The 524,935-nt window shown below is 59.3% G+C and overlaps 58 protein-coding genes and 3 non-coding genes across 123 annotated transcripts; 23 read left to right on the top strand and 38 right to left on the bottom strand.

Moving 5' to 3' along the window:
- Positions 1 to 65,410: 65,410 nt before the first annotated feature.
- LOC101791132 (olfactory receptor 5AP2) lies at positions 65,411 to 66,340 on the bottom strand. The gene has a single exon (XM_027459018.3). It carries the CDS (start codon positions 66,338 to 66,340, stop codon positions 65,411 to 65,413), a length of 930 nt encoding a protein of 309 aa, XP_027314819.1.
- Positions 66,341 to 75,881: 9,541 nt separating this feature from the next.
- LOC101791312 (olfactory receptor 5AR1) lies at positions 75,882 to 77,214 on the top strand. The gene has a single exon (XM_021278399.4). It carries the CDS (start codon positions 75,888 to 75,890, stop codon positions 76,824 to 76,826), a length of 939 nt encoding a protein of 312 aa, XP_021134074.3. The 5' UTR covers positions 75,882 to 75,887; the 3' UTR covers positions 76,827 to 77,214.
- A 1,369-nt stretch (positions 77,215 to 78,583) lies between these two features.
- LOC101791494 (olfactory receptor 5AP2) lies at positions 78,584 to 83,588 on the top strand. The gene is made up of 2 exons (XM_005028964.6): positions 78,584 to 78,636; positions 80,650 to 83,588. The coding sequence occupies exon 2, from the start codon at positions 81,481 to 81,483 to the stop codon at positions 82,477 to 82,479; it is 999 nt and encodes a 332-aa protein (XP_005029021.4). The 5' UTR covers positions 78,584 to 78,636; positions 80,650 to 81,480; the 3' UTR covers positions 82,480 to 83,588.
- A 1,606-nt stretch (positions 83,589 to 85,194) lies between these two features.
- Positions 85,195 to 87,678, top strand: LOC101805090 (olfactory receptor 8I2). The gene has a single exon (XM_013108081.5). It carries the CDS (start codon positions 85,910 to 85,912, stop codon positions 86,852 to 86,854), a length of 945 nt encoding a protein of 314 aa, XP_012963535.3. The 5' UTR covers positions 85,195 to 85,909; the 3' UTR covers positions 86,855 to 87,678.
- Positions 87,679 to 88,889: 1,211 nt separating this feature from the next.
- Positions 88,890 to 93,304, bottom strand: LOC106019914 (olfactory receptor-like protein COR8). Of its 6 annotated transcripts, none has more exons than XM_072038630.1 (3): positions 92,574 to 93,304; positions 90,382 to 90,461; positions 88,890 to 90,105 (listed from the first exon to the last, which is right to left on the bottom strand). In XM_072038630.1, the coding sequence occupies exons 1-3, from the start codon at positions 92,651 to 92,653 to the stop codon at positions 89,468 to 89,470; spliced, it is 798 nt and encodes a 265-aa protein (XP_071894731.1). In that variant the 5' UTR covers positions 92,654 to 93,304; the 3' UTR covers positions 88,890 to 89,467. The 6 variants fall into 6 exon arrangements, with proteins under 6 accessions (XP_071894731.1, XP_071894729.1, XP_027314817.3 ...); XM_072038628.1 differs by lacking the exon at positions 92,574 to 93,304 and adding exons at positions 91,246 to 91,317; positions 91,876 to 92,051 and having other exon boundaries at positions 88,890 to 90,461; XM_027459016.3 differs by lacking the exon at positions 92,574 to 93,304 and adding an exon at positions 91,876 to 92,051.
- Positions 93,305 to 94,299: 995 nt separating this feature from the next.
- FEN1 (flap structure-specific endonuclease 1) lies at positions 94,300 to 97,158 on the bottom strand. 2 transcript variants are annotated; one of them, XM_072038621.1, is made up of 2 exons: positions 97,040 to 97,158; positions 94,300 to 96,223 (listed from the first exon to the last, which is right to left on the bottom strand). In XM_072038621.1, exon 2 carries the CDS (start codon positions 96,220 to 96,222, stop codon positions 95,077 to 95,079), a length of 1,146 nt encoding a protein of 381 aa, XP_071894722.1. In that variant the 5' UTR covers position 96,223; positions 97,040 to 97,158; the 3' UTR covers positions 94,300 to 95,076. The 2 variants fall into 2 exon arrangements, with proteins under 2 accessions (XP_071894722.1, XP_027314811.1); XM_027459010.3 differs by having other exon boundaries at positions 94,300 to 96,261; positions 97,040 to 97,130.
- TMEM258 (transmembrane protein 258) lies at positions 97,111 to 98,527 on the top strand. The gene is made up of 4 exons (XM_038179734.2): positions 97,111 to 97,256; positions 97,483 to 97,592; positions 97,696 to 97,848; positions 98,381 to 98,527. Exons 1-3 carry the CDS (start codon positions 97,254 to 97,256, stop codon positions 97,820 to 97,822), a joined length of 240 nt encoding a protein of 79 aa, XP_038035662.1. The 5' UTR covers positions 97,111 to 97,253; the 3' UTR covers positions 97,823 to 97,848; positions 98,381 to 98,527.
- A 589-nt stretch (positions 98,528 to 99,116) lies between these two features.
- MYRF (myelin regulatory factor) lies at positions 99,117 to 160,278 on the bottom strand. Of its 5 annotated transcripts, XM_072038583.1 has the most exons (28): positions 160,021 to 160,278; positions 135,970 to 136,057; positions 134,816 to 135,151; positions 130,782 to 130,843; positions 126,308 to 126,617; positions 125,679 to 125,851; positions 125,370 to 125,493; positions 116,554 to 116,749; positions 116,040 to 116,116; positions 115,633 to 115,743; positions 115,252 to 115,342; positions 113,498 to 113,698; positions 112,831 to 112,939; positions 112,254 to 112,363; positions 110,753 to 110,913; positions 110,164 to 110,236; positions 109,755 to 109,843; positions 109,533 to 109,601; positions 108,805 to 108,885; positions 106,733 to 106,818; positions 106,357 to 106,518; positions 105,504 to 105,609; positions 105,316 to 105,404; positions 104,675 to 104,762; positions 104,259 to 104,333; positions 104,004 to 104,106; positions 103,496 to 103,570; positions 99,117 to 103,116 (listed from the first exon to the last, which is right to left on the bottom strand). In XM_072038583.1, the coding sequence occupies exons 1-28, from the start codon at positions 160,064 to 160,066 to the stop codon at positions 103,030 to 103,032; spliced, it is 3,378 nt and encodes a 1,125-aa protein (XP_071894684.1). In that variant the 5' UTR covers positions 160,067 to 160,278; the 3' UTR covers positions 99,117 to 103,029. The 5 variants fall into 5 exon arrangements, with proteins under 5 accessions (XP_071894684.1, XP_038035591.1, XP_071894685.1 ...); XM_038179663.2 differs by having other exon boundaries at positions 105,316 to 105,609; positions 160,021 to 160,276; XM_072038584.1 differs by lacking the exon at positions 108,805 to 108,885 and having other exon boundaries at positions 160,021 to 160,272.
- A 9,252-nt stretch (positions 160,279 to 169,530) lies between these two features.
- Positions 169,531 to 247,747, bottom strand: DAGLA (diacylglycerol lipase alpha). 12 transcript variants are annotated; one of them, XM_072038596.1, is made up of 27 exons: positions 247,693 to 247,745; positions 243,261 to 243,350; positions 241,163 to 241,214; positions 239,749 to 240,314; positions 238,658 to 239,113; positions 237,746 to 237,846; positions 221,559 to 221,718; positions 220,188 to 220,775; positions 209,030 to 209,168; positions 208,273 to 208,484; positions 205,775 to 205,876; positions 205,029 to 205,167; positions 201,591 to 201,678; positions 197,080 to 197,214; positions 196,310 to 196,387; positions 194,940 to 195,064; positions 193,654 to 193,810; positions 193,274 to 193,357; positions 193,073 to 193,150; positions 188,935 to 189,015; positions 186,586 to 186,728; positions 184,901 to 184,969; positions 183,833 to 183,905; positions 182,618 to 182,814; positions 182,126 to 182,255; positions 180,923 to 181,104; positions 169,531 to 180,214 (listed from the first exon to the last, which is right to left on the bottom strand). In XM_072038596.1, the coding sequence occupies exons 9-27, from the start codon at positions 209,122 to 209,124 to the stop codon at positions 179,287 to 179,289; spliced, it is 3,096 nt and encodes a 1,031-aa protein (XP_071894697.1). In that variant the 5' UTR covers positions 209,125 to 209,168; positions 220,188 to 220,775; positions 221,559 to 221,718; positions 237,746 to 237,846; positions 238,658 to 239,113; positions 239,749 to 240,314; positions 241,163 to 241,214; positions 243,261 to 243,350; positions 247,693 to 247,745; the 3' UTR covers positions 169,531 to 179,286. The 12 variants fall into 12 exon arrangements, 11 of the variants coding, with proteins under 11 accessions (XP_071894697.1, XP_071894692.1, XP_071894691.1 ...); XR_011809631.1 differs by lacking the exons at positions 220,188 to 220,775; positions 221,559 to 221,718 and having other exon boundaries at positions 169,531 to 169,918; positions 171,062 to 180,214; positions 247,693 to 247,744; XM_072038591.1 differs by lacking the exons at positions 220,188 to 220,775; positions 221,559 to 221,718 and having other exon boundaries at positions 238,658 to 238,803; positions 238,904 to 239,113; positions 247,693 to 247,744.
- A 9,401-nt stretch (positions 247,748 to 257,148) lies between these two features.
- SYT7 (synaptotagmin 7) lies at positions 257,149 to 279,449 on the top strand. 6 transcript variants are annotated; one of them, XM_038179691.2, is made up of 13 exons: positions 257,149 to 257,378; positions 265,818 to 265,921; positions 267,242 to 267,321; positions 268,601 to 268,732; positions 269,281 to 269,496; positions 271,826 to 272,191; positions 273,390 to 273,515; positions 275,672 to 275,807; positions 276,199 to 276,469; positions 276,606 to 276,775; positions 277,327 to 277,441; positions 277,537 to 277,736; positions 277,811 to 279,449. In XM_038179691.2, exons 1-13 carry the CDS (start codon positions 257,348 to 257,350, stop codon positions 277,913 to 277,915), a joined length of 2,052 nt encoding a protein of 683 aa, XP_038035619.1. In that variant the 5' UTR covers positions 257,149 to 257,347; the 3' UTR covers positions 277,916 to 279,449. The 6 variants fall into 6 exon arrangements, with proteins under 6 accessions (XP_038035619.1, XP_038035620.1, XP_038035621.1 ...); XM_038179692.2 differs by lacking the exon at positions 269,281 to 269,496 and having other exon boundaries at positions 257,211 to 257,378; XM_038179693.2 differs by lacking the exons at positions 268,601 to 268,732; positions 269,281 to 269,496 and having other exon boundaries at positions 257,226 to 257,378.
- A 1,810-nt stretch (positions 279,450 to 281,259) lies between these two features.
- LRRC10B (leucine rich repeat containing 10B) lies at positions 281,260 to 282,934 on the bottom strand. Its single transcript, XM_038179721.2, has 2 exons — positions 281,493 to 282,934; positions 281,260 to 281,405 (listed from the first exon to the last, which is right to left on the bottom strand). The coding sequence occupies exon 1, from the start codon at positions 282,704 to 282,706 to the stop codon at positions 281,849 to 281,851; it is 858 nt and encodes a 285-aa protein (XP_038035649.2). The 5' UTR covers positions 282,707 to 282,934; the 3' UTR covers positions 281,260 to 281,405; positions 281,493 to 281,848.
- A 266-nt stretch (positions 282,935 to 283,200) lies between these two features.
- SAXO4 (stabilizer of axonemal microtubules 4) lies at positions 283,201 to 285,167 on the bottom strand. Of its 2 annotated transcripts, XM_038179724.2 has the most exons (9): positions 284,783 to 285,167; positions 284,589 to 284,697; positions 284,312 to 284,505; positions 284,055 to 284,155; positions 283,936 to 283,986; positions 283,782 to 283,862; positions 283,611 to 283,712; positions 283,453 to 283,525; positions 283,201 to 283,374 (listed from the first exon to the last, which is right to left on the bottom strand). In XM_038179724.2, exons 1-9 carry the CDS (start codon positions 284,940 to 284,942, stop codon positions 283,238 to 283,240), a joined length of 1,008 nt encoding a protein of 335 aa, XP_038035652.2. In that variant the 5' UTR covers positions 284,943 to 285,167; the 3' UTR covers positions 283,201 to 283,237. The 2 variants fall into 2 exon arrangements, with proteins under 2 accessions (XP_038035652.2, XP_071894728.1); XM_072038627.1 differs by having other exon boundaries at positions 283,201 to 283,525.
- A 154-nt stretch (positions 285,168 to 285,321) lies between these two features.
- SDHAF2 (succinate dehydrogenase complex assembly factor 2) lies at positions 285,322 to 287,314 on the bottom strand. The gene is made up of 4 exons (XM_038179735.2): positions 287,180 to 287,314; positions 286,376 to 286,605; positions 285,744 to 285,853; positions 285,322 to 285,610 (listed from the first exon to the last, which is right to left on the bottom strand). The coding sequence occupies exons 1-4, from the start codon at positions 287,192 to 287,194 to the stop codon at positions 285,480 to 285,482; spliced, it is 486 nt and encodes a 161-aa protein (XP_038035663.1). The 5' UTR covers positions 287,195 to 287,314; the 3' UTR covers positions 285,322 to 285,479.
- Positions 287,252 to 294,412, top strand: CPSF7 (cleavage and polyadenylation specific factor 7). Its single transcript, XM_038179704.2, has 10 exons — positions 287,252 to 287,359; positions 287,673 to 287,806; positions 289,650 to 289,868; positions 290,084 to 290,187; positions 290,466 to 290,611; positions 291,871 to 292,279; positions 292,374 to 292,492; positions 292,581 to 292,749; positions 292,857 to 293,030; positions 293,135 to 294,412. Exons 2-9 carry the CDS (start codon positions 287,753 to 287,755, stop codon positions 293,023 to 293,025), a joined length of 1,389 nt encoding a protein of 462 aa, XP_038035632.1. The 5' UTR covers positions 287,252 to 287,359; positions 287,673 to 287,752; the 3' UTR covers positions 293,026 to 293,030; positions 293,135 to 294,412.
- A 277-nt stretch (positions 294,413 to 294,689) lies between these two features.
- On the bottom strand, positions 294,690 to 295,936 carry TMEM216 (transmembrane protein 216). Its single transcript, XM_038179727.2, has 5 exons — positions 295,795 to 295,936; positions 295,596 to 295,697; positions 295,399 to 295,491; positions 295,078 to 295,279; positions 294,690 to 295,005 (listed from the first exon to the last, which is right to left on the bottom strand). Exons 1-5 carry the CDS (start codon positions 295,934 to 295,936, stop codon positions 294,990 to 294,992), a joined length of 555 nt encoding a protein of 184 aa, XP_038035655.1. The 3' UTR covers positions 294,690 to 294,989.
- Positions 295,937 to 296,071: 135 nt separating this feature from the next.
- Positions 296,072 to 298,607, bottom strand: TMEM138 (transmembrane protein 138). Its single transcript, XM_038179728.2, has 5 exons — positions 298,462 to 298,607; positions 297,658 to 297,906; positions 297,416 to 297,587; positions 296,585 to 296,660; positions 296,072 to 296,446 (listed from the first exon to the last, which is right to left on the bottom strand). The coding sequence occupies exons 2-5, from the start codon at positions 297,783 to 297,785 to the stop codon at positions 296,334 to 296,336; spliced, it is 489 nt and encodes a 162-aa protein (XP_038035656.1). The 5' UTR covers positions 297,786 to 297,906; positions 298,462 to 298,607; the 3' UTR covers positions 296,072 to 296,333.
- On the top strand, positions 298,517 to 301,112 carry CYB561A3 (cytochrome b561 family member A3). 2 transcript variants are annotated; one of them, XM_038179720.2, is made up of 6 exons: positions 298,517 to 298,656; positions 298,973 to 299,181; positions 299,318 to 299,526; positions 299,608 to 299,762; positions 300,255 to 300,417; positions 300,574 to 301,112. In XM_038179720.2, the coding sequence occupies exons 2-6, from the start codon at positions 298,998 to 299,000 to the stop codon at positions 300,595 to 300,597; spliced, it is 735 nt and encodes a 244-aa protein (XP_038035648.1). In that variant the 5' UTR covers positions 298,517 to 298,656; positions 298,973 to 298,997; the 3' UTR covers positions 300,598 to 301,112. The 2 variants fall into 2 exon arrangements, with proteins under 2 accessions (XP_038035648.1, XP_038035647.1); XM_038179719.2 differs by having other exon boundaries at positions 298,595 to 298,729.
- A 365-nt stretch (positions 301,113 to 301,477) lies between these two features.
- On the bottom strand, positions 301,478 to 305,962 carry TKFC (triokinase and FMN cyclase). Its single transcript, XM_038179700.2, has 18 exons — positions 305,876 to 305,962; positions 305,030 to 305,179; positions 304,768 to 304,957; positions 304,574 to 304,684; positions 304,316 to 304,497; positions 304,151 to 304,229; positions 303,864 to 303,953; positions 303,723 to 303,757; positions 303,563 to 303,647; positions 303,378 to 303,467; positions 303,160 to 303,276; positions 302,890 to 303,015; positions 302,649 to 302,786; positions 302,352 to 302,458; positions 302,147 to 302,250; positions 302,034 to 302,067; positions 301,837 to 301,926; positions 301,478 to 301,744 (listed from the first exon to the last, which is right to left on the bottom strand). Exons 2-18 carry the CDS (start codon positions 305,033 to 305,035, stop codon positions 301,592 to 301,594), a joined length of 1,737 nt encoding a protein of 578 aa, XP_038035628.1. The 5' UTR covers positions 305,036 to 305,179; positions 305,876 to 305,962; the 3' UTR covers positions 301,478 to 301,591.
- On the top strand, positions 305,950 to 321,731 carry DDB1 (damage specific DNA binding protein 1). Its single transcript, XM_038179664.2, has 27 exons — positions 305,950 to 306,139; positions 306,678 to 306,826; positions 306,933 to 307,049; positions 308,057 to 308,278; positions 311,228 to 311,342; positions 311,451 to 311,548; positions 312,758 to 312,916; positions 313,323 to 313,406; positions 313,586 to 313,702; positions 314,063 to 314,165; positions 314,325 to 314,400; positions 314,480 to 314,588; positions 314,752 to 314,930; positions 315,024 to 315,187; positions 315,276 to 315,383; positions 315,740 to 315,947; positions 316,417 to 316,512; positions 316,769 to 316,880; positions 317,463 to 317,586; positions 317,939 to 318,103; positions 318,441 to 318,535; positions 318,692 to 318,862; positions 319,548 to 319,657; positions 319,868 to 320,037; positions 320,382 to 320,484; positions 320,693 to 320,816; positions 320,973 to 321,731. Exons 1-27 carry the CDS (start codon positions 306,079 to 306,081, stop codon positions 321,054 to 321,056), a joined length of 3,423 nt encoding a protein of 1,140 aa, XP_038035592.1. The 5' UTR covers positions 305,950 to 306,078; the 3' UTR covers positions 321,057 to 321,731.
- Positions 321,732 to 323,504: 1,773 nt separating this feature from the next.
- On the top strand, positions 323,505 to 330,025 carry VWCE (von Willebrand factor C and EGF domains). Of its 8 annotated transcripts, none has more exons than XM_072038603.1 (20): positions 323,816 to 323,991; positions 324,786 to 324,880; positions 324,976 to 325,065; positions 325,190 to 325,318; positions 325,401 to 325,517; positions 325,594 to 325,710; positions 325,931 to 326,059; positions 326,141 to 326,463; positions 326,540 to 326,633; positions 326,703 to 326,785; positions 327,194 to 327,281; positions 327,416 to 327,501; positions 327,638 to 327,755; positions 327,956 to 328,041; positions 328,413 to 328,509; positions 328,616 to 328,698; positions 328,785 to 328,875; positions 328,977 to 329,059; positions 329,174 to 329,264; positions 329,385 to 330,025. In XM_072038603.1, the coding sequence occupies exons 1-20, from the start codon at positions 323,831 to 323,833 to the stop codon at positions 329,753 to 329,755; spliced, it is 2,532 nt and encodes an 843-aa protein (XP_071894704.1). In that variant the 5' UTR covers positions 323,816 to 323,830; the 3' UTR covers positions 329,756 to 330,025. The 8 variants fall into 8 exon arrangements, with proteins under 8 accessions (XP_071894700.1, XP_071894704.1, XP_071894703.1 ...); XM_072038602.1 differs by having other exon boundaries at positions 328,613 to 328,698; XM_072038601.1 differs by having other exon boundaries at positions 327,386 to 327,501; positions 328,613 to 328,698.
- Positions 330,026 to 330,121: 96 nt separating this feature from the next.
- Positions 330,122 to 332,177, bottom strand: LOC113843741 (pepsin A-like). Its single transcript, XM_072038632.1, has 9 exons — positions 332,122 to 332,177; positions 331,891 to 332,035; positions 331,657 to 331,774; positions 331,467 to 331,585; positions 331,180 to 331,379; positions 330,817 to 330,933; positions 330,583 to 330,727; positions 330,407 to 330,505; positions 330,122 to 330,339 (listed from the first exon to the last, which is right to left on the bottom strand). Exons 1-9 carry the CDS (start codon positions 332,175 to 332,177, stop codon positions 330,190 to 330,192), a joined length of 1,149 nt encoding a protein of 382 aa, XP_071894733.1. The 3' UTR covers positions 330,122 to 330,189.
- A 474-nt stretch (positions 332,178 to 332,651) lies between these two features.
- Positions 332,652 to 336,288, bottom strand: LOC101790624 (pepsin A-like). Its single transcript, XM_027459009.3, has 9 exons — positions 335,064 to 336,288; positions 334,632 to 334,788; positions 334,396 to 334,513; positions 334,126 to 334,244; positions 333,822 to 334,021; positions 333,601 to 333,717; positions 333,390 to 333,528; positions 333,161 to 333,253; positions 332,652 to 333,045 (listed from the first exon to the last, which is right to left on the bottom strand). Exons 1-9 carry the CDS (start codon positions 335,117 to 335,119, stop codon positions 332,896 to 332,898), a joined length of 1,149 nt encoding a protein of 382 aa, XP_027314810.2. The 5' UTR covers positions 335,120 to 336,288; the 3' UTR covers positions 332,652 to 332,895.
- Positions 336,289 to 336,822: 534 nt separating this feature from the next.
- LOC101790832 (pepsin A) lies at positions 336,823 to 344,458 on the bottom strand. 3 transcript variants are annotated; one of them, XM_072038619.1, is made up of 9 exons: positions 341,514 to 344,458; positions 340,896 to 341,052; positions 340,634 to 340,751; positions 339,892 to 340,010; positions 338,750 to 338,949; positions 338,551 to 338,667; positions 338,241 to 338,385; positions 337,899 to 337,997; positions 336,823 to 337,498 (listed from the first exon to the last, which is right to left on the bottom strand). In XM_072038619.1, the coding sequence occupies exons 1-9, from the start codon at positions 341,564 to 341,566 to the stop codon at positions 337,346 to 337,348; spliced, it is 1,161 nt and encodes a 386-aa protein (XP_071894720.1). In that variant the 5' UTR covers positions 341,567 to 344,458; the 3' UTR covers positions 336,823 to 337,345. The 3 variants fall into 3 exon arrangements, with proteins under 3 accessions (XP_071894720.1, XP_071894719.1, XP_071894721.1); XM_072038620.1 differs by having other exon boundaries at positions 336,824 to 337,498; positions 342,869 to 344,458; XM_072038618.1 differs by having other exon boundaries at positions 340,896 to 344,458.
- Positions 344,459 to 345,406: 948 nt separating this feature from the next.
- Positions 345,407 to 350,080, top strand: VPS37C (VPS37C subunit of ESCRT-I). 4 transcript variants are annotated; one of them, XM_027459007.3, is made up of 5 exons: positions 345,407 to 345,639; positions 347,096 to 347,211; positions 347,293 to 347,464; positions 347,955 to 348,037; positions 348,303 to 350,080. In XM_027459007.3, exons 2-5 carry the CDS (start codon positions 347,119 to 347,121, stop codon positions 349,038 to 349,040), a joined length of 1,086 nt encoding a protein of 361 aa, XP_027314808.1. In that variant the 5' UTR covers positions 345,407 to 345,639; positions 347,096 to 347,118; the 3' UTR covers positions 349,041 to 350,080. The 4 variants fall into 4 exon arrangements, with proteins under 4 accessions (XP_027314808.1, XP_038035635.1, XP_027314806.1 ...); XM_038179707.2 differs by lacking the exon at positions 345,407 to 345,639 and adding an exon at positions 346,493 to 346,620; XM_027459005.3 differs by lacking the exon at positions 345,407 to 345,639 and adding an exon at positions 346,662 to 346,801.
- A 206-nt stretch (positions 350,081 to 350,286) lies between these two features.
- Positions 350,287 to 355,729, bottom strand: CD5 (CD5 molecule). Of its 2 annotated transcripts, none has more exons than XM_072038615.1 (10): positions 355,500 to 355,729; positions 354,555 to 354,593; positions 353,877 to 354,161; positions 353,739 to 353,795; positions 353,328 to 353,627; positions 352,349 to 352,633; positions 352,135 to 352,266; positions 351,695 to 351,748; positions 351,326 to 351,448; positions 350,287 to 351,219 (listed from the first exon to the last, which is right to left on the bottom strand). In XM_072038615.1, the coding sequence occupies exons 1-10, from the start codon at positions 355,549 to 355,551 to the stop codon at positions 351,134 to 351,136; spliced, it is 1,413 nt and encodes a 470-aa protein (XP_071894716.1). In that variant the 5' UTR covers positions 355,552 to 355,729; the 3' UTR covers positions 350,287 to 351,133. The 2 variants fall into 2 exon arrangements, with proteins under 2 accessions (XP_071894716.1, XP_027314800.3); XM_027458999.3 differs by having other exon boundaries at positions 353,739 to 353,801; positions 355,500 to 355,727.
- Positions 355,730 to 358,438: 2,709 nt separating this feature from the next.
- CD6 (CD6 molecule) lies at positions 358,439 to 363,311 on the bottom strand. 2 transcript variants are annotated; one of them, XM_072038607.1, is made up of 13 exons: positions 363,171 to 363,311; positions 361,629 to 361,700; positions 361,225 to 361,551; positions 360,805 to 361,113; positions 360,415 to 360,714; positions 360,258 to 360,326; positions 359,992 to 360,129; positions 359,788 to 359,907; positions 359,600 to 359,710; positions 359,426 to 359,521; positions 359,109 to 359,312; positions 358,809 to 358,973; positions 358,439 to 358,727 (listed from the first exon to the last, which is right to left on the bottom strand). In XM_072038607.1, exons 1-13 carry the CDS (start codon positions 363,223 to 363,225, stop codon positions 358,645 to 358,647), a joined length of 2,049 nt encoding a protein of 682 aa, XP_071894708.1. In that variant the 5' UTR covers positions 363,226 to 363,311; the 3' UTR covers positions 358,439 to 358,644. The 2 variants fall into 2 exon arrangements, with proteins under 2 accessions (XP_071894708.1, XP_071894709.1); XM_072038608.1 differs by lacking the exon at positions 359,600 to 359,710.
- A 638-nt stretch (positions 363,312 to 363,949) lies between these two features.
- TMEM132A (transmembrane protein 132A) lies at positions 363,950 to 369,200 on the bottom strand. Its single transcript, XM_072038589.1, has 11 exons — positions 369,028 to 369,200; positions 368,318 to 368,532; positions 368,010 to 368,237; positions 367,562 to 367,914; positions 367,318 to 367,464; positions 366,868 to 367,060; positions 366,650 to 366,793; positions 366,367 to 366,569; positions 365,903 to 366,179; positions 365,613 to 365,804; positions 363,950 to 365,534 (listed from the first exon to the last, which is right to left on the bottom strand). Exons 1-11 carry the CDS (start codon positions 369,086 to 369,088, stop codon positions 364,413 to 364,415), a joined length of 3,135 nt encoding a protein of 1,044 aa, XP_071894690.1. The 5' UTR covers positions 369,089 to 369,200; the 3' UTR covers positions 363,950 to 364,412.
- Positions 369,201 to 369,973: 773 nt separating this feature from the next.
- TMEM109 (transmembrane protein 109) lies at positions 369,974 to 372,392 on the bottom strand. The gene is made up of 4 exons (XM_027458047.3): positions 372,336 to 372,392; positions 371,077 to 371,310; positions 370,880 to 370,982; positions 369,974 to 370,792 (listed from the first exon to the last, which is right to left on the bottom strand). Exons 1-4 carry the CDS (start codon positions 372,390 to 372,392, stop codon positions 370,401 to 370,403), a joined length of 786 nt encoding a protein of 261 aa, XP_027313848.3. The 3' UTR covers positions 369,974 to 370,400.
- PRPF19 (pre-mRNA processing factor 19) lies at positions 372,244 to 376,234 on the top strand. The gene is made up of 16 exons (XM_027458387.3): positions 372,244 to 372,409; positions 372,522 to 372,671; positions 372,807 to 372,883; positions 372,975 to 373,116; positions 373,193 to 373,266; positions 373,343 to 373,405; positions 373,515 to 373,556; positions 373,649 to 373,723; positions 373,992 to 374,067; positions 374,286 to 374,395; positions 374,552 to 374,707; positions 374,788 to 374,857; positions 375,035 to 375,120; positions 375,537 to 375,707; positions 375,886 to 375,991; positions 376,074 to 376,234. Exons 1-16 carry the CDS (start codon positions 372,391 to 372,393, stop codon positions 376,169 to 376,171), a joined length of 1,515 nt encoding a protein of 504 aa, XP_027314188.1. The 5' UTR covers positions 372,244 to 372,390; the 3' UTR covers positions 376,172 to 376,234.
- Positions 376,235 to 376,747: 513 nt separating this feature from the next.
- Positions 376,748 to 380,995, bottom strand: ZP1 (zona pellucida glycoprotein 1). The gene is made up of 11 exons (XM_038180146.2): positions 380,599 to 380,995; positions 380,288 to 380,409; positions 378,792 to 380,208; positions 378,388 to 378,531; positions 378,112 to 378,299; positions 377,922 to 378,019; positions 377,707 to 377,834; positions 377,431 to 377,620; positions 377,212 to 377,362; positions 377,018 to 377,102; positions 376,748 to 376,936 (listed from the first exon to the last, which is right to left on the bottom strand). The coding sequence occupies exons 1-11, from the start codon at positions 380,756 to 380,758 to the stop codon at positions 376,830 to 376,832; spliced, it is 2,790 nt and encodes a 929-aa protein (XP_038036074.2). The 5' UTR covers positions 380,759 to 380,995; the 3' UTR covers positions 376,748 to 376,829.
- A 1,376-nt stretch (positions 380,996 to 382,371) lies between these two features.
- LOC101797844 (acyl-coenzyme A amino acid N-acyltransferase 2) lies at positions 382,372 to 384,512 on the bottom strand. 2 transcript variants are annotated; one of them, XM_027458390.3, is made up of 4 exons: positions 384,358 to 384,512; positions 383,602 to 384,071; positions 383,264 to 383,466; positions 382,372 to 383,012 (listed from the first exon to the last, which is right to left on the bottom strand). In XM_027458390.3, the coding sequence occupies exons 2-4, from the start codon at positions 384,062 to 384,064 to the stop codon at positions 382,425 to 382,427; spliced, it is 1,254 nt and encodes a 417-aa protein (XP_027314191.3). In that variant the 5' UTR covers positions 384,065 to 384,071; positions 384,358 to 384,512; the 3' UTR covers positions 382,372 to 382,424. The 2 variants fall into 2 exon arrangements, with proteins under 2 accessions (XP_027314191.3, XP_027314190.3); XM_027458389.3 differs by having other exon boundaries at positions 384,287 to 384,430.
- A 1,320-nt stretch (positions 384,513 to 385,832) lies between these two features.
- On the bottom strand, positions 385,833 to 387,003 carry CCDC86 (coiled-coil domain containing 86). Its single transcript, XM_027458395.3, has 4 exons — positions 386,778 to 387,003; positions 386,548 to 386,677; positions 386,350 to 386,424; positions 385,833 to 386,189 (listed from the first exon to the last, which is right to left on the bottom strand). Exons 1-4 carry the CDS (start codon positions 386,960 to 386,962, stop codon positions 386,070 to 386,072), a joined length of 510 nt encoding a protein of 169 aa, XP_027314196.3. The 5' UTR covers positions 386,963 to 387,003; the 3' UTR covers positions 385,833 to 386,069.
- A 181-nt stretch (positions 387,004 to 387,184) lies between these two features.
- Positions 387,185 to 389,101, bottom strand: LOC113843774 (membrane-spanning 4-domains subfamily A member 15-like). Of its 2 annotated transcripts, XM_072038617.1 has the most exons (7): positions 388,943 to 389,101; positions 388,696 to 388,866; positions 388,437 to 388,556; positions 388,154 to 388,213; positions 387,665 to 387,820; positions 387,463 to 387,582; positions 387,185 to 387,372 (listed from the first exon to the last, which is right to left on the bottom strand). In XM_072038617.1, the coding sequence occupies exons 2-7, from the start codon at positions 388,861 to 388,863 to the stop codon at positions 387,364 to 387,366; spliced, it is 633 nt and encodes a 210-aa protein (XP_071894718.1). In that variant the 5' UTR covers positions 388,864 to 388,866; positions 388,943 to 389,101; the 3' UTR covers positions 387,185 to 387,363. The 2 variants fall into 2 exon arrangements, with proteins under 2 accessions (XP_071894718.1, XP_071894717.1); XM_072038616.1 differs by lacking the exon at positions 388,943 to 389,101 and having other exon boundaries at positions 388,154 to 388,210.
- A 3,324-nt stretch (positions 389,102 to 392,425) lies between these two features.
- Positions 392,426 to 395,132, bottom strand: LOC110353145 (membrane-spanning 4-domains subfamily A member 12). The gene is made up of 7 exons (XM_038180451.2): positions 394,807 to 395,132; positions 394,279 to 394,398; positions 394,078 to 394,134; positions 393,566 to 393,697; positions 393,095 to 393,208; positions 392,939 to 393,022; positions 392,426 to 392,833 (listed from the first exon to the last, which is right to left on the bottom strand). Exons 1-7 carry the CDS (start codon positions 394,894 to 394,896, stop codon positions 392,813 to 392,815), a joined length of 618 nt encoding a protein of 205 aa, XP_038036379.1. The 5' UTR covers positions 394,897 to 395,132; the 3' UTR covers positions 392,426 to 392,812.
- Positions 395,133 to 395,644: 512 nt separating this feature from the next.
- LOC106017830 (zona pellucida sperm-binding protein 3-like) lies at positions 395,645 to 398,482 on the bottom strand. The gene is made up of 9 exons (XM_027458463.3): positions 398,404 to 398,482; positions 397,965 to 398,134; positions 397,506 to 397,618; positions 397,323 to 397,426; positions 397,078 to 397,249; positions 396,871 to 396,982; positions 396,621 to 396,792; positions 396,417 to 396,551; positions 395,645 to 396,342 (listed from the first exon to the last, which is right to left on the bottom strand). Exons 1-9 carry the CDS (start codon positions 398,465 to 398,467, stop codon positions 396,131 to 396,133), a joined length of 1,254 nt encoding a protein of 417 aa, XP_027314264.3. The 5' UTR covers positions 398,468 to 398,482; the 3' UTR covers positions 395,645 to 396,130.
- Positions 398,483 to 398,990: 508 nt separating this feature from the next.
- Positions 398,991 to 401,159, top strand: CBLIF (cobalamin binding intrinsic factor). Its single transcript, XM_027458464.3, has 8 exons — positions 398,991 to 399,239; positions 399,330 to 399,509; positions 399,673 to 399,816; positions 399,912 to 400,055; positions 400,131 to 400,535; positions 400,613 to 400,757; positions 400,843 to 400,961; positions 401,050 to 401,159. Exons 1-8 carry the CDS (start codon positions 399,158 to 399,160, stop codon positions 401,109 to 401,111), a joined length of 1,281 nt encoding a protein of 426 aa, XP_027314265.3. The 5' UTR covers positions 398,991 to 399,157; the 3' UTR covers positions 401,112 to 401,159.
- Positions 401,160 to 401,567: 408 nt separating this feature from the next.
- MRPL16 (mitochondrial ribosomal protein L16) lies at positions 401,568 to 402,963 on the top strand. The gene is made up of 4 exons (XM_038180080.2): positions 401,568 to 401,670; positions 402,022 to 402,084; positions 402,168 to 402,316; positions 402,446 to 402,963. The coding sequence occupies exons 1-4, from the start codon at positions 401,628 to 401,630 to the stop codon at positions 402,929 to 402,931; spliced, it is 741 nt and encodes a 246-aa protein (XP_038036008.2). The 5' UTR covers positions 401,568 to 401,627; the 3' UTR covers positions 402,932 to 402,963.
- Positions 402,964 to 403,051: 88 nt separating this feature from the next.
- STX3 (syntaxin 3) lies at positions 403,052 to 412,674 on the bottom strand. 3 transcript variants are annotated; one of them, XM_072038636.1, is made up of 11 exons: positions 412,598 to 412,674; positions 405,256 to 405,336; positions 405,081 to 405,180; positions 404,903 to 404,977; positions 404,747 to 404,814; positions 404,377 to 404,485; positions 404,184 to 404,257; positions 403,965 to 404,099; positions 403,649 to 403,759; positions 403,433 to 403,533; positions 403,052 to 403,344 (listed from the first exon to the last, which is right to left on the bottom strand). In XM_072038636.1, the coding sequence occupies exons 2-10, from the start codon at positions 405,274 to 405,276 to the stop codon at positions 403,456 to 403,458; spliced, it is 771 nt and encodes a 256-aa protein (XP_071894737.1). In that variant the 5' UTR covers positions 405,277 to 405,336; positions 412,598 to 412,674; the 3' UTR covers positions 403,052 to 403,344; positions 403,433 to 403,455. The 3 variants fall into 3 exon arrangements, with proteins under 3 accessions (XP_071894737.1, XP_027314268.1, XP_071894736.1); XM_027458467.3 differs by lacking the exon at positions 412,598 to 412,674 and adding an exon at positions 405,971 to 406,811 and having other exon boundaries at positions 403,052 to 403,347; XM_072038635.1 differs by lacking the exon at positions 412,598 to 412,674 and adding an exon at positions 405,971 to 406,811.
- PATL1 (PAT1 homolog 1, processing body mRNA decay factor) lies at positions 406,930 to 411,783 on the top strand. Its single transcript, XM_027458465.3, has 17 exons — positions 406,930 to 407,084; positions 407,237 to 407,348; positions 407,447 to 407,736; positions 408,027 to 408,221; positions 408,304 to 408,405; positions 408,511 to 408,600; positions 408,697 to 408,911; positions 408,986 to 409,075; positions 409,246 to 409,429; positions 409,631 to 409,754; positions 409,846 to 409,943; positions 410,028 to 410,087; positions 410,174 to 410,322; positions 410,525 to 410,684; positions 410,836 to 410,991; positions 411,088 to 411,179; positions 411,271 to 411,783. Exons 1-17 carry the CDS (start codon positions 407,070 to 407,072, stop codon positions 411,422 to 411,424), a joined length of 2,286 nt encoding a protein of 761 aa, XP_027314266.2. The 5' UTR covers positions 406,930 to 407,069; the 3' UTR covers positions 411,425 to 411,783.
- Positions 412,211 to 416,890, top strand: OSBP (oxysterol binding protein). Its single transcript, XM_038179535.2, has 14 exons — positions 412,211 to 412,542; positions 412,775 to 412,983; positions 413,063 to 413,310; positions 413,390 to 413,588; positions 413,910 to 414,012; positions 414,086 to 414,140; positions 414,233 to 414,364; positions 414,446 to 414,691; positions 414,763 to 414,883; positions 414,979 to 415,082; positions 415,183 to 415,278; positions 415,380 to 415,561; positions 415,633 to 415,853; positions 415,925 to 416,890. The coding sequence occupies exons 1-14, from the start codon at positions 412,226 to 412,228 to the stop codon at positions 416,065 to 416,067; spliced, it is 2,376 nt and encodes a 791-aa protein (XP_038035463.1). The 5' UTR covers positions 412,211 to 412,225; the 3' UTR covers positions 416,068 to 416,890.
- Positions 416,891 to 417,055: 165 nt separating this feature from the next.
- TRNAK-UUU (transfer RNA lysine (anticodon UUU)) lies at positions 417,056 to 417,128 on the bottom strand. The gene has a single exon. It is a non-coding gene; the product is annotated as a tRNA-Lys (tRNA).
- A 405-nt stretch (positions 417,129 to 417,533) lies between these two features.
- TRNAL-UAA (transfer RNA leucine (anticodon UAA)) lies at positions 417,534 to 417,616 on the bottom strand. Its single transcript has one exon. It is a non-coding gene; the product is annotated as a tRNA-Leu (tRNA).
- Positions 417,617 to 417,884: 268 nt separating this feature from the next.
- Positions 417,885 to 417,957, bottom strand: TRNAV-UAC (transfer RNA valine (anticodon UAC)). Its single transcript has one exon. It is a non-coding gene; the product is annotated as a tRNA-Val (tRNA).
- A 287-nt stretch (positions 417,958 to 418,244) lies between these two features.
- Positions 418,245 to 421,526, bottom strand: CABP4 (calcium binding protein 4). Its single transcript, XM_038180053.2, has 6 exons — positions 419,885 to 421,526; positions 419,361 to 419,391; positions 419,088 to 419,231; positions 418,886 to 418,995; positions 418,574 to 418,721; positions 418,245 to 418,478 (listed from the first exon to the last, which is right to left on the bottom strand). Exons 1-6 carry the CDS (start codon positions 420,131 to 420,133, stop codon positions 418,450 to 418,452), a joined length of 711 nt encoding a protein of 236 aa, XP_038035981.1. The 5' UTR covers positions 420,134 to 421,526; the 3' UTR covers positions 418,245 to 418,449.
- On the top strand, positions 421,024 to 422,710 carry GPR152 (G protein-coupled receptor 152). Its single transcript, XM_038180051.2, has 2 exons — positions 421,024 to 421,153; positions 421,514 to 422,710. Exon 2 carries the CDS (start codon positions 421,550 to 421,552, stop codon positions 422,690 to 422,692), a length of 1,143 nt encoding a protein of 380 aa, XP_038035979.2. The 5' UTR covers positions 421,024 to 421,153; positions 421,514 to 421,549; the 3' UTR covers positions 422,693 to 422,710.
- Positions 422,711 to 422,827: 117 nt separating this feature from the next.
- CORO1B (coronin 1B) lies at positions 422,828 to 426,513 on the top strand. The gene is made up of 11 exons (XM_038180049.2): positions 422,828 to 422,930; positions 423,501 to 423,703; positions 423,795 to 423,917; positions 424,018 to 424,147; positions 424,245 to 424,426; positions 424,537 to 424,656; positions 424,738 to 424,842; positions 424,922 to 425,067; positions 425,158 to 425,215; positions 425,335 to 425,640; positions 425,894 to 426,513. The coding sequence occupies exons 2-11, from the start codon at positions 423,503 to 423,505 to the stop codon at positions 426,017 to 426,019; spliced, it is 1,497 nt and encodes a 498-aa protein (XP_038035977.1). The 5' UTR covers positions 422,828 to 422,930; positions 423,501 to 423,502; the 3' UTR covers positions 426,020 to 426,513.
- A 439-nt stretch (positions 426,514 to 426,952) lies between these two features.
- Positions 426,953 to 428,432, top strand: PTPRCAP (protein tyrosine phosphatase receptor type C associated protein). The gene is made up of 2 exons (XM_038180052.2): positions 426,953 to 427,107; positions 427,708 to 428,432. Exons 1-2 carry the CDS (start codon positions 426,970 to 426,972, stop codon positions 428,278 to 428,280), a joined length of 711 nt encoding a protein of 236 aa, XP_038035980.1. The 5' UTR covers positions 426,953 to 426,969; the 3' UTR covers positions 428,281 to 428,432.
- A 251-nt stretch (positions 428,433 to 428,683) lies between these two features.
- On the bottom strand, positions 428,684 to 432,046 carry RPS6KB2 (ribosomal protein S6 kinase B2). Of its 2 annotated transcripts, none has more exons than XM_072038578.1 (15): positions 431,907 to 432,046; positions 431,444 to 431,478; positions 431,259 to 431,379; positions 431,077 to 431,145; positions 430,847 to 430,994; positions 430,688 to 430,745; positions 430,478 to 430,578; positions 430,309 to 430,399; positions 430,126 to 430,216; positions 429,915 to 430,022; positions 429,763 to 429,825; positions 429,603 to 429,680; positions 429,392 to 429,496; positions 429,188 to 429,300; positions 428,684 to 429,091 (listed from the first exon to the last, which is right to left on the bottom strand). In XM_072038578.1, the coding sequence occupies exons 1-15, from the start codon at positions 431,976 to 431,978 to the stop codon at positions 428,920 to 428,922; spliced, it is 1,425 nt and encodes a 474-aa protein (XP_071894679.1). In that variant the 5' UTR covers positions 431,979 to 432,046; the 3' UTR covers positions 428,684 to 428,919. The 2 variants fall into 2 exon arrangements, with proteins under 2 accessions (XP_071894679.1, XP_038035976.1); XM_038180048.2 differs by having other exon boundaries at positions 429,392 to 429,499; positions 431,907 to 432,045.
- Positions 432,047 to 432,293: 247 nt separating this feature from the next.
- Positions 432,294 to 440,127, bottom strand: CARNS1 (carnosine synthase 1). Of its 4 annotated transcripts, none has more exons than XM_038180043.2 (10): positions 439,161 to 440,127; positions 438,316 to 438,333; positions 437,677 to 437,908; positions 437,464 to 437,553; positions 436,861 to 437,345; positions 436,433 to 436,613; positions 435,905 to 435,990; positions 435,505 to 435,736; positions 435,143 to 435,414; positions 432,294 to 434,977 (listed from the first exon to the last, which is right to left on the bottom strand). In XM_038180043.2, the coding sequence occupies exons 2-10, from the start codon at positions 438,316 to 438,318 to the stop codon at positions 433,760 to 433,762; spliced, it is 2,799 nt and encodes a 932-aa protein (XP_038035971.2). In that variant the 5' UTR covers positions 438,319 to 438,333; positions 439,161 to 440,127; the 3' UTR covers positions 432,294 to 433,759. The 4 variants fall into 4 exon arrangements, with proteins under 4 accessions (XP_038035971.2, XP_038035973.2, XP_038035972.2 ...); XM_038180045.2 differs by having other exon boundaries at positions 437,677 to 437,893; positions 439,161 to 439,812; XM_038180044.2 differs by lacking the exon at positions 439,161 to 440,127 and adding an exon at positions 438,766 to 439,115.
- Positions 440,128 to 440,743: 616 nt separating this feature from the next.
- Positions 440,744 to 443,137, top strand: PPP1CA (protein phosphatase 1 catalytic subunit alpha). Its single transcript, XM_038180650.2, has 7 exons — positions 440,744 to 440,904; positions 441,213 to 441,344; positions 441,437 to 441,667; positions 441,889 to 441,993; positions 442,082 to 442,305; positions 442,570 to 442,704; positions 442,804 to 443,137. Exons 1-7 carry the CDS (start codon positions 440,850 to 440,852, stop codon positions 442,912 to 442,914), a joined length of 993 nt encoding a protein of 330 aa, XP_038036578.1. The 5' UTR covers positions 440,744 to 440,849; the 3' UTR covers positions 442,915 to 443,137.
- On the bottom strand, positions 442,962 to 460,653 carry RAD9A (RAD9 checkpoint clamp component A). 3 transcript variants are annotated; one of them, XM_072038571.1, is made up of 11 exons: positions 460,388 to 460,449; positions 445,005 to 445,075; positions 444,793 to 444,918; positions 444,582 to 444,696; positions 444,403 to 444,502; positions 444,206 to 444,315; positions 444,030 to 444,136; positions 443,883 to 443,947; positions 443,713 to 443,814; positions 443,431 to 443,635; positions 442,962 to 443,351 (listed from the first exon to the last, which is right to left on the bottom strand). In XM_072038571.1, exons 3-11 carry the CDS (start codon positions 444,796 to 444,798, stop codon positions 443,253 to 443,255), a joined length of 909 nt encoding a protein of 302 aa, XP_071894672.1. In that variant the 5' UTR covers positions 444,799 to 444,918; positions 445,005 to 445,075; positions 460,388 to 460,449; the 3' UTR covers positions 442,962 to 443,252. The 3 variants fall into 3 exon arrangements, with proteins under 3 accessions (XP_071894672.1, XP_038036577.2, XP_071894671.1); XM_038180649.2 differs by lacking the exon at positions 460,388 to 460,449 and adding an exon at positions 445,180 to 445,341; XM_072038570.1 differs by lacking the exon at positions 445,005 to 445,075 and having other exon boundaries at positions 460,388 to 460,653.
- Positions 447,123 to 456,886, top strand: CLCF1 (cardiotrophin like cytokine factor 1). Of its 3 annotated transcripts, none has more exons than XM_038180648.2 (3): positions 447,123 to 447,751; positions 454,687 to 454,853; positions 455,548 to 456,880. In XM_038180648.2, exons 1-3 carry the CDS (start codon positions 447,184 to 447,186, stop codon positions 456,037 to 456,039), a joined length of 1,227 nt encoding a protein of 408 aa, XP_038036576.2. In that variant the 5' UTR covers positions 447,123 to 447,183; the 3' UTR covers positions 456,040 to 456,880. The 3 variants fall into 3 exon arrangements, with proteins under 3 accessions (XP_038036576.2, XP_071894674.1, XP_071894673.1); XM_072038573.1 differs by lacking the exon at positions 447,123 to 447,751 and adding an exon at positions 448,231 to 448,595; XM_072038572.1 differs by lacking the exon at positions 447,123 to 447,751 and adding an exon at positions 454,109 to 454,384 and having other exon boundaries at positions 455,548 to 456,886.
- LOC119717227 (glycine N-acyltransferase-like protein 3) lies at positions 457,001 to 459,275 on the bottom strand. The gene is made up of 5 exons (XM_038180653.2): positions 459,144 to 459,275; positions 458,256 to 458,363; positions 458,044 to 458,170; positions 457,857 to 457,974; positions 457,001 to 457,576 (listed from the first exon to the last, which is right to left on the bottom strand). Exons 1-5 carry the CDS (start codon positions 459,153 to 459,155, stop codon positions 457,174 to 457,176), a joined length of 768 nt encoding a protein of 255 aa, XP_038036581.2. The 5' UTR covers positions 459,156 to 459,275; the 3' UTR covers positions 457,001 to 457,173.
- On the top strand, positions 458,264 to 460,777 carry LOC119717226 (glycine N-acyltransferase-like protein 3). Its single transcript, XM_038180651.2, has 6 exons — positions 458,264 to 458,752; positions 458,871 to 458,952; positions 459,482 to 459,589; positions 459,660 to 459,780; positions 460,074 to 460,194; positions 460,288 to 460,777. The coding sequence occupies exons 1-6, from the start codon at positions 458,379 to 458,381 to the stop codon at positions 460,706 to 460,708; spliced, it is 1,227 nt and encodes a 408-aa protein (XP_038036579.2). The 5' UTR covers positions 458,264 to 458,378; the 3' UTR covers positions 460,709 to 460,777.
- POLD4 (DNA polymerase delta 4, accessory subunit) lies at positions 460,762 to 462,226 on the top strand. 2 transcript variants are annotated; one of them, XR_011809630.1, is made up of 5 exons: positions 460,762 to 460,895; positions 461,055 to 461,331; positions 461,423 to 461,534; positions 461,613 to 461,730; positions 461,792 to 462,226. XR_011809630.1 is itself a non-coding variant. In XM_072038579.1 (4 exons), the coding sequence occupies exons 2-4, from the start codon at positions 461,058 to 461,060 to the stop codon at positions 461,635 to 461,637; spliced, it is 411 nt and encodes a 136-aa protein (XP_071894680.1). In that variant the 5' UTR covers positions 460,762 to 460,895; positions 461,055 to 461,057; the 3' UTR covers positions 461,638 to 462,226. The 2 variants fall into 2 exon arrangements, 1 of the variants encoding a protein (XP_071894680.1); XM_072038579.1 differs by having other exon boundaries at positions 461,613 to 462,226.
- Positions 462,227 to 462,717: 491 nt separating this feature from the next.
- SSH3 (slingshot protein phosphatase 3) lies at positions 462,718 to 467,884 on the bottom strand. Of its 2 annotated transcripts, none has more exons than XM_072038574.1 (14): positions 467,788 to 467,884; positions 467,015 to 467,052; positions 466,742 to 466,891; positions 466,134 to 466,252; positions 465,992 to 466,063; positions 465,812 to 465,877; positions 465,100 to 465,288; positions 464,897 to 464,990; positions 464,689 to 464,817; positions 464,563 to 464,609; positions 464,333 to 464,479; positions 463,767 to 463,967; positions 463,350 to 463,620; positions 462,718 to 463,169 (listed from the first exon to the last, which is right to left on the bottom strand). In XM_072038574.1, exons 3-14 carry the CDS (start codon positions 466,880 to 466,882, stop codon positions 462,972 to 462,974), a joined length of 1,674 nt encoding a protein of 557 aa, XP_071894675.1. In that variant the 5' UTR covers positions 466,883 to 466,891; positions 467,015 to 467,052; positions 467,788 to 467,884; the 3' UTR covers positions 462,718 to 462,971. The 2 variants fall into 2 exon arrangements, with proteins under 2 accessions (XP_071894675.1, XP_038035462.2); XM_038179534.2 differs by having other exon boundaries at positions 466,742 to 466,895; positions 467,788 to 467,883.
- A 141-nt stretch (positions 467,885 to 468,025) lies between these two features.
- Positions 468,026 to 472,574, bottom strand: ANKRD13D (ankyrin repeat domain 13D). Of its 3 annotated transcripts, XM_072038575.1 has the most exons (15): positions 472,159 to 472,574; positions 471,582 to 471,717; positions 471,366 to 471,490; positions 471,044 to 471,089; positions 470,828 to 470,971; positions 470,425 to 470,614; positions 470,272 to 470,338; positions 470,112 to 470,193; positions 469,853 to 469,914; positions 469,642 to 469,772; positions 469,401 to 469,558; positions 469,182 to 469,313; positions 468,896 to 469,059; positions 468,703 to 468,782; positions 468,026 to 468,428 (listed from the first exon to the last, which is right to left on the bottom strand). In XM_072038575.1, the coding sequence occupies exons 1-15, from the start codon at positions 472,246 to 472,248 to the stop codon at positions 468,161 to 468,163; spliced, it is 1,875 nt and encodes a 624-aa protein (XP_071894676.1). In that variant the 5' UTR covers positions 472,249 to 472,574; the 3' UTR covers positions 468,026 to 468,160. The 3 variants fall into 3 exon arrangements, with proteins under 3 accessions (XP_071894676.1, XP_071894677.1, XP_071894678.1); XM_072038576.1 differs by lacking the exons at positions 471,366 to 471,490; positions 472,159 to 472,574 and having other exon boundaries at positions 471,582 to 471,718; XM_072038577.1 differs by lacking the exons at positions 471,582 to 471,717; positions 472,159 to 472,574 and having other exon boundaries at positions 471,044 to 471,214.
- A 142-nt stretch (positions 472,575 to 472,716) lies between these two features.
- GRK2 (G protein-coupled receptor kinase 2) lies at positions 472,717 to 479,755 on the bottom strand. Of its 3 annotated transcripts, none has more exons than XM_027459730.3 (21): positions 479,424 to 479,755; positions 479,243 to 479,319; positions 478,834 to 478,907; positions 478,450 to 478,551; positions 478,267 to 478,341; positions 477,767 to 477,828; positions 477,427 to 477,478; positions 477,065 to 477,156; positions 476,709 to 476,808; positions 476,532 to 476,610; positions 476,266 to 476,396; positions 475,810 to 475,904; positions 475,627 to 475,734; positions 475,478 to 475,544; positions 475,015 to 475,115; positions 474,853 to 474,919; positions 474,681 to 474,776; positions 474,431 to 474,593; positions 474,196 to 474,332; positions 473,902 to 474,012; positions 472,717 to 473,723 (listed from the first exon to the last, which is right to left on the bottom strand). In XM_027459730.3, the coding sequence occupies exons 1-21, from the start codon at positions 479,534 to 479,536 to the stop codon at positions 473,562 to 473,564; spliced, it is 2,064 nt and encodes a 687-aa protein (XP_027315531.1). In that variant the 5' UTR covers positions 479,537 to 479,755; the 3' UTR covers positions 472,717 to 473,561. The 3 variants fall into 3 exon arrangements, with proteins under 3 accessions (XP_027315531.1, XP_027315530.1, XP_038036575.1); XM_027459729.3 differs by having other exon boundaries at positions 472,738 to 473,723; positions 473,902 to 474,015; positions 479,424 to 479,754; XM_038180647.2 differs by having other exon boundaries at positions 472,739 to 473,723; positions 473,902 to 474,015; positions 479,243 to 479,288; positions 479,424 to 479,753.
- A 584-nt stretch (positions 479,756 to 480,339) lies between these two features.
- KDM2A (lysine demethylase 2A) lies at positions 480,340 to 519,061 on the bottom strand. 3 transcript variants are annotated; one of them, XM_038180646.2, is made up of 22 exons: positions 518,937 to 519,061; positions 518,514 to 518,541; positions 517,156 to 517,260; positions 505,271 to 505,409; positions 503,986 to 504,064; positions 502,981 to 503,027; positions 502,424 to 502,602; positions 501,637 to 501,743; positions 500,971 to 501,064; positions 499,662 to 499,815; positions 497,657 to 497,772; positions 496,418 to 496,544; positions 494,944 to 495,359; positions 488,112 to 488,195; positions 486,837 to 487,103; positions 486,495 to 486,626; positions 486,328 to 486,417; positions 484,764 to 485,476; positions 483,553 to 483,716; positions 483,065 to 483,223; positions 482,697 to 482,912; positions 480,340 to 482,554 (listed from the first exon to the last, which is right to left on the bottom strand). In XM_038180646.2, exons 1-22 carry the CDS (start codon positions 518,954 to 518,956, stop codon positions 482,373 to 482,375), a joined length of 3,618 nt encoding a protein of 1,205 aa, XP_038036574.1. In that variant the 5' UTR covers positions 518,957 to 519,061; the 3' UTR covers positions 480,340 to 482,372. The 3 variants fall into 3 exon arrangements, with proteins under 3 accessions (XP_038036574.1, XP_071894669.1, XP_071894668.1); XM_072038568.1 differs by having other exon boundaries at positions 518,983 to 519,056; XM_072038567.1 differs by having other exon boundaries at positions 518,514 to 518,538; positions 518,937 to 519,039.
- A 1,504-nt stretch (positions 519,062 to 520,565) lies between these two features.
- On the bottom strand, positions 520,566 to 522,692 carry RHOD (ras homolog family member D). Its single transcript, XM_027458600.3, has 5 exons — positions 521,968 to 522,692; positions 521,586 to 521,673; positions 521,302 to 521,411; positions 521,071 to 521,205; positions 520,566 to 520,987 (listed from the first exon to the last, which is right to left on the bottom strand). Exons 1-5 carry the CDS (start codon positions 522,124 to 522,126, stop codon positions 520,820 to 520,822), a joined length of 660 nt encoding a protein of 219 aa, XP_027314401.1. The 5' UTR covers positions 522,127 to 522,692; the 3' UTR covers positions 520,566 to 520,819.
- Positions 522,690 to 524,254, top strand: LOC101796197 (mas-related G-protein coupled receptor member H). The gene is made up of 2 exons (XM_021278020.4): positions 522,690 to 522,998; positions 523,261 to 524,254. Exon 2 carries the CDS (start codon positions 523,297 to 523,299, stop codon positions 524,212 to 524,214), a length of 918 nt encoding a protein of 305 aa, XP_021133695.2. The 5' UTR covers positions 522,690 to 522,998; positions 523,261 to 523,296; the 3' UTR covers positions 524,215 to 524,254.
- The last annotated feature ends 681 nt before the right edge of the window (positions 524,255 to 524,935 follow it).

The following is a 524,935-nucleotide window of genomic DNA, read 5'->3' as shown; positions in this document are numbered from 1 at the left end:
AAAGGGGCCCTGGAGGACTAAAAAGGGGCCCTGGAGGACTAAAAAGGGGCCCTGGAGGACTAAAAAGGGGCCCTGGAGGACTAAAAAGGGGCCCTGGAGGACTAAAAAGGGGCCCTGGAGGACTAAAAAGGGGCCCTGGAGGACTAAAAAGGGGCCCTGGAGGACTAAAAAGGGGCCCTGGAGGACTAAAAAGGGGCCCTGGAGGACTAAAAAGGGGCCCTGGAGGACTAAAAAGGGGCCCTGGAGGACTAAAAAGGGGCCCTGGAGGACTAAAAAGGGGCCCTGGAGGACTAAAAAGGGGCCCTGGAGGACTAAAAAGGGGCCCTGGAGGACTAAAAAGGGGCCCTGGAGGACTAAAAAGGGGCCCTGGAGGACTAAAAAGGGGCCCTGGAGGACTAAAAAGGGGCCCTGGAGGACTAAAAAGGGGCCCTGGAGGACTAAAAAGGGGCCCTGGAGGACTAAAAAGGGGCCCTGGAGGACTAAAAAGGGGCCCTGGAGGACTAAAAAGGGGCCCTGGAGGACTAAAAAGGGGCCCTGGAGGACTAAAAAGGGGCCCTGGAGGACTAAAAAGGGGCCCTGGAGGACTAAAAAGGGGCCCTGGAGGACTAAAAAGGGGCCCTGGAGGACTAAAAAGGGGCCCTGGAGGACTAAAAAGGGGCCCTGGAGGACTAAAAAGGGGCCCTGGAGGACTAAAAAGGGGCCCTGGAGGACTAAAAAGGGGCCCTGGAGGACTAAAAAGGGGCCCTGGAGGACTAAAAAGGGGCCCTGGAGGACTAAAAAGGGGCCCTGGAGGACTAAAAAGGGGCCCTGGAGGACTAAAAAGGGGCCCTGGAGGACTAAAAAGGGGCCCTGGAGGACTAAAAAGGGGCCCTGGAGGACTAAAAAGGGGCCCTGGAGGACTAAAAAGGGGCCCTGGAGGACTAAAAAGGGGCCCTGGAGGACTAAAAAGGGGCCCTGGAGGACTAAAAAGGGGCCCTGGAGGACTAAAAAGGGGCCCTGGAGGACTAAAAAGGGGCCCTGGAGGACTAAAAAGGGGCCCTGGAGGACTAAAAAGGGGCCCTGGAGGACTAAAAAGGGGCCCTGGAGGACTAAAAAGGGGCCCTGGAGGACTAAAAAGGGGCCCTGGAGGACTAAAAAGGGGCCCTGGAGGACTAAAAAGGGGCCCTGGAGGACTAAAAAGGGGCCCTGGAGGACTAAAAAGGGGCCCTGGAGGACTAAAAAGGGGCCCTGGAGGACTAAAAAGGGGCCCTGGAGGACTAAAAAGGGGCCCTGGAGGACTAAAAAGGGGCCCTGGAGGACTAAAAAGGGGCCCTGGAGGACTAAAAAGGGGCCCTGGAGGACTAAAAAGGGGCCCTGGAGGACTAAAAAGGGGCCCTGGAGGACTAAAAAGGGGCCCTGGAGGACTAAAAAGGGGCCCTGGAGGACTAAAAAGGGGCCCTGGAGGACTAAAAAGGGGCCCTGGAGGACTAAAAAGGGGCCCTGGAGGACTAAAAAGGGGCCCTGGAGGACTAAAAAGGGGCCCTGGAGGACTAAAAAGGGGCCCTGGAGGACTAAAAAGGGGCCCTGGAGGACTAAAAAGGGGCCCTGGAGGACTAAAAAGGGGCCCTGGAGGACTAAAAAGGGGCCCTGGAGGACTAAAAAGGGGCCCTGGAGGACTAAAAAGGGGCCCTGGAGGACTAAAAAGGGGCCCTGGAGGACTAAAAAGGGGCCCTGGAGGACTAAAAAGGGGCCCTGGAGGACTAAAAAGGGGCCCTGGAGGACTAAAAAGGGGCCCTGGAGGACTAAAAAGGGGCCCTGGAGGACTAAAAAGGGGCCCTGGAGGACTAAAAAGGGGCCCTGGAGGACTAAAAAGGGGCCCTGGAGGACTAAAAAGGGGCCCTGGAGGACTAAAAAGGGGCCCTGGAGGACTAAAAAGGGGCCCTGGAGGACTAAAAAGGGGCCCTGGAGGACTAAAAAGGGGCCCTGGAGGACTAAAAAGGGGCCCTGGAGGACTAAAAAGGGGCCCTGGAGGACTAAAAAGGGGCCCTGGAGGACTAAAAAGGGGCCCTGGAGGACTAAAAAGGGGCCCTGGAGGACTAAAAAGGGGCCCTGGAGGACTAAAAAGGGGCCCTGGAGGACTAAAAAGGGGCCCTGGAGGACTAAAAAGGGGCCCTGGAGGACTAAAAAGGGGCCCTGGAGGACTAAAAAGGGGCCCTGGAGGACTAAAAAGGGGCCCTGGAGGACTAAAAAGGGGCCCTGGAGGACTAAAAAGGGGCCCTGGAGGACTAAAAAGGGGCCCTGGAGGACTAAAAAGGGGCCCTGGAGGACTAAAAAGGGGCCCTGGAGGACTAAAAAGGGGCCCTGGAGGACTAAAAAGGGGCCCTGGAGGACTAAAAAGGGGCCCTGGAGGACTAAAAAGGGGCCCTGGAGGACTAAAAAGGGGCCCTGGAGGACTAAAAAGGGGCCCTGGAGGACTAAAAAGGGGCCCTGGAGGACTAAAAAGGGGCCCTGGAGGACTAAAAAGGGGCCCTGGAGGACTAAAAAGGGGCCCTGGAGGACTAAAAAGGGGCCCTGGAGGACTAAAAAGGGGCCCTGGAGGACTAAAAAGGGGCCCTGGAGGACTAAAAAGGGGCCCTGGAGGACTAAAAAGGGGCCCTGGAGGACTAAAAAGGGGCCCTGGAGGACTAAAAAGGGGCCCTGGAGGACTAAAAAGGGGCCCTGGAGGACTAAAAAGGGGCCCTGGAGGACTAAAAAGGGGCCCTGGAGGACTAAAAAGGGGCCCTGGAGGACTAAAAAGGGGCCCTGGAGGACTAAAAAGGGGCCCTGGAGGACTAAAAAGGGGCCCTGGAGGACTAAAAAGGGGCCCTGGAGGACTAAAAAGGGGCCCTGGAGGACTAAAAAGGGGCCCTGGAGGACTAAAAAGGGGCCCTGGAGGACTAAAAAGGGGCCCTGGAGGACTAAAAAGGGGCCCTGGAGGACTAAAAAGGGGCCCTGGAGGACTAAAAAGGGGCCCTGGAGGACTAAAAAGGGGCCCTGGAGGACTAAAAAGGGGCCCTGGAGGACTAAAAAGGGGCCCTGGAGGACTAAAAAGGGGCCCTGGAGGACTAAAAAGGGGCCCTGGAGGACTAAAAAGGGGCCCTGGAGGACTAAAAAGGGGCCCTGGAGGACTAAAAAGGGGCCCTGGAGGACTAAAAAGGGGCCCTGGAGGACTAAAAAGGGGCCCTGGAGGACTAAAAAGGGGCCCTGGAGGACTAAAAAGGGGCCCTGGAGGACTAAAAAGGGGCCCTGGAGGACTAAAAAGGGGCCCTGGAGGACTAAAAAGGGGCCCTGGAGGACTAAAAAGGGGCCCTGGAGGACTAAAAAGGGGCCCTGGAGGACTAAAAAGGGGCCCTGGAGGACTAAAAAGGGGCCCTGGAGGACTAAAAAGGGGCCCTGGAGGACTAAAAAGGGGCCCTGGAGGACTAAAAAGGGGCCCTGGAGGACTAAAAAGGGGCCCTGGAGGACTAAAAAGGGGCCCTGGAGGACTAAAAAGGGGCCCTGGAGGACTAAAAAGGGGCCCTGGAGGACTAAAAAGGGGCCCTGGAGGACTAAAAAGGGGCCCTGGAGGACTAAAAAGGGGCCCTGGAGGACTAAAAAGGGGCCCTGGAGGACTAAAAAGGGGCCCTGGAGGACTAAAAAGGGGCCCTGGAGGACTAAAAAGGGGCCCTGGAGGACTAAAAAGGGGCCCTGGAGGACTAAAAAGGGGCCCTGGAGGACTAAAAAGGGGCCCTGGAGGACTAAAAAGGGGCCCTGGAGGACTAAAAAGGGGCCCTGGAGGACTAAAAAGGGGCCCTGGAGGACTAAAAAGGGGCCCTGGAGGACTAAAAAGGGGCCCTGGAGGACTAAAAAGGGGCCCTGGAGGACTAAAAAGGGGCCCTGGAGGACTAAAAAGGGGCCCTGGAGGACTAAAAAGGGGCCCTGGAGGACTAAAAAGGGGCCCTGGAGGACTAAAAAGGGGCCCTGGAGGACTAAAAAGGGGCCCTGGAGGACTAAAAAGGGGCCCTGGAGGACTAAAAAGGGGCCCTGGAGGACTAAAAAGGGGCCCTGGAGGACTAAAAAGGGGCCCTGGAGGACTAAAAAGGGGCCCTGGAGGACTAAAAAGGGGCCCTGGAGGACTAAAAAGGGGCCCTGGAGGACTAAAAAGGGGCCCTGGAGGACTAAAAAGGGGCCCTGGAGGACTAAAAAGGGGCCCTGGAGGACTAAAAAGGGGCCCTGGAGGACTAAAAAGGGGCCCTGGAGGACTAAAAAGGGGCCCTGGAGGACTAAAAAGGGGCCCTGGAGGACTAAAAAGGGGCCCTGGAGGACTAAAAAGGGGCCCTGGAGGACTAAAAAGGGGCCCTGGAGGACTAAAAAGGGGCCCTGGAGGACTAAAAAGGGGCCCTGGAGGACTAAAAAGGGGCCCTGGAGGACTAAAAAGGGGCCCTGGAGGACTAAAAAGGGGCCCTGGAGGACTAAAAAGGGGCCCTGGAGGACTAAAAAGGGGCCCTGGAGGACTAAAAAGGGGCCCTGGAGGACTAAAAAGGGGCCCTGGAGGACTAAAAAGGGGCCCTGGAGGACTAAAAAGGGGCCCTGGAGGACTAAAAAGGGGCCCTGGAGGACTAAAAAGGGGCCCTGGAGGACTAAAAAGGGGCCCTGGAGGACTAAAAAGGGGCCCTGGAGGACTAAAAAGGGGCCCTGGAGGACTAAAAAGGGGCCCTGGAGGACTAAAAAGGGGCCCTGGAGGACTAAAAAGGGGCCCTGGAGGACTAAAAAGGGGCCCTGGAGGACTAAAAAGGGGCCCTGGAGGACTAAAAAGGGGCCCTGGAGGACTAAAAAGGGGCCCTGGAGGACTAAAAAGGGGCCCTGGAGGACTAAAAAGGGGCCCTGGAGGACTAAAAAGGGGCCCTGGAGGACTAAAAAGGGGCCCTGGAGGACTAAAAAGGGGCCCTGGAGGACTAAAAAGGGGCCCTGGAGGACTAAAAAGGGGCCCTGGAGGACTAAAAAGGGGGCCCTGGAGGACTAAAAAGGGGCCCTGGAGGACTAAAAAGGGGCCCTGGAGGACTAAAAAGGGGCCCTGGAGGACTAAAAAGGGGCCCTGGAGGACTAAAAAGGGGCCCTGGAGGACTAAAAAGGGGCCCTGGAGGACTAAAAAGGGGCCCTGGAGGACTAAAAAGGGGCCCTGGAGGACTAAAAAGGGGCCCTGGAGGACTAAAAAGGGGCCCTGGAGGACTAAAAAGGGGCCCTGGAGGACTAAAAAGGGGCCCTGGAGGACTAAAAAGGGGCCCTGGAGGACTAAAAAGGGGCCCTGGAGGACTAAAAAGGGGCCCTGGAGGACTAAAAAGGGGCCCTGGAGGACTAAAAAGGGGCCCTGGAGGACTAAAAAGGGGCCCTGGAGGACTAAAAAGGGGCCCTGGAGGACTAAAAAGGGGCCCTGGAGGACTAAAAAGGGGCCCTGGAGGACTAAAAAGGGGCCCTGGAGGACTAAAAAGGGGCCCTGGAGGACTAAAAAGGGGCCCTGGAGGACTAAAAAGGGGCCCTGGAGGACTAAAAAGGGGCCCTGGAGGACTAAAAAGGGGCCCTGGAGGACTAAAAAGGGGCCCTGGAGGACTAAAAAGGGGCCCTGGAGGACTAAAAAGGGGCCCTGGAGGACTAAAAAGGGGCCCTGGAGGACTAAAAAGGGGCCCTGGAGGACTAAAAAGGGGCCCTGGAGGACTAAAAAGGGGCCCTGGAGGACTAAAAAGGGGCCCTGGAGGACTAAAAAGGGGCCCTGGAGGACTAAAAAGGGGCCCTGGAGGACTAAAAAGGGGCCCTGGAGGACTAAAAAGGGGCCCTGGAGGACTAAAAAGGGGCCCTGGAGGACTAAAAAGGGGCCCTGGAGGACTAAAAAGGGGCCCTGGAGGACTAAAAAGGGGCCCTGGAGGACTAAAAAGGGGCCCTGGAGGACTAAAAAGGGGCCCTGGAGGACTAAAAAGGGGCCCTGGAGGACTAAAAAGGGGCCCTGGAGGACTAAAAAGGGGCCCTGGAGGACTAAAAAGGGGCCCTGGAGGACTAAAAAGGGGCCCTGGAGGACTAAAAAGGGGCCCTGGAGGACTAAAAAGGGGCCCTGGAGGACTAAAAAGGGGCCCTGGAGGACTAAAAAGGGGCCCTGGAGGACTAAAAAGGGGCCCTGGAGGACTAAAAAGGGGCCCTGGAGGACTAAAAAGGGGCCCTGGAGGACTAAAAAGGGGCCCTGGAGGACTAAAAAGGGGCCCTGGAGGACTAAAAAGGGGCCCTGGAGGACTAAAAAGGGGCCCTGGAGGACTAAAAAGGGGCCCTGGAGGACTAAAAAGGGGCCCTGGAGGACTAAAAAGGGGCCCTGGAGGACTAAAAAGGGGCCCTGGAGGACTAAAAAGGGGCCCTGGAGGACTAAAAAGGGGCCCTGGAGGACTAAAAAGGGGCCCTGGAGGACTAAAAAGGGGCCCTGGAGGACTAAAAAGGGGCCCTGGAGGACTAAAAAGGGGCCCTGGAGGACTAAAAAGGGGCCCTGGAGGACTAAAAAGGGGCCCTGGAGGACTAAAAAGGGGCCCTGGAGGACTAAAAAGGGGCCCTGGAGGACTAAAAAGGGGCCCTGGAGGACTAAAAAGGGGCCCTGGAGGACTAAAAAGGGGCCCTGGAGGACTAAAAAGGGGCCCTGGAGGACTAAAAAGGGGCCCTGGAGGACTAAAAAGGGGCCCTGGAGGACTAAAAAGGGGCCCTGGAGGACTAAAAAGGGGCCCTGGAGGACTAAAAAGGGGCCCTGGAGGACTAAAAAGGGGCCCTGGAGGACTAAAAAGGGGCCCTGGAGGACTAAAAAGGGGCCCTGGAGGACTAAAAAGGGGCCCTGGAGGACTAAAAAGGGGCCCTGGAGGACTAAAAAGGGGCCCTGGAGGACTAAAAAGGGGCCCTGGAGGACTAAAAAGGGGCCCTGGAGGACTAAAAAGGGGCCCTGGAGGACTAAAAAGGGGCCCTGGAGGACTAAAAAGGGGCCCTGGAGGACTAAAAAGGGGCCCTGGAGGACTAAAAAGGGGCCCTGGAGGACTAAAAAGGGGCCCTGGAGGACTAAAAAGGGGCCCTGGAGGACTAAAAAGGGGCCCTGGAGGACTAAAAAGGGCCCTGGAGGACTAAAAAGGGGCCCTGGAGGACTAAAAAGGGGCCCTGGAGGACTAAAAAGGGGCCCTGGAGGACTAAAAAGGGGCCCTGGAGGACTAAAAAGGGGCCCTGGAGGACTAAAAAGGGGCCCCTGGAGGACTAAAAAGGGGCCCTGGAGGACTAAAAAGGGGCCCTGGAGGACTAAAAAGGGGCCCTGGAGGACTAAAAAGGGGCCCTGGAGGACTAAAAAGGGGCCCTGGAGGACTAAAAAGGGGCCCTGGAGGACTAAAAAGGGGCCCTGGAGGACTAAAAAGGGGCCCTGGAGGACTAAAAAGGGGCCCTGGAGGACTAAAAAGGGGCCCTGGAGGACTAAAAAGGGGCCCTGGAGGACTAAAAAGGGGCCCTGGAGGACTAAAAAGGGGCCCTGGAGGACTAAAAAGGGGCCCTGGAGGACTAAAAAGGGGCCCTGGAGGACTAAAAAGGGGCCCTGGAGGACTAAAAAGGGGCCCTGGAGGACTAAAAAGGGGCCCTGGAGGACTAAAAAGGGGCCCTGGAGGACTAAAAAGGGGCCCTGGAGGACTAAAAAGGGGCCCTGGAGGACTAAAAAGGGGCCCTGGAGGACTAAAAAGGGGCCCTGGAGGACTAAAAAGGGGCCCTGGAGGACTAAAAAGGGGCCCTGGAGGACTAAAAAGGGGCCCTGGAGGACTAAAAAGGGGCCCTGGAGGACTAAAAAGGGGCCCTGGAGGACTAAAAAGGGGCCCTGGAGGACTAAAAAGGGGCCCTGGAGGACTAAAAAGGGGCCCTGGAGGACTAAAAAGGGGCCCTGGAGGACTAAAAAGGGGCCCTGGAGGACTAAAAAGGGGCCCTGGAGGACTAAAAAGGGGCCCTGGAGGACTAAAAAGGGGCCCTGGAGGACTAAAAAGGGGCCCTGGAGGACTAAAAAGGGGCCCTGGAGGACTAAAAAGGGGCCCTGGAGGACTAAAAAGGGGCCCTGGAGGACTAAAAAGGGGCCCTGGAGGACTAAAAAGGGGCCCTGGAGGACTAAAAAGGGGCCCTGGAGGACTAAAAAGGGGCCCTGGAGGACTAAAAAGGGGCCCTGGAGGACTAAAAAGGGGCCCTGGAGGACTAAAAAGGGGCCCTGGAGGACTAAAAAGGGGCCCTGGAGGACTAAAAAGGGGCCCTGGAGGACTAAAAAGGGGCCCTGGAGGACTAAAAAGGGGCCCTGGAGGACTAAAAAGGGGCCCTGGAGGACTAAAAAGGGGCCCTGGAGGACTAAAAAGGGGCCCTGGAGGACTAAAAAGGGGCCCTGGAGGACTAAAAAGGGGCCCTGGAGGACTAAAAAGGGGCCCTGGAGGACTAAAAAGGGGCCCTGGAGGACTAAAAAGGGGCCCTGGAGGACTAAAAAGGGGCCCTGGAGGACTAAAAAGGGGCCCTGGAGGACTAAAAAGGGGCCCTGGAGGACTAAAAAGGGGCCCTGGAGGACTAAAAAGGGGCCCTGGAGGACTAAAAAGGGGCCCTGGAGGACTAAAAAGGGGCCCTGGAGGACTAAAAAGGGGCCCTGGAGGACTAAAAAGGGGCCCTGGAGGACTAAAAAGGGGCCCTGGAGGACTAAAAAGGGGCCCTGGAGGACTAAAAAGGGGCCCTGGAGGACTAAAAAGGGGCCCTGGAGGACTAAAAAGGGGCCCTGGAGGACTAAAAAGGGGCCCTGGAGGACTAAAAAGGGGCCCTGGAGGACTAAAAAGGGGCCCTGGAGGACTAAAAAGGGGCCCTGGAGGACTAAAAAGGGGCCCTGGAGGACTAAAAAGGGGCCCTGGAGGACTAAAAAGGGGCCCTGGAGGACTAAAAAGGGGCCCTGGAGGACTAAAAAGGGGCCCTGGAGGACTAAAAAGGGGCCCTGGAGGACTAAAAAGGGGCCCTGGAGGACTAAAAAGGGGCCCTGGAGGACTAAAAAGGGGCCCTGGAGGACTAAAAAGGGGCCCTGGAGGACTAAAAAGGGGCCCTGGAGGACTAAAAAGGGGCCCTGGAGGACTAAAAAGGGGCCCTGGAGGACTAAAAAGGGGCCCTGGAGGACTAAAAAGGGGCCCTGGAGGACTAAAAAGGGGCCCTGGAGGACTAAAAAGGGGCCCTGGAGGACTAAAAAGGGGCCCTGGAGGACTAAAAAGGGGCCCTGGAGGACTAAAAAGGGGCCCTGGAGGACTAAAAAGGGGCCCTGGAGGACTAAAAAGGGGCCCTGGAGGACTAAAAAGGGGCCCTGGAGGACTAAAAAGGGGCCCTGGAGGACTAAAAAGGGGCCCTGGAGGACTAAAAGGGGCCCTGGAGGACTAAAAAGGGGCCCTGGAGGACTAAAAAGGGGCCCTGGAGGACTAAAAAGGGGCCCTGGAGGACTAAAAAGGGGCCCTGGAGGACTAAAAAGGGGCCCTGGAGGACTAAAAAGGGGCCCTGGAGGACTAAAAAGGGGCCCTGGAGGACTAAAAAGGGGCCCTGGAGGACTAAAAAGGGGCCCTGGAGGACTAAAAAGGGGCCCTGGAGGACTAAAAAGGGGCCCTGGAGGACTAAAAAGGGGCCCTGGAGGACTAAAAAGGGGCCCTGGAGGACTAAAAAGGGGCCCTGGAGGACTAAAAAGGGGCCCTGGAGGACTAAAAAGGGGCCCTGGAGGACTAAAAAGGGGCCCTGGAGGACTAAAAAGGGGCCCTGGAGGACTAAAAAGGGGCCCTGGAGGACTAAAAAGGGGCCCTGGAGGACTAAAAAGGGGCCCTGGAGGACTAAAAAGGGGCCCTGGAGGACTAAAAAGGGGCCCTGGAGGACTAAAAAGGGGCCCTGGAGGACTAAAAAGGGGCCCTGGAGGACTAAAAAGGGGCCCTGGAGGACTAAAAAGGGGCCCTGGAGGACTAAAAAGGGGCCCTGGAGGACTAAAAAGGGGCCCTGGAGGACTAAAAAGGGGCCCTGGAGGACTAAAAAGGGGCCCTGGAGGACTAAAAAGGGGCCCTGGAGGACTAAAAAGGGGCCCTGGAGGACTAAAAAGGGGCCCTGGAGGACTAAAAAGGGGCCCTGGAGGACTAAAAAGGGGCCCTGGAGGACTAAAAAGGGGCCCTGGAGGACTAAAAAGGGGCCCTGGAGGACTAAAAAGGGGCCCTGGAGGACTAAAAAGGGGCCCTGGAGGACTAAAAAGGGGCCCTGGAGGACTAAAAAGGGGCCCTGGAGGACTAAAAAGGGGCCCTGGAGGACTAAAAAGGGGCCCTGGAGGACTAAAAAGGGGCCCTGGAGGACTAAAAAGGGGCCCTGGAGGACTAAAAAGGGGCCCTGGAGGACTAAAAAGGGGCCCTGGAGGACTAAAAAGGGGCCCTGGAGGACTAAAAAGGGGCCCTGGAGGACTAAAAAGGGGCCCTGGAGGACTAAAAAGGGGCCCTGGAGGACTAAAAAGGGGCCCTGGAGGACTAAAAAGGGGCCCTGGAGGACTAAAAAGGGGCCCTGGAGGACTAAAAAGGGGCCCTGGAGGACTAAAAAGGGGCCCTGGAGGACTAAAAAGGGGCCCTGGAGGACTAAAAAGGGGCCCTGGAGGACTAAAAAGGGGCCCTGGAGGACTAAAAAGGGGCCCTGGAGGACTAAAAAGGGGCCCTGGAGGACTAAAAAGGGGCCCTGGAGGACTAAAAAGGGGCCCTGGAGGACTAAAAAGGGGCCCTGGAGGACTAAAAAGGGGCCCTGGAGGACTAAAAAGGGGCCCTGGAGGACTAAAAAGGGGCCCTGGAGGACTAAAAAGGGGCCCTGGAGGACTAAAAAGGGGCCCTGGAGGACTAAAAAGGGGCCCTGGAGGACTAAAAAGGGGCCCTGGAGGACTAAAAAGGGGCCCTGGAGGACTAAAAAGGGGCCCTGGAGGACTAAAAAGGGGCCCTGGAGGACTAAAAAGGGGCCCTGGAGGACTAAAAAGGGGCCCTGGAGGACTAAAAAGGGGCCCTGGAGGACTAAAAAGGGGCCCTGGAGGACTAAAAAGGGGCCCTGGAGGACTAAAAAGGGGCCCTGGAGGACTAAAAAGGGGCCCTGGAGGACTAAAAAGGGGCCCTGGAGGACTAAAAAGGGGCCCTGGAGGACTAAAAAGGGGCCCTGGAGGACTAAAAAGGGGCCCTGGAGGACTAAAAAGGGGCCCTGGAGGACTAAAAAGGGGCCCTGGAGGACTAAAAAGGGGCCCTGGAGGACTAAAAAGGGGCCCTGGAGGACTAAAAAGGGGCCCTGGAGGACTAAAAAGGGGCCCTGGAGGACTAAAAAGGGGCCCTGGAGGACTAAAAAGGGGCCCTGGAGGACTAAAAAGGGGCCCTGGAGGACTAAAAAGGGGCCCTGGAGGACTAAAAAGGGGCCCTGGAGGACTAAAAAGGGGCCCTGGAGGACTAAAAAGGGGCCCTGGAGGACTAAAAAGGGGCCCTGGAGGACTAAAAAGGGGCCCTGGAGGACTAAAAAGGGGCCCTGGAGGACTAAAAAGGGGCCCTGGAGGACTAAAAAGGGGCCCTGGAGGACTAAAAAGGGGCCCTGGAGGACTAAAAAGGGGCCCTGGAGGACTAAAAAGGGGCCCTGGAGGACTAAAAAGGGGCCCTGGAGGACTAAAAAGGGGCCCTGGAGGACTAAAAAGGGGCCCTGGAGGACTAAAAAGGGGCCCTGGAGGACTAAAAAGGGGCCCTGGAGGACTAAAAAGGGGCCCTGGAGGACTAAAAAGGGGCCCTGGAGGACTAAAAAGGGGCCCTGGAGGACTAAAAAGGGGCCCTGGAGGACTAAAAAGGGGCCCTGGAGGACTAAAAAGGGGCCCTGGAGGACTAAAAAGGGGCCCTGGAGGACTAAAAAGGGGCCCTGGAGGACTAAAAAGGGGCCCTGGAGGACTAAAAAGGGGCCCTGGAGGACTAAAAAGGGGCCCTGGAGGACTAAAAAGGGGCCCTGGAGGACTAAAAAGGGGCCCTGGAGGACTAAAAAGGGGCCCTGGAGGACTAAAAAGGGGCCCTGGAGGACTAAAAAGGGGCCCTGGAGGACTAAAAAGGGGCCCTGGAGGACTAAAAAGGGGCCCTGGAGGACTAAAAAGGGGCCCTGGAGGACTAAAAAGGGGCCCTGGAGGACTAAAAAGGGGCCCTGGAGGACTAAAAAGGGGCCCTGGAGGACTAAAAAGGGGCCCTGGAGGACTAAAAAGGGGCCCTGGAGGACTAAAAAGGGGCCCTGGAGGACTAAAAAGGGGCCCTGGAGGACTAAAAAGGGGCCCTGGAGGACTAAAAAGGGGCCCTGGAGGACTAAAAAGGGGCCCTGGAGGACTAAAAAGGGGCCCTGGAGGACTAAAAAGGGGCCCTGGAGGACTAAAAAGGGGCCCTGGAGGACTAAAAAGGGGCCCTGGAGGACTAAAAAGGGGCCCTGGAGGACTAAAAAGGGGCCCTGGAGGACTAAAAAGGGGCCCTGGAGGACTAAAAAGGGGCCCTGGAGGACTAAAAAGGGGCCCTGGAGGACTAAAAAGGGGCCCTGGAGGACTAAAAAGGGGCCCTGGAGGACTAAAAAGGGGCCCTGGAGGACTAAAAAGGGGCCCTGGAGGACTAAAAAGGGGCCCTGGAGGACTAAAAAGGGGCCCTGGAGGACTAAAAAGGGGCCCTGGAGGACTAAAAAGGGGCCCTGGAGGACTAAAAAGGGGCCCTGGAGGACTAAAAAGGGGCCCTGGAGGACTAAAAAGGGGCCCTGGAGGACTAAAAAGGGGCCCTGGAGGACTAAAAAGGGGCCCTGGAGGACTAAAAAGGGGCCCTGGAGGACTAAAAAGGGGCCCTGGAGGACTAAAAAGGGGCCCTGGAGGACTAAAAAGGGGCCCTGGAGGACTAAAAAGGGGCCCTGGAGGACTAAAAAGGGGCCCTGGAGGACTAAAAAGGGGCCCTGGAGGACTAAAAAGGGGCCCTGGAGGACTAAAAAGGGGCCCTGGAGGACTAAAAAGGGGCCCTGGAGGACTAAAAAGGGGCCCTGGAGGACTAAAAAGGGGCCCTGGAGGACTAAAAAGGGGCCCTGGAGGACTAAAAAGGGGCCCTGGAGGACTAAAAAGGGGCCCTGGAGGACTAAAAAGGGGCCCTGGAGGACTAAAAAGGGGCCCTGGAGGACTAAAAAGGGGCCCTGGAGGACTAAAAAGGGGCCCTGGAGGACTAAAAAGGGGCCCTGGAGGACTAAAAAGGGGCCCTGGAGGACTAAAAAGGGGCCCTGGAGGACTAAAAAGGGGCCCTGGAGGACTAAAAAGGGGCCCTGGAGGACTAAAAAGGGGCCCTGGAGGACTAAAAAGGGGCCCTGGAGGACTAAAAAGGGGCCCTGGAGGACTAAAAAGGGGCCCTGGAGGACTAAAAAGGGGCCCTGGAGGACTAAAAAGGGGCCCTGGAGGACTAAAAAGGGGCCCTGGAGGACTAAAAAGGGGCCCTGGAGGACTAAAAAGGGGCCCTGGAGGACTAAAAAGGGGCCCTGGAGGACTAAAAAGGGGCCCTGGAGGACTAAAAAGGGGCCCTGGAGGACTAAAAAGGGGCCCTGGAGGACTAAAAAGGGGCCCTGGAGGACTAAAAAGGGGCCCTGGAGGACTAAAAAGGGGCCCTGGAGGACTAAAAAGGGGCCCTGGAGGACTAAAAAGGGGCCCTGGAGGACTAAAAAGGGGCCCTGGAGGACTAAAAAGGGGCCCTGGAGGACTAAAAAGGGGCCCTGGAGGACTAAAAAGGGGCCCTGGAGGACTAAAAAGGGGCCCTGGAGGACTAAAAAGGGGCCCTGGAGGACTAAAAAGGGGCCCTGGAGGACTAAAAAGGGGCCCTGGAGGACTAAAAAGGGGCCCTGGAGGACTAAAAAGGGGCCCTGGAGGACTAAAAAGGGGCCCTGGAGGACTAAAAAGGGGCCCTGGAGGACTAAAAAGGGGCCCTGGAGGACTAAAAAGGGGCCCTGGAGGACTAAAAAGGGGCCCTGGAGGACTAAAAAGGGGCCCTGGAGGACTAAAAAGGGGCCCTGGAGGACTAAAAAGGGGCCCTGGAGGACTAAAAAGGGGCCCTGGAGGACTAAAAAGGGGCCCTGGAGGACTAAAAAGGGGCCCTGGAGGACTAAAAAGGGGCCCTGGAGGACTAAAAAGGGGCCCTGGAGGACTAAAAAGGGGCCCTGGAGGACTAAAAAGGGGCCCTGGAGGACTAAAAAGGGGCCCTGGAGGACTAAAAAGGGGCCCTGGAGGACTAAAAAGGGGCCCTGGAGGACTAAAAAGGGGCCCTGGAGGACTAAAAAGGGGCCCTGGAGGACTAAAAAGGGGCCCTGGAGGACTAAAAAGGGGCCCTGGAGGACTAAAAAGGGGCCCTGGAGGACTAAAAAGGGGCCCTGGAGGACTAAAAAGGGGCCCTGGAGGACTAAAAAGGGGCCCTGGAGGACTAAAAAGGGGCCCTGGAGGACTAAAAAGGGGCCCTGGAGGACTAAAAAGGGGCCCTGGAGGACTAAAAAGGGGCCCTGGAGGACTAAAAAGGGGCCCTGGAGGACTAAAAAGGGGCCCTGGAGGACTAAAAAGGGGCCCTGGAGGACTAAAAAGGGGCCCTGGAGGACTAAAAAGGGGCCCTGGAGGACTAAAAAGGGGCCCTGGAGGACTAAAAAGGGGCCCTGGAGGACTAAAAAGGGGCCCTGGAGGACTAAAAAGGGGCCCTGGAGGACTAAAAAGGGGCCCTGGAGGACTAAAAAGGGGCCCTGGAGGACTAAAAAGGGGCCCTGGAGGACTAAAAAGGGGCCCTGGAGGACTAAAAAGGGGCCCTGGAGGACTAAAAAGGGGCCCTGGAGGACTAAAAAGGGGCCCTGGAGGACTAAAAAGGGGCCCTGGAGGACTAAAAAGGGGCCCTGGAGGACTAAAAAGGGGCCCTGGAGGACTAAAAAGGGGCCCTGGAGGACTAAAAAGGGGCCCTGGAGGACTAAAAAGGGGCCCTGGAGGACTAAAAAGGGGCCCTGGAGGACTAAAAAGGGGCCCTGGAGGACTAAAAAGGGGCCCTGGAGGACTAAAAAGGGGCCCTGGAGGACTAAAAAGGGGCCCTGGAGGACTAAAAAGGGGCCCTGGAGGACTAAAAAGGGGCCCTGGAGGACTAAAAAGGGGCCCTGGAGGACTAAAAAGGGGCCCTGGAGGACTAAAAAGGGGCCCTGGAGGACTAAAAAGGGGCCCTGGAGGACTAAAAAGGGGCCCTGGAGGACTAAAAAGGGGCCCTGGAGGACTAAAAAGGGGCCCTGGAGGACTAAAAAGGGGCCCTGGAGGACTAAAAAGGGGCCCTGGAGGACTAAAAAGGGGCCCTGGAGGACTAAAAAGGGGCCCTGGAGGACTAAAAAGGGGCCCTGGAGGACTAAAAAGGGGCCCTGGAGGACTAAAAAGGGGCCCTGGAGGACTAAAAAGGGGCCCTGGAGGACTAAAAAGGGGCCCTGGAGGACTAAAAAGGGGCCCTGGAGGACTAAAAAGGGGCCCTGGAGGACTAAAAAGGGGCCCTGGAGGACTAAAAAGGGGCCCTGGAGGACTAAAAAAGGGGCCCTGGAGGACTAAAAAGGGGCCCTGGAGGACTAAAAAGGGGCCCTGGAGGACTAAAAAGGGGCCCTGGAGGACTAAAAAGGGGCCCTGGAGGACTAAAAAGGGGCCCTGGAGGACTAAAAAGGGGCCCTGGAGGACTAAAAAGGGGCCCTGGAGGACTAAAAAGGGGCCCTGGAGGACTAAAAAGGGGCCCTGGAGGACTAAAAAGGGGCCCTGGAGGACTAAAAAGGGGCCCTGGAGGACTAAAAAGGGGCCCTGGAGGACTAAAAAGGGGCCCTGGAGGACTAAAAAGGGGCCCTGGAGGACTAAAAAGGGGCCCTGGAGGACTAAAAAGGGGCCCTGGAGGACTAAAAAGGGGCCCTGGAGGACTAAAAAGGGGCCCTGGAGGACTAAAAAGGGGCCCTGGAGGACTAAAAAGGGGCCCTGGAGGACTAAAAAGGGGCCCTGGAGGACTAAAAAGGGGCCCTGGAGGACTAAAAAGGGGCCCTGGAGGACTAAAAAGGGGCCCTGGAGGACTAAAAAGGGGCCCTGGAGGACTAAAAAGGGGCCCTGGAGGACTAAAAAGGGGCCCTGGAGGACTAAAAAGGGGCCCTGGAGGACTAAAAAGGGGCCCTGGAGGACTAAAAAGGGGCCCTGGAGGACTAAAAAGGGGCCCTGGAGGACTAAAAAGGGGCCCTGGAGGACTAAAAAGGGGCCCTGGAGGACTAAAAAGGGGCCCTGGAGGACTAAAAAGGGGCCCTGGAGGACTAAAAAGGGGCCCTGGAGGACTAAAAAGGGGCCCTGGAGGACTAAAAAGGGGCCCTGGAGGACTAAAAAGGGGCCCTGGAGGACTAAAAAGGGGCCCTGGAGGACTAAAAAGGGGCCCTGGAGGACTAAAAAGGGGCCCTGGAGGACTAAAAAGGGGCCCTGGAGGACTAAAAAGGGGCCCTGGAGGACTAAAAAGGGGCCCTGGAGGACTAAAAAGGGGCCCTGGAGGACTAAAAAGGGGCCCTGGAGGACTAAAAAGGGGCCCTGGAGGACTAAAAAGGGGCCCTGGAGGACTAAAAAGGGGCCCTGGAGGACTAAAAAGGGGCCCTGGAGGACTAAAAAGGGGCCCTGGAGGACTAAAAAGGGGCCCTGGAGGACTAAAAAGGGGCCCTGGAGGACTAAAAAGGGGCCCTGGAGGACTAAAAAGGGGCCCTGGAGGACTAAAAAGGGGCCCTGGAGGACTAAAAAGGGGCCCTGGAGGACTAAAAAGGGGCCCTGGAGGACTAAAAAGGGGCCCTGGAGGACTAAAAAGGGGCCCTGGAGGACTAAAAAGGGGCCCTGGAGGACTAAAAAGGGGCCCTGGAGGACTAAAAAGGGGCCCTGGAGGACTAAAAAGGGGCCCTGGAGGACTAAAAAGGGGCCCTGGAGGACTAAAAAGGGGCCCTGGAGGACTAAAAAGGGGCCCTGGAGGACTAAAAAGGGGCCCTGGAGGACTAAAAAGGGGCCCTGGAGGACTAAAAAGGGGCCCTGGAGGACTAAAAAGGGGCCCTGGAGGACTAAAAAGGGGCCCTGGAGGACTAAAAAGGGGCCCTGGAGGACTAAAAAGGGGCCCTGGAGGACTAAAAAGGGGCCCTGGAGGACTAAAAAGGGGCCCTGGAGGACTAAAAAGGGGCCCTGGAGGACTAAAAAGGGGCCCTGGAGGACTAAAAAGGGGCCCTGGAGGACTAAAAAGGGGCCCTGGAGGACTAAAAAGGGGCCCTGGAGGACTAAAAAGGGGCCCTGGAGGACTAAAAAGGGGCCCTGGAGGACTAAAAAGGGGCCCTGGAGGACTAAAAAGGGGCCCTGGAGGACTAAAAAGGGGCCCTGGAGGACTAAAAAGGGGCCCTGGAGGACTAAAAAGGGGCCCTGGAGGACTAAAAAGGGGCCCTGGAGGACTAAAAAGGGGCCCTGGAGGACTAAAAAGGGGCCCTGGAGGACTAAAAAGGGGCCCTGGAGGACTAAAAAGGGGCCCTGGAGGACTAAAAAGGGGCCCTGGAGGACTAAAAAGGGGCCCTGGAGGACTAAAAAGGGGCCCTGGAGGACTAAAAAGGGGCCCTGGAGGACTAAAAAGGGGCCCTGGAGGACTAAAAAGGGGCCCTGGAGGACTAAAAAGGGGCCCTGGAGGACTAAAAAGGGGCCCTGGAGGACTAAAAAGGGGCCCTGGAGGACTAAAAAGGGGCCCTGGAGGACTAAAAAGGGGCCCTGGAGGACTAAAAAGGGGCCCTGGAGGACTAAAAAGGGGCCCTGGAGGACTAAAAAGGGGCCCTGGAGGACTAAAAAGGGGCCCTGGAGGACTAAAAAGGGGCCCTGGAGGACTAAAAAGGGGCCCTGGAGGACTAAAAAGGGGCCCTGGAGGACTAAAAAGGGGCCCTGGAGGACTAAAAAGGGGCCCTGGAGGACTAAAAAGGGGCCCTGGAGGACTAAAAAGGGGCCCTGGAGGACTAAAAAGGGGCCCTGGAGGACTAAAAAGGGGCCCTGGAGGACTAAAAAGGGGCCCTGGAGGACTAAAAAGGGGCCCTGGAGGACTAAAAAGGGGCCCTGGAGGACTAAAAAGGGGCCCTGGAGGACTAAAAAGGGGCCCTGGAGGACTAAAAAGGGGCCCTGGAGGACTAAAAAGGGGCCCTGGAGGACTAAAAAGGGGCCCTGGAGGACTAAAAAGGGGCCCTGGAGGACTAAAAAGGGGCCCTGGAGGACTAAAAAGGGGCCCTGGAGGACTAAAAAGGGGCCCTGGAGGACTAAAAAGGGGCCCTGGAGGACTAAAAAGGGGCCCTGGAGGACTAAAAAGGGGCCCTGGAGGACTAAAAAGGGGCCCTGGAGGACTAAAAAGGGGCCCTGGAGGACTAAAAAGGGGCCCTGGAGGACTAAAAAGGGGCCCTGGAGGACTAAAAAGGGGCCCTGGAGGACTAAAAAGGGGCCCTGGAGGACTAAAAAGGGGCCCTGGAGGACTAAAAAGGGGCCCTGGAGGACTAAAAAGGGGCCCTGGAGGACTAAAAAGGGGCCCTGGAGGACTAAAAAGGGGCCCTGGAGGACTAAAAAGGGGCCCTGGAGGACTAAAAAGGGGCCCTGGAGGACTAAAAAGGGGCCCTGGAGGACTAAAAAGGGGCCCTGGAGGACTAAAAAGGGGCCCTGGAGGACTAAAAAGGGGCCCTGGAGGACTAAAAAGGGGCCCTGGAGGACTAAAAAGGGGCCCTGGAGGACTAAAAAGGGGCCCTGGAGGACTAAAAAGGGGCCCTGGAGGACTAAAAAGGGGCCCTGGAGGACTAAAAAGGGGCCCTGGAGGACTAAAAAGGGGCCCTGGAGGACTAAAAAGGGGCCCTGGAGGACTAAAAAGGGGCCCTGGAGGACTAAAAAGGGGCCCTGGAGGACTAAAAAGGGGCCCTGGAGGACTAAAAAGGGGCCCTGGAGGACTAAAAAGGGGCCCTGGAGGACTAAAAAGGGGCCCTGGAGGACTAAAAAGGGGCCCTGGAGGACTAAAAAGGGGCCCTGGAGGACTAAAAAGGGGCCCTGGAGGACTAAAAAGGGGCCCTGGAGGACTAAAAAGGGGCCCTGGAGGACTAAAAAGGGGCCCTGGAGGACTAAAAAGGGGCCCTGGAGGACTAAAAAGGGGCCCTGGAGGACTAAAAAGGGGCCCTGGAGGACTAAAAAGGGGCCCTGGAGGACTAAAAAGGGGCCCTGGAGGACTAAAAAGGGGCCCTGGAGGACTAAAAAGGGGCCCTGGAGGACTAAAAAGGGGCCCTGGAGGACTAAAAAGGGGCCCTGGAGGACTAAAAAGGGGCCCTGGAGGACTAAAAAGGGGCCCTGGAGGACTAAAAAGGGGCCCTGGAGGACTAAAAAGGGGCCCTGGAGGACTAAAAAGGGGCCCTGGAGGACTAAAAAGGGGCCCTGGAGGACTAAAAAGGGGCCCTGGAGGACTAAAAAGGGGCCCTGGAGGACTAAAAAGGGGCCCTGGAGGACTAAAAAGGGGCCCTGGAGGACTAAAAAGGGGCCCTGGAGGACTAAAAAGGGGCCCTGGAGGACTAAAAAGGGGCCCTGGAGGACTAAAAAGGGGCCCTGGAGGACTAAAAAGGGGCCCTGGAGGACTAAAAAGGGGCCCTGGAGGACTAAAAAGGGGCCCTGGAGGACTAAAAAGGGGCCCTGGAGGACTAAAAAGGGGCCCTGGAGGACTAAAAAGGGGCCCTGGAGGACTAAAAAGGGGCCCTGGAGGACTAAAAAGGGGCCCTGGAGGACTAAAAAGGGGCCCTGGAGGACTAAAAAGGGGCCCTGGAGGACTAAAAAGGGGCCCTGGAGGACTAAAAAGGGGCCCTGGAGGACTAAAAAGGGGCCCTGGAGGACTAAAAAGGGGCCCTGGAGGACTAAAAAGGGGCCCTGGAGGACTAAAAAGGGGCCCTGGAGGACTAAAAAGGGGCCCTGGAGGACTAAAAAGGGGCCCTGGAGGACTAAAAAGGGGCCCTGGAGGACTAAAAAGGGGCCCTGGAGGACTAAAAAGGGGCCCTGGAGGACTAAAAAGGGGCCCTGGAGGACTAAAAAGGGGCCCTGGAGGACTAAAAAGGGGCCCTGGAGGACTAAAAAGGGGCCCTGGAGGACTAAAAAGGGGCCCTGGAGGACTAAAAAGGGGCCCTGGAGGACTAAAAAGGGGCCCTGGAGGACTAAAAAGGGGCCCTGGAGGACTAAAAAGGGGCCCTGGAGGACTAAAAAGGGGCCCTGGAGGACTAAAAAGGGGCCCTGGAGGACTAAAAAGGGGCCCTGGAGGACTAAAAAGGGGCCCTGGAGGACTAAAAAGGGGCCCTGGAGGACTAAAAAGGGGCCCTGGAGGACTAAAAAGGGGCCCTGGAGGACTAAAAAGGGGCCCTGGAGGACTAAAAAGGGGCCCTGGAGGACTAAAAAGGGGCCCTGGAGGACTAAAAAGGGGCCCTGGAGGACTAAAAAGGGGCCCTGGAGGACTAAAAAGGGGCCCTGGAGGACTAAAAAGGGGCCCTGGAGGACTAAAAAGGGGCCCTGGAGGACTAAAAAGGGGCCCTGGAGGACTAAAAAGGGGCCCTGGAGGACTAAAAAGGGGCCCTGGAGGACTAAAAAGGGGCCCTGGAGGACTAAAAAGGGGCCCTGGAGGACTAAAAAGGGGCCCTGGAGGACTAAAAAGGGGCCCTGGAGGACTAAAAAGGGGCCCTGGAGGACTAAAAAGGGGCCCTGGAGGACTAAAAAGGGGCCCTGGAGGACTAAAAAGGGGCCCTGGAGGACTAAAAAGGGGCCCTGGAGGACTAAAAAGGGGCCCTGGAGGACTAAAAAGGGGCCCTGGAGGACTAAAAAGGGGCCCTGGAGGACTAAAAAGGGGCCCTGGAGGACTAAAAAGGGGCCCTGGAGGACTAAAAAGGGGCCCTGGAGGACTAAAAAGGGGCCCTGGAGGACTAAAAAGGGGCCCTGGAGGACTAAAAAGGGGCCCTGGAGGACTAAAAAGGGGCCCTGGAGGACTAAAAAGGGGCCCTGGAGGACTAAAAAGGGGCCCTGGAGGACTAAAAAGGGGCCCTGGAGGACTAAAAAGGGGCCCTGGAGGACTAAAAAGGGGCCCTGGAGGACTAAAAAGGGGCCCTGGAGGACTAAAAAGGGGCCCTGGAGGACTAAAAAGGGGCCCTGGAGGACTAAAAAGGGGCCCTGGAGGACTAAAAAGGGGCCCTGGAGGACTAAAAAGGGGCCCTGGAGGACTAAAAAGGGGCCCTGGAGGACTAAAAAGGGGCCCTGGAGGACTAAAAAGGGGCCCTGGAGGACTAAAAAGGGGCCCTGGAGGACTAAAAAGGGGCCCTGGAGGACTAAAAAGGGGCCCTGGAGGACTAAAAAGGGGCCCTGGAGGACTAAAAAGGGGCCCTGGAGGACTAAAAAGGGGCCCTGGAGGACTAAAAAGGGGCCCTGGAGGACTAAAAAGGGGCCCTGGAGGACTAAAAAGGGGCCCTGGAGGACTAAAAAGGGGCCCTGGAGGACTAAAAAGGGGCCCTGGAGGACTAAAAAGGGGCCCTGGAGGACTAAAAAGGGGCCCTGGAGGACTAAAAAGGGGCCCTGGAGGACTAAAAAGGGGCCCTGGAGGACTAAAAAGGGGCCCTGGAGGACTAAAAAGGGGCCCTGGAGGACTAAAAAGGGGCCCTGGAGGACTAAAAAGGGGCCCTGGAGGACTAAAAAGGGGCCCTGGAGGACTAAAAAGGGGCCCTGGAGGACTAAAAAGGGGCCCTGGAGGACTAAAAAGGGGCCCTGGAGGACTAAAAAGGGGCCCTGGAGGACTAAAAAGGGGCCCTGGAGGACTAAAAAGGGGCCCTGGAGGACTAAAAAGGGGCCCTGGAGGACTAAAAAGGGGCCCTGGAGGACTAAAAAGGGGCCCTGGAGGACTAAAAAGGGGCCCTGGAGGACTAAAAAGGGGCCCTGGAGGACTAAAAAGGGGCCCTGGAGGACTAAAAAGGGGCCCTGGAGGACTAAAAAGGGGCCCTGGAGGACTAAAAAGGGGCCCTGGAGGACTAAAAAGGGGCCCTGGAGGACTAAAAAGGGGCCCTGGAGGACTAAAAAGGGGCCCTGGAGGACTAAAAAGGGGCCCTGGAGGACTAAAAAGGGGCCCTGGAGGACTAAAAAGGGGCCCTGGAGGACTAAAAAGGGGCCCTGGAGGACTAAAAAGGGGCCCTGGAGGACTAAAAAGGGGCCCTGGAGGACTAAAAAGGGGCCCTGGAGGACTAAAAAGGGGCCCTGGAGGACTAAAAAGGGGCCCTGGAGGACTAAAAAGGGGCCCTGGAGGACTAAAAAGGGGCCCTGGAGGACTAAAAAGGGGCCCTGGAGGACTAAAAAGGGGCCCTGGAGGACTAAAAAGGGGCCCTGGAGGACTAAAAAGGGGCCCTGGAGGACTAAAAAGGGGCCCTGGAGGACTAAAAAGGGGCCCTGGAGGACTAAAAAGGGGCCCTGGAGGACTAAAAAGGGGCCCTGGAGGACTAAAAAGGGGCCCTGGAGGACTAAAAAGGGGCCCTGGAGGACTAAAAAGGGGCCCTGGAGGACTAAAAAGGGGCCCTGGAGGACTAAAAAGGGGCCCTGGAGGACTAAAAAGGGGCCCTGGAGGACTAAAAAGGGGCCCTGGAGGACTAAAAAGGGGCCCTGGAGGACTAAAAAGGGGCCCTGGAGGACTAAAAAGGGGCCCTGGAGGACTAAAAAGGGGCCCTGGAGGACTAAAAAGGGGCCCTGGAGGACTAAAAAGGGGCCCTGGAGGACTAAAAAGGGGCCCTGGAGGACTAAAAAGGGGCCCTGGAGGACTAAAAAGGGGCCCTGGAGGACTAAAAAGGGGCCCTGGAGGACTAAAAAGGGGCCCTGGAGGACTAAAAAGGGGCCCTGGAGGACTAAAAAGGGGCCCTGGAGGACTAAAAAGGGGCCCTGGAGGACTAAAAAGGGGCCCTGGAGGACTAAAAAGGGGCCCTGGAGGACTAAAAAGGGGCCCTGGAGGACTAAAAAGGGGCCCTGGAGGACTAAAAAGGGGCCCTGGAGGACTAAAAAGGGGCCCTGGAGGACTAAAAAGGGGCCCTGGAGGACTAAAAAGGGGCCCTGGAGGACTAAAAAGGGGCCCTGGAGGACTAAAAAGGGGCCCTGGAGGACTAAAAAGGGGCCCTGGAGGACTAAAAAGGGGCCCTGGAGGACTAAAAAGGGGCCCTGGAGGACTAAAAAGGGGCCCTGGAGGACTAAAAAGGGGCCCTGGAGGACTAAAAAGGGGCCCTGGAGGACTAAAAAGGGGCCCTGGAGGACTAAAAAGGGGCCCTGGAGGACTAAAAAGGGGCCCTGGAGGACTAAAAAGGGGCCCTGGAGGACTAAAAAGGGGCCCTGGAGGACTAAAAAGGGGCCCTGGAGGACTAAAAAGGGGCCCTGGAGGACTAAAAAGGGGCCCTGGAGGACTAAAAAGGGGCCCTGGAGGACTAAAAAGGGGCCCTGGAGGACTAAAAAGGGGCCCTGGAGGACTAAAAAGGGGCCCTGGAGGACTAAAAAGGGGCCCTGGAGGACTAAAAAGGGGCCCTGGAGGACTAAAAAGGGGCCCTGGAGGACTAAAAAGGGGCCCTGGAGGACTAAAAAGGGGCCCTGGAGGACTAAAAAGGGGCCCTGGAGGACTAAAAAGGGGCCCTGGAGGACTAAAAAGGGGCCCTGGAGGACTAAAAAGGGGCCCTGGAGGACTAAAAAGGGGCCCTGGAGGACTAAAAAGGGGCCCTGGAGGACTAAAAAGGGGCCCTGGAGGACTAAAAAGGGGCCCTGGAGGACTAAAAAGGGGCCCTGGAGGACTAAAAAGGGGCCCTGGAGGACTAAAAAGGGGCCCTGGAGGACTAAAAAGGGGCCCTGGAGGACTAAAAAGGGGCCCTGGAGGACTAAAAAGGGGCCCTGGAGGACTAAAAAGGGGCCCTGGAGGACTAAAAAGGGGCCCTGGAGGACTAAAAAGGGGCCCTGGAGGACTAAAAAGGGGCCCTGGAGGACTAAAAAGGGGCCCTGGAGGACTAAAAAGGGGCCCTGGAGGACTAAAAAGGGGCCCTGGAGGACTAAAAAGGGGCCCTGGAGGACTAAAAAGGGGCCCTGGAGGACTAAAAAGGGGCCCTGGAGGACTAAAAAGGGGCCCTGGAGGACTAAAAAGGGGCCCTGGAGGACTAAAAAGGGGCCCTGGAGGACTAAAAAGGGGCCCTGGAGGACTAAAAAGGGGCCCTGGAGGACTAAAAAGGGGCCCTGGAGGACTAAAAAGGGGCCCTGGAGGACTAAAAAGGGGCCCTGGAGGACTAAAAAGGGGCCCTGGAGGACTAAAAAGGGGCCCTGGAGGACTAAAAAGGGGCCCTGGAGGACTAAAAAGGGGCCCTGGAGGACTAAAAAGGGGCCCTGGAGGACTAAAAAGGGGCCCTGGAGGACTAAAAAGGGGCCCTGGAGGACTAAAAAGGGGCCCTGGAGGACTAAAAAGGGGCCCTGGAGGACTAAAAAGGGGCCCTGGAGGACTAAAAAGGGGCCCTGGAGGACTAAAAAGGGGCCCTGGAGGACTAAAAAGGGGCCCTGGAGGACTAAAAAGGGGCCCTGGAGGACTAAAAAGGGGCCCTGGAGGACTAAAAAGGGGCCCTGGAGGACTAAAAAGGGGCCCTGGAGGACTAAAAAGGGGCCCTGGAGGACTAAAAAGGGGCCCTGGAGGACTAAAAAGGGGCCCTGGAGGACTAAAAAGGGGCCCTGGAGGACTAAAAAGGGGCCCTGGAGGACTAAAAAGGGGCCCTGGAGGACTAAAAAGGGGCCCTGGAGGACTAAAAAGGGGCCCTGGAGGACTAAAAAGGGGCCCTGGAGGACTAAAAAGGGGCCCTGGAGGACTAAAAAGGGGCCCTGGAGGACTAAAAAGGGGCCCTGGAGGACTAAAAAGGGGCCCTGGAGGACTAAAAAGGGGCCCTGGAGGACTAAAAAGGGGCCCTGGAGGACTAAAAAGGGGCCCTGGAGGACTAAAAAGGGGCCCTGGAGGACTAAAAAGGGGCCCTGGAGGACTAAAAAGGGGCCCTGGAGGACTAAAAAGGGGCCCTGGAGGACTAAAAAGGGGCCCTGGAGGACTAAAAAGGGGCCCTGGAGGACTAAAAAGGGGCCCTGGAGGACTAAAAAGGGGCCCTGGAGGACTAAAAAGGGGCCCTGGAGGACTAAAAAGGGGCCCTGGAGGACTAAAAAGGGGCCCTGGAGGACTAAAAAGGGGCCCTGGAGGACTAAAAAGGGGCCCTGGAGGACTAAAAAGGGGCCCTGGAGGACTAAAAAGGGGCCCTGGAGGACTAAAAAGGGGCCCTGGAGGACTAAAAAGGGGCCCTGGAGGACTAAAAAGGGGCCCTGGAGGACTAAAAAGGGGCCCTGGAGGACTAAAAAGGGGCCCTGGAGGACTAAAAAGGGGCCCTGGAGGACTAAAAAGGGGCCCTGGAGGACTAAAAAGGGGCCCTGGAGGACTAAAAAGGGGCCCTGGAGGACTAAAAAGGGGCCCTGGAGGACTAAAAAGGGGCCCTGGAGGACTAAAAAGGGGCCCTGGAGGACTAAAAAGGGGCCCTGGAGGACTAAAAAGGGGCCCTGGAGGACTAAAAAGGGGCCCTGGAGGACTAAAAAGGGGCCCTGGAGGACTAAAAAGGGGCCCTGGAGGACTAAAAAGGGGCCCTGGAGGACTAAAAAGGGGCCCTGGAGGACTAAAAAGGGGCCCTGGAGGACTAAAAAGGGGCCCTGGAGGACTAAAAAGGGGCCCTGGAGGACTAAAAAGGGGCCCTGGAGGACTAAAAAGGGGCCCTGGAGGACTAAAAAGGGGCCCTGGAGGACTAAAAAGGGGCCCTGGAGGACTAAAAAGGGGCCCTGGAGGACTAAAAAGGGGCCCTGGAGGACTAAAAAGGGGCCCTGGAGGACTAAAAAGGGGCCCTGGAGGACTAAAAAGGGGCCCTGGAGGACTAAAAAGGGGCCCTGGAGGACTAAAAAGGGGCCCTGGAGGACTAAAAAGGGGCCCTGGAGGACTAAAAAGGGGCCCTGGAGGACTAAAAAGGGGCCCTGGAGGACTAAAAAGGGGCCCTGGAGGACTAAAAAGGGGCCCTGGAGGACTAAAAAGGGGCCCTGGAGGACTAAAAAGGGGCCCTGGAGGACTAAAAAGGGGCCCTGGAGGACTAAAAAGGGGCCCTGGAGGACTAAAAAGGGGCCCTGGAGGACTAAAAAGGGGCCCTGGAGGACTAAAAAGGGGCCCTGGAGGACTAAAAAGGGGCCCTGGAGGACTAAAAAGGGGCCCTGGAGGACTAAAAAGGGGCCCTGGAGGACTAAAAAGGGGCCCTGGAGGACTAAAAAGGGGCCCTGGAGGACTAAAAAGGGGCCCTGGAGGACTAAAAAGGGGCCCTGGAGGACTAAAAAGGGGCCCTGGAGGACTAAAAAGGGGCCCTGGAGGACTAAAAAGGGGCCCTGGAGGACTAAAAAGGGGCCCTGGAGGACTAAAAAGGGGCCCTGGAGGACTAAAAAGGGGCCCTGGAGGACTAAAAAGGGGCCCTGGAGGACTAAAAAGGGGCCCTGGAGGACTAAAAAGGGGCCCTGGAGGACTAAAAAGGGGCCCTGGAGGACTAAAAAGGGGCCCTGGAGGACTAAAAAGGGGCCCTGGAGGACTAAAAAGGGGCCCTGGAGGACTAAAAAGGGGCCCTGGAGGACTAAAAAGGGGCCCTGGAGGACTAAAAAGGGGCCCTGGAGGACTAAAAAGGGGCCCTGGAGGACTAAAAAGGGGCCCTGGAGGACTAAAAAGGGGCCCTGGAGGACTAAAAAGGGGCCCTGGAGGACTAAAAAGGGGCCCTGGAGGACTAAAAAGGGGCCCTGGAGGACTAAAAAGGGGCCCTGGAGGACTAAAAAGGGGCCCTGGAGGACTAAAAAGGGGCCCTGGAGGACTAAAAAGGGGCCCTGGAGGACTAAAAAGGGGCCCTGGAGGACTAAAAAGGGGCCCTGGAGGACTAAAAAGGGGCCCTGGAGGACTAAAAAGGGGCCCTGGAGGACTAAAAAGGGGCCCTGGAGGACTAAAAAGGGGCCCTGGAGGACTAAAAAGGGGCCCTGGAGGACTAAAAAGGGGCCCTGGAGGACTAAAAAGGGGCCCTGGAGGACTAAAAAGGGGCCCTGGAGGACTAAAAAGGGGCCCTGGAGGACTAAAAAGGGGCCCTGGAGGACTAAAAAGGGGCCCTGGAGGACTAAAAAGGGGCCCTGGAGGACTAAAAAGGGGCCCTGGAGGACTAAAAAGGGGCCCTGGAGGACTAAAAAGGGGCCCTGGAGGACTAAAAAGGGGCCCTGGAGGACTAAAAAGGGGCCCTGGAGGACTAAAAAGGGGCCCTGGAGGACTAAAAAGGGGCCCTGGAGGACTAAAAAGGGGCCCTGGAGGACTAAAAAGGGGCCCTGGAGGACTAAAAAGGGGCCCTGGAGGACTAAAAAGGGGCCCTGGAGGACTAAAAAGGGGCCCTGGAGGACTAAAAAGGGGCCCTGGAGGACTAAAAAGGGGCCCTGGAGGACTAAAAAGGGGCCCTGGAGGACTAAAAAGGGGCCCTGGAGGACTAAAAAGGGGCCCTGGAGGACTAAAAAGGGGCCCTGGAGGACTAAAAAGGGGCCCTGGAGGACTAAAAAGGGGCCCTGGAGGACTAAAAAGGGGCCCTGGAGGACTAAAAAGGGGCCCTGGAGGACTAAAAAGGGGCCCTGGAGGACTAAAAAGGGGCCCTGGAGGACTAAAAAGGGGCCCTGGAGGACTAAAAAGGGGCCCTGGAGGACTAAAAAGGGGCCCTGGAGGACTAAAAAGGGGCCCTGGAGGACTAAAAAGGGGCCCTGGAGGACTAAAAAGGGGCCCTGGAGGACTAAAAAGGGGCCCTGGAGGACTAAAAAGGGGCCCTGGAGGACTAAAAAGGGGCCCTGGAGGACTAAAAAGGGGCCCTGGAGGACTAAAAAGGGGCCCTGGAGGACTAAAAAGGGGCCCTGGAGGACTAAAAAGGGGCCCTGGAGGACTAAAAAGGGGCCCTGGAGGACTAAAAAGGGGCCCTGGAGGACTAAAAAGGGGCCCTGGAGGACTAAAAAGGGGCCCTGGAGGACTAAAAAGGGGCCCTGGAGGACTAAAAAGGGGCCCTGGAGGACTAAAAAGGGGCCCTGGAGGACTAAAAAGGGGCCCTGGAGGACTAAAAAGGGGCCCTGGAGGACTAAAAAGGGGCCCTGGAGGACTAAAAAGGGGCCCTGGAGGACTAAAAAGGGGCCCTGGAGGACTAAAAAGGGGCCCTGGAGGACTAAAAAGGGGCCCTGGAGGACTAAAAAGGGGCCCTGGAGGACTAAAAAGGGGCCCTGGAGGACTAAAAAGGGGCCCTGGAGGACTAAAAAGGGGCCCTGGAGGACTAAAAAGGGGCCCTGGAGGACTAAAAAGGGGCCCTGGAGGACTAAAAAGGGGCCCTGGAGGACTAAAAAGGGGCCCTGGAGGACTAAAAAGGGGCCCTGGAGGACTAAAAAGGGGCCCTGGAGGACTAAAAAGGGGCCCTGGAGGACTAAAAAGGGGCCCTGGAGGACTAAAAAGGGGCCCTGGAGGACTAAAAAGGGGCCCTGGAGGACTAAAAAGGGGCCCTGGAGGACTAAAAAGGGGCCCTGGAGGACTAAAAAGGGGCCCTGGAGGACTAAAAAGGGGCCCTGGAGGACTAAAAAGGGGCCCTGGAGGACTAAAAAGGGGCCCTGGAGGACTAAAAAGGGGCCCTGGAGGACTAAAAAGGGGCCCTGGAGGACTAAAAAGGGGCCCTGGAGGACTAAAAAGGGGCCCTGGAGGACTAAAAAGGGGCCCTGGAGGACTAAAAAGGGGCCCTGGAGGACTAAAAAGGGGCCCTGGAGGACTAAAAAGGGGCCCTGGAGGACTAAAAAGGGGCCCTGGAGGACTAAAAAGGGGCCCTGGAGGACTAAAAAGGGGCCCTGGAGGACTAAAAAGGGGCCCTGGAGGACTAAAAAGGGGCCCTGGAGGACTAAAAAGGGGCCCTGGAGGACTAAAAAGGGGCCCTGGAGGACTAAAAAGGGGCCCTGGAGGACTAAAAAGGGGCCCTGGAGGACTAAAAAGGGGCCCTGGAGGACTAAAAAGGGGCCCTGGAGGACTAAAAAGGGGCCCTGGAGGACTAAAAAGGGGCCCTGGAGGACTAAAAAGGGGCCCTGGAGGACTAAAAAGGGGCCCTGGAGGACTAAAAAGGGGCCCTGGAGGACTAAAAAGGGGCCCTGGAGGACTAAAAAGGGGCCCTGGAGGACTAAAAAGGGGCCCTGGAGGACTAAAAAGGGGCCCTGGAGGACTAAAAAGGGGCCCTGGAGGACTAAAAAGGGGCCCTGGAGGACTAAAAAGGGGCCCTGGAGGACTAAAAAGGGGCCCTGGAGGACTAAAAAGGGGCCCTGGAGGACTAAAAAGGGGCCCTGGAGGACTAAAAAGGGGCCCTGGAGGACTAAAAAGGGGCCCTGGAGGACTAAAAAGGGGCCCTGGAGGACTAAAAAGGGGCCCTGGAGGACTAAAAAGGGGCCCTGGAGGACTAAAAAGGGGCCCTGGAGGACTAAAAAGGGGCCCTGGAGGACTAAAAAGGGGCCCTGGAGGACTAAAAAGGGGCCCTGGAGGACTAAAAAGGGGCCCTGGAGGACTAAAAAGGGGCCCTGGAGGACTAAAAAGGGGCCCTGGAGGACTAAAAAGGGGCCCTGGAGGACTAAAAAGGGGCCCTGGAGGACTAAAAAGGGGCCCTGGAGGACTAAAAAGGGGCCCTGGAGGACTAAAAAGGGGCCCTGGAGGACTAAAAAGGGGCCCTGGAGGACTAAAAAGGGGCCCTGGAGGACTAAAAAGGGGCCCTGGAGGACTAAAAAGGGGCCCTGGAGGACTAAAAAGGGGCCCTGGAGGACTAAAAAGGGGCCCTGGAGGACTAAAAAGGGGCCCTGGAGGACTAAAAAGGGGCCCTGGAGGACTAAAAAGGGGCCCTGGAGGACTAAAAAGGGGCCCTGGAGGACTAAAAAGGGGCCCTGGAGGACTAAAAAGGGGCCCTGGAGGACTAAAAAGGGGCCCTGGAGGACTAAAAAGGGGCCCTGGAGGACTAAAAAGGGGCCCTGGAGGACTAAAAAGGGGCCCTGGAGGACTAAAAAGGGGCCCTGGAGGACTAAAAAGGGGCCCTGGAGGACTAAAAAGGGGCCCTGGAGGACTAAAAAGGGGCCCTGGAGGACTAAAAAGGGGCCCTGGAGGACTAAAAAGGGGCCCTGGAGGACTAAAAAGGGGCCCTGGAGGACTAAAAAGGGGCCCTGGAGGACTAAAAAGGGGCCCTGGAGGACTAAAAAGGGGCCCTGGAGGACTAAAAAGGGGCCCTGGAGGACTAAAAAGGGGCCCTGGAGGACTAAAAAGGGGCCCTGGAGGACTAAAAAGGGGCCCTGGAGGACTAAAAAGGGGCCCTGGAGGACTAAAAAGGGGCCCTGGAGGACTAAAAAGGGGCCCTGGAGGACTAAAAAGGGGCCCTGGAGGACTAAAAAGGGGCCCTGGAGGACTAAAAAGGGGCCCTGGAGGACTAAAAAGGGGCCCTGGAGGACTAAAAAGGGGCCCTGGAGGACTAAAAAGGGGCCCTGGAGGACTAAAAAGGGGCCCTGGAGGACTAAAAAGGGGCCCTGGAGGACTAAAAAGGGGCCCTGGAGGACTAAAAAGGGGCCCTGGAGGACTAAAAAGGGGCCCTGGAGGACTAAAAAGGGGCCCTGGAGGACTAAAAAGGGGCCCTGGAGGACTAAAAAGGGGCCCTGGAGGACTAAAAAGGGGCCCTGGAGGACTAAAAAGGGGCCCTGGAGGACTAAAAAGGGGCCCTGGAGGACTAAAAAGGGGCCCTGGAGGACTAAAAAGGGGCCCTGGAGGACTAAAAAGGGGCCCTGGAGGACTAAAAAGGGGCCCTGGAGGACTAAAAAGGGGCCCTGGAGGACTAAAAAGGGGCCCTGGAGGACTAAAAAGGGGCCCTGGAGGACTAAAAAGGGGCCCTGGAGGACTAAAAAGGGGCCCTGGAGGACTAAAAAGGGGCCCTGGAGGACTAAAAAGGGGCCCTGGAGGACTAAAAAGGGGCCCTGGAGGACTAAAAAGGGGCCCTGGAGGACTAAAAAGGGGCCCTGGAGGACTAAAAAGGGGCCCTGGAGGACTAAAAAGGGGCCCTGGAGGACTAAAAAGGGGCCCTGGAGGACTAAAAAGGGGCCCTGGAGGACTAAAAAGGGGCCCTGGAGGACTAAAAAGGGGCCCTGGAGGACTAAAAAGGGGCCCTGGAGGACTAAAAAGGGGCCCTGGAGGACTAAAAAGGGGCCCTGGAGGACTAAAAAGGGGCCCTGGAGGACTAAAAAGGGGCCCTGGAGGACTAAAAAGGGGCCCTGGAGGACTAAAAAGGGGCCCTGGAGGACTAAAAAGGGGCCCTGGAGGACTAAAAAGGGGCCCTGGAGGACTAAAAAGGGGCCCTGGAGGACTAAAAAGGGGCCCTGGAGGACTAAAAAGGGGCCCTGGAGGACTAAAAAGGGGCCCTGGAGGACTAAAAAGGGGCCCTGGAGGACTAAAAAGGGGCCCTGGAGGACTAAAAAGGGGCCCTGGAGGACTAAAAAGGGGCCCTGGAGGACTAAAAAGGGGCCCTGGAGGACTAAAAAGGGGCCCTGGAGGACTAAAAAGGGGCCCTGGAGGACTAAAAAGGGGCCCTGGAGGACTAAAAAGGGGCCCTGGAGGACTAAAAAGGGGCCCTGGAGGACTAAAAAGGGGCCCTGGAGGACTAAAAAGGGGCCCTGGAGGACTAAAAAGGGGCCCTGGAGGACTAAAAAGGGGCCCTGGAGGACTAAAAAGGGGCCCTGGAGGACTAAAAAGGGGCCCTGGAGGACTAAAAAGGGGCCCTGGAGGACTAAAAAGGGGCCCTGGAGGACTAAAAAGGGGCCCTGGAGGACTAAAAAGGGGCCCTGGAGGACTAAAAAGGGGCCCTGGAGGACTAAAAAGGGGCCCTGGAGGACTAAAAAGGGGCCCTGGAGGACTAAAAAGGGGCCCTGGAGGACTAAAAAGGGGCCCTGGAGGACTAAAAAGGGGCCCTGGAGGACTAAAAAGGGGCCCTGGAGGACTAAAAAGGGGCCCTGGAGGACTAAAAAGGGGCCCTGGAGGACTAAAAAGGGGCCCTGGAGGACTAAAAAGGGGCCCTGGAGGACTAAAAAGGGGCCCTGGAGGACTAAAAAGGGGCCCTGGAGGACTAAAAAGGGGCCCTGGAGGACTAAAAAGGGGCCCTGGAGGACTAAAAAGGGGCCCTGGAGGACTAAAAAGGGGCCCTGGAGGACTAAAAAGGGGCCCTGGAGGACTAAAAAGGGGCCCTGGAGGACTAAAAAGGGGCCCTGGAGGACTAAAAAGGGGCCCTGGAGGACTAAAAAGGGGCCCTGGAGGACTAAAAAGGGGCCCTGGAGGACTAAAAAGGGGCCCTGGAGGACTAAAAAGGGGCCCTGGAGGACTAAAAAGGGGCCCTGGAGGACTAAAAAGGGGCCCTGGAGGACTAAAAAGGGGCCCTGGAGGACTAAAAAGGGGCCCTGGAGGACTAAAAAGGGGCCCTGGAGGACTAAAAAGGGGCCCTGGAGGACTAAAAAGGGGCCCTGGAGGACTAAAAAGGGGCCCTGGAGGACTAAAAAGGGGCCCTGGAGGACTAAAAAGGGGCCCTGGAGGACTAAAAAGGGGCCCTGGAGGACTAAAAAGGGGCCCTGGAGGACTAAAAAGGGGCCCTGGAGGACTAAAAAGGGGCCCTGGAGGACTAAAAAGGGGCCCTGGAGGACTAAAAAGGGGCCCTGGAGGACTAAAAAGGGGCCCTGGAGGACTAAAAAGGGGCCCTGGAGGACTAAAAAGGGGCCCTGGAGGACTAAAAAGGGGCCCTGGAGGACTAAAAAGGGGCCCTGGAGGACTAAAAAGGGGCCCTGGAGGACTAAAAAGGGGCCCTGGAGGACTAAAAAGGGGCCCTGGAGGACTAAAAAGGGGCCCTGGAGGACTAAAAAGGGGCCCTGGAGGACTAAAAAGGGGCCCTGGAGGACTAAAAAGGGGCCCTGGAGGACTAAAAAGGGGCCCTGGAGGACTAAAAAGGGGCCCTGGAGGACTAAAAAGGGGCCCTGGAGGACTAAAAAGGGGCCCTGGAGGACTAAAAAGGGGCCCTGGAGGACTAAAAAGGGGCCCTGGAGGACTAAAAAGGGGCCCTGGAGGACTAAAAAGGGGCCCTGGAGGACTAAAAAGGGGCCCTGGAGGACTAAAAAGGGGCCCTGGAGGACTAAAAAGGGGCCCTGGAGGACTAAAAAGGGGCCCTGGAGGACTAAAAAGGGGCCCTGGAGGACTAAAAAGGGGCCCTGGAGGACTAAAAAGGGGCCCTGGAGGACTAAAAAGGGGCCCTGGAGGACTAAAAAGGGGCCCTGGAGGACTAAAAAGGGGCCCTGGAGGACTAAAAAGGGGCCCTGGAGGACTAAAAAGGGGCCCTGGAGGACTAAAAAGGGGCCCTGGAGGACTAAAAAGGGGCCCTGGAGGACTAAAAAGGGGCCCTGGAGGACTAAAAAGGGGCCCTGGAGGACTAAAAAGGGGCCCTGGAGGACTAAAAAGGGGCCCTGGAGGACTAAAAAGGGGCCCTGGAGGACTAAAAAGGGGCCCTGGAGGACTAAAAAGGGGCCCTGGAGGACTAAAAAGGGGCCCTGGAGGACTAAAAAGGGGCCCTGGAGGACTAAAAAGGGGCCCTGGAGGACTAAAAAGGGGCCCTGGAGGACTAAAAAGGGGCCCTGGAGGACTAAAAAGGGGCCCTGGAGGACTAAAAAGGGGCCCTGGAGGACTAAAAAGGGGCCCTGGAGGACTAAAAAGGGGCCCTGGAGGACTAAAAAGGGGCCCTGGAGGACTAAAAAGGGGCCCTGGAGGACTAAAAAGGGGCCCTGGAGGACTAAAAAGGGGCCCTGGAGGACTAAAAAGGGGCCCTGGAGGACTAAAAAGGGGCCCTGGAGGACTAAAAAGGGGCCCTGGAGGACTAAAAAGGGGCCCTGGAGGACTAAAAAGGGGCCCTGGAGGACTAAAAAGGGGCCCTGGAGGACTAAAAAGGGGCCCTGGAGGACTAAAAAGGGGCCCTGGAGGACTAAAAAGGGGCCCTGGAGGACTAAAAAGGGGCCCTGGAGGACTAAAAAGGGGCCCTGGAGGACTAAAAAGGGGCCCTGGAGGACTAAAAAGGGGCCCTGGAGGACTAAAAAGGGGCCCTGGAGGACTAAAAAGGGGCCCTGGAGGACTAAAAAGGGGCCCTGGAGGACTAAAAAGGGGCCCTGGAGGACTAAAAAGGGGCCCTGGAGGACTAAAAAGGGGCCCTGGAGGACTAAAAAGGGGCCCTGGAGGACTAAAAAGGGGCCCTGGAGGACTAAAAAGGGGCCCTGGAGGACTAAAAAGGGGCCCTGGAGGACTAAAAAGGGGCCCTGGAGGACTAAAAAGGGGCCCTGGAGGACTAAAAAGGGGCCCTGGAGGACTAAAAAGGGGCCCTGGAGGACTAAAAAGGGGCCCTGGAGGACTAAAAAGGGGCCCTGGAGGACTAAAAAGGGGCCCTGGAGGACTAAAAAGGGGCCCTGGAGGACTAAAAAGGGGCCCTGGAGGACTAAAAAGGGGCCCTGGAGGACTAAAAAGGGGCCCTGGAGGACTAAAAAGGGGCCCTGGAGGACTAAAAAGGGGCCCTGGAGGACTAAAAAGGGGCCCTGGAGGACTAAAAAGGGGCCCTGGAGGACTAAAAAGGGGCCCTGGAGGACTAAAAAGGGGCCCTGGAGGACTAAAAAGGGGCCCTGGAGGACTAAAAAGGGGCCCTGGAGGACTAAAAAGGGGCCCTGGAGGACTAAAAAGGGGCCCTGGAGGACTAGGTCCACAGTTACCGACCAAAAAAATATGTTAAAAATAAAATCAGACAAATCCCCTCTATGCTCTTCTACGCTGTCTTTGCCCACTTAGTGCAGAGGCATACCTTTGTAACTAGGTCTTAATTCAGGCACAGATATGATAGCTTTGCAGAATCAAACAATCAACATGCAACTTTCAGCACATACTTACTTTTCAAAGTAAACCTTCAAGAATAAGAACTAATTTTTTACAAGAACTGACAAGCATTATCTAGCTTCTTTATGCTTTGCCAACTTCACCTCATTTTTACATCTCACTTCCAGGAGGCAGGCTTTTATATGAAGCTGTGTTTTCATACACTCAGAAAAAAAACCGAAGTGTTTATATCTTTGACAAGCCAGACTGCACGAGCATGGCAATTATACCATACTGTATGTCTCCTGAGGGACACGAGTTAATCACATCACAACATCGTTTTGAGAAGATAAGCAATATCTTAGATGTTTTAAGGTTTTCCCTGTTCTGTACATTTAGCTGACCAAATTGGTGCCATAAACAATTGCTACCTGTGGAAAGCAGATTTGATTAAGTGAAGATAATCTGTGATATTGTTCTTTAGTCTTAGTAGCGGATGCTAGTTTTGATAATATCAATATATTGGAGGACTCGGGGCCCTGTTACAGACACAGTCAAAGAAATCCTCAAGCTCCCCAACCCGTATCAAATTTTTAACCCAGGAACACTTACCTGCCAGCTTCTGAATTTTACTTACTACCAAACATCTTCATGGGGAAGTAGCACCACCAGGGTTTTCCCATTCTGAGTAGTCACCACCAATGTTACTAGCTCATACAGTGTCCCAAACTATTTCACAGAGATTGTAGAAAACACGATGAAAAAGCAGCCTACTTAAGAACACTGATTCCATTTCACCAGGACAGTAGAAAAGCACCCTAAGCAACCTGAACCTCATACTCCCCTAGAGTGGCAAGTCTTCCCATACTCCTCATGCTTCCTTTATAGCAAACGTCAAATGATCCCCACCTGGCAGATTTCACTTCACATGTGTGGAGTCATGAGACCTTGTGGAATAGGCTCATCAACCTAGGTTTCAATGTTTAAGGTTCAATTGCTCCTTATCGCTAATAGAAATAACCTGGCTTAGTGGTTAGAGTTGACCTAATGAATTAAATACAAAAGGCACGTAAGTCTCATATTTCTGCTAGTCATTCTGTGAGGAAAATTAGTACAGAGCCTGTTAAAATAAGATCAATAAACTTAAATAAAATAAAAAAGAAAATGACCTAAAAGGCAAAATTGCCATCATAGATTTTCATCCGTCTAGTCACGACAGATAAAGAATATAGCAATCAGAAAGACTTTGCTTGACATTAATGTTGCTTAAATTTGCCTTTCTGAGATCTCTTCTTTATTGCGGACTTTTCAAAATCTAGCGCCATGACCTCCGACTGCAGTATTTACTTTGGCTGCACATAAACTATCACGTATAAATGCCAGGATACGGATCCTCACTCCCTGTTCAGGTCAAGGACTGGGCTGTAAGTTTTGGCTTCAATTTGGTTTCATGACTACATTGCTGTTGTCATGGTTTCCCCTAGCCGGCAGCTAAGCACCACACAGCCGTTCGCACAGCCGTTCATTCGCTCAAGGCTTGTTGGAGCTGTGCCAGGGGGAACAATGGCAAGGCCGGGGGATAAGGCAATGGCCCAGCTGAAGTGCATCTACACCAATGCACGCAGCATGGGTAACAAACAGAAGGAGCTGGAAGCCATCGTGCAGCAGGCAGGCTACGACTTGGTTGCCATCACGGAGACGTGGTGGGACCAGTCTCATGACTGGAGTGCTGCAATGCCTGGCTATAAGCTCTTCAGAAGGGACAGGCAGCACAGAAGGGGTGGTGGTGTGGCTCTCTATATTAGAGAATCTTTCGATGTTGTGGAACTCGAGGCTGGGAATGGCAAGGTTGAGTCCCTTTGGGTTAGGATCAGCGGGAAGGCCAACAAGGCTAGCGTCCTGGTCGGGGTCTGTTATAGACCGCTGAACCAGGATGAGGAGACGGATGAGGAGTTCTACAGGCAACTGACAGAAGTTGCAAAATCATCGGCGCTTGTTCTCATGGGGGACTTCAACTTCCCTGACATATCCTGGAAGCACAACACAGCCCAGAGAAAGCAGTCTAGGAGGTTTCTGTGGAAGGTAGTTTCCTGATGCAGCTGGTTAGTGAGCCTACCAGGGATGGCGCCCCGCTAGACCTTCTCTTCACAAACAGGAAGGACTGGTGGAGGATGTGGTGGTCGGAAGCTGTCTTGGGCAGAGTGACCACGAAATGGTGGAGTTCTCTATTCTTGTCGAGGCCAGGAAGGGGACCAGTAAAACCGCTGTATTGGACTTCTGGAGGGCTGACTTTGAGCTGTTCAGGACACTGGTTGGTAGAGTCCCTTGGGAAGCGGTTCTGAAGGGCAGAGGAGTCCAGGAAGGCTAGGCGCTCTTCAAGAGGGAAATCTTAATGGCGCAGGAGCGGTCTGTCCCCACGTGCCCAAAGACGAGCCGGTGTGGAAGAAGACCGGCCTGGCTCAACAGAGAGTTGCAGCCTGAGCTTAGGAGAAAAAAGAGGGTTTAGAATCTTTGGAAAAAAGGGCGGGACACTGAGGAGGACTATAAGGATGTTACGAGGCTGTGCAGGGACAAAATTAGAAAGGCCTAAGCTCATCTGGAGCTCAAGCTGGCTGCTGCCGTTAAAGACAACAAAAAATCTTTTTACAAATATATCAATGCAAAACGGAGGATTAAGGAGAATCTCCATCCTTTACTGGATGCGGGGGGAAACGTTGTTACAAAAGATGAGGAAAAGGCGGAGGTGCTCAATGCCTTCTTTTCCTCAGTCTTTAGCGGCAATACTGGTTGTTCTCCGGATACCCAGTACCCTGAGCTGGCGGAAGGGGATGGGGAGCAGGATGTGGCCCTCACTATCCACGAATAAATGGTTAGCGACCTGCTATGGCACTTGGATGTGCGCAAGTCGATGGGGCCGGGTGGGATCCACCCAAGGGTACTGAGAGAACTGGCAGAGGAGCTGGCCAAGCCGCTTTCCATCATTTATCTGCAGTCCTGGCTATCGGGGGATGTCCCAGTTGACTGGTGGCTAGCAAACATGACGCCCATCTACATGAAGGGCTGGAGGGCAGACCCGGGAAACTATAGGCCTGTCAGTTTGACCTCAGTGCCAGGGAAGCTCATGGAGCAGATTATCTTGAGAGTCATCACGCAGCACTTGCAGGGCAAGCAGGCAATCAGGCCCAGTCAGCATGGGTTTATGAAAGGGAGGTCCTGCTTGACGAACCTGATCTCCTTCTATGACAAAGTGATGCACTTGGTGGACGAGGGAAAGGCTGTGGATGTGGTCTACCTTGACTTCAGCAAGGCTTTTGACACCGTTTCCCACAGCATTCTTCTCAAGAAACTGGCTGCTCTTGGCTTGGACTGGCGTATGCTTCGTTGAGTTAGAAACTGGCTGGATAGCCGGGCCCAAAGAGTCGTGGTGAATGGAGTCAAATCCAGTTGGAGGCCGGTCACCAGTGGTGTCCCCCAGGGCTCGGTGCTGGGGCCGGTCCTCTTTAATATCTTCATTGATGATCTGGATGAAGGCATTGAGTGTACCCTCAGTAAGTTCGCAGATGACACCAAGTTAGGTGCGTGTGTCAATCTGCTCGAGGGTAGGAAGGCTCTGCAGGAGGATCTGGATAGGCTGCACCGATGGGCTGAGGTCAACTGCATGAAGTTCAACAAGGCCAAGTGCTGGGTCCTGCACCTGGGGTGCAATAACCCCAAGCAGAGCTACAGAGTGGGAGAGGAATGGTTGGAAAGCTTCCTGGCAGAGAAGGACCTGGGAGTATTGGTTGATAGTGGGCTGAATATGAGCCAGCAGCGTGCTCAGGTGGCCGAGAAAGCCAACGGCATCCTGGCTTGTATAAGAAGCAGTGTGGCCAGCAGGACTAGGGAAGTGATTGTCCCCCTGTACTCGTCTCTGGTGAGGCCGCACCTCGAGTACTGTGTTTAGTTTTGGGCCCCTCTCTACAAGAAGGACATCGAGGTGCTTGAGCAAGTCCAGAGAAGGGCAATGAAGCTGGTGAGGGGTCTAGAGAACAAGTCCCACTAGGAGCAGCTGAGGGAGCTGCTTGTTCCTCCTGGAGAAGAGGCGGCTTGGGGCGACCTTATTGCTCTCTACAGGTACCTTAAAGGAGGCTGTAGCGAGGTGGGGGTTGGTCCGTTCTCCCATGTGCCTGGTGACAGGACGAGGGGGAATGGGCTAAAGTTGCCCCAGGGGAGTTTTAGGTTGGATCTTAGGAAGAACTTCTTTACCGAAAGGGTTGTTAGACATTGGAACAGGCTGCTCAGGGAAGTGGTGGAGTCACCATCCCTGGGTGTCTTTAAAAGACATTTAGATGTAGAGCTCAGTGATATGGTTTAGTGGAGGACTGGTTAGTGTTAGGTCAGAGGTTGGACTCGATGATCTTGGAGGTCTCTTCCAACCTAGATCATTCTGTGATTCTGTTGCAGTCTCCCAGCTCAGAGCCAGCCACCTATTAGTCTGGCGCAACGGATTTGTGTGTTCCTTGCACTAGCTGTTCCTTCACCTCCTCTTCACATACAAGGACACGCGTCTCTTTCACGCTCCTTCAGGAGTAAACAAGCCAGGAGAGATTAAAGCCTCTTTCTTCGGGTCAGTAAGATCCCTGCCTTTGGTTTCAGTGAGAATTCAGGCCCTAAAAACTCAAGTGTCTTCCGGACGGTGTTTCTTCTGGTAGGATGATTTCATTTCTCTTTTGAAGGCTTACAGGGATGTAGTAGCAAAAGCAAAGGCATAAAACGGTACCTGAGGCACAGGCTACTTTTCAGCCTGCAGCAGACTACAGGTATGATATCATCCTTTGATATCATACCTATATCATATATCATGTTATCATATCAAGAAACGTAGAAAACTGCCTGTTGCTTCTCAGGTTTAAAGTTTTCCCTTAAAAGGTGTATGCAAAGGTGTAATCAGCTGTCTGAGTACAATTCTCACGTACACATGAGCATTTTCCTCTCCCCTCCCCAACTTGGAATGCAACACTTTTCATTATACTGTTATAAATTCCGAGTCAACTTAGCTTTATGAGATTTATTTATGGGGTTAATAAAAGGCAAGTAAAGAGCGCTGGGTGCGCGGGGAGTCTGGGCTCCTCCAAAACGCACACACGTTACATCAAGCAGCAGCTTTTTCTGCTCCTAGGCTAATACATGTTCATTACTACTTCTAGAAAAGGCAGTGTTATTATAATTAGTTCCCGGATTCCGAACCCTCCCACTGGCACATGCATATCAGTCCCCGGTGGTCCCTCTGGGGGTCTCTCGTGCTGAAGGCTCATAGTCTTCCTCCCAGGCTTTGTCCTTGTCCTTCTCCTTTGTCCATCTTGGCTGGATATCAGGCTTGCCTCTAACTCTATACAAAAAATAGAGAGAGGCACATCTTTCTACTCTGTCAGCTACTGGCAGACCTAGAGAGAAAAAAAAAAAGTTGTTAATTAAAAAGTAATGTTGTTTTAAGGCATTTCACCAAATATGTTAATATTTGGTAGAAACCAGACAACAAATGAAAGCGAAGAAGAAACGGTAGAAGGTACTTGCATGACCTTAATTTACACGGCAATGGACAACAACGACAACCTGCAATGATTCAGAAGTGCCTTACACCATTCACCCTTGAGACAGAAAACTGGGATTCCCATATGATGTAAGGGGAGTGCAATCCCTCTCAAAATACGAGAGCCTGGGGGACGCTACTGAGTACTGAAAATGTTAAGGCTAGGCAGCACCGAACTCAACAGAGAAGGGAGGCCGAGTCTCCCTGGCTGTTCACGTAACAGACAAGAGCCTCAGCTTTTAGCCCTAAGCAACAATTCGTAGTGCCAGGCGGGGAGCTAGTTCCTCTGAAGCCAGGGACCATTTCAGCATCTTTGAAGCTACAGAAAGGCTTGAAGGCTCTGTGGAATCATGTTCCTGGCGCAAAAATCTGGGGACCAGGACTGGGCAAGCGGGGCACAAGTGTGCTGGGGAGCAAGCTCTCTGGGCTGATTACCAGGGCTTTAAACTAGGTTTGATGGGGGAAGGGAGGGGAGCTAAAGGTGACAGAGAAGGGCTGGGCGAAGTCCTCACTACTCCTATAAATGGCTCAGTCTTCAAAATAGGACTATAATCAAAGTTTACAATTTATTAAAGGAATAGAGGTAAGCAAACAGCGCTGGGTGTGCCGGGAATCTCTGCTCCACCAAGACGCACACCAGTTACATCAAGCAGCGGATTTTTATGCTCCTAGGCTAACACATATTCATTACTGCTTCTAAAAAAAAAAAAAAACAAAAACAACAAAACAAAAAAACAGGGTTATTATAATTAGTTTCCCGAATCCAAACCCTCCTACTGGAGCATGCGTAACAGTCAACGGTGGTCCCTCTGGGGGTCTCTCATGCAGAAGGCTCATAGTCTTCCTCCCTCTGATCCTTCTCCTTTGTCCAGCTTGGCTGTATGTCAGAGACTTGTGCAGCATCCCCTGCAAGCTTTGTCTTTTAGTTGTTCTTCAGCTTTCCCCGTCTCCTTAATCTCCTGGCTGGATACCAGAGACTTGCATAGTGTCCCATGCAATAGTCATAATAGTTAGCAGCTATTCTGAACCCCCCCAGATATCAGAGACTTCAAGTAAAAGCCTACAAATACATTTCCCTTCAAGCTCTCTATTGACACGAATTGCTAAAATATTCCTTTGCAAGGTACAAGAACTACATACATGTACATTAACCACTCTTAACCGCTCTGTTTTTCTTAGACTTGTGCTTATAGAAGGGTCTGTAGGACAGAAGGTCACATTCATCATACCGTGCAGCCCTAGCATTGTTCCATACTGCCACGGATCAGATGAACACATTTCACACCACTGTCACTGTTGAAGACAGGGAAAAACTTCTGAGCTCTCCCATAGGATTGTCTGAGGGCTCCTCAGAGAAGGTAGCGTTCCCAATCCCCCGTCCAGTATCTTCTTCTTGCATCCTCCCGGGGTACCTATACCTGCTGCTTCCCCATAGTGCTTGTGCACCAGTGCACAGAGCGTGGGAAATAAACAGGATGAGCTCAAGGTCTGTGTTCGGATGCGGGGCCACGATCTCGTTGCAATCACTGAGACGTGGTGGGACAGCTCGCATGACTGGAGCACAATCATGGAGGGCTACGTCCTCTTTAGGAGAGACAGGCTGGGAAAGCAAGGGGGTGGGGTAGCCCTTATGTGAGGGAGCAATTAGAGTGTAGCCAGCTCCAGCTGGGGGAGGGTGATGGACAGGTGGAGAGCTTGTGGGTAAGAATTAAGGGGTGGGCTGGTATGGGAGACATGGTGGTGGGGGTCTACTAAAGCTCTCCAGATCAGGAGGAGGAAGTCAAGGACGCCTTCTACGAGCAGCTGCTAGTAGCCTCACAATCACGAGCACTGGTCCACATGGGGAACTTCAATGACCCAGACATCTGCTGGGTAAGCAATTCGAACAAACACGAGCAGTCCAAACGGTTCCTACAATGAGTTGAGGAAAACTTTCTGATGGATCGGGGAAACTACAGGTCAGTCAGCCTGACCTGTGTGAGGGGGGGACCAGGAACTGGGGACCAGGAACTGGGGACCAGGAACTGGGGACCAGGAACTGGGGACCAGGAACTGGGGACCAGGAACTGGGGACCAGGAACTGGGGACCAGGAACTGGGGACCAGGAACTGGGGACCAGGAACTGGGGACCAGGAACTGGGGACCAGGAACTGGGGACCAGGAACTGGGGACCAGGAACTGGGGACCAGGAACTGGGGACCAGGAACTGGGGACCAGGAACTGGGGACCAGGAACTGGGGACCAGGAACTGGGGACCAGGAACTGGGGACCAGGAACTGGGGACCAGGAACTGGGGACCAGGAACTGGGGACCAGGAACTGGGGACCAGGAACTGGGGACCAGGAACTGGGGACCAGGAACTGGGGACCAGGAACTGGGGACCAGGAACTGGGGACCAGGAACTGGGGACCAGGAACTGGGGACCAGGAACTGGGGACCAGGAACTGGGGACCAGGAACTGGGGACCAGGAACTGGGGACCAGGAACTGGGGACCAGGAACTGGGGACCAGGAACTGGGGACCAGGAACTGGGGACCAGGAACTGGGGACCAGGAACTGGGGACCAGGAACTGGGGACCAGGAACTGGGGACCAGGAACTGGGGACCAGGAACTGGGGACCAGGAACTGGGGACCAGGAACTGGGGACCAGGAACTGGGGACCAGGAACTGGGGACCAGGAACTGGGGACCAGGAACTGGGGACCAGGAACTGGGGACCAGGAACTGGGGACCAGGAACTGGGGACCAGGAACTGGGGACCAGGAACTGGGGACCAGGAACTGGGGACCAGGAACTGGGGACCAGGAACTGGGGACCAGGAACTGGGGACCAGGAACTGGGGACCAGGAACTGGGGACCAGGAACTGGGGACCAGGAACTGGGGACCAGGAACTGGGGACCAGGAACTGGGGACCAGGAACTGGGGACCAGGAACTGGGGACCAGGAACTGGGGACCAGGAACTGGGGACCAGGAACTGGGGACCAGGAACTGGGGACCAGGAACTGGGGACCAGGAACTGGGGACCAGGAACTGGGGACCAGGAACTGGGGACCAGGAACTGGGGACCAGGAACTGGGGACCAGGAACTGGGGACCAGGAACTGGGGACCAGGAACTGGGGACCAGGAACTGGGGACCAGGAACTGGGGACCAGGAACTGGGGACCAGGAACTGGGGACCAGGAACTGGGGACCAGGAACTGGGGACCAGGAACTGGGGACCAGGAACTGGGGACCAGGAACTGGGGACCAGGAACTGGGGACCAGGAACTGGGGACCAGGAACTGGGGACCAGGAACTGGGGACCAGGAACTGGGGACCAGGAACTGGGGACCAGGAACTGGGGACCAGGAACTGGGGACCAGGAACTGGGGACCAGGAACTGGGGACCAGGAACTGGGGACCAGGAACTGGGGACCAGGAACTGGGGACCAGGAACTGGGGACCAGGAACTGGGGACCAGGAACTGGGGACCAGGAACTGGGGACCAGGAACTGGGGACCAGGAACTGGGGACCAGGAACTGGGGACCAGGAACTGGGGACCAGGAACTGGGGACCAGGAACTGGGGACCAGGAACTGGGGACCAGGAACTGGGGACCAGGAACTGGGGACCAGGAACTGGGGACCAGGAACTGGGGACCAGGAACTGGGGACCAGGAACTGGGGACCAGGAACTGGGGACCAGGAACTGGGGACCAGGAACTGGGGACCAGGAACTGGGGACCAGGAACTGGGGACCAGGAACTGGGGACCAGGAACTGGGGACCAGGAACTGGGGACCAGGAACTGGGGACCAGGAACTGGGGACCAGGAACTGGGGACCAGGAACTGGGGACCAGGAACTGGGGACCAGGAACTGGGGACCAGGAACTGGGGACCAGGAACTGGGGACCAGGAACTGGGGACCAGGAACTGGGGACCAGGAACTGGGGACCAGGAACTGGGGACCAGGAACTGGGGACCAGGAACTGGGGACCAGGAACTGGGGACCAGGAACTGGGGACCAGGAACTGGGGACCAGGAACTGGGGACCAGGAACTGGGGACCAGGAACTGGGGACCAGGAACTGGGGACCAGGAACTGGGGACCAGGAACTGGGGACCAGGAACTGGGGACCAGGAACTGGGGACCAGGAACTGGGGACCAGGAACTGGGGACCAGGAACTGGGGACCAGGAACTGGGGACCAGGAACTGGGGACCAGGAACTGGGGACCAGGAACTGGGGACCAGGAACTGGGGACCAGGAACTGGGGACCAGGAACTGGGGACCAGGAACTGGGGACCAGGAACTGGGGACCAGGAACTGGGGACCAGGAACTGGGGACCAGGAACTGGGGACCAGGAACTGGGGACCAGGAACTGGGGACCAGGAACTGGGGACCAGGAACTGGGGACCAGGAACTGGGGACCAGGAACTGGGGACCAGGAACTGGGGACCAGGAACTGGGGACCAGGAACTGGGGACCAGGAACTGGGGACCAGGAACTGGGGACCAGGAACTGGGGACCAGGAACTGGGGACCAGGAACTGGGGACCAGGAACTGGGGACCAGGAACTGGGGACCAGGAACTGGGGACCAGGAACTGGGGACCAGGAACTGGGGACCAGGAACTGGGGACCAGGAACTGGGGACCAGGAACTGGGGACCAGGAACTGGGGACCAGGAACTGGGGACCAGGAACTGGGGACCAGGAACTGGGGACCAGGAACTGGGGACCAGGAACTGGGGACCAGGAACTGGGGACCAGGAACTGGGGACCAGGAACTGGGGACCAGGAACTGGGGACCAGGAACTGGGGACCAGGAACTGGGGACCAGGAACTGGGGACCAGGAACTGGGGACCAGGAACTGGGGACCAGGAACTGGGGACCAGGAACTGGGGACCAGGAACTGGGGACCAGGAACTGGGGACCAGGAACTGGGGACCAGGAACTGGGGACCAGGAACTGGGGACCAGGAACTGGGGACCAGGAACTGGGGACCAGGAACTGGGGACCAGGAACTGGGGACCAGGAACTGGGGACCAGGAACTGGGGACCAGGAACTGGGGACCAGGAACTGGGGACCAGGAACTGGGGACCAGGAACTGGGGACCAGGAACTGGGGACCAGGAACTGGGGACCAGGAACTGGGGACCAGGAACTGGGGACCAGGAACTGGGGACCAGGAACTGGGGACCAGGAACTGGGGACCAGGAACTGGGGACCAGGAACTGGGGACCAGGAACTGGGGACCAGGAACTGGGGACCAGGAACTGGGGACCAGGAACTGGGGACCAGGAACTGGGGACCAGGAACTGGGGACCAGGAACTGGGGACCAGGAACTGGGGACCAGGAACTGGGGACCAGGAACTGGGGACCAGGAACTGGGGACCAGGAACTGGGGACCAGGAACTGGGGACCAGGAACTGGGGACCAGGAACTGGGGACCAGGAACTGGGGACCAGGAACTGGGGACCAGGAACTGGGGACCAGGAACTGGGGACCAGGAACTGGGGACCAGGAACTGGGGACCAGGAACTGGGGACCAGGAACTGGGGACCAGGAACTGGGGACCAGGAACTGGGGACCAGGAACTGGGGACCAGGAACTGGGGACCAGGAACTGGGGACCAGGAACTGGGGACCAGGAACTGGGGACCAGGAACTGGGGACCAGGAACTGGGGACCAGGAACTGGGGACCAGGAACTGGGGACCAGGAACTGGGGACCAGGAACTGGGGACCAGGAACTGGGGACCAGGAACTGGGGACCAGGAACTGGGGACCAGGAACTGGGGACCAGGAACTGGGGACCAGGAACTGGGGACCAGGAACTGGGGACCAGGAACTGGGGACCAGGAACTGGGGACCAGGAACTGGGGACCAGGAACTGGGGACCAGGAACTGGGGACCAGGAACTGGGGACCAGGAACTGGGGACCAGGAACTGGGGACCAGGAACTGGGGACCAGGAACTGGGGACCAGGAACTGGGGACCAGGAACTGGGGACCAGGAACTGGGGACCAGGAACTGGGGACCAGGAACTGGGGACCAGGAACTGGGGACCAGGAACTGGGGACCAGGAACTGGGGACCAGGAACTGGGGACCAGGAACTGGGGACCAGGAACTGGGGACCAGGAACTGGGGACCAGGAACTGGGGACCAGGAACTGGGGACCAGGAACTGGGGACCAGGAACTGGGGACCAGGAACTGGGGACCAGGAACTGGGGACCAGGAACTGGGGACCAGGAACTGGGGACCAGGAACTGGGGACCAGGAACTGGGGACCAGGAACTGGGGACCAGGAACTGGGGACCAGGAACTGGGGACCAGGAACTGGGGACCAGGAACTGGGGACCAGGAACTGGGGACCAGGAACTGGGGACCAGGAACTGGGGACCAGGAACTGGGGACCAGGAACTGGGGACCAGGAACTGGGGACCAGGAACTGGGGACCAGGAACTGGGGACCAGGAACTGGGGACCAGGAACTGGGGACCAGGAACTGGGGACCAGGAACTGGGGACCAGGAACTGGGGACCAGGAACTGGGGACCAGGAACTGGGGACCAGGAACTGGGGACCAGGAACTGGGGACCAGGAACTGGGGACCAGGAACTGGGGACCAGGAACTGGGGACCAGGAACTGGGGACCAGGAACTGGGGACCAGGAACTGGGGACCAGGAACTGGGGACCAGGAACTGGGGACCAGGAACTGGGGACCAGGAACTGGGGACCAGGAACTGGGGACCAGGAACTGGGGACCAGGAACTGGGGACCAGGAACTGGGGACCAGGAACTGGGGACCAGGAACTGGGGACCAGGAACTGGGGACCAGGAACTGGGGACCAGGAACTGGGGACCAGGAACTGGGGACCAGGAACTGGGGACCAGGAACTGGGGACCAGGAACTGGGGACCAGGAACTGGGGACCAGGAACTGGGGACCAGGAACTGGGGACCAGGAACTGGGGACCAGGAACTGGGGACCAGGAACTGGGGACCAGGAACTGGGGACCAGGAACTGGGGACCAGGAACTGGGGACCAGGAACTGGGGACCAGGAACTGGGGACCAGGAACTGGGGACCAGGAACTGGGGACCAGGAACTGGGGACCAGGAACTGGGGACCAGGAACTGGGGACCAGGAACTGGGGACCAGGAACTGGGGACCAGGAACTGGGGACCAGGAACTGGGGACCAGGAACTGGGGACCAGGAACTGGGGACCAGGAACTGGGGACCAGGAACTGGGGACCAGGAACTGGGGACCAGGAACTGGGGACCAGGAACTGGGGACCAGGAACTGGGGACCAGGAACTGGGGACCAGGAACTGGGGACCAGGAACTGGGGACCAGGAACTGGGGACCAGGAACTGGGGACCAGGAACTGGGGACCAGGAACTGGGGACCAGGAACTGGGGACCAGGAACTGGGGACCAGGAACTGGGGACCAGGAACTGGGGACCAGGAACTGGGGACCAGGAACTGGGGACCAGGAACTGGGGACCAGGAACTGGGGACCAGGAACTGGGGACCAGGAACTGGGGACCAGGAACTGGGGACCAGGAACTGGGGACCAGGAACTGGGGACCAGGAACTGGGGACCAGGAACTGGGGACCAGGAACTGGGGACCAGGAACTGGGGACCAGGAACTGGGGACCAGGAACTGGGGACCAGGAACTGGGGACCAGGAACTGGGGACCAGGAACTGGGGACCAGGAACTGGGGACCAGGAACTGGGGACCAGGAACTGGGGACCAGGAACTGGGGACCAGGAACTGGGGACCAGGAACTGGGGACCAGGAACTGGGGACCAGGAACTGGGGACCAGGAACTGGGGACCAGGAACTGGGGACCAGGAACTGGGGACCAGGAACTGGGGACCAGGAACTGGGGACCAGGAACTGGGGACCAGGAACTGGGGACCAGGAACTGGGGACCAGGAACTGGGGACCAGGAACTGGGGACCAGGAACTGGGGACCAGGAACTGGGGACCAGGAACTGGGGACCAGGAACTGGGGACCAGGAACTGGGGACCAGGAACTGGGGACCAGGAACTGGGGACCAGGAACTGGGGACCAGGAACTGGGGACCAGGAACTGGGGACCAGGAACTGGGGACCAGGAACTGGGGACCAGGAACTGGGGACCAGGAACTGGGGACCAGGAACTGGGGACCAGGAACTGGGGACCAGGAACTGGGGACCAGGAACTGGGGACCAGGAACTGGGGACCAGGAACTGGGGACCAGGAACTGGGGACCAGGAACTGGGGACCAGGAACTGGGGACCAGGAACTGGGGACCAGGAACTGGGGACCAGGAACTGGGGACCAGGAACTGGGGACCAGGAACTGGGGACCAGGAACTGGGGACCAGGAACTGGGGACCAGGAACTGGGGACCAGGAACTGGGGACCAGGAACTGGGGACCAGGAACTGGGGACCAGGAACTGGGGACCAGGAACTGGGGACCAGGAACTGGGGACCAGGAACTGGGGACCAGGAACTGGGGACCAGGAACTGGGGACCAGGAACTGGGGACCAGGAACTGGGGACCAGGAACTGGGGACCAGGAACTGGGGACCAGGAACTGGGGACCAGGAACTGGGGACCAGGAACTGGGGACCAGGAACTGGGGACCAGGAACTGGGGACCAGGAACTGGGGACCAGGAACTGGGGACCAGGAACTGGGGACCAGGAACTGGGGACCAGGAACTGGGGACCAGGAACTGGGGACCAGGAACTGGGGACCAGGAACTGGGGACCAGGAACTGGGGACCAGGAACTGGGGACCAGGAACTGGGGACCAGGAACTGGGGACCAGGAACTGGGGACCAGGAACTGGGGACCAGGAACTGGGGACCAGGAACTGGGGACCAGGAACTGGGGACCAGGAACTGGGGACCAGGAACTGGGGACCAGGAACTGGGGACCAGGAACTGGGGACCAGGAACTGGGGACCAGGAACTGGGGACCAGGAACTGGGGACCAGGAACTGGGGACCAGGAACTGGGGACCAGGAACTGGGGACCAGGAACTGGGGACCAGGAACTGGGGACCAGGAACTGGGGACCAGGAACTGGGGACCAGGAACTGGGGACCAGGAACTGGGGACCAGGAACTGGGGACCAGGAACTGGGGACCAGGAACTGGGGACCAGGAACTGGGGACCAGGAACTGGGGACCAGGAACTGGGGACCAGGAACTGGGGACCAGGAACTGGGGACCAGGAACTGGGGACCAGGAACTGGGGACCAGGAACTGGGGACCAGGAACTGGGGACCAGGAACTGGGGACCAGGAACTGGGGACCAGGAACTGGGGACCAGGAACTGGGGACCAGGAACTGGGGACCAGGAACTGGGGACCAGGAACTGGGGACCAGGAACTGGGGACCAGGAACTGGGGACCAGGAACTGGGGACCAGGAACTGGGGACCAGGAACTGGGGACCAGGAACTGGGGACCAGGAACTGGGGACCAGGAACTGGGGACCAGGAACTGGGGACCAGGAACTGGGGACCAGGAACTGGGGACCAGGAACTGGGGACCAGGAACTGGGGACCAGGAACTGGGGACCAGGAACTGGGGACCAGGAACTGGGGACCAGGAACTGGGGACCAGGAACTGGGGACCAGGAACTGGGGACCAGGAACTGGGGACCAGGAACTGGGGACCAGGAACTGGGGACCAGGAACTGGGGACCAGGAACTGGGGACCAGGAACTGGGGACCAGGAACTGGGGACCAGGAACTGGGGACCAGGAACTGGGGACCAGGAACTGGGGACCAGGAACTGGGGACCAGGAACTGGGGACCAGGAACTGGGGACCAGGAACTGGGGACCAGGAACTGGGGACCAGGAACTGGGGACCAGGAACTGGGGACCAGGAACTGGGGACCAGGAACTGGGGACCAGGAACTGGGGACCAGGAACTGGGGACCAGGAACTGGGGACCAGGAACTGGGGACCAGGAACTGGGGACCAGGAACTGGGGACCAGGAACTGGGGACCAGGAACTGGGGACCAGGAACTGGGGACCAGGAACTGGGGACCAGGAACTGGGGACCAGGAACTGGGGACCAGGAACTGGGGACCAGGAACTGGGGACCAGGAACTGGGGACCAGGAACTGGGGACCAGGAACTGGGGACCAGGAACTGGGGACCAGGAACTGGGGACCAGGAACTGGGGACCAGGAACTGGGGACCAGGAACTGGGGACCAGGAACTGGGGACCAGGAACTGGGGACCAGGAACTGGGGACCAGGAACTGGGGACCAGGAACTGGGGACCAGGAACTGGGGACCAGGAACTGGGGACCAGGAACTGGGGACCAGGAACTGGGGACCAGGAACTGGGGACCAGGAACTGGGGACCAGGAACTGGGGACCAGGAACTGGGGACCAGGAACTGGGGACCAGGAACTGGGGACCAGGAACTGGGGACCAGGAACTGGGGACCAGGAACTGGGGACCAGGAACTGGGGACCAGGAACTGGGGACCAGGAACTGGGGACCAGGAACTGGGGACCAGGAACTGGGGACCAGGAACTGGGGACCAGGAACTGGGGACCAGGAACTGGGGACCAGGAACTGGGGACCAGGAACTGGGGACCAGGAACTGGGGACCAGGAACTGGGGACCAGGAACTGGGGACCAGGAACTGGGGACCAGGAACTGGGGACCAGGAACTGGGGACCAGGAACTGGGGACCAGGAACTGGGGACCAGGAACTGGGGACCAGGAACTGGGGACCAGGAACTGGGGACCAGGAACTGGGGACCAGGAACTGGGGACCAGGAACTGGGGACCAGGAACTGGGGACCAGGAACTGGGGACCAGGAACTGGGGACCAGGAACTGGGGACCAGGAACTGGGGACCAGGAACTGGGGACCAGGAACTGGGGACCAGGAACTGGGGACCAGGAACTGGGGACCAGGAACTGGGGACCAGGAACTGGGGACCAGGAACTGGGGACCAGGAACTGGGGACCAGGAACTGGGGACCAGGAACTGGGGACCAGGAACTGGGGACCAGGAACTGGGGACCAGGAACTGGGGACCAGGAACTGGGGACCAGGAACTGGGGACCAGGAACTGGGGACCAGGAACTGGGGACCAGGAACTGGGGACCAGGAACTGGGGACCAGGAACTGGGGACCAGGAACTGGGGACCAGGAACTGGGGACCAGGAACTGGGGACCAGGAACTGGGGACCAGGAACTGGGGACCAGGAACTGGGGACCAGGAACTGGGGACCAGGAACTGGGGACCAGGAACTGGGGACCAGGAACTGGGGACCAGGAACTGGGGACCAGGAACTGGGGACCAGGAACTGGGGACCAGGAACTGGGGACCAGGAACTGGGGACCAGGAACTGGGGACCAGGAACTGGGGACCAGGAACTGGGGACCAGGAACTGGGGACCAGGAACTGGGGACCAGGAACTGGGGACCAGGAACTGGGGACCAGGAACTGGGGACCAGGAACTGGGGACCAGGAACTGGGGACCAGGAACTGGGGACCAGGAACTGGGGACCAGGAACTGGGGACCAGGAACTGGGGACCAGGAACTGGGGACCAGGAACTGGGGACCAGGAACTGGGGACCAGGAACTGGGGACCAGGAACTGGGGACCAGGAACTGGGGACCAGGAACTGGGGACCAGGAACTGGGGACCAGGAACTGGGGACCAGGAACTGGGGACCAGGAACTGGGGACCAGGAACTGGGGACCAGGAACTGGGGACCAGGAACTGGGGACCAGGAACTGGGGACCAGGAACTGGGGACCAGGAACTGGGGACCAGGAACTGGGGACCAGGAACTGGGGACCAGGAACTGGGGACCAGGAACTGGGGACCAGGAACTGGGGACCAGGAACTGGGGACCAGGAACTGGGGACCAGGAACTGGGGACCAGGAACTGGGGACCAGGAACTGGGGACCAGGAACTGGGGACCAGGAACTGGGGACCAGGAACTGGGGACCAGGAACTGGGGACCAGGAACTGGGGACCAGGAACTGGGGACCAGGAACTGGGGACCAGGAACTGGGGACCAGGAACTGGGGACCAGGAACTGGGGACCAGGAACTGGGGACCAGGAACTGGGGACCAGGAACTGGGGACCAGGAACTGGGGACCAGGAACTGGGGACCAGGAACTGGGGACCAGGAACTGGGGACCAGGAACTGGGGACCAGGAACTGGGGACCAGGAACTGGGGACCAGGAACTGGGGACCAGGAACTGGGGACCAGGAACTGGGGACCAGGAACTGGGGACCAGGAACTGGGGACCAGGAACTGGGGACCAGGAACTGGGGACCAGGAACTGGGGACCAGGAACTGGGGACCAGGAACTGGGGACCAGGAACTGGGGACCAGGAACTGGGGACCAGGAACTGGGGACCAGGAACTGGGGACCAGGAACTGGGGACCAGGAACTGGGGACCAGGAACTGGGGACCAGGAACTGGGGACCAGGAACTGGGGACCAGGAACTGGGGACCAGGAACTGGGGACCAGGAACTGGGGACCAGGAACTGGGGACCAGGAACTGGGGACCAGGAACTGGGGACCAGGAACTGGGGACCAGGAACTGGGGACCAGGAACTGGGGACCAGGAACTGGGGACCAGGAACTGGGGACCAGGAACTGGGGACCAGGAACTGGGGACCAGGAACTGGGGACCAGGAACTGGGGACCAGGAACTGGGGACCAGGAACTGGGGACCAGGAACTGGGGACCAGGAACTGGGGACCAGGAACTGGGGACCAGGAACTGGGGACCAGGAACTGGGGACCAGGAACTGGGGACCAGGAACTGGGGACCAGGAACTGGGGACCAGGAACTGGGGACCAGGAACTGGGGACCAGGAACTGGGGACCAGGAACTGGGGACCAGGAACTGGGGACCAGGAACTGGGGACCAGGAACTGGGGACCAGGAACTGGGGACCAGGAACTGGGGACCAGGAACTGGGGACCAGGAACTGGGGACCAGGAACTGGGGACCAGGAACTGGGGACCAGGAACTGGGGACCAGGAACTGGGGACCAGGAACTGGGGACCAGGAACTGGGGACCAGGAACTGGGGACCAGGAACTGGGGACCAGGAACTGGGGACCAGGAACTGGGGACCAGGAACTGGGGACCAGGAACTGGGGACCAGGAACTGGGGACCAGGAACTGGGGACCAGGAACTGGGGACCAGGAACTGGGGACCAGGAACTGGGGACCAGGAACTGGGGACCAGGAACTGGGGACCAGGAACTGGGGACCAGGAACTGGGGACCAGGAACTGGGGACCAGGAACTGGGGACCAGGAACTGGGGACCAGGAACTGGGGACCAGGAACTGGGGACCAGGAACTGGGGACCAGGAACTGGGGACCAGGAACTGGGGACCAGGAACTGGGGACCAGGAACTGGGGACCAGGAACTGGGGACCAGGAACTGGGGACCAGGAACTGGGGACCAGGAACTGGGGACCAGGAACTGGGGACCAGGAACTGGGGACCAGGAACTGGGGACCAGGAACTGGGGACCAGGAACTGGGGACCAGGAACTGGGGACCAGGAACTGGGGACCAGGAACTGGGGACCAGGAACTGGGGACCAGGAACTGGGGACCAGGAACTGGGGACCAGGAACTGGGGACCAGGAACTGGGGACCAGGAACTGGGGACCAGGAACTGGGGACCAGGAACTGGGGACCAGGAACTGGGGACCAGGAACTGGGGACCAGGAACTGGGGACCAGGAACTGGGGACCAGGAACTGGGGACCAGGAACTGGGGACCAGGAACTGGGGACCAGGAACTGGGGACCAGGAACTGGGGACCAGGAACTGGGGACCAGGAACTGGGGACCAGGAACTGGGGACCAGGAACTGGGGACCAGGAACTGGGGACCAGGAACTGGGGACCAGGAACTGGGGACCAGGAACTGGGGACCAGGAACTGGGGACCAGGAACTGGGGACCAGGAACTGGGGACCAGGAACTGGGGACCAGGAACTGGGGACCAGGAACTGGGGACCAGGAACTGGGGACCAGGAACTGGGGACCAGGAACTGGGGACCAGGAACTGGGGACCAGGAACTGGGGACCAGGAACTGGGGACCAGGAACTGGGGACCAGGAACTGGGGACCAGGAACTGGGGACCAGGAACTGGGGACCAGGAACTGGGGACCAGGAACTGGGGACCAGGAACTGGGGACCAGGAACTGGGGACCAGGAACTGGGGACCAGGAACTGGGGACCAGGAACTGGGGACCAGGAACTGGGGACCAGGAACTGGGGACCAGGAACTGGGGACCAGGAACTGGGGACCAGGAACTGGGGACCAGGAACTGGGGACCAGGAACTGGGGACCAGGAACTGGGGACCAGGAACTGGGGACCAGGAACTGGGGACCAGGAACTGGGGACCAGGAACTGGGGACCAGGAACTGGGGACCAGGAACTGGGGACCAGGAACTGGGGACCAGGAACTGGGGACCAGGAACTGGGGACCAGGAACTGGGGACCAGGAACTGGGGACCAGGAACTGGGGACCAGGAACTGGGGACCAGGAACTGGGGACCAGGAACTGGGGACCAGGAACTGGGGACCAGGAACTGGGGACCAGGAACTGGGGACCAGGAACTGGGGACCAGGAACTGGGGACCAGGAACTGGGGACCAGGAACTGGGGACCAGGAACTGGGGACCAGGAACTGGGGACCAGGAACTGGGGACCAGGAACTGGGGACCAGGAACTGGGGACCAGGAACTGGGGACCAGGAACTGGGGACCAGGAACTGGGGACCAGGAACTGGGGACCAGGAACTGGGGACCAGGAACTGGGGACCAGGAACTGGGGACCAGGAACTGGGGACCAGGAACTGGGGACCAGGAACTGGGGACCAGGAACTGGGGACCAGGAACTGGGGACCAGGAACTGGGGACCAGGAACTGGGGACCAGGAACTGGGGACCAGGAACTGGGGACCAGGAACTGGGGACCAGGAACTGGGGACCAGGAACTGGGGACCAGGAACTGGGGACCAGGAACTGGGGACCAGGAACTGGGGACCAGGAACTGGGGACCAGGAACTGGGGACCAGGAACTGGGGACCAGGAACTGGGGACCAGGAACTGGGGACCAGGAACTGGGGACCAGGAACTGGGGACCAGGAACTGGGGACCAGGAACTGGGGACCAGGAACTGGGGACCAGGAACTGGGGACCAGGAACTGGGGACCAGGAACTGGGGACCAGGAACTGGGGACCAGGAACTGGGGACCAGGAACTGGGGACCAGGAACTGGGGACCAGGAACTGGGGACCAGGAACTGGGGACCAGGAACTGGGGACCAGGAACTGGGGACCAGGAACTGGGGACCAGGAACTGGGGACCAGGAACTGGGGACCAGGAACTGGGGACCAGGAACTGGGGACCAGGAACTGGGGACCAGGAACTGGGGACCAGGAACTGGGGACCAGGAACTGGGGACCAGGAACTGGGGACCAGGAACTGGGGACCAGGAACTGGGGACCAGGAACTGGGGACCAGGAACTGGGGACCAGGAACTGGGGACCAGGAACTGGGGACCAGGAACTGGGGACCAGGAACTGGGGACCAGGAACTGGGGACCAGGAACTGGGGACCAGGAACTGGGGACCAGGAACTGGGGACCAGGAACTGGGGACCAGGAACTGGGGACCAGGAACTGGGGACCAGGAACTGGGGACCAGGAACTGGGGACCAGGAACTGGGGACCAGGAACTGGGGACCAGGAACTGGGGACCAGGAACTGGGGACCAGGAACTGGGGACCAGGAACTGGGGACCAGGAACTGGGGACCAGGAACTGGGGACCAGGAACTGGGGACCAGGAACTGGGGACCAGGAACTGGGGACCAGGAACTGGGGACCAGGAACTGGGGACCAGGAACTGGGGACCAGGAACTGGGGACCAGGAACTGGGGACCAGGAACTGGGGACCAGGAACTGGGGACCAGGAACTGGGGACCAGGAACTGGGGACCAGGAACTGGGGACCAGGAACTGGGGACCAGGAACTGGGGACCAGGAACTGGGGACCAGGAACTGGGGACCAGGAACTGGGGACCAGGAACTGGGGACCAGGAACTGGGGACCAGGAACTGGGGACCAGGAACTGGGGACCAGGAACTGGGGACCAGGAACTGGGGACCAGGAACTGGGGACCAGGAACTGGGGACCAGGAACTGGGGACCAGGAACTGGGGACCAGGAACTGGGGACCAGGAACTGGGGACCAGGAACTGGGGACCAGGAACTGGGGACCAGGAACTGGGGACCAGGAACTGGGGACCAGGAACTGGGGACCAGGAACTGGGGACCAGGAACTGGGGACCAGGAACTGGGGACCAGGAACTGGGGACCAGGAACTGGGGACCAGGAACTGGGGACCAGGAACTGGGGACCAGGAACTGGGGACCAGGAACTGGGGACCAGGAACTGGGGACCAGGAACTGGGGACCAGGAACTGGGGACCAGGAACTGGGGACCAGGAACTGGGGACCAGGAACTGGGGACCAGGAACTGGGGACCAGGAACTGGGGACCAGGAACTGGGGACCAGGAACTGGGGACCAGGAACTGGGGACCAGGAACTGGGGACCAGGAACTGGGGACCAGGAACTGGGGACCAGGAACTGGGGACCAGGAACTGGGGACCAGGAACTGGGGACCAGGAACTGGGGACCAGGAACTGGGGACCAGGAACTGGGGACCAGGAACTGGGGACCAGGAACTGGGGACCAGGAACTGGGGACCAGGAACTGGGGACCAGGAACTGGGGACCAGGAACTGGGGACCAGGAACTGGGGACCAGGAACTGGGGACCAGGAACTGGGGACCAGGAACTGGGGACCAGGAACTGGGGACCAGGAACTGGGGACCAGGAACTGGGGACCAGGAACTGGGGACCAGGAACTGGGGACCAGGAACTGGGGACCAGGAACTGGGGACCAGGAACTGGGGACCAGGAACTGGGGACCAGGAACTGGGGACCAGGAACTGGGGACCAGGAACTGGGGACCAGGAACTGGGGACCAGGAACTGGGGACCAGGAACTGGGGACCAGGAACTGGGGACCAGGAACTGGGGACCAGGAACTGGGGACCAGGAACTGGGGACCAGGAACTGGGGACCAGGAACTGGGGACCAGGAACTGGGGACCAGGAACTGGGGACCAGGAACTGGGGACCAGGAACTGGGGACCAGGAACTGGGGACCAGGAACTGGGGACCAGGAACTGGGGACCAGGAACTGGGGACCAGGAACTGGGGACCAGGAACTGGGGACCAGGAACTGGGGACCAGGAACTGGGGACCAGGAACTGGGGACCAGGAACTGGGGACCAGGAACTGGGGACCAGGAACTGGGGACCAGGAACTGGGGACCAGGAACTGGGGACCAGGAACTGGGGACCAGGAACTGGGGACCAGGAACTGGGGACCAGGAACTGGGGACCAGGAACTGGGGACCAGGAACTGGGGACCAGGAACTGGGGACCAGGAACTGGGGACCAGGAACTGGGGACCAGGAACTGGGGACCAGGAACTGGGGACCAGGAACTGGGGACCAGGAACTGGGGACCAGGAACTGGGGACCAGGAACTGGGGACCAGGAACTGGGGACCAGGAACTGGGGACCAGGAACTGGGGACCAGGAACTGGGGACCAGGAACTGGGGACCAGGAACTGGGGACCAGGAACTGGGGACCAGGAACTGGGGACCAGGAACTGGGGACCAGGAACTGGGGACCAGGAACTGGGGACCAGGAACTGGGGACCAGGAACTGGGGACCAGGAACTGGGGACCAGGAACTGGGGACCAGGAACTGGGGACCAGGAACTGGGGACCAGGAACTGGGGACCAGGAACTGGGGACCAGGAACTGGGGACCAGGAACTGGGGACCAGGAACTGGGGACCAGGAACTGGGGACCAGGAACTGGGGACCAGGAACTGGGGACCAGGAACTGGGGACCAGGAACTGGGGACCAGGAACTGGGGACCAGGAACTGGGGACCAGGAACTGGGGACCAGGAACTGGGGACCAGGAACTGGGGACCAGGAACTGGGGACCAGGAACTGGGGACCAGGAACTGGGGACCAGGAACTGGGGACCAGGAACTGGGGACCAGGAACTGGGGACCAGGAACTGGGGACCAGGAACTGGGGACCAGGAACTGGGGACCAGGAACTGGGGACCAGGAACTGGGGACCAGGAACTGGGGACCAGGAACTGGGGACCAGGAACTGGGGACCAGGAACTGGGGACCAGGAACTGGGGACCAGGAACTGGGGACCAGGAACTGGGGACCAGGAACTGGGGACCAGGAACTGGGGACCAGGAACTGGGGACCAGGAACTGGGGACCAGGAACTGGGGACCAGGAACTGGGGACCAGGAACTGGGGACCAGGAACTGGGGACCAGGAACTGGGGACCAGGAACTGGGGACCAGGAACTGGGGACCAGGAACTGGGGACCAGGAACTGGGGACCAGGAACTGGGGACCAGGAACTGGGGACCAGGAACTGGGGACCAGGAACTGGGGACCAGGAACTGGGGACCAGGAACTGGGGACCAGGAACTGGGGACCAGGAACTGGGGACCAGGAACTGGGGACCAGGAACTGGGGACCAGGAACTGGGGACCAGGAACTGGGGACCAGGAACTGGGGACCAGGAACTGGGGACCAGGAACTGGGGACCAGGAACTGGGGACCAGGAACTGGGGACCAGGAACTGGGGACCAGGAACTGGGGACCAGGAACTGGGGACCAGGAACTGGGGACCAGGAACTGGGGACCAGGAACTGGGGACCAGGAACTGGGGACCAGGAACTGGGGACCAGGAACTGGGGACCAGGAACTGGGGACCAGGAACTGGGGACCAGGAACTGGGGACCAGGAACTGGGGACCAGGAACTGGGGACCAGGAACTGGGGACCAGGAACTGGGGACCAGGAACTGGGGACCAGGAACTGGGGACCAGGAACTGGGGACCAGGAACTGGGGACCAGGAACTGGGGACCAGGAACTGGGGACCAGGAACTGGGGACCAGGAACTGGGGACCAGGAACTGGGGACCAGGAACTGGGGACCAGGAACTGGGGACCAGGAACTGGGGACCAGGAACTGGGGACCAGGAACTGGGGACCAGGAACTGGGGACCAGGAACTGGGGACCAGGAACTGGGGACCAGGAACTGGGGACCAGGAACTGGGGACCAGGAACTGGGGACCAGGAACTGGGGACCAGGAACTGGGGACCAGGAACTGGGGACCAGGAACTGGGGACCAGGAACTGGGGACCAGGAACTGGGGACCAGGAACTGGGGACCAGGAACTGGGGACCAGGAACTGGGGACCAGGAACTGGGGACCAGGAACTGGGGACCAGGAACTGGGGACCAGGAACTGGGGACCAGGAACTGGGGACCAGGAACTGGGGACCAGGAACTGGGGACCAGGAACTGGGGACCAGGAACTGGGGACCAGGAACTGGGGACCATTTCCATGTTACGGATACGGTCAAAGAAATCCTCAAGCTCCCCAACCCGTATCAAATTTTTAACCCAGGAACACTTACCTGCCAGCTTCTGAATTTTACTTACTACCAAACATCTTCATGGGGAAGTAGCACCACCAGGGTTTTCCCATTCTGAGTAGTCACCACCAATGTTACTAGCTCATACAGTGTCCCAAACTATTTCACAGAGATTGTAGAAAACACGATGAAAAAGCAGCCTACTTAAGAACACTGATTCCATTTCACCAGGACAGTAGAAAAGCACCCTAAGCAACCTGAACCTCATACTCCCCTAGAGTGGCAAGTCTTCCCATACTCCTCATGCTTCCTTTATAGCAAACGTCAAATGATCCCCACCTGGCAGATTTCACTTCACATGTGTGGAGTCATGAGACCTTGTGGAATAGGCTCATCAACCTAGGTTTCAATGTTTAAGGTTCAATTGCTCCTTATCGCTAATAGAAATAACCTGGCTTAGTGGTTAGAGTTGACCTAATGAATTAAATACAAAAGGCACGTAAGTCTCATATTTCTGCTAGTCATTCTGTGAGGAAAATTAGTACAGAGCCTGTTAAAATAAGATCAATAAACTTAAATAAAATAAAAAAGAAAATGACCTAAAAGGCAAAATTGCCGTCATAGATTTTCATCCGTCTAGTCACGACAGATAAAGAATATAGCAATCAGAAAGACTTTGCTTGACATTAATGTTGCTTAAATTTGCCTTTCTGAGATCTCTTCTTTATTGCGGACTTTTCAAAATCTAGCGCCATGACCTCCGACTGCAGTATTTACTTTGGCTGCACATAAACTATCACGTATAAATGCCAGGATACGGATCCTCACTCCCTGTTCAGGTCAAGGACTGGGCTGTAAGTTTTGGCTTCAATTTGGTTTCATGACTACATTGCTGTTGTCATGGTTTCCCCTAGCCGGCAGCTAAGCACCACACAGCCGTTCGCACAGCCGTTCATTCGCTCAAGGCTTGTTGGAGCTGTGCCAGGGGGAACAATGGCAAGGCCGGGGGATAAGGCAATGGCCCAGCTGAAGTGCATCTACACCAATGCACGCAGCATGGGTAACAAACAGGAGGAGCTGGAAGCCATCGTGCAGCAGGCAGGCTACGACTTGGTTGCCATCACGGAGACGTGGTGGGACCAGTCTCATGACTGGAGTGCTGCAATGCCTGGCTATAAGCTCTTCAGAAGGGACAAGCAGCACAGAAGGGGTGGTGGTGTGGCTCTCTATATTAGAGAATCTTTTGATGTTGTGGAACTCGAGGCTGGGAATGGCAAGGTTGAGTCCCTTTGGGTTAGGATCAGCAGGAGGGCCAACAAGTCTAGCGTCCTGGTCGGGGTCTGTTATAGACTGCCGAACCAGGATGAGGAGACGGAAGCGGAGTTCTACAGGCAACTGACAGAAGTTGCAAAATCATCGGCGCTTGTTCTCATGGGGGACTTCAACTTCCCTGACATATCCTGGAAGCACAACACAGCCCAGAGAAAGCAGTCTAGGAGGTTTCTGTGGAAGGTAGTTTCCTGATGCAGCTGGTTAGTGAGCCTACCAGGGATGGCGCCCCGCTAGACCTTCTCTTCACAAACAGGAAGGACTGGTGGAGGATGTGGTGGTCGGAAGCTGTCTTGGGCAGAGTGACCACGAAATGGTGGAGTTCTCTATTCTTGTCGAGGCCAGGAAGGGGACCAGTAAAACCGCTGTATTGGACTTCTGGAGGGCTGACTTTGAGCTGTTCAGGACACTGGTTGGTAGAGTCCCTTGGGAAGCGGTTCTGAAGGGCAGAGGAGTCCAGGAAGGCTGGGCGCTCTTCAAGAGGGAAATCTTAATGGCGCAGGAGCGGTCTGTCCCCACGTGCCCAAAGACGAGCCGGTGTGGAAGAAGACCGGCCTGGCTCAACAGAGAGTTGCAGCCTGAGCTTAGGAGAAAAAAGAGGGTTTACAATCTTTTTTTGAAAAAAGGGCGGGACACTGAGGAGGACTATAAGGATGTTACGAGGCTGTGCAGGGACAAAATTAGAAAGGCCTAAGCTCATCTGGAGCTCAAGCTGGCTGCTGCCGTTAAAGACAACAAAAAATCTTTTTACAAATATATCAATGCAAAATGGAGGATTAAGGAGAATCTCCATCCTTTACTGGATGCGGGGGGAAACGTTGTTACAAAAGATGAGGAAAAGGCGGAGGTGCTTAATGCCTTCTTTGCCTCAGTCTTTAGCGGCAATACCAGTTGTTCTCCGGATACCCAGTACCCTGAGCTGGCGGAAGGGGATGGGGAGCAGGATGTGGCCCTCACTATCCACGAATAAATGGTTAGCGACCTGCTATGGCACTTGGATGTGCGCAAGTCGATGGGGCCGGGTGGGATCCACCCAAGGGTACTGAGAGAACTGGCAGAGGAGCTGGCCAAACCCCTATCCATCATTTATCTGCAGTCCTGGCTATCGGGGGATGTCCCAGTTGACTGGTGGCTAGCAAACATGATGCCCATCTACATGAAGGGCTGGAGGGCAGACCCGGGAAACTATAGGCCTGTCAGTTTGACCTCAGTGCCAGGGAAGCTCATGGAGCAGATCCTCTTGAGAGTCATCACGCAGCACTTGCAGGGCAAGCAGGCGATCAGGCCCAGTCAGCATGGGTTTATGGAAGGCAGGTCCTGCTTGACGAACCTGATCTCCTTCTATGACAAAGTGATGCGCTGGGTGGACGAGGGAAAGGCTGTGGATGTGGTCTACCTTGACTTCAGCAAGGCTTTTGACACTGTCTCCCACAGCATTCTTCTCAAGAAACTGGCTGCTCTTGGCTTGGACTGGCGTATGCTTCGTTGAGTTAGAAACTGGCTGGATAGCCGGGCCCAAAGAGTCGTGGTGAATGGAGTCAAATCCAGTTGGAGGCCGGTCACCAGTGGTGTCCCCCAGGGCTCGGTGCTGGGGCCGGTCCTCTTTAATATCTTCATTGATGATCTGGATGAAGGCATTGAGTGTACCCTCAGTAAGTTCGCAGATGACACCAAGTTAGGTGCGTGTGTCAATCTGCTCGAGGGTAGGAAGGCTCTGCAGGAGGATCTGGATAGGCTGCACCGATGGGCTGAGGTCAACTGCATGAAGTTCAACAAGGCCAAGTGCTGGGTCCTGCACCTGGGGTGCAATAACCCCAAGCAGAGCTACAGAGTGGGAGAGGAATGGTTGGAAAGCTTCCTGGCAGAGAAGGACCTGGGAGTATTGGTTGATAGTGGGCTGAATATGAGCCAGCAGTGTGCTCAGGTGGCCGAGAAAGCCAACAGCTTTCTTAATCTTAACAAAAAACAGTAACAACGAAACCAGCCAACCAACCAACCAAAACAAAATTTACAGTTTTGCATCCACTGCATTTTAGATGGAAGTTCTTCTTGCAAGTTCACTGAGTTGGATACAACCACGCATTTTAGATGGAAGTTCTTCTTGCAAGTTCACTGAGTTGGATACAACCACACATGAGAATAAAGCTATCCAGACCTCTTTTAAGAATGCAGTCTGGTTAAACCTTTAAGCTTTTTAGTTGTCTCTGCCTTGCAAATTTAATTAAAAATAAGAGAAAATAATAACATTTAGAGCAGGGTAATTCATCAAGCAGCAGCGAGCTCTATATTTGTATACTGCAAGCAAAAATAGCCAACAAACTAGAAGGAAGAATAACAAGGTTTGGTGAAGTTTTTAAAATAAAGATTCACCCTCTCAGATAACAAGAGTCTTCAGTATTTGCAAACTCTTTGACATTCACCTATATCAACTCAGGCACATGGTCTTTAGCATCTCCGTCTCTTGGGGATGGGGTTCTGGTTTCTAACAAGCTCCTTTGGGGGAGGAGGGAGAGGACAGTGAGATGAGTTCTGGCCCTGGGGTCCAAGTGGCATCAGTGGGCAAGGGACAGCCCAGACCAAGTGCCCAAGAAGGAGGAAGATGCACTGCTGGACAGACCCATGCAGCCTGAGCTGTGCTTGCTCTCTTGCGTGGACAATGGTGCAAGGAAGTTGCAGAGTTGCACCCAAACCACAAATGCTTCTGTGTGTGCCTTCAAGGAACAGTGAATGTCCTTTGGAATTAATTAGGATGAGCAGAAATGTTTTTTCTTCTACAAGTTTGCCAGGTAAAGGGGAAGGATTGCTGGCCCCCATCCCAGTGTTGTGGGCCCCTTCTTTATGTGTCCCCCTTTTTAATGAAGCTGTAACTTGTAGAATGGCTGTTTGTTGTTATTGTTTTTGTTTGTTTGTTTGTTTTCAGAAACAAGCCACTACCTGCTACACAGGTGATGTGTGCAGCATTGTCTTTCAACTGTAGGAACCAGACACATGCTGACTTTTTAAATGAAACATGCCCTTTGGTTTTGATGGCACATGTGAGCCTTGAGCTGGCACCTGCACCTGTGATACCGATATGTATCATCAGATGCAGTCACATTTGTCTCACCGCTGAAGTAAATGGCACCTAAAATGAACGTAAAGCACCATGTAAAGCTCCCTCTTGGTGCTGTCGCTGTGCAGAACTCATCCTTGATGCTGGCCCTCCCAGAACAGTTCATTGCCATTTCTAGTCATATTGTCTATACTTCATCTGTTTAAGTGAAAATTCATGTTGAAGTGTGTCAGCCTGTGGAGGGATTCCCTTCTATATTCCAAGTTATAGCTTGAGATCCTGACTTCCACTGGATTTCTTACTTGTTAAGTCAGAAAGAAATGCGCGCTTTCATTTTAAATATTTTACCTTACATTTTCAGAAAGCAAACTCTAAATACACTTACGTTTCCAAACTGCCCACTCCACTCCTCCAGCTCAGCTTTAATAAATAACACACAGGTAACAGTGAGGGATTTTATTGGAGTTTAGGGATAAGATCAATAATTTCACAAGAAAAATATGTATTTATCATTATAAAAAAATATAAATCAATAGAACTATGGTTCATATTTCCTGTGAGATTTGGAGTGATTTCTTCCTATAGGTTGGTGACTGCAAAGTGAAATAAAGCTTGAGGCTCCCCCTCCTCCTGATTTCCTTCAAAGGATGATGTGATTATGGGGTCTATTTCTCAGAGCTAAACCCTGTAATTCACTTTTGTGCAGAAACTATGGAAGAACCTACATAAAGTTGTGAGGCCTAGGGAAAAATACATTTCTTTAAATGCAACATGGGCTTTCAAACATGAGATAAACTATTCATTTCACAACTGGTTTACCTTCTTGTTACCAGTGGCTTAACACCTTTCTCCTGCTCTTGACAAGAGCGTCTTTCACCTCCTTGTTCCTCAGGCTGTAGATGAGTGGGTTGAGCATGGGCGTAACCAAGGTGTAGAACACAGAGACCACCTTGTCTAGGCTGCCATGGCTGGATGCTGGTTGGAGGTACATGAAGAAAATCGTCCCATAAAACAGGGAAATGGCCATCAAATGGGAGGCACATGTGTTGAAGGCTCTGGACCTGCTTCCTGCTGAGTTCGTCCTCAGGACAGTGTGGAGGATACAGATGTAGGAGAGCAAAATGACCATGCCTGTGCCCACCGCGTTTATGGCAACAGTGATGGAGATGACTATCTCACTGCTGTGGGTGTCAGAGCACACGAGCTTTAGCACGGGGCTGGCATCACAGAAGAAGTGGTCTATCTGATTGGGTCCACAAAAGGAGCCCCCAAACGTGCATATTGTGTACACAATGGCGCTGAGAAAGGCAACAAGGTAGGAAGCTGCCACCAACCGCTGGCAAATGCACCTGGAGATGACCACCATGTGGAGCAGCGGGTTGTGGATGGCAATGTAGCGGTCGTAGGCCATGACGGCAAGGAGGTGACACTCGGCAGTTGCAAAGAATGCAAAGCCATGGAACTGCATCACACAGCCAGCGAAAGAAATTGTTTTGTTCTCTGATAACAGGTCTACTAGCATTTTGGGGGAGATGACTGTGGAATAGCAGATGTCAGTAAATGAAAAATGGGTGAGGAAGAAGTACATGGGAGTGTGAAGGCTGGGAACAGCCCAAACCAAGAACATAATCCCAATGTTCCCCACCAAAGTGAAAATGTAAATCAGCAGAAACAACCCAAAGAGAGGCACCTGAGCAAACTGGCTGTCTGTAATTCCCAAGAGGACAAATTTAGTCAGCGTGTGATTTCCTACCATGACCAGGTGTTACCTGCTGAGGCAAAAGGAAGAGAAATGTCAAAATGATAAAAAAACAAACAAACAAAAACAAACAAAAAACAATAAAAGTACAGTGTTTCAGTGCTGGGTAATATTTCACTGTGATCAGTCATCAGTTTAACTACTACATCTTTGTATATTCTGCTGCATTGTCCAAATCCAGATTGTGTATGTTGTTTTTTTGTTTGTTTGTTTGTTTGTTTTGAAGTGATTAAAAATTAATATGGAGTGAGTTGGAGTGAGACAGATGATGAGTTTATTTTGTTCTTTAACCTATGCGTGGATACTTAAAATTATGTTTTGTTTGTTTGTCTGTTCGTTTCTAACACTTGTATTTTTGTATTTAAGACAACAATCAGATATTTATTCAACTTCAGTTTGACAGAAATTTTGAGTTCCCACAGCTTGTGTTTATAGATGAGTTGGAAGGGAACTCTCCCATGATGGAAAAAAAAAGTCTGCAGGAGGCATAGTAGTTTTTACAAGAGATTCTAGGAAATTTATAAGTCAGCAAAACTCAAAATGGAAAATACAATTCAGCTTTGAAGAGCAAGCCTTGTTGTCATGCATTTTTAGAGCTTCCAATTGATTCTGTTTTGGTGGTTGTGATTTCGTTTCAGAAGACACCTCAGAGCAGCCTTGTAGACTTACACATAAACCTAGAGCAAGAAAAAGTCACGGTACCAGTGAAATCACAGATTACATAACGTAATGATGTTCAGACATTTTCCTTTAGCTTTTAATTATTATTGTGGTCTTAAAATTACATTTATCAAATTATTATACATAATTTACAGTGAATAAAAGTCACATTGGTAAATTCATGATTTATGTCATTTTGGGGTCCAGCACATCAAAGCATCCTTAAAAAAAAAAAAAAAAAAAAAAAAAAAAAAAAAAAAAAGAGCATGATGTTAAAATACTTACTTCAAAATCTGAGTAAATTTTAAAACATACTGATTCCAAAAGCTGATTTGTAAGCAACTATATTCCTATTCTGCTGACAATTGGAAATGTCACATTTCTTTATAACAAAATAAGACTCCACCTTGTTTAACACCTGCATAAATTGATTCATCTTACTTTAATTGCCTAAGTAAAAGAAAAACAATTTTTATAAACCACTGTTCCCACTTTTTGTAAAGAAAACCTACTTTGGTACAGCTGACTTCTGAAAGAGCCCAAAAAAAGGCAGAAAAGAACATGAGCAAGAAAGACAAATGCCTAAACTCAGGCAGAGCTCTGCTTTGTCACAGTGCTACAGCTCCTCCTGTGCTTTCGCAGCTACCAGGTGGACAAAGAGAAGGATTTATCTCAAATGCAGCAGAGAATATCATGGGTCAGCACAACCTCCATTAACTGGCAGAGAAGCTGTGGTCGTAACTTGCCTGATGTGAAGCAAGAGGTGCTCCTTCTCAGACTCCAGCAGCTGAGCTCCTGGGTGAGGGAGCAGTAAATACAGCCCCTTGTACTACCATGGGATTAAGCCCCCAGGGCTCCTCACAGCATGATTTTCCAGGGAAAAAAAAAAAAAAAAAAAAGGCTAAAACGCAGTTCCAGAAGTCATTGAGCTGCTGCAGGTGTCTGAAAGACACCACGGGCTGCATTTGGAATAGTGTTACCAGCGGGTCAAGGGAGGTGATCCTGCCCCTCTACTCAGCCCTGGTGAGGCCACACCTGGAGCACTGTGTCCAGATCTGGGCTCCCCAGTACCAGAGGGACACAGAACTGTTGGAGTGGGTTCAGAGGAGGGCTATGAAGATGATCAGAGGACTGGAGCACCTATCATACGAGGGCAGGATGGGCCTGTTTAGCTTGGAAAAGCTCTCGAGGAGAGACCACATCAATGTATATAAATATCTGAGGGGAGGGTGTCAAGAGGATGGAGCCAGTCTCTTTTCAGCTGTGCCCAGCAACAGAACGAGAGGCAACAGGCACAAACTGAAACACAGGAGGTTCTGGCTCAATATGAGGGGACACTTCTTTACTGGGATGGTGGCAGAGCTCTGGGACAGGTTGCCCAGAGAGGCTGTGGAGTCTCCTTCTCTGGAGGTATTCAAAACCCATCTGGGTGCCATCCTGTGCAACATGCTCTAGGTGAGCCTGCTTGACAGAAAAGGGTGGACTAGATGATCTCCAGAGATCCCTTCCAACCTTGGCCATTCTGTGATTCTGTGATTCTGACACAGTGGAAGTGATGACCTGTTGACTGTGCTTCTGAGATGCAAGGGTTTCAGTCTGACCTTGCCTCTACAAAATGGAAATAGATTAATTTCAGATTTTCCACAGGCTGTTGCTGTTCTCCCAGGAATGCATAAAGCACAACTGACTCCCTTCTCTGGAGCTGCTGATTTCCCTCCATTGACCCTGGATGGTCCACTGTGCCAGCAAGAGTGGGTTTCATATTGTCTTCAATAAGTTGGCAACGTCTTGTCTTAAAATTTGGTTCAGCGATCCCTATGACTTTCAAAGCTTAATTTTCTTTCTGACTATCACATGCATTTTTCCAAAGCCTCAATATGGCAATCATTTTCCAGTGTGAAATTGCATTGTAAATACTCTAAATATCATGACAGCCAGTCATGCCTAGTTAAGTTCAAAATTATGCAGTGTTAATACATAACCTTAAGTGTTAACACAGGCAGAAATGTGTAAAGGGGAAAGTAGAAACCATACTTCTCCAAATCAATGAAGATGTTGATCATCGTAGTCTCTGTGTTAGGTTCATTTGCTCTGTAGATGTTTAGATCTGGTAGATATCCCTAATGATCTATCACGTATACTGCACACAAGCATATATTTCCAATCAGTGTTGGTTCCCTGTTGCTCCTGGGTGTAGTTTGAGAACTTTGGTCAGTCTTTCCAACTTGTGTGTTTCCATAATTACAAGGTGCTAAGAAGCTGCTGTTTCTTGATGATATTACAGCAGTTCTTGATCTCAGTGTATCCTTGCTCCCAGACGACAGCCCATCTCAAAGGTTAAGGAAGTAATAGTTCCATACCTCTGTCTTTCTCAGAATCACCAAGGGAAGCTTGCAATTATATCTGAAGTATAGAAAAAGTAAAAGAGATTGGCCTGGGGTGATGCGCCCAATGAGGCTGTTGGCAGCTTATACCAGCCATCTAAGCTGGAAAGCAATAAACAGTGAAGACAATAGCCTCTGGGAGGAACATTCATGCGTGGACGTCTAACATCAAGTAAAATTAAGAGAGAAAAAGACTAGGAATAAATTTGCTTCTCTGAATCTCTGATTTATAAAGCAAGCTAGAAGGTGGAAAAAAATAATATTTTAAAGTCAATGATTCTGTGAAGTAGTTGTTCAGGAAGGTAAGAAAGATCAGGTTAGAGGCAATGTCAAAGAAATGTAGCAGTAATTGACAACAGCAAAAAATGACATTTCTCTTTGAAAAAATCCTTGCCAACTGTTATGATGTACCCTGGGACAAACACACTTGTTCAGAAGTAATCTTTAGTATGTGTCTCTCTACCCAGAGACAATCCTTTTTTGGAACATTCTTATTATTTCATCCTGTTTGAAATGGACACACACACACTTTCAGATGAATTTAATAGGATATTGTCTTATTTTCTGTGTCATTGCTGTTCTAATTTTCCTCAGAAGTAAAAAGGTGTAGATTCTGGCAATATCTTGTGAAAGATCTCAGAGTAACTAATAACAGAGGTGGGCACAGAAGTAGTTAAGACTGAAGAAGTCTGATTCTTTCATAAGAAAACAGAAGATGTGGAATCTAAGGTACTGTTTGGGGGATATTGGTGAAATTAGTGGAGAGCAGGAATACAGGGCAGTAAAAGTCTTCATGGTCAAGTGGAAGACTGGATTAGGAAATAAAGAAATTGGCTATTGAAGTATACCCTAGCCTGGTATGAGGGCAGACTCTGGTTTTCTCATTGAGAAATAGGAACTATTTTTAAATTTCCCTCAAACTTCCACACTTAAGAAATACACAGCTATGTCACAATTCTTTTTGAATGAAAGAAACAATGCTTTACTCTCTACACTTAATTTAGCATATTAACTAGTTGTTTGAAAGTACGTAAGAAGTTACTGTTTGCTTAAAATGTTAGCTTCTGATATGAATAAAGGAAAGCACATTTTTTTTAGCAAGTCACCAGCTAAGCTGCAAGATACAGTCTTGCAGAAAAGTATTCACCTCCTTCTGTTCATGTTGCTGTTCTCATGAGATGTGAGCAGTCTACTAAAATGCAGAATGTAGTTAATTTCCCAAAGTAATAACTAACTTTGTTAGTAGTCACCTAAAAACAACAACAACAACAACAACTAAACTAAACTAAACCAAACCAAACCAAACAAACAAACAAACAAAACTATGGTTTTGTTTTTTAGCATTTAGAATAAAATGTCATGAGCAGCAAATTCCAATTCTGAGCTACGTGGGATAATAAGTCTTTGGGACATTGTCAACATGGAAAGCCAAGTGGTTGCTGATACCTCTCCCACTGGAGTGTTATCAGAGCAAATGTTAATAAATATGGGCTTCTCTTCCCTAAATGTGGTGAAAACCACAGACAGAAACAATGTGCATGGAGAAGACTAGGGTCATGTCAGAGGAAAAGCTTGTTTTATCACTTTTTTTCTTTGGAATCAGTGTGTGTAGGCAGAAGTTTTATTTAAAGCATGGTTGAAAGTGCTTGAGGCCAGGAGACGTGGGTGCCTGCATCACTGGGTGCTTGTGGACCGACGGAGCAGCCTGCCAGGGTGTCCAGCAGTGTTTTGTTAGAGAACTTCATTGTCTACAGAGCATGGGATTAAAACCACACATAATTAAGCAAGGGATGAAGTCAATGTGCTTAGGATGACTGATCTCATGGAAGCTGCCATCTTGCAGTGTTTTTTTCCAGACCGATGGCTTTGGGAAACCAGACTAATCACAGAATTTATGTTCAAGGGTTTCATGAATTACCCTGGCCTCCAAGCTACCCTCTTTGGGGTTTTCCTGCTTATCTGTTGTCAAGGTGGTGGATAACCTTGGCATTGGTGCTTAAATCTGGCTCGATTCCCAACTGCAACCCCCTTTGTATTGGATCTCTGTTTCTCTTCAGCTGTGACACCCAAAATGCTGATGAGTTTCTCAGAAGCTGCCTTGTACAGGTGTATTTTTTATGTTGCATTTGTAATTGGAGTCTTACCAAGTGGTCTGGGCTTTGGGGTGTCAGAAGGAAGCTGTGACAATTTTCTGTATGTCATTGGGCATCTTATATTATGTCTGGCCCTACCAATGTGGGATTAACTTGTACCTGTGCCTCTAGATAGTTTGTTTTGTAACAGCAGAGATACAAGGCATCCTTAAAGAACTGCCAGGGGCAGATTTGTGAGGAGAATGTGCTAAAATGTTCAGATTGCTATTGAATGTTTGGAGGCTAGCATGTGCTAGGTATCCTCATGGATCTGCCATTCATTAGGCAACCCCAAGTCACCTATATTTTGAAGGGAAATACAGTGACAAGGCTCAGCCTTCTAAAAACAAAACATTTCTGAGTTTTCTGCTGGTAACTCAGACAGTTTACTTTACTTCTCAGTCATCTTTGACCTGGTAGACTAAGGTCATCATGGAAGAGCTGTTCTTTGTGTTTGGGTATTGTTTATTAGCATGGTGGATTAAATCCCTGTCAAGTCCTGTACCTATTCCAGCCATGACATGGAACGTATCAATTTCAGGTAAGCCTCAATCCTGGAACAAACTTTTTCTCAGCTGCTGAAATCAGCTTTTCTTTAATACAGAACATTAAATATTGGACAGTGACAGTTTCTAAATGTGCTATTTAATGGAATTTTTCAGTATATATATTCAAACTGAGGATATACAATAAAGCCATGGTGAACTAGTTGTAATGAAATTAATACATTTTTTTTCTTTGTTATTTTTTTTTTTTTCCAAACAGTTATCTGTTACCTTCACATGAGATTTAACTGGCCAAATTTGAGTTTAGTAGATAAATATTGCATCTGACCTTAATCTTTCTCCATAGCAGGAATGAAAGAGCAAGATCCTTGTTAAATTAAACAAATTAAACATGCATAAAGGCATAGCTTTCTCCCTACAGAAAATATAACATCTCTCTGATATTTCTTTTCAAGATGCTTGAATCAGAGTTGTAGCAACCCATCCAGCCCATGGGTCATATCACTTTGATAAGCCAATATTGCTGCCTTTCACTTTATATACTATTGTAATGTGTGATATTTTTTTTTAATTGGAATTCTGCCATTCCATTTTTGCCAAAATCTCAGGTCCCGATCTCGGGTCCCATTACTGAAAAGGAAAAATATCTACAGTGGACTTCATGTTATGAATTACGATCTCATTAAGATATTTCAGGCACTGAGAGAGGATGATACTTGAGTATGTTGAGCTGAGGTGAGTTACACTGAAATTGCTGTGAATGTGCTATCCATATTCTGCTAATCAAAATTTGTTTGCAGAAAGCACTGTACTAATACCATCTCTTTCCAAAATATACAGAGATTGTTCTGGTCTTTTAGTAGAGTTGGAGCAATAGAATGACCCTGGTCTCTGTTAAAAGGGAGGAAAAAACAGGCCACTGTGATGCTCCTGGAAATATCTGAAACATAGAAAAAAGGTCTAGAGGACTGCCATCCCCAGTCATGTTCTGACAGGTGGGTCCAACACAGCCCTCCCCGTTCTTAATTGTCAGTAGTCTGGAAGTGGTTCAGGCTCATACATTGTCTGGAGGCTTGGGCCAGCCATCATCTCCGTGATCCTAGCCATCTGCACAGGCATTCAGCCAACACCGATTACTGCAGCATAAGCTGCTTACAAGAGGTGTTTGAGATGCTTGGAGTAAATTGCCCTTTGGATCTACCTTCCCGTCTTGCCCTTGGTTTTCAGAGGGGATTGTGAAGAGTAACTCGTACTCATTGGGATCTCTAGCTGTTCTGTCTCTTGAGGTTACGAATTGTTGTCACAGGTTCTTGATATTTGTGACAACGATGTTGCTGTAGTCCAGGAATTAGCATAGGGTTTTGCATCATCCTGCGTGCATAGTTAAGCCTTTGTTAGTAGTTCAAGCTGTTATGACTCATGGACTCTCAGTCAGGAGCCAGCAGTATACAACCAAGACTTGCTTCTCTTAGAAACCTGAACTGTAGCCAAGGCAAGGACAAACACCCCCTCCCTCAAGAGGGGTGTCTGGTGTCCACAGAGACTTGCAGACACCCGTATAAAGGCAACACATTGATGTAAGTGAAGAACTTCACCTGATGGAAATATGCCTGCGGCTCTTGAAACCTCAGGAGAGATGTTCTTGTTTACCTGGAAACTGTGAAGATGGCTTCAAGTTTTAAACCCCAAGATTCACCGTGCATGTTTCCTGAGTCTGTAGTTCCATCCAAAGTGGAAGGGAAAGTGGCCTCCATCCACAGGTCAAGGTGTCCATTCCCTGAATGGTCAGGGTGAGCTCTGTTGGGACTATCCTCTTCTGTTATAAACCTCTGCAGCTATACTACCTTTGGGGAGGCTGCTCTGATATACACCAGATAAAGGCTTTCTCCTCTGTGTTGGTAAAGGTGAAATATTTCTGTTGGGATGCACTTGGGATGCACACCAGTATATGAATTCAAAAGTGTGCAGGGATCAAAAGTCATGGTGCTTATGGTATCTTTAAGGAGCCTGTAAGAAGAGAGGAGAACACTCTCAAGGAGGAATTAACCCACCCACCAAGCCTGAGACAAAGTGTGTATGTTCCGCTGATGGAGAAGGGTTCTGCAATGAGTCTTCTGATCCTGATGCTCACCTGATGGGGTAAGACTTTGATCTTCATTGTTCTATTCTAAATCTTCATGTTATCAGGGACTGAAACCTGTATTTCACCCTTTCTCTAAGGTGAGCAGCCTGATTATGTGCCTAAATTCAGTCAATGGGAGCTGAGTGAGCCTGGATCAGCACAACTCTGTGGTCTCCCCTCTGGCCAAGGGGAGAGGCAGGAGCTGCTGGAGGGAGATGCATTTTGCCTATGGAAAATGGGATGAGGGAAGTCCTCATGAGCATCCTCACCACCAGGATGCTGTGCTGTGCCACAGCCAAGATTCCTCTGTGAAGGATTTTCTTCACAGATTGCCTCTTAAAACAGTGAATTCTCACACTGGCTCTTTTTTTCCTTTTTTGCTTTGGCTGTTTTCCTCCCTTCTGCCAGAACTGTGAGCCGTTCCCTGTTCTCACCTGGAAATGAGAAGCAATTCAGTCGGATGCTGCTGCCTAAGCACACTGGGGAAGGCACCAGGTGTTACTTTATATTTCAGGACATCACAGATCCTATTTCTGCCTGGTCTTGGTCAGTACATTACAGCTGGTTCATATTCATAAACGCTTGCAGCTCTCTCTCCTGACACTTGAATCATTTCTGCAAATCAGGTTTCATCTCCTAGCCCATTTCTGAAAATGCAAGGCATGATGAATGTCATCAATGTATTGTGCTGGTTAATGGTGCCTCATGGCAAGAGCAAGGGATGAGCAGGGATGCAATGGGCTCTGGTCAGCTCAACTCCATAAGCATTTATTGATAGACAAACTTAATATATGTTAAATACACATAAATTCTTTGTACGTGGGACCTTAACACCCAGAGTAATGCATTTGCTCTCAGTGTCATAGGGCACTCAAGGTAGATTTTGATGTTTAACACTTAATTGTATATTCTCTAAGTATTAATGAAATGTTTGATGCTCATTCCAGTTCAAGACAATGGCTTCAGATTCAAATTGCACTCATGGTCTCCCTGGCTTCCTTTCCCCAAGGTTTCTGAGACTAATATTAAACTTCTCATTTCTTTCTTGCAGGCTCATGCAGCGTGCACTGCCAAAAACTTTGTCTTTTCTGCAGTGTCTCTTCTAAAACCAAGAAAGAAAAGCTATGGTATTTTTACTTTTACTCCAAACTGTTACAGTTGTAGCCAGAAGATGCTGCTGAAGACACAGCCATCCTGTTCAGGGCACCTTCTGATCTGCTTGAAACTGGGGAGGGGGAAGGAGGGAAACAAATAAGGAGAAAGGCTTAATTGCTAGAGAGCAAGGGCAGAGCTGGTAACTTAGTCTGTGTCATCTGAATCTCTATCTGATGCTTCATCCATCAATCTCATCAAACTGCAGGTACCAAAATGAGATCCTGAGTTAGAGATGAACCTGACCTAAGGTCTGCCCACAGTCCGGGAGGTGAGATGCCTTCAACAGTGATTTGCTGCAGGCTGGTGTGGGCATTTAGGAAAGATGGGATGCCTTCTCTTCAGAAGGAGCCCTCCCCCTTCCCTTGGCCTGTAGAAGACAAGCTCAGGCCAGCTGGCTGACTTCTCATGGCTCATGTGTGGTCCATAGTATCCTAGTTCCCTAGAGATGAATGGTCTGGGTATCCTAGTTGCACATGGTGTAAATTGTCAACTTATCCAATTTCAGCTTAAAAATAATGTAAAAAGGCATCCTTTTCACTGTCCTGTGTCTTTGTGCCCTCTCTCTTGGTAGACACGAGGCCCTGAATGGCAGAGGAGAATCACACCTCGGTGGCCGAGTTCATTCTTGAGGGCCTGACTGACCAACCAGAGATGAAGGCAGCCCTCTTCGTGGTGTTTTTGCTCATATACATCATCACCCTTTTGGGCAACATGGGGATAATCATCATCATCCGAGGTGACCCCCGGCTCCACACATCCATGTACTTCTTCCTTGGCAGCCTCTCGGTGGTGGACATCTGCTTCTCTTCTGTGATTGCCCCCAGGACTCTGGTGAACTTCCTATCGGAGAGGAGGACCATTTCCTTTGCTGGGTGCACAGGCCAAACCTTCTTTTACATTGTTTTTGTGACCACTGAGTGCTTCCTGCTGGCTGTCATGGCATATGACCGGTACGTGGCCATCTGTAACCCACTGCTCTATTCCTCCATTATGACTCGGAGGCTGTGTGTGCAGCTGGTGGTGGGGTCCTACATTGGGGGCATCCTGAATGCCATCATACAGATGACCTTCATCATCAGGCTGCCCTTCTGCAGCTCCAATGTCATCAATCACTTCTTCTGTGATGTTCCTCCCCTCCTGGCTCTGTCCTGTGCCAACACCTACATCAACGAGATGATCCTCTTCTCCTTAGCTGGTGTCATCGAGCTCAGCACCATCTCCATCATCCTGGTCTCATACATCTTCATCTTCTGTGCCATCCTGAGGATCCGTTCAGCTGAAGGTAGGCAAAAAGCCTTCTCCACCTGTGTGTCCCACCTGACAGCTGTGACCCTGTTGTATGGGACGACAATTTTCATGTACTTGCGCCCCAGCTCTAGTTACTCCCTGAACACAGATAAGATGGTCTCCGTCTTCTACACAGTGGTGATCCCAATGCTGAACCCACTCATCTACAGCCTGAGGAACCAGGTGGTGAAGGATGCACTGAGGAGAAGAGCAGAAAAAATCACTGTTGGGGTCTGAGCAGAGTTAATGACACAGGAGCCGGCGAAGACATTGGAAAACCACAAATGCACACAGTGTCATAGACCAGGACTCAGGCCACCTGGCTGCGAAGCTTTGATTCAGGCTGTGGAGCCTCTGTCCATGCAGGTGTTCCAAACATGTCTGAACGAGGCCATGTGCAATCATTTAGTGTAAGGTCAGCCCTGATTTGAGCAGGAGATGGGATTCTTTTGATCAGAAAGGACATGTGGGAGGCCTCTAGTCCTATGAGTGCCAAGTTATATGCATTCACATGTGTGTGTATCCATAAAAATGCAGCAATTCCATATTATACAACATATTTATTATATTCCTTTGTGTCCACATACACATTTGTTACTGATTTCCTTGTCAATCTCTAGCTGAAATTAGCTATAATACCGAGCTATAGCCCCCTGCTTGGTAAATGAAGGGGTGTGTGATGTGCTGTTGTTGGGTTTATCAGAAAAATGCCTATACCAAAAAAAAAAAGCCAAATAATGTCACAGAACATTTCCTGATCCTGCAGAGTTTAGCAGCATGCCTTGATTTGGGATCAGCATTTCTGCTCCTTAGGGCTAATGTGGGCTGACATTTTCTTGGTAAGAAATTAAAAACATTTATGTTATCCAGAAGGGTTCATGAAGGCAGGACATCCCTCCAGGATTGGACCCAGGATCTGGCTGGGGAGGTGTTTTTTATTTATTTTTTTTTTCTCTTCCCTCACAATTTCTGCCTTTCAAAGGCTTGAAACGAAGCTCTAATTGGCTTACTAATTTATGCCCACAGTGTCTTGTTAGGTACAAAGAAAATATTTTCAGTAGCGGCTGCATCCTGTAATCTTTCACTTCACCATGAGGCAGTGGGGAAAAGGAGTTTTAAAAAAGGGGGAGGGAGGGAGAGAAAAAAGGGGAGGATAATAATAATAAATAATAATAATAATAATAAAAAACCAAAGTATGTACTTCTTACACAAGAAGCAACTCCTGCCACAAATTACAGCTCCCACCTTTCACCATTTTAGCTAGAAACTGCTGTGGGTGCTATGAAATGCTACCATTCCCCGGGTGGGTTTGCCACAATTATTTTTTCCCTGCCCCAATAAACTTTTCTACATTCGTCCAGCACTTCCTCAGTTCAAAGTAATGGGTGTCCCCACAAAGGTCTCTGGAGGGCACTCAGGGAGTTGTCTGAGGAGATGACCGGGGCTCCTACTGGATGAGGACTCCTTAACTTGGTGCGAGTTCTACCGTCAATTGAGGAAAAATCCTCTCCCAAACACATCAACCAGTGAAACATAACCCACACAGTGATGTGACCTTGGTCAGCACGTAAAACCTTGACCAATTATTTTTAACACTGAAGTCACCACCCTGAAGCTGACTCTCATTGCTGCTGGCAAGGCAACAGGGTGGGCTTGTGCAAATACACCACAGACAAAATGTTGTTACTTGAACGTGCCTTTCCTTCCCAAACTCTGCATTTCATCTGCCACTGAATAAAATCCATTCCTGTGTGCATGTATATGACTTATTGCTTCTGGAAGTGTTGTGCTGTCAGCCCCCAGAGACACACAATGACCGTAGCAGTCTGGTTCAGGTATTAAAAGGGAGCGCTGCAGGGCGGAAATGCTAAATTATTGGCTAGTAAAGTACTGATCAGCATTTCTTGTACGTCGTCACCATCTATTGGGCACTGTTGGAAATATCTACTCCTCCTCCTGTAGCTGAAAACTTTTTTTTTTTTTTTCCTATTAAGCCTTGAGTTACTGAAAGGCTTGGCCTTGAGCAGAAGGACAGAGAAACAGCAAGTAAGTAAAATAGGGCCCTTGTGTTGCCTCCACAGCTGGTGACCCATCACAGAACTGGGAGAGAGGGAAACTTTACTGCTGAAATGAGGTTTTTATTTATTTTTTTAAATTATAATATTTAAAATAATAATAATATTTTAATAATATTAAAAAAAAAAAAGTAATTCTTGAGTGAGGCCTCGGGTTAGATAAAATTCAGACTGAATTCACCCTGCCTTACGTATTATTTTTAACCTTGGGTTACACCATGCATTATTTAAAGCAATAATTCCTGATATTTAACTAGTTCTCTCCTGCATGGATCATCATTTCCTGCAGTATAGAACATTCTTAGGATCCATGCAGTCTGTCTTTATTCCTGACGAACCTATTCCAGATTTTACAATAAAAACAAATGGAAAAAAAAATCAGAACAGTTCTCATCAGAGACCAGAGGGGTGCTGGAGGTGTGAGCACAAGGAACACTTGAGTAATTTGAAATCTCTTACTAATGAGTCTTTTCTGCACTTTTAGATAGTTTGGACTATAGGACTTCTAAAACAACAGTGGAACGTTTTAGGTCTATATTTTAGGCATGTTCCCATACCAAGGTTTTGAGGATAGCACTCACACTGAGAGCAGATGAATGACCACCTAAGCAGGACAACACATTGCAGACTGCTCTGCAAGGCATTGCTCTGCAGCCAGGGTCTTGTGTCTATACCTTTGTGGTTGAAGTGTTGGGAAAAACTAACGACGGGCTGCTCAGAGTCAGAGAGTGTCTCACTGAATGGTCTTGCACTGGTTTGCCCAAGAAATGCAAGATCTTATTGAGTCTGAGCAGGTGGCGTAAATGCAGGTCCTTTTCCCATGAGGAAAACCAAGAATATTTGTGCTTTTGCTGGCAGCTAGTTAGCAGAGTATTGAACTACTGGCTGTCAGCACGAACAGCGTGGGACCTGAGGCAGGAAGGTATGGGTTTTAGTTTAATTTATCTCCATTCCGGTCAATGTCTTCAAGAAGCGGAGAGGTGTGATTCCTGACAGGGACCTTCAGCTGCCCATTCTGAGATGAAGCCCGTGCCCCTGCTTAATTGTGCAGCTTGGGTCAATCCTCCCGGTGTCCCCATCTCTGTGTCTGGATGCTGCCTCCAGGGTAGGTCCAGCCCTGACCCCTGCAGCTCCGTTTTCATTAGCTGCAGCCTGTCCCCCGGTTCCTCGTGGGGGTCTCAGAGGCACCACTTCCCCTCCGGCAGTGGGAAAAGTGTCTCTAAATCTCCATTAATAATAACGTGAGGCCAGACACATTGCTTGCAGGACATCTGATATTAGGTGTCTGGCTCCGGAGCGGAACCTCTCCCCTGAGCAAAGTGTCATAAGATCATTCTAAGTGTGGATCTGCTTGTCAGGTTCCAGATAAGATGCACTCTCTCTCTGCTCTCTGGTGTAACGCTGTCAAGTGATGATTAATGTTATCCAGGAAAAAAAATCAATGATTTTTTATTCCATCCATTGCAGACTGTCATTTTAGGAGCTGCAGCTTTCTCTCTAGTGAGCAGGGAGTCTGAATTTATCTTTTACCTCTGGTTTCAGCATCAAGTCCAAAACAAAGCCCAGCAAGACAAGCCCTGGCTCCTATTACTGTCCCACCTTATATGAGGACATGTTACGTTGGGAAAGGTTGTATTTTCCAGTGCTTTCACCCAGATGCAGTCTTCCTGAGAGATCTGCTGCCTGAATTCACAGGTGTGCTCACGCTGGCCGTGGAGCACCCATCCAGCTCTGATGCTGGATGGAGGGGTGTTCCTGTCCTTGTCAGAAAAGACAGGGCAGATATGACCACATTTAAGCACACAGCATGCTTTAAGTTAGATGTATTTAAGCAGAAATGATGCTTAAACTGCAATCTTGATGTGAGTGTGATCTATGTGTGACAGGTCTGCACCAATATAGCCAGCTGGTGGATGTTGCATGCATGCTTTGTTATATGCTGACCTGTTAATTTTACTTTCTCCTTTTCTTTGGTTATGTGAAGCTGTACAAATTTGTACAACAATTAAATCCATTTTCCTGATGCTTTTGCGCAAACTGGGGGCCAGCAGTAGGGCCCAGGCCATGAGCTGCACCACAACGTCTCCAGCAGCTCCATCGTTTTATGAGGCGAAGTGGCTCCAGGAGGTCCCATCCAGGAGATGCCTTGGCTAAGGAGCTGCCTGTCTTTGTACCTAGCCAATGACTGCATTTCATCACTTTCTTTTAGAGAGTAATTCACTAGTTACTCTTCCAAAAGCTTCCAAATTTCTGTTGCCTGCAGTAAGTCTGTACGGGGAGCTCAAAGGGTGGACCACTGCAAAGCCACAAGGAACTGGACGTCTTCTCCTAGGACTCTTCTGAGAGAGTTCATAAGCTTAAGTAGTAGGATGTGAGACTCCATTTTAGTGCAATATCTCACATTTTTTTTATTGTCTCTATCTGCCTCTTCTGCTGCTGATGTTTTTACAGTGTGTGTGACTGTGCAACATGCCCTTATGGAGATGTCCTTACAGCATGGTTACCAATTATATTTGAAACTTGGGCTCCTCCAAAGAGGTACACAAACTGTAATGCTGAAGTTTGAAGTTCCTGAAGAAACCGCCACTTTCACTGGTTTGATCTTTTGCAAAATGGAGGCCAGAAATACTCACCTGTTTGCTGGTGAGCATGTATATTCATCTATCACTGTACAGAAGACTGGCCTTGGGAACCTAAGGCTTTCTAGAAATCACTCAGAGATTTATATTGACTTAAAGCTTTGTGGCTGGTAGACAAGAATTAACATTCAACATTGTTGACAGACTTGGGCCTATTAAACATTGCCATTTGAAAGATGTACTGCAGGTACACTGGTTGTATACTCAGTATGGTTGAAGATAATTCTACATTTGCATCTGAGTTCTTTCTCCTGGGCTTAACAAGCCAAGAAGACCTGCAGATTATATGCTTTGTCTTATTCCTTGCCATCTATGTGGTCAGCCTAGTGGGAAATCTGGGGGTGATCACATTAATAAGAATTGATTCTTGCCTGCACACACCCATGTACTTCTTCCTTAGTCATTTGTCTCTCCTGGATGCCTGCTACTCTTCCACCATCATCCCTCAGGCCTTGCTGAACTTTTTGGTGAAGAGGAAGGCCATCTCCTTCACGAGGTGTGCTGCTCAACTCTTCTCCTTCGCCACCTGTGCCACTGCTGAGTGCTATGTGCTGGCTGCCATGGCTTATGACCGCTACGTGGCGATTTGCAACCCGCTGCTGTACCCTGTGGTCATGTCCCGGCAGCTCTGCATCGGGATGTTGGTGGGTGCCTACCTGGCTGGAGTGCTCAGCTCGGCCATCCACACGGTTTCCATATTCCATCTCCCGTTCTGCCATTCCAGGAGGATCAACCACTTCTTCTGTGATGGCCCGCCACTGCTAGCCCTCTCCTGCTCCGATGCCTGGCTCAGCGGGATGGTGGTTTCTGCTGTGGTGGGCTTCAATGTGCTAAGCACCACGGTCTTCATCCTGGTCTCCTACTGGCTTGTCCTGTCCGCAGTCCTGCAGATCCGCTCCGTAGCCGGGCGGCACAGAGCCTTCTCCACCTGTGCCTCTCACTTGGTCTCCGTCACTTTGTACTACGGCAGCTCCCTCTTCATGTACATGCGCCCCAGCTCCACAGCCACCTTGGACCATGACAAGGTGGTCTCTGTGCTGTATGCGGTTGTAGTCCCCATGCTGAACCCTCTGATCTACAGCCTGAGAAATGCAGAAATGAAGAAAGCCATCAGGAAAGCACAAGGTAGATTGCTCTCCTTGCTGCCTATCAGAGGTCTCATCAGGGCCAGCTGAAATGAGAGAGCTAGGGAGGCTTCAATATTACTTCCAATTACACACCTTCCAGCAGCAATTATTTAGCTATTAACAAAAATAATAACCAACTTCATTTAATGCTTCAGAGAGCCAAAGGGAGGACACAGGCGCTGGCTCTGTCCCACACCTTGCTGCTGTTGAGATCAAATTGGTCCATGTCTGCTTGCTCCTGTCTTCCGTTAATGACTGACAAATTTCCTGGCAATATGAGGCTGTTAACTGAATTTTCCAGCAGTTGGCTTGAGACCATGAATTTAGGTCACATGAAATAATGCTCTGACAGTGGTTTTTGTGTGAAATAATCATTGAAGTCTGGTATTGTTTTGCTTTGTTTCCCTAACTTCAACTGCAGGCTATTTTTTCCCTGATTCACATTGCTTTTCCTATTTCATGAGACTTAGATTTTAGCCTAGTATTGAATGGGGACAAAGCAAATTAAAGAAAAAAGAGATGGGAAACTTTTTTCTACCCAGTTCTGGTACATTGCCAGAACTGACAGTCTGGTGCCTTCCAGAAGAAAAACAAATTGACATAAAAACAAACAAACAAACAAACAAACAAACAAACAAACAAAAACGAAACAAAAAAAAACCCACACATTTAAAACCACCTACATGTTTCTCCATCTCGCTTCCCCATCTTTACACAGTTTGGTGTTCTCTTCTGTCTGCCATTTCTTCTGTATTTTCTAGGTGTCTGGTACAAAATTATAATCTAATATTTGTGCTGTTTTATAACGTCTCTTCATACAGCAGAAGCTTTCAGGGACATCATCACTCAGACTTTATTAGAGTAAATGTAGGAAGTCTAAGCTAATTTTGATGCATCTTGAAAGCAGCTGTGCAAAATGCTTTTGAGCAAAGAGTGTGCCATGTGGTCACCACTGACATGTACGGAAATATATCAGCTGAGAGTGCTCTCCGTGTCAACAGTCCAGCAATTCATGCAGCAAATGCTCTGTTAGGTTTGTTTTCAGCAACCTTCAGTGCAACGTTAGATCAGCAACCAGCTTTCCCTGTTGCTTATAAAAGGGTTCTGCAGCAAAAGTTTGTGATATCTGGGGATAAATAAAAAGCAAACTGCCCTGGGATTGTCTTCCAGTCTTTTCCTATCTGACTCATGTTTTCTGAGTTTTCTGCCTTGGAGCATTAACCATTCCGAGCAGAGCCTGCTTAGGCTTTCCTGGCAGTCAGTGGACACATTGGCCTCCTGAAGGGATGGTTCAGATTTTGAATCTCTTCTGCAACCAAGTTAATGCAGGAAGGTACCAAAAAATAATTCAGGCTTGACTGTAATGGTTGCTGCTGACCTGGTGTCAAGAAATGTGTTTAGATGAATAACATAGCAGGTATTTAGTGTAGGTATGTGAGATCCAGCTTTCATCTTCATACTGTGTGGGAGCACTTTTGAAATTGCTACGCTCTGTCTGACAGAACTATTATTTACCACTTAACACATCACAAATACTTCTCAGCCCTTTCTGGTGCACCAGCAGTTTAGGTTCAGGGAGAAATCTGAGCATTTTGTTGGGAGATGAGTGCCTCGGACTGATGGGATACATGTCCAGACCCCAGTGATGCCTTCTGCTTGATGCTTGAGTGTTGGGATGTTTATGATGATGGAGAGGCAGCCCGATATGTGTTTGAGTCATGAGCTGAAGGACCAAACACAGCCTCTGGGATATTTCCACTTGAAGTTTGAGGAAATAACCAAAACAAGTATTTCTGTTTGCTTATTACTGAGAGTTTTATGTCTCAAGAGCAAGCACATTAGTATGAAAGCTCTCATTAACAAATAGATTTCAGATCACATGGGTCTTCATTGTTTCTCAATATGACAACTTAGTTATAAACAACTGAATTTGAAAACATTTCAAACTATTTTTCCAAGCCCTGGTTCAGTCCAATATTGAAAATAATACTAATTACAGTGCATCCCTGCTCTCCTATGCTTCAGACTTGGCATTACTCAGGGAGCAAGTCCCAAAGGTCAGCAAATGACATCTCCCTTATAAACACACATACATCTGCCTTATAACCATGCTTATATAAGGCTCAGAAAAATAATTATTTGCAGACACTTGCATTAAAAAAATATTTGCATCTCGCCTGTACATCCCTACTGAAAGAGCTGGACTCTACAGCTTTCATGCCATGGCTTTGGTGACACAGATCAGATGCCTGTTTTGAAGATGCTGCTGGACAGACTTGATCTCTTTGCTTAGGAAAAGGGTAAGAACCGCTCTGTTGTAAAGACAGACTGGTGGAAGCCCCTTAGTGGCAACTTGGGAATGAAATAAGCTCCAGAACAGCTTTTCAGCCCTAGGCCACCTGTAGCTTCATTTTCTTTGTCTTACCACACTTCAGGAAAGAGCTGGAGGCACGAGTAGAATCATCTGTGTTGGAAAAGACGTACAAGATCGTCAAGTCCAACCTTCAAAGAGAGTAAAGAGAAAAGATTCTGGAACAAGTGAGCACAGGGATGTACAACTGAGAAAGGGGGGTAGATAATAGAGGACTTTGGGGGTACTTTTGTTTATACCTTGTAGATTTTATAATTGTTTTGTTTTCCAGTAGTCAAGTAGCATATAAATAAAATAAAATAAAATAAAATAAAATAAAATAAAATAAAATAAAATAAAATAAAATAAAATAAAATAAAATAAAATAAAATAAAATAAAAACAATTGCAAATGCACAGCTTTGTGTCAAAATGAATAGGCTGTACTCCAACTGGTAATGATATAGAACACTGATTCTGTCTGGTGAAAAAAAAAAAAAAAAAGAGAGAGAAAAAAATCTTTAAAATTTCCAGAAAGCAGTAGTGGGAATTCCTAGCTTCTCTCTTTTGCACATTATAGATTGTGATTATTTGATTTGTTACACTTGAATAAACTTTATGGCTCCTTAGTATATCCTATATAAATCACAGCAGTATTTATTTGCTTTTAATACCTGTGTAATTATAGCTTTCATTTGGCTAAAGACAGAGTCACCTTTTAATTTTCTAAAAATTATACCACTTTCTATTGCATTTACTGTATGGGTGCAGCTGTGATTCTTCCACAGTATTTCTCTCTCGGAGTTTTTTTTCACTGATCCGTTTTATTTCTATGCAATTTCACCATAATTTAATGTGACAGAACGAGGGGGAACGGGCTAAAGTTGCACCAGGGGTGTTTTAGGTTGGGTATTAGGAAGAACTTCTTTACTGAAAGGGTTGTTAGGTACTGGAACGGGCTGCCCAGGGAGGTGGTTGAGTCACCATCCCGGGAAGTCTTCAAAAGACGTTTAGATGTAGAGCTTAGGGATATGGTTTAGTGGGGACTGTTACCGTTAGGTCAGAGGTTGGACTCGATGACCCTGAGGTCTCTTCCAACCTAGAAATTCTGTGATTCTGTAATAAAAATATGGACAGTGAAAACGTCACGGCTTTGTCCGGCTTCATCCTCTTGGGATTCTCTGATGTTCCAGAGCTACAAACACCCATGTTCATTATTTTCTTATCATTGTACACATTATTGGTGATGGGGAACCTGCTGCTGATGCTGCTGATCAACACTGACCCCCAGCTGTACAAGCCCATGTATTTCTTCCTGACGCACTTGTCCTTCATGGACTTCTGCCTTTCCTCTGCTGTCATCCCCAAAGCCCTGGAGACCTTCCTGTTTGGGACAAGCAACATCTCTTTTGTGGGCTGCTTTGCCCAGATGCATGTTTTCCTCATGCTTGTCATCTGTGAGTGCTTTCTCTTGGGGGTGATGGCTTACGACCGGTATGCAGCCGTGTGCCAGCCACTGCACTACACCGCCCTCATGTCCCGGGCACGTTGCTACAGGATGACCATGCTGGTGTACGCCACAGGCTTCCTAAGCTCGCTGGTACACACGGTGCTGGCGGGGAGGTTGGCTTTCTGCCGGGCGAGGAGCATCGACCACTTCTTCTGCGAGCTGCCTGCCCTCCTGCACCTCTCCTGCTCCAGCACCCACCCCAACCACATCCTGCAGGTCTGCAGTGCTGAGCTCAACATCTTGGGCTCCATCCTGGTGATCCTGGCGTCCTACACCTGCATCCTCTACACAGTCCTGCGGATGCCTTCTGCAGGGACGCGGATGAAGGTGTTCTCCACCTGCACCTCCCACCTGGCTGCCGTCACCATCTTCTACGTGCCGGGGCTGGTCACCTATATGCTACCCAGCGAAGCCAGACCACAGGGTGAAGAGAAACTGGTTTCTGTCTTCTACGCTGCAGTGACCCCCTTGCTCAACCCCCTGGTCTACAGCCTGAGGAACAGGGAGGTGAAGGGGGCTCTGAGGAGGCTGTGGGGCCAAAGGCTGTTCCCACATGTGCACTGACTTTGAAGCCGCATTGGGAGCTCTGCAGCGCTTTGGTGGTAATGAAGGAATATTCATGGCATTATTGTTGAGCTTACGGACAGGGAGATCACACAGCAATAACAGGTACAGAGTACCACACAGCAAATCATCCACTTCTAACAATCACGATGCATTTTAATCACGGCATGAGCCTTCAATAGTCCATCAGAATAATTGTCAGCGCTTGCGCAGCAAACACAACATGGTACCCTGATGTTTTGTGTATGGGTCATGTTAAATGAAAATGTGGCCAGATAAAGGGATGCTCATATTGGAAGTGAAGACTTTCTGATGTTTTCTTTTCCTGATTAGCAAGTTTTTATGCCCAAACTGCAGATATGCAAATGAGCTGGAAGAGCTGAGGGTGTGTTTACGCCAGTGATGTGTGGAGATGGGCAGCTTGCTCCAGGCTCTGATTTTCTCTAGGAGCTTTTTGCTTGGACAGCACCTAGTTAACAAATTGCATTTTGCAGGAAGGTCTTGGGTCTTTCCCTCCTTGGGCGCTGCCCCAGTGACCACAGCACAGGTCTTTGCTCCTGCCTGTGCCCTGCGGAGCCCCCCCATGGAAAGCCACCAGGGACATCATGAGACCATGGGCATCCAGGTCAAGGTAAAGACGTGGACTAAAGTGCAGATTTTCCCTGCTGTATAGAAGAAAAATCAGAAACCACAAAGCCATGGCATTGGCTCAGGGGAATTGTATCTGTAGTAACAACTTGCCATGGGCACACGTAGATTAATTAGAACATTGCCAGAAGCACGTCCCAATCAAAATCTTCACATAGATCTTCTTGGGATGTGTTTTTTTTTTTTTTTTTTTACATCTACTTATCTTTTCTTTTTGGATAATTAGAGGCTCAAGTTCTTTGTGTGGCAATCTCTGAACAACACCTGACAGAATTATGGCTCTTCTGCAGGGTGCAGCATGACTGGGGTGAAAGGTGCTCTAGAGAGAACAGTAGGCAGAAGATTTTTTTAACGTTTAATCAAGACATGCCCTATATGTTCAATGAACTATACAATTTCTGGAAGAATGTGTACAACCATTGTTGCTTGTATAAATGCTGAAGTGAATAAATACTGACTCATTTAAATAAGCATCTTTAAAAACTATGTTATTTTTTTTGTTTTGTTTGTTTGTTTGTTTGTTTGTTTTTTCCCTAAAAGAGTCATAATGAAGAACGAACAAATGAATGAAATGGCAACCAGTTAAAACCACGATAGAGCTTTTAAACAAACCTTGCGGTGGAGCTTGTATGAAAAACAGAGGCATTTGGGCAAATCCCCACAAGACAGAGAGGGGGGCTGCTGAAATGCTTATTCGGGGTGACTCAGGATAGCGGGGCGAGAACTGTCACACACAGCAGAGGAGCTCGGCGCTCCTTTCTACTCCATCCTTCCACCCATGGTGCAGAGGAACAAATCAGAGGAGGTGAAGCGCAGTGCTGGACCTGTTTAGGGTGCTAGGTGGGAAAAAAAAAAAAAAACAGTTCCTCTCTCACTGGGACATCAGAAAGGGCAGCCACGGTCATTGCCCCCACCTGGGGCATCCTCCTTCAGCCAGATGTCCACATGTCTCTTCACAACCTCCAGGAATGGGGTCTCCCCCACCTCCCCAGGCAGCCCGTCCCAATGCCCAACCACCCTTTCAGTGACTAAATTCTTCCTGACCTAAACCTCCCCTGGAACAACTTGATGGCCCCCAACAGCAAAACGCATGAACTGCTCCTCATGCTGAGCAAGACCATCTAGTGTCCAAGCTGAGAGTAACACAAGGTTTTGTGAAAGGGTTTACAAAGATTGTTGGTTTGTTTTCCTGGTGTTGCCTCTTGTGAAGTGAGCCCTGCTAAGCTGGATGCTCTGGGCAGATTTTACTTTACTCTATGTAATTCATCCACAATGCAGACCTTTACAGCTAAGAAAAAATAAAATAAAATAAAATAAAATAAAATAAAATAAAATAAAATAAAATAAAATAATAAAATAAAATAAAATAAATAAAAAGTTGGGTTATTGTAATAACCAATGCAGTGGTTATGCTTAGGTCATGATCCCCATGGCCATCAAAATAAATCCTGATCACTCAACTATTTAGCATCTTGATAAATACACCAGATCACAACATGTAGACTTACTGCCCTTATCACCTGCTCACTCAGTGTCTCTGCTCCCTTTCCCTTTCCTTACTTTCCATGGCACATCCTCCTGGAAGAAAATGAGATTATTTTCTTGTAGTTTTCAGAAATGAGGCTTTTTCTGGTAATACCTCCACAAAGCCCTCCAGTTCTTGAGCTTGCTCCTGGAGGGAATCACTGCTTGAATTAGTGCAATTTCTTATGAAACTGAGGCTAAGAGGGAGAATCCTTTTGAGCTTATTTGTACCACCTTCTCTGATATTACCTAATTTCTGAATAAAGCAAGAGATGACAAGGAAATGCTTATGTGAGCCATGGAGACTGGATGTTGGGTAACACGGGGTCTCTGCAAAATTTAAAGCAAGGTTAAAATTTGCTGCATCTGTTTCTCTACAAGTATGTGACTCCTTACTACTCTGGAGAGCCAACGCAAACCTCTTGCCTCTTTCCTTTTACATCAGCTGATCGGGGTCAACTTGGTCAGTGGGCAGCTCGTAAAAATGTTTTTTGCTGTGGCTCTTCTGAGCACATCCTTGACCTCCTTGTTCCTCAAGCTGTAGATCACAGGGTTAAGCATAGGAACAACCATGGTGTAAAACACAGCGGTGACTTTCTCCATCTGCAGCGAGTATTTGGAGCCTGGCTGCATGTGGCTGAGTCCGGCGGGCACGTAGAACAAGGTGACGGTCAGCAGGTGGGAGGCGCAGGTGGAGAAGGCTTTGTGCCTGCCTCTGGCAGACCTGATCCTCAGGATGGAGACGAGGATGTATGCGTATGAGATGATGATGATGAAGAGCACGGACATGGAAATGGTCCCATTGAAGGTTACGAGCAAAAGCTCGTTGAGGTGGTCGTCAGCGCAGGTGAGTTTCAGCAGAGGGTTGGTGTCACAGAAGTAATGGTTGATGACATTGGGCCCACAGAACGGCAAGGGCAGCAAGCAGCACGTTTGGGTTAGGGAGTTCAAAATCCCCCCCAGGTACGACCCAGCCACCAGCTGCACACAGACTCTCTTGGGCATGGAAACAGCGTAGAGCAGGGGGTTGCAAATAGCTACGTAGCGGTCGTATGCCATCACAGCCAGCAAGAACACCTCTGTGGTCACGAACACGAGAAAAAAGAAATGCTGGGTGAAGCAGGCAGAGTAAGAAATGGTTTTATTTCCAACCAGGAAGACAACAAGCAGCCTGGGACAAAAGACAGAGGAGTAGCAAAGATCAACAACAGACAAATTGCAGAGGAAGAAGTACATGGGAGTGTGCAGCTGGGGGGTTGTCGTGATCAGAGTGATGAGCCCAAGATTGCCCATCAGGGTGATGAGATAAATCACTGAGAAGACTACGAAGAGAGGAGTCTGCAGCTCGGGCTCACTTGTCAGTCCTAGGAGGATGAACTGGGTCACCACGGAGCTATTGCCTTCAGCCATATCACCACGTATCAGAGCAGCGTACCTGTTGGAAGGAGGAAAAACTGGGAAGTATGGAAGAGCAATGGCATGGCTTGTATATGATGCTGCTATCAGCAAGTACCTTATGTTGACTGCCCATTAAAAGTACAAAGCTTTGATAGTCGAGGCACCAGCTAACTCTGGTTAGGTTCCCAGCAAGCCCCCATGGGCAGAGCAACTCACACGAAACCCTTCAGAAGCTGCGTTTTGTCCTCTTTAGTCAAGAGGCTGAATTTAAAAATGAGTTTTCCTTTTCAGAAAAAAAAAAAAAAGCCAGTAATGCATGATTCGAAAAAAAACATTTGGAGACGCTGTGGTGGATTTGTGAGGACTTTACAAATGTGCTGCCTTTCCCCACGAGAAGGCTCAGCATGCCAGGGTCATGAAGTCGCGGGATGGAGTAACTTCTCCCTAACCACTGAGAGAAAGGAACGTCCCCCAGCCAGTGTGGGAATTCAGAGAAATGGGGTTTTGTTACACTTAACGTGTGTCTGCTCCAGCTCAATTAGTATTTACATGTTTTTTCTCCTCCCAAGATGGGCATTTTCAGGCTGGGCTTCAGCACTGCAGGACAAAGATGTGACTTGTACATAATATGTATTTAGCAGAAATCTGTTAATTGTATCCATGGAAATCCAGGCGGTGAGGAAGAACAACAAAAAAAAATTAATCATGTATGAGAAGGCTCCATATGATAGAAAGAAAATTAGTGCCTTCACTTTTCAAACCACAAAACACCATGCACGTTGTATTTTTCTAATCAAGACCCTCCCGTCCCCATTACTCACTCTTTCTAGTAGAGCACAGCAGCTTTCAGGAATCCTTCCTATGCCTGGAAGCCTGGTTCCTGGTATAAAAAGCTGTTCTCATGTTAATTAACAATAAGATGATTGTGATAAACTGCAGTGGAAAGCTTTGTGTAGGGAAACGTAGGGAAAAAGACAAAGGTAGTGGAATGAGATGACCCAGAAGGCAGGCAGGTGGGTGGTACTTGAGATGAACAGCAAGGAAAGAGGGGCCCTAAATCAGAAGCTCCTTGAAGCAAACTTGTGCCACTGCATCAGGAAAACCTCCTGTGTGGCTCAGCACCCTCATTCCCCTCCTTCTGCTTCTCTGCAATACTGAGGCCTCTCCCTAAAGCTCAGCTCTCTCATAATTTTCAAGACCCTTGCTCTCCCTTATTAAAGGCACGATTAGCACCTACCCAACTCGAGCGTGCTGCTGTTCTCTCTACAGCACATTGCCCCGAAGCATGGCAGGATGCCGGGGGCAATGCCTGGTGGTTCTGCTCATGCACCAGGCATCAGTGAATGTGTTACTTAATCACCTGCGTTGTAGTGGTTCCCACCAGGGAACCCAAATTTGTAGATCTATTGCCACATCCCACTTTTCCCACATGCAGCTAGAGCCCTACTTACCGTTCCATAGCAGACACCGTTCTCAGTTCACAGATCCCTTCATGAGTTGCCAACAACCACAGATAGCTGCTAGGGTATTTCTAGGTTTTGGCTGCAGCTGCTTTTCCCTTCCACTAAATGAACGTTTTCCTGAGTGCACCTGAACATCCTTACCACATGGAAAATCCACCCCACCCTAGTGCTGGGACCAAGTTCTCTCTCTCCCAAACAATGATCAATATTCCATCGGGAGTTGTTCCAGGCACTGCTGCATGGTTTTATTCTGCTGAGAGAAAAATCCCCCTGGCCAAAAATCCCCCAGAACCAAAAGTTGTGCTGATTCCTCACAGGCTGAGACCTGTGCAGGTCTCCCAGGCTGCACGGCTCCTGCGTGTGGCTCCATAACATGCTCCTACCCTTGTCTTCCCTCTGTCTGCTCTATTCATTTTATGTGTTCAGGGCAGAAGAGCAGCTCTTCGAATGTTTTCTCTGAGATTTTGTCCCAATCAGATGGTGACACCTACACAAGAAGCCTCCAGGTAACACCTAGTCATTAGAATTTCAGATGTAGGGAAAATGTAGAGTCCAGGTATATTTTGTTAGGCTTTTGCTCTGTATCAATAATCTTACAAGCTTGAATGCTGTGTGATTTAACCTTATGCTGGATTTGAAGCGTGTGCCTACAGTCCTGCTTTCCCTGCGTAACACTGTGCTCTTACCTGCTATCCAAACGTGTTTCTGCGATTTGCACACCAAACGTGCACGTTGTCCTAAGGTAGAGAGAAGAAACGGGATCCATTTTTCTCCATTCTTAGAAATATTCTGATGTTAGACGTGGAGGGAAGTTTGCAGATGCGCCGCTGAGAAGCCAGGCAGAACGGCCACAGCAGCCTTTTGACCAGGGCGGGTTACGCAGCGTCCCCAAGGGCTTGTGCAGGGGGGCAGCTGCGGGGTTTATTTACTCCTTTGGCTCTCATTGATAAAATCCCCAAAGTAAATCGCAGCTCGGCAAAGTTTCATGCCAACCACAAAGGGGATCATTAGAAACTCTCGTAAGAATCTGGGTAAGCATGGACTTGGATCTGGTCTCCCCCGGCTAACCATGTGGAAAGTGCTCATTAATGTTTGTTTGCTCAGTGCTGGTGTGGATGGGGTGAGATGGGTTGGGGGGAGGAACCTTCATTTTGGCAAAGCCACAAAGGGAAATAAGCTATATGAGTATGACAAATAAAGCTTGATGGGATGCCGAGGTTGGGCAGGCGTGCTCCCCAATTCCCGTGTTAGGAAGATGGCTCCTAGAGAAGTGGAAGTCTGCTCAAAAAGGAAGCGACTACTTCTGGGTGCCTGCCTGAAGGCACCTATCGGGGACATAGATGCCCAAGCTCCTTATAATTTAATCGAGTCTGATCTAGCTCTCCAAGCTGCTTCTGCAGGCAGTGAAGGAGAAACACATTCCACCCTGAAAATGCATCAGAGAATGCGGCCCATCTGTGACTGCAGATCAGGTTCCTAACATTTAGACAAGCAAATGAGAACAGATTTGTAATTGCTAACAGGTGTGGGTTTGTTTTGTTTTCTGTAGTTTCTTCATTTTTGGGCAGCGGTTACATTTGTTCCCTTCACCATGAGAGCTTCCCCGTGATTTAAGATGCAGCAGTGCCCGCAGCCAAGATTGGCACTGGAACCTTTGTCAAATCCCCCAGACTGTGGTTTTGGGTAGACCTGTGCGGTGTCAAGAGTTGGACTTGATGATCCTTAAGGGTCCCTTCCAACTCAGGATATTCTATGATTCTATGATTCTATGTTTTGAACACACCAAAGAGCACATGAGTAACAAGGCCTTTCCAGACCAAGCAGTGACTATTTGGCAGCTATTAGGTGTAACATTAGCTTTGAGCACTGTATGTAGCCAGAGCACTTCGAGCACCTGAAGCTTCAGATTAATTTCCCTACTGAGTGGTGGAGGAGGCTTAAAAGTCAGAGTTATTTTAACAATGTTGATAGAATCCCCCTCTGAAACAAGCCTGGTTTCTTGTAGTATAAGTTTGCAAAGAGCTAACCCACAGATCTGTTGTCGACAAATCTTTCAAGTCACTGTTAACACCTGGATTAAAACATGGATTTCCTGTGTTCAGGCCTGAGCTTGATTTGTTGCCTTTTGTCATTAATGAGTTTCCTCATGAAAAATGAGATTTTACTTTACCTGTGCAACCTTCAGCAACAAGGTTTAAGCTATCACTCCAGAGAATTTGGTAAATGTATTTGTATATAAATTTTATTCCGGAAAGAAAAAAAAAAAAAAAAAAAGCACATTGTTTTGACAAGGTTATGCAAAATACAGAACAAAATTAAAAAAAAAAAAAGGCATTGTCTTTTTTCTCCTTGGTCTGGGATCTATGTCTCTGTGTGCACAATGTGGAAGGATGTGTTAAGAAATCAAGGGGCTGAGGTTTCCATTTTAGGTTTATTGACATTTTTCTTATTAAACATAAAATTGAGCCTAGCAGGGAGATTCAGGGTTGGAGAGCTGCAGTTTCAGGTCAGCTTGTCCTCGGTTTATGCATTAAGAGCAGGGCAGGGCTTTGGAATCCGATACAGATTTTTTTCCTTTTTTTTAAAAAAAAAATAAAAAAATGACAGTAAGGGAAGGAATCCAGTACCTGAGGTCCTCACTAAAGGGAGAAGCTTACCTCATTATTTCAAGTCTCCTCCCAATTCCACCTTGCTTTCCATTCATGTCTCCCCATTTTCTGCCTTTGCTGCTTGCACCTTACCTCTTTTTAGATGAGCCATGTCAGGGAGAAATCTCTCCTGCAATACCTGTGCCTGGTTCACTTTTTGGGGCTCAGCTTTTTACCTCTTAAATCAAAAGGGGATTTGTGGTTGGATGTCACCTCCCGTCCCTGAGGCCTCAATGTCAGAAGCCTCCAAGCGACAGAGGCTGCAGCTGAACTGCTGAATGCAGCCCCCTCGTTCCTCACCCGCCACCTTCTCACCCCTGCCAGCTCCCCCCAGCTGCAGATCTCAGCCCTCTTTGCCCCCCAGCCCCGTGTCTTACTACCGCTGCTGAAGCACTCGCATCTTTCACTAGCCTAGCCTTGTCAGAAGGACTTTGACAGCAACCTACCAAGCAGTGACACACAGGACAGAGAGACAACTGTTTGTTATTAGCCAAAAATTCCCGGTTGAGCACAAAAACTAACGGCTGGGGTTTGAGTCTGGTTATTTCCCCTTTTTGAACTTGGCTGCGGCATTGTTGGTCTTGGCTTTCTTCTTCGCCGACCCCTTGGGCTCAGGCTCCTTGCGCTTGGCTGATGTGATGGAGCCCGTCACCTTGAAGAAGTCATCCAGCCGGCCCTGCGTGCTGCCCTGGCGGCTTTTGCTCAGCCTTTTGACGCCGTTGCGGACACGCTCCTCGTTGAACTGCTTCTCCACGCACATGAACTGGACGAGCTGCTCTTCATTCGGCTCCGTCCACTTCAGCTCAACGTCGTCGGGGTTGACCACGTCCGGCTCTAGGAAGAGCTTCTGGGCCTCTTTGTGCAACCAGTTCTCGGGCAGAGGGTACTTCTTGGTGTCTATGTGCTGAACGATCGCCTCAATGGTTTTGTGCTGCCTGATGAGCTCAACGGCCCGCTTGGGCCCGATGCCGCGGATGCTCTCGCAGTAGTCGCAGCCCAGGAGGATGCACAGATCCACGAACTGTTCCCAGGTCAGATCGAGGTCCTGCAGGATACGGTTCAGGTGGAACTCCTGGATGGGCAGCTTCTTAGCCTCGCTGGCGGTAAGATGCCGCATCAGCACGGGACTGCCGAAGGTCAGGCAATCCATATCTTCCGTGGCGGCCGCGTAGACCTTCCCCGCCTTCACCAGGGTGGCACAGCTGGCTTCTGCCTCCCCCGGCGCCTCCACGTAGGGGATGCCCATCAGCATCAGCAGCTTCTTGCACTCATCGGTGTGCTGCTGGGTCACCTTGACCAGCCTCTTGCTGAACTTCTCGATGTTGGTCTCCTCTCCGGCCTGCTGGGCCTCCTGCAGGTGCTTCTCGGCCTCAGCCCGGCGCTCGGTCCTCTTGGCCAGCTCCCCCGACTTGAGCTGCGGCGGCTTGCCGTCGAAGACGTACACAGGCTTGATGCCGTTCTCCACCATGCGGATGGTGCGGTAGAACATGCCCATCAGGTGGCTGGTGGTCTCGCCCTCCTCGTTCTGCAGCACCTCGGCGCCCTGCCGCACGGCGATCAGGAACTGGTAGATGCTCATGGAGGCGTCAATGGCCACTTTCCGCCCGAAGTACGCCTTGATGTCGTTCTCGCGGATGGCGCCGGGCGCCACATCGGCGATCAGCTTGGCCAGGCCGTGGATTCCCATCCTGCGGGGCACAGGGGCTGCGCTCAGCGCCCGTGGGGACTGGGCAGGGACAGGGGGATGGGGACGGCCCCCCACAGCACCAGGAGTCTGTGCCCTGCGGGCTGCAGACCCCGGCACTGGTCCCGGTCCCGGTTCCAGCCCCCAGCCCTGGCCCTGATCCCTGCTCCCAGTCCTTGGTACTGGTCCCGCTCCCAGTCCCTCGTCCTGGTGCCAGCCCCCAGCCCTGGTCCCGCTCCTGTTCCCAGGTCCTGGCTCCCGTTCCCAATCCCAGTTCCAGCCCCTGGTCCTGTTCCCGGTCCCAGCCCCGGTCCCATTCCTGTTCCCGGTCCCTGTTCCCATGTCCTGGTCCCATTCCTGTTCCAAATCCTGGTTCCAGTCCCCGGCCCCGGTCCCTGGTCCTGGCCCTGGTCCTGTTCCCGTTCCCGGTCCTAGCTCCCGGTCCCGGTTCCAGTCCCCGGCCCCGTTCCCGGTCCCATTCCTGTTCCCAATCCTGGTCCCGGTCCCTGCTCCCAGGTCCCTGTCCCCGTTTCCAATCCCGGTACCAGCCCCTTGCCCCGGCCCCGTTCCCGTTCCCTGGCCCCGGTCCCGGTCCAAGTTCCCGGTCCCGGTCCCAGCTCCCAGTCCCGGTCCCAGTTCCAGCCCCCGGCCCCATTCCCGGTCCCTGTTCCCAGTCACAGTTCCCGGTCCCAATCCCGGTTCCAGCCCCCGGCCCCTGTCCCGTTCCCGGTCCCGGTCCCGGTCCCGATTCCGATTCCGATTCCAATCCCGATCCCAACCCCGGCCCCGCTCCCGGCCGCGCTCCCCCCTCCGCCATTACCCTGCCGGTGCCGCCGCTCCCGCGCTGAGCCGCGCCGCGCGCCGGAGCCAATGAGCGGCGGCTCCGTCCCGCCGCGCCCCGCCCCCCGTCCCGGCACGCTCCGCTTCCGCTTCCGTTTCCGCTTCCGCTTCCGGTTCCGACGAGGGGCGGGCGGCGGCGGGAGCCGGGGCGACGTGTCGGGAGCGGACGGGACGGGCCCGGGAGCTGGGGCGGCATGGTGCGGGCGGCACCGGGACCGGGAACCGGGAATGGGAACGGGGCCGGGAACCGGGATCTGACTGAAGGGAACCGGCACCGGGGGCTGGGAACCGGGAATGGGGCCGGGGAGGAGAGCGGGGCCTAGGCCGGGAGCGGGGAGCGGGGGCTGAGGAGGGAGGCGCGGGGACAGGGCCCGGGGGCCGGGGATCCCCGGAGCCGCCGCTGCCCGCCGCCTGCCCCCGCAGGAGCTGGAGGCGATGAGCCGGTACACCAGCCCGGTGAACCCGGCCGTGTTCCCGCACCTCACCGTGGTGCTGCTGGCCATCGGCATGTTCTTCACCGCCTGGTTCTTCGTGTATCCTGCGGGGACAGCGCCACCGCCACCGGGACGGGGTGGTGGGGGTGGGGGTTGTGCTCTGCTGTGCCCCCGTTGTCGCCTTAACCCCCCCCGCCGGCAGCTACGAGGTGACCTCCACCAAGTACACGCGGGACATCTACAAGGAGCTGCTGATCTCGCTGGTGGCCTCGCTCTTCATGGGTTTCGGCGTCCTGTTCCTGCTGCTGTGGGTCGGTATCTACGTCTGAGGCTGCCCGGCGCCCCCCCGACGGCTGTAAGCTGCCCGAGATCTTCGTGCTGTGTGTGCGTGGTGCCTGAGTGCAGGGGGTGCCCAGAGAGCTGCCCCCAGGGCAGCTGCTCTGTACCAAACCCAGATCCCTTCGGGGGCAGATTTAGGGGATATAAATGGCCGTGCTCTGATCCCAGCCTCCGCAGGGCAGCCCTGGGGTTTAAGCAGCGCAGCGGCCTCGCAGCACACGCCTCTGCTGCTGCTTTTCCTCCATCAGCTGCGCTTCTGCCAGCGCTGAGCTGCAACACAGCTGTTGGCTGATTTGGGTGGAGAGGGTTCCCGTGCCCTCCAGGGCAGAACTGGTGTTCAATTTGAGGCAGTGCGCTCGCTGTGGGCGCTCCTCTGCTTAAGGAGTGTTCCTGACCCAGCAGAACCTGGTGGGGGGTCTGCCCCATGGTGTGGGGCTTTTTCTGTGCTCACAGAGCCCTGGCAGGCTGCAGTTGGAGCGGCTGCAGCAGCATCCAGGGCTGCTCTGGGTAAAGCTGTCTCACCTCCTTCCTCTCTCCTTTGGTTCTAGGTGGGAGGCCCTGCAGAAGCTCTTTTTATATTTCTTTTACATTTCTACAAGGAAGCCTGTGTCAGGCATGGACTGTGCTCCTGTCAGGTGACTGCTGCCAGCACAACAAACCAAACCTGAATAAAGCTGGCTTCGTGATGTACCTGCCTTTGGACTTGCGGTTTGTCTTTCACCTGGCTTTTCTTTTCACCGGGCTTTTTGAAACAGCCTTGATTTCTTCACAAAATCCATGAGCCTTGGGATGGTCCCTGTGTTGCACCTGCAATTCCAGCAGCCGTCTCCTTGGCTGATTTCAGCAGCTGGAGCAGCTGTTTTGTAAGGAATTGAGCACAGTTTGTATTTCCTTCTAGGCTATTGAACACACAATTGGAATTGAGCTGCAGAGAACAGTTACTGCTGTGAAACTGCAGCTGGTGGTGTGTGACACATCCCTGGTGTCAAACTTTCCTATTTGGTAGAGGAGCTTTCCCTCTGCGAGTGCTCTCAAATGCTTTTGGGTCTGGACCTGACCTTTGAGGCATGAGCCATAACTTAAATCTGGTCAAAAGCGTGTGTGCTGCGTTAGCAGTGAGCAGCCACAGCCTGCAGTTATCCTGACCCCAACCTGTGCACGTCTGGAAGCTCACGCTGAGCAGGTGGCATTGGGGTTCCTCAGTCATGTGACAAGCAGCTTATAACTACTGACCCGAAAGGCTGTTTTTTCATAGCAAGGGAGGAACGCAGCCAGGAGCCGTCCTTGGATACAAAGCAGTATTTATATATTTATTTATATGGGCGTATTTACCTCGAGCATAAAACAAAGTCTAAATAAGCCAAACAAAAAAGTGGGGGATCCGGAGACTCAGCACTCAAATTCGGCAAAATATAAATATAAATCAGAAAGAAAGGAGGGAAACCACGCTTGTTTCCCACAAATAAAAACCGATAATCAATAATACCTGCTAAGAAGGCAATTCTACAAACTTGCTGGCAATATACAGTGATTAAAGCTGTGACAGCAACATTTAAACCAAACAAATTAGTGCTTTACTTTTTTTTTTTTTCCTTAATTCTTGCAGTGGTGGCATAGTCTCTATTTACAGGCTTTAAGCTCTAACAGTAGGACAGAATGTTTGTGAATTTGCTTTTGAAACAAACTCCGAAAGAGCCAAACTTTGGCAAGTGGCCTCGTATCCACGCTCGTCTTCCTTCCTGCCAAGAATGTCTAGAGAGATGAAGCATCTTGTTTCCAGCTGAAGAGAGGGTTTTCCCCAGGCTGTGAGGCTGGAGACATCGGCTCAGAGCTCCCTCCGTCTCATGCAGGGAAAGGCCTGATTGTTAACTCTCTTGTTACTGATTGGGGATGGGGAACACAGCTGTAGTTACCGGTGGGCAGGGCAGGAACCTTGAGGGGCAGTCTGTGCAAACAGCTGTTTCTGGGGGCTTAGAAGCAATCCCGTGACCCTTTCATCACTACAACCCCCCCTCTGAGCTTGTTCCTGCCTTGCTGTCATACTGCTGTGCAGCTGCCCGTGGAGCTGGTGTATGATTTGTGGTGTACTTTAAGACAAAAGATACGTTTTTCAGCAACATAAGATGCCGAAGATGGCATTCTGAAGCTCTGATACTGTGGATCGCTGTCAGCCCGTGTGGTTTTCTGCTGTAAAACAGCTGTATGGGGGCTCAGACCACCCTTTGCACGTTAGGTATTGCCTCCCCTCATTTATTGAGCTAACTGGCCACTGGTTTTGAGGCACGCAGCATTCAGCACACGCATGGGAAACCACCGTTCCCTTGTACAGTCCTGTTAGCAGAAAAAGGCACTAGAGATGTTCCCGTAGCCCTTAGGCACTTGGTTCGCCAGGGCCCTCGTAAACCCCATGGCTAAGCATTGCGGGGACACCTGAGAGGCTCCATCTCCCCCTGGGCCACCGCTGCTGGCGTTTCCAGTGATTGATTGCTTCCTCCCCCCTCGGAGCAGCTTCCCCTGTGGCAGGGGAGAAGCAAACCCGACTCTCAGCTGCCCTCGGCCATGACCATCAGTGAGGGGGGCGGTGGTGGGGATTGCAGGCAGCACTTTCAGCTCTGGCCCTCACGGCACTGCCCGTTGCCCCTGTGGGGGCTGAAAAAGGGCACGGGCATCGAGCCCAGTTTGGCAGTAAGGGAAAACAGTGGCTGAGAAGGGTCTGAGAAGGCTACCCCTCAGCTGAGCAGCCCTCGAGGAGCACAGGGCATCGCTCACCTCAGTAAGGACTTGCCAGGCTGGGCCACTGATTGCCAACTGGAGAGTAAAAGCTGCTAAGAAAGCAACTTCACAGGTTAAGGCTGGGCAAAAACGCCTCGGGCAGGTGGAGAGAAGAGCAGCGAGCATCCTCTCCAGAGCGCTTTGCTGGAGGGTTTCCTTACCAGCTGCAGGCAGCAGAAAAGCCTTCTGGACATGGAGCTGACTGACCTGTGCGTGTGTAGGCACCCCCACGCCTTTGGGCCTCTTGCTCTCTCTCCAGGCTCCCCAAAGCAGGGCAGAAGGCCTCCATGAGCTTCATTCCCACTTGGCTGCCTGGCATTCCCTGCTCACCCTCCGTTTCCTGGCTGCCCAGGCTTCAGTGCATTTTAGTAACTGGAGCACATCGCTGATGTAGTTCGCTGTTTGCTGCCCGCAGGCACGGCACGGGAATGAAGACCTGACCTCGAATCTGCCCTGCAAATAAAGGAAAGGGGCCAGGTCCTCTGGAGGCAGGGACACAAACCCCCAGTGATGCTGCAAGGAAGCGCAAGGCTACAGCTGCTCTGCTGAGAGAAACTCAGAAGGGAGCTCTGAAGCAGGTGACAGGAGATAAAACTGCTCCCCAGGCTGGGGAGGGAAGGCAGGGTAGGGTCCCACGAGGTGCATGCAGGAACCATCTATCTGCTAAAACATCTTTGCAGCTTCTTTCTCCGGCGCAGCTGAGCCAGCTGGTAGTGGCAGAGGGATCGCTGCATCCATCTCCACTGACAGGAACAAAATGCAGCAGCCGGAGCCTGATGCACTTTCCCAAAACCAGTTTGGTTTGAGCTGCCTGTGTCCAGCGACGGAGCCGCAAGGGGCAAGGTTATTCTTCTCTGAAGCCAGCTTTAGAGTTTCCTTCAGGACTGGAGAGTGGTGTTTCCCCTTCACTGCCCTTCCACAGCAGTGGCTGCTGCTTCCTTGGAAAAACGAGTCACAGCTGTATGGAGCCGGTGGTGGCTCAGCCTCCAGGAGTGCAGAGGGCTCCTTCTTCAGCAAGAGGGGCTGGGGCAGGACGCATGAGTGCTGGTCACTCTGACACGTCCCCGCACAGCTGTAGAAGTCAAGCTTTAATGTGGAGCTCAGCAGTGGCCCCCTTTGGTTTCCTATGTGAGACACGACGTAGCTCAACAGGGACAGAATTAAGAGACCCATTTTTATACGGCTTAAAAAAAAATAAAATTCAGTAGTTTAGCAAGTTAAGAACTTGTAACAGTAAAAATACCCAAAGTACACTCAACATCACTGCTTTCTGAGAATGGTGACAGCAAGGACCCACAGTCACTGCTGTTGTCTCCTCCTTTGTGGGAGAAAATCAGCCTCTTTTTGCCAGTGCCTGGCAAAGATCTGTTAGCCTGGTGGTGCAGTGAGACCCCACCATGCAGCCCCAGTGACCCCGCCTGGCTCTGCAGGGTGAGCTGAGTGTTGCCAGTGGTCATTCTCAGCACGTCCGGGGGGAGCGGCTGCGTTGACTCAAGAGACGACTGGGCAGCTCCACGTGCACTGCAAGAGGCCACGTGCTGCTGGCAAACAAAGGAAATGGGTCCCCACGACACTTAACACAGGTGGCTTGGGGTTAATTTTTCTCCCATGGGTTGATGGCAAGCATCCCCACATGTGGTTTGGCCTGGGCACAGCCTCAGCAGCATCTTCAGTGGGGTTCTTAGGTTTATCCATCCAGACCTGGATAGGGTGACAGAGTACAGTGAGGAGAGGGGGACAGGCAGGGCAAACGTGGAAGCTGCACCTTCTCCTGCTGTCTGCAGAGAATGGTCTGTTCAGGGGTCCTGGGGTCTCCAGGGGGCTGCAGGGGATGGCCCTGGGCCAAACTAGAAGGAACAGCAACTCCAGTGTACGACTTCCAGTACGTCCAGGCACAGCCTTCCTTTCCAGGTGAAACTCCAGCGTTTCACTCTTGGAAAGGGCTCCAGTGTTGAGCAATTCCAGTGTTGCGGAGAGCTGACGTGGCACATCTGGGACCACTGGGCCAGTACAGGATGGAGCTCCCATCCGTGCTGCGGGATGTGGCAGACCTGTCCACATTCAGTCCAGTGTAATGCTTTCAAATCCAGTGTCACAGGGGGCAGGAGAAGCGACGGGAGACACAAGCGTCCCCCATAAGGGATAGAGAGGTGTCCGGGGCGTGTGGGGTGGCGGGAGGGGGTGCTGGGTGAGTCCAGGAGACACTGCAGGGCTGGTTGTGTTTCTGTGGCTTAGGTCCTATGTTCTGTGTGTGCTGTGCTTCAGTGTCTGCATCACCAGCCACAGCCAAACCAGCTCCACGCCTGAAGCAGGTGATGGGGGGAAGGTGGGGCTGGGGGCTATTGGAGGAGGGTGTACGGGAGTCTCCCCAGTGTCACCAGTCCCCCTCCTCTCTCCAACCAGAGGGCACTGGTGCTGCCAGGACTCACTCACAGAGCCAGTAAAACTGGAAATAATAGTCAGTGAAAAGGTGTCCCATCTGTTCGGGAGTAGTGCTGCAGTTGGCTCGGCCCTACGTGAGAAAGCAAGAAAAAGAGCTTACAGACAGAGGCAAGATGCATGCTCCAAGGGGGGGGGGAATTGTGCCTGAACTATGTGCTGGCACAGACAAAGATCAAAATCTGTTCTAGGCCTGTGTGTGAGCAGCTGGCTCTGTCACACTGCCCTTCCCCATGTGTGGGTAGGCACTTTTACCCCCCCTCCCCGCCCCGAATTTCATCCCTCTACTACCTGTGTGCCTTGGAAGGGAACAGCCATGCTGGAGAGGGCTGTGGAAGGCTCCCCACACAATGTGGGCACAAAACCTGTGCCACGATGATGCCACATTCCCATCGCTCTCCTTCCACTTAGCCCTGGACAAGAGGAAAGGCAAAGCAGCTGCTGGTACTCACAGGCTGTGCTACTCTGAAGTGGTAGGTGAACTCCCTGAAAGACATCATCACGAGAGGCCAACGGTGCGATGTTTCCTGGGGAAGAAAACAGAAGGGGTGGGAGGGTGAGACCCGGGCTGAGCATCCCGGGACGTCCTCCTAGAGCAGACTAGCAAGGAAATGCACAACCCCCCTCTGTCGAGTGACCCTACAGCTGTCTCTGGAGCACAAGCACCACCTCCGAGATCAGCAATAGAGCTCGGTTGAGAATGGGGCAAGGAGGCACTTAGACATTTTATCCAGCTCCACAGGCATCAGAAGCACTGAGCACTACATGACCAGCTGGTGCAGGGATGTCTGACGTACATTTACAGTAGGCAGTGCAGAGTACAGCTATCAGAGCACAAAGTCCCTTCAGCAACTCTTGTGCTGCCCTAGCCTGATTGCTGCAGTCCCTTCTGGAGGTATCTGTGTTGTGTTGGGGGTGACGCTTCACAAGTGTGGATTCTGTGAGCCCAACCCTCCCTACCTGCGTGTCCGTGGCATTGGTGGAGCTGTCTGTGCTCATGGCATCCTGGCAGGGGTCGCTGGAGACAACACCACAAAGGGAGATGGTCAGCGTGGAAGAGGAGCTGGGAAGACAAGATGTGGTGAGACTCTGGAAGGCACCAGCCTCTGCTGTCTCTTACCCAGGCTGGGCAACAGACACCGCAGTGACATGGCACAGTATCCTGCTGACTTTGAGGGTACAGAAACACCGAAGAAAGCAGCCCTGCCCACTCACTTCATCTCCAGGGTCAGGTTGGTGTTCACTGCTGTGAGCTGGCTGACAGGGATGCGGTAGGTGAAGTTCCCAGTCCTACAGGGAGACAGAAAGTGCATTAGACCTGACCGCAGCATTGCAGCTGGCTGTGAGATGGTTGGGACAGGACCCAAAGTCTCTGTTGGGTTGGGACTTCAGAGGGGAGGGCTTCCCAGGCTAGTTCCCGAGGGAGAACTCATCATCAAATGCAATCTTCCTGCACTGCGGGTGAAGGAGCAGGGCTGGACCCCAAGCCCCAGCTCCTCTGTCCAAGGAGCGGCAAGGGCTGCCTCTGGGTGATGGTAGGAAAAGGCCCAAAGCTCCAGGAGCTGTCCACCTGCTTCTGGAGCTCCCCAAGATGCCACCAACATGCCAGCAGCTATCCCAGCTTTGCTCACCTGCATGCGTTGCTGGCCGTGCAGTACTGGGACTGGATGGCCATGTCGATCTCCAGGATCCGGATGGAGCGCAGCACTGGGCTTGGCCCTGCAGGTGGGAGACGGGCAATGTAGGAACGGCAAAGGGATGGCAGCTGGGGCAGCCTGGGTGAGGAGGGCTGGAAGGGATGCTGGGCACTGAGACATTTGTGCATCCCCATGCCATCAGAGAGAAGGGTCACCCTGCTGCAACACTGCGCTAACACCACGTCCAGCCACGGAGAGCCACGAGCAGGGCTGCCTCAGGCTCTGCCAGTGGTTGGTGAGCAAACTCCTTTCTCTCTGCTACCAAAATGACTGAACCTGTGTGTTTCTTCCTCTAAACCTAATTTGGAAAAGGCTGAGTGGTGGGGCCAAGAAGGGAGTTACCATAATGGCAGCCTCAGAAGGGAACCAAGGGACTAACACGACCAGAAAGCGTAGGGCAGCAGGGGGAGGAAGCGCAGAGATGGAGATTGAACCTGGCTGCACTGGAAGAGCTGAGGATGAACAAGCCACAGCCCAGGGACACAGTGAGGGACCCAGATGATGGAGGATACCCCAAGAGGCTGTCCGGGGGTACGGTACTGCTGTGGGGATGGAAGAGGAGAGGGCCCACCTACCATCCGTGCTGGGATCCGCCGTGCGGGGCCACTCGCTCACCGGCTGCTTGACGCTGCGCTGCTGCCGGGCCTGCCCCAGCGGGGAGTTGCTGCGGGAGAGCGAGAGGTTGGAGATGTACTTGGATTTGCCCTGGAGGTGGGTGAAGGGGGAGGAGGGGCTGGCATTGGGGCTGCCGAAGCTCTGAGACCTGTCAGGCGTCTTTGGCCACTTGGTGTAGGAGGTCGCTTTTCCGGTGACGCCCCTGGATTTGGCTTTGATATTTGTCACTGGCAGGAGTGAGGTCTGACTTTGGTCTGCGAAGGAAAGGGAGAGAGGTTGCGCTGAGAGGCAGAGGCTGGCAGCATTCCTGCCTCCAAGGCCAGTGCAGAGAGAAGGGCTGTCAGCTCTGGGCTCGTCCTGTCCCAGTGTCTCCTCCAGCATTACACCCCCTTGTGTAACAGCCTCCGTGCCCGGAGGGAATGGTGCAAAATCCTCGCAGCACAGGGAAGCTGTGACAGGCTGTGGGAACGAAGAGCGGGCACTGCACTGCCCTTGCACAGGGCAGTATTTAAGGCATGACTCCAGGGCTGTTACAGCTCTGCTCTGACTGCCTGAGGTGCTGTTGCTCCTGCAATGGTGATGGAGTAAGAGCTTGCAAAAGCCCTGCTTGTGCAGCCAAGAGGCAGCGCAGCTCCTGGCCTGCCCAAACCCTGCTCAAAGCAAACACAGGCCTGGCATAGCCTCTCATGGCCGAGCTCCAGAGACCTTCCAGTCCCCACTTACCCTGGCAGCATGATCAGGGATGTACAAAACCACACTGCACAGGCAGCAGAGGCTGAGCAGCCTGGCAGTCCTGCTTTGCCCCCTGGCTGCATGCCGGAGCAGGTCTCAGCCCCTCCAGGCAGTGGGTGTGGAGAAAACTGGGCACCTTGCAGAGGCTGCGTGTCATTTTCATAAGGTGAAGAGGTAGGTGAGAAACCAGGTGAGGGATCTGAGGTGACACCGTGGTGGGACGGACAGCATAGAGTTGTCCCAGCACCTCCTGCTGGGCTGGTACTTACCTGTCCTGTTAGTGGCATGAGTAGGGCTGGTCTCAGAGAAGGCAACGGAGGAGATGTTGGTGGGAGCAGCAGAGCAGCACATGGAGAAACAAGGTGGGTTGAAGCACGCTAGCACACTGTAACCGGGGGAACTGCTGAGCAAGTCAGGCACATTTGCTGTGACTGCAGGGCAAAGAGGAGAGACACTTGGTATAAGCCAAGGGAAGGAGCATCACATGCCATCAGCACCCTGTCCATAAAACCACAGCCCCAGGACCTCCCAGCACGTAGACAGCTCCACGCCAGTGAACCCATGGCATGGAGCTACAGCTGTGACCATCACCCAGCACCACAACCCCTGTGTGTCTGCTGTGCCCCCGGCCATGCTGTGACCTACCATGCTGGGGGGGGGTCTTGCTACTGGCTCCGCCTGACGCAGCTGTGGATCGCACCATCTGCGTTTTATCAAAGTTCTGGCTTGCCCTGAAATGTAGGAAAACACGAGTGAAAACCTCCACTGCAGGGAACCACAGTGTCACTTGTACGTGAAGGGAGAAGCAGCTGTAGCAGTGAGTGGGTGGATGGGACCAGGTACACAGAGCAAGAGCGGGCACAGAGTGCAGTGGTAGTAGACTGGACTCCAGCAGTAGACTGGAGTGCTCTGGGAAAGGAAAGCAAGGCAGGAGAGAGGCACACAAGCCACAAAGACAGCTAGGAGAGCTAGGAAATGTCTCAAAAGATGGTGTGGCTGTCCCATGGCACGGACAAGCCTAATCTGGTTCAGAGGACACGAGCAACGCTCCCTTGGTGCTCACTGTGGAAAAGACTTTACTCGGTGAATTTACTTTCTAATAGTGATCTCTGGGGTGGATTTACATGCCTGGGTCTCAAGATTTGAGATGGTTCCTCACCTTGTGTTTGTTTTTTTTTTGTTTGTTTGTTTTTTTAGAAATACATACAATCCCACCTAGATTTGTCCTACTCAATTTCAGGCATTTCACTGAAGCTGAGGAAGCCACAGGCACTTCATGTGGGTGGTGGGGCAAATGTGAGAAGTGAGTAACCACTGCCTGGTGCTGTTTTTCTCCCCTTTTCATTTTGTCTAGGCACCAGCTACTGCCTGTGGAGAGATGGGATAAACACAGCCTCTTGCCTTCACAGACTGCAGCTGCCCACCAGGCAGAGATTCCTACTCAGTTCCTAACAAAAATTAAAGATTTCACCTCTCCAGTCCCTCCTCAGTTCATTTTTCTCTGTCCCACATTTTGCTTGTCCTGAAACAATGTCCTGCCTGTCCCCTTAGCACCGATCAAGGTTTATCAAAGATAAATGGAGCCTTTGTTCATTTAGAGAAACCCAAATACCACTGTCACCTGCAAGACTTACCTTATTACATATACTTCTTTTTTTAGTTAAAGGAGACACAAAGGGTCTCCTGGAGGACATGTGGACACCAGCCTCTGGAGCCAACCTTTATCCCAGCTGAAGATCTACCTCTATCCCTCAAGGTCCTCCACTTCTTTTGTCAACACTTTCCATGCCTGGTTTTATCTTGCATCCCATGAGCAACTACTTTTTTAATAGCTTCTTGTGAAACACTGCTGTGTAGTTCTAAAAAGAACAAATTAACACGCCTTCCACTGCTCTTTATGCAGCACTTTGTTCAAAGGGTGCTGATAGACAAATATGACCTGTTTTCCTTTAAAGGGAAGTATGTTGCTGCAGCCCTGCAGATCACATCAACAAAGATGCTTTACGTGTCTGTTCCTAATTAGTAGCTCAGCCAGCTTTCCTGGTGTTGCAGTAAGATATTTAAGGCCATACCTCTCAAACACGCTTTCTATTTATTTTTCTGAAGATATTGCTTTTCCTGCAGTGGCAAAATATAGGAGTGGAGTTTATAGACCAGTTGGACACTTCAGTAACTTGCCTGTTAGTGAATCAGACACCAGGAGAACTGAGTCAGTACCTTCCCAAGCATTCCCAGTAGTAATGGCTCATATAAAGAAACAATTAAGTTGTGTAGTGTTTTTTTTTTTTATGTCCTTCTTTTGCACACTAAGCTGTCCTATAATTGAGAGTGACCCTTCATAATAAAACTACTCATATATGAAGAGAGGGTAGGAACATTTTTTGGACTAATTCTTCAGCCTCCATCCTTTCTAAATACTCCCTATACTTCTTTCATACTGCCCACTCCTGCTCTACCTGCAGTACGTAACTTCTTTATTTAGCCTTTGATTCACTGCCTCTTCAATCCACTAATCCTAATTTCCCTTTCATATTGCCTGACAGGGTCTATAGTCCTTCCCCCTGGAGCTCCAGCTGCTGAGCTGTATTTGTATCCCTTTCTTTGCCTTCATGTTTTGCCTAAGATTCTTTGTCTTCTGTGGTGTGGATGGAAGAAAAAGAGGAACTGAGAGAAAGGATGCAACAATTAAATAACAGTAGAATGAAAGAGTAACGTACCGTGGGCATAGAGCGACCGGGACCCCAGGACCCCTGTGCCGAAAGAGGGCCAGGAGACAGGCAGTGGGCACAGCAAAAGAGCTACAGGGTAGTGAAGGGAGAAGGGAAGAAAAGGAGGGTTGGTAGAAGTGAGGAAGGGCAGGGGGGAATGAAAGAGGGCATGGAAGATAATGGAAATGGAAAGACAGGAAAGGGAAAATTAAAGAAAGTGGAAAGAAAATGGGTTGGATGAGAGATGTAACCACAACAAGAGGGAGAGGACAGGGAAAAGAGAGAGAAAAAGAGACTCATTATCTGGTATCGTGAGCTCCCAAAGGAGTGAAGTGTGCTGAAACTGAATGCCCAGCACAGGCTAACCGTGTGCATGCTGTGCTGGGGCCATTCCCTCGATACTCTCTCCACATTAAGGACACTGCTTGCAGTCTGTACCCTTGCCTTATGCCCTTGCCTGGTCCAGCCCCACCAGAGGCAGTGGGACTGTGCTGTTTTAATCCATCAGAAGAGGCAACCAAATAACATTCAGACAGGCCATGAGTATGTGAGCAGCCAAATCATCAGGACATTTTCTTTTTCTTCTCTGTTCTCACTTCTTGGATACATGGACACATTTGGCTGGCTTTACAGCGTGGCTCACTGGAACTGTGGTCAGTAACCCCACGGTGGCTGCTCTTTCTGCCTCAGACTGCCCCAGGCACCACATCCTTCCCACAGAGCCCAGAGGTACCTACCCATCGATGTCCACAAGGTCCTCCTCACTGCGCAAGCTCAGCACATAGAGTGTGGACATGGACACCACACTGAAAAGACAGAGAGAGGTACAAGCATGAGACCACTCCTTGGAAATGAAGCAAACTGTGTTTCCAGCACTGCCTGTTCAGTTGGCCCAGCCTAGACCAAGCCAATGAGCTGGAGAGAGATGGTGAAGCAGCAGCCTGGGTATATGGTCTCACCTGAAGGCCATGATGATGACCAGGGCAATGATGGTGCCTTGCAGGAAGCGCTGACTGATACAGGCCTGCTCTGGGACAACTGATGGTGACTACAAGACAGAAAGCCCAATATCAGCTCAGGACTCTTCATCGCTCTGGTCCTCTCTGCTTCTGAACACGGATCCCACCCATCACATTCCAAACTTTCCTCCTGTTCCCCTGCAAGCCCTGAAACCCCTCAGAGCAGAAGCCAGATAATGCCTTCACTAGGCATGGATGAAAAGGAAAGAGAGATGAGGAAAATGGGAGCAGTCCAGGTCTCTCCCTCTGCAGCATGTACAGGAAAACACTGGAGAACCACACAGAAGACTGATCCCAAGCAGACCACCTTCCCCTGCACAGCAACACTCGGTTGGGAGCAGTCCCTTACCTTGCTGGCTACTTTGTGGGGCCTCTTTTTGTGGGGCATGCTTCCTGCACGGCTGAACTGGCTTCCTGCTTGGCTGCAAGGAGAAAGGAGGAATTGAGCTGAGCTGTGCAGGGACAGGCCCTGCCACTGCACCTCGAGTGGTTCTCAGGCAAAACTGTGACTCTCTGCCAGGGAAGAAATCTCTTTGTGACATGACAGGCACAAACCCTTGTCACTCAGCCTGCTCTGGGGGGCAGGTGGGTGCTGGTGCATTGGCTCAGAAAGCCTGAATTCTGCCCCAAACCTTCATAAGCTGACATAGGTCAGTATAATAATTTTGGAAACGCAAGAAACTCTTTACTCTGAGAACGCCACTCACTAACTCTGGAAAAACATGGTGATGATTTCACAGTGTTTTTTGGGGGCTGGTCTGAGAGCAGGATTCTGGTATGTGTATGACAGATCCGTGAGCTCTCTGAATCTACTGCAGACCAAATAACTTGCCAATGCCCCATCCCTCCTTCCCATCTCCTCTTTCCCCAAATGGGCTGCCATTCAGGGCTGCCTGGGCTTGAAGAAGAGATCCGTTTTGGCTCCCTTGCCCTCATACCTGAATGTCCCAGAGCTCACAGTTGATTTCATGCTGTCGAGCCGTTTGAGCTTGGCCAGCTTGTGACTCCATCTCTCTAGCTCATCGATGCGAGTCTCCAGGTTGTCTGTCAGTTTGCACAGCTCCTTCACAGCTCCCACGTTCTCCATAAATATACGCTCCTGCCAGGGAACAGGTCAGAAGTCTGAGTGGCTGGGCACATGGAGGCACTCCTTCTCCCCACTACGGATCCATCCACTCTGACTGCTCTCCTGTGCCCTGTTTCACGGGAAAGCCTAAATAACACCCCCACACACACTGGGGGAGTGGAAACGAGACCCACCCAGTAAGGCACACAGCCCCTGGTTGCGAGAACAAGAGTTCTGCTAAAACCCAACCCAAACAATACGTGTTAGTTCAGGATCCCTGAGAACTGTGTCCTCTGCTGGTGTTACTCCAAGGAGTCCTCAGTCACAAAGGGCAGACACAAAGTACTCATCTTCATCAGGAGCCCTTGGTTAAATTAAGTGAGGAATTCTCCCCACTTGCCCTTTCTCTGCCACTTCCCAGCCCTCCAAGTCTGTCTCCTGCTTGCGGTGCAAGCTGTTGGAGCTGTTTTGCATCATTATCCAACATCCAGTTGATTCAGACCAATGGAGAGCCCAAATTCAGAAGCTTCTGGAGAGCAGCCTTCCCCTTGCAGCCCCTCTGGTAAAGGCAAGGCTTTCCAGCACAAGGACCTCCCTCCAGCACAAGCACAGCTACATCCCACATACTGCTGCTGGCACTGTGGCATCACCCATGCCTCCTACCCACACTCAGGATCTGCTACTTCATATCCCCATGCAAAGCTCCCTGAGGCGAGGCAGCACCTCACTGGCATGCTGATACAGCACAGAGGGTTTTGGACACTGTGGAAAAGCCCATGGTCCTGGCTACTGCTTGCTAGTGATGTAACTGCAGGGATCTAGGCTTTACACAAAGTAAAAAACATGGCACTAAGCTCAGTCCTGGCCATTCATCCTCTGGGCACTGAGGATGGAGTGATGCAGGAGAAAACTGGCAGCTTTGGGAGAACGTCAGGGATGTGTGCTATAGGAGGCTGTCTCCTCAATGTCCAGAGCAGCAAACAGGCTGCCACAGGTTATGGTGAGGTCAAGTAGCCAGGTGCTCCCGGTTATCTTGACATAACCACCTTATCTTATCTAGAAAGGAGAGATTATGACTAAGAGCCTCCCTACAGGCGGCTGCCAACAAGGAGTCCTTCCCGAGGGAGATGCTGCCAACTTTCACCAACATCAGGCTAGTTCCTCCCTGCAGATGTCTGCTGTCCACCCAGGTCTGCTCCTGACATCTCAAAGATCAGCCAGGTCTGAAACTTGTACAAGTGGTATTGGCTTAGAAAGATTTCCCAGGCACCATTATTTCCTTCTTCCACTTCCAGCTCCACAACTCCCTTGACCCAGATTCAACAACCTCCCCAGCTTCCCCACCCTTCCTGTCCCTTTGGGCTGCCACTGACCTTGTTTACCACCAGGAAGTTCTCGAGGGTCTTTCCATTGGAAAAGACCAGGTCCCCAGTGTCCTTCACAGCTTCAGGAAGGATCTCCTTTACCTCCTGTGCAATGACACCTGAGTGGAAATGATACAGTGGGTCACAGGGATCTGGACAGCACTCCTCCTGCCACAAATCTTTCTCTTGCCCGTGCAGTTGTTGGCAGGATCCCTCCAAGCTGGGGATAAAACAAAGGCTGTCTTCCCCTTTACCCCAGTCTGGGCAGGGCTGAGCAGAGCTCCTAAAGAGGCCCCATCACCTGGGCATCCCACAGACCACTGAGTCTCAGCTGTGGAAGAAGAGGCTGTTCAGGCAAGGCTGGTGACATGGGAAATGCCTGTGGGAAATGCCACTTTCTCTCCAGCTCACTAAACAAAGAGCTTTATTAGATGCCTATGCTTCAGTTAGTGAGAGCCCCCCCACTCCAGCCCTGTGCCTGGTGGGGCTGCCCCACGAACAAAATTCTACTGTAGGTCGTAGAATATAAGGTCTGCTGCCGCAGATGTAAGCAGGGAACCACAGCAGGGTGACACAGGGCCCGTACCTGTCTCAGAGGTGTTGTCAATGCCCACTGTGGCTGCAAACTCGGGCTTGTAGTTGTAGTGTACTAGTCGCATACGGGAGATCCTCTTTAGCTGCTCTGTGGTGTCCACCTGGCACAAAACAGACATGTGCAACTCCTAAGTGGGGTGTTGCTTCTTAAGATCCCATGACTCTGACCCCAGGCAGCAAAACCCACTACAGTTCGTGTTAATGCTTTTATGACAGGTCCCAAAGGCAAGAGGTACTCCATGAAACAGCCCTGAACCCTACTCAGACCAGCCACGGGGACAAAGAGCATTTGCACTGGGATTAATCTCCAGTTCTCATCATTGGATATGTTCCTTGGGCAGAGAAGTCAGGAGGAAACTGAGCCCCATTGCACAACCAGGCACAGGGCAGAGGCAGTTTTCATAAATATGAGATACAACTGCACCAAGCTTTCCTGTACAGGGACATCCAGCTGAGAGGACTTAGCTGAGCCTCTTACCCAGATGCTGGCAAGCCCCAGTGTGCTGCCTGAGGTATTCACTTGTTTTCAGGTTTGTCCATGGCTCAGGCTTCCTATGACTTTGTCAAAATTAGCTGCTGAAACAAGCTCACAAGAACACCTACGCTTTCTGCAGTGCCTTTTCAGATCCCTGATCAGCCAAACCTAGCCTGGCTCTTACCTCCTGGATGTCCTCCTTCACTCGGACGTCTGACGGGTGCATCAGTGAACCCATGACCTTCACATTGCCATGGACCACGAGGGCTTCATCGGGGCGGTCTGTGTTGATGCCAACCCGGCCATGGTGGAAAACAGTATCAGGGAGCTGTGCCCGCTGCCAGAGCACATCACTGTCGCTCTCAAACTGGCCAGGGTTGGAGGCCTGTAGAGAGACAGGAAATTGGGAACTGGAAAACAGCTGTAAGTAAACCCAGCAGAAAAATGCTGCAGTGCTGTTGGGCAGAGGCATTCTGAGACATGGACAGAGGTGTGACATTGGGAGACCCCCGCAGTCCTGTCCCAGTATGCACCTTGCAGAGGAACTGGTTTGAAGGGAAGGCCACAGGGAACTGGTGGACATCAGAGAGCTCCAAGCACACTTTCCCCCATTCGTGTGGGTGGGAAACAGCTGGGAAACAAAGTTGGGGATAAGCAGAAGCACTGTGACAGCACAGCTGTCACACCTCTGCAGAAGGGAGACAGGAATAGGGAAGGTCTCAGCTGAAACTGGGGCATGTTGATCCAGGTGGCCTGAGAAGCCAGAGAGGAACTTTGGGATGAAGAGTTCAAGGCACAGGATCTTGGCAGGGATGCCCTCTCCATCCCGCAGCTCACCACATTATGGCCCAAGGAGTATCTCAAGGCCAAGCTGTGACAGCACCAGCCCCGCAGGAGGGACAGCAGGCAGTTGAGCAGACAGTCACAGCAGAGGCAGAAGAGAACAAGCAAGGCCATGGAGGTGTGAGACAGAGCTTTGCAGCAGCACAATGGAAAGTGGCAGGGGCAGGGATCCACTGCCAGCTCTGGGAACAGATCCCAGCCTGCCCTTGCAATCTTGGCATTCATCTGCTTGTCCTGTCTAAGCCTCTTCCAGCAGAACCAAATTTATGCCCACTCTGCTCCTCTCTCTAAAGGAAAGTCCTTGCCTTCTTGAGCTGTCTGTTATCTTCTCGGCTTTCAAAGCTCTTCCAACAGTTCCAACCAGAACCATGCAGGACAGCTGGAGACAATAAGTGATATGGCTGTTGCTCCTGAGCCCCAAATCCTGGGGTTCTGGCCTGCTGCCACAGTTCTGTAACCCACTCACAGGTTGGGATGGGGTAGTCCAGGCTGCCTGCAATTCTGTGAAGTTCTGGGCACCCTGGAGGCTATGTAACTAACTCATCATGCCCTTGTCTGAAGACCCCAATGCCCTCCGTGTGTGTGTTTTACCCCCTGCCTTCAGGCCACAGAGATGGCTGCTCTCCTAACAGAGCCCTGGGAGGGTTTGGGGATGATGCCTCTTTCTTCCTGCTCCTCTGCGTTCCAATTTGAGCACTGCCACCGTGCTCAGTTTTGCACTGTGCAAAACGTGCAGCCCTGAGAAGGCACCCAGTCTTCCTGCACCGGGAGGTCTTGTCCCTGCTACAAAGTCCTAACAACTGTTCCCTCACTCCCAACAGCTCTGCTTGGCACTAGGGCAGGGCTGGGACAAGGGGACACCTTCCCTGTCCTGCACCAGCTTCTTGCATGTCCTGAAGCTGCTCTTACCAAACAGATGTGGAAAGGCTGGAGTGAGAACCCAGGCACAGACAGGAATAGCTACAAGAAAGGCAGTGACAGTTTGGAGAAGGTATTTGAGGGCTGGGTGGGGAAAGCCAGAAAGAGAATTGCCCAGGTCACCCAACGAAGGGCTGGGGGCACCCAGAGAGGCTGAGGGAGGAGGGAAGGACTTACTCGGACGATGATGCGCTCAGAAATGTGGGCTGCGAGCGTGTAGTTCTGGTTCTGTGCGTGTGCTTGCAGGGCTACCACGAGCATGAAATACCTGCCAAGAGGTGGGAGAGGTCAGGGTGCCATCCTGCACTGGGAACTGCTGAGTCTGCCCCAAGGCTGAGGCACCAGGCTGTCACAGTGGGCTCAGCACATCCCCTCTCCCCTGTCCGCAACCCCTCATAGAACAGGGACAACCATCCCTGTGGCCACAGCAGACATCTCTTTTCCTCCACACAGACAAGGAGGGCCAGTGATGGACCTGCCACCCCCCCAAGGCTGGGGACTGGGACATCCAGAGGCCTTGAGAACTCAGAACAACTTGAAGGTGTCTCTGCTCCTCACCTCTGGTCTGGGTTGGGTTTGCCTTTCTTCCGCATGTTGTTGGCCGTGGTCTCACTAAAGTGCAGCCGCCCCACAGTGACCTTGGTGACCTGTTCTGGAGGCAGGTTGACCCTGGGGAAGGGGAAACACAGGAGAGAGTGAGGATACTGCTGGAGAGGAGGCTCCATGGGGAATGGCCATCTCCTGGGCTCCTCCACAAAGGTAGGTCTGTGAACTGGGCACAGAGTGGAGTGGGGAATGTAAAGAAAATAAAACTTTGCTGTGGGCAAAGGATAAAACCAGAGGGTGTGCTACCCACAATACAGTCCCTGAGGCCTCTAGCTCAGCTCCCTTCCCCACCCTCTCCTGCTAATGCTTATTCCCCAGCAGCAATTCCCCAACATGAATGCAGCCTGGGCAATACTCACGTTACAGGGTTGAAGGGCCGTTTGCTGCGGTCAGACTGCGACTGCTCTATGTTGATTGACTGGTTCAAGGCCTCTAGCTGGAAAGAAAGGTTTGGGTACGTGACAAAGAGCCCTTCCCCTTCCCACCACCTCTTCCCCAGCCTCCGCACATGCCAGCTGTCTGCCCAGCCCCTCCTGCAACTCAGCACAACTAAGGTGCAGCACCAAGCTTGGGTGCCGTTCTTGTCCAAGCACGGGTGCCTCCCTTGGCAGGGAGGAGGTTGAGGGTGAATGGATCTTCCCAAAGTGCCTGCAAACCTCTGGAGCCAAAGGTGAATGAGAGGCAGCCCTGGGTGTAATTGAGTCTGTCTTAGGACTCATATTTCAAGGTCTGCCTTGTTCTGGCCTTCAGCACTCTCCTTCAATCACCCTTACGACTTAGCACATGAAAGACATGATGTCGTCTGATCCCAGCTGTTTGTCAAGCTCCCCTTCTCCCTGCTGGATTTGCTACTGGCCCTTCGCTCCTGCTTGCCTTCACTCCGTGCAGCTTCAGGTAGAAGCACTCTAAGGGTTTCAGCCCCTCGGGGGTCTTCACATACTTGGGATCTCCAAGCATGCCGATGTAGACTGTGACCTGGAAGTGATTCTTCTTCTGGCACACAAAGGCGTCATCACCCACTGAGAAGTTGAACCCCTTGTCAGCATCGACACGGTACGTGAGCATGGGGCTGTGGAAAAGGCAGCAGATGTTAGACCAGAGCACTGAGCACACCACAAGAGGCTTACATTTGTGGGGGGCAGGATGAGCCATGCACACAGAAACAGAGGCAACAAGGGGTCTGTAAGGCAAGGTACATGTACATTGCCCAAGCCCTGCACAGAAATCTGTCCTGCCATGCAGGATAAGAGGCCGGAGGAGGTCCGTATCATCCCCTTAGAGCTGCAAGCAATGCTTGAACAAAGCTTGAGTCTTCAACTGGAAAGAAATGTGGTTCCTGTGACTAGGGTTTGATGAGGATGCTGGGGTGAACATCCCTCTACATGCTAAACTACAGTACTAACACAATAAAATAGAAAAGTATAAGAGAATAAGTATAAGAGAAGAATAAGAGAAGTGCTGCCTGCACGCCAGACTCCTGCCGACACCGCTGACACCTGCCCCGGCTGCTGCCAGCAGCTTCCAGCTCCCACCAGCACATCCAGAGGAGGAAGAGGGGGCCCTGGCTGCCTGGCCAACAGGCACCAGCTGGGGAGGTTTAATCTGCATCTCCCTAACAGGCTGGTGACCATGGGAACGAGGGAAATATGTGGCCTTTGCAGCAAGTCCCCTTTCTCTCACCATCTGAGAGCCCCAACCTGGGCTGGTGGGCCCCCGGGACATGCTGCCCGCCTGGAGGAGATGCCTCTCGGCTTGCTTCCCCATCAACAATTTCTAGCAGAACACCAGAATCCCATCTTTTTGCCATTTTTTTTGTACCTAAGAAAGTATTCAGGAGGTGAAAGGTAGCTCAGCCTAGTCTGACATAAATCTTAAGAATTACTGAGTACTCTTCCATGAAAACAAACTAACTGACTTCCACCTCTAGGTCTCAGTACAGACAGATGGACACTGGGGAGGCGTACAGACTGACAGTGATGGATGGGGCAGACCGCAGCGGACTCCAGGAAGCAGAGACATGCAAGGGCCACTCTCACCCCCCACACACCTCCGGACTGCCACCTCTTTTCCTCTGGGACAAGAGCCCTCGCACAGTTACTGCCAGGTGAAATCTGGGGGGACTTTCCAGGCTGTCGTGGATGCCTGTGAGCAAGCAGTCATCGCTCACACCCGAGGGACCGCGGCTGCCTGTTCCATCCCTGAACATAAACCAGACGGTGGGAGCAGAGCGCTACCTTAGCCTAGAAGCATGAAAGGAATTCCCCTTTGCGGTCGCCCTCCTCCTGGCCACAACCCCGAGTTCTTCATCTACTCGTCTCGCTTGGGCTGGCCCTGGCACCCTCTGTGCTCGCCCATGGGTGCTGGAGCCCTTTTCCCAGCTGCTTCCACCAAGAGCTCCCTGCCCCTGAGCCACCCCTGCATGCCCATTGCAGAGGGTATTAACCACTTGCCTCAGTGGCTTGTAACACAGAAAACAGAGGAATGGGAAGGACTGGCCGAACTTCTAAACCACAGATGCTTCCAAAATATGCTCTGGTTAATGTCACTCAAACTGATGGCTGCTAAACACATGCCGAAAACAAGAAGACAGGCTCCCCCTGTCTCCAGAAACACCTGGCCCCTCCACAGGCCCGTTCTCAGAGCCCCCCTTTCCTCAAGCTCCCAAAGGCCTGAGCTGTCCCGATGGCCGTGACCGGTGCCAACCTCCAGAGTGGGGTTCCTGCTTTCAGAGTGCACCCCACTGCAAGTGGTGCACAGGCTGGGGTATCCAGCGGATTGTAAATCCCACCTGGAAGCAGCAAAGCCACGTCCCCACTGCCATGCAGCTTTTCTTTTGCCCCAGGCCCTGTCCTCAGGAGCCAAGCTGGCAGCAAGTCCCTCCTGAGAGATATTCTTCAGTGGGTGGCTGCTGTGAGCACAGTGGGAACGGCCCCAGGCCAGGAGTTGTTCCTGGGATTAGGGATGACATCAGTTAACAGCTTGGGGCCATTCCTGGGATTAGGGACAACACCAGTCAACGGCTTGAGGGCAGCCAGAGCAAGGCTGGCTTTTCCCAGAGAGACCTCAAGGGCCAGAGGGCAAAGCGTCAGGAATAAAAGGTCTGGGGTCAAATGGATTATTTTAGCCAGAAGGTCCCCACTGACAAAAGCAGATTACCACAGGACTCAGGAGGCCAGGATCAGAGGAGGGGCGGTTTCAGAGCTCTCTCCCTGTGCCAATTGAGGGTGAGAGGTTACAAACTCCCCACGGACCATGTCTGGCATCCACACTTGGAGGAGCTGGGAGTGCCCTCATCCACTATGCGAACACACAACACTAAGGGAAAGGAATTGCAAAGAAAAATCCTGTCTCTGACAGAACGGGACCTGTATTTAGATCCATGCCAGAGAACGAGATTGTCAGAGGGATGTTCTCAGTCCATCAGCCATTCCCCTTCTGGAAGAAAAATCTCCTCCATCTCTCTCCTTTTACAGGTTCCCCAGTATGTCAGCCACACCTAAGACATGGTGTCTGGAGTCCCCCTAATTCAAGGACCACTCACTAATTTCACACAGTCTCTGCTTTGTTTCTCTTCCAGGGCACAAGCATCAGGACGGAGGACAGGAACCCACAGTCGAGCAGCACCACTGTGCCCTCTCAGCCAGTCTGTATCAGACTGGTACGGCCACAGCCACACTGGCGTGGCCAGGGCTCAGCACCCATGGATGGTCCCTGAGACACACCATGAGGAGGTGAGACTCAGTGATCCATTACCAAGGTATTTCCCAGGCTGGACTTAGCCCAAGATACTTTTGTCACTCAACCTAAAACACGTCCAGCTGGATGGGACTGTGTCACGTTGCTCTCTGTCTCCTGCAGGATCTGCAGCAAGGATTTGCTCAGTGCTCTTTGTAGGCACAGTTCTTCCAAATGAGGCTTCTGAAAGCCTGTGGGCATGGAGAGCACCGGTTTGCCTGGTGGGAAGGGAACGGCACCAGCCCAGTTCCCAGAGCACAGAGGCAGCGGCCTCGGTGTGGAGAGGTTTCTGTTGAGCGCTGCACTACCCTTCCCCAGCTGCCTTACCTCAAACTGTAAACAAATGGGGAGAGGGAGGAGGGAGCCTGCTGGCATTTATCAGAGCACACTGTCAGGGAGATGAATTACTCCTGCTCCCAGGAGTAAATTAGTGAACTGCCTGGTTCCAGGCCTCTTCGGCACCGCTGCTGGAAACTAGCTAACCCTTTTGAAGGTTCAGCGAGTCTGAAACCACAAGACCAGTGCAAAAGGCCAAGGAGAAACATACTATCAATAAAACTAATCCAGAAACCTTGGTCTCCTTCAACCAACACAGATTCCTCAGCCCACATAACCAAAGCCTGAGACATCAGCCCACCATGCGAAGACACAGATTTCCAGACACTTCCACTTAAATCCATGCTGCAACCCTTCCTTCCTTTCTTCCCTTTGTCCTCTCCTTCACTTCCTTAATCTAGCCTGCTTCTAGGAGGACTATATACTGAAATGACACACGTGCCCCCCAGGTGAGCCTGGCTCCCCTTTGCTCTTCTCCCAGCAGAGAGGGCTGCTGCACCCCCTGCCTGGGGACGGGCATCTGTTGCCATTAACAAAACAATATTCACTGGTGCTAGGTGGGTCTCAGAAGGCAGAAATGCTACCCAGGAAAGGCAGGATTAGTTCCAATTCCCCCTGTGGTGTCCCCATGTCATCAAGCTCAGGCTGAGAAGGAGCCTGGCCCCAAGATACAGCACTGAACAGAAAGAAAAAAAAAAAAAAAAAAAAAAGAGAAATAGCCGAAAGGCCCCTACTCTGCAGCTTTCTCCAGGAAAACAACTGAACAGAGATGATTTTTTTCTACATATTTATAAGCAAGAGGATGCAAATATGATCTGATGTGACAGCGTCCACTCACTGCATAAGAAAAAAGAGCTGTTAAATGAGCCTGAATGGTGTTGATATGAGCTGGAACAGACTCTCATGGGGCTACTGATCATTACAAAACATAGCAGTGAACTTCTGAGGAACAAAAATCTTTCAGCATTGCTTACTAGTGACTTCATCAAGAGCAGCATGAGTAGGGAGAAAAGGTCTCCTCATGTCCCATCACCAGCCAACACTAACAGCAGTGCCATCAGTTCTTCAGGAAGCCTCTGTGCAAGGAACTGGAAAGAAAGGCCAGAGTGGCATCCACATATATGAAAGGACAAACAAGTGGAAGGGGGAGGCAAGTGTCTGCTGGTAGATTCATAGGTGAGCCTGTGCAGCTAAGTGCTGGATGCAGCTCCTTGTGTATGCAGAGCACACTGCATGGCAAGGAGGTTGCTGTGAACTGTGCGCAACATGCACGTGTTACTCATCCTTAGCCAAAGAGTTTGGGACCATGTAACTTTTATCTGTTCCCAGGAGATGTTGCCAGATCAGACAGCTGGTGGGCACGGTGAATGTACGTGCAAAGTCCTGACAGAAGGCTGGCAAGAGCCCAGCAGCTTGAGTTCCTCCCCAGAAAAGCAGTACAGAGAAGGTGGCACCATTGGTTGACACAGACAGACTGCTGGATCTCCAAGAAACTCCCAGATCCCACCAGGTTTCAGCATCTCACAGCAAGATGTTCACAGCAGACAGTCTCGTCTATATCTCAAATCTGGAAAAATCTCCTTCTCAGCTGATCGACCTCCAAACATAACAGACATCGAGACACTTCTGTCCTGCTGTTGGCAGGGGTTCCTGCTAAGGGACCCAATTTTGTGAGCGCAAGAGGAGTAGCATTGAAAATCATTTAGCTGTATTTTTTGCCCTGTAAGATTACACTTAGCATGGAACATTGTACATAAATCCATAAACGTTTTATTCTGTATAGGTTCAGAAACATACTCGAGTACTGACAAAGCAATTACTGCACTAACCCAACAGAAAGTGTTGTGCTTAGATGCAGGAGCAGAGCCAGCAGCAAAGTCATGTCTCTTCCAGGCAGCAGTAAGTGCTGGACTGGCTCTCTGAGGCAGAACAGGAGGAAGATCAAACACTACGAACCAGAGAAATTCGCTCCCATGGAGGCTGGGTGCAAGTTCTTCTCCCTTATGTCAGGGTGGATTACAGTGACTGCTTTTGAGAAGTCAATCTCCTGCACATGCCAAGGCTCAGAGCTGCTCTTTGTGTGCAACAGTCACTGCTGAAACACTGGCAAGCTCTTGACTGGTGAAAGCCATGCCAGGCTAAGAACCTGAGCAGCTTCCTATGGGCTCGTGCTCAGTCTCTCTCCTTAACGTGCCTTTCTGGTCTCTTTTCTTAAGAACAAGAGCAGGGAATATCAGATGATTCAGATGATTCAAATTCCTGGGGCTGTGAATAGGTTGTGGGCACCTGGATCACGGGCGGGAGGAATATGTTCCCTCTAGGGACAGAAAACTATAACAGCACGTACAAACTGCAGGACAGCTTCCAGCAGAAAACAGACCAGGAACGGCTGGTCTTTGCTTAATGATCTCAGAGGGAACTAAATCGTTGAAATACTCATGGATCTCAAGAGACACAGATGCCTGCTCATTTGCTGAGTATACCCAAAAGGTAGAAAAGAAGAAGGAGACTCCTACCCGCTAAAACATCAGTTGGTTGACCAAAAAAAGCTCTTATAGAAGAAAGAAGGGAAAGTTGAGCTTTTGCAGTTCCTCACAGATCTATTTTGGTGCAGAGAACTGTCTAAGTGACTGTCCACTTCGAAAGAGATGTAAGCTCACCATGCACTGCCTCTCCTAGAGCTCCCTGACTGCTAAGCCACCAGAAAAGAGCACTGAGGTAGTGCATAACAAAAAAATGTAATCGATCAATCCTTGACCTTAACTTTTTATTTGGGTCAAATCCAGCAACACACGAAACTGCATGTGAGTTCCTAAAATCTACATGAAGTCATTTCAAAGGAATTTATCCATTACACAACTGGATGATGACCTAAATGCTGCAGAAGTGGGTTTGTTCTGGCTTTCACCCTAATCCTAAAAGCAGGTATTAGCAAGTGACCCCAAGCAGAGATCCAAAGAACACAGTAGTGCAGAGCTGGGGTTGTGGGAGTTAAAAGCTCTGGTTTGCAGCAATCCAGCGACTTCTCTGCGCCCAGCAGTAAATACTGTGTAGTCTGCATCTGCCATTGTGTCTGTACAATACCGGGGTGCGTGGCAAATCTCTGGAACAGGAACCGTAACATCTGCAAACCGTCTGTGACAAGCTGAAAGAGCTGTGACGCGTTTCAGATGAGAGACCGTTTACCCAGCACAGGTAAACAGTGAGATGGAAGGAAAAGGGGGACTCATTATGTCAAAGAGAAAAGTGAGGCCATGCGAGAGGTCTGCTCCACAATGCGTGGAGCTCTTTGGACCCTGCTGACTATAAAAGGTGCATTCATGCTTCTGCCACACAGCAAAAACTGAGACACAGTGGAGGAGAGGCCACTTCAGGGACCAACAGGTTGTGACCAAGCATTGCCCAAGTCAGAGGAGAAGCGATCACCTCTCTTGATCTCCCTTCTCAGAAGCCCTTTGACATGGGGTAAAGACACTGAGACTTACAGCTAGAGGCAGTACTGGCACAAAAACAGCCTGTGAGAAGCAAAACAGCAGCAGAAGCCAAAGGTGGCTTTGTCAGGTGGGAAAACCTCAGCACTGTAACTGCCCAGTGATGGCCAGGCCCTGGTTGAAAACCAGGAGATAGAGAAGACGTGTCCAGGCAGAGTTCGAGGTGGTGGGTGCCAGCTACAAACACTGCCCTGTGCAGAAAGCAGGAGCCTTGTATGGGGGCTACAGAACGCACGTACGTGGTCAGCAAGAGGTGGCCAGCTTCCCTTGTCCCACAACCTGCAGAAAAGCAAAGTGAAGGTGGAGAGCAGGGGCAGGGCTGCAGGACTGGACTTTGGAGCTACTCACGAGTTCCTAGAAGTAGCCCTCACATCACTGCAACACATGATGGGAAAAGTTTGGCACTTGGGCTGGTGCCAGGCCATGGCACCCTAAAGACAAGATTTCACACCATGAAGGAAACACTGAAAGCTGAAGAAAAGCTCTGCAGAGGAGTTGCCCACTTGAGCAAACCACCAAATACATTGGGAAAGAGGATACCAGGCTCCATCATGTATTTAAAACTACTGTACAGGCAGAAACTGCATGAACTTGCCTAAACTACACAGTGAACACAGTCACAATGCAGAAAGCAGTGGAGAAAATTACCAGGGAGGGAAGAGGAGCAAAGTCTAGTGGGTAGCAAAGAGCACTCTGCTGTTGGTGAAGAAGGCAGCCTTGCATCTCAGGGTAGAAACTTCTAATTATCACGTTATTCATCTCCCTTTTTCTCCTTCCCCCATAGGAATAGGTCAATTGGGGTGTTGATATTCTACCTGAAGGTGGGAGATGCTTCTTTGATGGAAACAGTTTAGTAAAACGGACGCAATCACCTCCCCACGTTACCTGTCTCCTGCTGTGCTTGCCAAAACAACCAGAACCAGAGTCTTTGCAAATGACAGGATGTCACCAAAGAAGTAACCAACTAATGGCCACTGCTCTGCAGGGCAACAACCCCCAGCACACCATGTTAGCAGGAGAGGTCTGAATTAAAGGCGGTATGAAGACGAGGGCAGACTGAGATCTGTGAGCAGGAGCTCTGGGGCTTGCAGCTGCAGCCTCCCTGCACATCACAGACCCTTCCCTGCCTCCACGACTGTTCTCACCAGGTATCCTCGGTTCCCACCCTGAGCACCGTCTGGGCAAGCTATGCTCATAGTCTTGGGTAATTTGGTATCACAAACAACAGAGCACCCCCTCCTCCACGTCCCCTGAGAGGACCCTACCAGCCCCTGGCTGTCCAGAAAGAGGAGGAGGGGAAATGGGGGCGTTTGCTCAATTCCTGGAACCCAGCCTGCTGCTTGCCAGCTCTCTGTCACCTCTGAGGAATGCAGGGAGGATCCACAGCGGTTTCCTCCTGAGCACTCTTTCCTATAAGGCTCATCCATGTGCTGCCCCCACCCTCCTCTGCCCCAGCCTCTCCTGCCAGCTCCTGACCCCCACTTCCCACCCAGCCTCTCTCTGCTCCCCTATCTGCCTCAGCCACCCCAGGCTTTCCTCTCCGCCTGCTCCCCAGTCTCTCTGGCCCTCTGGCTTCCCTCAAACCCTTCTCTTTTCCTTTCTTTCTCTCCTCTTCTCCTCTGCCCACCAATTACTCCCACTCCTCCTCAAGCTCCTTTCTGTGCTGCTCTCAAGCTGTGCTGAAGTGGCTCTGGATTACCTCCAGTCTTTCATGCTATCTATTGTCCTGTAAATCCTAACACACATTTTAAAATCCGGGACATTTTGTAAGCCTTGGAAGGGGAAAAGTGTGCTGAGGATCCAAACCACGCTCAGGCAAGGCTTGATTTGCCAAAACAACCCCCCATGAAAACCCAAGGTCTGCTGAACTGCTTTCTGTTGGCTCCTACAGAACCAGCCCCATATCTTGATCCTCTACCATCCCTGTAGAAGTGCGGAGAAGTGACTTTCCCAATGGCAAAGGCACCACAGAGAGAGTATCTCCACCACAGTGCAGGCAAGCAGAGATCAGAAAGTGATAAAAGACAAGGGGAAGCCCAAGGTGAACTTTGTGAGTGGATCCTTCCAACCTCAGTCCCTTGACACTAATAAATGAAAGGGGAATCTGACTTTGGGTGAACTACTCACAGTTCTTTGTAGTTGGCATCATAGAGAGTTGCCCATTTGTTTTGCTGATGCGGCTGCCACTTTATAGACTGGTAGTTGGGATCCAGGTAGGAACCATTTAAACTGTCATTGTCCTGAATCAGGCCTGCAGCAAGGGGGAAATACGTGTTTCAGTCACCCCAACAAAGCATCCACTCGGGTTAGAGTACAAGGAAGCGATTTGCATCACCTGTGCTGCCAGCCTCCTGATGGCCAGGGCACAGTGCAAGGTCTGGGCCTGGAGGGATGTGCTGGGGGTATTAAGGGACAGGGGGGCTGAAAACCACATACCTGGTGAGAGCGGTCCCGGCTGGTGCCAGGGAGGCGTTTGGACTCTGTCAGGGTTGAGCGGCACAGACCCCATACCTGGCTCCTGCTTTATCAGCCCGTTGAGCATTTGTGCATTGAGGGTGTTGGGGGGCGACTCAGAGTGTTTCCTCTTCTTGGCAGGGTGCACCGGGAGGCTGTGAGACCAATGGGAGAGCAAAAGCTGAGCAGGAAAGGAAAAAGCTGCCATCTCACACAAAAAAAAAAAAAAAAAAAAAAAACACAACAAGAACCTCTGTGCCTGGAGCCATGGGCTCTTTCAGCACCCTCACCTCCTTCTCCCACCAGGCTCTGCCCACCCACCCAGTGATGGCCAAGCCCTGTGCCTTGAGTTACACCTTGGCTTTTCTCTTGCCTCTCCCCACCACCCAGCTCCAAGCTATGCACTGCAATCCCTGCCCCACATTCTGCGACATCTCTACCTCAACACCTCCCCAGCCCATTCCCAGACAACCAGGACACGCTGGTTAACTTGTGGTTAAACCCAGCAATTTTACTCATGCACCCTGCAAGATCCATCTCCCATTGCCCCCCATCCCGCCAGGTCCCCAAATCACCCCAAGATCACAAAGCCCAGCACCCCGAGGCCTTACTCTGCTCCGTGCTGCTGGAGTAGCTGGTGCAGCATCTGCGACTGCTGGGCATGGTGCAGGTCGGCCGGTGCCATGCCCTGCCCGATGCCGTAGGGTGGCATCAGGGGCTCGGCCTTCATGTACATGTCCCGCTGCAGGCCGGGGAAGTGAGGGTTGTGCTGGGGCTGGTGCGGGTGGGGAGGAGGTGGCGGGGGGCCCTGCAGGTGGGGGGGCGGCGGCGGAGGTGGCGGTGGAGGGGGGTGCTCCAGGCGAGACGGGGGAGTCATGTGGCACATGTTCTCGGGGGTCATGGTCCGAAGGAGGTGAGGGTCTCAAAAGAGAGAGAGAGAGAGAGAGAGAGAAAGAGGCACGCCTGTTAGAGCAGCAGGCAGGGCCACCACTGCGCTTCCAGCCCGTGGCCAGCCTCTGCTCCACACCCACCCGTCCGAAATTCTTACTGAACACTCCTCTCCCCTCAAAACCATCCCAACCTTGGCTACTTTCACAAACCTGTACCTCCCTACCTCTTCTGCCCAGCCTCAGCACGGCTGCATCCCTGCAGCCACCATCTGCTTGCAACAGCTGCCTTGCCCTGCTCTGACTTCTCCTCTCAGGCCCCGCAGTGCTCCTGGCACCCCAGGCACCTTCAGGGATACCCAGCATGAGAACTGGAGCACAGCTTCCCTTCTCGTGCCCGCAGCACAGGCTCGGTGTCAACCTCAGACACTGCCCAGTTGAGCACGTAGCCAAGTGCAAGGATGCAGCAGGGCAGTGGCTGGCCAGCTGACGGGGGGACACAGCCCCACCAAACCTGGTGTCCTGCACTGTCCATCTTCTGCGAGGAGGTGAAACTGGAAGCACAAAGGAAGCAAGGCCCAGCATCTTGAAGCTCAAACAACCAAAACTCAAAGGAGAAATAGGTTCTCAGGCTGAGGGACAGCAGGGAAGATTGTCACAAACATTCCTGATATTTCCGAAACCTAGGTTACTTACATGGCTGTTCTGTAGGGAAAGCATGTCTTTAGAAACTCCCAGGCAGCTTTTGTGTTAGCTTTGTACATCCCTTCAAGCAGCAGAACCACCAGGCACAATATTCCTGCAGCACCAAGGAACTGCACGGGCCATGAAAGTGCAGTGGGATGTAAAGGCTCAGCCCCAAAGCCTGTGCCTGGAAACACAGCTACAGAGAAAACACCTGGACTTTGCCTAATTTTACTGATTCTAGGAGTGGCCCAAAGAACGTGCCCAGCAACATGTTCATGTGCCAAAGGCCAACAGAGCCTGGGGCTGCCCCGAGGGCACAGCCCTTACACAAAGCCAGCCGGGCTGCCCCGAAGCCAGGGGTGCCTGGACCAGCCCCTCTGTAGTCCCTGCAGACAGATGTCCCAGGGATGTCCATACCCTGCTTGGGCCAGGGGCAGCCAAAAAGCCTTGTTGATGTGTTCGAGTGCTACTACACACTACTAAGGACACTCACTGTGCTCTTCTCCGAGAGCTGAGGCAGACAAGGGAACAACTAGAGAAGAGCAGGGACAACTGAACACCTCCAGCTCATCAGCGTCACCGAAGAGGATTTCTATGGGAGCAGCACTTGTTTGTTTTTTATTTTTTATATTTTTAATTTAAAACAGAACGAGACTTTGATCTCTAAATTTAAATAAACGAAAAAAGGCATTCAAATGTGATCCTATCTTCCTCCTCCTCAATGAGAAGCTGGACGCTAAAGCGATGCCATGATTAGGGTTGATTTGACTATATCACCATCAGAATAATTGCTTGGTGTCCAGAGGGGCACGCAAATCCATCTCTCTGCAGCTGTTTAACCATAACGTCAATGCACAGCACAGGGCTATAACTATAACCAAAACCCTTTTGGGATCTGAGAGCAAAAATTAAAGTGTATAAAGATGGATGATTGAGTATCACTCAACTTGTCTACAGAATGCCTAGAAATTGACCAAAGGAAACAGTGCTCATAATTGTACTAAAGAAAACCAAACACATTGTTAAGAAAGTTGGTGCACTGGCAAACCTGAACAAGCTCATCTGAGAGCAGGTAATGACTTCTGTGTTCTCTGAGCCCAGGTGCGTTTGTATGACACTGCCTTCAGAACAGTCCTTCCCTTCCATCCTAACACTGAAACAGATCTTAGGTCTGCTCCAAAAGCCTGCACTTGCTAAGGAGATCAACAACAGAGCCCCTGAAATGACAGCAAAAAGAGCAGCTAAGCTCAGGCTGCCCTCCAGGGACCTCCCCAGAGCCCAGCCCACCAAATCCGCAGCAACACAGCACACACAGACAGCTTTGGCTGAAAGCTGTGAGCAAGCCAGGTGCCGATGTCTGGCTGAAGCACTCCACCTGAAAGAAGCTGGGACCAAAAGGCCCCAGCAGCCCCAAAACGCGCAGCTGAGCCACTGACGGAGAACAGGAGCCCTCTGCTGGGCCCCCGCCTGGGGAAACGGGTGGCCTGTTCCCCAGCCCCACAAAACTAGCTTCCACTGACCGCTACAACAGGACAAAGCTGCTCTGTTTTCACAGCCTGGGGATGTCTCTACATCGGGCATGTCCAGGTGTCCCTGCAGGATGCCAAGGTCACTGCAGAAACGAGGTGCTTGGCCCCGGGGTGGGAAGGGACAGTGACTTCCAAACACCGGACAAAGCTTCTCTGCACCCTGCTATGGACACCCAGACGTGTAAGCTAAGCACCAGCACATTGCACGAGGGAGAAAACACATGCAGGGACCAAACAAGGCTGTTACAGGCCACTGGCACATGGAGGGGATAGCAGGGAAGACGTCTGCTTGGTCTTTGCTAGGCTGCTCCCCTAAGCAGGTGCCACCGGCCAGCCTTGAGCCGGACACTGAGCTGGGTGGACTTTGGTCACTCAACCACCAGCCCGCGGCTGACTAATGCGGCCAAAACTCTTGACCAGAAATCAGAAAACTCCTCCTGCTGTGAGGTCTGGGAAGGAAAGGTGTATTTGCCCAGAGCCCTCCTACCCAAGGCTGCTGGGAGGAGGGCTGCTGCTGCCTGTTCTGCTCCTCGAAGGCTTTCTGCTGCTCAATGAGATCCCAGAGCATCGCTCTGCTTTTCAGTTGGGCACAGCGGGCACCGTGCATGCCATCCCCCTTACCCAGCTCTGCTCCTGCCTTCCTGACCAGCACTCGGCTTCCAGCAGCGTCACCTGGGGCACAGACTAGCACGGCTCAATGACACAGCCACCAGGCAGCTTTGGCACCGCTCAGCCGATGGATGAAGCTTCTAGGAGCCTCCCAACAACCCGCAGACCGAGCCCCTACAGACAGACAGCTGCTTCAGGGCTTCCTTAGTGACTGTCCTGTCCCTGCGGCATGGGCAGCCTTGGCACTGGCAGCTGGCAGCTTTCAAGGGACAACCCGCACACGCGTGTGCGAGAACATGCCCTGATGGCAGACACTCTGGACACCGCGTCTTCGCCATCTCCACAGCACACCACAATTTCCACAGGCTTCCAACCCAAGGAGGGGACTGGGGCTGATGCGTCTGCTGAAGGCAGGACACATGCTCCCAGCTCGGGTGCTCTCCGCAGCCTCCTCTCCTCCCCAAGCAGAGGTGCTGCCGCTCCGCCAGTACGTCAAAGCAGCTCTCCCTGTGGTGAGCAACCCGGCCTCTTTGTTATATTTAAGGAAGGGCCAGGAGGAATTCCAGGGATTTTTTTTTAGCAAGATAAACAGAACTCTTGACCTCTTCCATCGAGAAAAAAAAAGAGCAGGCGCTGTTCCTGGTAGGGACTGGGCTGGAGCCTGGGGAAGAGGGTGCTGCTGATGAGGGGGAAGGGAGACCAGAAGCAACCTTCCCTCCTCACCAAGGAGTTTCTGCCACCATAGAGCCGTGAAGGTCACCACAGGGACTGAATAACGCTCAGTGGTTTCCCTGAGGGGAGCCGGGAGGGCCTGGCAGTGCCCCGGCTGTGCCTGGCCGGCTGGGAACTAGCTCTCCCTTGCCCTTTGCAGGGACAGCAGAAGACCCCCAGGATCAGCTAGCCCCACTGGAGGGGAGGGAAGGGCTGGGAAGGAACTTACTGCTGAACGGCGGGTTCATTTCGGTCTCCCCGAGCCAGGCTCCATTTCAGGGACGCGCTCGCGCTCCTTGCCTTTTGCTCACCCGAGGCAGAGGGCAGGACAAGGAGGCTCGCAGGCTCCACATCCCACCCTCCTGGGGACAAGCCACACTGCCGATCTCTCCCCACGTAAATGGATTCACACCTCGCCTTCTCTCCTGTTCCCTCTCTTGCTCGCTCTCCCCCCTTGCAAAGACTAGCAGGCGAACAATAGGCGAAAGTCTAGGGATATTTACTAACTGATAATATCCCCACGTATTGCAGCCGCCTGTTTTCTCCCGTCTGATAAAGATTTCAGAGCCAACCACTTTCACAGAACAAGAAGGGGGAGGATGTTGGGTTTGGGGTTTTGATTATTAAACTTTTCCCCCCGCCTCTCTCTTTGAAGCACTTACCATTCACCTGCTGAGGGGAGTAGGCTTCTGATCCAGAGTCCGGGGGAGAGTCAGGTAAAGTGCTGCAGAGCGATCGGGAAAGAAGAGGGAAGGTCATTTTAAACCAGCTTCCAGCACAACCGCTAGGACCAGTTTGATCACGGCACCCTCCAGGCTTTGGTTGGAAACCCCAGAGTGGATCCTCATCACCCTAAGCGTGGCCAGCGGGCAAGCTGGGGACTGCCATCACTGTCACCACTGCCCAGATCTCCGCAGTGCTGCCCTGGACCTTGGCCACAGGGATAGACATTATGTTGGTGTGCCTATGAGACTGCCCCTCTGCTCAGCAGCTCCTGTCCAGTTGAAAGAAGTCAAACGGAAATATTCCCCAGAGAAAGACCCTGTGCTTCACCATGGGTCAATGGGTGGCTCTGGGGGAGCTGGGATCTGATGCACAAAAGCAAAAGCTGGGAAGCCTGTGGGCTGGATTCTGCCGTACGACCTGTACGCACCTGAGCGCCACCACAGCTGCCGGCTGTATCACCCTGGCTCTACTCCACTGGCATCAGGAGCAGGATTTGGCCCTGACCGCCAAATGCAACCAAATAAAAGTGGGAGCGTTCTACAGCACACCCACGGCTTGGAGACTGCAGGACCGATGACTAGACCCACTGTGTACAGGGTCAGCAAAGGTGCATGGCAGGGAGCTTGTTAGCTTCTGCTTCTTCCTTTAGTTTACCTGAAGCCAGAGCACGCTCCAGGCAGCTGGGCCCTTCAGCCATCTCCAAAGCTCCTTCAAAAATAGTTTGAACCAATTTTTTCCTTCTCCTTTGCCCAGCCCCTCCTCAACATGCATGCTCCTGCAGAGGAATCTTAGGCCTCGTACATCTTCAGGCCAAGGTAAATCTTGCACTATGCTGGTACACAAGCGATCAATTTGTTTGTCTCAGACACCAGTTCTTCTTTGGCAGTATTTTGCAAATCAAATGCATGGAAAAAAATGAGATACCAGCTAGATTGCACCATGGTCACCACAAACCAAAGCTGCAGCAGGGATGAGCAGGGAGATGGCAGCTCTGGTGGCTGGAGCAGTCGTTGTCTATGCTGTAGAGAAAGCCCATGCAATATGCTCTGCCGCTGTGCAGGCCTATGGCAGAGAGATGTCGTGGCAGAGAATGTCTTGGCAGGGAGGTGTCTTGTCTGCCCACTTGTACCCTCTGCATCCTGGGTGACATCCAGCCGTGACAAGCCCTGCCATGTTTCAGCAGCCCAGCTCTCTGGCAAAGCCTGTTCCTTCTAAGCCAGGAATGGCTGCTTTCCTCCCTGTCTCCCAACACCACACTTCTCATCACAAGCAGATTCTACGTGGAGATCCTTTTCCATTCCCCCATCTCACACCATCAGCTTGGTGGCAGCAAAACAGTCCCAGACAAACCAGTGCTTCTTGGACAAAAGATGTCCAAAAAGCAAGTGAGAGGCTTAGGGCTGCAGGGGAGGAAAACTACAGCGCACCATGCACACACCATTCTGAAACCAGACCCCGCTGCTCCTGAGGGCACCTACAACAGCTGTGAACCAGGACACCCACCAGCATCTTCCTGCACCAGAGGAGTCCACGACCCAGTAAATGGGTTCTCCATGACCAGGTGGTGTGCAGCACTTGTTGGAGAGGAATGGGCTGTGGTAACCCCAACAAAGAGCCTTCAACAGAGTTCCCAGAAAGGAATGGAAAGGTGCCAGAAAGTGGCACCTTTCCATTCCCCTCCTATGCTTGGTCTGGAGCATGCATCAGCCTTATTTTCAGGCCCTGTCCAAGCTGTCCACAATGTCCTATGATATTTCCTGTGAGTTTATCAGGATTTGTGTCTCAGCAAGCCTCATTTTGGACAACAACAAAAGGGTGAGGGACAATTCATAGAATAGTAGAGACTGGAAGAGGAGTTGGAACAGAAAGATGGGCACTACCAAACTCACGCAGGCAGGTTGTGGAGGCACAACCAGCCCATGGACAGAGCTTGTTGGTACTCAACACTGAGACTACTTCTTGGGGAAAAGCTTAGTACAGCAGAATGAGTCATTCTGCGACGTTGAAGAAATGCTGCCATCAACACTGAACCAGCTCATCTACACCCAAACCATCTCCATCTCCAATAGTAAGGATTTGCTATGAACCCCACTTCCACTACATGCGATGATCACCAGGTCCCGGTGGAGCCCACTCACATAGCCACATGATTCACCACAGACAAAACTGCATCTGTCCCCAACAAATGCCCCAGTGACAGCCCTAAATGATTACAGAGTTCTTTCAGCCACAGTGGTTCCTGATGTCTCCATGAAGGGTTTGTTGTCCTGGTGCAAGTCAAGATGACACGTAGCCAGCAGACAGGTAATCTGGCCTGGTTTATGAATGGAGGAGCGCTATGATCTCGCTCATGTATTCTCACATCCTGGAGAATGCCAGATGTACGCAGAAGAAAGGGATATGACAAAGGCATCCCATTATACCTTTGGGTATAGTTCCCACTCAGCCACATGCAGCCTTCTGGGTATACGGCAACTGGAATAAACTACGTGCAGATTTGTTTAGATTGTCACATTCTGGAAGATCTTTTCACGTTCATGCAAAGGGCCAAAGTCATCCCAGTGGAGCTACATTAGAGCTGAATCATTCGTTCAGTGAGCTGGTGGCTTCCGAAGCCAGGAATCACCACGCCGTACTGGCTGGCAACACTAGAGGGCACACAGCAGAGGGAGAAAAGCCAGACAAGGGCTTGTAGAGATGAGCAGTCCTGGGCCCATCCTTGCTTCTGCGTCCCTTACATCCACAGGCTCCACTGGAGAAGGCAGAGACTGGCTATGCAGAGAGCACAGCATGGCCACCCACCTCCTGTGCCACGGGGACGGGTTGGACCACGACACTGTTCCTTGAGGTACAACCACCACCAACTGGCAAGGCCTCCTGCTGATGGATATGTTGCAGCACGCTTTGATTTCCATCCGCCCAGTTTCAGATCACCTTCTTGTTTCACTCTCCCGTGGCTGGGAGGGAGCAGCATGGACCAGAGGGATGAGGAGGAAGAAAACACAAGACATAGTCTTCTGTGTGAATTTCCAGGCAGCAAAACTTCATGGAAAGGACGGCAGCCTTAGAGAGGTCCCCCGCCCACCATGCCAGCTCCTAGCCCAGATGCCACTGCCATACCCTCCTGGCACATCACACCGAAGTGCTCTCCACCAAGGTGATCACTGCAGATGGCAGCTGCCATGTCGCCATGCTCTCGGCAAGGCCATCACACGGAGCAGGAACCACATCCTTCCTCCTCCCAGGACTAGTTCTCCAGTTGAGTCCATCAGCACTACTAAAACTGTTATCCTCTTCCCCTTCACCAAGGCTGCATCCACAGCTTGTTGCGAAGGAAAATAAATCCAGCTCAGACACTCTCTCCTCTTGAGTGGAGTCTCTAAAACATCAGGCCAAGAGAAACGCATCTTTCTTCCCAACTTAGTTAACACTTTCCCCTGAGATAGTCATGGGCACATCCTGGAAACTGAGTTTTATTTTGTTCAAATGTGTTCTGCATCTCTTCCTTCTTAAACTGGATGATACCACAACATTCTGATTTTTTTTTTGGGGGGGGGTAGTCCTTTGGAGACTCAGAAATTGGACTCAATGATCTTTGTGGATCTTTGTGGATCCCTTCCAACTTTCCAACTCAAATATTCTATGATTCTATGATTCTCCCATCACGCGCTTGCAGATGTAGAGCATGGACAACCCAGTCATCCGTCTACCTGCAGAAGTGTGGGATGTCACTGATCCTCCCTAAATCCATGCAGACAGACAAGACCCAAACTCAACAACCTTTCAGGAAACTTCAGGACATACACTTGTGAAAAAGCCTCTCTCTGTGAAGCAAGGGCTTAAAACAGACTGACGTGGTCAGCAGTTAAGGCACTGTGGGAAAAGCTACCTCAGGCCTCCGAGCACCACCAGCCTGGAGGAACACCAGTCCCACAATGTGCCCTCGTTCTGCCACCCCAGCCCCACTTACCCAGGTGCGTAGGAGGCCTTGGGCTCCGATTTGATTGGAGGGACCACGTTGTTTAGGCAGTGGCCACCAAGGTAGCCCTTGGGCACCACCATGCCATTGTTGTTATTGCAGTTGAGGTGAGCACCGTAGCTGGGTCCGCAAGGGTTGGCCAGAAGAGGACCGTGACGGATCGGGATCTGGCCGCCCGGGGGAGGAAGGTGGAGGGAACCGCTGGGAGCGGGGTTGGTGACATGCCCAGCACTGGCGACGGAGCTGGGAAGAGGTGCGCTGATGGCAGCTGAGCTGGAGGGCTGGGGGTGCGCATAGCCAGCTGAAGCAGGGATGTCAGGGAAACAGCTGAGAGAGAGAAGGGGACAACCTCAGCAGCAGGACAGGCAGATGGTATTTTCCACCCGCTACCCAGCCCTTCAGCAGTGGGAACAGAGCCATTTGGGTGATCTGGGACACCCAGAAGATGAGTGAAACAGCCAGCATTGTGGTGGCACGAGCAAGAGCGTACAGGTTGGTCACCCAGGTCAATGGGACTGATGCAGCCCCAATGGCACAAAATCCACCCATGGGGCTGTAAAGGCCAGAAGTGCCAAGGAAACCAACCTCAAAGCTTTTGAAAGCACCAGGAGACAGTAGGATCTGTTCTGCACCTTATGGACCAGCACAAGAAAGCTGCTTTGTCGCGTCAGCACAAGACCCTGCTCCCAACCTATGGCCCAGACCCCACTGGCTGCTGCCCAGGTCTGTCTTCCCCCCCATTTGCCGGTGCACACAGGGAGACCCTTCCCTTCTCCACACTCATGCTGTGCTGGGGATTTAATCTTTCACACCAAGCTGCTACTGCTTGCTTTCACATTGCTCGAATTCAGAAAAAGTCTTTTGCAGTGCCTTCAAGGAGGGAGAAAAGAAGAGACAGAAGACAGTGGCTAAGAGACAAGAAATTCAAAGGCAAGAAGCAGGGAAGAGATAGGAGGAAGAACTAGAAATAAATAAGGGAATAAAGAGCTATAAAGGAGGACTCCAGGAGGGACAGAAATACAGCTAGGGCACACAGTCATTTCCAGATTATTTCTCACATTGCAGGACTGGAAATTGCTCAAAATCCTCTCCACAGATAACATCAGTGAATACTGTTTCTGTTGTGGAGCAAGGGAAACACTTACATATCTGGTGAGTCCTCCTTGCTGATGTACTCTTCCAGAATGCTAGTGTCGATGTTAGATGGCTCCAGAGCTCCATTAATGTCATGGCCTGCAAGGGGAGAGGAGGCAGAAGCAAGAGCCATGAGAAGGACATGAAAGGCAAAGACCCTCTCCGTGCAGGTCAGAAACACCACCAAAAACCTTTGCTGAGTCAAGAAACCAATCTGAGAAGATCCTTTGTTTTGAAAAGGACCATCTGTCCATACCCATCTGCACCCCACTGTAAAACCAGACAGGAACAGTGTGTGTGGGACAAGTCAGGGTGGTGACACAGCCCAGGACGTTGGACACACAGGTGGGGCTCGTCTGCAGCAATCTGCAGGGCATGGTCCAGCCGTGGGTCAAGAGGGTTTTGCAGGGGCTGGGTTCAGGACACGTGGGAGAAGAGAGGTCATGGAGCCAGGCCTGAGCTCCATGGAGCACGAGAGCCAGTTCTTGCCCAACCACCACTGACTTGGCCCTGATGCAGCGTGCAGCAGCTTTGTCAGCAAAGCTGCAAGGGCACCAGCCTAGCTGGGGCTGCAGTTAATGGCTGATGGAGGGGCCACAGCACAGAGTGATCCGTGCAGAAGCCAGGGCCCTAAAGCAGGGCTCAGTGGTGCTTTGGGAAAGCTGGAGTCCTTCCCTTTAGACCCTCGCCTCTGCCCTGCAGAACGCACTGGAATTTCTCCACCGCTGCCATGATGGCTCTGGAGCGGCTCTGGATGCCGCAGGAGCCCTCCTCCCTCTCCTCTCTCCTGCGGGGGCAAGCGGTGGACTTCCCTCTCCTTTCTCCTGGAGGGCTCCTCCTCCCCTCTCCTGCTCTGGGGAAGCTGGGCCGGGTTTTGTTGACAGAAAGTGCTTTCTTTATCTGTCTCTCTGAAGTGGGAGTCTGCAGCCCTCTGGGGTCGGTGCCAGCCCTCGGTGCCAAAGACACTGCCAAGAAAGTGGAAGAGAAGGCCCGGCCCCCCCTGCCGCCCCCAGCTCCGATAACGAAGACGGGCCCTTCCCGAGAGGCCCAAACACTTCATGTCCAAACACAGTGTCCCCGGCCCAGGAGGAGACCTGCTCACGGCCCCCACCTCCCGCAGGCGAGGCGGTGGGGAAAGGTCAGCCATTGAACCGCAAAACCGAAAACGGGGGGTTTCAGCCCGCACCCGGCCAATTGCAGCACTCCCCTCTGCAAATCCCTTTCATACCAAGACAAGCAAATCGGCAGAAATAAATCCAGCCAGGAATTCTGCCAAACGGACAGGGTGTGTGTGCGGACGGGGGATCTCTCCTTTAGTAACCCTGCCTAGGGGGGACAATCCCGGGCATCCGTCCCGTTGCAGGACACCTAACACTTTGTGCACCGTGCGCCTCCATGGCAGAGCCCGGGGACAAGGAGGTGACACTCTCCTGTGTGAATCCTCATTACAAAGGGACACATCCAGAGCACAGACATGCAATGCTAGTGCTGGGCTGGCACTGCAGTGGGACAAGAACAAGGCAGGCAGAGCCTGTGAGGTCCTGAGCTGCACCAGCACCTCCCTCGCAGAGCTCATTAAGGGCCAGCACCATGGGTGCTTGTGTCCCTCACTCAAGCCCCAGGACCTTCGATATACCCTGCTTCTGATTCTTCGCCACCTATGTCTCCACTAAGGCACCCCTTGTGCAAAAACCACCCCTCAGCCTCCCCCCTGTGAGCATCATCGTTGGCCAAAACTTTCTGCCAGGGGTGAGCACTGCCCCTCTTTGCCACCTCACCCTTGGTCAGACACCAAGCTGTAAATCACGATGCATTTGGCAAACATCCACCTCAAAAGCTATTGGAAGGCCCATCTTCATCTCAAGGCCCAGGGTGGGGACCCAGGTTCAAAGAAGCAAAAAGGGCACTTGACCGATTTTGCTGCCTTTTCACAAGTTACTGAGCCTGTCCATAAAAAAATCTCAAGACATCTGACCCCAACAGGATCCCCTCACACCTACGAACTCCAGCAGCTTCTCCATGGTGGAAGAGGAACCTGGGACCTGTCCAGAAAGGATGGGAAGCCCTCAAGAGACAGCAGAGCTGCTGGGCTCTGATATTTTTCTGCTACCTCCTCTTAGAAGTCACCTTCAGGAGCGCTCAGCTGAGACCCAGGCAAAGGGTGTGATAAGCAACCTGACGCGAGAGGTGCGTCAGCTGTGGCGCTGTGATAACAGCGTGGTGGGGGGCCGGCTGCGCATGTGTGATGGGAAAAAAATCTGAAAAATAAAGGACTTTCCTTGGCCTGCGGATGGAAGCAGTCACGCCAGCTACAACAAAGCAGGAATGTTGGGGCAGTGGGTCTCGCCAGTGTGCCCGCACGAGGAACATCCCACCACCCGTAGTTTCCATGAAGGCCAGGCTCTAACCAAAAGCCAGCTTAGGTGATTAATTAAAAGCTAATACTTCTCCACAGAGTCACGAGCTCCTAATGACACTAACAACAATCCCTCCCCCTCCAACCTGGGGATTAGGAGGGAGTAGGAAGCCTTGAAGCAGGGACCCTGGGAAGCATAACACCCACACGGCCCTGCACGAGACGGACTCCTGCATCCTCTTCTCCCAGCAGGAGAGAGATGGAGGAGCCCACGGAAGCCCCAAGCGCTTCTGTGCTGCCAGCATTCGCCTCCTTGCCATGGGAAGGACAGCAGCAATGCCCACATAGCACCTCCTGCCCTACGGCCCTGCCTCTGTACCAGCACCTGCTCCAAAATGTTCACTAGAGGTTTTGTCACCTGTAACGCGCTGATGTCCCTGAAGCTCAACAGGACAAATTCTGCCCTCCAATCTGGAGCAGTGAGCCTGGAGACGTGCTGCAGTACCCCACAGAGCTGCCCAAAGAGCACCTTCTTGCAGAGCAGCTTATTAGCGTGCTCTGCACACGATGAGCATCGTGGGGCAGGAGGGCACCAGGGCCAAGTAATTCAGCCACGCTGTACAACCCCCCCCTGCTAACATGCTGACCTCCCTGTACAGACATGGAGAGGCTCATCAGATCAAACTCTTACAGCAAAACCTTCCATTTCAGCCCTCCTTCAGTCCGTGCTGCAAACAAACTCCCAAACCTGCCAGATCCCTTTGTCCTGCCTTCCTCTTGACCCCCGCATTTCCACCCCTTCCTCACAAAAGGAAGGAGGAGACCCCAAAGGTAAACTCTGCCCGAAAAACAAGATGTTAAACCCGCAGCACCCTCCTTGTGAGCAGCGCTGGGCGAGCAGAGGCCCCTGTACGTGTGAGAATGTCAGGAATCCCAATGTTTGGACTGGTTTTCTCTGCCTTCCCCAAACCTCCAAACACGATCGACATCCAAACGGAGGTGCTTCCTGCACTGCTGTCTCCCCACTGCTCTGCTTGGATGGAGTGAGTCTGCCAGCTCGTCTCTTCTGGTGACATCCTCTTGGCTCAGGGTGCTCCCTGTCCCCTTTTCAGGTGCTCTGCTGCATCCCGTTTCCCATCTGAGATGGGCACGCGGCCTCAGGGCTCTGAAAGAGTTAAAGGTGTCTGGCCCCTGCGAGTCATCATATTTACAGGTCTGAGAGATTAAAACCAGAATTTACCTCGAGTGATAGGCTGATAAGTTTATGGTATTTCTATTTATAACAGTCCCTCCCCCACCTATTCTTGCTCTGTTGCCTGTCTTCTAATCGCCCATAATCCTGCCTGGGTCACCTGCGGGTGGGAGGAAGGGAGAGAGCCGAGGAACTTCATCCTGGGATCTGCTAACGAGAACCAGATGTGGGAACCTGGAGATGACAACGAGGTCAACTGTTTTCATGGGCTGGGGAACATCAGTGAAGGGTGGGGGAATGCCAGCGATGAGGAGGAAGAGAAGAGGTTGTGCCAAGCCAAGGGCCTCCCCGCAGCACTGTAGCCGTGCACCAGAGGCTGAATTTTTGTTCTCGGTTTCAGGGAGTGCAGGTTTGAATTAGAAATGAAGCACTCTGCTCCACCCTGAGTGCTGTGAAAGCCAGTGAGAAGAGGACTGCAATGAAGACAAATGAAAACCCACAGACGCTGGTGAGTGTTTACCGCACGCTTCCATCCCTCTGCCGCCATCTCAGCACTGTTTGGCTCCCAAAACAGAAAGGCTCAGGAAAGGTACCTGCAACAGCCTCTGCCACGCCTGCGCCGACGGTCTGCCTGTTTCCCCAGACACTTCTCCTGAAGTGCCGCAGACGTCAGGGCTGTAGTGCTGCTGTGCACTCACTCCAGACAGGACAAGGAGCTCCCAAGGCGCTGTGGAGGCCAAGCCCTGACCCCATGGCCAGGATGGGGGCAAATACCCGTGGTCTCCAGCACATATTGGAACAGGCGCCGAGCCTCAGGAGCACACCAGGCTGAGCAGGACAAATGCTGCCGGGCACTGCTCCCAGCAGCCAGGCATTGCCTGGTTCAGCACAGCATCACTCAGCAGCAGCACACCATGCCCAGACGGTCAGTGCGGCATCGAGGCGCGTGGCCCAACCATCTTCCCCCCCAGGTTGTGCAATCGGCAGGCTGGGCTGCCGCATCGGCACATTCCCGGGGCCCCACGCCGCTCTGCACCCCCTTCGCCTTCCTCCCGTGTTTATCCTTCAGCCCTGGAGGATTGGCTGCCGGCCGGGCCGCGAGCACGAGGAATCCGGGCCACGGCTCGCTAACCAAACACCGCCTAAGCCCGTGGAGCTGTGGGGCCAGCGCTTGGCTTCAGATCTGCTCCTTCCAGCTGGCTCTGCCCAGCACTGTCCTGCTCTTTCAGGGAATGGCATCCCCCTGTGCCTGTGCTGCCCTGGGATGGGATGCAGTGAGGGACAGGAGGCCACGATGGAGTTCTGTCCCTGCCCAGAGGCTTGGGTGACACAGCAGCCAGCTGGGGACAGCCAGCCATGGGGACAGAGCACGCCTAGCTGAAGGGATAGTGGGATGAGCCCCCCCTCCTGCCACGCTCCCAACCCAGAGCTGCCCAGAGGGTGCGGAGGGGGGACACATCCCCTTCGGCAGGAGGGAACGCGACCCCGCAGCCCCTGCCTCCCCCCAGATACCGGCCCAGCATTCCTCCTTAATTAATGCTCTTTATTACCTGACTGTAACGATAACCAGTCACTCCCGGCAGAAGTGGCTCCTGTAACCCGAGTGGGACGCCAAGCCAGACCTCTCCCCCATCTCCCCTAAAGCGCTTTCGGGACCACCCTGGAGCGAAGCCTCTGCTGCCCACAGCACAGAAAGGCCCCCCGGGTCCCCTCCCTGTCCTGAAGCACGTCTCCCCCTGGGGGTGAGCCCCTCCTGACACATGGCTCCCCTTCAGCCGCTCCAGGACAGCCTGCTGGGGTCTGCACAGGCTGCCTTTAGGGGAAACGTTTATGTGGTGCCAACCCATGCAGCTCCATGACTTTGGGGGCCTTCACTTGATCCAAGAGCAACGGAGCTGACCCGCACCAGCTGGTTACTCACCCCAATGTGCCATCACCAAGTGGCTCCAGCTGCATTAAGACACCCTTCTCTGGCACGCACAAACCCAGTGGGTGCCCCTTCCCACCACAAAATGCAGCACTGCCTCAGCTGATGCAGAAGTACAGCCGCTACCCCACATCTCCTCCCAGGGACATCACGTTGTCAGCCCACCGCCAAGGACATCACCTGCCCTCCTGAAGCAATGGGGCGGCTCCTGCATCCCCACTGACACAGAGGTGGGGTTTAGCCAAGGCTCCGGATTCCAAGTGCTATAGAAAGAGCTGTAGGGTCTACATTGGCCAGAAAGACCCTGGAGCAACAACCGGGCTGAACGGTGAGCCAGCAGCAAACCTCCCAGATTACAAAGTGCAACCAAAACATCGGTGGGCTGCAGCCCAATGCCAAGGCAGCAGCAGCCCCACATCACCTGGAAATCCCCCCTCTGCTCTCACACAGGCCCACATCTTCTTAGCTTGCGTGCACAGAATAGATCTGACAAAAGTGCCTTGGGATAAGCCAGGAAGTGTCCCTAAGTGTTTGACATGTCCTGTCTCAGGCTCACAGCAACCCTTCCTACCTGTTGCTACTCCTGACCTCTTAGTAGAGAGGTGATAAGAGCCAGTATAGAGATAACATCCTCTCTCCCAGGTTCTGGGGAAGACAAGGTGTGTGGCGAGACATCCCAAGGCAGAAGAGGAGCCAAAGGAAAGCACCACTCTACACAACAGCAGGGCAAGGGCATGTCCCTCAAGGAGCCTTGCAGAAAAAGGCAAGCGGCTCCATACAGAAGAGGTGAGTGAACCCCATCCTCCCTCCTGAACCCTCTTCTTCCTCCTCCCACCTTCCTTCTGGCCTCTCCGCCCGGCAGCACCTTCTCCCTCTTCCAGGCCCTCCCAAATTTCCCCAGCTCCCATCTCTCCTTGTCCGCTCCCTCTCAGAGCCGCTATCCCTCCGGACCCGAGGCCCTTCTCCTTCCGGCTCCCCACCCTGGTCCTGGCCTCTCCTCCGCCCTTGCCAGCTGTGAACCTTGGCTTGGATAGAGCCATTGTCCTCCGGGCATCGGGGCCGAGGAGGAGGAGGGGAAGGTGTGAGAGGGGACACAGTGGAGCGTTTGTGTGTGTCCCTGCTGCCGTCAATGCCCTGCTTGTCAATTCATGCGCTAAGATGGCAGAAACAGCAGCACCCACACAAGCGTCGCCATTTGGCGGGTCCAAGGTGCCTGCCCAGGGGGGCACATTGCCCTGTTTGTTTGGAGAACCAGAGGCAGAAGATAACGCCTTTATCTCCCTCCCCAGGCTGAGGGTGCTGGAGGGCTGGCCGGGAGGACAGCAGGACCAGAGAAGGCCACTCCATCCGAGCGCACTGGCGGCTCTCGCAGTCGGGCTGAAACAGCTCCACTTGCCCAGCCTCAGGTGAAGGACAGGGCAGAAAAAAGGAGACCTCTAAGCCAAAGCTTCTGCTCTGGCACAGAAACCACAGCTGTGCTGCTCTTCTCAGCCACTGGCTATACATAGATATCAAATTTTGGGGACAGGAGCTTCTGTCGGGTGACGTCCGTGAAGGCCTGGCTCAGTTCTCTTCCCTGTCAGTGTAAGGTCTCTTCAGTGAGAATTATTATCCAAACATATTGGTGATACATGAAAAAAAAAAGGAATTGCCAGTTACATATTGACATTAAGCAGAGATTATGACCCAGTGCCCCGGGCCATGGTCAGCAGTGACTGGGAAAGGAAATAAAGAGTCAGGGAGGCAAAGGGACTTGACAAGGCTGGCAGAAGGTGCCTGTGCAATGTCACCGCCCTGCTACTGCCAGGCAGAGTGCCCCAGGGACACAGCCCTGGACACTGACCTTGCTACAGGGCCCCTGGCACTGCCGGGCTCCTAGAAAGGCTTTGAGGAATCTCAGTGGTCCAGAAGCCACGCTGGGGCCCACTTTCAGCCCTGTTATGAAGACCTGCGCAGGAGATTCAGGACTTGGAGCTGCGCTGCTTCCCCTGGAAGCCCCCAAGCACAAAACAATCCTTGGGCGTGAAGCTGAACAATCAAACAGCAGCAGAATACAAACCTACAGGCAGCCAAGCATCGCCAGGAACACCATGTCCAGATCAGGCGTCTCGTTCCTCCCTTCTAGCTGGGAGGCAACAAGGTCCCTCCTGTCCGGCCTGGACAGCCTCCAGAGGAGGCTGAGTGTACGAAGGCAGAGCTCTTTATCCAGATGGGACTTCTGCCAGGGATTGGGGAGGGCATTGCTGCTTTTGTGCAACCAATCTTTCACAAACAGGAGCATCGGGTCATTGAGATCTTCCTTCTCACACTGCTGGGACATGCAACTGTGCAGCATTTGCTCTCGGCAGTATATGGCAATAGCATTTGCTCCAGAAACACTCCTACAAAAACCACAAAGGGCACCAACAGCTTCTTTTATCACTGGTTTCCCCTACCATCACTGCAGGAAGTCCTCATTCACCTCTGCTTCACCAGTGGCACAAACCTCCCAAGACCCAATACCACTTCCCAGGTCCCAAGAGCAGAGCAGCACGACCAAAAGAAGCAGACAGGTTCAGGGCAGTCATTTCTTTCCCCAAGGAGGAAAGAAAAAGATCCAACGCATCCTGCTTCAGCACCCCAAGTCTTGCTTGGCAGCCACAGAGTACGAACGGGGTGTTTGTAGGTACTGCCATGGGTGCACGCTGCCCTAGAGAGCAGTGGTGGGGTTGCCCAGCATGAATCTTCCTGCTCTGCCAGTTGGATCTGGTTCAGGACCGGTTCAGGAGCTGATGTGCCCTTCTTGTGCTCTTGAAGGAGGGATGGACTGAAGGACACTGTAAACACTATTTCTCTGACTTCATTCATCTTAAGACTATACAGACTTATATCCCCAAGTCCACAGAATTTTACTGTGTCCCCCACCAAACCCAGAACTTCTCGCTGCACTGGACACATCCTTTGGACAGATGCAGTCCTGAATTAAGCTTCAGCAGATCAATTCATCTCCTGAGCAAGGAGAGACACTAATAAACCTGCACCCTCTTTTTTCTTGTCTCAGTTTGCATGATTTATCTCCATACCTTTACCTACTAAAGAACCTTCTGCTCTAAGAAAGCTACTTCTCAGCAAGGCATTCAGGGACTAGCTCAGTCGCCTTCATACTTTGCCTTTTCCAGAGCTAAACTAAACTTCTCTAGCCAATAATAAAAAAGGCTCAATTAAAATGGTTATTTAAAATAAATAAATAAATAAATAAAATTAGAGATTATTGCCATACTGGCTATTTCCATATAGACTTCAGACTGAATGTTGTTTTGTGTTTTTGTTTTGTTATTTATTTTATTTTTATTTTACTTGCTGTTTGTATTTTCTGACCAACTGTGAGCTTTCTCCTGCACTGGAACATAGCTCCCGCACCAGGGATTTAGCAAACAGTTACCAGACAATACAAATCAGATACGGAACGTGCCGCTTGGATCCCATCCACCCTGCGGGCTCTCTGTGTGTTCTGGGTCTCACTTCAAAGCAGCATGCTGTCCGGAGCAGCGCAAGCGAGGAGAGGGAAGGTGCCTGGCATGCTGCTGGAGGACGTGGGGTGGGGAGGGCAGCAGAGAATATTCACACAGACTAGAGGACAAGGAGGTCAGCCTTTGGGAGGCACTGGCTGCGTGTGTGCCTGGAGGCAGAATGGCTCCCAACACACAGAATGAGCAGTGTCCACACAAAAGACAAGTAGAGGCAAATTCTGGCACTGAGAGGCGGGCGAGATGTACCCAAAGCAGCAGAACTGTGAGACAAACCTCATAGCAGCACGGCCTGGGCTGCAAGGGGCAGATGACAGCGGGTGAGAGGTATATATTCAAGTAATGAGTGCAGAAGAGATGCACAGGGAAGGTCAGGGACCTGGGAACCAAGCCGAGAGCCCTCTCCTGGCACCTCAACCTGGGCAGACCTCTGGGAGCCTTCCCTCCTGTCCTTGGCACGGAGGCCAAGTTGCAGCAACAGCGGCTGCTGCCCAGCGCCGCTCACCCAGCTCCTGCCACGAGAGCAGAGTTCACACGCAGCTCCCGTGTTGCAGCACCTGCTGGGAAAAGCAGGTCCCGGGCGAACCAGGCAGCCCGCTGCCAGTGCTGTGACACAGTCAAGTTACGAGGGAAGGCAAATCACACGAATCGCGTGAGTCATTAGATCAACAGATTAACAAAACTCTTAGAGCCTTCTGTCCAGGCCAGCACAAGGTCACTCACTCCCAGCTTGCCCCGCGCCGTGCGTCTGGACTTTCATCGCTTCCATTCGGGAGACAATGCCGCAGGCCCACACTCAAAAGTCTGGCTTCTCTCCTCGAAGGCTGACCTGAATGCTCCCTTTCTTATCTCCAATCACTGCCAGTGCCTAAATAGCACAAGGATCTCACAGCTGGGCCATTCACTATCTCCTAGCCACAACTGCTCACAGGCCAACTCCTCCGGTCCCGACTGCCATCAACCTGACATGATCTGTCTCCTGCGACTGTCTCCAGCCTGTGCACCGCAATCCTCTCACTATCACCTTCCATTGCCACCCCAGCATCTGCCACAACCAGCAGCAGGAAGGCAGGCTGCCTCTCTCCCTGGCAGTATCTCTGGAATTATTTTTCCCCAGGTGCACCTCGCTTTGCTTTCCAAAAAACGAGGCACACAGCTTCAGCTGGGCAGAACCACAGCTCTTCAGCTGACATCATCAGCAATGGTGCAAAAAGCCCAGCCTTCCTGCAAAACATGCTTTTTGTCTTTCCGTTTGTGGTACCAGCAGCATCTCGAGGTTGCTGCAGACACCTGTTAGTGAGGTGACTGTAACAACATGCTCTGGGGCTGCTAGGACCAGGGCTGTCCATTCAAGTCCCTGCCCTGAGGGTCTACAGGCTTGAATTTCTGCAGTGCATTTCACTTAATGCCAAACGACATCCTAATTAGCAACTTCCCCTGCGTGGAACTGGCAGGGAGAACACAAGAGAGATCAAACGCTGCATCACTGACAGAGCTGAAATACCGCTGCTTATACCAAGACGTCAAAGAGCAGTGTAGTTACTGGCAGAGCCCCCCAGGACTGGTACCAGCACCAAAGCCATTCAGCATTTCTTACTGCTGATCTCCGCCTGGCAAAGTTTGACGGTGGCACACTGACTGGTGGGATAGCAACAAAAAGGAAAAAATATATATATATTCATTCTTACAGAGCGTCCTGAATCGCCACCTGAATGCAGCATGTACAGGCTGGGAAACATATAAAAAATTTCTAATAGAAAGGCTCCAGTATTTAGGACTAACCACAGCCACACAAGTCCTTGCCATGACATGGCATCTCTGGCGGTGACCGCAGAGTTCTCTGCGCACAAGCATCATCAAGCAGACATAGGAGAAATGGTCCTGGCTTTCTGCACACCACTGCTGGAGTCCACAGCCCGCTCGGTGCAGAGGAGGATATGGAAATATTGGAGAAGCTTTGGCAAAGGTTGAAGTAATGCTGCCAGGGATGCATAAAAGAAGCTTTACCAAAGCAGGTCCCCGCCTGGCTTATTTGTTGCTGGGAGGCTGAGTTGTGGTGGTTCGATCCTCACATGTAGGAGCTCACATTTGGAGAAAGCACTCTGCTGGGAGCGAGCTGCAGCTTCACAGAGAGGATATGGCAGCTGGCGTGCGAGATTTGACAGTGTCAGCCACGAAAGGAGATGTTCCTGGCAGGGAAGAGCAGCTCTCCACGAGGGGTGAAACCCGCGAGCCGGGGCCCATCTGCTCCTCCGTGCCTGCAGAGCGCAGCCGCAACAGGCCCAAGGCCCTTGTGCACGACTGCAGTACAGACACATCCTAACATTACTGCTCACCATCTTGGGACCTGTCAAAAACCACACCGCAGAGAGGCAGCAGGAAGCCTCTCAGCAAAAACACAAGAAGCTCAAGGAGACAAGACCAACCTTGCTCAGCACAGAAGGCCACCACCATTGCCTGCTCACCGACTGTCCTTCAGGTTCCTCACATCACTGGGTAAAGGTTTCAGAGGTAACTAGGTGATTACAAGTTGATTTAGGATTTTCCGCTCTACAGGAACAATCTGGGAAATATTTTCCTATTTCCTTAACCCCACTGTAGCTCGCCAGTCCTGCCAAGGGACTCCTGTTGGCTAAATTCATTCAAAGCACATGTTACTGCAACTCCCAAACTCGCAAACTGTCCACAGAAGGGGAGCAGAGAGTGCACTGACTTTGTCCCGCTGCCCCCAGCGCCAGCACAGCGTGTGGGGCTCATCCCTTGCCCAAAGGCTTCTCACAAGAGAAGTGCTAAAATCCACCACGGAGCTAAGCTCCCTCCAGGGGCTGCAGGACAACTCCTTGCTGACTGTGAACAGCAGCAGGAGCTACGAGTGAAGGATGACAGAAGAGGCTGGAACGGCTGCGGTGGTGGCTGTGACCAGTTCTGGGGGGGAAGTTGAGTCAAGAGCATGAGCGGTGAGAGTCAGCCACCCACCCACCCCCATGGCAGCACAGCCACTTTGCTTTGTTACCCCACTCTCTTTTGTGACAGACCCCAAAATACCTTTGGAACAGCACGGGTGTAACCCGCAGCCAGGCCCTACCCCAACAGTGACCCGCTGGGCTTCCTCGGGGGGCTCACTGTGTGCTGGGCTCTGTCACTAAACAAAACACCCCTTTTGCAGGTCCCTGGGTGTCCCCTAGCAGTCTCTTCACACACTAGGAAAGAGCAACACCACATCACCACTCATGTATGTCAGCGCTTTTGCTTTAGGTCAAGAGCTGAATTAGACGGGGCATTTGGCACGATATGCCACTCAGGGAACTTCCCGGAGCCCTTCCACGCCGCTGCACCTGCAGATTGGAAGTGGGATGCTTTTGTCCCGGAGAGGCTGACCATCCGCCTGCCCCCCGTGTCATCTGTGTCATCTGTCCCCATCCTGCTTGCCACAGCAGGAGGGTCACGAGCCATGCGGGGACAGTAACTGCTGTCCAAGGTACCGCTGCTCCTGCACACCCGCTGCCGCACCGGAGGGGAGAGCTGAGATGTCTCTTTCCCTGGACTGTTCGCACCCACCGAGCAAGCACAGCCATCTCCATAGGCTGTTTTTACAGTACTGGCTCATAGAGCATTGGACCCCACGACATCTCTGCTCACAAGAGGAGAAGGCAGTTCCCAAGATCACTGGCCTCTCAAGTCTTCGCAGGGGACTACACTGATGCAGGTTTTTAAAGGTTACTGCAAATGAATTTCTGATGATCTGTGCTAAGTCTCTTTTACTCAGTGTCCCCCAGGGAAGTCCTCAGCCCTAGCAGACTCCCAGGGCTGAGCCAAGGGCAAAGGCTATTTTGCACAGTCCAATTGAATGTATGCTTTCCTGTAAAAGCGCCCAGCTACAGCTATGTTTTTATTTATTTGTTTTTTAACAGCTAAAACACAACCCCACAAACACACATGATGAGAAGTCCCACAGTTCTCCCAGCAAGGCTCGGATGTGAAGATCAATATCGTGGGTAAATTCTCACTGGCAGCAAACACAACCATCCCATTGTTCCTCCACTGCTTTATCAGGAGGTTGTGCTGCTCAAGGCTGTTGCATGGGTCAGGCTAGAAGACCTGATAGTCCTCTTTGGCCTGAAACTCAGTTAAGCATCATTATTTTAAGAAAGGGTATTTCCGAAGTAGGAAATACCAGAAAGTAATTTTATCAGAAGATGCTGCCACTTATGCTGGGCCTTATGAAATTAGCCAGGAAAGAGGTGCAAGTAGCGCTAAGAACAGAGGCGAGAGGTCACTATCCCAGGCAGTCCTCAGCTGTCCCTGTAGGTAGGGAGGCTCATCTTCCACCCAGATCATCACAACTCGAGTACAGAGCCTGCCTCTCGCCGCCAGCCTGAAGAGCTGCCACACAGCCAGCGGTGAGGGCAAGCACCTCAAACTTCCCAGATGCTCACTGACACGAGGCTGCTGGATTTATTAACAGTCCCATGACATTGCGGAACAGCAAAACGAGATTTAACGCTGCTCTCCTGCATTGACAAAAACCAACATCCTGACCCCTTTAAACAACAGGTTGGCCACTACACAAATTCTACAGAAGCTGGGTTTCATCCCTGCCAAAAGAGAGAGCTCCAAACATTTTCTTCAGTGACCATCATCTGGGAGCAGCCCATGTTCCTGAAGCTCATTCCCCTTCCCATTTGCTACCGTGAATTGTTCACTGGCTGGTCGTCGCCAGCTCAAAACACAAAATAGGGACACATCCGACCAACTTTCTCCATCCCGTTCCAATCTAGCTCTCAACACTCACTCTGTGTGGTTTAGTTTCCCAAACTGCAGAGAAGAGGGCTGACATAAAAAGCTAAATAAAACCTCGCTACCACTCCCCCTCAGAGAGCCAACTGAAAGCACGCCAGCCTGTGCATGAGGGGCCAGACCTCTGCTAGTGAAAAGCACTGTGAGTGCCTGGTGAGGCATTGCTCTGCACCAAGGGGGGCAAGTGTTTGTGGTGTCTGGTACCAGGCTTGCAAACCACCACAGCCCACTGTCACCGGTACCATCCTCATCTCTTTCAAAGCCAGACTTGGCTTGGGTGAAACACGGCAGGTTCTGGACAGCCCAGCGGTACAATCACTGACTTATTTGCGCCTTGGCTAAATTGAGAGAACTGTGCTGAAAAGTCACATTAAAAAGCTGTAAATTTCAGTACAAACATCTATCAGTGACCATCCATGATCTGTTTCAACCACAGACACCTCCTGAGTGTAACAGGGACATAGTGTCTGCGTCTGAAAGCAGAGGAGCAGGAAAGGTCCCTGCCCTGATGTTCCAGAAGAGCATCCTGTTAGACTGCATTGACTTTTGACCAGTTTCCCCTCTCAAGCCCCTGCAAAACCTCCAGCAGCCGAACATTTCATTCCGGGACGAGAAGCCCTGTCTGCAGGTCCCGCATTGCTCTACCTGGTGTTCCTTCAGCTCCCGCAATGCCAACAATGAAATTAGTTGTGAAACATCGTTTATCACCCCTCTTTCCCCTCTGTGTTTTCCACTATGCTGCATGTAAAAACTCATCACCATCCAGCTGTCCATCCCAACAACCCCTCGTGAGGGTTGAACTACAACAGGGGAGATGGACGGGTGCCCTCCTCCTGCCCACCCAGAACTCCCCACTGACCTCAGGCTTCGATTCGGATGGGATCTCGTCAGGGAAAGGACTGTTTCTGCTCTTACACTGAGCTGAGCATGGATCATATTGTCAGCAGGCAGCCGACTGTGAAATGGCTTGATGGCCCTTATAATGCCCTTCTTAGGCTTTTGCTTTACTTTAAGCAGGTGTTTCATTTCCAATAAAGTCAAAGCGCGCTTTTTAGTGCTTTATTGAATCAATGTCCATAACCATTGCTTGTCATAACAGAAGAGATAAGCCGAGATCAAGCTCACTGATAAATTGTTTGGTTTCCTGTTTATCTGGATTTCCAGCAGTTAGCTGTAATCCGCCCAACGGAGTAAAAGTTATAAATGAAAGCTGTTTATTAATAAGTATTGTCAGGCATACAAACCAAGCGAATCTGCATATTCCAAATTAAGTTTTATGCTCTCTTTATGCAACGTTCACTCCTCAAGGCTGCAAGCAAGAGTGGCTCTGCACGCTCTACAGTCCTTGTCATTAAAACATACAGACAGACAGACAGCTTATAGGACCTAGGCTTCCACCTCTTTGGGGAACTGCCTGTGTCTTCCCCAGATCCTGTCCCATGCCCACCCCACACCTTCTGCATCATCTCCTCCGCATCAAGTACTATCATCTTCTCTTTGGAGAAGGAAATCAGATCTGTTTGGCACTCCAAGTCTCACGAGGCAATACACCACTGCAATGTTAGGGTGAGAAGGAGAGCCTACAGAAGAAAAATTCAGTCCCAGCAAAAACTGCTTTCATCACCCTTTTCTAAAAATCAGAGACATCAAAGGCTAGACCATGGCTGTTGGCACTGCATGTGCCTCTCAGCTCCTTACTCACTTCTGGTCCCGTCCCACTCTGCTTCCCTAGCCTGCTCAGTCTCTATTCACACTATGCACTGGTTTGCAATCACAGCCCCGCTTGTTTTGCTCTTCCCAGTGATGCGGTTTGTGACTACTCAGGGCATAATTCAGTACATCTCCTTCAATACACTGCAAATGAATAATGAGAGCAGCAGAAAAAAGGGGATTTGATTGAGCAAAAGAGATGAGAGATGGAGAAAGGGAAGAGTGGGGAAAAAGGAAAAGTTTGTGCAGTCTAGAGAGGCCAGGAAAACCGTAACCACTGCAGACTGATGCCAGCTCTTCTTCCACTAAGCCTATCACAGCAACTGGGGTGTGAGAGAGAAGCAATGATGCAGCACCAGAGGGAATGGTTCCCACCCCTGCCTGCAGCCCTGCACATCAGCCCTAGCCCTGGACACGTCATGGGTTATGATCACAGCTGTGCGGCACCACACCAGGACCTCATCCCCCTGCTTCCCCCTAGCCTCTGCCCTCAAATCCCGACAACAAGGCTATTTAAAACTCTGGTCTTGGCCCTTCCAACCAGCCTCCTCCCCAGCAAAGCCAGTGAGTGTTTGCTCTCATCCCCCAGCAGGTCTGGTGTCTCTCTCTGCTTTGTCCCGCTCTCCAGCCCCGCAGCCCTGCTCCTAGACCTCCCTTTCGCCATTTTCCGTACTGGCATCAAAACAAAGTTCAGGGAGATAAGCGCAGACCCTGAGTATCACGTTGCACTTTCCCTCGGGAAGGAAGCCTTTCATTCAAACATGCCTTGAACGTGCCCTGGGGCATGCTAGAAGGAAGGCGTGCTGGATGTGCAAGGATTTAAAGCATGCCAGTCAGGAGGAGCAAGAGGTTGTATCCATGAGACCCGATGTGGGAGCCAACAAGTAGCCAAGCACAGCATCCAAAGCAACCCACCCCCTACATCTAGGAGCACCCTTTCTCCCCACGCACAAGGGTCTCCTCCCCTGGGCTCTGCACCTCCCCTGCTGGTCCAACAGGCTCATCTCTCTGTCCACCCTGAGCTCTGGAAAAGCCCAAGGCATCACGGTGCAGGATCTCTCTCCTGCGGGATGCTGCCCCCTGAGCGGGCGCACAGGAGAGGCAATGGCAAGCACCAGCTTGGGCCCAAGAGCCACGAGCCCCTTCCTGTTTGTGTCTCCAGTCACAGCTGCTCCCCTGTCCTCTGGCAACGCACATGCTAGTTAATCATTCCTCAGACACATTTAGCTTATCGGAGGGTGCAAAGTCCAAGCCCCTACCAGCAACACCACTGGAGAGAGGCAAAGGGGTTACCCAGTGAGCTCTGCCACAGCAACACCACCCCGAGCAGGGAAATCCCAGGCAGAGGTGCACTGTGGGGACACCAAGCCACAGCCTGGGACCCTGTGAGGGTGGCACCGAGGACAGGCAGACTCCAACAGCACTGCTGTGGGCCAGGGGTCCGTAGGTCACACAGCCTTGCACCATGCTGGCACAGCTCCCAGCTCCAAGGAGTGTTTCGGTCTCACCCCAGCCACAAGGCCGCAGAGCAGGACAAGGGCAGCACGGTCCCATCTCATTTCCATCTTTAGGAGGCTTCTTCTGGTTTTATTTCTCACCAAATGACCATGGGTAGAGAGTGACAGCAGGGTAGAAAGTGGCGTGGAAGCAGAAAATAAGAAGAGGCCACAACCACTTGGGTAGGGATGTACGTCTGGGCAGTGCCCAGCTCTCCCAGCAGCTGCTCCATCCCAGGGTCCTTGCAGCCAGCAACACAGCAACTGGGATGAGTCCGGCCCCAGACAGACAGCCCCAGCAAACGCTTTGCTCTAGCAGAAAAGTGAGAGGGCAGAGAGAAACCCTGCCTTGCCTACAGCTCCGTGCAGCTGGTGGGTTGCTGGTCACAGGACACCAAAGAGGAGGCTCCAGGGCTCCACAGAGGCTTTCACCATCTCTCCTCAGCCCCCGGAGTTCATCAGGAAGCTGCTGAGATGCTCTACACTTCCAAGTGAATGTTTCCAGGTCACAACATCTGCTTTTCTTCCCTTACCTTGCAAGCAGCCTTGATTCCAGTGAAGAAGCCAAAGCAGCTGGTGCCCCTGCTCCTCGTGGGGTCCAGACACCAAAAAACATGGATGGGCAATGGGTGGGCTTTTGGAGAAGTTGGTGGTGCTGGTTGTGCATGAAAGCTTTCCTCCTCCAGACTCTACAGTCCCTTGGGCCTCTCTGTGAGATACCACAGGACAGATGCCAGCACACATCCCAGGCTGAGCTCAGTGAATGATTCTCAAGCACCAGCTCCTGCTTTGTACCTTAGGGGGAAGCTGGCTTTAACCTCCTGGGCAGGATCCACACCCTTAGATCCTACTCACATCAGTAGTCCTAACCCTTGTGCCCCCCAAAGCCACGTGAGAGCTTCCACATCCACATCTGCTCTCCAAAAGACCCGAACCACTCGCTTCCACTGCTGCCTTCTTGCACTCATGTCTGTGCCCAGCTCACTGACATCCCAGCAGAGAAACGCTCCCCCTGCAAACACCTCTACGAAAGGGCAGCACCAAGGAAAGCAGAGATCACGTCTGTGCTCCATGGCACAGGCACTTCTCCCTCAGTCCTGCCAGACCCCCAGTCCTCCCCCTCCTGTCGGCCATCTCCTTCCCTCAGCAGCCCTTGTGCAATCCCAGCCCAGGAGCAGCCCAGGTCAGCTCTGAGTCACCAGCACGCCCGTTTCCACCAGCCCGCTCACACCTCCCTTCATCTTCCCTGATGCCCCCCTCTCGCTGCCACCTCCTCTCCTCCCAGGCCCTGCCTGGTCCCTGTCCAGCCACGGCTCACAGGACGCCGGCCTGCGGAGGACACATTAACCACAGCACGGGCAAAGTACCTCTCGCCGACCCCACTGAGCCTCCGCGGGCGTGGGCGCACGTCGCTGTCTGAATCACAACCCACCCCTTATCAGACATCCTCGGGGACCCGCCCTCCTACCAGCAGCTCCCTGGCCTCGCTCCATCTGGATATCCCCCGTCCTTTTCCCCCAGGAGCTTTGGGGAAGCTGAGGAGAGAGAGATGCCCCCGGGGAAGTGCCAGCACACTCACAAGGCTGCTCTGGAGGCGCCAGCCTTGCCCCGAGAAGCAGACGAGGACAAGTGCTTTGGCTGAAGGCTCTCAGGACCTCCTGCTGCTGGCCCTGCCGGGATGGAGGCAGCAGCTCCCTCTGCCCAGGAACACCTCCCAGAGCTGCAGAGGGCTGCTGTGAGCTCAGGAGAACGCTTTTCTCTCCTCTCTTCCTCCCTCCTGCACCCAGGGCCTGGGATGGAGCCGTGCTCCCCAGCAGCCTCGCGTTACCTGCCCTCGTTCAGGACATGTGCTGAGCAGATGCAGACACCAGGCTGTCGGGTAGGGGAGATGGAGGGCAGAGATGGGAGGTCCAGCGAATAAATCACGCTGGAAAAAGAGATGGAGAGGGCAGAGAGGAAAGAAAGCTGAGCTGTGGAAGGTAAGGAGGGATCTGTGCAGTTACCTGCCCGGATCCAGCGCATCCTGAGCATGGTGAGAGCAGATGTCAAGCTCCCGCCGTGTCCCTGCTCTCCCCCTCTGTCATTATGCTGCCTAGCTCAGCTCGTCCAGGTCCCAGGGCTGCTGCCTGCTGGTTTTTCTATTCCCCCAGTGAAGAGTGGGAGGGCCAGGGAGGAGGCTGGGAGGCTGCTGCTGCAGCACTCTGGGATTTGGGCCTGCGAGGGGATTACCAGGAGGGATGGTCATGTGTTTGTGCTGTACCAGGTTCCCCAGGACCACTCTGTCACGGGCTAACTCTGCTCAGCAAAGCACTGTGCACAAAGCCTCTTACCTTCCCCGCTGCACCAGCCCGGCCCCAGGGAGATGGTCACACTGCAAAGCCACCGCTTCCCCGGCCAACCCTCCCGAGGTCTCTGCATGGAGCACCTGGAGCAATGCACAGCAAAGGCCACGCCGTGCTTTTCGTGTGGAGCCTGTGATTCTCCACAGCCTTTCACCAGTGCTTCCCCTCACTCCTGTAAGGCCAAAGCTCTGCACAAGCACTGTGGGTCTTCCTTGCTCCAGCGCAGCACCAGAGCTCCTGGATGTGCTCAGGGATGCAAGGGCAGACAGCAGCTGGACAGGCAGAGGCTGAACAGCGAACGTGAAACCCAGCTCACAAAAAGCCATTCCACTCCGTAACTCAAAGGAACCACTCTGATCCTCTGTAGTTACATCACTACGTCAAGATCTGGTGTCAAAAAATGCTCATGGAGACAGCTGTCCTGGCCCATGGCCGGCTTCTGTCCCTTCTGCTACCTCTCTTCTCAGCCACAGGAGACCACCAGTCTCCTCTCTGCGCTCCTAAATAGCCAGGAAGCCTCCAAAGCAGCCTCTTCCTTCTCTACAACTCTTTTGTGCACTCCTCCAAGGTTTGTCCCCCGGCAGAAACAAGGTCGCCATGTGCTCAGCAGTCCCTGGTGAGCTGCAACTCACAGCGGGGGTCACCAGCACTGCCAGCAGCAAGAGCCCCTCCAGCTCAGGGACGCCTTCCCCAGCATTTTGGCCAGCTCTGAAGAAGACAGAACGATTCCTCGTCCCTCAGGCTCACCGCTTTGCAGCTTCACATTGGCGAAAGCTTCACTGGTGGAGTCCTCTGCTGGTTCCTGCCCATCAGCAGGTCCCCGTGCGGGCGTGCAGCACACCCAAGCAGCACGCAGACACAGCCCTCATGACGCAGCACGGCGGACAGGGTGCGAACCCACAAGTCCTGGATTCAGCTCTCGGCCTCAGCCCCCTCATTTCCTCTCTCTGCACCCAGGGAAGACGGGGCGATGGCCCTGACCTCCTCCTGCAGGGCAGCATTTCCTACGCACACGTGGAAAGTGCTCCGTAACACACAATAAAAAGCACCAAGAAAGGAACCAATACCATTAACACACATACGCAAGCACTCCTACGGGTGAAAACATTCACTAATACAAACACGCTTGCTGCCTCACTGATAAACCGCCCGGTGCTCGCCTGCTCCCCCCGAGCTGGGAGACTCCAGCGACTGCCCCAGCAGCGAGCACAGCGCCCTGTGCGCAGGGGCACACGGACACACGGCCGCCCCACTTCCGACTGCTCCAGCCACTGGTGCACAGCAAAACATCGTGAGGACTGAGATAAATCTGCTGCATTTCACGGCTCTCACTGAAAATCCAGCCCTTTTTACTGTCTTTCCCAACTGGAGTTCAACTCAAAATCCTCTAAACTCTTTGCGTTCGCTATTCCTTCTCCATCTCTTGCCCTATCCCCGTGCAGCCATCTGCCAAACCGCCCACTCCCCTGCCCCCCAAGCCCAGCTCTGCACATCTTTCCCGATATACATTCTTTAACAACCTCTTATCTCATAAATTAGCCGAGAGAGAGAGGGATCCCGAATAGCTGAGCTCTGTCGTAACTGTTTCCCTTACGCGAGTGGTAGGCAGGGAGGAAGGTAAGGTTTCTCGCAGGATGCCAGCCAAGGGTCAGACACTTTCAACTCCCTACTTTTCCTTTGATACAAAATACAAGCGCTCTGGATAAACACTCCCAATACTATGGAAAGACCAAACTGAGCTCCTTTACCTCCGTGCCAGAACCCCCAGCATCCCACACTCTCTCCTCAAAGCTCTCCCAGCCGCCTGCCCGCAGCTCTCCTCACCTTTCTCCTAGTCCTTTCCCAACATCAGAGCAAAGTCCTAGACGGTTCACATCATTCTTCTGCTTCTCCATCCTTGCCAGTTTCAGATCTCGCTGTCAAAGAGCAGACAACTACACCCCAGGGAAATAACAATACCCTGCCCCAGCAGATGCCCAGAGCCTGCTTTATGAAAATCAGGGCCCATCCCTTGAAGGTGAGAAGACCAGAGCCAGGACCCTGGGTCTTGGCTGTGTTTGCTCCCCAAGACAAGCCCCACTCTGCAGCCAGGAGCCGCAGCACCGTCGCCGCAGCCACGCACCAGGATTTGCCCTCAGCAGACACCAGCTCTCTGCCGCACCTCGGGCGAGCACAGCCCCCACTCCCCAAAAGTCTGCGAGAGACCAGTTAATCCTTGTCTGACACTTTGAAATACCGAGCGCTGCTCAAGCACTAAAGGATTACTCTTAAATATGGTGGGGTTGCCTGCAGCCGACTCAGGTATTGTGCAAACCAGCTTCAGGCAAATGAAAGGGAATTCCCTAATTATTTCAGGGTTTTCAGTGTACAGGAAGAGGATCCTTTAGTTTGAAATCTCCACTTGAGAGAAGATGCTCTGTGAGAAGAAAAATGATTTTGCTATAAAAGAAAACTGCAGTTTGAACACGTGTTCCCTGCAGGAAGGGGAACAGCACACACCTTTGAAGAAGTTACAGGGTAGTAAGGAAGCCAGTTCCACTAATGAATTTAGCCCTATAAATTAATAAACTCTAACAGGTCCTTTGTTCATCGGTATATTCCACATCCAGGAACCATTAATCCTTCCACACACCGAGATTCCAGGGCAAATCCAACTCTGTGCTGCAGGACTGGCCATTTCAGGCGCTGCCCTTCACTTCCAAATAACATGGTCAGTTTGGCCGCTGACTCCTTCAGAGCACCGCTACGGGAAGCGTGCACAAGAGGGAAGAGTCTCGCTCCTTCACCTCGCTGCATCAACCGAGCAGCAACCCTTCGCGCTCAGACTTTCTCCCCATTTCCCTTCTCGCTCAAGCACCGTGTCCTAACAGCCACTCCTTAACAGCACCAAAGGGACGAAAGGAAGCAAAGAGCCACACTGGGCTCTGCGAAAAAGCTAAGCTCAGAGAAGTTCTTCAAAGGAAGTCACACAAGTAAGCGAACAGCAAAGATGGGGACATCTCCTTCAGCCCTGGTTTTCCTCGCTCTGTTTTTACATAGACAAGATGTTTTTGGTTCGAGAAGGAGAAAGAAAGAGAACTAGAACGACAGAAAGAGGGAGAAAATAAAAGAGAGAAAGACAAATATAACAAAGAGAAAGAAGGAAAGATAAAGAGAAGAGTCCCAGGATAGTTGAGGCTGGCAGGGACCTCCTGAGGCCATCTCGTCCAACCTTCCTGCTCAAGCAGGGTCACCTACAGCACCTGGAAAGAAAGTCAGATGGACAGAAAAAGAAAGAAACCCTCCAGCCTAAGAAAAGATGCTCTGGGAGAGAGTGAGAGAGAGATTCCACTTTTTCAAGCAAAAACAAAAGGCAAACGGCTGAAGCCTAATGCCTGTAGATAACGTTGGGGTGCTGAGCGAGGGCAGCGTGGGGTGCTGGGGAGGCACACGGTGTGCTGAGGACAGCAGGTGGGTGGGCAGGGTGAGCTTGGTCCCAGTGGAAACCCCAAAACAAAACAAGCCCCCTGAAGGCTGAGGAGAAAACAGGCTGGGAGCACATGATAAGAACCCGTGTGGCGAGGCTTCCGTCCTCACTAATCCTGTCGCTCCCAGGAACCCAGAACCCAGCTGGAACAAAGAGGGGATGCTTGGGCCTCTGAGGGGATGCGTTGAGCAGCTCGAGCCTCCGCTCAGTCCCAGCCTCTCCGGAGAGCATCTTGTGCTTGTGGCACACCTTCCTCTCCCTCCACAGGTCCAGTCCTCCCACCAGCCAGAGGAACAGAGGGGCTGCGGTGCTCCCACCCTGATGGTGCAGAGCGAGGGCAGCGGGCAGCACGCTGCCCAGTGCCCCTGCAGCCAAAGCACAGCACCAGGACCCCCGGGGGGGTCCCACGCTCCAGACCTGACCCATGCACGCAGACAGCTCTCTGCCAACTACGGGCCGAGCCCCAGGCTGTGCTTCCACCAGCACCGGGACCCGTTGACGCAACGAAGCCTCACTGGGATGGGGGTGTTGTCGCCTCTCCACGGGCCCATGGCCCACGCAACCGAAACGTCCGCCTGGGAACGGGCCCACCAGAGAACAAGGGGCACACGGCGTGGGGCACAGCACCCAAGGGAGAGAAACAAAGATAGCGAGCGGGGAAGAGAAGCAACGAGGGTCAACCAGGAAGAGAGGAACGTGCCAACAAAACCGGCCCAGGGAGAAGCTGCGCTGAGCCAAGGGAGGGACAAGAAAAGGCATGGGGGTCCCAGCGGCACAGTGAAGCCCTATGGACCCCCCAGGTACCGCCAGCAACCGCGTCTCATCCCTGCTTGACAAATTCTCTTTGCAATCACTTTTCCACCCCGGGCTTTGGACTGGGCTGCCTCCAGTTCGCACTCTGGTGAAGAAGGCTGCGCTCTGTGATGGGGTCCGGGCTGCGGGCGGACGGCAGAGCCCTGCAGACACCGGCTGAGGGATGGGGCAGGGTCCCCTGCCAGCCCCCCGACGGGCGCCGAAGACGGGCGACGTCCCCGCTGAAGCTCTCAACGGGGACCCCGTCCCGGGGAACACGGGGGGGCAGAAACTCGGCCCCGAGGCGAGCCGAGGGGGGGAGCAGGAGCCTCGACCCCTGCCCCGAAGTGGCTGCCAGGAGCCCGGGTCCCCGCGGGGCGGCGGGCGGAGAGCGCAGCGCTGCCAGCCCGGGGGCGGCTCCGCGGGGCCCGGAGGATGCGAGCCCGGCCGGGACCCACCACCCCGGGGCTCCGCTTACCTTCAAAGAAGCGCTGCAAAGCCTCCGTCTCGTCCACCACCTCCATAGCTGTGCCATGCACCGGGCGGCCGGGCTACTGTCCGCAGCGGGGCATCCCCCGGGGCCGCTCCGCAGCGCTCCGCAGGGCTCCCGGAGCCGCCGGCCCGGGCTCGGGCTCGGGCTCGGGGCTGCGGCTCCGCGCTCCGCCTCCCCTCTCCTCCGGCCCCGGTCCCGGCCCCGGTCCCGCTCCGCCTCCGCCGCCCGGAGCCCCCCTGGCGGCCCCGACGGGCAGCGCAGCCCTGGGGGGGGCGGCCCCGCATCGGTCGGGGGGCGGCCGGCGAGCGGAGTCGGGGCGCGGGGTGTAAATGAAGTCACAGTTGTCCGAGCGCAGTTAACCAAACGCCGGGCCCCTGCCAGGCGCAGACTGTGGGACCATTCTCTTCGGGGCAGATAAAGCGCACAATGAGGTTTTGTCCGTCCCCACAACCCAATTCAGAAGGGCAGATTCTCTTACATATATAAATATATTTTTCTCGCTCCCACAGCTGTGCAGTGACCAATTCTTCTCTGGGGAGGGGAGGGGGGCTGAGGTTTGGGGAGAGTAATAGGTCTATTATTTCGGGGATGGAAAGAAAGAGCTCAACAGCCCTTTTTTCTTCTCTCTCCCTCTTTCCATTAAGACAATTGTTATTCTCTGTTACCCCACGGCCCTTGTTCCTGGGCACACGCACTCACATCCCCCCAGCTTCGGGCACAAGCTGCGTGGGAAGGAAGCAAAACATTTTCTGTGCCGAAGTTTATTCTCGCCATGGAGCCCGAGGGCCAGCCCAGCCAGACCCACGGCTGCTCGGGGCCAGGCCAGGCACAGGGCCCTACCAGGTATTAGACCCCAGAATTAAATGCTCCTGGATCTGATGAAGGACCCCACCAAATGCAGCCAGGGCTAACTAGTGACTGGGTTGCTCTCCAGCCCCTGAGCTTGCCCAGATGTCTGGGAGGGAGGGGTATGTGTTAAAAATCACCTCCAGTCTCCTACGCACACAAGAAGTAGGTACACGCACAGTAAGATGCTCCTTGCCATAAATAAGGGTATGCCAAGGAGGCCCTTTAGGATCCCTCACGTCTCGCGTGAATCTCTGCCATGTTCCCATGAGTTCCCGAGCATCACCCGGACCTCTCTCCTGTAATAATTTACAGGAGTGGCAGGAGGGAGCCGGAGCTTCAGCTGCTCAGGCACAATAAAACAACAAGGGAAGGCCAAGGCTACTCTGGGTCACTTCGCTGGTGGCTGCCAAAGCCAGCAAGAAAACCTGTAAACAGCCTGAGCTGGCAGAAGATCAAGTCCCTGCCAGATATGGCGTTAGACCCTAAAGTTGAGTCCAAAGATGATCCAAAGACTTGAAAGGCGAATGACCCTCAGACCGATCCGCCTCGGATCCGTATCCCGCTGGATCACCTGCGCCGTTCCCTGCCTGGGATTCCCCACCCCAAGGAGTGAATTCCCGTGCGTTGACCGGCTTCAGGCAGAACTCGGTGACCTCTCTGCTCTCCCTCAGCAGCCACACCGCAGGCTGGGGCATGGCAGAGCAGCCAGACGCCGTCGTGCTCTCTCCCAGCTCACTGCCTCTGAGAGCATCCCGCTAGCGACTGGGACGCAGCAGAGCAGCTCCCAGCCACGAGTTTGCCTCTCGACAAACACCCCGTGTACCTACGGGGGGAGCAGGATAAACAAATGCTCGGCTCCATTGTCCACAGCACGGAGTTATCATAAGAACAAGCAGGCCGATGGCCCAGAAATAATTTCTGAAATAACTCGGTGTCTTTGGGCAACAGCACGAAGCTCGCCAGGTATTTGCGCACCGCGCACAGCCGGGGTATCCCAGACTCAACGTGGTTTCACCTGTGTGGTGCCATTACTGCCGTATCACACACTTCATTATCTTAGTAGTAAGAGGCGTCGGTGATTAATAACTGTTACTCCCACTTCTCACGGGGAAGGCAGAAGTCCCAGCTGGCAGCCCGGGAAACACAAGCCATGGTTTCTGGTCCCAAGCCAGTGCCTGATCCCTTGGACCGAACTCCCCCCCAGGGCTGGTGCACCCATCTTTGCTGCGCCAGGACCACTCAAGGTATCGGCTGTCCGCCCTTCTCACCTTCATTTTTTTCTTGCCTGTTTGGATCTCTGTCCCAAGGAGTGCTGCTGTCTCATTCCTGGACTAAATTAAACAGACAAGACAGTTTGGGCACGCGCTGCTGGTGGCACCAAGGCACGCACTCAGGCTCATCCCTTCTGGAATTGGGACAGTGCACCTGGTGCCTCGCTGCAATGAGCTCCCACCCTGGCATGTCAGGGTCGTACTTGTGCAACCCGCAAGAAATACTGCAGCGCCAGGGGATAGAAACCCAGCCCCCATCACAGGGGGCTGTTTGCTTTCCTTCCCGCTGCCTCCCCTCTGCCACTCTCCCTCCCGTTCAGCCCGTGTCCTCCCGTTTCCCCGTCTCTCCCCCTCGGATACACACACACACTCCCTTCCTCATTTCCTCCGGGTCACGCTCTCTGTAAACACTGCTCTCTCTATGCCATGTGGTTGGTCGGGAGCGCGAGCCAAGGAGGGGGTGGAGGGATATTACTCATGGAAGGTGTGGCTGTTGCTCCCTCCAGCGCTAAATTTCAAAGTCCAATTGAAAACAAAAAAAATAATTCAGCAGTGCCCCCCGCCCTGCCTCGCACCCCAGCACCCCAGCAAGCTTCTCAGACACAGCCCTAAGTCTTTTGGGTCTCTTTTTACCTTCCCTCAGTCCCTGTCTTGGTGGCCAGGTTAGCAGGCACATGCCCCCAGGAGCCAAAACCAGCAGCCCAGCTGAGGTGAGGTTCAGTGGAGCAGGGTGCTTGGGCACCAGGCGTGGGGTTGCCTTGATGCAGCTGTGCCATCAGATACCAAAAAAGATGCTGGAGGTGCTGGAATAGTCGGTGTCTCACACCAATGGTTCCTGTGTTACGTATTCGGCACGTGCACACCCGTGGGTTTAGCACCTTCACGATATATCAGTTTCAAAGGTGGTTTAGGGCCCACTCGGGTTACAAGAAGTGACGGTGCTCAATTCCACCACAGAAAAAATCAGGGGCAGCGGGGCGTGCTCATGTCAATGCAGTCGTACACCAGCAGTCTTCGTGCCTTGTTCCTTTGTGTCCTCGTGGGAAGTGGGCTTACGAAACCGCCCTGTGCTTGCTGCTGTGCCTGCCCTGACTTCAGCCTGTGCTGGTCTGCCTCACCAGCATTTCCTGGAGGCACGACTAGGGCAAACTGTAAACATTTTACATGCACTAAATAGGACATACTGACGCTTCCCCGTGGACCCTGTGAATTGTGTTCAGGTGGTCTCCTTAGCTACACAGTTTTGGGATGTTTCCTTTTGGATATGTCAGCCAGGACTCGGATTCAGTCACACTGCACATGGTTAAAAAAAAATATAAGGCACTACACACCGGGCTTAAAAAGCAGAGAAACAATAATATGGCCAATCTGTCACCCTTGAAGCCTGCGAAGAAGGGCTGTAGAAAGCAGGCGATGTTATTGCCAGTATTAGCACCTGTATAGTGCTCGGGTGAGAAGGGAGCTGCTGCGTAAGGGCTTCATGCGGGGCTGGTCCATGCAGCCTCCCCCGAACTCTGCCCGGTTCACATCTCCTCGGGGCTTGGAGTCAGCTCAGCCCCAGGGGCTGTGCAGGACTTGTCTTTCCCATGGTTATCTGGCTGCACCGAGGGACAGGGAAACTTCTCTCCTTGACCCCACCTGACTTCCCTGGGGAAGAGCTGGTGCTCTTATCTGCTGTGACAATGCTTCTTTGAGCCAGCCAGCGAAGTCAGGGCGATCTCACGGTGATCCAGAACCTTCAAGCCCAGACTACAGCTTCGATTAGTAACGCCACGGGAATGCAGGCAATGAGGGGAGCCAGCAAGCTGGTGACGAAGCTCCTTCTCACGTAGCACTGGCCTTGTGCACCCGTGTGCTCGGTTGTTTTACAATGCTTAGGTTTGTGGGACGGTGCTGGCAGGCAGGGCTGGGGAGCTCACAGATCTCACCAGCTCTCTAACCGGTTCGGGGCACTTTGGGAAACCCTCACGCAAGCTTGGGAAGAGCTCATCAGATTGACTGACCTGGTTAAGGAATTTACAAAGCCCACAGCTGGATTTCAAGGGCCGCAAGGCAAGTGACAGTGCTTAGGAAAGACTCTGTGGGTGCAGGATTCAGACTTGCATTCTGTACAGCAAATCCCTGCTGCTATCCTAAGTAATGCTTTCCAACCTTACCAGTGCTCCTGAAGTGCTCTCTCTCCTGACAGGTACGTAAGGACGAAGTGCCAATAGGAATCAATGGGGGGTTGGAATCAATCCCCATCAGTTTTCAGTTGGAACCAGGAAAATAATAACACCCTTAGCCAGCGTTTGAGGCTGAAATCCCTTAAGGTAACATAGTGTAGTGGGATGCAGAGAGGAAGGATGCTGGGATGGAGGAAAAAGTATTTGGAAACCTCACTGAGACAGGATGCAGCAGCTTGAGGCTTGCAGCCAAAGGCTGGTGTGCAGTCTCTTGGATGAGCACGGCTGAGAAGGGGATTATTTTGGGTCTCAACAGCAGAAGGCAGGTGGGATGGAGGGTCAGGTTTTGACCTACACTGTGGTAGTGGCCAGCAAGATGCTGCTGCTGGCATACGTAAGAGCAGTGGTATCAAGCAGAGGATGCACAGCACAGGGTGCGAACTAGCTGGCAGGATTACAGGGCGTTTCAGGTGCCTGCTGCTCTCTCCCATTCTTACCTCGCTCGATGGCCTCAGGCAGCAGGCACTGCGGTCTGGACGGCTCAGAAGGGAGACAATTGGGGGAGCACACGTGTGGCATTTCTGCTGAGCTAGGAGCACAGGGGAAAGGATGAGAGCCTTACCGCTGCTCTGCTTCCTGCTGCCATACTCTATCAGAACTTCCTTTTGTTGAACTCAGACACCTTCCTCCTGTTCCTGTAATTGGGCTTTGCCTGAGGACACAGAAAGGCAGAGGGAGATGCAAATAGAGCAGCGAGAGGTAACACCATGCAGTACAAAGGAGAGTGTCATTCGCTCGGGGGTCATTGGCCTTGTTAGCTCCAACGCCGCCAATACGGTTATCACGGATGTGTAAGGTACATCCTAGATTGCTCTGCCAGCACGCCGGGAGCAGCCTGCTGCCTGCAGAAGCAAACCCACTCCTCTCTGCTCTCCCTCTATTGCCAGACACCCCTTGCCACACCTCCAGCACTTCCCAGCTCAGCAGAGCTCACCCTGCTCGCACACAAGGCGATGCTGAATGAAGGCAAGGTGGGAACGGCCAGCTCTCCGTGCTCCCTGACATTTCAAACCCACTCTCCCTTGAACGTTGCTGACCTAACTGGATTCGGCAAGTCTAAATAGGCCAACTGAAGAACCAGGGATCGCGCCACAAGTCCAGTCAGTTGATTTCTTTCCTCCATTTTGCCCTTACACAAAGATTCCCACCTTCAAGACCCTTTCTCCTTACCCTCCAGCCTCACACAGCAAGCATCCTTTTCTGTGGGCTCCTCTGAGGCAGCCAGCAGGCAATCCTATGAAATCAAGGTATGCTGAATTCTTCCCCCAGCCCCCAAAATGCATCTCTTCCCCTCCGTGGGTCTGGCTGTCTCTTTCTCTCTCTCTAAGCTGCCCAGCAGCTTTCATCTTTGTGTTATAGCGTCTCCTCGCCTCAAACACTGCTGCAATTCTTCCCCTTCTCAGGGAGCGTGGTTATTCTGGGAGCCCCCTGCCAGCTGTGCAGAACGAAGGCATTTCATAATGGAAGTTGTGCGGCCACCTAAACAAAACACTGCTTGCTCGGGCTGCCTCTCACTTGCAACTCCTGCCAGTTTCTAGGCAAACTGGAACTCCAGCGGGCCTTGCTGGGAGCCGCTGCCTCAGCTCAAAGGATGCAAAAATGCTCAGGGAAGAGTCTCCATTCCCAAGAGCTCTGATTTGTCTTTAAAAAAAAGAAAGGGAGAAGATGAGCACACACTCATCCATGTCCAAGCATCTTGGCCACCCGGGCACGCAACCACCACCAAGTGGACCAATGCAGGCAGGTGGAGCTCGGCCAGCCCAAGGAGGTCCAGACCGTGGATTCTTCCTCAGAGGAGCCTCCTTTTGCTGAGTCCTTGTGCAGAGGCTGCAAGCCTCCCCTGTGATCAGCCAATGGCCGGGGTGAGACAGCAGAGGATGCAACCTCACCCTTCCCCAACGCCCCGTACACACCCAAGGTAGCTCCCACACTGCTGGAGGCGGAAGCTGACTGCTGCAGGCTCGCTCTGTTATCTCCTCTTGGCAAGAGAACGGCGCTGATAAATCGCTCGCTGGTTATTCATTAACTGCCAGAGGTTTGTTCCCAAGATGGAGAGAACACCACCATTGATTTAGAAAAAGGATAAAGGAAGGTCACCAGCAAGGGACACCCATTCTGGGAGACCTCTGCGCCCTGGCACCCCAGCTGCTGCCAGGAGCACAGGGGCTCGCATGAGCACTGCTGGGATTCAGAACAACCAGGGCAGAGAGGGGAGCATGAGAAACTTGAAAACTCCTTGGGAAGGTGGGAAAGGAGCTCCTGCTGCACTCCTTTTCCTTTTTGGGGCTTTCCCCACGGAGTTCGTGCCAGTTCACGGCACTGCTGAGGTCTGTTATCCCCAGGCCTGCACTCAGCAGCAGCACAGCAAGCAGCGGGAGCAGGCAGAAGGCAGCATTTTCGGGAACCCCTACAGAGGGCAGGTGCCCAAGGCAGGCAGCACAGTGAGCACGGGCACAGCACCCTCTGCTGCAGCTCGGCCGAGCGACGCGGGGCACCACGGAGCGGGCACACCAACCGCAGGCAGGGAAGCATCGTACGCCAGCTTCTGCATCTCCAGACAATCAAATCCAAGCTTGGCTGAGCCCCTGTGCTGACTTTCGTAGGAACAAATGAACTCACAGATGCTGGGCTTGCCTTTCAAGGAAACTCTGTTACTGGAAGTAACAGCAGCATAACAAGAGATCGCTGAGAAGGCAGGGAAATTCAAGTAGTTATTGCTAGAGGAAAGCATAGGTATGCGGAGGTGCTTGGTTTCAGAGCAATACACGCAGGCAACGCAGCCCTTCACTCTGTGAGTCTCTCCCCTCTGCATGCCCAGCGCTGCTGTCGTGGCCTGACACCCCACCACCCACCGCTCTTCCATTTCTAATTTTCCAAGCTTCTCCTTACACCGGGGCAGGCTGACCTGACTCCTGCTCGCTTTGTACTAATCTGGCCTCATAAAACAAGCAGAAATCACCCTGCAATGGCAAGCAGCATCCCTGTGTTCTCTATTGTACTATTAATTGAAAGAACTAAGTTAGCTAGACACAGCACCTAGCTATAAATCCTTCCAGAGGTTCTTTTTATTTCCCTTAGCATTCCTCCCAAGAAAGATCACTTGGTCAAGTAAGGCTTTATGTAGTACAACTGACCAGTCCATTAGCTCTTTTGAAACAGTACAGACTAAATAACCTTTCACACCTTGAATTTTTAAAGCATACCTTCTGCAAAATCACCTCCAAATCTCTGTTTCTTAACCTTTTCTTTTTTCCTCTTTTCTAACTGAAGGACAACCTAGCACTTGAAAAAAAGACAGTGAACCAGCTTGTGAAGTGTTGCTACCGTGGTTGCCATTTAGGAGTCATTTAAAAATGAGATTACAGCTTTAATTTACATATTTTCCATTAGTTGACACCCATTTTCTTTTCTTCCTTGGGAGTGCATCAGTCTGGTTTACAAATTGTCAGAAAAATTGTTTTCTGGTGTAACTCTGGATGCTTTATGGGCTGCTGGTTGGAAAACGTTCCTCAATAAGCTGTAAATTTCTCCAACAGCCACCAACATACCAAAAAGCCAGCGAGTCATCTGGGAAATAGCAGCTACATCCCTCGCTATATCCAATAACTAAGGCTTTTTATAGCAAAACAGGTTTTAGAGCAACATCCACAGCGCCTGCTGGGTACACATTCATATACTTTCCCTCAGTAAGTGTATTAAAGCAGGCGCTCCTAAGCATGGATTATTCCATGTTTATACACGAGTAGTATGCAGAGTTTAATGTCTTTCTTTCCTCATGAGAGGAAGTGTTTATAGAAGTAATATCTTTTTATGAGACTACCTGATATAGTTATGAGCAGGGGAAAAAAAAAAAGGCAAAAAAAAAAAAAAGCGAAGCATCAGCAAGCACTTACACATACCATCACTTTTTACAGGCATTTTTATAGGAACTCAGTAGTTCAGCCACCTTTGAGCTCTTAATTCCCTGATAGTACTTAGTCTCTTCAGGAACAACCACTGAAACTATTCCATGCAGCCATTAATAGGATTATTTTCTTCCAGGCATTCCTTTTCCTGCCTGTATTTCTAATGGTTGGTCAGAAAGCTCTCGTTCCTCTGCTGAACCTGTTCTACCAACTTCCCATATTTCTCCCTCTAACATCATAGTCCCAGTTACACTTTTCCCTTTCTAGAATATATAGAACTGTGGCATTATTCATCGGGAAACAGCACCAGGCCTTACAAACCTACACAAAGATGTGTCCCTTGCCCTGCAGGGAACTTACTGCCAAGCTTCTGTGAAACTTGCTCCCCAGTTTGAACTCACCCTCTTTGCAGAAAAATCCCAGCACCTTGCCATTTTCCCTACGCTATTCTTGCTTGCACTCTCCCTGCCACCTTCTCAGACCTTTCCAAAGAATCGCCCTTACTCAACTGCCTTTGTTCACACTAATGTCTTTGCGTATAGCATGTTGAATTTCAGTACTTGATAGCTAAAAGCATCAAGCAGAAGAGAAATTGCTAGAGCTGAGTCTCCTGCTGTTTCCACCATTGGCTGCAAAGGGCCATGCCAGAGCTAGTGACTGCAGCACAGAAAGGCAGGGCTCTCTAGGACGAAAGGCTTTCACTTATAGGACAAGAGGGAATGGCCTCAAGCTGTGTCAAGGGAGGTTCAGGATGGATATTAGGAAAAACTTCTCAGAAATAGTGGTTAGGCCTTGGAACAGGTTGTCCAGGGAAGTTGGGGAGTCATAATCCCTGGAGGTGTTGAAGGAGAGGTCGGAACGTGGTTTATTGGGCAATGGTGGTAGGTGGATGTTTGGACCAGATGATCTCAGAGGTCTTTTCCAACCTTAACAATTCTGTGATTCTAACGTAAGTATCAAGGAATAGAGATGCTTCCCCCATTCCATCAAAGACTGAGATCCAGAAGAGACAGAGCCAGCGAGGAGACAAACAGCCCCCTTCAGCACCTGAAGTGTTCCCTACAGCCTTCCAGACAGCTGTAGTGATGCACCAACACCTTAGGCCTTGACCCACTGCAATGAGAGAGCACAGTGTGGGTTTTTCCAACTCTCAAACTCACGCACAATCCTTTGGGACATGACCCCAGGCAAATCACAACTATCATTCTCCAGGTCAGGCTTGGGAACAGTCACATACACCAGTCATGCTTCTACATCCATTTTATACACAGTGCCATACAATATACAGAAAAGTTTATATACATATATCTTTATATAATATGCTATATTAATCTGTATCTTTCTTTACAGCAATATTAGTTTAGATCTTTCATACATAGGTACAAAAAGTCACATGAGAATGGCACATGAAGAGTGCTTTAGTTTCCTTGTAGTCTTCATGCTGGGGCAGCTCGGAGCAGGGATCTGAAGGGCAGCATTCCTGGGACAGGCAGTGCCCTGTCGGTTGAGCATGGGGACACAAGATCCTGTGCTGTTTTCCCCCTGATTGCATATGCAAGTGCTCCAGGTCCTGCAAGAGGCAGTCAGAGCTCCCTAGAAGGGCTGCTTCACCCATAAACACAAAAGGCTTTACCTATAAAGAGGCAATTGGGGTCAAAGAGTTAAATTCACAGCTACCCTAGAGTCTGAGCTGCCCCAGCACATGACGTGAGATAGGTGACAGCAGGCAGAAGGGCTTTTTCCATAGAGGCATTGGTGTCTGCTGAGAGAGAGGAGCGGGAGGCAAGGGAGTTGCTGTGTGCCACTGCTGTGTGGAGCGCCCCACCAGCAGACAGCTCCTGTCACACAGAGGCTGTGCAGCTGGGCTCCACCCAGCACGGCTGGCACTAAAGAGCACAAAAAGAGAAGCGAAAGCAGCTTCCCACAGCTCCTCAGGCCTTGCTGTCTCTGCTCGTTCACAGCCATAAAGGAGGAGAGGCAAGACTAGTGGCTGTCACAGCAGGACATGGCAGCAGACAACTGAGCTAAAGGAAAGGGTCTTAAAGGGCAGAGCGCTCCTCTCCTGCTGTCCCAAGCATGCAGATATAATCCCTGTTGACATTAGTAATTAAGTTTATCACAAAGAAAAGAAGGAGCTTGAGACTATTCCCTGGACATCACCTCTGCCATCAACTGCAGTGTTTGTGGAGGGAAAGCTGGGAAGCTGTGCAGCCTCAGCAGCCGCAGCTGATGCCGCTGGGCCACCAGACAGTGAGCACTGTGGACATGCTGAGAACGGAGATAAGACCCTAAAAAAGGTGCCTGGTAGTGGCCTAGCAAGCACACCACATTGCGATTGCTTTGCGCAGACAAGCCGCCTGAAGCTACGCGTCACGGCAGGACAGACGGCACAGGCGAGTGCCGCCCAGGCAGTCTGAGCGCTGCGTGATGCACGTGCTGCCCTGGGCTGCTCCCTCGGCCTGGTACTGCCAACACGCACCAGGTACCTCCAACTCTGAGCCATCAGAACTGCACAAAGCACCAGATGGAAAGCAGGGCAGTGGAATCCCATTTTAAAAAGAAAAAAAAAAAAGTTATGCTTGTTTCTGTGCTGCTGTGTTTAATGTTCTTGCAGAAATAAGTAGCCAGATGAAGGTTCCCTCATCAGACAGATATGCAGGGCGGATAGGAAGGTTCAGTAAGTGAAAAACAAAGCGCAGGGTGAAGTGGTGAGGTCAGGCCTCAAACACAGCAGTGACAGCTGCAAGAATGCCCGACCCTCCGAAATAGAGATTACCTGTGGAAGATGGCTGTTCCAGAACCAGTCTGGGAACGTCAGTAAAATCAAAACTGCAGTGGACAGTTCAGAACATGTTAGGTCCCTTTCAGCATAAGTCCTTGCAAAAAAATAAAAATAAAAAAAAAGTAGTCAGATCTTGAGTAGAGGAGTTTTACTCCTGAATTGGACCTGAGAGGAAGTTTTACTCACGAACAGACCTGTTGGACACTGGCTGAGGTCACATACGCCACAGGTAAGAAATGCTGGGAAGTCCTCCCTGCCTACCGCACAGGAGGAGGCTGCAGGGTAACTGCGGTGCGGGTAGGAGGAGGCATCCTGCCTCAGGTCAGGCTTTGCTGCTGGCACTTGGAGATGACCTGAGCGAGCAGGGGACAGTGAGGAAATCTGACAAGTCCTAGCTGAGGCAGAAAGAGGGGGACCTGTAGCAAGGACGACTCTGAACCACTCCCTGGCCACACCACATCTCCTTTCGTACAGCCAGAGAAGGAACACCACAAAGTGGGACAGGAAGGTAGCTGTCTGATCCCAAGCAGGAGGCTGCACCTCAAGCCAATGGAAAACAAAGGCACAACAGGCATGAATTCAGGAAAATAAGCAGAAAAGAAACCAGCAACAATGGAGAGAGCAAAGTGCTTCCGGACAGCTGTGTGCGTTTCCTGGTGCTTTTTAGGGCTGCAAGTCACTGTGACAAAACTAGGAACTGTTCATCAATTGCTTTGTTATTTCCAGCATGCAAGGCCTTTAGCAGCCAAAGTTTAGGCTGGCAGCATCCTCTCATGCTATGCGCGGAGCATAACAGCTCTTAGGGAAGTGCTGGATGCAGGTACAGTTGGGAGATGGTGAAGAAAGAAGAGCAGAAGTTTGGCAGCCAGCAGTGCTCCTGCCACACAAGAAAGCCAACAGCCTTGCTGCTCCGCAGAGAATACTGCCCTCCACACAGCAGGGAACTGTCATACAATGAAAGATTTCCCTCCTAAAACACTTCTCAGTTCTACCAACAGTTTATGAATTAGAAGAGTTTCAGTTTTGGGCTCACACACCTAATCCCCACCCACCCTGGCAGTGAAGGCCCTGCTCTGAACTGGAATATAAAACCCTGAAGCAAACCAAGCTCAGGCTGACCCCTGCCATCCAACCTGTCACATCTCACTGTTCCCTTCACTCCCTCTTCCCGTATCTGCAGAGAAAGAGCAGTGCTTGCCTCCCAGCAGGATGCGCTCTGCCTGTGACATAGCCTCCTCCATGCAGGAGCACCATGAGGGGGAGCTTTGGCACAAGAGATGCAGTTCTTCCCTAAATCCAGTTCTGCAGTTCAGTACTGAACGGGCCCTGAGAAAGATGTGCAACAAGCCTGATTCAGACAATGCTTTCCCAGTGCTTCAGAGGTGCATACTCCTTCAATTCAGAGCAGTGTGTGCAAAACAACTGCTGAATTTCCAACCCTCCCTTTTGTCAAGCAGGTAAGGAGGCACCTGTACACTGCAGACAGGGAAGCTGATGTTTCACCTGCTAAGAAACATGTCCCTGTGAAATCTTTGTTTTTACACTGAGCTTTCAGGTTCAGTGTGTTAATTATTCTACCATTTTCCTTTCACTTCCTGGTATTTCTGTAACTCATTACTTCTGCTACAGAACTACCAAGGAAGCATTCAGACAATAAATATTTACTCACCCTATGCTTTTCCAATGAGAAAGAGGATTGCAGAGATTGTCTTTAGACTTCCTAAAGTGAAGAGGAGTTCTGAGAGTCTGTTGGCAGCAGCATAATTAAAAAACAGCTCAGCAAAAATCCAGCTTTGGTGGGGTAAGTTTAAACAGGACAGAGGATAACAAACAAGTGACAGCATAGAAGGATTGTCAGCAAAAGGCATCTCAGACTTCAATTGTCTGAGCAGAAAGAAGTGTAATGCTACAGAAGGGAGGAAAGCTGAAAGAGCTATTAAGCAAAAAGCAAAGCTGCTAGGTTTGTTGAGGACCAGAGGCTGTTTTAAATGTCTGCCAGTATTTGCATTACATTTGGAGACTTTCTGAAGGTCTTTGAAAACTTTTCAAGTATTTAAATGTAAACCACTTCATTGGCAAATTACCAGCCTGTGTGGCTTAACATGGCTGCAACTACTGCCTGCAGAAGGTCATCCCTTTAAAAAACAACAAAAAGAAAGAAAGAAAAAGGAGATCAAATACTACTGCTACCCTTGCTGCAAAGCAAGAACAGCTGCTGCAGCCACAATGTCCTCTTACTGCTGAGGGAAGAGAATATTCCAGCAGTGGGTGTGCATAAGCACAGCGTGAACACAGCACCAAGCAGAGCTCCAGGCTAGCCAGCCCCTGGGTTCTGAGTCAACACAGAAGTGCTTCTGCTGAGCGTGGAAATGCAACAGGGTAGGCTAGAATGCCCTCCAGTGTCCCAGGCCTCGTGAGAGCTGGATGTGGTCAGCACTGAAAGTATACACAGTACTTGCATGTGCAAATGGCATCCAGCAGAAACAAGCAGGAGCTTGTAGCTCAGTAGATAAAAGACACCCCCACAAATTTCATTACACTTAGAAATCCGTTTCTTCAGACTGTAAGATCTGTAGAAGAGCCCAGGCACTGTTTGCATAGTCAGGGTAACACGCATCCAGTTTTGCTACCAGACCTGACAAGTATCCTAGGAAAGCGGCAAGTATCAGGGTGCCAATATGATGAAAGGACAGAACGTGCATTTGGGGCCGGCTGAGACTGAAGCTCCTCTTCCCTGTCTTCCTTGCAAGGATATAGCTATGAAAGCAAAGTTCTAAATACAGCAACACATGCGTTTCAGCAACAATGAATATCAGTTAAGTGCATGAAGAATATATTACAAGAGGACATTTTTACAACTCAACAGGAGGCTCTGAAGCATGTAGAGATCTCATCACTCAGTCTGAAAACAGGGTGCAGCAAGGATTAAAATGAATTTAAAACTGGGAAGCAGTATTAATCAAAACCATGGAGAAGCTCCAGAGAACATTAAGACTGAGACCACTGAATCCAGAGCAGCAACAAATCAAAAAGATACCTGACAACAAAACAAAATCATCCAAGCTATTTAAGGGAAGATTTTAAAAACCCTCCTAATTAGGCCCAGATTACAAACACCAAAACTGAGCAGAGGGCAACCTTAACTAGGAGTACCTTAAAAAGTACCAAAAAAAAATACCTAAAAAATAATGCCATGTTCATTCAGTTTGCCGGGCTTCATACACATCAGCCCTGTTCTCTTTCCTCTGATGGAGACCAGGTACAGAGTAACAAAGGACTCCTGCAGCAGGAAAAGCTCCAAGGAGCATGTGCACCAAACACACTTGGTGCTTCTCCTTTCTCATGTGCCCTTGTTCACTGGCAGCAGCAACTACTTCCCACTTAAATCTTACTGCTGCTTGGGATCTGCTGCTGCTATTGCAATTTACCTAACAAGATCATAAAAGCGCATAAATGGGAACCTTTGGGTTTGAATACCTGTGCTCACAACTAGCTTTGGCAGCTCAGTCCACGGTAGATAGCAATGTGTGTCATACAACTGCAGTTTAATTTGGATAAAGTTCTTAAAATTGCAGAAATTATGAACAAACACTGAAAAGAGTGACCAGAAACAAGGTAAGCAAAGCTGGAGATACCACATCTGCATCTAACAACCCTCTTGGTGTTGAGAATGCTTTGACCTTCCTACATAGCCTCATCTGCCACAGAAGGCAGCAGCCTTCTCAAGTGCATCAAGAATCCTGGGAAGACACACAGCATCTGGAATCCCATTCCCCTGTGTTTTGGGTCATCACGAGATCACTGGGGATAGCTTTTTAAGTGGTGCTGCCAAGGATGTGGACTAAGACACCACTGACACCATCATCCCGAGACGGTGTAACCACAATGACAGGTAAGGTAGTTCCTGGTTCGGTAACAGGAATGGAGAAGAGGAAAGGTTAGAGAGACAGCTTCAGGAGAAAATGCTCGTACCAAATGGAGAGGGAAGCTCCACAGAGAAGGAGAGGGGATAATGCTAGGTTTCGGGGAAGGGCTGTCCTTTTGTTTAGCGCTTGTGCATATTAACACAGCAGAATCCTGCCTATGTTGGCACCACTGCAATTAAAACAATAATAAAAGCAATTATTGTTGATGCAGAAGAGCCTCCAAAAAATGCAGCCAGCCAGCATTACATGCTAAGGGCTTGGTTATCAAAGCTTCCTAGAATATTATCAGAAATTTTCTTCCACATTGGACACACCCAAAAGGGTTGGAGGGCAGCCTGTAGACATGAAAACCAGACAGCAGTACCAAACCCTTCACAACCTGTGAGCAAATTCGGGGCAGGGTCAGAGGCTGTTCTCTAAGTTGTTGGACAGAGTTCAGACAGACACCCAGCTAACAGCCCTCCTTGTTGCCCCCAAGTGTTTCAAGGCCTTGAGATCACATTCCACTACTGTCTGCTGAGAAGATCAGGAACAAACATGCCAAGTCCTATTCTCATGCAGACAGCTGAAATCTGCTGCACCAGGGGATGGTGGAAAGATTGTGCGAGGCTCTTTGGCAAAGCTGCATTGTTGTATATTGTTTCACTTACTATGCTTTGATTTTAAGGTGCACAAAACCCTCTCTCTGCTTTCCAGGAACCTGGTGGCCTTAGCTCCACTCCTCTGCCAATAAACCTCAGGGGATTTAAGGATGTGCTATCAAAATGGGTGAACTATTGTCTGTTTTACTGAGGTTCAGCGTGTCTGTCAGGCACTACAAGCTGCTCTTCCAGCACTGCCTCCTCACGGGGTGGAACATCCCACCGAAATATCAGTGAAGCATACAAACATTAAAAGGCACAAAGCTTAAGAGCAGGAACCAGAAGCTGAGAGATCAAGAAATCTGAAGAAGCTTCTTGTTTCCCAAGAGAGCTACACATCAGAGTGGAGGGAGGGCAGAGAAAGCAAGCAGTAGTATGCAGTAGGAATGAAGGAGGTAGCTACAGGTTTAGCAGGCATTTGTACCTTTCCAGATATACTTTGTCAGGATGGAATAGGAGACCAGCCTGTCCAAACAATCCTACAGCATAGGAGGGAGAAGAATGAAGACAATCAGTCATTTAAAGCAGAAATAATGCAAAGAACATGGAACTACTTAGCAAGGGTTTTTTGTGAGGACTGGTAACAGATCTGTTTGTCAATAGAGTAATGGAAAACAGGAATCACCCCCAATGCAAAGCAAGTAGAACTTTAACTTTGAGGTCTCTCTTGTACCTTTACTGCCTTGGTAAATGGCAAGGCCAGGTCACAAGCATTAGGCATTTCCAGGCTTTTCAAAAGAAGCCTAAAAATCACAGAGCACAAAACAGAAAAATCCAGCATACCAAGCTGTTTCCTACTACAGCTGGTCAGGACAAGGTCACCCCATTCCCCCAAGATGCAGTTCCAATGGCACAGAGAAGGAAACATTCACACAATGATTGTGTTTTCCAGGACATAAGGGAGGTACCCAGGTCAGAAGTGACTTTCTAGTGCAATATTGCGACCCATCGCAATGGGTCGCTATTGAAACAACTTTTTCTTAAGAGGGAGGTTATCCACCTTCCTCACCTTGAGTCATCTCCCCACCATCCTCGGGTAGGGCACCAGTAGTTCCACCTAGTCTCAGAGAGACTTCTCCTAATACCTCACTGCCAGGGACAGAGATGATTCTTTCATCAATGTTTGTAAAGTGCTTTGCAGATATAATGCTCTGCCGAAGTGCTAAGTGTTATTACTCCCCACCTTCTGCCAAAAATTAAAGGCAGAAGATTGAATCCTTTTCCCCACTGTACGTGCATGTCAGCAGTCTGCATTGGGAGCTGAGCTAGCCTGCTAGCCTCAGTCTCCCCATGCTTTAGCTCCCTTTCCCCTCAAAACTACCCAGTTCATTGTACATATTCCTGGACACCACCTTTTTAATGCTTCTAGGCTATCTGCAGCAGTTCAGCCTTACCCTGTTGTCTGCAATAGTGGATGACCTGATGGCACTTACACAGCTGCTCTGTGTGAGCTCTTGAACTATACAACCTCTCAGCAAAGGAAACACTGCTCTGTTCTGAAGGACCTACAAAACAAAAAGTAACTTCTTGCTGCTCAGAATGAAATGTATTTTCTTTTACAAATTACATTGAATTCAGAGGGACTTCTTCCCTCCAATTCAAGACTGTATAGAAGAGGTCCCCTTTGGAACCCAAAGCACAGGGACGATATTTTACTGCCCGTTTAACAAAGTCCCTGCAGTTCTAGAGGCCCTGTAATTTCTAAGGAGCAGGGGATACAGTATCCCACATTAAATGGAGTGGGAGATCAGCACTTGGACAAAGTCCAGTTCGTTTCTGTGCACCTGAAGTCATTTACATCAATGCACACTGGCTCTAAAGGGCTCCTGTTCTGATGTGCTGGTATTTGATACCACTCGTGCCTGGTTTGTGTGGCACCCAGGCCAGCAAAGCCCTGATCCACCACTGGGGCTTCCAGGGGCCACGCAGCAAATGCAGCCAGAGGCTGAGGGATACTGGGAGCCCAGGGAGTTGTCATGAACCAAGCTCCTGGGAAGCACAGCATCCTCCCACAATAGAAACACCACAGCTGAAGAGGGGGAAGTAACATCCCTAGCATTATAGGGATGTTAAGAGAGGATTTTCTCTTCCACTGAGGGAGGACAGAGCTCCAGTGAGACTGACTGGTAGCTCCGCTGAGCTTTGATATGAAGGTGTTTCGTCAGTTAAAGGATTTCACCAGGTCACAGTATGTTTAGCTTTCTAGATAGGTAGTTTCTTTCACGCTTCCACCATCAGAAATTCACTGCTTAGATAGCTCTAGCAGGCTCCTCTGTGCACCGAGGCTCTGCACAGCAGTGCTCAGGCAGTTTTGCTAATGACTTGGTCCAGCTTTGTAACACGTTGTGCAACAGGGAGGTGGACAAGGGACGCACAGCTTCCCCCAGACTCTGATCCTAGGGGTTCTCCCAACACCCTACTCCACTTCAAAAGCAGGGGACTCGCAGTCATACTTGTGCACCCTCTCTCCCCCTCAGTCGCCAGAGGGAATGGCACAGGAAGGACAGAATGAACATGCTTCTTGCCTAGAGAAAGCCTCCCTGTTTGCTTAATAAATACCTTCCATAAAGCTTAGCAGCTCTGTAAACATACAAGAAATTTCAATACTTAGTAAAAGTTCATCTTTTCCCTGAACTCCCAATGAGAGAGGCTGGCACTGATCTGTGATTACTGCATACGGGCGGTGTGAAGACCCAGCGGGGTCCAGGAGAGGCTCCCAGGCTCCGCGGGGAGCTAGCAAATAATGCTGGGTGCTGACAAGCCTTTTTAAATATTTTTAAGTTGATCCATCCATGAAGCTCCGAGATGAGAATCCTGTCAGTCCTGTAGGAACGTCGCGAGCTCAGAGCAGTCCAGGGAACTGAGAAGTGATGATGATGGCATCCAGGAGGACTCTTTCCAGCAAAGGAGGGACATGGCAGAGGGCTTTTGGCTCTTCAGAACAATTTCCTTTCCTCTCAGGAGCAGCCTGGTGGTCATTGAACACAGAAGTACTCAGGGGAGAGAAAACAGTGCCAGAATGATTCTTGCTGTGCCTGGCCAGGGAAAGGGAGGCTGCATTTGGGGAGAATACAGCCCCAATGGCTTTAAAACAAGAGTGTGTCCTAGGAAAGCAATCCCCGTGGAAGTGTGACGAATTGGATCTTGGGCCAGATCCGACATGGTAGTGCAACAGGGCCCAAAGTCTCAATCCGCTCATTTCCAAAACTACTGAAACGGTACCAAGGGGGTGATCTGGCCTGGCCCCCTTGCTTCTGTCTATCTAATCCTCAAGCTTCAGAGAAGCTTTACCCCAGAGGACTCCCTGAAGCAGAGCATCTCGCTCCCAAACTCAGCAGGTGCCCTTGGGCAAGGAATCTGCCTCTTCTATGAAACGAGACAGGCTGAGGTAGGGAACTTGCATCTACCTTTACTGACTCAGACCCTCTCAGTGTAGCAGGCCTCGTGAGGCAATGCTCCTTGTCCCAGCTATACGCATGGGACTCGAGCACAATCCATCCTCCAGATAGTGTGCCACCACCGTGTCACCCCAGAAGGAATGTTTCCAGCTGTCTCCACCGATCTGAACTGCCTGATGACCACCTCCTCCAAGTATTATCCCAGCACGCAGCCTACGGGATCAGCTCTCAGAGCCGCACCCCTTTGCCCTGCACTAAAGGGCAGAAATCATGAGGTCCTCCTGCTTGGCAGGGCTGGTTACATGCCCAGTGGGGGTGGAAGTCCGGATTTTGTCAGTGGCCAGGCACTCCTGGCTGCTCACGCCTGTGGGAGTGATGTCCATGAGTTCTCCAGATGAACTAAGGGGGAAAGAGGGTGAGACAGAGATGCCCGACGAAGGATCTGTTGAGCCTGCAAACAACCTTGGGGGCTTTGGGACTAGGTTGGGTTCATATTGCGCCCTCAACAGGATCTCCTGATCACTGACAGACTTGGGCATCTCTGCAAAGTCACTGGAGCTGTCAGACACCATCATGCAGTAGATGTCCTGGAAGGAGCTGCTTTTGCTATCCAAATTGAAGAGGCTGTCTATGAACTCAGCAAACTCCAGCACTTGGGGACTGGGAACATCAGTGAGCCGTCCGTTCTGGAGGGACAGCTCCTCACGAGGGGCTAAGGAAACACGGTCCCCCTCACTGCTGGCCCCCTCCTCACTGCAGCGTCGCTGGGGGGTAGTGCCACCACTGTTGAGTGCATTCTCGGGGGGCTGAGTCTCCTGGGAGTGCTTGGAGAGGCTATCAGCAGCCAGCAGCTCTGTCCGCGAGCTGAGGGAGGGGTTCTCCTCAGGGATAGCAGGGTCTATATAAAAGCAATGCGTCTCGTCCTTCTCCATGACAGCATGGAGGCTGGGAGAGCCCCGGATGCTACGGAAACCAGAGGAACGCCTTGAATCAAAGCTGTAGATGGATTCATTGTCAGAGAGGCTCTCCATGGTTGCAAGAGGAGCACGTCGGTCCTGTAGCTCCACAGACAGACGTTCCTTTGTATCCAGGAGCAGCAGCTCCACGGGGTCTTTCTGCACAGGAGAAAGTGGCTTTGTCTCATAAAACCCCTCCAAGCTAATTTCAGAATGGGACTTGCTCCTGCAATGAGAAACAGAGACAACATGAGACTGCATTACTCCTCAGAACCAAAAGCTGCCAGAACAGCCAGAGGAACCAAGCCTGGGGCACAGACTGCAGGGCACAATTCTTACAGAGGGAAAAGCAAGCAGGAATGCTTATGGCAATAAATTACAAGAATACACACAAAACTGTTTAACACTTTACAAAATTATAAAAGGTATAAATGCCTCTTAAGATGGCCTCCTGTTTCTACCATGATTCCTATTTGCTCTCCAACCACAAACCATCTTAGAATCATAGGATGGTTTGGGTTGGAAAGGACCTTAAAGATCATCTAGTTCCAGCCCCACCACCATGGGCAGGGTCACCTTCCACTAGACAAGGTTACTTCGTTCTCAGTTTCTCGCTTCCCTGTTTCGTCTGCATGGTGCAACTCCTTCCCCTGCAAGCTTCGTCTTTGTGGTTCCATGGAAAATCCCACTTGCTTTGATAAGAAAAGGAAGTTTCCGTACCTTCAACTTCTAGGTTCCCCTGACCTTTCTGCACTAGCAGATTCTTAAGCAACACAAAGGATCCTTTTTCACCTAGCACAACACAAGACATACTGAAGCAAAGTGAAAGTCCCATACAGGCAGCCCTTGGATCTATTCTTCCCACTAACATCGATCACAATGGACCCACAGGAGAGCCAACGATCCTACAAAGAACGCAAAGATGTAGTCTTACTTTGTACTGCTGTTCCTTCTGTCCACTGTTATGGCTCCAGTTCCAATCTGCACTGAGGGTCCACTAGGCAAGGGCTGACTCTGGAAGATCAACTCTGGGGTGAGATCCACTTCTGTAGGACTCACCATCACTTTGGCAGCGGAAAGTAAAGCTGTTTTCCCCTTATTGTAATTCTCCAAGACCTATAACAAGGCAAGCAAAGGAACAATAGTGCTTCACTGGAGATAACTTCGCCGTTCTTAGCTCAAAACTTCCAAACTGCTGGATCTGCCATTGGTTCTTACTGAGGTGTTCCACAAGCACAGAGCAAAGTCTTGACATAAATGATTATATCAGTGAATTTTGACGTACTCTATCCTGTCAGGATGCCCTGCTGGGAATCCAGTGCTGGGGAGATGCCCAGAGATGCTGGCAGAAGCAGCTTTCAAACCAATACAGTAGAGAAGATTTGGCTAACTCTCTATGGCAGAGCTGCATGGCTACGAACTGTAGTTTAGGAGCAGAGACTCATTCCACAACCATTACACATAAGCATAAGCTCAGCCACCCTGCAGACTAACAGAGCAGCTGCAACAGTAGCGTGGAGGACTTCTGAAATACCCCATGCAGCTGCATGCACAGACATCCAGTGCTGCCAGAGCTCACTAAATTTCACTTGAACTGCATGCTGTAACAGGCAGCTTTGAGAGAGTGAACCGAACACCACCCAACCTCATATTATTATGGCATTAAAATTGGAAATAGGACTTAGTTTGGGACTCTGGGCATTGGGACTGAAATCTACATTCAATTTCCAGACCTCATCACATTTGACTCAAATAGCTTGCACATAACTGGCCCAGAGTACAGTCTTCTTTTCTCTTCCCCCACAAAGGGAAAGGTATTGTGTATTTAAACAGCCTGCTCTCCTGGGTGAGGACTACCTGAAGGCCTGTGATAAGGCACTGGTGTTATTAGGGCATTTTAAGTGCTCTTGCATTACGAATGAATAAGCTCAAACCCCACTAAAGGGATTCCTGGCTCTCCAGCACACACACAGAACTTTGGCTCTGTGGACATTTCGTGTCTACAGCTCACCTCAACAGCATCATCATGCCAAGCCTTTCCTGCCCAAACCCAGGCCTTCCACACATTCAAGCCAAAATCCACGCTATTGAACTGAGTGACCCCTCCCCGCCCCCTGATCCCAATTTTCAGCATTACCTTGTTGAGCCCTTCCATGACCACGTATGGGAGGTGTTCGTGCAACATCGCTGGTGAGATGATGACTTCATTAAACGCCTTATTGTCACCCCAGATAGCAAAGTAAGTGGGATCCTCTTGCTCGCAGCAACTAAAAGAGGAGTTGGGATCCAGAGGAGAAAATGGGGAGCAGGGGATGAAAGAGTAGGCCAATGTTTTGGCATGCAAAAGCATGAAACAGAAGGTTACAGAGACAGAAAAAACAACAGGAGGAAAAATAGAGGGAGGAAATATTAAATACACATGCTACTGCCGTTGCTCTAAAGCACTGCACTAACAAACAGCAACACAAGTGTCTTTCTATCCTCACAGCACGGACACAATCACTGTCACCGTAAGGCAGTGAAAGTCACCTCCTTCATGGATGGATTGCTCTCTTGGGAAGTCTTTTTCCAACAGAAGTTTTTCAACCCCCCATCCATAGGCTGACTTTACGGCTCTGCATATACTCACCAGCACTGCTCTGCAGGATGATTGTGCACCACGTGGATGATGCGGCCAGGCGGGTACAGCGGTGTGCTTGCAGACAGAGCAATAGTCAGATCACTGGGATGGGTCCAGAGGCGATTACTTGTTACTGAATTTTCTTCTGTCTCTTCAGGGAGCTCTGACTTGGGTATGCACTTGGTAGCACCCACAATGATTCGCCACTGTCCAGCACAAAGGAAAGGAAGGAGAATATGGAGAAGAGAAAATGATCAGAGAAAGAGCCATCTCACGAGACACTATAGGTAGTTTTATTTAAACTGAATACCTAATATCAGAAAAGAGAAAAACAGAGCTCATGCACCTGTTGCTTGAATAGTAAACCTAGAGAGAGATAACACCCTTGCTCAGAAGAATTACTTCTCTCTCCCTTCCTTTCACAATTTTAACCTTAAAAGTGGCAAAATCTTGTCCATCTTCTTTTTGCTGGATGTTTTTGTAGAGTTAGGGATCTAGAGCAAACATATTTGTCCACCAATGGATAGCTTATCTTCCAGGATAAACAAGGTAGACAGAAACTGAATATTTAATGTACCAAAAGAAGCAAGACTACAACTTATGCAGACAAAAATTCCCTTAATGTCTTTATGCATAAAAAGAAATCCTAAAATCTGAAAAAATACCAAAACCCACAGAATTCTATCAAGAATAGCATTAGCTCAGTTGTTTGTTTTTACCCTCAATTGATCATTTATATAATATTTTACCCCTAAGAATCTTCAAGTCTTATGCTTTTCCCATCTCAATGTAATAGTAAAGAAGACAAGGAAAGAACAAATTTACACATTTCTTATCTCCAAAACATTAACAGGCCACTTGTCCTAGAAGGGCACCATCCAGAGAGCACACAGCAATGCCTAGAAGCAGACAACTGTTGCACTTCCCAGCCTGTTACCATTTGTTGTTGGCCCCGAAAAGCTAGGCTTGGAACAGAGACTTCAAAACAGGCCAAGATTAGAAAGCTTCCTGCTCTGTTGTTTTAGACATGTAACAGTGAAGTTACAGCACATGAGCCAGAATTATCACAGAGCTACAACTCAGCCTGCAGAGTGTAGCTTCTAACCCAGACCTCTCTAGGCGTCTTCTTGCTGTTGCCATCACTCCTCTGGTTATTTGACACAGAGCTATCATCACCACTGCTCAGATGCTTGCCTTCATAAGTCTTTTAATCTTCATTCTTACCTTTGGTTTGTTACTCCTCTGAAGAACATCCAGAAGCTGACGGCGAAACCCTTCCAGCTGAGAGAGACCAATTCTGGAAAAGAGGAAGCTGTGGTTACAACAGCTGGGCAAGGAACAGCAGGCAGGTAACAGGATAGTAGAGACACACAGCACAGAAGAATTAGAAGTTATGCTACAAAAGAAACAACAATGCCATAACGTAGATCACTCCAGAGGTGAGTTGAGGCATCACCCGGGACCAGTGAGCAGGATAGAAGGCCACAGAAACCACTCTGACCACAAACAAGTATGAAATGCAATAGCAGACTCAGAGTGGTGAACGCACATGAAAGGTCAATGATGAGATGAGGGAAATGAAGCAATCAGGGAAACAAGTGAGCAAGTAACAAATAAAAGATAGCACAGAGCTATACAACACCATTAAGCAGACTTCAGGATAGACAGGATTTTGTTATACAAGTTAACAAGAGGTATACTGAATACTGTAGTAGTTTTCCTCCACTGAACTCTACATGCCTAACATTGTACATAGAGAATTTACCTGAAGTCACACAACTGGGCTGAGGTAAAAATAAAACTCTGGTTGTTTGGCTCCTAGTTCAGTGCCCTGTTTACCCCCCTAGTTCAGGGGAATATGTCACAGCAACAAGAGGTGAGAAATGCCAAGACAAGAAATGAAGGAGATGACAAGAAATCAGCACATGTAGTTCAGGGCAGAGTAAAGAGGTCTGAGATAACACAGACAACCAGAAGGATGGCATTGACACATCAGACACCACCATGAGTATTATTACAGAGGCTGGCTATTCACCTTTTTCTATCATACAGGCAACTGATGCAGAGATGGGGAGGGATATGCCTATAACAAGGTGTGTGAAACACCAATATAGGCGTGCGGTAAAAGATGCAGCAGTACATGTAAACTAGGAAGACAAGTGAGAAGCATATAAGGATAGGTAAATGAGGACACAAGACAGGTATGATCTGGGTGTTTCTGAAAGGAAACAGGTGACTTTGGTAGAGAACAGCAGATATTTAATCAAGAAATTTGGACACTTCTCAACTTGCCTGGGCACTAGATCTTTGCCAAGCACGACTGCAGTCACAAACTCTTTTGAATACTCCATGGCATCCTCACTGGAAGAGAAACAGGACCAAGAAGAAGCAAACAGGGTTTCACTAGCAGCAAACTGCACTTCATTCCCAATTTGCCACTGGTACCTGAGAAGTTACTAGAAGTTACTAGACTACAGTGAACCTGGGTCATAAAACACACAACCCAAGCTGCTCGACGCCCTCAGAACTTGCACGCTTTTTAAAGACGAGCCTGATATTCACATCCCATGCCCCAAGCAACATTGCTCTGTAAGAGTATAGCTCAGATAGCACACCTCCTCCTTTCTTACCTGTGAACAGCTCTGCATATACTTAGAAACAGAAGTTTCTCTAACTCAACACCTCATAGTGGTTTTCCTGTGCTTTGGGAACAGCCAGGTGACCAGAGAGGAAGAAGATATTCCATGCTCTTGAGACTACTCTAAAAAGACACCATAGTAGAACTAAGACAGCCACTTCCTGCAGCAACCTGAGCACCAAGACAAAAGGGAATCAAGGCTTCCACTCCATGAGCTCATTCTGCAGTCAGCTACCTTCTAAAGACTTTTCTTCTGAATCAGTCACCAGGGGTAGAGGCCACCAGCACCACTGACCTAGAGATGATCCTGGGCACGATGCACAGTGCAACAGAAGTGTGGCAGTCAGAGGCACCTCCTTGAACTCAGACAGTTGAGGTGGCACAGTACTGTTTGGCCTGTGCTATCAAGGGAACTCAGGAGGGAAAGCTCTAAGCAGAAAGCTAAAAAAACTCTCAGGAAACATGCTGCAGAGCAATTCCTCTCTAGCTGCAGATGACTAGACATTATTGTCACAACAAGGCATGCTAATGTCCAGAATCATTAGCAGGATGGTTAAAATCCATTGGCTGCTGCTGGAACATGATGCAATAGCTACAAAAAGGAGGCTGTAATCTATAGGTCCTTCTAAGTGCACTCACGGTACCCATCATGACTGGAAAGACCTTATTTCACAAGTGGGATGTTATTTGGCTGCCATATAAATAACATGATCAGCAGGTCTGCTCCAGTTTACAGCAGGAGAAACTCACAATACGTCTCTTCAGACATCTGAGGCAGCTACCCTAGATTCCCCCTACAACCAAAGGAGAGAAACAGGCAACAAAGCAGCACAACCTCTCTGACCTATTTTAGACACCCACTTTAGAATGACAGAAATCACACTCTGGAAGTGCCAATTTCTTTGTCAGTTGCAAAAGGAGCCCAAACTGATCTGATGTTTGACCAAATGTAAACGCCTCCATCTCCCATTCTGCACACCTTTTCACAGAGGATGGGGAGAGGACACATTGTCACTGTGCAAACAATAAGCAAGGAAAATGCACTCTGTCTACTCAACTTGTGTTTCCTCCTAGTCAGGGTTAAATAAGAGCTATAGAAGTAAACAAAGCTGCATATTTGGGAGTGGTCACCTGTGATCATATCCTAAATTCTAAACTACAGCATAGAACAAGGGCTGCAAACAACTCTCAGGTCCTATAAATTGACACTACATTTTTCTACGTGCTTCTCAGGGCAGAGACTTTCTTTCATTGCTCATCAGAACATCACAACCAGGATCTTTCCAGCTACAGCTACACCCCCCCACCCTGTCACCAGACCTCCTGACCCAACACCTACCTCAGCAGCCCACCTGGGGGAGAATAGGCAAAGCACTTCAGTGACGGGTACTGCGGACGTAAAAGGAAGGACAGGATGGCAGCTGTGCCAGCCCCTAGGGAATGGCCAACCACAATCAGGCCATAGTGTTTTGTTCCTCTCCCCTGAAAATGAAAAACAAAAGAAGAAATTGGAGTCAGACCAAAAAGAAACTTGACAAACCTCCAAATCTGTTCCCTTCCCCAGCTTCTGAGTCTTTGCTATATGTGAGCACTCCACATTCCAGCTAAACAATTCCTCCTTCAATGGGAACTAGTTATATTTTGAAACAGGAACACAGTTTTGATTTACAGTGGTTCATCTATGTCACACAGGAGCTGGGCACAGGGCACATTCCTGTCTTCCAGTAGCACTTGTTCTGAGGGGACACAGGAATTCATTCTCTCCTACACTTCCATGAGTCAGCATTTGATCTACTGGGTCTTCCCTGAAAAAAAAAAAAGGAATGTACACTCAAGTTGTTTGAGTTACTTGGAATCTGATGAGTTTTGTTCCTCCTCAGATCTGATAACCATCTGAAAATATTTGAGCCCAGACTCACAGATTAGAGGTCTGCTTGGTTCTAGGAATTATGACTTGCTCTCATTAATTTCACCGATTGTGAATGCTGAAAAACAGAAATCCTAACCCGCAGTTGGAACAGCAGTCTTTTGAAGTTCAGATATTCCCAACAGCTGCCAATTGTACAAGTAATTCAAAGACAAAACTATTCTCTAAAATTTTCTGCTGTTCTTGTTATTCAGAGGCGAGAGCACTAGGCATGGCTTAGACTCTAGAAGTTCATTAAGACAGTGTTTGAGAAACTTTGATCTTGTTTTAATGCCAGATGTCAGAGCTCTGGCCATGCCTTGTAGGCTTTACACAAGGACAGAGAACCCAAATCCTACTCTCCATAGTATCTGGTCACCACAGCTGTGATTATAGATTTCTGCATAAGGTGAAAAAAAGAACACAAAGCCACAGGAAAGAAAGCTCCTTGTATCATTTTACTTCTAGACCACTTTTAAGTCAACATGCCTCCTACAGTCAGTGAGGTTGAGGTGAATACTAGGAGAGAATGAAGCCTTTATACATTTCACTTGTTACAGTATTTTCCTGAACATCTGTTGCTGGCAACTGTCAGAAACAATTTACTGGGGTAGACAAACATTTGGGACCTGGGACAGATGGCATTTATGTTCCACCCATACCACTTCATATATTCTTCAAAGTTAACTTCAGACTACTTCATTTCCTAACCTAAGCCAGTAGTTCCATCTCATTAATCAAGTTCTCTCTCTACCTTTGTGGGTCAGGTCCAGCTAATTAGGCTCTATTACATCCATTAGAAATTGGACCCATCATGCATAAAGCCAGCTTCAAACAGAACCAGATGTGTTCCTTGTTATGACACACAGAAGGCAACCAAAATACAGAGCTTCAAATGCCAAAATATCCTAACCAGTCAGATAGCAACCGAGCTCTATAGGAGAGCAAGAAAAAATCCTCACAAGCAACAGCTCACTTAAAACCAGTGAGTTTTCTGGGTATAGAGAAATAAAGCATGATAAAAGAAGTCAGATGTCTATGTATCTCTTCTTTCACCTACTGAACATCACAAGACAGATGCTTCTGCACTGACTTCGTGCAACACCAGTTCCAGGGAAGCATCAAGCCTTTTAACCCTCTTCTCCTTTTCTTTCTCCCTTGAGCTGTGGCTAATTTCCCATGGGCCTGCTCAGGCCAAGACATTATTTGGGCACAAGAAAAGGACAGCTGTCTGGCAGCAGGGAATCAGGCAGTTCAGAAGATCCCTCCCCAGCAGGGAGGGTGACTGTGCCTTTAGTGACACAGAAGCTAAGTAAGCTTGTTCGTAATGTCTCTCTCGGGTTTTCCTATAGCTTTCTATCACAAGAAATGTGCACACACAGACAGTCAGCATGGCATTCCACTGCTGTCTCCAAAGAGAATCTCCATAGAGATGGGATTTTAGTTCCTGTTGATTTGTTTTTAATCTTCCCTGTTACTGCATTGCCAATGAATGGGACTTCCTGCCTTAGCTTTGCCCGAGGAATAAAAAAAAAAAAATCTGGAGCTCTGCAGTACTGTTGGGTAGAAGGCTTCAAAATAAAAATAAGCTTTGTGGGAATAAGCAACTCATGGCCCATCTGGAAATCCAGAGGGACAGGAATTGGAAGGAAGATTTTAGAAGTCAGTACAACAGATTCAGGGACCTGGAGGTTGAAAATCAGCATTTTAGGGAAATCTCAATTTCTTTACAGCCTGCAGTGATTAAAAAAAAAAAAAAAAAAACCTAATGCTAATGCTCACCAAGTCTCGTCCAAAAGCTTGAGAAAGCACCATTTCTTGCTCCAATTTCTTCTTGATGTACTCGGCGGATAGCACCATTCCCTGAGGGCAAACAAAAACAGAACAGGACATTAACAGCTGCAGATCAGCACTGATGTGAACACCTAGGAGGCACCAAACTGCCCTGAACACTGTACAATCTCTAGAGTGCCACACAGAACGTGCCAAGGCTGAGGAAGAATTCTGACTCCACTCCACGTTTAGGAAGACTCCGTTAGACACGTCTTGACTCGCTGATTACCAGAGCCACAGATTGTTTAGGAGTAATGACAGTTCTTAAGTTATGACAACCCTCACGGATCCTATTCCTAGGCTTGTGGTGTAAAGTCTGGAAAAAAAACACACACCATACCCTAACTTAAACACGAGGCTGTGTATCTGGTAGTTCAGCTCACACTGAGACCTGCAGTAGAGCAGGAGAACCAAACTTTGATTTTCTGCATGTCAGTATCTTAACAACAGAACTGTAATCTTCCATGGAAATCTGCAAATCAGAGCATGAGCTAGCCTAACAAGTTCACAGGGCAACAGCACAAACACCAAGACATAACTGGAGGGAAAAAGTGGCAGCTCTATGTGTGGAGGAAAGAGTTACTGATGACTGCAGGCAGCAGCAGCTATTAAGTGGATTCAGCTGTCAAAGGACATTAACTGCAAATTTTTAAAGGTTTTTATTTCCTAGAAGCTAAGAACTGCTGGAGGATGGGAAAAAAACTGATAGTCTGGTTCTAAACATCTACCCTCTCTCCCAGCTGATGGCTGCATTTAAAGAGTTTGTCTCCCTCTGCATAACAGAGATGCAGCTAAACACTGATATAAACAAATGGCTAGAATTTGGTCTGTTGCATAAATTCTTGGTTATGCCTTTATTGCAGTTTATATTCAGTGGTGAGCAAGCCTGAACTGCAAAGGCTAGAAACAGTGATGTAGTCCAGGGTGAACGCAGGTAAACAGAAATTGGCTACTTCTAATTCATTGATTACATATCTCAAGTAATTCACACTGCCTAGGCTGGCCAAAAACTAAGGAGGATCATCTCCTCTGCTATTTTCCATTACACTCCTACCTGAAAACTGTACAAAACAGTACAAAATGAATATTATTGAGCACCGTTTAATCTCAAAGACACAAAAGAATTCACAGACCCCTCAAAAAGCAAAGAAATGTGGAATTGTCAAAGTCCTCGATATCAAACATACCATCAAACCCATCTGCCTATTGAAGAAAAAGAAGACAGGTGATTTTGCTGAGCCCAGAAATGGGACATCTGTAATGCTACTGTCATTATCAAAAAAAGCAGATGCCATGATATTTCATGCCTGTGTTCAGATCTCTCAGCAGCTAGCCAGCTTCAGCTGCATTCAGAAGAGTCTCCATTTCCAACTCTAATGAGAAGTGAATGGCAGGCTACTTATATAAATTTCTAACATGAATTTAGGATCCTATTTTTGAAAAGCATGACCTAAATCTGCGGTGATATCACTAATGAGTGGTTAGTCAGCCTTATATCTTTTTTTTTTTTTTTATAATTACAGCATATTTTAACATAGACAGCGATTTTAACATTATGGAATTAGACTTACCAAAGTTGCATTTAAGCTTTCTGTTAAAGAGGACATTGTTTCACAAGTTTCAATGGAATAAAACTACCTGGGTTTAATTTTAAATGTGTAAATAACCAAACAGCCTGGAGATCTAGGAAAAGTAGGAAACATTCTGTATTCCTTCACCAATTGACACCACAAAACTTCTATGCAATATTTGAATTGTGTGTGTGAAAACCCACAAAAGAGGGCATTTATGTGGTAGAAAAGAGCTTGAAAGTTATTGCTATTACTGATTGTTCTATCAAACTGGTGAGGACTGCTATCACGGCTGAGCTTTCAGGGTTTCGTTTTTAGCAGCTACTCGCTGTCATCCTGGCTGGCTCAACAGCATGAGACAAACCTCCTTAACGTCATCAATTCAGCAGCTTTGATCTATACAGGTTCAACAGAACTAACCATGGATTCATGCCCCTCACTTGTGATTATTTTTAAATGATCTTTGTTATAAAATTCAATGGATTTTATCTCAAATGGCAAAGTTAGATCTTTTTGTTGTTAATTTCCTCTTTAAGTTGCAATAATCCCCTACTTATATTCTTTTTTGGCACACCAACCCATAAACCTTAGTTACAGCTATGTTCTTTCTGACCCAAAATAGCTCAGAGACCTAACAAATGTTAACTGTGGCATTCACAGCAACCCAAACAATCAAACACTTTCAGCTGTGGTACCAGTGGAGTGATAAGAAGGCTCATGTAAACATCAAGAGTTTTAATTTGTAAGATGTCTGATTGACACTGCGTGAAGCAGCTTGACAGGCTGGCTCCCAGCCGGCTGGGTGTGCAGGACAGAATCAGCAAGAAAAATAACAGAAGCCAAACAACTTACAGGAAGCTCCCAAATGGTCCAATACTTTTCTTCAAATTAAATGTGTTAGCAAGATACGTCACCTACTTTTATATTAAAGTTGACTTCTGGACATTAAAAATGCATCAAGACAGGCATTTTTAAATTCTGTTATTTCCATTAGTTTCCCTCAGGAATCAACAGTACATTATTGTCTGAAGATTAATATTGATAATAATTTGAGATAAAGCTGTATTTCTGTATGAGTAACAATAGAAAAAGAAATAATACAAACGCCAAATAAAAAATCAATATACAACACAGGAAATGATCTGATGTTTCATATAAGTTATGGGCAGATGAATATTGTTGTACAAAAGAGATCAAAAGGAAAAACTAACTTCTGCAGGTATTACTAGTTTTTCTGCACATATAAAACAGAACAAATTTCCCTTTCTTTCCTTCGGTTTCCTTTTTTTTTTTTTTTTGAAACTTATGAACTGCTTATCACAATGATTATGTGAAGCCCTTTTGAACTAAATGAATGAGTATAAAACCAAGTAACATTATCTTCAACAGCAGACATAACACTTCAGAAACGTTAAATGAGTAGTAAAGGCTCGGATATCTAAATATCAATTATGTGACAAAATGCTTCCTCATGTATCTCTGTTTCTATATGGTGTCCTGTGTAATCACTATATTGATTCATTTTCTCATTTCGGGGGAAAAAAAAAAAGAAGCACTCATTGTCCAAAGAGGAGCTACAAAATATTGCTTCCAAGAACACACTTTCTGGGAGCGTGTCAGAAATTCCTTCAAGACCACAGAGTCCCAACAGCACTTTCTTGGGTATCTGGCTTCTTTATCAGGCCTGTATCTAAGCATCTGAGCATGCAGTTATCAGCTACTAATGCTCCACTTCCTAAAGCAAAGCATCAAAGCACAGAAGAGGTGATCTGGAAGGACACTGGGCATGAAGCAGGAGCTCACGGCTGCCAAAGAGCTGAGCTCAGTGTCCTGCCCTGAAGATACCCTGACCAGATATCAGCGGCATCTTGTCTCCCTGAACAGCAGCATTTCCTAGCAGCCACTACATTCCTTCCAACACACACAACCTCCAGTTTGTATTTTCCTTCCCAGTCTGGCACGGCATCTTGAGAGGCTGCCAAATTCCTGATAATCTTAAAACTCAGCACGTGTGTCATTACTTTGCTGGACTGGGGCAAAGGTGAGTTCTGTACCAAATTGATTTAGTCAGCCCACTCCCGATCATTAACACAGACACACAGCGTCAGTCTAATTACACAGTAGCAAGTCCTGCCAATATCATTTTACGAGGTTCAATGACTATCCCATTGCAACAGAATTTTAAACATATTGTTGGGGTTTGATTGCAAATTTTGAAAAGGTCATTGGAAGAAAAAGTAATTTCAATGACACCAGTAATTTTGTTCTAGGTCTCCACGGATTCCTTTTGCAGCTTGGTTTTTACTAATTGCATGTTGCTTTTTTTGTGTTTTATTATTATTACAGATTGATTTTAACTGTTACAATTTAATGATTTATTTATTTTACATCTCATAGCCATTTCACTGCAGTTACATAACACCCTTAACACCTCAAGTAGCTTAATACTTTTTTTTTCCCTGTATTTTTTTTTTTTTAACTAAAAACATCAAAATAAGAAGTGTTTTCTTACATACCTTGTGTCCCAGCCACGTCCCATGGTGACCCTCCACTGGAAGGCGCTCTGCGTCCCCAGTTAGGTCAGTCAAGGCATCCTGAAGAAAAGAAGTCACCGTGTTTCAAATAAGTCAAACAGCAAGGCAAAGTCAAGAAGGTCTCAGACTATCCTGAAAGTTTGCTAAGGCAGCCAGGGGTAGATGAGGTCTCAGTGCACTTACTTTTGGAGACAGCGTTCCTCGGATGCTAATGACCACCTTCTTCTTATCATGGTCCACAGCCACATAGAAAGGAGTTTCATAAACCTGGAAAAGATCCACTGCTGTAGCACTCAGGTGAAACATTCCTGTTTACATATTCTCCTGCTCAGGAAAAAAGAGCAGCTTGACAGACCATCCCTTACAGGTGAGCACTCCTCTGAACGATCTGATTTGGGCAGTAAACAAATATTTCTGTCCAAGGGGCAGAGCTTCTTGGCAGAGAGACAGGAAAAAGTTCAAGTTCCCTTCTTTTGTACCACTACATCTGGAAGCATGTGAGCCCCATTAGGAGGGACCGTAGGAGCACGCCCCAGATATGAAGGGGGCAGCAGACTCCTTACCGCGTCATGGCAAGAAGTATAAACGATGTCCACCGAGGTCATGTTCTCATCCAAGAAGTGGCGCCGGATGGCAATGGCATTGCAGCCACAGCAATTATCCTCCTCAATGGTAACACTGGGTGCATAGCGGGGACGTGAGGGACAGAGACAGCAACATCTACAGAAGAAAAAAAAAAGAGAGCTTTGAGGAAAGAGGAACATGGAAGAGACTGGCTTTTAGAGTGGAATGCCTAGAGATGAGGGAAAGGAAGGGGGACCCTGCAAGACACACTGGCCTCGTCTTGACAGCAATGGTTTCCTTCAGTTGTTGAAGCTCTTGCACAAAACAGCACACAACTCATGTTTCGGAATCAAAAAGGGGCACTGGGCTCAAATGCAGTTTACTTTCTGAGCACCAGAGAGAGCTACAGTGCAACCAGTCTCCAAGGAATCACTGCATGGTAGGGCTAGGATCTCTCCTTGGGGAATACTGTGCTTAATGGCACAATTCCTCTATTGCTTCAACACACAAGCAGATAGCATTTATTAGATGTGTATCTATTTACAATAAACAACAAACAGGTCTAGACTCATCCCAGAGCCACAACAGAAGCAGATTCTTTATTCCTTTCCTTTCCCTGAAAGATGCTTCACAGCTAAAAGTGAAAAGAAATTGCTTGCATAAGTGCAAAAAGCTCAACCCCAAAGAGAATCTGATGGCAGCATTACAGCAGCTAAAAGCAAACATTTAAAACTATGCAATCCTGAACTGTACTACAGCACTGCTACTGTGAGGTGAGAACTGTATAGCATGGCAGAAAAAAAACAGAGAGAGCACAGCACAAACTCTGGCCAAGTCTTATTGATGCTTTAATAAAGACCTAAATGTCAACTCCCTGCATATCTGGGCTTGCCGATAAATCTGATTTCTGCACTCTACAACAGCTATTTTGACTCAGTGTGAAAGCAGTCTTGTGCCAGATGAGTTCTCTCCACTGGCTGTTCAAACTGCACAGGACTGGCGTGATCCTTAGTGCACCAGAGAGGATAGAGCATATGACAGTCTGGTTTATTTAACAAGGTAAGAAGATAAGCAACTGTAAGAAAGATACGAGAATGAAGGAAAAGAGGTAGAGACAGCATATGAAGTGAAAAAGGAATAAAAGGAGAAGAGCAAAGAAGAAGGAAGTAACTGAAGAATGAGGGAGAGAGCAAACTGATGAAAGAAATGAGTTTTAAATCAGGAAAAAAACAGAGGGGAAGAGGAAAGAAGAGAAGGCAGAGCGATAGACAAGACGGCCACTCACGAGCAGGATCTGGCCAGGCGACAGAGTCCACATGTGGGCTTCCTCATCAGGTAAATGGGCCAGCCATAGGCCGCCAGGGCAAACAGCATGTAGTAACACACCTCTTTGTATCGCTGCATCTCTTGCTGAAAGAGACAAGAGACTCACTAAAGGCCTTATTCTCTTAACACGTTGATTTGTTCCTGTTTCCCTTTTTCCATCTTAGTTAGACTACACCCTTCTTTCTGAAGATCAGCGTTCACTCTTACCACCACTAGAACAGCAAACACTGTCAGCACTTCCAGGTGGCTGCAGGAGAGTGCGCTGGTTATGCTCGAGCAAGATCCTCTCCCTCCCCTCCCAGTATAGCTACACCATTGTTGTGATCCGAGGGGGCCTGCTAGCTGCTTAACAAAGGCAGAAGTTAGTTCTATAGGCATTCTCCTCTATGTATCAAACACCCTGCTGCAAAGGAAGGTCATTCTCTGTGGGTTTTACCCCACCCAACCCTCTCTGAATGTAGGAGAAACTAATTTAAGTCTCAAAAAGATGAGCTCTCTAAATACACTGCTCCACATGGGCACAGGCCATAAGGAAGATGCCCAGAGAGGACCATAAAGACAGGGTGAGGCCACGTGCCCCAGTGCTGTCTTCTATAAGCCATGCTGATATTGCTCCCCGAGCACCCTATGCAGAAGGAGACAGGCTGAACACAAGCAGGATGTTAGCATTAAATGCAGCAGAGTACAGCATAGCCACAAGCAGGTTAATCACAGAATTGCTTGATCAGAGATACTGGGATTGGGTCAGTCTTGCATCTCTTGCAGCAGTATCGTCTAATCAAGGAGTGTGAATATAGCCCAGATGAAGGGCTGCAACAGGAGCATGCCAGGAGAAAAGCCAAGCTCAATTTACATAAAGCAGACTGCAGCCATTTCCATCCTGAGAACTGCTGACAGAACCAGCCCCAGGAAGGAAGGCCATCTCGCTCCAGGAAGCTCCCTTCCCTCATCATGACGGAGCCCTGCCTGCTGGGCTCTACGAGCTCTGCTGCTGGTGCCACCATATGGAGCTCTGCACAACATTCCTGGCTGCAGCACTGAACTCGTACATCTGGCTTCAGAGACGCCTCGCATTGTCTTTCCCTATCTGAGTGGAAATACTACCACTTCCCGCCACGTGGAGGACAGAGGCAGATAAGGCTTTAAAAGTGATCTGAACACAAAGCTTCAGGAGAGCAAACATTTTTATTCTATTGTACCAATCTTAATTTCTGTGGTAATTCCAGAGGGGCAGAAGAAAAGAGAAACCACTGAAAAAAAAAAAAAAAAAAGAAAACAGGCTACACAGGAGGTATGGTGAGTTTGCAAGATCACAGTCCAGTGACTTACCGCATTTTTCAGATCCAGATACTTTGTGTTCCTGGTCACTGGCATCCCAGACAGAAAAGCTAAAATGTCATTGTTTGCCTGTAAGTCACAAACAGACAAAAATTCTTCTCTGTGACACCAAGACAAAAATCTACACGAGAAAGAAGTATGTATGTAACATGGGACAAGATAGTTAGCAAGCATCTTGACCAGTCCCCTGAATGGTTCCGATTTCTGCCTGATTTGATCACTGCTGTCTGAACATCACCTCTGAGGAAAGGAAAAAAAAAAAAAGAAAAAAAGAAAACAACAACTTCTCTATTGAGTTAGCAATCTGGAAATCTCAATGCCAGTAACAGCTTGAGAATCCAGGAATTTTTCCCTGATGTTCCTGCTGCAGTTCTGTCCAAATGCTGAAGTCTTCTCTACATCACTGTATAGAAGGAGTAATCCTCCTATTCACTTTAAAGTAACTGCCTCCTCCTTCAAGGCACTTGCCCATCTGGGGTCTAGAGCTAAATCTGTATGTATCACCTGCCTAGAAAAGACAGCAGGTTTCAAGCCCAACTTAGTGTCATTTGGGCCCTTTTGGAAGTCTTGGAAAAAGCTGCTAAAGAATAGAATTTTTGTTTTACAGCTCAGTGACTGGCAACAGCCCCTCACACAACAGAAACAAGGTGGGCAGAGACATGCAGTTCTCACACAGCAAGTCACAAGAGCAACAGGTTAAGTCAGAGGCCAGGTGAAATGCCCACCACCTCCGTGCACAGAAGCACGCCCCCTCTACCCACCTCATCCAGCACAGCATTGCGCTTTGCCCGTTGCCGTTGCCGCAGAAGAACCAGGCCTGCAATGATGTCAGATGGGACGATGTCAAGGTCTCGGAAAAACTCAGCAAAAAGGTAGGCGATTTCAGAGTAGGCGTCCTGCAAAATCCATGGAGAGACAGGTTTAGGAGGAGTTTGGGTGTGGGGAGCCTCAAAACAGGACACAGAATGAAAACCAATGCGGCAGCAATGGCCTCATTTCTGTAGCTCTCTCCAAAACATCCATGGGATTCCTTCAGGGAACACCATATCTGACCTAATCGTTATTAATGCCCTTCGTATTTTACGTAGTTGCACGCATAGGTCTCAGCTGAGACCGAATTTGCACTGTGCTGGTTGCCTCCGTGTGGATAAACAGACCACCTCAACATCAAAACAGGCAAGGCAAACACAAAGGGAGGGAAGGGAAACATTTTCATCTCTGCATTGTAAATAAGGCACAGGAAGTAAGCCAAGAACCAAACAAATCCCAATCCAATGTCATCTCAGAGTCCTACTTTATCCTCAAAAGCAATTTCAGTAGAACAAAGGCGATTCAGGAAAAGTGCACCAATTTTGTCCTATTTAACAGTCTCTTCAATTCCATAACTCTGTCCTGGAATCATTTTCCCCATACTTAAGCTAGACTTCACCATCCCTGGTGCCCCACAGAGAAAGTGAGGGATTTCTGAATCCTGCCACTGAACCATCTCTGTAGCTTACATTGTTTGTTATCACACTCTTTGTTACACGATTTCAAAGAGTTAAATCATGACAAGCAGTGTTACATACTACAGCTTCTGGTACTGAAAGAGCTGAGCAAGTTACCAAGCTTTTCCAAGTTTATCTTGGACCACACCCAAGCAAAAGGGCCTGAAGAGAAAAACCTGTAAAAAGAGATCTGAGTCATTAAATGCAGAGTTCCAGCAGAGAAAGTGACCACCCCCCCAAAAAAATGAAGACACCACAGAAGGGAGGGAAGTGGAAGTGATCTTCAAAAGTCACCCAAAGGCTCTGAAGCAGAGTGACACAGATTTTGATGAGGGATGTTATTTTCCCTTTGGCTCTGTACCATGAAAGAACACAGGGCCTTGAGTGAGAATGGTTTGGGAGGTTGGAGATGGGCTGGACTGCAAGGAGATGCGTCTGGCCATCGCTCAGAACAACAAACTTAAAGGCAGAAGTGACCCAAGGGATAAACAAACAAAAAGTGGGACTTAACAAGTGCTGTGCGACACAGATAGTCAGTATTTTCACTCATGCTATTGCTAAACCTTTCCTATGAAGATTTAACAGTCTCGTCCTGAACCTGCAAGCCTGTATTTTCATAGCAGCCTTTACTCAGAGTTCAGGCCACGTGACTGCAGTCTGGTCTGTAGAAAGCCTGGGCTGTTCACTTGAAGAAAGGCTGGTCTTCAGGTCAGAATCTCTCCATCTCTTTGACAAGCAAGAAAGTAAGTCCCTTCTCCCCCTAGCAGGCTGGTAGGCAGTGACCTACATTCATTCATCTCTGACAAACTCCTGGAGTGCGAGATTACTTTCTGTATTTTTTCACATGCCTACAAAAGGAAGTTAAATCATCTTTAGGAATGGGACTTCAGGTGCCAACTGTGCAGGTTTCCACACCAGCTGTGCTTCTGAAGAGCAAACGGACTTGCATCAACCTCTCCAACATTACAACCACGTAGTCCTCAAAGTACCAACCCCAGAAATCCTACCACCGTTCCTACAAGCATGCAAGAAATGCAAATGGACTCAATATAAAATATAACAAAATAACAACCCCTCCTTTTAACACTCTGACCAAAATAAAAGGTCAGAACAAGAGTCCAACACACGTGTTTTGTTCCAAAGGAGGGGTTTCTGCTGGAGCACTGGATATGACACTGTGGGATTGTCTGCAGTGTTCTGCTAAAAACCCTGGAGGCTCTGGGGCTGGCAGAGCCTTAGTGCTGCAGACTTGACTCCAAACCCTTAAAACAGATTCTTGCCCTGATGCCACGTCCGCTCAGAAGAACTCTATTTTCCAGCTCAGAGGACAATCATCCCCTGCTAGAACATTTTTTCCCATGAAGCCTGGGAGAGGCAGCAAAGGATTCATTTCTGATCCATTACATACGCATTCATTCCACACACTGCCATGCCAGGACAAAGTCAGAGCTTGTTTCTTCAAAGAAAAGAGCCTGGAAATCACACAAGCTGAATGTAAAGTGGGAATTCAATAGCACAAGGAATTTGAAGATTCTGGTATCTGCTTTTATGCTCAACTAGAAAAAAAGTAGAAACCAACAGTCACAGCAGAATGAGAAGTTTGTTTAAAAAAAATCCTGACACGAGGTGAAATATGTTGCATTTCTAGATAAAATACATTTGTTCAGAATCAGGACATTTGGCTGCCCCTCAGGGCTCCCAAGCCAGGCTGCAGTGCCCGTGCTGCCCTGAGGGCAGGCGGCTCTGGGTACCCAGGCAAGGCACCAGGAGGTGCTGCCAGGCAGGAGGGAAGCTGGTGCACCCAAAGCAGAGGGGCAGAACGTAACCACTAAGAGAATGCCGCTCTTTGAGCTTCCACGACAACACTTGTTTCATTGCGGTTTTCCAGACAGATTTTCCTAAGCAGCTCTAGCAGATCTGTGAAGGTCAGCAGTCCTGGGCCGTTCCTCCTGAGGAGGACGGCAGCTCGGGGCCGGATGTCCCCCAGGAGCCACGAGGTGTTTTGTCCAGTACTGCAGGAGCACCTGGGAGGACCAGCACGCCAGAACACTTGCTGGATTTCTGCAGAAGGGCTGTGACAACTCCTGCAGCCATCCACACTTCGGAAACCGCACCCTGAGGATAACTACGCAGCACTTACCAACAACCCTTTTCAATCTAACTCATACTGGTTGCCATCTGTGATGAACACATGTTCAGGTAGCCTGCACCTGACTCTCCATTATTTTTACACAGCTTTTCATCTTATCGCACCTTTCCCTTTTGAGGTTAAAATCCCAGTCTTATTTCTCTTCCTATACAAGCTCACGTCCCTTCCATTACGCTCCTCTTTCTGCTGCATCTTTTAGGAGATCAAACTATATTTAGTGAGAACATCACTGATGTGACCGGTCCCTTGATGGCTTTCCTGTCATTTTCTATGCCCTTCCACTGAAGTTAAATGTTTTTTTCTGGGTGGTTTTTTTTTTTTTTGGTCACTGCTGTGCAGTGATGTCTTTGTTGAGGTGCCCTTGATAACTCCTAGCTCTTTTCCTGAGAGGTTGTAACTAATTCAGAGCCTATCAGCGTATGTGAGTGATTTGTTTCTTCAAATGCGTACATATCACCTCATCTTTTTCTATTATGACTTTCGTTTATCATTGATAATTCCCTTGTTCTGCTTGGTCCTTCAGGAGTTCTCAGATACTCTTAATTCTCACCAACCTAAATAGTCACCAGCAAAATTCTTTACCTTATTATTCGCACCTCCACCAGGTCATTGGGAGTGCTGTTGAATACCCCCTTAACATATAAAAACCTGCTCCCACTGCTTTCAGTAGGAATGAATGCGCTGCTAACTTTTATGGAAGCAAAAATCAACCCCTTACCCTCCTGTGTTCCCTCTTCCCAAACCCCTCCTCACCCCCCAGGCTGTTTTCTGTGAGAGAAAGTACCAACTGTAGCACATAAAAAATTCAAAGTGTCAATCTTCATTTGAATTCATGGATTAGATAGTAGGTTTGGACCACTTGGTATCTAGAAATACTCCTTTACCAATTCTGACAGGTTTACATTTTCCCCACTTTCAAAGAGGTCTCTTTTTGAAGCGTAAAAGACAAACTCAAGCAGTAAGAGAAACTGCCTAAGCAAAAGGAAACTGAATCTGACCAAAGTGCTGTCAAGCGCTGAACCTAAATTGATGAAAGATGTATTTTTCCACCAGTATCTTCACTTAAAATCACCCCAGTTTGCCACAACAGCAAGGTAAAGAACAACTTCAGGAGAAGAGCTTAAAACTGACAAACAACATTGCTTTTCTGTGCTATTACCTGTCCTAGAGAGCATCCTGTAATACTCAAAAGCAGAAGGTTAAGACTGGCTGTTTTGAAAAAGACAACTGCCCTCCCCAGCAATGTTGAAAGGTGAAAATCTGCACTTAAAGGGAAACACCAGCTTCTGTTTTTGCACAGAATACCCAGGTTCCCTCCTGCAGAAATGCAAGTGTTGATTCAACCCACTCAGGCTAAAAGGAAGGAAAAGGAACTAGCATACAGCAAAACTTCAAGCCTTTTCATTCTGGGAGGCTCAGCTTGCTGCTTCTTAACGGACATTTTCGATCCTTGCATACGCTGTTCTCAAGGCTTACTGGACTCATTGTGGCTCCAGATCTCAAAGAACATTTACAGGGTAACGAGATATGTCCAGGTTTGACAGCAGGAATCCCACACTGCTATGCTCTGCTGAGTCCCACATACCGTCAGCCACACACGGAGCTTGCTCTCCGACAGGAGATACTTGGTACCTACCGATTGAGAGTCTTTCGTCCGCGTGCAGCAAAGAAAAACTTTGAGTCGGCGTGTCCAGCTGCTGGCCTGCCCTTCTTCCAGGCGGTGTCTGCATTAAAGAAATAAAAAGTAGGTCAGCACATGGGGGCAGGCAGAAGAACATGACAAAACAACAGTATGATCAAATAAACCATGCAGCCACAGGTAAAATGCATCCTAAGCCATACTCTTACATTTATGTTGCTCTAGCAGAGAAAAGGAGACCTCACACAGTTTAAAGACTGAGCTCATTTCATAGGAAAGTGAACTTAGCAATGTTCTAGCCAGGATCAAGCCTCTGTTTTTATATAGATGGCATCCTTCCTGAGCAAGATGGGTGTTCTATATCATCTGCTGAACGCAGCATGTCCAAGCACCTGGTGGTGCACAGAAGAGGTGCTCCACCTCTTTGGAACTAGATGATCTTTAAGGTCACTTCCAAGCTGAGCCACTCTGTGATTCTCTGAATGGAAGGAGTATCTACTGGAAACTTGGTAGCTGCATCAGAAACTTGGTAGCTCTGACGTACCACCACTCAGTGCTAACACTTTACCTTGGGTGGGGAGGGTTTCAAAAGACACTTAGTACTTAAAATAAGAGCTGTGCAAATCTTTCCAATAAATTGCTTATTTGGAAATACATATTTATGCTAAGTAATGCAGTAATATAGAACTGAAAAAAGCCTGTTCTTTTTTCAAGTACGGTGCATAACTTTAATCTGAAAAAGGAAAAGCAAGCTAAACATTCTCTTTCAATTTAGGAAAGGTTAAAAGAGCCTGAATACAGAAGGTTTCACTCAACCCACATTTGGTTTATATGACATTTCAATTTCAGTTCAAAATTAGCTAATCGGACAACCCTATTTAAAATAAACTACAGCTGAGTTCATTCCACTGTTGTGAGCTTGCCCTAGTTACAACACTTTGCAGGGTGACAGTCCCTTATGTTTAACTAGCATTCCTGCAGAACAAACCTGAGATCAAGTCAGACTTGGCACTGTTGAAGCAGGTGACTTTTTTTTTTTTTTGCCAGACAGCCATGCCACCTGCACGTGAGAAAGTCCACAGCTCTTCTCATGCAGGATCTTTTTAATGTGAACACTAACTTAACATGGGGCAGACCCATGTTAATCAATCAAGACCAAATCAAGATCACCACCATTTTTCTGCCAAATGATCACATCAGGAAGATCCCAAGCACAAAGAGTGGGTTGCACCTGGCAGGAAAAGATGCTGGTAAACAAGTACCTGCCTGCAACAGGAGGAGGAGATTCTGCACGGCTATCCATCAGCTCATGCCTGAACATTTTAAAACTACCCATAACCTCCACGGAAGATTCCAAAGAGTGGAACAGGAATACGTGGGTCTTAAGACAGAGCTGGCAATGCCAGTTTGCTCTACAAAACTCCAGAGAACTCAGGCAGCAATGCAAAGAACTTCACAACTCCATCGCGGGGGCTGAAAAGCCAGTGTGCTCTGAGCTATTTTCACTCCAACTTTTCCCAAATTCTTTCTTCCTAACAGTGAACTTCCACACGTTTGTTATGAGCCCCAGAGCAAATTTCTCAGAAAAGTCTCAGCACAATTAATTGCGTCATTTGTTTTGTTTTGATTTATTTTGTTAGCTCTGCAAGATTGTAAAAGCCCCCACGCATCAAGATGCCACTAGTAAAGGAAAACCACTGTGTAGCAGAGTCCAGTAAGTTACAGAGTACCACAAAAAGGAAGACAGTCACGTCTCCTAATTGTGACAAACAAACTAAGTACTTTTATGAGTTAAAACAAAGGAAACATGGCTCAGATTAAGGTAATGCAAAGGTCAAATTACTGCTGTAACGTCAGAAGGCTCTATCAGACCAAGGGACTTCGATAGGAATGGCTGGTCCTCAGCATCTTGCAGAATCACAATCCAGAAACAGGCAGAAAACTTCAAAGCATACTCCTCAGAAGGATTGTTTTAAGTGGAGAATTTCAAAATATACTCTGGAAACAACTGCTTTAGCAGCAAACCTGTAGTAATATTTTATGTTTCCCTCTCACATTGCAGCCCAGAGCATTTTGCTTGTTAACATCTGTTAACGCTCCCCTTTCTACAGTAGAAATCTGCAAACAGCAGGCACAAGCTCTCTGAAAATGTTACAGGCCTGGAGGGAAAAACCTGGCCATGGCCCAAGGGACAAATACCTTCACTCAGTTGTCTGGGATCTTAAAATTCCAGAGGGCAGATCATTTTTGGTGTTTTGTCTTGTGATACCTAAAGTTCTCTAGCAAAAAGAACTTCGTAACCTGTGGCACTCAGTTTTCCCTTGGGGAAAAAACATGGATTAAACCCAACAGTTTTTATTTTTTGTGGGGTACAAGATCCACAGTATCTTCATAGCGTCTTCCAGCTTCTCATCCAGACCTGCATGGGAATGTCTTGATGATAATGCAGCAATTGCACACATTAGGCTTACATGGCACTAACTGAACATCTAAGGACAGCGTCAGTAACATACTGGAAAGGTAAGAAAGAGCATTTTATATTCTGCAGTAAAAACCAGGCTCCTTCAAACAAAGCTTGCCTTCAAAAAAAAGCTTGTTGCGTGGCCCTTAGAAGAGTCTAAGTACTTTTTTCCTACAGAAAAATACAGTCTGAAGTATCCCATTTCAAGACACTGAATGAGCACATATCCAAAACACTCCTTGAATATACATTCCCAATAAGAAATATAAAATTTGCAGAGTATTTTTTTTTTAAAAGTCTCATTTTTAACATTCAAAACATAATGCCCTCAGTCCTACAAAGCCACATTCCTTGCTGACAGTTACATATGTCAAGACTGCATAATAAAACAAAAGCCTGTTTGTGTTGTCCCACTACTGGAAAAAGCTTCTGAAAAATGCCTTGCTTGGTGAAAAAAGCTTTCACATCCCCATCTGGGTAGCTCAAAGATGCAATCAATTCTTAATTAAAACATCTAGCTTCCAACACAAAAGAAACTGTTTCCTGGCCAAAACCAAATACAAGAAATCTCAGGCCAAAAGGTCCTATTTTGCAGATAAAAATAAAGGAGGAAATGGCTTTGGAAGGAGATGCCTCTACCTAAGCAAAATCTAAGCATTGCCTTGCTGTTACTAGGCAAAACACAATGTTACAGGACAGACAAACAAGCTGTTATGATCAGCACTGTGGTTCAAGGGGCTAGCAAGTATTTACAAAACCAGTGACTAATGCATAATCCATCCAGATACCTCGCTGCTTTGCCTCCTTTAGATACAGATGCCCACACACAGCACCTGACAGTCTGCGCTGCATTCCTCCAAAATCACCCTCACCAAAGGGAAGCAACGCCTGAAGCTGAACACTCCCTGAAGCAAGGCAGGGAGAATGCCAAGAAGCAAAGAAAGCAGGGCACCCTTCCAGAAATGCTGCTTTACCGCAGGTTGTATGTCCTCAAGTTGCGCTGTCTCCGCTTCGTGGCACGCAGTTTGACAAAGGTCCGGCCTGTCGGGTCGAAGACGCACAGGACCGTGATGCAGACGCTCAGGATGACAACCCAGTTGCACACAACCATTCCTACAAAGAAAGAAGAGGAGTCAGGTGCTCTGCCCTTAAGTCTTGGCAGCATCATCGTTCTCTGCTCTTCTCCACAGACATCACACGTACCTCCCTGTTGCTGCAGGGCAGACAGAGGAATTTAACCCAAATACTTTTGCAGCCAGCTGCAGCACGAGTAAATATCCTCTGCAAAGGCTTCTGACCACAGCTAGGTTTTCCAGCTGTTTTAGGAGATTGCCTGTGCAGAAGGCCATTAAACACTCATTGAGTACCTAGGTGGACTGTAACATTACCATCGGCCCCCAACCAGTCCGCTGAGGGATTGAAAAGAAGTTCTAGAAAAATGGTAAAGCCATTTTGACCAGAAGAGGAACCAGGTCTTTCAGACTCCCCAGCCAGACCCTTCCATGGGAATGTGAATTCTTGCCTCGGTGCAGACAGCACAGACAAATGAATAGAACAACTGTTCTGAGCTCTAATGTCTCAGGGAAACAAGCACCACATTTACAGCTACAATCCACTTCCAACAGTCAATCCCCACATGCATGAATGAATTAGCTCTCCAAGGCAAGAGGATGTCTGCGCATACACAGGACTGCACACAAACCACACTCCAAATACATACCCAAAGTGACACTCTTTGCGGTGATATCATTGCAGGAAGTGTAGTACTGCGTTAGCCAAATGATGCCCACAATAGCATACACAAACTCAATCACCAAGATAGCTGAAACAAAAGGAACACAATGAATAGTAGCAGCATCTCCCTAAGGATTAATGACTGCCTCTCCTCATCTTCTGGAGAGGAATCTCAAAGACAGGTTCGTTAGAGCAGTGGCATAAGCTAAATGACGGCAGGACTGGGCTCCAGTGCTTTGGAAGGAGTTATTCAAGAAAGCTAACCAAAAACATAATGCCTCCGTAACAGTAACTACTCCTAAGTGACACAGGGACCACACAGCTCTATGTGCAAGTACTCTGGCTGCAGAGGTGAGAATCAACCTTCCACCCATGACAGTGGAAAGACTCCCAGGTAATAAGAATCACCACCTAGGTGATTCTCAACCACCTCAGAGAGCTGGCCTGATTCAAAGAAATGGAGTAAATAGGGATGTGTACCCAGGATTAATTCTGCTTACGACACTGAGCACATGTTCCCATCACCTCTGTCCTTTGCAGTCCTTACAGCAACAGTTGCCAGGATGCAGTCCTGAAGGAAGCATTTACTGGCTCCTCAGTTCTGCACAATAACCTGGCAGCGAGCGAGAAACAGGGGGTTAACAGTGGTTCAACAAAGAAGTTGGGGAACGCAACCAAGTGCCCATCCTCACTTTCTCAATGCATTACCACCCCAAAGTATAGATGGGGAGCCAGGTACTGAGAGGGTAAGCAGCTTACTTTGATATGCCTAGCATGCTGTTGGTGGAGTTGAGACTGAACCCACGTTCCAGCCTGATGCCTGACCATCCACCCTCCTCATCTACACATGGGCATGGTATCGGGCAGCAGGTGGTCTGCTAGAGACTCTCACCATCCCAGAAAGACTGGTTCAGAGAGCCAGGTAGCAAACAGCTTGTGAGAGCAATGGGCCAAAAACCAGAGCTGGACCCAGCCCGTCATCAGCGCAACCTACGTTCTGAAGCAGCACTTGGCATTGCCCTCCTTAGCTGACCTCCCCTCTGAGAGCGCCAGCCGCAGAGCAGGAACAGCAGCAGCAGCACAGACAAGGCTGTTGTGGGCTCACATCAGAGCTATATCCTTCAGTTCGTAGGCACTAAATATCACATGCTGAAACAGGACAATCACACGGACCTTGCCCATGAAAAGGTCACAGCCCTACGTCTATCATCAGAGCTGACAAAACTGTTAAGAGTAAAAAACATCAGCTAAACATACATAAGATCCGTGTTACAGTGTAAAAACAGAATCTGGACATGGGTCTAGTTTAACACAGACAGGGAAGAAATCTGGATTATTCTTGGGTAGGAAAATGGCGTTTTGGATTCTCTCTCCTTCCCTTGCCCCATTTAGTCTGTTTTTAACAGTGTTACTCAAGCTGTCAGGCTCTACGTGCTTCCCTAGGGAGACCGCAGTGTGTCTGGGAAACTGGAGAGAAAGATTTGTTTGCTCTTCATGTTAATGATTTGCACTTAGCACTCAAAGGCGGAAATGTCTCCCAGACAGAGCTTTCAAGCAAGGTTACCCATATTTTAGCAAATTTTGCATGAAAACAATCCAGCAAAAACATGCGATGCAAAAACATGCAATGCTTTGTTGGAATGGACTTGACCCTGCCTCTCCGAAAGATTCTCTTAGAATCGTCACCTAGCAGAAAAAAAAATCCAATCAAGTTTCTGTGTCTAGAAGAGAATAGCAGTATTCTATTCTGGAATACCAGAGGAGAGAAGAAAAACTAAAATGGAAACCCTGAATGACAGACTAAAGAACAATCCCTTTTACAGCCTAGTTCTTAGTGAGTGTGCAAAACAGGAAATGTTTTTAGGAACACAAGATAAATATGCACCCCAAGAGAGAATGCAACTAGTGAGCAGGTGGCAAACCTATTTATCTCCAAGTGCCTGGAGGTAGAGTATCAGAGTGCAGGTTGCTGGATGGAGAGATGCATCACATGTGAGTCAAGAGGTCAGGTACGTCTCGAGGTAGGTGGATGCAGATTTAAGTATATATATGACAGGCAAGGACATGCACATGCCTCAGGGTGAGAACAGCCATGATTTACAAAGGCATATGTCTGTATCATAGGAAAACTTGTGGAAAAAAAGGTGGGAGAGAGGTGTAGATGCATCTCACTGTGGCAGATCTGTGTTGCAAGACAGAAGGGGAGCATATTTTCTTAGAGGAAAAGGATGTACCTGCATCGCAATGAGGATGACAAGTTAAAGGTTTGCTAGAAAGATATTTGGGGCACTGCATGAGAGTCTTACAGCAATGACAGGGTGCAGTATATGTGATGTATTCAGATGCATATCACATACAAGTGGCCATCTGGATGTCTTTCAGAAGCTGTGTGTTTGTCAGGGTGTGGGGAGAGAAGTCTTCTGCGATAGCAGATGGCAGTGTGGAGGCTGAGTCATTAGGAGGCCTCAGGCCGCTGCCTCTTACCCAGTCTGACATAGAGCACATACTGCATGGAGTCCCGGGGCTCTGTGTACAGGATACTGCCTCGCATGCTGAGCCAGATGATTGCCACCTCTGCGATCATACAGCTGAGCAGGATGCCCAGGTAGCCTCTGCCGTGGTCCACCAGGTTAAGCGAGCAGGCCTCGTTGGGGTTGTACACCAGCCCAAAGAGCACCACGGAGAGGATCACAAACCTGCCAGTCACAAACCAGCTCGTTACCACAGGGAGCCAAAGAAAGCCACATGCAACATCCCACACCTGCTGTCCTAAAAGATACTGAGGATCCTCAGTGTCCCACCTAACTCGGCTGCTGACAATTAGTATTCATTTGTTCTGGAAATCCCCTCCCCACAAGCCATCCATGCCAGCCCCACATCAGAACGATTTGATGATCTATGTCAAGGCACAGTATCCCATGGGATCTGCTACTCCAATTGCTTTTCCTGTGCCCCTGTCCAGAAACATTGCCCCAAACTCCAGTGGACAATACTGGGTAGCTCAGGAGGATATAGGAAGCTCTGGTCAGGCTTTTTTTTTGGAACTGGAACTTAGAAGAGCACTCCTCCAAACAACCAACGGCTGGAAATACGCTGGTGTCCATCAGAAATGCCCCACAGAAGCCTTCCAGATACTTGTATAAGTGCAGGAAGGATTACAGCTGTAAGGAACAGGAGCAGCAAAAAATAAATAAATAAATCATGGAATAATTCAAGCCATCATCCTGCCTTTCTCACTTACCAGGTGGTATGCAGGAGGAAGAGGAAGACTGCTGGCAAAACGAGGTCATCGCTGCCTACAGACCAGCGACGGCGGAACACGACAATCCCTGGCATGGCTAGTGGGTCTGAGAAAGTTCAGCAGGCACGACACTCACCTCCTAGAAAAGAACAGAATCAAAGACACTGCTGATCCTCTTCACCCCCAACAGCAGAGCCCCGCAGCCCCATACCAGCAGAAGGACCACACCTGAGAGCCACCCTATTTTTACACCAAAGATGGCAGAGCTTCTTCCTTCCAGCACCAGGGGGCATGGCACGCTCGAGAAGGAGCACACAGGAGAAGAAGGTACAATTTGAAGGGTGGGAAGGATTCGGTGACTTAAACACCTGCTTCACCCGACGAAATCACCACTCACCCAGCTCCACTTCACAAGATTACCGGGAATCCTGTTGCAGCTCTGTGTCAGTAAGTAGTCAGGTGCTTTGGACAGGTTATGCAGGGGCCTCAACCCTAAACAAGGTCCTATTACTGTGTTCTTCCACAAGCATACCTGCTGTAGCCTCTTCTCTCGTCCCAACAGTGCCCTCCCTCCCTTGGCTCAGCAAGCCAGAGTACCATTAACAGTTAGCAGTAGCATTTGACAAAGCTATTGACTGACTCCCAACAGAAAGCACTCAGCCGAGGGAGCAAACTCCTAGGAGATCTCTCGCTCAACCACAAGTTGCACAGAAGCACCCTGCCAGCTCCACATCTCCTTTGTGTTCAGCGTTGGCCCTGGCAGGGACTAGCAATTAAGAAGGTCGAAGATTGAGGGGCTGGCTGTTCCTCCTCGCATTTTGTTTGTGCTCCTATTTCTAAAGCTCCACAAACCCTTTTTAAAAAAAGAAACAGCAGTGATATAAGTCACAAGACTCCACAGGGCTATCCAGACACCTCCTCCCAGCAGAGCTCTCCCACACCACTTCAGTTCTGCTGTGCACGCTCCAGCCTGCTCCAGTCCAATCCTGCGGGGTCAGACCAGTCCCGTCTGTCCCCACAGCACCCCCCCCTTCTCCCTCTGGCATTTCTGGTACAACACACTCGGACCCTCAGCAGCAGCCGTGCCTTCTGTACAGTTTTGTCCACCTTCTACTTCAGAGATCTCGCCTCTGCACGGCCTTCCCACAGCCACCAGAGACCCGACTGCAGCGATGGTTGCTTCCTCCCTCCCTCACTCCAAACCCCACCACGCTCCTGACCTGCACCAGGTCACCACACGCATTGGCCTCCCCTCTGAGCGTCCTCCCAAGGCATCTCAGTCCCAAATCACAGCACGACCCCCAGCCCCTGCCCACCCTCCACCTGCACGTGCCACAGCCGGGGCACTCCGGCCACGACCTGTGGTCACCACGCTGCTCCACAGCTGTGTCTTGGAAGCAACGACAGCTTTTCATACCAATCTGGCACTTTGCTGCTAGGGAAAAAGGAAAGTGTCCCCATTTGTTACTTGTGATGTAATCAGGACTTCCAACAGCATTTTACGGGGAGTATCATCTGCTGCACCTCACACACCACACAAAAAACTTAACTTGCACGTCTCCAAGTGCTCCGAGTTTAAAAAAAAAACACACACAACGGTACAAGTTTCATGGTCACGTTTAAACTAGTTTGAACCTTCTTCACTGTAACGCGAGTGTTGGTTCTGTGACAGACCAGGCTGTATCACAGCACCAGCTGCTGCAGGTAGAGAAACCTCCCCGTCCTACCAAGGCGCACCCACCAGTCACACGCGGTTACCCCATCCCTTTCCCACGGTGCAGACCACCCCAAAGCAGAAGCCTCCCTGCTGTGCTGACACCTGGGGCCACCAGCTCAGCCCCACCTACCTGCTTCAGTCCCCAAGCACCGAAAACACGCACAAGTCTTGCGCACTTTCCGGGAGACTCCATAGCGAACAGGCTGACGCTTCCAGCACGTTACTCACTTGGGCGAAGGAAACGCTCCATTCCACAAACACAGCGAATGTGCAATTACAACACCATTTGGATTCACACTTCCTTAGCACATAATAATCAGAGCACTCGGTACATTGCAGCTCTACCTTCAAACTGCTCACTCCTCTGGCCATCTGGCAACTCCTTCCAGCCTCGCCGCGAATAACCCGCCTGCACGACAGCCCCTGTGCCTCCAGTACCGCTAGCCCCGCTCCGTATACATGGATGCACTTTCCGACATCCTCATTTGCTCTGCCTCTGGCCAAGCTCAGCTCCCGTCATCCCCAGCTCACAGCTGTGTCCCACCGAGGAGCTTTCCACAACTCTTGGACCCCTCCAAGCGCAGGCAGGTGCTCTCTGCCTGCTTTCACTGCCCCACCAGCTCGGGGCAGGGTATCAGCAAGAGCAGCGAGCACCTGAGATGAATTCCTCAGGCAGCAGCCCAGCACTCACCGTCACACACGAAACCGGTCACCGTGGGGCTGTCGCTCCTAGCTGTATGCTTAGCAGGCAGCCAGCACGCTGCAAAAAGAGTCCCGATTAATTTTGAAAGACTGCCTGTGCCAAATCTGAACTGTGAGGCCCAGGGCCTCATCCCTGGTTTGGGAAGAAAGGAGATGATGGAAGGCCTGAGACTGTAAAGCCCACAAAAAAAAAAAAAAAAAAAAGGCACCACCATAATGCTGTCACTGTGAAGACTCTGGCTGCGTGCCAGAGTAGCAGATCCCAGGAGTTACATTTCCAGAAGATGAAGATGGGAGTTCCAGCAGGGGAACTGGGAGGAAAAGTGGAAGGTCAGAGTGCAAACAGCCCTGAGACCACTGACCCTAGTTTGCAACAACAAGAATCCCTTGCACCGACCCAAAAATTGCTCCAAAGAGTGGAAAAATTCCCAGGACCTTGAAATCTGAACCGTGGTGCGAGAAGCCCCAAGCTCCCAACGTGAAATTCGGGGGAGGCACATGCAGGAGCGAGCTTTGCGTGCAAGGAGTCCAGAGCCCTGCCCCTCGCATCAGAGGCAGATGTATGGGAGCAGAAATCTTACATGGCCCGCGGTCCAGCTGCCGCTCATCCTTCTCTCCCGTGAGGGCGTTTCAGGAGAAGAGCACGTCCACGGCGCCAGGCATCACGAGCGAAGGAGGGAGCAGCAAACTCTTCTTGCAGCCATTGAGAAGCCCGGGCGGCGGAGGGAAGGACGGCGCGCTGCCTGCCTGCTGCCCACGGAGCCGGGCAGCATCCTCCCGGCAACTCCCTCTCCCTGCGAGCCTGGTTTCTTCAGCGGGGCTGCCGAGAGCCGAGCCAGGGGTCGTGACTCCCCCTTCCACACCCCCGGCACCCTCTGGAAGGAAGTGACATCATCCCTATTCTGAGGAGATTGTGTGCGAATTGTGGGAAGGATGGGGAGCAGCGAGAGCGGGCGACGCTGTCAGATGCGTGCGGGGAGATGGGAGGGAAGGGAAGGCTCCAGCAGCGCCAACCTCGAGCCTCCTCCTCCCGCAGCGAGGCCGGCGGCACCGGGAGCGCCGCGGGCACGGCCACGGCTCGGAAAAGCACCCAGGCATCGGGAGGGTGCTGAGCCCAGCCGGGAAGGCCTTGGGCCACCGGCATCTCCTCTGGCACGCACTGAATGACCAGGGGGAGGGGAGCTGGACGGGACACAAAAGGGGCACACAGAGGGGGCCACCCGCTGCAGAAAGGAGAGCCTGTTCCAGAGGAGCAGCCTCTGCCGGCCTTTTCAGCCGCTAATTCCTTGTGACACGCTCTGGGGTATGACAGGATGTGGGGGAAGGGGAGAATTAGCCGGCTGCAGGGGAAGGCTTAGAGAAAAGAGCAAGGGAGAAAAATGCTACAGCGAGACAACATTCCAGCTAAACCTGGGAGATTTAGTCTAATCCAACATCCCATCACGGCTGACATTAGCCTGGGAAGAAGGCGGGCGAGCACAAGCTGAGCCCAGCCCCAGCCCAAGGATAAGGGCTGCGCGCGCCCCGTGCCGCAGGAGCCCACCCACGCCACGCCAACAACCGCAGGAGAATCAGCGCCTCCCGGCTCCCCGCACCACGCAGGCACCCGAGGCTCAGCTGCACCCACGCAGCCCACGCCGACTCCTTGTGAGCCCCCTCCAGAGGCTCCCCCAGCCCCAGACCCACCGGGCCAGGGGCTCGCTCAGCTCCCCTCCTCGGCTGCCCCAAATGCTTCCCAGGTCCCCGCTCAGCCTCTTGTGTTTCAGACCGTGACCTGCTACTCCTGCCAAGCTGAAGCTGCGAGGCCAACCGCATGCCAAAATCCGATCCCGCACAGTGCCACGAGTTTCTTCTCGCTCTGACGGATCGCCGGTGATGTCCACACAGAGACACTCGCGGGGGGATGCCCTGCTAGCCTGGCACACTCATCATCTCTCCCTGGCACCAGGCGGTGACCTGTGTGCGACAAGACACCGTGCAGGATGATGGAGCAATCCCAGCCCTAAGGGTGGCTCTGCAGACACGCAGCAGTCACCGCAGGACAAGGCCCCTCGCTGCCCCAGCACTGCTCCTTCCAGGGGGAACAGCCCAGGACTGCCGTTTTTCACAGAGCTGCTTAGGAAAACCCGCCTGGAAAACTGCAATGAAACAAGCTTTGTGCACTCTGCCCCTCCGCTGGCCTGTGCGGTCTCAGCAGAGGTGGCTCCGGGTACCTGGGCAAGGCACCTGGTGGTGCAGCATCTGCATTTCCAGAGGGACGTGTTCCAGAGATGCATCCTCTGCCTGCCACCACGCAGGATGGCACTCACGAGCACTTCCCGCAGCGCTGTGCAACTTTCCGTGTCTCCTTACAGCAACGGGAACACGTTCTGCCCCTTGTCAGCATGCCGGCATGCCTTCACCTTCCTAAGTTATTTATTAGAGCCATTGAAGCTCGCTGGATTTCTTGTGAATGCCTGCAATTTTATTTTTTTTTTGTATATACTGAAGTGAACTCAGAAAGCAACAGCACTGTAAAATAACCACGTTTGTCACATTCAGGTGACCAAAAATGCCATTCAGCATGATTAACCAGACAGCTCCCGACCCTTAAGCGTGTGCTGCTTCATAAAATCCAAACCCTTCCCCTGCTGTAACAGCATTTGGGGAGCAGGCAGGGTTCCAGCCCTGCCTGAAGCTCACAGCCCCCTTTCCCCTCCTCACAAGCACACCCCACAGCCACCATGGGCAGCCTGCCCCACGTCGGGTCGCCACCTCTGCGGCTTACAGAAGCCCCCTGTTCCTGCTCAGCATGCCTTTCTTAAGCACTTACTGTACGTGACGGAAATCATCAATTAGAACTTGGACCCAACTTTATCAATCCTTGGCCAGCTATTTTTAAAGGCCTTAAATGAAGCTCTTTCTGTTTCTGAGCTCGGACCCTCACAATCTGGGAATTGTTCCTTGCAGCGAGACGCAGGGGATGTGGTTTCATCCCCATTGAGATGTCCCGAGGCTGGTCAGGCATTTCCTTGCCGGTGTCTGCATGCATGAAACCCATCTGGCCCCATCCAGGACGTGGCCTGAGGCAGGAGCTGGACAGCGAGGTCAGCTGTGTCCAACTTCCCTGCACAATCCACCCCACTAGCAAAGAAAGGGAAGAAATGAGCCAGGTGACAGATGAAAGAAAAGCATCCAGACCTTCAACAAATGCATCCCCTGGATGGGAATACCTCAAAGTAACATGGAGGGATGCCTACTGAGTGTACAAGGTGAAACGGAGGCTCGTACTGTGACAGGAAGACAAGTCCCACAGCACCAGAGGAGGACGAGTTCTTCCAACACAGGGCTGCCTTTTGCAGGCAGCAGCAGGTCCGTATTGCAAGCAATGCCTTCAAGAACTGCAGGGAAAGCTCCTTCCCTGGGGGGAGATGGAAGAGCGGCTGCCAGAAGGCTGTGAGGACAGATCTGCCATAACTGAGCAGGCTTAAGGGAGCAGATTTGTATTTTGAAGAATATGACACGTATTAACGTAACGTCTAGGAGCCACATTTACCATCAAGTCACAAGCTGCTCGGCACAAGCAGACAATGCAGGCAAAGTCACGGCTGTTGGAGTACCGGTCTCACACCTACTTTGAAGATCCTCCTCCGTACCCTCCTATTTTCCAAGCAGAAGGAAATAAAGTGAGGCAGTGCCCGAGCCACGAGGTCAAGTCACCAGGTCTGAGCCAGGAAAGGTTCAAAAAGTCTCCTGTGGCCTGGCCCGCTTCAGGCAGGGCTGCCCCACACCACACTGAGACCAGCGGGGAACTACTGCGATTAGGTCGGACCCGGAGCCACAACAGTGCCCACTGACACAGACACCCAGAGCACACGCTGAGTACAACCTGGCCTTCAAACCCCACGCATGGGGCAAGCACTTACCATTACATCCTGCTTTAAATCCCAAATTTTGGTTTAAATCCCAAATGTGGGCATGATCCTGCCCTTGGAAATGCAGTAGCGATGGCTACCAGACTAGGCTGGTAGCAACAGAGCAGCCCAACACGCTGGCCTGTCCCCAGCTCTTCGTCTTCGTCCCTAATGCTTCTTCAAAGCCACCGTCCTCAGGCAGAAGCATCAAAGTGTCTTCAGGTGATTCATCCCATCGAGGTGGGACAGCTGGACTAGATGATCCTGGAGGTCTTTTCCACGCTTCATGATTCTATGATTCTAATTGCACGTGCTCCTTGCTTACATCCATTCCCTTTGTCTCTTACCCCAGACACCTTGGGGAGAAATTGCTCTCGTGAGTCCTGCTCCATCTTCAGACAAACAACCTCTCCCACCCGTTTACCTTCTTGAACCTCACAGCCTTGCAATTTACACCTGGGAATTTCAAAAGCCTCTTATCAGAGTTGTTCTGCTTTGTTTTCAGAAACAGCGCCTCTCCTCTAACAAGGAGAAAAAAAAATCAGCTCTCAAAACCTTACTACTGAAGCAGAGGATGTTGTCACATCTGCTACATGCTCTGAAATGGCTATTTTCCTGTAGGATGATGCCATACAGAGCACACCACAAAGGGTCCAAGATGGAAATATCACCCGCTCCTGAGTAATCATATTGCTAGTCCCAGGTGATCAGAGCCATTAACTGAGATTTAAAAATTCACAAGTGTATTTCCAAGTAGAAATGCTCCCATTACCATCTTTCAGTTGGATTTCAGAGTTCTGCAGACAAAGGGTTTGAGTTTCCGAGCATTTTTCTGCAACTGCAGGGACTGTAACTTCTTCCTATCTAACAACAACACGGGAGATAACAAGCATTTAAGAACAACAACAAACACACTGCAAACTGGCAGCGTATCTGCCTCTCTTCAAAGGAGCCTCACACAAATGGAGCGTGTGAGGGAAAAGCAGGTGACACGCTCACCCTCGGGCTGGGACAGTGCCTTGCTTCTTTGGGAGGGCTGGCTAGCTGTGTTGCTGCTGCCTTCAGCATGCCAAGATGAACACGTTTTCTGAATGATTTTTCTTCTTGAGACACACACATACAGACGCTGGAACGACTGACACATCTGCATGGCGTGTGCTTGCCCACAGTGCTGCCCTTCTTCTGGAAAAAGAAAGAATTTTACCAACTCTCACTGTTCTTACTGCAAGAACATGGAAAAATCCTAAGCAGAGCTGAATGATACCAAAATGCTGCTACTACTACTCGCAGCGCTCCTTCACAGCTTTCCAGCCAGCGGTTAAAAGCAGGATGAGGAATCCACGGAACTGAGAAGAAAGTGAAGACGCTCTCCCCCTGGCGAGATGTTCCCACAAACCTGCTGCGATGCCCACGGTGCCCCTGGCACCAGCCGAGCCTGCTCTCCTGGCTGTGCTCGCAGCACAGCTCTCCTGAGCACAGCAAATGCTCCCAGCGAGTGTACTTCAGGGGTGGCTTCGCCAAGGGGGCTGCCCGTCATTCTCTGCTGCAATTAGCGAGATGTGTGTAAATAGAAGAAAAATTGGCAGGACCTAAAGTTCCCCTCCCTCCTCCCCCCAAGTTGGCATACCCCACAGGCCAGGATTTATCCACGGGCAGGCAAGGAACAACTTGGCAGGGGTAAGCACAGTCCTCTTAAAAGCGTCTTCAAGTGCCAAACAAGTTAGCGCATAAAAACAGAGATCCCCATGAGAAACCTGACTGCCCAAATTCAGGAAGAGTGATGTTCAGTGATGTTCTCGGATGCGAAACAGCCTCACTCTACAGCTCCAGGACGACCAGGGATTTTATCTCAGGAGGTCTTACCACAGCATAGCTCCAAGCTTCAGGATTGTCAGGCTACAGAATGTTAAAAAGTCTCCACAAATAACTGGTCAAGAAACAACAGAAGTCGACAGACAGCCTCACCTGAAAACGAGCCACTTTACTGGAAACCTAGGAGTACAAAAAGGAGCACAATCCAAGTCTGCTGACATTAATTTAGTTAAAAACAACACCCCGTCGTTGTATCAATGCCGACATATCTGCAGCCACCTACATTTTGTGCTAGCAAAGCCCACAATCTGAGCTTTCTGACGATTCCAAGCTCGAGCAAAAATAATGTCCAAGTTGCTAGGGGAAAAAAAATGTATTAAAAAGTGAAACTAATTTTGTATTTCAAATAGAACTTACTGTTCTACAGGGTAATAAAACCTGCTAGTGGTTAATAGCCAGCAGTCAGTGACAAGAAAAGCCTGGCTTGATCAGGGAAGGAAAAGGATGCTGGAAAGTATCACTGGCACGAGCCAGCACAAGTCTGTGGGCAAAGCCAAAACGCCGGGCATCCCAAGCCCAAGTGGCATCAGCAGGCAATGCCAGCACAATACTGGCCAGCCCATGTTTGCATACGAGGTACAGCAGTTAATTTTTCCTGGACCCATCCACTGGGGATTGCAATTCTTCGTTTCTTGTTGTAACATCTCATGGCTGCCTTCAAAATTTGGTAATTCACAGTTGTAAACCACACAACTATTAATTCGCCCTTAGCAAAACCAACCAGGGCTGGGTTAAGTCAGCCAGGGAGAGAAAGTGGTAAGTGGTGCTTTAAGGAATATTTTGGATGTAATCAACCGCTGCCAACCCGCCACCCTTGTTTCTTCAGGCAAGCTATTTTTCACTACAATCCTGGCAAATTCAAATCTGTCAGTTTTACTCCACCCAGGAACGCTTCTCAGATCAGCCTCCTGATCGACCAGGAAAAAAGAATCAGGAGCAGCGTACCTCGGGGTGAAAGTAAATGAAGTCGGTGACGGTTCCCTGAGGCGGCTAACCTCCAAGTGCCCTGTCCTCAGGAAGAGGGGAAACTCCAGCCACGCTGAAAAACAATTGCCTTTCTGCGATACCACAGACAGGCTCCCCGGCTTCCTACTTTACGCTAGTGGGCAAACAGTTTTCCCAATAACTTGACTCATTGCTTCGGGAATTCCCTAGAGGATGAGTCACATTGCAGGGAAAGCCACCAGTCATTCTACGGGGAGCTACACGGACCACCGCTGCCAATACGAGAAGAGTGAAAGAAGTGGGAGAACAGAAGATCAGTGCCAAACTCTGGAAAACGGTGCGGTCAACAGCGCTCCTTGGCACTCCTTCCCTGCTCCCCTCCCCAAAAAGCACGCCAGCGTGCAGGAGTGCTCACGCCTGGCTGTGGAGAGGTGGCAGCAGGCTCCCGAGCCTCACGGTGGGGTGCTGGAGGGAGGAAGCGCTGGCTCTGCTCGCATCAAGAAGCGCCTGACAGAGGAAGGAAGGTGCTGAGGAGATAAAACCATGCACTGAGGGGAGTGGAATGGCAGCACGAGGGGCACAGACAGAGCTGCAGAGCCCCTCACTGCATCCCTGCTCAGCAGGGACCTCAAACAGCACTGCTTCTGCTGCCTTACAACCCACCACAGCTTATACTGCAATTTTTCCTTTCCTCCCATCCCATTAGGACGTTCCTAAGTGCATCCGTGGTCCAGTCAAAAATGCTGAGAATGCCTGCTGCACGGCAAGGCTGCATCCTAAAGCACCTTGCAATAATGCCACTTGCAATTGTTGAACAGGGATGCTAATGACGTGAAATCATCAGGCTCATCTGTGCTGGAAATTCACTTCAGACAGGCTAAGGCTTACCTGGCTACTGCTGACGCTCACCTCCTGGAGCTGCATGTTTGCCTGTTTGTTTCAGTGATTTTGCCCTCAATTGTCCCTAATTGCAGGACCTGGGCTGACAGCTCCATTTCTGCTCAAACAGCGGGTCCTGGTGTTGTTTCTCCAGTCTCTGTGTTATGTTTGCACTGACAGGTGGCATCTGTAAGTCTCCTTGAGCACCATGTGCCTCCACCTGGGTTCAGCTCCCTCCCTTTATCTCACACTCTTTGCTTTGGGCAGGAGAAGCGTGCCTGTGTCTTACATTCCCAGAAACCAAGCTGAAAGTATGGGGCTATCAAAGTCATCCACCCAAAGGCGTGCATATTCAGTCCCGTCCTTAAATCACCCAGGACGAGACCTGAACTTCAGAGCTCTTGATTGTTGTAAACAACTCCAACAACTAAGCTCTCACCATTTCTCCATGCCATCCACCTCTAGGGCAAGGCACTGCGTGTCGTAAGAAGCAATCCCTTTCCTAACCCTTCTCCCATTACACCTCTGCTCCCACGAGCCACCCTGTGCACGCTGCTAACCCACCTCACGACCTTGTTTTCATGAGTCCCCCCCAAAACCATGAAGCCCGGGTTCCCACTTTCCAATAGCTCACTCCTACCCAGAGCAGCAGCATCGTACCTTTTCAAGCAGGAGCTCCTCTTTTTCTTGCCACAACTTGGGATTCCTTAGAGCCTTCACTGAAAATTAATTTAACATTAACTGATATTTGTGCTTGCAGCACATCCCATTCTTCCAAGGAAATTTAATAAAACAGAACCTAAATCAATATTCACGGTATCCTGTTTAGGAAACCGAACTCTGCTACTGCCACCATTCCCCTTCCTCATTTTTTTGGACTCCTGCAGGGCGTTATTTATGGAGGCAGATGCAAAAAACTCTGGCTTCACAGAAGTAGCATCAAAACCCAAACACCCTAATCCATTTTTCCAACAAGATCTTGGGAAATTTAATAATCTAACATCCCAAGGACTGCTGCTTTCCATAGGAAGGCTTCTCTCGGCAGGAATCCAGGCCACACACCCATATCACAAAGCATTTCAGTTTACCCTAGGGCATTAAGGAAGCAGAGATCAAACACCCGAGGCGCTCGATGTGGTGAAGGACCTACCTGTACAGCTCCGGACACACGAGCACGTGCATGGGCAGGCACTTTTCCAGACACAAGCGTCAGCCCAGCAGCGACCGCCTTCACCGTCCATCCTGCACGGCACAGCCACCGCATTGTATTTGCTAAAAATCCTATAGCAGAGCTGCAAATTGCAGCTGGGAAGTTTCCTTGCCTGGGGCAACGCCCGCCATACCGCTCGGTACACGCGCTGTAAGAGACCTCTCAGCGGGACAGCAGAGCGCTGCCCTCGGCAGTTCAGCGCCTGTATCCAAACGCTGACCCTCTGCTGCTCCCCGTCTGTCGCCTGCGGTCTCAGAAGCCTTTCAGACACTAAAGGAAAGGCCCTTTGGAGGCAGGTGACAGCAGAACGGCTTTATATCGAGTAACGTGCTCTTCTCACCCTAAAGCAGCCCAAATCACGCAGGTGAGAATCACTCAAAGCCTTCCCCGCTGCACCTAAGCTCACAGGGAACCTCGAAAGCCAGACTGGATTCTCAGACGCGGGCGTTTGTCGCTGCAACTTCAGAAGAAATCCGTGGTTCTGCCCCTCCCTTCTCATGGCTTCCACCTCAGTGCACGAGAACAGCCCTTGGAATAAAACAAAGGATTGAGCTAAGTACTCCCAGAAGAAAAAAAATGTTTCCTTATTCCTGTCTGGAGAACGCAGCCTTCTAAAGAAAGCTGCCAGCCCTGACCCAGCTCATGTAAAGCGTGCTAATTACAGTGAAAATCCAAAGAAAGCAAGAGCAGGAGGGAGGGAGGGAGGGAAAGCCAGACTCCAGCTCGCTGGCTCACATAAATGACAGCTTGAGCAAACTTTCCCTGCCCGAGTGGCTGCTGCCATAAATAACATCCTCCAGGAGCCCAAGCCCCAGTCACGGCGTGGGGACGGCAGCAGCGGCACCTCGCCGCCCAGAGCAGCCCCACTCCTGCACCACTTTCTGAAAGCCACCCTTGTCTCCTCGCCCCATCCTGCAGATTTGATGCATCTCTCGTCTCTGGCAACCCACTCCCCCATTATGCTGTCATTCTTTTACTCCCTTTCCTTTTTCAGTCTCCGCATTTTCCGTGGCTCCCCTCGATGACACCGCTCTGCAGCTCTCCATCGATTTCTCCAGGGCTTTGTTGCTCTGGAGGATCCCCACAGGAGCCGGGCTCCTCCTTCCAGCTGCCAGCAGCTGCTCTCCGACCCCAAACACTTGGCCATTAGGAGCCTAAAGGCAGTCACCGCGGAGCACAGCATGCCTCACAGAGTGAGCCCCTTGACCACTCGCTGCACACAGCTCCAGCCCTCTCCTGCTTTAGGAAGCTAAGTCCCAAATTCAGACCCAGGGGAAGTCAGACGGGTAGCTCCCCTGTAAGTTGGCTCACTTTTCCTCCAGTCTTTCTGGTGATGCTGTCCCAGTCACACGCGTGCAGCGCTGCTAGAAGAGGCTCAAGGGACAGCGTGGGTCCTGCACCTTCGTACGCCGCCAGTTGCTGGGGCAGCAGACCGACAGCTTCCTCTTCCTCCTGAACACTCGTGGCTTTCCTAGCAATGTGGGAAGATAACACTGAAGCTGGGGCTGAATGCAGCCGTGCTCTTCCAGAACCTCAGCCCTGGATGCATGTGATAGCCGGCAGTAAGCCTATTTTCATCTTGGTACGCAAGCAAGGGTGAATGGAGCCCAGGTTTCTCTGATCTTGCCTCGTATTTAAGCCACATCAAAGGCATATTTAAGATAGAAATATGTAAACCCGGAAACCCAGAGCTAAAAGCCCTTTAGCTAAAAGTCTGGCACAGCACGGGGGCTGGACCCCACTGCCCTGCCATGTGAGCGGAGGAAGCGCTTCCTAGCTCCTTGTTTAGGTAGGCAACTCGATTTTAGAAGCTCACCCATTCAAGCTGGATTAGCCTCTACTTTTCCAGCTGTGGGTCCTGTGAGCACTCTTACTGTACTGTACTGCTCTGTTGCAGAGCTTATGTAGACTTCTGCCACTTTTATCTGCAGGTTACAAAAAAAAAAAAGCCTCTATTTATTGCTGTTTCTAATACACCGGAAGAAGCCAAATGATTTGGGAACAGCAGGACACAATCACTTCATTTGACAATTAATTCTGTTCATCACCACAGACCCTGGAGCTAGAACAGCTAATTCCCATCCCGTCCTCTGCTCTCCAAATGTGAAGCTCCACGCTCCAGGCAGCACGGCCACGTGCTCCTGTCTTTGGCCAGGGCGCCTCCCTCTGCTCCTGACGTGCCCAAGTTTCCATGCTCGTTTGCTAAACTGTGGCTGCCTTGGTCTTGGCCGTCTGTACCTCTCTGCCCCTGCACAACCCTCCCACACACCCCAGTGTGCTCCCTGCCTGCCTTTCCTCACGGCTCCAAGAGGAGCACCACGCCACAGGCAGCCTCGGCTCTGCCTCCAAAGAGGCTAAGCAGGGACCAGACACAGCTCACCTTTGCACGGATGTTTGCACGATGCAGCTCGCAGCTAATTGCATGGGATCGCAACGTAATCAAAGCATTTCTAGCCAGTCCCAGGGCTGCCCTGACATTTTCACGAAGGCAAATATTTTCTCCCTGTTGCCACAATCCTCCTTGTTTTCCTCAACTCCTCGCTTTGTCTCGTTAGCAGCTGCTGGAGAAGTGGCCAAGCACACGTTGGCAGGAGCTAGGCGAGCGTGTCAGTGTCGCTATCCCCTTGGTATCTCTTTGCTAACCACCAGGTTAGCAAAGATGTACAAAAGGGAGGCGAGGAGGAGAGCTGCAGCAGTAGAATACCCCGGCAGAACATTTCTTGGCTTCATGCAGTTGTCCAGACATGAACTGCACAACATGGATTACAACTGTCTGCTTCGGTGGCTAACAAGTGGCTGCACTAGAAGAAAATCGGGAATAATCCTTCCCCACACTAACAGAGCAGAAGAGACACAGGCCAGTCACGCACAGGAGTTCCCTAACCCTGGTGTCGCAGACTTAGAACTACTGCAGGAGGCACAAAAAAAAAAAAGCAGGGCACTATTCAGAACATAAATCAAAAGCAAGGGTACTAAAATATAGATAAGCACAAAAATAAAATGAAAGGGATCAGAGATCACAAAAGAGGCGCTGGGAAAGGAGCAAGGTATGCTCCTGCCAAAAGAGAAGTCAGACAGAATTCAGTTACAAGCTTCATCTAAATGTCATCAGCTTGGGGCCAGCGAACTGCCAAAGAGATGGAAACAAGACCGGCCATCTTATCTGTGAGCAAACAACACGAAGCGATAGGCCAGACTAAACAGCTCGGCCACACCACTCGCCTGGCAAGCAGCTGCAGACCTGCCTGAAAAAACACCCCGCGTGCCCCACGTTGGCTCAGCTGTGCTACTCTTGTTCGAGAGGGCGATCCGACATAATGTGCTCCTCCTAAAACTTGTCACCGAAGCCCACATCTGCCAGAATTAACCAAAAAATAAAAAACACGTCGTCTTCCCTGAAGAAAATCAGCAGGGTCATCTTCCGAGCTCTCCAAAGTTATCCACGTGGAAATAACACATTCCGGAAACTTGAAGCATCGGGAACTTCACAGCTTTGGCAAAACAGAGGAAAGCAGTAACGCTGCTCTTCCATCGGTGAGAAAGATAAAGAAGAGCAGCTGACCCCAAAGCTCACCTGGAGAGCTTCCCAACGGAGAGGGGGCTCACGCTCAGGAAACAGGAGGCTCCAGCAGCTCCCTGGAAAGGAAGCGTTTCGAAGTTGACTTTTGTAAGAAGCCACCTTTCCTCTAGTCTGGCAGATGAGATTTTCAAAAGCTAAATGAGTCTTCGCACTTGAATTTATAATCCAAACAGGATTATAAGAAAAAAAAAAAAAAAAGCTGTTTATTCAGATGTATTCCAGGACAAGCGATTGGCTCTGAGCCGACACACAGAAAGACAGATTTAGACTATTAGAAGAAAAAGTACTTCTTCCTCTCATGCTGTAGGCAATATATCATTATCCCTGTAATTAAATTTAGTGCCTTTGTGGCAATGCCTTCTGCAGAATTTATCTAAGTGTGGACTTTTTTTTTCCCCCTTTCCTTTAATTATAGTACAATTAACCATGAAGCGTCCGGTCATTTAAAGCTTTTCAATTGGGCTTCAGAAGTAAGTGCCTGAAGCAGGCTTTGGTGGGAGTGCTGTAATAATCTCAGAGCAGATCACGAGCACGAGACCCGGGCTTTGGCTACTAATTCACCTTTTGTTGTTGCAAGGGAATTTTCAAAGCTTGCAAAAGATCTTCATTTCATCTTTTGTAGTTACAGCACCCGATTCAAATCTTCATCCTTGATTAGAGCTCAAAGGCCTCAGAACAGTATTAAATTGCAATTAACCCAGCTGATGAAGGCATAGCATAATCAAGCACCTAAGTATCAGGCATAAGCCCAGCCCAGGCCTGAGCTCTCCTGCATCACAATCCCATGCTATTTTTTTTCCCTTCGATTTCTTCACTGTCACTTAAATTCTGGACATGGGCACAAAGATTCGAGCTGAGATTTCCTACTGCTCTTTTCTGGGCAACGTGGGAAAATGTTTCCAGCATTCTGAAGAATCCTTACAGGAATTACGCCTGCATTCTCGCAGAAATGTTGTCTGACTTACGCTCTGCACAGACCTCTCAGACCACAGAGCCCAGCCCGCAGGACTAGCAAACCACGCTTGAATCAATCTGAGATCTGCACATACAACAAGATGCAAGGACAAAAGGTACAGAAGAGCTTGTCAGATGGCTCCACTTCTTCCCCCAAAATAGGACTGTAACCACAGTCTCTGAAAAGGGGATCTCCTGAGTACTCATTAACAGATCACACAAGGACTGCACTGAAATGCCAGGTAGCTTCTTGCAGACCTTCGCAGCGTTCCTGAAGACAGCCTTTCCCACAGGCAACGTGCTTTCCCCAAAGATCTCTGCCTCTAACACCTGACAGTGTTAGACCTGACACAACCTGACAGTCATGGGGACCTCAGGACCCATGCTGGGTCAAGCACTCACTTCTCTCCAGCTGCTGAGCTGCAGGTAGCTACCAGTCCGCTTGGTTTGCTGCATTCCTTTCCTTCCTTGAAACTTGTAGCTTCAGGGGACGTGTCAGGAGTTGCTTTACAGAAAGGTGACATGAAAATATTGAAGTATTTTCACTGTGTGGGAAATTCATCGTCAGAATCAGTGATTAGGCTACGGCTGGAAGCGAGAGGATTAAGAACTCTTATTTATCCATATTAGTGTCGCTATTCATACGAACACCTGACTATTTTGTACATCTTAGGATGCACAACATCCCATCCATCATGTGGCAGAAAGCTGCACAGATAACTTAAGATTTTATTTGCATGGCAAAGAAAAGAGCAGAGCAGACAGTTCCAGAAAGCGTAGTCTGCTACAGCGTGCAGCTCTGAGGACTGACTTGCCCAACACATGGTGAACTTGAGCATTCTTTCAAGGGGAAAAAAAAAATAATGAATATCCATAGGCTTTTTCCTTCCTCGGAACTCCTCGGTCACAGACCAGAGTGTCCAGCCAAAGAGCTGGACACCCTGCACACTGCAGTGTGCTGCACACAGCATCCTACTTCAGCCGAGAGACTCATACCAATGGGCCAACGATCACTCTGGAGTAAGGAAACAAGAACGCTGGCAGAATGACACCATAAATAATTCACTGACACTTCAGTGATCTCTCCTGGCACTACTGAAACTTTAAAGGTGCTCCAGCTGCCAGACTGAAGTTGATCTGGAAAAGGAAAAAAGTATACAAAGGACATAAGAATGACCCCGCTGCCTTTCCTCAAGTACTCTTCAAACTGAAGCATCAGCAGCTGCACATCTTCCTCCCTCTCTCCTTCCTCTCCCCAGCTCCTCTGCTTTACCCTAATTAGCCAGGGAGCAGACAAACACAGGAAAATGGAAAGCTTCTGCGTTTCCAGCACTGGGAAGCTGTATATGGGAGAAGCAGGGGAGGTGCAGTGAGACAATCTGGTCTCCGAGATGTGGTAGGTTACAGGATAATATGTGTAACCTACCTAGACGTGTGGGCCTACGGGGACTTGCACACTCAGCCTCACTTCTGGCTGGATCTGGGACAGCGCTGAAGCCTTGCCACTGCTCAGCTACCGGATTTGGCACCCCTAGCCAAAAGCACAGGAACAGCTCGCTCTCTGACCCCGTCAGCTGGAAGGAGTTAGGGAACAGTAATGTCATCAGGACGGGAGTCAAAGAATCCAGAAATAAATCATCGAATCAGAGGCAGGAAGGAAAGAAGATAAAGACCTCGACGAGTACCACAGCAGCCTGCCCCCTTAACGCCCCTCCCGCGGCTGCCAGCAGCAGGCATCACGTTCTGCTGCCTGCTGCCAGCCAGGCCCGCAGCGACCTTTCCCACCCGCCCCCGGAGGACAGGAGAGCCACACACCAGCACACTACACCTGATTTTCCTCCAAGCGCCCACTTCTTCAGCATGTCCTAACTTCAGGGCAATCTGAGATGAGATTCCGTGCTGGCTTTTGCAGTTAAGAACGGGAGCTCATAAGAAAAAGAATTGAGGGTGGGTTTTTCTCCCTCCACGAGGAAGGTGAAATCATGCTCTTTAAATAGTTCCAAGTCCTCAGCGAGCGCCCTCAGTACGAAATCTGCAGAGAAGGCAGAGCTGTCCTTTCACTCAACCACTTGATAAAAATGCTCTGCACATGTAACCGATCTTAATTCAAATTGCATTTTACTATGCTGGCAAGGCACAAAGCAGAAGGACTATGAAGAAGCAGCACCGCTTCCCACTCACCGCAGCGGAGCAAAGTTTGCAGTTACACCGCAGGCACTGCATTCCACGCCAGCCACTGCCTCAAACGAAGCCCGCAGCGCCGGGGGCAGACAGGTCGGCTCCCCCTGAGTAGAACAAAGCCCTGCTCCAGGGTTGCAGTCCTCAGGCACCCAAACGTGACCCCGACAGGGAGCGGAGGTGCTGCAGCCGGGCCCCGCGGCTCCAGGGGTGAGCCACGCTCACGGTTTTGCTCGGTGGCCAAATCGCATTGACTTCGCTACGGGTCAAAGAACCAGGATGTGCAGCTACAAAGCGGGGTGGAAAAAGTGCATTAAAGGGAGCTGTTTATAAGAGGTAAGTGCAAAACAATGGGGTTTACCCATGTGAGAAGGTCCATCCCCGAACACCTGCTGTTCCTGAGCCTTTCACTGCTGTCACAGACTGCTAAACCCCCCAAATTTCCTCCTTAAGCACGCCACCGCCAGGGAGCAGGTGCGCACCCATCCGAGGGCCAGGAAGGCACCGCCCCAGGCAGGTGCCTGCCTTCCACTGAATTTCGTTGGAAAACAGCATGACGAAACTAAGCCTCTTCATGAATACCTTTTTTTTTTTTTTTTTTGGCATTTCCTTCCAAATCCTCAGAAAGAGCAGCCTAACTTTGGAATCGCAGCTCCTTTCTGGTGGCCAAGCGCAGGTTTCCCTGATCCCACATGGGTTTGTCGCCAGCCTTTGCGTGCGGGGAAGTCAACTGATCTCCCCGAAGATCAGTGCTGGGCGGACGGGGCAAAGTCCCACAGGTAACAGAAACTGCAGGAGAAACAAAGCAGCTGTCTGCCCTAAGCACCAGTCCTACTTTAAACAGGGAGGTAAAAGTGGATTCAGAAGTATTTCCTCCAGCCCATCCGCTCGGGTGGTTGCTAACCCTGCTCTTCATGCACAGCTGCTCTGCAGAAGCCCCCATTTTTTTTGCTGCCCACCACGCACAGAAGAGCTCTGAACCACCGACTTGGTCAAACAGCAGCAGGGCGGGCTCGTGCATCTGGCCGCCCGCCTTGTAATTAACTCTGTGGCAGCGGAGCAGCCAGGCAGCCTTGAGGACGCGTCACAAAATCCTATCTCCTCTTCAGCGGAGAAAAACTGTAGTCAGGAGCCGATCAGGGAGAGAATGAAGCATATTAGTTTCCCACTCCACTCAAAGTAGAAATCTTTTTCCCACCTTTCTTGACAAATCCCCTTATAGTTGAGAATCCAAGCCCTTGCATCTCCTAGCTGTTCCCATAGGAACCTAACAGCCACAACTGCTTCCAACCCCATCGTCCTCCAACAGCAGAAATATCTAATGAAGTCTTGGTAGCCTTGCTCCTCCGCAGCAGGGATGTTACGCGTATTTGAAGAACAGACAGAGATCACGCTCCTCATCTCTTCCACTCCTGCTCCCTACAGAAAGGGTCACTAACCCCAGGATAAGCGTATCTTCCTCCCTATTCCCCTCTGCTAATTGGCATCTGCCACGTTTTCTCTCCAAAAAAAATCTAGAGTTGGAACAAAAACTCCATTATGAAACACCAGTTCCAGGAAAACTCCTGCAGAGAAGCAGCAGTCAGGTGCAAAGCACTTGAGCAAACACCACTGTAATCAGCTAGAGTACAAGGAAGCCAACACATTTTGGGGAAGCAGAACCTGCTGATTCTCCAAGCCCGGACAAGCAGGTTCAAGGAACAGACCAGGAAAGGAAAAGGGGCCTCACTCGCACTCCCCACCCAAAAGATTTTGTATGAAAGGTTTCAGGAAGTAAACCAAACGTGCCACTTGAACGAAGCCTGTTGGAAGGACTGAAAGTTCAACTTACTCTTTTCTTCGGGAGCATTCAGCCCTTGTGGTTTAGGCCAGAGGCTGAAGAGCTGTATTTTCTCATGCTAGTCCAAGGGAGTGTTTTGGCATAACACCAGGTATCTTACAGCCGAGTGGTTTGCAAAGCAAATCTATGTTAACATTGAGATTTTCATGTCATAAATCAGGTAATTTAAAGTGAAACGGTTCCTGATTGCTTTAGCCACACCCTTTTCTGCATTTGCACTCAAAAGGATTTCATTTCATGGCCACAATATAGAAGGGGCAGTGACACAAAATGCAACTGACCTGCAGCTACGGCAACAGGAACAAGTACAAGTCCTTCCCTTTCTGCTCAACTCTGTTGTTTTCCAAAAGAACATGCCTCCTTGTCCTTGGGATCACATAACAAAAGCAAAAAAGGCCTTATTCCTTATGAAGGCATTAAAGCGGGAAGCAAGACTAGAGCTTTCGTCTTTTGCTCTCTTCTGTTCAATTAAAAAACAATCCATTTCGCTGCTTTCAAGTCTCTTTTTGTTTATTACAAATTAAGAGTTCACTAGAGAAGAAATATGAGCTGAGCGACTGGAAAAGCAGAAGTTTTCATAGGATAAACACAAGAGCAGCTCAGGACATAAAGGCCTGTCCTTCGCACATCATTAGTGTTTCAAAGAGTGATTAGCTCAGAGGACAGGCTGAGATATTCAGAGACTTCCATGTTCCCTTTAGCATCTCCATCCATCTGCCCCCACACTAACCAAGCAACTCACCTCATTTAGAGAGCTGGCAGAAGCATCCCGTACACATCCTGCAACTTGCTTTATATTAACGTGCATTTTCTGAGAATAGAGTGAATTTCCTTCCACCTTTTTGACATGAGAAATACTTCTGAGAGCTCAGAGTCATTAAAAGCAGCCTCGGAACAATTCTGCTGTTTCACCACTCTGGTTGCTACAGCATCATCTCAAAATACAGAGCAATGCTAAGTCCTTATCAGGCTTTCAGTCAACGCTATGCTAAAAGTTCAAGCCCCGCAAAAACTCATTTCCTCATTGCGTCCTTGATGCCGAAGGCTTTGGTCACCAGCTCATTTCTGTGCTGATGGCTATTGTCTCCAAACATCCCTTTAACCGCACCCCACCACCCATCTGCAGACCCAAGCGCACACAGGAGCGCAGGCAAACATTTCTCTGCTCTTTGCTGCTCCCAGTAGGAGAGAGATCACTATTTCTGTGGCCAGGAGCTGGTCAGAGTAGCTCATCACGAAATATGTGCTGCATGTCCCAAAGAACACGGACACAACCATCGTGCCTTAGAGCTCCTAGCAGACGACCCTCAAGCTGTTCCAAGGAACAAGCACCTGAGGAGCCAGGAGGATCAGGGACACAAAAACGTAGCTTTCCCACACTGAAGAGCAGTTTGCACTGTTTGTTTCCTCCGTGCAAGTTAGCAACTCAGAAGCACGTGTGCCTGCACTACTCAAATACACGTCCAGCAAACTTGCGCGCTCAGTTACAGGAACAAACCTCTCTTCTCCCCAAACACCCAGGACCCACCTCACGGTGGATTTTCAGGCTCCCTACCCACCCCTCCCTGAACAAGCTTCTGCACATCACCCTTCATTGGCACAAATTAGACATACTTGATACTTCCTGTGCTTGCGTGCAAACTCATACGCTGCATACTCCCAACTCACCAACCCTGTAAATATTACCAGCAGGCTCCCATCAGGCACTTGAGATGCATGCACCACACTTACTCAGCCGCCCGTTCACAGAGGAACGAGCATTTTTCTGCAGCGTCCCACATGGCTCCCACCTCCGAAACCGCCTGTACTAATTCCTCCACCTTCATCTGAGAGAAAGTCAGACCGAGGCCTCGGGGAATTGATAGATTCTCTTCCCCACCAGCAGCGAGCTGCGGTCCTATAAAAAGCAAGGTAAACAATTAACTAGCTAGCTACATGCAGCCCACAAAGATCTTTATCTCAGACTCTTCTAAGCCTGCAGAAGGCATCCAGGACAACACCGCATTTGTGGATGCCCCAGTTTCCCGTGGAGTTAAAATTGATCGCGGCCCCTGAGGCATTCAAAAGGGTTTGCTCTTAGAGATCTGGAAAAAACATGTGCTACTTTTTCTTCTGTCCACGAAAATCAACAGGGATAAAAGACCGGTTTCCAAAAGCAATGCACTGAACCAGGAATAAGCATGACATTTGGAGAGGAAAGGGCTTCTGGTGGAAGAACACCATGGTTTCCTGCAGAGAGAAATTTTAACACCACAATTATGCAAGGGCGTTTTGCCCTGCTCTCCAATAATGTCACTGAAGTTCGAGGAAAGCTCTGCTCTTTCCGGTTTTAGAACACGCACGTAACGTCTCAGGAAAAGCACCTCTCCCTCCCTCTGCACTTCATTATTCATGTGCCAAGTAGCTCTAGCCCCGTATTAACCTTGGAAGGAAGACTTGAAAGAAAGAGCAGCCTCTTTCTCTGCTAGAAAATAAGTGAAAACGACAAAGGTGAGGGGAAGAGCAATCCCGCAGCATGCAAATAGAGAATCGTTAAAGAAATCTGTCGTTATTCTGTCTGTTCTACACAGGGAAGAGCATCCACTGCAACAGGAACATAACACGAGTCACAAAGTGCTGCTGCTTCATCTTCTTTTAAGGAAGAAACTTACCCACCGTTCAACAGAGCAAACGGGAACTTTTCCCTTTCCTCTGATGGAGGATCACGGGCACAGGTTACCCACAAGTAGAAGCTGGTACCTGAACGCCCTCCTTTAGGGGAGCAGCTGTCACCAGCAAACACTGGGATACCACGGAGATGGTGACAAACAACCGAAGCAGGCAGAGCACAGTAACAAGGAGGGAGCCGTGGTTTACAAGGTTAAATCTGGCTGAGAGGTAACGCAGTCACACGGGACCTTCAAAGCAGAAGGACAGATCGTCTCGCTGGGGATATTCTGGAAAAAACTCCTCCGTTTCCAGAGGGTCAGAGGCAGATGCTCAAGGAGTGGTGGGCATGCTTTTAAATGAGGGCTTTTGGGAGTTCAGCAGCAGACGAGCAAACAGAGCAGTGCGCTTCCTGCTGCCGAGCCATTCGGCAACGGAGAGCCACAAGGAGTTCATTTACTGCTTCTCACATCTGGATCACCGGAATCTGAGCTGCATCTCAACAAGGAAAGAATACAAGTTTTGGCCATTCATTTTTCAATTTTGCCACACATAAAGAGAAGTTATAAGATGGTACTGGGTTTAATTTTGTGGAAGGATGTGCTTTCGACAGGTCCTGATGCACTCTACTAATAGGGTATGCAAGACAACAGAAGAGAGGATTTGCCTTATTCAGGGTAATCGCAGGCTGACTGAGATACTGCAAGCTCACAAAAAAGCATCTGACTTGCTCTTCTATTACGGGAGGTGAAACAGTTAATCTCCCACACGAGAAAAGAGCACAGCTCTGCAAGATCATCGAGCAGATCACCTGGGGAAAAGGCAAGCCTCCAGAAGCTCAGACGTTTGAGCTGGAATCTATGTTCCAAAAATGCACCGAGGCTGTATCTACAGCTGTAAACACCAGCAAGCACATTACAGAAATGGTGCCAAATCGTTTTTATTCTTCTTCCTAAAAGATGCAGAGCTGTGTAAATTCCAACTATATACATAAATCTGACAGGAAACCTTTCAGGGGAGAAATGCACTTAGGAGTTTTTATCCCTACCAGCCTGCCCAATTCTATTGTACTTACTGCAGTGACACGGTAACAAGATCCTGAATTTCCCCATTTCTTCCTATTATCCGGTTCAATTTTATTTAAGCTGGCCTAAGGGATTCACCATTTCATTTGCACATCTGTTGTTCTTCAGAGAAGACTGACTCAGTCTAGAGGCCTGCCTGGATCTGAGCTCAGGATCTCCCAGGTCTGTGCCGATGATCACACCTCTAGGCCAACAAACCCAAAGCAGACGTTACACAAGACAGACACGGCAAAGGCTTGCAGCACCTAAGCACTTAAGGTAGTCCTTGCACATTTCTTGACTAATGACTCCTAGGACCTACAAACACTGGTTAAAACTATCTCACCACAGCTCCACAAGAGGAAGAGGATCTCCTACAAACCACCTGGGATCAGCAAATCTCCCTTTAAGGAAGGAAGCACCGCTCCTCAATAACATGACAGACTTACTGCTTGGATGCTCCAGCAAACCTCCTCACCTCACACGCCACCAGGCTGCACCACCTAAGGATCCCAGCAGCAAAGGAGGGCAAGCAGGCTCCCACAAAGCATCACCAGTGCTCGCCCACAGGAGCCAGGGCCTGACACGGGTGCCCTGAGCACATCTGGCAGCTGTCTCAAGGCCCCTTGGGGCACAAGGACGCTCTCACTCCGAGGAAGACTCCGAAGAAGGAAGCACGCACAGCAGCACAATCCTGCCTCCTTTTTATGCACCTTGTTTGTGCATAAGTTTAGGGAAGTGAGAGCAGCTTAAACAACTCCATGGGAGACGCTGTACCTTACTGTTAGCTTGCTAGAGAAGTTACCGCTGCACCAGGTTTCTCCCTCCGTCACTGCCTGCTGAATAGCACCTTCACCTGATGAAATGGTACACGAAAAGCACAAGGAAAATTACAATTTTTAAGGCTCTAGATTGCATCTTGCTCCATCCTGTTTGCAGGGAGAAATTCTTATTAAGGTCATGGAGCTCACTGAGGAATCTACTCGTAGTTTTAATTCCACACATGGGGAACGCGCAAGAACCAAAAGAGGGTTGGCTATCGAGTTAACTTGAGTGGAACTAAAAGCCGTGAATTCTCATGCAATTCCCCCAGACATTTAGAGGCAACCTGAGGGAGACCAAGAGGAGGGGCAGAAACTGCAGTGCAGGAGAAGGGAAAATTTCCAGGGGGCTGCCAGAGCCCCACCGTCCGCAGGAACTTGTGTCCAGTTAAAGGAGCATTCGTGCAGAAGCAGACTGACTGTGCACTGGGGGGTTAAGAGCCCACATTAAAACTCCTTGTTCCACAGGCAGTCTGCTTGCCACGCACATTTTTCACTCTGCTGATTATTTTACTCTTCCTTGCAGCAAATCTTTTTTTATTTCATCTTTTAATTTGATATCTTTTCAAGCAAATCCAGTCTATGAGGTAGAGAACCTTCAGCCTTTCACTGGACAGGGCAGAAGAAAGAAGGGGGATGGAAAAGAACAGAAAAGAAGAAATACATGACCGAAAAGAGGGCACGTTTCTTCCTCGGGCTCAGTAGGAATTTAATTCAAAATCACCACTAAGATACAGCAGCGTTATGCTCTGCATTTAAAACCAAATTGCATATGCATTTTGTATTAGGATATTCCACTTCTCAAACATAAAAACGTCCATTTTCACGTTCATTGTTATCACTCTTTAAAGCTCGCACTAGCGCTTCAAACAGTTAACTGACTTGTTAAGCAGATCACTTAAGGGTACATTCCTGTATATGCTCAGTTCTATAACGCGCTTAAGATCCAGATGCCAGGCACCATATGACAAACTCAGGCACCCAAACAAGCAAGCAGGATAAGAGCGCTGAGCATCTTGTACTACAGAATTGCACATAGAGCAATTGCACTCGCAGGAGACGAAATGCATACGGTATTACTGGAGAGCACGCTGAGATCTAGTGAACAGGACCCTAGTTTTTACTTTTTCCAGCTTACACCTTTCACTATTTCTTATTAAAACCAGAGAAACAGTTTTAATTTCTTCCTTCTTAGCAGTTCAAAGTTAGAAAGATTGTGCAACAGGCTTTTTTTTTTAATATATGTATTTTTTTTTCCTGAGACGTCGCTTCAAAAACACAAGAGCCAGCAAGTGTTAGCTGGAAGCTGAAGGAGCGTAGTTCTAACTAGAAGCATCACAACCATTCCCACCACCATCAACATGTGCCACGCATGTTTGTTCTGACAGATGTGCACTAAGCTAGATTCTCACAGATGTACGCTGAAATAGAGAAATATCGGCACAAAGCAGCTAAAAGCTTGATTTACTCATGGAGAATCTGTTCCAGCAGGAATTAACCATCCCAAAGCTATCCACACATCTCAAGAGTCCCTTTGTCACAGTCCTGACAGCACAAAGGGCACTTTCATAAACCCCTTCCCTGTCTGAAGTCTTCCTTCAGAGAAGTAACTGGCCCCACAGCTCTCTAAAAAAGAACTGAAAGAGTTTCACTCCTCTAAGCATCTCCACCGCTGTCTCTTTAAATATAACTTCCTCAAACTACAATGCTGAATCCAGCTCAGGATGTACTTATTCATCTGCTGGATCACTGTCAGCACCAGACTCTCAGCTTTAACCATGTACTATTAACTGCTACCTAGGTGGCATGCTGAAAAGCCAAGTGGGGTGTTTCCTTAGAGGAAAAGCAGGGTACAGGCAGACTGCCCAACACAAAAACCACGTGTTCCAGAGGAGATCTAGGACTTCGCTACTCAAGGAAAGAAGTCTCAAACAACTTTCCCCTGCCAGCAGGCTGAACAGAACCCCTGCTGTTTTAATGCGAGGAAGATCATGGAATTGTAGGCAGGGCCGTAAAGGATTCAAAGCGCCTCATTACCTAGCTGAAGCCGCGCAGGGTACCAAGCATCACGGGGCTCACGCTCAAACGTTAGCGCTCATGTGTTTCCTACGTGCTCCCACTTTCTGGTCCTTCCCTGGTAGGCACCCACAAAAGCAAAAAGATTGAGATTTGCATTGCTTCAGGAGGGTTTTGTAAGTCACAAAGGCTTGGAAGAAGTGCACGAATCCTGCTTGTGAATTCATACAATTTTATTGCAACTCTGAAAGCAAAGTGACCTAGTTTTCATGATCTATCTCAAAATTAATTCACTGCTGGAATGAGGCTGCATATGAAACACCTCTCCGCCCGGTTTTGCTCTTGGCACTCTTAAAAAGCCATGGAACATCTGCATCTTCAGCACCCTAGGATTAAAGCTTGCATCCCAAAGAGCCAACATGAACTTCCCCTGGATTACATGATAATCCACAGCTGGCATGCTCGGATCCCCCAGGGAATGCCAAACTTTTGCAGAGGGAAGCAAAGATAGGCGGGGCTGAAAAAACATGCAAATTAAGTGGGTCTGTCAAAGGGTAGCTAGACAGCTTGCAAGTCTTCTTCGCCAGCCTCTGGTTAGATATACACAGTGCCCAAGGGATGCATAAAAATCTTCTCTGTCTTTGAACAAACCGAGGTAGACGTTGGACAAGGAACACAGCATCTCTGTTTGCACATGAAATCCAAAAACGCATCCGTGCACTCACGTATACTCCAATTTTTCTGTTGTCATAATTACTTGCTCACACAAATTTTGAGTTTCATAAAATTAAAGCTGCCACAATTTAGTAGAATGCCCTGAGAGACAAGTCTTCTCAACTCTTTTAAATGGTTTCTTATCTAAATTCATTCATTTTTTTTTTTTTTATCAGGCAGACCAATGGGTATTTTCATTTACCTTACTTCTCCTCTAGTTTTTACCACAGCTTTGTCATCAGAGGGACTATTTTTGACCTTTCCACTTTTCTTCTGTGTCTAGTGGGTTTCTCAGTTTTAACCACTCAGATCATGTTGTTGCGCAACCACTCCTTCCTAGGACTTGAGAAGAGGAACTGGTAGACACAGCAGAGTGAAGTTTGCCTTTTTTGTTGCCCATTTCTGGCAATGATTGAGCCATCAGGAAGTTACAGAAATCTCAGTTTCTGATCATTCTGATTTCATTTTGCGGACAGTGATCAAAGAGACCTAGTCCAATGCCTTACATTCAAACAGAATTCTGATCAAATCTCCTTTTACAGGCCAGCACCATCGAGGTTGCCACAACAGTACATATGTAGCTCAAAAGGTCAAGCCCAGAACTTCACTCCCTTCGTAACATGTTATAGAGTATAAGTTTTTGTAAAACAGCAGACATACTAAGTCCCAAGTCTGTTATTTAACCACTGATTAAAAGGGGAACTTTTGTCCTACTCTTTTCCAACGAATTTTCGTTACAGAAGTACCGGACTGCAAGCCTTACCTACAACATAGCAAGTGCTGTTCGTGTTTCTCTAAGGATCTTGCCCCGCAGCCATCACAGGGCTGCACAGACACATGTTCCCTAGGCTGAGCAGTAATACAATCAGGAGCTTGAAGAACCCAATGCAACTTTTATGCCACAGAAAGCTAACACCTAGCACAATGACAACTGGGTCACTTCACCCAGACCACGTATCCTATTCTGAAAACATTCCAGCAGTGCCTAATAGATACCCCTTTCTCCCCAATCACAAGCAGACCTCCTTAACGGTGTAGACACTTCCCCACTAGACACACATTTCACTGAAGCAAATGTCATAAAACCCATAGATCAAAGAATCTGTCTTTACAGAAGCCACTTCCTACAATTTCATTATCTCCCAACCACGACTATTTTAAAAACACTCAGCCTGACCGCAAGAGCTCACATGCTTCTTCCTGCTCGACCAGAGAAGGGCAGTCAGCGGGATGTCGCAACTCCTCACCAGGTAACACGAGGCTTTATCCTCGCAGGCGGGTAATCTCCTTCCCACCTTGGCAGAGGTTACACTTTCCTCCAGACCCATTTTCTTTTAACGAGCTGGCTAATCCATCCAACAGAGATTTGCGGCTTGCAATACGCAACACTTACAAGCGCTCCAGCGTCCCAGGAGCTGGATGTTCTTACTACCTTTGGCAATCCCTGGGCAATTTCCCCATTCGGCACCGGCTGCAAGTCCCGCACCGCCTATAGCAGGACGTGCAGATGGTGCAGCCACCAATTCCATATTCCAGGCGGCAACCGAGCCTGTCCCAAAGGCAGAGATTGGTACCAGCTCCCAGAATGTGCCCAGCGCGAGCTGTGGCTGAGCAGCCTGGCAGCACCTGAGACCCCAATGGGATGGACGTACCCTTTTACCGTGAGCAGCACGCAGCTCTCTGACCTTAACCGTGGATTCCTCTGGCCAGGGCTCGCCTCACGCCGTGGCGGACGCATGTCGCAGGAGTCCCTCCAGAGCCGGGAAACTTTTTCACACGCCGGTCCCTGCGGAGAAGCGGTAACGGCTGACAGGGGGCAAAAACCCACTCGCCACACCCGCCACCGAGCCCCCCGTCCCCGTGAGGCACCGGCACCTCGCCCTAACGGGCGGGGCCGGTCCCGAGGCCTGCCCCCCGCCGGGCCCCGGGGCAGCACGGCGAGGCCCCACCGCCTGCCTCGGGGCCTCCCCGGGCTGGGCCCAACCCGGGGGCCGGGCTGCGGCCGCAGCAGCCCCGCTGCACCTGCCGCGGGGCCTCCTGGCCGCCGGCACAGGCCTCGGGGGGCGCCGCCTCCCTCCCTCCCTCCCTCACCTCTCTGCCGCCGCCGCCGCCGCCAGCGCCTCAGGCCCGGGGCCGCCGCCGCCGCCTCCATCCCGGGGCCTCGCGGCCCCCCCCCCCCCCGATTCTCCAACGCCGCCTCCGCCCGTGCCGGGGCCGCCCCCGCCCGTGCCGGGCCGCCCACTGCGTCAGCTTCGTAAGGGCCGCTACGCACCCAGCGGTCGCCATGGCGACGGCTGCCAGGGGAGGGGGAGCGGGAAGGGCGGGGGGAGGCGGCGGCGCCCCCTGGCGGGCCCGGCCTGAGGCGAGAGGGCCCCGGGGGCCGGGGGGCACCGCGGTGGGCCCGGCACGGTCGCCCTCCGCTTAAAGACCCCCCCCCGAGGTCCCCCAGCGCTGCCCCGGTCCCCCCAACGCAGCCCCATCCATCGGCGGTGCCCCCCAGCATCTCGCAGCCAAAAGCTCCCTCCCGGTGTAGCGGGATGGAGAGGGAAGTGAGAGCACTTGTGATGCCCCAAGGGCATCACTTAGAGGCTTCTTACTGCAAAAGGAGAGGAAAGTGGCAAAAAACATCTCTGGTGGTACGAGTACAGGTCCCAGAAAGCACACAGGCTCATCCCCCGGGGTTAGCGGCACACGTTTCGGTCCGTTCCTCTTCGGATGGCCCACCCAGGGCACAGCACCGTGCCTGCAAAATAAAACGGCCCAACAGAACTGAAGGTGGTGGGAAAACTTCCAGCAAAAGCTTTGAAGCTCCGGTGTTCACTGATGCTGAGATCTCCGTATACCATTGCATTCGTGCTCGTTTTAAGTCCCTTTATCTTGCCAGACAGGTGTAAAGTGGCTCCGGTTTAGATGAAAAGCTGGTGCCAAATTCAGTGTTTGGAGAAATCGTTTCACCTCGCCTTGTGGCAAATCCGAGGCCTCCTGTCAGCGTGAGCCGTTCCCAGCAGAGCCGAGCCAAGGCGGTGGGCAGACGCCCCTGGGAGCTCTGAAACCTGCAGCAGACAGCAGCAAGCATCTCATAAAAGCTCCACCTGACTTTTATTAATGAAAAAGCAATCAGCCGCTGTCCAAGCCTTTCAATTCAAGCGGCGGTAAGGAGTATCTAACAGTCCGGATGCTGCCAATTAGCCTGCACAACTCATCACAGGCAATTAGCCTCATCCAGCTCAGGCGGTCAGCATGAGCAGCCCCAGCTATCCGTGCCTGACTGGAGCTGCCCTTTAAGCAAGGACCACATTTACAGCCCAGCCCCAGCAGCAGAGCACATCACAGCTATTGCCAGCTCTTCATCAAAACTCCTGTGGCAGTGACACAATTTGCAAACAAATTTGGGCTTCCTGTGTAACGATGTTTCCTTAACACTCCCTCAAGTGTTAAGGGAAGGACTCAACGCCCCCCAGAAGTCCCCCATCTCTGCCCCTGCGCCACACTGGCATCGCCCTCTGTCCTCCTTGCGAGGGTGGGTGGAGGAGCACTGCGGGTAATGACTGCTTGCCAGAAAATCTGCCTGATTAAGATATTAATGGGAGCGCATTATAAGAGAGGAGATGTTTGCTAAGCCTCAGAGAACCACCTCAGCCCTGCTAAACCTGATCCTCACCTACATCCTCTGTAGCAAGAACATTACCTTACAAGCTTCACAACCTGGAGAAAATGAAAGAGTTCGGCTTCGAGTGCCCAGGGCGATGGCACAGAATTGTACATGCATCAGTGACAAGCCCTACATCTTAGGAAAGATATAGGAGAGCAGAGTTACAACATCAAAGATAACATACATCATCTGGGTCATCATCATGGGTAGCTCAGACGCATGCCTATTAGGGCTCACTTACACAGGCTGCTTGATTGCCTCTTCATCAGGAAGTCAACTCCACCGACACAACTGCTGGTTTCTCAAGAAAGCCTTTAGCAGCAACTCTGGCTTAGTAAACTGCTGCCCCTTACTCACCCTTGGACTGTACCCCACTTTGTGGGGTCACGCTCAGCTGAAAAATAACCCAGGGATAAAAGATGGCACAGAGCTGGTCTGTCACCACGTCCCCGGATCGCCGATGTCAGACATCCAGGACAAGCAAGGAGCCCAGACCACTGCAGCCAACCTTGGCTGGGCTCTGGCAAGCTCTGTGACATGCCAGCAGCGCACAGGAAGGATGTGATCAGAGGAGAACCAGCAGCTCTGCTGATCTGAGGGTCCTGTGGAAAGCCAGCGGGATGCTGGGGTTAAGGATCACATCATCCTAAGCCTTAAAGCAAAACAAGATCCTCCACAGGAAATTTGGAAAAGTATCAAGGCTCTGAAGTATACAAACCCAGGAGCCACCAGCTTCTAAAAATAGCTGCCTACATGGGAAGCTGTTTTATTATTATTATTATTATTCAGTTTGTTTTAGTTACCACCACCCCCAAGCACAGCACATCCAATTGAACTGCTCTTAAATCAGGCTCCTGCTTGCCTCACAGAGCCAGACAGCTCATTACTCCGTGGTAATGAACCCCTCTCCTTGGTCACAGCCCTACCCGTTTCCCTGAACTCCTCCATAAGATTTACGGTAATATCATAGGGGGGAGGAAAAAACAAAACAAAACAAAACACACACCACATTAACAGAAATCCTACATGGGATCTTCCAAGAGCACAGCAGCCTCCTTGACACCAGGCTTCAAACACCCAGGCGCCTTCTGCCTCCTGCTCAAGCCCAAACCGGGGTAAGCCCCATCACCCAGCTTTGTGCCAGGCTCACCTCCACTTCCCTGCAGGTTAAAACTGCCTCAAGATCACTTTTGAGGTCAGTTTTTGGGGTCCTACCACCAGACGATTTTCCCAAAGCTTTTTCCACCACATGTGCTAGGAAAGCAAGCCATCTCCAGCTGCTCTGTGGTGCCTGAGCGGCATGCAGAGAGAAGCCAGCACCCAGCCCCTGCGGAGGACCCCGGTGCTGGGCACAGTTTTGCACAGCTAAATTCAAAGGGAAGGCTGCTAGGACAGGCAGTCGGCAGCAGATGAGGGATAACGTTGCCCCAGTATTCCCCCCACACCTCACCTGCCATCTCTCATTCCAGGTCTCTCGCTACCAAGTTCCCACTGGAGAGTACCTGCAAATCAGAGAAACACTGCACTGTTGCCAATGCCAGAAACAACCAGAATTGGAGAACTTTTAAAAAATAAATAAATAAATAATGAGCCAGTAGGGTTGCCTGGCCCCCATTTCCATCATTTCAGCACTGCCATAGCCATGCCCCCCAGCCTACCAGCTCTCCTTCACCACCCAGCGTCAGCTCCTGCCTGCAATCAGCCTGAGCCATCAGCTCCTACTACCCAAGTGTTTCGAAACCAGTGCCTTCAGGCTGATTCTACCCAGTTCAGGAGAAGCTCCCCACAAACTGGCCACCAGGTCTATCACTAGCCATGGCCAGAGCTCCCTGGAAACCTGCTCTGCCTCGGTGGTCACAGAAACAGCCCCAGTCCCAACACACACAGCCACCACATCCCAGGAGAGATGTTTGGGTCCCAGTGGGGACAAAACCACAAACTCATTCAGTGCAAGCTCTGTCTTGTCCCCATTCATGCTTTTCAGAAGGCTAGGGTTGCTCCAGCCTGGAGTAGCCCAGCATCTAGATCTGTTCTTGTCCCATGCTGTGTGCTCGAGTCCCTGAAACAAGTTCCTTCCTGCAACTTTGGAGATCAGAGCTCCCCAGCCTCAGCCACTCTAACCTGGGGACAAATATTCTGCAGGTGTTAGGAGCACAAAGCCAGGCTCCTAGAGGGACACGTCGGGGCTTACAGGCTGCTCTGGAGCTGAATCCCCAAATCAAGCAGGGCACACCTGGACCTCTTCACTCCCAGCAGCATCTGCCAGGCACCTGAAGAGGCAGAGCATCACCGAGCTGCGGGGCTGCAGCCAGGTCCCAGTGGGACAAGCTGGGCAGTGCACTGCCAGCAGGCACCTGGCTCTGCTGTGCAGGATCTGTCCTTCCTGCAAGCCGCCCTCCACCCAGGGAGCCAGGGCACCACACGCCTTCCATGCTTTGGGCTCACTTTCGGCAGGGTAAATCCACATGTGCACACGCAGTTATTGTACCAGCTTAGACAAAAAACCTCGAAACCGTTTCCCCCCTCCCCAGGGTTGCGCTTGGTAATTCAGCGCAACCCTCGCTGCTAATGATTCCAAGCACAAACTCATCCTCCAGCTGCTTTTCTAAATCTGTGCCAGATCTAACTATGGAAGCCAAGCCTCAAAGACTTGCTATAAATCCCGCCAGCGCTTCCCCCTCCCAAGGACATTATCCAGCATTACCCAAGCTGTGACTCCTCAGCCCAGAAATTTCTCACTGGTAAATAGCCGTCTCCACTGAAGAGGAACATTAAATAACGTTTCACTGGAGCTCTCCCTGCTGCTGAGGCTGGTTAGCAATGCTCAGGGCCTTTTCCTAGCCATCAGTTGCAGGTGGCCTCTCCATCAGAGAGGAGCTGGTGGGTGGCCAGAGCAGTGCTGGGGGCTGTTGATACGTTGGCCATCCGCCTCCCTCCTGGAGGAACCCCTCAATCTCACCAAGCTTTCTTTTTCCTTTTTTTTCCTCCTGTGCTTGTTTTTTTTTTCTCCCTGTGCAATCCAAGCTTGCCTTGGATTGTAAAGCCTCGTGGCTTTGCAGGAAAAGGAAGCAGAAATGAACCCCAGAGGCTGAGAGGGGACAAAATGCAAGCCCATGAGCTCCTCATCCTGGGGGCCTGACTCGAGGTGCTGCGCTTACAGTGCTGGCAGCCCAGCAGAGGGCCTGGCTTCAGCACGGTGCTGCCTAATTCGGGTGCAACAAATGCTGCTTTCGTCTGCTCGACCCCCCCCTAATTCCTGTGTGCTCTAATTCCTCCCCGCCGCCCACCTCTCAAATGCCCTTGGCTCCATCCTCCTTGCTAAAACCTCACTCGGAAGGAGAGCTCCAGCCCAGAAATGAATCAGGATTTTTAACAGGAGCTTTAAGGGACGTGGGATGCATTCACCCCCACAAGCAGGAGAGCTGGCCTTTTCCCAGGGCCCTGCGGGACTCAGTCAGGTGGCATGAGCACAGCTTCCCTGCAGAGGAGCTGCAGCCACGGTGCCAAACCACGGGAGCTCGCCCCACGGGCTGACCAAGAACAAGCACCTTCCCTACCGCTGGTGGCTCGCAAAGCTCCTGCGGAGGCAATCATCGCTGCAGCAGGAAAGGAAAGTTTGCGGTTCAGCTGTGTTGTGCCTGTCAGCGACAGAGAAAAGCGGTCGTAAGAGAGCACTGAGCCTGCCACATCCTCACCACACAGCTCCTGCAGCCTCCCAGGAAGCAAGGGGGCTGCGAGCACCGCTGTCGGATGTGGGCACTGCCCAGAGGATGCCGCTGCTCCCCAGTTGCCTCGCCTGGACATCAGTCAGATGCAATTAAAAAACAGCAGCTGGAGCCAGGGCACTTGGATAATTTCATTAGGCCAAATGCTCTCCTGTCTCTGCTAGCTTGGGAATCCGTGCTGGTTTCTGGAGGTGATCATTAGCAGGAGTTAGGCAGTTGTACTGAACAGAGAGCTTTCACATCAGGGATTCCTCTCTGGCTCTGCTCCTGGCTCCTTTCCCACTCCTCACACCAGGCTGCGGGGCCATCCCTCAGTTCTCCAGAACCTCAAAGACCTTTCTAACACACTTGGCTTCAGCCCAGCTCTGACCTGATGGAGGGGAAGTCTCTGCTCTCGCCTGGAGAGTGCTCCCCAGTGAGAACCTCACCCAGAAATATCCCAGAATAATTCCCCCGTGGAAAAATTCCCAATTTTCCCTTGCAGGCAGCAGCTTCCACTTGTACACGCAGCACAGCAGCACACCCAGACTCCCTCAAACACAGGTTGCTCAGCGCTTCCAGCAGCAGCAGAGGTGCCTGGAGTGCCTGAGATGGCCTTGGCTTTGAGGAGGGCAGCCTGCCTCTGGGGGTCTCTCCTCCAGGAGGAATTTTGGGTTTGGTGGTACACCACCAGCCTTACCCTCAACCCCAGAGGGGCAAGATGGCCCAACCAAAGCACTGCATCCAGGTGGCTTCCAGGAGCTGCCCTCACTGCCCAGAATCAATTTCTGATGGGAGAAGAGCTGCAAATCCCCAGCTGTTCCTTCTTCGGGCACCGAACCACAGCACGGGGGAGCAGCAGAGAGACAGCAAGCAGCCGGGGTGAGGCGGCAGGCTTTTAAGCAAATGTGCAGCATCTGTGGGGTGCCAACTTCCCCCGCCTGCTTGGGCTGTGAAGCAGAGGCAGCACGAGGATGGGGAGCCTGAGCAAGCAGTGCCAGACACCCCGGTTGCTCAGCTGCACCTGGAACAGGGCAGTGGAGCTGGGGAGCTGCAAGCACCCCAAGCCCCAGCTGTGTACATGCACCTTGGCTGCTGTGATTTGAGCCCTTCTGTCCTGGAAACTGCCAATTCAAACACCCACATCATCTGCTAAACCAGCAGCCATCAGATTAACGCATGGCACAGCTCTGGTTCTGCCTCTCCAAAGCCACGTCCCTAGAAATTAATGTCTCATCTTTGCCCTGCGGCAGCAGCAGGCAGGCCAGGGCCCAGACGTGCTGCAGGGACACGAGCAGTGCCAGCCCCCGGTCCCTGCGCAGACCTGGAAACATGATGCAGGCTGAGGGAGCAGCGTGTGGATCAGGATGAGGGAGCTGGAAAAGATCAGGCTGTAAAGAAATAGCCAGCACGCAGGCGGAGACACCAGCGCCCGCCCAGAACGTGAGCAAACGCAGAGCTGTCACAACACGAGCGGGACACGTCCCCGCGTGGGATGGCATCATGCCTCTAGGTGAGGAGCCCGTGTGACAGTGACAAGCAGGAGCAGTGATCCAGAGAGCCGAACACAGGAGAAAAAGGAGCCGAGAGAGGGTCTGACAGTCGGGATCTGCTTTAGCTACCTAATGAAGAAGAAAAGGACAAATGGTTGCTAGGGGAAATGGGACAGATGGCTGGCACCGAGAACTTGCTGACTCCTGGAGACTTCAAACTCTTTTTGGGGGGTGGCAGAGGAAAGCAGGCAAACATGCAGTGACAAAAGGAAGAAGATGACCGCCACCTCCGAGTGTCAGGACAGATCCCTGCCTAATGAGAAAGGTCAGACAAGCAGCAGGAGACGCCGGGTGCTTGCACATCAGCCCATGGAGAGCTCTGCCCCCGGCAGCACCGGGGGCCAGGGACGCCCACACCCCCCCCTGCTGCAGGCACAGCACTGCCCTGCCACAGGACAGGGCAAAGTCACGGCTCTGAGATCTGGGATGCTGGCTCCGGAGTTCAGGCTGTCTGCAAAATGCCATCGCTCCTGGACATGCTGTCTCTGAGATGCATTCACACCTCTCCCTGACATTTAAAACCATCTGAGCCTTTTGGCTTCTGCTGCTGTCAACCCGGTGCCAGGTCTTTTCTGGCTCTAGAAGTCTCCAGCTCGATTTCCCTGCAGAGGCAGCCGTCCCAACAGGTCCCAAACCACAGCGGCAGGGCAAGGAGGAGCGGGCGAGGGCGGGAGGCTCTGCTGCCATGTCATCTGCTGGGGGGTGGGAGAGGTGCCAAGAGCCTGTCAGATCCTGACGGCCATAAACAAGTCTCTGAAGGGAAGAGCTGAGAAGGAAAAAAAAAAAAAAAAAGCTTTGGCAGCAAAGGCGGCAGAGCTCAGCCTGAGACACGCACTGCCACGGCGCTGAGCAGCATCTCTGCACTGGGGTGCAGTGGTCCAGCAGGCAGAGCACCGGGGCTGGGGAGCCCGAAGCAAGCTGCCTCCCATCCCACCACCCACGGGGTGGCACAAAACAGAGGGATCTGCAAAACACAGCCAGGTGCCGGGGCAGCAAGCACGGCACCGCTACCCAAACCACTGCCACGGGCACCTCTTGGAGCAGGAATCACCTAGAAGGCCCACCAGGCGAGGCTGCTGCGAGCCACCACGGGCTAGCAGGGAGGAGGAAGGTGAGGATGGGCACGAGCACCAGCCCAGAGCCACTCACCCGTCCCGTCCCGCTGCCTGTGTGGGCAGCTACATCTCGGAGCTCCACTCGGAGAAGCTGCACATGTCAGCAGCTACCATATTGCGTGCCAAACTGCCACGGCTGCTGTTGAGATAAACCCACACAAACAAACAGACGCTCAGGCAAGCCAAGAAAATATATTATATCAATGCTGCTCGCATGCCACGGGCTGTCCCCGGGCTGGCTGCTCTCCAGCTTGCCCCCTCCCTGTGGTTCTGCTGGGGAGGAGAGGCCACTGGTGTGTCTTATCCCTGTGCAGCAGGGCAGTGGGAGGGGGGGGCGTCTGCTAATGACGCAGCCCCCTCCTCGCCAGCCCCTGTTGTGCCTGGGTGACAGCAGCCTGAATCGAAGCTCAGGCATGCGGCAGCCGGTGCGCAGCCCCATGCTGCTGGCAGAGCCTGCAGAGGGGTCACAGCTCTCCTCCAGCCCGGGCAGCCCCTGGGTCCTGCTGGTCAAGTCCCACGTGGAGAGCTCAGCCTGGGGCAGGGGGATGAGATGTGCTCTCCTTGCACGCCTCCACCTGCCCACTTCCACGCAGGAGGAAGAGTTCCCAGGGACTGAAGCAGCCTGCTGTAACTGCTGATGAAAACCACGGCCATGCCTGAGCTCCCCCCTGGCCATCAAAACCACTTCTCACTGGCAGAAAACTGCCCTAAAAGCAAGGGAGTGTTTCAGAAGAGCCTGGCAGAGCCCAAATACAGCTGGTCGGGCATTCAAACACACCTGGAGCTGCAGCCCAGGAAAGCTCAAGTAGTTTCTCAGAGTCCTCTCTCCTCACCCCACTTCCAAGGTACTGAAAATACACACAGAAAAACACAGAGGATGGGGGGTGAAGGAAGCTGTCCCACTCCATTTGCTTCCCTTTGCCCATGCACCCAGAGCTCTTCCTGCATCCACTGGGGTGCCAGTGCCCTCCGGCACCTCTTTGGAGGCTCAGCACCAGCTGGAGGCAGCTCCCCTGCTGCACAGGGCACTGCCACAGCAAGGGGACCCCTCAGCTGGGACAGATGCGCTCTGTCCATTTCTGGTGGCCTCAGGGCTGGGGACAAGCAGGCAGCATGGCACGAAAGCTGCCAGCTGCCTGGAATTTGGCACAGCAGCTCCGACCGCGAGATGGCTGTCCTGCAAATGAGCCTGGCAAGAGGTTAAGAGCCTGATTTTCAAAATTAGGCTGGTGTAATTACTCACATCCTAAAAGCACCGGGCTCAGCTGCTCACGGTGACACCAATTACACACCCATGGCCACACAGTTGCAGCCTGCTGCTGCCGGAGGCTCACCCCAGCATCCTGCTACCGCAGCTGCTCACGAACCGTGGAGCACAGCACGGCCACCGCCAGCTCCAAAGTTTATCAGGGCCACCAGCAGCAGCCCGTGCCACCAGCACAGGGACAAAGTGACACTGCAGGGAGCTGGGAGGGCTCCTGCACGGTGCTGTGCCCGGCAGGGATGCAGGCAGCGTGTCCCCAAGCAGGGCAGCATCCTTCTGACCGCAGTGACCCCACAGCAGGGCTTGGGCCAGCCCAGGGCCACAAACTGGGGTTCAGCACTTACCTGGCCCTGCAGCCCCAGCAAAGAGCCAGAGGCTGCCCAGCTCTGAATGAAAGAAAAGCTGCAGCTGCCCCCGTCCTGCTCTTATCAGGGCAGCCCCACGCCAGCACCCCTCCTCTCCAGCCGTCAGGCTGATGCAGCACACCTGGGGTCCCACCACCCGTCCCTCCTGCACTCCCCCTGGCGTTACCCCCACGTTTTCGCCCCAATCTACTTGTGATAACAGGCCTGCCTGTCTTCCTCGCCCCCTCCTCATCCGATTTCCACGCCTTGGCCCCACGTAGGTGCAGCACGGAGGCAGCAGCAGCTAATGAGGGAGCTCATTTAGCCGCTCACACCGCTGACCTAGATATGCTGCCGTGCTCTGCTCCCCCGCCTCAGCACCTCTGTAATCCGGGGTGGGAGGGGGAAAAGCCAGCCCCCTCCATCCCTGCGGGGATCCCCGCTCCCCACAGGGCTGCTCCTGCTCCCCGCAGCTCCCTGCTCCCCGCTGCTGCCCCCCTCCCGGTGACAATACCAGGGCAGGGGGGGTCTCCGTGCCAGGAACGTGGGCCGGGACAGCGCAGGCAGCGGTGGAATATTCCAGCACGGCCAGCCTCACCTCCTCGTTTTCGGCTGCTGCTTTTTAAAGCCCGCTTCCCCCGGGACGAGGCAGCTAATTTAGCCAGAGGTCGGTCTCTCTGGGTCAGGGCTGAGGAAGGATGCAAATGGGACAGCTTGCTATAAAAAGCGGCGCGCCGCTACCTTTCCGTGCAGCCAGGGATTGATTTTCCCTTGCCTAGCTCCAACCGGTGCCTACAGCGTGGTGGGGGCACCTCTGCCGGCTGGGAGCCCCCCTCCCACGACAGCCTGCATCTATCTGGCATCTTTTGGGGTCCCAGCCCCCGAAACGGCCCCATCCCCTCCTCTCTCCCCCTTGCTGCCAGCTGTGCCCGCACCGCTCCTGCTTCCTAACAGGGGGACCCCGGGGGGCAGGCGCTGTGGCAGCATCTCTGGGGCTCCCCGGGTGCCGCCGCCCCCCAGTTCCAGCCTCCCGCGGAGGAGCAGGGTCCTGCCGGGCCGGGGACACGGAGGGTCCGGCGGAGCCCACCCGGTGTCTCCGCTGGGCGTCCCGCCGCCGGTGCCCGGTTGTTCTCCGCGGGAGCCACCAGGAGGAGCCTTCAGACCGCGCCCGGTGCCCCAGGCGCATCCCGCTGCTCCCGGCGCTGCCGGGGATCCCAGTGCTCCCAGTGCTCCCAGTGCGTCCTGCTGCTCCTTAGAGCATCCCAGTGCTCCCAGAGCTCCAAATGCTCCTGGTGGTCCCAGCGCCTCCTGCTGCTCTCGGGGTTCCTCATGCTCCCGGTGCATCCCAGTGCTCCCAGTTCACCTCAGCCCTTCACACTGGTCCCTGGTCCTGCCCTCCCAGGGGCGCTGGCAAGGGCACAGCACCCAGCAGCACTCCAGCCCCATTCCCACCCTCACCCCCCAGACCACACATCCCCCTCGGCTGTCCCATGGGAAGCCACCGGGAAGGGCTAAATTCAGAGCAGGGCTTTCCCAGAGCCCTACAACGGTCCCTGGAGGACCTGGGGGGGTTGCTGCCATGGGTTTGATTCCCGAGGTGGCAGGACAACAGTGGGATGTGGGGTATTGCCAGCAGGAGGGTGGCTACGAGGGAGATGGGAGCACATCTGGGCAGGGATGCGCACGGTGCTGGAGATGTGCTGCTGGGCAAGGCTCCTGCAGGAGGCCGTGGACCAGTCCCCTGCTGTCAGGACCAGTTGCTCCCAGCAGCCCTGCACCTTCCTGGCTGCTGGGGCTGGGGGCGTCCGATCCCTCCCGGCTCCCTCCGTAAATCCCATCCAAATCCTGCGCCGGCGCTGGGGGTGGGAGGATTTGCGTCAGCGGGTGACACTCAGCCGCGGAGGGGGACTCCGTCGGGGGAGGCAGCTGCGGCTGAGTCACACAGGGAGAAGCTCCCCAGGGTGGGACGGGGCCTGTGGCAGCCCCGGGATGTGCAAAGATGAGGGTGGAGGGAAAGGGGGGAGAGGAGCCTTTTGCTGGGCTCCCCCTGCAGCAGCACTTTGCCAGCTCCTGGCTTTGGAGCTGCTGGGCTGGAGCCATGCATGGGGACCCTGCCAGCACCCCCTGGCTGCTGGGGCTCCCCGGAGCCCAGGAGGGCTGAGCCAGCCCCCTCTGCTCCCTCTGTACCACCCAGTAGGTTGGGGTGGGAGGGATCATGGGCTCACTCATGCTTGACACCCCAAAATATTGCAAACAGGACCAGAAATACCCTGTTTAGATACTCCTCAGGGGGGCACTTTAGCCATCCCATCCCATCCCTACCCCCTATCCTGTTGCCTATCCCACCCTATATCCTTTCCCATATCCCACCCCATCCCCTGCCTGTCTGGGGGCTTTCTTCCAAGGAGGTGAAGACCGGCCCCAAAGCCCCAAGGGGGCAGAACCCCGTCCATCTGGGCTGAAGGGGTTGCTCTGCCTTTCCTCTCCCTTTGCGATCAGGCTGCCTCTAACGAAGGCAAGACGTACCAGAGCCCAATTAAGCACTGGCACTGCCCCAGCACAAGCACATCAGTGCCTGAAAGTGCCTCCTTGGGATGGCATCGTGAGCCCATCGGTGGAGCGGAGGAGAGAGAAATGAGAACGGCAAATCCTCGCGCTGCTTCAATCCGTCCGCCAGCTCCTGCCTCTGCTGTATGACGCAGCCCCAAAGTGCACAATCCTGCTGCCTGCGCCCCAGCCCCACGCTGCTGCTCCCCCCAGGGATGTCTGGGGGGGTGGGGAATGCCCGTGGCCCCCCCGTACCCTCCCCAGTGCTCAGGGGGACACGGGGAGGGGAGTGGCAGGCACTGCAAACTCACGCTTGGGTGACGAAATGGCCCGATCTCAAAAAGATGCTGGAGGCTCACACATCCAGGCGAAGCTGGCAGCTGCTCGGCAGCCAGACGCTGTTTTTAAAGTGCCTTTGGGAATTCAGGCTGCGAGCGTGGGGACGGGAGGGGGACGGTGTCAGGCGGCAGCGGGTGCCGATGGTACACCAGCAGCCCCAGGGCCCGCTGGCAAGCGGCGGCGCGGCTGCTGGCATCCGCGGGAGCTGCCGGGAGCTCTCCAATGGGGCCCGTGGCTGGTGTGGAGCAGAGCCACTGCCCGGGCAGCCTTCTCCAGCGTCCCCATCCCCAGACGAGTGGGAATCCTCCCACCCTGCGAAACGCGGTGCTGGAGGCTCCATTCGTGATGTTCGGGGGGAAATCGGGTGCCTGCTGGTGCTGTCCCCATTGTGGAGGGGACGGGGTGAAGCCTCTGTCCCCGTGCTGCCTTGGGGAATGGCCAAGGATGGACACCTGTGGCCCAGGGAGGTGGCAGGGAGGGGGCACAGTGGCATGGCCCCATCTGGGACGTCCCAGGGCATCTGGCATGTCCCATGAGCCAGGGCTGTGGGACCAAGGGACTGTGCCCTGGGTGCCACCGCCAAATCCCCCTGGCAGCCAGTGTCCCCCCAGCCCCGCGTGGGCAGGGGGCTGCAGGTGGGGGCTGCTGGCCGCCAGGCTGAACAGCGGCATCTCCATCCACTTGGGCAGGGGCCAAGTTCTTAATGCGTGCACCGTGGCATCGCTGCAAGGCGCAGAGCCGCTCTGCCCTCTGCTCCCTTATCTCCTTCATCAGTGATTACGTTTAAGGAGGCTATTAGAGGGGTTTGGCACAACCTGTTCTTAATAAACCCGCGGTGCTCGCTGGCTATTAGAAACCTTTCTCCTAAGCACTCGCATTACCGAGTGCACTCCCCGCGGGCAGCTGTGCCTCACAGGGGCGGGATGGCCGGCTCATTTCCCACCTTCTCTCCCCGTGCCCAGGTCCCTCCTTGTCCCTGCTCCTCCCCAACTCGGGGCCAGGGCTCCTGCCTCCCTCCTGGGCAGGTTCTGGGCCTTTTCCTGCTGTACCAGGATGATCTCACTGGCGGTGGTGAAGGAAACCAAATTTGTTGGGTTTCCAGCACTGTGAGGGATGGAGCAGCTTGTCCCATACCCACCCTCACCAGCAGCAAGTTTAGCCCCCTCCTGAACCCCCTACTGCCTCCGGCCATCAGCCCATCCCTAATTGCACGGCTACTCGGCAGAACCTGGCCGCCTTCCTACCCACCAGCGAACCCGAGGATGTACTGCAGGAACTCCTGATGGGGCTAATAGCATGCCTAATAGAGGTCACTGTTCATTACGGCGCCGCGTACCACAAATTACGCGAGCGCCAGGACGCGGAGAGCTTTTCTTCGGTACGCGGAGAGAGCCTGGGGCCCGGCTCGGCGTCCAGGAGCACTTTGGGCGGGCAGGAAGGGCAGCGGCTGCGCCTGCCCAAGGGCAGCATCTTCTTGCAGCGCCGCTTTTCCCAGCCATCGACCGCCAACGCCTTCCAGCGCTCATGAAAAATACATGGCCCGGGGGCAGCCCTGAAGGGCTCGGGGAGCGGCAGGGCGAGGACAGGGTTCAACAGGCTTTGTGGGGGGGATAAAGGGGAGAGCAGGGGCAGGCGCTGCGGTGAGCTGCTCTCAGCCTGTCCCTCCTGGTCACGTCCTGAAGGTGCAGCGTCCCATCCAGGGGGTCAGGGAGCTGTTGGCACCCAGGCACCACCACGGTGCCTGGCTCTGCCGTCCGGCGGGGCGGCGGGACCTGCTGAGTCAGGCCAGCGGGGCTGGAGTGAGCATTTGCTAATTGATCGCAACCTGACTCCCAAACCACGAAAGCTGTGCTCCAGAGACTGCTGCTTGCTGCGCGGCCGCTGCGTCGCTGCCCAGCCCCGTACCCCCTGCCCCTGGTGTGGGGCTGAGCCGCAACCAGGTCCTTCGTGTCAGGCTAGGAGCTGGAGCAATTACCCATCCCTTTAGTTAATGGCAACTCAAACAAGGGACGGCACCGCCCGGGAGTAGGGCACAGCGCTGCCGTCAGCGCCGGTGGAAGGAGGGGGAGAGGTCCGGCTGCAGCCGGCAGCAGGGGAGGATCCCGGCACCAACCAGCTTTTGGTTTGGTGCTGCTGGAAGGACCGAATGTGGGATTCAGGGGGGCAGCACTGCCAAAACGCACTGCGAGGCCTCCCGGGGCACCGCTGCAGGGCCCCTTTCGCCCTGTGGCTGCTGCTGCGGGGGCAGCAAAGCCTCAGCGCCGTGCCACCTGCCGAGCAGCTGCTGCCAGCGCGGGCAAAGTCTGCGGCACGACCTTCAGCCCCCACCTGCCACCTCTCCCGCTGGCCCCGCTGCTTGGCAGCCACCTTGCCATGCCAGGTCCTGTGCCGGCACTGCCAGCACGGTGCCCAGCATCATCCCCACGGCACCGAGCATCATCCCCAAGCAGGGAGCTGCAGCAGCATCAAGGATGCTCGGGGTGAGGCCAGAGAGGTCAGCCAGGAGCAGGCAGGGATTTGGGTGGCCCCATGCACAACTGCTGCTCTCTCTTCTCATCCTCCTTTGCATCATGTTTACATTGAGCCAAAGGGGCATGAAAATGGGGTACAGCCCCGAGCAGAGGGCACGCGTGGGGCTGCAGAGTGGCTGAGTGACAGTGAGGCTCCATCAGCTTCACGGCAGCGCTTATTTGCTCAAGGCTCAGCAGGGAAGAGGTGCCCAGTCCCGTCCAGGTGGAGGAGAGGAGATGGGGGCTGTGGCGGGGCAGTCCTGGTGCCCCCGGCTCGGCCAGCCCCAGGCTGTGGGAACGGCGCCGTGGCCCCCCCGGCTTGCATCTCTCCAGCCACGCCACTGTCTGCAGCATTTCACATTGATTATAATTCATGGTTCTGGTTGTGTTTCTTTTGTCCTTTTAACAACATTTGCTGCCTGGGAGAGGAGAGGCAAGGAACTCCTCCAACTGGAGCTTGCACCGCACCAGGGCCAGAGGGATGCGGTGCAGCACCCCAGTGCCCACAGCCCCCAGTGCCCGCGACTGCCCTGGAGCTGCACCCAAATTGGGAAAAACCTTTGTGCCACGGGTTCGTGCTGCTAGAACAGCTCTCTCCATGCTGGGGTCTCCCTAGCTCACCACCCAGATCCCAGAGGGCTTCAGCCACGCCAAAATCCCCAACGTGACTTCTTGGGGAGCCACCACCTGGGCTGACCTGTGCCCAGGGACTGGCTGTCTCTTTGCACTGGTGTGGCACGGCAGCACGCATCCCCAAGGGCTGGTCTCTCCGCGCCACTCAGGCAAAGCAAACAGGCAGGCTATGCCCACGGCAAACAGCGCCAGCCACGACGGAAATCTCCTCCGAGCCCAGAGCAAACGCGGCGCCCTGCATCTGCGCTGCAGGAGCAGCCCATGACGGATGCTCTCCCGGTAATTAAAATACACGCCAGGGCGTTCGGCCACTGCCAGCCCAATTATTCACATGCCAGCCTCCCCAGGAGAGGCAGCGTTCATCCACCCCACAGCTCGTGGCTGCTGCTCGTCTCCCCATGCTTTTGGGGCCGTGCGGGTCCCCAGGGTGCAGGCAGAGACACAGCAGTGCTGAGCCCGCTCTGCTGCCCGACTGGTTCTGTCCTGCTCTGTTTGCACAGGAAGGCAAACACCGCGCCGTGCCGCCTGGCTCCACTTCCACCTGGCTGGCGGATAAGGGCAGGGACCCTGTCCCCCCTCGGCCACCTCCTGGGGCAGGGGCATGGTGCTCAGGTGCCCTGTCCTGGGGTCCCCCTTCCTTGTCGCCCCTGGGGACAACGGTGGAGATTCAAGATGCCTGAAGGAGAAGAAAGGAGATGGGAGGAACAGGAGAGCCGCCTCGTTGCTGCCGCTTCATTAACATTTTTATTAGCTGTAACAAGTGCCAGGTCACAGCCTGCTCTTGTTAAAGTTGCAAAATAGTTTGCTTTCTAACCCCCTGTAATTACCCCCATTAGGCTCTGAAAATTTCATCATTTTACATGAAATTTCCCCAGGCTTGGCCTCCGCCCAAAGATTAATTTGTATAAAAGGCTGAAACGAGGGAAAAGAAAAGAAAAGGTTCTCCCCTTTCAGTGCAAAGGGAGAATAAGAAATGCCCATCTTCTCCCCATTGACAAAATAAAGGAGGAGGCGAGAAGAAAGGCGTATAATGACCCTTTTCCAAGCAGCGCAAGAGACGAAGCAGCTGGGAACTGAAGACTGCAATTTGGCAGCAAAAGCCACCTTTGCTGGGGAGCCCTGTGCTGGCACCTCCTGCAGAAATTTGGGTTGGTTTGGCAGAGCCGTGGCCGGGTGGGAGAGGTGGTCCAGGGATGGGGACCAGGAGGTTGGAGAGGGGCTGCTGTGTCCCCACGCTGCCAGAATCAGGAGCTGGAGCCTCTCCGCTCCCAGTGCTGAGCCCTGAGAAGCAGACAGAAGTGTGCCAGCCCGGGGGACGCAGCAGTCCCCGCAGTGCCCAGAGGGGCATGGCCATGGCAGAGCCACAGGGGCATCTCCCTGCCCCGTGGCCCCAGGCGAGCACGGCCACAGGGCAGGGCAGACACGCTGGGCTGCGCTTGGAGACCACAGGGTTTGGGGTGGCAAGGCTCAGCTAGGCCAGGGGTTTGGGATGCCCAGGGTAGGTCATACACCAGGAGAAGGGCTGGAGAAGATGAGGCTGGGATTCACATCTCCAACACAGTGAGGCGGAAAGCGATGGGGCCCCTGGCTTGGAATCAAGGGCCACCTGCACCACCTTGGTTGAGCCAAGCCTTTGGCCAACCTCCTTGCTCCCCCGTGGCTGGATGGGAAAGGGCAAAGCTCCCCGGCGCTGCTCAGCACCCAGCCGGTGCTGTGAGGTGCCGGGCCCGGCCCTGCCGTGAGTCAGCAGCGCCGCACACCCACCCGGCCCCGGTGGAAGTGACGGCGCGCGGCGGCGGCGGCAGCGCGCGGCTGCGTGGGTGCGGGAGGTTACGGCGCTGCCGGGACGTCTGCGTGCGGGGACGGGGATTTCAGCGCTCGCTGAAGAGTGCGTGGGAAGCGAGCGGAGAAAAGCGGAGTGAAAGCAGGGGTTTGTGCCAAGGGCTTAATGAGAAGGTTCCCACGGGAGGGGGGGATAACAAAAAAAAAAAAATCAAAATAAAGCTCTGCGCTTCCCCGTGACGAGGCTTTGGCAGCACCTGAGCGGAGGGGGCAGAGGGTCGTGCCGGTGCTGCCCACTCCACAACCTGCCCTGTGGCCCCAAGGCTCACACCCAGCCATCCCCTAGCTGGGCTGCGTGCACCAAAGCCTTCCCAGCAGGCAGCCCCCGGCCAGGGGATGCGGGTGGGCACCCACCCCGTGCCAGGCCGTTGGGCCAGAGCAGGCTGCGAGGAGCCCAAGGTGTGATTTGGGCACGTTGGACCTGCTGCCTTGTGGTCCTTGCACACCTCTGCCTGCCCCCTGCTCAGCCCCATCCCCAAACACGGACCCACAGCCTCTTTTAGGAGGGGGCATTCCCCGCTTCCTTCCCTGCTCAAAACCCAGCCTGCGGGCAGGGCAAGCCAAGATTTGGTCCCAAGAGGTTCTGAACCACCCCGGCATGGGGTCCTGGCTCTGACCAGCCCCAGACGGCTCCGGGGAGCCCCCACCTGAGCCTCTCCATCCCACGAGGCCAGCTGGGGCTCTGCCCCTGGGGGCTCCACGACACCCTGGCCGTCCAGGCGAGCATCCCACCGCTCCCACGGTGGGGGCTCCCCCTGCCCCGCAGCCCCCCGGGGGGGGCTGGAGGCGGAGGTGCCGGTGTTTGCACACCCCCAGCGCTGCGCAGAGCCGCGCTCCCGTTTGTTTGCTCTTCTCCTGCATCTCTTTAGCAAATGGTAACGAGGCAATAAAAGCCGGGCAGAAATTGCCTCTGCGTGCTGGGAGGGAGGTTGGGGGGGGTGGGGGGGGAGCTCGCACCCGTTCCGCGCCTCCACGGCTCCGCTCCGGGTTTTCCTCCGCCCGCCGCTGCCGCCCTGCCCGCAGTGCCCCGGCGGCGGCCGCCGCGCCCCGGCACCGGGAAAACCGGGCCTGGAACGGGCCGGAACGGGGCCGCTCGGGGATGCTGCGGGGCTGGGGCGCCGTGCGGGGCGTGGGTGCGCGCGTGTGCGCAGCCCCGTGCCCGCGCCGCGCCCGTGGGCCCCCACGCAGCGTGCGCCCCGCGCCCGGTGCCCCCGCCGTGGGCGCGCTGCGTGGGGGCGCGCGGGCGGCGCCGGCCGCGGTTCCGCGTGGGCGCGCGGGGGCCGGGCGCTCCCGCGTGGGCGCGGTGCCCCGAGCGCGCCCCCGCGTCCTGCCGCGCGTGGGCGTGCGCGCCGCGCCCCGGGCGTGTGCGGCACCCGCTGCACACGCGTGGCCGCGCCGCTGCTCCCCCCCCCACTCACCCTCCCTCCCCGTCCCCCACCCACCCACCCACCTCCAGCACCGACGCCCCCCCCTCTCCGAACCCCCCCTTTCTCTCCCCGGCGGCTGCAGTTTCCTCTGCCGCCAGCAGCGAGCAGCAAGTGGATGCGCGGTCGGGGCACACGCGCGCACACCCGCACACACACACGCACCCGCACCCGCGCGCCCGGCAGCAGGCAGGCAGCGGGCGGGCAGCACGGGCTCCGCGGGGCTCCCGGCCCCCCGCCGCCGCATGCGGGCCCCCGCGGCCCCGCCGCCGCCGCCCGCGGCCCCCGCGCCCGCCCCGCCGCCGCCCGCCGCCGTCTGATGAGCCGCGGCCCCGCCGCGCCCCGCCGCCGCCCGCCACCATGTACCTCGACCCGGAGGCTGCCAGCGCAGGTGAGCCCGCCGGGGGCACCGGGAGGACGGGGAGAAGCGGGGGGCACCGGGGGTCGCCGCCCAGCCCAGCCCCGGGCTGCCCGCACCGCTCCCCATCGCCGCCACCGCCGCCGCCGCCGCCGCCCCCCGCCGCCCTCTCCGGGCTGCCCGGCTGCCCCCTCGCCTCCCCGGCTGCGGCTCGGCCGGAGGTCCCGGCCGGGAGTTAGGGCACTTTGGGGACAAAGTCACCGCCGCGGCTCCCGGACGAGTCACCGCCCTGCGGAGCCGCTGGGGCCGGGGCTCCCCAGCCACCCCCCCCCCCCCCCCCAAAAAAAAAACGGCACTGCCCCAACCCTCGGGGCCGGCGCCCCCCAAACCGGGCAGCGCCCGGAGCCCGAGGCTGAGCGCTCGGTGCTGTCCCTGCAGCCCCTCCCCAGCCCTCGCCTCCCGGGGTCCCCCGGCCCCATTCCTCCAGCGCCGCCAGCACCGCGCCAGGGCTTGGGGAGGGGGCTCTGGCCTCCGCCGTTTTGCTGAGCTCATGCTCTGAAGGCAGCGCTCGGCCTCGCCTCGAGGGCTCCGGGACACCGCCGGGGTGCTTTGGGGCAAGGGTGGCAGGAGGGATGCTGCTGGCACGCGGCGGCTCGCCGAAACCCCGCAGCCCGCACCCTTGGGGTCCCCGGGCCCAGGGAGAGGGCAGAAGGACGGCGTGTCCTGCGCTGGCAGGGGACGTGCCGGCGGGGATGTGGCGGAGCACAGGGAGCGCAGGAGCTGCCGGCGCGCCTTGCTGGGGCCAGCTGCAGGCAGAGCCAGGCCTGCGGGAGCCGGCAGCGTGGGGACACGCCGGGGACCGCCACCCGTGGCACCCGTGGCGGGTGACAGCGCCCGCGCTGCCCGGGAGCCGGCGGCCCCGGTGAGCAGCCTTCGAGGGGAAGCTGTCGCCTCCATGGGGCTCGGCGCTGCCGCCTGCTGCGGCACGGGAGCAGCTCGGTCCCACAGCGCTCCGTCCCCACAGCCTCACCGGGATGGGATGCCCTGCGGACAGGGGAGCGCGACACCGCCGGTGGCCTGGCCAAGGTCACCCGGTGGCGTGGTGGCAGAGGGGGGGACGTGAGCCCGGTCCCCGCCGGCACTACGCGTGGCCCTTCCCTCCCAGAGCCCGAGCGCTGCGCCCGAGTTGCTTTTCCCCCCGAACTTTGCACCTGCCCCCAGTTTGCCCCTGCCCCTTGCCCCCACCGTGTGTCCCCCTTGGCACACGCTGGGCCACCAGCTGCTGTGCCAGGCTGCGAGGTTGCACGGCAGAGCCTGAGCTCTGAACAGGGCGCAGACCCCTTCTGTTCCCCCAAATCTGTCCCTGGCTCTCCCCACACGCAGGGGTGTCCCCGCAAGGCTGGCTCCGGGGCAGCGGGGTGCTGCGGTGCCAGGCACCAGGACACCATCTGCTTCGCCCATCGGTGCCCCTGCTTCCCTCTTCTCCGCTGGCACCTGCGTCTGCCCCTGCTCCTGGCAGCCCCTCTGGGTTTGGGAAGAGCCAGGCTGCGTGGGGCCCTGGGGGGGCACAGAGAACGCGGGGGTGCCCTGGTTTTGGGAGAGACCCTTCTTGGGCAGAGGGTGCCATCAGCCCTCCCGAGCCCGGTGCTGTGCTCCTCTGTGGGCAAAGCCCACCTGGGGGGCGCAGGGTGGTGGCTGTGGCCCCCAGTATTCCCGGTGTGTTTTGGGGGGCGGATGTCTGGGGTGATTTGGGAAATGTTGCCACCATCTGTGACGTGCCCGGGGCAAAGGAGCCTCAGAGGGCAGGGAGCAGCCAGAGGGTGTTGTGGGGATGCTCGAGGAGGCAGCTGCAGGGGGTGTTCAGAACCGGGACCGAGCCGGGGGGGGGGCTTCCCAAAGCGGCCACATCCTGCTGGGGGGCCGGGGGGGCTGCTGGCAGGGCCCTTGCCCGCGGTACCGCGCCCTGCAGCGTGTCAGGGGAGCTGTGGCTGAGGGCAACGCTCTGAAGGTTTGGCTTTGAAGCCAAAGGTGCCCTCTGTGCCACCGGGACGATGTCCCCCATGCTGGTACCCCCCCTCCCCACTGCCCTGCCACCCGCCGTGCTGCCAGGCGAGATGTCCCCTCCGTCCCTGCTGCCGGTGCCAGCTGTCCCCTCTCCGGGCAGGTCCCTCTTCATCCCCACACACCAGGCAGCTGCTGGGAGCTGCGGCCGCTGCTCCCCACCTGCGTCCCCGTTCCCAGGGGCTCCGTTTCTGCTGGCCCCTGGGGAGGCGGTGGGTAAATAACCCGCTGCTGCCTGCGCCTTCCCCCGGCGCTGTCTCGGGGAGGGCTGCGCGCTGGCACGGCGGGTGCCGGGGGACGTCGGAGCGGGTGCCGAGGGTGGGACAAAAGCTGAGAGCCGGGTTCCAAACGAGACGAAACGCCGGCAGGAGCACGGCCGGGGGCGGGCAGGGGGGGGCTGGCGCGAAGGGGCTGTGAGGAAGGGGGGAGCGCGGAGCCGGGGGAAGGCAGACAAAGAGCGGAGGGCTGGCAGCGCTCGCGGGCTGCCCAGCCTCGCTGGGAGCCAGGCACCTGCTGCAGCCACGCGTCCCGCACGGCGCGGCCACAGCACCTTTGTCCCCTGCCTGTCCTGCACCCTCCCTGTGTCCCTGCCTTGCTGGGGGCTGGGGTTCCCCCGTTTGCCAGTCCCCAGCCCCCCCAGAGTGGGCTTCGTGCTGCTGCCGGTGCCCCGGAGCATCCTCTACAGCCTCCCCCCATCCCCATTGTCCCCATGTCCCATGTCCCCCCCCCCAGTGGCTCCATCCCATCCCCCGTGGCAGTGGGGTGCCTGTGGGGGTGCTGAGCCCCCCGGGCTCTCTCTGCCCACCCCCCCGAGCAGTTCAGCTGCCCACGGAGGTGGCAGGACGGGGACGGGAACAGGGACAGGGGATGGGGCTGGCTGCGGGGGGTGTGGGGAGGGGGACAGGGAGGTCTGGCCGATCCCCCCCACGCCGAGGAGCAGGAGAGGAGCTGGAGGCGGCTTTCCTCCGCCTGATCTCGCGGCTTTTCAGCCTGCCGGGGAAGGGCGGGGGAGAGGGGAATGAAGACAGATGCAGATAATATCGCTGCCACCCCCCGGCCCCTGGGGGCTCAGCTACAATATCTATTATAGATGAATTCAGCAGGGGAAGGGCTTTCGAAGAGCCGACAGCAGGGCTGGCGCGCAGGGACTGTGTGCAAAGGCAGAGCGCCAGCCGGGGCGTCGAGCGGGGACCTGGGCTCCTGGGAACAGGGCTGGGGGGCCGGGGGCACGCGGGGGTGTCCCTGGAGGGCTCGGGGGGCTCGTCCCATACCCCACGATCCCGGCTTTCTCGCCGTGCTGCGCTGCCGTGCGCCCACCCATGGGCTCGGGGTGCCCCGTGCGGGGTCCCCCCGTCCCCTCGCAGCGTCCCCGGGAGGCTGGGCTTGCGGCCCTGCTGCAGGAGGGAGCGGGTCACCTTGGGGGGAGTTAATGAGGTTTGAAAGGGAAGCGGCCGGTGGCGCTGACGGAGATGGAGCCGGGGCGATGGAGGAGGCTGGGGCGGCGAGGGAGGGAGCGCAGCGCAGCGGGATGCGCGTCTGGCTGGGGGGGTGATGGGTGGCTGCCCCCGCTGCCCCGTAGGTGACCATCCCCGCTGTCCCGGGGTCTCAGCATACAGCTAAGGGTGCAGCCTGGGGTCTCCCAGTCCTTTCCATATCCCTTCCCTAAGGGCTATTATTCCCTTCCTCTCTCCTCCCCTCCCAGCTGTGTTTCTTCCCTTTCCCTCTCCTTCCTCCCCCAGCAGCACCAGCCTCTGTTTTGGGGGCTGCCACCGTGCTGAGCATCCCTCGTGTGCTCGCAGCCCCTGGCACTGAGCCCTCTGCGGGGCTCCCATCCCCACAGTGGTGTTGGGGACGCTGCCAGGGCAGTGCCGGGGGCTGGCAGGGGGCTGGCAGGGGTGAGGAGGAGGAGGGGGCGAGGCCGAGGCTGTGTGTGCAGGTGCTCAACCTGAGCGTGCCTGCGTTTTGGGGGAGATGGCACGGGAGAGATCAAGGTGGGGGGAGCCGTGAGGGATGGCACAAGGGTGTGGGGAGGTGGGCTTGGAACAGGGAGGGTGACGCCTCGTGGGATGGGTGGAAACCCACAGGTGCAGAAAGTCCTGGGGGGTTAGGGGGGGGCTGGCACTTGTCGGGAGGAGCGGCACGGTGGGGACCACGAGGCGCAGAAACCACGCGCGTCTCCGGAAATCCTGAGCCGAAAATAGCCCGGACATGGGAGACCACTGGGGGAAGAGTGTGCTCACGTGCCAGATTCTGCCTCCACCACAAGCTTCTGCTCTGGAGTGGGGCACGGGTGCTCCCGGCTGCTGTGGGCATGGGGGCATCGTGCCCTGGGGGCAGCAGGACCCGGCCTCACCGCCCTCCCTTCACGCGCCACGTACGGTGGCAGTGGCAGTGACCGTGCCGTGCACACAGCCTGCGCGCCAGGAGGGCTCCGGGCACCAGGATGGAGGTGTTGGGGGGTCCCTGGGGGTCTGGAGACAAAGCCCCCCAGGGCAGGCTGCTCCCCGTGGGGGAGGCAGAGACGGACAGATTGACAGCTCCGGGGGCTGGACAGATGGCTGGATGGAGAAGCAGCTGTGTACGAGGGATGGATGGATGGAGAGATTGATGGATGTGTTGGAGAGGGGGACGCACGGATAGACAGACAGATGCACAGATGGAGAGCAGACGCCTGTTCCCTTCCCTCTCGCCCCGGGCGCGCCTGGTGCGCTGAGCAGCGGCGCTCGGCGCGTTGTCTGCGCAGATGGGTGCCGGGTGGCAGGACCACGGCCAGGAGCCTGCCAGGGTGGCAGGACGGCCGCAGGGCTCCAACATCCCTGCCACGCAGCCGTGCTGCCCTCCGAGGACAGCCCCGGCCCCTCCTCGGGGGGGTTTCCACCCCAGCACTCCCCCTGCCCGCCGTGAGGTCCGGGTCTCGCCGCCCGCTCTGCCCATCCCACCCACGCTGCGCCCGGCATCCCGCACAGGAGCGAAAGCTGCAAATTCACAGCTTCTCAGCTGCAACCTAAAAATAAGAGGTTTGGGAAATATCTAGCAAATGAGTGGGAGGATGAGCAGAGGAGGAATTAACGGCCTGGCGCCAGGCAAACAGCATCTGGGAAGCCCCGGTGTGGCAGAGCGGCCACCTCGCTCCCCACCCCGCGGCCTCCGGCACAGCACAGCCCTCCCGCAGAGCACCGGGACGCTCCGAGGCTGTGCTGGACAGGATCAGGCTCCCTCTGCTCCTCCTCATTGCCGTGTCCCCTCTCCGTTCTCCCCATTTGGGCTCAGCATCGTGTCCTGCTGAGGCTGTGAGGCACGGCTCGCTTGGCACCCTCGCCCGTTCCCCCTCTCCGCGAGCGCTTCCGCTGCCGGGCTGGCGAAGCGCGGGGCTGGCGCGGGGCTTGGCGCATGGGGCGGGCACGCTGGGCACCCGCGCCGTGGCGGAAGGCGGCTTGGCACGGGGAGAAGTTTCTCTGCGTAGAGCTGTGGCACGCCGGCTGCGGGAGAGGCTCTGACGGCGCTTCCCGAGAGCGCAGCAGCAGGCGGGGTGGGGTGGGGATGGATTTTGGAAGCGGGGAGGGAAGCTCTGCACGGCTTTGGTTTCTCCTCCCCGGGAATCGTTTGGGAAATTGGCTCTTCCCTGGGTTCTGCGCCCAAAAGCAAAGCCCTGCCAGGCTGTGCAGGGTGGGCATCCATGGGGCACCTGTGGAGCAGGCACTGGAGGTCAGAGCCAGCCCCGTGCCCACGGATGCTGCTGGCTCGCACCCACCCCTCGCCCAAGCCCTTTCTGTCCCTGGCAGAGATGCCCAGCTCCTTCCACCGGGCAGAGCAGCCAGGAGCTGTGATCCCCCCAGGTGCCCCTCGCAGGTGCTTTGCCCTCCCGCTGCCACGCCGAGGCACTGCCCAGGGCCAGCGGTGTGTGGTGGCAGCTTGGTGACCCCGGGGGGCTTTTGGTCGAGTCGGGGTCTGGATCTGTCTGTGCTGAGCTCCAGCAAAGCCCATCCTGGTGCGCAGGGCCACCGAGGCATGCAGCACCACCCAGGCCAGGGAGCAGCAGCCCCCGCTGTCCCCCCTCCCTCCCTCCCAGCCCCCCCGGCAGCACCGGTGCCGCCGCTCCGCTGCGTGTCAGATCCGTTGGCATCAGCACTTCTCGCCTCCGCCGGGCCGATCTCACGGCATCTCCGGCTCACGCGGCGCTTAGGAAACCATCATCCCTCTCACATTTCCCTGCGCGCTCGCTCGTGCTCGGGAGTGCCTGGTGGCTCTGCAGCCCCCCCCTCCCCAACCCCCCCAGCCCTAGCCCCCTGCTCCCAGCCCTTCCCATCCCCGGCACACGCAGGAGACCCGCGGGGAAAGCAGCGCTGCGTTTGCCACGCGCTCCCCGGGGCTGTGTCCCCACCCGTGCCACCCCCAGCCCCGCCGCCCTGCTGCGCCCCAGGCAGCACCCGTGGCTGGGGACGAGCCAGGAGCTCTGAGCTCAGCTTCTCTGTCTAATTAAGCGGCGCTAATTGCCCAGAAAACAAGTCATTTAAACCTCTGCTGCAGCGGAGCCTAGCGTTTCCCCATTGGCGCTGGGGGCGCGTGGCCCCACGGGGGGGGCAGGTCCCCGCTGGTGTCACCGGGGCAAGCATCGAGCATCGGCACTGCGTGGCGCCGGCAGGAGCCAAAGTCCCCTTGGTGACAGCATCCCCGATTTCTCCTTCCTAAGCAGGATAATCCTCACAGCCCGGGCTCCACGGTGCAGGCTGCGCGCATCCCTTCCCGCTTTTCTTCTCCCCTTTTATTTCCCTTTACCGGATTATACTGGAGATGAACTTGACCCTGCAAGCACCGTGGCATCTCCTGAAGCTGCTGGCTAAGCCGGAGGGGTCACAGCCGCCACCGGCACGGGGTCACCATCACCGCATCCATTAGCTCGCCTCTTTTGGAGCAGCTGAGCTGGCATTTTCCAGCCTGGCCTTGCTCAGGGCGTGCTGAGCCTTCCCAAAGCCCTTCGCTGTCCCGCCTGGCTCCTCCCTGCCTTCCCCTGGGGACACACAAGGGACATGGTGGCTGGGGACATTGCAGGGATGGGGCAGAAGCTCAAAGCCCCAGCTGCTGGGGAGGCTGGCAGGGCGCAGGGATGCTGGGGACTGGGAGCACTGGGATGCCACTTCCCCTGCCTGGGGTCCGGCGCAGCGCCAGGTTAGGTGTCCCGGGTGTCACCGTGCCACCAAGCAGGTCTCGGGGCCATGGGGACCAGCAGCAGGGTGAGATGGGGGGCAGAAGGAGAACTCGCCTCCGTCCCTGCCCACACCAGGCTGCCCAGTTAACCCATGCCGAGCGCTCTGCGCCCCCAGCAGCTTCTCTGGCTGCAGTTTATAAATGTTTGAAATTAAGGGCTGGTCCCAAATTCCCTCCTAGGCAACAGTTGCTAAGCGAGTTTTATTCACGGGTCCTCGTGACCGAGCGCTGGAGCCCCCCCGGCCTGGTTTTGGAAGGAGGCAGCGTGTGTGTGGGCTGGGGCTGACGGGGGTCCCAGGACCCCAACCCACAGGGAGCCCCCAACCCCATCCCCACCTCCCCGGGGCTGGCACTGCCACCTCGCAGCCCCAGCAGGCACCCAGCTCCAGCCAAGGCAGCCGCTCCTGGGGCGTTTGTAAAACTCCTCTTCACTGCCACCATCACCCCAGCCTCTCTGTTTCATTCCCCCCCGAGGCTGGGGGACACCGGTGCTGGGGCCGCTGTGTCCCCCCTCGTCCTCCTCCGGGCAGCAGGCGTGGGAGCGGGGTGCCGGGGTCCCCGCCACGCAGCGGGGGGATGCCGGGGCGCTGGATCCAGCCTCTCTGACTCATGCGAGCGCCTGAGCCGCTGGCAAATTTCATTACAATAACAAGGTCTGCGGGTGAATTAATTATTAACGATTATTGTTTAATATTTATACTGCAGCACAGCTACGGGCACGCTCGCTCCGGCCTCGCTGCTTCCCACCGCTGGCTGGGGCGCGAGTGGCGGCCGGTGCCCACCCCAGGCTGGCAGCGGGGATGGCACGGCACAGATGCCACCCCAGGGGGGGTCCTACACGGGGGTGGGCCTGAGCGGGGCTGGGGGCCCGCCAAACCCCCCGCTGCAGCAGGGAGAGGCGTGGGGAGGAGCAGGGTGGCACTGGGGGCGCAAAGCCAGGGCTGCCACACGGCCCCGGTGTCTCCCTCCCCTCTTGTGCCCGGGTCCCCATCTCGCATTTATTGCTGGGGGGGAGCTCCCTGTGCCATGGCCCCTGGCGGTTTGACCAGAGGGGTGAGCGTGGGGGGCTCTTGGGCTGCAGTGCAGGGGACAGAGCCAAGGGGACAGAGCCGGGGTGCCCTGGGGTGGCCATAGGGCAGCTGTGGGTCCCCAAAAAGGCCGTCCCTCCCCGTCCTCCACCTCAGCTCTGCTCTGTTCCCCCCACAGGGGCCCCCTCCCGCGATGTCATCCTCGTCTCAGCCATCATCACCGTCAGCCTTAGCGTCACCATCGTCCTGTGTGGCATCTGCCAGTGGTGCCAGCGCAGACTGGTAAGTGGCCCCGGGGCTGGGTGCCCGCGGGGAGGAGGGGGGGGGACAGCGGGGTGGCCGTGCCCCACGGGGGGGCCGAGGGTTGCGGGGCTGCCTGCAGGCAGAGCCCATCGCCGAGCACAGTTTGTGGCGATGCCGGCTGCAGCTTTTATTTTGCTCTTTAGGAAAGGCGATAATTAAATGTTTGGGTGAAACTGTTTGTGCGGCACGGAGGGAAGTTTCCAAATACGTATAGATACGCGCTTGTGGCAAGCTGCAGCGATCTGGCCCCTGTCCTGCTCGGCGTGCTCTTTCCTTCTAGAGCCCGGTGGGATGGCAGCCAGCCTGTCCCCAACCCCGTCCCTGTCCCCACTGTGGGCTGCGCCCCCCAGCACCTCCTGCACCCCAGGGTGCCCAGCGTCACTGAGCCCCCTCGCCACCCTGCCCGGCCCTGGCTGCATTTCCTTCACGACAAGATCCAAATCTGGGTCAAGTGCTCTCAAGGCAGAGACTTCTCTCTTGAGGCTCTCTGCACAGGAGAACCCCCCCAGCCAGAGGGGGAACCCAAACCAGCCCGCAAAGGGAGGCGGCGGCTCCTGCGAGCGTGCCCGTGCGCGAAACGTGGGAGGAGAAGGGCAAAGCTGGCAGAGGAGCAAAGAAGCAGAAACCGGCCGGGAATACGTCCAGGCTGGGAACTGGAAGCCGTGTCCCCAACCCTCGATGGCACGCGGGAGCCACGGCCAAGCTGGCTGAGCTGCCAGCCCCGTGCTGGCACACCTCGGGGGACGGTGGCGGCGGTGCGCCCGTGGGCACCGTGCCGCGGACGGGCCCCAGGGGTGCCGTGGTGGGGGCTGGTCCGTGCCCCCAGCCCTTCTCCCGTCCTGCTGCAGTCTCCAGGCACCTGCAGCGCCGCTCCTAATCGTTGACTAATCAGCATTAATTGCGCTCTTGTCCCCCCTGGAAGGGAGCAGCACGTCGAGCCCACGGTAGGAAGTCACGGCGCAGCGCCCTGATTACAAGCCCCAGTTAGGAGCGAGCGCGGCTTTGTTAGCATATGGCACCGCTTCCCTTTTGCTGGGAAGGTGAACTCAATTAATCCAACTTCAATTAAGCCTAAAATTACACACTCCTGCCCCGTGGCGGGGCGCGGGGTGCAGCTGCTGCTCCATCCTGGGGACGGTGCCCGGCATGGGGACGGAGCCAGCCGCTGGGCAGGAGGCACCCAAGGGAGGCTGTGAAGGCGAGGGTAAAATTTGGTGCCAATTTGGAGGGCACGAGGCGCAGCAACCCCTGCCGTGGTGGGGGCTCCGTGCTGCCCCTGACCCTCTGCTGTCCCCCTAGGGAAAGCGTTACAAGACGTCCCTGGAGACTGTGGGGACCCCAGACTCCAGCCGAGGCCGCAGCGAGAAGAAAACCATCAAGTAGGTGCCAGGGCGGGGGGAGAGGGGCAGGGGCTGCGGTGCCAGTGGGGGCCCCAGCACAGCCACAGCCCACACAGCGCCCTGCCCGCCGTCACCTGTGCGGGAACACCGGGATCGAGGTGCCCCGAGCCACCCAGCCGCAGAAGGACCCTCCCTGGGGACAGAGGTGGCTGTCCCCTCTGCTCCCAACAGCGGACGCTTGCCCAGCTCTCTCCCGCGGGCTCGATTTTAGGTTGGGGACACTGGGTGATGGGTGGTCCCCCTGTGGTGCCGAAGCATCCCCCACTCCTGCAGTCACCCGTGGGGAGTTACCGGCCCCTCAGTCAGGGCGGAGGCGCTCCCACATCCCCCAGCCCCTGCAGGAGAGGGTCTCAGGGACACTGGGGGGCTTGCGCCTCTCTCCAGCACCCTGGGGTGCCCCTGCCAGCTTGCCTTTGGCGTGGTGTCCCCAGGGGTGTCCCCGAGATGGGCGTGCTGAGCCCTGCCCCACGGATGGAGTGCCCTGCAGGGCTGGGACAACCAGGGGTGTGTGAGGGAGCACGGAATTGGGGTGGGCATGGGGGGCTGGCAGCCAGGGGCCCCCGGCCCCGCTCCCACACCCCCTGGCACTGTGGGGATGGAGCGCACCTCGCCGTGGGCAGAAAACAGCCACGGGCCTGACCAGGGCTGCCTCAAACCCCAGCCTCAGTGGGGTGCAGACACCCGAGATCCTGCTCTGGGACGGGGCCACATCCTGCACGGCTCTGCCTGTGCAGCCGGCAGCATTTTGGGAGCAGCGCGAGGGCAGAGCGCTGCCTTGGATGCCCATGGCTCGGTGGTGGCGGCAGCAGGAGGTGTGGGACCCGCTCCCATCTCCCCACACTGGCAAAAGGGGGGGGGTCCCAGCATCGGGGTACCCGGGCACAGCCCCCTCCCGTCACCACCGTTCGTATCCCGCCCCCCTCTCAAGGCACAGCGTCGGCCTCCGGACCCGGCTGCGCAGGACGCCAGGATGCGGCCCCCTGCCCAAAGCCCGCGCGCGGGGTGGCAGCGCCGGCAGCTCTCTAACCCCTCTGCGTCCTTCTCTCCTTCCCAGCCTGTCTCTCCGCAGCTCTGCCCAGCTCCGTCCGTCCGTCCACCCGCCCGCCCGCCCGTCCGTCTGTCCGTTTCTCTCCGCAGGGCTCGGCCGCAGCGGCTGGCCGGGGGGCGGGGGGACCGCGCTCCCCCCGGCAGGAATTCAGCTTTCTCTCTCTCTCTTGTATTTCCCTCTTCTTTCTCCCCTGGTGTCCGGCCGCTGTAGCGATCTAGACAGAGACTTTTGGAATAACAATGACAACACAGTGCAGCAGAAATGGAGCTCGTACCCTCCCAAGGAGTTTATACTAAACATTTCACCTTACGCCCCGTACGGTGACCCGCGCCTTTCCCTCAAGTGAGTTCCTCCTTACCGGGCTTGCTCGCGTCTAGTGAGTACATGGGCAGCACCCACGCGCCTTCCTCCTCCTCCTCCTCCTCCTCCTCCTCCTCCTCTTCCTCGTCCCCCCGGCCCCCCATGGGCAGCCCCATGGAGACGAGCAACCCCCCCCCACCCGCTCCCTGGTGCCCCGGGGCCCCCCGGCAGCACGGGTTGGGGTTGCGCGTTCGGGACAGGACCCCGGCCCGGGGCCCCTCCGCCTCCTCCCCCCTTCATTTTGGATTTTTTTTTTTTTGGTTCTGCCACCTCCACCAGCCCCCCCCCACACCCAGCACACCCTCCGGCCAGGGGCCTCCCTTTGCTTTTTTTTTTTGCAGTGCTGATGTCTCTCTCTCTCTCTCTCTGTCTGTCCGTCTCGTCTGTCTGTCCACCTCTGGCTCTCTCTCCCCCATCCTCGTGTCCCCCCCCCCCGTTCCCCGTACAAAACGGCTCCCCCACATGTCCGTCTGTCCGTCCGGCCCCTCTTCGTGTCCGTCTGGGGGGGTCCGACCGCCGGCCCGGCCCAGTGGCTCTCTGTTATCAGGGGCTAAGCTGACAGCGTCGGCCACCGCGGGGTTGGCGGGGGAGCGCGACGGCCGCCCCGGGGAGAAGCAGCGCGGCGGCGAGGACGGCCTGAGGAGCAGCATCTCTGCCCACAGCGAGCCCAGCATGGGGAAGGCGGCGAGGGGCCGCTGGCACACGGTGCAGAGCCACTTGGCTGCAGGGAAGCTCAGCCTGTCCAAGTGAGTGAGCACGCACGCTCCGGCACAGCCTCCCCGGCCCCCCCCCCGATGGGGGCAGCAGCTCGGTGACGCCCCTGGGGCAAGAGCCGTGTCCCCACGGCACGGGGACATCGTGGGGATGCGCAGCAGCACCAGCCCCGTGCTCCCACCCGTGCTCCTACCCGTGGTGCCGCTGCGGGACCTGGCACCGGCACCTCGCCTGCAGCTCTGACGCCGGGGGCGGATTTGGGCAAAGCTCGAGCAGGATCAGGGCTAGGGGAAAAAACGGCCTTCGTGTAGGACTCGACGGCTGGGGAGCACGTCGGGCATCCTCAGCTTGCCACCACCAGCGTGGCTCTGCGGGGGGGACCACACTTCTGGTCTCCGCTCCCCAAAAATGGGGCTGCAGCAGCCCCTGCTCGTGGGCAGCACCAGGCAGCGGCGAGCATTTGGGGCGTGCTGGGACGCACCGGGAGGAGGCGAGAGGGGAAGGAGGGTGCGAGGAGATGGTCCAGCACGGGACGTCTCCGTGCCCGGTGCCAGCAGAGAGGGGAAACCCCCCCGGGAGGTGCTGAGGCAAGGCACCGCCACGGCAGGGAGTCAGGCAGGGGCTGCGGGTGGCCAGGAGCCGGGCAGACGGATGGATGGACGGACAGACAGCTGCCACCACGGGCTCCGCTCGCACGGGCTGGCAGGGGCAGGGTTAAGGGGACGGCTGTGACGCCTGCAGGCTTTTTCAGCCTCTTTTCCGCAGAGCCTGCTGGTGGTCACGTTTTGCTGCGTTTCAGGTGTTCTGAGGGGGTTCTTTCCCGCTGGGGATGATCCCTGCCGGCAGCAGGCTGCTGTGCCATCCCGGTGCCACCATCCCACGGCTGCTCGGTGGTCCCAGGGGATCCCAGGCTGGTTTTGGGGGGCTCAAGGGGGTTGCAGTGCCCCTCGTCCCCAGCCGGCTCCCGCGTGGCATGGTGCTGGCAGAGCCCGCGCCTCCAGCTGGCTCGGGGCCGAGCCGAGCCAGATTTAGTTTCCTGTGACGGAGAGGTTGTAAATTGAACTAATTTAGGATTTGATAGGAAACCGAAAGGAGGTCGGCGGCAGGCGCGGGGGAGGCTCAACACCCCGCGTGCCTCCAGGTCCCGGCCGTGGGGCCGGATCCGTCCCAGCTCTCCACTCCCCTCCCTCTCTCTCTCTCTTTCTCTCACCTCTCACTCTTTCTTCACCTCTTTTTTCTTTTTTTTTATTCTCTTTAATTTCTTCTCCCCCTCTCTGTTCCCCCACTGCTGCGATGCACGACGGCACAGCTTCGCCCCACGGTTGCAGCCATCGCCCGGCCAGCCCCAGGGCAGCACAGGGACCGGGGTCGTGGTTGGGGGGGCTGCTGCTGAAGGCGACTCTCCTGTGCCGGGGGCTCCCCGTGCACCGAGGACCCCCAGAGGGCTTTTGCCAGGCTGGCTGGGCTGCACACCCCTTGTTCTGGCGGGCTGGGCAGCTGCTGCAAACACCCGCTGTCGGCGCTGCGTCTCCCTCGAGCCGCTCTGCACGCCCGCGGTGCCTCCAGGCGCGCACCCGGCCACACGTTTTGTCCCTGTCCCCGTCCCTGTCCCGCCACTGGCACAAGCCATGAGCTCTGCAGGCTCCGTGGGCATCGCAGGGCTGTGCTGGCTGCGCCCCGTGTGCCTGCAGCCCCGGCTGCGTGGGCACTGATGGGCATCCCGTGGTTTTGCCTGCTCGTCCCCCCCTCACCAGGGGGGCAAAGCCCATCCGTGTTCCCTGGCGCTGCGTCCCCATCGCCCCCCTGCTGCCTGGCTTGGCCCTGGGGACACTCGGCTCGCTGTCCTGGGGCTCGGTCCCCAGCGCTGCGGGGACCGCCGCCGGCACGCTGCTTTGGGGACGGCGAGGCTGTGAGACCCCGCAGCGGCATGGGCTGGGTGCTGGGCTGGGAGGGACGGGGACGGGGCTGGCTGGCTGGCAGCACGTGAGCGGGCGGCACGCGGGGCACCGAGGGATTCGCCTTCACGCAGCAGCCTAATTAGCTCGCAGACGAGGTCGGTCGGCCGGCAGGCTGGGAAGGCGCCGCGGCAGCAGGAGGGCACCCAGCCCCTCGCCGCCGGCGCCCGGGAGGCAGCAGCGGGGCGGCCGGCGAGATGGCAGCAGCGCGGGAGCCCGGTGCTGCCGGGGAGGCCGTGCCGCGGCCGGGAGGCAGAGGAACCGCTCGCTGCAGCCGCTGGCCCCTGCCGGAGCGCTCCCTGCGCTGGGGCATCTTCTCTCTAACTCTCTTCTTTTCCTTCCTCCAATTTTGCCCCTTCACCTTCTTCTCCTTTCTCTCCTCTCCTCTGCCCTTCCTCTCCCTAAGTTTCGAGGACTCCACCTTGTCCACAGCCACTACCCTTGAGTATATCCCCACCTCAGCAGGCGACCCCAAATGCCAGAGGCCCCGCACGCTCATGCGCCAGCAAAGTCTGCAGCAGCCCCTCAGCCAGCACCAGCGAGGCAACCACAGCCAGCCCACCACCAGCCAGAGCCTGGGCCACCTCCAGGCCCACAGCGGCTCCTCCGCTGCCGGCAACCCCCGGGGCTCCCGCGGCGGCCAGGGGCGCCAGGGCATCGCCGCCGGCTCCAAGCATCGGACAGCTGGTGGCCGCAGCCGCTCCAACCCCGGCAGCTGGGACCACGTGGTGGGGCAAATCCGCAACCGCGGCTTGGACATGAAGTCCTTCCTGTAAGTTCGCTCTCGGTCCTTTCCTCTCCCCCGGCGGTGCCTCCAGGCTCGGGTAAACGCTGCGCGCGGCCGGCGGCGAGCGCCGGGTCCCCCCTGTCCCATCGCTGCCTCCCTGGGGGCTGGGGAAGGGGGTCCCAAATTCCTCCGGCTCGCCTCCCACCCTGGCTTTGCCACCTGCAGCACCGCAGGGATGCAGGGATGCTCCGGCTTCGTCCCCGGGGCGGTGGGGGTGACCCTGGGGGTGCAGCCCTCATGCAGGGCGACCGGCTGCGCGGCCCCGATATCGCCGCCTGCCCGCCTGCCTTCCGCCTGGGCTGTGATCTGCAGGGGCAGCCGGGCGGGAGCTCTGCCGGAGGCGTGTGATCTTTAATCTGCCTGAAACGCAGCTCCCCTATCAGCGCTGGCTTTTCAGCCTCCAGCGGCGAGGACTAATCTGCGCCCCGCGCGGTCCCCGTATCTCGGCACATGACATCGCCGCGGCTCGGCACACTCCGTCCCCTCCTTCCTCCTCTGTCCTCCCCGCGGTGCCCTCCACCGGCCCCTGACGCCCTGGGGGATCCCTCCCAGCTGCGTGTCCCCCCCCCCTGCTCCATTTGTCCCCTTCTCACCGCTGGTGGGGACACCTCCGGCGGCCCCTCTCTGCCGCGCCGCGCAGCCTGTTTGCTCCCACCGGCAGCCTCCTCGCCGGCTCCATTTGCCGGCTTCCTGATTTATAGATGAGGCTCATTAGCCATCCCCCGGGTCGTGTTCCTCTCTGTTTACCCAGCCTTGTCGCCGGTTCCAGCCCTAATTGGCGGGGGGGGGGTGCCCATGGAGCAGGGCCGTGCCGAGCGTGCGGCGCTTCCCCACCGCAGAGCCGCTGCCGTTGACCACCGCCGCGCTGCGGAGCCATTAACGTCTGCTGCTTCTGCTCCTCGCTCCTTTACCCTCCCGCCCAGCTCCCGGCACCATGGTGCGGGCACAGTTTAGGGCCCCGGGATGCCGTGTTGGGCAGCAGTTGGTGCCTTTCTCCCCGCAGCCCTCGGCCGTCCCAGATGCTGTTTCCTCCGCAGGGGCCGGTGGTGGAGTGCTCCCCACGCTGCCGTCCCTGCCCGCGGGGCCACCGCTGCAGCGGGTCCCCCGCCTGACGCTCTGTTCTCCTCTCTCTTTCTCTCTCTCCCGTTCTGCTTCCTCCCCGCGTGCGGGGCCGCCTGGGCAGGGAAGGCCGGATGGTGGTGTTATCCCTGGTTTTGGGACTCTCAGAGCAAGATGACTTTGCCAATATCCCCGACCTGCAACCCGCTGGGACGCAGCCGAACCAGCCGAACGCTCAGGGGGACAAGAGGTATGAGTAAGGAAGAGGGCAGTCCCGCAGCAGGAGGAGACCAGGGCCTCACCCAGGGTGGAGGAGGAGGAGGAGGCCGGCCTCGCGGAGCGCCCAGGTTGGAGCGGCCAGGCAGCGGGCACGGCGACGTCTGCAGACGCCGGCAGCTCTCCTCGCCACTGGAGCGGCGACGCCGAGCAGACCCCGACCCCTTCCTCCCCCTCCTTCCCTCCCCGCCTTCCCTCCGTCCATCCCCATCCTCATCGCCGCCAGCGCCGTGCTGTCTGCATGCCGGGGGGGGGCTTGGGGCGGCCGTGGCACCGAGCAGGGCAGAGACACCGTGCCAGGAGAAGGGGGAGCGGGCAGGGAGCGGGCACGGCGCGGCCAGGCTTGCGGGGACCCCACAGCGCCTTGGCAGCTGAGGCGCATCGCATCCCAACGCGCTTCTCATCCGCCACCCGTGCCCAGGGGCGGGCAGCACTCGCCGGGACGTGCGGCCCCACCAGGCTCCTCGCCGGGGTCCACCCAAAGCTCCCGCAGCTGGCGCCGGTGGCACAGGGAGCAGAGGAGCCCCGGGCGGTGTCGGTGCCGTCTTTGGGGAGGCACGAAGCAGGCGGGTGCTGCCTCCCCGCGTGAGCAGCGTGTTAATGAACCGGCACCGTTCTCGCCCACCGGCTATTTTTACCCTGCTCGGCTCGGTTTCGCTCCATGTTTTAGCACTTCCCCCCCCCCTTTACCCAGCGCCGCGCAGCCGCTCGCAGCCCCGTCCCCGCCATCACAGTGCGAGCATGGCCCTCATGCCTCCATCTCCCTCCCCTGCCCCCTCGGCCCCCCGGGGCTCGGCCGGCGGAGGGGACAGCTCCCCACCAGCACTCCTCCGCCTCGAAACGTTTCCTCCGTCCCCATCTCTTGGCTTCTTCCTTCTAGCCCATCCCCAGCGGCTCCAGCCAAGCGCCTCGGTTCGTCTCCTGTGCCTTTGGCCAAGCTCTCTGTCCACCCTGCTCCTCTCTCTCCCCTTCCCTCCCTCCAGGCCGGCCATCCCGTGGTGGAAGACGCTGCTCCTCCTCCTCTCTCTTGCTCTTCCTCCCTTTCTCTTGCTGGCCCACGACTGCTGCTGGCGCACACCAGGCAGCTCCAGCGACACCACACCCGCCCGGCCCCGTCGCCGCTGTCTCTCCTCCGCCTTCACTCTGTTTTTAACCTGACTTTGCCTCTCTCCAGCTCTCTCAGTTTCTTCATCCTCCCCGTGCGCCGTCACACCCGTGTGAGGGGGCTGCCCACAGCCTCCCCCTCCACCCCCCAGCGCCGCCTCCATCCCCACTGCTCCCAGGTCTCCGGCGTCTCCATTGGCGCGTGCCTGCGTGTGCTTGCCGTGTCGGTGGGCGTCCTGTGTGCATGCGTGGCTTTGCCACCCCGGGGGCAGCGCTGCCCAGGTCCGTGCGTCCCGGTGCTGCGCCTGTTGTCCGTCTGTCAGTTTGTCCCCGTGCCTTGGCTTGTGTAGGAGCCGCGCCATCCCCGCGGCCAGGGCGCAAGCGCGTGTGCACGCACGCGCCCCCTCCTTCCTCAGGTCTGTCCCCGCCGCCGTGTGCCTGTGTCCCCCGTTGTCCCTGTGCCTCCTGGCAGCGTGGTCCCGGTGTGTGCCCGCCCGCCTCCATCGCTGCTCTGTCCGTCCGCAGCTCCCCCCGGCTCCATGCCCAGCATCCCCGCAGCCGCCAGGACAGGCGCCCGACACCCATATGGGGCCAGACGGGGTGGGCGTTCCGGCTGCAGGACACCGGGGAAGGTGGCCGTGGGTCAGCGCTGACCCGAGAGGGGATGGTTATCAGCCAGGCACTGAGCTGCAGCACAGAGCACCGGGGTGCAGCCACACAGCCAGCACTGGGTGGGCGCAGCAAAGCCGGGGGTGCTGGAGAGGACCCCTGGTGCCAGGAGGTGGCCAGGGGCGGTGGCTGCGCCTCGCTGGGCTGATGGCATGCCCGGTGAGCTGGCCGTGAGGGTCTGACCTGCGCACTGGCACCGGGCTGGCACCACCAGGGATGCCCACAGGCTGCTGTGGGTGGCCGGCAGCTCCGCAGCCCGGCTCTGCCTGGATCCAGCCCACCGGGGCGCCCCAGGCTGCGGGCATCTCCTCGGGGTCCCCCCGGCCCCGCTCTAGGGCGCTGCTTCTCTTTCCCCAGGTTGCCAGCCGGCGGCAAGGCGGTGAACACCGCACCCGTGGCCGGGCAGACGCAGAACGACGAGTCCGACCGCAAGACGGAGCCGCGCTCCTCTGTCTCCGACCTGGTGAACTCCCTGACCAGCGAGATGCTCATGGTGGGTGCCATGGGTGGGCAGGGGCGCCGGCCTCCATCCCTCGCCCGTGCCCATCTGGGCATCCCCTCGCACCCCCCTCCGGCAGCCCCAGATTGCACCGCTGAGTCCCCAGCACGGGGAGCGGTGCCGGGGCTGTGACGGACGGGCTGTCAGGAGGGATTTGGCTAATTGCTGCTCCCCGGCCCCGCGGAGCGGAGCCAGGAGTCATCCGAGGGGACGGTTGTGGGTGAGATGGGAGAGGCTGATGCCCACTGACAGCTGCCGCCGCAGAGCCGGAGATGCCGGCGCTCGGGGCCCTGCGGTGGTTGTGGCTCCAGCCTGGCACGGCGCGGCCGAAACAGCCCCGAGCAAGGCGTCCGCCACTTACGACCCCTTCTTCCCCCTGCCACAGCTCTCACCGGGCTCCGAGGACGACGAGGGCCACGATGGCTCCAGCCGGGAGAACCTGGGCCGCATCCAGTTCAGCGTCGGCTACAACTTCCAGGAGTCCACCCTGACCGTCAAGATCATGAAGGCCCAGGAGCTGCCGGCCAAGGACTTCAGCGGCACCAGCGACCCCTTCGTCAAGATCTACCTGCTCCCCGACAAGAAGCACAAGCTGGAGACCAAGGTGAAGAGGAAGAACCTGAACCCGCACTGGAACGAGACCTTCCTCTTCGAAGGTAGGGGCTGGGAGGGACTGGGATGCCCGGCCCCACCACCCCGGGGTGGCTGCTGGTGACGAGGGGGCCACCATGAGAGCCTCTCCCAGCTCTCGGGCTGCCTCCTCATCCTCATCCTCCTCCGTCTCTGTCGCAGGGTTCCCCTATGAGAAGGTGGTGCAGCGGGTGCTGTACCTCCAGGTCCTGGACTACGACCGCTTCAGCCGCAACGACCCCATCGGGGAGGTGTCCATTCCCCTCAACAAGGTGGACCTCACCCAGATGCAGACCTTCTGGAAGGACCTGAAGCCGTGCAGCGACGGCAGCGTAAGGCCCGTGGGGATGGTCCTCGGGGGGGGGCCGCCCCTGTCCCCGCAGTGTCCCAAAGAGGGGACAAGTCTTGGGGCCGCCCTGGGGGCGCATGCTGGCTCGGGTGCTCCCGCGGGGTGTCCACACGGGGCTGCTCGCGCCTTGTCATCCCCATCTAGCAGTTATAGGGAGGCATTAAGTAGCCCAAACCCAGCGCCTCATTTGGGGTCAGGCTGAGATATTTCAGGGAGAGCTAAAATTAAAGTTTTCTTTCTCTCCTGCCTCTAACAGGAGCAGAAAACATCCCACAGGGGTTGGCCCCAAAAGCATCCCACAGGGGATGGCCCCAAAAACAGTCCCACTTGGGACGGTCCTGAAACATCCCAGTGGCAATGACCCCAGAAATGTGTCCTCCCCCCCCGAGGGTTGCCCCTTTTTCTCCTGCCCTGTCCCAAAGTCCACCTTTGGGGTGGCTCCGGGTGCCCCCAGCCCACCGCCCCCATCCCGTGGTGGGACACGGAGGGGTCTGTGCACCTGGGGGGGCCCTAAAAGCCTCTGTGCCCCCCCAGGGAAGCCGCGGGGAGCTGCTGCTGTCGCTGTGCTACAACCCCTCCGCCAACTCCATCGTGGTGAACATCATCAAGGCGCGGAACCTCAAAGCCATGGACATCGGGGGCACGTCAGGTACGACCCCCAGCACCCACCCTGGGGGGGGGGGGACACCAGGCCCTGTCCCCGCACCCTGCTGGGGCTGAGCACCGCGCTGTGTCCCCCCGCAGACCCCTACGTGAAGGTGTGGCTGATGTACAAGGACAAGCGGGTGGAGAAGAAGAAGACGGTGGTGATGAAGCGGTGCCTGAACCCCGTCTTCAACGAGTCCTTCTCCTTCGACATCCCCACGGAGCGGCTGCGCGAGACCACCATCGTCATCACCGTCATGGACAAGGACAGGCTGAGCCGCAACGATGTCATCGGCAAGGTGGGTCCGGCCCCAAAAAAATCCCGGGGGTGGATGGCCGGAGGGACGGGGCGTGACGCTGCGTGTCCCCGCAGATCTACCTGTCCTGGAAGAGCGGCCCCGGCGAGGTGAAGCACTGGAAGGACATGATCGCCCGGCCCCGGCAGGCGGTGGCACAGTGGCACCAGCTGAAAGCCTGAGAGCCCCCCCCCCGCCCCCCAGCCCCGGCCCTGGGGCAGGACAGGGGTGGGACGGCGGTGGAGGGTGGGGGATGGATGGACAGACACAGATGGACGGAGCGCCCCCGTCCCCATCCCCAGCGCCGGGCAGGTCTCCTGCGAGTGCTTCCAGCCACCGTCCCCAGGGCCCTGCCGCCCCCCCCTCCAGTGTCACCCCACATTTTGGGAGGCTGCCGGTGCGAGAGGGGGTCCCGCTTCCCCCCCTTTCAGCCCAGTCAGACCTCTCCCAGCGTCACCCCAGCGCAGGAGCCACACACGTCCTGCCCGGGGACACCCCCGCCCCCCGCCCCATCCCATTCCCACCCCCCCAGCCCCGGGGGCACCCAAGGGATCGGAAGCCATGCCGCAGTTCGTTAGCCAAAGCGGGCACATCTGGCGCTGCCTCCAGCGGGGTTTGCTGCTTTACCTCCCTCCCGGCACGTCCCCCGTGCTCCTGATGCCACCGCGCCCCCCCCACGGTGGCACCCAGGGGTGCTGCACCCTGGCTGTCTCCTCATGGGGTGGCCCGGGGCCCGCGCGAGCACCGAGCGGGGGGGTCCTGCGTGAGGATGGAGCGGGTGCCACCGTCCCCACGCCGTGCACAGCGGTGTCCTTGTCCCCACTGTTGGCTGCAGGGGGCTGGCACCCAGCGGCAGCGTCCCCAAGGTGCCCGCACCACCCCGTTGGCGCCCCGCTGTCACCACGGTGGGTGTCCCCCATGTGCCACGGTCCGGTGGCGTTGGAGGCAGCAGGACGGCAGCAGCGCTGGCTGAGACGTCCCCAGCAGGTGACACCGCTCGGTGTCCCTCCCCAGGGCTCCCTGCTCCACCAGGGGTGCACTCGGGGTGTCCCCGTGCCAGGGCCCCCGGCCAAGCCCTCCCGCAGCGGGGCTGCTGCCACCTCCGCAGCCATCTCAGGTAGGGCACGGCCACCCCCTGCCCACCGCAGGGACACCGAAGGGGCCGGGCTCTGCACCCCAGTCTTCCTGTGGCCACCACAGTGTCCCCCAGCACGTGCCAAGGACACCGTGTCCCCCCCCCCATGGGGACCAGCCTGAGAGCGGGGTGCCACCCGCCCAGAGCACCACGGGCTGCGAGCATCGTCCCTGCGTCACAGCGTCCCCCTGGGCACCCTGGGGTGCCCCGCAGCTGGGACCCCCCCTCGAGCATCGGTGCCATCCCTTCGGGCTGAGCCCCAGCCACCGGGGTCAATTCATTGCGTGGGGGACCCTGTGCCAGACATCCCAAAAAAAAACAAGGAGCAGCCATCAAGGGGATGCTGCCCCTCATGGGTGTGTCCCCCCCCCCCCCGGCTGCCTGCCCTCCTTCTGCCACAGGGGACTCGCTGCTGGGGGACAAGTGGCCCTGGGGACACGGTGGCACCGTCCCTGTCCTGCCGCCAGCAAGTGTCCGGCAGCCACCGGAGACCCCCCCTCCTCCCCCCCGTTAGACCATTTCGGACAATCTGGAGAGAAGTCATAATTCTGCTACTACAGTAATAATAATGCTTTTAGGGACATTTGTATTTTTACCACATTTCTCTCTTTTTTTAACATAACAGAGGAGATGGACGCACCTGGGGAAGGGGCTGCAGCTGGGCTCGCGCACAAAGCCAGGGGGTGGCAGGGCCCCCAGTGCCAGGCACTGCGTCGGGCTGTGCCGGGGTCCCCCAAAAGCGGGGTGTGAGGGCAGGGGTGCCCGTCCCCCCCCTGCCCCCCCCTGCTCCTCGGGGAAGGGTGGGCTCCCCGGGGCCGTGTGTTCATTTTTAACTCTAGAGCTCTTAGCCGTTATCTTGTTCAGGTATCTCTCTTCTTCATGTGACGGTAACATCCAACTGGTGTGTAAAATAGAGAAAAAAAATGAAAAAAAAAAAATGAAAAAAAATGAAAAAAGAAAAAAAAAAAAAGATAAAGCCCAGAGCGGCCGTGAGCGGGTGTGCTGTGGATGGGGCGCACTGGGTGATCCCAGGAGGTGGGGGCAGACGGGGGGCACGGCCCCGGCGGAGGCAGGGGCGCCTCTTTGCAGAATCCTATTTTTGGGGAGCGGGGCCCCTCGTTTTCTGGAGGCAGCCCCTGCTCTCAGTAATAAAGGACAGTCAGAACTGCCAGCGTGCCTCGTCTCTGGGCTGGGGGGGGGGCGGGCTGGGGGTCCCCGGGGGGCTTTGTACCCGCTGTGTCCAACGCCACCGTGCGCAGGGCCATCCCACCAGGGCGCCTGTCCCCAAAGCGGGGGGTACACGCGCTGCCTGCGAGCCCGGGGCGCCAGCAGCACCACAAAGGCTCGGGTTGCTGTGATAAATAATTGAGCTGCTCTTGAATAAGTAAAGGAAACTCCAGACGCGGGGCTGGCAGGGGGGCGATGTGCCCGGGGCAGCGTGGCGCTGGGTGAGGCCGGGGTGCTTTGCGGGGGGGACACACACCGGAGCCCGGTTCTCCTCGTCACCGGGGTCTTTGGAAGGAGGAGGGCTGGTGACGCGCTCGGTGCCGGTGCTCCCGTCACGCGGAGCCCAGCGCCTGCACCTCGGTGCCCGCAGTCAGCGGGAGCAGATGGAAATAGCAGCACGCTCCCAGCTGCGGCGAGGCCACGCGGCCGTGTGCGCAGGGAGCTGCGAGGAGGCAGGGCTATATATAGAGGCCGACGGATGGATGATGCGCCGCGCGCACGCCTCCCCAAAATGCCAGCAGCCCCCAAGGCTCGCGCCGAGCAGAAACGTGCGGGTCCCAGACACCAGCCCCAGCCCGGGACAGGCACAAATCCCACACCTGAGCCAGAAATCGGGATGCAGGGTGGGAAGAGGCACTGGAGAGGCAGGGACCCCGTCTGCAAGCATCACCTTTCATGCTTCCCTGTGCGTGGATCTCGTCCCTGCTGCGGGGAGAGGCTGGCGGCACCCCCGGCTGCCTGCACCCTGCGGCGGTGGCACAGCCCTGCTCAAGGGAAAGCGGCTTCTTAATGGCCTTGAACGCAGCCACGGCTCCTGCTGCAAAGAGGATGAAAAACCCCAAAGAAGGCAGAGGATGTGGTGGGCACGCAGGTTTGGCTGCCGGCCGCCCAGCCCAAGCCCTCGCAATTAAAAGCGGATGCGCGGTCTGTGCCCTCCGGTGAGCCGAGACCTCAGAGGTGGCACGGGGTGTGCCAGGAGGGCTCGGGGGTGGGCGGAGGGAACGGGACCGCATCCAGCCCTAAAAATAAGAATAAGCTGGCCCTGCTGCGCAGCACTGACAGGCTGAGTTCAACCCCCTTCCCAAACACCTCCCCCTTCCCCGCTGCAGCCCCCCCCCCCCCCCCCGAGAACCAAACCCAAAGCCTTTCCATACCAGATTTGCTGGGTTTGTGCTTTTTATTGCCAGGGTTTGGGACAAATGGGGCTCGAGGAGGGGAAGAGGGACGGTGAGCCTGCAGCCCTGTCTCCAGAGCCTGATTCTGCGTGCAGAAGAGGTTTGTGCGTTTCTCACTCTTCAAGGCAACGGGGTCTGCAGGCAAAGATGCAAAGCGTTGCTTCTTTCCGTCGTGCCCCGTGGAAGCAGGAGCAAAAGGCACCCGTGGAGGCGGTGAGGCACCTGCAGCTCGGTGTAGGAACGTCCCCAGAGCCGTGCTCCTGGGACACCAGCTTCTCAGGGACGCCTGTCCTGTGGGTGAGCAGGGTCTGCAGGGCCGCCCAGCAGGCAGAGGGAGGCTTCCCTTGTCCGGTGCTTGAGCCCTGTGCTTACGCAGGGTGCTCTAAGGTGGACTTGTGGATGCAAGCCATGAGCCCTGCGGGTCCAGGTGGCGGCTCTTTGTGGTCCCAGCAAATTGGGGACTGCTTTCCCTTGTGCAGAGGCTGCAGGCTTCCCATTCTGCACGCCCTAGGTGGGAGATGCTGGTCCTCGGCAGCCTGGTGGCACATCCTGGGGGTGTCCAGCTGCAGCACAGCACCTCACGTCTCCCCGGGGGAGCCCGGCAGGGCCGCACCGCCGCCCTCCGCGTCCCCCAGCAGCGGGGAGCCATCCCCAGGGGCCGCCGGGGAGGCCTCGGCGCCTTCCTCCTCCTCCTCCTCCTTCTCGCCCTGGCTCCGGAGGCCCTGCAGGCGCTCCTCCCGCGCCTCCATGTACTCCTGCGCCCCGTCACCCACCAGCTGCACGGCGTCGGCCACGCGGGGCGGCCTCCGCACGGGGTTGTGGTCGTAGGAGAGCAGGCGCAGCCCGGCCAGGCCGGCCAGGTCGGGGAAGCGGGCGATGCGGTTGCGGTCCAGGTCGAGGACGCGGAGCTGGCCCATGCGCAGCAGGGCCGGGGGGAACTCCTCGAAGCGGTTGCCGTAGAGCCAGAGCCCGCGCAGGCCGGCCATGCGGGGCAGGGCGCGGGGCAGGCGCGCCAGGCGGTTGTCGCCCAGCTGCAGGCTGTGCAGGCCGGGCAGGCCCAGCAGGGCGCGGGGGAAGCGGGCCACGAAGTTGCCCTCCAGCCAGAGGCAGCGCAGGCTCTGCAGGCGGGCGAAGGCGGGCGGCAGCCCCTGCAGCCCGTTGCGGCCCAGGTAGAGGTAGGCCAGGCGCGGCAGGCGGCACAGCGCCTCGGGCACCTCCAGCAGCTCGTTGCCGTCCAGGGCCAGCGTGCGGAGGTGCCGCAGCGCCGCCAGCTCGGCCGGCAGCTCCCGCAGCCCCGCGCCGCTCAGGTACAGCTTGACCAGCCCGCGCTGCGCCCACAGCGCCGCCGGCAGCCGCCCGCCGCGCACCTCCAGGCGCTGCTCTGAGCCCCCGGGGCCCTCGGCCGACACTGGCCGCGCCGAGCCACCGCTGCCCATCGCCCCCGGTACGCACGGAGCCGCCAGCACCCAGCACCGCACGGCGGGGGCACGGGGAGCCGCGGGGAACACCCACAGGGCCGGGACCACGCCCCCTCCGCGCTCAGACCACGCCCCCGAGACCAAAGCCACGCCCCCTTGGTTGGGGCCACGCCCCCTATTCACAAGTGACCACGCCCCCTTCGCATAAACCACGCCCCCATCGCATAAACCACGCCCCCATCGCGCTCAGACCACGCCCCCGAGTTCTAGGCCACGCCCCTAAACCCAAGGCCACGCCCCTCCGCGCTCAGACCACGCCCCCGAAGCAGGAGCCACGCCCCCTTGGCCATGACCACGCCCCCTATTCATCAATGGCCACGCCCCCTAGCCCCAGACCACGCCCCCTTTAACCTGGGACCACACCCCCTTCGCGTAAACCACGCCCCCATCGCGCTCAGACCACGCCCCCTCCCCCTTTGACCACGCCCCCGATCTCGAAGCCACGCCCCCTCGGCCCCCTCTCCTTTAATGCCCCTCCCCAGCCTTTTTTTACGGGGTGGGGGCCGTGAGCCCGGTGCCGCCGCCGCCCCCCAGCGCCGTGCGCAGGTTGCTGGTGCCGAAGCCGCTGTGCCGCGGGGCCTGGACGCCCCCCCAGGGCCGCGCCGTGCGGCTGGGCCCGGGCTGTGCTGTGAAACCAAGGGGCGAGGGGTAAGGGCTGGGCCCCCCCACCCCGTATCCGCGCCCCCCATCCCGGCTGCACTCACCTGGTGCTGCGGGGCTCGGGGTCCACGGGGGGGTCGCGGCACAGCCGTTGTTGGTGGTGAACCCCGACGGCTCCTATGGGGGGAACAGAGGGGTGGGCGCCCAGCCCCGTGGTGCTGGGGGTACTGGGGGTACTGGGAGGGTCGGGGTGCGCACCCACCATCCTGCCGGTGCTCTGCTGGCCCCGCAAATGGGCCTGGGCCGGGCAGGGGGCCTGCAGCCCCCGGGAGACGAGCAGGACCGGGGGGCAGCGGGGCGAGACCTGTGTGGGGACAGCGGGTGAGGCTGGGGGGGGGACACACGGGACGGGGACAGGACGGGAGCCACTCACCGGCACGCTCAGGGGGGTCTCCCGGCTGAAGCCGCTGCCTCTGTCGGAGCCCCGCGCCAGCACCGGGAGCGCCCTGCCGCCCTGTTTGGGATGGGGAGGGATGGGATGTGGGGGTCCTCAATTGGGGGTCACCTCGCCACCCCGTCCCTCTTACCGTGCCGCTATGGGGGGGCAGGTAGTGCGTGGTGGTGGTGCTGGCCCCGAGCTGCGGGAGAGAAATGCGTGTCGGGTGTTGGAGGGGGAAGAGGGGAGCCGAGGGGGCTGGGGGCTCACAGGCTGGCCCGGTGCTGCCGGCAGGATGACGCCGCTCAATGGGGTGGCCCTGGTGAAGCCCGTCTCCTCCTTGGCACCGATGGTTGTCCTCTGCAGGACGTCTGTGGGGTGGGAAATAGGGTGGGGGGTCTCAGCCCTGCTGCTCTGGAGCTCGCACAGCCTAGGGCATCCCCCTGCTTTTTGGGGTTGTGCAGGGCAGCGGGCTTCTGGGACCCCCAAACCTTCCCGGGCTTGGAGCTGTCCCCCCAAAACCGTACCTGTCTGGGCAGGATCAGCACCATGCTCCCCGGAGGCGGGCGGGGGGCTCACCGCCCCAGCACGGAGGTGAGGAAGGGGCTGCTCGCGGCCGTAGCCGCTGCCCGGCTGGTGGACATGCCGCGGCAGCAGGCTCCGGCCGTCGGGGAGCAGGAGGGGCTGGAAGTGCTCAGCCATGGTGGTGTCCCAGAAGGGGCTGTGGCAAGAGTTCAGGACGGCTGTGAGCAGGGGGGCCCCCAAAAAGTGCCCCTGTCCCCTCCCCGCCGCAGGGGTACGCACCCCCCTGCCGCGCTGCGCGGGCGGATGAGGCCAGCGGCATCGGAGCGGGTGTTGGAGACGAAGCCAGCGCCCACGTGGTGGCCGAGGAAGGGACGGAAACCGGGGTGGCCTGGGTGACACAGGGGGGCTCAGCCAGGCTGGTGAGCCCCCTACAGCTCCTGGGGGGGGGGAGGAGGGCTGCCCCACAGCCCTACCGTAAGCCACGGCGTAGGTGGTGGCGTAGAAATCCATCAGGTCCCCGCTGTCCCCTGCACGTGGCTTCGCGCTGAAGGGGCCCAGCCCCAGGGCAGGCGAGCCCCAGGGCAGGGAGCGCAGCTTGGCGCGGGGACAGACAAACGGACGGGTGGACGGCATGCTGCTGGGGTGCCCGCTGTCCCCACGGTGCCACCACAGGGACCCGGTGGCTGCAGGACGTCGCTGCGGAAGCCAGGAGCGCCGTGCTGTCTCCAGGTAACCGGCACGGTGACGCGCGGTGACCGCGGCCACACAGGGACTGTCACTGCTGCCTGGGGACACCAGCCCGGCTGGGACACCCTGCGGAGGGCGCTGGGGACCAGCTGTGGTGGCACTGCGGGCTCCCAGGGTCAGGCTGAGGAGCACCAGGGGTGGCTGAGGGCCCACAGGACACCCCCTGGCACGCAGCGGAGCGAGGTCCCCGCGGCTGCCACCTCCACCCCAGAGCAGAGCCCGGCGTGCAGCAGGAGGGGCAGCCAGGCAAGGCGAGCGGCAGGGCTAGCAGCCACAGCTTTATTCATCAAGCCCTGAGAGTCCGCGGGAGCCGCTGCCAGAGGAGGAGGAGAGCAGGGAGGGCGGCAGCACTGGTGTTTCTGCAGGGCCCCCGCTGCCCCTCCTCTGCTCCAGAGGGCGGGGAGGGGGAACGACAGCCACCCGTCAGCGTGGGGGCTCGAAGAGGTACTCCAGGTCCGGCTGCCGCAGCCTCTGCTCCTTCTTCTTGTTCTTGGCAAACTCCCTCAGCATGGCCATCACCTCGTTCTCAAACACGGCTGGCGTGGGCTTCGCTTCTGTGGCAAAAATAAGAAGAGCGGAAAAATCAGAAGAGCAAAAATAAGGAGAGCGGCCCCACGCAGCCCCAGGGCGCCCAGCACACCAAGCCCAGCTCCTGCAGCCCGGTGCCACCTCGGTGGCCACACGTACCTGTGGCCCAGTAATAAATGTCCCAGTCGTTGCTGGGCTCGTTGATGAGCCGGTCGTAGAGGTTCAGCTGCCGTTCGCTCATGCGGTTCAGGTTCTCCTTCGCAAAGAGGCTGGAAAGGGGAGGCAGGAGGATGAGTGTGGGGCGTGGAGGAAGAGCAGGGCTGGCACGGCAGCTGCTGCCTGGCTCTCTACGTGACACCAGAGGGCTGGGAGGAGCTGCTGTGTGCTGCCTCCTGCCCTACACCTCGGGTTAAGCTTTGTTACCTACCACAGGAGAAGCCCAGGAGGCCCCAAAAATCCTCCCCAAGGGTTTTGGACTCAGCCACCAGCTAGGAGCTTCCTCCAGACCTCTCACGCGCTGCCTCTGGCACCGTCCTGCCAGCAGCTGCACCGACCAAGCAGTGATTTATCCGACAGCTCGGTGCAGCTCCTCAGATGCTTGCCAGCTCCCCCCCAAGCAACACAACATCTCCTCAGGGCTTGGGATCTGACCGAGCCCTGCCCCATCAAGCTGATTCCTGCAACGCCCAGAGCTTTTCCTTGCTAATTAGGGGATGTAGCAGTGAGCTGAGTTGCGTGGCAGCTACGCTCGCCTCCTGAGCGCCGGGGGGGCCGGGCAGCCCGTGCCTCACCTGAGCAGGATGCAGTTCTCCAGCATGCCCCTCTTCCTGCTCTCGTACAGCAGCCGGGCCCTCTTGGTGGGCAGCGGCTCGTCGGGGCGCTCCTGCCAGGGGGGCAGGGGGATCTCCAGCACGTCCTTCCCCGAGTCGCTCGGCGAGTCCCCGCAGTAGCCACGCTGGGCACACAGCAGCAGGGGCCGGTGCAGGGCCCAGCGGGGCAGCGAGCAGAGCTGCGAGAGGGGCTGGGGCAGCAGCGGGGGCGTCAGGTGCCAACCTTAACACAGCCCCAGGCTACACCCCCCCACACCAACCCCACCGCCCCTAATCCCCACCCACCCCCCTGGACTCCAATTCCCCACCCACAGCACCCCAATTCCCCCCCCCCAAGCCCTGCTGCCCCTAATCCTCACCCCACCCCAAGCCAGGCCCCAATCCCACACCCCACATGCGACCCCCCCAGGCCCCAATTCCCCCGACACACCTCCCCATTCCCCCCGCAGCCCCCACTACCCCTAACCCCCCCACCCCCCCCACGAGTCCCCCAGCCCCCCATTCCCCCTCCCCAGCCCCCCAATCCCCACATCTTGCCCCTTTTACCCCCCCCAGCCCCAATCCCTCACCCCACATGCGCCCCCCCAAACCCCCCCCAAAGCCCCAATGCCCTAATCCCCGCCCCCCCACAGCCCCCAATTCCCCCCCCGCCCCCATAACCTCCCCCCCTACATCCCCCAAGCTCCCATTCCCCCCCTCAGGCCCCAATTCCCCTCCCCCAGCCCCCCATTCCCCCCAATCCCCCCCACTCCCCTCCCCTCTCACCCTGCCCGCCGCCATGACACCTCCACCGCCCCCTCCCCCCCCCCTCCCCCAGGGAGCCGCTCTACCCCCGCGGCCCCTCCCGTCTCTATGGTCAACCCGGGGCGGCGGCCGGAAGGGGCGGGGCTGGGCGGGCGGAGGCCGGAAGGGGCGGGGCGAGGCGCGGCGGCGCTGGCGGTGGCGGTGAGCGCGGGGCCTGCGGGCGGCACCGGGAGGGGCGGGGGGGGGGCGGGGAGGGGCCGCGACCCCCTCCCCTTGCACCCGGGGCCGGGACCGGGACCGGGACCGGGACCGGGGCTGGGGGGGGGCGGAACCGGGACGAGGGGGGCGGCACCGGGCCGGGGGGGGCGGAACCGGGCTTGGGGGGGGGCCAGGCCGCGGGGAGGCCGCACCGGGAGGGGATGGGGGGGGGGTGGGGACACCGGGGGGCACCGGGGGGAGTTGGGGGGGGACCGGGGGGCACCGGCAGTGACAGCCGCCCCCCCCCGTCCCGCAGTGCCCCCCCTTAGTGTGCTGCTGCTGCTCGTCCCGGTCCCGGTCCCGGTGCCGCCCCGGTCCCGGCCCCCGTCGGGAACTATGTCCGAGGGAGTGGACCTGATCGACATCTACGCCGACGAGGAGTTCAACCAGGTGAGGGGCTCCCCGGCGGCACCGGGGGGAGAGCAGGGCGCCAGCCCCCGGCACCCGAACGTTCCCCGGGGAACCCCCCGGCAATGGGAACGGGAACGGGAGAGGCGGGGGGCTGAGCGCAGGAGGTTTGGGGAAGGAGAGCGCCCGCAGGGCCCCGCGCTGCCCGTTGTGCCCGCGGGGAGAGAGCTGCATGAACCTGGCCGCAGTCAGCATGGGAAGGTTCGTCCGGAGGGGCTGGGGCACGGGGCACAAAAGGGCTTTGACAGAGCCGGTGGCTTCTCGGAGCTGGAAGTGATTAGGGCCGCCTGGCCCCAAGTGCCAGCGAGGGTGAGAAGCTGCTGGAGCATGCCCCAAGTGCCGGGACCACGAGCTGTGTGTTATCTGCTGGGAGCGCCACGGTTCTTAAACAGCAGAGCACCGAAAGCTGAGCAGAGCAGGAGGATCCCCAGCAGCTCCCAAGCCGCAGCGTCCCACAGCTGAGGGATTTCTGCCCCGGCTGCCTGTGTTGTGCGGGACTCGCCAAAAGTCAGGCACCTTTCAGGCAGAAAGTTTGCAGCCTTGGGCCTTGCCAGGGGGGGCAGCGGCGTGGGAGGCAGCCGAAGCAACCAGCTGGGCTGTTTTGAGAAGGAGAACGAAAATACTTGGCCCTGTTGATATTCCTGCAGCCTTTTTATCAGCTCCGCAGCTGAAAGTGCCGGACGCTGGGCGGTTACGCCTTGCCTGAGGAACAGCCGTGGTTGTCAGAGGGTGTCTGTGGGTAAAGGCGTGGATTTTGTGTCTCCGTGAGCCCCCGAGGGCTGCGTGCTGAGCAAATTTCCCCGGGGGCACCACAAGCTCCTGCAGTGCTGTGGGCTTGCAGCTCCCTGGCTGTCAGCACAGGGGTTTCACCACCTCGTGCTGGTTCCCCCAGCACTGGATCCGGGCGAGCCATCAGGACGAAGGGACGTAGTAACCACGGCGCTCGCCGTACGCTCCAAATTAAATATAGCACGGAGCAGGAGTGGGAATGGTACGGCGGATGTAGGACACTCGATTTCATGGCTGAGGAGCTGCTTGGGTGGCTGCTCCGTGCCGCACAGGGCGCAGTGGTGCAAATGCGGCCCCGCAGGAGTTCGGCTGGCCCGAGGGGGAGCAGGAGGAAGCCGCGCTGCCCGCCGGGCAAGGCGTTGCTTAGTGAGTTTGGTTTTCTGCCTCTGAACCCGTCCCGGTGCGTATCGCCGAGAGCCCAGCTGCTTCCTGGTGCGAGGAGCAAGCCGAGTCCTGCCCGGGCGCGCAGCTCGCGGCGAGCCAGCCCTTTGCCCACGCGGGGGAAGTGTGTGGGGAAAGAGAAAAGCTCGTGGGTGAAATCAGGAAGGGGAAAGTCAGCCCCGTGCAGCCCTGTGGCTCTGCTCCGGGAGCATCCTTCCCCTCCCCACGTTGTGGCAGGGTCACGCTGAGCATCGCGGTGCAGCACCCGCTGCCCCTCCTCCGTGCCGAGCGGGGAGGCTCAGGGATTTCCGTGCCGGCGGGGAGGAAGCACAATCCCGGGGGTTTCCACACGCCGAGGGTTTTATTTTTGGCCAGCCCAGGGTGCTGCGCGGTTTCGCAGGGTGGTGGAGAAGTGGAGAGGGGCTGGCTGGGCCTGGGGGAGTTCTGGCTGCGCAGATGAAGCCCTGGAGGAGAACGCGCTGTAGCTTCATTCATGCTCACCCAGAGGGGGATGAGAGTTGGCTTCTGCTGGGGGGGGTTTTAGAGGACTTGAGCACATCAGGGCAATCCTACAGAGCCCCGTGCGTGGCCACGGACCCCTTCCCAAGCCACATTCCCCTCCCCGGGCCTCCCCTCACGGTCTCTCCCCTCGCAGGACTCTGAGTTCAGTAATGCTGACCAGATGGATCTGTACGACGACGTGCTCGCAGCCAGCTCGCAGCCCCCCGAAAGCCGCACCAGCAGCTCGGAGCCGCCCCCCGAGATCCGGCAGGAGCCATCCCCCAAACCCAACAACAAATCCCCTGCCATCCTCTACACCTACAGCGGGCTGCGCAACAAGAGAGCCGCCGTCTACGTGGGCAGCTTCTCCTGGGTGAGTGCTGCAGGGGGTCCTCCAGAGAAGCCCCTGAGGGCTGTGGAGCTGCTGGGAGGTGCTGGGTCTCCTCAGGCCACACTGACGAGGCGTTCTGAGCTGGGCTTGACCCTAAAGTGCGAACGGGAACGGGGTTTGGAGCCCTGAGAGGCTTGGGATCCCAGCGGGACGGGCTGCGGGGGCTGACGGCAGCCTCTCTGCCCTGCTGCCCGCAGTGGACGACGGACCAGCAGCTGATCCAGACCATCCGCTCGGTCGGCGTCTACGACGTGGTGGAGCTGAAGTTTGCAGAGAACCGGGCCAACGGCCAGTCGAAAGGGTGAGAGCCGAGGGGGAGCACGGAGGAAACGGGGCGGGGAGCCTGGCCCGAGCGGCCGCAGCTTTCCCCAGCGGGTGCAGGGGTGGCGAAATGCAGGCTCCTGGCAGTGCCAGCGCCTGGAAAGGAAGCCGATGGGGACGTGAGGCTCCAGGCTGGTGTCAGGCAGTGGTGGGTGCTGCGGGGGGGGGCAGATTGGGGTTCTGGGGGGGTCCTACCCTGCCAGGGGGTGCAGCACTTGGGGCTGGCTCCTGCCCGCTGACCGCTGGGCTTCCCCGCAGGTACGCAGAGGTGGTGGTTGCCTCTGAGAACTCGGTCCACAAGCTGCTGGAGCTCCTGCCCGGCAAAATCCTCAACGGGGACAAGGTGGAGGTGAGGCTGGCCACGCGGCAGAACCTGTCCCAGTTCGAGGCGCAGGCTCGCAAACGTGAGTGGGGCGCGGGCGCGCCGCGGGTAGGGGGGGGGGCACCTCCCGCAGGACCCTGCCGAGCTGTCAGGCCGAGCCCTCGGGGCGGGGGGACGCTGCCAGCAGCCTCTGGGGGTGATGTCCTATTGCTGCCGAGTCCGCTTAGCTCCTGACTCGAGTCTTTATGATCCCCTTTTAGGTGCTCACACACTGCGAAGATCCCTCGTAGCCTCCTCCTCCTCCTTCTCCAAACTGAATGGGCTTAAGCTCTTCAGCCTACCAGCATAGCTAAGACCCTCCATAGCTAGTTGTAGCTCTTCTCTGGATCTCCTCCAGAATTTGTCCATCCCTGCGGAGGTAAGGTGCCCATCACTGGACGCAGGATTCCAGCTGGGGCCTGGCCGTGGGCTTCCTACTATGGCAATAGGTGCTCCTTGCCTCACTCCGCAGCGATGTGACACCCCGGCCCCGTGCCGGGGGGCTCTGCGGAGCCGCAGGGACTGACCTGGCAGGAGCACGGATGAGGAGGTCTTGGCCAGCTGTGGCCGTTGTAGATCCGTGACCCCGTTCCATGCGAGGAGAGCCCTTCTTTCTGAGCGCTCTGCCCTTTGCCCCCTCCCTTCAGCTCCAGCACTGGTCGCTGCTCGGCAGCGCCGTTAGACGGCGTCCCTGCCTGCCCTCGTGGAGCAGAGCGCGTCCCCTTCTGGAGTTTTGGCCTCCCTCGAGAGGCTTTGTGGTGGTCTCGGCAGTTCCCCCAGGGCTCCTGTCCCCTCTTTCCTCTCCTGGCTCATCCTCAAAGCCTCTTCAGACATAGCAAGGGTTCCTGCCCGTCTCTTCTAGGGCAGCCAGGCACTGAGTTTTCCTTCCTCCAGCTGTCAGCGCTTGCGTTCTGTCCCCTGGTGTCCCTCCACGCCCAGGCTGGTTCAAATCCCTTCCCATCAGCAGCTGGCGGGTGCTCTGGGTTGTCTGATAGCTTCTGGGACTTGGGACTTGGCCACCTCTCCCCGTTCCTCGGGGCTTTTCACCTCCGTCCGTGTAACCCGCTTGCTCTGCGACGCCCCATGCGGGCGGCCGGCGCCCTGCTGAGAGCGCGGGGCCCTCCTGGAGGCATGTGGAAGCGGAGGCTACGCTTGGCTGGCTGCATCCATCTCTGGGCACCTCCAGCTCTGCAGAAACCGGACCTCAGTGGGCGGGCGGGGAGGAGGAGGAGGAGGAGGAGGTCTCCGAGGCGTGCGGGGCCCGCAGTCACAGCTCACGGCCCTTTCCCGTGCCGCTTGCAGGTGTTCCGCCACGGGCCCACTCCCGGGACTCCCTGGACTCCGTGGATGGCCGCGCCACGCCGACGGACAACGCGCTGCCGCCCGCCCGCGTGGAGAAGCCCCCCTCCATCCTGCCCTTCTTCAACCGCCCCCCCGCCGCCCTGCCCCTCATGGGGCTGCCCCCGCCGCCCATGCCGCCCCCGCCGCCCCTCTCCTCCGGTTTTGGCGTCCCCCCGCCGCCGCCCGGCATCCACTACCAGCACCTCATGCCCCCGCCGCCCCGACTGCCCCCACACCTGGCTGTGCCGCCCCCGGGGGCCGTCCCCCCGGCCCTACACCTCAACCCGGCCTTCTTCCCCCCGCCCAGCGCCACCCTGGGGCCCCCGCCGGACACCTACGGCAAGGCCATGGCCCCCTACAACCACAGCAGGTGAGCGGAGGGCGAGGGAGAGGGGGCTTGGTGCCAAATAGGGTGGGGGCAGCCGTGCCGACTCCCCCCCACCCATGCGTGTGTCTCCGCGCAGCCGGGAACTCGGCCCGCCGCCACCCGCCGTGAGCGAGGTGGAGTTTGAGGAGATCATGAACAGGAACCGGGCCATCTCCAGCAGCGCCATTTCCAAGGCGGTGTCGGGCGCCAGCGCAGGTAACGGTGACCCCGTCCCCGTCCCCATCCCCCTGCCCTGACCCCGCAGCTCGCCCGCATCCCTCAGCCCCGCTCCGCTCCCACCCAGGCGACTACAGCGACGCCATCGAGACCCTCCTGACGGCCATCGCCGTCATCAAGCAGTCCCGCGTGGCCAGCGACGAGCGGTGCCGCGTCCTCCTCTCCTCCCTCAAAGACTGCCTGCATGGGATCGAAGCCAAGTCCTACAGCACGGGCGCCAGCAGCAGCTCCTCCAGGTACTGCGCCCGTCCCGGCGTCTCGCTCTCTGTCCCTTCTGCGGGGAGAGACCCGGCTGCATCCCCCTGGGAGGTGACCAAAAAATCTTTTTGTTCTTTTTCCCCAGGAAACGGCACCGGTCCCGGGAGCGCTCTCCCAGCCGGTCCCGCGAGAGCAGCCGGCGGCACCGGGACCTGCTGCACAGCGAGGACCGGCACGAGGACTATTTCCAGGAGCGGAACCGGGAGCACGAGCGGCATCGGGACAGGGACAGAGACAGGGACCGGCACCACTGAGACAGGTGAGCCGCAGCCAGGCGCTGCTGCACCCTCCCGCAGGACTGGAGACGCCTGTGGGGGTCTCCGGAGCAGCGCTGAGCACCCCTCTCCTCCCTGTGCCCTGCAGGAGTTCGGCAGTAAGTGGTTTTTAATGGACTCGGATCTCCTCACCTCGACCAGGACTGTGCCACCGAGGCCGCTCCACCCCCTTACCCTCTCCCCGCCGCCCCCGGCTCTCTCCGGGCACCCGAGGAAGGGCCTGGCTGCGCCCCGCCGCCTCCCTCCGACACCTCGTGGCCTTGGGGCCTGAGCCCTCGCCCACACCCGCCGCCGCTGCTGCTGCTTCCCGGGGAGAGGCTGGAAGCCGGGGAGCCCGGGGCCGCCCCGCTCTGCGGATACTTGGACCCAAAGAGAAATGGTGCTTTTCTACCACGGAGGGAGGTTTGTGAGCCTTTTCCTCTCCGCAGCCCTTTGGGGTATGTCCGGAAGGGGACGGATCCCCCGCAGGCGCGTGCAGCAAGGGGGTTTGGAGGCGTGCAGCTCACGCCCTGTGTCTGTAGGGCCAGAGGAGGCGCGGGGAGTTGTGCCTGGTCCCAGCGGGATCGCTGCCGCCGTGCACCTCTCCCAAAGCAGCAGCTCTGGCCAGCAGGCAGCAGCGGGGCCCCGCGTGGAGCCGGCCTCTCCCGCAGAGCCTTCCTTGTTTTAGAGGAAGCAGAGGAGGCAGGGCGGGCTGCCACCCGCAGCCGGCGGGCCTCGGGGACTGCGCGTTCCGCGCCAGGGGCTGCCCCCTTCCCTGCGGCGTTGCCCTGACCCCCCTTTCCCACCGGGTGGTGGCACCCCGACTGTGTCACGCGGTCGCAGGCTGGGACGGGGTGGTGGGGACAAGGCCAGGAGGTTTCTGTGCCTGGCGGGGCTGCGCAGAGCTGTGTGCAGCCGCTTCCAGGCCAGGGAGCAGCCCCCAAGCCCCACAAGGGTCCCTCCGGCACAGGCTGCGTGCTGGAGGAGCCCAAGGGGGTCGGGGTGGAGACCCAGAGCGATTTCCAGCCCCCAGCGGGGCGGGCTTGCCCTCTGAACTGTGGCCGGACAGGAGAAACCCGGCTCCAGAGGTCTTTTTAGGCTAAAATCACACAAAACAAAAGAGAAAAAAAAAAAATCTGTAAAGTATCATGAGGTGCCGGCTTAGCGGGTGAGTGCTGGGGGGAGCATTTGGTGGGAGAGTTCTGTTTTTTTTACTTAACGACACAAATTTTTAGTTTCTTTCCAAATAGTGGGGAAAAGTGCAGAGCAAACCCCTATTAACCACCCGGCGAGGCGCTGCCCCTCCTGCTCGCAGTGACTAGATTTGTTTGTCTTTCTGATAGGTTGGAAATTGTGTAATAAACTTGATGACGTTGTCAGTCTTTTATATGGCGCTGTAGGGAGCTTCTCTCGGGGCTTTTAGGGGATGGACGTGGCGGGGGGAGCGTTGTACGGCCCCTGTGTGGAACGAGGCTGCATGGGAGGGAAGGGCAGCAAGAGCCAAGTGTCCCCACTCTCCTGTGGCACTTTCACGGGGCTCTTTGTGCCCCCACGGTGAGATCTGGGCAGTGATGGCAGGGGGCAGCACAGGCAGTGCTGTGCTAGAAGCTCTTGAGCGCTCCATGCCCAGCCTGCTGCCCTGTGGGACGCCAGATGCCCAGGCACCAGGTAAAAATAAATATTTATTGGAAAATAGTGACTGCTTCTGAGAACACAGTAGAAAAAAATAATTCTCCGTACCTTGAACTGAGCTGCGTGGCACCAGCCCCGGGGGGCCGGGTGGCAGCAGGGCAGGCGCTGCCCGGCGCGTCGCTCGCTCGCTCATGCTGCGGGCGAAGCGGAGGGGATCGGGCAGCGGGGAGACCGCTCCTGGGGCTGCCCACGGGTGCCAGCGTGGGCCTGGGAGCCGGGCTGGCTCACTGCTGCCTCGCGTACCTGTGCCTCGGCTGCTCCGGTGCAGGGCCTCAATACGCATCAACGCTGCGAAGGACAGGGGACGTGTGAGCAGAGCAGCCCGCAGCACCGCGGCGCTGCCCTCGCCCCGTGCTGTACCTGGAGAAGGAGAGCAGCGCCAGGACGCCCAGCAGCAGCTCCGCGGCGTAGAAGAGCAGCAGGATGGCGCTGAGGATGGCCTCCAGGCGCAGGGTGTAGGTCTGCAGCAGCAGGTAGTAGGCTGCCATCACGGCCGCCGGCACGGTGAGGGCCAAGCTAACGGCGAGCGGCACCTTCCGCTGGCACAGGTTGCCCTTGGAGCCTGCGGGGCGCACGGTCAGCGGGGCGGGGGCTGCCCCATTCCCCCCAAAACCCCCGGGATGGGGCAGCAGCAGGGGGAGTGGGGGAGGGCCGTGAGGAAGCCCCTTCCCCAGGACTCACCAAAGAAGATGCGGGTGGCCTCGGTGCCCAGGTAGAGCAGCAGCAGCGCCGCGTCCAGCAGCAGGTTGCTGACGGGGTAGGGCAGCAGCAGCGCTGCGGGCACGGCCGGCTCAGCGCCCCCGCCCCACCGCGGGGCGAGGAGGGGGGGGCGAGAGGAGGATGAGGAGGGGCTGGGGGGGGGGAGGAGGAAGGCTCACCCTTGTAGGCGAAGATGAAGGCCTCGGCCACGAAGTAGGTGGCGCTGTACCAGCCGTTGAGGAACAGCAGCACCTGCAGCGGCACCGAGGAGCGCTGGCGGCCTGAGGGGGAGCCCAGGGGGGGGTCACGGCCCCGCTCCGAGCCCCCCACCCCCCTCGCCACCCCCGGTCCCCGTTACGGCCCCGCCGCGCTCCTCACCCCTGGGCGCCATCTTGCGTCTCCATGGCAACCGGCGGGGAGCGCGCGCCGCTCTGCCCGCCCTCTCTATGGTTCTGGAGGACCGGGGGCGGGGGGCGCGGGTTCGAGGCCCGCGGCTCCCCTGTCCGTGTGTCTGTCCCATACGGGCCACCAACCCGCTCTGTGACCCCCCCCCAGAAGCCTGGCCCTGCGTTTCCTGCTCTCCCCACAGCAGGCAGGGATGCTCCCCGCGGAAGGGGAGAGCAGGAGGGCCCAGGGACGCACAGACAGAGCAGCCTCTGGAAAACACAGCGAGTTTATTCCTTTACTACCCACAAAAACACCCAAGTCCCACCAGGGGCTGTGACGCAGAGGCAGACCAGGACACACCAGCATCCTGCTGATCCCTGCCGTCTGCATGAGCCGCGCCAGCGCCAGCAGCGGGCCTGGACGCTGGAAGCACAAAGAGCACCGCTGAGGGGCCCGGCCCAGCTCCCCCGGCCTCTGGGATCCGTCCCTCGGGGAGAGGAGTTGCAGAGGGGCAAGCTGGAGCGGCGCCGTCAGCCGCGGAAGTGAGCAAACTCCTTGCGCAGCCAGAGCGAGTCCTGGTAGAAGAGGGGGTCGCCCAGGTGCACCGCCGTCCGCTTGTAGAAGTAGCAGTAGAGCACGGCCGCTGCGGGACACAGAGGGAAGGAGGTGAGGGGAGGCCTTTTGGGGTCACGGCCAGAAGGGCCTGGGGTGCCCACACGGCCTCCAGGAGCCCCCAGCCTCCCTCTCTGCTCCTGCTGCCCCAGCCGACGCGAGCCCTTACCCAGCCGCTGGAAAACAAAAAGCGTCTGCAGGCCCTCGGTCCAGACGAAGCGGCTGGAGTCCCTCCACCGCAGGTTCTGACGGGGACAGGAGGAAGGACACATGCCTCAGCTTGGGGGCAGCACCTCCGGCTCCCACGGCCTGGCCGCCGCTGATCCCGGGCCCATGTGATGCTGCTGGCTCCGGGAGCAGCCGCATCCCAAAGGTTAAGCGGCTCAGGGGATTTGGGCAGCGAGCCAGGACCTATTCTGGCCTCGCTCTTCAGATCCCTGCAAATCCCCATCAATCCCCTGCCCGGACAGCGTGGGCAGGACGGCCCCGGGCACTACCCCAATGTCCCTGGGGCAGTGGGGTGGGGACAAGCCCTCGCCCCAGCCCTGTGGAATCCCCATTTTGGGGACTGGCAGCTGGGACAGGGAACAGGGGACAGAAGGGGACCCCCAGGGCTTGAAGCCAGCAGGAAGGGGCTGCCCCCAGCCTCCCTGCACGGGCATTTGCTGGGGATTAATCCCAGGTAAACTGGGAGCTGCCGCCACAGCCTTCAGCAGGGATCGCTCCAGCGGGGGCTTCTGTGGCAGCACGCAGCCAGAGCCGCCACGCTTTCCCTGGGGAAAGAGGATTTTGCAGCAGGTCGCAGCGCTGAGGGCGGGGGCTGGGATGTGGCAGCTCCCTACCAGCCCAATCAGGGGGGCAACAGGGATGGGGGCACACCAAAACGTCCCCAGCAGTGGGAAACCGTGCCCTGCCTCTCCTGGGAAAGGGACAGAAGGCAGCAGGGGGTGGTGGCTGCTGCCTGTGTGCCCTTGGGCAAATTGGGCAGCCCCCAGCCTACCATGACCCAGACGTGGAAGGAAATGCTGAGCGCCAGGTAGGCTGCGGACAGCAGGATGGTCCCCTTGAACTTGTGGAAGAGGAGGTTGACCAGCCCGGCCTGGAAGACGAAGGTGTTGAAGAACATGAGGAAGATAATGATGACGTTGAAGAGAATGGCGATGTCCTGGATGCTGAGGGAGAGGAGAGGCACGGTGAGAGCCCAGCCCTTCTGCCCCGCTGCCCTGCCCTGCTGGCACTCACATAAAGAGGATGAGCTGGACAGCAGGGGCTGTGCGGAGCAGCTCCGAGAAGGAGTTGACAAACAGGTCGTAGAACAGCAGCAGAAACTGCAGGAACAGCACCAGGCTGTAATTGCTGGTCTGGAGCATCTTCCTTCCCGGGGGGCTGGAGCCCTCAGCCCCGGCATCCCCAGCGGTGCAGGCAGCTCATGGTGTGGTGCCAGGGGCTCAGCATCGGGGGCTCAGCATCGCCGCTCCCTACAGCTGGCACCTGCGGGGGGAGCAGAGGTTTTGCTTGGTAGGGAGCCCAGCTCCTGAACCCTGCCACCTTCCTCTGCCAGGAAACTCAAAGCGGGGTGAAAGCCACAGCGCGTCCTGACGGTTCCCAGGGGCTCTCTTTGGCCGCTCTCTCCCACCCTCCAGGCTCCAACTGCCCCCGATTTCACGGAGCAAACACGAAAAAAAAAACACAAAAACCACAGGGGACGAGGAGGACGTGCGAGCCCTAGGGAACCACGGGCAGATTACTCACACCTCTCCCCGGCAGCGCTGAGCAGGCCAGGCCGTGCCCCAGCAGCGCTCCCCACCACCTCACCCCGCGGCGCCGGGCGGGGAGGCGCGGGTGAGGCAGGGGCCGGGGGGGCAGGGCCGGGCCCTTCTCTACCAGGGGACCCCCGGGGCTGGGAATCACCCCCCGGACTCGCAGCCCGCCGATCCCCGAGCGGCCCCAGCCCACCCCCGAGCGGCTCCAGCTCCCCCCCGAGCCTCCCCCGGTGCCGTCCCGGCGGTGCCCGGCTCCCCCCGGTGCCCCCGGCCCAGCGCTCACCCGCGGCCGCCATCTTGCGTCTCCATAGCAACGGCGCGCGCGGGGAGGGGGGAGGAAGAGAAGGAGGAAGCGGAAGCGCGGGGGGGCCGCTCTAGCCGCCGCTCTCTATGGTTCTCCCCGGCTCTCCCCTGCCCGGCGCGGGGGGACCACCGAGTCGGGCGGCTAGAGCGTCCCCCCCCAACATGGCGGCGCCCAGTGAGGGCGAGGGGGAAGCGGGGGAAGCGGCGGAGGCGGCGGGGGGGGGCCCGGGGCTGCTTCCCCGCGGCCGGTGAGGGGGAGCGGGGACGGGGGGGGGGCGCAGGGAGCCCGCGGGTGCGTGAGGGGCTGCGGGGAGCACGGGGGGGGGGCGCACCCGGGGCTCCCCCCCCTCCACCCCCCGGGAGGCGTGTGGCTGGCGGCGGGGCCGCCCCCGGGGTGCGGGTTCCCGTTTGGGGCCGGCTCCTCCCCCCGGTGCCCGCCCGCAGCGGGGAGCCGGGCGGGGAGGCTGACGGAGCTCGAATTTCCCTTCCAGGCTCGGCCGCCCCCCCGGTGCCGCGATGCTGGCCGTGCCCCTGCGGCCTTTCTGCGCCTTCCTGGCCGGCCTGGGCCTCCTCTGCCTGGCCTTCGTGGCCGCCTGGTGCCAGCGCTGGCGCGGGGGCTTCGCCTGGGACGGCAGCGCCCGAATGTTCAACTGGCACCCGGTGCTGATGGTGGCGGGCATGGTGGTGCTCTACGGAGCAGGTGAGTGGCCAGGCAGAAACCCCCTGCTCCCCCCCTGGTCCCCTCTGCTCCCCCCTGCTCCCCTTTGCACCCCCCGTGCTTCCCCTGCTCCCCCCTGGTCCCCCCCGGCTCCCCCTGACCCCTCTCGCCCCGCCAGCGGCCCTGGTGTACCGCCTGCCCCCCGCCTGGCACGGCCCCAAGCTCCCCTGGAAGCTCCTGCACGGCGCCCTGGCCCTGACAGCCTTCGGCCTCACGGTGGTGGGGCTGGTGGCCGTCTTCGGCTTCCACAACGCCTCCAAGACGCCCAACATGTACTCGCTGCACAGCTGGCTGGGGCTGGCCACCGTGCTGCTCTTTTCCTGCCAGGTGGGTGCGTGTTCCATCCCCCCCAACCCGCCCTGCGTCCCAGCCCCCCAAATTTCCCTTCCTCAATCCCTTTCTCCGCAGTGGCTGGCTGGCTTCAGCGCCTTCCTGCTGCCCTACGCGCCCCCCTGGCTCCGTGCCCTCTACAAGCCCGTCCACGTCTTCTTCGGCTCCACCATCCTCATGCTCTCCGTGGCATCCTGCGTGTCGGGAATCAACGAGAAGCTCTTCTTCAGCCTGTGAGTGTTGCAGCGGGGCTCTGCCGGACCAGCGACGGGGAAAGCCCCCGCGGGGCGAGAGGCTGGGGAGCTGGGACTGTATTTTTATCTCCGTGCTTGCAGTGCTATCAACCGAAACTAAGCATGGGCTTAACTAAGGGAAGTGAAAACTTTCCCCCCGGCCCAGGTGCGTGGTTAACCACCGCAGCTCCCTGCTGCAGGGTGGATAAGGAGTTATGTGGGCTGCGGGGAAGGCTGGACGTGATGAGGAAGGCTCTTGGTGGGTCGTGACTCTCCAGATGTCACCTCCAGCCCCGTGCTGCTTTGTATAACAGCCACTGGCGGCTCCTTGCAGCAGCACCCTCAGGGGCCAGGGGGCTGGGACGGCCTCAGACGGGACAGGCAGCCACGGGAGCGGTGTTATGGGGCTGCTGGGGTTGTGGGATTCTTCCTGCTGTAGCAAGTGAAGCTGTGCTGGGGGCACAGAGCCAGCCTTGTGATTCTCCTCCGCAGGAAGAATGGGACAGCGCCGGTGCCCTACAACCGCCTGCCCCCCGAGGCTGTCTTCGCCAACACTCTGGGGCTCCTCATTGTCCTTTTTGGGGTCCTGGTGCTGTGCGCCCTGGCCAAGCCCGACTGGAAGCGCCCCGAGGACGGCTCCACGGACACGCGCCAGGTACCCGCAGCGCTGTGGTGCTGCACATCGGCTCCCAGGGTGGCTTTGAGGAGCCGAGCCGGGGGTCTGCCACCCCCTGTAGCCCCAACCGGTCCGTCCCTGGGCTGGGCTGGGCAGGGGAGCGCAGGCTCCAGGCTCACCCACATCTCCCTGCAGCCCCTGCTCGGCACTGAGCGCTGACGCCTCCGAGATCTCCCCCTGCCGTGCCGGGGCTGCCAGCCTGGAGCTCTCCGACCCCGTTGCTCTCCCGCCTGCCCCGACGCCTCGCCTTCTCCGGGCTGCCTGTGCCCAACGCTCTTCTGTCGGTGGGAAGAACCGGGGTCAGCTGCCTCACAGCAGAGACACCGCTGCAGTGGGGACACCTTTTTGCCTGCGTCCTCGTGCCTCTGCCTGCCAGCTCTTGCGGGGTCCAGCTGTCCCCTCACGCCCGGACCGGGATCTGTGCCAAATCGGCTGCCCCTGAGCCCTGCGGTGCCATCTTGAGCACCTCGTCAGGTCGGAAGCTGCCAGAGGAGCGCCCCGTGACTGGTGGTGCTGGGAGCCAGCACAGCACGAGCTGCCCCAGCCCTGCCTCCTCTGCGGGGTCGGCCGGAGGCCTTGCAGCGTGCCTTACCCCTCGGGGGGATGTGTGTGTGGTGGTGGGACCAGCTCAGCAGCCCTCAGGGACGCTTAATAAAGCGCTGGCTTCCGCAGCACTCTTGCACCTGCGTCCTTTGGGGCGGCCCAACCCAGTCCCTGTGCTCACCCCGTGCTGGGGCCGCTGCGTGGTTCCCCTCACCCCGTGGTGCAGGGCAGGCTCTGCCCTGGTCCCCGAGTTCCTGTTTTGCCCCCTTTCTGGAGCTTCCTCCACACCCCGTGAGTGCAGCCATGTGAGCCTCCTGGTTTCCCCAGCCAGCCACGGGGCAGAGATGAGGGCTCGTGGGTGGCCCAGCAGCTTCCTTCCTCCCCAGCCATCACGCTCAGGGATCTCCCCCCCTCGACATGGGGACCAGCCGCCTCCCCCCAGCCCCAAATCCCACCACCCCACCCCTCTCTGCACAAGGACAGACACTGAGCCAACTTTTGGGGACCACAAACATTCACTGGGGACACTGGGGGCATGCTGCCGCATCTCCCATCGCCTCCGCAGCCTCAGGGAGCCGAGGGGGGGCAACCACAGGCCGGCCGCCCTCCCTCAGCCCCGCAGCCCCTCCAGCACGGCGCGCAGCACGGCCGCCGCCGCCACTGCCCCGGGGTCAGGCTGCAGCAGCTGGGCCGAGCTGATGTAGCTGGCTCTGCCCGCACCAGCCTCCATGTGCCGGGTGGCTTCTGCTGCCTCCTCCGCGCTCTGCCAGGGGGACAGGGAGCACTCAGGGCACGCCTGGTGCGGCTGTTTCCATCCCGTTCTGCCCATCCTCTGTCCCCCCCCCATCCCTGTACCTGCACGGCGGAGGCCAGCACCGTCAGCAGCTCAGCTCCGGGGCTGCGCAGGGCGTGCAGCGCCTGTGCTGCAGCACACAGCGAGTCCAGCTGGGAGACACGGGCAGGGGGCTGAGCGCCAGGGCCACCGACAGCCCCCAGGGAAAGAGGGCAGCGTCGGGACACTGTCACGCTTCCCATTTCGTGATGGCACTCACCATCGTCCTGTCCCCCGGGGCAGCTCCTCCGTACCTGCGTGGCGAGCACAGCGCTTGGCAGGAGCCCGCAGAGGGGCTTGGGGGGGGTCCCGCGGGGGTCCTGCAGCACTCACCGCCGCATGGCTTCGATGCCAGCGTCCATGGCGTCAGCCCAGGTCGGGAGGTCGCTGCGGTTGTGCAGGGGCCGGGCGGCCGCCGTCAGGAAGAGCCCGTAGAGCTGTGGGGACAGCAGCCCCATCACCACCGCGGTGGCAGCGGGGTGAGGGGGGACAAAATGGGGGTCCCAATTCGCGCTCCCTCTTTTCACCCCGCGCTCACCACACCGGAGGAGCCGCCCATCTTCTCCAGCAGCAGGTCGGCCAGCGCCGAGAGGAGCTGGGCCGGGGCTGCCGGCGGGGGCCGGGCGCGCACCCACTCCTGGATGGCTGCGGGGCAGAGGGGTAAAAAGGGAGTCTGTGGGGATCCAGCAGCGCAAGGGGACCCTGTCCCCCAGTGGGGGCCGTATTTCAAGGCCTGGGGGTCCTCGCTCCCCGCCGAGGGACATCATGGAGCAGCCCCTGCTCCTCCGAGGGGGCAGCTGGGGGTGTCCTGACGCAGGGAACGGGTGGCACCCACCTCGTGCGGCCCGGGCGTGTGTGTGGCCGCAGTCCCCATCGCCCGCCGCGCGGTCCAGCTCGTTGAGCTTGTCCTGCAGGCCCAGCAGGGTGCTGCACACCCGCTCCAGGACCAGCTGCACCCTCTTCGTGCCAGGCCCTGCAGGGAGGAGACGTCACCCCCCTGCCTGGCTTTGAACTCAGGGGAGGCAGGGAAACTGAGGCAGGGAGCGGGGACAGCTCCTTCCCGCGGCCACCCTGACCTGCGCTGGGCGCTTGCTGAGCTGGCTGCGGCTCTGGTCCCTCGTTTGGTGCCGGCACCTCCGGTCTCTGGCTCACGGCGGGTCCCGCAACCAGGTTGGGCCAAGCCATGGCCGTGGTTTCGGCATCTGGAGCAGCAGGGGAGGAGGGAGGCAACTGGCAGCTCAGCGGGAGACACCAAATCCACGGCCCCAATCCCGTGTGCCCACGAGTGCCGGCGTCCAGGGCCACCCTGCGTGTCCCGTGCCACCTCCCCACCCGTGGGGGCTCACCAATCAGCCCCAGCAGCTCCTCGTCCGCCAGCATGAGGGTGAGGGAGACCCCGGCCATCTCCAGCGCCGTCATGAAGGAGCCCACCAGGGCCCGGGCGATGCGCACTCCTCGTCTCTCTGCACGGGTTAAGGGTGGCCGTGAGCGAGGTGGCTTTGCAGGAAGGCTCCCTCAGGAGCAGAGAGCTCCGGGGGGGGTTCCGGGGTGCCCCCAGACTCACCCAGCCCACGCACGGCAGCGCCGGCCACGATGCCCAGCTCCAGGCAGGACAGCCCGCCCAGGTTGTTCACCACCAGCACCACGGCAGCACCTGCGAGGCAGCGAGCAGAGTGAAGCCCCCCCCCACCTCCTTGGACGTGCAGGGGGTGTCCCGGGGGGGCTCAGGGGACACCCGGGGGGGCTCACCGCGGCTCAGGGGCAGGTGGGAGGCGTTGGCAGGGTCTGTCATGTGCGCCAGCATCGTCTCCACCGCCTCATCCGCCGGCATCACCTGGCAAAGGTGCAGGGGACCGTGAGGCCAGAGAGGGGGACAGGGAGAGGAGCGGGGCGAGGGGACGCTGCTCACCTTCATCCTGCGGACTCCGGCCTCGCCGTGGATCCCTGCAGGGACAGGGCAGCGTCACCCCACGCTGGCACCCGGGGGCACGTGGCCCCCGCGCCCGCCAGCAGCCTGGCACAGGGGGGAGGCGAGGGGGCAGCTCCTCACCCAGCCCCAGCTCCATCTCATCGTCGGCCAGCTGGAAGGTGGGCTTGGAGCCGGGGACGCTGCACGGGGACAGGCTGAGCCCCAGGGTGCCTGCAGGTGGCGGGGAGAAGGAGGGCTGTGTGCCACATCTCGGGGCAGGCGGCGGGCACGCGGACAGCCACACGGGGAGGCAGGAACGCCACCGTGCCCCGGCCACGCTGCGGGCACGTGGGGTGCCCGGCTCGGGCTGAAGTCCACCCCGTGCTGGTGCCTCTTATCTGTCACCGGGGAGGGTCCCGCGCGCCTACCCATGGCTTTGGTGACTGCCGACACCCTCTTGACGATCTCATCCAGGCTCGCCCCCGCCTCCGCCAGGGCCCCGGCCACCTGCAAAGGGAGGGGGGCAGCAAGGGGTGAGGGTCCCCTGCGCATCGTCCCCCCCCCTTAGGGGCACCAGGGGGACCCCCGCGGACCTTGTGCACGAGGACGGTGCCGCACAGCCCGCGGCGCCCGGCTTTCTTCTGGCTGGTGAAGGCGCAGTCGTCCCCCACCACCACCATCTGCACGTCAGCCCCCTCCGCCCGCGCCCTCTCCAGCGCCAGCCCAAAGTTCAGCCGGTCCCCGGTGTAGTTCTTCACGATCAGGAGGGTCCCCACTGCGGGGAGGGGCAGGGAGTTAGGTGGCAGCAGGGCCACCCACCTCCCCCCCAGCACCCCAGGGTGCCCCCGTACCTGCCCCAGCCTGCGTCACCGCCCGGATGGCCGCCAGGATGCTGCCCACGGCGGGAGAGGTGAAGACGGCGCCGGCCACCACCCCGCTCAGCATGCCCTTCCCGATGTACCCTGTGGAGCAGCAGGGCCGGGAGGGCTCGGGGATTTTGGGGATGGGGTCACCGCAGCACCACAACGGGGCTGCGGGCACTCACCTGCATGGGCGGGCTCGTGGCCGGAGCCCCCCCCGGAGAGCAGGGCCACGCGTCCCCGTAGGGCGTCCAGGTCAGCTCGTAGGGCCACCCGGTGTCCCCGCAGCAGCCGCAGCCCGGGGTTGCAGGCCACCAGCCCGGCCAGCGTGTCGTCGGCGCAGCCGGCCACCGAGCCCACCAGCTTCTTGGGGGCCTGCGGGCACGGAGAGGTGGTGACACGGGGACGGGGAGCGGGGCGAGGGGCGTCGCGCTGCCCCCGGCTCACCTCCATGGCTGCGTGGTGGGACGGCGACTCCTGGGGGTCCCGGTGGCACTGGGGGAGGACGCAGGGACGCGGGGCTCCCCGGCTCCGTCGGCTGTCCCCGTGCTGTGGCTCCCGTGCAGCCTTCGGCCTGGGTCCAAACTCTGCCGGGGGCTGAGGGAGGGCAAGGTCCAGCCCCCCCCCACACTGCATGGGGGCATCCCGGCTGGGCTGGGCTGGGCTGGGCTGGGGAGGGCAGGGGAAGGGGGAGTGTGGGGGCCTGGGGGTGCGATCCTATACGTGGGGACCCCTCCTGGGGTGTGGGGGGTAGCAGGGGGTGCAGCCCTACACATGGGGACCTCTCTTGGGGTGGGAGGGGGTAATAGGGGGTGTGACCCTACACATGGGGACCCCTACCAGGGTGTGGGGGGGTAATAGGGGTGTGACCCTACACATGGGGACCTCTCTTGGGGTGTGGGGGGGTAACGGGGTGCAGCCCTACACAGGGGGATCCCTTCTGGGATGGGAAAGGGGGGACCATTGGGGGCAGCCCTACAAAGAGGGACCCCTCCCAGGATGGGGGATGCCATATGGCACATCCCTACACACGGGGACCCCTCTTGGGGTGGGGAGGGGGTCAAGGGGGCGCAGCCCTGCACAAGGGGATCCCTTTTGGGATGGAGGGGAGGACCGGGGGGGCGGCCCTACACATGGGGACCCCTCCTGGGATGGAGATAGGGATACCCAGGGGGGCACCCCCTGACACATGAGGCCCCCTCCCGGGATGGGGAAGTCCCGGGGGCGCCCCCCAGCAGCGGGGCCCCCTCCCTGACCCTTTTTGGGGGGGGGGGGTCCGGTGCCGCCCCGCACCTCTCGTCTCGTCTGCTCCCGGCGGTCCTCCCGGCGGCGCAGAGCGGCGCAGAGCGGCCCTTCCGCTGACGTCACGGCGGCGGCGGGCGGAAGGGGAGGCGGCGGTGGCGGCGGCGGAGAGGCCGCGCTGAGGCCCCGCTCCCGGTGCTCCCGGTGCCCCCCGCGCCCCCCGCTCTGCCCGGCCGGGCCCCGCCGCCGCCGCCATGTCCTACAACTACGTGGTGACGGCCCAGAAGCCGACGGCCGTTAACGGCTGCGTTACCGGTACCGGGGGGGACACCGGGGCTGGGGGGCGGCGGGGGGGGGGTGCGGGGCCTGTGGGGGTGTCCCGGGGTGTGGGGGGGGCCTGGGGGTGCTGAGGGGAACGGGGGGGGCTCGGGGTTCTTTGAGGGGGAGCTGAGGGAGTGGGGGCACCGGGGGGTGGTTCGAGGCTCTGGGGGGGCTGGGGGTGGGTTTTGGGGGGGTTGGGGGGCAGGGGGGCCCTTCTGGGGGTGGGGGGGTGAGGTTTTAGGGAGCTGAGGGTATCGGGGGGGTTGGGGGGCTGCGGGGTGGTGGCTGGTGTCAGGGGCTTGCCTCGCTGCAGGGTGTTTGGGGGGTGGCGGGGAGGGTTTGTGGCTGGGGGGCTCCCCAGGGAAGGTGGGGAGCTCGGGGGGAGGTGGTTGGGGTGGTGTTGGGGTCTCGGGGTGGTGTTGGGGTCTTGGGGTGGGCCCCCCGGGGTTGTGAGCTGGCTCGGTGGGAGCACCCCAAGCTGCCACCCCGCTGCGGTGGGGGCTGACGGCCTCTCTCTCTGTTTCTCTTTCAGGGCACTTCACCTCGGCGGAGGACCTGAACCTGCTGATCGCCAAGAACACGCGGCTGGAGATCTACGTGGTGACGGCCGAGGGGCTGCGGCCCGTCAAGGAGGTGGGCATGTATGGCAAGACCGCCGTCATGGAGCTCTTCCGCCCCAAGGTGAGTGTGCTGCTGCGGGAGGGGGAGGGGGCTGCCTGCCGTGCGGGTGTGGGGTCGCTCCCTCTCAGCCCTCCCCTGACGGCACCCCCCGGCCCTTCCTTCACAGGGCGAGAGCAAGGACCTGCTCTTCATCCTGACGGCCAAGTACAACGCCTGCATCCTGGAGTACAAGCAGAACGGGGACAGCATTGACATTATCACCCGCGCCCACGGCAACGTGCAGGTGAGCAGCGCTGCAGCTCCTGCTCCAGTCTGGGGGGAGGCAGGTTCTCTTCCGTGGGGACAGATATACCTTGTTAGTGGCAGAGGTGCATCTGTGTGACAGGCATCTGCCTTGATATTTAGGATTTTTTACCTACCAGGGATCCTAGCCGGGTTCACCTGCTGGCACTGTTATTTCTAAAGGTTTTCTGAGCCAGTGAGCAAGCCTCAGGGACTGAAGATGCGGCTCCAGCTGTGTTCTTAGAGCAGTTTGCAGAATAATAAGGTTGATTTGAGGTGCTCCAACTTTAAAGAGACTTAGTACTCAAAACCCAAGTGTTTTTTTTTCTCCAAAAGTTTTTTTTTCTCCAAAATGGTTCCTCCGGTGTTTTGTGACCAGTCCCTATGCACTGCATACCAGAAGCACGACTGCTGAATTTACTTTTGCTTTTGTGGCTGTACAGTGAGCTTAATAACTGTTGGTGTGCTCTGTTCTGCTTTTTGCTATTTAAAATCACGCCTTCCCAGGGGGTCAAGGATCCCCATGTCTTTTTGGCTTTTTGTTGCTCCATATCCAAACGATTTCTGTCAGCTGGCAAGCCAAAATACATCCCATCTGTTTCCAGGTGCTGAGCTTCTGCTGACTGACTGTGAGCGAAGCTGAGCAGGGGGTTAGGGGCAGGAAGCGTAGGTGGGCACGTCCTGTCAGTAACGTGTTGGTGCGTTTGGGGCCAAAAAAATACTTAATCTTCCCGTGCCATGGTTCTGCCTCGTGACACGGAGGTGCTGATATCAGCCCCTGCCAAGCAAAGCTGAGGGGCCTGCAGGAGGGAGATAACGGTGCTAGATTTTTGGAGGGTGAGCTTTGGTCACGGATATCAAAGTGCTTCACACCAGTGGGGAGTGCTGCCCTCTGTCAGCGACCCTGAGGTTGTTGGGCAGGGAGCTGGGGTTACAAAGCCAGCTGCGGGTTCTGCTCCTGGGGCACGTGGTCACTCTGTTTCCCATCTCCATGGCTCTCCTGCTCAGGATCGCATTGGTCGTCCCTCGGAGACCGGGATCATCGGCATCATTGACCCCGAGTGCCGGATGATTGGCCTGCGGCTCTACGACGGCCTCTTCAAGGTCATCCCCCTGGACCGGGAGAACAAGGAGTTGAAGGCTTTTAACATCCGCCTGGAAGAGCTCCAGGTCATCGACGTGAAGTTCCTCTACGGCTGCCAGGCCCCGACCATCTGCTTCGTCTACCAGGTACCTTGTTCTCCATCCGTGACTCGAGCAGAGGGTTGCTGGGCTGACCTGCACGAGCCAAGGTCTCCTTTCAAAGGTTTTCCAAAGGGGCTGGAGCGTTGGTGGTGTGCTGGAGCCTGTGGAAAGCAGTGCTGTGGCTGAGAGGGGAGGAAGAGACAGGTCTGGGTCCTGCAGGCTCATTTCATAGCCGAGGCAAACCCATGTTCCTTAGTGCTGTGCTTTTCCACTTCTGGGAGAGGCAAAGAAATGCTCTCCCCCAGGAGAGCTGGGCAGCTGATGCTTCTGGAGGGGCCTGTTTCTGTGCTAAATGATTAAGAGGAGCACGTGGGTCCTTCCAGGGAGTGCAGAGCAGGTGGATCAGAGCCTGCTCAGTTCCTTCATACAAACACGGCTGTGAGACTTCATCCTTTGTCTTCAAAAAGAAGTGTTTTTTCACAGAGGCAGTGCTTGTAGGCCTCTCTCTGAACACTCCATTTTGAACCAAAGAGGCTTTGCGGTGCTGGCTGGACGAGGGATTATCTTTGCTTTGTCAAAGCCGGCACTAGCTGGGGCCTGGCTGGGAGCTACTGTGACAACAGCGCAGGATCTGGTGTGAATTCAGTTCACTGTGGTCATGGAGGCAAACTCGTACCATGGGAGCTACAACCACGTGGTAGCAAGGGGCTGATTTTTCCCTGTTTTCAAAAGCCACCGCTGTTATTTTTGAGAGAGGCGGGTGCTCTTGAACCCCACTGGACAGGTAGTGAGAAAAGACCTGGGAGACATCACTTCGTTGCTGTGTAAGTAAGGGTTCAGGAGAGCAGCCCAGCCCTCCTGCGCCAGGACAGTGCTCTCCCCCTGCCCTGTGCTCTTTCTTCCCATCTGCACACCTTGCAGCTCTCCCTTGGCCTCCAAACAAGCTGTCAGAACACGTGGCAGTCCTTGTTTGTCTGAGTGAGGAGCGTCTATGGAGCCCTATTTTTATCCCGTGACACTTTGCAGCTTGGTGTCAGAAGGGAAGCTCTTTTAGCCTGTCCTCGCTGCAGAAATATGCAGCAGGAGCGGCTGGCGATGCTCTTTGTGGTTTTGTCTTGCTTCATGGGTGACGTCCCCAGAGCTGGCAGCGGCGGCGTGCAGCTCAGAGAAGCGCTGGGAGCCCCTGAGGGTTTGATTTGTGCTGCTGCCGTTGTCAGGTGGGGAAACAGGCAGAGAGGGACAGTGAGTTGGCCAAATTCTTAAACTCTGTGTCAGAGCTTGGACAGAAGCACAAGTTTCCACTCGGTCCTCAAGAGCATCCTAAAGGAGGAGCTCGGTCATCCTGCAGTCAGCTAGCAGAAGGGGTCTTATCTCAAGGAATCTGGCACGTTTACGATACAGACAAACTGAGAGCAATTCTTTAGTAGTTATAAACAGGTGTTGTACAGATAAATTATCTATTTCCACGTCTAATAGATCAATTTTACCCTTGCAGCAGGAGTGAGATGCGAGTTCTGACTCATGAGGCCTTATGTAAAATGCTGGGTTTGCTTTGGTTCCTGGGAGTCTGACTGCGTGTGTGTGTGTGGAGGGGGAACATTTCCAAGCTGCTGCTTTCTCTGATTCCTTCTCAATTTATTAATCATTGTCACAGGATTTGGATCGAGCAGAATAGCACTGAGTGTCTGAGATGATTCTTGTGTAGATACAAAACCAGAGGAAGATACAAAAATGAGCAAGTTTATTTAAAAAAAAAAAAAGGCTTGAGAACTTCTGTTGTGTGGAATAAAAAGGTCCAGAAATGCCAAAGTCACATTAACAGCTCTTCTGCCATTCTAACAGCCTCGCTTCAGCTTTAACACATACAGGATATGCTCTGGTTGTGCTAATTCCTCATCTCTCTCCTCCCTGTGTATCCGTTTCTCCCCGGCTTCCCCTTCTCTGTCCGCTGGCGCTGCTCGTTGCTTTTCGCCGTGCCCAGACGTCGGGCTGCTGAGTGCTGTTGGTGAGGGTTTGCTGAGCTCAGAGGCTTTGAGGGGTGAGCCAGGAGGTACCCGGCTTTCCTGTGGGTGTTTGCTTACAGGGCCAACAGCCACAGGGAGCAAAACCCACTTTTACTTAGGTCTGGAAAGCGGTAAGGCATAATAAATAAAAAGATGAACAGCTCTTTTAAAGTAGTTCTGCGAACAACGTCTCTGAGGAAACCTGGTTCCTCGTGGCTTAGAGCCTTGTCTCGGCTTTTGAGGCGTGAAATAGGCACAGTGGGTTACGATCAAAGGCTTCTCTGTGCCCTGACTGCTCCTGTGTCCTGTTCCTATGTGGGCTCCCAAGTGCCTGTTAGTGTGGACTCCTTTTCTATAGCCTTTATTTCCACGTGGGCTCTGCCTCCGAGGCCTCTGTTCCTTCTTGGGTTTGGCTGAAATTGCCCACCAGGGCGGGAATTGGAAAAGCAGAGACAGCGGAGGTTTGTTCAGCAAGCGAGCAGATTGTTGCCTCAGGAAACCAGGCTGAAAAGGCTGAGGAGCACGGAGCTGGGCGCTCAGCTGCTCTGGCACCTGTGCCGTTAGAGCCGAGCTGAATTCCTGAGCGCCTTGCTGGAGCTGGGGGCGGTGGCAGTGCTGTGCAGAGCCACTCATACCCAGCTCTGCACAGAGCCGTGCGTCAGATGAGTGCGATGCCCAGAAAATCGCTTGTGGGTATAAAAATGGAAAAATCATTTCCAGTTTCTTTTGGCAGAGGGATTTCTCTAAAGGTTGGTCTACGTACAGATACATTTAGGGAAAGCGTGGCTGAGGGTGCGTGCGTTCAGACCCACGTGCAGCTGCAGCCTGAATTGGGGGGCAGGACGGAGAGGCTCAGCAGCTCTGGTCACTGGGTGATGGGGCAGCGCTGCCTTGCTTCGCGGTTGCTCATCAGCTCAGCCTCAGGAGCCTCTGGTGCTGTGCACGCAAGGCTGTCGTGGGTGTCCGTGCTCATTTGTGCCTTCTCTTTCAGGACCCTCAGGGTCGGCATGTCAAGACGTACGAGGTGTCTCTGCGTGAGAAGGAATTCAACAAAGGTCCTTGGAAGCAGGAGAACGTAGAGGCTGAAGCCTCCATGGTCATCGCAGGTCAGGCCTTTGTGCAGGATCCTCCCTTCTGTTTAATCCTTGAGGCTGAACACCTTGTTTGTGCTGCACAGGTTCTCTGGTAAGATGTTTTTCTTCTCCCCTGCACAGTGCCAGAGCCTTTTGGAGGTGCAATCATCATTGGGCAGGAGTCCATCACCTATCACAACGGAGATAAATACCTGGCTATAGCTCCACCTATCATCAAGGTGAGCAACTGCTGACATCTAGAATTGTCTCCTGTAGTTCCTCTGTTTTCAGGCATGTCTGGGAGTGCTGGGAGGGTGCTGGCCCACTTGTAGTCAGGAATTTAAGCTGTTCTGGTCTCCAGGTGTGGCCTAGTAGGGCCACTTAATTCTAGAGCTTAGGTGAGCATAGGTGTTTTGCACGATGGCTGACTGTTTTGGAGGGCTGAGGGACACGCGTGATCCTTGTAAGGGTGTGTCAGTGTGTGCTTGCACTGTCCTGTGTGGCTCTGCTCTCTGTGGAGTACTCGGAAATGGCTGCAGTAAAGCTGAAATCCCGTTAGGGCCCCAGAGAAAGGGATTAATTAGGAGGTAGTGAGTGGTTTGGGCATTGGTCCAGGCCAGCGCCTGGTTTCAGTTCAGGCAGCGAAAGATATGAATGAGCCCCTTGGAGACTTGAGTCCAGCGATGTATGATTGGGGCACTTGTTCAAAGGAAAAAAGACTCACACAGTTTGTGATGGAACTTGAGCTTGTGGTTTCTGTCAGAGGGACGGGCCAGCTCCCACATTTAAATGGTACAGGAAGCACAAATGGCACGGCTGAGGTGCTGCTCAGGGCTGAAAGAGGGCCTGAGCTGTGATCAAAAGCTCCTTTCAAGCGGGAAATAATGATGGGCTGGAAAAGAGGCATAAATCTTAGGTACAAAAAACACTAATTGTTGCGTGAACGCCTACAGGCTACTGGACTGCTGCTGGGGCTCTGTGCTGGAGGGTTCATTATACTGGAGTGAGTAGAGCAGCTCTCCCACACTGCTGGTGTACAAAACTGCCTTGACCTGCAGTCAGAGCACAGGCACATTGGCTCTTGAGGCCAGTAGAATGCTTGCATCCAGTGAAGATCTGCAAGATCAGGGTTTTTAAACCAAATCCATAGACAGGAGGCCTGGCAACACCTACCCTGCAGAGCAAAACGTCTGCAGAGCTTCTGTCCAGAAATGGAGCAGGCTCGGGGCTCTTCGGGTCCCAGGCAGCATCTCTGCAACACATCTGTGAAAGTTGATTACAGGGTGATTCCGGCCCTCTCCCTCCACGCAGGAAGAGTGTCTTGGTGTGGGATTTGGCTGTGGTTCCAGCAAGCAGCTGGCGTGCTGTGGATGTGGTTGTTCCCCTCCGGTGTGTACAGAGGTGGTGCCGTTGCAGTGGCTTCCTAACGCTTCCTCCTTTGCATGTAGCAAAGCACAATCGTGTGCCACAACCGCGTGGATCCCAACGGGTCCCGTTACCTGCTGGGGGACATGGAAGGACGCCTCTTCATGCTGCTTCTGGAGAAGGAGGAACAGATGGACGGCACGGTCACCTTGAAGGACCTGCGTGTGGAACTGCTCGGTGAGGTAGGATGCTGCCATGTCAACGCCGTGTCCCTGCTGCTTCTCACCACAGGGTCGGGGGGCTCTGCAGGCAGACGAATGGCAGGAGCAGTGTTTCTTTGGAGCCCAGGTTGGAGTGATATTTCACTCCCCACAGCTGTCAGCTCCAAATGTTCAGTTGCTGGATTTGGCTTGGGGAATTCCTGATTTGGGTATTTGAAAGTTTACAGCATCTTCATGGGTTTTTGCAGGGTGTTTGCACACCATCCCTGGGAGAAGTTTGGACTCTGTGGGTTCTGCAAAGGGCTTAAATTCCTCCCCTGTGTCCAGGGTCTTTCTGTTGGGCTGCAGTTCAGGCATAGTGCTTGGGAGGCATGGCAGAGCCCTTTTCATGCTAAGGGTGGTTCATCTGTCTCCTTGCAATTCCCAGACATCCATTGCAGAGTGCTTGACCTACCTGGACAACGGTGTGGTGTTTGTTGGCTCTCGGCTTGGGGATTCCCAGCTTGTGAAGGTAAGTGGGGGCCTGTCCTAGCTTAAATGTGTGTTCAGACAGGATTCATACATCCGCTTTCATCCTGTTTGCAAGAGGTGTATACATATGGATGGAAACTTTCCTTTCTTTTCCTTGTCTACCCTCTGCTTTCCACTTGACCTTTCTTGTTGGAAACCAATGACTGTATTTGTTCGTAGCTCAACGTGGACAGCAATGAGCAGGGCTCCTATGTAGTGGCTATGGAGACCTTCACCAACCTCGGTCCCATCGTCGACATGTGTGTAGTAGACCTGGAAAGACAAGGCCAAGGGCAGGTAATGTTGATCCTGCCTTGAAGTTCTCTGTCCTGGGGATGTCTGGGCCTGCAAGGTGTGTGGAGGGAGTCCGCGGAAGGAAAAGACTGAAACCCATTTATTGTTAAAAGTATTATCCTGCAGCAGGAAGGATTTGAGGTCTTTCACTGAAGAGTGGTTATGGGTGGGAGGGCTTCTTCTTGGGCACCTCTGTTAACAAGGAAGGGTTTCCTCTCCTGCCATGGGGAAGGGTCAGCTGCCAAAGAGCTTCCTCTGAGAAGCAAGGAAGATGGGGACCCCATCTTAGCCTGAGTCCATCACTGCAAGGAGTGCTGGGGGTGCTTCCCAGCAACAAGTGGTAAATATTTGCTTTTTTTCCAGCTGGTCACGTGCTCAGGTGCGTTTAAAGAGGGTTCGCTACGGATCATCCGGAACGGCATTGGGATTCACGAGCATGCCAGTATCGACCTGCCAGGAATTAAAGGTGTGTGAGCTGTTTGGTGCTGTCTGATGCACCCCGTGACCTGAGGGGGCCCACTGGGGACATTCCTTGTGAGCGGACTGAGGATGAGGTGTGGGTGGGGGACTTCCACCCACCAGCTTTTGTAATATTTGCTGTGAACACGTGGCCTCTCTGTTGCAGGCTTGTGGCCCCTGAGGTCGGATTGTCATCGTGAGACCGACAATACCTTGGTGCTGTCCTTCGTTGGCCAGACCAGGTAAGGTGGGGTTAGGGCTGAGCCGGGCTCTCAGCCACTTGTTGGAGCGTGACATAACAGGATCTCTTTTTCCCTTTAGGGTTCTTATGTTAAATGGAGAGGAGGTAGAAGAGACGGAGCTCACAGGGTTTGTGGATGATCAGCAGACTTTCTTCTGTGGCAACGTGGCACATCAGCAGTTGATCCAGGTAATGCTCCTTCTAGAGGAGACATCTTTCTCTGTAGCCCTTCTCATCTGTGGAGGTAATTTAGATCTGCGCTGTGCATCATGGCAGGGGCTGCAGTACTTCCTTGGGCAGGTGTAAAAAGTGAGGTGTCCTGGCTCCGAGCAGATGTATTCTTTCTCCTCAGATCACCTCTGCCTCTGTGAGACTGGTCAGTCAGGAACCCAAAGCCCTGGTGAGCGAGTGGAAAGAGCCCAATGGGAAGAACATCAGCGTGGCTTCCTGCAACAGCAACCAGGTGGTGGTGGCTGTGGGACGAGCCCTGTATTACCTGGAGATCCGACCCCAGGAGCTCAGGCAGATCAGGTGAGTGCACATCTCTCCTCCTGGCCCCCTTAGCCTTTCCTGTCTGTCCTTGGGCTCCGGGCTGACTGCTGTCTGATTTCTCCTTCCTGCCAGCTGCACAGAAATGGAGCATGAAGTTGCCTGCCTGGACATCACTCCTTTAGGGGACACTAACGGCATGTCCCCACTGTGTGCGATTGGGCTCTGGACTGACATCTCTGCCCGTATCCTGAAACTGCCTTCGTTTGAGCTGCTGCACAAAGAGATGCTCGGCGGAGGTAGGGCTCTCCTGAGGCTGGGGGCAGCAGGGACTGACCTGGTTGAGCCGTGAGTGACATCAGCCTTCTCTTCTTCTGTTCCCTGCAGAAATTATCCCTCGCTCCATACTGATGACGACCTTTGAGAGCAGCCATTACCTTCTGTGTGCCCTGGGAGATGGGGCGCTCTTCTACTTTGGGCTCAGTCTCGAGACAGGTAACTACAGGGCCTAGCACCTGGGAAGGTGGCTGGACTTACATCCTCTTACTTGCTTGATGTACTTTTTTTTCATCCTTCTGGAGATCTCTCTGTGCTTCCAAACGTTACTTCTTTCTCACTGTGAGCTAGTTGTGCTCATGTGAGACTGGCTGTAGGTACTGTGAGTTGGTGGATTTCTCCAAGGGGCTGCAGAGAAAGGAGGTTGATGCCTGTATCCGTTTCTCTGCTACCAGCAGGATGCATTTACTCACACTCATTTCTTCCCAGCATGTCACAGCCACATTATTCTCTGCTGCCCTGCTCCTGTGAGCTCTGTTGGGGCAGGCCCCAACACCGGTGCTCCTTTTCTGCAGGTTTGCTGAGTGACCGCAAGAAGGTGACCCTGGGGACCCAGCCCACTGTCCTGAGGACTTTCCGCTCTCTGTCCACCACCAACGTGTTCGCCTGCTCTGACCGCCCCACCGTCATCTACAGCAGTAACCACAAGCTGGTTTTCTCCAACGTCAACCTGAAGGAAGTGAACTACATGTGTCCCCTCAACTCGGATGGGTATCCCGACAGGTGAGCCTGCACCTTGCCTTGCCTGACACAGAGAGGGGGAGCTTTAGGCTCTGTACTGGCATAAAGGAGGTGCAGGGTGGGCTGCTCAGCCTGGGAGCTCCATCTTACCATGTCCAGGAGAGAAGTGTGCCTGAGTCTGGTCAGTGGGAGAACTTTTTCCATCATTACTTGCATGGCATACAGCAGTCCTGGTGCTGGATTCTCCCAGGACAATGATCAGTCCCTTGTGCTGCTTGTTGGGTCTCACATGAGAACACGGGTATGCGTGGTCCTGTCTCTTAAACCCTGTCCCTCTCTTCTGTGCATCAGTAACCCTAGATGTTGAACTGATTTGGCCACCCTGCTTGGATCTGCACAGTATGGGAAGGGGATCTGATGACTAGCAGTTTTGGGGGTGGGAAGAAGAGGGAGATTCTTGGCTGTGCTTCATGCCTTACAAGCCCCATTGCTGAGTTTTCCTCCTGTACAGCTTGGCGCTGGCCAATAACAGCACTCTGACAATCGGCACCATCGATGAGATCCAGAAGCTGCACATCCGCACGGTTCCCCTCTACGAATCACCCAGGTGAGCCGAGCTGAGCAGTGGAAGGGGGAGTCTGGTTCGAGGGGCCCTTATTCTGCTGCACAGGACAAAACTGGGGGAGATTTTACCATGGGGAGAGGCAAGCTCTGCAGTCAGTGTTCCTGTTGCAGGCTCAGTTTAGCACACAGACCGAATCAGTGGCGTGTGCTGAGAGTAGTCTGTGCAGCTCTTTCCTTGTAGTTTCTCCCTGGAGTGGCCTGTCCTGGCATTGCTGCTCACACAGCTCTCTCTCCTGCAGGAAAATCTGCTACCAAGAGGTATCACAGTGTTTTGGCGTGCTCTCAAGTCGCATCGAGGTGCAGGATGCCAGTGGGGGCACCACCGCACTCAGACCCAGCGCTAGCACCCAGGTGAGGGGTAACTGCTAGGTCATCCCTGAGCTCTGGGCTGTGGGTACTGAAGCTCCTTAGCCCAAACCATGTCGCAGATTTTCCTTGACAATCTTCTCTTCCAAAGCTCTGAGTACAGGCTCTCCCTTTGGCAGCCTGGGAGGAGATGGGGTGGTAAGAGCTCTCTGTGGTGGTGTCAGGGTCTCTCTGTGCTGCTCTCTTGCAGCCTCAGCATGCTCACTGTTCTGTCTGATCACCTTTGTTTTGAACGCTGCTCCTTCAGTCCCTTGTACGGACTTCTCTTTGGTCTCGAGTGGTTTCCTTCTCTCAGAGGTGCAGACACAAGGCCCCTTCAGGCAAAAGCTGTGGTGGGAACTTCAGCACTGTGTTAATTGTTCTATTAATGCTGTTGCTCAGCAGCATTGCCTCTGCCTGGCACATCGTGCATATCTGTGGGTGCAGGGAGTGTGCTCCATTCCTCAGGCCCAGGGAGCTCCTTTTCTCCCATTCATCCTTCTGGTCCCCAGTTGTCTCAGCCTTTGTGGTGCACCATGAAGACGTGCCAAGTAGCACGAGGATGTGACCTGTCTTTCTGTGTCCTAGGCCCTGTCCAGCAGCGTGAGTACCAGCAAGCTGTTCTCCAGCAGCACAGCACCGCATGAGACATCTTTTGGAGAGGAGGTGGAGGTGCACAACCTGCTCATCATAGATCAGCACACCTTCGAAGGTACCAGTCCCAAATGCTGCCCACGCTCTCAGCCACTGTTCCCCTGCAGAACAAGCTTATCAGCGCGTGGCTGATACCCATGACCTTCACAAAGCTGTGATCTCATACGTTCCCTTCAGTCAGAGCATTTTTTTGTGGAAGATCAACAGCCACATGTCATAGGTTTAAGGCGTAGTGATTTGGTGGTGGCAGGGAATAGGTGAGGGGATCTCCAGGCAGCCATTGACTCTGCACCTTGTTCATGGCCTGAGTTTCCAGCTGTTCCTAGGCAAACTGCTCTGCTCTTGTGTGGGGGTGCTGGCTGCTGGGATCCAGGGGACCCAGTTGTTTCTGCCTTTCCCTCTTTGCACAGTACTTCATGCTCACCAGTTCCTGCAAAATGAGTATGCCCTCAGCCTGGTCTCCTGCAAGCTCGGCAAGGATCCAAACACCTACTTCATTGTGGGCACTGCCATGGTGTATCCTGAGGAGGCAGAGCCCAAACAGGGCCGCATCGTCGTCTTCCACTACTCTGATGGTAAGAGCAAGGTCTTCTTGTGTGGCCAAATCTAGCTGCATGAGATCCAGCTGTCCCCAGAGAGGATCTGTAGTGGTTTGTCACTGCTGTGGGTCATCACAGCACGTCCCCTTTTCCCCATCTGCCAGAGGAACCCAGGAATCCCTTACGAGAACCACATTCTGTGATTTGTTTTCTGTGTGTCTGCCCCCTGCTGTCCTGCTGCTCCTGTGTTACTTGCCCACAAATCCTCTAGAGAGCAGTATTTAAAGCAGCTTGTCTGAACAACCACCCCAAGGCCTCCTGGCCCTGGGAGCGCGATGCACATATAACTTGGCACTCTGTGGATTGATTCCAGGGAAGCTGCAGAGCCTGGCTGAGAAGGAGGTGAAGGGAGCTGTATATTCCATGGTGGAGTTCAACGGAAAGCTGTTAGCCAGCATCAACAGCACGGTAGGACTCTCGTGAGACCCTGACTTGCTTCCTGAGCACGTTTCGGAGCTGGAAGCTGTCCAGCCTGTCAGCTGGGTCCCCAGTCTCTGTTGGAGAAGCGTGTCCTGGCTGGCACGGGTGTTTGTTATAGCTCAGGAGTCATGTCCCTTCCTTCAGGTGCGCCTGTATGAGTGGACAGCTGAGAAGGAGCTGCGCACAGAGTGCAACCATTACAACAACATCATGGCGCTCTACCTGAAGACCAAGGGAGACTTCATCCTTGTGGGAGATCTGATGCGATCTGTCCTGCTCCTTGCATACAAGCCCATGGAAGGAAACTTTGAGGAGGTATCACTGGTGTTAGATAGTCATAGAATCGTTTAGGTTGGAAAAGGTCTTCAAGAAAGAAGAGGCCTTCACTTCTCTTATCACCTTAGATGATGTAATTTATCAGACAAGTCCAAAGATATTGTTTGCTGTCAGCCAACAGCACAAGGGGTGTTTTGGCTGAACTGCAGTTTTAAAACAGATACTACAGTTTCTGCAATGGTATCTAACTACCAAACATTAGAACTAGTCACCAAAACAATTTCAGATTACAAGCATTGGAGTTCTAGCAGGTATATTCTTCAGGAAGAACATTCACTCGGTTAGAGAGGTGCTGGAAGTGTGTATTACCTGTTCCAGAAGACTCTGGGCAGGTGAAATGCTGTTGAAGGCAGTAAATGGAGGAGCCAGGCTCACCACACCTGCCAGCCCTTGAAATACAACGATGTAGGTTTGTGCACGGAGTGCAACCATTACTTGGCATGGGCTTGTCAGCATTTGCCCTGGCATCATCTGGGTGCCACTAAAGCCAGGGCCATCTCCACCAAGGCAGCTGGTGCCTTTTGCTCAGCTTCTTCATCCAGCAGAGAGGGCAGACTGGATCCCACCTTGCTCCCAAATGTGGGCGTTGGGTGGAATGAAGATGTTTGTTAACAGGGCAGGCTGCCTGCGCACCGTACTGCATCTCCTTTTTGCCCTCTTCCAGATTGCCCGGGACTTCAATCCAAACTGGATGAGTGCCGTGGAGATCCTGGATGACGACAACTTCTTGGGAGCAGAGAATGCCTTCAACCTGTTCGTGTGCCAGAAGGACAGGTGGGCTGGCTAGGAGGGGGATGTGGCAGTGTGTGACAGGAGGGACAGGGCAGTAGGGCCTTCTGGTCCCCTCAGCATCACAGCTACAGAGGTGTGTCAGGCAGGAAGGTGGGCAGAAGCTTGCACAGCTCTGAGGAGCTGTGAGACAGGAGCGGGGGGGAGTTCAGCTGTCACCCCGGCACAGACTGAGCAGGGTGCTTTGGGTTTCAGTGCTGCCACGACCGACGAGGAGCGCCAGCACTTGCAGGAAGTGGGGCTGTCCCACCTGGGAGAGTTTGTCAACGTCTTCTGTCACGGTTCCCTGGTCATGCAGAACCTTGGCGAGACGTCCACTCCGACACAAGGATCGGTTCTCTTTGGCACAGTCAACGGCATGATAGGTAAGGGTGAGGGAGAACCACCTCGGGCAGGAGGGTAGCAGGTCCCCTTCTCTGCTGCTGGACCTGGTCTTGGGTTTCCTTGTGTTCTCTGTCATCAGCCTAGCAGTGCTCTGTGCCGTACTCTCCTCAGACACCTACTTTTCTCTCTGGAGAGCTGCCAGGAGAGGAAATTGCTCTGGATTTCTTTGAAACCCCTTCCTTATCCCAGCCCTCTCAGGCACCAGCTTCCAGTCCAGCAGCATCTGCTCCCTGCCTGCTGGCAGCTGCAGCAGCGTGGCCCCAGGGTCCCTGGGCTGCCCTGGGTTGAGCCCTGAACCCTCATATCACCATTTTGTCCTTTGCAGGACTGGTGACCTCGCTGTCGGAGAGCTGGTACAACCTGCTGCTGGACATGCAGAACAGGCTGAACAAAGTCATCAAGAGTGTGGGCAAGATCGAGCACTCCTTATATCCTTCCGTGGCCCAGCCAGGAGCCTGCAGCAGCAAATGCTGGGGGCTGGCTTGTCAATCGGGGCACAAATTCTGTGATCCTGTGGAGGCAGCGGGGTCAGTCTGCCTCAAGCAACTGCTGTGGCTGCAGTGGGGGGAGGTTTTTTCCAGACACGGTGTGGGGTTGGTGTTACTCCCTGTGGGTTTGGCTCCTTGACGGTGGCACCTGGAGATCATTTCACACGGAGCGCAAGACAGAACCAGCTACGGGCTTCATTGATGGCGACCTGATTGAAAGCTTCCTGGACATCAGCAGGCCCAAGATGCAGGAGGTGGTGGCAAACTTGCAGGTGAGATGGGTGATACGAGCTTGGGCTCACAAAACTTGCACTAGGAACCCTGCTCAGAAGTTCAGACCGCACTGAACACGAGCCCTCCTTCGAGGGCATGCGTTCTTCTGCACCTGCTGCTGTCTCCACCCTCCCCTGCCTTTTCTCTCCCTGCAGATTGACGACGGCAGCGGCATGAAGAGGGAGGCCACCGTAGATGACCTGATAAAGATCGTGGAGGAGCTGACCCGGATCCACTAGCAGGATTCGGGCTCCTTCCCTAGCACCTGCCTCCCCACCAAGCAAGGGAGGCTTTTCCCCGCCTGCAGCTGGAAGACCCCTGACCGGCTGCTCTGAACACTGGCGGGTGGCCCTTGCCCGAGGGGAGGAGGGAGAAGGAGTTTCAGAAGGGGAGCCAGTTTGCTAGGGATTTGGGGGGAGGTTGTTGGCCAGGCACCACGTCATTGCCAGCTTGGATTCACAAATCCTACGGACTCAGCTGCTGACCCAGAGCTGGGCTTTGCTCGTTGCTCCTGTTGGGTGAGCAGTAGCACCCAGCTGAGGCGATGCCCTTGCCTGGATTCACTCTTCACTGTTGTCTTTAGTAATTTTTTTTCCTGCTTTCGGTTTCGTTTTCAATTCTTTTTGATCCGTTGTGCTCTGGTTTTTTTTGGTTGTTTTTTTTTTTTTTTTGGAAGGGGAAGCAAAGCTGCCTCTAGGGTGAGGGTGAGGGCTGGAGGATTCATGAGGGGCTGGTGAGACCTGCGGCCGTGGAGGGGGAAGATCTTTTTACATCTGGGTGAGGAAGCTAGGAGGGACAGCACGCTCCTCTCTCTCCACAGGATCTGTGGCTCGCTCAGGGAGGGAAGTTCTGGGAAGCTCAATCAGTTGTGGAGTCTGAGTTTTACCAAATAAAGTAGTCCAAGAGGAAAGAAAGGTCTGTCTCCTGGCGCTGAGCTCCTCATCGGCACAGCAGGGGTGGCAGTACCCGCTCTGCATGCCACTGTGTGCAGCTGTGTCCTCATCCAGCCAGAGGAAGCCTCCTTCCCGAGCCAGCGCAGTGCCCAGAGGAGTTTCCTGCACTGAGATGTGTTTCTGTGCTTGGTGGCAGTGAGAGCAGCGTGGGGGGCAGTAGGTCTGGCAGATCAGCAAAGGGGTCAGCCAGCCCACGGGTGCTGGGGAGCGTGTCTGCTGTCCAGATGCATTTTTATGGCTTTTCTCTGACTCAAAAGAAACTTGGGTTTCACTTCTTGGTGGTGACTGGTGCAAACTGGCTGACAGTGACAGGACCGAGTGCCTCTGCCAGGGAGGCACGTCCCTTGCCAGATTTTTGAGGAGACCTTTCCAGACCCTGTGCATCCTTTTAGAGGACAGAAAGCTGCAGCTTGCCTCTTCCCTGTAGCCGTCTCTGGAGCAGCATTTCTTGGCAGCACATGGGACAGCCTTCTTGCATGGCAGCAGCCCTGCAGAGGTAGAGGAGGAAGGTGTAGGGATACAGCAATGCTCACAATCTTCCTAGGATCATCCCCCACTGACCAGAGAGCCTCTGCCTGCTAATGGTTGATCCCTGCAGTAACCTTGCCTCCCTACAGCAAGGGTGGCTTACAAAGAGGGGTCCTGGATTTCCACAGGTGTAGGTTTCCATGTTCCCAGAGGATCGTTGGGATGGGATTCCTGCCCTTCCCAGATGCCCACACAGAAGGGCTGGCAGCGCTGAGCTGGGCATGCAGGAAAGCAGCTCGCTCCCCTGGGTGGCAGCTCCCTCTGCTTAAAATACAGATTAATAATTATCCTCCCAGGCTCCACGCAGCTCTAACCTGTCCAAACCAGGGGCTGCCCGGGCTTGCTGCTGCAACGATGCCAAAATCCACGGGAGGGGGCCGGGGCAGTCCCTGGCTGCCCTTTTCCCCGTGGTGGTGCCTGTGCTGGGGTTATCCTGGGCCTCTGCTTGGGTCCGGCCGTGCTGGGCTGCACCTCACTTGGTGTGTGTATCCCATCGGTAACGGAATGGGGTCCTGGAGCTCCCAGCCTGTGCTCAGCGAGATCTGGGCCACAGCAAGAGGGGAGAAGGGAGCCAGGATCCCAGGACAGGTTTTCTCCCAAATTCTTCCTTCCTTCCAGCAGCACTGACAAAGAGGTTGGGCAGCATCCTGAAAGGCGAGCCTGTGCTGAAACGGGAGCTGGGCTTTCAGCAGGTCTGAGCTGTTGGGCAAGCCCTGCTTTCTTCGAGGAATTCACGTGGAGGCTATATTTGGACATCTCTGCCTGTGTTTAGGAGGGGGGAAGTGGACTGTGACCCTCTGCAGCAAGCCTGCAGCCTGTGTGCTCGTGCTCCCTGGGAGCAGGCGCCTTTCAGTAGCTCGGGAGCTCCTTTTGCCTGCCCAGAGCTGCTCCAGTCCCTGTTCTCCTTCCCCACATCCAAACCCGGCTCTGCCCAGCTCCCCAGCACCCTGAGCAGCGCGGGGCTGCAGGTGCAGACGCTCCCAGCCTCCCTGCAGCAGGGATTTTGGCAAATTTGGTGCATGGCCCTCATCCCAGGCTTAAAAACCCTGCTCCATGTTTACCCCTCCACATCCCCTACATGTGGCACCCCAGAGCCATGCACCCCACACTGCTGGTGCCCTGGGTGACCGTGCTCAGGGTGATGCCACCAGGGAAGGGGCTGGGCAACCCCGGGCAGGTTTTTAGGGCCGGCACGGAGCTGAGGGCAGCGGGTGGGTGCTGCCACTGCAGGGACTGACCCCTTGTGACCAGGGGCCAGCCGCCCAGCCCTTTGCTCCCTGCTCAATCATTTACCTGCCCGCGACCTTCGCTTCGGGGCGAGGGCCGTGGGGGGATGCGCGCCGTGCCGGGGGGGGCCCCGCAGCGCCCCTCGCCCCTCGCTGCGCCCTTCCCCACCGGCCCCGCTCCACTTTGGCCCCTTTATCTGCTGCGTGCTCCTCTTTGGTGGGTCCCCGCGCAGGGCTGGGAAGGCAGCCCAGTGCCGCCAGGAGGAGGAGGAGGGGTGGGGAGAGGCCAGGCCGGAGCTTTGCCAGATGTGGGAAAGGAGAGAAGGGGGGACGCTCGCCGCTCGCTCGCTTCCCCCCCTGCTCCCTCTCCGTGCAGCCGGCCTCGGGGACCCCATCCCGGGGTGGACGCGCGGGTGTCACCGAGCCGGGGGCGAGCGCGGGGGCTCGGCGAGGCGGGGAGGCGCTGGGTGAGCATCCCCACGCGCGGGGTGGGAGGAGAGCCGGGTCCCCCCCGGCGCTCCCCGCTCTCGCCTCCCTCCACCCCCCGCATTGTTCCCGGCCCGGCGGGCGGGAGGAGGAGCAGGGCCAAGGGCCAGCATGCGGTAGGCGCCCGTGCCGTGCCGCGCCGTGCCGCGCCGTGCCGTGCCGCCGGGGAAGGCAGGCAGGCAGGAAGGCAGGCAGGAAGGCAGCGCTGCGAGCGTGCTGGAGCCGCCTGTCATGTTGCTCGAGCTGCTCGTCCAGGCTGCCTGTGTGTCCCTGTTCCTCCCGGGCGGCCAGGGCAGGGTGTACCCCGGGAGGAAGAAACCAGCCAGCTTTGCCGTGGAGAGGTAGCCGGGTCCCCCCTCTTTTTTTTTTTTCCTTCTCCCTCTCGCAGCTGCACCTGGGAGCGGTGGCACGCCGAGCCCTCGGCTGCTTTCGGGGCTCCCCGTCCCGTCCCGGGGCTGGCACCCGCTCGTGGCTCCGTCTGCACGGGGGCGAGGAGAGCGTGAGCCTCGCGTGGGGCTCGCTCCCTGCGTCCCTGTGCTCCTCGGGGACGTTTCTCCCCTGTCACCATGCGCTGGGGCGCGTGGACCAGCTGGGGTGCGAGTCCTCTCCAGCTGTCCCATCTCGTTGGGTGCTCGCTCCATGCCCTGGTGCGCCCCGAGCCCGCCTTCACACTGCATGGGATGGGGCGTCTGTGGGCACGTGGGTGCCCGCTGCCACATGCGTCCCCTTCCCCGTCCTCATGGGCTCGGCCCCTCTGCCTCTGTCCCTCGCCCAGGCGCCGCGTGGGGCCCCACGTCTGCTTCTCGGGCTTCGGCAGCGGATGTTGCCCCGGCTGGATGCTGGCTCCGGGCAGCGGGCAGTGCACCCTGCGTGAGTACAGGCACCCCAGGCCCTGCCACGCTCCCCAGGATGGGGCTGGGGGGTCCCCACACCCCTGACTGCTGCCCTGTCCCCGTGCCCTGCAGCTCTCTGCCCCTTTGGCTGTGGCAGCGGCTTCTGCATTGCCCCCAACCTCTGCTCGTGCCCGGATGGAGAGCAGGGCATCACCTGCCCAGGTAGGGTCCCTATCCCCTCCTGGGGCAGGAGCGAGTGCTGTGGTGCCACAGGGTTGGAGGGGGGAGCGTGGGAGGGTTCCAGGGGTGGCCCCGGTGCCCCGCGGAGCCCCTGCTTGCCTTTCAGAGCCCGCGGGGACGTGCGGGGAGTACGGCTGCGACCTCTCCTGTAACCACGGTGGGTGCCAGGAGGTGGCCCGCGTCTGTCCCCTCGGCTTCTCCATGGTGGAGACGGCCAACGGCATCCGCTGCACCGGTGAGACGGGCGGGTTGTCGAGGCGCGGCGGGGGGCTGGCGGTGTTTCCCCCGGCTCCTAGATGTCCCCCCCTCGCCCCCAGACATTGACGAGTGCCTGAGCGCCGCCTGCGAGGGGCTCTGCGTCAACACCGAGGGCGGCTTCGTCTGCGAGTGCGGCCCCGGCATGCAGCTCTCCGCCGACCGCCACAGCTGCCAGGGTGCGCGGGGCCGGGGGTCAGGCGGGGGCCAGCGGGGCCGAGCTGGGCCCGCCGAGCCTCAGCCTCTGCCCGGCAGATACGGACGAGTGCCTGGCCACGCCGTGCCAGCACCGCTGCAAGAACAGCGTGGGCAGCTACCGCTGCTCCTGCCGGCCCGGCTACCACCTCCACGGGAACCGGCACTCCTGCGTGGGTGAGCGCTGCGCGCCGGCCCCTCTCCGTGTCACCACGAGCCCCAGGCTGCGGGGACGAGGTGGCCGTGGGCACGGTGCTGCCGCCACCTCCTCGTCCTTGCTTGGGCCGTGCCCGAGGAGATGGCGCAGCAGGCACCCCCGTGCGTCGCGCTGGAGGGGGTTTTTTTCCCCCGTGAGCTGGCTCCTGCCCGGGTACCGATGAGTCCTCGTGTTCCCCAGATGTCAACGAGTGCCGGCGGCCGGGAGACAGACGCGCCTGTCAGCACGCCTGCCACAACACCCCAGGCAGCTACCTGTGCTCCTGCCGCCCTGGGTACCGGCTCAGCGGTGACAGGGTCTCCTGCGAAGGTAACTGGAGGCTCCTCTTGCCAGGGCGGGTGAGCAGGACCCCATGTGCTCCCTGAGCAACACTCACTCCTTCCTTTCTAGGCTTCCCCAAGTCCATCCTGGCGCCCTCACCCATCCTGCAGTCCCTGCAGCATCCCCCCACGCTCGTCCTGCTCCCTCCCGGCCCTGGGGGACCCCTCCTGGTCCCCAGGGGCTCTCCCTCTTCCCACCTCCCCGCCGCACCTCCGGGCACCCAACCTCCTCCCTCCTCACCCACCACCGTGTCCCCGGCCACCGAGCTGTCCCCACGCGGGGACGGAGCCCCCGGTACAGCCGCCCCAGCTCCTCGCTGCTGGTACCAGGGGGCCCTCCGAGAGCCGGGCACTCGCTGGATGGAGCCGGGGTGCCGGAGCTGTGCCTGCCAGGTAAGCTCCCTCTCTCCCCATGCCGCTGCTCGCCATGCCAGCTAGCCGTGGCGCTGAGCTGTGCTTGTCCCCGCAGGGAGGACGAGTGCTCTGCGAGGCCGTCAGCTGCCCCGTGCCTTGCTCCCACCCGCTGCCCGCCCCGGCCGGGGGCTGCTGCCCCAGCTGCACAGGTGAGCCCCGGCAGCCCCCAGCCCTGCGCCCCAGCATGGGCCCCCCCTTGACCCTCCTCTGGTTTGCAGGCTGCTTGCACGAGGGGGTGGCCCGTGCCGAGGGTGACGTCTTCTCCCCATCAGATGGCAACTGCACCGTGTGCGTGTGCCTGGTGAGTCCACGCCATCCTGCAGGGGGGTGGGCTGGGAGCGGGGCCCGGGTCCCATCCCTCATGACACTGTTGGGATGCCTCGGGCTGGGCTTTGTCGGCACCGGGTGCCCGTTTTGGGGAGGTGTCACAGTGCTCGGGGGGGCGGCTCCGGAGCTGTGGGGCAGGGGCCAAAATGGGAGCTGCAGGTTGAGACGGGTGGGTGTTTTGGAAGTGCCACCCCACAGCAGGTCCCCGTTGTGCTCAGCATCAGGAAGACAAAGCCGTTTTCTTCCCTTGAGGAGCAGCTCCCCAAAATTGTCACCGTGGTGGTGTCCAGCGCTGCCAGGCCCTGCTGGGGTGCTGGACTGGAGTTTGTGGGGCAGACGCTTGCCTCCCCATGACCTCGCCGGGCTCTGCTCTGCTCCGCAGGCTGGAAACGTCTCCTGCATCTCCCCCGAGTGCCCCCCGGGCTCCTGCCCCAGCGCCTCGCCGCCCGACTGCTGCTCCTGCCAGCCAGGTGGGACCCCCATGCGGCGGGGGGTGAGGGGCTGTGGGTGGCACCGCCGGGGATGGGCTGTGGGGTCGTGGCAAGGCAGGACTGTGCTCTGCTCCCCATCCCAGCCCTGCCCTCAGCGCCTCTCTCCTCCCCAGCAAAGTGCAGCTTCCGCGGCCGCACGTACGTGCACGGAGCCCGCTTCAGCTTGGACGAGGACGACTGCACCACCTGCGTCTGCCGGGTGGGTCTGGGGACCCCACAGCCACCTGCCGGGGGGCCCGGCCTTTGTCTGGTGTCCCGTGGGGCGGAGGGACGCCGCGGGCAGGACGGGTGGCCCCAGCACGGAGCCGCTGCGTGAGGTGTCCCCGTCTCTGCAGGGTGGCGAGGTGGAGTGCTCCTTCGCCCCCTGCCCGGCGCTGGACTGCCCCCAGCACCAGCGGCACCTGCGGCCCGGGCAGTGCTGCTTCACCTGCAGGGACCCCCCGCGCCCCTCGGGTGAGCCAGCACGGGGGTCGCTGGGGGAGCTGGGGGAGCTGCATGCTGGGGTGCACGGGGATGGGATGGGCGTTTGGGGGCATAGTCATGGGGTTTGGGGGCAGGGAGCACCACCCACGTGCATGGAGAGGCCGGTGGGCTGGGTGCCCGCATCCCTGTGGGTGTCCCTGTCCCCACCCGGGTGTCTGTTCCCCCCCCAGGCTGCTTCGTGGATGACAACGGGGTCGAGTTTCCCGTCGGACAGATCTGGTCTCCGGGCGATCCCTGTGAGTTATGCATCTGCCAGGTGAATGAGAACCTGCTCTGCTTCACTCCTCCTACCCGTCCCCATCCCTGTCCCCGTCCCCTGCATCCCTGGGCGTGCGGGGCATGGAGAGACCAGCTCTGGGAAGGAAAGAGGTTTAGACACCGAAGCCAAGTCCCTCTCCGGCTGCCTCCTGCCTCCAATGTGCTGCCTCTGCCTCTCCTCCAGCCGGGCTCCCGGGACACCCAGCCCTTCCCTCGGGACACCAGGCTGCTCGTGGCCGTGGTCCCTGGCAGCTCCCCAGCTCCGTGGGCTTTTGCCCCTTCGATTTGGGGTTTAAACCCATCGGTTTGGGGTTTAAGCCTGCCAGCACGGGCCCAAGGTCCCTGCCACGTGCCTCTCCCCCCCTGCAGGCTGATGGCTCGGTGAGCTGCAAGAGGACGGACTGCGTGGAGACGTGCCCCTACCCCATCCACATCCCCGGGCAGTGCTGCCCCGACTGCTCGGCAGGTGACAGGGACATGGGGGGCACTGGGGGGGGCCGGGGTGAGGCTGCCCCCAACAGCCAGCCAGCCTGGGGGTCTCCAGGGCTGCAAGCCTGCTCTCCTCCCGGCAGGATGTACCTACATGGGACAGATCTTCTACAACAACGAGACCTTCCCGTCCCTCCTGGACCCCTGTCTCAGCTGCATCTGCCTGGTGAGGCAGATGGGGGCTTCTCTGGGGGCTCCCCCCCCCTCCCCAAACCCGCGCTAACGCCCAGCCCTCACGTCTCTCCCTGCCAGCTGGGCTCGGTGGCCTGCTCGCCCGTGGACTGTGCCATCTTCTGCACCTACCCCTTCCACCCCGAGGGCGAGTGCTGCCCTGTCTGTAACGGTGAGAGCCCGCGGAGGGGGCACAGGACCACGGCCCCCACCCTGCCGGTGCCCCCCCGCCCCGCTCTGAGCGCTGCCGCCCCCCCTCCCCGGCACCCCTAGACTGCAACTACGAGGGCAGGAAGGTGGTGAACGGGCAGACCTTCAGCCCCGAGGGACAGCCCTGCACCCGCTGCACATGCCAGGTGAGCCCGCGGGGCACCCGTGGGGCTGCGCCAGGGAGCGGGCGGCTCTCCCCTGCCTCCTTCCTCTTCATCCTCCTCCTCCTCCTCCTCCTCCTCCTCCTCCTGCCGCTGCAGCTCGGGGAGGTGAGCTGCGAGGAGAGGCCGTGTCCCCACTCCTGCACCGAGCCCCCTGCGCTGCCTGCTGCCTGCTGCCCCGCCTGCCAAGGTACCGGGGGCTCGGCACCCCTTTGTGCTGTGGATTTTGTGTGTCCCCCCGCCCCCCTCCACCCCAGGGACACTGGGCCGGTGGTGATGTTAACCAGGAGCATCTCTCCCTCCACCGCAGACACCCAGCTCCCACTGCAGAGCGGCGCCGTGCCCCCGTCCCCGTCCCCATCCCCGTCCCACAAGGAGCCCACCGGCACCCCCCAGCCTCCCCGCCACCGCCTGGCCCAGCTCCTGCTGCACGCTGCCCCCTTCGGCCCCTCTCCTGGGGGGGAGCCCCCTTCCACCACCCCGAGCCCCCCCCAGCACCGTGGGGCGCTCTCGGCTGCTGCTCTGCCCCCTGCTGCCCCCCCTGCAGAGGCCACGGGACCCCCGGCTCCCACGGGCAGCCCTGGGTCGAGGCGGGACGCTGAGGGGCACCCTGGGGACGCGGAGCCCTCGGCCGTGCCAACAGCCAGCAGGGAGAGCCCCGGCGGGCACGCGGCTCCCTAGAGCCACCCTGCCTGGAGGAGGAGGAGGAGGAGGAGGAAGGCTGCAGGACCAGCAGGCCTGGCTGGCCAGGCGTGGCTGGGGACGGGGCGCTGAGGCACGCAGGTGGCCGTGCCGAGCACCCCGGGATGGTGACACATCCCCGCGCCCCACTCTCTCGGGCGGAGGGCGCGGGGTCCCCCAGCTCCTCACCGCCCCATGGCGCAGGAGGCTGTGGGGCCAGGGGGCCAGTGCCAGCTACTCCCTCCCCCAATAAAGTCACCCTGGTATTTATGCTCCCTGCTCCTGCTTGCGCCCACCAAGCTTGCGCCCAGCTCGGGGCGCTTTGGCACGGTCCCGGAGGTGCTTGTCCAGCCCAGTGTGGCTTTGGGGGCAGGAGGGACCTGCCCGTGCTGCCCAGCTGGGGACTTTATTGTGGCCAGGCGCCGTGGCACGCATCAGACGGCAGGTGCCAGCCCCACCATGCCGTTGGCCCTGTCGAAGACGCTGTAGTAGCGGCGCAGGAAGATGTCCCCAAGGATCCAGAGCTCGCCGCTGGCCGTGGGCAGGGCATAGCCTTCGAAGCCGCTCATGCAGGAGCCGTCCTCCTGCTGGTGGGGACGGGGTGAGGGGCAGCAAGGCCTCAGGGGCCGGGTGCCCGTGCTTGGTGCTCACCTGGAGGATGTAAGCCTGGGGGGGCAGCGGGAACTGGGTGCCCGCAATGACGAAGACGATGTCGGGCAGGAGCCGGATGTAGCTGCAGCTCACCAGGTACTGCGGGGAGGGGACAGCGTGGCCTCAGCCCTCGTGGGGAGCCACCAGCTGCCCCGTCCCCGTCCCCGTGAGCTCACCACGCCGCTGGGGCTGCGCCTGGCCCCCATCTCGTACTGGATGTTGCCCACGCTGCGGCTGGGGCCGGCCAGCAGCGAGGTGCCGCTGTCCACGATGGCCTGGCAGCCGTAGGGGCAGGCGATGGGGCGGCCGTACATGGTGATGCTGGGGGGGGGCACAGCGGGCTCCATGAGGCCAGGCGCCTCCCCCCTGTTTGCCAGGACCCCCTTCCCCCTGCCACGTCCCGGCGCTACCTGTCCACCTTGATCTGCCAGTAGGACTGGGCGGTCAGCGGGATCCAGCTCAGGTTCCCGGTGAAGTAGGTGTCGTCGATGCCCCCGAACAGCACGAAGCTGCCGTTCTGCTTGTTGCTGGGTCAGCAGGAGGCAGGGAGGGGAAGGGCCGTGGAGCTGGGGGTGCCGGTGTCCCCCAGCCCCCCAGCAGGAGCCGTGCACCTCAGAGGGCTGCTGCTGAGCCCGGTGCTGCACGTGTTGTTCCCAAAGCGGGTTCTGGGCTCGCCTCGATGAGAGGCTTTCCCCAGCATTTGCACCGTGTGGGGCCACCAGCTTGCCCCGAAAGCACGAGGAGGGGTTTGCCTGGGTCCTGCCAGCACTTACGGGGTCAGGTAGATGGAGAAAAGGTCCTGGGACACCAAGCCTTGGCTCATCATGTTGTCAAAAATCGGGGTAGCGCCGGAGGAGGAGATGCTGGGGAAGGCCAGCCCCAGGAAGCCATCAAAGGGCGCTTGGGCAAGGAAGGAGCCGGGCTCCGACAGGCTCAGCCCAAACACCTGGTTTGGGACTTGGATGTTCCCAACCTGGTGGGGAGAGTGGGGAGGCTCGGGGATGCTCCTGCCTCACCCCCCGGCCCAGCTCCATGCCCCGGCTTGCCCACGGGTGCTCACGGTGACGGTGTCGTAGCCCAGGACGCCGACCATGCTGCCGGTGCCGTACCAGGTGGCCACGCTGGTGGTGGTGCCGCGGTAGGTGGAGGAGCGCGCCGGGTCGAAGCGCCGGTGGTTGGCTGCAGTGACGGGAGAGCTGAGACCCACCCACCCGGGGGTCCCCGGCGTCCCCCCGCCCCCTGACACTCACCGCAGGCTCGGCTGGAGCAGTACACCGAGGGCACCCACAGGTTGGCTGAGCCGGTGTCGAAGATAACGGAGAACTCCTGCGGTGGCGTGCCAATGGAGATGGTGCCCACGTACTCCAGCTGCCAACAAAGGGCACCGAGTGTGTGTGCGTGTGTCACAGCCCCCCCAAAACTGTCCATATGGCCCCCCACATGTCCCCGTGTCCCTGCACTGGGGTTCCCTGCCAAGCACTCACGTCCATGTAGTTTGCCAGGGGCTCGGTGGCAGCGGTGGGGTGATACTTGGCTGCTGGGGAGGGGCTCTGCTGCAGCAGGACCCTCCCCAGCACCCCGCCATCCAGCAGTGCTCGCCGCAGTGATTTCCTCCGGTGCAGGCTGACCCTGCATGAAAGGCTGATGCTGAGCACGGGAACGGACAGGTTTGCGTCCTGGGGTCCCCCTGCCCCGACTGCCGGTGTCCCCCTCACCTGGTCTCCAGGGTGTGGGCAACCACCACCACCCCCAGCAGCCACAGCCACCTCATGGCGCGGGGACGTGTGCGGTGGCACCGGGGCACCTGCCCTTATGCCGGAGGGCACGGAGGCGTTCCCGGATGAGGCGTGCCAGGCACCCCGATAAGGCAGCCCGTGCACCCCGGTTGGTGGCATGGCTCGGCACTTATCGGCAGCCTCCGGCCCCCAGCGAGCGAGGTGTGGGGTGTTTGCACAGCCGGGGGCACCGCGGGGAGCAGGCAGGGGCTGTGCCACCGGTGGGACCCGGAGGTGGCACCAGGCAGCATCTGCCACCATCCCCTGCATCCCCAGGCAGAGGTGCTGGGTGCCCTCCGCGCACACAGGAGCCACGTGTGGCTTGCCAGGGGCTGGGGAAGAGCCACCCAGGAGCTCTCGGGGGCTCAGCATCCTGTGCCAGCCCTCCTGGTGAGCTGTGTGCCAGGAACAAACACGGCGCGGGCGAGCCGTGCCAGCGCGGCGGCGGCTTGTCCCTGACAAACACCCAGCCAGCAGCGCTCGTGGGCAGCATCCGCCGTGCAGGGGGTCACCTCCCCGCGCTCAGATCCCACCCAGCACGACCTCAGCCTGACATTATGGGGCCACAGCCTGCCCACGCCACGGGGGCCCGCTCCAGCCCTTTCCAGAGAAACTCAGCACGCGGATGCTTTTCCATGGCTTTATTGTGCGCAGTGACAGCAGCAGGGGGGGGGCAGGAGCGCAGGGGCCGGTCTGGCCTGGGGGAGCGTGCGCTCAGGCCAGCGGGGACAGCCCCACCTTGTTGTTGGCCCTGTCGAAGATCACGTAGTACTCGCGGATGAAGACGTCCCCGAGGATCCAGAGCTCGCCCTCCTCGGTGGGGGTGTCCATGCCTTCGAAGCCGAGGCTGCAGAACCCATCGCTCTGCAGACGAGGACGTGGATGGAGATGGTCACCAGCTGCCCGGACCCCCACTCCCACACACACACCCCTCCCCCTGCAGGGTCCATCCCTGTCCCCGTCCCCGCGGGGTGCTCACCTCTATCACGTAGGCAGTGGCTGGCACGGTGAATTTCTTGCCGTTGATTTTGAAGGCGACGTCGGGCAGGCTGCTGACGGCGCTGCAGCTGATCTGCAGTGGGGACGGGGTCAGCAGCCACCCTGACACAGCTGCTTGTCCCACGGGGACCAGCAGCCGGTTGGCTTTGGCCATCAGAGGGGACAAAACAAGGGGTCCCCGACAGTCCCGTGCTCCCTGCCCGCCTCACCTCGCCTTCGGAGTTGGCACCCAGGGCTTTATAGATGCGTCTGAGGGCGAGGGTGGGCACAGCCAGCAGCGAGGTGCCGGTGTCCACGATGGCCTGGCAGCTGAAATAGCAGGCGACGGACTTCTCGCCGACGAAGACTCTGCAGGAGACAGAGGGTGAGCTCCCGGAGGGGCCAGGGGCCGAGCGCCCACAGCGTCACCGCCGCGAGTACCTCTCCATGGTGATCTGCCAGTAGGTTTCGGCGGAGAGCGGGATCCAGCTGATGCCATTGGTGGTGTAGGCAGGGTCAATGCCACCGAAGAGGACGAAGCTGCCGCTCTTGTCGTCCCTGAAGGGGGGAACCATCAGACACAGCCGTCCCGTGGCTCAGGACGCCGTGCTGCCGAGGGGAGAACATCCCCTGCCAGGGCTGGGCGGCTCCGCGGGGCTTACTTGCTCAGGTAGACGGAGAAGAGGTCCTGGGCCACCAGGCCCTGGCTCATCATGTTGTCAAAGACAGGGGTGGCCCCGGAGGAGGAGATGCTGGGGAAAGCCAGCCCCAGGATGCCGTCGAAGGGGGAGTAGTAGAAGATGGTGCCGGGCTCGGTCTCAGCCAGCCCAAAGATCTGGTTGGCAACCTGGATGCTGGAGACCTGGACGGAGAGACAGGGAGAAGGGGACGGGCTGGGTTGGGGCGCACGGTGTCCCCGTGTCCCCGTGTCCCACGGGACGGGCAGCCGGCCGGCCGCTGCCTTACGGTGACGGTGTCGTAGCCCAGGATGCCGGTCATGCTGCCGGTGCCGTAGGCAATGGAGACGCTTTCATTGGTGCTCACGAAGGTGGAGGACTTGGAGGGGTTGAAGCGCTTGTGGTTTTCTGCGGGTACGGGAGAGGGACGGTCACGGCTTGTCCCAACACCCTGCTGCCACTGCGGCACGGGGCTGGCTGCTTGGCACCCCCAGGGATGGGGACACCTCCTGCAGCCCACCCGGGGGTCCCCGGTGTCCCCCTGCCCCGTGACACTCACCGCAGGCCCGGCTGGAGCAGTACACCGAGGGCACCCACAGGTTGGAGGAGCCGGTGTCGAAGATGACGGTGAACTCCTGGGCCGGCGTGCCAATGGAGATGGTGCCGTAGTACTCGTTCTGTCAAAGTGGGGAGGGTTAGGCAGGGGGACAGGAGGGGAAAGGGGGACGGGATGGGGGCATGGGGGACAGTTAGGGGCCCGCAGCCCCACGGGGACCATGCTGGTGCCACGCTCACGTTCATGTAGTTCTGCAGAGGCTCAGAGGAGGTGGTGCCAGCGAGGACGGGGAAGTATTTGGAGGCCTGGTTGTGGGGGTGCTGCTTGAGGAAGGGCTCCAGCAAGCCCTGCTCCTCCAGCCTCTGCCGCAGGGACTTCATCTTCCTCAGCGGGATCCTGGGGTGTGGGAGGGGACGGGGCTCAGGGCTGGGGGCTGCGCTGTGCCCTCGCTCTGCGCCCCTTCCTGCAGCCCCTCCTAGGGACCGTGGCCACCCGCACTGTGCCTTGGCCACGGTGATGGCTGGGGGCTGTCCCCCAACCCTGCTGTGTGCCACCCCAGCCGTGACCCCTCCACAATGCCTTTACAGCCCGGTTTCCCCCACATCATCCTCAGGGGGTCCCGGGGACCACCCCGGCAGCATGCCCACCACCCAAATCCCCCCAGCGCTCACTTGGAGGGGAGGCATTGTGCCAGGGCCACCAAGCCGAGGAGCAGGAGCAGCTTCATGGTGGCTCTTCGCAGCGAGGCGCACCGGTGCCAGCGGAGAGGCGGCGAATGTGCCCGCTGCCCGGGCTGAGCTCCCTATATACAGCGCCGGGCTTGTTTGGCCGGCTGCCCCGATAAGAAAGGCAAACGGCAGGGTGGGCGTTATCGCAATGTCCGCAGAGGACACGGGGGGAATGTCAAGCTGAGGGCTCGCCATCTTCACCGGGGAGCCGCACGGCCTGCCCGTGGGGATGCTTGGCGCAGGCTGGGCTGGGGAAGAAACGTTTCCTGGTGCCCTGGGGTGTCGCTGGGGGGGCCTGGGAGTTGTGGGGCCAGCGTGGGGCTGGCTGCGGTCCCCAGGCTGCTGCAAGGTGCAGGGCGAGGACCCCCCCGGTGCCCCAGCCCCAGTGGGTGCTGCACTGACCCCTCCTGCACTGCCTGGGGAAGGGACAGGGGGTGGCCACGGCCAGGGGACAACGCAGTGGCCATGAGCCTGTGATGGGTGAAGGGGCTTGAACCAGGGGCTCCACTGAGCGCCGGTTCCAGGGGCTCAGGAGCAGCACTGGAATGTGTTTGCCTAAACATGCACTGATGTCCTGCAGGTAAATACGGGGTTTTCCTTGACAGCTTCACCAGCACAGGTGCCAGGTGCTTTTCCCTTCTCACGGAGGTGTTTCTGTCCCCTTCCCTGAGGGCTCCCAGCCCTGCTCCTGGCATCGAGCAGGAGCTGAGACCTGAGCTTCTTCCAGCTCCTTGCCATGCCCAGGGTGCCAGCAGCTCCTGATGGCCCGGTGTCGAGCCCTTCCCTAAGCAGCGCTAACTGGGATCCTGGCTTTGGCTCGGGGACACGCAGGGCTCCTTCTCTGTCACCCCCTCGTCCCTGTGCAGGGCCATCGGGGTGATGTGAAACCCCAGTCCCGCACAGACCAGAGGAACCGTGCTGCTGGGGTCCTGGTTCATCCCCATCCGTCTGTCTGCAAAACTGGGACCCACTGGGGGACAAAACTGGGACCCACTGGGGGACAAAACTGGGACCCACTGGGGCAAGAGTTTCTGGGGATGCTGCCAGCCAGGACAACACAAAGGTTGCCTGTGCTGGCAGCATCAGAGGCACTCGGCTCTGGTTCGGGCACCGCAGTGCCACATCGGAGCTGTGGCTGCGGGCACGGTCACCTTGTCCTGCGCATGGGGCACCGGAGGAAAACAGAGAGAGCCTGCACCAGCGAGCACCAGCCTCAGGCCAGCTCCGAGCAAGGTGAGGACAGAGGATGGATGCTATCTGCACGTGGGAGAGGAAGGAAGAACAGCCTGGGCTTGGCTGACCCCTGGAATGGAAAGTCTGGACCCAGCGGGAGCTGCAGGCTCCAGCCCTGCGTGGAGCCCTGGCATCGCGCTCCCCGCTGGCCCTGTGCCGCCTGCCCCTGCCCGCGTCCTGCCAGGATTTACGGAGAAAAACAGAAATGTTCCCAAGCCGGGCGGCTGCTCCCACTCTTCAGCTAGGCTGGAGATGAAAATAAGAAGCCTTGGGAGCCTTTTACCAGCTGAGCTGGCTTTCTTTTGCAAAATATTTGTCACACCGGGCACAACGCTGCTGGGGAGACCCTGGGAAGCAGAAGGGATCGCCACAGGCTGGCATGGCAGCCTTCTTGCTGGGGAAGGAGCACGAAGCAAATGGGCAAATGCTCTTATTGCATTCAAAAACTAAACTGGGAAAGCCTCGTGTTGAGGATGGTGTTGTAGTGAGATGACAGCGTTCTGTATCCTGGTTGTCCTTGTGGTGATCTCCTTCCTAGCAACCCAAGCTCCAGAGCAGCAGCGAACAGAGCTGAAGCTGAAAGCCAGCCCCACAAGCAGGTTGTGTTGTGCCCTAAAAACGTATGTCCTGTGTGCATGTGCTGATATACAGGGCTCTGGGTGAGAGGGCCCCTTCTGGACACGCGCAATTATATCCCAAATTCCGCCTCCCCCTTCACTGTGTCATGCAATAAAGACTCCAAGCAATTTCCAATCTTTTTATTCTCACCGCAGACCCGTTACTGCCCAGAACCGTCGCTAAAAGAGCCAGACGAGCGAAGCCACCCAGGATCCGGATTGCATTTTTGCAACGGAAAGAAATCATTTGTCAAATTCTGACAAACTGGCTCCTCCGTCAACAGACACCGGGGCCGGGAGCCGATGAATCTGCAGGCTGTGGAAGCCCCCAGCACGCCGGGCTCGGTGCAGGGGGTGTGGGGGTCCCTGGGGCACTCAGCACTGCTGCGCTGCCGGGGCTAAGCCCACCCGGTGGTGGGCTCTGTCAAAAACACTGTAGTACTGGCGGAGGAAAACCTGACCCAGGATCCAGAGCTCCGTGGGGACGGTGATGCTCTCAAAGCCGCTCTTGCAATAGCCGAGGTAGATCTGCAAATTTAGGGCAAACAGGGAGCCTGAATTCTCCCCATTCAGCTAGCTGCAAAGCTCAGGAAGCAGCACAAGATCCTTTTAATGTGTTAAAATCCCCAACGTCCATATTTAGGGAGCATTAAGATGGACCAGGGCTTAGATGAGAAGCCTTGAAATACAGCTGGTGATCGCAGGGAAGTTTAATAGCAAGTGCTGACTTGATAGAAGTTAACAGCAAGTTAAATAACTAAATAATAATGAGCTATTAATAATTAGTAATAATAATAATAAGTGAAAAATGCTGTGCATATATATATATATTGGTGGCATGGTGCAACCCCTCCGTCACTTATGCCCTCGTGCCCTGGGGCGGGGGAAGAAGAGCTGCCCCCAGGCTGGCTGTGCGGCAGGCACTCACCTGCTGGATGTAAGTCTTGGCAGGCACGGGGAACTTGGTTCCCCCGATGACAAAGACAATATCAGGCAAGCTCTTCTTGGCTCTGCAGCTGATCTTGTACTGCGAGGGGAAATGCAGCATGAGGGGCTGAAAGCAGCACGCCACGGGCGATGCTTCCAGAGAGCATCAGGTGAAGAGACACCTCGGGGTCCACGCAGAGCAAGGTGCCCAGGACCACATCCCGGTGGCTTTTGGAGATCTCCAAGGAGCCTCCACAAGGAGGGAGCAGAAATGGCAGCACCACCGGTGAAGGCAGGACCTGCCCCGGTCCCAACCACGTGGATCCTCTCCCCCTGCCCTCACCTGGCCGCTGGGATACTCGGAGGCCCCGATGTGGCGCTGGATGGTGGCGATGTCTCGGGGGGGTCCGGCCAGCAGCATGGTGCCGCTGTCAACCACGGCTTGGCAGCCCCTCGGGCACGCAACGACCCGGCCGCGCATGATGATGCTGGAAAACAGCCCCAGAGAGCCTTCTGCCTACGTGTGTGCGAGGAATTCGCGTGGGTCCCACCCCATCCCTTAGATTTTGTGAATTTTCTAAGCTGAACGTTTGGCTTTTGTGACAGATTTCTCCCTTCTACAAAAGCTTTGGGTTGTGCAGAGCAGGGCTTACCGGTCCACAGCAATCTGCCAGTACGTTTCGGCAGAGAGGGGGATCCAGCGGAGCCTGCCAGAGAAGCAGGAGGAATCCATGCCTCCGAGCATCACGAAACTGCCCGTCCTGCTCTTGCTGGAGGTGAGAGGGGACAGCGGAGGCATGCTGAGCAGCTGTCTCCTTGCGGACCGAGGGGGCTGCGCTGGTCCCCACTTACGAGCTGAGGTAGATGGAGAAGAGGTCCTCGGCCACCAGGCCCTGGCTCATCATGTTGTCAAAGACGGGGACGGTCCCAGAAGAGGCGATGCTGGGGAAGGCCAGCCCCAGGATGCCGTCGAAGGCGTGGTGGGTCAGAAAGGAGCCGGGCTCCTTCTTGCTGAGGCTGATGGCCTGGTTGCTGATCTGGATGTTTCCAACCTTGGTAGAGAAAAGAAGGGAAGAAGATGTGCTCCATTCTGGAAAAAAAAACACACGCTTTGCCCCCAGAGAGAGCAGGGAACCCTCTGGAGCACTCCCCATGTGCTCCGTCCTCGCCTGGGAGCCCTGAGATAAGCCAGCGCCGAGCTGTGAGGCATGCACAAGGCAACGCTCAGCTCCGTCCTGCCCTGTGGGGCTGTGCCAGGCTGGTGGCAGCAGCTGCCCGCTCTGCCCGGCGGCAGAGGGCACCAAACCCCACACAGCATCCCCACGTCCTCCCCGGGAGCCAGACGGGGCTGGAGGGGAGCCGGGAGGCTTTTAGTCCTGGTCTGCTTGTTATTGACGCAGCGGTGGCTGGGGTGTGATTATTGTTCGATTAAATCCCCGAAGAGTGCTGCTTGCTCCAGAAAAAGGGCAGATTTCGATGTTCCAGTGTCCAGGCAAGGCTTGATTTGCCTCCCTGCATGCAGGAACCTTACCTGGGCTCGTAGTGAGCTCAGACTACACAGGAGGGCTAAAGGACTTGTACAGAGAAGCACCCAGCAACTCCAAAAGGGACCCTTGCTAGAAAGGCTCCAGTTCACCCACCGACGCCTTGCACTGGCACCAGAGGGAAGGGTTTTTCATTTTCCTGCTGCCAGTCACTTGTGGATGACTGGGGCTCAATTCACCCTGCTCGGAAGCAGCTCGCAGGCTGCTCAGCACCTGCTTGGCTCCAAGCAGCCACAGCACGCCGTGTTTGTGGCCCAGCTGATGGCAACAGCGAGAAGGTCTGAGAGCCCTGAGAGCAGGGGACAGAGCTGGAGAACTGCCAAGTGGGGACACAGCGAAGAAGCTTTGGAAATGCAGGACACAGCCCCTTGCAGGAACCAAGCTTTGGCTCTGAGCTGTTTCCATCCCGCCTCGCATCGCCCCTTTGGGCACCGCAGGAGCTGGACTCACGCGCACGGTGTCGTAGGCCAAGACTCCGCTCATGCTGCCGGTGCCGTACTGGATGGAGACGGGCTGGCCGGTGGCCTGGTGCGTGGCGGACAGCCTGGGGTCGAAGCGTTCGTGGCCGACTGCAGGGGCAGAAGGGGTGGCTGGTCACAGCGCTGACCCTCCCCAAAGAGAAGGGCCAAGGCAGAACCCACGGGAGGATTCCTTCAGCTCCCGAGGCCATCAACACGGGCAGGCCCCGGTACCTACCTCCAAGGGCCGCTTTGACCCCAAGATGGGCCAAATCCTTGTCCTCTGGGCAATATCTGCTCTTGCCGGAGGAAAGGAGCTCTGTTTCCTTTTGGCCTGCTGGCAGCCGGTGCTGTACAGAGCTAGCACACTGCTAAATGACCATTTGAGCAGCACCTGGGCCAAACCATGCCGCGGGCTGTCTCTACACAGCTCCAGGTAGCAAATGCACAACACGCTTCACTGGCATCCACCCCACCTCTTCCTCACACATCACTCTCTGGGCAGGCCTGGGGCTGCCTCAAGGCACCCGCTGGCTCTGAATTGAAGCATCTCCCGCAGCCTGCAGCCCTGCTCTCCTCGGGGAGAGCCTCAGCCTTCTCTCTGCCTGGCGCAGCAGCACCATGACTGCCCACACCAACAGGAGGAGTGTCGGTGCCCCACGCTTGCTCGGAGCGATGGGCACGGCGTGGGCAATGCCAGCCAGCCCTCACCCGGAGCAAGTCCCACCGCTCACCGCAGGCTGGGCTGGAGCAGTCCACCGAGGGCACCCACAGGTCGGAGGAGCCGGTGTCGAAGAGCACGAGGAACTGCTGGGGCGGCGTGCCGATGGAGATGGCGCCCACGTACTCAGCCTGCCATGGGCGAGAGGGAGGGTTTTGAGGGGAGCAGAGCTATTGAAAGCAGAATTTCCTCTTTTCTAGGGCTAGAACTTCTCAACACCCATCCCAAAATGAGCAGACTTGTGGACATCAACAGCACCCTCCGGCCACACTCACATCCATGATGTTCTCCAGGGGCTCTGTGGTGACACCACCCGTAAGGCTGGAGAAGAATTTGGATCCCACGCGGGAAGGCAGCGTGTTCGGGGAGGCCTCCAGCAAGCCCTGCTCCTCCAGCCTGTGCCTCAGGGACTTCATCCTCCTCAGCGGGATCCTGGCCAGCGAGGGGTGGCAGAGATGGGCAGGGGGTGAGAGGCTGGCCTCATGTTTGGATAAGCTGGTGCATGCAGCGTGGCGACAGTGCCACAAAATCATGTACTGTCAGCATCAGTCAGCTGTTACAGGGACCTGAAAGCTTGTGGATTTGGGTGTACGTGTCATTTTGGAAATTACAGTTCAAAATGGTTGACATAGAACTCACACATTGCAAGTAACAGCAAGCAATGAGCTCCGTCAGGGTACGCTTCGGTGGTCTAGTTCAGACGCTTGCCACAGAATCAAACTTCCATAGCTGTGCCCATGGGGGGAGGCTTGAGTCCAAGCATGGGTCTCCCCCAGCACCTCAGCCACCAGACCCCTTCCTGGGCATCCCCTTGGCCGTGGGGAGCCAGCTGAGCATCTCCCCCCGCTCCTCCTGCTGCCGCGAGGGAGAGCCACGAACCCCGCCGCACTCACCGGACGGCGCCGCGGGCGAGCAGCAGCACAGCGAGGAGCAGGACCAGCCTCATGGCCAGCTTGGGGAGATGAAGGAACGCTGCCGGAGGGGGTGAGGCCCCGGGGCTGCTGCCTGTTTGCTCACACGTCAAGTTTTTTGTGTGTGGGTGGCAAGCTCGATAAGAAATGCAGGTTTTTTCCACCAAGAGTCCTCAAGGAAGTTTTGGGGAAAAATGCGTTCTTCCCCAGCTTTGCAAGGTCTAACCACTTAACGGCCTTTTTCTGATGGACAGCAGACTGTGAAGGGGCAGAACAGGCTTGGAACAGAGTGTTTCTGGTCATTTTAATTAAGAGCAGAAGGAGGAAATGGATCACGGGGACCTCACATCACAGTTATGGGTCACTGTTTTTCTGGTGTGGTAGCAGAAATGCCCTGTGTGGACATCCCCATGCGATATACACCAGATAAACCCAAAGAATCAGAAGCACGCAGTTACTCAGGTAGACGTGAGGCTAGGAGGCATCTCACTGGGTTTGAGAACAACCCCTGCAGCTCTGCCAGGAAGGCAATGGCCACGAGGCTGGAGGCAGTCGCAGCAGATCAGTCCCGACAGCCAGGTGCCCAAAAAAGTCTCAGTGGGAATTGTGCAAGATTGGGCACCAACACTTACACTGCCTTTAACTATCATGTGGCTCATCCCACGGGACAAACAGGACTGTAAGTGGCTGTTCAGGCTCTGTGTGGCAAGGGACTTTGCTGATAAAGCTCAAGCTTTATCACTTGATAAAGCCCTATCAAATGGATCTGGTGCTGGGCAGAACTATCCTTGCTCTGTTTAGGAAAATACATCACTTCCTAGAACTCTTATCGGTGCCAGCTGGAAACGCTCAGCTTGAAAAAAAAAAAAAAAACAAAACACCTTACTGATATATACTTTATCTTGGTAACAGAGATTAAGGAAGCAAACTTGTTTTCCTGTCCCTGTTCCCAATCTTTCCTGACCCTTCTGTAAGGGCAGACTGTGAGGAGGAAAGGCCGGTTTGATGCTCCTGCGACTTGAAGTAACAACTTTTGATTAACTTCCCCACTATTAAGGCAGGCCCGAGAGACGTCAGCTCCACTGCTGGGTGTACTTGTGAGGGGCAGGATGTGCAGGTGGTGAGGGCAGGTCTTGCTATCTGCTGTGATCACCGGCCGGGGGCAACCAACACAGCCTCTGTGGCTGAAACGTGTGGTTTGTGAAGCCTTCTGGTTACACAAGAGCAAGCACAGGAAGAGAATTGGTTGGGTTGTGGCTTGACAGATGGACAGCCAGAAGTGCATGTGTGACATGGTACCCAGAGCAAAGAGAAGTGCTTTCTTCTCATAAACTCACAATTAAAAGATGGGTGGGATTCTGAGAAAGGCTCTTCTGCTGTCGGAACCCTTCCCTGTTCAGGAAGATAACACTGTCTTGAAAATAAACAGGGTCACACTAAAAAAAAAGAAAAAAACAACAACAACAAAAAACAGCACTATCTTTTTTTTTCCTTCTACAGGAAAAACGCCCCAGATTTCCTATGACTCTTAAGCTCAAAGGAACAGTCAACCAAACCCACAAATGAACATGGCCAGACAATAAACCAAAGGCAACACCTGACAAAGGATCGGGGCTGCTGAGTTGAACTCCTGTACACCTGACATTTTTTCAGCCTCGCACAGACTGTGAGTTACTTTCCTCCCTAGTCTTGCATTGCCACCCTCCACCTTAGAGCCCACAGAGCCACAGGCAAGTCGAATGCACTCATTAAGTCCTCCCTTGACAGCAGCACCCCTGGAATGTTTCCATTTTCCTCCAAAACATTTATGATGTATCACAACAACCAGCTGAAACAATCTCTTAAAACTAAGGAGGTGAACAAGCAAGCAATGGGCACATCCTCCACATTAAGCAAAAAACACCCATTTTTCAAACTGTTAATTGCTGGGAGAACACTTTGCCATTGGCACTGCTTTCCCATTCTGTTTCTTACGTCATTGCAAAGAACAAATTGGAATGCAAGCTCGTTTATCCTCTACTCAGTCCTTATAGCTTGATATAAATGGTGAACTGGATGTGCTCCAGCCATTCCACAATGCTGGAGACTGCTCCTCAAACAAGCCTTGGAAATACCAATCTCCCTTTGAAATGTCAAGTCCTTTTCCTGCGGTAACATTAGGTCTTGACCCGGTTATCAGCCCTGCTATGAACAAATTGGACCACAGAGCACTGACCGGATCCATATGACTCATGTTTATTATTCAGCAGCCAACGGGCCTCACGTGGTGCACAAGGACCAGAGGTGCCTTTCCTGAGACGCTTCTGCTCTACCTGCATGACCTTGCCTGGCCACCTGTAGTCCCCTTCGCTTTCCTCACCATCCTGAGCCCCTCTCATCCAGCAGCACAGAGCTTTTCCCTGTCCTAAAATAATCCTAAAATAATCTGGTTTGCTCCCATAGGAGTGTGGAAAACTGAAGGACGGCTTTCCAAACAGCATGGCCTGATCAGGGCTGCCTTTGCCTCGCTGCTCAGGAACTTCCCTGTGTTTTATCTTGAGAGGGATTTACTTTTATGTCTTGGTTCCAGCTACGCCACCTGAAAATAATGTTGTTATATGAGTTTTTGGCACGTGGCAGAGGCATCTCAGCCCACTGTAATTACACCTCCCCTGCCTTCTCGTCTCTTGCACTTCCACCAATTTCTATCCATCTCCAGCTCTGCAGTACCGTTACTCCCAGCTGCCTCCCCACGCTCACTTTACCCCCATCCCTTCACCCCTGAAGAAGCTACAGACTGTAACACTAAACTTGGAGGAGTTGTGGACTCTGATGAGGGTGGAAAGGCCTTGCAGAGAGACCTGGACAGATGGGAGAGCTCAGCAATCACCAACCACATGAAGTTTAACAAGAGCAAGTGCCGGTTCCTGCACCTGGGAAGGGGCAACCCTGGCAGTACGTACAGACTGGGCGATGAGACGCTGGAGAGCAGCCCCACAGAGAGGGATCCGGGGGTTGTGTTTGACAGCAAGCTGAATATGAGCCAGCAGTGTGCCCTGGCAGCCAGGAGGGCCAATACCCTGGGGTGCATCAAGCACGGCATCGCCACTCGGTCGAGGGAGGCGATGGTGCCGCTCTGCTCTGCGCTGGTGCGGCCTCACCTCGAGCACTGCGTGCAGTGCTGGGCACCACAGGACAAGAAGGACATGAAACTGCTGGAGAGTGTCCAGAGGAGGGCAACGAAACTGTGAAGGGCCGAGAGGGGAAGATGTATGAGGAGCGGCTGAGGGCACTGGGCCTGTTCAGCCTGGAGGAGAGGAGGCTGAGGGGGAACCTCATCGTGGTCTACAGCTTCCTCACGAGGGGGAGTGGAGGGGCAGGCGCTGACCTATTCTCCTTAATCACCAGTGATAGGACCCGCGGGAATGGTGTCAGGCTGAGGCAGGGGAGGTTTAGGCTGCACATCAGGAAGAGGTTCTTCACCGAGAGGGGGGTCAATCACTGGAACAGGCTCCCCAGGGATGCAGTCACTGCCTGAATTTAGGAAGTGTTTGGGCTGTGCACTGAGCCACAGGTCTGCATTTTGGGGTAGAGCTGTGTGGGGCCAGGAGCTGGACTCGGTGATGCTTATGGGACCATTCCAACTGGGGCCATTCTGTGCTTCTGTGACTGTGGTTACATGACTCCGTGACTCAGTGACTCTATAAACTTTATTTCCACGCCACACAGGGCTGTTTTCATCGGGCCTGCCCCCGGCAGCCCCCAGCCCCCCCCGCCCGCCCGCAGGCCCCGTGAGGCCGCCCCCCCCCGCCACAAGATGGCGGCGGCGGGACGTACCACCCGCCGCGCTGCGGGGGGGGCGCTCCCCGCCCCGCGCGGTGGCACCGCCCACTTCCGGCCCCGCGCCGGAAGCCGGAAGCGCGAAGCGGCCGGGGGACGGCGGCGGCGCCTACCGGGGGCGCCGGGCGCCGGTACCGGGCCGGTACGGGGCGGCCCGCGGGCGCTTCGCTCGGCCCTGCCCTCACTCTGAGCTGCCGCCGAGCTCCGGGGTGATCCCCGCGGGGGCGCCGCGCCCGGCGGAGCGGGTAGGACAGCGGCGCCGCCCCCGCCCGCGTCCCGGTGCGTCCCGGTACGTTGCTGCGTCTCAGAAGCCGTGGCGCGAGCGCCTGGCAGGCCCTAAACGTGCCCCGGCAGCACAGCGCTGTTTGAAATCAGTCAGGCAAGCAGTGCGGCAGGGCCATTATTTCCCTAGTTTCCCCTTATTTCCCCGTATTGCCTCCATTTGCCTTTTATTGCCCCCCCTTTCCCCTTATTCCCCCCCTTTCTCCTTATTTCCACCCATTTCCCCTTTATTTCCCCCCGTTTTCCCCTTATTCCCCCTATTTCCCCTTTATTTCCCCCTATTTCTCCTTCATTTTCCCCCCATTTCCCCTTTGTTTCCCCTCTTTCTCATTTTCCTCCTTTTCCCCTTTATTTCCCCCCATATCCCCTTTATTCCCCCCCATTTCCCCTTTATTTCCCCCCATTATCCCCTTTATTTCCCCCATATCCCCTTTATTTCCCCCCATTATCCCCTTTATTTCCCCCATATCCCCTTTATTTCCCCCATATCCCCTTTATTTCCCCCCGTATCCCCTTTATTCCCCCCCATTTCCCCTTTATTTCCCCCCATTATCCCCTTTATTTCCCCCATATCCCCTTTATTTCCCCCCATATCCCCTTTATTTCCCCCCATATCCCCTTTATTTCCCCCCGTATCCCCTTTATTTCCCCCATATCCCCTTTATTTCCCCCCATATCCCCTTTATTTCCCCCATATCCCCTTTATTTCCCCCCATATCCCCTTTATTCCCCCCCATTTCCCCTTTCTTTCTCCCCACTTCCCCTTTATTTCCCCCACTTCCCCTTTCTTCCCCCTCCATTTCCCCTTCACTTCCCCCTCTTTCCCCTTCATTCCCCTCTCTTTTATTTCCATTATTCAGCAATCTTTAAACCTCCAGGCGTTGCACCAAGCTCCCCACCCAGCCAGCATTGAGCAACACCGTTCCCAGCAGCCATTAGCGAGGGAAGCGGGGCCACCCCACAGGCAGGAGGGAGCACACCAGATGGGGTGAGGAGCTGGAGAGCTGGCCAGGGGCAGGAAGCCGCGTTGTAGCAGTGATCCCTGAGCTCTTGTGGGTCCTGAGCACGGAAAACAGATCGGGGAGAGCAGGAGTTGTGAATGGGATGGTGCAGGGAGAGCCAGCTGGAGCCTGGGAGTCGGCGTGACGTCGTCCTGCTATCGAGGGGCTGTGAGTAGGTGTTTCCTTGACAAAAACGTCTGGCAGGCGTAAGTGATCCTTCCAAGCACGCTGTGAAAAGGAAAAAAAAAATAAAAAAGTCAGCTGCCAAAGAAGGACTGGTTAGAAACGTTCAGTTTTCCTTCTCGGTCTCAGTGATTCTTTATAGCATAAGGGAACTTCTCTGGCATAGCTGTTTAGAGTGGTTCAGCAAAGCTGTTTTTAACTCCATAATAGGATTAGTGGCTATTTGCAGCGGGCTTTAGGAAACCTCCTCTTCATCTGCCATCCTTTCCCCTACCCTAGGAGCCCGCAGCTGCCCCGGGAGGATGGACACCCTGAAGAACCGGAGCGTGGAGGAGCTCCGCGAGCTGCAGGAAAATGCCGAGGAGATCGAGCGCCTGGCCCTGGAGTCCAGGGAGGTAGGCAGGGGGCGGCCGGGCGAGGGCTGGGCTCGGGGAGGCTTTGCCAGCAGCCCCACGACTGCCGGCTCTCCCCCCCAGGTCCAGGAGCTGCAGCTGGAGAGGGAGATGGCGCTGGCCGCTAACCGCAGCTTGGCCGAGCAGAACCTGAAGTTCCAGGAGCCCCTGGAGACGGGGCGCTCCGACCTCTCCCGCAAGTACGAGGAGCTGCGGGAGCTGGCCGAGCGCTGTAAGGAGCAGAAGGCGAAACTGGGTGAGTGGCTCCGAGACTTCCACCCCGTCCTACACGGTCACCTGGGCTGTAGCTGGCGCAACGCCCTTCCCTTCTGCATCTCCCTGCCCCAGCTGCACTGAGCAGAAAAACCCGTTTGGGGTGGCAGCAGTAAGGATTCTGCTCTGTATCAAAGCAGTGTTCCCCTCTTTTCTGGTCCAGTTCATGGGGTCAGGTTGAGAATGCTGTCTTGGCAAAAAAAAAATCCAGTGCAGCAGTGGTTAAGGTTCTTTCCTCTTCTGTTTTCCTTGCATTAACATTTTCCGAGGTAGGAAGGCACTCTCGTGCAAGGGGATTGGGCACGGAGATGTGACATCGAGGAACAGAGCTCCTTCTGTTTTGTGTTTTGAGTGTCTCGTGTTACAGAGCTGCGGAACAGATGACAAGCACGGGCTCTATAAGACAGGGCTGTGTGCTGATGTTTTTGTCCCGTTCTGTGTTCCATGTCTTGCTCTGCTGCTTGTTTCCACAGAGAAATTTTCAGCAGCAATGCATCCCCAGATGTTGCTGGATCTGCTGCAGGTGGAAAGCCAAAAAATCGAAGAAGAGTCTGAGGTGAGCTTAAGGTTTAAACCCATTAGCAATTCCAGCGATTAGTCCTCCGGGACTTGCACTTACACTTCCAAACCTAATCCCTTAAATCAAGGATTATCTCTTCGTAGTTTGACATTGTTGCTCCAAAAAAAATTGGATTTCCCTTTCTTGGCTTGTGTGTGGTGCGGTGATCCTCTGCACACACCTGAGGGAGAGGCGGAAATCCTGTCCTGTAGGGGCTTCGGGGAGGAAGTGCTGAGGGATGCAGCGCTGTCTTCTCTTGCAGAAAATGGCTGAGAAGTTCCTGGAGGGCGAGGTGGCCCTGGAGTCCTTCCTCGAGCAGTTCTCCGTGATGAGGAAGCTGGCCCACTTGCGCCGGGTCAGGGTGGAGAAGCTGCAAGAGATCCTGCGGAAGTCGGCAGCACCGCAGGAGCCCGGCGGGGACTCGAAGCAGCAGCAGCAGCAGCTGCCTCCTCAGCCCCCTGCAGACACGCCGAAGCCGCAGCCTGTCCCCTCGGGGGCACCTTCCTTCCCTCTGCCCTACAGCACGGCCCCAAGCATGCCGGTCGGCCCCACAGCCCACGGAGCTCTCCCACCTGCTCCTTTCGCTGGCGCTCCGGTCACCGTGGGACACGTGGGTGCCTCGCAGCCCGGCACCAACCCCGTGTTTCCCTGCCCGCCTCCGGATGCCAGCTACCCTCCCGCTCAGGGTGCCAGCTCCGTGCCGGGCTACCCCCGGCCTCCCTCGGGAGCCCCCTCCTCTGCCCCAGCCTACTCCTGGTCTCCGTCCAGGGGCCCGCCGCACGCCCCCTCCTTTCCGGGCCCTCTGCCCTCCACTCCGCCGCCCAGACCCGGCTACCCTCCCTATGCATCCCCCGGGGCAGGGAGGCCGCAGTGCCCCTACCCGACCCAGCCTCCCCTTCCCAGTTTCCCAATCCCCCCACAGCCTCCCTATCCCCCGGGGCCTCCCTTTGGGTACCCCCCGCCTCCAAACCCTCAGCGCCCCGCTTGGCCCGGCTACTAACCTGGCACTCGCGGGCGGCGTGCTCTGCTGCTCCTTCCTCCCAGCAAACCGAGGAAGAGGAGCACACCGAGAGCGTTGCGAAGGGTGAGAGACGTGGCAGGCGGTCGCAGCTGCAGCTCTAGGCTCGGTTTGGGACGATTGCTGGTGGGCTGGAGTGGCCGCTCTCCCCAGCTCCATCATAAAATGCGGGGAGTCATCGAGGTACTGCTGCGGGGAACGTGGGAGCGACGCGCACGGACGGCACCCACCCCTCTGTGCGTGTGGGGGCGACTGAGAGACCCTCGCTGCGTGCCTGCCATCTGCTCTTTGGCTGACACGTGGCGTGCAGCAATTCTGAGCCTTTGCACAGGTGCTCAGGAGGCACGGTGGGAAGCACTGGCAGTATTTCTGACCCAAAACACTCACGGCCCTCCTGGAATTGCGAGGCAGAGCCAGCCAGGCTGGCAGCTGGACTTGTAATGCGCTGTAGCAGGGGGAAGCAGCGAGCCAGGCCTCGAGGTGCGGCTGTGTTTTTACGCTGCTGTGGGGTGACTTCCAAACCCGTTCTGCCTGAGGTGGTCCCGCTGCCTGTGAGGTTGGGTTTCCCTCGGCACAATCCAGGTGCTCACAGCTCACCGGGGAGCAAAAACCGGGGCGGTTTTGTGGGGTGCTGCCAGCTCCAGCCGTCCTCGTGTTCCCCTCTCTCCTCAGGAAACACTAGGTAACGGGGGGTGCCCCCAGCTCGTAATGCAAATGGGATTTGCTTTGCTCAGCACTTTATCCTCCGAATCCTGCTTGTATCCCTGTAAGTTATTTATAAGGTATGGTTACTAATGGACTAGAAAAAGAGGAATGCTTTGGGGGTTTGATGGACACAGTTCCATCTCGTGGTTAATTACAGTAATAAATCTCAACGACTTGCACGTGAGGTCACCGCAGTGGTTGCTTTCGGAAACGGCAGGGCGTCCAGCTGGCACTTGTATTGATCTTTTAGTGCCATCCGGGCCTCCTTACATCAACTTCCTCTTGGTTTTGTCAATAAAAGCTTTCACCCTCTTGCAGGACCCTCTTCTGATTTGCCTTTCCTGCTCTCTTGCTTTCATCTTCCCTAAGGGGCCCGTTGCTGTGGTGCCGTGCGTCAGCCCAGCTGGCCCCTCAGCACCATTTCTCTCTCCCCCTGTGCAATGCGATTTCCCTCACTGGCTGCGAGGTTGCCGGTCTAAGGAGCAGCACTGGTGGTAGTAGAAGGAAGAGAACAAGACATAAATACTAGAAAAACAATTTTATTACAACCACCACTGCTCGTTAAATATCTCAGATTTGGTTCCCAACATTTTTACCCTCCCTGCGCTCCTCGCGTCTGCGCTTTGCTGCGTACGTGGGCGCAAATCTCACTCTGCACCGCACAAGCACGGCCGAGCTCACATCTCTGCAGCCTTGCCCGAGGAGCAGAGGTCCTGCTGGCGAAGCACGGAGCCCTGTGCGTGCACAGCCTCCTGCGGGGCGGAGGAGCGTGGTTATCCCGGTTTCGGGGTGGAGAGGCCGGCAATCCCCCTCCGAGCTGTCGTGAGCGCGGCTGCTCCGTTCTCGGTGCGCGTGCAAAGCCTGCTGCAACCCAGCTGCCTCTCAGACTCATACAAAAAGCTTGAAAAGCCCCCGCCTTGCACTTTCCCAGGCGGGAGGCCCCGGGGCAGGGTTGAGGAAGCTTTCTCGGAAGGGTGCTCGGTTAGCGGGGTGCTGCGGCACCCCAAAGCGGGCGGGGGCTCAGAGCTGAGCACTGCTCGGCCTGGGGGGAGCTCAGCGGGCGGTGGGGGGCGCAGGCAGGTTCAGCTCCTGCTCTGGCAGGGACACGGCGAGAGGCAAGGTCTCCCCACGAGTGGCCGCATCCCTGTGAGCAGGACGAGCTCTGCCAGGCCGTGGGGGGACAGGGGGGGGCTTCCAGCACAGGCATCGATTTGTCTTTTTCTCCGCCGGCTCTGCTCAGCTCGTGCTTTACCTTTCTCCATGTGCTGAATCCCACCTCAAGTCTGCAGGGCGAGGAGGGAGGGCAGGAAGCGAGGTGGTTTGCCAACACGTGAGTAGCCGCAGCTGGGCCGCCCCTACCTCTGTGGGGGTCACAGCCTGCGGGCCGACTGCAGGTCGTAGTCGCTGTCAGAGGAGTTGTCCGGAGGGTTGGAGGATCGGGCTGCGCCTTCCAGGGCTGCGGAGGGAACCGAGCAGGGCACAGCTCCTTACTGGGGCTCAGGAGGGGGCCGCCAGCCCCAGGCACCCCTCAGCCAGCAGCACCAAACCGTCCCACCCCTCACCTGCGTACGCCGTCAGGTGGGAGCTCTTCTGGGGGGGCTGCGCGTAGTCGTTGTCCCCCCCCTGCGCCCTCTGCCCATCTGCCCGCGGCCTCAGGGTGACGGTGCTGTTGCGGTGGAAGGAGACTGCAAGGCAGGGGCGGCTCAGGGAGGGGGCACGGTGCTCGGGGTTGTTTGAGCACCCCCCCCCCAAGCCAGGTGGGCCCCCTCCCGAAGGGCTGAGTAAGAGCGGGAGCCGCTCGCCGCCCGGCTGAGTCAACGCCGCCCCGGTGAGTCAACGCGGTGGCAGGAAGCGAGAGCCCCCGCACGCCGCCGTGCCCCGACCCAAAACCCCGCTCCCTGCCCGCCGCCCCTGGGGCTGCTGCCGCTCACCGTTCTGGTTGAGCCCCGTGGGGCCGATCCACTGCCGCTGCTTCTTCTTGGAGACTGCACGGGAGGGGAGGCGGTGAGGCCCGGCGCGTCTCCCCGGGGAGCTGCCGGCTCGCCCCGCTGCCAGCTTCTTTTCCTCCGGCTGCCGGCCCCCCGCCGGCCCCATCTGCCGCCCTGAATAATCCCCCCACCGGTAATCCCCCCGGGACCCGCCGCCCGCCTCGTGAAACGCGCCTTTGTGCACCTAATCCCCCCGCCAGCGCCACGTGGGACAGCAGAGGGACAATGGGGACAGGGGCTGTGGCACCAGCGTCCCGTGGTGGCACCTGGCTGGGGACGGGGGGGAGCAGCGCGCGCGTGGCCCCAAACCCTGGGGATCCCACGGGCATCGTGGCAGGCACAAATTGGAGGGGCTGGGGGGGAACGGGGAGCTCGCCACCTACTTTTCTTCATCAGCCACCTGTAGGCGGGAGGGCCGCAGATGAGCAGGAGGATGCCAAAGAGGAGCAGGGCCAGGCAGATGCTTGCCACCGTGCCCGCTGGTACGCCGGCGGGATGCGGCTTCGAGTCCTGGCCTGTGAGAGGACGGATGTCACCGTGCGGGGACAGCACCTGCCGGGTCTGGGGGAGCCCGGCGGGGAGCTGCTGGCCACTTACACACGACTCGGGTGCGGGAGCAGGAGCGCAGCGAGCGGGGGCTGTCCGGGCAGAGGTGCAGGTGGCGGACGTCGCAGCTGACCCCCATGGCAGGGGGCTCCCGGAGCTCGGTGCTGGAGGAGAGGTTCCCGCAGCGCAGCTCCCTGCACAGCTGCCGGCCCCGCTCGTTGCGCAGCGCCCGGTGGTCGCACAGCACCTGCCAGCGGCCCTGCTGGAACACCTCGATGTCCCCCTCGCAGGGCGTGGGGCCGCCCGCCAGCCTCCGCACCGCCTGCGGCTGGGAACCTGTGGGAGAAGAGACCTGGTGGCCGGGGTGCTCGCCATGCCCGCCTCTCCCTTCCCCCTCGTGCCGCGGGCGTTGGGGGCTCGCACAAGCGGTGGCAGAGAGTCGAGGGGCTTGGAACTGTCCCCGCGGTGAGCACGGCTGTGAAACCTCCCCGGCAGCTGCTGCGCTTCATCCCGTTAAGCCCCCAGACCCCGCGGTCTGGCTTCAAAGCCCGAGCAGATGGACGGGCTTGGAGCGAGCCAGCCGCTCGCCCCAGGGCTTGGCTCTCCCAGCCTTGGCACGAGCAAGGGGCTGCTCGGCGGGGAGCCGCGAGCTGCCTGCGAGCTTCCCCCACCACACCGCTTGTAGAAAACACAAAGGGGGCACGGAGGAGAGCTTGCCAGACCCTGACACCTTCCTCCCTGGTGTGCGCTGGGTTTCGGGGTGCTGGCTCCCCAGCTTTTCCCGCTTGTAGGCTCAGAGCAGGGTCTGGGGGTGCAGTTTCCAGGAACCCAGCGCGCACGGGAGATTTCCTGTTTTGTCTTCACGCACGGAAGAGGCAGAGCGGCAGTGGGTGGACGGCAGCGTGAGGGGTGGAAGGGGCACCGCTGCCACCCAGGGGTGCTCCCAGCTCCCCATGCCCACCTCCTGCGTGCCAAAAGGGAGAGGTATCCACAGCCCCCCCGCCACAGCACCCCCCGGTGCGCCCCTCACCTGAGCAGGTGAGGAAGGCGGGTGCTCTCCCGCGTTCGGCCCGGGTCCTGTTGAAGCAGTCGATGGGCTGGGGGCTCCTGCACGGCTCCACCGCCTCCCACTTCACGAGGAGCTGGCTGGGCTGCGGGGCCGTGGGGCCACCGATGAGGCTGCCGCAGCCAAGCGTGCTGCAGATGCGGGCACCCAGCTCCATCCAGTTGCCCGGGTTGCTCGCCACGGCCCCCCAGCGCCCCCGCACGTGGAGCTCCACGAAGCCTGAGCAGCTGAAGTTGCCGTCCACCAGCCGCAGCCTGGGGGGGCCTGGAGAAGGAACAGGGAGATCGTGGCCATCGCAGGCGGGATTTGGGCTCCCCAAATTCCCCAGCAGCCACGCAAAGCCCTGCCACGCCGCGCGGGCAGCGGGGCTCTCACCGGTGGGCTCCGGGCTGGTGGTCGGTGGCATAGTAGGAGGCTTGGTGGTGGTGGGTGCTGGCTCTGAAACGAGAAGGGAGGCAACAGTAGAGGCAGCGGGGGCACAGGGGGGCTGGGGGAGGGTTGCGTGATGCTCACCACTGCAGATAAAGGTGGCGTGGTTGCTGCAGTTAGCTGGCATCCAGCGGCACCTCTCCCAGGTGCCCATCCAAGTGCAGCGCATCGCCTGCACCCGTGCCTCCCTGTTGCTGTCCATCGCCAAGTGGCTGGTGGCAATGAGGGGGCCACAGCTCAGCTGCTGGCAGATGCTGGCTGCTTCTTGGCTCTTCATGTCCCCGCAAACGGGGCTCCGGCCTTTCTCCGTGTACACCTCCAGCTTCCCGGCGCAGCGGCAGCTGCCACCGGTGAGCCGCAGGAGGGGGGCTGTGGGGAGAGCAGAGCCATAAGGGGCTTTCCTCCCCTCCCCGCAGCCCCCAGATGGTTTTCCAGCTGGGTCTGGCTCGGTGCTGCAGTGAGGCTCGGCACCACGGCGGCAGCTGGGGCTGCTGGCAGCATGGGGCAGGAAGGAAACGGGGCTTGCTCGGGGTGCGCAGGGGAAATGGAGCCATGAAAGCCCCGGGACCCCGTACCACACACTCACAGCGGGCACAACAGCACCGCTGCTGGCCTCGTGGGACCGAGCGGGTTCCGCAGCCCCAAAGCCAGAGCTGTGGGGCCAGAGCCGCCGTGATGCAGCGGGCACTGGTCCAGTCCGAAAGGCAGCGTGCTAACAAGCCCCAGGTGGTCCTGGTGAGCTGCTCCCCCCCCAGTGCTCACCTTTATTGTCCAGGGCCGCTCCTCTGTGGCTGCAGATTGCTGCAAGAGAAGGGGATGGGATCAGCTGTACCTGCACCCCACACCCCCACCATGAGCAGCGTCCCCAGCCCGCCACCTGGCAGCAGGAGTTCAGGAGGAGGAAGGTGAGGCTGGGCGCGCTGGGCAGCCCTGCCATGAGCGGGGAGGTTGGGGAGCACAGACCCCATAGGCCACTGTTGTTTTTTTTTCTTGGCAATAAAAGAGCATTTTCTGGTTTTCTTGGTGAATTTGCCTTCACTTCTACTCCTCCCTACCTTTCGTTACATACAAGCAGCCTCCCACAACCAGCCGCAGCGTGCTGGTGGATGGCTACTGCTGAAAAACAGGCGGAGGAGCACAGCACGGCTGCTAAGTGCCGCTCACTGGTTGCCAGCATTACTGGTAGGAAGCCCAGGCCAAGCAGGCAGGGACGGTGGCAGGCTGGACCCCACGGGGTGGCCGAGGGGCTGCGGGACAAGGACGGGGCGGCTGCCGGGGGCGTTGGGAGCCCAGCACCAGGGACACCGGGGTTTTGGGGACTGGCACCCGCTGGTGAGCGCCCTCATTTCATCTCCCAGAGCCCCAGCAGCACCGCGGCGGCACTGTGGCCTTGTGCTCGGCCAGCCCCTTTTGCTTCTCCCTGTCCCCAAAAGTTCCCCGCAGCGCCATGTTCAGAGCGTGCGCAGGGGACCCTGGCAAGGGGGTGACCCCGGCAAGGGGGTGACCCCCAGCACAAGGCACGGGGCTGAGCCCCACACCCTGCCCAGCAGCGGGGAGCCACCACGGGCTCCGTGTGATCTCCGGGTTCTGGCCAGGCTGGGTTTCCCCCACCCGCTGCCCGAGGTGCCGGCGCTGTAGGGACAGGGCCGTGCACCCAGCAGGCGCCCAGCACCACCCAGACCCCGTGCCCGGTCCCTCCGTACTCACCCCATGCCCCCAGCGCGAGCAGCAGGCGCAGGGCGGGCGGCCAGGCTGCCATGGGACCGCTGGCTGCCTCCTCCTCCTCCTCCTCCCCAGCGCTGGCGGCTGAGCACGGGGCACCAACGCCTCTGTACCCGGGCCGGGGAAGGGAGCCGAGGGGGGGACGGGGAGGAACAGGCTGTTTTTCCTCCCTCTGTGGTTTTCTGCGTCACGTCTCGCTCGTTTGAAGTCACAGCCTGCTCTCTGCCTCGCCGGCTCCTGCAGAACCAGAGAGAAACCGAGAGGCTCAACTTCATCCGCGTCCCCACCCCGTCCCCTCCCGTGTCCCCGTCCCCATCCCACCCCATCCTCATCCTCGTTCCCAGCCAATCCCCGTCCTATTCCCATCCCATCCCCACCCCTTCTCCAGCCTCTCCATCCTCACTCCCCATCCCCTACTCATCCCAACCCATCCTACCCCATCCCATCCGTGTTCCCATCCCATTCCCACCCCATCCCATCGGGTCCCCATCACCATCCCAGCAAGGCTTCCCCCGTCAGCCCCTCATCTCCTCGGTGGGGTGAATGTGCCCAGCACTGGGGGGCGAGGAGGACCCCAGCTCCCCCTCGGGCCCCCACCCAGCTGTGGGCAGTGTGGCCGAGCCAGACGCTGGGGTGCTGGAGCTGGCCCCCACGGGGAAGCCGGGGGCTCCTGGGTGTTCCTGAGCACCCGGAGCTGCACCCGCTGCTCGAAACCGGCCTCAGCAGCAGCTCAGAGCCATTTGGGGAGCCCCCGGCCCGGCTTTCAGCAGCGTAAACCAGTGGTGGCCACTAAACCCAACAGCAGGGTGCTGAGCGGGGCCGGATCCCACCCTCGCTGCAGCGGGGAGCCCTGCGGCCGCTCTCAGGAGGCACGGCTTCCTGCCACAGCTACCTGCCCCGTGCCGGGGCTGCTGCCTCGTCCCTCCAGGCGCCTCGACATCGCCTGTGGTCACCGCTCGGGGCGAGCACCGCCGCCGTGCCGGGGCAGGAAACGTGCAGCACCGAGCCCCACCGAGCTGCACCGTGTCCCCGTGTGCCTGGAGCACCCCGGTGCTGGCACCAGCCCTGCTCAGCCCTCTTGCAGGCGTCCTGGGGACACCGCGTGTCCCTGCCGGGCACATGGGTGGCAGCGGTGACAGGCAAGGGACGGGAGAAGCGCCGATTGATTGCGCCCTAATTAATTCCCCTGAATCCAGGTCATGCGTGCTGACGAAGGTTTGCCATTGACCCGGTGGTGTTCCTGACAAACGGCCGTGCCGTGGGGCCGGCGAGAGCCCCGCTGCCACCTCCTGCTCTGCCCCGTGGCCACCCCATGCCCCGCATCCCCAGGGCGCCCTGCTCCCGTGGGGCTTCCCCCACCCCGAGACCCCGCTCCAGCCCCAGCCCCAGAGCGGGGCCTCGGCTCCCCTGGGAGTTTCCTGCCTCCGAGCTGCCTCCGGGCTGAAGATGTTCCATGACTCAAGAGGAAGCTCGCTGGGGCAGCCGCAGGTTGCTGCACAGAGCAGCTCGGGGCAGGCGGGTGATGCTCTGAGCCCCGCTCCGCGCCCTGCTCACAGCTGTGGGGTCCCCTTGGCCGGGTGGGGACCCCCAGCTCCTCCTGAGCCTGGCCAGCATCGGGTTTTCTCCCTGACCCCATGGGCTGGAAGGGGAAGGCACGGCCGTGGTGGGAGTGGGGGCAGCCTGGCCGGCCGCTTGTTTCTGCGTTTCTGGAGAAGGATGTGTGCGAGGAGGGCTTTGCCCCATTTTTCACCCCCTCCCGTTTCCTTTAGAGTAAAGAAGGGTGAGCTCACGCTGCTCTGTGCCGCGGATCTTTCCATGGTTACCACGGGCTTTCAAAAGCCTGAGCAACGTTTTGGCTCGATGGAAAATAACAATTTCAGCAAATTCCCCCCGACGCCGTGCCGGGGATGCCCATCGCCGCCCTTGGCCATGTTCCCGCGTGCATTCAGCTGCCCCGGCCCTGGCTTTTCAGCCGGGTTTCACCACCTGGAAAGCCAAATGGGCTCTGCCACGCTCCGAGCCAGCCCCGGTGGCACCTGTAACCCCAGCCACCCTCACAGGGAGCCCGGGGGGGCCTCGTGCCACATCCCCGAGGGTGCTGAACCCAGTGGACATGGGCACTGGGGTCCAGCCCTCCCCTCCTGCCGAGGAGCTGCAGCTCTCAGCATCCCTGCGAGCTGCCGGCAGCGCGAGCCAGCTCGGCACCATCCGTGTGCCGCGGCAGCTGACGGCTGTGACATCTTCCTGGAGGGGCTGGGGGGGAGCGACGGGGACGTGTTGATGCTCTCCGTGCCCGTGAGGAGCCTGCTGATGGGCAGGGAGCAGCCTGCGGGCTGCCACATGCCACCATCACCCTGCTGCTGGTGGAAGCGGCACCGCCGAGCGCCCAGCGCTGTCACACGGCTGCAGCATGTCCCCGGCTGATGGCACCCCTGTGGCTCACAAATCGCACCCCAGGCCCTGCGGCCCTGCCCCAGGCACCCCACGGGCGCCGCAGCGGGTGCTGCTCCCGGCCCCGTTCTCGCCTCCCGTCTCCCCTGCCCTTTGTCTGGGGCTTTGTTGCTATTTCGGTGCTTCCTCCGTTGTTGCGGCGTGGCCCCTTTGTTCTGGGCTGCCGGAGCCGCTCGGCTCGGTAAACAGCTGAAGGATGTGGCGGGGGACAAATTTTCCACTGCGGCAGGTCGGAGCCCCAGGCAGCGCCGGGGAGCTTGGCTTCCCCGTGAAGGAGCCCACGGTGAGGGTGGGCGTTTGGGGTGCTTGGGGCCCCCACGGTGATCTTTGGGGGCTGCCTGTGGGCTGGGCTGGCCACGGTGGGTAGCACATCCCCAAAAAAGTGGCCCAGGATGGGGAGGACTGAGGGCTGGGGACCCAGCCTCGCTGCGGGGCTGCTGAGCAGCCGTCCCCACGGCCCAAGGACACGGTGACAAGCTGGGAAAAGCCTTTAATGGAAGCACGTAGCCTGGCACAGCCTGCACCAAGCGTCCCCCCACGAGCCCCTGCGCCTCTGCCCGTGCCCCAGCACGGAGGAGGCAGCTGGAGCAGCCCCAAGGAGATGTAAGCAGCGTGGTCGTGAGTCCCCCGCAGCGCCCGCAGCCCCCTGCCCACTGCCCAGTGCTGCCCGTCCCCGTCCTCAGCAGCCAGAGCCCTGGATGTCATCGTAGTCGCTGCTCTCCGAGGAGTTGGGGTCCTGGGGGCAGGATGGAGCCGGCCAGCCTGCGGGGACGAGCCCGTCAGGCAGAGCGGGGCCGTGGGGGGAGGCTGGGGGCAGGAGCCCTGCCGGCACGGGGTGCTCACCGTGGTGTGGGGACGGGTACTCTGGCGGCTCGGTGCCCTGCACGTTCTCGTACCACTCCCCCGAGGAGGTGCTGGAGCTGTCTGCGGGGTCGGCGGCTGCTGGGGGCACCGCTACATGGGGCTGGGCGAGCGCTGGGTCGGGCAGGCAGGGCATGGCCGGGGGCACTGGGGGAGGCAGGGGCACACACTGGCACCTCCCAGCCCTGCTGCCACCCCCACAGCACCCATGTGGCCCTTCCCAGGACCGTCCCCATCCCCATTCCCATCCGCATCCCCTTGCACCCCGCTGCCCCTGCTCACCGGTGCATGGCTGTAGGGTGCAGCCGGGGGCTGCGGGTGCTGCCAGCTGGGGGGGGCTGTAGGCCGGGGGCTGCGGGCAGGGCCAGGCATGCAGGGGGGGCGCGCTCTCATTGCAGTAGGGCTCCATGGAGGAGGAAGAGGAGGAGGAGGAGGACAGGCTGTTTGCCCTGCCCCACGGCTGGGAACACAGCGTCGTCGCTGGCACTGCGGGGCATGGGCCATATGTCACCGGGGGGATCGGGGACACGCTGCTCGCCCCCCCCATGGGCAGGCAGACGGGCGGTGCTGTGGGGCAGAGGGACGAGGGGCTGGCACACCTTCTGCAGGGAACGGCTCCATCCTGTCCTGGGGGGGCACCAACGGGAGCAGCTGCTCGCCCTGCTGCTGCTCGCCCGGCTGCCGGCGCAGCGAGTCTGCGGGAGGGCAGGGGGGGGACCCGGTTAGCAGGGGGGGACCCGGGGAGGCAGGGGGCTGCTGTGGCGGGGGCTCACTGTAGAAGGTGGAGAGGGCCACGGGCGGCTTGCTTCTGAAGTCGTAGTGTTCGTAGTCAGAGTCGGAGGAGTCAGAGCCCTTGGCAGCAGGAAGGGTCACGGGCGAGGGGGCTGCGGGGCGAGATGGGGCTGATGGGGGCCAACGGGGGTTAACGGGGGATAACGGGGCAGTCAGCCCCCAGACCCACCTGGTTCCTTGGGGAGGCTGGGGGGCATCTCCCTGTAGTTCTTGCAGATCCCAGAGGGCGCGTCGGGGCCCTGGGTGCTGTTGCTCACCAGGACCGGCCCAGGGGGGCACACGGTGAGGGCTGCGGGGACGGAGGGGGTGCTTGGGATGCGGCTGGAGGGCATCGCCCCTCTGCAGCCTTCGCAGCCTTGGGGCTGCTCCTTACCGCTCCTCTTCCTCAGCCTCAGCAGCGCGGTGGTGAAGCCAAGCAGGGTGAGCAGGAGCAGCGCCGCCAGCACCAGGCAGGGGATGAAGAGGGGCGCGTGCAGGAGGGACTGCGTGTCCACCACGGAGCCCCCCTCAGCTGGGGCAGAGAACGGACACAGGCTGTGATGCCCTCAAAGCCCTCCCACCCCCCAGCTCCCCCCCAGAACCGGGGGAGGCTGCAGCCCCGTTAACACCCCTCCCCAACCCACGGTGTGGGGAACTCACTGCTGAGCACCGTGATACCGCCCGGTGTCACCGTCACTAACGGGGCTGGTGTCTGCAAGCCCTGGGAGCCTGCAGGAGGGGAGGGGAGAGGCTGCAGCCCCCCTGCTGGAGCGGTGAGCAGCAGGGACCCCCCCCTGCAGTGCCGGGGGTCCCGTACCGTTGCAGACCACGCCAGCTGCACGGGACTGATGGCAAGGCGCCGACTTGTTGTAGGTCCAGCGGCAGTGCGCCAGCGAGGGCTGCCAGCTCGAGCACACGTAGAGCATCTTGGTGGGCAGCGTGTGGGGGAAGGACGGCCGCTCCAGGGGCTCCCCGCAGCCCAGCGTGTGGCACAGCACGCCTGCCTCCATCTGGTACCAGGAGCTGTCGCACACCGTGCTCCACGTCCCACGGAAAAACACCTCCACGCGCCCCGCGCAGCCGTCACGGCCCCCGGCGAGCCGCCACTCCTGGTGCTCTGCAGGGAGGGGGCACGATGGGGGGCGTCTACCCCGGGGCTGCCCCCATCCCCCGGGGCGCGTGGCCGCGGCACGGCGCGGGGACCCACCGGAGCACACCACGCCGGCGTCCTCTTTGTGGTGGCAGTCGTGCTCGCCCGTGGCCGGGCACTCCCAGAGCCGCTGCTCGTGCCCGCCGCAGCTCACCTCGTCCCGCAGGATGGGCCCGCTCCCCCTGCCGAAGGAGGCGTCGCCGCGGGCGTGCAGGGCCCAGCCGCAGCCCAGCTGCCGGCACACCACCGTGGCATCGGCCAGGTCCCAGCCGTCGTCGCACACCGTGCCCCAGACGCCCGCCTGCCGCAGCTCCACGCGGCCCTCGCAGCGGCTCCGGCCGCCCGCCAGCCGCAGCGCCGGGGCAGCTGTCGGGATGGGGGAACGCTGCTGGCACCGCCAGGAGCCCCCACGTGCCGGGAGGCTGTGGTGGCGGCCACCAGCTCGTGCTGGCACCGCTGTGCCCCGGTGGCTCTTACCGGTGCAGGTGACGCGAGCCGGCCCTGTGGCGCAGCAGTGTGGCTCGGTGGCCAGGCGCAGCCAGCACGGCTCCAGCGCCCAGCCGCTGCAGTTGGTCACGGCCACGGGGCAGCCGTCGGTGCTGTCCCGTTCCCCTGTCAGGCTCAGCAGCGTGGCGTCTTCCTCGGCATCCCCGCAGTGCAGGCGGCGGCACAGCTCCTGGGAGGCTGCGGCGTGCCAGGAGCTCCGGCACACGGGCAGCCAGTGGCCGCCCTGCAGCAGCTGCACCGTGCCCTCGCAGCGCTCGCTGCCGCCAGCCAGGCGCAGCACGGCCTCACCAGGGGGACCTGCGGATGGCACGGGTGGAGGGTGCCGGGGGGGGCCTGGTTCTGGCTGCCCCCCCTCCCAGGACACCCGCTCTCACCTGGTTCCACCGAAGCGTTCCCAGCCGCGCCGCTCTTTGCCCCGCTGGGGGTCCCCATGGGCTCCGCCGGGGCTGTGTGGAGGGGTCGGAGGTTTGGGGCTGAGCTCTGGGAGCCCCCGGCCCTGTCCTCCCACCCCGTGTCCTCATCCCAGCCATGTCCCAGCTGGGCAGGAGGCGGCCAGGGCGATGCAGTTGAAAGACCACCTGGCCTCGACGTGCCCCTGCGTCCCCCACCGACGTCCCCAAATTGACCCTCAAAGCCACCGGGCTGCCCGAGCCCTGTGTGGGGACACCTGGAGAGGGTGCGGGGGTGCACAGCCCAGCCCCCCAGCGCGCGCTGGGGACGGATGCACAAAATGGCACCGAGAGGCTGCCACAAAATGGGGCCCGGGGAGGCCCGTGCAGGAATGGCTCTTGCGTTCCTAAAACCCAACCTCTGCGGCTACGCGTCAGCCGCCCGCTGCAGGGGGACGCGACCCAGGGGAGAGCCCCCAGCACGGCCCCCGCTGCCCGGGGGCAGTCGGCGCTGCCTGGACGTTGGCACCGGGGTGGCTGCAGGGAGAAGGCCGCGAGGGCAAAGCTGCAGCGTGCACGGCACCGTGCACCTCTCCCGCCTCCGCCGGCAGCAACGGGCTGCAAGCCTGCAGCCTCAGGCCTCGCTCCTCAGCTCAGGAAGGGGAGCAGCTATTGCAGAGATGGTTTCTGACAAAAAAAACAAGGGCACTTTTTTTTTTTTTTTTTCGCAGCGCATCAGCCTGCGGTGGTGGTGAAGCCTGCTTTCGCCTTCGCTCAGCGATGCCCCACAGGAAGCAACACACTCCATTCCCATCACCTGCGAAACAACAGCCTTGTGCAAAAAGTAGGTTTCCCTGAGAGCTGCTGCCCCAGGGGGACCCCAGCCCGCAGCCCCCGGACGTGGCACTGAGGGTCGGTCACAGATCGAGCAGCAGCAGGGCTGGCGGCTGCTCCTGGCAGCCATTTCAGGGGGGAAACCTCCCTGAGCCCTACAGGAGCTCAAAACCTGCTCCAAAGGCGGTGGTCGGTGATGGGGTAGGGCGGCATAGGGCAGCCTTTTGGCTCGTGCCAATGGCAAAGCATTTCACCTACCTGACGGCAGTGGGGGGACTCAATAGGGGGTTGGGGGGTCCCTGCGGCGGGGCAGAGCAGGGGAAGCATCCTGGAGCCAAGCAGCTGAGGGGTGAGTCCTGCCACTGCCACCTCGGGGGCTGCCGAGGTGCGCAGGCACCCCTAAAATATTTTGGGGAGCAGCGCAGCAGCCAAGCAGCCCCTTGCCAGAGCGGGTCGGGGTCCTGCGCACGCTGTCCTCTGGGGCAGCGGGGACAGGATGGCCCGGGGAGCACCTTTGGGGTTCCCGAGCTCAAGAGCCCCCAAGCAGGGATGCGGCGAGGTGAGGTGACCCTGCTGCCCACCTGACGGAGGGCGAGGAGGCCACGTCTGCAGAGCACCCTCGCTCCACACCCGAAGCGGTGCCGGTGACACCCCCAGCATGCAGAGGAGGCAGAGGGGGGGACGGCGCCATACCTGGTCCGGGAGCCGCGGCACAGAGAGCCGCCACGAGCAGGCACAACACCTCCATCCTCAGCGGCTGCCGGGCAGCCCCATGGCGCTGCCCCCTTCCCGCTGCCGGGGCCGTGACCCCCGTGCCGCCGCTCGGCTCGCACCGTGCCCGGCCGAGGTGCGCAGGAAGCCAGCCCGGCACCCCGGGGCTGGCTGTGGGGGTGGCTCCATCCTGCCACAGCAAACCGCCGCGCGCCCCGGGGGGAAGCGGCACCCCGGGGGCGGACGACGGAGGTGGCCCTCGCTCGGGGACCTCGCCACGTGCTCGCAGGGGCCCCACCGTGCCTCGGGAGCTGCCCAAGGCGCTGCGGGGCCGCGCGGTGCCGCACCGCGTCGCGCTCGGGACCCCCGGGGTGAGGGTGTCGTGGGAGCCACGCTGCACAGAGCCCAACCTCCCCACGTCGCAGGGAGCTGGGGTGGGCAGCACGGGGTGAGCGGGGTCCCCCCAGGCTCTGGGAGCACCCTGGGGTGAAAGAGCTCCATGCGGGGCTCCCTCCTCCTCCACCGTTTTCTGGGGGTGCTGGCGAGGCCGTGGGCAGGCACCCACGGGTGTCGGAGCTTCACCCCCCTACCTGCAGCCCCTCACCCCCCATCTGAGCCCCTGGGCTTGGGAGGAGAGGAGCCGGAGGAGGTGCAGGGCCCCGTGGCTGCCCTCACGGCCCCGCTGTGCCTGGGGGAGCCACCACGGCACCCCCAGCCCCCAGCCCCCGCCCGCTCCACCAACACCACGGCACGGGCACGGCTCAGCTTTTTTAAATATTTTATTTTTGTAACAACGTCAGAATTAAAAATCTTCCATAAATAACAGGCCCCCGCAGCGGCCCCATCCCACAGCGGTATGGATACAAAACGGACGTGTGGCCAGGGGGATTTGGGGGGGAGAGGGGGGGCGCGGGGCGCTCCCCAGGTCGGACCACAGGACTCATCATCAGCACTATGAACACAACGTCGCAATGAGACCCACAGCAAGGGGGGGCCGCAGCCTCCCCACGCCCTCCGGCACCACGGCGGGGCCAGGGTGAGGAGACCCCCACCCCCCCAGGAGGGATGCTGCGGGGTGGGCGGCTGCCACCCCGACAGCCTTGGGGCCAGGCCCTCCGGTGTCCCTGCTGAGGCCACCAGGAGGGATGGGGACAGGGAGGAGGCTGGTCCCGTAGGGCAGTGCCAGCTCGGGGAGGGGGGGTGGGCTGGGGCTGCCCCCCGGGGTCAGGAGCTGCCCCGGATCCTCTCCATGTAGCTCCTGAGCTCCTCGGGGTCCCGCAGCCCCATGTCCTCGCACACCCAGCGGATGTCGTCCTCGCTGGCCACGAGGATGGACTGCACGTTGGGGGCGGGCTGGGGGGGCTCCTCGGGGACCCGGGGGGGCGCGAAGGTGACAAACTCCACACGCTTCCGCCGGCCGCCCCCCGGTGCAGCCCCTTCCTTGCGGGCCGGGGGGGTGCCGGCTGGCGGCGGGGCTGTGGGGGGAGACCCCACGGCGGGCACCTGGGGGTCCCCGCAGCAGCAGCGCCCGGCCTCCGTGCCCGGCTGGGGGGGCGCCGGGGCGGGGGGCTCCGGCTGCTGGCGGTCCAGCTGCCGGCTCAGCTCCTCCTGGTCAGTGCCCAGCCAGACCCAGTTGTGGGGCTGGGGAGCCGAGGGGGTGGCCCCGGCGTCGGGGGGCTCCTTCTGCTGGTAGCGCAGCACGAAGAAGATGCAGTTGACGAGGAAGATGAAGATGGCCAGGCAGAAGACACCCAGCAGGACGTACATGCCGATCTCCAGGTCGGTCACCCGCGCCGGGGCCTTCACCATCTCCTCTTCCTCCTCCTCCTCCTCCTCCTCCCTGCCCGCACGCCCACGGCCTTCCTCCCCCTGCTCCTCCTCCTCCTCCTCCGAGGAAGACCCCAGCCCCTGCAGCTTGGTGGAGGCCGGACCCACGCCGCCGGGGTTCCTCCTGCGGGGCTCGCCGCCCGCCGTCACCGCCTCCCCCGACATGGCCCCCTCGGCCCGCGGGAAGGGTGCGGGGGGCCGGGGGCTGCCGGGGGGGGTCCCGCGCCGGGCAGCCCCCACCTCCAGCCAGGCAGAGCCGGTGGCCAGGGCGGCCGCCCGGTGCCGACCCCGGCGGCAGGCATCTGGGGGGTGCAGGCTGAGCTGCAGCAGGGCCCCCCGCCCCGGCCCCTCCGCCAGCACCCTCGGGCGCCAGGAGGGGGCCCCGGGCAAGCCCCCCGCCACGGTGACCACGGCAGGGTCCTGCGAGGTCACGGCCAGCGCCACGTCCTGCCAGCCGTACAGCTCCAGTGGGGCCAGCGTGCCGTCGGAGAAGGACAGCCAGACAGACAGCGTCGCCTCCTGCCAGGACGCCGGGGGTGGCAGCGGGGCTCCGGGCACCGCCAGCACCCCCACGCCTCCCCGCTGCACCCCCCTCACCTGCTTGGGGGTCCGCAGCGAGCCCGTGGCCTGGCAGGTGGCCGTGACCACGCCGGGGTGGCCCAGCTCCGTCCGCAGCGCCAGCGCCAGCCCTGCCACCAGCTGGGCACGCAGCTCGGTCACCGTCACCTTCTCCTCCGACACCACCAGCGTCTGCTCGCCCAGGATGGAGTCCGAGACGGGGGAGCGGACCTGGGGGCACGGGGGGCACCTCGTCAGGCCCCTCCCCAGCCCCAGCACCGCCACCCCTCCAGCCCCACGCTGCCCCGAACGCTGCGCCCCGTGCCTACCTCCACAGAGGTGACGCCGGGCTCCCGGCCGACCACCACGGTGTCCCCCTCCAGCGTCGCCACACGGGGGTCCTGCACACGTGCCCGGCCAGCCACCAGGTGGGTGACATCCAGGAGCCACTCGGGGCCGGGCAGGTAGGAGAGGTGACGGCCACCGTCCCGCGGGTGCGCCACGAAGTGCGCCAGGAAGCGCACCGACGTGCGCTGGTACTGGGGCCGGCAGCCCCGCGCCCGCCGCTCCGCCTCCTCCCCGGGCTCATCCGCCTCCCCGTCAGCGCTGGGGACAAAGGGACAAGGGACACGTCCATCACCAGCCCCATGGGGCTCTGCAGGGCAGGGGGGTGCGGCAGGAGGATGTGGCATGAGTGCCGTGGGGCTCGGCACCTCCTCCTGTTCCCAGCTCCCTCCGGGCGCACGCCGCGGCGGTGGCTGGTGCCAGCGGGTTGGCGGTGGCACCTTCTCACCTCTCGGTGGCACCGGGCAGGCGCCAGCCCCGCAGCTGCTCCAGGGTGGTGTCGCCGAGCTGGATGCGGAGCGGCAGCAGCGGGGCCCAGACGGTGAAGAGCAGCGAGGCGTGCAGGCGGCGCGACCAGAAGTCCACCCGCGCCCCCCGCGCCCCCCGGCTCTCCTTGCCCCCCACGAACACCGCGTCGCAGCTGTCTGCCACCTGCGGAGGGGACACACGGAGGGGCAGGGGGCTGGCAGCCCCCTGGGGGGTAGCGCCAGGGGGGCCGGGACCCCGCTCACCTGCAGCACTTGCTTGTCGGCCGACTCGCAGCCCAGCGGCTCGGTCACCTCAGCCACGCCGCCCCCTGCCTCCACCGTCACCAACGTCACCGGCACCGCGCGGGGGACGCCGGTCAGCGGGGCTGTGTTCAGCAGCTCCAGCTCCTGTGGGCAGAGCGGGGCTGAGAGCGCCGCAGGGATGGGACAGGGGGGGACACGGGCAGCGGGGGGGCACCCACCTGCACCAAGGGGACGAGGGCGCGCACGTCCCGCTCCGACACCTGCACCTCCCACACCAGCTTGTCCTTCTGCGCCTCGGGGTCCTGGCCGGGGTACTCCACCTGCCAGGTGAGGGGCAGCGCCGGCGCCAGCCCCCCCGTCCCGTTCTCCACGGCCAGGTCCAGGTGCAGGAACTCGACCGCCTCCGACGCCCTGCGAAGTCGTGGCCCTGGCTGGGAGCTGCTGGGGTGGGGACACCCGCCACCCCAACTGGGATCTACTGGGACCTACTGGGATGGAGCTGTCCCGCAACCTACGATTTGAATGGGGGCTATCCCACAGCTCCAGCCCCCCTGTTGGGCCATACTGGGATAGGAGCAGTGCTACGCACGGATCCCCATGCCCCAGCTGGGCCATACTGGGCTACACTGGGTGCCACGCAGAAGCCCCCCCAGCACTGCTGCCCCTACCTCCAGTCCCCGTGGGTGTCCCCGCTCCGCCGGCACGTCACCACGGCCGTCCAGTGCTTGGGGCCGCGGGTGCGCTCCAGCTGCACGGCCCAGGCAGGGTCCCCAGGTCGGGCTGCCACCACCAGCAGCCCCTTCTTGGCCTTGATCCTGGGGGACAAGGCGTGGGGGGGCCACGGGACGCATCACGCCGTGTCCCCCCTGACCCCTGCCTCCCGGTCCCAATCCCACACACACGGGGGCTCACCGCAGGGTCAGCTGCTGGGCGGTGAAGTTGTGCCGCAGGGCGAGGGTGGCGGCAAAGCGCTGCCCGGGGCGCAGCGTGGCGTCGGGGACGCGCAGCAGCACCCGCTCGTCCAGCCGCACCTCCTGCCGCCGTGCCGGCGCCGCCACGCGCAGCTCCAGCGGCCCCAGGTACCGCGGGGCCTCCCGTGGCCCTGCATCCGACCCCCCCCGGCCCCCGGCGCGGCCGCACGCCCCCGGCCCCAAAACGCCGTAGTGCAGCTCGGCCGGCTCCAGGGGGGCACGGGGGGCAGGGGCCGCCGGGGAGAACCAGCGGGGGGGGATCTCCAGCTCCACCACGCAGACACCCAGAGGAGCCTGGGGGGGGGATAAGCAGGCTCAGAATAAGGGGGGGAGCCGAAGGGGGGTCCCGCAGCCCCCTCCCCACCCCAGCCCCGGTGGGCAGCACCAACCTGCAGGCGGCAGGTGCCCCGCGCCACCCGGCCACGGTGGTGGGCATGGAGGGTGACGCAGGGCAAGTCCCGCTCCCCGGGGGGCTCCCGCTGCCCCGGCAGCCAGTCGGGACCCCGCAGGTGGAAGAGGACGCGGGCAACGGGCTCGTCCGGGGACACGGCGCTCTCCAGGGACACGGCACGGACAGCCCAGCCCTCCTTCTCCGGGGGGCTCCGGGTGGGCACCTCCTGGAACAGACGGCGATGCTGGCGGGGTCCCGACAGCCCCGGAGGCTGCGGGGGGCTGGGAAGGGGGGGTCGGGCGTTACCTGCCGGGTGCTGAAGGGTGTGTAGGACGCCCGGAGCAGCGGCTGGGCGCCGGAGCCGTGCGGCAGCAGCAGGAAGGTCTCGGTGCGGGCGCGCAGGGAGGTGTTGGCGGCCAGGTCCCCGTCCGCCCGCTGCAGCCGGTAGTGCTCGGGCACCGCCAGCACCTCCAGCTCCGCCGGCAGGAACATGGGCTCCGGGGGGGCCCAGTCGCCGCTCGCTGCGGGGACAGGGACGGCTGTCACCATCCTCGGGGAGGGGGGGACGTGGGGCGCGCAGCCCCTACCCAGCGCTGCGCTCTGGGGCCGGTGCAGCCCCCCCGGGGGTGCCCCGAGGTGGGGACCCACGGGCGCTGGTCCCGGAGCCCCCCCGGGGCTGGGGGAGCGCCGCGGGGTCCCGCAGGGGGGGATCCGGGCGCGGGGCAGCGGGACCCCGGGGGGCGCACGGCGTCGGTGCCGGCTGCATCCCGGGGAACGCGGTGAGAAGGGGCGGGGGGCGCCGCGCCGGGGAAGCCCCGCTGGGTGCCGGTGCGGAGCCGGGAGCGGATTCCCGGTGGCTCCCGAGAGAGCCGGGGGGGGAAAATGCCGGGGAGCGCGGATCACGGGCTGCGGGTGCCGGTACCCGGTGCCCGGTGCCCGGTGCCCGGTGCCCGGTGCCGGTGCCCGGTGCCCGGTACCCGGTACCCGGTGCCCGGTGCCGGTGCGGATGCGCTCACCTGATGCCCCGAGCAGGGCGGCGGCCAGCAGCGCCAGGCGGGCCCCCGGGGCCGGGGCCATGGCCGGTACCGGGGCCGGTACCGGGGCCGGGAGGGCTCCGCGGCGCGGTCCGTGCGAACGGCGCCGCCGCTGCCGTCCCTCCGCCTCCGCGCCCAGACAATGGGGCCGGGGCGGGACCGGCACCGGCGCCGCCTCGCCCCGCCGGGTCCTAAACTCCCGGCACCGGGGCCCCCGCCGGGGTGAGCAGCGCCGGGAGCACCGGGACCCCCGGCGGGAGGGGGCGCTGGGGGGGACCGGGAGGGGTGGGGGGCACTGGGGGGGACTGGGAGGGACTGGAGGGACTGAGGGGACTGAGGACACTGGGAGAATTGGGGGCACTGGGCACACTGGGTGGAATGGGAAGGGCTGAGGGGACTGGGGGCACTGGAGGGACTGGGGGCACTGGAGGGACTGGGGGCACTGGGAGGGACTGGGAGGGATGGGGGACACTGGGGGGACTGGGCACGCTGGAAGAAAAGGGGGCACTGGAAAGACTGGGGACACTGGGAGGGACTGGAGGTACTGGAGGGACTGAGGACACTGGGAGAACTGGGGGCACTGGGAGAATTGGGGACACTGAGTGGAATGGAAGGGCTGAGGGGATTGGAAGCACTGGAATAACTAGGGACACTGGGGGCACTGGGAGAGCTGGGGACACTGGGGGCAAGCAGGGGCCGAGGCGGCCCAGCGCAGGGACATCCAGAGGGCACCGGGGCCGGCTCCTGGCACGGGCATCCCCCTGCCCCCCCGCCTCAGCAAACAGACGGGGACAGCGCGCGCTGCCCCAGCACCTCCCAGTCCCAGCCTGCCACCGTCCCCAGCGTCCTCTGTGTCCCCCCCAGGACCGAGGCACCCCAAGGCACCCTCTCCCCCCTTCCCCATGGGGTGGGCCAGGCAGCACGAGGACACCGTGAAACTCTTTTTATTTGGCACCGCACAGCAAAACCACTCAACAAGCAGCTAGAAAACCGAGCCACGGGGGGGGGGTGACACCCATCTTTGGGGTCCCCTTCTCACCCCACAGCTACCTCCGGAGATGGACGGACAGACGGACAGGCTGCCCCCTCTGCTCTTTGTGGGCACAAGGGGCTGGGGGCTGCCGGCGTGCCCCCCAGGGGACAAAGCAGCGTGGGCTCGGTGAAGGCACTGAGGGGGGGGCACGGCGAGCGGCTCCCCAGGTTTGGGGGGCAGCGGGACGGGGGCTGCCCCACGGGGTCACCGGCCACACGTGGGGTGGCAGAAGGGGCGAGTGGGGTGGGGGGGCGCACACAGCAGGGAGTCACACACGTGGGGTGGGAGGGGGGCAACGCAGCCCCCCCCCCAGTGCTCCCCCTCACTCCTCCTCGCGGTTCTGGGCCCCCCCCCACCTGTGCCAGCGGCACAGCTCCTCCACCTTCCACTCCAGGCTGCGGACGGCGGCTTCCAGCCTGGCCTCGGGGCCGGGGGGGTGCTCCCCGCCGCCCCCCAGCAGCAGGTAGAGCCCCCAGAGGCCCAGCAGCATCGCCGCCTGCGCCGTGGGGCCGCTGCCTTCGGCGGCCGCCACGCGGAGGAAGGCTGCCAGGAAGCAGCAGAGCTTGAGGCAGCGCAGCGCCCGCCGCAGCGGGGCCAGCAGCACCCCCAGCAGCCGCCGCAGCAGCCGGGCCCCCGCCAGCGCCGCCAGCCCCCACAGCAGCACCCGCTGCACCTCGCCGGGGGCCAGCGCCGCCCCGCGCACCAGCCCGGCCCCTGGAAGGGGGGAAAACAACGGGGTCGGGGGGGTGCTGGTGGCGTGTGGGGGTCGTTTGGGGGTGCCCCCCCTCATCCCAGACTCACCGCCCAGGCCGCAGGCGCTCAGGATGTCCCCCGCCACGGTGCTGAGCACGGCCAGGCCGGCCGAGATGGCGGAGGAGACCAGCCACAGCACGGCTGCCAGGCCCTGCGGGGGGGCAAACAGGGGGCTTGGGGGCTGGGGGGGGGCGACACCCCCTCAGCGTCCCCGTAACCCCCCAAAATAGGGGTCTGGGGCTCACCTCCGCCAGCAGGCGCAGTGGCTCGGGGCCCAGCCAGCCCTCCAGCGTGGCCCAGGCGGCGTGGCCCAGGCGCCACAGCGGGTCGGTGCTGGGGACGGGGGGGGCACGAAGCTCTCCGGGCCCCCCCCCGCCGCCGCCGCCCCCAGTGAGGGGGCCCAGGGCAGCGGCAGCAGCGCGGCCCCCAGCAGGGCCCGGCTCCCCCCGGTGTCGCCCCCCATCCCCGGCGCCTGGGCTCTGCGGGGAGCGGCACCGTGGGGGGGGCAGCAGGGGCTGTGCCCCCCCACCACCACCCCCCGTGCCCACCAAGCACCCCAGCTCCCCCCCAGGACCCCCTCCTGTGCCCGGTGTGACCCCCCCACCCCTCTGCCGGACCCCCAGCACCCCAATATAACCCCCCTTAACCCCCCGAAACATCCCCCTATTACCCCCCCAGTGTACACCCCCATTTACCCCCCCGTTTATCCCCCAAAATACCCTTCAAGCGTCCCCATTACCCCCAAACACCTCCCAACACCCCTCTAACCCCCCACATCCCCCTGCAACCCCCTGAAATCCCCCCCAACCCTCCCCAAGTCCCCCCCTGACTCACCCCCAATCCCCCCATAAACCCCCAAATCCCTCCCTAACCCTCCCAAATCCCCCATAACTCCCCCAAATCCCCCCCAATTCCCCTGTAACTCCCCCAACCCCCCCCTTACCCTCCCCAAATCCCCCCCCTAACCCCTCCAATCCCCCATAACACCCCCTGCCCCCCCCAAATCCCCCTGTAACCCCCCCAAATCCCCCCTTACCCTCCCCAAATCCCCCCGTAACCCCCCCAAATGCCCCCATAGCCCCCCCGGCCCCCCCAAATCCCCCCATAGCCCCCCCAATCCCTCCCTAGCCCCCCCCACACCCCCCTAACCCCCCCCAAACCCCCTCCTCCCGCCCCCCCCGCTCTCCCCTTCCCCCCCCGTTCCCCCCCATTTCCCCCCCCTCCCCAATCAGCCCCCCCCGCCCCCCCAAATCCCTCCGTGCCCCCCCGCCCCATGCCCCCCCCCGTACCCCGCCGCCGCACGGGGGCGCTGCGGGGCCGCGCGCTCAGCCCCCCGCCCCCCGCCCCCCTGCCGCGGGGCACCCTGGGAGCTGTAGTCCCGAGCGCCTCCGCGGCCCCGCCCCCCCCCGCCGCGGGGCACGCCGGGAGCGCTTCCGTTTCCGGCGGCGGAGCCCGCGTGAGGCGGCGGGAGCTGCGGAGGGGCTCCGCGCGCCCCCCCCCACACACACCGGGACCGGAAGCGGAAGCGGGAGGCGGAAGCGGAGCGGGGCGGCCCCGCCATGGCCCTCATCTGCTCCAGTGAGCGCGGGGCGCACCGGGGGGGGGGGTTCGGGCCCTGCCGGGACCGCGCTCGGTACCGGGGGCGGGGGCGGTGTCGGTGCCGCGCCGTGACCCGCGGCCTCCCCCCCAGTCTCCAACGAGGTCCCCGAGCACCCGTGCGTGTCGCCCGTCTCCAACCACGTCTACGAGCGGCGGCTGATCGAGAAGTACATCGCGGAGAACGGCACCGACCCGGTCAACAACCAGCCGCTGTCCGAGGAGCAGCTCATCGACATCAAGGGTAACGGCGCCCACCGGGGCTGAGCCCGGCCCCGCGGGGGCTGCACCGGGCCCAACTGCTCGGTGTGGGCACGGAGGGGGGGCTGCGGGGCGGGGAGGAGGCGGCTGACCCCCCCCCGTGCCATCCCATCGGCAGTCGCCCACCCGATCCGGCCCAAGCCTCCGTCCGCCACCAGCATCCCGGCCATCCTGAAGGCGCTGCAGGATGAGTGGGTGAGTGGCAGCCCCGGGGGTGGGAGCGGGGGCCGGTAACGGGGCTGAGCGTGCGTGTGTGTGTGTGTCTGAGCGTGCCCCGTCCCGGCAGGACGCCGTCATGCTGCACAGCTTCACCCTGCGCCAGCAGCTGCAGACCACACGCCAGGAGCTGTCCCACGCGCTCTACCAGCACGACGCCGCCTGCCGCGTCATCGCCCGGCTCACCAAGGAGGTCACCGCCGCCAGAGAAGGTGACGGGGAAAGGGGGACGGCCGTGAGCCTCGGGGAGACGGGGCAGGGCCTCACGGCGCTCCTCTGCCTCCGCAGCTCTGGCGACGCTGAAGCCTCAGGCTGGCCTCATCGTGCCCCAGACCGTGCCGTCCTCCCAGCCCAACGTGGCGGTGAGTCCCCTCTGCCTCACTCTGCACTTTTCCCCGGTGTTCCCGTCCCACATATAACTAATTCTGTGCCCCGCAGGGAGCTGGGGAGTCCATGGACCTGGGAGAGCTCGCCGGCATGACCCCCGAGATCATCCAGAAGGTGAGGACCTGCCGCTTGTGCCGCTGCAGAGCTCAGTGGCTGCTCTCCAGCCTGCCCCTGCACCTGGTTCTCCAGCCTAGGCTGCAGCCGCTGTCCTCTTGTTTTGCAGCTTCAAGACAAGGCCACGGTGCTGACCACGGAGCGTAAGAAGGTGAGCAGCCCCCTTCTGCTCCCGAGAGGCTGTGGAAGCGAGGACGTGACATGTCCTGAGGTGCCTATCCCTGTGCCCTTCTCCTTTTGCAGAGAGGCAAGACGGTTCCGGAGGAGCTGGTGAAGCCGGAGGAGCTCAGCAAGTACCGGCAGGTCGCCTCGCACGTGGTGAGTGCTGCGATGCGGGATGGGCACTCAAAAACTCTGCTTGCTGCTGGGTACGCGCTTGGCAACATCAAAAGGAGCTGGGTCTGCTGCTGGGCAGAGCTAGCAGAGGGTCGTGGCTCTTCCCACGGGGATCTGTGCTGGGGTGCAGGTGGTACGGGCTCCTACAGCTGAATCAGAGCACCCTGGGCTCCCCCCAGGACCCTCTCTGTTCCCTGTGGAGCGTTTTCTTGCTCGCAGCACTAACCTGGCGTCCTTCTGCATCGTGCAGGGGCTGCACAGTGCCAGCATCCCGGGGATCCTGGCCTTGGACCTCTGTCCTTCCGACACCAACAAGATCCTCACCGGTAAGGGAGCCGCCTCCGCGTCACGGGGAATCGGGTGGCAACAGAGAGCCCGCGGCTGCTTGGGAGCAGGGCTTTGTGCTTCTGGGGGCTGAGGGGGGCAAAGAAAGGGGGGTGAGGAATTCTCTCAGCTCATGGCAGAGCTCTCCGGGAGCAACGGGGAGATGTTGGACGCGGCTGGCCTCGCTGCATCTCTCCCAGCTCCCCGCTGTGTTTTCCAGGCGGGGCTGATAAAAACGTCATCGTCTTTGACAAGAGCTCAGAGCAGATCCTGGCCACGCTCAAGGGCCACTCCAAGAAGGTCACCAGCGTCGTGTTCCACCCCTCGCAGGTGCGCTGCTGTCCCTTCTGGCCTCTTCCTTCGTGGCCAGACTTGCCTGGGTCGGGCACCCCGTGTCTTTCTCTGGCCAGATCCCGCCTTTAGCAGCTTTCAGACAGAAGCCCGGCGGTGCTTTGGTGTTAACCTTCCTGCCTCGCCCCTCTTTAGGAGCTGGTGTTCTCGGCTTCTCCCGATGCTACCATCAGGATCTGGTCTGTGCCTAACGCCTCCTGCGTGCAGGTTGTGCGTGCCCACGAGGGCTCCGTGACCGGGCTGAGTCTGCACGCCACGGGTGACTACCTGCTCAGCTCTTCTGATGACCAGGTGAGGCCCGGAGCTGGCTCAGAGCGTGCAGACCCCCCGTGCTGTCGCTGTGTGCTCAGCACCCTGTTCCTCCCTTCCAGTACTGGGCTTTCTCGGACATCCAGACCGGCCGTGTCCTCACCAAGGTGACAGACGAGAGCTCTGGCTGTGGTAAGGCTGAGTGTGCCCACCCGGGGGGGCTCCTGTGACCGTGCAGAGTGGTATTTTTCTGCCCACGGGGCCGTGGCCTCTCGGAGCATGGGAGAACTCGTCTGGGGGCTGTTGGTGGAAGGGCTGTCCCAGGGCAGAGCCTCCTCAGCCCCCCGCTGTTTCCCTGTGTCTCTGCAGCTCTCACCTGTGCTCAGTTCCACCCAGACGGGCTCATTTTTGGGACAGGGACGATGGACTCTCAGATCAAGATCTGGGATCTGAAGGTAGGGCTGGCCCAGGGCACGCAGGGGGTGTGGAGTCGGCGGCATGGTGGGCTCGGTGCCCTGCGGCTGTGCTGGAGCCCCGGCACAGGGGCAGCTCCTGCTGTTTTCTGTGCTCTGTGCCAGCTCACTGGGCCACCTTAGCTCTGCAGCAGCCCGACTGTGCAATCTGCTGTGGGCTGAGCTTCATTGGCAGAGTGAGAGGTGCAGGGATCTGCTCTCCAGTGTCCCTGGGGCTGTTGTGAACAGCAGAGGGAGTTTGGTGCCGCATGGCGGGGACACAGCCCTGGGGCTTTCCTCATCCCTGCACCTGCAAACTCTCGCTGTCCCCTGGGGGCTGTTGTCCCTCTCCTGGCTAAGCTGCTCCCCGAGGCAGCGTCTCCCTGCCAGCAGCCCGTGTCTGACCCTCCTGTCCCCAGGAACGCACCAACGTGGCCAACTTCCCGGGGCACTCGGGCCCCATCACCAGCATCGCCTTCTCCGAGAACGGCTACTACCTGGCCACAGCCGCAGATGACTCCTCCGTTAAGCTCTGGGACTTGCGTAAGCTCAAGAACTTCAAGACGCTGCAGCTGGACAATAACTTCGAGGTGCGTGGCAGTCCCTTTTCCCCTCTGGCAGCCTGCTGGGCTGCTGCTGGCCACCCCAGCCCTGCTCACACGCTCTGGGAAGCCCAAGGTGGAGGTGCCACATGGGTGTTGGGGCAGAGAGGAGCAGCTGGAGCTCCCCAGGTGTGTCCTGAAGCCTTTTTCCCCCTCTCCTTCCCAGGTGAAGTCTCTCATCTTTGACCAGAGCGGCACCTACCTGGCGCTGGGCGGGACGGACGTCCAGATCTACATCTGCAAGCAGTGGACAGAAATCCTCCACTTCACTGGTGCGGGGCACGGGGCTGAGGGCGGGAGGGGAAGCACCTCGGCGTGGCCCAGCCCTAACCCTTTGCTGCCTTCCCTCCGCAGAGCACAGCGGCCTCACCACGGGAGTGGCTTTTGGCCACCACGCCAAGTTCATCGCCTCCACGGGCATGGACCGGAGCCTCAAGTTCTACAGCCTGTAGCCCCGGGGCCGGGGCCGGCAGCTCCCGCTGCAGCGCTGGGGTTTGGGGTGGGGAGGGAGGGTTTCGGGGGGGTTGGGAGGGAGGGAGGGGGTTTCGTTACTCCTTTAGGCTCCCCATCTCTAGCTGCTGGAGAGGGGAAGTTAGTTGGATGTTGCCCTCCCTGTGCTTTATGGATTTGTTGTTTTGGTTTTCTTCTTTTCCAGTTTTGGTGTTTGTCTTTCAGGCTTTGGGTTCTCTGCCGTGGCTGTAAGCGATGTGCCCAGCGTGCGCGGGTGGGATTTCGTGACGGGTTGTGGGGGGCACGTGGGGAGGGAGGGAGGGAGGGAGGGGGACCCTGTGCAGGTTTTGTAAGCAGTTACTAGTTTCAGGATGGAAATAAAGAATTATTCACCTTAGCAGCTCTCAGCCTGCTGGGGAGGGGGCGAGCAGGGGCCTGGGGGCGCTCCCCTCCCTCCCCTGGCCCTGTGCTGCCGGAGGGGCCGTGAGCAGGGGGCAGAGGCTGTGTGGCCACAGCAGCTCCAAGGCTTCAGCCTTTTCTTTTGCGATGGAGCCCAGACAAAGCACTGCAGCCACAGCTCTGCTCTTCTTTGGTTTATTGTTTGGGGTTGAGGCGGAGGAAAAGGGCAGCCCGTGCCCCAGGGAAGCGGCAGTGCAGGGCTCAGCCTCTCCCCGCCGCAGGCCTCTTGGGGAAGACGACTCGGCCCTGGGAGGTGACCGTGCCCACGGCGTTCGCTGTCCCCTTGTCCCCTGCTGCCCGGCGGGCTCCTGGGGAAGGGATATCACGAGGGTTGGTGTGGGGGAGAGCCAGGGGCGGTCAGGACCCTCCCCACACCAAGCCCAACTTACGGGAGGGCACGGCCAGCTGGCAGGAGGGCCGGCAGGGCTCGGGCTGCGCCAGGTGGCACACGGAGGCACTGCACAGGATGTACACCTGCGAGCAGCGGTGACAAATCACAAATTGCTCCATGTCCCGCAGAGCAAGGGGGTCCCTACAACACATGGACCCCCACAGCACAGGGACCCATGCCGCCACCCCTCACCTCTCCCTCCAGCACCGCCATGGAGGGGGTGTCCACGAAGGTGAAGGTGGAGACGACGAAGCGCTGGTAGTGGCTGGGGAAGGGCAGCTGCGGCGAGGCGGGGCCCACGGGCACCAGCTGCGTCCTGTAGTTGTCCCCAGCGAAGGGACACCTTGGGGAGGGGACGCGGGGTCAGGACGGGCAAAACTCCCCCTGGCCACCCTCTCCCCGCCTGCTCACCCATCCACCAGGAGAGGCCACTGGGGCTCGGCCGCCGGGCCGGTGCTGGGGGCCGCCCAGCACTGGTGCAGCACCAGCACCAGGTTGGGGTCGGTCTTCTGCAGCAGCCGCACCTCCACGTAGATGGGGTCCCGCAGCACCTTCACCAGGGGGTACTCGCCCTCCGCGTGGTAGGCGCTGTAGCTCTCATCTGCAGAACCACACGATGCTGAGCGGGCTGCGGCCCTCGCTGGGCGGGCAGGGGGGCAGCCGGGGGGGCTACGCGGGGCTGCTCACCGGTGGCGATGCGCAGCTGCAGGCGCAGCGGGCCCGGCTGCGCCATGGGGGCGGCGGTGGGGGGCACGGCCACCTCCAGGCGCAGCGGCAGCAGCTCGCTGGCGTTGTAGATGCAGCGGGCGTGGAGGCTGCAGGGGGGGACCGTCGGGGTGAGCCGTGTGGTGTCGGGGGGGGTCCTGCTGCCCCACGCCCCCACCCCGCGTCCCCTTCCTTACATGTAGACGCTGTCCCGCGTGATGGAGCCGCGGGGACCCGGCTGCACGTCGATGGTGGAGATGAGCTGGTTCTCGTAGATCAGCCGGTCCTCAATCACCTGGGGGGGGACACACGTGTGTGTGTGTGTGTGTGTCGGGCTCCCATCGCCCACCTCCCGGCCCCAGAGCCCCGGGGGGCTGCGTCCCCAACCTGCACGGTGGTGCCGCACTGCGTGACGGGGAAGTGGAACATGACGAAGGTCTCGGTGGTCTGGGCGGGCTGGCAGCCGGGCTGGGTGCTGCTGGCCAGGCGCACGCTGTCCAGGTTGTAGGGCTGCACGGAGAGGCCCCGCGGCACCACCAGCACGAAGTGCCCCTCGGGCAGGCACTGCACGGTGGCTGCGGCACGCGGCGGCACTGGTTACGGGCAAGGCAGCGGCCGCAGGGCACTGGCAGGTGACGGGGAGACCCCCCCCGAGCCCCCTACCTGTGTTGCCGTAATAGCAGGGCGTTGCACGGTCCGTGTCATCGTAGCAGCACCCCGCCTGCAGGCAGGCATCGCGGCCCTGCGGGGCCATGCAGGACAAACGCCCCACTGCCACCTGGCACTGCTCCCGCGTCAGCTGCGTGCCTAAGGGGGCAGGGGGCCGGGAGGGGGCTCCCTCAGCAACCCCCTGCCCATCCTGAGCATCCCTCTGCCCTCCCCAAATTTCTCCCTACTCACCCCAAACACCCCCCTGCTCACCCCAAACACCTCCTGTGCAAGCATCCCCTGCCCACCTTAGTGTCCTCCCACCCAAGCATCCCCCCTGCCCACCCTCAGCACCCCCCAAGCCCCTCCAGGAATGCCCCCGCCCCGGCTACAGCCCCCTGCCCACCCCCCTGACCCACCTGCCCCTGCCGAGGGGTAGAAGAGAGCCGTGGGGCGCAGCAGACCGGGCTGGGGGTGAAGGCCAGGGTGGAGTAGCCCCGGCTGGGCTTGGGGCTGCAGCCCCGGGCGCACCAGCCCCGGCCGAGGCGCAAGCGCCGGGCGCAGGAGCCCCGGTCGGGGCTGGCCGTGCTGCAGCAGCCCTGCCTGGCTCTGGAGGCTGGGGTGGAGGAGGCCAGCGTGGGCGTGGGACTGAAGGCTGTGGAGAAAGGAGCCCGCCTGGCTTTGGGGATGAAGCCCTGGGCGTGAAAAGCCGGCTTGCGTCTGAGCTCCAGCGTGCACCGAGCCAGGCTGCAGGCCGGGGGGCACCAGCCCTGGGCGAAGGAGACCTGGCTGGGTTTGAACCCCAGGGTGCACCAATCCGTTCTGGCTTTGGGACTGAAGCGCCGGGCGAAGGACACCAGTTTGGGTTTGCCCCCCGGGGTGCACCAGTCCGTTCTGGTTTGGGGACTGAAGCCCTGGGCGAAGGAGACTGGTTTGGGTTTGCACCCCTGGATGCAGCAGCCCAGGCTGGTTTGGGGACTGAAGCCCCGGGCGAAGGACACCGGTTTGGGTTTGCCCCCCAGGGTGCACCAATCCGTTCTGGCTTTGGGTCTGAAGACCTGGTCGAAGGATACTGGTTTGGGTTTGCCCCCCGGGGTGCACCAATCCATTATGATTTTGGGGCTGAAGCCCCGGGCGAAGGACACCAGTTTGAGTTTGCCCCCCGGGGTGCACCAATCCGTTCTGGTTTGGAGACTGAAGCCCTGGGCGAAGGAGACTGGTTTGGGTTTGTCCCCCAGGGTGCACCAATCCGTTCTGGTTTTGGGACTGAAGCCCTGGACGAAGGAGACCCGTCTGGGTTTGCGCCCCCGGGTGCAGCAGCCCAGGCTGGTTCTGGAGCTGGAGCCCCGGGCGAAGGAGGCCTGGGCGGCTCTGCCCCCCGGGGTGCACCGCCCCATGCTGGTTCTGGGGCTGCAGAGCCGGGCGAATGAAGCCTGGCTGGGGCTGGCTGGGGGGGCGAGCTGCTCCTGCCTGGCTCTGGGGCTGGAGCCCTGGGAGCCCCAGGCTGGGCTGGCGCTGCAGCCCCAGAGCTGGCTGTGTCTGCGCCACGGGGTGAACCTGGTCCCTGGGGGGCCGGGGAGGCAGCTGGGGGACGGGGACAGCCAGGGCGGACTGGGATACGTGCTGCAGGAGGCCAGCCTGGGGGACGAGGACCTCAGGCTGGCTCTGGTGGACGCCGTTGCCCCGAACGGGCTCGAGCTGGCCACGCAGGCTCGTGGCAGCGACGGTCTCGTAGTCGGCCGGCTGCGGGCAGGTCATGTTCACCTCGTAGGAGGCGACCGCCACCCCGCTGAGCAGTGTTTCCTCCAGCTGCACCCTCAGAATATAGCGGTCATCCTGTGGGGGGACACAGGAGGGGCCGTCACGCCCCCCGTCCTGCCCCACCGGGCACCTCAGGGGCGGGACGCGGCCTCACCTTGACCAGCACGTGGCAGCCCTCGTAGCCAGAGGAGAAGACGAACGCGCCGTCCGCCCCGGTGTTGAGCCAGTGCAGGCAGATGGAGCAGTTGGCCACTTCAAAGCGGGTGCCAAACTCATCTGTGGGGGCGCCGAGGGGGGACGTGAGGTGGCCCCGCACCCACATCCCCTTGCTGGCCCCATCCCGGTGCACGGCACCGTGCCGCGATGCTCCCCGGGGATGCGCAGGGAACCCCCCAAAACCCCCAGAAGCCACGTGGCTCAGCCCGGTGTCGGGACGGCACCGGGGTCCCTGAGCTCCCCACTCACCCACGACCTTGAAGCGCACGGCGCGGCCCCGCGAGGCGTAGGCCAGCAGCTGCATGCCGTAGTCCCCGCAGTCGTAGCGGTACTGCAGGAGCGCCAGGGCAGAGCGCGGCCCCACGGGCAGCAGCAGCAGCGGCAGCAGCAAGGAGAGGCTCCAGCCCATGGCGGTGCTGAGAGCAGTGTGGGGCTCTCCGTGGGGCAGCAGCGGGGCCGTGCGTTTATATCCATGGGGCTGGGGGCAATCAGATGACCGGCAGGGACGGGACGGTGCCTCCTGCCCCACACGGGGGACGAGCCCTTCCCGGGGTTCCCAGGCCAGCACGACCCCGCTGCCGCAGCCCGCCGGGGCGCTGGCAGGGCGGTGGGGGGAAGCGAAAGTTGTTCAAAGGAACGGCTTGTCCCGCGGCCCCGCGAACGGGGAACCGAGACTCGGTGGCGGCAGGATGCGAGGCTGGACCCAGAGCAGCGACCGAAGCGGCACCACGCGGGCACCGCTGGGCTCCTTCCTCCTGCCGTGCCGCAGGGCGCGGGGTCTGGCACCAGGTGACGGTGACAGCGGTGGCATCAGGTGCCCTGCTGGCCGTGGGGTCAGGAGCACGTCTAGGTGGGGGCATCTCCAAAGGGTTGGGGTTGGAAGGGATGCGTAAAGATCACCCAGCCCCACAGCAGGAACCTCTTCCACCAGGTCACGGTGCCCAAAGCTCCTGTGGCACCCCCAGCTCCTGCGGCAGCACCGTGGGGTCCTTGGCATGCTCCTGGGGTGCTGAGGGGAGCAGACACAGCCCCCCCATCGCAAAGCCCGAGGGGGGGTTGTGCCCTGATCCCCCGGGCTGCTGCTCGCCCTCACCCTGCCCCGCTTGTGGTGCTGCGGGGGAACCGAAAGTCGTTGGAAGAGCACCGTGCCCCGCTGCTGCTGGGCTCAGGAGAACTGCTCCCGCAAATGGGGAATCGAGACTGCTGCTGCCAGCAGGGCACAGGGCCAGGGGTCCCCACCGGACACCCCTCGGCTCAGCCCTCACCTCCCGTGGCTGCCCCTGTGCCTGCGTGGCACCGCTGGCCCTGCCGAGCCTCGTGGCGCTGGGGTGCCCGGGGCAGGACCCGTGGTGTGACCAAGTGATGGACGGGGCACGAACACTGGGTTTTGCCCAGGATGGGGGGCACGGGCAGGGCTGCTCGGCCCCGCAGTGCAGGGAAGGACCTCGCTCCCCTCGGGTCGCTGCTGACAGCAGCGTTTCGTGGGTTCCCTCTGCACGCTCCCCTCCCAGGCCCCCGTCCAAGTTTCCCTTCTGGGTCCTGCCCTTACTGGAGCTTAAACTCCATCACCCCGACACCGCCACCCTGCCTTGTGGCAGCCACTGTCCTGCACCACAAGGAGCCCCGGAGCCACCGCTCCCTCCTGGCGCTCAGCCCCCAGGTCCCAGCTGCAGGATCCGGGCACCCATGGGGCATCATTCCCCCCTTGCAGGGGGATAAAGTGCAGCTCCGTGGAGACAGCCAGCCCCACAAAGCAGGCTGGAAGCACGCTTGGTTTTCACCTTTTTTTGGGAAGGCTTTGGGTTTTTTTGTGGGCACAGAGCAGCGGACGCCCCTGCCCCTTTCTGCTGTCCACCAGACGGCTTCCTGAGCGTCGCCTGGGGAAAAATCCCTTTCCAACAGGCCCGAGCTCCCACCAGCTCAGCGCACCCACGCCCAGGACAAAGGGCTGAGGCAGACGGGTGCTCTGCTATCAGCCTCATTAAACCTTAACGAGCAGCAGTGCAGTGCTGGGTCAGCAGCTGCAGGAGCGCACATGCCCAGGGTCGGTGCCCGGGGCGCTTTTATTGCGGGGCTCACAGCTTGATGGAGGCGGCGGGGCCCAGGTGCAGCTCCAGGAACTGGACGATCTCCTGCCACGAGTGCTCCTGCGCCTTGGCGTGGGCCTGGGACTCCCCTCCCCACACCACGGGCCGGGGGCTGCCCCGCAGGACGGAGACGCTGCAGAGGGGCGAGCCGGGGGGCTCGATGAGGTGGCCGGCCCCCGGGTAGGACAGCAGGCGGTAGGCGTCCTGCCGCATGCGCGCCGTGGCCAGCTGGGCGAAGAGCTTGCTGTTGAAGCTGCGGTCGTCCTCCCCCACCACGAAGAGGACCTTCCCCTGGATCTTCTCCACCGGGATGGCCGAGGCGCTGCAGGCGGGGTCCCGCGGGTCGGCGAAGATGGCCGAGTTGTCCATGGCGCCCAGCTCAGTGAAGAGCATGCGCTCGGTGTAGTAGGGGATGGGGGGGATGTGGAGGCCCTTGTAGGTCAGCGGGTTGCCGTGCAGGAAGGCCGTGCCGTTGATCCACACCGTGGCCACCACTTGCGGGAGGAAGGTGGCCATGGCCAGGGCCACCTCGGCCCCTTTGGACACGCCAATGACGCCCAGGCCTGGACCTCGCACCTACAATGGGAGAGGAGAGGGAGCACCTGGTGGCACCACTCGCCCTGTGGGATGTCACCGTGCTGTCCCCTGGCCACCAGCACGTCCCCACAGCCAGGATGTCCCTGGGCACCAGCTCACCGGAGCCACCTGGACATCTCCAAGCACAAGGAAGCCATCCCTGCTCACGGGACAGCCTCGCTGGAGGGGACACCCCCAGGCCCCGGGACGTCCCCACTCACAGGGGCCACCCGCCATCCCGCAGCACTCACCTTGGGGTGCTGGAGGAGCAGGTTGGCCGCCTCCTCGAAGTACTCCAGGTCCAGATGGCTGAGGGTGCGGGGCAGGTCATCGTAGGCGAAGAAGGCCAGCGCCAGCACCGCGAAGCCCCGGCTGGCCAGCAGCCCGGCACGGAACTCGATGAGGCCGCCCGCGCCCCCAAACAGGTCAATCACCGCCGGGAAGGGACCTGGCCCTGCGGGGCAGCACGGGACCCGTCACCACGGGGGTGACACTGAGGAGGGACCCCCCCACAAGCTCTTCTCCAGCTTCGAGCCACCGGGATGGGGGCCCGGAGACCCTTTGGGTCTGGGGGCGCCCCCGTGCTCACCTGGAGGCAGCAGCAGGGCCCCCCGGACCCGTCCCTCCCGGATGGGCACCCGCTGCACGCCGGGGCCCACGTACCACCGCTCGGCCGTGCAGGCGGCCAGCAGCTTGTCCTGCGGCCCCGTCACCAGGCACAGCCCATCAAAGACCTCCAGGTGGACGAGGAAGGGGCTGCCCGCCACGTCGCGCTTCACCAGCCGTCGGAAGAGGTTGTCGGGCTGCAGGAACCAGAAGAGCCCCATGGGCCAGACGCCGGCGTAGTTGCCCCCCAGGGCGGCGTGCCTGGCGGCGTCCACCTCGCCCGCCTCGTCGGCGCGGTAGAAGGCGCGGGCTTGGAAGCGCTCGCCGTGCTCGTCCGTCAGCCAGGCCCGCAGGGTGACCAGCTGCGAGGGGGACAGCCCCCGCACCACCACCTGCACCGCCCGGTCGGCCAGCGAGGACTGCGGCGTCACCGTCACCTCCACCATGGTGGACCTGGGGGCAGAGGCGCCGTGCGTCACCCCCGGTGTCCCCCCTGCTCACCTCGACCCCTCGTCCCCGGCACTGCACGAGGCAGAGGGGCTGCGGGTGAGCTTTGGGGTCGGGGTCCCAGCCCCCCAGCTCCACGCAGCTTCTGCTCAGCCCAGCCAGGACACGGCAGAGCCGGGAGCTCCGCACAGCCCTGCCCAGGGACGCGGAGCTGCGCTCACCCACACGGCACAGCTGGGAAGCCACTCGCAAGCCCCAAAACCACAGGGACGGGCTCCGAGCCCCTTCTTACCATGCACGAGCAAAGGCTGCACTGGGGCAGGCGGCTGGGAGAGGCAGTGCCCGCCACCCACCCTGCCCCGCGCAGCCTCGTGAATCATTAACCCAGGAAGCAGTGGGAGCGCTGCCCGCCCGGACGGTGACCCTCAGCTCCGCCGCGCCCCACGGCTCCTGGAGGGTCCTTCACCCCTCCCTGTGCTCGCCCTCCACGGGCACTGCGCAATTCCCCTCCCTCTGCTTTGGGCGAGCTTTTGGCTTACCCCCCCAGCACTCCGCCCAGCCACAGCGGTTCGGCTCAGCACGGGCAGAAGGCGCAGGCAGGAGCAGGAACAGATTTATTGCCACCAGGAGTGCAGCAAACAGCACAGGCAGGGCCCCTCGCCGCTCTCCTGCAGCGGTCTCACCCCCTCATCCCACCAGGCACCAGGAGGGGACCCAGGCCACGGGGGGGGGGGAATGGAGGCAGGTTCCTGCTCACCTCCCCTCCCCATCCACCCTTATCTAACAGGCGTGAGGCTCTGGAACACGACAGTCAGAGCAATTAAGTAGATGAAAGCTACTTCAGTTAGAGAGGGTGCCTAAGGTAAGGCAGCCGATGCTGCCAAGCGGGCTCACCACGTTAACACGTGGCTTTGGGACTGGTGCAACTGACAGAATTTGGGGTTTTTCCATCCCGGGAAGGTCTACACCAGGTGGGATGCGCCTCTCTCAGAGAGGGGTAAGGATTTGGGCTCAGGAGCTGGCAGGGCTGGTAAATAGGGCTTTAAACTAGAGATGAAGGGGATAAAACCAGGCACACCAGTGATAAGCTAAGGGGCGGTGCGCTATAATCAGAGGGACTGTGTGCCAGTGAGGTCCTTTGGTCTGCTGCACAAGGTGCTGTGAGTAGGGGGGCGCATTTGAAGTGCTTCTACACAAACGCACGCAGTATGAGGAATAAAATGGACCAGCTAGAAGTCTTGGCCCAGTCCCACAGCTACAACATCATCAGCATAAGCGAAAGCTGGAGGGAGCAGCCCTGTGGTCTAAACTATTTTTTTTTTTTGTCACATGGTCTAAACTTTTGGGCAGACCTGTGTGGTGGCAGGAGTTGGACTCAATGATCCTTATGGGTCCCTTCCAACTTGGGATATTCTATGATCCTCTGATAGGGCAAGAAAACCAAACCCAAACCTGAAGAGGTACACGTGGATTTCCAGCCCCAAGCCCCTTCCTTCCTCCCCCCTCCCTGCTGTCTCCCAGCCCACCCCAACGCCCTGAGAGAGGCAGCAGGAGGCTCCACTGCCCCATGCAGTCCCTCTCCAACTTCTGCAGCACAGCAGGGGTGCCCCCATCCCAGTGTTTGTTCTTGAGGGTGGAAGACCCCCTCCTGGAGGAAGGGGAGCCTTGGGGAATAAGGGGTTGTGGTTCTCTGTCACCCTGGGAAGACAGAGGGAGACCAGCAGAGAGGTGCCAGTCTTCCCTTGAGCCACTGGAGGCGAGCCCAAAGCAGTTCCTCTTTGTTTTTATACAGAAAAGGCAAATTTGGGCAGCTGAAGCAGTTCTCCATCCATCCCCAGGCACCAGCAACACCCTGGGGCTTCACAAGGCAGGGGGACGCAGCAGCTGGATGCTGCAGGTCACAGCCCTGCGTGACCCCCCCAGCTCCGTCCTGCTGTCTGTCCGTCACCGAGGCCCCAGAGAGGCGCGGGACCCGCAGAGCCCCGGCCGCCCGGTGCCCTGGCCTCACTTGGTGGCTGCTTTGTGCTGCACAGGCGCCTTCTGCAGTGCAGCCAGCGTGTCCCGCTTCTCCACCCGCCGCAGCTGCTTCTTCTTCGCCCGCTTGAGCTTCGTCGGGTTCCGGATCTGAGGGGCAGAGGCAGCTGTCAGGCAGGTGGCAAGGCGCTGCAGCTTAGCCTAACGCTCCTGGGAACCTCTCCGGGCTCCTCCAGCTCCCGCGGCAGGGCAGAGGCAACAACCTTCACCCAGCACCCCCAGCTCCCAGGCCTCTTCCCACCGCACTCACCACTTGGACAATTTCCGCCTTCCGCTCGTTCTCCAGGCGCCGCTTCAGGTTCTCCTCCCGCCGCCGCTTCTTCTCCTGCGGGCGAAGCACCAAGACCAGCCCTGCAGCCCCCACCCTGCCCCCTCACACCTCAAGCAGCGCGGGTGTTCCTTGTTCCCACGAGGTCTCATTGTCAGCGCCCCCCCGCAGCCCCGTTACCTCTCGCTGCCGCTGCTTGCCCTCCTGCAGCTGCCGCGCCAGCTCCCGGACCTGCCTCCTCTCCTGCCGCTCCTTCAGCTTGCGCTCCCACGAGGCGCGCAGGGGCTTGTCCCGGACCATCAGCGAGAACCTGCCGGGGACACGGGGCCGTGCGGGCAGCGGGGCCGGGCGGGGACAGCCGGGCCCTGACCCCCCCCCGCGGCCCGGTGCCCCCGGCGCGGCCCCCGCACCTCTTCCTGCCCGGCTCCTTCCACACCCGCCCCGATTTGGGCCTGCCCCGGGGGATCGCGGGCCCCGCCGCCTCCTGCCGCTTCTTGGCGGCCTTGCGGCGCCGCGGGGCCGGGCCGGGCGCTGGGGCCGAGCTCGGGGCCTCCCCCCCGGGCCCCACCGCCGCCGCCGCCCCGTCCCGCTCCATCCTCCACGCGGCGCCTTCCCGGCGGCGCTGCGTGATGGCGTCACTGCGCGCCCTGCTTCCGCGCTGACGCCGCCTTCCGCCCTGCCGCCGCCATCTTGGTGCCGGGCAGCGGCCGCCATGTTTGTGCCGGGCGGCGGCTTCACCCCCCCCCCCCCCAACACCACCACCACCGTCCCGGTGCTCGCCCCCCCCCGCGGGCACGGAGAGAAACGAGGCGGCGGCTGGGGGTGGGGGGCGCGTTTATTGGGGGTCCTGTGGGGTTTCTGCTGAGGCTTCGGGGTCTGAGCCTGGTCTGTGAGGCCTGGGCCTGGGCCTGGTCTGTGGGGCCTGGGCCTGCTCCATGGGGCCTGGGCCTGGTCTGTGGGGCCCGGTCCCGCTCCGTGGGCCCGTGCCCGGTCCCGTTACAGCGCCTGTGGGGCAGAGGCAGAGGAGGCCGTGCCCAGGCCGTGCCCAGGCCATGGGGGGCACGGGGGGCGCGGGGGCCTTGTGGCGCCGCTCACCATGCGCGTGTAGCTGTGGCTCCTCACAGCCGAGCAGCCGAAGGCCAGCGCCGCCACCGCCGTGCAGAACTCCAGCAGGCAGAAGAGCACCGCCACAGCGTCCAGCCCGTTGCTCAGCGCCTGCCGGCAGCGGGACCCCCGGGGCTGGCGGCTCACCCACCGGCAGCTCCCAGGGCCCCCCGCCGTGCCCCCCGGCCTGTACCTTGGTGTTGGGGTTGAAGCACCACTCCCGCCGCAGCTGCAGCAGCGGGCTGCCCGTGCAGCCGGGGACACTGCGGGTGATGGCCGTGGCGTGGATGAGGGTGGCCGCCAGCGTGCTGAGGATGACCCCGGCGTTGAGGACGCAGCAGGCCTTCACCTGCAACGGGTCGCAGCACGCCGGCCGCCGGCACTCAGTGGCACCGTGCGGCTGGCACTCGGATGCCTGCCCTGCCCGGACAGCCAGTGAGGCGACAAAGCCGTGGGAGAAGCCGCTTCGAGCAGCACCACCCTTCATGACGCTTCTCCATCATTTGAGCACAGCGTGGCCAGGCCTCCTAGATGCCCTGAAGGCTGAAGGCTCGGCCACACGCTGCTCGGTGCGCAGAGCTGGGCAGCTCCAGGGGTGGGATGAGCCCTCGGTGCATGCCCGCGGGGGTCCTAGGGGCTGCTGGGGTAGGCAGGGGTGGCAGAAGCAACACAAAGCTCTTACCAGCAGGATGTTCTCTCTTTTGTCACTTTCCACTAGGAGAGAACCTGAGACCAGGAGCTGCTTGGGAAAGAGATGAAGGAGAGACTCAGCAGCATGGCCACGCCATCCTGGAGCCCCACTGGTGTTTGGGTCTGCCCTCACGAGCCCTCCATCCCCAAGGGCCTGCGGGCATGAGATAAGGGCGTACGAGGAGACCCTGGTGACCCTGGGATCTGCCCCTAGCAGCAGCTCCCCTGGGATCTCTCAGGTGGTGAGGGGCTGAACCCCGGCGTGTCCTGCTTACCAGGACCCCGAGCCAGAAGAGGATCCCGCTGGCCACAGGGAGGGAAAAGTCCCTGTGCTCCGCCGCAGTCAGGATGATCCCAAAGCAGAAGTGAATGATGCCGGTGACGATGTGGATGGTCTGGGAAAGGACAGGGGAGAGGGATGCCCAGGCACTGTGTTGGTGAGGACGGGCATCGCCGTCAGCCCTGTCCCACCCCTATCCCGCTGCCACCAGCACGGCACCAAGGGGCTTTGTCCCCAGGACACCGCGGTCTCACCCCCAGCAGTTTGGGCTGCGATTTTCTGAAGCCCTTGACTTGGAACGAGGACACGGTGGGCGCGGGTGGCACAGAGCTGGAGGCCAGCTGGGCTGCACGCGGGTCTGTGGCCGGGATGACCTCTGTGATGATCCTCACGCCGCCGGAGTCCGTCACCGTGGCTGCCATCGCCTGCGGGCAGAGTGGGGCCGGGGAGGCTGTAGGATGGGGTCCTGGGGACACCCTGTGGTACAGCCCTGCCCCACACCTCACTCCGGGCTCGCCTCGCTGCTCCTGCCAGCGGTCCCGGTCCCCCCGGGGGTTTGCAGGAGCAGAAGCTGGCCGGGGAGCGCGGCCCTGCTGCCCTTTGCTCCCCGCAGGAAGTTTGTTCATGGAAATCCCGTCAGGCCCCTCTTGCTCAATGAGGGGGCTTTGCCAACAGGAGGGACAGAGGCTGCGAAACCCACACATGTGTGAGCCCGAGGTGGGCACCCCCCGCGCGGGGCGCGGCGTGCTCCAAGCCCTGCCCAGGCTGCCTCCTGCCCACGGGCCCTCAGCTCATCAGCCCTGTAATCAGCCGCCCGGCAGAGCCCCGTCTGGGGCTGCACAAATACCTAAGGCTGCCAGTCGCCCGTCCCAAGTATTTGGCTCCTCGGGCAGCTCCTTACAGCTGCTGAGAGGTGTCCAGCCCCGGTGCTTTCCTCCCGGGGGGAAAAGGGAGTGAAACGGGGCACGGTGCAGACATTGCAAACCCTGTCAGTCCGCGGAGGTGCTCAGGGAGCTCCCCTGCTGCCCTTTTGTGTTTTTCAGGGTTCTCCTTCCCTCCCGGCTGCCCTGACCCCGCGGGCCTGTCCCCGCTGACAGCAGCCCACCCGCAGGCGCGAGCTGGGGGGCTCGCTCCCCTTCCGAAGGGAGAGGGGATGCGGTTGTTTCCGCTAGGAAATGAGAGCTCAGCCTGGGAACGCAGCCACTGCACATGGCGAGAACTCCCGGGGGGCAGCTGGGGGGCCCCTTCCTCCCTCCTCGGGCCACCGGCTTCTGGCTCTGCCAGAAAACAGCCGCTTCCTCCCCGCCTGGAGGAGCAGCCGGGGTGGTGGGGACCCTGCTGCTGGCAAATCAGCGCCCGTGGGACGAGCAGAAAGCGGGCCCCCACCCCGTTTCCTCACCCTCTCCTGCAGGCAAAGCACGGCCACAGCCCCCCGGCTGGGTCCTGCCCCCTGTGACGGGCATGGGGAAGGTTTGGGGGGCAGTGAGGTGCATGGGAGCACTTCCCAAGGCTGTTTTGTGGTGTTTCAAGCTGCCGGGCCGTGGCGAAATACACCTGAGCTGAGCACGGCCACCGGGCACACGCCCAGATGTGGGAATCTGCACAATCTCCAGCCTCAGCGCTCCCTCCGGGGCTCCCCACAGCACGGCTGCAGCAGGCGGTGTTTGGGGCAGCTTTCTGATGTGCCTTTTTCTTTGCTTTGGCCCTAGAGGGAGCTGGGACGCTTGCTCTGGTCTCGCTCAGCTTCCTCGGGTGGCCGAAGGCAGCGCTGGGCTGGGAGCCCACGGGGATCAAGGGGGACAGGGACAGGGACACCGCCATCTGGGCAGCCACCTCGTGGTGCCCCCACGGGCACAGAGGGACCGGCAGCTCCCCAACTCGCCGCTGGGTTTGCAGAGACCCCAGGGCAAGGCTGCTCTGCCACACAGCCCCACAGGGCTTTATTATTTTTCTGGGGACATTTCCAAAGGTTTCCGTGCCTGCCAGGGAAGATGCCCGGGTCTGGAAGCTCCCCGCAGCGAGCCGGGCTGCGTCTCACCTCGAGCTGCAGCTTTCCAGGAGAAACACGGGGACGGAGGAGTTGCAGCCCGCTGGCTGTGCTCCTGACAGCTCTGAGTGCTCGGTTTGTGCCGGTGAGGAGGTGACACCGACGCCGATGCACTCGTGCTGGCCGCACGCCCGCTGTGGCGGCACCCGGGAGGGCACGGCACAGCCCCCGTGGAAATGCCCAGATCCCGGTGTTAGCCTTGGAGCAGGCGTGGTGTCCTCCACCGGGAGCAGCGGCTCGTGTTCCCAGCCGAAACCGCCCGCTACGGTGGATTTCCTCCCAAATCCACGTTTTCAGGCTCCTAAAGCATTCCTGGAGTTTCAGCCTTTCGGCCGGAAACAGCCGTGACCACGCTCGGCCCAGCAGCAGGACTCGCTTAAGTGCCTTAAAACCCCCTTTCTGAAGGGGGGGCGGGGGGGAGCCGTGGAGAAAGCGCTCTTCCCTTTCTAAATAAAGCCAGGTCCAGCTGGGGATGGCAAGGGCCCAAGCTAGGATGTTACAATTTATTTTGGAAACCGCTGCCAGAGGAGGTGAAGCCTCGGAGCGCCTGGCTGAGCAGATGCAGGGAGGTGGCAAGCCCTGGGCGCCGCAGCCGTCAGCCCCCATCTGCCTCGCCGCTGGTACACGGCGACATCGTTAAAGCCGGGATTTGCTCTCCCGACAGCTGGAAATCCTTCCCCCGCCTCCCCCCAGGCTCCCGGGGGGAGCGCAGGGACACAGCCTGGGGGGCGCGGGTGCTGGGGAGCCCCCCCACGCCGAGCCGGCGCCTCGGCCAGCCTCCTTCCAAGCCAAATCCCTGCCTCTTCCAAGGGAAACAGAGCATGAGGGTAATTGCTTTGCACAGAAAGTTTCTGCTTCCTGTGAAAGACTTTATATCCCCATAAAAATACCGATAGTCGATATTTGCCTTCTCTTCCAAGCTCGTGTTTCTGGCAGGGCCGTTACAGCACCGGCTCCTTAATGAGAAAGCCACGTTTTCTGGGGCAGGCTCCAGCTAACAGAAGAGCTGGCTTTTATCTCCGCCTGTCCCTGGGCAGACAGAGCAGCCCCGGTGCTTTCACAGCAGACACGTGCTGCTCCGCGCTCCCCGTGCTCACATTGGCCCCGGACACTGAGCCGTGGAGGGGCTGTGCCCTGCAGACCCCAAAACTCCCCCCACTGCTAACCTAGACTGCAGGGACCCCCCGGGCCTAAAAAGCAAGGGCACCCCCCTCCTCCAGCCTGAGGGCCCTTTCCCTCCAGCAGGGACCCCAAAGAGCAGCTCCTGCCCCGTGCACGTGGACACGGATCCCCTGTGTACCCAGCCCCTTGAACCCTGCTGCTCGCTGTCCCAACCCCACAACCTTCCCCCACCTCCCTCCCCAGGGGTTTTCAAGTCTGCAAAATCCCCAGAAGAGCCTTAAAACACCTATTCCTGGCCAAAAAGCTGCAAGTGTAAAGATTCAGGAGCCCCGTGGTGTTGCTGTGTCAATGCCCAGAGAGCTCAGCCCCGTGCAGGGGGGGTGTGGGGACCCCATGGGCCAGGGTGAGGGCAGTGGCCACAGGTTCCCAAAAACGCTGGCATGGAGCTGTGTGGACAGAGGGGTTCGTGCCTCAGGAGGAGCCAGAGTTTAATGCACTGTGACCGCAGCGCGAGCGGTGAGAGCCTCCCCTTCCGCGCTGCCTCCCTTCTCTGGGGCTTTTCCTCCCGAACCGGCTCATTATTTTTTCAGAGCTGGGAACAGAAATAACTGACAGCAAGTGAATAATCCATGAGGTTCTGGCTGAGCGGTGTGAGCACGGGGAGGGGTTGCTGAAACAAGAAGGAAAATACAGAACTCGACCCAAAACCGCTCCTGAGCTGTGGCACAGCTCCGGCTCCTCACCTGACGGCCAGCAGCTGCCACGGGGCAGCCCCTGGGCTGAAAAACACCCCCCAAAAAGAAGCAGAGCCAGGCCCAGCCTCAGCATTTATTTCCAAGTATTTCCAAGACACAACAAAGCCGGAGCAATACGAGCCCGGCTGCTGCACAGCCTCCAAGACAGCAGTGGCACCGCTGCCCTCAGGGGGTCCAGGCCCCCAGCCCCAATGCCCGGCCCACCTCACAAAGCGCAGAGCCCCCAGAGCAGCCAGTGGGCATGAGCAGCCCCCCCGTAGGGGTGAGCCAGGGGCAGGGGTGAACCGAGAGTCACCAGCAGGCAGGAGGGAAGGGGGTAAGCTCAGCGGTGGGGCTGGGGGCTACCAGCACACCCCAGCCCACCAAGAGGGGGAGGCACCAGCTGCAGGTGGCTTCGGGGGCACCAGGGGACCCGGTGCCACTCTCAGGGACATCCTCAGGGCCTGGCTACACTTCAGGGGCGACCAGCTGCAAAATAGAGAAGCACAGGGAGATGGATGCCACTCAAGGGTAAGGGGGGGATCCCCAGCACCTGAGGGGGCTGGGGACCCCCTCTGCGGGCCCCTCGGTCACCTCGGTGTAGCTGGGTGGCTGCGGCAGCTCCGCCGGTGGCACAGCCAAGTCTGGCCGTGTGGCGCTGGGCACGATCAGCATGGCCTGGGGAGGGAGAGAAAAGGCTCAGCGCTCAGCCCGGCAGGGGTTGAACCCCCACGCTTCGCCCCCCCTTACCTCGTTGGAGCTCAGGCGGGTCGCCCGGCACCAGAAATTGGCGGTGGCCACAGCAATGCAGAACTCCAGGATGGTGAAGATGAGCAGCACGATGGAGATGCCGTTCCCTGCGAGCTCCAGGGTGGGGAAAGCACCATCAGCAGAACCGAGGCTCAGCAGGGCAGACCCCTCCCCGCATGTCAGGGCCAAGGGTTTTCCCCTCCCCATCTCCCCCTGGTCCCAAACACGGCAGCTGAGCCTTCGTGGGCACCAAGGTTTTGCCCTGTGCCCTTCGCCTTGCCACTTTCATGGTGCACAGATGGAACCGGGCACTTCCAGGGTGCCTGACCCCACCGGGTGGGCTGCACCAGCCCTGGGCTCCCCAGGGGGGCCGGGAAAGAGCCCCCATGGCTCAGGAACGAAGGGAGGGAGAGGGTCCCCTGGAGGCTGAATGGCACCCAGGTGGGGGAGCTGAGGCACACCCCGGCTTACCAGGACGAGGTAGCTGTAGTAGTCGAAGCCAGAGCGGTACAGCCCGTTGAGGTTGAGGTCAACGATGAAGGCGACGATGCCCAGCAGCGCGAAGATGGCGCTGATGACGTTCATGGCCTGGCTGCCTTTCACCTGAGGGTGCGGGGAGGCTTTGGGGCTGGCGGCGAGCCCCCCCACCCCAAGCCTCCAGCCCCGGGTAACGGCTCTGAACCGGCCCCAGCATCATCCCGAGCCACCCCCAGATCTCCCAGCGCTGGCACCGGGACCCCAGCACCCCCCGAGCCCCCCAGCGGCTCTGCTGACACAGCAAAAAGGGCTGGTTCCCAGCCCAGCCGGGTGCTTTTTTTCTTTCCCCTTGCCCATCATCCTTCCCTCAAATAGCTCATTTACAGAAATAGCCTCAGCACCGCTTCCAAACGGGGACACGGCTTCGCCCCAGCGGGGTTCGCCCATGCTCGTGCCGCTCCCCCCCCCTCCTCCTTCCCCAAAATCGGGGCTGGGGGCACACTCACCGCGCACTCCGTGGGGCTCTTCTCTGCCCCGATGGAGAGGCAGCCCGAGATGATGAACTGCACCAGGAGAGAGGGGGCAGTCAGCTGCCGCCCCCCCAGTCCCACACAACACCCCCACAGCACAGGCATGCCCCCCGACCCCATCCCGGTCCCCAGACGGGGGGGGAGCACGGCAGGCAGCCCCCTCCCCGCACTACGCACGGACACGCCGCCCAGGAAGGGGATCTCGCCGATGACGAAGACCGAGGTGTAGACGTTGGTGAGCGTGGTCAGGACGATCCCGAAGCCGATGTGCATGAAGCCGGTCATGATCTGGATGGTCTGAGCGGGGCAGGGGGGTAAGGGCTGTATCCCCCCCCCCTCCCCTGGGGCAGCCCCACAGCTCGGGGTGGGGGGAGAAATTGGCTTCAGCCCCATGGCGGAGCTCAAACCCCACAGGAGGGGAGGGGGTCTGGAACCCACAGACCCCGCACGGGGCAGTGCAAGGCATGGGGGGGGCAGGCATAGAGCGCACACACCTCACCCCCACCCCAAATTGACTCCTCGGTGCTCGGGGGGATGTCCCCGTGCCCCCCCCCCCCCACACACACACTCGGGGTCTGGCAGCCCCCACAGGGACACAGCCCCCCGGGGATGCTGAGGGAGGGGAATTGGGGAGGCGCAGCGAGGATAGGGAGGGGAGAAGGAAGGGGGCGAGCAGCGCAGCCCCCCCCCCCGGTTCCAACTCACCCCCATCACCCGGTTCTTGCCCTTGGGGAGGGTCTCTGCCGTGTACATGACGGCGCGGCTCCCCAGCCGCAGCGTCCCCATCCCTTGCATGGAGGCGGCAGGGGCAGAGCGGCCACCGGAGCCCCCCCGCCTCCATCTACACCCCCCGAATCCCCGTGCCCCCCCCTCCCCGTCCGTCCTCCCCCCCCCTCCCCGCACCGACGGGCGCCGATTGGAGCCGCCCCGTGATGTCAGGGGCGGCCCCGGGGGTGTGGGGGGGGTCTGGCAAGAGGGGGGGGCGTCCCGGTGCCCGGACCCTCCTACCGGAGGGGTACCCAGCGCCCGAGTGCCCCCCCGCTCCCCCCTCCCACCCTACCCACGCGTGGGCTGTGATGGGCACGATAAAGCCGGGACCTCCCCCCCCTTCCCCGCATCGCAGCCCCCATCGCGCTGTTTACAACTCAAAAGGGAGAGAGGGAAAAAAAATAAAAAATAAAAAGCCCTGCAGCGAGTTCCTGGAAGAAGGCTCCATCAAGGGCCATTAGGCGCAGGAACGTCTCCTCCCCTGGGCACCGTGCAGAGCCGAGCCCCCCCCAGCCAGTGCTGCCAGGGGGGGGCTGGAGCAGGAGCAGCCCCCCCGCACCCCCAGCCCAGCTGGAGCCCCCCGAACCCCCGCACCACAGCCCCCAGTGGGTGCCAGCTCTGCCCCCGGTTGCTGGAATAGCCCCCAGAGCCAGGGCAGAGCTGGCATCACCCCCAAATCCCCCCCCCAGTGCCCCCCGCAGCAGCTGTGTTGACCCAGCCGGTCACGAGCACCAGTACGTCCCAGTACATCCCAGTGCCAGCTCCTGGCCCCTGGCCCAGGGCCACCGTATGGCCTCGCCCTTGGGCTCCCGCTGTTTTGATCCCTCTCCGGGGCACCCTGCCAGGAGCAGGAGCCGAGGGCTGGGCTGCAGGGGAGCAAACAGAGCCACTCGCTAATTAAACATCCCGCATTCCTTGGCCCAGCAGCTCTCACCTTGCTGTTGAGCAACAGCAGCCCCCCAAACCGCATCCCCTGATGGGGACACAACCCAAAACTCACCCCTTCCCCACCAGAAGCCCCCTCTCTGCCCCTGGCACCGGCTGGAGCACCCCCAGACAAGGGATGCCTCCTCTTTGGGTGCATTTTTGGACAGCACAGAGGGAAGCAAAGAAAGGTGCGAGCCCCTGGCACAGTGGGCAGCATGGGGTGCCCAACAGGATGTTTGGGGACACCAGGACAAGCCCCAGCACCCAGGGACGCCCCCAAGACACCCTGCAACAATCCATCTCCGTTCCACCTTTATTTCCAAAGCAGGCAGGCTCACACAGCAGCAGGGTCCCCCGGAGAAGCCTGGGCACCCTCAGCACCCGTAGGGGCCATGGCCACGGCACGGGGCTCCCCTGGTGCCACCGCCTGGCGCTGGCTGCGGTAGCGCCGCGCGGAGCAGTAGCAGCCCAGCGCGCCCACGGCGGCGAGGACGGAGCCCATGGCCACCATCACCAGCGTGGTGGCAGGAACGGGGAGCGCTGGCCCTGCGGGGACAAGCCAGGAGGTGAGGGGGCGCAGAGGGGAACCCCACACCCCACGGCGGGCTCCCCGCACTCACCTGAGTCCCTCTGGTCCCCGCGCAGCACCGGGGCCGAGGGGCGGCTGGACGGGGCTGTGCCAGGCTGCGGTGCCGTGGGTGCGCCAGGCGATGCCAAGAGCAGCCGCAGGCGGAGGCTGGCTGCACCCAGCAGTCCTGCAGGGAGATGCCGTGGGCAGCGCTGCGCTCACGGCGCCAGCACCATCCCGTACTCCCAGCTCTTACCTGTGCCATCATCCTGCCGCCGCCGCCGGCCCCTGCAGCCACCCGGGGAGCCGCAGCAGGAGCAGTCGGCACCGTCCGGGGAGCGCCAGGCGGCTGCTGAGGGGTCGTAGGAGCAGGCCTTGCTGCCACCAGCCCCTGCCACCGCTGCCCGCAGGTGACAGCGGAGGAAGATCTGCGGGGACAGGCATCGTCCTGCCAGAACTGCCCCACAGGGGACCCCGCCATCCATCCCCGCACACCCAGCACGCACCTGGGGACTGGAGGTGTTGGGGAAGAGGAAGGAGTCCAGCTGGAAGCGCAGCGCTCCGTCCCTGCGCTGCGGGAGGAACCGCGAGCGGCCCAGTCGCCCATCCAGCAGGCACCTGGGGGGGGGACACGGAGGGGACAAAGTGGGCACGGCCGCCCCCCCAGTGTGGGACACAGTGCTACGCACACCCCCATCCATCCCCAAACTCACCCGCCGTCCCCGATGAGCTGGTACGACACTGGTGATGCCGTGCCAGGGCTGGCCACGCACTCATCCACGAAGACTCGGAGGGGCAGGTGCGTTTCGGCAGCCACCGATGCCTGGATGTTGATCAGCTCGCCCAGCACGAAGGTGGGCAGGGGCAGGCGGGAGGTCCAGGACCCTGGGGACAGGCGGATGTGGGTGCCTGCTGCCACCCCCCGGGTGCCACAGGGTCCTGGGGCTGCAGCACTCACGGTCGTACGCGTCCAGGGCGAAGCGCAGGCGTCTCCGGTGGGCGACGGTGGAGCCAAAGGGGATCCAGGTGGGCTGCACGGCCCCCGAGGAAATGCTGCCCCTCCTGCAAGGCAGCACCCTGCAGCAGGGCGGGCGGCACACCGGGAGCAGGGCTCCTGGGGCAGGCAGGGCGCTGTGCTCACCTGGGGTAGCGGCACTCCACGGGGACGGAGAAGGGAGCGGGGCGAGCCGCGGGGCCCGCAGCCAGCGGGCGGTAGCGGAGGAGGTTGGTGTAGCGGATGGTGTCTGGGAGGAGCTGCGGGAACCACGAGATGCAGGGCCAGAGGTGTCAGCAGGCTCAGTGTGGTGTCCCCTCCCTGCTCCCAGCACCCATTTTTGGGGGGAGCAAAGCTTTACCCACCCTGCTGCACCCACCCCAAATCCCAAACAGCGTCTCCACCCATGCACAAGCACCCCAGCCCTCCAGGTTCTGCTGGGATCCGCTCCTCAGGGAGCTCCCCTGCAGGTTGAGGAGCCAATGCGCTCACCTGGCACGACTCCCTTCCCACAGCTCCCAGCCCTCCCGTGGGGGCACAAATCCCTCCAGACACCCCAAACGCCTCCACTGGGGACACACGGAGGTACCATCCCCATGCCCTCACCTGCAGGACGGTCCCGCAGGCCGTGAGGGGGTGCTCCAGCCAGTACCTGTCCCCATCAGCACCGGTCACACCGCAGCCAGAGCCCAGCCGCAGCTCCCTGAAGGCTCCAGCCCCCAGCAGCCCGGCCGGCACCCCCACCGAGAGCCGCCCGCTGCCACAGCGCACCTGGACTGGGATGGGACAGGGAATGAACTGGGGGTACACAGCAGAAGGACCAGGAGACCCCCCATTTACAGCCAGAGAAGGGATCCCCACGGAGCTGTGATGCCCCAGAGCCTCTCCCTAGGATGAGGAGGGGATGCGGGGCTCCTGCTGAGGCTTCCCTCGCTCCCAACACAGCCCCCCAGCTGCAGCCCTTAACACAAACCCACCCCGGAGGGGGAGAAAAATAAACGTGGGGCACAGCCACCGTGCCCAGGGGCACCCCCTCGCCTCTTACCCAAGGCATCCCATGCCTGGGCTGTGGTCAGAAGGAGGAGCAGGAGCCACCCTTGGGTCTCCATCACAGCAGGGATGAGTGAAGATGGGTGGGGGGGGCCCTGGGGGCTTTTACACCTGGCCCGATGCCGGCTGCCCCAATGGGAGGGCGGGCGGTCCCCGCCGCCCCCTGCACCCAGCTGCGCCCCATCACTGCCTGCCTCTGGCCCCACTCCTGCCCCTGCCCCCACTCCCCGTCCTCCCCCCAGTCCCCTCCCTGTCCCCATCCCAGCGACATCCCCATCCCAACTTGGTGACACCCAGCCACATCCCAGCTTTTCTCCCTGGTGGCAGAGGGAGATCTGCACGCACTGAAAGGGTCATTTTGGGGGCAGTTTGAGGGGGCAAAGGGTCATGGCACGGGCATATCAGGTAGGGCTGGTGCCAGGCACGGTGTCAGTGTCAGTGCCAGGCACGATGTCGGTGCCAGGCACGGTCCCAGTGCCAGCTGGGCTCAGCCCAAACCTGTTGAGCTGGTCCCAGCCCCGTCCAGCCCAGCCCAGCCCCATCCTGCTGCACCACAGGCCAGCTGGTATCCTTGAAGCACCCTTGGGTGCCCGTGCCAAGCACGCAGATAAGCCACTAGGTGCTTGGTGGTGCCAGGACAGCGGGAGGGCGCAGAAGGTCCCCCCCTCTCCATTGGAGACAGCTTAAAAAGAGAGAGGGCGCGGCGAGGGACAGGCACGGCGCGGACTGCTGGCCCTGAGGACGGCAGGATGCTCAGCGCAGCTCTCAGCATCGGGGTGCTGCTGGCCCTGCTGGGCAGCGGGGCGGCAGGCACGGCTCCCCAGGGCTGTGGTGAGTGCCAGACCCGTCCCTGGGGACGCTGGCGGAGGGCGCAGGGTCTCGGGCAACGTCCCAGCGAGCCCCCGCTCCCTCTCGCCCCAGACATCCCGCCCCAGGAGCTCACCCGGATGCTGCAGATCCTGGAGAGGTCGGTGGCAGAGTCCGAGGCGCCGAACCCCAGCGTGCTGCTGGCCTTCAACCTGGCCGGGGCCACCGGCAGCAACGCCCGGCAGCAGCTGCTCAAGGAGATCGAGGAGGACGCGGTGAACAGAGCACATAAAGGTAGGGGGGGTCTCGGGGGGCAGCCCTGCACCCCACCACCCCCGCTGGCACCGGAGCTGTGGGGCCGGCTGTTTTCCCCCTGCCGGCGGCAGCTCGGCCCCTCTGGGGTCGGGGTCCCTGCTTTGGGCACCCCGCACGCCCCGGCTGCTTTCTGTCCCCACAGACATGTCCTCGGGCCAAGTGGCCCTGTACACCCTCGCCCTCCTCTCCTCCTGCCGCGACCCCCAGCACGTCGAGTCACACGGGCTCAGCGTCAACCTGAGCCGAGTCCTGGACCAGAAAACCCGCAAGGAGGTGGCCAGACTGGGTACGGGGGTTGAGGAGGGCAGAGGGTAGCGCAGGGACCCCGCTCCCCACCCCGTGCCACCCCTCCGTGGGCTCACGGCACCCCGCTGCTTGCAGAGAAGGACGGCGTCCCGCTCACCACCCTGTACAGCGTGGGCCTGGACGTGCTGGCGCTGTGCTTGGCGAGGACGGGGGACTACGAGCAGGACGCCATCCTCCTGGCCAAGCAGCTGCTGAGCTCCGGCAGCCAGATCGACGTGGGTAAGGGTCCCCCCAGCCCCGTGCTCCCGGTGGCTCTGTCCCTGCCGAGCGGGCGGTGACACCGGCACCGTGCAGACACCCAGGCCGTGATGGCGCTGGCGCTGGAGTGCGTGTACGACCGCACGGAGCTCCCTGACACACGGGGCCTGCTACAAGAGGCGCTGGAGGAGGTGTCCAAGGGCTTCCTCGACAAGCAGGAGGAAGGGGAGGGCGTGATCGGGAACATCTACAGCACGTCGCTGGCCATGCAGGTGCTGGAAACCGCCAGCAAGTTCTACGCCCCACGGCAGTGGGACTGTGCCCAGGCTTTCTCTGCCGTCTACAGCCACCAGCTGCAGCAGCCCATGGCTGTAGCCCAAGCGGTGCCAGCCCTGGTGCACAAACCCTACCTCGACGCTGCCAGCCTGGACTGCAGCGTTGTCGCCGTCACCATCCCGCAGCTGCCCCTGTCCCCAAGCCAGGCCACGACAGCTCAGGAAGGTACCGCTCCCCCCCCAGCCCCGCGGGGTGATGCTGTGGCTCTGCTGCAGCCCCCAGCCCACCCCTCTGCCCCCCAGGGCCCCCGATCACAGTGCACTACACCATCACCAACACCCTGAAGGGAAAGCCCTTCGAATTCTCCATCACCGTGAGCGTCCCGGCCGGCTCTACGCTGCTGGCCGTGCTGCAGGAAGCCGAAAAAGCCGATCCCGAGGAATTCAGGTGAGGGCTGGGGGCGGCGGGCGCTGCTGCCAACACCCCCCCCCCCCCCTCCGGCCCCGATCCCACCGCCCGGCCTCGCCCGCAGCTTCGAGACGAAGGCGACGTCGTGGGGCCCCATGGTGGTGTCCATCCACGGGCTGGCGGGCAGCGAGAGGGACAGAACCTTCTGGGAGTTCTTCAGCGGCACCGACTCGCTGCAGGAAGGTGGGCAGCAGCCGGGAGGGTGCCCGGCGGGGGGCCGTGCCGGGGAGGAGCCCGGCGGCTTGGCCTCACGCCCGTGCTTCCCCCACAGGGGTCGGCACCTACAAGCCGCAGGACGGGGAGCACATCCGGGCCGTCTTCAGCAAATACTGATGCCGCCGAGCAGCACCGCGGCGTCAATAAAGAGCCATTTGCAGCACAGCTCTCCCCGCGTCCCCTTATGGCTGCGCCTCGCGGTCTCTCTCCCCTCGGTGGGGGCAGTGGGATGGGGACGGGGCCCCTCGGGGGAGCGGGGTGCAGGAGGAGGCCGTGCCGGGGGCCCTGCTGCCTGTGGGAAGCCCACGCCGGATCAGTTCGTCAAGGACTGCATCCCGTGGGTGGGACCCCACAGCACAGGGGACGAGAGTGACCGAGAAGGAGCGGCAGAGAAGAAGTGCTGTAGACTGACCATAACCCCCATTCCCCCGTTCCCCTGCGCCGCTCGGGGGGAGGAGGTGGAAGAGGGTGGATGGGGGGGGGGGAACCCCAGGGGGGGAACCGAGCGCTGCCGGAACCTAAGTGCCGGGGCTCAGCGAGCAGGGAAAGGGGACGGACCGGCGGAAGTGCGCCCCGCCGGGCGGCTCAGGGGGACGGACCCGGATGGCGGCGCCCTGAGGGGCACTTCCGGACATGGGGTGGTGGCGGCTGGCGCGGCCCGCGGCGGCCGGGGGAGGTCGGGGGGGACCGGGGGGCACCGGAGGGCACCGGGGGGGACTGGGGAGTGACCGGGGAGGACCGGGAGGGGCCGGGGGGACCGAGAGGGACCGAGAGGGGCCGGGGGGGGGCTGGGAAGGGCTGGGGGGGGCAGGAGGTGACTGGGGGGGGCCGGGAGGGCACCGGAGGGGACCGGGGGAGGCTGGGGGGGAACCGGAGGGGGCTGGGGAGAGCCGCGGGGAACCGGAGGGGGCCAGGGGGGACTGTGGGGGTCGGGGGGAGGCTGTGGGGGGCCGGGCGGGGCCCTCCCGGGGCTGCCGGTACACGCGGCCCCCCCCCGGTGCCCGCCGTGACCCCGCTGTGCCCGCAGGTGCCGCCGGCGCCGCTCCCCGCGCGGCCCTCAGGAGCTGGGCGATACCCCCGGATTACAGCGGTAAGGGCTGGCGGGGGGCGGGGGGCGGTGGCAGGGCCCAGGGCCCATTGCCGGGTGTGGCAGTGAGCCCCGTGTCCCCGTAGGGGTGACGCTGCCCGAGAGGCCGAAGCTGAAGTTCATGGAGAAGGTGCCGGCCGTGCCCAAGGTGCGGCGGGAGCCGCGGCGGCTGCGGGACATCCGAGGACCCTCCCGGGAGGCCACCGAGCTGACGCAGGGGCAGTACGGGATCCTGGTGAGCAACGGGGCCGGCAGCTGGGGGACATCACCATGAGGCTGCTGCCCCCCAGCGTGGGGGGAAGGCGGGGGGCACCGGTGTGACGCAGCCCCCGGCGTCTGCCCCTCAGCGTGCGCCCTCCCGCAGGCACTGGGGGGCGGCTACCTGCACTGGGGGCACTTTGAGATGATCCGGCTGACCATCGGGCGCTGCATGGACCCCAAAACCATGTTTGCCATCTGGCGCGTGCCCGCCCCCCGCAAGGCGGTGACGAAGAAGAGCCTGGGGCACCGCATGGGGGGCGGCAAGGGCCCCATCGACCACTACGTGACGGCGGTGAAGAGCGGGCGGCTGGTGGTGGAGGTGGGCGGGCGCTGCGAGTTCGAGGAGGTGGAGCCCTTCCTCGCGCAGGTGGCCAGAAAGCTGCCCTTCCCCGCCGTCCCCGTCAGCCGCCGCAGCCTGCAGGAGATGCGGCGGGAGGAGGAGGAGAGGAGGCTCAACAACCAGAACCCCTGGACCTTCGAGCGCGTGGTGGCCGCCAACATGCTGGGCATGCGCAAGTACCTCAGCCCCCACGACCTGGAGCTGAAGGGACGCTACTGGGGCAAGCACTTCCTGAGGCACAGGGTGTAGGCAGCGGGAATAAAACCTTTTTTGAGAACGTACGTAGGCTGCTACGGCTCCTGGAGGCTCACATGTGGGGATGGGACACCGGGAGGTGGCTGACGTGTGACCCCAGACAGCACCCCGGGGCAGGGCGTGGGCGATGCCTTTATTCAGAAGGAGGGGCCCGGTGCGGGTGCGGCACGTCTGAAGAGTGGCGACGCGGAGGGATGGCCGCGGGCGAGCTCCAAGCGAGAGGAGAGGAGAGCACAGCCTCCTCCTGCCGCCGCGCGGGGCTGAGCCCTGCGGCGGGAGGGAGCGGGAGCAGGGCAGGCGACCTGCACTCCTCCGGGCTGCGGCGGGACGGCGTCCGTGGGGCTTGGCAGGCGGGTCCCAGGGCTGGAGCCGCGGGCAGGATCATCCGGGCAGGAGGGGGAAGCCACCTGCTGGGGGGGAGGGAGCAGGGGAGGTGGCTGCCCCCATCCCAGCACTGTGTCCCCACCCGGGGAGGGCTGCCACCACCCCTGTCACCTGCAGGCAGCGTGCGGGGCCTCTCAGGCGAAGATGCTCCCGATGCTGGCGGCCAGGATGATGGCGAGGATGATGCAGCAGATCATGATCATGATCTTCTTCTGCACGGGGGGGGGAAAAAGGGGCTGAGCGGCACGGGGAGGGGGGCGAGGGGGCGGGAGGGGGGTCCGGGAGCGAGGCGGGGAGGAGGGCGCCGTGGCCGCCGCTCCGTCTCACCCTCCTGGCCTCGCTCTGGTACTTCACGGCCTTCTTGGTGTCGGCCACGGCGCGCTCCACGAAGCCCACGGACTGGTCCATGTTGTTCTCGATGCGGTCGATCATGGCTCCCTGCGGGGCGGGGGGGCAGCAGAAAAAAGGAGGGGGGGAAGCACAGCGCGGCTCCTCGCATGGCTGGGGGCACGGGGTGCGCTCCCGGGGGGAATAGGGGTGCTGCCCCCTCCCCGGGGACTCGCGCGGGGGTCCCTGCCCGTCCCCGTCCTGTCCCACGTCCCACCCATGTCCCCGGTGCCCCCCCGGCCCCCCCGTGCCGTGCCTGGTTCTCCACCAGCATGGCGATGTCGACGAACATGTCGTGCAGCTCCTTGATGCTGCTCTCCAGCCGCACGATGTCCTTGTGCCGCCCCTCGATCTCGCTCAGCGCCTGCTTCGAGATCTGCGAGTCCACGATCTGCGGGGAAATTTTGGGGACAGGGTCAATGGGGGGGGACAGGCCCAGCCCCCCTGCGTCCCCCCCGTGTCCCCCCGGGCTCACCCCCGAGGTGAAGATGGCGGGGTTCCCACTCTCCAGCATCTCCTCCAGCTCCTCGTCCGTCGTGTTCTTGCCGGCTGCGCGGGGTCAGGGCCACCACAGGCTGCGCCCGGGCCACCAAAAAAGGGGGCGGGGCGTGTGGGAGAGGCCCTGCCCGTTTTTTTTTGGGGGGGGAGGTAGGGGAAGGGGCACGCACTGATCTCCAGCTGGCGCTGGATCCGGCCCTTGCTGCGCTCTCGGAAGTCGACCTGCGCCTCGTTGTACTTGGTCATCACGTCGACGAACTTCCGAGACAGGACCGAGTGCTGCGGGTGGGACATCGGGGTGGGGACATTGCGATGGGGACGTCGGGATGGGGACATTGGGACGGGGACACCCTGCCCACTCCACGTCCCAGCTGCAAGGACCAGCACCACGGACAGGGCCACGAGGCTGGGGACGCCCACGAGCAGCGGGGCCAGGAACCAGAGACGTGGATCCGGGGCCACCCAGGCAAGGCACGTCCCCAGCGCCCAGGGGGTGACATCCCACCCCCGGGGGACAGGGACGGTGCCACCGGGCCTCACCTGGGACTTGCGTATGCGCAGGTCGGCGGAGGAGCGCTCCTCGTCCTGCTCGATGTTCCTCTCCATGCCTGCCAGCAGCGAGACCCCCCCACATCCATCAGGGCACCGTGCGCCCCCCCGGGGACCCCTCCCTGTACCGGGGACGCGGCCACTCACTCTTCAGCTTGTTGCGCACGCTGTTGGCCATCTTCTTGATGTCGGCCGTGAGCTGCTCCAGCTCGTCTTTGGTCTCTGTGGGGACAGCAGGGCCTGAGCCGCCTGGGGGAGGGCACGGGGAGGGCCCCCCCGGCCCTGTTTGTTTTTTTTTTTTTTGGCATGGGGCCCCCCCACTCACTCTGCTCGGGGATGGGTGCTGAGAGGATGACGCTGTAGAGCTTCTTGGCCTCCTCCACGTTCTCCGAGATCTTGTCGATGTTCTGCCGGGTCTCCTCGATCTTTTTTTGGGGGGGTGTCAGGTTGGCAGCCCCCTCCCCACCCCCAGATCTTCCCCCCCCCAGCCCCTCCAGCACCTCGGCGAAGAACTCGTCCATGAAGGCCGTGTTGTCCACGGCGATCTCCAGCTCGTCGGCATCGTCCTCTGCATCCTGCTTCTGGGGGGGGGCACCGGGGGGTGCTCAGGGCACCCCGGGGACACCCCGAGGCTGGTCGGGGACGCGGGGAGGGGACGTGGGGGACCCCGAGCGGGGAGGGGAGGGGAAGGGGGGTGTCCGGGTGCCATCGGTGTGGGCCGGGGGGATTAACGGGTACACAGCGAGGGGACAGGGCAGGGTCCCGGGGCACCCCGGTACGGGGCCCTACAGCACCGGGGGCTCCCCGAGGAGGCCTTCACCCCCCCCCGACCCCCCCACCCGGCGCTGTCCCCGCTGGGGTAAAAATATCGCTAATCCCCCCGCGCCCTCCCCAGCCCCTGATCCTGGGCGCTGGCTCCGTAATCCCCGCTAAATCCCGGCCCCACGGGGGGGGGCAGCGCGCCGTGGGGAGGGGCGGCGCCCCCAGACCCCCGCCACGCAGCGTGGCCGTGGGACCCCACTCGTGCCCCGCACCCCCTCGGGAACCGGGGGGCTCAGCCCCACTCATCCCCCCCTTTATCCCCGTGCTCCACCGTGGGGGCAGCACACGCCGTCCGGGGGACGCCCCCCTCTCTCCCCCGTGTCCCCCCCCCACGCGTGTCGCCCCGCTCCCCACGCGTGTCCCCCCCGGCGCGTGTCCCCGCGGGTCGCCCACCGCCCGCAGCTGCTCCAGCCGGTCCTTCATGGTGCCCGCCGGCCGCCGCCGCCCCGCATCGGCCCCGCCGCCCCCCGGCCCCGCTAATCCCCGCTGACGGGCACGGCGGCGGCGCTCCGGGGCAGGGACGAGGCGGAGCCGCCTCCACCCGCGCCCGGGGGTGGCCCCGCGACGTGGAGCGGGAACGCGGGGGGGAAGCGAGGGCGTCGGGACCGAGGGGGGGGGCGGCAGCACAACGGGGGGGGGGCACGGCTGGGGATGGGGACACGTCCAGGGGGGCGCGGATGGGGACAGGGGACACGTCCAGGGGGCAGGGCTGTGTGTATGGGACACGTCTAGGGGGCAGGGCTGGGGATGGGGACACGTCTAGGGGACAGTGACACGTCCAGGGGACGTGCCTGAGGGGACTCATCCAGGGTACGAGGCCACAGCTGCGTATGGGGACACGTCGAGGGGACAGGGTTGGGTCCGGGGACACAGTGGGAGATCATTGGTGGGCAGGGGTGACACCAGTGGGGGACAGGGCTGGGGTAAGGGACACGTCGAGGGGACAGGGCTGGGGGGCACGTCCAGGATAAGGGACCATGGCTGTGTATGGGGACACGTCGAGGGGATGTGGCTAGGGACTAGGACATGGTGTGGGGTAGGTCGGTGTGACACCAGTGGGGGACACGGCTGGGGGTAAGGGACACGTCGAGGGGACAGGGCTGGGGGACACGTCCAGGATATGGGGCCATGGCTGTGTATGGGGACACGTCGAGGGGACACACCCAGGGGCCGGGGCTGTGCTGCGAGGCGGGGACACCCCGGGCACGGCGCGGCGGCGGGGGGGAGAAGGCGGCCGCGAGGGCAGCACGGCGGGGGGGGCGCCGGGACAGCGGGGCGCAAAGCGGCGGCGGCCCCTTTAAGAGCAGCCCGACGGGGAGGGAGGGGGGGGCGCGGCCCCTTTAAGGCTTCCCGGCGGGGGGGGGGCTGCTCACGGCGCCCGCGCCCGGTGACGTCATGCGCGTGCGCCCGCAGCGGCGCATGCGCGGCGGGGCCGGAGCGGGCCGCGCGGAGCCTGCGGGCGGGGGGCGCCGCCGCCGCCTCCGCCGCCGCCATGTTCCGGTACCCGGTGAGCGGGGGGGGGGCGGGGCGGGCCCGGGGGGGCCGGGTTTGGGCCCGGGGGTGGGCCCGGGGGTGGTTTGGGGGCCGGTCCCGGTGCCGGTGCGGGTCCCGGTGCGGGTCCCGGTGCCGTGGCGCTGAGCCCTGCCGCCGCCGCCGCAGTCCCCGGACGAGTGCCCGCTGGACGAGGAGGAGGACGGCTTCCAGGCGCTGGGCGAGGAGGACGAGGACATCGACCAGTTCAACGATGACACCTTCGGGGCCGGCGCCGTCGGTGAGCGCTGCCCCCGCTCCCTGCCCCCCGTCCCGGTGTGTCCCCAACCCCCCCCTCGTCCAGCCGCTCACCGCCTCCCCGCTGTCCCCCCGCCGCAGACGACGACTGGCAGGAGGCCCACGAGCGGCTGGCGGAGCTGGAGGAGAAGCCGCGGGGCGCGGGGCAGCGAGCCCTGCCGGGCGGCGAGGACGCCGAGCTGCTGGGCGAGCCCGAGGACACGCTGGCGGAGCGGCTGACGCGGCTGGTGATCGACAGCGAGCTGGAGGACCCGGCCATCATGCGGGCCGTGCACACCAGGGCCCCCGGCACGCAGCCCGCCCCGCTCAACGCGGGCATCTGGGACGGCCCCGCCGTGCTGCGCCGCATCCGCGGGCCGCTGCTCGCTCAGGTACAGAGGGGGGGGGGAGGCCCTCCCAGCTGCTGGAGGGTGCTCGGGGAAGGGTTGGGGAGAGGCTGGGGTCTCTTGGTTTGCTCAGCTCACAGGGGAGCGGAGGGGCAGGCGCTGAGCTCTGCTCTCTGGGGACAGCGACAGGACCTGAGGGGACGGCATGGAGCTGGGACAGGGGAGGGTCAGGCTGGGGGTTAGGGAAAGGCTCTGCACCCAGAGGGTGGTCGGGCACTGGGACAGGCTCCCCAGCACTCTTATCTCTGGGGCTTTTCCTCCCTTTCCACTCGCAGGAGATGCCGTCGGTGTCCGTGCTGGACTACGCCCTGCCCCAGAGACCCCCGCAGGCTCGGGAGGAAGAGAGGGACCCCTCTGAGCGGGCGCTGCCCCGCCGCTCGTCCTCCCCCGTCATCGGCAGCCCCCCGGTGCGAGCGGTCCCCATCGGCACCCCTCCCAAGCAGGCGGCCGTGCCCAGTTTCAACCAGCAGGTACCTCCCCGAGGCCCGGTGCTGGCTGCGGGCTGCTGCGTGAGGAGCCAGCAGCCGAAACGCATCGTCTCCCTGCTCCTAGATCCTGTGCCCCAAGCCAGTGCACATCCGGGCCAGCATGCAGCAGCGCTACCCCGCTCCCTACGGCGAGAGGATGTCCCCCAACCAGCTCTGCAACGTACCGGTACCAGGACGCCCCTCGCTCCTCCCCGCCGCCGTTCCGAGCACCCCGGCTGCCTCGCCGTGCCAGGGCTGTGACCGGCGGCCCCGCTCCCTTCTTTTCCCTCAGAACTCCTCCCTGCTGGGCCACCCGTTCCCCCACAGCGTCTCTCCCGTCCTCAGCCACCTGCAGAGAGCGCAGCTGCTCGGAGGAGCCCAGGTATTGCCCTGCCAGGAGCCAGCCCCGTGCTGGCCGAGGCCACCAGCCCTTTCCTTCCCCCCCTGGGGCTGATTAACGCTCCCTCCTCCCCGCCAGGCCGGCCGGATGTCTCCCAGCCAGTTCGCCCGAGTCTCAGGCCTTGTCGGGAGCCCGCTGCCCTCCGTCAACCCCAAGCTGCTGCAGGGCAGAGTGGGGCAGATGATGTCTCCAGCCGGCGGCTTTCGTGCCTTCTTCGGGGCTGCCCCAGCTCCGCCGCCCCCATCGCAGCCGCAGCCCCCTCCAGGCCCCGCGTCCCACCTGCAGGGCTTGAGGTAGGCGCCGTGCCCCTTTCCCCCGGGGCCACGCGCCTGCCCCGTGCTCACCCCGAGCCCTGGGCTCCCCGCAGGCCCCAGCCGCAGATGTTCCGGCCGGACACGACCCACCTGCACCCCCAGCACCGCCGGCTCCTGCACCAGCGGCAGCAGCAGAACCGAAAGTGAGCAGCGGGGGTGGGCAGGAGCGCGGGGAGAGGGGCTGCCCGGCACCGGGGGGGGCATCCCCCCTGCTCCGGGGGGCCCCGTGCTGCCGGGGCTAGCCTGTGCACCGCTCTCTGTCCCTTCCTGTAGCTCCTGTGTGCTCACGGGTGCCCTTCTTGCCTCCTGCCAGCCAGCACCGCAGCCTCAACGGCTCGGTGGGGGACCGAGGGGGCCACCGGGGCAGCCACCAGGAGCAGGCACGCAAAGACCCCTACGCCAACCTCATGCTGCAGCGGGAGAAGGACTGGGTGTCCAAGATCCAGATGATGCAGCTGCAGAGCACTGACCCCTACCTGGATGATTATTACTACCAGGTACGGGCGAGGCGAGCGGCGGGGAGGGCGCAGGAATCATCCTAACCTTGCGGAAAATGGGGGCTGAGGAGTGACCGTGAGCTCCTCGAGGGGGATGGGAGCATCTCCTCACGTCCTGGGAGGAGGATGGAGCACAGGCTGGGGACTCCCTGCCCGCTGTGTTTTTGGGGTCCCAACCTCTCCTCTCTCCCCCCTTCTCAGAACTACTTCCAGAAGCTGGAAAAATTGGCAGCGGCTGAGGAAGTCCACGGGGACGGCCCCAAGAAGGAGCGCACCAAACTCATCACCCCTCAGGTGGCCAAGCTGGAGCACGCCTACAAACCAGGTCAGCGCCCCTTTCCCGAGGCCCCCCTGGCTCTGTGGGGCGGGCGAGCAGCGTGCTGATCTCCCCCCCCAACCCCCTCCTGCCCCTGCAGTGCAGTTCGAGGGCTCGCTCGGGAAGCTGACGGTGTCCAGCGTGAACAACCCGCGGAAGATGATCGACGCGGTGGTGACCTCCCGCGGCGAGGATGACGTGAGTCCTGCGCCCTGCTGCGGGGTCAGGCCCCCCGCGGGGGGAGCTGCCGCACGCTGACCCGTTCCCCGTCCCTCCCGGCAGGAGACGAAGGAGAAGCAGGTCCGGGACAAGCGGCGCCAGACGCTCGTCACCATCGAGAAGGTGAGCAGCGCGTCCTGCGTCCCGCCCCTCCCATGGGGCTGCTTCCTTCGGTCCCTGCCCCCCGTCGATTGCTGTCTCTCCCGCAGACCTACAGCCTCCTCCTGGACGTGGAGGACTACGAGCGACGCTACCTCCTGAGCCTGGAAGGCGAGCGGCCGGCCCTGATGGGCGAGAGGAAGCAGAAGATCTGCGACATGTATGACAATCTGAGGGGCAAGGCGGCCGGGCAGGAGAGGTGAGCAAACAGAGAGGCTGCGGCCCGTGGGCGCTCGCAGCAGCTGGTGCTGCTTCTAATCACGCAGGCAGGATGGACGCGGGGGTGTCACTGCCCTCCCCGTCCCTGTTTTTATTTCCTGTGGTGTCGGGGTGCCTCTGGGAACCCCCTGGGAGCGCTCTGGCACCCCACTGAGTCAGCTCCTTCCTCCCCTGCGCGGCAGGCCGAGCGATGACCACTTCATGCAGATCATGTGCATCCGGAAAGGAAAGCGCCTGGTGGCACGCATCCTCCCCTTCCTGTCCCCCGAGCAGGCGGCCGACGTCCTCATGGCGACGGCCAGGAACCTGCCCTTCCTCATCAAGAAGGACGCTCAGGACGAGGTGACCGTGCCGGGGCGGGAGGCTTAACGAGGGAAACCAGGAGCCTGAATTAAAGCCTGTGTGGTTTGGGGGATACGGGGGGAGGCTGTCAGCACGCAGGGGGAGGATGTGGGGCCAGAGGGGCGTCTGACCTCTCTGCCGCTCCCCGCAGGTGCTGCCCTGCCTGCTGAGGCCCTTCTCGCACGTCCTGTACCACCTCCCGCTGGGGACGGTCACCAGCCTTGTGCAGCAGCTCACCAACCTACCTCAGAGCGCCACCGCGCCCGCGCCCACCAACCTGCACCTCGCTGCTGTGCTGCAAAACAAGGTGCGGCTCCCTGCCCCCCTGGGGCTGCCCTGCGCTGTGCAGCCCCCCCAAAAAAATCCCTCCGGGCCCCCCTGACGCCCGCTGCTCTCCCCACAGTTCGGCCTGTCCCTGCTCTACCTGGTGCTGAGCCGCGGGGAGGAGCTGCAGAGCTCGGACACCAGCACGGAGCTGATGCAGGACAACCAGTGGTGAGCACCGGGAGGGAACGGGGGGCTCCCCGGTGCCGAGGCCCGGCCGTGCCCTCCCCGTGCGCTCAGCCGTGTCCCCGTGTCCCCGCAGGACGGAGCTGATGCTGCTGGCGAGCCGGGAGCTGCTGCGGATCCCGGCGGCCGCCCTGGCCAAGCCGGTGTCCCCCCCCTCCAACCTGCTCTCCCTCTTCTCTCGCTACGTCGACCAGCAGAAGCTCAACCTGCTGGAGACAAAGCTGCAGTGAGCTGACCGGCGGCACCCCCGGGGGGCACCGGCACCGGCACCGGGGCTCCCCGCGGCTCCTCGGCACCGGGGCGGCCGGGCGGCTCCCCCTGCCCCCGGTGCGGCTGGGGAGCCCGGCCCCGGGAGCCGCCCCCGCGCCTCTTTGCACACTCGCCTCGTCTTCCCCGCCACCCCCTCCTCCCCCCGGTGCGCGCGCGGGGCTCGTACCGGCACGCGGAGCATTTGCACAGCCGGGGCCCCGCGGCCGCGCCCCCCCCCCGGTGCCCGCCGCCGGGGCCGGGGCTCTGCCGTTTGCGCCCCGGCACCGTTTGTAACTTTCCATTTTTATAAGGATGTAAATAAAGAGCCTTGTGTACTGCCGCTGCGTCCCGGTCCCGGTCCCGGTCCCGGTCCCGGTCCCGGTCCCGGTCCCGGTCCCGGTCCCGGTCCCGGTCCCGGTCCCGGTCCCGGTCCCGGTCCCGGTCCCGGTCCCGGTCCCGGTCCCGGTCCCGGTCCCGGTCCCGGTCCCGGTCCCGGTCCCGGTCCCGGTCGCTTCGGGGTCGCGTCCCGGGGCGGGGCCGCCGCGTCCAATCGGCGCGCGCGCTGACGTCACCCCCCCGCCTTCCCCTCTCCTCATTGGCCCGCGGCGGAGACGTGCGCGCGGCGCGTCCAATCCCCGCGCGGCGCGAAGAGGGGCGGGCGCGGAGCCTCGCGCCGGCCAATGAGGAGCGCGGGGCGGGCGGCGGCGGCCAATGAGCGGCGGGGGGCGGGGCGCGTGACGGCGGCGCGGCGGGCGGGGCGCGGCGGGGCGGCGGCGGCGGCCATGGCGGAGCTGCGCGCGGCGGGCGCGGGCCCCGGCGCGGCGGCGGCGGCGCTGCCCGGCCCCATGGCGCTGCCCGCGGCGCCCGGCGCGGCCCCGGCGCTGCCCTCACCGGCGGCGGGCGGAGGCGGCGGCGGAGGCGGCGGCTCGGGGAGCGGCGCGGCCCCGGGAGCGGCGGCGGCGGCGGGGAGCGGTGGCGGCGGCGGGTCCGGTGTGGGCGGCTCGGCGCGGGAGGGCTGGCTGTTCAAGTGGACCAACTACATCAAGGGCTACCAGCGCCGCTGGTTCGTGCTCAGCAACGGGCTGCTCAGCTACTACCGGTACGGCCCGGCACCGGGACCCCCCCCCGCCCCGCCCCGCCCCGCTCCCGCTGACCTTGGCCTGGCCCCGCCGCGCCCGCGGATCTCGGATCTTGGCTCCCGGCTCCGGGAGCTGCCCCGTGTCCCCCCCCCTCCCCGCCCCTCCCCTCCCCCGCCGCCCGGTGACGTGGCGGGGCCTCCCCGGGGTTCTGGGCCCGGCCCCGTTAACGGCTCCCGGCTGCTCCCCGCGCAGCTCCAAGGCGGAGATGCGGCACACGTGCCGCGGCACCATCAACCTGGCCACGGCCAACATCACGGTGGAGGACTCGTGCAACTTCGTCATCTCCAACGGCGGCGCGCAGACCTACCACCTGAAGGCCAGCTCCGAGGTGGAGCGGCAGCGCTGGGTCACGGCGCTGGAGCTGGCCAAGGCCAAGGCCGTCAAGATGCTGGAGGAGTCAGGTACCGGCGCCCTCGCTCCCCCCCTAACCCCCGGCACTGGTGCTGCCCGCCCCGCTCTAACAGCCCGTCCCGCCGGCAGACGACTCCGGCGATGAGTCCGTGTCGCAGACGGACAAGACGGAGCTGCAGAGCACGCTGCGCACCCTGTCGAGCAAGGTGGAGGACCTGAGCACCTGCAACGACCTGATCGCCAAGCACGGCACGGCCCTGCAGCGCTCCCTCAGCGAGCTGGAGACCCTCCGGCTGCCCGCCGAGAGCACCGAGAAGATCAAGCAGGTGAACGAGCGCGCCACGCTCTTCCGCATCACCTCCAACGCCATGATCAACGTGAGTCTGCTGCCGGGGGCGCGGGGGGGACAGCCCTGCTCCTCTCCCCCCTGCCGCACTGACCGGGCGCTGCCCGCAGGCCTGCCGGGACTTTCTGATGCTGGCCCAGACCCACAGCAAGAAGTGGCAGAAGTCGCTGCAGCACGAGCGGGACCAGCGCATCCGCCTGGAGGAGACGCTGGAGCAGCTGGCCAAACAGCACAACCACCTGGAGAGGGCTTTCCGCGGTGCCACCGTGCTGCCTGCCGGCACTGCTGGGTCTGGTGGCTCTGCCAAAGGTACCCCGAGTGTCCGCGTCTTGTTTTGGGGCTGGCTGTCTTGTTTTGGAGCGAGGCGTTGTGGGGCAGGAGGGGAGGGGAAGCCAAGAGCAGTGTGTTCTGCATAATGCAGTGCTGTCAGCCCATCCCCGAGCCTGACATCGCTGTCCATAAGCAGTAGGCTTGTTTGGTGTCCACCATACGGCCAAGGGGCCCTGCGGCCAGGTGCTTGTTCCCATATCTCACCAAGCCCAGCAGTAGCAGGGATCTTGTGGTGCCCCCTGTCCCCTGCTGCACCAGGGTGAGCCCAGGCACACAGCCCACCTCCATCCCCTCACCCAGATCCCTGCTGCCCTGCGAAAGGAGACCTGAGTGACGAGGACGAAGAGAACGAGTTCTTCGATGCCCCGGAGAACATCGCTGCGCTGGAGACCATGGGCCACAAGTGAGTGCCAGGGGGTCCTGCTGGGGGGGGCAGGGGCAAGCCCAACCCTAACGCTGCCTCTGCTCCCCCCTAGGCGCACCGGCAGCAACATCAGCGGCACCAGCAGTGACATCAGCCTGGAGGAGCAGGTAGGGCGGCTGCTTTGGGGTGGCTGCGGGATGGGGATGGGCCAGGGGGGTCGCAGCGGCTTTGTGACATTGCTGCCCCCCCCCCCCGGCAGTACAAGCACCAGGTAGAAGACACTAAGAAGGAGAAGAGAACCCGCATCCCCTACAAGCCCAACTACAGCCTCAACCTCTGGAGCATCATGAAGAACTGCATCGGGAAGGAGCTGTCCAAGATCCCCATGCCAGTGAGCGGGGACGCGGGCGGGATCTGGGGGGTGACTGCCGTGCGCCCTGGGCCCCCCCCCTCACCTCTCGCTCTCCTCCAGGTGAACTTCAACGAGCCCCTGTCCATGCTGCAGCGCCTGACCGAGGACCTGGAGTACCACGAGCTGCTGGACCGGGCGGCCAAGTGCGAGAGCTCTCTGGAGCAGCTGTGCTACGTGGCTGCCTTCACCGTCTCCTCCTACTCCACCACCGTCTTCCGCACCAGCAAGCCCTTCAACCCGCTCCTGGGGGAGACGTACGAGCTGGACCGCCTGGAGGAGAGCGGCTACCGCTCCCTCTGCGAGCAGGTACCGCGGCCCAGCTCCGCGGGCCACCCGCTGGGGCGGCGCGGCCGGGCTGACCCTCCCGTCCCCGCCAGGTGAGCCACCACCCGCCGGCCGCCGCGCACCACGCCGACTCCAAGCACGGCTGGACGCTGCGCCAGGAAATCAAGATCACCAGCAAGTTCCGGGGCAAATATCTTTCCATCATGCCTCTGGGTGAGCGTCCGGCTGGGCGGGCTGGGGGCTGTTGGTCCCCCAATGGAGATCGCTGGGCTCCAGGGCACTGATCCAGCGCTGCTCTCCCTCCGCAGGCACCATTCACTGCGTCTTCCATGCTTCTGGCAACCACTACACGTGGAAAAAAGTCACCACCACCGTGCACAACATCATCGTGGGCAAGCTCTGGATAGACCAGGTGGGTGCCAGTCCCACGTGGAGGTGTTGGAGGTGCCTCGGTTTCCCCTGCCAGCGGGGAAAGGAGTCCCAGGCTGAACCCGATTCTGTTTCCCCCCCAGTCAGGTGAAATTGAGATCGTCAATCACAAGACGGGCGATAAGTGCAACCTCAAGTTCGTTCCTTACAGCTACTTCTCGCGGGATGTGGCCAGGAAGGTAGGGCAGGGGGTGGGCAGGCACGTGGCACGTCCCAGTGTGGCACCGCTCTGCCTGGGGCACCGGGGTCACCGGGTGGGACGCGTCCCCTGTCCTGGCAGGTCACCGGGGAGGTGACGGACCCCACGGGGAAGGTGCATTTCCTCCTGCTGGGCACCTGGGACGAGAAGATGGACTGCTACAAGGTGGCCTTGGGCAGCGGGGACAACGGGGCAGAGGCGCGGCAGCGGGCGCACGAGGCCGAGGACAGCCGGGTGCTGCTGTGGAAGAGGAACCCCCTGCCGTGAGTGCGGGGCTGGGGTGGGGGGCTCGGGGCCCTGCAGCGGGACTGAGCCTCCCTCTCTCCGGGCGCAGGAAATACGCGGAGAACATGTACTACTTCTCGGAGCTGGCGCTGACGCTCAACGCCCCCGAGAGCGGCACGGCGCCCACCGACAGCCGCCGGCGCCCCGACCAGCGCCTGATGGAGAACGGCCGCTGGGACGAGGCCAACGCCGAGAAGCAGCGGCTGGAGGAGAAGCAGCGCCTCTCCCGCAAGAGGCGCGAGGCCGAGGCCGCCAGGGCCACCGAGGACGGTAAGGAGCGGGCGGGGGGAGCCCCCGAGCCCCCCATCCTCACAGTGCTCACCCTCTCTCCGTGCCCCCAGGCACCCCCTACGACCCCTACAAGCCGCTGTGGTTCGAGCGCAAGAAGGACCCGGTCACCCAGGAGCTGGCACACGTCTACAGGGGCGGCTACTGGGAGAGCAAAGAGAAGCAGGACTGGACCCAGTGCCCGGACATTTTCTGAGGGCTGGGAGGAGCAGCGGGGCCGAGGCCTGCGGGGCTGCCCGGGGGGAGCGCCGTCTGTCCGTCCGTCCGTCCGTCTCAGCGCCCGCTGCGAGCGCCGGCCGCGCTCACCTGCCGGGGTTGCCTTAGCCCATCCACACTGACCTTGGTGCTGGGGAGCGGGAGCCAGCCCGGCCCCCCCCCAGCCCCGGGGGCTCCCCCGTCACCCCCCTACGCGTGCGCTCATCCCTGGACCCCCGGCGCAGGAGCGGCGGCGCCCCAGGTGGCTCCCGGGGATGGATGGGGACACGGCCCCCCTGGGGCGGGCACCGCGGGGTGAGCCCGAGGCTGGCCTTGGTCTCTTCTCCCCCTCCCCTCGTTTTTCATCTCCCCTTTGCCCCCAGGCAGTTGGGTGCTCTTGGGGGCGGGAGTCCGGCCTCACTCACCCCACACGGGCCCCCCCGCCGTGCCCGCAGCCTGTTCTCTAGGTGTACGTTATATCCATGTAGAGACCCAGCGGGGGCCCCGGTTCCCCCCCCCTCCTTGCTCGTACCCTGGGGTGTGCCCCCCTCGCCGTGCCTTCCTCTCGGGGCGAGGGGCCCGGCTTCTGCCCCCCACACTCCACACTACAGCGGCCCAGAGATGTGATGGGGGTGACGCGGGGGGCGGCGCAGGGGTCTGTAGGAGCTGAGCTGCCCCCCCACTGGGGGCTTGGGGGGGCGAGCAGCGGCACTCCATGCAGCGGAGAGAGCGGGGGGTGTATGATGCCTTTTTTTTTTTTTTTTTCCTCCTCTCTTTCCCCCCTCTCCAGGAAAACAACTAAATTAAAATCTGTGAATGCCCCAGCCTGGCTGCGTCTGCTGTGTTTTTGGGGTTGGGGGGTATCCCCGGGACCCTGCACAGCCCCTACCCCACAGCCCCATGCTGCTGGGGGTGCCCTGGGGGAGCTGCAAGTGCTGGGGAGAGGTGGGATGGGGCACAGAGACCCCAGCCCCAAAAGAGGGAGGTATCGCCCGAGCAGGGACTTGAACCCTGGGCCCTCAGATTAAAAGTCTGATGCTCTACCGACTGAGCTACCCGGGCAGCTCCTGGGGGAGGGGGGGTCGTGGGGGGCCACAACATCTCCCACCCTCCTCCTCCTCACCTGCCCCAAGGGGCTGCTTGCATTCTCCAGCCATTCACCCCATATTCCAGGGGGTCTCTGGGAACGGGAGTCCCCCCAAGGATCCCAGGAGCAGGGCAGTTTGGGGGCCCTTGGAGCAATTTAGGGTTCTTAGGGCACTTTGGAGTCACCTTGGGGGAAATTTGGGGTCACCTAGGGCAGTTCGGGGTTCCTAGAGGTAATTTTGGGTCCCCAGGGCAGTTTGGGGTTCCCTGGGTTTGGGGTTCCCTGGGGCAGTCTGCAGTTGTTTAGGGCAATTTGGGGTCCCTCGAGCTTTTTGGGGTTCCTGGGGTGATTTGGGGTCCCCTCCAGGAACAAAACAGCTGTACCAGAAGTGGGGTTCGAACCCACGCGGACACACGTCCATTGGATCTTAAGTCCAACGCCTTCACCACTCGGCCATCCTGGTGCTGCCCCCGCTGCTCCCCCCGGGCTCTCGACCAGGTCCCTGCGGGTGGGGGTCTGGGGGGGCTCCCCCAGCCGGCCCCGTGCCGTGTGGGTAGCGGTGATCGGAGGGCTGGGTTTGAGCCCCAGCAGAGCCGGCCGCTCATTTCCCCCCCCAGGGGGATGGGGGCGCATTGTGGGGGCTCCCCGCGCCCCCCCAGAGGTGACACCATGTCCCACCCCCCTTAGTAAAAGGGGCTGAGGGGGAAAAGGCACAAAAAATCCTTGTGGGGTGGCTCCGCTGGGGCTCGAACCCAGGTCCTTCTGCGTGTAAAGCAGACGTGATCACCGCTACACCACAGAGCCGCTGCTGGGGGGCTCCCTGAGCCACCCCCCCAGGGCTGGGGGGGCTCTGAAGGGTGCTGGCTCCGTGCAGGGCCCCCCGACCCCTCCTTGTCCCTTTTTGGGGTCGCTGTCCCCCCTCCTGAGACCCCCCCATCCCTTGCCTCCCCCCCAGCTGCTCCACACGTGAGGTTTGGGGCAGCTCAGGGTGTGTTGGGGTCGGTGAGCGGGTGCCATGGGGGCGAGGACCCCTCCCCACTCCATCCCCACCCCGTATCCCCCCATCCCAATGACCAGTGCCATCCTCCCCATCTGAGCAAGGAGCTTTATTGGGTGCCCACAGCCCCCCCACCACGCTGCCAGGGGGTCCTGGTGGGCGCCCCGCTCCCAGAGGTGGGCTCGGCTCCCACTGCTCGCTCTGGACCCCAATAACTCGGGATGGGATGGAGCAGGAGGTGCTGGGGGGGGGCAGGAGCGGTGTCGATGCCCCGGGTCCCCTCCTCTCCGGAGGCTTCCTCAGCGGGAGGACAGCATCATGACGAACTCTGCGGGGTGAGACAGGAGGCGAGAGGGGCACGGGGCCGCCCTGCGCCACCCCCCGGGCTGTGGGGACATTTGGGGGGGGGGGGGGAGGGCTCACCATCGAAGTCCACACGGCCGTCCCCGTTGAGGTCCACGTCCTGCAGGATCTCGTCCACCTCCTGTGCCTTCAGCTGCTCGCCCAGCAGCGCCGCGATTGCCTCGCGCATCTCCGCGCTGCTGATCTCCCCGTCCCCGTTCATGTCGAACTGCGGCGCCCACAGGTTGGGTCCCCTCCCCGCAGCCCCCCACAGCCCCCCACACACCCTGGGCCGGGGCCAGCCCCTGCTCTGCCCGTGGTCATTGTCCCCTGCGTGCCAGGGCCATCGATGCCCATGGTGTCCCCATGCCCACGGTGTCCCCGTGGCCGTACCTCGCGGAAGGCAATCTTCAGCTCCCTGACGCCCACCATGTGCGCCGTCTCCTCCCGCAGCTTCGGCCCCATCATCTGCACAAAGTCCTCGAAGTCCACGCGGCCGCCCACTGCGCCAGGGACGGGGACAGCCTCAGCGCCCCAGCCCCGTCTCCGCGCGCACCTCCGCGTCCCGCTGCCCCAGCCCCGGCCCCGCGCTCACTCCTCATCTTGATGTGCTGCGAGATCTCGATCAGCTCCATCTCGGTGGGCATGTACCCCAGCGTGCGCATGCAGGCGCCCAGGTCCTTGTAGCTGATGAAGCCGTCCTGGTCGGTGTCAAACTCCTTGAAGGCATCCAGCAGCTCTGCCCCCACAGGCACGCACGGGCACAGGGACCCGTCAGGTGTGGAAGCTGTGGCACCACACCCCGTGGTTCCATGTCCCATGGCAGACGATGCCAGTGTCCCCCCCATGTCCCAACCCCACCACTCACCATCCAGCTCCTCCGGCGACAGCTCCCGCTCCTGGACCGGGGTGTGGGGTGCAGGGGGGTGTGGGGGGGAGAAGCAGCATCAGACCCAGCTCAGCCCCCGCCCCTCCCAGCAAACCGCGGTGTCACCTTCGTTAAGCACGGGCCAAAATTAACTCCCGCAGGAGGGATTAGACGGATTGGAGGCAAAGCCCTGCCTGCCCCCCTCCCCAGGTGCCCCTGCTGTCCCCTTCCCCTACACCCACCTGGGACCCTCGGCCCCAGTCCCTAACGGGGTTCTCAGAGGCCGGGGGCTGCCCTGCTCCGGGCTGTCCCTGGGGTAGCACCATGGCTGCGGGTCCCTGAGCCCCACGGTGCCCAGCCCTGCCGCTCACCCTCCCCAGGACCCCCACCCCACGGTGCCCCCGTTGGGTTCCATATAGGGAGGGAGGAGAAAGAGCCCCCAGGCCTGCCCCGTGGCCCATCCCCAGCATCCCCAAACCTCCCCCCTGCCCCTCCACCCACCGCCCCCCGGCCCCTGCCCGCACCTTGCCGAAGACGGTGTTGAGGAAGGGCGAGTAAGCCTTGGTGGCGGCGGCGTGCGGGTCCCCGGCCCCCTTCTTGCTGTTCTTCCTCCCGTGCCCGCCGTGCCGGGACTCAGCCCCGGGGCTGCCGCTGCCGGGGGAGCCGCCCTCCTCGGGGGGCTTCGGGGAGCTCTCGCCCCCCTGCTCCCCCTTCCCCTTGCCTGGGGCCTCGGCGTCCTTGGGGGCCCCCTTGTCCCCCCGCGTGCGTGGCATGGGGCCGGGGGCTGGAGTGGAGGCAGGCGGCGGGAAGCAGGGCTGGGGGGCGGCCAGCCCTTAAGAAGGAGGCAGGGAAATCCTCTTACCTGCCCCACACCCCCCGCCCCGGGGAGGGCAAAGCCAATTAGCGGCGATTACGGCGCCAGGAAACGAGCCATCCCACCATGTCCTCGTGCCAGGGCACGGCCACGAGGCCATGGCACCCCCGGCCACCACCCCGGTCCCCAGCACAGCGGCGGTGTCCCCAGCACCCATGTCCCTCGGCCACCTCCAGTGTCCCTGTGCTTGTCTTAACCCAACGCTGACGCCTCCTCGGCCCCCAGCATGGGCACACGCCAGTCCCCATCCCCACCTGCAGCACGGGGATGTGTCCATGCGCACGTCCCATCTCCACGAAGCCCCCACGACATCCCCACGGCGTCCCCACATCCCTGTGCCCTCCAGCCCCCCAGGCATCCCCCCCTGTTGGCTGAGGCTGCGGCGAGGAGCGGTGCCACGGTGCGTGTGGGGCCCCGCTCCCCCTGGCCCCCCGATAGCATCGCCCCGACTCAGCAGCTGCTGGCGGGTGGCAGGAAGCCAGCGCCCGGCAGGGAGATGCCATCACGGGGATGCCGTGCCACCGGCCCTGGCACGCAACAGCCAGCGTGGCCACCAACCCAGCCCTGGGGCTTCCACGTGCCCCAAGCCCCCCTGCCTGGCACCGGGTGGCTGTGGGGTGGGGGGCTCCTGCTGGAACCAGCCCACGGGGACCGGGTGACCCCAGGGGGGCCATGGGGAAACCATCCTCAGCAGCGATACTGCGGCCGCTTCCGTCCTGTCTGGCAGCAGCTCCCTGTCCCTCACAGGGGGAAACTGAGGTTTTTGGGGGGGGGGGTCATTGCCGGGGGGGGGAGCATATAGGGTGGGTGGAGCTCCTTGATCGCTGCCCATCCCAGCCAGACCTACATATAGGGCACCCTGCAGCCCAGGAGACCTTCAACGTCCACTGCTCGAACCTGTGCTCGCGCTGCTGTTACGGTAGGTCCTACACTATTTACTGGCCTGGGGGGCTTGTCTGGTGCCCGAGGGACTCGTGGGGTGCAGGGCAGCACAAGAGCATTGAGGTGATGTTGTGGAGTGGACTGGGGCACGGCCGGGGGATGGTGGGTGGAGGACCCAGGCAGGGGAGGTGAGGGTGGTGGGCACCTGGGGGGCACAAAGGTGAGGGGCACGAGGACGGGGTGACATGGAGGGGGCAACGGGGTGGGGAGCAATGGGGGCGATACGGTGAGATAGGGAAAAATGGGGGGGATCCAAAGGGAGGGGGTACAGTGACGGGGGGAGAATTGCAGATGCTGCCACGGCAGACGGTGACATGGCAGTGTGTGCTGTGGACAGGGTGCCCTGGGAGCCGCCGCCCCCTGCGCTCAGCCGATGGAGCTGGAGAGCGCCACGACGTCCCCGTCCCCGTCCCTGTCCTCATCCCCGTCACCGTCCTCGTCCCCGCAGCCCCCGAGCGCCCTGCAGTGGGTCTGGCAGCTGCAGCTGGTGTGCGCGGTGCTGGGGCTGCCCGCCAACGCCTTCGTCCTCTGGCTGACGGGCTGGCGGCTGCGCTGCCGCGGCCTCGCCATCTTCATCTTCAGCGTGGCCGCCTCCGACTTCCTCTTCCTCGCCAACTCCACCCTGCAGATCTGGACGGCGGCGCACGGCCACCGCTGGCCGCTGGGCACGCCGCTGTGCCGCCTGCACCGCTTCCTCCTCGACCTGGCCTACTACGGCGGGCTGTTCCTGCTGGCCGCCATCAGCCTGGACCGCTGCCTGCTGCTGCTGGCCCCGCTCTGGTACCGCTGCCGCCGCCCGGCACGTTGGCCGGCGGGGCTGTGCGCGGCCGCCTGGCTGCTGGCCGGCTGCTGCAGCGCGCCCGGCACCGCCCTGGCACAAGCCTCGGAGGTGATGCCGGGGCTGGTGGTGTGCCGGCGGGAGCGGGGCCGCTGGCAGCAGCTGCTGGGCTGGCTGGAGGTGGTCCTGGAGGGGCTGCTGCTGCCCGTGGGCGTCCTGCTGCTGTGCAACGGGGCCGCGCTGGCCGTGGCGGCGGCGCGCAGGCGGCGGCAGCGTGGCGCCGGGGGGCTGCCGGCCCGCTTCCAGCGCCTGGTGGCCGCCACGCTGAGCGGCTACCTGGCCATCCACCTGCCCTTCCAGCTGGCCCAGCTGCTGAGCCACGCGTTCCCCCGGCGCTTCGCCAGCCTCGCCTACTTCGTGGCGCTGGCCTTCAACGTGGGCAGCTGCCTCAACCCCTGCCTCTACCTGCTGCTGGCCACCCGCGCCTGCCACCGCTGCGTCACCCGCGGGGACACCGGCCCCGACACCCCGCCGCCACCGGGCAGCGTGACCCCCGCGCCGCCCCCCGCCCCGCTCCCGGTGCCACCGGGTGCCACCACCCCGATGCAGTTGGGCACCGGTGCCCCGGTGCCACTGGACGCCACCACCCCGGTGCCACCGGACACCACCGCCCGGGTGCCCCCCGGTGACCCCATCCCGGTGCCCCCCGGTGCCCCCGCCGCCCTGCCCCCGCCGTGACCCCGCCCCCTCGGTGACCCCGCCCCCCTCCCCGTAGCCCCGCCCCTTTCCCGGTTGGCCCCGCCCCCCCGCTCCCCTCCCCCGCCTCCCGGTGCCGCAGTGCGCGCGCGCGGGGCGGGGCCGCTCACTTCCTGCCGCCCCCCCCCCCCGCCCCGGTTCCCCCCGGTCCCGGCTCCGCCGCCAGCCCCGCGCCCGGCACCGGCACCGGCACCGCCGGCACGGCCCGGCCCGGCCGCCGGTGAGTGCGGGGCTCCCGGGGGGGTCCCGGGGCCCCCTCCGTGTCCCCTCCAGGCCCCATCCGTGTCCCCGCTCCCGGTGCCGTCCCCGGTCCCATCCCTTTGCCCCCTTGGCCCTGACGCCCCCCCCCCGCCGCCCCCCACCCCGGGGACCCGGCCCTGTCCCCACCAGGCCGCCCCCACCCCCACCCGCGGCCCCATCCCCGCGGCCGTGCCCCCCCGGTGTGTCCCCCCCCCCCCGCCCCCTCCAGCCCCATCCCGGGCAGGGCGGTCCCGTGCCGTGCCCCCGTCCCCACGGGTGACCCCGTCCCGGCAGGGTGGGGTTTGTTTGCCCAGCGCTGGTTTCCCGCTCGTGCAGGGAGGGACGGGGCCGCCCTTTACCCAGGGCAGGGAACGGGGCTCAGCCTTCCCCATCACCCCCCCACAGCACCACCGGTGCCGCCGCCGGTCCCCAGGGCTCACCGGGCAGCCACCGGGCCCTGCGGGGACAGGCCGTGGGCGCCCCGTGTTTCGGGGTCACCGCGCCCTGCTGCCTCCCTCCCGGCCTGACCCCCTGTGGGGGTGCCCCCCAGCCATGTCGTTTCGCAAGGTGGTGCGGCAGAGCAAATTCCGGCACGTTTTCGGGCAGCCGGTGAAGACGGAGCAGTGCTACGATGACATCCGCGTGTCCCGCGTCACCTGGGACAGCACCTTCTGCGCCGTCAACCCCTCCTTCGTGGCCATCATCGTGGAGGCCAGCGGCGGCGGCGCCTTCCTGGTGCTGCCCCTGCACAAGGTGGGAGCGGGCGTTGGGGTTGGGGTGGGGGAGGCTCCGCGGGGACGGATGGGCAGGGTCCGGTGACCCCCCCCCCCCTCTGTGCTCGCAGACCGGCCGCATCGACAAGTCCTACCCCACGGTGTGCGGGCACACGGGCCCCGTGCTGGACATCGAGTGGTGCCCCCACAACGACCACGTCATCGCCAGCGGCTCCGAGGACTGCACCGTCATGGTGAGGGGCGGACGGGAAAGCGGGGAGATGGGGAGATGGGGAGAGGGCTACACGGGGGGCTTCCCCCCCACGCCCCCTGCCCACCGCCCCCCTCCCGCAGGTGTGGCAGATCCCCGAGGGGGGGCTCAGCCAGCCGCTGACGGAGCCGGTGGTGGTGCTGGAGGGGCACTCCAAGCGCGTGGGCATCATCAGCTGGCACCCCACCGCCCGCAACGTCCTGCTCAGTGCAGGTAGGGAGCCGGGGAGCGGACAGGGGGGGCCAGCTGGGGCTGGGGAGGGAGGGGGGGGTCCGGCCGAGCTGTGCCGCTGCTTCCCTCCCCGCTGCAGGCTGCGACAACGTGGTGCTGATCTGGAACGTGGGCACGGCGGAGGAGCTGTACCGCCTGGAGGGGCTGCACCCCGACCTCATCTACAGCGTCAGCTGGAGCCGCGACGGCTCCCGCTTCTGCACCGCCTGCAAGGACAAGAGCGTGCGCGTCATCGACCCCCGCCGCGGCACCGTGGTGGCGGTGAGCACGGCTCCGGGCTGCCCTCACCCCCCTGTGCATCCCCCTCCAGGGTGCCGCGCCCCCCCATTCATCCCGGGGCGCTGACCTTGCCCCCCCCGTGCTCCCCGCAGGAGAAGGAGCGGGCGCACGAGGGTGCGCGGCCCATGCGTGCCATCTTCCTGGCCGACGGCAAGATCTTCACCACCGGCTTCAGCCGCATGAGCGAGCGGCAGCTGGCGCTGTGGGACACGGTGAGGAGCCCCCGAGGTCGGCCCCTCAGGGGGGGGGGGCCGGGCTGCGGTGCGGCACCGGGCTGATGTCCTGCCCCACAGGAGAACCTGGAGGAGCCCATGGGGCTGCAGGAGCTGGACTCCAGCAACGGGGCCCTGCTGCCCTTCTACGACCCCGACACCAACGTGGTGTATGTCTGCGGCAAGGTGCGGCCCCGCTGCTTCCCCCCCCACCCTCCCTACACGCCCCGTCCCCGCCTGTCCCCTCCTGACGCGGTGCCCGCAGGGAGACTCGAGCATCCGGTACTTCGAGATCACGGAGGAGCCGCCCTACATCCACTTCCTCAACACCTTCACCAGCAAGGAGCCGCAGCGCGGCATGGGCTGGATGCCCAAGCGCGGGCTGGACGTCAGCAAGTGCGAGATCGCCAGGTGGGGATGGGGTGGGGGGGTTTAGAGGTGAGGGGCGACCCCATTTTCCCTTTGTTGCACCCCGCGGTGACGCTGTGTGACCCTCCGCAGGTTCTACAAGCTGCACGAGCGCAGGTGTGAGCCCATCATCATGACGGTGCCAAGGAAGGTGAGCGGGGACGGGGGGGGGACACCCAGCGGGTCCATGCGCGGAGCCGGCCGGGGGTGCACGGCCGCGTGGCGCATCCCAGTGGGTGACACGGCGGCGGTGGGGTGGGCGGGGGGCAGTCGGACCTCTTCCAGGACGACCTGTACCCCGACACGGCGGGCCCCGAGCCGGCCATGGAGGCGGAGGAGTGGGTGGCGGGGCAGACGGCGGGGCCGGTGCTGGTGTCCCTGCGCCAGGCCTACGTCCCCAGCAAGCAGCGCGACCTCAAGGTGAGCCGCCGCTCCCTGCTGCACGACGCCCGCCCCGCCGCCGCCACCGCCGCCCCCAGCCCCGCCGCCACCGCCGCCCCCAGCCCCGCCGCCCCTGCTGCCACCGCACGGCTCAGCGCGCCCCCGGCACTGGGCACCGGCACCACCGCGCCCACGGTGAGTGAAGGGGCGGGGCCTCTGGGGGGGGGCGTGGTCTATGGAAAAGGGGGCGTGGTCTCTTGGGAAATGGGCGGGGCCTCCGGGGAAGTGAATGGGGCAGGCTAGGGGAGGGGGCGTGGCCTCGTGGGTGGTGGGCGTGGCCTCGCGAGTGGTGGGCGGGGCTTTGTGGGTGGTGGGCGTGGCCTCGTGGGTGGTGGGCGGGGCCTAGGGGAGGGGGCGTGGCCTGGCAGGTGACCCGTGGTGTGCGCAGGCGGGCGGGCGGCTGGAGGAGGTGCTGCAGGAGGTGGCGGCGCTGCGCGCGCTGGTGGCAGAGCAGGGCCAGCGCATCACCCGCCTGGAGGAGCAGCTCAGCCGCCTGGAGAACGGGCACGTCTAGGGCCTCCCCCACACCCCTGGGACCAGGGCACGCGGCCGGGGATGTGTCCCCTTTGTGTCCCCCCCCCCCTTTCTCACATACAACCAGGGACCACACCGCCCGCCCCAGGGTCTCCTCCCCTCGAGACCAACCTCCCTTGCCCTGGGGCTGTCCGTCTGTCCATCCATCTCTCCCATTTTGTACACCTCCCTGACCCCACTGCCTTACTGGGTGCTGCCCCCCGGATTGTGGACCACTACCCCCCCCCTGCAGCTCCCCCCGAGGGCCAGGGGGGGTCTCTGGGATCAAATACTAAGCCCTGCCCCCCTCCCAACTCTCCTATGTCCCCAGGGTGGGGTGGGACCTTCCCCTCTTCCAGTGGGGCTCCAGCATGTGCCCCGCGACCATGGAATCCTCCCCCCCCTATATCGTGGGGCTCTCCCCCCTCTTTGTTCTCCCTACAGGGCAGGGTCAAAGTCTATATTTTCACTCCAAATAAAAGTCTTTATAAGAAAGGTGCTGGGTGAGGCTAAGAGCTGGGGGGGCAGAGGGCCCTGCCGGGGGGGGGGGGTGTGGTACCGTGAGGGTTATGGGGGTTTCACTTTGGTTTATCAGGGGGGAGGAGTGAGGCTGGGGTGTGTTGGAGCTCCCCCAGGCTGTGTGCATGGCCCCGTCGCCGTGTGGGTAACACAGGCGGGATGCAAAGTGCGGTGGTTTTTAGCACAAGCTGAGGCAGGGACTGGGGACAGAGCAGCAGCAGCTCAAAGCTGTGGGGGCAGGGAGGGAGGGGGCATCAGGGCCCCCATAAATCAGGGCACTGGAGGGGGGTTGGTGGCCCCAGGGCTGGGGGGGAACAACCCTGGAGCCCCCAGAGCCTCGCTGGGGCACGGAGGACAGACCGTGCACCCCTATCTCTCATGCGCCACCTTGGGTTTCCGGGGCCCTTTCCATTTCGGGTAGGCGGGGGGGGGATGGGGACAGCACCCGCCTCCCCCCGCATCGATACATCCGCTGCTGCTGCTGGGGGGGGGGCAGGAAGCACGGGGGGGCCCCCCCAGCACTGCTTGCGCCTGCGGCACCCGGACCTGCTCCAGCAGCACCCAGCGATGGTGAGCGCCCAAAAAAGACGGGGGGGTGGCATGGAGCAGACTGGGAGTGAACTTGGGGGGGTGGGGAGGGGTTGATGCAGCCCCCCCTCATCCCCATGTCCCCAGCCACAAGCATCAACTCCTGCCTGCTCCCTTGGTTAAATTTGGGTGGGGAGGGGTTCACACTTTGTTCCAATTCAGCCTGTGTTGGCTTGGAGTGGGGGGGGGGGCACAGGGGCAGCAGTGATGGGGCCCTGAGGTAGCCCCCTTTTCCCATGCCTGGGGGGGCAGTGGGCTCTGTGGGATGGGTGACAACAGGGCTTGGTTCAAGGGCTTGAGGGGTAGATTTAGGGGGGGGAGAGGTGGAGGCTGGGGGCGCCAGGCCAGGGGGGGCATGGGGCAGGTGCTGGGGGTGGTTGTGCTACAGGGACTGGGGCTGCTGGGGGCTGCCTGGGGCTGATGCGGGGGCAGCCCGGCCTGCTGCAGGTGCCGCAGCTGCTGCCGACCACAGCTTCCCGTCACAGGGCACCTGCCACAGCACCAGCCCCTGCCTTTCTGCACGGCCCTGCTCTGCACCCCCCTCCCCGGAGCTGACCCCTGCCCCTGTCCCCGTCCCTGCAGGCTGGAGCTCGGTGCCCATCCGCCCCGCCGCTCCTGCTGGCGCTGGCAGGGCTGGTGGCGGCAGGGGAGCCGGTGGGGAACCGCAGCGACCAGGTGGTGGGCGCCCTGGTGGGGCTGCTGCTGTGCCTGGCCGTGGGGCTGGCCCTGGCCTGGCGCCACCTCTGCCGCCTCTCGGCCGGCCGCTACCACCCCCGGCCCATGGGCCGCCGGGCCCTGGCGCTGCTGCGGGGCTGCTGGCAGCAGCTGCAGGGCCGCCAGGGCCCCGCCGAGCCCCCCAGGGACGAGGATGGGAATGGGGACGCGGCCCCGCCGGCCGAGGAGGAAGAGCTGATGCCGTGGGCCCAGCACCAGAGGCGGGAGGATGAGGAGGACGAGGAGGAGAAGGAGGAGGACAAGGAGGAGGAGGAGGAGGAGGATGAAGAGGAGGCCGCGGCCCCGCTGGAGGCAGAGCAGAGCCCCCCGGGCGAGGGGCAGGCGCTGGGCGGCAGCGCGGAGGCCCTGCTCAGCGACATGCACGCCTTCTCCGGCACCGCCGCCTGGGGGGACGCGCGGCCCCACGTCACCGCCCTCTGACGTCACGCCCCCATGACGTCACCGCCCTCTGACATCACGCCCCCATGACGTCACGCCCCCATGGTGTCACTGCGCCCACCCCCAGCCCCGGCGGAGCCACGCCATTGGCTGCGCGGGCCCGCCGCTGACCAATAAAGACACGTTGCCACCCCTGGGGGCGTGGTTTGATGAAAGGGGGCGGAGCTTGGGGTGGGAACAAGTGGGCGGGGCCTCGAGGAGGGGGCGGGGCCTGTGAAGGGGCGGGGCCAAGGGGGCAGCACATGGGCCAGGGCTGGGAGGTGGGGAAAAGGGGCGGGGCCTGGAGGTGGGGGCGGGGCATAGTGGGCGTGGCTATGTAAATGAGGGCGTGGCTATGCAAATGAAGGGGGCACCCCCCCAGCCCCCCAAGCAGAGGGCAGCCAGGCCTGATTAACGCTTTAATTGGCACTCTGCCCCCCCCGGGGGCACAGCCCCGCAGCCCGCACCCCCCCGGCAGCAGCGACACGGGGCCGGGGGGCAGTGCCGGGGGCCCCCCCGCCGTGCCAGCACCGGCAGCTCCGCGGGGCCCCCCCCTCGCCCCGCGGCCAGCAGCGGGACTGGGGGCCCCCCCCGCCCCTCCTCACCCCGTGGCGGGTCCCAACCCCCCCCCCGCCACCCTCCCTACCTGGGCACCCGCCCGCGCCCCCCCTTGGCCTTCTTGGTGCCCACGGCGGTCTTGATGGGCAGGGGGGCCGTGCCCTCAGGGGGGGGGGGCAGGCTGGGCCCCAGCTCCATGGGCTCTGCCGCTGCCGCCCCTGGCTTGAAGGGCTCGAAGGGGGAGAACTTCACGGGGCTGTATGGTGGGGGGGGGGGGGGGAGGCGGTGAGGGGGGGGGCACGCTGCACCCCCTCCTCCCCACACAGTGCCTCCCCCCCCCCAGCACGGGTACCTGACGGGGGTGCGGGGGCTGCTGTTGAGGCGCCGGGGGGAGCGCACCTTGGGCTGGAAGGAGAACCCCTCCTTGATGCTCTCCAGCACCGAGGGGGCCACGTAGGTGAAGCCCTGCACGGGGAGGGGGCAGGTCAGGGTGGGGGGGTGGGTCAGGGACCCCCACCTCACCCCCCCACCCCCCGGTGTCCCCCCCCCTCGGTACCAGGAAGGCCTGGTTGGCACTCTCACTGATGGCCGTGTCGTCGGGGCTGTCCACGGGCGTCTGGCGGGTGAAGCGGGTGTCGAACTGGCTGACGTCTTCCTCCGACTGCTGCGGGGAGGGGGCTGCTCTTCACGGCCCCCCCAGCGAGGAGGAGACAGAGCTGCCCCCCCCCAACCATCCCAAATCCCACCCCAACCACCACCACCAGTACCAGGCAGGGCTTGAAGGGGGGGTCCAGCCTGCGGGCCAGCAGGTCGTCCCAGTTGATGTGGCGGAAGAAGGGCTGCTTCTGCAGGAGGAGTGGGAAATGGGGGGGTCACCGGGGGGGGGGGGGCATCAACAGTGACACCTCCCCCCTGCCCCATTCCTACCTGCACGTCGGCTGCGTCACCCGGGCCCCCCCCGACCCGCTGGCTGGGGTTCCTCTTGAGGAACTGGAAGAGAAGGGACAAGGTGGGGGGTCCCAGTGCTGCCCCCCCCCCGAGCAGGGGGCACCGGGGTGGGGGGGGGGGGGCTCAGGCACCTTTTTGAGCAGGTCACGGGCGTCAGGCGTCAGGTAGGGCGGCAGCACGAGCTTCCCCTTCAGGATCTTGTCGATGGTTTTCTTGCGGTTCTCGGCCGTGAACGGGGGCTGCGAGGGGAGGGGGTGGCAGCGATGAAGGGGGGGCCCCCCCCCACCCCGGGACTGTCCCCCTAACCCCCCCCCCCAGTCCGTGAGCAGGAGGCCAACTTGCCGATCCGGTGAGCATGTCGTACATCAGGGCGCCCAGGCTCCACCAGTCCACCGCCCGGTTGTGCCCGCTGCGCACCAGGATTTCGGGGGCCCTGGGGGGGGTTTTGGGGGGGGGGGGGGCACCCTGAGCACTGGGCCCTCCCAACCCCTTTTTTTTCCCCCCCCCCCATCCCATCGGGCTCACATGTACTCGATGGTGCCGCAGAAGGTGTGGGTGACGGCCCCGTCGTGGATGGACTCCTTGCACAGCCCAAAGTCCGTCAGCTTGATGTGCCCTTTGGGAAGGGGGGGGGGGGAAGGAGTCAGCCCCCAACCCGCTGCCCCCCCCCGGCTCCCCCCGACCCCCTGCCCACCCTGGCTGTTGAGCATGATGTTCTCCGGCTTGAGGTCACGGTAGATGATGCCGTTGGAGTGCAGGTGGCCCAGCGCCAGCGTGATCTCGCTCAGGTAGAAGCTGCAGCAAAGGGGGGGGGGTGGGCAAAGCAGCACTGGGGGCCCCCCCGCACCCCCCACATTGCCGGGGGTGGGTCAGGACGCGATACCCCAGAGCCCGCCCTCCCTACCAGGCGGTGTCCTCCAGGAAGATGCCCTCGCGCTCCAGCTGCATGAAGAGCTCCCCGCCTGCAAGGCACAGCCCCATGGGGGGGGCCCTGGGCCTTCACCGGGCTCCGTCCCACCCCGTGTGTGTCCCCTCCCCACGCCCCCCCGGCCCGGAGCCGCACCGCTGAGGCACTCCAGGATGAGGTAGAGCTTGCCGCCCGTCTGGAAGGCGTAGATGAGGTCCACGATGAAGGGGTGCTTGACGGCCTCCAGGATGTTCCGCTCGGCCCGCGTGTGCGCCGTGTCCTTGGCGTTGCAGGCGATTTTGGCCTGGAATTGGGGGGTGGGAGGAAGAAGAGGGGTGTGTGGGGGGGAAATGCCGGTGGTGGGGGCACGCCGGGGGCCGCACTACCTTCTTCAGGACCTTCATGGCGAAGATCTTGCCCGTGTTGGTGCCCTGCACTTTGCGGACCTGGAAGACCTGCGGAGCGGTGGCGGCGCTGGGGAGGCAGCTCGGGGGCAGCCCCCCCCTCGGTCTGATCCCCCGGGGTTGGGGTCCCGGTGCCGGCTGCCGGGGGGGGGCAGCCCCCCCACCTTGCCGTAGCCGCCCTTGCCCAGGACGCGGAGCAGCTCGAAGCAGTGGGGGCCGATGTGCTCGGGGCCGTTGTTGACGCTGCTCTCCGAGATCTCGATCTCCTCGTAGTGCCCCACGGGCCTGCGGGGACGGGCGGTGAGCGGGGACGGGGCCCCCGCCGCCCCCCCCGGCACCCCGCACTTACTCCAGGCCGTTCCCCCGGGGCTCCAGCTCCATCTCCTGCGGGGGGGACACGGCGTCGGTGCCCGCCCGGGGCGGGGGCCCCCTCCGTCCCCCGGTCCGTCCGTCCCCTCGCCCCTTGTCCCCAGCGCTGCCCGGTCCCGGTGCCCCTCCCCGTCCCGCCCCAGCCCGGCCCTATCCCGGTGCTCAGCTCCGGCCCCGTCCCGGTGCCCCACCGGCTCCCGGTCCCCGCTGTCCCCCCCCAGCGCTCAGCCCCGGTCCCGGTGCCCCCAGCCCGTCCCGGTGCCCCCGGTCCCCGCTGTCCCCCCCGCTCCCCCGTCCCCCACCGGTCCCTATTCCCCCGCCGGTGCCGGTCCCCGCTGTCCCCCCCCGGTCCCGGTGCCCCCGTCCCGTATCCCCGTATCCCCGCCGCCCCGATTCCCGGTTCCCGGTTCCCGGTCGTGCCGCCAGCCCCCGGCCCGGCTCACGGCGCCCAGCTCGGGCTCCTCCCCGTCGCTGCCCTCCTCGGTCTCCAGGTCGATGTCGAACACCCCCGCCATGGCGGCGCCGCACCGGGACCGCCGCACCCGCCCCGCCCCGCCCCGCACACGTCACGGGGGGACCCCGGCATCCCCGCCGCGGGGCACCACGGGAAATGTAGTCCGGGGCGAGGCCACGCCCCCTTCGCCGAGGCCACGCCCCCTGCCCCTTAGGCCACGCCCCCTCCCCATTGGCCACGCCCCCGCGGCGGCTCGGGTGTCGGGCGGGCCCCGCAAAGGGCAGGGGTCGGCCCCAAATGTCAGCCGTGGGCCGCGGGGGGCCCACGGGGGGCCCGGGGAGGGGGGAATTCAGAAAGTGGGACAGCGACACCACCATGGAGCTCCACACCTTTATTGGGGGGGCTGGGGCACGGTGTGGGGTGTGTGTTATTGTAGGGTCGCTGCTGTTACTGGGGGTCTCGGGCACTACATGGGCTGTGTGTTATTGTAGGGTCACTGCTGTTACTGGGGGTCTGGGGCACTACATGGGCTGTGTGTTATTGTAGGGTCGCTGCTGTTACTGGGGGTCTCGGGCACTACATGGGCTGTGTGTTATTGTAGGGTCGCTGCTGTTACTGGGGGTCTCGGGCACTACATGGGCTGTGTGTTATTGTAGGGTCACTGCTGTTACTGGGGGTCTCGGGCACTACATGGGCTGTGTGTTATTGTAGGGTCGCTGCTGCTACTGGGGGTCTGGGGCACTACATGGGCTGTGTGTTATTGTAGGGTCGCTGCTGCTACTGGGGGTCTGGGGCACTACATGGGCTGTGTGTTATTGTAGGGTCACTGCTGCTACTGGGGGTCTGGGGCACTACATGGACTGTATTATTGTAGGGTCACTGCTGTTACTGGGGGTCTCAGGTGCTACACGGGCTGTGTGTTTATTTTAGGGTCACTATTCCTCCCAGTAAGGGGGGTCTTGGGCACTAGATGACTACATGAGCTGTGTTATTGTAGGGTCGCTGCTGTTACTGGGAGGTCTTGGGTGCTACACAGGCTGTGTTATTGTAGGGTTGCCGCTGTTACTGTGGCATCTGTTGCTGTCAGACCCCTCAATGGTGACGAGGGGTGACAGGGCAGCAGTGGCTGTCACACACTGCGCTGCCACACAGCATCTCCTGAGGGCCCAGCTTGTCCTCGGGGACCCTTCCCAGGGCCATGTGTCATGGGAACGTCTCCCCATGTTTGTTATGGCAGGGTCTCCCTCACTCTGGTTTGTTATTGTAGGGTCTACCCAGTGATGGTATTTCCTCACAGGGTCTCCCCATGCTCATTTGCTATTGTAGGGTTTCCCCATGTTCATCTGCTATCACAGGGTCTCCCCGTACTCATTTGTTATTGTAGGGTCTCCCCATGCTCATTTCCTATTGTAGGGTCACCCCATGCTCATTTATCGTAGGGTCTCCCCATGCTGGTTCATTATCGTGGGACCACCCTGTGCTCTCTGTTATTGCGGGGTCTCCCTGTGCGGCCTGGTCCTACTGCCATTGTGGGGTGGCACAGGTGCCATGGGGGCCACCCCATTACTATAGGCTCGTCCAGGGGCCCCCTCCACGCCTCCCCTGGGGACAGCACAGGGATGGTGGGGCAGGGGGCTCGGGACTCCCCCTGGGCTCTGTCCCCGTGCCACGGGGAGCGGGCGACACGGGTGACAAGGCCCAGGGGGGGCTTGGAGGGAGGGGGCAGCGGAGAAGGGGACACATTGTGGGGCCGGGGGGGAGCCAGGGGGCGTCGGGGGCCGGGCAGACGGGGCCGTGGGCCGGGACCTCCGCGCCGCCCCCCCGCCCCGCTCCCCGCCGGGGCTATTTGAAGTGGGAGAGGAAATGGTCGACGGGGTAGCGCGGCGAGTCGATGCCCAGCGCCTGGCACAGCCCCAGCAGGCGGCCGCAGGCCTCGGCCGGGCTGCCCCCGGCGCAGGCCACGCTGAGGCAGGGCTCCTCGTACTGCCCGCCCGCCTCCTCGAACAGCGGGTTGAGCCGCACCAGCCCGCGCCGCTGCAGGCCCTGCAGGGCCGCCAGCCCGCCGTGGCGCAGCGCCGGGCCGTGCTCCGAGGCCAGGCACATGACGCCCGCCAGCTGGGCGCGGGGCGCGGGGCGGGCGGGCAGCACGGGCGGCAGCCCCAGCGCCACCAGCACGGCCGCCAGCAGCAGGTCGGGGCCGTAGACGGCGCGGATCCAGTCGCGCAGGTAGAAGCCGCCCATGCGCGGGTTGATCTCCAGCAGGCGCGGCCCGCCGGGGCCCAGCTTCAGCTCCACGTTGAAGACGCCGTCCAGCAGCCCGCAGGCCCGGCAGCACTGCAGGGCCGCCCGCACCAGCTGGGCCTGCCGGTCGGCGGGCAGGCAGGAGGGCAGCACGGCCGCCGTCTCCAGGAAGGCGGGCAGGCGCGTGGGGCCGTTGTCCGACACCCAGGCGCCCAGCAGCCGCCCCTCGAACAGCACCAGGTCGACGTCGTGCTCGGTGCCCGGCACGTACTCCATCAGCAGCATGGCGTTGCCCCAGCCCAGCCCGATGCCCGGGTAGTCGGCGTCGGCGCGCAGGTCGCGCCACAGCCGGGCGGCGTGCGCGTGGCACTGCCGGGCGCTCTCCACCAGCCGCACGCCCACGCCGCCCGCCCCGAACTCCAGCTTGGCCACGGCGGGGAAGGGGACGGCGCCCGCCGCCCGCTCCACGTCCCCGTGGCTGCGCAGCCGCCGGCAGGGCACGGCGAAGGCGGCGGGCGGCGGGCGGCCGCGGCGGCAGCGCTGCAGGTGCTGGTGGGTCCGGCTCTTCTGCTTGGCCAGGCGGACGGCGGCGGGCGGGCAGCCGCGCAGCCCCAGCTGCTGGCACACCAGCGCCGCCAGCACCACGCAGTCGTCCCAGTAGGAGAGGCAGGCGTGGGGCCGCAGGTCCCGGGCGCGCACCAGCTCCGCCACCCGCTCGGCGTGCTCCTCGTCGCGCTGGTGCTCCCGGCTGTCGTAGGGCAGGAAGGTCTGCACCAGCCCCGCTGCAAAGTGCTCCGGGTCCGACTCCACCAGGTGGATCTGTGCACAGACACCGCACGGGCATCACCGTGGTGTGGGGACAGGCAACGGGTGCCCACCCCCAGCCCCTCACCGCCACCCGCAGCGCGAGCACTGGTACGGCACAACCGGGGCGGTGCCCGGTGTTCACTCTGGAACCTACTGACAGCCCCATTGCCTCCTTACCCTCAAGCCATATTCACGGGCTGCTTCCCAGACGAAGCTCTTGCTGACACCGCCGGCCCCGATCAGGAGGATGTCCTTGCCCTCTACCAGGTGGCACTGTGCCCGGTGCAGCAGGGCTTCTGCCAGCAGCCGGGGCAGGTCACCGGCGGGCTCCCCCACGTCGCGCCCCATGGCCTCAGCCAGCAGGCAGGTCTCCAAGCACCGCTGGCAGTTGGCGGAGAGGGCCACCAGCTCCAGGGTGTCATCCACACACGACAGCAGGAAATCCACACCTGGGGGACACGGTGGGCACGGCGCACTCAGCACCCCCGGGCTGCCCTCCCCCTGCCCCTGCAGGAGCAGCCCCCGGGGCTGGTGCTCACCGAGGATGTCGGTGTGGGCGCGGGCACCGCCACGCTGTGCGGGGCTCAGCTCGGCTTCAGCGGCCAGGAGGGCAGCCATGGCGTCCTCAGCAGCCCCCCGCAGCCTCTCCGCCAGTGCCTGCCGGTGCCCCGGGTCCGCCAGGCCCCACTGCTGCAGGCTGGAGTCCAGGCCCAGGGGCAGCGCCGCCCCGTGCCGCACCGGCGCCTCCGCGCGCCCCATGCCGCATGCCACCTGTGGGGACACGCCGCCACCGCCACGGGGACATGGGCCACCCCCGGGGATGCCCAGAGCCGCCAGGTGCCACCCCCATCACCAGGCACAGGGGCTACGTGAACTGGGGAGGGGGTTCCCGACCCCACCCAGGTGCGTGGCACCCCCACCCTCGCGCCCAGGCCGTACCTGGCAGAGCTGGGGCCGGTCCCCCCAGGACCGGCAGACGACGGTGCAGATGCGCAGGGCCACGGGCAGCCGCGGGGCTGCGCTGCCTGGGGGGCGAGGGACAGGGCAGGGACGCGCCGCAGCCCGAGGACGGGAACGTGGGGAGGGGGCCCTGACGTGCACCCCCCCCCCCCAAACCCACCCTTGGTCGCAGGGCAGCCCGGTGTGGCACCACCACCGCCACGGCCACCCTCAGCTCCCCTGGATGGTGGGGAGCCAGGGACGGTCCCCTCGTCTCCCCACCTGCCCCCTTATGATGGGTGCTGCCCCCCAGCCCAGGGGACAGCAGGGGGACAGGGCAGCCACCTCCCCCCCCTCCCTAGGGGGCTGCAGGGGTCCGGGGCGGCCCCATCCCTGGGTTTGGACATGAGGCTGACAGAGACCGTGGGAGCTCCGGGGGGCCCTTCCCAGGGATGGTGGGAGTTCTGGGGGGCCCTTCCCGCCCCCCTCGTCCCCCGGGGGTGGTGGGCGCCCGAGGGGGGGTCTTACGTGGGGGGGGCGCGGGCAGGCGGGTGGTGGGCACCAGGGCCTCCAGCAGGACGCTCTCCTCCTCCTGCAGCCCACTCAGCCGGGCCACCACCGCCGCCGCCACCGCCGCCCCCTCCGCCTTCCCGTGGGTGCTGCGGGTGCCTGTCCCACGCCACCGCCACCCTGCCGGCCGCACCGCCACCTGCATGCAGCACCGTGTCACCTCCTGCCACCTCGCCGTGTCACCCCCTGCCACCTCGCCGCAGCACCCCTCGCCCCCTGCCACCCGTTCCCACCACCACCCCACAGCCACCCCACCAAGCCGCACCACCTCTCGCTGTCCCTGACTGCCACCCCACAGCCACCCCTGAGCGTCCCGCTGCTGCTCCCTGCCCCCGTGCCCCAGCCCCACAGCCCCCCCTGACCCCGCGGTGCCACCCGGTGCCCACCTGGCTGTAGGGCTTCATGGCAGTGCCCCCCAGGAAGACGCACACCTCCTCCCGCACCAGGCTCTCCTGGCCCTGGGGGTCCTCCAGCCGCACCAGGCGCACCCCGGGGGGCGCGGGGTCCTCAGGCAGGGCCCCCTCCGTTCCCAGGACGAAAGCCAGGGTGGGGGGCACGTGCAGGCCAGCACGGGCAGCCAGCACCCGGCGGGTGGCCACCGGGTCCTCCAGCCACCGGGCCAGTGGCACTGAGCCTCCCGTGGGGCAGTCGAGGTCGCGGGCCAGCTCGCCCACCCAGCTGCTCTCAGTCCCGGGGCTGAAGGTGCCCGTCACGTAGGTGGCCCGCCGGGGGGGCACAAACACCTCCAGGGTGCTGTGGCCCCCCGCCTCAAAGGAGACCCCCTGGGAGAGCAGCAGTGACCAGGCACCTGGGGACGTCTCCGAGGGCACCCGGCTGGCCCAGGTGGGTGAGAGGCACAGCACCATGGCACCTGCGGGTGGGCAGGAGTGTGGGCAGTGGCCGTGCCCCCTGTGCTGGGCACCCACCCAGAGTGGGACGCGGGGGGAGCTCGTGGCTGCCCGTTATGGGGGGCTGGGGGCTGGACGCACCTGGGCAGCGGGAGCCGCCCTCCAGCAGGACGGGCAGGAAGGCGGTAGGGGAGCCCAGGATGCAGACAGTCATGTCCAGCGGACCGAATCCTGCAGCGAGGTGGTGATCAGCAGGCATGGGACCGCATTGCCACCCCGTCCCTGGCACCCCCGTGCCCCCAGCCTGGCGCTGTGCCCCCAGCCGCCAGCCCCCGTGACCCCCGTGCCCAGTACCCGTGCGGGGCTCCTTGGTGCGGTCCACGGTGAGGGGCAGCCCCTCCTGGCGCAGGGCACTCTGCAGCAACTCGTAGCCATGGGTGGCCGAGTCGGGGTCCCCGGTGTCCTCGGGGACCTCGCCGTCAGGCACCTCCTCGTCCAGCCAGCCCGGGCACAGTGCCTCCGGCCCTGCCCACTCCTGCTCCTTCGGGCTCATCGGCTGCTCCACGCTGACCTGGTCCACGGAGAGCTGTTGTGGGGCACAGCGGGGCTGGGACCAGGTGCCCGCCTTGGGGTTGCCACGGGGCACAGACAGGGGCAGGGCTGGGGCCAGCGGTGGGACAGACGAGGGGCGAGCACAGGGGTGATGGGGCTGGCGTGGGGGCGATGGGGCGGGTGTGGGGTTCGGGGCAGCATGGGGCAGGCATGGGGCAGGGCTGCAGCACGGGGCAAGGGGGCTGTGGGGCTGTGGGGGTGCCCAGGCGCGGAGCCACCGCCTTGGGGACAGCAGGGCAGTGCCAGCTCCCAGACAACAGTCCCCTTGTCCCCGTGGGGTCACGCGGTGGGTGGGCACGGCACTGCCACGCCGGGTGCCCGGTACCGCCGAGCCCTGCTGCGAAGAGCCCCCCCCGCCTGGACCCTCCCGGGACCACTCACCATCCTGGCGTCGGGGGGCTGCAAAAGACAGAGGGGCCGAGTCAGCCGAGTTGGGCGGGGACCCCCGGGGTGTCCTGGGGTCCCCTCGGTGCCAGCCCCGGTGTCCCTTCTCCCCCCGCACCCCTCGGTGCCAGCCCTGCTGACTGGGGCAGCTCCGGCTGAGCCCCTGCAGGGATTATCCTAATCCTGCGGCAGCTCAGCCCCACCGGGGACCCCCCTGCGCCCGGTGCCAAGGTGCCCTGGGGCTGTGGGCCCTGGCGCGCCCCCCCCCCCGGGTGCCCCAGCCCGGCGGCTCCGGCACGGGGGGAAACTGAGGCACGGGCGTCCCCCGGCCAGCGCCGACAGCCGCGGACCCCACGGGGGGGGCCTGAACGGTGTCCACGCGACGGGGGCGACCCCGGTGGCGGGACGCCCCCCCCCGCCCCCCGGCAAGCCCTTTCGCCGCGGTACCTGCGCGGGGCCCGCGGTCACGCGTGGCTGGATGCCTGCCCCCGGGAGCGCCCCGCTGCAGCCGGGGGAGCGCTCGGAGCCCTTAAAGCCCTCGGTCCCCCCCCCCCCCCCGGGGGCCCGGCCCCGTGCCCCGGATTAGGCGGCGGGCACGGCGGGCGGCACAGAGCCCCATTGTCCGCCGCTGCCACCCGGCCCCTGTCGCTTGTCGCCTGTCCCCCCAGCGCGGCGGAGATGCGGCGCCGCACGTCCCCCGGCTTAGCGCCACAGCTGCTGTCGTCCTCCCCGTCCCCGCAGCGCTCTGAGCGCGCACGGACACGCGTGGACACCCGTGCACGAGTCCCCGCACACGCGTGCACAGCGCGCACGCACCCCCCCACCCCAACCCCTGCACCCACCGGCGGTCGCTGTGGCGGTGCCGGTGCCCGCGGCTGTCGCTGCCCGCAGAGCCCTGTGCCCGGTTCTGCACCGGCGGTGCCTCCAGCCCCCGGGCGGGGCGGCCCCGGGGGAGGGCGCGGGGCGGGGACGGGGGGCGGGGGTGCGGGGACGCGGCCAGCCGGGGGTCGCCCGGGGACAGCGGCGCAGCTGACACCGCGGGGCTGAAATGTCACGGACGGGGGCCACGGGCACGGGGCCCGGGCTGGCGGCGCGCGTGGCACGCGGGGAGCGGACGGCAGCGGGGGCACGCGTGGCACGGCACGGCGCGGTGCGGCACGGTGCGGTGCGGCACGGCACGGTGCGGCACGCGAGGTCTCCCCCGCTCCCCACGGAGGCCCCCACGGGAGTCTCCGCGGCACGGGGTTGGCAACAGCCTCCCGGCAACGGTCCCGCGTGGCCGCACCGGCACGGCCCCGAGACGCGGCCCCGCCGGGCGGGAGCGGGCACCGGGGGGTGTGGGCACGGGCACGGGCACGGGGCGCGCACGGAGCGGGACGGCGGGGGCAGAGCTGCGCCCGTCCCCCCGCGCCCCCCCGAGTCCCCCCCCCCGGTGCTGTCCCGTGTCCCGCGTCACGTGTCCCGGTGCCTCCGTGCCCCCCGGTGCTGTCCCCTGCCCCCTGTCACGTGTCCCGGTGCCCCGCTGCCCCCCGGTGCCGTCACATGTCCCGGTCCCGTGCCCCCCCCCGGGGGTGTCCGTGCCCCCCGTGCCCCCCGTGCAGCCCCCCATCCCCAGTCCCGCCTCTCTCACGTCCTCCGGTGCTGTCCCGTGTCACCTACCCAACTCCCCCCCGGTGTCCCGGTGCCCACCGTGTCCCGTACCCCGTGTCTCCCCACACCCCCGGTGCTGTCCCAGTGTCCCGGTGTCCCGCCGGTGTCTCCGTGCCCCCCGGTGCTGCCCGCTGCCTTATGTCCCATGTCTCCTATCCCGCTCCCCCCCCCCCCCCCCCAATATCTCACTGCCCCCCGGTGCCTCCCCGTGTCCCCCACACCCCCCGCTGCTTCCTCTCTCCCCACCTCCCGCGTCAACCCCATGTCCCCCGCTGCCGTCCCGTGCCCCGGCGCCTCGGTGCCGTCACGGTGCCTCCGCTATGTCTCCGTTCCCCCCGGTACTACCCCTTGTCCTATGTCCCGCGTCCCGGTGCCCCGCGGTGCTGCCCCGCGTCCCCTATCCCGGTGCCCCCCGGTGTCCCGGTGCCCCCCGGTGTCCCCAGCTGCTGTCCCTTGTCCCCTATCCCGGTTCCCCCCCGGTGTCCCGGTGCCCTCCGGTGTCCCCCGGTGCTGTCCCTTGTCCCCTATCCCGCTGTCCCCCGGTGTCCCGGTTCCCCCCCGGTGTCCCGGTGCCCTCCGGTGTCCCCAGCTGCTGTCCCTTGTCCCCTATCCCGGTGCCCCCCGGTGTCCCGGTTCCCCCCCGGTGTCCCGGTGCCCCCCGGTGTCCCCCGGTGCTGTCCCTTGTCCCCTATCCCGGTGCCCTCCGGTGTCCCGGTGCCCTCCGGTGCCGCCCCTCGTCCCGCGTCCCGGTTCCCCCGGGGGCAGCCCCGCGACCTCCGTGCCGGCAGGGGGCGCTGCGCCTCCGCCCCCCCGTGTCCCCGCGGGCCGCTCCCGGTGCCGGGCGGGGCGGGCGGCGCGCGGGGACGCAGCGTCCGGCGGCCATGGCGGAGACCGAGAAGCTCAACCTGGACTCCATCATCAGCCGCCTCCTGGAGGGTGAGCGGCCCCCGGGACACCCCCCCCGGCCTCCCCCCTCCGACACCGGGACAAACACAACGGCCCCGCCCGCGGCGCTCAACGGGCCCCGGGGCCCAAACGGCGGCTTCCGGGGCCCGCGAAGGCACCGGGGGGGGAGCGGGAGCGGAGGGGGGGGCTGAGGGGAACGGGAGGGGGGGAGGGGAACGGGGGGGGGGTGAGGGGGTTTGGGGGGTGTGGGGGGGGCACGGAGGGGGCTGGGGGCGTTCACCGGCTCCGTTACCGGGGAATGGGGGGGGGGGGAGCCGCTGACGGCCGCCCCCCCGTAGTGCAAGGGTCGCGTCCCGGTAAGAACGTGCAGCTGACGGAGAACGAGATCCGCGGGCTGTGCCTCAAGTCGCGGGAGATCTTCCTGAGCCAGCCCATCCTGCTGGAGCTCGAGGCGCCCCTCAAGATCTGCGGTGAGCACCGGCACCGGGGGGGAGGGGGGGGGGGGCACCGGGATGGGTGGCGGGGCCGGGTGTCACCCCCTGCTCTGTGTCCCCCCCCCCAGGGGACATCCACGGGCAGTACTACGACCTGCTGCGCCTCTTCGAGTACGGCGGCTTCCCCCCCGAGAGCAACTACCTGTTCCTGGGCGACTACGTGGACCGGGGCAAGCAGTCGCTGGAGACCATCTGCCTGCTGCTGGCCTACAAGATCAAGTACCCCGAGAACTTCTTCCTGCTGCGCGGCAACCACGAGTGCGCCAGCATCAACCGCATCTACGGCTTCTACGATGAGTGTGAGTGCCCCCCTCCCGCCCCGTCCCACCCACCTTTCCCCACCTTGTGCCTCCCATCCCACACTCGGCCCCGTGTGTGGTTTCTGTAACCAACGGGAGCCCCCTCGCCACCCCCGCACCCGCCCCGTGTCCCCATCCCACGCTGTGTCACCCGGTGACATCCCGCGGGGCTGGCGAGGCTCCGTGGGGGGGCCCCCGGCACCCACACCACTGCCTCACAGGCAAGCGGCGCTACAACATCAAGCTCTGGAAGACGTTCACCGACTGCTTCAACTGCTTGCCCATCGCCGCCATCGTGGACGAGAAGATCTTCTGCTGCCACGGAGGTGGGCATGGCCCTTCTGGGGTACTGGGGTGCCCTGAGGTAGGGGGGTGTCTCCCCCAGCAGGGCCTGACGCCCCCCGCCCCGCGCAGGGCTTTCTCCCGACCTGCAGTCGATGGAGCAGATCCGGCGGATCATGCGCCCCACGGACGTGCCCGACCAGGGGCTGCTGTGCGACCTGCTGTGGTCCGACCCCGACAAGGATGTGCAGGGCTGGGGCGAGAATGACCGCGGCGTCTCCTTTACCTTCGGGGCAGAGGTGGTGGCCAAGTTCCTGCACAAGCACGACCTGGACCTCATCTGCCGGGCACACCAGGTACCCCCGGGGCGGGGGGCTGCCTCTCCTTCTGGGGTGTTTGCTCTGGGAACACCCCGGCTCCCTACAGGCAGGGGTTTCCAGGGGGGTTTCCCCTCAGGATGGGACTTTTGGGGTCTTGGGGGCGCTGCCCCAGGGGGTGGTTGGGCTCCGTAAGCTTTGGGAGGGGAGGCGTTTGTCCCGGGGGGCACTGCAGGCAGGGTGCAGGGGGATGTCTGCCCCAGGGCAGTGGGGTTGCCCCAGCTGAGCCCCGCGGCCCCGCAGGTGGTGGAGGACGGCTACGAGTTCTTCGCCAAGCGCCAGCTCGTGACCCTCTTCTCGGCGCCCAACTACTGCGGGGAGTTCGACAACGCGGGCGCCATGATGAGCGTGGATGAGACCCTCATGTGCTCCTTCCAGGTGGGCTGCGGCTTGGGCTGGGGGGGCGGCGGGCGGGCCTGCAGCTGGGCAAAGCGGGGGGCGGCCTGCAGCCCCCCTCACTCATCCCCTGCCCCCCAGATCCTGAAGCCAGCCGACAAGAACAAGGGCAAATACGGGCAGTTCAGCGGGCTGAACCCCGCCGGCCGCCCCGTCACCCCTCCCCGCAACTCTGCCAAAGCCAAGAAGTGAACACCCGCCGCTGGGGCCCAGGGCCCGGCCCCCCCATCAGGTCGCTCTTCTTTCCGTTTGTTTTTTATTTGTAAGATCCTGCCCCCCCCCCCGCCACCCTCCACCAAACCAAAAGCCCCCTCTGGGGCAGGGCCCGCTGGGGGGAGTGGGGCAGCCCACCCCTGGGACAGCAGCGGAGCGGGGGGCAGGAGGCTTTTTTTGGAAATAAACTTGTGAAGGGTCACTGGGGGGGTCTGTGTTGTGGCTTAGGGGGTCTGTGGGGGCACATCCTGCATGCCCGGGCAGTGCCAGCTGCCGCAGTGGGACCCCTGGGCTGCTGCCAGGGGGCACCGGGGGTCTCAGCACTCGCCGTCGCTGTCCTCTGCCAGCACCTCCTGGCTGGGGGCCGGGCTGGGCCCCCCCGATGTCATCACCGAGCCAAAAAACAGCGAGCGGAACTGGGGGGGGGAGAGGCACGTGTCAGGGGGGGAGCACACCCAGCCCCTGCCCCCCGACACAGCCGTGCCCGTCCCCCACCTTCTTGTGAGGGGGTGTGCCTGGCACAGCTCCATCCTCCTCCTCCTCCTGGGGGTCGCTTTCTATGGGATGAGGGGTGCGCAGGGGGAAGGTGGGGCTGGGAGGTGCCCCCGAATCCTCCCCGTAGCTTTCGGTTTCCATGGCAATCATGTAGGACTCGAGGTCATCGGCGAAGTCATCCGAGGGGGCGGGCGCGTGGGAGATGCTGCGTGGGGAGACAGCAGGTCAGGGGGGGTGGCGTGGGAGCCGTTCACTCTGGTCCCTACTGATGGCAGCGGTTACCCGTTGGCTGCGGGGGGCTGGGAGCTGCTCTCGGGGTCCAGGAGGGTGGCCAGGACCAGGTGGGCCTCCATCAGGGGGTCTTCCAGGCTGAAGATGGCCGGCCTGGGGGCACAGAGGGGCTAAGCACAGTTGGGGAAGCACAGGGGGGCGGCCAGGGTGGCTGCTCCTACCTGCCGGGCGCGTCGTAGTGGATGGTGAGGGGCAAGTTGGAGGCCTCGGCAAAAGTCAGGAGTCCCTGGGCGGAGATGAGACCGAGTGAGACCCCAGTGGGTGAGGGGGGGGAGGACATTTGGGGGGGGCCCCTGGCTCCCGCTCACCCGAAACTCCTTGAGGCAGAAAGTGATGCGGGAATCCGGGACCACAGCCACCGCCTGGAACTCATCCGGGGCCAACCACAGCTCCGTCACCATCGCCTTGCCCAGCTCTGTGGGGAGACCATTAGGGACACGGGGCGGGAAGGCCCCCCCCGGGCAGCCCCCGGCCCCCCACTCACCGGCCTCATCCTCCACGTAGCTGCGCAGGCTGATCCTGCCCCCGGGGCCGGCCGCCAGCGTCACCTCCGCCAGCGTCTGCGGGAAGTGGACCACGGCCTCCGCCAGCACCCTGGTGGGCACGGGGTGGGCTCAGCGCTTTGTGCCCCCCCCCCAAACACACACAGACATCTCCCTGCAGCCCCCCCGCTGCTCTCACCGTGCCGGTGCGCAGAGGCTGCTGGCGCAGCGCTGCGTGTCGAAGACAGCCTGCAGCCGCTCGCACTCCTGGAAGGCCAGGTTGTGCGTCCGGGTGATGCCTGGGGGGGGGTGACGGGTGGCTTAGCCCAACCGGGCCGCCCCCCCCCGTCCTCTCCCGGTGCCCCCCGCCCCACTCACCGTACTTGCAGTGCAGCTGCACCACCAGGCGGCTGGCGCGGGGCCGCAGCAGCAGCAGGCAGCGCTCCACCGTCTTCTCCAGCGCGGGCAGCGAGCGGAACACGCCGAGGAAGCTCTGCGGTGGTGGTGGTGGGGGGGGCACAGCACAGCCATCAGCCCCCGGGGGGGTCACCGGGGGGGGGTTACCGGGGGGTCACCGGGGGTCACTCACCTTCATGTGCACCTTGCAGCGCGGGGGCGCGGCGGGGGCCCCGGGCTGGTAGAGCTGGAAGAAGAGGGGCGCCAGCAGGAAGGAGGCGAAGGCGGAGCGCGAGGGGCTGGCGGCACGCAGGGACAGCTGGGGGGGGGGAGCGGGCCGTGAGCACCGGGACCGCCCCTCCCAGCGGCCCCGGTGCGGCCCCGTCCCGGTGCGCGGCCCCGTACCCCGCTGCCGGTGGGCTCCAGGTACAGCTCGTCCCCGATCCGCGACAGCGCGTGCACGGCGCGGCCCAGGGCTGCGGGAGCGGGAGCGGGGCGGTCAGGGGGGGGCACCGGCACCGGCACCGCCCCTCCCGCTCCATGCCCCCGGTGCCGGTGCCGGTGCCGGTGCCGCGCTCACCTCTGACGTTGCTCCCGGCGATGACGCACTTCATGGCGGGGGGCACCCCCCACCCCCCGCCCCGCCCCGCCCCCCCGCCCGCCGGTGCCGCTCCCCCCCCTCCCTCCCGGCCCCGCCGCTCCCTCCCGCCGCGCCGCCGCCGCCGCCGTCCCGCTCCCGCCCGCCGCCTTCCCATTGGCCGCCCGCCCGCCTCCGCCCCGCCCCCGCGGCCTCGCGATTGGTTGGCGCGGATGATTGACGGCGCGCCGGCGCGCCGCGAGCCGCGGCCCGTCACGTGACCGCGGGGCGGGGCCCTTCGCCCGTCTCCCTCCGCCCCGCCCCGCTCCTCGGCGGCCCGCGAAGGGGCGGGCCCCGCCGGGCCGGCCGCTATCCTATTGGACGGCGGAGCGCGGGCGGCGCGGCGGATTGGAGGAGAGTCGGAGCGACGTGCCGCGCGGCCAATGGGGCCTCGACGAGCAGAGGCGGGGCGACGCCGGCCGCGCTCCCCTCCGCCAGCCCTCGGGCCACCGGCCCCCCGCTGCTGGGCTCCGGGGCCGGGCCCGGCGGGATCCTGCCCCGCGGGGGGCTGCTCGGCCCCGGGGCATGGGGCGGGGGCCAAGGGGCGGCACCGGCACCGGGGCACCGGGTGGCCCTGGGGGGGGCGGGGGCAGGGCTGCAGCTCCCCGGGGCGAGCGGGACCGGGCTCGGGACCAGACCCCAAAGCAGGGACCCCACAGTAGGGCCCCCCCCGCCCGTCCCGGCCCGTCCCGTTACCGGGGGAGCCCCGCGGAGCCCCTGCCGGCAGCCCCCGGGACCCCCCCCCCGGGGGGAAACCCGGACCCCCTGCCCGCCGCGGGGGGAGCGGAGTGCACGGGGGGACCGGGCACAGCCCCCCCGGGACCCCCCTAGCGCTAGGGCTGGGGCAGCGCCGCCTCCCCCCCCCCATTCACCCACCCCCCGGTAGCCCCAGGCAGTGCCCGGTGGCCCCCTCGCCCCACTCTGCTTCGCTGCCCCCCGGGAGCGCTGAGCGCTCAGCCCTGTGCCGGTGCCGTTTCTCTCCGAGCAGTTTGGGGTGGGGGTGTCCCTGCATTTAGGGCTGGGGTGCTCTTGGCATGCTACGGGGATGCGGTGTCTCCGTGCTGAGCCCCAGTGAAGCCACCCTCTGCCTCCATCCTGTGCAGCTGCCGTGCAGGGCTTTTGTTTTACACACTGATTTTTTTGGGGGGAGCCAGCACAGGCAGGGCTGCGCCCCTTGGCATGACAGAACCCCCCTCTGCAAAAAAAAAGGGGGCGCGAGGCTCGCCTCTGCCCCGGCACACGCTGTGGGTCGCAAGGGGAAGGGGCTGGCCGCGTGTCCCGAGCATTTCGGCCACTGGTTCCCCCCCCCCGGTGGTCCAGCCGCCCAGCCGAGCCGTCCAGGGGGGCTCTGCACCGTGCTCGGCCCCCGGGGTCCAGCCCAGCGCCCCCGGCCCGCTGAGGGAGCCCACAGCCTCCATTTGCACAGCGGGGTCGCTCCTCTCGGGGCAGGTTGATCGCAGCCCAGCCGCCTGGCAGCAGCCTCGCAACATCCCCGAGCAGCCGCTCCCGGGGCCGGGGGGAGAGGGCTGCGCAGGGCGAGGGCGGTTGGCGACTGGGGCCGGTCCCCGGGGGACTAGGGCCGGTCCCCGGGACACTGGGGCCGGTACCGGGGCACTGGGGCCGGTACCCGGAGGATTGGGGCCGGTCCCTGGGGCGCGGGGCCGGTCCCCGGGGAACTGGAGCCGGTCCCCGGGGAACTGGAGCCGGTCCCCGGGGAATTGGGGCCGGTCCCCGGGGCGCGGGGCCGGTATCTGGGGGATTGGGGACGGTCCCAGGGGGATTGAAGCCGGTACCCGAGGGATTGGAGCCGGTACCGGAGGACTGGAGCCGGTCCCCGGGGGATTGGGGACGGTCCCAGGGGGATTGGGACCGGTACCCGGGGGACTGGAGCCGGTACCCGGGGCGCGGGGCCGGGGCCGACCGGGCACGGGCGGCAGGACGGCAGCGATGCGCACCGGGAGCCGCGCACCGGGAGCTCCGCCGGGAGCCGGTGTGGGGGTGAAGAGGGGGGACACCGGTTCCCCCGACGGCGCCGGGAAGGGCGATGCCGCGGCCGCGCTGCCGCCGCCGCCGGGGGCTCGGTCACCTGCCGCGGCCCCGGGGCAGCGCCGAGAAGTCCCGTCGGAAGAGCACGGAGCGGGGCGAGGGGCGGCGGGGCCGGGGCGGCGGGGCCATTCGGCGTCCCTCCGGCCGTCCGGCCGTGCCGCCCCCCGCCCCGCACCGGCGCTCTGTCTGTCTGTGTGTCTGCCTGCCTGCCTGCCTGTCTGTCTGTCTGCCTGCGCCGCCTCTCTCCGCCTCTCGCTCCCCCTTGCCCCGCGGCGGGGCGGCAGCCTGGCACCCCACGCCCCCCGCGCCCCCTCGCCCCTCGCCCCTCTCCCCTCGCTGCCCTCCCCGCGGGGAGCGGGGCCGCCAAATGGGAGCTCCCAGCCCGGCCCCGGCGCAGCAGCGCGGCCGCCCCGCAGCCCCCCTGCGGCCAGGACCCCCCGGGCCGCCGCCCCCATGGATTTCCGAGCAGGTAGGAGAAGGAGCCCCCCCGCCCGCCGCCCCGGCCCGCTCCCCGGCCACTAACAAAGGGCGAGCGGCAGCCAGGGCCCCCCCCGGGAAGCGGGGAAGAAGGGGAGGGGGGCGTGAGGCAGGGGTCATTCCCCCCAACCCCCCTTTTTCCCTTCTCCGGTGTCCCCCCCCCCCCCCTCTCCCCGGCTCTGGTCCCCGTCCGCTGCCCCGCGCGCGGCGCCCGGTCCGGCCACAGCCTCCCCAGCGCGGCCGCGGAGCCCGGGGGGAGCCCGGGGGAGAGGGAGGGGAATGAATGGAGCCCGCTCTTGTGTACAATTGCATCAAATACATTCTTGAAAGCAACCTGGTTCTGCTTAACACTTGAATTTCGGAAAAAAAAAAAAAAAAAAGGGAAAAAAAAAAAAAAAAAGGAGGCAGCAGCTTGGAGAGAGGGTGTATGCGAGCTCGCGTTTTTTTTATTCTTGCATTCCTGGACACCAATCAAAAGAGCAAATCAAGGGAGGTGGAAGGGGGAAAGGCAGCGAGCGAGGGAGCCGGAGCGTGGTGCAAACCGTGCACACACTCACACACCAAAAAAACACAGCCCAGACAGCTTCTTCCACCTAACACCCAAGCAAACACAAACCAAAACAAATAGGGAGAGGAAAAAAAAAAAAAAAACAAAAAAAAAACACCCGAGCGAGCGCGAGCGAGTGCGAGCCAGGGCAGAGGAGAGCAGGCAGGCTTCGCCGTCAGCGCGGGGCTCGGGGCTCGGCGCAGCACCAGCCCCACGCCCGGGCTCCTCGCGCCCCCTCCAGCCCCGCGCCCTGACTCTACTATGCTAAATGTGGCCGGGGAGCCCCCAGGTAAGAGCGAGGGGCCGGGGGCAGGGGCGGGGGGCTGCTGCGCCTGGCGCGGCTCGCTGTGCCGAGCCGCTGCTGATTTTAATTTGATTTGATTAAAACGTCTGTCTGGCTTTGGGATTGATTTAAGACTTTCCCCCTCTGCCTCCTTTTTTTTTTTTTTTTTTTCTTCTTTTTTTTTTTTTCCCTTTCTCTAGTTCCCTCTTTTCCATGCATGTTTGTGATTACCAGGGAGGGAAACGCCGCTTAGCACGGAGAATTAAAACCCAGGACTGACAGAGGGGAGGAAAATGAAAGTCCCTGGGACTCGGGGGGCAGGAAGAGCCGCTTCTCCTGCCCGGGGCTCACTCGCGGGGCAGGCGGCGTGAGCGCAGGCATGTGCCGCAGCCTCCGAGCCCCACCGGGACGTGGCTGACGCTTTCGGGGGGTGCTGGGGAAATGCCCCCCTCCGCAGAGGGAACCCGGCACGCCGCCACTGCCCCGGGGCTCCGGCCACAGCTGCCGGATGGCTTTGTTACCCCGGCCCCGGCGGCTGGAGCCGCCCCGGGGGCCCTGGGAAGACGGGGGGCTGCCGGCCCCATGGCGCGGAGGGGCTGCGTTGGGGCTGCCTGGCGCAGAAAGGAAGGGGAAAAACGCTGGAAAACAACCCTTAAAAGGTCAAACTGTGGGCGCTGTCGGCCGGGCTCCCGCCTCGCTGGGCGCGGGGCTGGGGACACGAGGCCGGGGCCAGGTTTTGTTCAAGCTCCCGCGGAGCCGGCGCGCCTCGGGGGAACCAGAAAAGTGGGGCCGGCAGCCGGGGGCTCCGGCTCCTGGCCCCGTCGCGCCTCCGAAGCCCGTCCCCAGCTCGGTGGAGGTGGCGGGGAGCCGGTGGCACCAGGAGGCTGCCAGCCGCGGCCTGCGGTCAGCCCGCGGCACAGCTCGTGGCGGGTGAGGGAGGGAGGGGGATGCTGAGGGCCGGCCGCCGCTCCGCTCCCCATTTGAGGCCGTCCCCAGCCCGGCGATGTCCCGGGGACGGGGCTCAGGGATGCCGGGCTCCCACCAGGAACCGGTGTCCCCGCGCCTCGTTAGCAGGCTGCGCGAGGGCACGGTCCCCGCGCACATCTGGGCTGCATTAGCCCCAGCCCGCGAGCAGCCTCTGAAGGGAAATGCAGAGGGCTCTGCTTACAGGGCTGCGCCGGGGGAAGATTTATGCCCTGCTAAGTGGCACATTTCGCCATAAATCACCCCCTTCCCTGCGCCCACCTGCCCCGCTGCCGGGAGCTGCCTCCTCCTGGGCTGGGGGGGGCTCATCCTGGCTCTGTGGCCCCTCGCGTGCCCACCAGGTGCCCACACAAAGATGCCAGCAGGCACACACAGGGTCGTGCTTGCCCCCACCCGCCCTCACCGGTGTAGACGGGACGCCTGGGTGGCCAGCTCTCCCACTTGTGCCAGCGAGCCACCGGGCTGGCAGTGCCGTGGGTCTGGCTGGCCCGTGGGTGATGAGCCCTTGCCTGGTGCTACCGGGGCACCGGGGCGCACAGCACGTGAGGTTTCCCAGGGCACAGCCATCCCCACCGCGCCTGCCAAGCGTGGTGGCTGCTCCCCTGCACACCCGCCGGCAGCGTGGCACGGGGCGGCTGGAGGGAGATGCCAGCAGCGGCGGTGGGTCAGGGGCTGACGGCACCCACGGCACCCACGGCACAGGGCTCGGTGCTGCCATGCGGGCTGGCACCGGGAGCCCCAGCTGGCCCCACACCCCCAGTCCCCCCCTGTGCTGGGAGCTGCCGCTCCCCTCCCGGGCTCGGCCCCCAGCTTGCCGTTTCCGCTCCAGGCCGGAGAGGGGCCAGGCTGCCTTTGGCGCTGGGCTGTCCCTGGCTCCGCCGCCGCTCCCATAAAAGCTCCCTCGGCTCTTTGTGCTGTGGCTGCAGGCACAGCCGCCTTGGCCCTGGGCGCCACAGGGGACGCGGGTTGGGGTGCCTGGCGTGGGAGGGATTTTTGGCACCGTCAGCCCTCGTGCCAGGAGTGCCGGATGGGTCAGCGGGCACCCGTGGTGGGTGCAGTGAGGATGGGCACGGGGGAGGCTGTGCCGTTGGGTCCCACTGGCGTGCGTGGCGGTGCACGGCAGTGCGTGCCGGGCAGGAGCTGCGGGTGCCCTCGGGCAGCACCACGCGGGGCCGGCTCTTGGTGCGGGGTCTGGTTGGGATTAGGGGCCTGCGCCCCTGCCTCCGGTTGAGGGGGGGGGGCTTCCATCGTGCCGCTGGCTGGAGCCGGATGGGAAATCCAGGCCCAGCTAATTACGGCCTCGCTGGAGTCTCCCGTGCACGGATGCATTTATAAACACACGGAGGAGACAGGATGTAAACACTCAGCGCGGGCTGCAAGCTCATGCATAGCCAGAGGGGCGCGGGGCCGGGCTCCCCCCTCGTGCTCCCCCGACGCCCCTGGGGATGTGGCTTTGCTCCCAGGGACCTGCACAGGGCGCAGCAGGGCAGGCACGCTGCAACTCCTCCTCCTGGCCAGGCCTGTGGCAGGGCTGGGGGATCCCCACTGCTCCCTGCTGCCTCTCACTGCCGGATCTGGGGGCAGTGGGGGCATTTTGGGTGCAGGAGAGATCAGCTACAGGGTGCATGCGTCCCTCCTGTCAGCGCTCGGGGACCGCAGGACCCGGCGTCCAGGTGCGGGGAGCAGCGTCCTCACGCCAGGCCCACGGTGCTGCTGTCAGTGTTACAGCCCCGGGGACGCGAGGTGCCCGTCCCGGCCCATCCTGCCCGCAGCATCTCCCGGCCGGCTCCCCGCCAGCGGCTGGCGGCGGCTGCCACGTTGTGCAAGAGCCCGTCCGTGAGGGCGCGCGGGGAGAGCCGGGGTCGGGGCAGCCGGGGCCGCTGCTATTGTCTGCTCCGTCATCGCTCGCGGGCTCCACGCTGCTCCCCGCTCCTCAATGGCGCACTCACGCTGGCTGCCGCGGGACGTCCCGGCTCTGTTCCCGCCCCGCGGCCGGGCGAGCGCCGCGGAGGGGCCGCGCTCCCAGCGGTGCCGGGCTCCGCCGGCCCTTGGCCGCCAGCCCATCAGATACGGCAGCTCCCGCCGCCGCCTCGCCGCGCTCGGGGCTCTGGGCTGCGCGCTGGTGCGAGGGGCCGGCAGGGCGGGGGTCCCCCCTTCCCCAAAGCCTCCGGAGCCGCTTTGCTCAACACTTTCGGGAAAAGCGGCGCTGGCAGCTTGCGGTCACGCCTGACCCCGGCAGCTCGCTGCCCACGGCGTGCCCAGGGAACAGCTCAGCGCCGCACAATGGCAGCGCCGGCTCGCGGGGGGGGGCTGCTCGGCGGGGGGGGGGCAGCATGGGCAGGCCCCCCCCCGCCCCAGCCTCATGGCAGGGCTGCGGTTCTGCCGCTGCCTCCCTGCTCCGTGCTGTCCCACGCCTCCAAAGCCACGCGGGTGGTGGCCCCGCCGTGACGCACGGGGGCACGGCCGGGCGAGCTGTCCCGGGGCACTGCTGGCGGCCCCCTCAGTGCCCGCAGATCCCCACCCGTGCGCTGGGGCAGTGATGGGGGGAGGTGTGCTGCTGGCTGGTGCTCTGGGGGGGGTCAGCTCCCGTGGCCCTAGCTCTCCACCTGCCCATGGGGCCGGCCCCGCAGCCGCTCCGTGCTTTGCTTACGTGGGCCGGGAGCATCCTGGCCCCACTCCAGGGCCGGTTTTGAAACCCTCGGGCTCTTCCTCTCGACGTCACTGGGATCCAGCTGTGCCGGCCCCGCTCGCCGCCTGCCCCCCCCTCCCTGCCGGGCCCGGGACTGCGTGGCTGCTGCCTGTGCCGGTGCTGAGCCCTTTCCCACCCAGTGCCGAGCCGTCACGGGTGAGGGAGAGCGGCTGCATCGTGCTGGGCTTCCCGCTGCAGTCACCCCAAGCAGCCCAGGGCTGTGCCCAGAGCCACACGGCCAGGTCGGTGCCACCGCTGTGATGCCACCACGGCCAAGCATCCCAGCCACCACCCAGCCCTGGACATCCACATCCACCAGGCGCTCCCCTTCATCCTCGTCCTCATCTCCACGCTCCTGCGGCCCCGCACCCCAGCTGCCTGCCTGGGAGCTGCCGGCTGCTCCGTCCTCGTCCCCATTCCCCCCCCGCGCCCCCATCCTGGCCCCCCCAGCTCTGTTTGCCTTGGCCGCAGCAGGGCTGGGGCCGGGTGTAAATCCCTCTCTGGAAACCCGAGCCGGTGGCGGGTGAGGGTCCCGCCGGCCCCGCTGCGCAGTGCGGGGCTGCGAGCGCCTGTGCCGGGCTCGGCCACGGTGGGGCCGGGCCAAAGCAAACACCCGGGGGCGGGTGAGTCACCGCCATGCGGCCCCCCCCCGCCGCCCTCGGCCCACGCTCGCACGCACACTTGCACGCACGCAGCGGGACCGCGGTGCGCCCCCCACGCTCACCGTGCCGGGACCCATGGGCTCGGCCGTGCGCAAGCGGCTCCGCGTGCTCCCAGCGGCATGGATGCGGTGTGGGGGCACGCGGCGCCCATGAGGTCACCGGCACGTGCAAGGGTGTGCGCGGGGGCTGACATCAGTGGCACACACCGTCACGGTGCGTCTCACGTGTGCCGTGCACAGTGGATCTTGTGCTTGCGCGGTGTGCCACGCTTGCACAGTGCACGGCACTCCTCCGTGGCGCGCGGCACGTCTTTGTGTTGTATCCTACGGCTGCGCCGTGCCTGCCACACGCCTGCAAAGCGTGCCACGAGTTCATGGTGCACACTGCACGGCTGCACAGTGCCTCACGCGCACGGTGCCTCGTGCGTGCAGGAGCTTTGCGCAACGGCACCTGTGCAGGGCGCACCGCACACCCTCAGGGCACTGTGCATCACCAGGGGACGGCATCCCGCGGCCGGTGGGCGCAGCCGGGCCGGGTGCCACGCGCAGGGACTGGCGCAGCCGCAGCCGGGGCGTCCCCACGGGCCCGCGTGCGTCACTGGAGCTTGGCTGCTCCTGGCTTTCCAAACCTCCCGGCAGCGTTTGACGGGGAGTGGTGACGTGTGAGGGCACCGCAGGGCTCCCCGCCGCCCTCGCCTCCCTGGGGGGCCGCCAGGGGCTGCCCGTGCCGGGCAGGGCTGGGAGCTGGGAGCAGGGCCGTGCCGTGCGGGGCCGTGCCGCGGCGTGCCGGCAGTGGGATGTCCCCGCGGAGGAGGTGCCGGGAAGCGCGGCAGGGCGCGCAGCGAGGTGCCAGTTGGACGGAGCCTCCTGGAAGCGGCCGCGACCTCTCGGTGAGCGGGGCTGGCTTTCGTAACCCGCCCTGACGTCAGGGCGCTGGCGTGGCCCGGCCGGCGGTTTCCGGCAGAGGCCTCGGCAAAGGTTGCCCCGCGCCCCAGCCGCCCCGCGGGGTCCTGCCCCTGACCCCTGCCCGGCCCCTGGCTCCCAGCAGGGCAGGGCCAGATGGGATGGGAACGGGGACAGGGATGGGGATGTGGATGTACTGCTGCAGTCCCGCAGGGTGCCCAGCGTGCTGTGATTAGGAAGGCAACCAAGCCCGCTCCGGCATTGGTGGTAGGTGACTCGGCGTTCCCAAATATAACCCGGGCGTCCCGGCGGGAGTGCAGCAAGCAGCGTTTGCTCGATTCCATATAAAGGATTGTTTCTGCAGTCCGCGGTCGGCAGCGCACAGAGGAGAGGCCGTGCTGGGTGGTGGTCCCAGTGGTGCTGGTGGGGACGCTGGGGTCCCCAAGGCCCCTGCTGCACCAGTCCGGGCTTCCCGTGTGGATGCTGAGCGGCTCCGCTCCATGCCCAGACCTTCCCTGCCTCAGTTTCCCCGGGTGCAGGATGAGGCTGGGGCTGGCGGTGAGCGTGCCAGTGGCACAAGGTCCCTGGGGTGGCAGGGCGCCCCTGTCACCGGGTGAGAGGAGGAGGTCTTGGGCGCCGTGGGCGAGCCCTGACCTCCTCGGGGGGGTCTGCATCCCCCCACCCAGGGAGGTGGGGAGTGCAGCAAAGCTCTGGTGGAACCGAGTGGTGCAGCCGCCAGGGTGCTGCCATATCCCCAACCCCCCAGGGCCCATCACACCCCACCGGGGTGCCCCGGGGTGTCCAGTTTCCCCCTCCCCGTGCCGCAGGGACCCCCCTGAGGCAGCACCGTGTCTCTGCAGGAGACTCTTGGGGGATCTTTGCCTTCCTGTGCGCTGCGCTCTGCAACCTGCCGGCAGTGCCCGCCCTGAACGGCACGGAGGAGCTGGGCGCCGGCCAGTCCATCCAGAAGACCTACGACCTGACCCGCTACCTGGAGCACCAGCTCCGCACCCTCGCTGGCACCTATGTGAGTAGGGGGCTCGCCCCCCCACCCCCGGCTTGTCCCTCCCCCATCTCCCTACTGGCACCGCAAGCCTGGGGACCTCCTGCTTTTTTCTGCATCCCCACTAGCATGGGGACCCCCCAAACCTCTCCACGGTGCAGCATCGGGATGGGGGTGGGAGTGCACCTGTATGCATGAGGCTGTGGGTCTCCACCCGTGCTGGAGGCCAAGGAAATGCCTCATCGGGAGAGGCACAGGGCGGCTCCCCCGGCCCCTGCCCTCATCCCAGGTCCAGGCACGGGGCGCGGGCATCTGCACACCCCTGGCTCCCTGCCACCGCCTCTCCCTGCCCGCCGGCGGCACCGGCCCACGCGGAGGTTCCCTGTCTCTGCCCTGACGTGCCCCCGGTGCTGCTGGCGTGGCACAGCTGGAGGTGCCCCGGTGCCAGTGCTGTCCCCCCCCCCCTGCATGCAAGCTCTGGTTGAGCTCCCTTTGGTGCTCCTGTTGCTGGGATGTGGGGACACGGTGGGTACGGGGAGGGGAACGTGGAGACCTGGGATGTGGGCTCATGGGGAACTGGGGATGTGGAGCTCGGGGACATGATGCACTAGGGGACGTGGAGACTGGAACACGGTGGGCACATCCAGCTGGGGGGCATGGGGATCTAGGCAGTCAAGGGCATGGAGATTCCTGACCCCCCTCCCTCCCCCCCTTGCAGCTGAACTACCTGGGCCCCCCCTTCAATGAGCCCGACTTCAACCCCCCGCGGCTGGCGCGCGCCGAGCAGGTGCCCAGCGCCACGGTGGACTTGGACCTGTGGCGGGGGCTGACGGACAACGCGCGGCTGGCGGCCAACTACCGCGCCTACAGCCGCCTGCTCTGCTACCTGCGCGGGCTGGACGGGCAGGCGGGCACCGCCGAGCTGCGCCACCGCCTCGGCCACTTCTGCTCCAGCCTGCAGGGGCTGGTGGTCAGCATCGCCGGCGTCATGTCCTCCCTGGGTTACCCGCTGCCCGCCGGCCCCGCCGGGCCCCCGCTGCCCCCCGGCGCCCCCGCCGCCCCCAATGACTTCCTCAAGAAGATGGATGACTTCTGGCTGCTGAAGGAGCTGCAGACCTGGCTGTGGCGCTCGGCCAAGGACTTCAACCGCCTCAAGAAGAAGGTGCCGCCCGCCGTGGTCACGCTGCGCCTCGAGGCCAGGGGCTTCTGAGACCCCCCCCACCCTCCGCCGCTTTGCCAAGGTGGGGGACGGGGCCCCCCCGAGGCCACCCCGCCAACGCCTTGCTGTGCCTTAACGGATGGGGCTTCAGAGCCCAACTGCCACCAAAGCCACCCCACGTCCCCACCAACACCACTGTGCCTTAACAGATGGGGATCCTGTCCCAAAGTGCCACCAAGGCCACCCCACGTCCCCACTGCCAGCTCACTGTGCCTTGAGATACGGCGCTTCTGACCCCAAAGTGCCACCAAAGCCACCCCACATGGTCACTGTCACCTCACCGTGCCTTAACGGACAGGACTTCGGACCCCAAAGTGCCACCAAATACACCCCACATCCCCCACCACCACCACTGTGCCTTAACAGAGGGGCTTCTGCCCCTGAGTGCCACCAAAACAGCCCCACATACTCACCGCCACCCTGCTGCACCTTGGCAGGTGGGGATCCCGACCCCAAAGCGCCACCAAAGCCACCCCGTGTCCCCTCTGCCCATATCCCCACTGTGCCTTACAGAGGGGGCTTCTGACCCCAAAGTGCCACCAGAGCCACCCCGCATATCCAGCACCCGGAGATGGGGATCCAGGAACCTAACGGCCACCCCCTGTGCGCCCCAAGGGATGGGGCTCATGCCCGTGGGGCTGGGGGCAGCGCTGCCCCCGTGGCCCCCCCAGCGCCCCGCTGACCCCAAGGGACCCAGCGCTAAGCCCCGCCCCCATGCGATTTAGGCCACGCCCCCTGCCCCAAGCCCATCCCACCAACACGTGTAGCCCCTCCCCCTTGAGCAGGCCACGCCCCCTCTGCCCTCAAGCCCCGCCCACCCCGCGGCCGCATCACAGCCTGGTGGGCGGGGCCAACGCACAGGGGGCGGGGCCAACGCGCTGGGGGCGGGGCCAACGCGCTGGGGGCGGGGCCGGGCGCCTCAGTGCGTCTGTGAGTGTTTATTTATTGGAGATGTTATTTATTAGGGTATTTATTGCAGAAGATCTATTCTTGTATTAACGAATAAAAGCCTTTTTCTCCAGAGCCGCCGTACGCTGGGGGGAGGGCGGGGAGCCGGCACTCGCCATCAGTAGGGACCAGAGTGAACGGGGCGGTGGCGCCCCCATTGCGCCCCCCAGCCGGGGGCTATTTGGGGGTGCTGAGCAGCATGTAGAAGGTGCCGGGCTGCGGCAGGAAGCCGGCGGCGTGCAGGGCGCGCAGGGAGGGCGCGTTGCAGGGCAGCACGCCGCAGTACAGCGGGAAGCCGCGGGCGTGCAGCTCCCGGCCCAGCGCGGCCAGCACCAGCCCGCTGAGCCCGCGGCCGCGCCAGGCGGGCACGGTGTAGCCGTGGCTCAGGCAGCCCAGGGGGTCCACCAGGCTCCAGGAGAGCGGGCGCCCGCGGGGGTCCACAATGCAGGCGCTGGGCAGCGCCCGCACCAGCCCCTCGAGGAAGCGGCGGCTGCGCCCCGTGCCCCCGAAGCTCCACGTGGCGTTGAGCAGCGGGACGTGGGACGGGGACAGCGGTGCCAGGCGCAGCCCCGCTGGGATCCTGCAACAGGGTGGGATGGAGCGGGGACCCCCTCACCCAGTGCCACCTAAGGACGGGGTTGGGGACCCCCGTGCCACCCAGGAATAGGGCTGGGGACCAATGGGACACGTAGGGATGTGGGGAGCACTGTGTCACTTGGAGAGGATCGGGGGCCCCCCTGCCACCCAGGAATGGGATTGGGGACCCTGATGTCACTTGACACCCCTCTGCCAGCTGGGGCTGTGCCCAGGGACCCTTGTGCCCTCCCCGGGACCAGCCGAGCCCTCCCGTCCCCACTCACTGCGCACGGGGTCGGGGCGGCTCAGGGCTCAGCATCGCTCGGTACCGGTAAACCTTCACCCGCAGCCCCTTGGCCGCAGCCACCTCGTTCACGGCCTCGTGCACCCCGTCCTGCATCCCTGGGGACAGCCCCGTCAGCCGGGTGCCTGGCGCGGGGGGCTCAGCGCACGGCTCCCCACCCCGCTCACCCTGCATCTGGAAGGCTCGGCTCCAGTCCACGGCCTCGGGGTTCCCCAGCACCGCCCGCCAGGCGCCCTCCTCACGGTAGAAGGCGGTCAACTGGTTGGCGTAAAAGTCCCCGGGGTCCGCCAGCTCCTGGGGCCACGGCGGGGACACTGAGCACCCAGCGTGGCCACCCCGCCCCGGTCCCTTTTCCCCAGTTTCCCTCCCCAAGGGGCACCTCTGGGTGCAGGCGGGTGAGGACGACGGTGAAATCGGGCCACGAGTCCACCAGCACCTGGTGGGCCGCCGGGTTCCCCCGCGCCACCGTCATCACGGCCCCCAGCACCTGCAGGGGGGAGGGATGAGGGAGGTCCGGGGGGGGTCCTCCGGTGCCGGTCACCGTCACGGCGATGGCACGGGGGTCCCCGGGTGCCCCCCCAGCCCCGTCACCGGCAGGGAGGCGGGCAGGCTCCTCCGCAGGGCGTCCTCCAGGCGCTGCAGCTGCCTGGGGCACGTCAGGATCCGCATGGCTCCGCACCGGGGCAGGCTGCGCCGCCGCCGTTCGGTCCCCGGGAGGACACGGGGGGCACGGGGGGGGGGGGGGTGGCACCGCCACGTGTCCCGGGCACGCGGGGACGGGCCCTGCCCACCGCCCGCCCCGGGCACGGGGCACTCACCCGGCCGTGACGGCCACCCCGAGACCTGCCGCTGTCACCGCCCGCCCGTAGCCCCGGGGTGAGTGCCGCGGGGACCGGGGAGCCCCGGGGGGGCGGCTGGGACCGGGGTACCCGGGGGTGTCTGGGGGTGCCCGGGGGTCCCCACCCGCCCCCCGCTACCGCCGGTCTCCGGGTAGGGCCATGCTGATCCTGCGGTGCCCGGCCCGGCTGCAGCGCCTGGAGGACGCCCTGCGGAGGAGCCTGCCCCACGCCTTGCCGGTGAGCGCCCCGCCACCGCCGGTCCCGGTCCCGGTCCCGGTCCCGGTCCCGGTCCCGGTCCCGGTCCCGGTCCCGGTCCCGGTCCCGGTCCCGGTCCCGGTCCCGGTCCCGGTCCCGGTCCCGGTCCCGGTCCCGGTCCCGGTCCCGGTCCCGGTCCCGGTCCCGGTCCCGGTCCCGGTCCCGGTCCCGACCTCCGCGGGCATCCCGTGCCAGCCAATCACAGCGCAGACGGGCTCCGCCCCAGCCAATGGCAGCCCGGCCTGCTTCCAGCCGCCCAATCCCCTCCCGCGTCCGCACCGGCCCCGGCCGCGCCGGTGCCACCGCCCCTTCGCCCCCTGCCCGCCCCTCCGCTTGGCCCCGCCCCCACTCAGCAACCTGGCAGCAGGCCCCGCCCCCTCCGCCTTCACCGCCCGCGCCCCGCAGTAGGGCGGCCATCTTAGGTGAGGGCAAAGCGCCCCGGCCAAGCGAGGCCGCGCTGCCCGAGGGGGGGGCCCCGACGGCCGCCCCGGCGCTGACGCCCGCCCCGCAGGTGTACGGCGCCGTGCTGAACATCAACCGCGGCAACCCGGGGGACTTCGAGGTCGCAGTAGATGCCTGGCCTGACTTCGGTGCCGTGCTGGCGCGGCGCAGCGGAGAGGTGGCTGCCGGGCGCTTGGGGTGCGGGGCTGTGGCTGTGCCGGGGGGCTCAGCGCTGCCCTGCCCCACAGGCACCAGTGGACGACTCCTACTGGAACCTGCAGGCCGCCTTCTACCGGGATGTGGGCGCCTACCGGGCCCTGCTGGAGACCCCGGGCTGCCTGCGCTGGGATGCCGCCTTCCACATCTTTGGTGGCTCCAGGGCACCGAGGGGCTGGGGTGGTGGGGACACTGGGAGCATGGGTCGGGGGGATTTGGGGGGCTGGAAGTGGGTGCTGAAGGGCACTGGGGTGCTGGAGGCACTGGGGACATGAGTTGGGGCACTGCGGGGGTACCAAGGGCAGGGACTGGGTGAGCAGGGTCCCTGGGGAGAGTGCTGGGGGGGGAGAGACGGGCAGTGGGGGTGTCCTTGAGGATGCTGGGGGGCACAGTCGGAACACATAGGGACAGGGAGGAGTGGGGCACCTGCCGCTGCCACCCCCCAGGGCTGCAGGATGGGGTGGCCACGGTGTCCCAGGACATTGCAGCAGCCAAGGGCGTAGAGCTGGAGGTGACTGAGTACTACACATACCTGCACCCCGACCCCAGCACCCTACCTGAGCCCCAGTGAGCACCATCCCCACCCCGTTCGTGTCCCAGACCCTGCCCCATCTCCGTCCCACCACCACCACCGCCCACGTCCCGTCGCTCTCCCCGCAGGCTGGACCCCGACGTGCGGCTGGGCACCCTGAGCCGTGCCCACGTGGAGCTGCTGGACTCGACGTGGGCGTACGGGGGGAACGCGTGGAGCCGCCGCTACCTGGGGGAGCTGCTGGAGCGCTTCCCCAGCCTGTGCCTGCTGAGCCGGGCCGGCGAGCCGCTCTGCTGGGTGCTGACCGACGGCTTCGCGGCGGGGGCGCACGGCTTCACCCTGCCCTCCCAACGCCGCCGCGGCCTCATGCGGGTGCTCACGGCCCTGGCCGCCCGCCGGGCGCTGGCCCGAGGCTTCCCCGCCTACGGGCACACGGCCACGGGCAACGGCGCCATGCAGCGGCTGCAGGAGGCGCTGGGGCACCGCCGCCTGCCCGGGCTCTGCCGCTTCGTCCTGCACAACCCCGCCCTGGCTCGGGCTGCGCCCTGACCCCCCCCCTCGTCCGTCCCCTCGGGGAAAAAAACACCCACAGGAAAAAATAAAAGCAGAAATAAAGCCGCAACGCCCCAACAGCCCCGGGGCCGGCCCTCCGGGGACGGTGTCAGCGCCGGGGGGGGCACAAACAGGAGCCCTTCCGGGGGGGGCGGCAGAGGCAGAGCGGCGGGGGACGAGCGGGGTGAGGGCACCGGGACACGGCGGGGGGGGCACCGGGGCTGTGCGACGGCGGCCGGGGGCAGCGGTGGAGGAGAGGGGGACGGAACAAGCGGGGGGGGTCGGGGACAGCCCGGGGGGGGCGGTGCCGTGCCGAGCCGTGCCGCAGCCGCCCCGTCCGCAGGCCATGGAGCGCACCGGGCTCATCACCGACTCCTTCCCACGGCGGCACCGGCGGCCGGGGCGCACCGAGACCAAAGCCGGCCCCGCGGCGCGGCGGGGGGAGCGCGGCAAGGGGCGGGGGCGGCAGGCGGGGACCGCGATCGTCCCGCCCCCGCGCCCCCCTCCCGTACCCGCGCAGGAGGCAGCCCAGGAGCCCCCGCCGCCCCCCCGGGTCCCCCCGGATCTCCTGGACATGCTGCGGAGCTTCGACCTGGCCTGGGAGTACGGCCCCTGCACGGGTGAGCGCCCCCCTCCCAAAATTCATAACGTCCCCCCCCCCAATTCATAACGCCCCCCAGTTCATAACGCCCCCCCCGTGTTTCCCCACAGGCATCACCCGCCTGCAGCGCTGGGAGCGGGCGCAGGCACTGGGGCTGAGCCCCCCGTTCCCAGTCCGCGATGCCCTCCTGGAGCACTGCGATGACCCCGCAGTCACCTACAGGTGTGTATGGGACCGGGGTGGGCTTGGGGGGGCAGCGGGGACCGGGGGCTGCTCGCTGACCTCCTTCTATCCCCCCAGCCTCTGGCATGAGTACGGGCTCTGAGCCACGGAGTAACGAAAGGCCGGTGTGGATGAGTGGCTGCAGCGTGGCGTGTGCTGGGGGAAGCGAGCCGAGGGGCTGTGCGGGCACAGAGCGTTGCTGCCAGCACCGGGGTCCTGCGGCATGACACCCGGTGGCATCGTGCCGCAGGACCCCGGTGCTGGCCAGCCTCCCCTGCCCTGCGTGGGGATGACGGCAGCGGCGATGTGAGGCGCCCGGTGGCAAGGATGAGAGGGATGAAGGGGGAACTGGGGAGGTAGAGGGGTGCTGACGGGGGGCTTGCAGGTGAGAAGAGGGACAGTGGGGGGAGAGGGACAGCTCAGGAGGAGAAGGGGCGCAGGCAGAGCTGTCCCTTATGAGGTGACCACACCACTCATCCCCCGTTGAGCCGAGGTGACTGGGGTAGAGGCAGTGCCCGAAGCATTTGGATGGGGCCACTTGCATGGCCCATGGGAGCCCGCATCGCGTCTGCCTCCCAGAGGCGTGGGGGGGTCAGTCCTGTGGGATTGAGTTGATTGTTAGTAGCTTTGCTGTTTAATAGCGTGCAGGATCGTGTAAGCACAAATTAATAAAAGAGTAAGTTTGTTAATTATTTAGGCTATCGGTTACTTTATTTATTAGCCTCCTGGCGGGCCGTTGGCACGCCACCGAAGCGTGTCGGCTACGTGCCAGTGGAGCGCTGCAGCCAGCCACCATCAGACCCGGGACCAGCCCCGCACCCTTCAGCCGTCCCGTCCCGCTGTGGGGTCTCCAGGCAGCTCCCTACGTGCGGGACCCCCAGTGTAGGAGCCCAGCCCCCGGTTCCTACAGCCCGCAGGCTTCACACCCGCCCCCCCCCCCAGCCTCGCACAAGATGGCGCCTCGGCTGCCCTCTGCCCGGACCACATTTCCCATGATGCCCGCGGGCGGAGAAGCCGGGCGGGGCACGGCAGCCGCGCGCAAAGCCTGCTGGGAGTTGTAGTGCGCGGCGCCTCCTCCCCGAGCTGCCCCGACCCCACTGCCATTACCCCACCCCGCAATCAGGGCAGCCCCACGCCTGTCCCCACCGAGCCCCCCATGCAGAGGCAGGGTCCCCACGCCAGCTCCGTCCATTACGTGCTTTATTGTCAGGCTGGTGCCGTGCTGGTGCAGGGGGCCGGCGTGGCGAGGTGTGGCCCGGGGGCTGTGTCACCCCCCAGGGGTGCAGCAGTGCCCCGGGTATGGGGTGAGGCAGTGCCGCCCCGTGCCCCAAAATGCAGGCTGGGGGGTTGGGGGGTGGGGGGCAGCGGGCCCCCGCCCTGCCCCATCCCCTGGTGCCATGGCAGGGGGCCTGCCCCTTGTCCTACTCCCCGCTGGGGCTAGGGGGCAAGGGGGGAGGTGGGGGCAAGGGCAGGGTCGCAGCCGGAGGCGGGTGGGCTGGGGGCTTCTGCGCAGCCTGGGCCTCCATCCACACTGGCCTGGCGCACTACACGTCGGGGCCGGGAGCTGGGCCGTGCCCCTGGGGGTGACCCCCCCGGGTCCCCAGGGTCCCCCGGCACTTCTGTGGCCTCAAACACCTGCGGGAAGCAGGAGGGGCTTCCAGACAGAGCCGCTGCGCCCCACGGCCCCCAGCATCCCCAGCCCAGCACCGTGTACCTGTGCCCCCACCATGGTCAGCCCCCCATGGGCCATGCTCGGTGCCACAACCTCACCCCATCCCCTGTCCCCCCCCCGGTGCCCCCTGCCCTGGCACTCACCGCCCCATCGAGGGGCTCCCCCAGCAGCTCAGGGGGCTGCGGGGACTCCATCAGGCTGATGCTCCGCATGACGGCGCAGAGGGAGATGCGGGGGCGCTGGGGGGCTCCCGACAGCCCCGGCCCCGCCGGCTGCCTGCTCGCCTCCTCGGGAGGCTGCGGGGACGGGGCTCGGGGCTGGGGCAGGACCCCCTCATCCCCTGGGGCAGCCTCCTCGGGCTCCGGCTGGGACACGCGCTCTGCTGCCCGGGGCTCCCACAGGACGCTGTGCCGGCTGCCGGGGGAGCACCTGCGGTCACCCGCTGCCCCCAGCCCCTGCCGGTGAGGGCAGGGGCTAAAAATCCCAAGGGGGCATGTCCCAAATTTGCCCCCGCCCACATTCACAAAGTGGGCGTGGCATTTGTGGGCCCCCCCGCCCACCTGGCGCTCAGGATGCCCTGGTAGAAGTCGAGCTGGCGCATGAAGCCGGGGTTGGGCATGACGCCGGGCCGGCAGCGCCGCACGTGCCGCAGCGCCCGCTCCAGGGGCCACCCGAACTCCTTCATGGCGTAGGCCAGCACCGTGGCCGCCGAGCGGCTCAGCCCCATGCGGCAGTGCACCAGCGCCCGGCCCCCGCGGGCCCTGCGGCAGCCGCACTGCGACACAGCTCCCGGCGCCCCCGGGGACCCCGCCGTCCCCAGGGACCCCTCGGCTGCCCAGCTCCCAGTGCCACCAGTACCCCCAGTGCTTCCCTGCCCGCGTGTCCAAAGGATTACCCGTGTCCCCAAGGACCTATTCCCCATGGATCCCTTGTCCCTAACGCCCCCGGTGTCCTCAGAGCCCCAGAGCCCCCCACCTTCCAGCATCCCCCAGGGCCCCCAGCACCTCAGCCACCAAGATGCCCCCTCCCTGCACCCCTCTGCCTCCCCAGTCCTGCCCTAGGACCCCCACCAAGCCCCCCATGCTCCGTGCCCCGGTGACCCCTGCCCCGCCACATCCCCACTGACTTGACGTCGGAGAGGAAGAGGAAGGTATCGTTCCAGTGGGGCAGGAGCTCGGCCGCCTCCTCGTCGTACACCCGCACGTTCATGTAGGTGAACAGCGCCGGGAAGAAGTTGTCAATCTCCCGCGCCACGTTCAGGATGTGGGTGATGCTGCAGAGTGCAGGCGCGGAGGATGGGGGCCGTGCTCCCCGCTGCCCCCCTGCCCGCCCCGCCGCGGATAGCCCCTCGCCCACCGGTTCTGCTGCAGCTCCTCCAGGTTGGCAGCGTTCCACTCGGAGCCCTGTGGCAGCAGGGACGGTTGGGGACAGCTGCTCCCGCAGCCCACCCGTGCCCTGCCCACACCCTGCCCCGCTGCCCACCAGGTAGAGGTGCGGGAAGACGCAGGAGGGCCGGTCCATCTGCGCCAGCACCAGCAGCATCTCGTTGTCGATGAAGTCCTTGTGCTGGGCCAGGCTGCGCCCCGTGCGCCGCTCCAGCTCCGTCCGCACCTGGCACCGCAGGGGTGAGGGATGCGGACGGGACCCCCCCACCCCATTCCCCAGCCCACCCCCGGCCCCCGGCACCCACCTCCTTGGAGGTGACGCTCTCCAGGTCAGCGGAGGCCAGGACGTCGCGCAGCAGCGCCCGCACCGCCTGCTCCGTCAGCTCCGGCACCGCCGGCCTGGCACCACCACGGCACCTCAGCGTGCGCCCCCACCCCGCAGCCCCCCAAATTGGAAGCCCCCCCCCCCAGCCCTATCCCAGGGGGGCAGCGCGAGGCCGGGGCTTACCCCGAGGGCTGGGGGGAGCCGGGGCGCACGGACTCCAGGTCGGCCATGGCCAGCCACTCGTTGAGGCAGCTCTGCTCCGAGCTCAGCGCAGCCGTGTAGTCCCGGGCCCAGAGCAGCGCAGGGCCCCCGGGGATGTGCCCCCCGCGGGCCGCCTGCTCGCAGGCTCGGTGCAGCTCCTGCAGCACGGCCCTGCCGCACAGGAGCCTGGCACGCGGCCCCCTCGCCCTGCCCGCACCGCGGCCTCCTCCCAGGACCTCATCTCCCAGCCCCACACATCATGGTGCCTGTGACATCACCCCACAGCCCCGTGTCCTCTGCCCATGTCCAAAGCCCACCCACACAGCCCCTACTCATGCCTGTGTCCATGGTGATGCCCACACCTCCCATGCCCATGTCCCCAGTGCCATAGTGGTGCCCACATCCCCCATGCCCATGTCCCGAGTGCCATAGTAGTGCCTATGTTCCCTGTGCCACAGTGGTGCTCACATCCCTGTGCCATAGTGGTGTCCAGATCCCCCATGCCATAGTGATGCCCATGTCCCCCATGCCCATGTCCCCTGTTTCATACTGGTGCCCACACCTGCCATGCCCACGTTCCCCACGCCACAGTGGTGCCCACTTCCCTCGTGCCCACGGTGATTCCCACATCCCCCATGCCCACGGTGATACCCACATCCCCCATGCCCACGGTGGTGCCCAGCCGCTGGCTCACCACATGGTCTGGACAGAGATGGGCTTGAAGATTCGGGTCTGCCCCCCCGACATCACGCTGAACCCCCTGGGCACCGCAGGGACACACACGGGTCAGGGTGGTCACCCCTGCCCCACTCCTTCCTGCAGGCTCTGTCCACCCCACCAGCCCCCTCTCCCCCCCCCAGGAGGTTCCCCTTACCCGTCACCATCGAGGAAGACCTGGGTGTCGCTCCAGAGGGGCAGAACCATGCCCAGGGTGCAACGGGTGGACCTGGGGTGGGCGCAGGTCAGGGGGGCAGGCTGCCTCTGACCCCCTCCCTCGGTCTCCCAGCTCCACTCACCCCTCGTGTGGGAAGTCCACACCCAGCAGCACCGTCTGCCCCTCGGCACCTGCCTCCTCCGGCCGCACCACCAGCAGGTACCTCACCCGCTGCGGCCGCACCGACTCCAGCCGCACCGCCTGGGATGGGGGAGGCTGAGGGGAGACCCTGCACCCCCGGGGCAGCACAGCTGCTCTGCCCCCCGCGCCCGTGGGGCTGGGGATGACCTGAAAGCACCCTGGGCCCTGACGCATCCCCAATCCTGTTGCCATCACCGTCGCTGTCTGCATCCCATCTCCTCCCCATCCACCCCATCCCAGTCCCTAGCCCGTCCCTATTGCCATCCCCATCCTGACCCATCCTGTCCCTGCCCTATCCACATCCCATCCTCGTTACCATTCTCATTGCCATCCATATCCTGTCCCCATCCCTGCTTCACTCCCATCCTCATCCTCATCCCGTCCCTGTTCCCACCCCATCAGCACCTGCATCCTCATCCCATCCTTGTCCCCATCTGCATCCCGGTCCCCATCGTGTCCCCAGCCCACCCTCATCTCCGCTATTTCCCTGTCAATGTCCCCATTCTGCTCTTGTCCCATCCCATCCCTGGGGAGGTGGCCGTGCCCTACCAGACGGATGGCATCCTGGGGACGCAGCAGCTGCATCATGAGCTGGAGGTGCTGCTCCTGCCGCCCCAGGGGCGCAGCCGGGGGGGGCTCAGCCACCAGCGGCTCCTCGGCAGGCAGCAGCAAGGCAGCTCCCTTGACCATGACGAAACTCTGCCTGGGGCAGCAGGGCTTTGAGCAGGACACGGGGTGCAGCAGCAGGGAGGGGACAACGCTGTCCCATCCCCACCCCGGTGCCCCAGGCCCCCGTCCCATGATTTGGGGACCCCTTCTCACCGCCGCTGCAGCTGGCCGCGCCTGGGCACATTGTCCTCCTGCAAACGTGGGGGGGGGCAGCGCCCCAAGGGGAGCGTGACCATGGGCATGGCGAGGCCCCCCCAGCGCGTCCCACTGGGACACTGGGGGGGGGTGCCCTGGGACAGCAACACCCTGCCCCTCCCTCTCTCCCCCTCACCCCCCAGCACGGGCACAGCAGGGTCCTACAGGGACTGGGGAGGGGTCCCTGGGAGCTGAGACCCATGGGGAGGTCCTGACCCCAGCCCCCCCTCCCACGCTGGGCGCTGCCCAGGGGAAGTGCTGGCAGGGGCTGCGCGCCCCGATAAGGCCCAGCGGTCGGTGCGGGGGGGCGGGTAGAGGCTGGGAGCTACTGGGACAACCTGTTCCCAACTGGGAGGCACTGGGACAGCCCCGGGCTGCCCCGGGAGTCCCGGGGACAGCCCCTCCAGCCAGCGGGACCCAGGGGGGCAGCCCCCTTAGCGAACATACTGGGAGCACTGGGGACGAGCGGGGCTTTACTGGGAGCAGCTGAGGACATCGCCCCCCCCTCTGCTCAGCGGGCAGCCCCCGGCCCCGTGCTGGGAGCGGACGCGAGGGGCCCGAAACCGCGGCGGCCCCGGGAGCGGTGGGGGCTGCCCGCAGCTCCGCCACCCCCCCGCGGCGGCGGGGCCCGTCCCAGCCCGGCCCGTCCCGTCCCGGCAGCACCCGGCGGTCCCCCCGATCCCCCCCCATCCCGCCCCGCCCCGTCCCGTCCCGTCCCGTCCCGCACTCACCGCGGCCCCCCCCGCCCGCCGCACGGTGACCAGCGCCATGCCCCCGCCGCGCCGCCCCGCACCAGGAAGCGGCGGGCACGGGAACGGCCCGGGAGCGGCAGCGGGCACGGCCCCGCCCCGGCCCCGCCCCCGCCAACCCCGGGGCAGCCCCTCCGGGGGCACGGGGCCAGACCGGCCGTTTGGGGAGCCCCCCCCCTCCCCCCTCTCCCCCCGGCCAGGCACAGTCGGACACGGCGCGGTGGGTAGGTCTGTATGTATAGCGTATGTACAGCCCCGACGGGCCCCGCACGGCACCGGGGGGCTCTGGGGGGGGCCGTGCCGGGCCCGGCGGGGTGCGGGGGCAGGGTCCCGGTGCCGGGCCCCCCCCCCCGCGCTACTTGTCGGTGAGGGAGAGGCGCAGGATGCGCTGCAGCTCCTCGTCCTCCTCCCGCCGGCGCCGCTCGCGCTCCTCCTGCTCCTGCTCCGACAGCGCCATGGCCAGACGCAGCTGCTCCGCGAAGCTGCCGCCGTAACCGGGGGGCGCCGCCGGAACCGGGGGGGGGGCGCCACCACCACCGCCACCACCTCCTGCCCCCGGTGGGGGCCCCGCCGGGGGGGCGGCGCCGGGCCCCGCCTGCAGCAGCAGGCTCTCCTGCAGCGCCCTGCGGGACAGCGCTCAGGCCACGCCCCCTGGGCAAGCCACGCCCCCATCCACACCAAGCCCCGCCCACAACCCAACAAACCATGCCCACAACCCATCAAGCCACGCCCCTCCAAACAAGCCCCGCCCCCAGCCCCAACAAGCCCCGCCCACCTCACCACCCACCCCCGTCCTGATACCTCTTAGCCCCGCCCCCTCCCGCCAAGCCCCGCCCACTTTGGGGCGTTGTGGGCGTGGCTCCCCGCAGACCCCGCCCCCCGTGGGCGGAGCCTCACCGCTCCAGCTGCAGCTCCTCGTCGTAGGGCGGGGGGCGGGCGCCCGGCCGCGTGTTGGTCAGCGCCTCCCACACCGTCACCTGCGGGGGGCGGGGCTTCGAGCCAGGGGGCGGGGCCTCGCCCCAAGGGGGAGGAGCCTAAAGGGGCGTGGTCATGATGTGGGCGGGGCCTCCCCGCGGGGGCGGGGCCTCACCTGGTCGGTCTCGGTGCCGGCGTCCAGCAGGCTCTGCTGGATGGCGAACTGCAGCAGGTCGTCGTCCTCGTCCCGCAGGGGCTCGCTGCGCCCCGCGCCCAGCACCGTGTAGCCCGGCGGCACCTCGAACACCCCCGGCTCCACCTCGCACGGGAAGGGCCAGCCTGCGGCACCGCCACCGCTGGGGGCACCGCCCATGGGGCACCCCGCAGCACCCCACAGCACCCCCATGGGGAGCCCCCCGCCCCGATGCCCCCACCCGCCCCAGGGCACCCCCATCGCTCACCTCCAGGGCCAGGGGGCTGCGCGCCGGGGGGCTGGGGGGGGGCGCAGACCCGCACGGAGCCCAGCGGCTGGTCGCAGCCACACAGGTTGCTGAAGGTGATGCGGGCGTTGAGGACGTGGAAGAGGGGGATCTCTGGGGGGCACCACAGGGGGTCAGCAGCCCCGTGCCGGGTGGGCTCTGCCCCTCCTGCAGCCCCCGGCCTCGCAGCCCCAACCTCACCGATCTTGACAGGGAAGCCGGGGGGCAGCTTGAGGGTGATGAAGTCGCGCAGCTTGGCGAAGTGGGCGTTGGAGATGGCCATCAGGTCAATGATGGGCGTCACCTGCTCCGCCAGCGACAGCGGGTGCTGCTCGCATAGCCACAGCGTCGCCTTGAACCTGCCCGGGCACCGGCGTGGGCACAGGGAGCCCCCCCACACCCCGCCACCGTGTCCTGCCTCCCCCCCGGCCCCGCTGCTCACCTCTGCACCTTGCTGGACACCTCGATGGGGCGCCCGATGTTGCGGGCCTCCAGGTCAAAGTGGGGGTCGAAGTATTCCTCGGGGGTGATGGCCGTGGGGTTGGTGGGGCTGGCCGCCTGCAGCACGGGTGCCTGGGGAGGGCGGTGGCAGGGGGCACGGCTCAGCCCTGCCCTGCCCCGCATCGCCCCCAGGCCCCCTGCCCACCGCTCACCCCGTTGTGGGTGCCGTGCTGCTGCGCCAGGCCCAGGAAGGAGTGAAAGGGAGTCCTGGAGCCTGCAGGGAGACCCCGAGGTGCAGGGGGTAGTGCAGGCAGGCACAGTGCACCCAGCACCGTGCCCCACATCACCCCCACGTGCTGCCCCACATCACCCCACATGCAGTGCACCCAGGAAGGAGGAGGGCCCTGACCCGGGAGGGGGGTGAGCCCCCACTGCTGGCTGCCCCCCCCCCTCGGTCGCTGGGGCTGTCACCTTTGCTGCGTGACTTGTCCTGGTCAGAGAGGTGCTCGGTCCTGGTCTTGGTGACCAGCTCCACGTTGCTGGCGCTGTACACCTGCAGAGACAGGACACAGGGACAGGGTCAGCCCCGGGGACACCACGGCCCCCCTGCCCCCCACCCCACCAGGCGCACCTTGGCCTCGTAGCCACTGACCACCTCCATCTTCTCCGAGCGCCAGCCCCAGATCCCCGACTTGTTCCTGGGAAGGGGTGTGGAGGCATCAGGCCCGCGGCCACCGCGCCTGTGCCCTGCTGGCCTCCCCGCCACGAGCACCCCCCCACGCACCGCTCGAAGGCGATGTTCCTCGTGTCGAGGTGCGTGGAGACGATGGGCGATGTCAGCCGCCCGGCCACGTGCTCCTCCGAGGGCTGCATGGCCGCCAGCAGCAGGTCGGGCTCGTGCAGGGCCAGCGCCAGCGTCTCGGTGTAGACCACCTGCTTGTCGTGGTCCACCTCCATCACCACCGCCCCCTCCTCTGCACGTGGGGAAGTGGGGTCAGCGCCTGCCCTCGGCCCCACCATGCCCACTGCAGGGATGGGAACCCCGGCACCCAGCCTGCCCCTGCCCCTGGGGGCATCTGGGGTCTCCGTAGGGGATCCAATGTCCGTCTGGGTGACTGTGTGCAACGCACGGGTGCCAGGGGGACCCCTTGGGGGTGGTTGCAGGGTCTGAGGGTGCTGGAGCCAACCTTCTCCCTTGAAGATGTAGCTGCGGCGGCCCCGCTGCCACGTCATGTGCTCGAAGCCCAGCAGCGTGGTGTCAACCCGGAGGCTCTCGCCCCGCTTCCAGACGCGGTAGACGTCGCTGGGGCACACCTTGGAGACCAGCGGCACTGCGGCACCGGCACCCGTCAGCAGCAGGGTGGGGGCGGCCCCCCCCGGCCCCAGCCCCCGGCCCTGCTCACCCCAGCTCGTGAACTCCCACTTCATCTCCACGTAGAAGTCGGAGGCCTGGAAGAGATGAGGGCGTCACAGGGCAGAGGGGTGACATGGCGGGGGGCTGCAGCAGGAGGGTCCCAGGGGGAACAGAGCCCCAGTGGGGATCCTCGGCAGAGGCCGAATTGCGGGTAGGGGGTCTGGGGAACAACCAATTGGGGGGTCCTGGGGGAGATGGGCGTCCTGCGGGGGGCCCCAGGAGCTCGCCAGCAGCCTCCGTGACCCCCAGTCCCCAGCCTGGCGGGCCCCCAGCGCCAGCGGTGCCCGGTGCCCACCCCGGCAGGGCCGTACCCGACGCAGCTTGCTGAGCAGCTCGGGGATGCCGGCGAGCCGCCGCGTCGCTCGCTGGTAGTCGCGGTACTGGAGCACCAGCTGCACCATCTCGGGGTCCCCCGTGCTCACCGCCTCCTGCAGCACTGGGGCACGGGGTGCCATCAGCCGGGCGCCGCCAGCGCCGGTGTCCCTGCGCCTCCCGCCCTGCGCCGGCGGCCCCCCGTGCCCACCTACCTGTCCAGCCGTTGGCGTTCTCCCGGCCCACGTTGGCGTTGTGCCGCAGCAGCACCCGCGCCGACTCCAGGTGCCCGAGGGACACGGCCAGTTCCAGCGGGGTCCGCCCGCGGGGGTCCATCAGCTCCACATCGTGCTGCGGGTGCGGGCAGGGTCATGAGGTGCCCCGTGCCCTCCCCGTCACCCCCCCAACCCCCCCAGCTCCCTGCGCCCCCAGCTCCCCCCTGTCCCCAGCAGCCCCCGAGCGCTCCCAGCCCCAGCCCCTCGGTCTCAAGGCCCTGTCCCCGCAGCGCTCCGCGTCCCCCACTGCCCCAGCACCCTGTCCCGGTGCCCCCCGGTGCCCGCAGCCTCCCCGTCTCCCCCCTCTCCCAGTCCCCAGAGCCACCCCAGCGCCTCCGGTCCCCTCCCATCCCGGAGCCCCCTCCCGTAGCCCCCAGCACCCCCACCCCCTCCTGTCCCAGCGCTCCCCAGCTCCCCCCCCGGTGCCCGGTGCCAGCGGTGCGGATCCCTGCCGGTGCTCCCCCCCCCTCCCCAAAACCCCGGCCCCCCGTCGCGGCGGCGGCAGCGCGGCGCCCACCGATCCGGAGCGCAGGGCGCTGTCCAGCGCCTGGTGCCGGTTGTGCCAGACGAGGCGGTGCAGCGGGAAGGTGTCGGCGGCCCGGGCCATCCCGACACCATGTCCCCGGGGGGGGGGCCGCAGCGGGCCGGGCAGGGCGCGGGGGGGGCCGTGCCGCGGCTCCGGGCCTGCCCGCAATGGCTGCGCGCGGGGGCGGCGGCGGCGGCGGCGCAGCGCGGCGGCGCGGGGCGGGGCCGGCACCGGGCACGGCGGCCGGGAGCACCGGGGCCGCCACCGGCACCGCGGAGCCGCCACCGCGCACGGGGACCGCGGGAGCCCGGCCCCAGCACCGCCCCCGGCTCCGGCACCCCCGGCTCGTCCCTCAGCCGAGCGGGGGCAGCGGTGCCCCGGGGGCTCCCCCCTCCGCCCCCCGGTCCCGTCCCGTCCCGTCCCGTCCGACCGGCGCCGGGCGCAGCCCCCGGGCGGGGAGCGGCCCAGGAACGCCGGCAGAGCCGCGGTCACCCGGGGACAGCGCGGAGGCTCCCGCCCCAGGATGCAGGCGGACGGTGTTTTTCCACATCTTTATTATAAAAACTCTTTTTTTTTTTTTTTCTCTCTCTCTCTCTTTTTTTTTTTTCTCTCCATTCTCACGTCTCCGCTCATTAAAATCTCACTCACACCCAGGCCCTGCCCCGTGGCGCCCCGCCAGCATCATCCCCCCGGAGCGCAGCGGCTGCAGACCAATATTTACAGATGCCACCAGGGCTGGGGGAAACGGGCGGCGACGGCACCCCGGCGCTGGGGACACGGGCAGCAAGGCGACAGCACGCAGAGGGGGACCCTGCTGCCCTCTCCTTGCCCACCCCCTGCCCGGGGGTGCCCCCACCCAGCGCAGGGGGGGACGGAGGGGCAGGGGACCCATAGCACAGTATTTACAGGGGTCCCCTAGGCAAGCACGCACGCACTCACTCTCACGGGCACATCAAGGACTTGGCACCCACAGGACGGGCACAAAAGGGGCCAGGGCAAAGGCTTGGGGTGAAGGGAAGGGGCAGGTCTTGACCTGTGTGGAGGGGGGGGGCAGCCACCCGCCCTGTTTGGCACACATGGCGGTGGTGAAGCAGGCACCAGGCTGGGGGCAGAGCAGCAGGCGGGGAGAAGGGCATGGGGCTACCTTCATCTCAGCTGGACAGGTCGCAGAGGACCGGGGGGACGCCGGGGAACGAGCCACGTGGCCAGCACCAGCTCCCTGCTGGCGGCTGAGCCCCCTCCACGCCCGCCCCGGGGGTGCCTGGGCACAGGGCTGGATGTGGCACGGGGCATCCCCGCAGTGCCTGGCCCAGGGATGCCGAGGAGCAGGGGCACGTGGGAACCCAACCCAATAAATTAGAGGTGGGGTGGGAGGTGGGGAGGAGGGCGCACGGTCAGAGCCCGTTGGCGGAGCGCTGGATGAACGGCACTTTGCTGAGCTCCACCACGGGCGAGCGGGGCTTGTTCTGCATGCGTGGCACTCGCTGCAGCAGCTGCTGGGCCTGGCGCTGGGCGTCCCGCAGCTCCTTCCGCCACTGCACCAGCTCGGGGTCGCTCTGCGGGGCAGGGCACAGGTCAGAGCGGGGCTCCCGGCGGTGCCAGGGCTCAGGGCTTGCCAGCACCAGGCAACGTGTAGCCAGTGCCCAGCCACAGTGCCTAGCCCTCCCCCAGGGGATGGCTAGCGAGGGGCGGGAGGTGGCCAGCACCCAGGGGGCTGGCCCAGGGCACACTCACGTCACACTGCAGCACGAACTGCTTGCCGCCGCGGATGCGGAGCAGGATGCACTTGCGCTCCTTCACCTGCGTCTCCTCCACCGAGTCAATCTCATCCATGGTGAGCAGAGACTGCTGGGGGGACAGGTTCAGCCCAGCCCCCGGTCCCTGCACCCCCACGTCCCCGTGCGCCCTCTACCCCTCACAGTGCCGTGCCTGTTGGTGCACATCCCGCTGCCTTGAGCCCCCGCTGATGCCCACCAGCTGCACCCTGCCCAGCTCGCCCTGCTCCCCCCCTGCCCCTGCCCGCCTTACCGGCGACTCGCCCTCCCCACGCCACTCCAGGCGGTTGGGAAAGAGGTAGAAGTAGCGGCGCTGCCACTGCGTCAAGAAGGGGTTGCCCAGCTTGGACATGTACCCGTGCATGATGCAGTCCTTGCCCATGGCATAGTCTGTCACCGCAGCACCAGGGGAGAGAGTGTCAGCGCTGGGACCGCCCGGGCACAGCCAGAGGCAGCGGGGGACCCAGAGAACACCCGGCCCCACTCACCCTCCTCATGGCCCAGCTGCTTGTTCTTGGCTTTCTTGCGAGCCTCCAGCTTGTCCGTGTCAGCGTTGACGGCGTCAAAGACCGTCTCTGTCACCTCCTGCTGCCACCGCTCTGAGATGGTGAGCGGGAAGTTGCGGTACAGCTCCTGGTCGCTCTCTAGCAGCTGGCAGGGAGGCACAGGGTCAGCGCCAGGCGCCCACCCCAGCCCCCTGCCTCCCTGCACGTGGGCCCAGCCCCGCCGCCCCAGTACCTTGATACCCTTTGTGTCCTCCTCATCAAAGGAGCCGATGTCGAAGGCGTCAGCTGCGTTCACCTCACCCCGAGGTGGGATCAGGGGCGGTGGGTACTGCAGGTGGGAGAGGGGGTGTCCAGGGGGTGCCTCCTGTGCCCCCGCACCCCTACCCCTGTGCCGTGCCCCTCACCTTCTGTAGGAAGACCATCTGCCAGTCCAGACCCTTGAAGAAGGGCTCCTCCTTCACCTCCTGAGCCCTGAGAAGCAAGGGAGGGGTGAGCGCTGCGGATCCCCCGGGGGCTGCGGTGTGGCTGCAGTGGGCCCCTTCTTCCCCGTGCCCACCGGGACTCACCCACGCCCCATGCAGCCCAGCCGCCGGTTGACGTCCCGCTGCAGCAACCCTTCGAGCAGGGAACGCAGCTCAGGGGAGAAGGAGTCGGGCAGCTCGATGGCCTGTGGGCGAGGGCACGGCTGCTCACACCTGCACAAGCGTGTGAGGGCACGCACGCACCGTGGCATGCGTTTGATGACACGAAGAGTCAGGCACGCGTGTGCACGGGGACCTACGCGCACCTGGGACGTTCTGGCACGCAGAGGCGCACGCACTGCCGTGTGTGTATGGTTACAGGTGCCCATGCACATAACCCATGTGGAAACACACACAGCACGCGTGTGCACGCACACAGGTGTCATTCTGCACACACACACGCATGGAGGTGGCACCGACACGCGCTCTGAGCGCTGCTCACCCCCCGGGGACCCTCTGTCCCCACCTCCCTCCGCGCTGAGCCCGATGCCCAGCGCCCTGCACTCACCATGGTGAGGGTCATGCGATCGATCTCGTGCTTGTCCTTTGTCTTGTGCTGCCTGAAGGGGCTGTGCCTGTGGTCGTGGGGAGTGGGGCTCAGTGGTGCCCCCGTATCACCCCCCCTGCTGCCCCCTGACCCCCAGCCCATGCACTCACCCCCGGAGCAGCTTGAAGAGCATGCAGCCTAGCGAGAACCAGTCGGCGCTGCTGTCGTAGGCCACTCCTTTCTGCAACACCTCGGGGGCCATGTAGCCGTGGGTGCCCCTGGAGGCACAGAGCGGGGTCAGGGGCAGTGCCAGCAGGCGGGGAGGGGGGCAGGGGGGACGCAGGCACACTCACACGCTGGCGTGGGGCTTCTTCTTGGAGAAGTCGCAGGCCAGGCCCAGGTCTGAGATGCGGACGTGCCCAAACTCGTCCAGGAGGATGTTTGCTGGCTGCCGGGACACAGCGCTGCCCCTGAGCCCGAGCCCTGCCCGCAGGCACGGGTGGCAACCGAGCTGGGCTGCCCACGCGTGTCAGGCTGGGGCACTCCACGGGATACGGGGTGCCCACAGGCCCTAGGCACCTGCAGGACCTGCAAGCACCCGCTGAGGTCCCCAGGGTGCCCACGGGGTTTTTTCAAGGGTGCCCACGGTGCCCGGGGGCTTCCTGCTGGGTTGGGAGTGTCCATGGGACCTGGGGCTGCCCATGGGGTCCAAGGGCTGCTGCAGGGTCAGGGGTCTCTACGGGGCCTGGGGACATCAGAGGGGCCTCCTGCTGCCTGCGGGGTCCATGTGTGCCCATGGGGACGGTCACCTTGAGGTCACGGTACACCACAAAGCGGCTGTGCATGTGCTCCAGGCCCAGGATGATCTCGGCTGCGTAGAACCGCATCTCCGCCTCCGAGAAGACACCGTGCTGCGAGAGGTGATAATGCAGGTCCCCCCCTGCGGCAAGGGGGACCAGTTGTCACTCCAGCACTGCCCTCTGCTCCCCCAGGGACGCCCAAACAGGCGGCTTCAAGGCAGGGGCTCAAGGGAGAACCCAGCCCTGGGGACAGGGAGCAGCCACGGGCCTCTCACCGTTCATGAGGTCAAGGATGAAGCTGAGCTTGTCAGGCGTGTGGAAGGCGTACGACATACACACGATGAACGGGCAGTCCTGGCACGAGAGACGGGGTCAGGCAGCGCTGGCGGTGCCCAGGAGCACCCCACCCGTGGCCAGCGTGCCAGCCAGCTCCCACGCCCGAGTGCCCTCACCCCAGTGCTGACAAGGGACAACATGATGCGCTCGTTGAGGGCCAGGGTCTCGCCCTGCTTCATCTTGATGCGCTTCTTGTCCAAGCACTTCATGGCGTACCTGGGGGACAAAGGGTCCCTGCAGGGTCCCCTGCTGCTGCTCGTGGCGCCTCGTCCCCAACGCCGCGTCCCTGTGCCGCCAGCACCCGCAGCCACGTCACCGCACCCAGCTCCCGCCCACGGCCCCCGTGACGTCCCCGTGTCTCCAGGAGAGCCGCAGCCATGGTGACACTGCTGCAACCCCTAACACCTATCATGGCAACACCACCGCATCCCCCACCCCTGTGGGACCACGGCCACCCCCTGCCCCCCGTTACATTTTGCCCGTGTCCGCTTTCCGGCAGCCGTACACCTCCCCGAAGCCGCCACGGCCGATGATGCGGTGAACGCTGAAGTCATTCATGGTGAGCTGGAGCGGGCAAGAAAGAGGCCAGGGTCACCCCTGAGCACCTGCACGGCGTGTCCCGGGGGGGCTGTCCCGCATGCTGCCTCAGTTTCCCCAGGGAAGGAACGTGAACACCCTCAAGGTGAGTGCAGGAGCACTGCCAGCACCCGCGGGAGCTGCCCAGGGGACGCGAGGGTGCCCCTGCCCTGTGTGGTGCCCCTCCGAGCGCCACGGCAGCAGCCTCCTCCCCGGCACCCACGTCCCCTCTCCAGCAGCACACGGATCCCTGCTCACATGGATGTTCAGCTCCACGTTCTTCCACTGGCAGAACCGCGTGAACTTGTCGCTGCAACGAAGCACAGAGAGGGCCAGAGTGAGGGACCCCTGCGGAGACCCCCCCCCAAGACCTGTCGCGGAGCTGCGGGACCCCTGGGAGTCATCTGGAACCCCCGCCTGGGGACACAGACCTCAGGCCAGACCTGGAGGTGACGAGCCCTGAGTCCCTGCTCTGGGGACCAACACCCCTAGAACTCCTCACTAAGAAGGGGGCCCTGACCCGCCCCAAGGCTGGGAAACCCTCGTCCCCATTGGGCTGGGACACCCTGGCCGCCAAGGGGCTGTGCGCCCGCCTCACCTCTCGATGAATTTCTGGAAGATGCCCCCACGCAGGTTCTGGCAGATCTCCTCAATGTAGGGCTGGGGGACACAGGAGTCAGTACTGCGGCCCCAGTGCCACGCGTGCCCCTCGGTCCCATCGTTACCTGGGGTATCCTTCCCCACCCCTCGATTTCTCACATCCCTGCTGCCACCTGCTGCCACCCAGGGTCACCTGTGTCATCCTTGGGGACCCTCATCACTGCCAGCCCTCGCAGACCCCACTGTTACCCTCGGTCACCTCTACACCCGGTGTCTCCACCACCACCCTCTGAGAAGTCAATTAATTAACCCTTGTTAATTCCAGCCCCAAGTGACCCAACAGAACCCCACGGGAACCCCCCCGCTCACCACCTCCCACCAGCATCCCTCAGGGTTCTCGCACCTTCTGGGGTTCCCCCAGCCCCCAGTCCCCTGTCACCACCATAAGGATTAACCCGAGGTGGCAGTGCCCCCCCCTCTGCCCCCAGCGCTGCCCACCTGGAAGAGGTCTGGGGGCACCTGCTTCTTGCTCAGGCGGCTCTGGACGTGTTCCGTGGCACTCTTGGAGAAGGGCTGTGCGGCGAGACGAGACCGGGTCACCCCAGGAAGACGGGCTGGGGGCACAGGGCCCATGCAGGGCTGCGTAAACGGGGGCGTAATTCCCCACAGCACGGCACTCACGTGGGAGCAGGCCAGCAGCTCCTTCATGATGTAATGGTCAAAGATGTGGCGGCTCCGGGAGGCTCGCTCCTCCTCCGAGTCCAGCTTCTCGTACTTCTTGATCTGGTGAGGGCACAGCTCCCATGGCACAGCGCTCCCCACGGGGCTCGGCCCCACGCAGGGCACACGCAGCCCACGGTGGGGGGTCCCCGGGGTCCAGCACCCTGGGGAACGCGACCCCAGCCCCACCAGGTGCCACGTCCTGCTGGCTGGCACCCGTGGCTACCAGGTCCCGGGGGCCCAGGGCACCGTCTCCCTTGGGTGCCCCGGGCACACCGTGTATCGGGGGGGTCTGCAGGCATTGAGTCATGCTCCTGGCCCCCTCCTGCCCATATGGGATCGCACCTCCTCGTAAAACTCCATCAGGGGCTTGGCCTCCTCTGCCTGGTTGAGGGCAAAATCCCGGAACAGCAGGTACCCTGTGGAGGGGCAGAGCCATGGTGTGAGGGCTTTGTGCCCCACTCCGCGCCCCCCCCCAGAGCACAGAACCAGGGGACGGGGGTTTGGCAGGGTGAGGGGGCTCGGGGGGGGGTTGGCGTGGGCTGAGGGCACGGGGCGGATGCGAGGAAACCACCAGCGCTGCCGGGAGGAAGCCAGAGGCGCTTCCTGCCCCGCTGGGCGCCGGGCTGGGGAAGTGACAGGGAGGGGAAGTACCGGGGGGGGGGTGGGGGGGGGCCATGGGGACAGGGATAGGGGCGGGGAGGGGGGGAGGACCCGGTACCCCCCCGGTACCCCCCCGGTACCCCCCACTCACCGATCCTCTGCGCGAAGATCTTGTCGAAGGTGAGCTCGCCGCGGTCCTGCAGGTATTTCTGCATCACGCTGCGGATGCTGCCGGACAGCGCCGGGCTCAGCGCCGGGCCCGGCACCCCCCGGAGCCCCCCCCCCACCTCCCCGTCCCCCCGGCGGTACCGGGTCCGTTGGGCGGCGCTCACCTGGGCTCTGGCAGCAGGATGCGCTTGCTGGCGCGGGCGGCGGGCGCGGCGCGGCTCTTCTCCATGGCCATCAGGTAGCTCACGTCGGCCAGCACGGCCTCCAGGTCCGCCATCTTGCGCGGGGGCCGCCCGCCGCGGCCGGCACCGGCACGACCCGGAACCGGAACCGGAACCGGATCCGGAACCGGAACCGAATCGGCCCGCCCCGGTGCCGGCCCCGACCCCGCCCGGGTCAGGCCGGGCCTGGCGGCGCCTCGGCGGGGCGAAAGGGACGGGGACGGGCTCGGCCCCGCCGCCGCCGCCGCCCCAAGCCGGAGCGGGGCGGGCCCGGTGGCGGTGGCGGGGTCGGGGCCCGGCCCCTTCCGCCCGCCCCACCCCCGGGGCGCCTCGGGCCTGGGGGGGGCGCCTGGGCGCAGCCGGGCCCCGCGGGAGGCGCCCGGTGGCAGCCCCGGCCCCGGCCGCCAATGGAGAAACAAGGGGCAGAGCCGAGACGCCGGTTTTTTTTTTGTTTTTTTTGTTTTTTTTTCTTTTTTTAACTTTTTATTCCAAAAAATTCCGCCCCCGAGAAACAAAAGCATCGCCCATAGAGGCCGGCGGCTGCCCTCTGCCCCCCCCCCCCCCGCCACCGCCGCTCCCCTACCTGCCAAGATCCGCTCCAAAACCAGGAGCAAAGAGCGCTTATAAAGGAAAAAAACAACCAAACAAACCAAAAACAAACAAAAAAGAAAGCCAAAACGAACAAAACGGAAAGAAAACGACGAGAAAAATACAAGGCCAGCTGGCTCCCCCCCCCGCCCCCAGCCCGGCCCCCCCCAGCCCGAACCGTGCCAACGGAGAGAGCGCGAGACCGGGTTTGCTTTTACCCTTAATGCTTACATTTAATTTTAAAGCACAAACATCAGAGATGGACTCTAAATCGCCAACAAAAAATATATATTTACAATATTTCTCCGGGGGTGGGGGGGAGGGGGGAAGAGGGAGGGGACTGAAACAGAACAAAAACACAACCAAATCCTTAAACAATAGTGACTTTTCTTGCAGGACTTGTCTGTAGGGAGCAGTCTGGGTTGGTTTTAAATCACTAAGTGATTTTATATATATAATTCTCTCTTTTTCTTCCTTGTGGATTCTCGCCCGCCAGGGGGGCCGGGGGTGCCCCGTGGGTGACGGAGGTGAGGGCTGGAGTCCCTGCAGCCGGGGCTCCCCGCGCCGCCCCCAGCTCCTTGTCAGCTCGGCCCCACCTCTCTCCCTTCTCACGGCAAAACTCAAAAAAACTCAATCCAAAGGTAAAAAAGAAAAACTTTGATTCTTCCGCTGTCTTTTCACGGGAGCCACCGCCAGGAGAGCCTCGGGGGAGAGGTCCCCGCCGGGTGCCGGCTCCCCCCATCCTCCTCTGGCCCGGGCCGCTTTCTGCTCGAAGCCCCCCCCCCGTCCCCTGGCAGCCACCGCCGTGTCCCCCTCCAGCCGCCGGCCAGGGAGCGGGGCCGGGGCCCGGCCGTGGCTGCTTCTCCTCCCTTATTGCTTCTGCCCCATCCCTACCCCTCGGCGCTCCTCAGGGCTGGGGAGCGGAGGCACACGGGGGCTGCCTTGTGCCGGCCGCGCACACCGCAAGGGGGGAGGCAGCCAGGCACCGGGGAGATGGGGAACGTCCAGGCACAGGCAGGGCAGGGAGGGAAAGAAAATAGTGACCCAAAAGAAGATTCCAACCTTTTTTTTTTTTCATCTCTTGCTTTTTTTTTTTTTTGGATTTTTTTTTTGCTTTTTTTTTTTCGTGGTGTTTTTTTTTTCTTTTTTTTTCCTTTTTTTTTTTTTTTTTAAAGTGCAAAAAGCTCTCTGCTGCCCGAGAGAGAGGTTCTTTGGACCAACCATTCATTGCAAAGGAAAAACGGCAGCTAAAATGGGGTGGGGGAAAGGAGAGGACAATGCAACGGGGCGTTTGTGCCAGTTCAGTCCCAGGCTGAAATGCCCTGGGCAGACAGAGCAGCTGTCGCCCCTCTGGCTGGTGCGGCCCCAGAGTGCTTCGTGATTCTGGGCCACGCGCAGGGAGCTGGGGAGGAAGAGGAGGCAGCTCCCATCCCCCCCAGTGTGCTCACTCACCCTCAGCTGCTGCTCTGGGTCCTCCCTGAGCTCTGATGTACCTGTTGTTTCTCCCCTGCTCCCAGCCAGTGCCCGGCCCCAGCGCGGGGCTGCCTCGGGACACGCGGTGCTCCAAAAAAGCTGCCACTGCCCCAGCGTGGAAGCGCTGTCCCCAGCCTCACCCCCTGGGGCAGGGGGAGAACGGCCCGTAGAGCCTCTGCTTCCAGCCCCATGGCTGGAGAAGCCGCCATCCCCTGGCTGCAGAGCTCCTGCCCTTGACACCAAAAGAGCCACCCAGACGCACAAGAGTGGGGGGAGGAGGAGGGGAACTCGATCGCAGCCCCCGCAGTCAGACGAGGAAAACCGTAATTAGTGGGGCTGAGAGAGCAGGGCGAGCAACGAGCTGGTGGTGGCACAGACAGGGAGGGTTTGTTCCAGCTCCGCTCCCTCTTCCTTGGAGAGACCTTGACCCTCGAGCTTTGTGCTAACAGGGAAGTGACAAGTGTTTCAAGGCAAGGAGATGGCAGGGAGGAGGGGAAAAGCAGGGGGAAGAGGGGGCCCCGTTTCTCTGCACAGAGATCTCTGTGACAACCTCCACCTTAAGAGCGGCCAGCCTCCACGCCGAGGCTCCCTGCCATTTGCCCATTCCTCCTCTGGTACTGGCCAGCCTGGCGGGACATCTTCATCGGTGGAAGTCCCAGGGGGAGAAGGAGGAAGGACGGTGGAGCGAGGCCAGCAGCGGCCCTGCCTGCCAAGTCAGGTGGGAGGCAACAGCAGGACACAGAGGGCAAGGTGGGGATGTGGAGGAGCGGCTCTCCAAGAGGGGTGGGTTGGGCTCTTATCCTTCTCCTCAGTCTGCCTGGGGGAGGGTCTCTAGCTGATTTTTTGGATCAGCTTCTCATCGGACAGGCAGTAGAGGCTGTTGATGGACAGGTCCGAGATGAAGTGCTCACAGGCTTTGCGGGTGATCTGTTTGCAACCTCGCAGGTCAATTAGGGTGACGTTGGAGATGCGGCGCAGGTACAGCAAGGCCTGATCCGTCAGCTTATTGCAGCCTGTGGGGGAGAGGAGAGGAAAGCTGAGCTGCGACACCTCTGTGAACCCGGCCCTGAGCTCCCACGCCAGGTTGGGGAGGAAGAAGCCACTTTGCGATGCCAAACCCAGCCAGCCAGGCTGCCCCCAGCCCCATGTACCCACCTGCCATGTTGAGCTCGGTGAGGGAGTTGCGCGTGGAAGAACCCACGGCCGTGAGGAGGTTGGCCGACTGGTCTGTAAGGTGGTTGCAGTGGCTGAGGTCGAGGCGGGAGAGCAGGGGCATGTGGCGGATGATCAGCCGCAGCGTGGCGTCGGTGATGTCCAGGCCGGCGAGCCGGAAGTCGATCATGTTGCGGAGTTTGCTGCGATTGTCCTGACCTGCAAGGGGAGGGGAGAAGCTGAGCACGGACGTGCAGAGCTCTGCCCTGCTGGGCTGGGACGCTCCAGATCCAGCACTGCCTCCCTGCCCCATGCCCGAGCGCGTCACCCTTCTCCAGCTCGCTTGCCCCTGCCCTGCGGCAGCAGCTTACTGGGTTTGTCTGTTGGAGGCGTGAGCAAGTCCCGGATCTGAGGGTCCTTGATTCCTACTGCCCACCGAAGATCGAGGGTCCTGAGAAGGGGGCAGCTGGAGGTACTGAGAGCACAGACTGCAGACCAGGAACAGCCCGCCAAGATGAGGTCTTTCAAGCCTGCCGGGAGAGGCAACGAGTCAGCCGGGCTTTGCCCGCTCTGAGGTATCTCAAGCCACCGCCCTTTCTCCAGGCGCAGGAGGAAGCGGCTCCCTCCCTGCCTGGGGTGGGACGTGGAGCCACGCTCCACGCAGGAGCAGTTTGAACAGCCACAGGAAACCACATCCCTATCGGCTGCTCCCCAGGCGACAGGATCCAGACACCCAAGGGTTCTCCCAGCGGTGGGTGCCAGGGTTGCAGAGCCCACCTCTCAGCGTGGTCCGGCTGTTGGGAAGCCTCAGCGCCAGCTGGTGGCAGGGGCGAGGGACCCCTCCTTGGCCCACACTCACCTGGCAGCCTGTTGACAAGCCACGTGAGCTGTTTTTTGGAGATATTGGTCCAGCTGAGGTCAAGGCTGACTGGCTGTCTTTTGATGATGCCGCTCAGTGCCTGGGGGGTGATGGACTTGCACCTGCTCAAATCTATCTTTGTCCACAATCTCTTGTCACAGCACCTGGGGACGAGCACAAGGTTGGGAGTTGAGCGCTGTGGTGGGAGAGGCCATAAATCCGGGAGGACCCCGGCCCTGGCACAGCCCTGGCTGCAGCACAAAGCCATTCTTCCCGATTTGTCAGGGTTCCCCAGACGTGTGGGGATGTGCGGCCACCCAGGGATGCCCAGAACAGCCCCAGCAGCATTTTGCTGCCACGTAACAAGACTCCATATGGCAGCTGCCAGCCTGCTTGTTCCCTCCTGGGTGCTCCCCTGCTGGGGCAAATATCTTCAGCCTCCCTGCTCCCAGCAGGCAAAATGCTCAGCCTGGTCCCACCCCATGGCCTTGGCAATGCTCTCTGCTTCACCAGGAGCCACAAGAGAGCTTGGATGTGGCACAAACTATTCCTCTCTCCCAGGAGCCTGAGGGCCCAGTGCATTCCCTGCCTCTAGAGCTGCCACACCGGCGGCAGGGGAGGGGACGCCCTCCTCCAGCTGCCAGGGCACACCATGCCCGCTGATCAAAGCGGGACAGCCCCTTCCCACCGAGCCATTCCCACTCTCAGCAGTTAGAAGCCTCCCGGTTCCCCATCCCCATCTGTTCCCAAGCCCTCCATCCACAGCTGTCCCACTGCCAGCATTGTCTTCAGGCCTGCGCCCCCCGAGGCGCTTCCAGGCAGCAAACCCATCTCTGCCTCAGCCTGCACTGTGGGGCCGGGAAGGACAAGGAGCACGCAGGGCGGTGGGAAAGGAGAGGGCATTAACACCTCGCCAGGACACCCTGGGGGACACAGGGGACACCCTGCGGCCATCTTCCAACAGATGGGACAGGAGGAAGGCGCTAGAGGGGGGCAGCCAAGACCAATGCACACGTGGAAGGGGCAGCAGGGCTGCCACAGGGCCCAAGGGTGATGCTGCCTGGCAAAAACCAGAGATGGGGAGGGGAGGGAGGCACCAGCAGCGCAGGGAGCAGAATGCCACCCCGCTTCCTCTCTCCGGCTGCCTGTTAGGATCAGGACACGAGTGGTCCAGGTGGCGCTGCCCCTGCCCGTTGTGCCCCCACACTCACCACTTGTACCAGGTCTTGCACACCCGCATGCACTCGCAGAGCTCCCTGCGAGTGAGGTAGCGGAAGACGGACATCCAGACCTCGCGCTGCATCCAGCTCTCCTCGCCCTCCTGCGCCCGGCCCCCTCTGCCATTGAGGCGGGCCACCCCCCCCTCCTCCGCGTTCTCGTCGTCTTCATCGTCCTCCTCCTCCTCTTCCTCGGCAGCCAGCTCCTCCTCCCCACCGCCCCGGGGGGGCATCCTGGCTGGCGCGTGGCGCATGACCACGCGGGGAGAGTGCTGCAGGTTGGCGGAGGAGGCTGTGATGGCTTGCAGCTTGGGGACAATAGAAGTGCCGTGGACGTCTTTGGTGGGGCGCTGGAGCGTCACGGTGAGGTAGGAGCCGTGCAGCTTGGCCTTCTCCACCTCCGACAGCTCCTTCTTGCCGCTGGGGTTGTTCTCCTTCTCCCGCACCATGGTTCGCTCGGTGGCCTGGAGCCGCAGCAGCTGCCGCCGCTTGAAGCGCTCGTCCCTGCTGGCGCTGTGGTGGTCACTGGGGCCGGCCCCCGGGGACGAACGCGTCACCATGCCTCGTGGAGACGCTGGGTCGTGGATCAGCTGCAGCATGGGGGTGGGCGAGTTGGGTGGAGGGGTGAGGGGCTCCTCGCAGCTCCGCAGGGGCCGCAGCACCTTGGCTTGCGCCGTGTCATCGTCGCTCTCCTCTACCTTGCGCTTCTGCAGGGAAGCGGGACGGGTGGCAAGTTAGCAGGAGTGGGGCCACACTGCACCTGGGGAACACGCCTGCACTCCTCTTCCACTCAAACCAGCAACCAACACCTCCACCCCTCGCAGCAGCAGTGTCCTCTGAGGTCGGAGTGGCCTCCGCTCTGTGCCTAACAATCAATCCCCTACCTCCTGCAGCAGAGACTCCCCGATCACAGCTCAGCACAAGACACTGGGACAAGAGGTGCTCATCGTGCCCACCTGAAGTGCCAGGGGACCCAGGAACCACTCAGATGTGCACCCCCAGCACGCGCATCACCCAGAACATGAAGGTGCTGCAGCCTCCCCCAGCCTGGCTTGCCTTGGCTGCACCACTTCCATGTGCAGTGGTGGACACAGTCCTACGGGGGACGTGGTAGCCGTAGGCTGGCTTCCTGGGCAGCGCTGGCAGGTGCCAGCGGGACTGCTGCCACCGCAGGCAGCCCACTCGCCGTCTGGCCGAAGGACCCAGCCAACCTCGCTGCTTCTGTGGGAACCTGGCCTTGGTGCGCTGATGAGCTCTCTAGGACCCGCAGACAGAGCAGGGGCTGTCAGCTTGCCCCACTGCAGGCCCCAAGAACGTGCTGCAGCAGTGTACCCACCCCTGCAGGTCGCTGTTGAATGGCCCTGCTGCCGCCCAACTGGTCCCTCCTGGTTGGGGCTGGTGCCTGCCAGCCTCCAGCCCACCCCACAAGCCTGTCTGTGCACCTCTGGGCCACTGCTCTGCTCCCAATGGCCCGAGTCCTGCCTACCCACAGCAGGATGCAGTGAGATGGATGATGCACGGCCTGACCTCCCCTACCCCAGCACTGCTTGCCTCCTACCTGGCCCTTCTCCGCGTCGTCACCCTGGTAGCATTTGGGACATTCCCAGCAGTTGGGGAGCTCGTCGTTGAGCAGTCCTTCTCCATCCATCTGCAAAGCAGAGCGCAGTCAGCAGCGCCCTTCCCCGCAGCCCAGCCCCGCTCAGCCCTGGCACACGTGCTACTCACCTGCAAGCAGCCAGGGTGAACAATCTCGTTGCAGATGCAGCACTCCATGAGCTTCTTCTCGAAGTCCTGCGAGTCCTCATTCTGATCCACCTCCCCACAAAGTGCACACGTGACCGAGTGAGGCAGCCTGGGCTACAAAGGAAAGCAGGGGTGATACCAGGGCAAGGAAGGATAGCCTCCCCCCCCCCTCCTCCTCCCTTCCCTCACCACCCAAACAATAAGGAAGGGGCCAACTTCTCCCCAGGAATCAAACTTGGCCACCACCCTCTCCCTGACCAGCCCCGCAGAGCTGCTGCCAGGCTGCAGCAGACTCTGGAGAAAAGGATCAGGCTACAGACTCACCGCTAAGCACTGCCGGAGGACGCAGGACTGCTTCATGCGACCAGGCCCGCCGAACTTCTTCATGTCCCTGCAGTAGTGGCACATGCCACACTCGCCTTGCATGCAGGCCTTGCATTTCCGGCACCGCACGCGCCTCCGCCGGGCACCCGACACGATGGGAGAGACAGTGGGCCTGACGGGGGTCGGGCGGGGCGTTGGCTTCATGGTGTGAGGCTTGGTGATGGGGATGGTGGGCAGGCGGACCCTCAGCCGTGCCTGCAGCTTTAGCTGGTAATAGAAAAGAGAGAAGCATGAGGAGGGCAGATGGGGGCACTCTGTTCGGATCAGCAAGCTTCTGATTTTGCCCTCTGTGACCTCCAGTCACACGCAGGGAGCAACCCTGCTCCCTCGCTTCCCCGTGGACAGAGAGCTCATCCTGTCTCTGCAGCCAGGTTCCTCTGCCAACCTCACGGGGATGGGGCTCAGCTCTGCAAGTGGCGCTCCCATCACCCCTGTTGCCAGCCCAAGGTGTGCTGAGAGCAACCAGTGCCTGTCCAGGGCACGGGTGGGAAGGCGCAGCTCCTCAGCAGACATCTGCCCTGCTGCGTCCCAGCAGCAAACTCACTGCTGGCTGCAGCATCCTCCTGGGAATAGCCGTGATATCGCGTACACCCAAAAGGCCAGCGCAAGGACAGAGCTGTGGGTATGCCAAGCATTTGAGTGCTGCACCCAAAGCATGGAAATATCTCCAGAAGAGCTGTCTGCGATGCACTGCAGCACAGGCAGTGTGCTGATGGGGGCACAAGCCCTGGCACACACCCACCTAGCAGTGAGGGGCCAGCCTGCCCGCTGAGCAGGCAGGGGAGCTGCTGACCTCACACCCACACCTCACCCTTCACTTCTCAGTCAACACAACAGCGATGCTGTCCCCTGAAACGCCATCCAGGCCCCTCTCAGCAAACCGAGAGCTTCAGTGCAAGGTCCCTCCAGCAACCACCCCCCAAAAACACCAAACCCCAGCCCCTCTGAGCACAGCTACAGAACGCAGAGCAGCCGGGGCTGCCCCCGGCACCAGCGCAGCTGAAGACCTCTGCAGCTGCAAGCACACGGCTCTGCCCACAGGGCTGCAGAGGCAGATGAACCCTGCACCCTGCTGTGCTCCTCCACTGCCCACAGACTCCCAAGGGAGGCGCAGAGGTTGCACCACTGTGCCCCAGCTGCACAGCAGGTAACCGGCCAAACTGCACATGGTACCCTCCAGCAACAGCCACCCCTGTCCCTCCTTGCAGCTCTTACCTTATCTCTCTTGGGCCACTGGACGATGGGGACGCCTGTAAGTGCCAGTTTGGGGTCGCTGTTTGCGTATTCTTCTAGCAGCAGCTGATGGGGAGAGGGAGGGTGGGAGGGGGAAAGAAAAAGAGACAAAAAGGACAGGTGTGAGCAGAGCAAAACAATGCTCCTGTCAGCCAGGCAGGCTCTGACCGGATGCCAAGGCCAGCGTGCTTCAAACACGGCACGGAAGGAACCCTCTTCCACCCACAGCCGTGAGCAGCGAGCCCTCCCCACATTACAGACAAGCTCTGTCGAGTCGACGTGCACGAATGCTTTCATCAACTGCATTTCAGCCCCGAGGCCCCGTGCTGCGTGGTGGCTGGGAGAGAGCGCCAAGCTCTTGCAATCCAGCAGGATTCATGGGGGAGGAAGCGAGCGGGTCCCTCGCTGCCCCCCACAGCTGCTGTGCCCCCGGCAGCCCTCTGCAGCCTGGTATGAGCCCAGGAGCGGCTCCCCGGTGGCACTGGTGGCTGGATGCGCTGCCTCTGCAGGCCCCCTGCCCACAGCCCCCTCCCCACCGAGCCCACCCGCTGCAAAAGGTGCTTTATTTACTCGGTGTCACCATGGCTACGTGAGCGGCAGCCTCCTGCCGGCATCCCTGCGCGGGGCTGCGTGTGGCCGGGTGTCCCCAGGAGCTGGCCGCACGCTGGGGCTGGCTCCGGCACCGTGTCCCCCGCCCTGCTCTGGGGGTGGCAGGAAGCTGCGGCCTCCCCCAGCTCCCCAGCACGCTGCCTGCAGACCTTCCGCCTTCCAGCCAGCCGGCCCTGAACACGGGCTGGAAGGAGAGGTCGGGGACCCAGGGTGCGCGCGCACACGTGTGCGCAGGGAACCGCAGTCTCCCCGTGCCTGGGGCCCAGCGGGGGCTCAGGCACGCTCCAAACTGGTGGGGAGGGGGGGGGGGGTCACTCATTAGGGGTGCCAGGGTCCTCGGGCTGCAGATGGATGGAAGCCAGGACGGGTGCGGGTCGCCTCAACCCCCCTGGGGGCAGGCAGCAGGGAGGGGACCTTACGAGCACGCCGTGCCATGCCATGCCGCGCACCGCCCCGGCCAGGAGAGCTGGGTGGCAGCCAGCACGCCCGGGGGACGGGGAGGGGAGAGGTGAGTCCAGGAACCAGCCCGGGACACCGGGGGTGGGTGGGGGAGGCGAGGGGAAGCTGGGGATCCCCGGGTCGCAGAGCCCCGCGTCCCCTCCCCAGCCCGCGAGCGGTGCCAGCTGCCTGACCTTGCGCCTCTGGGGCTGCCGCGACTCCGGGGCGAAGTTTGCCGAGCCCTCTTTGTTTCGGTGCCTGCGCCGCGAGCTTCGGGGCCGCCCCCCCCTCTCCCCCCGGCCCCCGCCGGGGCCCGGCTCAGAGCGTGCGGCCCCGCTCCGGCCCCCGGCTCCTCAGGGACATGGCCGGGAGCGCGGCCGCGCCCCCCGCCCCGAGCCCCCCCGGCTCCTCCCCGGCTCCGGCAGCCGCCCCGCCGGCCGCGTGCTCCTCCCGAGCCCTGGGGCAGCGGCGGCAGCTTCCTGAGCCCGAAACAATGCTGCTGCGTCACCCACATGCGGTTCCCAGCAATGCTTTGCAACGGGAAGATGGCAGGAGAGAGAGAAGGAGCGAGCCGAGAGGGCAGAGCCGTTCTGCTGCAGCGCCGGGAGGGGCCGGCTCGGCGGCGGCGCCGCGCGGATTGGCGCAGGGGCCCCGGCGGCGCGGCCCCCCCCCGCCCGCCACCACCGCAACCGGAGGAACGGGGCGGCCCCCCCCGGGCTGGGCCGGGCCGAGCCGGAGCCCCGCTCGTGGACAACCCCCCCCCGGAGCCCTTCTTTTGTCTCCTCCGGGGCGCTTCTGCGCGTCCCGTGCTGGAGGTGCCCCGGGAGAGAGCTCCCCAAAGAGGGGGGCCGTGCCCGCATCGCGCCCCCCCACCCCCCGACGCGCAGCGGCTAAGTTTGGGAGCTGCTGGAGTCCCAAAGGCACCGCTGACCTCGCCGCTAGAGGGGGACGAGCCCCCGCTGGGTGCAGCGAGGTCCCCCCTCGGCAGCCCCAGCAGAGCCCCCCGCTTCGCTCCAGCCCCCCGCGATTAAAATGGAGGAAGCTTTTACGTAAAGTGAGCCCCCGAAAGCACCGCTCCCACACCTCGCTGTCACCTGCAAGCGCCTCTGGCTCTCATCCATCCCGGCCCCAAACAGCCCAAGGAACAAGTTGTGCATGGACCTAACCCCGGTGCCTGCGCTGCCTCCACCTCCGGAGCCGTGCTCCCAGGCAGGGTGCGGGCCCCAGGGCACCGCCAAAGTCAAGCACAGGGAACGGCACGCAGAGGTCACCTCTGCTCGGGCAGGACAGCAGGGACTCGGGCCCAGCTAGCTCCATGAGAACTGCCAACTGTGCCCTGAAAGCCATACCCATGCATTTCAAAGCAGCCCATGCATGCTTCACGCTGTGCTTTCATCTCATCTCACCTGCAGGCAGGAGCGGTGCCAGCACTGCCTTCCCACCACAGCTCACCAGCCACCCCAACCCTCCACCGTCCAGCCCTGGTGGTAGCAGCCCCTGCTCCTCACCGAGTCCTCTCAGCCTCCCAGCACCTGCATGAAGCAGGGATGGGGCAGACACTCCTCATGGAGTGCCCCGAGACCACGCACCCCTCCCAAGGTTGCTCATCAGCACTTTTACATCCTCCTTGTTTCAGCATGCTGCCATGTTCACTACTTCTCTTTGACAAAAGCAGATGGAAAAACAAACTGTCTTGGGAACAGACATGACCCATGGGAGGAACAGACCTGGCAGAAGAGCGAGATGTCATCTCTGATACCAAAAGACTTTGTGCGACAGAGCCAGGTATGTGGGAAGCCAGACCAGAGGCTGTAAGGAGAGATTCTGGAGACAGGATCCTCAGTTTTGGGAGATAGACTTATTTTTGTAATGCCTGGTGCTCCAGTGCTGCCAGGCAGAACCCAAATGCAGCCAGTTTGTGACTGTTCCTGAGGCTACGGGGCTTGGCAGCACTGCAGCAAGGTAAGAGCTCAGGCAGGGACTCAACCTGCCCGCAGCCAGCCAGCAGCAAGTCCAGCCACTCCAGAAACAGCTGAGCTGCAGAAGGAGCCTGCTCCCCTGAAATCTAAGTGAGGGAAAGCAGCACACCCCAAACTGGGTCAGGAGCAACGGACTGAAGCAGCCCAAAAGGTAGTAAGGCTTCTCACACATCCCCTCTTTGACAATGATCCAGTGACTCCAGTCCAGGCCATCAACAGAGACATCACCAAACTCAAGGAGATTTTTCAGCAAGGCTCGGTGCTAGAAGGTGATTGTGTGTCAACTTCAATCCCCAAAAGCAGATCTCCTGAGGCAGTGCTAGAAGTCACTGATTTCTGCAGGCCCTCGCATTTAAGCCACGGTAGAGCAGAAGGCAGTGACTTGGTGTTACCAGGAGCAGTCCAAAAGATGTGGCAGGCAAAGCTAGGAGGTTATGGCGGAGGTAGAGGTGGCAACATGCTGCTTTTCTTCCTACTCGCAGTGCCTGATGCAGCCTCAGCTGGGGTAGGTTTCAGTGGATGGACAGTTCCTCTGGCTGGAAGCATACCTTTGTCACATGCAGCATCAGGTCCCACTATGCTGCAGCTCCAGGCTCAGCTCACGGCAGGATGCAGAAGCACAGTTCTTCACGTGGCCCAGCACACAGGCGTCCTGAACTCACAGTCATCGCACAAGAGGCAGTGGCAAAAGCCCAGAGCTTGCAGCCTGATGCTCTCAGCAGCCTCAACCTGCTCTTTCAGGTGAGAGATTCCAGCTTTGTCCTAGCCTCAGAGCAGCCACGTTCCTTGTGCCACCTCCAGGTACTCCAAGAGCCACGGGAGCTGTCCACAACACATCTCCTTAACTGGGAGGCAGCTACCCAGTGATGGCAGCAAAGTTGGCAAGTGCCAAAATCACCCTGGTTCTGTGCTCCCCTCCATCAATTCTGCTGGGAACGTAAGGGTACAAGTACCTGCTACTGAACGACGGCCCCAGAGGCAGGCTCAGATGCTGGGGATGCAGGGAGGTGCTGCTGACCGTTTCCAAGTTAAGCCACTCAAACCGGATTAGGCTCTAGCTCTCTAGCAGCACATAAAGAGACACAGCAGAGGAATTCAGACAAGCTCCAGACCAGAAGAGACCCAGGCCCAGGGTGCAGTATGAGGGATCCCACCTGCACCATGGCAGTGTGGGTGGCACAGGAGGGCAGGAGCACCAGAAGGAGACCCGCCAGGCACCTTGGCAGGAAGGGCTGAGCTCACACACTGCCCAGGTACCGCATGAGAGCACTGAGGTTGTCAGAGGAGGAAGTTGTACATGAATCTGCATGAGAAACACAACCCAAACAGCTGATGACTAAGGATTTCTGTGCCATGTGGGCACCCTGTAACAGGTTTGACCTGTGATGCTGTCAGTCCCGAGGGACCAGCCCTTGCACCTCAGCGTGCTTTTGAACCCACAGGACAGCTGGCATTAGGGAGCAAGGCCTTCAGGGGAGCCTGAGCAGCTCTGCAGTGACTTCCACCCCCAGCTCACCTGCCAACTGAGCATGGGGCCCGTGGGTCTCAGGGAAGCGTCCTCTGCACAAGTCCCAAACCCAGCTCAGCTCTGACAACCTCAAAGGCTCTGCCTCAGACACACGGCGCAACACACCAGTTCCCCTTGCTGGGTCCAAGGGTGAAACACACTGCGTGCTCCCAAGGCCACGGCACAGCATGATTGAAAAAGCCACGTGAGAATAGAGCTGCAGCCCCCTAACAGCACCCATGCTTGCTGCTGCATCAAGGCACCAGTGGTGCCTGCAAGGCTCAGGCGCCAGGGCCCTGAGCTGCACCCTGCTGCTCCCAGCACAGCATCAGTTTCACCAAATGCCCCTCAAAGTCTGTAGACTGGAAAAAGAAACAACAGCACAGACCAGGGTACCGCCATGGCTGTCAGTACAGGCAGCCAGAGGAACAGATCCCCATTAGCAAGGCAGGGAACAGGAAGTAACCATGGTTTGAGGGACTAAAATCACGATCACAGAACAGCGTACGCTGGAAATTGGAAAGGACCTTACAGATTCCTTCATCTGATTCCAACCCCCCGCCATGGGCAGGGACACCTCTCACTACACCAGGATGCTCAAAGCCCCATCCAGCCTGGCCTTAACCACTTCCAGGGGTGGGGCCTTCCTCTGGACTCGTTCTAATACATCCATGTCCTTCTTACGTTGGGGGCCCAGCAGTACTCACGGTGTGGCCTCACCAGGGCTGAGTACAGGGGGACCATCACTTCCCTCACCCTGCTGGCCACACCACTTCTGACACTAGCCCGGACTCTGTTGGCCCTCTTGGCCACCTGAGCACACCGCTAGCTCCTGTTCAGCCGACCAATCCCCCCAGCTCCCTTCCCTCCGGGCAGCTTTCCAGCCACTCTGCCCCCAGCCTGCAGCCTTGCACGGGGTTGTTGTGCCCCACGTGCAGGACGCGGCACTTGGCCTTCTTGAACCTCATCCAGTTGGCCTCGGCCCATCGCTCCAGCCTGTGCAGGTCCCTCTGCAGAGCCTTCCTGCCCCTAGGCACATCAACACTCCTGCCCACCTTGGTGTCCTCAGCCAGCTTGTTGAGGGTGCACGCAATCCCCTTGTCTGATCGTTGGGGAAAATATTACAGAGAACTGGACCCAGCACTGAGCCACGTCTCTCTGGGCCTGGCCACCCGGCCAGTTTTAAACCCAATGAAGCGTACTCCCGTCTAGGCCTTGAGCAGCCAGGTTCTTCAGGAAAATGCTTCAGAAACGGTGTCAAAACCTTTCTGAAGTCTAGGTAGACCACATCCACAGCCTTTCCCTCATCTACTGAGCACGTCACCTTGTGGTAGGAGATTGGGTTGGTGAAGCAGGACCTGCCTTTGATAACCCCATGCTGACTGGGCCTGATCACCTGGGTGTCCTGTAAGCGTTATGTGATTGTACTCAAGCTAAGCTGCTCCATGAGCTTCCCCAGCACGAGAGGTCAGACTGACAGGCCTGCAGTTGCCCAGACCCTCCCTCCAGCCCTTCTTGTAGGTGGGTATCACATTTGCTAGTTGCCAGTCAACTGGGGCCACCCTGGATAGCCAGAACTGCTGATAAGTGACAGAAAGCGGCTTGACGAGCAATTCCATTAGCTCCCTCAGAACCCTCAGGAGGATCCCATCTGGCCCCATGGACTTGCATACCCAAAATGGATTTCTGAAGTAGAGCGAGGCTGAAATTCCCACTTCAGTGCTGAAAGGGCTAAAACACCAAGGAGCTGGACTCTATGATCCTTGTGGGTCCCCTCCAACATGGAATATTCTGGGATTCGTGGAGTCAGCACAGGTTGTAGAGCAGGGCAAAGGTTCTCATGGAACCCAAGATCATACCCAGCAAAACACCCTAAGAAACAAGGCCAAATCCACCTGGGGCAAGGAAAGGGCTCAGTGTCCAGCAGCCTAAGGAGGCTTGAGCCAGACCTGGAAACAAGTCACACTAAACAAGCACTAACACCTGTAAGGGACACAGGCAGCGCCCAGAAGACTCTCGGCCATGTCGGCCAAGAGCAGTTACTGCTCCTGCTAATCCCAACACGAAATCCAAGCTAGGGCTGTCCCTCAGCATCAGCTGTTGTGACATTAGCCTCAGGTAGTGGAGGAAGAGGTCTGTGAGCCTGTGGACACATCAACCCCTATGCCAGCACTGGGGTAAGTCCAAGGTCACCTTTCCACCTCTGATGCCACCAGGAAGCGGGGACACCCTGGCAGTCCCGAGGAACGGCAGCGCTTGTGGCTTCCTCACGCCTACATACCTTGACATCAGCGATGAGGGCGTCCTCATCTTCGATGCCAGTGGGAACACACTTCTTGTGCAGGGGGAGCGACTCGAGTTTGTCCACCAGGCAGCGCAGCCCCTCCAGCTCGAACTGTGTCAGGTGCACCCTCCTGTTCTTGCGCGGGCTGCCGCCGTGGGGGTCCCAGGCCTGGCCATTTTGGGAGCCCCGGCTGGAGTCGGAAGAGTCCATGGATGGGCTCTTCTTCAGACCTGTCAGGCTGCTCCGACAGCTCCTGCCCAGTTCATCGTAGTCTACATTGGCACCATTGGCTACGGGGCTGGTGAGAACAGACCGCCTTGTGACTGGTCGCCTGGGTTCCTTTCCTGCTGCATCCTCCTCTTCCTCCTCCTCCTCCTCCATGTTCACTGAGTCTGAGGAGCTCAGCTCCATATCTGCCGTGAAAGAGTGACAAAAGAGCACAGCAGCCGGTCATTCAGTCGCAGGAGACATTTCGTTTCTAGAGGAATACCCCCAGTCACTAGAACAACAGACACACACGGGACATGACAGAGAAAGAATGGGGCACACAGCTGCTAGTAAAGGATAGCTAAATCCCTTGCACATTCCCAGCGTGTGTTGTCAAAAGCCAGGCACGGGAAGCCTCAGGAAGATGACATTAGAGCTGTATTTGGCTGGATTTGCTTAGGGATCTCCAGCCATCTGGTCCTGGGAGTGACTTGAGACCTCAGTCCTGCCTTCATGATGGGAAACAGAGGACATGGACTTGCTGGATGGCCATGAGGTCTGTGAGCCTGGTTGTGCATAATAAAGAAGCCTCCCCTAACACTGACAGGAGCTGGGAGCGATTTCTCCACATTGCCAAAGGGCTCTAGCTGTGAGATGTGCCCAGGAGCGGGTATTTACAGCCCTCAGGTGGAGGCAATCCAGCTCTCTCCCACTCTGAAGGGTCTCTGTAACAAATCATTTCTTGAACCACTGCATGGCCCCTGTCTGCATTGGCTATAAAGCCAAATAATCCTTTTGCGAGAGACCCCCTTGACATAGCTCTCCAAACTCTGCATGCAGGAAGGCCCTGATCAGCAAGAAAGCCTTAAAGCCCTGCGGCAAACCATGGTTACTGCTGCTGTCCTCCCTCTCTTCTGTTAAAGGCTTTGTGTGTACCGCCAAGGCCAGGAACTTGTGTGCTGGTTTTGCAGCTGAAAGGAACCTGTTGCAAGGGCAAAGGAGGAAGCAGCTATCTGGCTAGTTTTGACTTCTTGCTCAAAAGAAAAAAAGCAACAAAAAACCACACAACCTTCGTCGAGTCTGCAACGCCCTCTGATTGTTCTGCAGAGCAGACATGGAAAAGAGAGGAAATACCCAAAGAAACCACCTTGTGAAATTGAAGAAGTGATAGTCCCTTGCTCTTCCCACATAACCCTCCCTGCCTAACACACGGCTGAGCCAGGCAGGGCCCGCAGGGCTGTGTGAAGAAGGAACAGGGGCTCACCCATGCTGAGCGATTCCTTCTGGAAGTCCTTGGTCAGGTGTGAGCGGCTGGTGATACAGTAGACATAGCGCTCCAGCACGTACCAGCACATCTCGTAATAGAAGGGATAACGAAACTTGTTTGGGACCTGCAAAAGAGGGAAGGGGATCAGTTCAGACCGGCTTCTCCACAGGGCTGCACAGAAACCACTCTGGCTGCCTCGAACCAGACCGATCCCCTCCTGAGAGGCAGAAAATGCACGTACACGCGTAACAGCACCATTCCTGCTTCTGGCAGCAGGATGTAGCTCTCCTTGTGGAAGGAGAGCAGAGACCAGGTACTTCTCACTTGCAAGCCATTAACATTTTGTTTGTCTGTTAGGGTTGCAGCCCTTCACTGTGCTTCCCCCCCAGACCTTCTCACTAGTACAGGACAACAGCAGGTGCCACAAGAGGTTTCAGTTGAAGGTAAAGGTTCAAGCCCTCTTCCCAAGCCACAGCACAGCATCTGACAGTACACGTACACAGAAAGGGATGGCCTATTGCAAGAGGAGTTGTCAGCTCTGCTAGACAGTGGGGCCACCAGGGCTGTCACATCAGTGCTGGCAATTCACATGGAGGCAGATGTCCCTGACCCTGCTGCCTGCCTTGCACCTTCCTGAGGCTACACGGCCCAGGGTGGAGCAGGCACACAGTTCATCCTCCTGCGTCTTGGTTCCTTTGAATATTGGCCTGGCATCCAAGTGCTAACCCACAGTTCCTGCCCGCTGCAGCACCTTGAACCTTTTCAGAGAGGCCAAGGGTCTGTCATAGCCCAGGTGCATCCTGAGGCTTCTCTGCAGGCATTGAGGGCTGCAAAACCCATGCCTCCCCAAGGAGCAAAGGAAAGCACCCACTTGTCAGCTGTGTTCTTGGCTCAAGACCTCAGGAAGCCTTTCACTTCAGTCATTTTTACCACATCAAGCTCTAGGATCAATGCCAAACAGGAGCAGAAGGCAACTGGGTAAGGAAAGAGGCAAGGTCTGCTGGATGCATTCCCATGACCATGCTGCTGCCACCTTCTTCCCTGGCTGCCTTGCCTGGGGAGATTCCCACCACGCTCTCTGCAAGGTTTCCTAGTGTCAGACTGAAGGCAGCAGGAAGGAACAGCTGGAGTTTGAGCAATTTGTCACGGGGGGAGACACAAGTGGGCTGCCTGTGCTGTTCCTGGCTGCACCCTCCCTGCCGTCCCGGGAGGCCAGGTCCTCTCAGCTCTCCTTACCCGTGTGCGGTCTTCGATGCTGTAGATCCGGAGCTGCATAGGGATGTTGAAGCTGTGCAAGAAGTTGCCTCCAAAAACTAACGTGTCCATGGGAGTGTACACAGCATGGATCCAACCTTGGGGAGAAAGAGTTTGAAGAGTCCTTCTGAGCAATGAGGTAAGGACAAAGCCTCTCAAGCGTGTCCCTACTAATTCAAATCCTTTGCAATCTCTTACGAACTGTGATCTTCAGAGAAGGGCTCTCAAACTGCACAACCTCTTCCATGCTACTCAGCTAAGTCTACTCTGATAAGATACACCCTTAAACTACTCCTACACCTAGGGTAGCTGCTAACACACAGACTAGCTACTGACCCCACACACGTCAGCAAGTACAAGTGGCAGCGGGAGGCAAGGACGGGACCACCTAGATCCCAGCTCTTCAAGGTCTGATGCTGTGTTACCACAATGTGCACTCCTGAAGCACCACTGCTGAGTTACTCAATACTCAGCTCACTTTACCCACTTATGAGCTAAAGACAGATTTGTATTTAGGCACTTAAATACATCTGTGGACCTGGCCTCACATCTTCCCATGGTAGTGTGTCAGTATCTACCTCCTATCCATAGATTTTTGTCACCCTGTTGTCTCTGCAAAGTTGCTTCCTTGTTCCATTAGACCTAAGAACACCAGCAGCGAGGAGAAAAGTTTTCCAAAGTTTGTTAAACAATTCAGAGAACAATAAAAAGTAACTCTTATTTTAAAGGCTAAGCAGTTCAGACAAGCCCAAATTTGGCAGATTCCAGCGTGGCTTTCCTTAGAGCAAGGCCACTCAATTCAAAAGAAGTTCATGGTACCATGACTCAAATGAGTAACTCGTGCAATCCCTGGTGTTTTCTTTTCCTGGTCCTGCTGTAAGCTACAGGAGCATGCGTGTACAACACAACTTATTCCTGTGCTGCAGGAAACAGCAGGTTACACCATTCTTTGCCAACAGAGAGCCTTATGGAAGAAATTTTTATGAAGCAGTTTTATTAGAAGCTTTGAAAGGGGTCCAATAATCCTTCTACTTACAAGGGAATATTCCCTAGCGTAAGCACATTTTACAGACATCCCAGGTCCAAATCACAGGTCCTTGTGAACAACCCAGTTCAGGCTGCTGTTCCACCCACCTCATTGCTTCTGCTTTGCTGCTTTCTAGCACAGCACTGCACTAATTGTGCAAACAAGACATTGTTGATGCCCTCCAATTCATTCTGCTTGCTTAACCAAGTTAGGCTAAAGATTTCCCTTAACTTGCTTTAGCCAACTATGACCACAATGGAGGGATCTCTCAGGGAAGGAGCCAGGATCAGTGTTCTGCTTCTTTCCCTGGACCCCTCAGCTCAGAGATTTGAAAGCGTTCCCACTCCCAACCTCAAAGTCTCCTTGCTCAAGCCTTCTGCTGTTACCTGAAAGTCACTCCACATTACAACTTCCCAGCTCCCTATCAGGTTTCAGAATTTTCCAACATCCACTTCTAGCTCTACACGTTCCATTTCTCCTGTCTCCAGTACCCCAGATAGCCATCATCCTTCCTCATGTCCAGAGCAGTCATCTTGTTCCCTAAGCACACACACTGGCTTTCTTTTTTGCTTCACAACTTGAAAATAACTCTGCAGAGATTTCACAAGAGAGCCAGAAAGTAGAGAAGCTGTGCTGTTTGGGCCAGCCTCTATCATCAACATGCACTGCTCTGCATGTCAGCATGATGGGCCCTGAGAAAGCCTCCTTTAGTAATTCATCAAGCATGATGTGAGCCAGATGGAGTTTTCTGGTCACTTGAGTGGAATCCACAGTGCTGTGTCAACCATGGTTCAGGAGCCAACAAATAAGTGGACAGAGCCACATAACATCTCCCTCTCTGTTACTCATGAAGGAGAAAGCTAAATTCTGCCTGTTCTGATTCTGCTCATGTCCCAGGAGTTTCAGCCTCTTGCCACAGCCCTGGCAAAAGCCAGGATGCAACTGCCCACCCTACTGTACCTGAGGGGATGACAAATGTGTAGCCCTGCTTGAGCTCGATGCGCTGGCACTCTGACACTCTGTCCCCAAGAAAAATGTCACCCTGCTTCCCTGAGAGAAGCCAGTTTTCATAGAGCTCCAGGTTCTGGGGTGTAGGAGGGATCAGCCAGAATATCTGCAAGCAAAGAAAATACATATATGTAAGTCACTGCACTGACCATCCCCTACTTCTTCCTCATCTGTCCTGCTCCCTCTCCAGATATCTGAACACCTTCCTCTCCCCACCCCCAGACGATGCAAACCTGCAGAAATCCCGCATCAACTGACCTAACTGCTGTCCCATCTGAGAGGACAAGCCACTGAACAAGGGCCTTCCCAACCTGATGCACCAGGCATCACATCTAGACTGAGCCTGGGATGTCCTGTAAGGTGTTATTTACAAAGACAGTGTTGGTAGATGCAAAACCCACTGAAGACACCAGAGTACTTGGAAACAAATGATATGGTTACCTGCACCTTTCTGAATGCTACCATGTTATTCAGAGACAACTGAACTAGAGATTTGCATTTGTCTGTCTCCACGCTGTACAGGTGGAGAAGTAGATATCCATCCACCAAATAGGCTCTTCAAAGACTGTTAGCCCATCTTTTGAGGAAAATCACTGAAGCCACAAACTATCAGAATCACTGGGGAGCCTTGCATCTCCTTTGCAAGATGTGGGTGAAAAACCCAGATTATGTAAGTAGGGCAGAGCCTGTTGCCTTCCCTGAACCTAGACTAAGTCAGTGGAGAAAGATGGGATGCAATAATTGCCCAGGAGTTGTCCTTGTAGTCCGAGTTTCATCCTAGAAATCTGTCCTCACTGACTGCAGAGGGACAGCTGGACAGTTCCTTCTCAGCAGTTAAAAGCAAAAGGGCTCCCTACCACAGTGGCTGTCCGAGGCCCTTTCTCAGAAATACAAGCTTCTTAAATACACACTTCTCCACGCTATTGCAGTGGCAATGCCAAAGCCTAGACGAAATCTGTAATAATGGGCACATCCACACAACAGCAATTAGAAGGGATGTTCTCCCAGCAAGGACTTGATGTTGGTTACATTTCATTCTCTGAACGTGATTGTGCTCTCTAGGGCAACTGAAGTGCTAGCAAGTGACTGATTTGTGCTAAGCTAGCCAGTCCCTTCGGTGTTACCGCACTGAACTGCCACAGATCTGGTTTCTGACAACACGTAACTGGGTGAGGAACGCCCATGCAGAGAAGTCCCTGAACAATTCTAACTGGAAGTCACCCATCACGGAGCAAACGCTGCACACAGATGAAGTCTGTACCTTTCCCCCTCGGTGGATATGGTACCACACAGAAGTACCTCCGAAGTCCACGTGGAAATCTGTGTAGCAGCCCTTGACACTCATCAGACAGTACCTGATGGAAAGCAAGACAATAATAAGGTGTAAGTGGGAGGTGACCCATTGTATTCGAAGTGAATGGACTGCCTAAACCCGGGCCAATAGCTCAGTGCAGTGCCAGCAACTAATCACTGCAGTGCTAAGTACTTCAGGTGCAGGGAGGTGATGGATTGCAGGAGAGCTCACTTGACATTTCTATCAAATCCCCTCAAAAAGATCTAGTCCAGACAAGAAGAGAGCTTCCGTACCCATATACCCTACTGCTCTAGAAACCCCCAAGGCACGGGTCTGGCCTACAGGCCGGACGGGCAACACCTAGCAGCTCCAACAGCTCCAGATGCATCAAGGTGGTGAGCACCAACAATTTCCCCAAAGTGCAGAAAGCTCCTGGAGGTGACACGACTGCCCTTCTGCACAGCATTTGGCAAGGGCTTAAATAACTAATTGCAGATGTCACCCACTGAAATAAACAGGGGGAACATTTCTCCCGCTTCCTCTTGGAACAAACTGCTTCTCCCTTGGGCTGTTTTCTTGCAAGAGATCCTGAGCTGTGTCAGTGGCAGCAGGCAGGAAGAGCAAGTCACTTACTTTTGCACCTTCGGATACTGCATCTCCAGGATAGCGTTTGTGGACTCCGTCTGACTCTCCTTCAGGTGTCTGGGCCACATGTTATCAACCCAGTCAATCAAATCCACCTGTGGCAGAAAGGTGGGAGACATGAGTAGAGTTAAAAAAACGGGTCACAGTACCCCTGCAACGGACATGCCTAAACCATTGCACTGCTGTGCACAGATTGCCAGAAAACCCACTTCAGAGCAGGCCCCCAACAAACTACAGGACCAACGAAGGGAAGGAGGGCCTGGTGCTACCTGAATGGCCATGATACTCCCATTTTAGCTCCCGCACACCCCAGCAACCTTCCCTGTTCCACTGCTGCAATGCTGTACATAGAGCATTTGGGACCAGCTGTTCTGACTCTGGTGAGCCTCTGAATTCACACAGGCAGTGAACATTGCAGCAAGACCCCAAGCATGGTACCAGGATGCTGCACTTCTACTTGGGGGTTAGCCAGGAAATGCTATGCACTGGTCTTACACAAAAGACATGCTGGGCAGCATCTGCCAAGGTGGGCTTCAGCTCGCTAAGTTTCAGGAGACAGAGCCTGCAGAGATCAGATGCAGCTGCTGGATCCTAGTCAAACACAGAACCAGCTCCAGCAGCTTCCAGAGTGCGGCAGGGGCATCCCTGGCTGAGCCCATACGTGCTATCAGCAGCCCCTCTCCTGCTGCACTCAAGCATCAGGCAGCGCCTTGACTGCAGAGAACCACAAGCACAAGGGAAGGGACATCCCTGCAGGAGGAAGAGCCGTACTGACCGTAGCAGGTCTCTGCACCAGGTTCTCCAGTTTGGTGTGGCTGAACTCCAGGCTGATGACGTTGTAAAGTTTCTCCCGCTCGGCCTCAGGTGTTTCGTAGTAGCGTGCCCACTGCGCCATAGACATCTCGATGTCCCTCTGCGTGTTCACATCCATGACATCCACCATCCGTCGGCTCCCTGCCAGAACAGACAGATGTCACTGGAACCAGCTCTGTGCACAACAGGCCACCCAGAAGAGACGCTCTAGGAGACACGGGTCCTTCCTCAGAGAACCCACCCACACACGTGTGACGTCTTGGCCTCTCCCATAACTTCATCTTCTTCCATTCCTACATCGAAACAGAAACTGCTTCAGGTCAAACTAGACTCCTCAAGCAGGTAAGAGCTGTGATCCACTGGCAAAGGACAGCTCATGTTCAACCAGCTGCATGCTGGGGGAGCCACAAAACCTGACTTCTAGCTTTGATACACCCAGTGACTCCCAACTTCTCCCTGTCTGCCCAGGGCGCAACTCAGGCACACTGTGGTGGTCCCCGAACAACAGGAGACACTTACCGACGCACAGCCGCACATCATTCACGCTGAAGTCCGGATCTGGCATCCTGCAGGACAAACACCTTGCTAAAAAAATCATGAAGTGCTTCTGGTTGCAGACCACTCCCAGCTGTAACCCCACATTGGTGCGCTGCCTCTTGGGTGTAGGTGAAGACATGGGTAAAGGATCATGCATCTATATCTCTGGGGGCACAAGTCTGGACTGAAGCACTGGGCCCAGCTTCTGGCTAGGGAAGCAGGAGCGATTTGGGAATTGGATATAACATCTCCAGAGTACAGTGACTGCTGGTAAATGAGCAAGCAGGCCTTGAGCTAAGAAATCCTAGCTCTCATTTTAAAGGCTTTAAGGGTAAAGGACATAGCTAAATCAGGAGAAACAGTATATTTCACTGACACAACGTAACCATTCTAACTTATCCGCACAAACATGGCTGTCACAAACAGGAAGGGCAGGCATCTGTTCAAGCTGTTCTAGAACCATAAACATAACCAAAAGCTCAAGAGAATCCAGTTTCACCCACACTGGAGTCCTCGGTACTAAACACATACCCTCCCAAGTCTGAGTCTGGCACAATTTGCTAATTCAGCAGATTACAGTACATCCTGCACTGCCCGTCCTCTCATAGCCAGTCAATGAGGTTAACAGTAATGCTGCTAATACTGGCTGGACTGTCTGGTAATATTTGCCTATATTATTAGGCAAAAAAACAAAGCTAGATATTGCATCAGAGCAGTAATAGGACCTGCCAGGCGTTCACTTGAACTGTGATCACCTACAGCCAATTCTGTCCTCTCGTTTTAAGCCCAAACAGACTAGCAAGAATAAGATATGTGAGCTGGAAGATGCTTTCCTCTGCTCACTCCACAACAATGTGGACAGGACGCGGTCACATCGACTTGGCAGAGCACAGATCCAGCTACCAGGATCAGATCCCCAAAAACACGGAGACAGGCAAGAAGTCAGGCTGGAGTCACCCACACATCACTCTTTACCCTGACACTTACTTTATCCCCAAGCCATCAGAGCTCCTGAAGATGAGAGGGTCTCTCAGGCCACCCCGCTGGATGTATTCAACTGTGAAGTCTGGTGTGGGGAGAAAAAAAGAGGGAAGATGTTAGCAGAGACTCCCACAGAGCATTACAGACAACATGAGTTTAGGCAGGATCTCTGGTGATCTCTTGTCCAACTCTGCTCCCAGCAAACTAACTTCAGACTTGGCTCAGACTGTTCAGGGCCCTGTCCAGTTGAGATCTGAAAACCTCCTCACATCTCTGTGGCACAGCTAGCCAGTGAGAGAGGCCTGTCCCTTGTCATTTCCACGCTCCTGCAGAGATCCTGGAACTCGTCTGCAGCAGTTCTGTAAGCAGCATGGTGTTTGCTGCTGACAGACCTTAGACGGGGCCCCCCCTGGAGGGGGAGGAGGAGAGCTTGCTCCAACAGGCTGGGCCAGGCAGGGGAACAGCATGGTTTTCTGGTCCTCACTTCCCCAAGAAGCTCACAGCAGAGCAAGAGCTCACTCTCATGGTAAATCCTCATGAGGGCTTGCACTGGTTACACGATGAAAAGGCATCCCACTGAGCCATGTGGATGGTGAAAAGAAAGCGGGGAGATCCCACACGCTCTTTGAGTTAAGCATCTAGCAGACACGTGGCTGCAATTACAGGTGCTGACCCAGGCAAAACCCCTCGCTCCTGGCTGCCATGTGTCCCAGCAAGCCCGCAGCACTGCAGAACAGCCCCCTGCTCTCCAGACTGAGCAGCTTCCGTGCCATTTCCCATGCACACTCCCTGTTACCAGCTTTCCTGGCTCAAGGGCTTAGCAGGCTTGAGCCAAACCTTCACCAACATGCTCCACATTGCCTTCAAGCTTCTTGGGGACCACTGCAGGACTTGCAGAGAAGCAGGCATAAATGTTACCGCCTCCTCTGCTCCACTTGGGTTATGCAAGTAAAGCAGTTCACAGCAGAGGAAAGCACAGAACTCGTGTGAACAGCAGCCAGTTTCCACAGTTTTAGTGAAGAGTAGAAAGGAAAAGGCAGCAAAACACAGGACAGTGGGAAGGGATTTCATTATCACGATTGCCTTGTAACCGCCCTTCAAGTTGGCAGACAGGAAGACTCTGGGTGTAGTCAGAGGCAAAGAGTACATCCAACTGTGATCCCTGCTAGCTTTCTCCTGAAGGCTCGGGGAAAGGTCATCTCACACGCCATGTCTCTCTGGAGAAGTGACTAACCACAACAGCTGTCTGGTTACAGACAGCAGTAGCACACGCTGCGGCCCCAACACAAACCTTTGCCTTCCATGAAGACGACGAAGGTGGAGTTAAACTTGTTGGTGGAAAGCTTTTCCTCGAGGTCGAATGTCCTCTTCCCTTCAATTTCATCATCAGAGATGCCGTCATCCTCGTAACGCCGCCTCATCGTGCCACGCTGAGGAGAGACCAGACCAGAAAATATGAGCTATGGACCAGGAGCGACCAGCTTGCTTCCTCCCCCAGCTGTCCCAGAAACTCACATCAACCCCATGCAGCTCAGGCAGGAGCCTGGGGACCCTCGCCCTGCAGCAGGCAGTCTCTGGGAAGTGTACGCGCTTCTGCTCCCAGAGAGGAGACACCACGCCACTGTGTTGTCTTATTCCCAAGCTCTCTAGCTCAGCAAGCAGCGTTGGTATCAGTTTTCAGCAGACACATAGATCTATTCAGGCAGTGCGTGTCTGGGATCCCAAACACACCACTAAAACAGCAGATCTGCTCCTCCTATAATCAACAGACTTGCACATGTTGGGCCATGTGGCAGGCAGGTAATCCACTCCTAAATGCTAACACAGACAGGGGAAGAGGGGAGAGAGCTAGTCTAACTGTGGCAAAGGAAAAAGAACCACTCTCCCCCTTTTATATTTTTTTTAAGCAGGTATGCCAGTATTTTTCTTCACTGGAGGTAAAGGCATTTGTCAATTTAAATCTCTGCTAGAATGCCAAGTAATAAAGGAAGGGGCTCACGCTGCAGACAATTCTCGAGTTTGGCTATGCTTGTGCACAGCAGTTTGATTTATTCCCTCGTGAGAGGTGGAGCAGGTGGGGGGAGTAACCCTCTTCTTAGAGGGTCTGATAAGTATGCCTGTACTGGGATTCCTGACAGACGTCTTCCTCTACGATAGCTGGATCTGGAAGAAATTACTGTCCCCAGCTGTTAGCCACCCCTCCGGAGACTGACCGTGTTCTGGCAGAGCCATTCGTGGGAATGCTCCCTAATTCCCCTCAGACAGCAGTCAACCCGGTCTGAATTAGCCAAGCTGGCTTCCCCCAATTAGGGATGCTCCCGCGACAGAGCAATCCCATCAGTTGTTCTGCCAGCAGCCAGACGGGGATGGGGATGGAACGGGGCGGGAGGCGACAGCGCAGCTGCCCTCACGCCTGGCGGCTGCTGAGGCACAGCCACGCTGGGGGGGCCGTGTCCCCAGCAGCCCCCCAGCCCAGGGACCCCTCTGCAATGGGGACAGTCGTTGGCACCGGTGCCTGCTCCACGTGGAACGAGCGCATTCCAGAGCTCCTGCCATCCTTTGGAGCCTCCCAGAGGCAGACGGCTCCCCTTCCTGCCTGGGAGCAGCTGCCTCCGACCCCAGCACCCAATCACCCAGTGCAGGAATACAGAGATTTCTCCCCCTTCTTATAATAAATTCCACTTCACAATTTGTAGGACGCTGATCAATTCACAAGTTGCTTCCAGCCCATTAGGGCAGAGCAGCTTACCTCTCCCTGCTGTTAACACCTCGTTAACTTTCCTCAACTTTCCAAAAACCCCCACAGAAACCTGAACACAACAGGGGCACGAACAAGAGGCTGCTCCTGAATGGGGCACACATAGGGGCACTTCAGAAAGAGCCCTAAGTACTCCGAAACAAAGTTCTCCAAGGGCCTGTCCTTGCAAGGTCCTGGGTGAGGAGCAAGGTCCTACCTGTCCGGGGACCTTACTCCTCACCCAGGACTCACTCAACCAGGGAACAAGTGACCAGAACTGTAAAGGCTTTGTGTTCACAGCATGAACAGGACACAGCCACAACACAGAGGTGCAAGCACCTTGAGCCGGGTTCCCTTCACAACGGGGAAGTCGGGGCTGCAGAACATGGAAGGAGGGGGACTGTCTAGGGCTCAAGTTGTCACCAGCACAGCATCAGCTGCAAAGCCCCCTCCACACTCAGCCAGATTCAGCTTCGCTTGCTCCCGTGGGCAGGGAAGCGTCTGGATTCCTGATGTGCACAGTGTGCAGAACAGGATCCCAGTCACGGCTGAAGACCCAGAAGCACTGCCACAACACAAAAAGCTCCGTTGGTTATACAACACCTCTTGTGTACATGGCCTGGGCCACTGTGCTCTAAAGCCATTGTTGTCTGGAGAGGGTGGGGAAAAACAGCATTTGGGTGAGCAAAGCAGACAGGAAGGAGAAAAGCTTCTGCATTTCCAAGCACACGTTTTGGGAGACTGCACCTGCAGGGACTCTGGGCAAGTCTCTGCAGCTGAGTTCTCCCTGGAGCATGCAGCTTCCCTAGAGCAGGTACACAAACCATGGTCCCCTAGATCCCAAACTGCATCTCCATACTAGGCTAGATGCAGTCAGCATATGGGTATAGGGCTTGTAGGGACACCCTGAGACCCCTTCCTACACCAAGGTGCTTAAATCTTCACCTGCCACACAGGGAATTGCCACCTGGCTGAGTAACTGTTAAGAGACGCACACAGCCATGCCATGCTAACACTGGGCTCACCTTTACACCAGCTTTTATTTGTTTAAGAGCTGCACAAATCCTTCCTACAGCACAGCCTGATCCCTTTCTGGAGGAGTTGTCCCCCATCCCACATCTTGGCTGCGCTCCCCTGCCCGGCAGGCTGCTGCAGCCCTCCCAGCTTTCCTGCTGCTTCAGTCAGCCCCATCCAGGAGCTCCAGCACGTCCCAGCCCCAGGCTCGCTCACTAACACCACCGGGATCCTCCCAGCAGTAACTGTCAGTCCCACCAGGGACACACAACTTCCAGAAGTGAGACTGCCCCCTGAACAGAGGCTCTCCAGTGTCCCAGACAAAGCCCAGCCCCAATCACTTCACGTAGGGAGCACCACCAATATGAATCCTGCAGGCCGCTCCAGCGCAATCCCTTCTAATCTGACGCTGCCACCTGCAGCCTCCTCCTCCAAGGGATGCTGCGGGGATGCTCCTCACACAGCCCCATGGTGCTGCTCCCCACAACTTCCTTGGACACCCCCTTCCGCCAGCAGCCACCTCCAAAGGAAGCAGCAGCCTGCTGGGGATGCCCAGAAGTCTGCTCTCCCGCAGGTTTTCTGAGAGAAGCACAAGGTCGCATTTAAACAGAACAAGATGTCCTTTTGCAGAAATATTTACAGAGCAAAACCAACAGTATTTGAGTCACTTCCTGCCCTGCCTGCTGCCATCCCCTCCTCGAACTTCCAGCACCTCCATGTCCCAGTCCCCAGGACGTGCATCCTGCTGTGCCACAGCCCCTTCAGGCCAGAGCACCCCTCCCTGTCTCCCTCTCCCTTTGCCTGACATTTTTCCAGAGCAGCTTGCCTCCCACGAGGCTCCCGTATGCCTTTGGAGGAGATGCAGGAACCTGAAGAACGCTGGCAAGCTGCACTCCTGGACCTGCAGGTATTGTTACGCCACCTCGCTCCCCACGAGAGCGGTGCCCACTTGTGTGTCCTCACTGGGTGCCTCCTGGCCACGGTCTGTAGGTGTACTTTGCTGAAACGCAGCCAGACTGGTAATTAGCTAACGAGCTCTACTCCCCTCAGTTTGTAAATTCAACATCTCACACGCTTCTACAGCAAAAAGCTCTTCCCTGGAGTAGTCCAAACATTTGACATTCACACAAACTCATTCATGGGTGCTTTAATGTCAGGCGAATACATGTGGCAAGACAGCGCCCAGAACTGGCCGAGCTCCACCTGAGATGATTGCGAGCCACCCCAAAAGGCCAGGTAAGATCCGTTACAGCGGTGGGAGAAATCCTATTCCTGCGGGGAAGAGCCGGGGGCAAGCAGCCCGTCAGCAGCAGTGTTGGTCTCGGTGCAAGCCTGGAGGCCAGCTGACAGCAGGACGAGCTGGAAGGCAGTTAATTTTAGCAGCGCTGCGTGCCCTGCCCAGGCAGTCACCTTTGGCAGACAAGGAGAGCGCTTCAGTTTGCACTTGTAACAAACTGGATGCACACAAGGAGTAACTGGGGAATTCACACATCGCTGACCTGCAGGCTGTCAATGCCCACGTGAGCCACAGCGCCCTGGAGCACAGACAGACCCTGCCTCGATTCCACAAGCACTCAAGAAAGCTCATGAGGGACCATCAAATCTGCCACCACACCACCTTGCGGGACAGAAAACCCATCCTCTGAGCCACACAGGCTGTCCTAAAAGCTGCTCTTAGATGTAAAACCTTGTTACTTCTCAAGCAGCCCGAGCAAATCTCTCTCAGTTACCTACCACCCCTTCCAAGTCAACAAAACCCAAGGGAAAAGCCTGCTCTGTAGAGCCCTTTTCCTCCTAGGGTTTCCCCAGCACATACATTATGCAGCCAGGTGGGTAAGCATTAGCAGCTCTGCTACCCCTTTTGCTTTAAGTAGGTAACGGAGCAAAAATGGAACAAAATAGACTAAACTCCAAAGAGGCAGGCTTGACTATTACACACGCTTTACCCATTTCCTTCCAATCCACACTGGGTGCTGCTGCAGTCCCAACAGGACTTGGAGCTCAGGAAATTCAGAATACTGCTTGGCTCTCCTCTCATGGGAAGCACTTTGTACAGATGCTCTCAGAAACCAGGCACCAGCACCCAGCCAGACCCTGTGGCTCGCAGCAGGGCTATGCCAGCAGCCCGAGAACAGCACCTCCACACCTGGGGAGCAGCATCCCAGGCTACCCAGGGGCACGGGCACCCTCAGACTGCAGCAGGACAGTTCAGGCTCTTCCCTCGTTATTTTTACTATTTTAAACAGGTTGCTCTGCTCCTGCCTCTGCCATTTGCTCCTTTTCCTCTCCAATTTCCACAGCACTGCCCCGCTTCTCTCTCACCCCACAGGCTTTTACCACTGCCTCGTACGGAGGCCAGGCAAAGGAAAACACAACACCAAGCAGGCCCACTCCCTCGATATCTCGTTCACAGCAAGAACACATCTCACCAGTTGGGAACTGCTTCTCTAGATAACAGCCCTAGCAAGAAATGTCCCGATCCTTCCCCTGGTGCCTTCTACCACACGGCTCCTCCTCTCCCAAGCCCCTGAGGACCGGCTAGCACATGGCAGCACCGTGCTGCAGTCAGCTCTCAGCCCTGAGGACCAGCACGAACGAAAACCACAGCTGACGATCACACCCGGAGCTAAGCCTTTTCCTTGCCAAAAAAAGGTGTGAGGTGGCTTTACTAAAACTCTTGTTTGTGTAGTGTGATGGCTAAGAGACTGGGAAAGACAAAGTGTTTAACATACTTCAGGGAAAAGATTTTGCTCTGCTCGCTGCATATATGACCTGCTTTAACCAGCCACCACGAAACCTACCTGTGCCCCATGCCACAACTCGCTCACACGCACAAGCAGTCAGTGCTGTGAACCATTCCTCAGCTCTCCTGGCGCAAAGACCCGTGCCCTTCCTGGCACCCAACCCACTGGGAGTGCTGCAGAAAGCACTGCTCCCCCCACAGTGCTGCTCCCCAAGCAGCAGCCCACCCACCTCTCCTCACCGCGCCGCCACCCCGGGCAGATCCCGGCCCAACACCTCCTTCAGGCTGAGTTCCTGGGACCTCCGCGGGCTCCAGCTCACTCCGTTCACCATTAGTGCTGTTTCTACAGCAACAGTGATGCACAAACACAGCCCCACAGAAGCAGAGCGGTGAGAAAGGCACCTCCTCTGCCATCACTGACTTGTAGGCTGTGCTTTGTCCCCAGGATTTATCCGAACCGCTTCAAGGGGCAGCAGAAGGGCAACAAGCAACGCCAGCGTGCAGCCACGCTTCTTCTTCCCCTGGCTCCTGGGAGACAGGGGTGAACAGGGAGCATCAGCAGGCACAGCAAACTTTGAGTTTGTCCATGCTGTGTGAGCAGAGCTCTTCCAGAACCACTGACCCACAGCAGCTCTCGTTTTTGTGACGCCACCCTGGAGCCTACGGTTTCCCCATCAGATGGGCAGGGACGATGATGGGAGAACCCATGTGTTCTCCACGTGAAAAACAGCCCCGGCTGCCAGCAGGTGGGCCAGGACATGTGGTACAGAGCACTTCCCCACTGCCTGAGAAGCACCGCAGAGGTTGGAGAGAACCTGCGGGCACGTGAACGTGGACAGCACTAGCACAGGGAAAAGGAAAGAAGAACTGAAGCATCCGAGAGCACCCCCAGGCTGCCACCCTGTCCTAAGGCCTCCAGAAGAGGAACCAGTCCTGGACCAGCACAAGCACAGCTACAGCAGAGTTCAGTCCACACCTCAGCCAGGCCAAGGCACCCAAGAGGAGAGCTGTGATGCTGCTTTCAGGTTTTATTGGTAGGCTTTTTGGGGTACAAGCGCAGTTACGGGGATTTTCTTCACTCCACTTGAAGCAGTCAAATCTCACTTCCCAAATGTGTGCATGTGCCTACTCGCTGCTCCTTCCTGGCAGGGAGGGCTTTGTTCCCACAGCCCCCTCCCCACAACACCACACCTGAGACCCAAGCTCCCCGGGCCAACAGGAGACAAGTTCCAGTTCCCAGACTGGGAGTACTCCCCGCCCTTCTTGGCCCCCAGTGCTTTTGCCAGCCTTGGTATCTCGAATTAGTATCTCAGATATCCCATTACAGGCCCAGCCATCCTACCGGAGGCTTTCCTCTTCCACTTTGCCCTTTTGCTTTTCCCAGGGCAAGCAAACAAGACCCTCCTACACCCCCAGCTCCCTACCAGGGCTGTAAGGACCACTGCAAGGACCTGCTCTGCCACAGTGACTGCCCTTCTCCCCACCAGGATCACGCTGCGAGTGCTCCGTCTGCTGTCCCAGCAGCACAGTGACACACAGTGACTGCACGTTTTACGCACCCCGTGTATCTCTGCCCTCTCCCAGTCACCCCGAGAGGAGTGAGCCTGGCCAACCCTGGTAGAAAACCCGCTCCTGCTTATTAACAGGAGGCATCAGTGCCACTTTCACATTTTGTTTAGGAACTCACACGTAACTTCAAGTGCTCCCGTGCTGTCTGGTGCAGCTCAGTCAGTTCCATGGCTTCCAGGACACTCGCAAGGTACAGTAAGAGGTCAGCAGAGCTATTTACCTCCCTGCTGACACGGAACATCGTCCAGTTGGCCTCAGGGCCATATCATCCCAGGGACCAGTGGAATCTTGCATCTTTCAGGATCCAAATGCTCACTGAACTTCTAAAGCTTTCCAAGTTGCTGTTAGAGCAAGACTCCCCCTTCCCAGTCCCTACCGCTGCCCAGATCAAATCTGAACAGCGCCCCTAAATTATTTAGGGCTCAATTATTATACCTGGGTCATTTGGAAAGACTCATAGGCAGTGTTTTCAGTTTGAAGCAGAGGCGTGAGGGAGAGATTAATTACCCTGATAGCCCAGGTCCTGTCTAGACTAGGAAACTGAGGTGTGTCCAGCAGTGGAGCAGTGTTTGGCCAGCCAGGTTTCATACCAGGCTCTCTGGCAGACAAAACCCACATCCTAATAGGCAACAAGAAGGTGCATTGTGTGACAGGGTAAGTGTCACATGCAGCATAGGTCCAGGTTGGTGGAACCAACCCTGCAAGAGCTGGTAAGAGGCCAGCAGGACCGGCCTCTGTCAGACACACCAAGATCTGAGCACGACAGACAGACACAAGTGCAAGGGATCGTTACCTGGTAGGGAGCAGCACTGCAGGGGCACAGACGGGTCAGGCTGCACCCAACAGACAAGCATTACTCTTTGCATCCCACGTTTGGGACAGCCTGAGCCCCTCAAGATATGCAGAGAAGGCAAGATGCTGCATCCTCTGGTACCCCGACACAACTTGGAAGGCATGAGATGAGAGCCTCCATGCTGCAGGAACAGTTTTCCACGTGCCCCGAGCTCTATCTCTTGGCTGACGGCTCTGCGTGCTGCAAAGCTCACGTGAAGCCTTACCCAGGGGCAGCGTGGACACCGACATGTAAGGACAGGTCTGCTAACTGTTGTTTATGGGAGCGGCCCCAGGCTTCAGCTGGTAGGGACAGGCCTCCTCTCACATTTCACGCGGGGATCTGATCAGAGGGCAGGGCAGGCCAGTGCTAAAGCAAGCCAGGGGCTGCCCTGAGCGACTGGAGAGACAGCACTTTCCCCCCAGCTTTCCCCTGAGCCCCAGCTCCACAGGGCAGCGCTCCCATGGCCCGGCAGAGGGTGCGGCTCCACCCCAGGCTCTCTCCAGCAGCAGAGCCAGTTGAAGAGGTTCCTACCCCACCCCACCTCCCCAGTGCAGACCTCTCCAGTCTGGTTGGGTTTGCTGGAGGCATGGGACAGCTACCTAGCCCAGCACAGACAGGCAGAGATGCCTGCCTCTCCCTCCCCCCCTCAACTTCTCTTTAGGGCACAGTTGTGCATCCCCTGAGGTGGCATCCAGCTCCGGGGCATCAGCTCCAGAGGCAACTGCAGAGGGAGGCTGAAAACCAGCTCTGCCTGTCCTACCTGGGAACCACGCCCACGATAAAGACTGCTGACTCCACAGCATTAGAGACCACGGCTGGCAGGACCGGTCCCTCTCCCGCTAGGCTCCCCACTGCAGCCGCCCGTCCCGAGGTGACACAGCGCTGCTGCTGCCCTCTTCCCTCTCACCAAGTGTCATCGAAAGCTCACGGCACCGCTCCAGTGACATGCTGATCCCAACTCTTAACTTACAGGGTTTTGCTAGTCCTTTTTCGCAGTAACAGCCTGGCAGGATCAGCCCTGAGGCAGACAGGAGGAGAGATTTCTCCACACTTCCCATGCCCGGGAATACCAAGCACTCCTCTGAAGAAGTACAGGGGGATGCCAAGCCCGCAGTGTGCCGGGCAGTCCTTCAGCAGCTCCACAGATCCACGCAGGCAGAGCAGCTCCACGCGTGGCAAAGAACTCCCCCTTCAGCAGGGCACCAGGCCAGCACACCCTGCTCGAGCACCCCAGCCAGAGTTGCTCCCCCAGTCACTCCTGCCTCAAACAAACTCAGGCTCTAGGCACCAGCGTGCACCGAGCCTCCTCACAGCGAGCTGAGCAGCGTGCTGTGGCATAGGCTGGGCGAGACCACCCAGTGCCAGCCAGCAGAAGGCTTCCAAGTCTCCGAGAGGAGCCATCACATTGTTAACGCCAGGGCTGGACCGTCACTCCAGCCTCGGGACACAATAGAGCATTTCAGCTCCTCCATGAAGGGGCTACACAAACATGTGGCTGCAGCTTCCAGAGCCAGCACCTCGCCGTGGCTGTACAGCTTGAGCCAGGAGGCAAGCACAGGGCACTGCGAGCCACCTGATGCACCATTTGGCTACACAGCGATGTGTGAGCTAGCAGGAGGGTCTTGTAGGACTGTTACTACGCCCAGAGCAAAGGTAAATTTCTCTTCAAAAATCTGGATCTTTCACCAATGAACTCATTCAAAAAACATACACTGATCAGATTTTTGGTGAACCAGAGCAAGGCAGCAGTGTCACTTACTAAAAGCGAGGCAAAGTACTTGAGGCTGTCTGTGCATCCTGAATGACACTGATCTGGTCTCAAGACCAGGACGACACACCAAGAGATGCTCTAAGTGTAACTGCCCCAGCACACCAGACAGCAAGCTTAAAATATTCTGGTCAAGGTTGCTTGGCTGGTAAAGACTACTCTCACACATGGATTTTTTCTTTTAAATATGTTACCTTTTGTTTCACACCCACATTGATCACCAGTCACACAGGTGAGAAACAAAGCACAGATGTGTACTCTACTACCAACCACCTGTTTCCCTACCTAGAAGGGTTAAAATAGGCATATGAAAATCAGCTCCCAAGAACGATGTATACGTAAGAGTAGCATTTTCAAATAAGTCATAGCCATTACTTTTGTCTTCCTGGATAGTTCACCTATGATACTGTGCTCTGCAAGGGCCAGAAACAGCAGCTAAGAGAACAGCTCCCCACAGCTCAGACAAAGTCAAGAGCATACATCTAGGAAAAAAAAACTAAACATCTCTGAAAGATCCTTCAGCAAGGAAGCTTCACGGACACAGCAAGAGCACAGAGAGCAGGAGCTCCCAGGAAGAGCCAAGCGGGAGGCATGAACCAAGCCTCACCAAGCACACAGGGGTCACACCTCCTCCTCCAGGCTGCGGGCCAGCAGGGCCAGCACAGACACGAGGCCACAGAGGCCTGGGTGAGCCTTGTCCTCTGCTTGCTGCCCGTGTGCCTTCCCAAGCCCCTTAAGCACGCAGCTCATCAGCACGCAGCCGTTTATCCAGCTTAGCACATTCTACTGGAGTTAAGGCCGCGTACGCTCAAGACAGCAACTCTTCCTGCCAGTTTTTATTTGTGAGATTATGAGCATTTTTACACTGGTGAATTCCTGGCTGCTAGTCCCATTCAACTGCTGCATCCCTGTAGAGCTCTTTTGGGCTACTTCAGCTGGGTCGCTGCATAGCTAAGGCTGTGGCTTAACCAAAACCTGAAGCCTTGCTCCAAGAGAAGTTATCTTGCCGGCCTGACTGCTGGCTACAGAAGTGGTCACCTTCACCAGCCCAAGCTACATATCACACAGCTGTGGGAACAAACATGTCAGGACGAGGGAGGACTGCAGCTTTTGGCAGCGTTGCCAAATTGAAGCACCCACCAAAGCACTTGGGGAAAAACCAGCCAGCTTGAAGCATCCACAGATGTATTACTGTTGGCTTTTCTTAAAGCACTCTCTCAGAAAAAGAGAAAAGACTGAAAAACCCTTCAAATCAGAGTTACTTCAGCTCCCCAAAACAGGAAAAGGCTGACTACAAGAGTGTACATGACTGCCACCAAACTGTTTTGCGCTACAATCCTCTCTGCAAAATGTGACCGTGCAACAGATGCGGTGAAGCCCCAGAGAAGGAGCACACCTCCAGTAACCCAGCTCTGCAGACAAGCCACAGCCTATGCAATATCTTCCTTCTACAGGGGTGAGGCCTGGAATACCTATTCGTGCCCTCACCACAGGGTTTCCACTCCAGGGCCTCCTGCAAGGCATGTGCCAGCTATAGCTCCCCAGCACTTACGGCCAGGTACCCAGCACCAACAGAGGAGCAATGAGAACCACTCACATCTGAGGGCAAAGCTTAACACAGAGAGCCGTGCTGCCTCACAGCAAGTGATGTCAGAGCATTAAAGGATAAGGATTTAACTTCACAGGCAGCACCTCGAAGGTGAGGGTGCGCGTACTGCTGTGACTCAGAGACGAACCCTGTCACAACCTCAGTTATCACAGAGTTGATGCTTGCACTTCCCAGAGGGTTTACAACTGCCCCAAAATGTGATGCTGGGGACACAGCAACTCCCCTCCTTCCCTGAGATCTCTGAGAATAGCATCACAGGCTCCTGGAGCACCTGCTCCCACACCACTCAGTTATGACCCAACTCACAGACCAGTTGCCTCAGGCAGTCCCCCAAACAGCAGCACAAACATCAGACGAGCCAGAGCTCCTGACAAGGCCTAACCAGGACCCGAACTCTGGAACAGCCCCCCCAAAAGAAAACACCAGGAGACATATGCACAAGCAAATTTGAGCTTGAACCTGAAGCTGGTTTTCACTGATTTCACACAGTGCTCAAATCGAGTCCAACACAACATACCGGTAACACACATCATTGCACCTTCTCCAGTTGCTACAAACACACGGAGAAAATCTGCTGTGACAAAAGCTACAGACACACACTTTATATTTCTATCCAGCACCTTCCCAAAGCATCTTACGCAGTCCCAGCCCCCAACGCTCCTCTCTTCCAGAGCTCAGTCAATCAGTGCCTTCCGTTAAGGCAAGCGTTGCGATGCAGACAGGACCCACAAAGCCATCCAACGCACTACCGGTCGAGCAAATACCTCAGGACAAGCTGCAGCAATTCACTACAATGTGTTTTTTTGTTTTGTTGTTTAAACCTGTTGCCAGTTAAAACCTTTTCTTTCTTCATTTGAAGAAAGCCAAGAACAGGATTTGATCAGTAACAGCCGATACTGACCAATCTTTGGCTGTAGCGGATCCTTTCTTCTTCAGGCTCCATCTCCGACTCTTCTGAAGAGAGTGAGAAGGACACTCCAGGGCTGCTGTCGTCGTCCTCTTCCTCCTTTGAATTCAGAGGGAAACAGTGAAGCAGGTCTCAGGGACATGCAGCACCTACATCCCTCATTTCTTCACTCGTTTTGAGGTTGAATCCGAGCCCCATGCGTGGGTCTAGCTCAAGTGAACCCAGGGGATGAGCCCACCTCAACTTTAATGCTCCCATTCTAACTTTAGGCATGACCTAGGGTAAATGACTTTGCCAGCTGTTCTGTAACACATGAGCTGCAGGTCCCCAAGCAGGAGAAGGCCCCTGCTCCACCCAACCACCGGCACGAGCAGCAGCTCAGCAGCCTCGCACCGGGTACAGGAACCAGGCAAGCTGTGCGCCTGCTGTTAAACATTTGACGGCAGCAGGGGAGCAGCCTGGTTTCCCCAGAGCGCAAGACTACGCATGAGAGAACCGGCTCCTCCAAATGACACGGCTGCTGTCCTCTGGGTATCCTGCACCGCAGTGCTGGGGAGCAGCCGCACACACACAGAACATCTCCCTCGGACAGGGAGCCGTACGGGACCTCGCTGCAGCCCTTAGGAGCAGCTGTGGGTAGGGGACTAACTCCCATCTTGAGGAGACCCACACGCTCCCATCTCCCAACCCGCCACCTTGTGACACCATGCCGTACACGGGAAAGTTTCCCAAGGTGTCAGGTGGCATCTCAACTTTTTTTTTTTTTTTTTTTAAAGGAGCAGAATGAAAGCAGCACCTAGCTACACCGCAGCTCCTAACCCCACGCCTACGACTTCGGGGCAGGACTCTGCCATCCCGGGCGGTACCACGGGACCTGCTGCCGTAGCACGGGCAGCACCGCTGTCCCCCCCCGGAGCTTTCTCTGCCCCCAGCCCCCCCGGGGAAGGTTTGACAGCGCAGCACCGCTCTCCCCCCACCGCCAGCACCGGGACCGGCCCGAACGCTGTTTGTAAACACCCCCCGAGCCCCGCGCCCCCTCCCGGCCCTGCCCCGGCCCGGCGGGGCCCGGTGCCCGGCGGAACAAAGCGGCGCGGGGGCTGTCACCCCCCGGGGAGCTGTCACCGCCGCCCGGCCCCCCGCCAACTTCCCGGAGGGGCCCGGCCCGACCCCCCCCGGAGGGGCCCGGCCCTCCCGCTGCCCCCCGGCCGGCCCCCCGGGGGCGGCAGCCGGCTCCCCCCGCCCGGCCCCTCTCCTCTCCTCCTTTCTCCCCTCCCCTCCAGGGACTTGCGGAAACTTGGCGACCGGCGGCCGGCGCCCCCCCCCCCCCCCCCGCCCCGCCGCGAGTGGCTCACCAGGTCTCTCCTGCGCCTTTGTCCTCTTCTAGCGCCGGCCGGGCAGGAACACAACAGACGGCAGGGGACGAAGCCCCGGGTCAGGCGGCGACCGCGACCGGGCCCGGCCGCCCCGCCGGCCCCGCCGCCGCCCCCCCCCGCCCCCGCCGCCCCCAGCGGCCGCTGACAGCCCCGCCGCCCGCCCGCCCCCCGCCGCCCCCGGCCCCCGCGGGCCTCGCTGCCCGGCCCGGCGCCGCGTCCCCCCGCCGCCACCACAACCACCACAGCCGCCACCGCCGCCCCCCGGCGCCCCGCACCGCCACCCCGCGGCCCGCTGCCGGCCGGCCGCCACCCCGCCGCTCCCACCCCGCCGCCTCCTCCTCCACCGCCGCTGCCCGCCCCGCCGCCGCCGCCCCCCGGCCGGGACGCGCTTCCCCTCCTCACACAGGAGCCGCCGCCGCCATTTTGAACCCGTCAGAGCCTCACATACACACTGCCTCGGCCGCCGCACTGCGCCTGCGCCGCCCGCAGCCGCCCCGCGCCCCCCCCCGCCGCCTCCCCCGGCCAGCGCCGCGCGCATGCGCCGCCCCCCGCCCGGCCCGCCTCGGCCGTGCGCGGCCGCGCGCACGCAGCCCGCCCGCCCCGCCCCGCCGGAGCGGGGAGGGAGGGGGGGGAGGGAAGCGGGCGCGCATGCGCCGCACAGGGACGCGCGCGAGCGCCCTCCCGCGGGCAGGCCCGCCCGCCACGCCCCCGTGGGCCCCCGCCCCCTCCGGCCCGCCCCGCGCATGCGTGCGGGGACCCGAGTGGGGCGTGTGGGGGCGAGGGGCCGCGGGCGGGAGGGGGGCGTGGGGGTGAGGGGGCCGCGCATGGAGGTGTGCACACACACGGACACACCACATATGTACACACATGTACAGACATGTACACACACACACGTGTACTCACACACAGAATCACAGAATCACAGAATTTCTAGGTTGGAAGAGACCTCAAGATCATCGAGTCCAACCTCTGACCTAACACTAACAGTCCCCACTAAACCATATCCCTAAGCTCTACATCTAAACGTCTTTTGAAGACTTCCCGGGATGGTGACTCCACCACCTCCCTGGGCAGCCCGTTCCAGTGCCTAACAACCCTTTCGGTAAAGAAGTTCTTCCTAACATCTAACCTAAAACTCCCCTGGCGTAACTTTAGCCCATTCCCCCTCGTCCTGTCACCAGGCACATGGGAGAACAGGCCAACCCCCACCTCGCTACAGCCTCCTTTAATGTACTTATACAGAGCGATAAGGTCACCCCTGAGCCTCCTCTTCTCTAGGCTGAACAAGCCCAGCTCCTTCAGCCGCTCCTCGTAGGACTTGTTCTCCAGGCCCTTCGCCAGCTTCGTCGCCCTTCTCTGGACCTGCTCAAGCACCTCGATGTCCTTCTTGTAGCGAGGGGCCCAAAACTGAACACAGTACTCGAGGTGCGGCCTCACCAGAGCCGAGTACAGGGGGACGATCACCTCCCTAGCCCTGCTGGTCACACTGTTTCTGATACAAGCCAGGATGCCGTTGGCCTTCTTGGCCACCTGAGCACACTGCTGGCTCATATTCAGCCGACTGTCCACCATCACTCCCAGGTCCTTCTCTGCCTGGCAGCTCTCCAACACGTACACTCATGTACACCCACGTACATATGCATATGCACACGTACATACATGTACACACATACCAACATGCACACATGTACACATGCACACACACACATGTACACACACACAAACACATGCACTCACTACACACATGTACATACACACACGTACACACATGTACATTCACATCTATACATTCACACACCCATACACACAGATGTACACACACACGCACACACATACACTTGCACATACACACATACATATATACACACACACGTGTACAAATGCACACACATTCACATGCGCATGGACATGCACATGAACACACATGCACACACACATGCACACACATGCATGCACACACGTTCACACACAGTCACAGACATTCACATACACACATACACACATGTACACAAACACACACGGTGCCGTGGCTGTGCCTTTTGGAGCCCCAGCAGGTGCCCGAGGCTCTGCCTGTGGGTACCACACAGTGCTGGGATCTCCAAGCTTTAATGGCAGACCCGTGCCGTGGCCGCTCAGTGCCTGTCCCCCACCCGGCCGGCGGGTCTGGGGGCCGGGGAGTCCCCCGGGTCAGTTCTCAGCAGTGGGGCGGCTGCGGGCAGGCTCCTCTCCATGCACGGGGGGTCTCCGTGCCTGCCCCATGGTGCCCAGGCTGGGGGTGCGGGGTCTCAGGAGAGCGTGCAGCCCCTCCGGGTCCATCTCCTGCGTCGGGGACGTCGGATGGAGCGCAGCGCGGTGGCGCAGGTGGCAGCGAAGATGTCCCTGACGTTTTCCTGGTACCTGGCTGAGCACTCGAAGTAGGACACGGCGTGGACCTGCCGGGCCATGGCCTCCCCCTTCAGAGAGCAGTGACAGCAGCTGAGCCCCATCCTGTCGCCCCGTGCTGGGCTCATGTCCCCTGCCAGGGGGGGACACCCACCTGCTGCGAGGTGATGGGCTCCTGGCGGCCCTGCCGCAGCTCGCGCAGCACCTCGGGGTCCTGCCGCAGGTCGGTCTTGCAGCCCACCAGCAGGACGGGGACACCCTTGCAGAAGTGGTTCACCTCCGGGTACCACTGTGGGGAACGGGGGGTGGGACAGACGAGGGAATAGGTGGGCATCCCCCTTGGGGAGGCTGCATGGGGCGGGAGCAGCCCCCGGCGCTGCCTTACCTTGGTCAGGATGTTGTCGTAGCTGCTGCGGTTGGTGACATCGAAGCACATGAGGACGACATTGGCGTCCGAGTAGGACAGCGGGCGAAGCCTGTCATAGTCCTCCTGCCCTGCAGGCGCAGCAGCAGACCCTCAGCAGCCGGCTCCCCGATGGACCACGCCTGTCCCCACGCCGAGGGGACGTGGGGGATGGCAGGCAGCGGGGACACCCATGGGGGACCCTGTCCCCAGTGCCTCCGCGCACTGGGACACACCCGAGGCTGTCCCCTCCCATCCCTTCCCACCTGCCGTGTCCCAGAGGTGGATCTTCACAGGCTTTCCGTCAACCTGGAAGGAGGCCGTGTACTTCTCGAACACCGTGGGGACGTAGACCTGGCAGGGGACAGGGCGTGTGGGCAGCAGGTGGCTCGGAGAGGCCCCTGGGGTGGGGTGAGGGACTGGGGGGGGGGGTGGACAAGGCCCATGGGGAGGCAGTTGGGATACTCCTGGTCTCCCGCAGCAGCACCGAGCCTTGGGTGGGTGGCTGGGACCCAGTGGGACCCCCCTGGTGCCGACTAAAGCCACGTCCCAGGGCCCTGTCCCCAGCGAGGGGACCCATGGGGGGATATGGGCAGGGCGAGGGTCCCGGTGCCACCGGGGGCGTGGGGCAGGCAGGAGGAGCCTCACCTTGGGGAAGTCCCCTCTGGCAAAGACCATCAGCAGCGACGTCTTCCCGCAGCCTCCGTCCCCGACGATGACGGCCTTGATCTCAGCGGCCTTGGTCTCGGCGCCCGCGGCCTCGGGGGGCCCCGGGGGTGGGCTCTGCCCCCCAGGCGCCTGCTGCATGTGGGCACGGTGGGCCTGGCCGCGGGGACGCCTCTCCGGGCCCCAGCACCCTGTGAGGACCCTGCGCGTCCCACTCCCTCCCTGGCCTCCGCCGGTTTTATCGCCCCGAGCATCCACCGGAGGCAAAGTCCAGGGCGGAGGGAGGCACGGGATGACTCACGGCTCCTCCTGGCCCAGCAGGTGACTTGTGGAGCCCTGTCCCTCCCTGGGCCCGGCTGACGGTGTCACCTGTGGCCCTCGCCCTTCCCGTCTGCCCTCCTGCAGCTCCCCCCCTGCGTCCCCTGCAGCCTGGCCCCAGCTTGAGCCCATGGCTCCGACACTGAACACCCCCCCGAGGACATGACATGACGAGCATGGACCAGATCCTGTGGCCAGGCCTCGCTGGGAGGCTGAGGGGAAATGCAAACAGTAATGAACCATCTCAGAAGGATGCCAACATTAGGGAAGAGTAGGGGGGAGGAGAATGGAGCACAATAAAACAATTAGGAAGGTGGTAATTAGCAGTCTAATGAGATATCAGGTTGGATCCTAAAAGCACCAAGATTCTTTCACAGCAAGATGTAGCTGCTGCAATATTTCTCCTCTGGGATATCCTCTTGGGCAAAACATTTCCTTTCCTCCAAGACCAACAGAAATTTGATGAGGGAAGAGGCTGGGAGATGCAGCCACTATCGCCGAGAGAGGCAGAGCTCTCACCACCTGACCAGTGCTCCTGCAGCAACGCCCAAGGAGCAGCGCTGTTCGGAGGGGACGGAGGAGGCTCAGGTCTGCTCAGGTCCTCTGAGGACACAGAGACACGAAATCTCCTCGCCTGAGAGGACGGTGGCAAGGACGGCTCCAGCTGGACAGGACGCAGACCGCTGCCTGGAAAGGTAGGGATGGGGGCGAGCCTGGACCAGGGCGCTGCTGGCGCCTCCCGCGAGGCCCCTGCAGCCCCCTCGCCCCCCTTAACCCTCTTCCTGCAGCCCCTTGCCCTCTGCTCCACACTCTGCCCACCACTGGCAGGGCAGCCGCCTCCTCAGCCCTCTGTCCCCAGCATGTCCCCAGCCCGGCCATCTCCTGAGCCCTGCTCCTGGCCTCATCCCACTCACCCTCGGGGTCCTGCTCACCCCCTGCCCCCTGCTCTGACTGCAGCCAGGACCCCATCCCACCACCGCCTGGCCTCCTGCCATGGAGCCCAACCACACGGCCCCGTCTCCTCCGCCACCCACGCCGACGGTCGAGGGAGAAGAGGTGTGCGAGATAGACGTCCCCGACGTGGCCGTGGACGGCGCCTCGCTGCTCATCTGCCTCTGCGGGCTGGTGGGCAATGGGGCCGTCCTCTGGCTCCTTGGCTGCCGCATCCGCAGGAACCCCATCACCGTCTACGTGCTCAACCTGGCCGTCGCTGACTTCATCTTCCTCCTCCTCATGCTCACCTCCGCGATCCTCTACATCCTGGACAGCCTCTCCTGCCACACCTTCCATTTCTTCTCATACCTCACGCCGTTCTTCCTGCCCCTGCTGTTCACCCACAACATGGGCATGTACCTGCTGACAGCCATCAGCATCGAGAGGTGCGTGTCTGTCCTGTGCCCACTCTGGTACCGCTGCCACCGCCCCCAGCACCTGTCAGCTGTGGTGTGTGCCCTGCTCTGGGCCCTCTCCATTTCTGTAATTGCTATAGTAGCTGTCCCGTGCCTGACACACCAGCAAGACCAATGCCGTCTGTCCCTCATCTCCATGTATGCCCTCAACTTCCTTATTTTTGCCCCACCCATGGTCATTTCCAATGTGATCCTGTTCATTAAGGTCCAGTGCGGCTCCCAGCGGCGCCAGCCCAGGAGGCTCTATATCGTCATCTTCCTCACTGTCCTCTTCTTCCTCCTTTTAATGGTCCCCCTCAGCATCTGGAATTTCGTGCAGCATATCAATATCAGTATGGGGCACTCCCAGGTTGTTTTCCTGCTTGCCTGCATCAACAGCAGCATCAACCCCTTCATCTACTTCCTGGTGGGGAGCTGCCGGAGGCGCTGCTCCTTGGTGTCCCTCCAGGTGGCCTTCCGGAGGGTCTTTGAGGAGACAGGGGTCACTGTGATCTCCAGCTGAGAGGCCACTGTGGTTTCACTGTCTGCGCTGCGTCCCCCAGCTTCATGCTCAGCTGCCCACACCTCTTCATGGCCACCCCACGGGTCACCTTCCCATGGCTGCTTGTCAGGATGTGTTCGTGTCCTGTCGTTACCCCATCCCTATCCCTGTCCCATCCCCAACCTGTCCTCATCCTGTTCCCATCCTTTTCCTGTCCACATCACCATCCCAGCTCAGTTCCCATCCTTCTCCCTCCCTGTGCATCCCATGCCATTCCCTGTCCCAGTCTGGATCCCCATCCTGTCTCCATCCCCTTCCCTATCCTTTGCCATCCCATCCCATTCCCTGTCTGGTCTTTGTCCCCATCTCTATCCCATCCTAATCCCAACCCTGTCCCCACCCTGTCATGTCCTGTCTCATTCTCTCCCCATCCCCTTCCCTGTCCCCATACTAAACCCTGCCCTGTTCCCATCCGTGTCCCATCCCGATCCTCATCTCTGCTGCTGTTTGTTTCCATCCCCATCCCCATCCCCTTCCCAATACCATCCCCATCCCATCCTCTTCCATCCTGTCCCACGCCCCTTCCATCCCATCCCCATCCCCGTATCCGTCGGGACCCTTTTCTCGCCCCGTCCCATGCCCATTCCCTCCATCCCCGTCCCCTCCTGTCCCCTCCAGTCCCGTCCCCGCATCTCCCGGCCACCTCGACGCGGAGCGCGGGGCTTTGCTGCCCTCCAGCGTG

The sequence above is a fragment of the Anas platyrhynchos genome, chromosome 5 (genome assembly GCF_047663525.1).
Source record: "Anas platyrhynchos isolate ZD024472 breed Pekin duck chromosome 5, IASCAAS_PekinDuck_T2T, whole genome shotgun sequence".
Taxonomy (NCBI): domain Eukaryota; kingdom Metazoa; phylum Chordata; class Aves; order Anseriformes; family Anatidae; genus Anas; species Anas platyrhynchos.
This window is presented reverse-complemented; position numbering and strand designations above follow the sequence as displayed.

Coding starts and splice junctions, on each gene's coding strand:
- LOC101791132 (XM_027459018.3), bottom strand. CDS start 66,340: ATGGTAGGAAATCACACGCTGACTAAATTTGTCCTCTTGGGAATTACA.
- LOC101791312 (XM_021278399.4), top strand. CDS start 75,888: ATGGCAGAGGAGAATCACACCTCGGTGGCCGAGTTCATTCTTGAGGGC.
- LOC101791494 (XM_005028964.6), top strand. CDS start 81,481: ATGTACTGCAGGTACACTGGTTGTATACTCAGTATGGTTGAAGATAAT.
- LOC101805090 (XM_013108081.5), top strand. CDS start 85,910: ATGGACAGTGAAAACGTCACGGCTTTGTCCGGCTTCATCCTCTTGGGA.
- LOC106019914 (XM_027459012.3), bottom strand. CDS start 92,653: ATGGATCCCGTTTCTTCTCTCTACCTTAGGACAACGTGCACGTTTGGT. Junction 90,462..92,573: donor GAAACACGTTTGGATAGCAG/GTAAGAGCACAG, acceptor TCCTTCCAACAG/GTACGCTGCTCTGATACGTG.
- FEN1 (XM_072038621.1), bottom strand. CDS start 96,222: ATGGGAATCCACGGCCTGGCCAAGCTGATCGCCGATGTGGCGCCCGGC.
- TMEM258 (XM_038179734.2), top strand. Junction 97,593..97,695: donor TTCACCGCCTGGTTCTTCGT/GTATCCTGCGGG, acceptor CCCCGCCGGCAG/CTACGAGGTGACCTCCACCA.
- MYRF (XM_038179663.2), bottom strand. CDS start 160,066: ATGGAGGTGGTGGACGAGACGGAGGCTTTGCAGCGCTTCTTTGAAG. Junction 116,117..116,553: donor TGAAGCTGCACGGAGTGAAG/GCAAGCAGGAGC, acceptor CTTTCTTTCCAG/CTAGAGGCCTTGAACCAGTC. Junction 110,237..110,752: donor GTGAGCTCTGGGACATTCAG/GTATGAGGGCAA, acceptor TTCTCCTTGCAG/CCAAGCAGGAAGCCAGTTCA.
- DAGLA (XM_038179672.2), bottom strand. CDS start 209,124: ATGCCAGGGATTGTCGTGTTCCGCCGTCGCTGGTCTGTAGGCAGCGAT. Junction 208,485..209,029: donor TTCCTCCTGCATACCACCTG/GTAAGTGAGAAA, acceptor TGTGACTGGCAG/GTTTGTGATCCTCTCCGTGG. Junction 182,815..183,832: donor AGAGGAGTAACAAACCAAAG/GTAAGAATGAAG, acceptor TGTGCTGGACAG/TGGCGAATCATTGTGGGTGC.
- SYT7 (XM_038179691.2), top strand. CDS start 257,348: ATGTACCTCGACCCGGAGGCTGCCAGCGCAG. Junction 267,322..268,600: donor AGCGAGAAGAAAACCATCAA/GTAGGTGCCAGG, acceptor CGGCCGCTGTAG/CGATCTAGACAGAGACTTTT. Junction 275,808..276,198: donor TGACCAGCGAGATGCTCATG/GTGGGTGCCATG, acceptor CCCCTGCCACAG/CTCTCACCGGGCTCCGAGGA.
- LRRC10B (XM_038179721.2), bottom strand. CDS start 282,706: ATGGGCAGCGGTGGCTCGGCGCGGCCAGTGTCGGCCGAGGGCCCCGGG.
- SAXO4 (XM_072038627.1), bottom strand. CDS start 284,942: ATGCCGTCCACCCGTCCGTTTGTCTGTCCCCGCGCCAAGCTGCGCTCC. Junction 283,987..284,054: donor CGGCAGCACCGGGCCAGCCT/GTGAGCCCCCAG, acceptor TCTCTCCCGCAG/CTCGGGGCCAGCACCACCAC. Junction 283,526..283,610: donor AGCAGAGCACCGGCAGGATG/GTGGGTGCGCAC, acceptor TTCCCCCCATAG/GAGCCGTCGGGGTTCACCAC.
- SDHAF2 (XM_038179735.2), bottom strand. Junction 285,854..286,375: donor GAGAACTGCATCCTGCTCAG/GTGAGGCACGGG, acceptor TCCCCTTTCCAG/CCTCTTTGCGAAGGAGAACC. Junction 285,611..285,743: donor CATTTATTACTGGGCCACAG/GTACGTGTGGCC, acceptor TTTTTGCCACAG/AAGCGAAGCCCACGCCAGCC.
- CPSF7 (XM_038179704.2), top strand. CDS start 287,753: ATGTCCGAGGGAGTGGACCTGATCGACATCTACGCCGACGAGGAGTTC. Junction 292,280..292,373: donor GCCCCCTACAACCACAGCAG/GTGAGCGGAGGG, acceptor GTCTCCGCGCAG/CCGGGAACTCGGCCCGCCGC. Junction 292,750..292,856: donor GCCAGCAGCAGCTCCTCCAG/GTACTGCGCCCG, acceptor CTTTTTCCCCAG/GAAACGGCACCGGTCCCGGG.
- TMEM216 (XM_038179727.2), bottom strand. CDS start 295,936: ATGGGACAGACACACGGACAGGGGAGCCGCGGGCCTCGAACCCGCGCC. Junction 295,698..295,794: donor ACGCAAGATGGCGCCCAGGG/GTGAGGAGCGCG, acceptor GCTCCCCCTCAG/GCCGCCAGCGCTCCTCGGTG. Junction 295,280..295,398: donor GGCCACCCGCATCTTCTTTG/GTGAGTCCTGGG, acceptor TGCGCCCCGCAG/GCTCCAAGGGCAACCTGTGC.
- TMEM138 (XM_038179728.2), bottom strand. CDS start 297,785: ATGCTCCAGACCAGCAATTACAGCCTGGTGCTGTTCCTGCAGTTTCTG. Junction 296,661..297,415: donor CCTTCCACGTCTGGGTCATG/GTAGGCTGGGGG, acceptor TGTCCCCGTCAG/AACCTGCGGTGGAGGGACTC. Junction 296,447..296,584: donor TTTTGTTTTCCAGCGGCTGG/GTAAGGGCTCGC, acceptor TGTGTCCCGCAG/CGGCCGTGCTCTACTGCTAC.
- CYB561A3 (XM_038179719.2), top strand. CDS start 298,644: ATGGCGGCGCCCAGTGAGGGCGAGGGGGAAGCGGGGGAAGCGGCGGAG. Junction 298,730..298,972: donor GGGCTGCTTCCCCGCGGCCG/GTGAGGGGGAGC, acceptor TTTCCCTTCCAG/GCTCGGCCGCCCCCCCGGTG. Junction 299,527..299,607: donor TGCTGCTCTTTTCCTGCCAG/GTGGGTGCGTGT, acceptor CTTTCTCCGCAG/TGGCTGGCTGGCTTCAGCGC.
- TKFC (XM_038179700.2), bottom strand. Junction 304,498..304,573: donor GGTGACGCAGGCTGGGGCAG/GTACGGGGGCAC, acceptor CCCTCCCCGCAG/TGGGGACCCTCCTGATCGTG. Junction 304,230..304,315: donor GCACCGTCCTCGTGCACAAG/GTCCGCGGGGGT, acceptor CTCCCTTTGCAG/GTGGCCGGGGCCCTGGCGGA.
- DDB1 (XM_038179664.2), top strand. CDS start 306,079: ATGTCCTACAACTACGTGGTGACGGCCCAGAAGCCGACGGCCGTTAAC. Junction 318,104..318,440: donor CGTCTTCCACTACTCTGATG/GTAAGAGCAAGG, acceptor GATTGATTCCAG/GGAAGCTGCAGAGCCTGGCT. Junction 319,658..319,867: donor TTCGTGTGCCAGAAGGACAG/GTGGGCTGGCTA, acceptor TTTGGGTTTCAG/TGCTGCCACGACCGACGAGG.
- VWCE (XM_072038597.1), top strand. CDS start 323,831: ATGTGGGAAAGGAGAGAAGGGGGGACGCTCGCCGCTCGCTCGCTTCCC. Junction 323,992..324,785: donor GCGAGGCGGGGAGGCGCTGG/GTGAGCATCCCC, acceptor TCCCTCGCCCAG/GCGCCGCGTGGGGCCCCACG. Junction 328,510..328,615: donor CTGCCCCGACTGCTCGGCAG/GTGACAGGGACA, acceptor TCCTCCCGGCAG/GATGTACCTACATGGGACAG.
- LOC113843741 (XM_072038632.1), bottom strand. CDS start 332,177: ATGAGGTGGCTGTGGCTGCTGGGGGTGGTGGTGGTTGCCCACACCCTG. Junction 331,775..331,890: donor CCCTGGCAAACTACATGGAC/GTGAGTGCTTGG, acceptor CTTTGTTGGCAG/CTGGAGTACGTGGGCACCAT. Junction 331,586..331,656: donor CTGCTCCAGCCGAGCCTGCG/GTGAGTGTCAGG, acceptor CCGTCACTGCAG/CCAACCACCGGCGCTTCGAC.
- LOC101790624 (XM_027459009.3), bottom strand. CDS start 335,119: ATGAAGCTGCTCCTGCTCCTCGGCTTGGTGGCCCTGGCACAATGCCTC. Junction 334,245..334,395: donor CTGCTCCAGCCGGGCCTGCG/GTGAGTGTCACG, acceptor CCGTACCCGCAG/AAAACCACAAGCGCTTCAAC. Junction 333,046..333,160: donor CCACTGCCTACGTGATAGAG/GTGAGCACCCCG, acceptor CCTCGTCTGCAG/AGCGATGGGTTCTGCAGCCT.
- LOC101790832 (XM_072038618.1), bottom strand. CDS start 341,153: ATGATTTTGTGGCACTGTCGCCACGCTGCATGCACCAGCTTATCCAAA. Junction 338,950..339,891: donor TGGCCTACGACACCGTGCGC/GTGAGTCCAGCT, acceptor TTCTCTACCAAG/GTTGGAAACATCCAGATCAG. Junction 337,998..338,240: donor CCGAGTATCCCAGCGGCCAG/GTGAGGGCAGGG, acceptor TTCCCCTCGCAG/TACAAGATCAGCTGCAGAGC.
- VPS37C (XM_027459007.3), top strand. CDS start 347,119: ATGGACACCCTGAAGAACCGGAGCGTGGAGGAGCTCCGCGAGCTGCAG. Junction 347,465..347,954: donor GGAGCAGAAGGCGAAACTGG/GTGAGTGGCTCC, acceptor TTGTTTCCACAG/AGAAATTTTCAGCAGCAATG. Junction 348,038..348,302: donor AAATCGAAGAAGAGTCTGAG/GTGAGCTTAAGG, acceptor CTTCTCTTGCAG/AAAATGGCTGAGAAGTTCCT.
- CD5 (XM_027458999.3), bottom strand. CDS start 355,551: ATGGCAGCCTGGCCGCCCGCCCTGCGCCTGCTGCTCGCGCTGGGGGCA. Junction 354,594..355,499: donor GCTCGCGCTGGGGGCATGGG/GTGAGTACGGAG, acceptor CTTCTCTTGCAG/CAATCTGCAGCCACAGAGGA. Junction 351,449..351,694: donor CACGGGGCTCAACCAGAACG/GTGAGCGGCAGC, acceptor CCTGCCTTGCAG/TCTCCTTCCACCGCAACAGC.
- CD6 (XM_072038607.1), bottom strand. CDS start 363,225: ATGGAGGTGTTGTGCCTGCTCGTGGCGGCTCTCTGTGCCGCGGCTCCC. Junction 359,522..359,599: donor GGCCCTCTCCACCTTCTACA/GTGAGCCCCCGC, acceptor GCCCTCCCGCAG/ACTCGCTGCGCCGGCAGCCG. Junction 358,974..359,108: donor CACCCTACAGCCATGCACCG/GTGAGCAGGGGC, acceptor TGCCTCCCCCAG/TGCCCCCGGCCATGCCCTGC.
- TMEM132A (XM_072038589.1), bottom strand. CDS start 369,088: ATGGCCCCGGCCCCGGGGGCCCGCCTGGCGCTGCTGGCCGCCGCCCTG. Junction 368,238..368,317: donor CACCCTTCAGCACCCGGCAG/GTAACGCCCGAC, acceptor CGTCTGTTCCAG/GAGGTGCCCACCCGGAGCCC. Junction 365,535..365,612: donor CGCTGCGGACCCCCAAGCAG/GTGAGGGGGGTG, acceptor GCGTCCTGGCAG/GAGGCGACGCTGTCTGTCTG.
- PRPF19 (XM_027458387.3), top strand. Junction 373,267..373,342: donor CCTCCCAGCCCAACGTGGCG/GTGAGTCCCCTC, acceptor TGTGCCCCGCAG/GGAGCTGGGGAGTCCATGGA. Junction 374,858..375,034: donor AGACGAGAGCTCTGGCTGTG/GTAAGGCTGAGT, acceptor GTGTCTCTGCAG/CTCTCACCTGTGCTCAGTTC.
- TMEM109 (XM_027458047.3), bottom strand. CDS start 372,392: ATGGCGGGGCCGCCCCGCTCCGCTTCCGCCTCCCGCTTCCGCTTCCGG. Junction 371,311..372,335: donor TCCGCTTCCGGTCCCGGTGT/GTGTGGGGGGGG, acceptor CGCTCCCCGCAG/AGCCCAGGCGCCGGGGATGG. Junction 370,793..370,879: donor GAGCGCCTGCGGCCTGGGCG/GTGAGTCTGGGA, acceptor CCCCCCTTCCAG/GGGCCGGGCTGGTGCGCGGG.
- ZP1 (XM_038180146.2), bottom strand. CDS start 380,758: ATGGGCTGGAGCCTCTCCTTGCTGCTGCCGCTGCTGCTGCTGCCCGTG. Junction 380,410..380,598: donor CGTGCGCTTCAAGGTCGTGG/GTGAGTGGGGAG, acceptor GCGCCCCCACAG/ATGAGTTTGGCACCCGCTTT. Junction 377,363..377,430: donor TGGCCTCTCCTGGTGGATGG/GTGAGCAGGCGG, acceptor CCCCTCCCCAAG/GTGTCCCTTCGCTGGGGACA.
- LOC101797844 (XM_027458389.3), bottom strand. CDS start 384,360: ATGGTAAGAAGGGGCTCGGAGCCCGTCCCTGTGGTTTTGGGGCTTGCG. Junction 384,072..384,286: donor TTCCCAGCTGTGCCGTGTGG/GTGAGCGCAGCT, acceptor CTCTGCCCCCAG/GTCCACCATGGTGGAGGTGA. Junction 383,013..383,263: donor TGCTCCTCCAGCACCCCAAG/GTGAGTGCTGCG, acceptor CTCCCATTGTAG/GTGCGAGGTCCAGGCCTGGG.
- CCDC86 (XM_027458395.3), bottom strand. CDS start 386,962: ATGGAGCGGGACGGGGCGGCGGCGGCGGTGGGGCCCGGGGGGGAGGCC. Junction 386,678..386,777: donor AAGGAGCCGGGCAGGAAGAG/GTGCGGGGGCCG, acceptor TGTCCCCGGCAG/GTTCTCGCTGATGGTCCGGG. Junction 386,190..386,349: donor AGGCGGAAATTGTCCAAGTG/GTGAGTGCGGTG, acceptor TCTGCCCCTCAG/ATCCGGAACCCGACGAAGCT.
- LOC113843774 (XM_072038617.1), bottom strand. CDS start 388,863: ATGGCAGCCACGGTGACGGACTCCGGCGGCGTGAGGATCATCACAGAG. Junction 388,557..388,695: donor CGCAGCCCAAACTGCTGGGG/GTGAGACCGCGG, acceptor GTCCTTTCCCAG/ACCATCCACATCGTCACCGG. Junction 388,214..388,436: donor TCTTCTGGCTCGGGGTCCTG/GTAAGCAGGACA, acceptor CTCTTTCCCAAG/CAGCTCCTGGTCTCAGGTTC.
- LOC110353145 (XM_038180451.2), bottom strand. CDS start 394,896: ATGCAAGGGATGGGGACGCTGCGGCTGGGGAGCCGCGCCGTCATGTAC. Junction 394,135..394,278: donor CCTTCCTGGGCGGCGTGTCC/GTGCGTAGTGCG, acceptor CTCCTGGTGCAG/TTCATCATCTCGGGCTGCCT. Junction 392,834..392,938: donor AGCCACCCAGCTACACCGAG/GTGACCGAGGGG, acceptor TCTATTTTGCAG/CTGGTCGCCCCTGAAGTGTA.
- LOC106017830 (XM_027458463.3), bottom strand. CDS start 398,467: ATGGAGACCCAAGGGTGGCTCCTGCTCCTCCTTCTGACCACAGCCCAG. Junction 398,135..398,403: donor CCAGGCATGGGATGCCTTGG/GTAAGAGGCGAG, acceptor GTCCCATCCCAG/TCCAGGTGCGCTGTGGCAGC. Junction 397,427..397,505: donor GTGGAGTGCCGCTACCCCAG/GTGAGCACAGCG, acceptor GCTGCCTTGCAG/GAGGGGCAGCATTTCCTCGG.
- CBLIF (XM_027458464.3), top strand. CDS start 399,158: ATGCTCAGCGCAGCTCTCAGCATCGGGGTGCTGCTGGCCCTGCTGGGC. Junction 400,758..400,842: donor GCCGATCCCGAGGAATTCAG/GTGAGGGCTGGG, acceptor CCTCGCCCGCAG/CTTCGAGACGAAGGCGACGT. Junction 400,962..401,049: donor CACCGACTCGCTGCAGGAAG/GTGGGCAGCAGC, acceptor CTTCCCCCACAG/GGGTCGGCACCTACAAGCCG.
- MRPL16 (XM_038180080.2), top strand. CDS start 401,628: ATGGGGTGGTGGCGGCTGGCGCGGCCCGCGGCGGCCGGGGGAG. Junction 402,085..402,167: donor GATACCCCCGGATTACAGCG/GTAAGGGCTGGC, acceptor GTGTCCCCGTAG/GGGTGACGCTGCCCGAGAGG. Junction 402,317..402,445: donor AGGGGCAGTACGGGATCCTG/GTGAGCAACGGG, acceptor GCCCTCCCGCAG/GCACTGGGGGGCGGCTACCT.
- STX3 (XM_027458467.3), bottom strand. CDS start 406,000: ATGAAGGACCGGCTGGAGCAGCTGCGGGCG. Junction 405,337..405,970: donor GGCTGGAGCAGCTGCGGGCG/GTGGGCGACCCG, acceptor GCCCCCCCCCAG/AAGCAGGATGCAGAGGACGA. Junction 404,258..404,376: donor CCAGCGCCAGCTGGAGATCA/GTGCGTGCCCCT, acceptor GACCCCGCGCAG/CCGGCAAGAACACGACGGAC.
- PATL1 (XM_027458465.3), top strand. Junction 407,737..408,026: donor GCGGGCCGCTGCTCGCTCAG/GTACAGAGGGGG, acceptor TTCCACTCGCAG/GAGATGCCGTCGGTGTCCGT. Junction 409,944..410,027: donor CCTCCCGCGGCGAGGATGAC/GTGAGTCCTGCG, acceptor CCCTCCCGGCAG/GAGACGAAGGAGAAGCAGGT.
- OSBP (XM_038179535.2), top strand. CDS start 412,226: ATGGCGGAGCTGCGCGCGGCGGGCGCGGGCCCCGGCGCGGCGGCGGCG. Junction 413,311..413,389: donor CCTCCAACGCCATGATCAAC/GTGAGTCTGCTG, acceptor CGCTGCCCGCAG/GCCTGCCGGGACTTTCTGAT. Junction 413,589..413,909: donor GTCTGGTGGCTCTGCCAAAG/GTACCCCGAGTG, acceptor CCCCTCACCCAG/ATCCCTGCTGCCCTGCGAAA.
- CABP4 (XM_038180053.2), bottom strand. CDS start 420,133: ATGCCACGCACGCGGGGGGACAAGGGGGCCCCCAAGGACGCCGAGGCC. Junction 418,722..418,885: donor TGAAGATTGCCTTCCGCGAG/GTACGGCCACGG, acceptor TGGGCGCCGCAG/TTCGACATGAACGGGGACGG. Junction 418,479..418,573: donor CGGCCGTGTGGACTTCGATG/GTGAGCCCTCCC, acceptor CTCACCCCGCAG/AGTTCGTCATGATGCTGTCC.
- GPR152 (XM_038180051.2), top strand. CDS start 421,550: ATGGAGCTGGAGAGCGCCACGACGTCCCCGTCCCCGTCCCTGTCCTCA.
- CORO1B (XM_038180049.2), top strand. CDS start 423,503: ATGTCGTTTCGCAAGGTGGTGCGGCAGAGCAAATTCCGGCACGTTTTC. Junction 423,704..423,794: donor TGGTGCTGCCCCTGCACAAG/GTGGGAGCGGGC, acceptor CTGTGCTCGCAG/ACCGGCCGCATCGACAAGTC. Junction 424,657..424,737: donor AGCTGGCGCTGTGGGACACG/GTGAGGAGCCCC, acceptor CCTGCCCCACAG/GAGAACCTGGAGGAGCCCAT.
- PTPRCAP (XM_038180052.2), top strand. CDS start 426,970: ATGGGGACAGCACCCGCCTCCCCCCGCATCGATACATCCGCTGCTGCT. Junction 427,108..427,707: donor TCCAGCAGCACCCAGCGATG/GTGAGCGCCCAA, acceptor CCGTCCCTGCAG/GCTGGAGCTCGGTGCCCATC.
- RPS6KB2 (XM_038180048.2), bottom strand. CDS start 431,978: ATGGCGGGGGTGTTCGACATCGACCTGGAGACCGAGGAGGGCAGCGAC. Junction 430,746..430,846: donor CATCCTGGAGTGCCTCAGCG/GTGCGGCTCCGG, acceptor TGTGCCTTGCAG/GCGGGGAGCTCTTCATGCAG. Junction 429,681..429,762: donor GTGACGCAGCCGACGTGCAG/GTAGGAATGGGG, acceptor CTCCTCCTGCAG/AAGCAGCCCTTCTTCCGCCA.
- CARNS1 (XM_038180043.2), bottom strand. Junction 437,346..437,463: donor GGGCGGCTCCCGCTGCCCAG/GTGCGTCCAGCC, acceptor GCCCACCCGCAG/GTGCCATGGTGCTGTGCCTC. Junction 434,978..435,142: donor CCCGTGAATATGGCTTGAGG/GTAAGGAGGCAA, acceptor GTCTGTGCACAG/ATCCACCTGGTGGAGTCGGA.
- PPP1CA (XM_038180650.2), top strand. CDS start 440,850: ATGGCGGAGACCGAGAAGCTCAACCTGGACTCCATCATCAGCCGCCTC. Junction 440,905..441,212: donor CATCAGCCGCCTCCTGGAGG/GTGAGCGGCCCC, acceptor GCCCCCCCGTAG/TGCAAGGGTCGCGTCCCGGT. Junction 441,994..442,081: donor GATCTTCTGCTGCCACGGAG/GTGGGCATGGCC, acceptor CGCCCCGCGCAG/GGCTTTCTCCCGACCTGCAG.
- RAD9A (XM_038180649.2), bottom strand. CDS start 445,213: ATGAAGTGCGTCATCGCCGGGAGCAACGTCAGAG. Junction 444,503..444,581: donor GCAGCTGCACTGCAAGTACG/GTGAGTGGGGCG, acceptor ACCCCCCCCCAG/GCATCACCCGGACGCACAAC. Junction 443,948..444,029: donor TCTGCCTCAAGGAGTTTCGG/GTGAGCGGGAGC, acceptor ATCTCCGCCCAG/GGACTCCTGACTTTTGCCGA.
- CLCF1 (XM_038180648.2), top strand. CDS start 447,184: ATGCGCACCGGGAGCCGCGCACCGGGAGCTCCGCCGGGAGCCGGTGTG. Junction 447,752..454,686: donor CCCCATGGATTTCCGAGCAG/GTAGGAGAAGGA, acceptor GTGTCTCTGCAG/GAGACTCTTGGGGGATCTTT. Junction 454,854..455,547: donor GCACCCTCGCTGGCACCTAT/GTGAGTAGGGGG, acceptor CCCCCCTTGCAG/CTGAACTACCTGGGCCCCCC.
- LOC119717226 (XM_038180651.2), top strand. CDS start 458,379: ATGAGGGAGGTCCGGGGGGGGTCCTCCGGTGCCGGTCACCGTCACGGC. Junction 459,781..460,073: donor TGCCGCCTTCCACATCTTTG/GTGGCTCCAGGG, acceptor GCCACCCCCCAG/GGCTGCAGGATGGGGTGGCC. Junction 460,195..460,287: donor AGCACCCTACCTGAGCCCCA/GTGAGCACCATC, acceptor CTCTCCCCGCAG/GCTGGACCCCGACGTGCGGC.
- LOC119717227 (XM_038180653.2), bottom strand. Junction 458,171..458,255: donor TCACCCGCCTGCACCCAGAG/GTGCCCCTTGGG, acceptor CCGTGGCCCCAG/GAGCTGGCGGACCCCGGGGA. Junction 457,975..458,043: donor CCGAGCCTTCCAGATGCAGG/GTGAGCGGGGTG, acceptor GGCTGTCCCCAG/GGATGCAGGACGGGGTGCAC.
- POLD4 (XM_072038579.1), top strand. CDS start 461,058: ATGGAGCGCACCGGGCTCATCACCGACTCCTTCCCACGGCGGCACCGG. Junction 461,332..461,422: donor GGAGTACGGCCCCTGCACGG/GTGAGCGCCCCC, acceptor GTTTCCCCACAG/GCATCACCCGCCTGCAGCGC. Junction 461,535..461,612: donor GACCCCGCAGTCACCTACAG/GTGTGTATGGGA, acceptor CTATCCCCCCAG/CCTCTGGCATGAGTACGGGC.
- SSH3 (XM_038179534.2), bottom strand. CDS start 467,826: ATGGCGCTGGTCACCGTGCGGCGGGCGGGGGGGGCCGCG. Junction 465,878..465,991: donor GTCTTCCTCGATGGTGACGG/GTAAGGGGAACC, acceptor TGCGGTGCCCAG/GGGGTTCAGCGTGATGTCGG. Junction 463,968..464,332: donor CTCTTCCTCTCCGACGTCAA/GTCAGTGGGGAT, acceptor CGGCTGCCGCAG/GGCCCGCGGGGGCCGGGCGC.
- ANKRD13D (XM_072038575.1), bottom strand. CDS start 472,248: ATGGCCCGGGCCGCCGACACCTTCCCGCTGCACCGCCTCGTCTGGCAC. Junction 471,090..471,365: donor TGCTCAGCAAGCTGCGTCGG/GTACGGCCCTGC, acceptor CATCTCTTCCAG/GCCTCCGACTTCTACGTGGA. Junction 468,783..468,895: donor CCGGCACCGAGACCGACCAG/GTGAGGCCCCGC, acceptor CGCCCCCCGCAG/GTGACGGTGTGGGAGGCGCT.
- GRK2 (XM_027459729.3), bottom strand. CDS start 479,536: ATGGCGGACCTGGAGGCCGTGCTGGCCGACGTGAGCTACCTGATGGCC. Junction 477,479..477,766: donor TTCCAGAAATTCATCGAGAG/GTGAGGCGGGCG, acceptor GCTTCGTTGCAG/CGACAAGTTCACGCGGTTCT. Junction 475,116..475,477: donor ATCGCATGACCCTCACCATG/GTGAGTGCAGGG, acceptor CCTCGCCCACAG/GCCATCGAGCTGCCCGACTC.
- KDM2A (XM_038180646.2), bottom strand. CDS start 518,956: ATGGCGGCGGCGGCTCCTGT. Junction 496,545..497,656: donor GCATCGAAGACCGCACACGG/GTAAGGAGAGCT, acceptor CCTCTTTTGCAG/GTCCCAAACAAGTTTCGTTA. Junction 483,224..483,552: donor GCTTGTCAACAGGCTGCCAG/GTGAGTGTGGGC, acceptor CTCTCCCGGCAG/GCTTGAAAGACCTCATCTTG.
- RHOD (XM_027458600.3), bottom strand. CDS start 522,126: ATGCAGCAGGCGCCTGGGGGGCAGAGCCCACCCCCGGGGCCCCCCGAG. Junction 521,674..521,967: donor CCAGAGGGGACTTCCCCAAG/GTGAGGCTCCTC, acceptor GTCCCCTGCCAG/GTCTACGTCCCCACGGTGTT. Junction 521,412..521,585: donor CCACCTCTGGGACACGGCAG/GTGGGAAGGGAT, acceptor CTGCGCCTGCAG/GGCAGGAGGACTATGACAGG.
- LOC101796197 (XM_021278020.4), top strand. CDS start 523,297: ATGGAGCCCAACCACACGGCCCCGTCTCCTCCGCCACCCACGCCGACG.